Source organism: Ranitomeya imitator, chromosome 6 (assembly GCF_032444005.1).
Source record: "Ranitomeya imitator isolate aRanImi1 chromosome 6, aRanImi1.pri, whole genome shotgun sequence".
In the NCBI taxonomy this organism is placed as follows: Eukaryota; Metazoa; Chordata; class Amphibia; order Anura; family Dendrobatidae; genus Ranitomeya; species Ranitomeya imitator.
In genome coordinates this window covers 148,734,424-149,311,139 of record NC_091287.1, presented here as the reverse complement: position 1 = coordinate 149,311,139, position 576,716 = coordinate 148,734,424, and the positions used below count along the sequence as shown (strand labels likewise).

At 43.1% G+C, this 576,716-nt stretch overlaps 1 protein-coding gene and 1 pseudogene across 4 annotated transcripts; both read right to left on the bottom strand.

The window, feature by feature from the left end:
• Positions 1 to 95,972: 95,972 nt before the first annotated feature.
• LOC138643327 (polymerase delta-interacting protein 3 pseudogene) lies at positions 95,973 to 96,949 on the bottom strand (annotated as a pseudogene).
• Positions 96,950 to 158,393: 61,444 nt separating this feature from the next.
• GLI3 (GLI family zinc finger 3) lies at positions 158,394 to 474,324 on the bottom strand. Of its 4 annotated transcripts, none has more exons than XM_069730204.1 (15): positions 474,134 to 474,324; positions 454,367 to 454,529; positions 355,983 to 356,225; positions 286,277 to 286,382; positions 257,847 to 258,052; positions 253,148 to 253,300; positions 242,175 to 242,376; positions 229,709 to 229,925; positions 226,915 to 227,031; positions 225,503 to 225,643; positions 179,800 to 179,949; positions 177,458 to 177,622; positions 173,357 to 173,647; positions 166,871 to 167,201; positions 158,394 to 162,191 (listed from the first exon to the last, which is right to left on the bottom strand). In XM_069730204.1, exons 2-15 carry the CDS (start codon positions 454,488 to 454,490, stop codon positions 160,069 to 160,071), a joined length of 4,569 nt encoding a protein of 1,522 aa, XP_069586305.1. In that variant the 5' UTR covers positions 454,491 to 454,529; positions 474,134 to 474,324; the 3' UTR covers positions 158,394 to 160,068. The 4 variants fall into 4 exon arrangements, with proteins under 4 accessions (XP_069586305.1, XP_069586306.1, XP_069586307.1 ...); XM_069730205.1 differs by having other exon boundaries at positions 166,871 to 167,198; XM_069730206.1 differs by having other exon boundaries at positions 226,915 to 227,028.
• Between the last annotated feature and the right edge of the window lie 102,392 nt (positions 474,325 to 576,716).

The window sequence follows — 576,716 nt, the reverse complement described above, 5'->3', positions numbered from 1 at the left end:
CCCTGGGATCCAGCGAAGCTATGTGATGCGGCCGCCATCTTCCATTCCCAAGATGCATTGCAAAATTACCCAGATGACTTAGCGGTCTCGCGAGACCGCTAAGTCTTCTGGGTAAGTTCGCAATGCATCTCTGGGAACGGAAGATGGCTGCCGGCGCAAGCAGCTCTGCGGACTACGGAGGGTGAGTATAGCAGGTTTTTTGTTTTTTAATTATTTTTAACATTACAACTTGGTCACACAGGGTTAATAGCGGCGGTAACGGAGTGAGTGACCCGCGGCATAACGCGGTCCGTTAGCGCTGGCATTAACCCTGTGTGAGCGGTTACTGGTGGGGATTATGGAGCGGGCACTGACTGCGGGGAGTATGGAGCGGAGCGCTGGGGACACGGACTGCGGGGAATATGGAGCGGAGCGCCGGGGACACGGACTGCGGGGAGCGGGGAGTATGGAGCGGAGCGCCGGGGACACTGACTGTGTGGAGTATAGAGCGGAGCGCCGGGGACACTGACTGCGGGGAGTATGGAGCAGAGCGCCGGGGACACTGACTGCGGGGAGCAGGGAGTATGGAGCGGAGCGTCGGGGACACTGACTGCGGGGAGTATGGAGCGGGCGGCGGGCACTGTGACTGTAGGGGAGGGACTAATCGGACTGTGCCCATCGCTGATTGGTCGCAGCAGCCATGACAGGCAGCTGCCGAGACCAATCAGCGATGCGGGATTTCCGATACAGAAATTGTGGACAGAAAGACGGAAGTACCCTTTAGACAATTATATATATAGATATTAGCATTAAACAACCAATTTTCTATAACATTGTTTCTTCTTTAATCTACCGCATATACTCGAGTATAAGCCGACCCGAGTATAAGCCGACCCCCCTAATTTTTCCACAAAAAACTGGGAAAACTTAATGACTCGAGTATAAGCCTAGGGTGGGAAATGCAGCAGCTACCGGTAAATGTCAAAAGTAAAAAAAAGTACCAATAAAAGTAAAATTAATTGAGACATAAGTAGGTTAAGTGTTTTTGAATATCCATATTGAATCAGGAGCCCCATATAATGCTCCATAAAGTTTATGATGGCCCCATAAGATGCTCCATATTAAAATATGCCCCATATAATCCTGCATAAAGGTTAATAATGGCCCCATAAGATGCTCCATAGACACATTTGCCCAATATAATGCTGCACAAATGCTGATTATGGCCCCATAAGATGCTCCATAAAGATATTTGCCCCATATAGTGCTGCACAAACCTTGATTATGGCCCTATAAGATGCTCCATACAGACACTTGTCTCATATAGTGCTGCACAAATGTTATGGCCCCATATAGTGGTGTACAAACATTATGGCTCCTTATAGTGCTGCACAAACGTTATGGCCCCATATAGTGCTGCACAAACGTTATGGCCCCTGTTGTGAATTCTGTTGTCAAGCTCCCTCCTGTGGTCATGAATGGTACCTCGGCTGGTTCTGTCCATGGGCTTCCTCTGGTGGTTGTGAGTGGGGCTGCGGCTTCTGAGTTTCCTTCCACAGGTGACGAGGTTAATTCGTTAGCTGACTGCTCTATTTAACTCCACTTAGATCATTGCTCCATGCCACCTGTCAATGTTCCAGTATTGGTCTTGTTCACTCCTGGATCGTTCTTGTGACCTGTCTTCCCAGCAGAAGCTAAGTTCCTGCTTGTTTTTCTCTTGTTTGCTATTTTTCTGTCCAGCTTGCTATTTTGATTTTTGTCTTGCTTGCTGGAAGCTCTGGGACGCAGAGGGACCGCCTCCGCACCGTGAGTCGGTGCGGAGGGTCTTTTTGCGCCCTCTGCGTGGTCTTTTTGTAGTTTTTTGTGCTGACCGCAAAGTTACCTTTCCTATCCTCAGTCTGTTCAGTAAGTCGGGCCTCACTTTGCTAAATCTATTTCATCTCTGTCTTTGTAATTTTCATCTTTACTCACAGTCATTATATGTGGGGGGCTGCCTTTTCTTTTGGGGAATTTCTCTGAGGCAAGGTAGGCTTTATTTTTCTATCTTCAGGGCTAGCTAGTTCCTTAGGCTGTGACGAGTTGCATAGGGAGCGTTAGGAGCAATCCACGGCTATTTCTAGTGTGTGTGATAGGATTAGGGATTGCGGTCAGCAGAGTTCCCACGTCTCAGAGCTCGTCCTATATTATTAGTAACTATCAGGTCATTCCGTGTGCTCTTAACCACCAGGTCCATTATTGTCCTAACCACCAGGTCATAACAGTACAGGTGGCCCAAAGTATTAATGCATCTCAATAGAGGGATAAGAGAAGTTCTGAGACCATTTTTTTTCTTTGCAGTGTGTTTTGTCTCTCTTTTCCCCTTTACCTCTGGTTGGTTCAGGATACAGGTGTAGATATGGACATTCAAGGTCTGTCCTCTTGTATGGATAATCTCACTGCAAGGGTACAAAACATTCAAGATTTTGTGGTTCAGAATCCGATGTTAGAGCCTAGGATTCCTATTCCTGATTTGTTTTTTGGGGATAGATCTAAGTTTCTGAATTTCAAAAATAATTGTAAATTGTTTCTTGCTTTGAAACCTCGCTCCTCGGGTGACCCTGTTCAACAAGTGAAAATCATTATTTCTTTGTTACGTGGCGACCCTCAAGACTGGGCATTTTCCCTTGCGCCAGGAGATCCGGCATTGCGTGATGTTGATGCGTTTTTTCTGGCGCTCGGATTGCTTTATGATGAACCAAATTCAGTGGATCAGGCAGAGAAAATCTTGCTGGCTCTGTGTCAGGGTCAGGATGAGGTAGAGATATATTGTCAGAAGTTTAGGAAGTGGTCTGTACTCACTCAGTGGAATGAATGTGCCCTGGCAGCAATTTTCAGAAATGGTCTCTCTGAAGCCCTTAAAGATGTCATGGTGGGATTTCCCATGCCTGCTGGTCTGAATGAGTCTATGTCTTTGGCCATTCAGATCGATCGACGCTTGCGTGAGCGTAAAGCTGTGCACCGTTTGGCGGTATTATCTGAGCATAGACCTGAGCCTATGCAATGTGATAGGACTTTGACCAGAGCTGAACGGCAAGAACACAGACATCGGAATGGGCTGTGTTTTTACTGTGGTGATTCCACTCATGCTATCTCCGATTGTCCTAAGCGCACTAAGCGTTTCGCTAGGTCTGCCACCATTGGTACGGTACAGTCGAAATTTCTTTTGTCCGTTACTTTGATCTGCTCTTTGTCATCCTATTCTGTTATGGCATTTGTGGATTCAGGCGCTGCCCTGAATTTGATGGAATTTGCTAGGCGCTGTGGTTTTTTCTTGGAGCCCTTGCAGTATCCTATTCCATTGAGAGGAATTGATGCTACGCCTTTGGCCAAGAATAAGCCTCAGTACTGGACCCAATTGACCATGTGCATGGCTCCTGCACATCAGGAGGATATTCGCTTTTTGGTGTTGCATAATCTGCATGATGTTGTCGTTTTGGGGTTGCCATGGCTACAGGTCCATAATCCAGTATTGGATTGGAAATCTATGTCTGTGTCCAGCTGGGGTTGTCAGGGGGTACATGGTGATGTTCCATTTTTGTCTATTTCGTCATCCACCCCTTCTGAAGTCCCGGAGTTTTTGTCGGATTACCGAGATGTATTTGATGAGCCCAAATCCAGTGCCCTACCTCCTCATAGGGATTGCGATTGTGCTATCAATTTGATTCCTGGTAGTAAGTTTCCTAAGGGCCGACTGTTCAATTTATCTGTGCCAGAGCACGCCGCTATGCGGAGTTATGTAAAGGAATCCTTGGAGAAGGGTCATATTCGCCCGTCGTCGTCACCATTGGGAGCAGGGTTCTTTTTTGTGGCCAAGAAGGATGGTTCTTTGAGACCTTGTATTGATTACCGCCTTCTTAATAAGATCACAGTCAAATTTCAGTACCCTTTGCCACTGCTGTCTGATTTATTTGCTCGGATTAAGGGGGCTAGTTGGTTCACCAAGATAGATCTTCGTGGTGCGTATAATCTTGTGCGTATTAAACAGGGCGATGAATGGAAAACAGCATTTAATATGCCCGAGGGCCATTTTGAGTAACTGGTTATGCCATTCGGGCTTTCCAATGCTCCATCAGTATTTCAGTCCTTTATGCATGACATCTTCCAAGAGTACCTGGATAAATTCCTGATTGTATATTTGGATGATATTTTGGTCTTCTTGGATGATTGGGAGTCTCACGTGAAGCTTGTCAGAATGGTGTTCCAGGTCCTTCGTTCGAATTCTTTTGTTTGTGAAGGGGTCAAAGTGTCTCTTTGGAGTTCAGAAGGTTTCATTTTTGGGTTTCATTTTTTCCCCTTCTACTATCGAGATGGACCCTGTTAAAGTCCAGGCCATTTATGACTGGACTCAGCCGACATCTGTGAAGAGTCTGCAAAAGTTCCTGGGCTTTGCTAATTTTTATCGTCGCTTCATCAGTAATTTTTCTAGTGTTGCTGAACCGTTGACTGATTTGACCAAGAAAGGTGCTGATGTGGTCAATTGGTCTTCTGCGGCTGTGGAAGCTTTTCAGGAGTTGAAGCGTCGTTTTTCTTCTGCCCCTGTGTTGTGCCAGCCAGATGTTTCGCTCCCGTTTCAGGTCAAGGTTGATGCTTCTGAGATTGGAGCAGGGGCTGTTTTGTCGCAAAGAAGTTCTGATGGCTCGGTGATGAAACCATGTGCCTTCTTTTCTAGAAAGTTTTCGCCTGCTGAGCGCAATTATGATGTTGGCAATCGAGAGTTGTTGGCCATGAAGTGGGCATTCGAGGAGTGGCGTCATTGGCTTGAAGGAGCAAAGCATCGCGTGGTGGTCTTGACGGATCACAAGAATTTGACTTATCTCGAGTCTGCCAAACGGTTGAATCCTAGACAGGCTCGTTGATCGCTATTTTTCTCCCGTTTTGATTTTGCGGTTTCGTACCTTCCAGGCTCTAAGAATGTGAAGGCTGATGCCCTGTCAAGGAGTTTTGTGCCCGACTCTCCGGGTGTTCCTGAGTCGGCGGGTATTCTCAAAGAGGGGGTAATTTTGTATGCCATCTCCCCTGATTTGCGGCGGGTGCTGCAAAAATTTCAGGCTGATAGACCTGACCATTGCCCAGTGGAGAAACTGTTTGTCCCTGATAAATGGACTAGTAGAGTTATCTCTGAGGTTCATTGTTCGGCGTTGGCTGGTCATCCTGGAATCTTTGGTACCAGAGATTTGGTGGCTAGATCCTTTTGGTGGCCGTCTTTGTCGCGGGATGTGCGTTCTTTTGTGCAGTCCTGTGGGACTTGTGCTCGGGCAAAGCCCTGCTGTTCTCGTGCCATTGGGTTGCTTTTGCCCTTGCCGGTCCCGAAGAGGCCCTGGACGCATATCTCTATGGATTTTATTTCGGATCTCCCTGTCTCTCAAAAGATGTCGGTCATTTGGGTGGTTTGTGATCGCTTCTCTAAGATGGTCCATTTGGTACCCTTGTCTAAATTGCCTTCCTCCTCTGATTTGGTGCCATTGTTTTTCCAGCATGTGGTTCGTTTACATGGCATTCCGGAGAACATCGTTTCGGACAGAGGTTCCCAGTTTGTTTCGAGGTTTTGGCGAGCCTTTTGTGCTAGGATGGGCATTGATTTGTCTTTTTCCTCGGCTTTCCATCCTCAGACAAATGGCCAAACCGAACGAACTAATCAGACTTTGGAAACATATCTGAGATGCTTTGTTTCTGCTGATCAGGATGATTGGGTGTCCTTTTTGCCTTTGGCTGAGTTCGCCCTTAATAATCGGGCCAGCTCGGCTACTTTGGTTTCGCCGTTTTTCTGCAATTCTGGTTTCCATCCTCGTTTCTCTTCAGGGCAGGTTGAGTCTTCGGACTGTCCTGGTGTAGACACGGTGGTCGATAGGTTGCAGCAGATTTCCCAGGAGAAGGCTCAACGTTTTGCTAACCGCCGGCGCTGTGTGGGTCCCCGACTTCGTGTTGGGGATTTGGTTTGGTTGTCGTCTCGTTATGTTCCTATGAAGGTTTCCTCTCCTAAGTTTTAGCCTCGTTTCATTGGTCCGTATAAGATTTCTGAGGTTCTCAATCCTGTGTCGTTTCGTTTGACCCTTCCAGCTTCTTTTGCCATCCATAATGTATTCCATAGGTCGTTGTTGCGGAGATACGTGGCGCCTGTGGTTCCATCCGTTGATCCTCCTGCCCCGTTTTTGGTTGAGGGGGAGTTGGAGTATATAGTGGAGAAGATTTTGGATTCTCGTATTTTGAGACGGAAACTCCAGTACCTGGTCAAGTGGAAGGGTTATGGTCAGGAAGATAATTCCTGGGTTTTTGCCTCTGATGTTCATGCTGCCGATCTAGTTCGTGCCTTTCATTTGGCTCATCCTGGTCGGCCTGGGGGCTCTGGTGAGGGTTCGGTGACCCCTCCTCAAAGGGGGGGTACTGTTGTGAATTCTGTTTTCAAGCTCCCTCCTGTGGTCATGAATGGTACTTCGGCTGGTTCTGTCCATGGGCTTCCTCTGGTGGTTGTGAGTGGGGCTGCGGCTTCTGAGTTTCCTTCCACAGGTGACAAGGTTAATTCGTTAGCTGGCTGCTCTATTTAACTCCACTTAGATCATTGCTCCATGCCACCTGTCAATGTTCCAGTATTGGTCTTGTTCACTCCTGGATCGTTCTTGTGACCTGTCTTCCCAGCAGAAGCTAAGTTCCTGCTTGTTTTTCTCTTGTTTGCTATTTTTCTGTCCAGCTTGCTATTTTGATTTTTGTCTTGCTTGCTGGAAGCTCTGGGACGCAGAGGGACCGCCTCCGCACCGTGAGTCGGTGCGGAGGGTCTTTTTGCGCCCTCTGCGTGGTCTTTTTGTAGTTTTTTGTGCTGACCGCAAAGTTACCTTTCCTATCCTCAGTCTGTTCAGTAAGTCGGGCCTCACTTTGCTAAATCTATTTAATCTCTGTGTTTCTAATTTTCATCTTTACTCACAGTCATTATATGTGGGGGGCTGCCTTTTCCTTTGGGGAATTTCTCTGAGGCAAGGTAGGCTTTATTTTTCTATCTTCAGGGCTAGCTAGTTCCTTAGGCTGTGACGAGTTGCGTAGGGAGCGTTAGGAGCAATCCACGGCTATTTCTAGTGTGTGTGATAGGATTAGGGATTGCGGTCAGCAGAGTTCCCACGTCTCAGAGCTCGTCCTATATTATTAGTAACTATCAGGTCATTCCGTGTGCTCTTAACCACCAGGTCCATTATTGTCCTAACCACCAGGTCATAACAGGCCCCATATAGTGCTGCACAAATGTTATGGTCCCATATGGTGCTGCACAAATGTTATTGCCCCATATAGTGCTGCACAAATGTTATTGCCCCATATAGTGCTGCACAAATGTTATGGCCCCATATAGTGATGCACAAATGTTATTGCCCCATACAGTGCTGCACAAATGTTATGGCCCCATATAGTGCTGCACAAATGTTATGGCCCCATATAGTGCTGCACAAATGTTATGGCCCCATATAGTGCTGCAAAAATGTTATGGCCCCATATAGTGCTGCACAAATGTTATTGCCCCATATAGTGCTGCACAAATGTTATGGCCCCATATAGTGCTGCACAAATGTTATGGCCCCATATAGTGCTGCACAAACAATATGGCCCCTTATAGTGCTGGACAAATGTTATGGCCCCATATAGTGCTGCATAAACGTTATGGCCCCATATAGTGCTGCACAAATGTTATGGCCCCATATAGTGCTGCACAAATGTTATGGCCCCATATAGTGCTGCACAAATGTTATTGCCCCATATAGTGCTGCACAAATGTTATGGCCCCATATAGTGCTGCACAAACATTATGGCCCCTTATAGTGCTGCACAAATGTTATGGCCCCATATAGTGCTGCATAAACGTTATGGCCCCATATAGTACTGCACAAATGTTATGGCCCCATATAGTACTGCACAAATGTTATGTCCCCATATAGTGCTGCACAAATGTTATTGCCCCATATAGTGCTGCACAAATGTTATGGCCCCATATAGTGCTGCACAAATGTTATGGCCCCATATAGTGCTGCACAAATGTTATGGCCCCATATAGTGCTGCACAAATGTTATGGCCCCATATAGTGCTGCACAAATGTTATGGCCCCATATAGTGCTGCACAAATGTTATGGCCCGTCTTGCACAAATGTTATGGCCCCATATAGTGCTGCACAAATGTTATGGCCCCAGATAGTGCTGCACAAATGTTATGGCCCCATATAGTGTTGCACAAATGCTATGGCCCCATATAGTGCTGCACAAACATTATGGCCCCTTATAGTGCTGCACAAATGTTATGGCCCCATATAGTGCTGCACAAATGTTATGGCCCCATATAGTGCTGCCCAAACCTTATGGCCCCATAGATGCTCCATACAGACACTTGCCCCATTTGCTGTTGCTGCAATAAAAGAAAATCACACCCTCACCTCTCCATCGCTCAGGCCCCCGGCACTTTAAATAGTTACCTGCTCCTTGTTCCGGCACCACTCCATCTTCAGGACTGACGTTCAGCAGAGGGCGTGCACTAACTACGTCACCGCGCCCTCTGACCTGAGCGTCACTGCTGAAGACAGAGCAACAGCCGGAACGAGCAAAGGTGACTATCGTCCTGGCGCTGTGCAGTCCCTGCTTCCCCGACGCCGCAACTTCATCCTGTACTGAGCGGTCACCGTTACCGCTCATTACAGTAATGAATATGCGGCTCCACCTCTGTGGGAGGTGGAGCCGCATATTCATTACTGTAATGAGCGGTACCATGTGACCGCTCAGTGCAGGAAGAATCTGCTGCTGCCGGCGCCGGGGAAGCCAATGACCGCGTCAGGACCAGGTGAGTATAATTTCACAGCCCCCGCTCCCCCTCCCCTGCCAAACCCTACGTATGACTCGAGTATAAGTCGAGAGGGGGACTTTCAGTCCAAAAAAGTGGGCTGAAAATCTCAGCTTATACTCGAGTATATACGGTAAGTTATTAAGTTCTTTTTTCGTATTTTTACACATGTTACTACTTGTTACATACTAAAAAGAAAAGAAAAAGAAACACTCTAATACCATATCACTCAAAAATACTTGTACTTTTTGTGTACAAATTAAGAATTTTATGTTTTTTCTCTTAACAAGGTTCAATATTCTTAGTGGTCTTAGTCACGTGCAGGTGCTTCTCACAAAATTAGAATATCATCAAAAAGTTAATTTATTTCAATTTTTCAATACAAAAAGTGAAACTCATATATTATATAGAGTCAATACAAACAGAGTGATGTATTTCAAGTGTCTATTAGTGTTGATAATTATGGCTTACAGCCAACGAAAACCCTAAAGTCATTATCTCAGTAAATTAGAATAATTAGCAAAAAGCACCTGCAAAGGCTTCCTAAGCATTTAACACTAGGACTTTTTGCGCCCTCTGCGTGGTCTTTTTGTAGTTTTTTGTGCTGACCGCAAAGTTACCTTTCCTATCCTCAGTCTGTTCAGTAAGTCGGGCCTCACTTTGCTAAATCTATTTAATCTCTGTGTTTCTAATTTTCATCTTTACTCACAGTCATTATATGTGGGGGGCTGCCTTTTCCTTTGGGGAATTTCTCTGAGGCAAGGTAGGCTTTATTTTTCTATCTTCAGGGCTAGCTAGTTCCTTAGGCTGTGACGAGTTGCGTAGGGAGCGTTAGGAGCAATCCACGGCTATTTCTAGTGTGTGTGATAGGATTAGGGATTGCGGTCAGCAGAGTTCCCACGTCTCAGAGCTCGTCCTATATTATTAGTAACTATCAGGTCATTCCGTGTGCTCTTAACCACCAGGTCCATTATTGTCCTAACCACCAGGTCATAACAGGCCCCATATAGTGCTGCACAAATGTTATGGTCCCATATGGTGCTGCACAAATGTTATTGCCCCATATAGTGCTGCACAAATGTTATTGCCCCATATAGTGCTGCACAAATGTTATGGCCCCATATAGTGATGCACAAATGTTATTGCCCCATACAGTGCTGCACAAATGTTATGGCCCCATATAGTGCTGCACAAATGTTATGGCCCCATATAGTGCTGCACAAATGTTATGGCCCCATATAGTGCTGCAAAAATGTTATGGCCCCATATAGTGCTGCACAAATGTTATTGCCCCATATAGTGCTGCACAAATGTTATGGCCCCATATAGTGCTGCACAAATGTTATGGCCCCATATAGTGCTGCACAAACAATATGGCCCCTTATAGTGCTGGACAAATGTTATGGCCCCATATAGTGCTGCATAAACGTTATGGCCCCATATAGTGCTGCACAAATGTTATGGCCCCATATAGTGCTGCACAAATGTTATGGCCCCATATAGTGCTGCACAAATGTTATTGCCCCATATAGTGCTGCACAAATGTTATGGCCCCATATAGTGCTGCACAAACATTATGGCCCCTTATAGTGCTGCACAAATGTTATGGCCCCATATAGTGCTGCATAAACGTTATGGCCCCATATAGTACTGCACAAATGTTATGGCCCCATATAGTACTGCACAAATGTTATGTCCCCATATAGTGCTGCACAAATGTTATTGCCCCATATAGTGCTGCACAAATGTTATGGCCCCATATAGTGCTGCACAAATGTTATGGCCCCATATAGTGCTGCACAAATGTTATGGCCCCATATAGTGCTGCACAAATGTTATGGCCCCATATAGTGCTGCACAAATGTTATGGCCCCATATAGTGCTGCACAAATGTTATGGCCCGTCTTGCACAAATGTTATGGCCCCATATAGTGCTGCACAAATGTTATGGCCCCAGATAGTGCTGCACAAATGTTATGGCCCCATATAGTGTTGCACAAATGCTATGGCCCCATATAGTGCTGCACAAACATTATGGCCCCTTATAGTGCTGCACAAATGTTATGGCCCCATATAGTGCTGCACAAATGTTATGGCCCCATATAGTGCTGCCCAAACCTTATGGCCCCATAGATGCTCCATACAGACACTTGCCCCATTTGCTGTTGCTGCAATAAAAGAAAATCACACCCTCACCTCTCCATCGCTCAGGCCCCCGGCACTTTAAATAGTTACCTGCTCCTTGTTCCGGCACCACTCCATCTTCAGGACTGACGTTCAGCAGAGGGCGTGCACTAACTACGTCACCGCGCCCTCTGACCTGAGCGTCACTGCTGAAGACAGAGCAACAGCCGGAACGAGCAAAGGTGACTATCGTCCTGGCGCTGTGCAGTCCCTGCTTCCCCGACGCCGCAACTTCATCCTGTACTGAGCGGTCACCGTTACCGCTCATTACAGTAATGAATATGCGGCTCCACCTCTGTGGGAGGTGGAGCCGCATATTCATTACTGTAATGAGCGGTACCATGTGACCGCTCAGTGCAGGAAGAATCTGCTGCTGCCGGCGCCGGGGAAGCCAATGACCGCGTCAGGACCAGGTGAGTATAATTTCACAGCCCCCGCTCCCCCTCCCCTGCCAAACCCTACGTATGACTCGAGTATAAGTCGAGAGGGGGACTTTCAGTCCAAAAAAGTGGGCTGAAAATCTCAGCTTATACTCGAGTATATACGGTAAGTTATTAAGTTCTTTTTTCGTATTTTTACACATGTTACTACTTGTTACATACTAAAAAGAAAAGAAAAAGAAACACTCTAATACCATATCACTCAAAAATACTTGTACTTTTTGTGTACAAATTAAGAATTTTATGTTTTTTCTCTTAACAAGGTTCAATATTCTTAGTGGTCTTAGTCACGTGCAGGTGCTTCTCACAAAATTAGAATATCATCAAAAAGTTAATTTATTTCAATTTTTCAATACAAAAAGTGAAACTCATATATTATATAGAGTCAATACAAACAGAGTGATGTATTTCAAGTGTCTATTAGTGTTGATAATTATGGCTTACAGCCAACGAAAACCCTAAAGTCATTATCTCAGTAAATTAGAATAATTAGCAAAAAGCACCTGCAAAGGCTTCCTAAGCATTTAACACTAGGACTACTGGTATAGTCATTTTGACTACTTGTACTTCAGTAGTTCTAGTCGGGGTCACAAGTACAGTAGTCCTAGTGTTAATAAGATCCCTTAGTCTGTTTCAGTAGGCTCCACAATCATGAGGAAGACTGCTGACTTGACAGATGTCCAGAAGACAATCATTGACACACTCTACAAGGACGGTAAGCCACAAAAGGTCATTGCTAAAGAAGCTGGCTGTTCACACAGTGCTGTATTCAAGCATATTAATGGAAAAATGAGTGGAAGGAACAAGTGTGGTAGAAAAAGTTGCACAATCAACCGTGATAACCGGAGCCTTGAAAGGATTGTTAAGAAAAGGCCATTCAAAAATTTGGGGAAGATTCAGAAGGAGTGGACTGCTGCTGGAGTCATTGCTTCAAGACCCAACACACACAGACACATCCAGGACATGGGCTACATTGTCGCATTCCTTGTGTCAAGTCACTCATGGCCAGTAGACAACACCAGAAGCGTCTTACCTGGGCCAAGATTAAAAAAAAGAACTGGACTGTTGCTCAGTGGTCCAAGGTGTTGTTTTCAGATTAAAGTAAATTTTGCATTTCATTTGGAAATCAAGGTCCCAGAGTCTGGAGGAAGACTGGAGAGGCACACAATCCAAGCTACTTGAGGTCTAGTGTGAAGTTTCCACAACCAGTGATGGTTTGGGGAGCCATGTCATCTGCTGGTGTAGGTCCACTGTGTTTTATCAAGACAAAAGTCAGCGCAGCCGTCTGCCAGGAAATTTTAGAGCACTTCATACTTCCCTCTGCCGACAAGCTTTTTGGAGTTGGAAATTTCATTCTGCAGCAGGACTTGGCACCTGTTCACACTTCCAAAAGTACCAATACCTGGTTTGAAAACAACAGTATCACTGTGCTTGATTGGATAGCAAACTCGCTTGACCTTAGCCCCATAGAGAATATATGGGGTATTATCAAGAGGAAGATGAGAGACACCAGACTCAACAATGCAGATGAGGTGAAGGCCACTATAAAAACAACCTGGGTTACCATAACACCTCAGCAGTGCCGTAGGCTGATTGCCTCCAGGCCGCGCCACATTGATACAGTAATTGATGCAAACGGAGCCCTGACCAAGTATTAAGTGCATTTACTGAACAAACATTTCTGTAGGCCAACATTTCGGATTTTAAAATCATTTTTTCAAGCTGGTTTTATAAGGTATTCTAATTTACTGTGATAATGACTTTTGGGTTTTCATTGGCTGTAAGCCATAATCATGAACATTAACAGATATAAACACTTGAAATAGATTACTCTGTTTGCAATGACTCTATATAATATATAAGTTTCACTTTTTGTATTGAAGAACCAAAATAAATTAACTTTTTGTTGACATTCTAATTTTGTGAGAAGCACCTGTAGTACAGTGTATTTTGTTTTACATTTTAAATCAAATGTTAAAACTGGAGAGACAAAAAGCGCAAATAGAGTCTGATCTGATAGCCAAGTCATATAAAATATTGTAGTCATGCTCATCTGATGGGGGTTCTGACAGTCACAACTTCTATACAACCATGTAAAGGATGCAGCCGGACCACTAAGTAGATATGTTGCAATAAATGAGGAATAAGGTGGTTTAGAATCCACGCTGCCCAAGCTTCAAAGGTATGATCACACACAAAGGTGAACCATGAATGAGATTCATTTTGTCAACATGTTTCAAGGTTTTTAAACCTCTTCTTCAGGACCAAGCCACAATGAAGGAAGAATCTGGGAGACTTGTGCAGTAATTGTATGTCCTGTTATGAATACAGTAGGCAGATTAGTGACATTATTTTATCAATACCCCATATGTATTTTAGATATAATATTGAAAGTTAAATTTTAACATGGGAATCTCCCCTATTGCTTATTCTAAATACAACCCTCCCAAGTCATTCTTGTTTTCTCCATGCCTGTTTTAATAATTAGTATGCAAAAGAACATCTAAATAAGCCTGATGCATTTTGGAACAAGTCCTGATGACAGAACTCTTTTGCCAACAACTAGAACTCTTTTCAACACTAGTGTTGAGCGATACCTTCCGATATCGGGAAATATCGGATAGGATTGGATCGGACCGATACCCCAAAAATATCGGGTATCGCCGATTCCGATACCGGAAACCAATGCAAGTCAATGGGACACAAATATTGGAATGAAAATAAACCCTTGCTTTCCTTACACATCCAGTTCGGGAGGGGGGAAGAGTGTGGGAGGTGCGTGGGTGGAGACTGTGTGTGTCTGTGTGTGTGGGTGGGGTCTGTACAGGCCTCTCGGGGGTCTGTGCGGGCCTGCCAGGGCCTGTACTCACCTCTCGGGGGTCTGTGTGGTCCTGCCGGGGGTCTGCACGGGCCTCTCGGAGGTCTGTGTGGGCCTGCCGTGGGTCTGTACGGGCCTCTCGGGGGCCTGCACAGGCCTCTCGGGGGTCTGCGTGGGCCTGCTGGGGCCTGTACTCGCCTCTCAGGGGTCTGTGTGGGCCTGCCAGAGGTCTGTACAGGCCACTCGGGGGTCTGTGTGGGCCTGCTGGGGGTCTGTATGGGCCTCTCGGGGGTCTGTGCGAGCCTGCCAGGGCCTGTACAGGCCTCTTGGGGGTCTGTGTGGGCCTGCCGGGGGTCTGTACGGGCCTTTTGGGGGTCTGTGCGGGCCTGCCGGGATTCTGTGCGGGCCTCTCGGGGGTCTTTATGTCTGTGTGCGGCATCGTCCGATGGGACTACAAGTCCCATCGGGCTATGCCTGCTAAAATGACAGTGATTGACACATTAGCCAATGATGGGACAGTAGTAGTCCCATCATCCGGCTAATGTGTTGAATGTAAAAAAAAACACAAACATACATACTACATACAACATATTACATACTACATACATACAACATACATACTACATACATACTACATACATACAACATACATACTACATACATACTACATACATTAAACTTACTACATATATACTACATACATACTACATACATACATCATACATACAACACATACATACTGCATACATGCATACATACTACATACATACATACGTACATACTACATACATACATACATACAACATACTACATGCATACTGCATACATACATACATACAACATACATACAACATACATGCTACATACATGCAACATACATACATACATACAACATACTACATACATGCAACATACATACAACATACTACATACAGTACAGACCAAACGTTTGGACACACCTTCTCATGTAAAGATTTTTCTGTATTTTCATGACTATGAAAATTGTACATTCACACTGAAGGCATCAAAACTATGAATTAACACATGTGGAATTATATACTTAACAAAAAAGTGTGAAACAACTGAAATTATGTCTTATATTCTAGGTTCTTCAAAGTAGCCACCTTTTGCTTTGATGACTGCTTTGCATACTCTTGGCATTCTACTGAACAGCCGCACAGCCAGCTCTTCCCTCTCCTAGTGTATCCTCACCCACCCACTGCAGACTGTGAGCCCTCGCGGGCAGGGTCCTCCCTCCTTATGTACTCGTGTGCCTTGTTATCTGCTCATGTTTAATGTATTTGTCTATATTTGCCCCGTATTCACATGTAAAGCGCCATGGAATAAATGGCGCTATAAAAATGTATAATAATAATAATAAAATAAATTCTCTTGATGAGCTTCAAGAGGTAGTCACCGGAAATGGTTTTCACTTCACAGGTGTGCCCTGTCATGTTTAAGAAGTGGGATTTCTTGCCTTATAAATAGGGTTGGGACCATCAGGTGTGTTGAGCAGAAGTCTGGTGGATACACAGCTGATAGTCCTACTGAATAGACTGTTAGAATGTGTATTATGGCAAGAAAAAAGCAGCTAAGTAAAGAAAAACGAGTGGCCATCATTACTTTAAGAAATGAAGGTCAGTCAGTCTGAAAAATTGGGAGAACTTTGAAATTGTCCCTAAGTGCAGTGGGAAAAACCATGAAGCGCTACAAAGAAACTGGCTCACATGAGGACTGCCCCTGGAAAGGAAGACCAAGAGTCATCTCTGCTTCTGAGGATAAGTTTATCCGAGTCACCAGCCTCAAAAATCGCAGGTTAACAGCAGCTCAGATTAGAGACCAGGTCAATGCCACACAGAGTTCTAGTAGCAGACACATCTCTGCAACAACTGTTAAGAGGAGACTTTGTGCAGCAGGCCTTCATGGTAAAATAGCTGCTAGGAAACCACTGCTAAGGACAGGCAACAAGCAGAAGAGACTTGTTTGGGCTACAGAACACAAGGAATGGACATTAGACCAGTGGAAATCTGTGCTTCGGTCTGATGAGTCCAAATTTGAGAACTTTGGTTCCAACCACCGTGTCTTTCTGCGATGCAGAAAAGGTGAACGGATGGACTCTACATGCCTGGTTCCCACCGTGAAGCATGGAGGAGGAGGTGTGATGGTGTGGGGGTGCTTTGCTGGTGACACTGTTGGGGATTTATTCCAAATTTAAGGCATACTGAGCCAGCATGGCTACAACAGCATCTTGCAGCAACATGCTATTCCATCCGGTTTGCGTTTCGTGGGACCATCATTTATTTTTCAACAGGATAATGACCCCAAACACACCTCCAGGCTGTGTAAGGGCTATTTGACTAAGAAGGAGAGTGATGGGGTGCTACGCCAGATGACCTGGCTTCCACAGTCACCAGACCTGAACCCAATCGAGATGGTTTGGGGTGAGCTGAACCGCAGAGTGAAGGCAAAAGGGCCAACAAGTGCTAAGCATCTCTGGGAACTCCTTCAAGATTGTTGTAAGACCATTCCCGGTGACTACCTCTTGAAGCTCATCAAGAGAATGCCAAGAGTGTGCAAAGCAGTCATCAAAGCCAAAGGTGGCTACTTTGAAGAACCTAGAATATAAGACATAATTTCAGCTGTTTCACACTTTTTTGTTAAATATATAATTCCACATACACACAGATGCACACATATACACAGCTGTGTGAAAAAGTGCCCCTTCCTGATTTCCTATTCCTTTGCATGTTTTTCACACTTAAATGTTTCAGATCACCAAACAAATTTAAATATTAGACAAAGATAACACAAGTAAACATGAAATGCAGTTTTGTAGTTTTTAATTAAGGTCTCTATAAGGAAAAAAGAAATTGAAACCAACAGGGCCATGTGTGAAAAAGTGATTGCCCCCCTCCCTGAGTTAAAACATTAATTAACTGTGGTTTATCACATCTTTGCTAAGCGGAGTTCAAATTCCCTAGCCACATTCAGGTCTGATTATTGCAACACCTCTTCTCAATCATGAAGTCACTTAAATAGGACCTGCCTGATCAAGTGAAGTAGATCAAAAGTTCCTCAAAAGCTAGACATCATGCTGCAATCCAAAGAAATTCTAGAACAAATGAGAAACAAAGTAATTGAGATATATCTGTCTGAAATGGTTATAAAGCCTTTTCTAAATCTTTGGGACTCCAGCGAACCACAGTGATAGCCATTATTGACAAATGATGAAATGATGGAACAGTAGTGAACCTTCCCAGCAGTGGTCGGGGACCAAAATTACCCCAAGAGTGCAGCAACAACTCTGATCCAAGAGGTCACAAGAGGACCCACAACAACATCAAAAGAACTGCAGGCCTCACTTGCCTCAGTTAAGGTGAGTATTCCTGACTCCACCATAAAAAAGAGACTGGGCAAAAATTATCTGCATGGCAAAGTTTCAAGACGAAAACCACTGCTGAGCAAGAAGAACATAGACTCATTTCAGTCTTGCCAGAAAACATTTTGATCATCCCCAAGACTTTTGGGGGAATATTCTGTCAACTGACGAGACAAAAGTTGAACTTTTTGAAAGGTGCATGTACCATTTTATTTGGCGTAGAAGTAACATAGCATTTCAGAAAAGTCATACCAACAGTAAGATATGGTGGTGGTAGTGTGATGGTCTGCGGCTGTTTTGCTGTTTCAGGACCTGTAAGACTTGCTTTGCTAAATGCAACCATGAATTCCGCTGTCTACCAAAAAATCCTGAAGGAGAATATCCAGCCATCTGTTCACCATTTCAAGCTGAAGGGCACTTGGTTTATGCAGCAGAACAATGATTCAAAACACACCTGCAAGTCCACCTCTGAATGGCTTTAGAAAAGCAAAATTAAGACTTTGAAGTGTTCTAGTCAAAGTCCTGACCTTAATCCGATTGAGATGCTGTGGCATGACCTTAAAAAAGCGGGTCATGCTAGGAAACCCTCCTATGTGGCTGAATGACAACTATTCTGCAATGGTGAGGGAGACAAAATTCCTCCAGAGCATTGTTAAAGACTTCTTGCCAGTTATTGCAAATGCTTGATTGCAATTGCTGCTGCTATGGGTGGCCCAAACAGTTAATAAGGTTTAGGGGGAAATCACACAGAGACCTCTGATTTGGATTTCTTTTTCCCTTAATAATAAAGACCTTCGTTTAAAAACTGCATTTGGGGCTTACTTGTGCTATCTAAATATTGTCTAATATTAAAATATGTATGTTGATCTGAAACATTTAAGTGTGACAAACATGCAAAACAATAGAAAATCAGGAGGGGGCACCCACTTTTTCACACAACTGTATATCTATACAGCTCAGGGTCAGATCAGGACTAAAAAGTAGCCCTGTAATACACACCTACAACAGATGACATACAATATCAGCCCTGCTTAATGCTAGGCGGGGTAAATATTGTTGTTGTTTTTTTACAGTTACCAAGAAACATATACTTTAACTTAACCCCTTCATGACCTTGGGATTTTTCATTTTTCCGTGTTTGTTTTTCACTCCCCTCCTTCCCAGAGCCATAACTTTTTTATTTTTCCGTCAATTTGGCCATGTGAGGGCTTATGTTTTGCGGGACGAGTTGTACTTTTGAACGACATCATTGGTTTTAGCATGTCGTGTACTAGAAAATGGGAAAAAAATTCCAAGTGCGGTGAAATTGCAAAAAAAGTGCAATCCCACACTTGTTTTTTGTTTGGCTTTTTTGCTAGGTTCACTAAATGCTAAAACTGACCTGCCATTATGATTCTCCAGGTCAGTACGAGATCATAGACACCTAACATGACTAGGTTATTTTTATCTAAGTGGTGAAAAAAAATTCCAAACTTTGCTAAAAAAAGAAAAAATTGTGCCATTTTCCGATACTCGTAGCATCTCTATTTTTCGTGATCTGGGGTCGGTTGAGGGCTTATTTTTTGCGTGCCGAGATGACGTTTTTAATGATAGCATTTTGGTGCAGATATGTTCTTTTGATCGCCCGTTATTGCATTTTAATGCAATGTCGCGACGACCTAAAAACCGTAATTCTGGCGTTTCGAATTTTTTTCTCGCTACGCCGTTTAGCGATCAGGTTAATGCTTTTTTTTAATTGATAGATCGGGCGATTCTGAGCGCGGCGATACCAAATATGTGTAGATTTGATTTTTTTATTGATTTATTTTGATTGGGGCGAAAGGGGGGTGATTTAAACTTTTATATATTTTTTATTTTTTTCACATTTTTTTTAACTTTTTTTTTTTACTTTTGCCATGCTTCAATAGCCTCCATGGGAGGCTAGAAGCAGGCACAACTCGATCGCCTCTGCTACATAGCAGCGATATGCTGATTGCTGCTATGTAGCAGAAATAGAGGTGTGCTGTGAGCGCCATCCACAGGGTGGCGCTCACAGCCACCGGTGATCAGTAACCATAGAGGTCTCTAGGAGCTCTATGGTTACCATCCTGACGCATCGCCGACCCCCGATCATGTGACGGGGGTCGGCGATGACGTCATTTCCGGCCGCCCGGCCAGAAGCGGTAATTATATGCCGCTGTCTGCGTTTGACAGCGGCATTTAACTAGTTAATAGATGCGGGCAGATCGCGATTCTGCCCGCGCCTATTACGGGCACATGTCAGCTGTTCAAAACAGCTGACATGTCCCGGCTTTGATGCGGGCTCACCGCCGGAGCCCGCATCAAACAGGGGCTTCTGACCTCGGACGTACTATCCCGTCCGAGGTCAGAAAGGGGTTAAAGAAAAAAAACTTATTAGAGAAAGAGCTTTGCTATCTCCGGCACTTCCATTGATGATGAACAAAGCAAAAATGCTCATGTTCAATATCTGCTCCATTTGTTGTTGGGATCATTGAAGGTCCAATTTAGAAATTATCCCCTGCTCTGTGGATAGGGGATAACTAAAAAACTTGCCACAGCCAGTTTAAAAGTAATCTGTCAGCTGATTCATGCTGTCCAATCTGTAGTCCGCATGCGTCAGATCCTGGCTGGACGATTGCAGCCAGTTATATTTTTCATTGAGAAAGGTTTTTTTTAAGCCCTTCCCAGTGTGGTAAAAGTTTTATACTTTGGGTGAGTTTGATTGGAGTGATACCACACTTATGTAGATACCTTTATGCTTTGCAGCTTTATAAAAAGAAAAAAAATGTAATCCAAATAAAATGTTTTTGCATCTCAAAATTCTGAGAGCTATAGCTTTTCTCATTTTAATGTGGTTTTATTTTTTGAAAGACAAGATAATTTTTTCAGAGATACAATTTAAATTAATATAAGACTTTTTTATCACATTTTTCAACCATCTATTCAGATGCAGGATTAAAAAATATTGGTTTTAACATGAATTTCATGTTTATTTACATTTTTACTAAAGAAACCCGCCCTCGACTCATCCTGCACAAATATATACAGACCGATCTCCAATCTCCCCTTCATCTCTAAACTCTTGGAGCACCTGGTCTACTCCTGCCTTACCCGTTACCTCTCCACTCATTCCCTCCTAGAACCTTCACAGTCCGGTTTCCGCCCCCTACATTCGACAGAAACTGCACTCATCAAGGTGACCAATGACCTTCTGACTAGAGTTGAGCAACTTTTACTTCCACATCCACAGCATCCAACCCGCAGTGGCCAGATGTTACAGCATAGTGGATGGGATTTGAAGAAATCCCATCTCGAGTATGCATGCACAGACGCCTCCGGCTTCTCTGTGGAGATGGACACGCGACGCGTCTTTCCTGACCGCAGCATGTCAATTTATATTGCGGAGATGCTCAGTCTCCACAAGATAAATTTCCCGTCCAATGTATTGGGCACGGTGATTCTGTACGGTTCAGTGAACACAAGCGGAATCACCTGCATTCAAAAGCCAGCAGCGCTTTGGACGGAGCGGACATGTGCTGCGTCCAAAGCGTTGACGGGTCCTGACCGTGGGAACATACCCTAAAACCGGGAATCCACTTCAAGCAGCTGCTCTATGACAGGACATGGCCAAGCACAGCATGCTGCATAGACACCTCTGATTCGGTCAGTCAGAGCACCCCTGCTCTTACCTTACACAACACATGTACAGTATTTAGACCATATTCCCAAAACAAAAATTATCAGGAGTGCTCCTTTGATTGTTTAATAATACATACATAACATACATATTACACATGTTCTTCATTTAATCACATTCAATCTTCAAGGCAACTCTACTCAAATTTTTAACTGAATGATAAATAAATTAGTTCTAATGTAGACATGGGTATATGTAACACAGAGTTTATGGGGTTGTTAGATCATCAAGAACAGAGGTCAGGCTTAGACCAGCCCAACCTACCTTCCCTGTGAGCACTGTAACCCTGCACCAGAAAAGAGCCTTAAACATTTTTTTAACTAAGGAATCCAATGCATACAGCATTTGCTGGTCTTGCAGGAATATGACTGTAAGTATTTTGATTTGTATGCAGCAGAAAAATTCTAAATGACTTTCAGACAATCCCATCCCACCTAAGTTCGTTAATTCAACCTTAATTTATCTTATGTGCATCTGCAGTGCCCCAGGGTCCTGGTCTTTGCAGTAATATCATTCTCCTCAAGGGGGAGTGATGTTACGTTTGGAGGCAATGAAGGAGAACTCTTTGTCAGGTAACACAATGCATGCAACCTGTTCACACTCCAGACCAGAAGGGGGAGCTCTAAGCCTGTTTAAAGTGAACTCCCCTATAAGAACATCCTGATTTGGAGGGAAAGGGTTCAGTTTCTGTCAGGAAGACAGAGGGAGAGGGAGCAGAGGAGTCTTGTGGCCGAAGTGCTGCAGCTTCTAGGAAACAGACGGATAGAAAGCAGATCATATTGCAGCAAGCATGAAGGAAAGCAGAGCAAAGGAGAGGATATCAGAGGGAGATCAGCCAGGAGCAGGCTGCATCCTTCTGAGGCGCAGAAATCTTGTGGCTGGAATACCGAGGGAGTAAGGATCTCTACGTTTTACTTCAGAGACCGGCAGGACAGCTATTTCCACGGTACCTGTCTGACCTATACCCAGGAGGCACGGTGGCAACTCCCAGAGGCTGGGGCATACTAGAGTCCCTATAAACCACCTCGCGCCACCAGTCATACGGGTTTGTCCTATCTTATCTGGGAGACAGAGAGAGAGACATAACATCTACAACAGTTGTGAGGACCTTATGAGAAGCTTAGCAGTAAGGGACTACAACACTGCAGCGCAGATGAAGGCTACTGATTTGTACCTGGATAAGGGGACTCTGGATTTGCCTCCAAATTGGCCGGACTCTGCCTGCCCTGTGGTCTGATACCCTGGACTGTGGATGCTTAAGCTTTCAGTAAAGGTAAAGAGACTGCAACCTTGTGTCCTTGTTCTTCACTGCGCCTCTCACCATCCACACACTGGGAAGCCCTGGGGACATACTTCACCTGTGGGAAGGTATACCATCTAGCTGCCATAACATCACCCCAGCGGACCCCTTAAAGCAACGTCGGTCATCCTAACCGAATACCACAGGTGGGGTCATGAACATATCCCTTTAAAGACCTTTCCCTTTTACATGGACGTCCCAGGGCCATGGACCGGGTCAGCCACCGTGACATCCCCCTGTGAACCGCAGGACCCGTTACCGAGTACCCCGCTGCCCTGACGGGGCGATCCATATCTTGTCCTCAAATAGGCATTATTTCCGTTTTGGACATTGACTAAATAATGAACGTGACTCTCCATTCCTTGTAGTATAACTAAGTCCATATAAACAGGTACATACAGAATGTTTTCAAATGGATATTAGGCAATTCCCATGGACCACATCAACTCTAAAGGGAGTGCTACCACACAAAATGACTTCTCCAAACCAAGCAAAGGTGTTCGGTGTGTCCTTTGCATCACCAAAAAAGTTCTGGCCTGGAGGTGGAGTTAGTCAGTCTGAGGGAGAGGAGAGGAGAGAAGTTGAGGAGAACCTGGGGAGTGGAGCTGTAACCAAGCTCACCCCAGAGTTGAGTGCTTGAAACCAGACACCGGAGTCCCGAGCAGTCGTCTCAACTTGGCATCACAAATAGGATTTTGTAACCCGATACCATGGGGTCCTGTGTGTCATACACTTTATTGAACTGTTGGGTAACTGCCATTATCACGCTGTATGGCATTCAAGAACCAGAAAGGGTGTGTTGTCGTGGGCGCAGCCCAAGAAAGGGCATGAAGAGATGCCCTGCCCCTCGCTCTGACGTCATCAGGTGGAGAGCAGGAGGCCCTGATCTGGACACCCTCAGGAGCTCAATCCCTCCCGCCTGTGGAACAGCCGCTTACTACGGTAGCAATACCCAGAGCATGGCTGAGGTTCTCTGGGGGGGAGGAAAATATCCAACCTGGGTGGAGATCCAGAGGCAGCCAAAGCCAGAGCCCTCATAATGTCACTATCAATGCCGTCCATACCGGGAGCGGCCTGGTTACCGCAGTACTCAGGGGAGACGCACACCTTGAGTGATTTCAAGGAGAGACTATGTAGTTTGTTTGAAGTGTACCCTCTGTCTGAGAGTCAAAAAGTCTGCACCCTTACTGGCAATTTAACTGGTGTGGCCCAGAGGGAGGTAAAGCCCTGGCTGGACACTGATAAAAGAACTGTCAAGAAAATCTTGGCCAGGCTGAAGGATACCTTTGGTACCCGCACTGCAGCAGAGATAAGAAATGAGATTCTTTGGGTGCAAACAAAGGGTGCAGGACAGTAAACCGGGATATGCCCTTAATCTTCAGAAGGCACTGAGGGCCATAAAGCAGGTTGACCCCGACAGCGTGCAAGATGAGGATAGATTGCTAAAAGAGCAGTTTATTGAGGGACTCCTGTCCAACAACCACAGGACACAGCTGCGCATCATGGCCCTACAAAACCCTGACCTGGACTTTGCACACTTTAAAGATAGGGCCATCTGGGTGCTCTGTGAACCAAATTCCAGCAACATTGTGTCACCTAGGCGCCCAGCAATTACATGCCAAAAGGAGGCGGCATCCTTTTCCCAGACCCTCGTTGAGGCCGATGCGCAGACCCTAGATAATAACTCCTCTGCAGACCTATGTCTCCAGGTCCAGGAACTGACCAAAAGTGTGGCTGCACTAACCAAAAAGTGCGGTCAATGCAAGTGTCCCCAAAGGAGAAGATCCAGCTGGCCTCCAGTCCAGATGATGTCCCATGGCGACGGCAGAAGAGAATCCCACCGACCAGAGGGAGAGACAGCAATTGCTATGACGAGGATGGACAGCCCATCTGTCGCTGCTGCAAGAAGGTGGGGCACATCACAAGATTCTGCAATTTAAGCGAGCAACCCCTGTTGCAGAGGGCCAACCCCCGGGAGTAAGACGACCAGGGCCACAAAGCTGGTGAGACAAATACGTAGGAGGACAGTCGGGCCTGCCCGTCGTGATTGATGGCATCCCGCGAAAGCTTTATTGAACACCGGCTCCCAGGTGACAACTATGCCATATATTCTTTACAAGCAGTACTGGGCTGACTCTGATATTACCCGTGGCCCAAATAATGATCTAACAATAGTCATCATCAGCAATGGTCAGCCTTTGTCACAAGTGGGGTATAAGGAGGTGACCATTAAGGTGGGGCGAGTAGAGTTGAAAGCCCAAGGTCTGATAATTGTAGATATTGACCGGCGAGAAAATAACCCAATGATGACTCTAGGGACTAATGTGATAGAAAATTGTCTTGGCGAGGTTATTGTTTTATTTTAGCAGGTAGCCGAAGCTGCCAGTTTCGATGAGCAGCGTGTCTTGCAAAAAGAGATCAAAGCCCTGATCCAGAGACAACAGGGAGAGCTGTCTGGTGGAGAAGTCAGCAGTGTCAGAGTGAATGACCCAATCCCCATTGCAATATACCCTGGGACTGAAATGTTAATCTGGCGTTGAGCAGCAATAGGCCTCAGGGGTCACGACTACCAGACCCTTGTAGAATCTGTGTACTCTGATAGCAGGCCCACCATACTGACAGCCAGAGGGGTAGTAGATGTCTGCAAGGGAAGGGTACCTATATGCATCTTCTGGAGAGAAAGAGGTCAAACTACCCCGATACGCCACAATGGATAAACTGTTCACTGTCAACATCCACGCAATACAGGCAGTAGAACCATTGGTCCCGTCTGACCAGGTGGAGGACAATGGCTCTGCAGAACAGCTGTAGGATTGGTGTCAGAAGCTGCACATAAGCAATGACTCCACCACTTTGCACCAAAAGCATGGGGCTTTCCAGGTGGTCCAAGAATATGAGCGGGTCTTTAGCAAACACCCTCTAGAGTTTGGGCAGGTAAAACACTATATCCCCAACAGAGATCGTCCATCCATTAAAGAGAGGTACTGGCCTGTACCTCCAGCTCACTATCAATGTGCCAAGGGTATGTTACTGGAGATGAAGTAGGCTGGGGTGATGAGAGAAAGTTGTAGCCCCTGGGCAGCTCTGTTAGTCCTTGTTAGAAAGAAAGATGGTATAATGAGGATGTGTGTTAACTACAGGCAGATTAACCGCATTACACATAAGGATGCCTACCCATTACCCAGAATTGAGGAATCATTAGCTGCACTTAAATCCACTAGCTATTTCTCCCCCTTAGCTCTTACCAGTGGGTATTTGCAGATTCCCATGGCAGAGGCGGATAGAGAAGACAGTGTTTACAACATCAATGGGCCTCTTCGAGTTCAACTGCATGCCATTTGGGCTCTACAATGCACCGGGAACGTTCCAGAGGTTAATTGAATGCTGCCTAGGATATAAAAACTTCAAAACAGTTCTGTTGTACCTGGATGATGTCATTGTCTTCTACAAAACCTATGAAGACCACTTGTAGCACCTGGCCGAGGTGTTCGAAGCCCTGTTCAACTTTGGCCTTAAAGTGAAGCCATCCAAATGCCACCTGTTGAAGCCCAAGGTGCAGTACCTAGGCCATGTAGTAAGCATGGAAGGAGTGGCACCAGATCCTGACGAAGTCACCATTATCAGGGACTGGCCAAAACCCAACACCATTCATGAAGTTTGGCAGTTCCTCGGGTTGGTAGACTACTACCAGAGATTCATCATGGGCTTCACCAAGATAGCGGTACCCCTGCAAGACCTTCTAGTGGGCCAATCCAAGAAGCCAAGAACCAGAATCCTCCATTCAAGTGGAACTACAGGATAGAAGAATCCTTCACTCAGTTGAAGTTGGCTCTCATGGGAGATGATGTCCTGGCCTATCCTGACTATGACCAACCAATCATAGAGAGAGAGTGATTGCCTATGCCAGCAGGAAGCTTCGTCCCACTGAAAGAAACCCCGACAACTATAGTTCCTTCAAGTTGGAGTTTCTCAACATAGTCTGGGCTGTGACCGAGCGATTCAAACATTACCTGGCTTCAGCGAAGTTTACCTTCTTCACGGACAATAATCCGCTGACTCACTTGGAAACCACAAGGCTAGGTGCATTGGAACAGTGATGGATGGCTCGGCTGTACCGAGTACTGAGCGGGGCATAAGAACGCTAATGCTGATTCACTGTCCAGGATGCCCAATTTACCAGACTGGGGAGAAGACCCGGAAGAGCTAGGAGAAATCGAGTTACCAGCCTTCTACTGCCACAAGGCGCCCCAGTGCTCCCATTGCGTGAGGAACAAGTGCTATGTAGTGCAAGAGGCCACGTTTAACCCCTTGCCCCACCATGGATGGGCAGAGACAAAGGATAGCGACCCAGCAGTTCACCTAGTAAAGAAGTTGCTGGTACAAGCTGACTCACACCCTGGCCTAGATGCTCCACAGGAATCGCAACAGTTGTGGAAGGAGAAGGGCAGGCTGTTCATCTATGAGGGTAAGCTGTGTCGGAGAAACATCAAATCGCGCACTGGTCTGGCAAGTGGTAGTCCCAAAGCAGGATGCGCCAATGATCTTAGAGGCATACCACAATGGAGCAGGACACTTCGGGTGGGAGAAACTGGAGGTCCTACTTCGTGAGAGATTCTACTGGATTGGCATGAGGAAAGCCATTGAGAGGTGGTGCCAAGAGTGTGGCCCATGCAACCTGCACAGGAAAGACCGTAACAGCCAGTAAGACCCATTACAGCCGATCATCACGAAGCAGCTGCTTGAACTTGTAGCCTTGGACCACGTGAAGCTAGCCCCAAACTGGTCAGGCTATGTCTACGCCCTCACCTTAGTGGACCATTACGCAAGGTTCTTGGTAATCGTGCCTGTCAAAGACCAAACAGCGAAGACGGCATCCAAAGCATTCCAAGAACACAGTTTTGTCAACTGTACCGTTACCCTGAACAAGTGCTCACCGACCAAGGCCCAGCCATTGAGGCAGAAGTTTTCCAGGAGTTCTGTAACCTGTACGGCTGCAAGAAAATTGGGACGATGCCGAACCATCCGCAGACAAATGGAATGTGCGAGAAAATGAACCAGGTGGTAATTGACCTGTTGAAGACCTTGCCCCTGGAATAGCGAAACCAGTGGCCAGAGAAGTTGCCGGACTTGGTAGATCTAGTGAACTCCACCAACTGCACTCCGGCCTACCTGATGCGAGCGAGTCCTGGCAAGTTACCCATTGACTTGGACATGGGTGTCTTAACACCTAAAACGACATCACCAGTTGCAGCCTCAGATACAGAGCGGCAGCAGCAATACCGCAAAGTGCCATAGTCATACCCGTTTTGACCTTTCCGCAGCTAGTAGTGCCAGAAAGAGATGCGATTCAAGACCAGCCTGAAGAATAGCGGGCTCAAGCAGCAGATGCCACACCAGCAGTGGAGCAAGAGAATCCACCCCCTGCCAGCGGTGAAACTGTCATGCCCATGGTGAGCAGGAGTGGTCCTAGAAAATCAGGTATACCTGTGCTACATAGAGTCACCCGTAGCGTAGCCAATAGAGAGCCCCCTACACCAGTGGTAGCAAACATAGTGAATACGGTTAGGTCACTACCAGTACCAGTGCTACGAAGGTCTGCCAGTAGTACTTTAGGTCAGACCACCATAAGGTTCTGCATGTAAGTAGATTTGTAAATAAGAAGTGTAAATACGTAACCATCAGGCATATGAGCCTACAGAGACTCTGAAAGAACTTTTGGAGCAATAATATTTTACTTGATTTAATAGACGATTGGGACACTGAACTTGTTGTGACAAGAATGAACAATGGACAATGAAGAATGGACTAATCATCGCTAGGATTATTTTTGAGCTTTCGTTTTTGTAATTTTTATTTTTGAAATCTTGTAAGTAGTTATGATTGTTCACTTTTTTAAATGTTTATGTTTCCTCAGTCCGGGAATACTGAATTTCACTAGGGGGGAATGTGGAACCCCAGGAGTCCGGTTGCCACAGTAGCATTGCCTCCCTCACAGAGGGTAATGTCATGCCTGGAAGCAAGGAGGGGTCCCATTACCAGGTAACACCAGCATCCAACACTTATTCTTATCTCCAGACCAGAAGGGGGAGCTCTAACACCAGGTTTCAGGGGAGCCTGAAAGCGGAGTTAGTCAGTCTGAGGGAGAGAGTGAGAGGAGAGAAGTCGAGGAGAACCTGAGAAGTGGAGCTGTAGCCAAGCTCACCCCAGAGCTGAGCGCTAGAAGCCAGACACCGAAGTCTATGACTGCGGGGGTACTGAAGTCTCGGCAGCTAAATCTAGAGGGCAGAAGACTGCAGGTCTCCATCTGACCCATCTAACACCCAGCGGAACAGCAGCATACCAGAGCCTGTAGTCGCTACGAAGGAGCGACACCTGTAATAGGCTCAAGCGGCCTGCCATGTGGGTAATGTTTTATTCTAACTGTCAGCACGTGAAAGAAAGTTGAGCAGAGCTTAGAGCAGCAAGGGTTTAAGGACAGTGCAGTAGGAAGACCTCCGAACCAACCTGGCTAGGTGGATCCTAAATTGCTTCCAGGCTGCCTGGATCTCCATTACCAACTGTTACCCGTGCCCCGGACTGCACCTTCAGACATCGAGTAAAGGTAAAGAAAACTACAGCCCTTGTGTCCTCCAGTAATTTCTCGCACCATCAGTACTGCACCCCAACGTCCACGATCCCTTAAAACAGTAGCGGTAGCCCTTTGGCCCTGCTCCACCTGTGGGGAGCAGAACCATCTGAGCTGCATCACCATCGGCCCCAGCGGTCTCCTTAAGCAGCATCGGCCATCCACAGGTGGCATCACGAATCAATCCCATATAAACTTTCCCTCATTATTTTATTGCATGCCCAGGGCTACGGTCCGGGTCACTGCTGCCATGACAACCCCCTGAAGAACTGCCCGACCCAGACCGAGTACCCCGCAGCCCTAGCGGGTGTCACATAAAAATTGAACAAAACTGCACTGCACAGATCAGTTCAAAGTGTAGTAGCTACTGCCACATACTGCAGATCAGCTCATATTCTCTTGACCGCGATACACTGAATGAAGCTGGGAACTGCAGCTCCATCAATGTTTATATCCAGCTGCCGATTGAGCTATTAATAGCTGATCGGTGGTGGTGTGAGTTGGACCCCACCAATCTGATATTGATGAGCTTCATCATCATTTGAACAGTGAGGCACCTTCTTACAGATGTCTTCCACTCTTTGAGCTTTAACAGCCCAATATAAACGTACTATATGAATTATACAGTCTGACATTCTGACTTTTGTAGTTTGCTGCCCTTTATTATTACTATTGATAGATGTAACACGATAAATGTTAATGTGAGATCAGTTTATGTAGTTTACATGTTAAAAAGAAAATTGCCATGTCATAACTCTCCCAAATGATTTATGATTGCTTTCCAATAATGTCTAATGAAGGAAGTAAGCTAATTGGCCAAGGATCTAGTAATCGGGTTTCATGCAACATCTGCCTGGGTTTCTTCTATTTATTTCCATAGATATGCACAGCTTTGTGTTGCTGCAGAGAGTCATGGAAAAGCCTCCTGTTTCAGCTGATGCTCTGGCAAGATGTTCCCTGGCGGTGACCTTACAAGAATATTTCTTAGTTTGACAGAAGAACAGCTGAACACTTCACAGATTTTATGCGTCTCTCAAAGCATAATTTTCACATTCCCTTGTCATGCAGGAAGCAATTGATCAACAGCTTCAGGCAGTGTGTAAAATATGGTATGCATTTGTGAACCGTTACAACCCTGTCCAGCAGGTGCAGTGGCCCCGTACCAAAGCTACGCTTTACATGCGCTGCTTGTCAAATGGTTTAACTAGGATAACTTTGGGAAAGATATTCAGGGTTGATGGAGTTGAATTATCTTCTGTTGTAATTCAGGGTTTCCCAGCAATTCTAGCCTGACTTTATTTTGACATTTGATCCTGTAACTATTATAGTCTGGTGTGCTCTATAGGACTACCCCAAATGTTTCCGTTGTGGTGGGAATCAGCATTGTAACAAATAGGCTGACTTTCTCTACTGAAAAATAGATAGATAATAAATAGATATTAGATAGATGATAGATCAATAATTGATTGATATATAGATGGATAGACAGACAGACAGACATAGATAGATAGATAGATAGATAGATAGATAGATAGATAGATAGATAGATAGATAGAGTTATAGGAAAAAGTTTGGGCACCCCTATTAATCTTAAGCTTAATGTTTTATAAAAATAGTTTTTTTTGCAACAGCTATTTCAGTTTCATATATCTAATAACTGTTGGACACAGTAATGTTTCTGCCTTAAAATTAGGTTTATTGTACTAACAGAAAATGTGCAATCTGCATTCAAACAAAATTTGACAGGTGCATAAGTATGGGCACCCCACCAGAAAAGTGACATTAATATTTAGTAGATCCTCTTTTTGCTAAAATAACAGCCTCTAGTCGCTTCCTGTAGCTTTTAATGAGTTCCTGGATCCTGGAAGAAGGTATTTTTGACCATTCCTCTTTACAAAACAATTCCAGTTCAGTTAAGTTTGATGGTCGCCGAGCATCGACAGCCCTCTTCAAATGATCCCACAGATGTTCAATGATATTCAGGTCTGGGGACTGGGATGGCCATTCCAGAACAGTGTAATTGTTCCTCTTCATGAATGCCTGAGTAGATTTGGAGTGGTGTTTTGGATCATTGTCTTGCTTAAAGATCCATCCCCTGCGTAACTTCAACTTTGTCACTGATTCATGAACATTATTGTCAAGAATCTGCTGATACTGAGAGTAATCCATGCGTCCCTCAACTTTAACAAGATTCCCGGTACTGGCCATGGCCACACAGCCCCAAAGCATGATAGATCCTCCACCAAATTTTACTGTGGGTAGCAAGTGTTTTTCTTGGAATGCTGTGTTTTTTGGCCGCCATGTATAACGCCTTTTTGTATGACCAAACAACTCAATCTTGGTTTCATCAGTCCACATGACCTTCCAAAAAGAAATTGGCTTCTCCAAATGTGCTTTTGCATACCTCAGACAACTCTGTTTGTGGCGTGCTTGCAGAAACGGGCTTCTTTCGCATCACTCCCCCATACAGCTTCTCCTTGTGCAAAGTGCGTTGTATAGTTGACCGATGCACAGTGACACCATCTACAGCAAGTTGATGCTGCAGCTCTCTGGAGGTGGTTTGAGGATTGTCCTTGACTGATCTCACCATTCTTCTTCTCTGCCTTTCTGATATTTTTCTTGGCCTGCCACTTCTGGCCTTAACAAGAACTGTACCTGTGTTCTTCCATTTCCTTACTATGTTCCTCACAGTGGAAATTGACAGGTTAAATCTCTGAGACAGCTTTTTGTATCCTTCCCCTGAACAACTATGTTGAATAATCTTTGTTTTCAGATCATTAGACAGTTGTTTTGAGGAGCCCATGATGCCACTCTTCAGAGGAGATTCAAACAGGAGAACAACTTGCAAGTGGCCACTTTAAGTAGCTTTTCTCATGATTGCATACACCTGGCTATGAAGTTCAAAGCTCAATGAGGTTAGAAAACCAAAAAAAGTGATTTAGTAAGTCAGTAAAAAGTAGGTAGGAGTATTTAAAACAAGAAAATGATAAGGGTGCCCAAACTTATGCACCTGTCAAATTTTGTTTGAATGCAGATTGCACATTTTCTGTTAGGACAATAAACCTAATTTCAAGGCAGAACCATTACTGTGTCCAACAGTTATTAGATATATTAAACTGAAATAGCTGTTGCAAAAAAACAATTTCTATAAAACTTTAAGCTTAAGATTAATAGGGGTGCCCAAACTTTTTCATATAACTGTAGATAGATAGATAGATAGATAGATAGATAGATAGATAGATAGATAGATAGATAGATAGACAAAGAGACGGACGGATAGGTAGATAGATCACAATCTGTTTTCCTTTAAAGATAAAAATGGAAAGAGCCAGAACTTCAAAAATTATTGTGCAAAAAAACAGATTATTTCCAAAGGTCCAGAAATGTTGAGAAAAATCCAAGTAACCACTGAATTGTCTCTGTACATTGAGCAAATGAAGAGTCCATTTTTTGTGGAGTAATTTTGGCAGTTCTGCCTCTTTTCCATTTTCATAAGCATGTACATGTACAACACGTCTGCACTCCGAGATTAATGAATGCACGAATTCCAATATTGCTAAATTGTTAAAAACGTAAGGTGCTTAGCGGTTTTTGATCAACAAGTGCAACAGTCATCCAACCACATCCAAATGTACTTTAAATAAGGATAGTCCCTAAGCACTATCTGGGGAGCGAAAAGGAAACCAGGTGTAGCTCACAAATTATACCTTGTGTGGGAAAGATGGGTGTATTGGGTGGATAAACCTGCTGAGCCCTGGAGGGGATCACACCCCATAACATGTAGTTAAAAAAAATAGGTCCCATGCACCTTTAATGTTAAATTAATGTACAGGTGCACAAATACGCTATGTAGTTAATATACAAAGATATACACGATGAGTCAGTACACTGCAACCAATGAATACATGAACTCCAATATTGCTGTAAATGGTAAAAAAGCTTTTTCTTTTCTATTTTTATAAATGGATAGATAGAGATAGATAGATAGATAGATAGATAGATAGATAGATAGATAGATAGATGTAGAAAAAACAGACCGTCAGATAACATATGACAATATCATACGTATTCATACATACCAGATCTATCTTAACTCCAGAATTTATCACAAAACAATATTCTACATGTATGTATACACATATAATGTGGGCATTAGATTTATTTACTTGAAGCTTTTCAACAAAAAAAACTACCCTTAAGGGGTGATATGAGGCAAATGTCAAATCCCACCTGCTCTTTACGATGGGACAGCTGTGCAGATCCAATGGTTTTGTATCACCCTTCTGGCGATATAGCTAATAATAATTTATTTTACACGTTGTACCATGTGGTTTGGACAGCTGGATTTATTTGATAATACTTCCTATACATTAAGCTGTTTCCCTAAATGCCCTTAGACCAATGCCTTGTTAACTCTAGAAATATGGCGTGTACAATAGAAATGTAACATTCTGCTGTATCGATTCAAAATGTAACAATAGCAGCTCTGTATTTTATTTCTTGCAAATAATAAAACATGTTCATGTCCATTTGACAGCTAAACATAAATTAAGGTCTGCATTTTTTTAAGGTACAAATATTGTTTGTACTGACATCGAAAAGGTTATAGCGTATTTGTAAACACAACTTAGTTTAAGAAGTTGTCTATTTTGGAAGATGTCTCCATTAGGTTGTGTGGATATCATTGGCTCAGTGCACCATTATAACCCTTCAATTTGCATACTGAGTACTTTTGTATCTTGATCGACTGAGCTCTGAATGAACACTTGGCTTTTGAAATCACACAGGCCCATGTTGTCCCCTTCCCCTTGAACCAGATGGGATATACAGTATTACTAATATTACCTTACGTAGAGGAAAGAAAGATTTACTACAAGACCAATATTTCTAATGATACCTCCGTCACAACTCTTGACAGTATGGCTGTCTTGAGAACACTGATTCTGTTAACAATGTAGCAGACAAGGTGGCCCACGACCAGACAGGCCCTTCTGGCATTTGCCAGAACTGCCAGGTGGCCAGTCCGGCCCTGCCGGTTCCTGTCTACAGTACAGTATCAAGCGGCAGCCACAGACAGGAGCAGGCAATGACAGATGGCAATAACTATATGTAAGCCCAGCTACATGGTCTGTGCAGAGCTGAAGGACATCTGATTGTCATATCTTGATTGACAGTTGTGAACTCTTTCAGTAGCTCTCCACTTCTGCCCTGACTGCAGCCACACTCACGCACCATAATTGTCAGTGCCCATTGCTGACTTTTATCTGTGGCCACTGCTAACAGGATCCTGGGTTGAGTTGTGAATGACCTATGTGAGCATGAGGTCAAGAGGAGTCCAAGGTCAAAAGCCTGGAGATAAAGTCATAAAAAGAATGAATAGACAAAGGCATAGTCAGGCAACGGTCCGAGGTCAAAATATCAGAAGGATATCATATCACAGTAAAGAGGCTAAACAGACTCATGGTCAGAATGAGGTCCTAGATCAGGCAATGAAAGAACAACAAACAGAACACAGGGCACAGAGAGACAAATAACACAACAGCTGAATGTACATCTAGCAGAGGTCTGGGACTAACAGCCCAGTTAAGCAGCCTGGAAATCACATGGGTCAATGAGCACCTGAAGACAGCCAGCACCTCCCAGTTTCAGATTGTTAGACCAAGCTGTCAGTCAAAGTACTGACATCTTCAGCATGCTCCTGTACCAGATTGGATGGTTGAGTAATCAGTAAATGCATCCCAGACACACTGAGGGGTGGAATTGTGACACATACTTTCCTTTTTGTAGATAATTTATACTCTGCTCTACCCTCCAGTTCTTTAGGAGGAATGTGAAGTGTTTGACATCCTTTCAGGCAACATAGGTCAGAGTTGCCATCTTCAAGTTTGTGGTTAGGGCTATCTCAGCTCACGCAGGAACCACTAGGGACTGTGGGGTCAGGAACTCTAGTCAGTACAGGAATCAACAGGGTCAGATGCAGTTTTTTAGCTTTACCTTTTATCCGTAGTGAGTTGCTTCTCTAGCATAACACTCAGCATTCATACACTCCTTCTCAATTGAATTTACAGCACCAAGAAGGAAAACATTCTTATTTTTGGAACTCACAGGATCAATAGACATGTAAATGATATCCAAATCATAAAAATGATGAAAAAATGTAAAATTTTTCAAAACATCTTGATTTATCCTATATTAAGCATGAGCACCATGTGTGTTGTGAATTCTGTGGCAGAGCTCCCTCCTGTGGTCACAAGTGGTACTGCGGCTTCTGAGTTTCCTTCCTCAGGTGATGTGGTGAAGTCGTTAGGTGCTGTTCTATTTAACTCCACCTAGTGCTTTGCTCCTGGCCTCCAGTCAATGTTCTAGTATTGGTCTTGCTTCCTCCTGGATCGTTCCTGTGGCCTGTCTGCTCTGCATAAGCTAAGTTTTGCTTGTGTTATTTTTGTTTGTTATTTTTTCTGTCCAGCTTGCTTAATTGGTTTTTCTGGCTTGCTGGAAGCTCTGGGACGCAGAGGGAGCACCTCCGTACCGTTAGTCGGTGCGGAGGCTCTTTTTGCCCCCTCTGCGTGGTTGTTTGTAGGGTTTGTGTTGACCGCAAAGTTATCTTTCCTATCTTCGGTCTGTTCAGTAAGTTGGGCCTCACTTTGCTAAATCTATTTCATCTCTGCGTTTGTATTTTCATCTCTACTCACAGTCATTATATGTGGGGGGCTGCCTTTTCCTTTGGGGTATTTCTCTGAGGCTAGGTAGGCTTATTTTTCTATCTTAGGCCTAGCTAGTTTCTCAGGCTGTGCCGAGTTGCATAGGGAGCGTTAGGCGCAATCCACGGCTGCCTCTAGTGTGGTTGGATAGGATTAGGGATTGCGGTCAGCAGCGTTCCCACGTCTCAGAGCTCGTCCTATGTCTTTTGGTTATTGTCAGGTCACTTTGTGTGCTCTGAACTTCAAGGTCCATTGTGGTTCTGAATTACCTAATCATAACAGTACTGGAGGCCCAAAGTACTAATGCTTCTCAATAGAGGGAAAAAAGAAGTTCTGAGACCATTTTTTTTTCTTTGCACTGTGTTTTGCCTTTTTTTTCCCCTAGACATTTGGGTGGTTCAGGACACAGGTGTAGTGATGGACATTAAAGGTCTGTCTTCATGTGTGGATCATCTCACTGCAAGAGTACAAAATATTCAAGACTTTGTGGTTCAGAATTCTTTGTTAGAACCAAGAATTCCTATTCCTGATTTGTTTTCTGGAGATAGAGCTAAATTTCTGAGTTTCAAAAATAATTGTAAACTGTTTCTGGCTTTGAAACCTCGCTCCTCTGGTGACCCAGTTCAACAAGTTAGGATCATTATTTCTTTATTACGTGGCGACCCTCAAGACTGGGCATTTTCCCTTGCGCCAGGAGATCCTGCATTATGTAATATTGATGCATTTTTCCTGGCGCTCGGATTGCTGTACGATTAACCTAATTCGGTGGATCAGGCAGAGAAAAATTTGCTGGCTCTGTGTCAGGGTCAGGATGAGATAGAGATTTATTGTCAGAAGTTTAGAAAGTGGTCCGTGCTCACTCAATGGAATGAAGGTGCGCTGGCAGCTATTTTCAGGAAGGGTCTCTCTGAAGCCCTTAAGGATGTTATGGTGGGATTTCCCATGCCTGCTGGTCTGAATGAGTCTATGTCTTTGGCCATTCAGATCGGTCGACGCTTGCGTGAGCATAAATCTGTGCACCATTTGGCGGTATTATCCGAGCATAAACCTGAGCCTATGCAGTGCGATAGGACTTTGACCAGAGTTGAACGGCAAGAACACAGACGTCAGAATGGGCTGTGTTTCTACTGTGGTGATTCCACTCATGCTATCTCCGATTGTCCTAAGCGCACTAAGCGGTTCGCTAGGTCTGCCACCATTGGTACGGTACAGTCAAAATTTCTTTTGTCCGTTACTTTGATCTGCTCTTTGTCATCTTATTCTGTCATGGCATTTGTGGATTCAGGCGCTGCCCTGAATTTGATGGACTTGGAGTAGGCGTTGTGGGATTTTCTTGGAGCCCTTGCAGTGTCCTATTCCATTGAGAGGAATTGATGCTACGCCTTTGGCCAAGAATAAGCCTCAGTACTGGACCCAGCTGACCATGTGCATGGCTCCTGCACATCAGGAAGATATTCGCTTTCTGGTGTTGCATAATCTGCATGATGTGGTCGTGTTGGGGTTGCCATGGTTACAAGTCCATAACCCAGTATTAGATTGGAAATCAATGTCTGTGTCCAGCTGGGGTTTTCAGGGGGTACATGGTGATGTTCCATTTCTGTCTATTTCGTCATCCATCCCTTCTGAGGTCCCAGAGTTCTTGTCTGATTACCGGGATGTATTTGATGAGCCCAAGTCCAATGCCCTACCTTCGCATAGGGATTGTGATTGTGCTATCGATTTGATTCCTGGTAGTAAGTTTCCTAAAGGTCGACTGTTTAATTTATCTGTACCTGAGCATGCCGCTATGCGGAGTTACGTGAAGGAGTCCTTGGAGAAAGGTCACATTCGCCCGTCATCGTCGCCATTGGGAGCGGGGTTCTTTTTTGTGGCCAAGAAGGATGGTTCGCTGAGACCTTGTATAGATTACCGCCTTCTAAATAAAATCACGGTCAAATTTCAGTACCCCTTACCGCTGCTATCTGATTTGTTTGCTCGGATCAAGGGGGCTAGTTGGTTCACCAAGATAGATCTTCGTGGTGCGTATAATGTTGTGCGTATTAAGCGGGGCGATGAATGGAAAACTGCATTTAATACACCTGAGGGCCATTTTGAGTACCTAGTTATGCCTTTCGGACTTGCCAATGCTCCATCGGTGTTTCAGTCCTTTATGCATGACATCTTCCAAGAGTACCTGGATAAATTCCTGATTGTATACTTGGATGATATTTTTGTCTTCTGGGATGATTGGGAGTCTCATGTGAAGCAGGTCAGAATGGTGTTCCAGGTCCTGCGTGCTAATTCTTCGTTTGTGAAGGGATCAAAGTGTCTCTTTGGTGTTCAGAAGGTTTCATTTTTGGGGTTCATTTTTTCCCCTTCTACTATCGAGATGGACCCTGTTAAGGTCCAGGCCATCTATGATTGGACTCAGCCGACATCTCTGAAGAGTCTGCAAAAGTTCCTGGGCTTTGCTAATTTTTATCGTCGCTTCATCTGTAATTTTTCTAGTATTGCTAAACCATTGACCGATTTGACCAAGAAGGGTGCTTGATGTGGTCAATTGGTCTTCTGCTGCTGTGGAAGCTTTTCAAGAGTTGAAGCGTCGTTTTTCTTCTGCCCCTGTGTTGTGTCAACCTGATGTTTCGCTTCCGTTTCAGGTCGAGGTTGATGCTTCTGAAATTGGAGCAGGGGCTGTTTTGTCGCAGAGAAGTTCTGATTGCTCGGTGATGAAACCATGCGCCTTCTTTTCCAGGAAGTTTTCGCCTGCTGAGCGCAATTATGATGTTGGCAATCGAGAGTTGCTGGCCATGAAGTGGGCATTCGAGGAGTGGCGTCATTGGCTTGAAGGAGCTAAGCATCGCGTGGTGGTCTTGACTGATCACAAGAACTTGACTTATCTCGAGTCTGCCAAACGGTTGAATCCTAGACAGGCTCGTTGGTTGCTGTTTTTCTCCCGTTTTGACTTTGTGGTTTCGTACCTTCCGGGCTCTAAAAATGTGAAGGCGGATGCCCTGTCTAGGAGTTTTGTGCCAGACTCTCCGGGTTTGTCTGAGCCGGCGGGTATTCTCAAAGAGGGAGTAATTTTGTCTGCCATCTCCCCTGATTTGCGGCGGGTGCTGCAAAAATTTCAGGCTAATAAACCTGATCGTTGCCCAGCGGAGAAACTGTTTGTCCCTGATAGGTGGACGAATAAAGTTATCTCTGAGGTTCATTGTTCGGTGTTGGCTGGTCATCCTGGAATCTTTGGTACCAGAGATTTAGTGGCTAGATCCTTTTGGTGGCCGTCTCTGTCGCGGGATGTGCGTTCTTTTGTGCAGTCCTGTGGGATTTGTGCTCGGGCTAAGCCCTGCTGTTCTCGTGCCAGTGGGTTGCTTTTGCCCTTGCCAGTCCCGAAGAGGCCTTGGACACATATCTCTATGGATTTTATTTCTGATCTCCCCGTCTCTCAAAAAATGTCGGTCATTTGGGTGGTTTGTGATCGCTTCTCTAAGATGATCCATTTGGTACCCTTGTCTAAATTACCTTCCTCCTCTGATTTGGTGCCATTGTTCTTCCAGCATGTGGTTCGTTTACATGGCATTCCAGAGAACATCGTTTCTGATAGAGGTTCCCAGTTTGTTTCGAGGTTTTGGCGAGCTTTTTGTGCTAGGATGGGCATTGATTTGTCTTTTTCCTCGACTTTCCATCCTCAGACTAATGGCCAGACCGAACGAACCAATCAGATCTTGGAAACATATCTGAGATGCTTTGTTTCTGCTGATCAGGATGATTGGGTGTCCTTCTTGCCTTTGGCTGAGGTCGCCCTTAATAATCGGGCCAGCTCGGCTACCTTGGTTTCGCCGTTTTTCTGCAACTCTGGGTTCCTTCCTCGTTTCTCTTCAGGGCAGGTTGAGTCTTCGGACTGTCCTGGTGTGGATACGGTGGTGGACAGGTTACAGCAGATTTGGACTCATGTTTTGGACAATTTGACCTTGTCCCAAGAGAAGGCTCAACGTTTCGCTAATCGCAGACGCTGTGTGGGTCCCCGACTTCGTGTTGGGGATTTGGTTTGGTTGTCATCTCGTCATATTCCTATGAAGGTTTCCTCTCCTAAGTTTAAGCCTCGTTTCATTGGTCCGTATAGGATTTCTGAGGTTCTTAATCCTGTGTCTTTTCGTTTGACCCTTCCAGATTCTTTTTCCATCCATAACGTATTCCATAGGTCATTGTTGCGGAGATACGTGGCACCTATGGTTCCATCTGTTGATCCTCCTGCCCCGGTTTTGGTGGAGGGGGAGTTGGAGTATATTGTGGAGAAGATTTTGGATTCTCGTGTTTCGAGACGGAAACTCCAGTATCTGGTTAAGTGGAAGGGTTATGGTCAGGAAGATAATTCCTGGGTCTTTGCCTCTGATGTCCATGCTGCCGATCTTGTTCGTGCCTTTCATATGGCTCATCCTGGTCGGCCTGGGGGCTCTGGTGAGGGTTCGGTGACCCCTCCTCAAGGGGGGGTACTGTTGTGAATTCTGTGGCAGAGCTCCCTCCTGTGGTCACAAGTGGTACTGCGGCTTCTGAGTTTCCTTCCTCAGGTGATGTGGTGAAGTCGTTAGGTGCTGCTCTATTTAACTCCACCTAGTGCTTTGCTCCTGGCCTCCAGTCAATGTTCTAGTATTGGTCTTGCTTCCTCCTGGATCGTTCCTGTGGCCTGTCTGCTCTGCATAAGCTAAGTTTTGCTTGTGTTATTTTTGTTTGTTATTTTTTCTGTCCAGCTTGCTTAATTGGTTTTTCTGGCTTGCTAGAAGCTCTGGGACGCAGAGGGAGCACCTCCGTACCGTTAGTCGGTGCGGAGGGTCTTTTTGCCCCCTCTGCGTGGTTGTTTGTAGGGTTTTGTGTTGACCGCAAAGTTATCTTTCCTATCTTCGGTCTGTTCAGTAAGTTGGGCCTCACTTTGCTAAATCTATTTCATCTCTGCGTTTGTATTTTCATCTCTACTCACAGTCATTATATGTGGGGGGCTGCCTTTTCCTTTGGGGTATTTCTCTGAGGCTAGGTAGGCTTATTTTTCTATCTTAGGCCTAGCTAGTTTCTCAGGCTGTGCCGAGTTGCATAGGGAGCGTTAGGCGCAATCCACGGCTGCCTCTAGTGTGGTTGGATAGGATTAGGGATTGCGGTCAGCAGAGTTCCCACGTCTCAGAGCTCGTTCTATGTCTTTTCGTTATTGTCAGGTCACTTTGTGTGCTCTGAACTTCAAGGTCCATTGTGGTTCTGAATTACCTAATCATAACACATGTGTTGAAATACACACACTTACACACTTTGGCAATTGCAAAGGGAGCTGCCAGCAGTTGATCTTAATGATTTGTGGGCTGAAGTGCATTCAGCAAGGGAGAACATTCATCAAACAACTATTAATAATCTCAATGATAGCAGCCAACGTGTGTAACTGCAAGTATATAAGTATATGTGGTGAAAGTGCTTATGTGGAAACCTATATAACTTGGAGTGAAAAAAGAGTAATTGCATTTTGTATGCCAGAGTGTAATTTGCTTGGTAAAACTTTTTGGTGCACCAAATGGAATTATTTAAACTTGCATATTATGGAAATAGTTTAGCTGTGGAATTTAAGGATATTGCTTAGTTAAGCCACAAGGTTTAAGATGTCCAATATAGTGACTTTATTTAGCTGAGCAGTAAGCATTATTTACAGATGCGTCCTTCGTAACCTTTCCTCTTAGCTCAACATTATCCAAAGGTGAGAGTTGCAAAAATTCCAGCTTTAAAAAAAAATAAAAATTACATTACTCGGATTTTGATTATGCTATATGTGTCTACGGCTGAGCACCTAGTGTTTCTCATGTAAGTTACAGCAAGTCAAGAATTTTGTGACTATCTTGAATTTGTATTGTGGAAAATTTTCAGAAAATTTAAACATTTGTGGTTGTAGTTTTGTTACATTGTTTTTGTGTGATTGGATAATTTATAGTAAGGATTAAACATTCATAAAAACTTGATTCCAGCTCACCCAGTTGCTCTTTGCTCATCCACCTGGGGCTCAGACACCGGCCTTTCCCTGGCCTCACATCAAGAAAAATAGAAAAAAAATTGGAGTCCAGCTCAACAGGACTGGATTTTCCTTTTCTTTTTATTTTTCTAAAGAAAATATGGTGCATACAATAGAAAAATTTACATGGTCGACACGCACTAGGCAGTCTTACTCATGATGACTCATATATTCTTTTGAAAAATAAAAATACATTGAAAATACAGTCCTTTTGAGCCGGACTCCAATTTTTTCGCAGGATTAAATATGTTGTCAGTATTTATGAATCTTTCATAACTGCCTGCATATGTGTCAATGTGTATTTGTGTCTACTTGCAAGTTTCTATCGGCATAACTCCAAACCCATGACATTCTGCGTGCCCCTACTTACTCTCTTCGGATAACCAAACTGATTTCTCAAAAACTAGTGCTTCTAAGATTCTAATAAGCCAATATCTCCTACATTTTATATGTAATATACAGAATATGAACTTTTGGCCTCATTTCCACAACATAAATCACAATTTCTATTCTTATTATGGAGTATCATGTTATATTAGAAGCCTCTGGCTAACAAATGCATATGTTGCTGTAAACAGAACCCCCACGAACATGATATGACCCCAGTTGCATTTTCCACACATTGGAAGTTTTAAATCAATAAGACGTGTGAGATTTCCAACACTCGCTTACACGGACATATTTCTAGAGCTTGCTCAGACCCATATCGGTTGGGAGACCCTTCGTGCACCTGTGGTCTCATGGCTTCAATCACCTCAACACCCAACGCTCGGAGTCGTGTAATGTACAGCTGGGGATAGGTAATCATAGCTTTTCACACCCTTTAAAATACAGGAAAAAAACTGTTAATCTGTTCTGAGCTTCTAGATGTAGAAAAATACCACCAAACATTCATTCAGGTTTATAACATTTTTTGCAGATGTTTCATTTGTGCGATTCATTCTACAGAGTAAAAGTACGGACTGCTGGTCAATAAAGTAACAAGGCACCATCCGGGCAACGCAACTCCAGTGAATTGTCCACAAATCACAGCTAAGGGGACAACTATAGCTCCATTTTGCATGGACAGTTCACAAAATATTAAAATGCAAACGGTTGTGTAAGGACAGCAAGAACAGATATACATTTTCTGCTAGTACAATTACTCATATGTTACAGGAAATCACATAACCTGCCAGTGACAGCCCGTGTATCAACCATGTAATGTAATGGACGACATCCAGGACAGTACAACAGGGGAATTTTAACTCAAATTGGTCATGCTTGTTAAATTTTAGTTTGCATTGGTCAAGCTGAAGTATGTTCTGTTATAGGCAAAGGTTTCGTAATTGCAATAACTTATACAACCCTTGTTAATTACAGTTCCTCTGCACACGCTCTTCAATAAACATGTTTTTATTATTGGAGCACATGGGGAAAAAAAAGGAAAAGAACAAATGGTCTATCCTGGGTAACAGGCAATAACTCAAGTCATTTTATTGTAGAAATCAATAAATTAAATTCCAGGCACATCAGGAAAAGGAAGGTTTTAACCCCTTCAAGAACACAATAGTGTTAACCCACAGGACCATAACATCGTTGACATTTTCTTAAATCATTTTCATTCTGAATAACAAGGCTTTTTTTCTTTCACACAGCTGTATTGTAAAGTATTCTAGGTTCTGTGTTTTATCCTTATGTGTACAAATTGTTCCGTAATGTATTTACAATGCCTATAAACAAAGTAGTCACTCGCTTTTGGCATAAACAAATAAACTATATACTTGTGAATACTTTAAAAAAAAAATCCTAATTAAATGCATAATTGATCTTTATTAGGGTAGAGCGACTTTTAGTTATTTAGGGTCGAGTCGGGTTTCGCGAAACCCGACTATCTCAAAAGTCGAGTCGAGTGAAATCGGCCGATTATCGCAAAAAGTCGGGGATCGACCGAAACAGAAAACCCAATGCAAGTCAATGGGGCAGCATAGTCGGCAGTGAGTGGAGGCCAGGAAAACACCTACACTGCCCATTTTAATGGCAAAAACATCCATTCTTGTTACTGAAGCTTGTCAATCTTAATTTACCTTATAATAATAGTAAGGCATTGGAAATTGGGGGTCATTTGGCTAAAGTTGTGGGGGGTAGGGCTGGTTCAAGTATTTAGTGGGCCCAGGAAATCTGGACCACGTCACGGCAGTGGAGCAGGGAGAGGTAAGTATTTAAACTTTGCAAGTGCTGTGATCCTGAGCAAGCAGGGGGGGCCCACTCGTTGGCATTGGCACTGGCATAGGCGGGGGCGCCTCCCACCGCAGCGACACTTTTGTGTACTATGAGGGGCCCTGTGCCAGTGACGTCGCCAACGAGTATTCACCCCCACCTGATGAAGGAACCTGCACTTTCATCTGCACCTTCCTCTTTGTCCCCGTGTAAGGTGGTATGGTATGCGGGAAGGGGAACCTGACTTTCAGCAGGGTCACATTCTGGCTGTGTAGGGTGCACGGGAAATGTAGCGTTCTGGGTCAATGTACCAGCAGACTCATCTATCACTGGCTGGGCAATGGGCAGGATGAGGAGGAAACACAGATATAGGCCCAAATAATAAAGTGGGCTAAATGCAGTTCAAAATTGGTAACAGGACTAACCAGTGGGCATTGCTTTGTTCAGTGGAGTACAACTGTAATGAGAGGCTGACACAGTGAGTAGGCCCAAATCAGTAAGTAGGCTAAATGCAGTTCAAAATTGGTAACAGAAGTAAACAGGCGGCACTGGTTTGTTCAGTGTAGGAGAACATCAAGGAGCGGCAGACGCCAACAAAACAAGTAGGCCAAATGCAGTGTTATATTAAAAACAATTTAACGAGAGCCTGAAGATAGAAGCTAGGGAAAGGCAACCTGGAGAACACCTTGGAGCGGAAGACACCGTTTGTAGAACCCAGACCCAACTTGTAGGCCTAATGCAGTGTTGTTTCAACAACTACTTAACGAGAGCTTGAAGATAGAAGCTAGGGAGAGGCAACTTGGAGAACACCTTGGAGTGGCAGACACCGTCTCTACAACCCAGACCCAACTTGTAGGCCTTATGCAGTGTTGTTTCAACAACTACTTAACGAGAGCTTCAAGATAGAAGCTAGGGAGAGGCAACCTGGAGAACACCTTGGAGCAGCAGACACCGTCTCTACAACCAAGACCCAACTTGTAGGCCTAATGCAGTGTTGTTTCAACAACTACTTAACGAGAGCTTCAAGATAGAAGCTAGGGAGAGGCAACCTGGAGAACACCTTGGAGCGGCAGACACTATCTCTACAACCCAGACCCAACTTGTAGGCCTAATGCTGTGTCGTTTCAACATCTACTTAACGAGAGCTTCAAGATAGAAGTGAGGGAGAGGCAACATAGAGAACACCTTGGAGCGGAAGAATCAGTTTGTAGACCACAACGAAACTTGTGGCCCCAATGCAGTTTTAAAATTCTGACAGGCTGAAAACCAGTCTTTTTTTGTTTTTTTGTTTTGTTTTTTTAGAGAACAACAGCTGTATTATGTGGCGCAGACAGACACTGCTAGTAGGCCTTACACCACAAAGTTGGCTCACTGCAGGTTGAAAAAAAGTTACATGGGTACACGGTCGGCATTGGTGTGCTCAGCGGAGGACAAATAGAAGGATAGACCACAGACAGACTTAGTAGGCCTAAAATAAAAAAAATTAGGCTCAATGCAGTTTGAATTATCTTGCAGGGGTACACAGGCAGCATTGGTGTGGTCAGTGGAGGACAATTTGAAGGAGGGACCGCAGACAGACTTAGTAGGCCAAAACTAAATAAATTAGGTTCAATGCAGCTTCGATTATGTGGTAGGGGTACACAGGCAGCATTGGTGTGGTCAGCGGAGGACAATTGGAAGTAGGGACCGCAGATAGACTTACTAGGCCTAAAATAAAAAAAATTAGGCTCAATGCAGTTCGAATTATCTTGCAGGGGTACACAGGCAGCATTGGTGTGGTCAGCGGAGGACGATTTAAAGGAGTGTCTGAAACAGTTAGTACTCCCAAAAAACAACTAGATGTTAATGTCTCGCAAAACAACAAAACCCAAAAACAAAAGGATGGCATACTTAGGTACAGGGGTGGGCTCCTCTTCTGAGTTTCAGACATAGTAATTTGGCGCTAAGTATTCACTGGTGTCAATATAGGACACTGAACCTGACTATATTAACTAGCATCATACATGTCAACAAATTGGTACTGTCAGTGCCAGGCATTGAAGGATGTCAGCGCATAGACTAAACATTGGTGGAGCAGTGAGAGATAATTTTGCAAGTGGTAGAGCACTGTTTGAGCTGGGGGGGGAACTCTCTTGTGGCCGGCGGTACAGGCCCAGGGCCCCTCATGTTACAATGGTGTGTCTGACGTTGGGTGCGCGCCACCACCATCAAAGACACTTTATTGTACTATGAGGGACCCAGTGGCATTGCCGTCGACCAAAAGCGTGCACACCCACCTCTTCAGACAAACGGCACTCTCACGGGTGCTTGCGCCAAGTGGCGAGACCACGGCCCCGTGGGGGGAGTTTGCCCATTTAGGGAGGTGTAAACATGTCGTATGCTGGACAAACAGCTGCTGCAAATTAAGAGATTGGAACAGTCAGTAAGACCAGTCAAGCAAGACCTTTTTATAGGAAAGCTAGGTGTCAGTCGGGAAAGGTGGGGCAAAATAATTCGAAATCCATGAGTGGTTCATTTTAATGAAGGTTAGATCATCAACATTTTGGATAGCCAGACGAGTCCTTTTTTCGGTCAATATTGAACCAGCAGCACTGAATACTCTTTCTGATAGCGCACTAGCTGCTGGGCAAGCAAGCTCCTGCAATGCATATTCTGCCAATTCAGGCCAGGTGTCTATTTTGGATGCCCAGTAATCAAATGGGAATGACGGTTGAGGGAGAACATCGATAAGGGATGAAAAATAGTTAGTAACCATACTGGACAAATGTTGTCTCCTGTCACTTTGAATTGATGCTGCAGTACCTGTCCTGTCTGCGGTCATTGCGAAATCACTCCACAACCTGGTCAGAAAACTGCTCTGTCCAACGCCACTTCTGATTTGTGCACCTCTAACACCTCTGCCCTGTTGCCCCCTGCACCTCGTGTGAGAACCATCACCGGCGCTGTGTGCTGGGAATGCCTGAATCAAACGGTCTACAAGACTTGCTTGTTTGGTTGCTAATATTTGTTTGAGGTTCTCATGTGGCATGATATTTTGCAATTTGCCTTTATAGCGAGGATCAAGGAGGCAGGCCAACCAGTAATCGTCATCGGTCATCATTTTAATAATGCGTGGGTCCCTTTTGAGGATACGTAAGCATAATCCACCATGTGGGCCAAAGTTCCAGTTGTGAAATCTGCGGTTGTTCTGGGTTGAGGGGCAGTTTCAGGCAAATCTACGTCACTTGTCTCCCTCAAAAAACCTGAACCCGGCCTTGCAACGCCACCAGTTTCTATTGGCCCCGGAGAAGCTTCCTCATTCAAAAAATACTCATCCCCATCATCCTCCTCGTCGTCCTCCTCCTCTTCGCCCGCTATCTGGTCCTGTAGACTGCCCTGACCAGACAATGGCTGACTGTCATGAAGGCTTCCCTCTTCCTTGGCTGCAGACGCCTGCTCCTTTATGTGCGTCAAACTTTGCATCAGCAGACGCATTAGGGGGATGCTCATGCTTATTATGGCGTTGTCTGCACTAACCAGCCGTGTGCATTCCTCAAAACACTGAAGGACTTGACACAGGTCTTGTACCTTCGACCACTGCACACCTGACAACTCCATGTCTGCCATCCAACTACCTGCCCGTGTATGTGTATCCTCCCACAAATACATAACAGCACGCATCTGTTTGCACAGTCTCTGAAGCATGTGCAGTGTGGAGTTCCACCTTGTTGAACGTCAATGATTAGGTGATGCTGGGGAAGGTTCAAAGACCGCTGATGGTTCTGCATACAGCTGGAGTGTACGGGCTAACGGCGGATATGCGAGGAAACTCTGCGCACTTTGAGGAGCAGGTCGGGTAACCCCGGATAACTTTTCAAGAAGCACTGCACCACCAGGTTTAAGGTGTGAGCCAGGCAATGAATGTGTTTCAGTTGTGAAAGGGTTATTGCAGCCATAAAATTCCTTCCGTTATCACTCACTACCTTGCCTGCCAAGATGTACACTGCCCAGCCATGACTGAGTTTCTTGCTGCAAGAACTCGGACAGAAGTTCCGTGGTGTGCCTGTTGTCGCCCAAACACTTCATTGCCAATACAGTCTGCTGACGCTTGCCACTAGCTGTCCCATAATGGAATACCTCGTGTGCAACAGTGGCAGCTGCGGATGGAGTGGTTGTGCGACTGCGGTCTGTGGACGAGCTCTCGCTTCTGCAGGAGGACGAGGAGGAGGAGGAGGGGGGGCGAACGCCTACAGCCAACTGTTTCCTAGACCGTGGGCTAGGCAGAACTGTCCCAATATTGCTGTCCCCTGTGGACCCTGCATCCACTGCATTAACCCAGTGTGCCGTGATGGACACGTAACGTCCCTGGCCATGCCTACTGGTCCATGCATCTGTTGTCAGGTGCACCTTTGTACTCACAGATTGCCTGAGTGCATGGACGATGCGGTCTTTTACTGGTGGAGGGCTGGGATGGCTTTTCTAGAAAAGAAGTGTCGACTGGGTAGCTCGTAGCGTGGTACAGCGTAGTCCATCAGGGATTTGAAAGCTTTGCTTTCAACTAACTGGTAGGGCATCATCTCTAATGAGATTAGTCTAGCAATGTGGGCATTCAAACCCTGTGTACGCGGATGCGAAAATGAGTACTTCCTTTTCCTAACGAGAGTTTCATGTAGGGTGAGCTGGACTGGAGAGCTGCAGATCGTGGAACTAGCAGGGGTGCCGGTGGACATGGAAGACTGAGAGAGGGTTGGAGATGGTATTCTTGCTGGTGCCCTACATGCAGTGTTTCCTACTACGAACCTGGTGATTCCCTGACTGCTTTGGCCTGGCGACAAAACCTGCACATTTACTGCAGGTGGTGCGGGAAATGGTGGGCTTACAGTGAGGGAAGGGATGTAGCGTTGCTGACTAGCTTCATTGGCCGAGGGTGCTACAACCTTAAGGGACGTTTGGTAGTTAGTCCAGGCTTGCAAATGCATGGTGGTTAAATGTCTACGCATGCAACTTGTATTTAGACTTTTAAGATTCTGACCTCTGCTTAAGGTAGTTGAACATTTTTGACAGATGACTTTGCGCTGATCATTTGGATGTTGTTTAAAAAAATGCCAGACTGCACTCTTTCTACTATCGGATACCTTTTCAGGCATTGCAGACTGAGCTTCTTTAACTGGATGGCCACGCTGTCCTACAACTGGTTTTGGTTTTGCCACGCGTTTTTGGCCAGATACGGGCCCGGCAGATGGAACCTGTTGCGATGTTGATGCCTGCTGCGGCACCTCCTCCTCCGCTTCAGAGCTACTGCCGCCTGCACCCTGTTCCCCCAATGGCTGCCAATCGGGGTCAACAACTGGGTCATCTATGACCTCCTCTTCTATCTCGTGTGCAACTTCGTCTGTGTCACCGTGTAAGACTGTGGTATAGCGTTCGTGACGGGGAACCATAGTCTCATCAGGGTCTGATTCTGGATCAGTACACTGCGAGGGCAATGTTGTGCTCTGAGTCAAAGGAACAGCATAGTTATCTGGCTGTGCATCTGTGCACTCCATGTCCGATTCAACTTGTAATGGGCATGGCCTGTTAACTGTTTCACTTTCTAACCCAGGAACGGTATGTGTAAAGAGCTCCATGGAGTAACCCGTTGTGTCGCCTGACGCATCCTTCTCTGTTGTTCTTGGTCAAGAAGACAAGGAAGCGACTTGTCCCTGACCGTGAACACCCACGAACGACGCGCTGCTTTTACATTTAGCAGTTTCAGAACAGGAGGCGAAAGAGCTAGAGGCTGAGTCAGAAAGGAAAGCCAAAACTTGTTCTTTCTGCTCCGGCTTTAAAAGCGGTTTTCCTACTCCCAGAAAAGGGAGCGTTCGAGGCCTTGTGTAGCCAGACGACGAACCAGGCTCAACAACTCGAGACTTAGGTGCTATATTGCTTTTCCCACAACCACCTGATGCTCCACCACCACCAGGGCCGGCGTCAGCACCCGGCGTACCCGGGCAAATGCCGGGGCCCTGACGAGAAGGGGGGGCCCATTTACGGTGGTAACGCTACAACACACACACACTGATGCGCTCCTGGGGGGGCCCCTGCAGCCGGACTACATCCCTGTCTGTGTGCAGTGTGTGTATTACATGACTACTTACAGTCAACTCCGAGTCCCAGCCAGGACTCGGAGGCAAAGCACATCCATCATCCCTGCTCGGCAGCAAAAGGCACAGAGCTCTCTGAGTTTAGCTGGTGCTGCGCAGCTTCTGTAATACTCACTGTCACCATGGATACAAGTCACTTTCGGGCCAGCGGTCGTCTGTATTGTCACTCCCGGCCGCCTAAGAGCTCAGTCAGAGATTGTTCACATCCACCGACTATCCAGGACCAGGTCCAGCAGTGCGCCAAGCAGAAAGACTAGCAGCGCAGTAGTCAGGTGCACGGAGCACCCTGTGTCCACAATGGGGGCAACGGCCGCGGCATGACGGTGAAAGTGAAGCAGTGAGTGTGTCTTCCTCACTGGGCTGTGTTATATGATGTTCGTCCTTCGTTTTCGAAGATGACCATGACTTCAGGGTTAGAAGAGAATTAATAGTTATGGGTCCGGAGGTGGCTGAAGAGTCCAATCCGGGCCCTGATGGTTCGCCCACATACAGGTCCTTCTCAAAAAATTAGCATATAGTGTTAAATTTCATTATTTACCATAATGTAATGATTACAATTAAACTTTCATATATTATAGATTCATTATCCACCAACTGAAATTTGTCAGGTCTTTTATTGTTTTAATACTGATGATTTTGGCATACAACTCCTGATAACCCAAAAAACCTGTCTCAATAAATTAGCATATTTCACCCATCCAATCAAATAAAAGTGTTTTTTAATAACAAACAAAAAAACCAACAAATAATAATGTTCAGTTATGCACTCAATACTTGGTCGGGAATCCTTTGGCACAAATGACTGCTTCAATGCGGCGTGGCATGGAGGCAATCAGCCTGTGACACTGCTGAGATGTTATGGAGGCCCAGGATGCTTCAGTAGCGGCCTTAAGCTCATCCAGAGTGTTGGGTCTTGCGTCTCTCAACTTTCTCTTCACAATATCCCACAGATTCTCTATGGGGTTCAGGTCAGGAGAGTTGGCAGGCCAATTGAGCACAGTAATACCATGGTCAGTAAACCATTTACCAGTGGTTTTGGCACTGTGAGCAGGTCCCAGGTCGTGCTGAAAAATGAAATCTTCATCTCCATAAAGCATTTCAGCCGATGGAAGCATGAAGTGCTCCAAAATCTCCTGATAGCTAGCTGCATTGACCCTGCCCTTGATGAAACACAGTGGACCAACACCAGCAGCTGACATGGCACCCCACACCATCACTGACTGTGGGTACTTGACACTGGACTTCAGGCATTTTGGCATTTCCTTCTCCCCAGTCTTCCTCCAGACTCTGGCACCTTGATTTCCGAATGACATGCAAAATTTGCTTTCATCAGAAAAAAGTACTTGGGACCACTTAGCAACAGTCCAGTGCTGCTTCTCTGTAGCTCAAAAGTGGCTTTACCTGGGGAATGCGGCACCTGTAGCCCATTTCCTGCACACGCCTGTGCACGGTGGCTCTGGATGTTTCCACACCAGACTCAGTCCACTGCTTCCTCAGGTTCCCCAAGGTCTGGAATCGGTCCTTCTCCACAATCTTCCTCAGGGTCCGGTCTCCTCTTCTCGTTGTACAGCGTTTTCTGCCACATTGTTTCTTTCCAACAGACTTACCATTGAGGTGCCTTGATACAGCACTCTGGGAACAGACTATTTGTTGAGAAATTTCTTTCTGGGTCTTACCCTCTTGCTTGAGGGTGTCAATGATGGTCTTCTTGACATCTGTCAGGTCGCTAGTCTTACCCATGATGGGGGTTTTGAGTAATGAACCAGGCAGGGAGTTTATAAAAGCCTCAGGTATCTTTTGCATGTGTTTAGAGTTAATTAGTTGATTCAGAAGATTAGGGTAATAGGTCGTTTAGAGAACCTTTTCTTGATATGCTAATTTATTGAGACAGGTTTTTTGGGTTATCAGGAGTTGTATGCCAAAATCATCAGTATTAAAACAATAAAAGACCTGACAAATTTCAGTTGGTGGATAATGAATCTATAATATATGAAAGTTTTATTGTAATCATTACATTATGGTAAATAATGAAATTTAACACTATATGCTAATTTTTTGAGAAGGACCTGTACTTGACATACGAAAGCAGATGTGGTCAGTACACCAGATTCTACTTGTGCCTTGCGTACAGCACGCTTTCTTTTTGCGTCACAGATTTTCCTATCTTCAGCTGCACGTGCTCCTGAGGTGATCCTGCCCCGCCAACCTAGACGATCCAGGGCAAGCTCTTCCCATTCATTGGTGTTGACTTCCAGGTTTTTGAGAGACACCTTAAGGCAGTCTTTATAGCGCTTCTTCTGCCCCCCAACTGCTCGCTTTCCTTGGCACAGTTCTCCGTACAGCAGTTGTTTCGGTAGTCGGCTGTCCGGCATTCGGACCACATGTCCAGCCCACCTCGCTTGGACTTTCAGCAGGAGAGTGTAAATGCTGCAGAGCCCAGTTTGTTCCAGAATTGCCGTGTCTGGGACATTGTCTTGCCACCTGATGTGGAGGAATCTGCGTAGGCAACTCATGTGGAAATGATTAAGCTGTTTAGCATGCCGGCTGTACACTGTCCAGGTCTCGCTAGCATAGAGAAGTGTGGTGAGGACCACCGCGCAGTAGACCTTCAGCTTGGTGGTAAGGCTGAGTCCCCTTCGTTCCCAGACGTTCTTACGCAGTCTCCCGAAGGCGGCACTGGCTTTGGCGATTCTGTTGTTAACCTCAGCGTCTATGGTTACTTCACGGGAAAGTGTGCTGCCTAAGTAGGTGAAGTTATCGACTGCTTTGAGGTTTTGCTCCTTCACCGTGATACGTGGCTCCTTGTACAGTTTTCCTGGAGCCGGTTGATACATAACTTCGGTTTTTCTAATGTTGATCTCGAGACCAAAACTGTTGCAGGCTTGCGAAAAACTGTCCATTTCATGCTGCATCTGCTGTTCCGTGCTAGCGTTAAGTGCACAGTCATCAGCAAATAGTAATTCACGGATAACAGTCTCATGCACTTTCGTAACCGCCTTCAGGCGTTTTGGGTTGAATAGCTTGCATCAGTCCTGTACCTAACCTGGATTCCATCTTCACAGTTGTTAAAGGCATCACTTAACATTGCAGAGAACAGCATACTGAACAGGGTTGCAGCCAGCACACAGCCTTGTTTTACGCCATTTGTTACTGGCAAAGCCTCAGATACGTCTCCATCGTTTAGAACCTTCACCATCATGCCATCATGGAACTGCCGGATGACTGAGATGAACTTGCTCGGGCAGCCAAATTTTGCCATGATCTTCCACAGGCCATCTCTACTGACTGTGTCAAAAGCCTTGGTCAAATCAACAAAAGTTACATAAAGGTCACGGTGTTGCTCCTGGCACTTTTCCTGAAGTTGACGTGCTGAAAAGACCATATCTACTGTTCCACGTTTAGCACGGAAACCACACTGGCTTTCGGGTAATAGTCCTTGCTCAAGGTGATGTAAAAGGCGGTTGAGCAAGACACGAGCCAATATCTTGCCTGCAGTGGACAGAAGGGAGATGCCTCGATGGTTGTCACAAGATTGGCGATTACCTTTCCTCTTGTATATGTGGATTATGCTGGCATCTTTCATCTGTTGTGGAACCTGTTCCTTTGTCCACATATATTGGAATAGTTTGGTCACCGTTTGCATCAGAACAGGGCCGCCAGATTTATATGCCTCAGCAGGTATAGCATCATTTCCGGGTGCTTTTCCACAAGAAAGTTGTTTTACTGCTTTCCTGACTTCATCTCCACTTGGAAGAACATCAAGCTCCTTGTTGATTTCTACCTGGGGCAGGCGAGCAATAGCCTCATCATTGATATTGAAAGGGCGATTAAGAATATTATTAAAGTGCTCAGCCCACCGTTCCAGAATTTGTTTCCTTTCTGTCAGCAGCTTAGTTCCATCTGCGTTAAGCAGAGATGGAGAGCTTGATGACTGGGGTCCATATACAGCTTTGAGCGCATCGTAGAAGCGTTTCTGGTCATGGGTATCTGCATAGCCCTGAATTTTGTCGGCCTTCTTGCTAAACCAGATATCCTGCATCTCGCGTAGCTTGATTTGTACCTTTCTTTTTATGTTGGTAAAGGCACCTTTCTTAGCTAACGACGTGGGGTCATTTTGGTACACCTTATACCGCTGATGTTTCTCTTCTAGGAGTGTCTTTATTTCCTCGTCGTTTTCATCGAACCAGTCTTGATTATTTCTGGTTGCTGATCCAAGATGCTCCAGAGCAGTATTATAAACAGCATCTCTCAGAATTGTCCACTGTTCCTCAACGCCAATCTCCTCTGCCTGTAGTATATTTAACAGTCTGCCATCAAGGTCATTGGCAAATTCCCTTGCAATTCTTTTATTTTGCAGCTTATAGATATTCAGCCTCTTTGTCGTTTTCTGCCCTTGGGGTCTCCTCGCAGGAAGGATGCGGAGCCTGCACTTAGATACAATGAGGCGATGGTCAGTCCAGCAGTCTGCACCACACATGGCCTTCGTCACTCTAAAGTCCATCTCATCCCTTTTCCTGGCAATGATGTAATCAATGAGATGCCAATGCCTCGAGCATGGGTGCATCCATGATGTCTTCTTGCGGGTGGGTAAGCGGAATAAAGTGTTGGTGATGACAAGGTCATGTGTGGCACACATCTTGAGGAGCAGCAGGCCATTACTGTTACACTTGCCAGTGCCGTGTCTCCCAATGACCCCTTCCCAGTTTTGATGGTCTGTTCCCAATCTGGCATTAAAGTCTCCAAGTATAATGAGCTTGTCTGCCTGTGGGATTGCTGAAATAAGTGTGTCAAGTTCATCATAGAACTTATCTTTAATGACATCCGGATTAGTCATCGTGGGAGCATAGGCACTGATCAGAGTCGCACGTTTCTTGTTTGTAAGTGGGAGCTGAAATGTCATCAGACGGTCGTTGATGCCCTCTGGAAGCCAGGTAAGTTTACGAGCCAGATGAGTTTTGATAGCAAATCCCACGCCTGCTTCTCGTTTTTCAGTGCTGCCTCGACCACTCCAGAAGAATGTATATCCACCACTATGCTCTGTCAATTGACCCTTGTCTGCCAGGCGTGTTTCGCTGAGAGCTGCTATATCAACCTTGTACCGAGCTAGCTCCCGAGCAACCAATGCCGTTCTTCTCTCTGGTCTGTCTGCCTTGGTATTATCCAGCAGAGTTCTCACATTCCATGTGCCAAGGTTGAGTACCATCATTTTCTTTTTCTTTATTGTGTGTCGACCGCTGTATGGGAAACCCGCCAGCTGCAGTAGGCTGGCCAGGTGAAATGAAGCAGACTATGTTTGAGGCACCTTTTCTAGCCCCTTCCTCGATTGAGGTGAGCAGAGTGATCCTGAACAGGACTGCTCAGACACCCAGGAGGCTGCCGAACTCCACTGCTGCTTCAGTCCAGTAGAGAGCGACCATATGGCCTGGGCCGCCTGTGTGCAGGTTCGTGACTACAGCTTCCAGTGACTCCTCACCTGCTGCTTTGCCACTCTCCCATCGCCACAGGACTTTTTGTTACGCAGTGGTTGAAGTCATGACTTGCGCTTGACTTGGATTAAAGTGAGGAGGAGTTGCGCAGTCGTCAACCTCACTCTCTCGCCCGTACCTATCGAGCCCCAGTGGCAAGAGCTAGGCGAGACAACTGGAGATAGGTCAGGGTGCAGTGGATGGCCAGCAGTGTCCTATATGTGCCTCGCTGCGCCCTCTCAGCGCTCCACAACACTGTGCTGGAAATCGCTTGTCTGTCCGTTGAACCTTGGTTTCTTCCGCACAGTCTGCCATATCCAGTCTTCACATGCAAAGGTAGGCAAACCCTTGGAAATTACTGTAGGTCTCAAAGAAACCCAACAGCTACCCTCACCTGGTTTGGCCCGCCTGCCGAGGCAGTGTTCCGGGGTGTACCCGCTGCCGCATGCTAGCAGCTACTTGGAGGTACAGGTGAGAGTTGAGCATCAGATGAGGACCAAAGATGGAAGAGCTGTCCAAAGAGGACACGGCAAGCACTCCACCAGAGGTGCTACCTCTATCTAGATACCCCATATATATATATATATATATATATGTGTTATATACGTGGGCTGTGTTATGCTACATGGGCTGTGTTATATACGTGGGCTGTGTTATACTACATGGGCTGTGTTATATACGTGGGCTGTGTTATATACTACTTGGGCTGGGCTGTGTTATATACGTGGGCTGTGTTATACTACATGGGCTGTGTTATATACGTGGGCTGTGTTATGCTACATGGGCTGTGTTATATACTTGGGCTGTGTTATATACGTGGGCTGTGTTATACTACATGGGCTGTGTTATATTTGAGGGCTGTGTTATACTACATGGGCTGTGTTATATACGTGGGCTGTGTTATATACGTGGGCTGTGTTATATACGTGGGCTGTGTTATACTACATGGGCTGTGTTATACTACATGGGCTGTGTTATACTACATGGGCTGTGTTATATATGTGAGCTGTGTTATGCTACATGGGCTGTGTTATATACTTGGGCTATGTTATACTACATGGGCTGTGTTATATACGTGGGCTGTGTTATATACGTGGGCTGTGTTATGCTACATAGGCTGTGTTATATACGTGGACTGTGTTATACTACATGGGCTGTGTTATATACGTGGGCTGTGTTATACTACATGGGCTGTGTTATATACGTGGACTGTGTTATACTACATGGGCTGTGTTATATACTTGGGCTATGTTATACTACATGAGCTGTGTTACATACTTGGGCTGTGTTATATACGTGGGCTGTGTTATACTACATGGGCTGTGTTATATACTTGGGCTATGTAATATACGTGAGCTGTATTATACTACATGGGCTGTGTTATATACTACGTGGCTGTGTTATATACTGCCTGGCTCCTATATACTACGTGGGCTGTGTTATATACTGCGTGGGCTGTGCTATATATTACGTGGGCTGTGTTATATACTATGTGGCTGTGTTATACTATGTGGGCTGTGCTATGTACAACGTGGCAGTGGTATATACTACTTGCCTGTGCTATATGCTACGTGGGCTGTGTTATATGCTACGTGGCTGTGTTATATACTATGTGGACTGTGTTATATACTAGGTGGGCTGTGTTATATACTACGTGGGCTGTGTTATATACTACGTGGGCTGCGTTATATACTACGTGGGCTGTGTTATATAGTGCGTGGGCTGTACTATATACTACGTGGGCTGTGTTATATGCTACGTGGCTGTGCTATATTTCTCTGCTGTATCTGTGCATCATGAATCATGGTATATGTTAAAGGGGGGGCCCACTGAGACTCTTTCGCCCGGGGCCCTCAAAAACCTGGAGCCGGCTCTGACCACCACTACCATCATTACCAGCTGGCAATAACCGCCCACGGCCACGACCTCTTCCACCAGACTTCCTCATTGTTTGAAAAACGTAACCAAACTAACGGTATTTGTTACTGTAAAACCAGTTGCAAGGTGAACTCAAACTTCTGTTGGATTTATATATCCCTTTATAGGTGGGTGAGACTGTAGGGAAAATCAGGCCCAATGTATAACAGTACACAGCTTCAGTGGCAGACAGATATGCCACTAACAGGACTACCAATAAAAATCTCCCCCTTTTTATTTTTTCTGGGAGAATATTGAAGAAATGTGGCCCACTCTTTTACAGTATATGTTCTGTGGCACAAAATTAGAAACAGATGCCACACACAGCACTGACAATGAGGCAGAATTGCCAATCTTAATCTCCCACTATTTTATTTTTTCTGGGATAATTTAAAAGAAATCTGGCCCAGTATTACACACTAGGTTTAATGTGGCACACAATTTGAGACAGGTGGCACACACAGGAGTGGCACTGAAGCAGAAATGCCAATTTTAATCTCCCACTATTTTTTTTTCAGGGAGAATTTAAAAGAAATCTGGCCCAGTATTACACACTAGGTTTAATGTGGCACACAATTTGAGACAGGTGGCACACAGGAGTGGCACTGAAGCAGAAATGCCAATCTTAATCTTCCACTGTTTTTTTTTCAGGGAGAATTTAAAAGCAATCTGGCCCAGTATTACACACTAGGTTTAATGTGGCACAAAATTAGAGACAGATGCCACACACAGCACTGGCACTGATGCAGATTTGCCAATTTTAATCTGCACCCTTTTTTTTTTCTTTAGGGAGACTAGTGAATAAATCTGGGCCACTGTATTAGAGTATATTTTCTGTGGCAGAAAGTGGCTTGAAGAGATATAAGAGGTTATGAGGGAGGGACATTAGCAGAACATACAGAAAAAGAGGACTATGGCCGTTTTGCGTCTTGCACGATTCAATGGGTCCTTCCTAGTGTTGAGCATTCCGATACTGCAAATATCGGGTATCAGCCGATATTCGCTGTATCGGAATTCCGATACCGAGTTCCGATACTTTTTGCTATATCGGATACCGGAATCGGAAGTTCCCATAGTGCAATGATGCACTATAATGGAGTGTGGGCGGTGCGTGGGCGGAGATTTCGTGTCTGTGTGTGTGCGGTCGGGGTCTGTGCGTGACCGTGGGGGTCTGTGCAGGCCTGCTGGGGGTCTGTGCGTGCCTGCTGGGGGTCTGTGCGTGCCTACCGAGGGTCTGTGCAGGCCTGCCGGGGCTCTGTGTGAGCTGCCGGGGCTCTATGCGGGCTGCCGGGGGTCTGCGTGACTGCCGGGGGCTCTGTGCGTGCCTGTCGGGGCTCTGTGCGAGCTGCCGGGGCTCTGTGCGGGCTGCCAGGGGTTTGTGCGTGACTGCCGGGGGCTCTGTGCGGGCTGCCGGGGCTTTGTGCGGCCTGCCGGGGGGTCTGTGCGGGCTGCCAGGGCTCTGTTCGGGCTGCCGGGGATCTGTGCGCGCACAGACTATGGCAGACAGGTAGTATACGGTTTATTATTTTACGTTTTTTGCAGGCGCTGAAGTATGACAAGTATGGTTAAATGAAGAATAGTAAAACACATTTTTCCTAATGTATGCGTGTTTTATTAACCCTTTATTACTATTGGATTAATAATGGATAGGCGTCTTATTGACGCCTCTCCATTATTAACCCGGCTTAATGTCACCTTACAACAGCAAGGTGACATTAGCCCCTTATAACCCCATATCCCACCGCTACACGGGAGTGGGAAAATAGGGGCTAAGCCATTCTGGGGCGGCTGCGGACTGGTATTTGTACCCGGGGGGGGGGGCAATATCCATGGCCCCTCTCTAGGCTATGAATATCAGCCCGCAGCTGTCTGCGTAGCCTTTCTGGCTATAAAATATAGGGGGACCCCACATCATTTTTTTTTGGGGGGTCCCCCTATTTTAATAGCCAGTAAAGGCTACGCAGACAGCTGCGGGCTGATATTCATAGCAGGCTACAAATATTGACCCCCGGCCATAGGCTTTCCCCCTCTGGCGCAGAAAATTGCGCGGGAGCCCATGCCGTTTTTTCCTATTTTTTTTTTTTAAATTAAACGCTCATTAAGACAGCTTTCACACTTGCGTCAGTACTTGTCCGTTGCTATGCGTCAGCCCGACGTACCGACGCACGTTGTGAAATTTGTGCACGACGTGGGCAGCAGATGCAGTTTTTCAATGCATCCGCTGCCCATTCTGAAGTCCAGGGAGGATGGGGCGGAGTTTTGGCCGCGCATGCGTGGTAGAAAATGGCGGATGCGACAGACAAAAAAGCGTTCACTTGAACGTTTTTTCGTGCCGATGGTCCGCCAAAACACGACGGATCCGTTGCATGACGGACGCGACGTGTGACCATCCGTCGCGATCCATCGCTAATACAAGTCTGTGGGTAAAAAACGCATCCTGCGAGCACATTTGCAGGATCCGTTTTTTTCCCCAAAATGATGGATTGGGATGGATTGCTAAAAACGCAAGTGTGAAAGTAGCCTTAGAAACATCAGCCTTTCTACGATATATCTATGGATATATCTATCTATAGATATATTTATAGATAGATATATCTATAGATACATACATGTAACTATCCATATATCTGGCTGCTTTCACACATCAGGTTTTTGCCGTCAGGTACAATCCGGCGAGTTGTGAAAAAAAGGGATCAGTTTTTTCCGCCAGATCCGATTTTTTCTGCCGGATCCGTTTTTTTCCGCCGGATCTATTTTTTCAGCTGGATCCGTTCTTTTCCGCCGGATCAGTTTTTTCCGCCGGATCTGTTTTTTTCCGCAGGATCCGTTTTTTTCCGCCAGATCCGTCCTTTTCCACCAGATCCGTTTTTTCCGCCGGATCTGTTTTTTTCCGCAGGATCCGTTTCTTTTTCAAAACTCACTGGATTGTGCCTGACGGCAAAAACCTGATGTGTGAAAGCAGCCAGATATATGGATAGATACATCTATGTGTCTATAGATATATCCATCTATAAATATATCTATTAATATATATATATATATCCATAGATATATGAAAGAAAGAAATTAGCAATCCGTCGCAATCCATCGTTTTTGGAAAAAACGGATCCTGCAAATGTGCTTGCAGGATGCGTTTTTTACCCATACACTTGTATTACCGACTGATTAGCGACGTGCAACGGATCCGTCGTGTTTTGGTGGACCGTCGGCATGAAAAAACTTTCAAGTGAACTTTTTTTGTCTGTCGCATCTACAATTTTCTACTGCGCATGCGCTGCCGAAACTCCGCCCCATCCTCCCTGGACTACAGAATGGGCTGCGGATGCATTGAAAACTGCATCCGCTGCCCACATCGGGGCACACATTACACAAAGAGCCCGGGCAGCCCGCACAGAGCCCCGGCAGCCCGCACAGAGCCCCCGTCAGGCACGCACAGAGCCCCGGCAGACCGCACAGAGCCCCCGGCAGTCACGCACAGACCCCCGAAGTACGCACAGACCCCCAGCAGCTCGCACAGAGCTCCGGCAGCCCGCACAGAGCCCCCAGCAGGCACACACAGACCCCCGGCAGCCCGCACAGAGCCCCGGCAGCCTGCACAGAGCCCTGGCAGCCCACACAGAGTCCCCGGCAGGCATGCACAGAGCCAGGGCAGCCCCCACAGAGCCCCAGAAGCCGGCACAGAGCACCTGGCAGTCACGCACAGCCCCCAGCAGTCACGCACAGACCTCGGCAGCTCGCACAGAGTCCCCGGCAGTCACGCACAGACCCCCCGCAGCTCACACAGAGCCCCGGCCGGCCCGCCCAGAGCCCCGGCAGCCCGCACAGAGCCCCCGACAGGCACACACAGACCTCCGGCAACCCGCACAGAGCCCTGGCAGCCCGCACAGTGCCTCCGGCAGCCACGCACACACCCCCGGCAGCCCGCACAGAGCCCCGGAAGCCTGCACAGAGCCCTGGCAGCCCACACAGAGCCCCCGGCAGGCACGCACAGAGCCCAGGCAGCCCCCACAGAGCCCCAGAAGCCCGCACAGAGCCCCCGGCAGTCACGCACAGCCCCCAGCAGTCACGCACAGACCCCGGCAGCTCGCACAGAGTCCCCGGCAGTCACGCACAGACCCCCCGCAGCTGACACAGAGCCCCGGCCGGCCCGCACAGAGCCCCGGCAGCCCGCACAGAGCCCCCGACAGGCACACACAGACCTCCGGCAACCCGCACAGAGCCCTGGCAGCCCGCACAGTGCCTCCGGCAGCCACGCACACACCCCCGGCAGCCCGCACAGAGCCCCGGAAGCCCGCACAGAGCCCCCGCAGCCCGCACACAGCTCACGGCAGTAACGCACAGACCCCCGGTAGCCCGCACAGAGTCCCGGCAGCTGGCACAGAGCCCCAGCAGGCCCGCACAGAGCTCTGGCAGCCTGAACAGAGCCCCCGGCAGGCACACACAGACCCCCGACAGCCCGCACAGAGCCCCGGCAGCCTGCACAGAGCCCCCGCCAGGCATGCACAGAGCCCAGGCAGCCCCCACAGAGCCCCAGAAGCCCGCACAGAGCCCCTGGCAGTCGCGCACAGACCCCCGGCAGTCACGCACAGACCCCGGCAGCTCGCACAGAGCCCCGGCAGCCCGCGCAGAGGCCCTGGCTGTCAAGCTCAGACCCCCGGCAGCCTGCACAGACCCCCATCAGCTCGCACAGAGCCCCCGTAGCCCGCATAGACCCCCAGCAGCCCGCACAGAGCCCCGGTAGCCTGCACAGAGCCCCGGCAGCCTGCACAGAGCCCCCGCAGCCCACACAGAGCCCCTGGCAGTCACGCACAGACCCCGGCAGCTAGCACAGACCACCGGCAGCCTGCACAGAGCCCCCGGCAGTCACGCACAGAGCCCCAGCAGCCGATACAGAGCCCTTGGCAGGCACGCACAGAGCCCCGGCAGCCCACACAGAGCCCCAGCAGGCACACACAGAACCCCAGCAGGGCCGCACAGAGCCCCGGCAGGCCCGCACAGAGCCCCAGCAGGTCCACACAGAGCCCTGGTAGCCCACACAGACCCCGGCAGCTTGCACAGAGCCCCGGCAGGCCCGTACAGACCCACGGCAGCCCACACAAAGCCCTGGTAGCCCACTCAGAGCCCCAGCAGCCCGCACAGAGCCCCAGCAGGCCCGTACAGACCCTCAGCAGCCCACACAGAGCCCCGGTAGGCCCACACAAACCCTACCCGCACACACAGACACGCATAGTGTCCGATCACGCACCGCCCACACTCTTCCCCGCTCCGGAAAAGGATGTAGAAGGACAGAAAGGGCTTATTTACATTCCGATATTTGTGTCCCATTGACTTGTATTGGTATCGGGTATCGGTATTGGCTTTGGCAATCATTTCCACCTTTAAGGAATGGAGACACCATTTGCAGGGAGCAACTCAATAGGTTGTAGTGCTCACAGATCACCGTAATTTGGAGTTCCTTAAGTCCGCCAGATGTCTTTCTCCTCGACAAGCTAGATGGAGTTTGTTCTTGGCCTACCTGCTTGAAAGATGTGAATGACTATGTTTGCTCTTGTGAGGTTTATGCTCGGTACAAAGTTCCTCGTGTTTCACCTACTGGCCTTCTTAAGCCGCTACTCATACCATCTCACCCTTGGGGGTCTATTTCGATGGACTTTATTGTAGAGTTACACCACTAGACCACTAGGCCTCCAGAAAAAAACGACTTAAATATTCCTGCATTTTTCATACCCCCTATGACGATCCAATACGGAGTCTTGGACCAATTTGAGAATTCGAAGTCTCACAGCCTCTGGGACATAAATGCATCAATCTCAAAGCCATACACCATTCTTAATGACAAGATTCACATTGTCAGGTGGGGCAGCAAGAAATACGTCACCATCATAGACCAGCTTGATCTCCTCCCACAAGTCCCGGTCCTGGAGCACTCCTATGAAATTGGCATCAGACAAGATGGTCTTAGACAGAGTCCCAGGCACGGAGTCCATTGTGTGAATTCAGGATAATGCATCAGCTTTCCCATTACGTGAACCTGGGTGGTACGAGATAATACAATCAAACTGGTTCAAGAACAAACTCCATCTAGCTTGTCGAGGAGAGAAACATCTGGCGGACTTAAGGAATTCCAAATTATAGTGATCTATGAGCACTACTACCTGTTGAGTTGCTCCCTGCAAATGGTGTCTCCATTCCTTAAAGGCGGAAATGATTGCCAAAGTTCCTTATCTGCAGTGTCATAGTTCAGTTCAGCAGATGATAACCAGCGAGAAAAGAAGGCACACGGGTGCAGCAAACCTTTGTCTCCGGTTCGTTGTGAGAGGATTGCTCCCAGTGCACAGTCAGAAGCGTCCACCTCCACGACAAAAGGCAGTGCAGGATCCGGATGCATCAATATCGGAGCCATGGTAAAATAAACCTTGAGGCGGTCAAAGGCTCCCTGGGCTTTCAAAGACCATACAAACTTCTTCCCCTTTTTAGTGGGGAGAGTGATGGGACGGACAATTTCCGAAAAATTTCGGATAAAACGTCTATAAAAGTTAGCAAAACCAATGAATACCAATGAAGAGGTACAACGGTACCTCTTTAATGTTTCCTGGTACCGGCCAATCTATGATCGCCTGGATGGATCTTCCTGGACTCCATACTCAATCCCTGGGGAGAAATAACAGCCCAAAAATTGAATTTGGAGCAATGAAATTCACACTTTTTGAGTTCGATGTACAAATGATTATCTCTCAAACGTCTGAGCACGATCTTAACATGTTCCTGTAGGGAATCAGAGAAAATCAAGATGTCATCCAGGTAAATTACTACATAATGATCCAGTAAATCCCTGAAAATATCATTGGCTAAGTGTTGGAAAGCAGCAGGAGCGTTACAGAGTCCGAATGGCATCACTAAATATTCCAAATGTCCATACCGGCATCTGAAAGCTGTCTTCCATTCATCTCTGGGACGTATACGGAGAAAATCATATGCCCCACGAAGATCTAATTTGGTAAATATTTTAGCTTGGAGAACTCTCTCCAACAATTCAGGAATTAGCAGCAACGGGTACCTGTTACAAATGGTTACCTTTTTTAGCTCCAGGTAGTCAATACAAGGTCTTAGAGTCCCATCTTTCTTCTTTACAAAGAATATGGGGGCTCCCGCTGGTGAAAAAGATGGTCGGATAAACCCCTTGGCTAAATTCTCATCTATGTATTCTCGTAATGTCTTTAATTTTGGAGCTGTCAACGGGTAAACATGACCGAAAGGAATCGCTGCCCCAGGAAGCAGTTGTATAGGGCAGTCATATGGTCTATGTGGAGAGAGTTGGTCTGCCTTCCTCTTGTCACAAGCGTCCGAGAATTCCTGGTAAACTTGAGGGAGAGTAGATACCTGTATTGTTTCCTTCAAATTCTGGGTAACTGGAGCCATTACCGTTGGACTGATGGTAAGACTACACTTTGGGAGGAAGGATATCTCCTTGGTTTCCCAATTGATGTTTGGATTCTGTGACCGTAACCAGGAATTTCTTAAAATTATAGGAAAATGAGGAGAAGATATTAACATAGATGAAAGGGTTTCCTGATGGTCTGGTTCCATCTTACACTTCAGAAGCACCGTCTCCCGGTCTATTGGCCCGGAAACTAATGGAGAACCATCCACCATTTCCATGGTGACTGGTGAGGCTCTTAATTGTGTCTTAATACCATGTTCCCTGGCAAAAGAAGAATCCATGAAATTCCCACCTGCTCCAGAGTCTATCATAGCAGAACTTGATATCCACTGTCCCTCCCACATAATCTGAATAAGAAGAGAACAATGTGAGTATTTCTTCCCTTGATCTTTAGGGGAAGTCGACATGACTGATAGGGGAACATCTAGATGTAAACTGGTCTCCGAAACTTCTCACTCAGTGTCTGTATTGTCATAATCTCCTACTGCCGCCAACACCTTGTTAGGTCGCCTGGGACATTTAAGACAACTAATGAGGAAATGATCCAATTGACCACAGTAAAAACATAAGCGTTCACGAAAACGATATTCACGGCGTTCATTAGTCTCATGTTTTTGTAGTGAGTCCACTTGCATAGGCACATCCTCAGCCTCCCGCGGGTTCTTGCTGGTAGTTTCACTAAACAAAAGAGCAAAATTAGTGATGCGATTTAAAGCTGCCCATTTCTCTTGTCTGCGTTCAGTTAGGTGGATATCAATACGCGCACACAGTGTTGTAAAAATAACTCAAACTCCTGTGGAGACTGAGCGAGCTAGCTCATCTTTGATTGTACTGGACAACCCTTCCCTAAAAAGTGGCAATACAGCATTGTTATCCCAGGTGGTATCCACCACTAACTTCTTAAATTCAGTAATATATTCTATGAATGAACGTTTCCCCTGGCGTAAGGAAAGCAGTTTCTGCGTTGGCACGGCGGTTGGGATCATCGAACATTTGTACCAAAGCTGCCAGAAAATCATCCAAATTATTTAGACGGACATCGCGACTTTCAACCATAGGATTTGCCCAAGCCAGTGCCCGTGATGTCAACAACATAATAATACATAATACCTTAGATCAGACTGATAGTAGGAGGCATGTACATCAAAGAATAATATGAATTGATTAACAAACCAGCGGAATTGACTTCGGTCAACATTAAACTGGAAAGGAGGCAATTTAGGCATCCGGGTGGGTGGTGTATGCTGAGCAGGTGGTGTATCCTGAGCTATCAAGGTATGTAAATCTTGGAGAGCCTGACCAAACACCTGCGCATTGTGGCCCGCCCGGGAGTCCATGTCTCTAAGCTTATTTTGTACAGCCTCCATCTCCTGCTGCAATGAGTTAATCATAGAAAACAGTTGGTCTACCCGTGTCTCTGTCATTGCCCCAGCAGAATCCTCTGTTGGCTGGAGTATCCTGTAATACTATTGTAGGAACTCGAGGATTCTGATAGCGTGGGGCAATGAACAGACAGAGACGGGTTTCTTTAGTGCAAATAGTGTATTTGTACAACAGCAATAACACCCAAAACAATATATTGATAACCCGCAGTGACCTGCAATGAAACAAGTCCTTGAAACATATACAGCAAATTGGCAGAGTTCTTAAGGCAGAGTCCTCAGCAAGGTGATCAAAAGGTGAGTGTGACAGGTGACGTGGTGCAGATCCAAAACACTGTCGGTACTGAAAGAGTCAAATCCAGGTATGAAGTAAACACAGGGAAGTCCAGAACAAGTCCACAAGTTAATCCCAGGTGTGGCATGAACACGAGTAAGTGCAGAAACTGGTTCACATTAAAGTATTATACTGGTGTTGTTTCCAACGGCTCCCACCGGGGGGAGTAAATGAAGGATTAAGGAGCAACACACAGTCCAGAAACATAGTCCAAAAACATAGTTCAAAAACACAGTTCTTATCAGGAGGAGTAAACCAAGTGTTAAGTTCCAAAGTCAACAGACTAATGATAACATGGAGAGTGTAGCTTACATATGCAGAGAATGTCCAAAACCAGAGGTAAAGGCACACTCAGAACAAGCAGCTGAGCTGAAGGGGAACAGAAGCAGAATACTCCAGCATGGAGGCTGACACCTGAACCAGGTTTTAAGCAAACAGGAAGTAGGGCAGACAAAAACAGCAATCTCCATCTTAACAAAGGGCAAGATCATTCACAAGGGAATTTGGAAAACCCGGAATACTGACAGACCACTTCAGTGTGGAGGCAAGGAGCACTGTGTGCTGGCCGTAGCATCTATTTATAGTGGGTGATACTTCCTGAATGGACAGCACCACTAGCGTCACAGGAAGTGTGTCATCCGATACCAGAAGTGAGTCAGTGGGCGGGCGGTGCAGCCATCTTGCTTGGGGCAGAGAATCCCCATTGTATATAGTGTGAGCACTGGTGTTCTGGTGTGGGAGGGGTTGGTAGGAGTAGGCGGTCTCCTGCTTGTCTGTTGTGGAGACAAAATGCTATGCAACACAGACGCTCTGCAGATACAAAACAAATTGTGGTTTTGTTCATAGGAAGGAGTGCTGATGGTAGTGAAAGGGTCGGTGCAGCATAACTTAAACGATGTGCTACATTCTTTGACCTGCCTGAACAAGAGAAAAAAAAGGGGGAAGATTGGTGCCAATTCATACTGCTGCATTTAACATGGAATAACATTGCTTTAATAATAATAATCTTTATATAGTGCTAACATATTCCGCAGTGCTTTACATTATCATCGCTGTCCCCATTGGGGCTCACAATCTAAATTCCCTAGTAATATATCTTTGGAATGTGGGAGGAAACCCACGCAAACACAGGAAGAACATACAAACTCCTTGCAGATGTTGTCTTTGGTGAGATTTGAACCCAGGACTCCAGCGCTGCAAGGCTGCAGTGCTAACCACTGAGCCACTGTGCTGCCCCAATTGCTTTATCTATACCTAGTGGTTCTACATATTTCTAGAACATAACCGTGGGCAGAATATATAAAGCATACATTTCCAAATGCCAACAATATGGAGCAATATAATTCAATACCAGATCTCGAGTTCTCTATTGAGTCCTAATGGAGAGAGGGTTTTTAGATGATATATGCAGTACGAATCCCATTCTTATTCTCATTCTTATTCTTTTGATTTTGATAGTAATATATTTTTTTTGCTATTACTAGTGTTGAGCATTCTGATACCGCAAGTATTGGGTATCGGCCGATATTTGCGGTATCAGAATTCCGATACCGAGTTTCGTTACTTTCAGTATATCAGATACCGGAATCGGAAGTTCCCATAATTCAAATAGCCAGAATTCAGCCAATGAGGAATGATTAGAAGTGTGGGCACATCCTGTTCTGCATGGTAGGCATGTAACGACTGGCATGGCTGTGATTGGCTGCTGAAATGATGTCATGATGCACTATAAAAGTCGGCACCGCCATTTTGGGTTCACTCTGCTGTGAATTCAGTTAGGGACAGGACGCTATGTTCTGACTGAGGGCCAGTTTAGTGATAGTGATTTGCTTCATTGTGCTTTACCCAGGCTAATTTTGCAACTGCTGTGTTAGAACCTTGCTTTTGCCTTGCAGCCCTGTTCACAGCTGTCTGCAAGGTCTGTGTGTGAGTGCAGCTCACGCTGTTGTCTGTTCTACAGCCACCGCTGGTTGTAGTCAGCTCAGCGTGCGTCACTGCCTCATACTGTTCAATTGTCCTTTTCTGCAATAGTGCTGCCTGCAGCACATTTTTCCTGTTTTTCTCCTATTAGTGGGTTTCCATCCGTATCATGCTAGATTGTGGAAAAACACTATAAATGATTACATAGAGGAGATTTTTTTGGCCTTGCAGCACCGTAATCGGCTGTATGTACGGTCTGTGTGGGAGTGCAGCTCACTCTGTAGTCTGTTCTGCCGCCACAGCCGGTTGTAGTCACCTCAGCGTGCGTCACTGCCTCATACTGTTCAATTGTCCTTTGTTGCATTGGTGCCGCCTGCAGCACATTTTTCCTGTTTTTCTCCTATTAGTGGGTTTCCATCCATATCCTGCTAGATTGTGGAAAAACACTATATAGGATTACATAGAGGAGCTTTTTTGGGCCTTGCAGCGCCGTTCATGGCTGTCTGCATGGTCTGCGTGTGAGTGCAGCTCACTCTGTAGTCTGTTCTGCCACCACAGCCAGTTGTAGTCAGCTCAGCCTGCATCACTGCCTCATACTGTTCAATTGTCCTTTTTTGCATTAGTGCTGCTTGCAGCACATTTTTCCTGTTTTTCTCCTATTAGTGGGTTTCCATCCATATCCTGCTAGATTGGGGAAAAACACTATATAGGATTACATAGAGGAGCTTTTTTTAGCCTTGCAGCACCGTAATCGGCTGTCTGCATGGTCTGTGTGTGAGTGCAGCTCACTCTGTAGTCTGTTCTGCCACCACAGCCGGTTGTAGTCAGCTCAGCGTGCGTCACTGCCTCATACTGTTCCATTGGCCTTTTTTCAATTAGTGCTGCCTGCTGCACCTTTTTTTCAAATTTAGCCTATTAGTGGGTTTCCATCCGTATCCTGCTAGATTGTGGAAAAACACTAGTAGTAGGAGTACATAGAGGAGCTTTTTTTGGCCTTGCAGCGCCGTTCACGGCTGTCTGCATGGTCTGTGTGTGAGTGCAGCTCACTCTGTAGTCTGTCCTGCCGCCACAGCCGGTTGTAGTCAGCTCAGCGTGTGTCACTGCCTCATACTCTTCAATTGTCCTTTTTTGCATTAGTGCTGCCTGCAGCACATTTTTCCTGCTTTTCTCCTATTAGTGGGTTTCCATTCGTATCCTGCTAGATTGTGGAAAAACACTATATAGGAGTACATAGAGGAGCTTTTTTTGGCCTTGCAGCGCCGTTCACGGCTGTCTGCACGGTCTGTGTGTGAGGTGCAGCTCACTCTGTAGTCTGTTCTGCTGCCACAGCCGGTTGTAGTCAACTCAGGGTGCGTCACTACCTCATACTGTTCCATTGTCCTTTCTTCAATTAGTGCTGCCTGCTGTACCTTTTTTCAAATTTAGCCTATTAGTGGGTTTCCTTCCACATCCTGCTAGTTGTGTGGGCCACATTAGCTCATATTAAAGTCTAGTCCACACTTTAGAAAACTAGTGTTTCTTATACGTGTTAGGAGCTGTTCAGGAATAAGCACACTAAGCCCATAGTACTTTTCTGCCTATCTTTATCAGTCTACCAAGATGAAGAAGGCAGGGAGTAATGCACGTGGTCGTGGGCGTGGAGCAGGGAGAGGACATGGGGATTCTGTGCCTGTTGCGGGCACCGGCGACTTATCATCCCCCAGTTTCAGCAGGGAACAGTCCTTCATGCGGAGCTTTGTAGGAGATCGCCGTACCCCGCTGCTGCAGGATGAACAAATTGAAGCCATTGTTAGATGGATGGCAGCAAACGCATCAACTTCAATTAGTGCCACATCCTCTCAGGCACAAAGCACTGGAGAGCACCCATCTGTCTCTTCACCACCTGCCAAATTGCCCAAGCAGTCAGAAAGCTCAGGACAGGAGCCATTTCTACTTCTGTTCTCTGAATCTCTTGGCTTGGAAAGAGGGGGCCAGCCAAGCAGCATTCCAGAAATGGAAGAAGAGGCAGTATGCAGTGATGCCCAACAGCTTTGTCTCTCTGAATCTGAAGAGGCGGGTGGGCCAGTGCCTCCGGTCAGCACACCTCAGTACGCATCTGATGATGAGACTCAGGTGCCACTTTCTGGTGCGTAATGTGCTGCCGAGACTACCCAGGAGAAGCAGTTGGTGAAAGAGGGTAGTGTTGATGATGATGAGGTCCTTGAGCCATCATGGCATGAGGTACAGTACGGTGGTGGGAGCAGCTCTGAGGGAGAGATTCCCCGAACGGCCCAAAGAGGGAGAGAGAGGGGGAAGAATGCGTTGCCTGTAGCCTCCACTTCGGCACCCATTCGGAGCATGGCTCTTCCAAAAGCCAAAATGGGTGCTCCCAAGACTTGCAGTGCCTGGTCCTTTTTTGACACAGTTGCAGATGACATTTGCTTTGTCAAATGCAAGCTGTGTCATCAGAAAGTCAAAAGAGGGAAAAGTGTCAGCAACCTCAATACCACAAATATGTGGATACATGTGCGGACCAAGCACGTGGTGGAGTTGCAAAAACACACTGAAGACCTGGACCAACCAACAGCGGCACCTACCACCTCTTCAGCTCGTGTTGCAGCCTCTTCCTCCAGCGCACACACAGCTGGTTTGGCTTCCTCACAGGATCGCCATGGAAGAACCTCTGGCACTGTTGTCCAGAGACCCAGTGTAATTCCACCCACAGCACCACGTTCCCAGTCATCCTCACACTCCCAGCCCAGTCTACAACCATCGGTAGCACAGGCATGGGAGAAAAGGCAGCCATTCTCGTCAAACCACCCCCGAGCCCAGGCTCTGAAATGGTGTCATTCAGGCTGGTGGAGACTGACACGTTCCGTAACTTGATGACATTGGCAGTCCCACAATACAATGTGCCCAGCTGCTTCTATTTCAGCAGGCAAGCTGTCCCTGCCCTGCAAAAGCATGTGGAGGGAAACATTAAACATGCGCTACTAAACGCCGTCAGTAGCAAGGTCCACCTCACTACCGATGCGTGGACCAGTCACCATGGACAGGGAGGATACCTTTCCCTCACTGCCCATTGGGTAAATGTTGTAGAGCCGGGTACAGATCTTCAGAGTGGCACTGTACGTGTTCTGCCAACTCCAAGGATTGCAGGAATCCAGTCTATACACATTGCCTCCTCCTCATACTCCAGCTTCTCTGAATCATCGCTGCAGGAGCCGTCCCGGTCTACCTCCACCTTGACCCGTGAACGCTTACCTGTTACTACTGATATGAGCACAGCCATGGCCAAACATCAACAGGCCGTACTGAAATCAATTTCTTTGGGGAATCAAAGCCAAACAGCGCAGGAGTTCTGGAATGCCATCAAGCAGGAGAGCGACGTGTGGTTTGTGCCAGCGAATCTCGAGCGAGGTATGGTAGTGTGTGACAATGGCCGAAATCTGGTGGCCGCTCTGGATCTAGGCAACCTCACTCACATCCCATGTCTGGCACATGTGCTCAACTTGGTTGTACAGAGTTTTTTCAGGGACTATCCGGATCTTGATGCACTGCTGCACAAGGTCCGCCTAGAGTGTGCTCACTTGCGGCATTCCAGCATGGCAAGATCGCGCCTTGCAGCTCTGCAGCGCCGATTCCGCCTTCCGGAACATCGCATCATATGTGACCTACCCACCAGGTGGAAATCAACGTTACATACGTTGGAGCGGTTGTGTGAACAGCAGCCAGCAGTAATGGAGTACCAGCTGCATCAGGCGCAAAGAAGTCGCACTGCGCGCCATTCAGACTTCACAACCACTGAGTGGGCCACTATGAAGGACATCTGCCAGGTTCTGCGTGCCTTCGATGATTCCACGCGGATGGCGAGTGCAGATGATGCACTAGTCAGCATGACTGACCCCCATATCTGCTTGCTTGAAAGAACACTGCAAGCGCTAAGGGATGAGGTTATGGAAGATGTGTAGGATGAGGAGTCACAAATGCCATCTGCTTCTGGACAGTCTGCGGGATGTGGTTCCTCACAAAGGCTTAGGCAGGGGACACTTTGTGAGGAGGATGAGGAGGAGGCAATGGAGGAGGAAGACATCTTTACAGAGGAGGGAGTTACACAATGCTCCAGTAGTCAGTATGTAGAGCGAGGGTGGGGTGATGCAGAGCAGGCAGAGATCACGCCTCAAGCAGGGGACAGCGTTTCTTGGCCAGTTGGCAGTCTGCAGCACATGGTTGATTTCATGCTGCAGTGCCTGAGAGAGAAATGACCGCCGCATCGCCCACATTCTCAACACGGTTGATTATTGGGTGTACACCCTCCTAGATTCGCACTACCGGGACAACTTACAAACCCTCATAACACCGTTGAATCGGGAGCGTAAAATGCGGGAGTACCAAGACACACTGGTGAATTCCATCATCTTCTCCAGTCCAACTGAGAGCAGTGCTGCTAATGCTTTACAAAGCAGCTCAGTGCGTTGAGGCAGTGGAGGAAGCTGAGCACAAACAGGGAGCAGAAGCAGTGCCTCAGCACAAGGCAAGACCAGTATGGCTAAACTGTGGCAAACTTTTGTGTGCTCGTCACAAATGTCTACACCATCACAGACGGCTCCAGTCAGCAGGAGGCAACGTTTCCGTCAGATGGGGACAGACTACATGTCTTGCCCTCTCAGTGTACTCCCAAATGGCTCTTCTCCCTTCAAGTTTTGGGTCTCTAAGCTGGATACATGGCCAGAGCTTAGCCAGTATGCATTGGAGGTGCTGACTTGCCCTGCTGCTAGTGTATTATAAGAACGCGTCTTTAGTGCCTCAGGTGGTGTACTAACAGACCATTGCATGCGACTATCCTCCGATAATGTTGACTGGCTTACTTTTCTGAAAATGAACAAGGCCTGGATCTCGCAGGAATTTTCCACTCCTCTTCCAGATTAAATACTTGGTTGGCAAAAGTATCCAGGTCTCCTGTTGTGTTCATGTTTCTACCACCAGAACTGTAATTCCTGGGCTCCAAAACCTCCAGTTGCTGCTCAGAAGTGCCGTCTGCACAGTTAACACATGACCCAGTGTTATTGGGTTTCAGTAACGTCAGCTGATCCCCTGCTCTGTATCCGGCAATTTCTCCTGCTTCCTCCACACTCACACTACTACAGAAATTAAAGGGAACCTGTCCCCCTCAGGCGTTTGTAACTGAAAGAGCCACATTGTGCAGCACAAATGCTGCACCAGGAAAAGGTGGCTCTTTTAGTTTTGCTCCTTGCACACGCTAAACTTAACACTTATAAAATATGTGTCCCCTCATACCATGAAACTGTCCCGGAGGTGGGACTTTCCTTCGTAATGAGACGCAGCACAGCCAGCATTCATACCCCCTTGTTGCCGGGCGCCGCCTCCTCAGTGTTGTTTGAATCTGTCCATAAAGCCTGCGTTGTTATGTTAAAACTTGGGCATGGGCAGTTAGCGCTGACCGTCTTCTGACATCATTTGTTGTCAGGCTGACTGCGCATGTGCGGCCACGCTGCCCGAGATCCCGCCCCGCAGTGTCTTCAGATTTATTCACACAGCGGGGCTGGGATTCATGGCCATGCGCAGTGCATATCTTTGCCTCTCACTCATCTCCTTCCGCCTTCTTCAGACTGTGTGCCGTCAGTTGATCTCTAATCACATGCTACGGCCGTGACGTCGCACAGTCTGAGAGGCGAAGATATGCACTGTGCATGCCCATGAATCCCAGCCCCACAGTGTGAATAAATCAGAAGACACTGCGAGGTGGGATCTCATGTAGCGCACCCGCAGAAGTGCAGTCAGACTGACAACAAATGATGTCAGAAGACTGGCAGTGCTAACTGCCCATGCCCAAGGTTTAACATAACAGCGCATGCTCCGGGACAGATTCAAACAACGCTGAGGAGGCAGCGCCTGGCGATAATGGGGTATGAATGACGGCTGTGCCCCATCTGATTTGGAAGGAAAGTCCCGCCTCCAGTACTTTCACGATATGAGGGGACACATTTTATAAGTGTTTAGCTCAGCGTGTGCAAGGAGCATAACTAAAAGAGCCACCTTTTCCTTCTGCAGCATTACTGCTGCACAAGGTGGCTCTTTCAGTTACTAATGCCTGAGGGGGTTAAAGGTTCTCTTTCAAATTGCTCCATTTAGGCCTCGGCCTACACTCTGCTTCTACTGGATTCCCTGGGCTCCAACACCGCCAGTTGCTGCTCGGAAGTGCTACCTGCACAGTCAACACTTGCTGCCGTGTAATTGGATTTCAGTAATGTCAGCTGATCCCCAGCTTTGCATCCGGCAATTGCTCCTGCTACCTCCACGCTGACACAACAACAGATATTAAACTGCATAGAGTGCAGGCCTCGGCCTACACTCTGCTTCTCCTGCATTGACCCTGCGCTCCAACACCGCCAGCAATGTGTACTGCTACCTCCACGCTGACACTACAACAGAAATTTAAGGGAACCTGTCCCCCCCAGGTGTTTGTAACTGAAAGAGCCACCTTGTGCAGCACTAATGGTGCCTTTGGACAAGGTGGCTCTTTTAGTTATTCTCCTTGCACACGCTGAACTAAACACTTAGAAAATGTGTCCCCTCATACCTTCAAACCGTCTCGGAGGTGGGACTTTCCTTCTTAATGAGACGCAGCACAGCCGTCATTCATACCCCCTTGGTGCCGTGCACCACCTCCTGACTGTGTTTTTTTTCAGTCCCGGAGCCTGCGCTGTTATGTTATCCCTTGGCCATGCGCTGACTGCTCCTCTGCCGTCGCGCTGCCTGAGAACCCGGATTCATGGGCATGCACAGTGTATATCTTCGCCTCTCACTCATCTCCTTCCACCTTCTTCAGACTAGCAGGGTCACGGCCGTGGCATGTGATTAGGGATCAGCTGACGCCACACAGTCTGAAGAAGGCGGGAGATGAGTGAGAGGCGAAGAAATGCACTGTGCAAGGCCATGAATCCCAGTCCTGCAGTGTGAATAAATCAAAAGACACTGCGGGGCTGGGATTCATGGGCATGCGCAGTGCATATCTTCGCCTCTCACTCATCTCCTTCAGCCTTCTTCAGACTGTGCGGTGTCACAGCCGTGGCATGTGATTAGGGATCAGCTGACGCCGCACAGTCTGAAGAAGGCGGAAGGAGATGAGTAAGAGGCGAAGATATGCACTGCGCATGGCGATGAATCCCAGCCCCGCAGTGTGAATAAATCAGAAGACACTGTGGGGCTGTGATTCATAGGCATGCACAGTGCATATCTTCGCATCTCACTCATCTCCTTCCGCCTTCTTCAGACTGTGCGGCGTCACGGCCGTGGCATGTAATTAGGGATCAGCTGATGCCGCACAGTCTGAAGAAGGCAGAAGGAGATGAGTGAGAGGCGAAGATATGCACTGTGCATGCCCATGAATCCCGGCTCCGCAGTGTGAATAAATCAGAAGACACTGCGGGGCGGGATCTCGGGCAGCTAGACCACACAGGCACAGTCAGCTTGTCATCAAATGATGTCAGAAGACGGGCAGCGCTAATTGCGCATGGCCAAGGGATAACATAACAGCGCAGGCTCCGGGAAAGAAACAAACAATGATCAGGAGGCGGCGCCCGGCTCCAAGGGGGCATGAAGGACGGCTGTGCTGCGTCTCATTAAGAAGGAAAGTCTCGCCTCCGGGACGGTTTCACGGTATGAGGGGCCACATTTCATAAGTGTTTTGTTGAGCGTGTGCAAGGAGCATAATTAAAAGAGCCACCTTTTCCTTGTGCAGAATTACTGCTGCACAAGGTGGCTCTTCTAGTTGCAAACGCCTGGGGGGGGTTAAAGGTTGCCTTTCAACTTGCTCCAATTAAGCCTCAGCCTGCACTCTGTTTGTCATGTAATCCCTGGACTCCAACACCGCCAGTTGCTGCTCAGACGTGTCTTTGGCACGGGTACTCCCTCATGCCCAGCCTGGTTCCAGCACGCCAGGTGTTTCCGGGTAGTGTCAAGGTCACTTTGCCTCCAATACATTGTCCCGTCGTGTTGCGGTCGGGTTAGCTGACTCTATGCTGCCTGAAGTTTAGGTGCTTCCTATGTGGGCTGCGGGAACTGGCAATCAAGGCTGGTTCCGTAGTGCCAATAGGACAAGCTCCCCCTGTAGGACTGTGGGTTTTTGGTAACTACGGCCGGCTCGCGGCCTAGCAATTTTTTTTCCCTGTGGACCTTCTGCTGCCTTTCTGAGTTCCAGCACCATTAGCTGGTTCGTAGGAAGACAATCTTGAATAGGTCCCCCTGGTTCCAGTACCGTCAGCTGGTCCTCGGTTGTTCCATTAGGCTCTTGTACCTTCGGCTACCCATCTGGGTTCCAGTACCGTCAGCTGGTTCCAGGCAGAGCCTTTGGCTTAGGTGCCTCCTTCTAGGTATCCGAGTTCCACCAACGTCAGGTGGTCCTTGGTAGTGCTTTCTGGCACAGGTACCTCCTGCTTAGTAACCAGGTTCCAGTAACGTCAGCTGGTCCTCGGTAGTTCCATTGGCTCTTGGACCTTCGGGTAGCCATCCGGGTTCCAGTACCGTCAGCTGATTCTCGGCAGTTCCTCAGCCTTCTTGTACCTTCTGCTACATTTCCAAGTTCAAGACCCTAAAGACGACGACCCTGAAGACCACCCCGAAGAAGACGACGACCCCGCAGACGACGACCCCAGAGACGACGACCCCGGAAACGACGACCCTAGAGACAACGACCCCGAAGACCACCACGAAGAAGACGATGACCCCAGAGACGACGACCCTGGAGATGACGACCCTGAAGACCGAGAAGCAGAAGAACAAAAAGCTGCAGAAGAAAGAGCAGAAGAACATTAAGCATAAGACTATAAATTAGAGCAAAAGATATTATCTAAGACTAAGCAGTGTATGGGGTGAGTCCGTTCCTCCTCGTGGTGCCCCTGGAAAAAGCCTGCTGCTGCAGGCCAAACTGAACACACGGACAAATCCTGTTGTAACTCTTTTGTAACAGGCAAAACGGAAGGTGTAATCTTCAAACTTTTATAGATAACAACTACAGGAATGCCTGTCACAAATAGAATATGATGATGAAGAAGAAGAATATGAAGAAGATGAAGAAGTAGAGTATGAATAATAATAGAAGAGAGGTTAAAAAATACTCTGTTGTAAAAAAGTCACAGTAAATAAGCAAGTGCTAGTCAAAAAATGAAAAAATACAGGGTATTTAATTAATACTTTTTTTTGCAAAAAAAGTATGTTGAGCTGCTCCACCAATCGCCAAGGTATACCCATAATAGAGCAGTCCTGTCTAATGTATATCATCCCTAACTGATGTATTTAAAAACCTGATCATCTGTATAGTACCTGTATGAACAGGGCTCAGAGAGAAAAGAATAGTCTTCATGTTTTTGGAGTGTGTCAGGGTTAGATCTTTTGCATTGTCTTACCGTTTCACCCCAGAGCCCCTAACAGTAGTTGAGCCGGATCCTATCCGCTTTTAGTATCAATTTTTTTGATTAAGCTCCCACATAAACACCATAAATCCTTTTTCATGGCCTCTTTTGGTGTATTCTCATACAACGATGAACAGACAACAGCCATTCTATCAGCTGTACAGGAAACCGACAACTACATGAGTATCAGAAACCATGATACAAAGTCAAGGGACTACGAGAAAGAGATGAAGTAACTCATCTTTTGAGCTACACTCTTTTACTCTTGCACAATATACAAAAGCAAAAAAAGATCCCACATGGACTGAGAGTATTGTTGCACCAACTCTTTTTTCAGACAACGAGGAGTACTGCCAACTTTTTGAGAACATTCTGAACAAATGCTCTTTAGATTTAATGGTCCTAACGATTAAGTTCTTACAAGATGAGATCATCAAAATTAAAGAGCAAGTCACTGCTATACAAAGTCAACTCTCCATTTGATATGGAAATTTGGGTTGGATAAATCTATCCCGTGTGTGCTGCGGCCGTTCCCAATAAGACTGAGTATTTTGAACGCTCATCAAGAATGAGTCTGTACACGATTGTGACAGGAAAGCATTCCATCAATACTGACCCTTTATTTCCTGATACATAGTTTTATAATTGCATATAGAAAGGAGTGGTTAGGGGTGGTTAGTTAATTAACATATTGTCTAGCTTCTCTGTTATTGGTTATCTGAATATATATGGAATATTGTGATTAATGCACATATGACTGCTGATTAAGCAACTAAAATGAAGTTCTCTGCATCTGGGACAAAGTTGAGACATCTCATCAGCACTTAATACATCTGGAGTTCTTCTGCTTTTTGGGTGGAAAACACCTAACAGTCTGTCTGGCTTATATTAGTTTATGTCAGCCATTTTAAGCCATTGATTATAGTGTATATAGATATATTTGCGTTTATAAGAGTATATATGATTATAGAGGAGTATACATGCAAGTGAGATCTACATGATATAAATATTTCTATCACAAGCCCCCCTTAGATATCACTTGCCCTAATCCCAGCCTCCTGTCCCAAAGTGCTGCAACTCTTTTGTGCTGCCGGCAAACTGACGCAAGCCTAGCGCCTACGCCCTACACCGTACAAACTTTTCGCAAATGGGCGGTCAGGGGATCTGCCCCTAACGGGGGTTAGATGCAATCAGTCTCTTAGTCAATAGCATGTGTAGTGTATTCTTTATCAGGTAGGTCATCTATTCGGTCAGGCAGGGCATCCACAACATCATTCTGGCTTGGGTGTCATCTTCTGGTAGGGGAGCTTTCTTGTAATGCGATGAGTGGATCCAAGTGGGTCTTCCCTCCAGCTTCACAGAGGTTGGTGTCATCAGCAGCACTTGAACAGGACCATCAAATCTGGGATCGAGTGGTGTTCTCCTTACAAACTTTTTCCCCAACACCCAGTCTCCTGGCTTCAAGGAGTGCGTACCGGACACTGAATCTGGATCTGGCAATGAAGAAACAAACTCGAGAATGGATGTTAGCAAGTTTCTTGGTGAGTTCAATTACATAAGCAGACAAAGTATCATATTACATAATCAGCTGCTGAGGGAAAGAATACCCCTAACCTGGGACTAGACCCAAACAAAATTTCACATGGTGACAGATTTTCTGGGCCTCTGGGAGTGTGCCTAACACTAAGTAGTGTGATTGCAAGTGTGTAGGCCTAAGTCTGACCCTACTGCTGACCAGATCTCTCATGTGAGACTTGCTGTTAATGCGGGTTCCCATTGCTTATCTCATCTCTAAGAGTAGCTTCCTTGCAGTAGTCTTTGCTGACTGGTTCCTCACTAGGAAAGCTTCTGGCCATCCTGAGAACACATCCACGACCACAAGAGCATATTCGAATCCTCCACTTGGAGGCATCTGGTTGTGGTCTATCTGGATCCTCTGGAAGGGGTACAGCGGTCTGGCAAGATGATCTGTGGGAACTTTCTCCATTCTTCCAGGGTTGCATTTGCTGCAGGTCAGACAGCTGCTAGTGAACTTGGCTGATCCCTGGAGCGAACCAATAAGCACCTATCAGATCATTCATCTGTGTCTTTGATCTGTCTGTGGGCCCATGTGCCCACTGGACCACCATAGGATACATGCTTCGGGATAAACAGGGCGGGGTAAACAGGGTTTTGTAGTCCATTGCGTATACCCTTCCTTCTTCATGTGTTGCTCCATTCCGCATCCAGCATTCCTTCTTGTCCTTTTTTGAGGCTTGCTCTTGCAGCTTGCAGTTCCCAGGACGTCATCTGGTCAGGTTTCTTGTCTTCAGTCGTCATGTAGTAGCCATTTGGCTGTACGACCTCTCCCACTTCTCCATTTTGCCTTCCTTTGGCTGCTTCTTTGGCTGCTATCTCCCCTACAGATTTCAGCAGTCTGAAGGCAAAAGCAGATAAAGAATTAAAAGAATTCACGGACAACATCATGTCGTGGAAAAGATCCAAATTTCTGTGCGACCAGGACGACTATACGAGGAACCAAGTATACAGATGGCGATATACCACACAGCCAGAAGGTCGTCCGTACAGAAACTGATTTGGCTCCTCAGGGTCATCGGGGTCCAATGGTGGTTGCCGACATGACCAGGGCAGACAGGGCAGATCAAGGCAACCTTTTTTAGGACACAGACCAGCTCACACAAAAGCCCCACTACAAGACCGATTAGAAGAGGAAGAAAAAGGAGGCATGGACGAGAATCCCTATCTGGGGAACAAAGTACTGACCTGGTCGCAGGTAAGACAAACCTTGTCTTCAATATCTCCTCCTACAGCCTCTCACCTGGCGAGACACGGGTTCTCCAGAGGGGATTATCCTTCTGCCCAACACCTCAATTTGACTCCTTCCTGGTTAACCAGAAATTGCACCGCTTCTTTCGAACACTGAGACTTAAAGTTCACTTCAGCACGGGAATATAGTCGACACACACTATGACTCCTATCTCTGAAGATAGGACTCAGGAATGTTTCTCATTTCGAAGTCTAAACCTGAAGACTCCAAGCACCTTCCAGTCTCCTAAGTCTTCGCATGCTGTTGAAACGTATGTGTCACTGGTATCTAATTCTGTTGACAGGTGTATACAAGGGATAGAAAAAGGCGAGTACCACCTAAAACACAATCGAAGTAGAGAAGAAACTATCGCCATTAATAATCTTAAGAAAAATAATAAAATCATAATCAAACCAGCAGATAAAGGTGGTTCAATTGTTGTACTAGACAAATCCTATTATCTCTCAGAGATTTACCAACAGCTATCTTACACAGATACATACACTCCAGTCCAAACAGATCCAATTTCACAAATAAAGAAAAAAATTGATAACCTCATACGGGTTTATTTAGCCAACGGTACCATAGGTAAGAAACTGGCAGAATGTCTTGTAAAAGAAAATCTCATAACACCAGTTCTATATACCTTACCAAAGATGCACAAAAATCTCCAATATCCTCCTGGGAGACCCATTGTGGCCTCCACAGAGTCTGTACTCTTGCCCCTTTCTATAACCTTAGAAAGAATATTCACACCCCTCATTCCTAAGATAAGATTTTTTCTTAAAGACACCACCAGTTTTCTTTCCCAAATACATGGCATATGCAATGTATCTAATGACACTTTACTCGTTACAATGGACGTCAACAGCCTCTACATGAGCATTGATTATAACCTTGGTGTAGAGGTGGTTCGATGGTTCTTAGACCAGGAAGAGAATTTTGGGGAACTCAAAATGGCCTTTTGTACTGATACACTCAGTCTTGTTTTGCACAACAACTATTTCTTTCTTGAGGATCAATTCTATGTACAAAAATGTGGAACCGCCATAACTTGACTCATTTTTACTGACCCATAGTATACTGACCATATACGAGTACCCTATGCCCATGGACAGCAGTACTTACATGATATCTTTCTAATCTCCAGATACAAAGTCTAAGTCTACCTCAATACATCTGTATTCCTAGCAATTGATAACAAAGGTAACCATCCCTTTCTCATATGCAGACACTCCAAAAAGCTAGAGATCATTATCTTAAATCCTTCACTTAGGGTATGTGCACATGTTCAGTTTTTTTTGCTTTTTTTTGCGTTTTTCAGGATAAAAACGTGATAAAAACGCATTACAAACTGCAGACATATGCATCCTATCATTTAGAATGCATTCTGCAATTTTTGTGCACATGATGCATTTTTTTTCTGCAGAAAAACGCATGGCGGTAAAAAAAGCAGCATGTTCATTAATTTTTCGGATTTTTCGCGTTTTTCCCACTATTCTTTGCATTTGTTTAAAACGCATCAAAACCGCATCAAAAATGCGACAAAAAAGGCATGCAGATTTCTGGCAGGAATCTCCATTTTTTGTCAGGAAATTTCTGCTAGAAAATCCTGACGTGTGCACATACCCTTACCCTTTGTCTTACAGGATAGTCCACTATGGATGTGAACTGTTTCATTTAATTCCATTCTGCTCACCAATCAAGGTAGTTATGAGAGCAATGTAAATAATGTAAGATAAACAAATGGATAGGTAACCTCCTTTCTTTCTTATAGACCACTTTGACAGACTTCCATAGGGCAATCTGAGAGCTCGGGACCTACATACGATATAACTATCATAAGGTGGACCATACTATGTATTCCCTTACCTCTATTTATGTACTTTTCTATCTGCTCCATTTTAACACCATTTCTTATAATCTATGACCTCTTTTTCTTTTCAATCATCTTGTTTCCCCACCCAATCACTACAACACCATCTCACTTTCACAAGCGGTTTCAGCATGCACACCAGATAACGTTATATAGTAATATCATATGTAGAATACGTGAGATAGTTAAAACATGTACCTATGTTTTCTTTTGTTTATTATTCTTTTGATTTTGATTGTAATATATGCTTTTTTGTTATTACGTATAAACAGATGGTCTTCCTGACGAAGGCTTGTGCCTGACCCAAAACTTTGGAAACCATTCTCTTTTGCACAAGATAAATTAAAAAAACTTTGAAAGCAACAGTTCTGTTTTCATGTTTTTGGAGTGTGTCGGGGTTAGATCGTTTGTATTGTCTTACCGTTTTATCCCAGAGCACTTCACTTCCCCTTTGTCTAACAAGATAGTCCACTATGGATGTGAACAGTTTCATTTAATTCCATTCTGCTCACCAATCAAGGTAGTTATGAGAGCAATGTAAATAATGTAAGATAAACAAATGGATAGGTAACCTTCTTTCTTTCTTATAGACCACTTTTGACGGACTTCCATAGAGCAATCTGAGAGCCCAGGATCTACATACGATATAACTATCATAAGGTGGACCATACTATGTATTCCCTTACCTCTATTTTATTATTATTATTATTATTATTATACATTTTTATAGTGCCATTTATTCCATGGCACTTTACATGTGAATACGGGGCAAATATAGACAAATACATTAAACATGAGCAAATAACAAGGTACACGGGTACATAAGGAGGGAAGACCCTGCCCACGAGGGCTCACAGTCTGCAGGGGATGGGTGATGAAACACTAGGAGAGGGTAGGGCAGGTTGTGTGGCAGTTCAGTAAGTTCAGGATCACTGCAGGCTGTAGGCTTGTCGGAAGAGGTGAGTTTTCAGGTTCTTTTTGAAGGTTTCTGTGGTAGGCGAGAGACTGATGTGTTGGGGTAGAGAGTTCCAGAGTATGAGGGAAGCACGGGAGAAGTCTTGGATGCAGTTGTGGGAAGAAGAGATGAGAGGGGAGTAGAGAAGGAGATCTTGAGAGGATCAGAGGTTGCATGTAGGTAGGTACCGGGAGACCATGTCACAGATGTATGGAGGAGACAGGTTGGGGATGGCTTTGTATGTCATTGTGAGGGTTTTGAACTGGAGTCTCTGGGCGATAAGAAGCCAGTGAAGGGCTTGACATAGGGGAGAGGCTGGGGAATAGCGGGGGGACAGGTGGATTAGCCGGGCAGCAGAGTGTAGGATGGATTGGAGTGGTGCCAGAGTGCTAGAGGGGAGTCCAGAGAGTAGGAGATTGCAGTAGTTGAGGCGGGAGATGATAAGGGCATGCACTAGCGTTATGTGCTTTTCTATCTGCTCCATTTTAACATAGATTATAAGAAATTATGACCTTTTTTTCTTTTCAATCATCTTGTTTCCCCACCCAATCACTGCAACACCATCTCACTTTCACAAGCGGTTTCAGCATGCACACCAGATAACGTTATATGGTAATATCATATGTAGAATACGTGAGATAATTAAAACATGTACCTATGTTTTCTTTTGTTTATTATTCTTTTGATTTTGATTGTAATATATGTTTTTTTGTTATTACGTATGATTTCCTGACGAAAGCTTGTGCCTGACCCAAAATGTTGGAAACCATTCTCTTTTGCACAAGATAAATAAAAAAAACTTTGAAAGCAACAGTTCTGTTTTCATGTTTTTGGAGTGTGTCGGGGTTAGATCTTTTGTATTGTCTTACCGTTTTACCCCTCCGCACAGTGGTTGAGCCTGATCCTATCCGCTTTTAGTTTTAAAAAACAACCAGACTCGAGAAGACCTAACAGTTGTACTGGCAACTTATGTTGTATTGGTGTTAAGGGGGCATTCAGTGTCTCCCTTTCCCACACCACCTCGTCACCTCGCCCCCTGTCTTTCGGTGTTCCCCAAGGTTCAGTTCTAGAACCCCTACTCTTCTCCATATACACCTTTGGCCTGGGACAGCTCATAGAATCCCATGGTTTGCAACATCATCTCTACACCGATGACAAGCAGATCTACCTATCGCGACCTGACATCACCTCCTTAATGACTAAAATCACACAATGTCTGTCCGCTATTTCATCCTTCTTTTCTGCTTGTTTTCTAAAAGTGAATATGGTAAAACAGAATTCATGATCTTTCAACCAACTCAATGTACCCCTCCACCAGAACTATCCATTAATGTTAATGGCTGATCACTTTCACCGGTACCGCATGATCGGTGACTCGGGGTGATCCTCGACTCTGGGTGATCCTCGACTCTGCCCTCTCTTTCAAGCCACATATCCAAGCCTTTGCCTCCTCCTGCCGACTCAAACTGAAAAACATTTCCCGGATCCTTACATTCCTTAACCAAGAAACTGCAAAAATGATTTTGCATGCTCTCATCATCTCCCGCCTCGACTATTGCAACCTTCTACTCTCTGGCCTCCCCTCTAGCACTCTTGGACCACTCTAATCTATCCTAAACTCTGCTGCCCAACTAATCCACCTGTCTCTCTGGTATTTCCCAGACTCTCCTCTCTAAACCCTAAAACTATGACATACAAAGCCATCCACAACCTGACTCCACCATAAATCTGTGACATGGTCTCCCTGTACTTACCTACACGCAAACTTCGATCCTCTCAACATATTCTTCTCTACTCCCCTCTTATATCTTCTTCCCCCAACCACATACAGGACTTCTACCGTGCTTCACCCACACTCTGTAACTCTCTACCCCAACACATCAGACTACCGCCTACCACGCAAACATTCAAAAAGAACCTGAAGAACAACCTCTTCCAACAAGCCTACAACCTGCACTGATCCTCTGTCTACAGAACCGCATGACCAGCTCTACCCTCTCCTAGTGTATCCACACCCATTCCTTGTAGACTGTGAGCCCTCGTGGGAAGGGTCCTTTCTCCTTCTGTACTTGCATGTGCCTTTTATTGCTCATGTTTAGTGTACTTGTCTAAGTATGCCCCTTTTTCACATGTAAAGGGCAATGTAATAAATGGCGCTATAAAAATGACTAATAATAATAATATCATCCACCACCTCGTCTTCCACATTCGCACCCTGGTCCTTCTCCTGACTTTCTGGCAATTGTGTCTCATCATCGTCCACCTGTTGTGACATGTTTCCACCGTCGCCTTCATGTGACCATGGCTGCTCAAATATTTGGGCAGCACTACATGCGATATCATTTTGCCCCGCTTAAAGTGTATCGTGCGAGAGGCCCGAATCTATAAATGGTAAAGTGAACAGCTCTTCAGAGTGTCCAGGTGAGGGATCAGTTGTCTACAGGCAATAGGCATTGTGGGAGAAAGGAGGATCAGGGTGTGGAATATGCAGTCCAGACTCATGGCTACCCACACTTGACCATGTGGAAGACAGGGTGACTGTGGTGGTGGCAAAGTGACTGGTAGTAGCAAAGTGGCTGGAAGCATTATCAGCTATCCAACCAACAACCTTTTGACACTACTCTGGGATCAAGATGTGGTGTGCTGATGTGTTCCCCTAGTAATTGGGACAGGAAGATAAAGTGAGAAGATGTGGGTGTTTGTTGTGACCCAAATTCAGCTAACCCACAGCCTCAGCCTCTGCATGCGTAACACCCCAGGTAACCGGTTGTTACAGTGGCATTGCTTTCCTCATGGGGAGAGTGATGTCATGCTTGGAAATGAGGAAGGATCCCTTTAACAGGTATTCAGCACATACAACACCGTTCTGACTCCAGGCCAGAAGAGGGAGCTCTACACCCGACTTCAGGGGAGCAGCTCTCTCTCTGGTCGGGAGGAGGAGTCAGTTGCTAGGCAGTTGGAGAGTGGTAGTTGATGAGAGGAGAGCGAGGAGTGAGGAAGGAAAGCTGGGGCCATACAAATGAATGATTCCGCAGCTCCTGGGAAGGAAAAAGAAAGCAGAGCAACTTGTAAAGAGACTGAAATGAGGAAGGGGTAAAGGCGAAGTGAAGAGCTGGAGAGAGAACGTGTGACTGAACTTCCTCCAAGCTGAGCGCATATACCCGTAGACCGAGATTGTGGGGGTAACTTCATGCCCCATGGCAGAAATCAGCAGACAGACAGATTTCAACTTACCTCTCCACCATTAACACCCAAGGACGCAGTAATGCATAGAGCCCTGGTCGTGATAGAGATCCTGTAAAAAGGCTCGAGTTACCTGTCATACGGGTTAGTGTCCTACCTAAAGGGGGACAAAGAGAGAACATGAAGACCTTGTGTGAGGCCTAAGGCAGCAAGGGATTACAACAACACAGCGCTAGAAGGAAGGCTTTCAACTCCACCTGGTTAGGGGGATTCCTGAGACGCTTCCAAGCCAGCCGGACCACCACCAGCACCTGTGATCTAGTACGCTGGACTGTGGCTGCCTGAATCATACAGTAAAGAGGTAAAGAGACTGCAACCCTGTGTCCTCCCTTTCTTACTACACCACCTATCACCATCTTCTACACCGGGAGCCCTGGGGACCCAGCTTCACCTGTGGGAAGCCATACCATCCCTGCTGCCATAACATCACCCCAGTGGACCCCTTTAAACAGCGTCAGTCACCCCTGACCGAATACCACAGGTGGCGTCACAAACTTTTGTTATTTTACAAATCCCTTTAAAGACCTTCCCTTTAACATGGGTGCCCAGGGCCACGGACTGGGTCACCACCGCCATGACACATGCCTTTACGTACCGACCCGGTACAGAGGACCCCACAGCCCTGGTGGGCGCTCCACATGCACCATCACCATCATGTCCACTTCCCATGTCCATGCACGTCCCAAATTTGGAGCAAACTTATGTGCTATCCATGGGTGGGGAAACACACAGTTTAAAATATCTGGCCTGTGAGTAAAAACAAAATTTTCGGCACACTGGTGGCAATAACTTAAAGGGAACCTGTCACCCCGTTTTTTCAGTAGGAGATAAAAATACCGTTAAATAGGGCCTGAGCTGTGCTTTACAATAGGGTATTTTTTGTCCCCTGATTCCCTACCTATGCTGCCGAAATACCTTACAAAAGTGGCCTTTTTCGCCTGTCAATCAGGCTGGTCAGGTCGGATGGGCGTGGTCACAGTGCTGTTTCTCCCCCACATCTTGCTTATGTTCCCGTTGGTGGCGTAGTGCTTCTTGCATGCGCAAGTGCCGAATGCACTGTGCAGCTGTAGAAAAAGAGCGCGCTCGCCACTATTCAGCGGTTTCTCGGTGGGCGCGGCCATCTTCCTGAGGCCGCGCATGCGCAGATGGAGTCTCCTGCTTCCCGGGGCTTCAGGAAAATGGCCGCCGCGATGTCCATCTGCGCACGCGTGGCATCCCGCGGCCATTTTCCTGAAGCCCCGGCTCGAGATCATAAGAGGGCGCCCTCTGCTGGTTTTCCTCATATGAACTCGAGCCTGGGAGCTTTCTAGGAAAGTTCCCACGATCTAGGAACAGCCAGCAGAGGGCGCCTCACCGCAAATGCAGGTAAATATAGGTCAATGACCTACTTTACCTTCATTCCCTGGGGTTTTGCAGCCACGAGCATCAATGCATTAGCACAGCTCGTGGCTACAAAATATTTTAACCCCTTCAGATGGATTTACATCGTTGGACTTTACAGATCTGCGGATGGTAAGGATATTGTTGTTTTGTTTTTTTTTTATACAGAACGAGGGTCTTCAGTGATTGGAATGGGCATTCAATAAAATATTACAACAACCTTTGTTTTTATTTCATTTAAATAATTTTTAATAATGTGTTTGTGTATTTTTTTAACCCTTTCCTAGTATTGGATTAATAATGGATAGGTGTCATAATTGACGCCTCTCCATTATTAATTTGGCTTAATGTCACCTTACAATAGCAAGGTGGCATTAACCCTTCATTACCCCATATCCCACCGCTACACGGGAATGGGAAGAGAGTGGCCAAGTGCCAGAATAGGCGCATCTTCCAGATGTGCCTTTTTTGGGGTGGCTGGGGGCAGATGTTTTTAGCCAGGGGGGGGCCAATAACCGTGGACCCTCTCCAGGCTATTAATATCTGCCCTCAGTCACTGGCTTTACTACTCTGACGGAGAAAAATGTGCGGGAGCCCACGCCAATTTTTTCCGCCATTTAACCCTTTAATTTAGTAGATAGAACGGCCAAATTTTGCATATACACACTACTAACATTAGTAGTGTGGAATATTCAAAAAAAAGGGGGAGAAGACATGGTTTACTGTATGTAAACCATGTCTCAAATCATGTCGGGTTTAGGAAGGAGAGAGCAAAAGCCGGTAATTGAATTACCGGCTTTAACCCCTTTACCCCCAAGGGTGGTTTGCACGTCAATGACCAGGCCAATTTTTACAATTCTGACCACTGTCCCTTTATGAGGTTATAACTCCGAAACGCTTCAATGGATCCTGGTGATTCTGACATTGTTTTCTCGTGACATATTGTACTTCATGATAGTGGTAAAATTTCTTTGATAGTACCTGCGTTTATTTGTGAAAAAAACGGAAATTTGGCGAAAATTTTGAAAATTTCGCAATTTTCAAACTTTGAATTTTTATGCAATTAAATCACAGAGATATGTCACACAAAATACTTAATAAGTAACATTTCCCACATGTCTCCTTTACATCAGCATAATTTTGGAACCAATTTTTTTTTTGTTAGGGAGTTATAAGGGTTAAAAGTTGACCAGCAATTTCTCATTTTTACAACACCATTTTTTTTTAGGGACCACGTCTCATTTGAAGTCATTTTGAGGGGTCTATATGATAGAAAATGCCCAAGTTTGACACCATTCTAAAAACTGCACCCCTCAAGGTGCTCAAAACCACATTCAAGAAGTTTATTAACCCTTCAGGTGTTTAATAGGAATTTTTGGAATGTTTAAATAAAAATGAACATTTAACTTTTTTACACAAAAAATATACTTCAGCTCCAATTTGTTTTATTTTACCAAGGGTAACAGGAGAAAATGGACCCCAAAAGTTGTTGTCCAATTTGTCCTGAGTACGCTGACACCCCATATGTGGCAGTAAACCACTGTTTGGGCGCATGGGAGAGCTCGGAAGGGAAGGAGTGCCGTTTGACTTTTCAATGCAAAATTGACAGGAATTGAGATGGGACGCCATGTTGCGTTTGGAGAGCCACTGATGTGCCTAAACATTGAAACCCCCCACAAGTGACACCATTTTGGAAAGTAGACCCCCTAAGGAACTTATCTGGATGTGTGGTGAGCACTTTGACCCACCAAGTGCTTCACAGAAGTTTATAATGCAGAACCGTAAAAATAAAAAATCATATTTTTTCACAAAAATTATATTTTTGCCCCCAATTTTTTATTTTTCCAAGGGTAAGAGAAGAAATTGGACCTCAAAAGTTGTTGTCCAATTTGTCCTGAGTACGCTGATACCCCATATGTGGCAGTAAACCACTGTTTGGGCGCATGGGAGAGCTCGGAAGGGAAGGAGCGCCGATTGACTTTTCAATGCAAAATTGACAGGAATTGAGATGGGACGCCATGTTGCGTTTGGAGAGCCACTGATGTGCCTAAACATTGAAACCCCCCACAAGTGACACCATTTTGGAAAGTAGACCCCCTAAGGAACTTATCTGGATGTGTGGTGAGCACTTTGACCCACCAAGGGCTTCACAGAAGTTTATAATGCAGAGCCATAAAAATAAAACAAAATTTTTTTCCCACAAAAATTATTTTTTTAGCCCCCAGTTTTGTATTTTTCCAAGGTTAGCAGGAGAAATTGGACCCTAAATGTTGTTGTCCAATTTGTCCTGAGTACGCTGATACCCGATATGTGGGGGGGAACCACCGTTTGGGCGCATGGGAGGGCTCGGAAGGGAAGGAGCATCATTTGGAATGCAGACTTAGATAGATTGGTCTGCAGGCGTCACATTGCGTTTGCAGAGCCCCTAATGTACCTAAACAGTAGAAACCCCCCACAAGTGACCCCATATTGGAAACTAGACCCCCAAAGGAACTTATCTAGATGTGTTGTGAGAACTTTGAACCCCCAAGTGTTTCACTACAGTTTATAACGCAGAGCCGTGAAAATAAAAAATCTTTTTGTTTTCCCACAAAAATTATTTTTTAGCCCCCAGTTTTGTATTTTCCCAAAGGTAACAGGAGAAATTGGTCCACAAAAGTTGTTGTCCAATTTGTCCTGAGTACGCTGATACCCCATATGTGAGGGTAAACCCCTGTTTGGGCACACAGGAGAGCTCTGAAGGGAAGGAGCACTGTTTTACTTTTTCAACGCAGAATTGGCTGGAATTGAGATCGGACGCCATGTCGTGTTTGGAGAGCCCCTGATGTGCCGAAACAGTGGAAACCCCCCAATTATAACTGAAACCCTAATCTAAACACACCCCTAACCCTAATTCCAACGGTAACCCTAACCACACCTCTAACCCTGACACACCCCTAACCCTAATCCCAACCCTATTCCCAACTGTAAATGTAATCTAAACCCTAACCCTAACTTTAGCCCCAACCCTAACTGTAGCCCCAACCCTAACCCTAGCCCTAACCCTAACCCTAGCCCTAGCCCTAACCCTAGCCCTAACCCTAGCCCTAACCCTAGCCCTAACCCTAGCCCTAACCCTAACCCTAGCCCTAACCCTAGCCCTAACCCTAGCCCTAGCCCTAACCTTAGCCCTAACCCTAGCCCTAACCCTAACCCTAGCCCTAACCCTAGCCCTAATCCTAACCCTAACCCTAGCCCTAGCCCTAACCCTAGCCCTAACCCTAGCCCTAGCCCTAACCCTAGCCCTAACCCTAGCCCTAGCCCTAACCCTAACCCTAGCCCTAACCCTAGCCCTAGCCCTAACCCTAGCCCTAACCCTAGCCCTAATGGGAAAATGGAAATAAATACATTTTTTTTTTATTTTTCCCTAACTAAGGGGGTGATGAAGGGGGGTTTGATTTACTTTTATAGCGAGTTTTTTAGCGGATTTTTATGATTGGCAGCCGTCACACACTGAAAGACCCTTTTTATTGCAAAAAATATTTTTTGCAATACCATATTTTGAGAGCTATAATTTTTCCATATTTTGGTCCACAGAGTCATGTGAGGTCTTGTTTTTTGCGGGACGAGTTGACGTTTTTATTGAAAACATTTTCGGGCACGTGGCATTTTTTGATCGCTTTTTATTCCGATTTTTGTGAGGAAGAATGACCAAAAACCAGCTATTCATGAATTTCTATTGGGGGAGGCGTTTATACCGTTCCGCGTTTGGTAAAATTGATAAATCAGTTTTATTCTTCGGGTCAGTACGATTACAGCGATACCTCATTTATATCATTTTTTTATGGTTTGGCGCTTTTATACGATAAAAACTATTTTACAGAAAAAATAATTATTTTTGCATCACTTTATTCTCAGGACTATAACTTTTTTATTTTTTTGCTGATGATGCTGTATGGCAGCTCGTTTTTTGCGGGACAATATGACACTTTCAGCAATACCATGGTTATTTATATCTGTCCTTTTGATCGCGTGTTATTCCACTTTTTGTTCGGCAGTATGATAATAAAGCGTTGTTTTTTGCCTCGTTTTTTTTTTTTTTTTCTTACGGTGTTTACTGAAGGGGTTAACTAGTGGGACAGTTTTATAGGTCGGGTCGTTACGGACGCGGCGATACTAAATATGTGTACTTTTATTGGGTTTTTTTTTATTTAGATGAAGAAATGTATTTATGGGAATAATATATATTTTTTTTTTCATTATTTTGGAATATTTTTTTTAATTTTTTTTACACATTTGGAAAATTTTTTTTTACTTTTTTACTTTGTCCCAGGGGGGGACATCACAGATCAGTGATCTGACAGTGTGCACAGCACTCTGTCAGATCACTGATCTGACATGCAGCGCTGCAGCCTTCACTGTGAAGCCACCTCCCTCCCTGCAGGACCCGGATCCGCGGCCATCTTGGATCCGGGGCTGGAGGAAGCAGGGAGGGAGGTGAGACCCTCGCAGCAACACGATCACATCGCGTTGCTCCGGGGGTCTCAGGGAAGTCCGCAGGGAGCCCCCTCCCTGCGCGGTGCTTCCCTGCACCGCCGGCACATCGCGATCATGTTTGATCGCGGTGTGCCAGGGGTTAATTTGCCGGGGGCGGTCCGTGACCGCTCCTGGCACATAGTGCCGGATGTCAGCTGCGATAAGCAGCTGACACCCGGCCGCGATCGGCGGCACTCCCCCCGTGAGCGCCGCCGATCGGCTATGACGTACTATCCCGTTCAGGGTCAGATAAGCCCAGGGCACCTCGACGGGATAGTACGTCTAAGGTCACAGAGGGGTTAAAGCTGTCTAGCGCTGGAAGAAATATTAATATATATACATATATGTGTCTACTGACATATATATATATATATATATATACCTATTCTATGTGTACACATTTATTCTACCTATTCTACTGGAAGCTGTCAGTGTGATTTTACTGTACACCGCAATGAATTACCGGCTTTTCTTGCTAACACCGCTGCGTATTCCTCGCAAGTCACACTGCTGGTCCGTGTGTGATCCGTATTTTTGGGGCTTCCATAGACTTTCATTGACGTTTTATTTGCGCAATACGGTGACAAACGCAGCATGCTGCGATTTTCTACGGCCGTAAAAAGCCGTATAATACTGATCAGTTTAATACGGCAGATTGGAGCAGGGGCATAGAGAATAATTGTGCCGTATGTTTTGCGAGTTTTACGGACGTAGTTTCTGCGCTCTTACGTCCGTAAAACTCGCAAGTGTGACGCCGGCCTTACCGTGATCTCTTTCTCTTCAGTATTTTTCTGTCTTCAGATCAAAGATATCACAAAATGCTTCAGCCGCAGGGCAACGAGTATGGCCCATGATTAAACAGTTCTGGATGACATTGTTACAGTGTAAACATTAATTAATCATAAAAAAAACTTATTTCTCTAGTCAGTGGACACTAAGTAATTCCCGCTCCCCCCCCATTTACTGGAATATGAAGGTCTTGAGATCCATTTGTAGGAATCCAGACATTAAAGCTACCAAACAACAAATATTATCTTTTACGTTGAAAGAGATTATTGAAGAAATTTAAACAAGTTATTCAACATTTATTTAGCCTCCCTTGACAGAACAGTAGAACCATAATCATGCTGTATCACAATACTAGAGCAAGTGGGGAACAGAAATTCTTGACGCAATAACGCAACTGCCCCACAACGAAGGTGAACTTTACAACAATGCTGTGAACAGGATGAATTGTCCAGTGTTTGATGCCAGACTCCTTCAAACATCAACTACCTGCTGGTGTTCATCACCAGCGTTAAACAAAACCCAAAAATATATATATATTTTTTTTAAGGAGTCTCTGGGCCCATATGTGAATTGTGAATCTCTGTTATTACAGAGTCCAAGTTGTGTTGGTGTCATCAGAATGAATCTTAAATGCAGGTGGTTGGAGGACTGCTAATAACCCTAAAGGTACCGTCACACTAAGCGACGCTGCAGCGATACCGACAACGATGTCGATCGCTGCAGCGTCGCTGTTTGGTCGCTGGAGAGCTGTCACACAGACAGCTCTCCAGCGACCAACAATCCCGAGATCCCCGGTAACCAGGGTAAACATCGGGTTACTAAGCGCAGGTCCGGGCTTAGTAACCCGATGTTTACCCTGGTTACCAGCGTAAACGTTAAAAAAACAAACACTACATACTTACCTTCAGCTGTCTGTCCTCCGGCGCTCTGCTTTCCTCTGCACTGTCAGCGCCGGTCAGCCGGAAAGCAGAGCGGTGACGTCACCGCTGTGCTTTCCGGCTGGCTGGCGCTGACACAGGATGCAGGAGGAGTGCAGAGAAGCACAGCGCCGGGGACAGACAGCTGAAGGTAAGTATGTAGTGTTTGTTTTTTTAACATTTACGCTGGTAACCAGGGTAAACATCGGGCTACTAAGCGCGGCCCTGCGCTTAGTAACCCGATGTTTACCCTGGTTACCAGAGAAGACATCGCTGGATCGGTGTCACACACGCTGATCCAGCGATGTCTGCGGGAAGTCCAGCGACGAAATAAAGTTCTGGACTTTCCTCAGCGACCAACGATCTCCCAGCAGGGGCCTGATCGTTGGTCGCTGTCACACATAACGATTTCCTTAACGATATCGTTGCTACGTCACAAAAAGCAACGATATCGTTGACGATATCGTTATGTGTGACGGTACCTTAAGGATTTAAAGAGTGCTTTTATGATAGTATCAGGATCAACTTCAGCTGGAGGATTTTAAGCAACACTGGAGGAGGAGGATTTTGTGTTTCTTTGACAGTAACCTTCCGTCTTTGATGAGGTGTCACTTAATCTTAAGGTACCTTCACACTAAGCGACGCTGCAGCGATACCGACAACGATGTCGATCGCTGCAGCGTCGCTGTTTGGTCGCTGTGTGACAGCTCTCCAGCGACCAACGATGCCGGTAACCAGGGTAAACATCTGGTTACTAAGCGCAGGGCCGTGCTTAGTAACCCGATGTTTACCCTGGTTACCATCGTAAAAGTTAAAAAAAAACACTCCATACTTACCTTCAGCTGTCTGTCCCCGGCACTCTGCTTCCTGCACTGACTGTGAGCACAGCAGCCGGAAAGCAGAGCGGTGACGTCACCGCTGTGCTTTCCGGCTGGCTGACGCTGACACAGGATGCAGGAGGAGTGCAGAGAAGCAGAGCGCCGGGGACAGACAGCAGAAGGTAAGTATGTAGTGTTTGTTTTTTTTACTTTTATGATGGTAACCAGGGTAAACATCGGGTTACTAAGCGCGGCCCTGCGCTTAGTAACCCGATGTTTACCCTGGTTACCAGTGAAGACATCGCTGAATCGGCGTCACACACACCGATTCAGCGATGTCTGCAGGGAGTCCAGCGACGAAATAAAGTTCTGGACTTTCTGCAGCAATCAACGATGGCACAGCAGGATCCTGATCGCTGCTGCCTGTCAAACACAACGATATTGCTATCCAGGACGCTGCAACGTCACGGATCGCTAGCGATATCGTTGTGAAGTTGTTTAGTGTGAAGGTACCTTTAGAAGAAAGGGCTGGTCTGATGTTATCACACTACTATTCAAAGGAAGATTGCATTTCATTGGTTGTCTGTCTATGTATCTGTTGTTGTATTTTTTGTAGGCACCAACTGCATCTTCTTTTTGTATAAACACAACCTCTGCATCTCCTGAACTCAACAAGCAGGTGCGCTTCAAGGCACTGCATACACAGAAATGCTCCAAAATATCTTCCTCTGTGACTTTTGGATGCAAATTATTAATGGTCATTTTTTTGCCTTCTAATGAGCTAATGACAGACTCTTTATGAGTGGGCCCTACTAATGAGCTGGCCTCCTTTGTGACAAGTGTCCATGACATGTTGGTTACAGCCTTTGTTTGCAATAAAGGTGGTGATTGGCAAAGTGTCGTGCTGTGAAGACATGGGAGCTGTGTATGCATTATTCTGTAACACTTTAGTAAGAGGTAAAGTTTGCCCAAGAGAAAATGAATTTCCAGGCATTCACGGCCTTTTTTGCACATTATTTGCAGCTGTGATCTTCATCTTCTTGGTGGAGTTGTGGTAAAGTTCCAAGTCATCATCAATACAATCATCATCCATATCTAGTAAAGAGGAAATCTGTTGTTGTTTCCCAGGTTCGTTACTCTGGAACAAATAGTTATTGGCTGTGACATTTGGATATTATTGGTAATATGTATGGGTGAAGATGAAGAACCCTGTGTCATGGGTGTGTTGATAGCTACGGCGGCTGCACTCCTTTTTAAGCTTAGTTTTTTACGAGCATCCATCGGTTTGTTTGGTTTTCCTCTATACAGACACGTGGGTCTTTGGCAACATATTTCTTACGGGCATCTTTTATGCCGAGCTTCAGATGCACATCTGTTACACCAATCTTCTGACAGGCATGAAACCCATTCTGGTAATTGGTGGTGGCTAAACGACTAATCATTGTAGGCTGTATCCTGGATCTCACACCTCCCATAGCCACCGCTGTTATTAATCCTGTAAGTTCCCATTCCTGCCGTCACTAAGCCCCTTTTCCTGATCACTTCATCCAATGACTAGTCCGCCATATTTTTGCTAAAAACCTGCACCTTCCCAGCAGAAACTGTGTAGGAAAACACGTTACTGTTTTCCAGGGTGTTTATGATGCCCGTAAACAAAAAAATATTTACACACTACAGTATGTTGATGTGTACCCCCCAGGGGGAAAGGTTTGTCAGCCCATACACTTAGTGTATGGGCATTCTAAGTATAGGAGAACCGCTCCTTTGTAATGGGAAAATATTTTTATGAGGCCCTACTCCATGTTTCTTCCAAGGGGGATTGGGGGGGGGGGGTGCAAATTTGGGCCAGGCATTGCATTCACTTCATGGACAAATTTTATGGTACTAAAAAAATAGTAATAATGGGAACTTTCGTTTCATATGGCCATCGAATACGTCTTTTCAAAGGGTTATTGGGGTGCATGTAACTTTGTGGCAAGGCGGGCCTTGCATTCAATGCATAGCCTAACAGTATGGCAATACAAAAAGAATAATGTGAACTTGGTTTTCCTGTGGCCATCTAGTACGTGGGCTCAAAGGCTTATTGGGGTGTGTGCTACTTTGGGGCAGGGCAGGCCTTTCATTCAATGCATAAGCAAACAATATGAGAGACACACTTAATAATGGGAACTGTAGGGATTGGTCAGCTGCTTCAACAATGCAATTCTCCATGGCCAAGTATTCTTTAGCCTCAAAACTGCAATTCTCCACTACAGGTTCTTCAGGCTCACCACTGAAATTCATCAATACAGGTTCTTCAACCTCAACACTGCAATTCACCAATGCAGGTTCTTCAGAATCTACAATTCAATTCTCCACTACAGGTTATTCAGGCTCACCACTGCAATTAAAAAATGCAGGTTCTTCAGCCTTAACACTGCAATTCACTGCATAGTCAAACTGTATGGAAGACACACTTTATTCTAATGGGAACACTTTTGTTGTGAGGTCCTCAAGTATGTCTGTTAAAAGGGTTAGTGGGGTGTGTGTAACTTTGGGGCAGGGCAGGCCTTGCATTCAATGCATAGGCAAACACTATGGGAGACCTACTTTTTTATAATGGGAACATTTTTCAGGATGCCCTCCTGTAAGCCTCGTGAAAGGGGTATTAGGGTGCGTCATAATTTTTGGCAGCCCAGCCACTCACTGCATAGGCAATAACAGTATAGGATACCCACTGTTTAATAATGGCCCTTTAAGAATATTAATGCCGCCTGATGGCCCTATAAAAATAGGCTTTGTGACTTTAATAGTCCCTCCTTCATAAATGAATCAAGATGTGTCTGATGTTGTGTCTCACACCATAAGACCAGCTAAGGTTGTTAAATGTTACAATGACATTTCCCAGTGAATGCATTTGTATTGATTGAAAGCAATGCTAAAGTTGAAAAGCGCATCAAAAACGCTACGTGTAATCATAGCCCAAGTGGTGGAGGAACATTTTTGTTTTGGATTAATTATTTTGCCTTCTATAAAAGTCATTACCCTGGAAAGGATGTTTCTTAACATATCTCCCAGGAAAATCCATTTTGGTTTCATTTTAGTATGTTTTTGGGAGCACCTGTAAAAATGGCATGAGACTCTGACAACATTGCTCACAGCTGTGACCTGGGAGTCAGAAATGCTTCCAGGGGCATTCCCCATGATGTTCACATGTCATTAGAGAACTGTTTTCATCATTTTCAGATGTTTTTAGACCTTAAAAGGACCCCCGGGGGGTTCGCTGTAAAAATGCTCGGGGTTCCCATAGACTTACATTGGGCGCATTGTTCTGGTCGAGTACCTGAGTATTACAAATTGCTCAACCCAAGCAATGAGCACCCAAGCATTTTAGTGCTAGTTATTATTAATAGTAGATTGAAGATGGTGAAGTTCAAGCTCTTAGCTTTGCCATGTGTAGGGGGAAACAATAATTTATGTGAGCACAACCGCACAAACAAGGGCACAAACGAGGGCTCGCTGCTTTGCTGACACAGTTTGCAGTAGGGTGAAAACAACAAGTTGCTGGACTGTGAGTGAGATGCAGGCGGAGATGTTACGGTGGATTGAGAAAGATGGGGTGTGCTTGGTATCTAAGATCAGTCAAAAACAGTAGGCATGCCACTTCCGTATCAGCTGACAGGCTCTCAGTCACTTCAACTCTAGAGGATAAACAAGTGGAGGTTCTGCAGCCGCAGATCTGTGTGACAACACTTGGGGTGTACGGTGATTGGCGAGGCCCACAAGTCTGCATTTTAGCACAGTGAGGTTCCCAGAATAACACGTTGGTCACACATGTGCCAGGTCATGAATGTAGTTGTCAAATTATTGAATTATTTTAACTCTACTCTGTCATTTTTACCAAAGTTGGCAGATAACATGATTTTTTACACTTTTGCAAAAAAAGACCCAAGCTACGCTACTGCAGACCCGTGAACGCTGCTGGCCACTGCCTGAGTTGGGGCTTAGAATGCTGTTGTGAATTCTGTTATCGAACTCCCTCCTGTGGTCATGAATGGTACTTCGGCGAGTTCTGTCTATGGACTCCCTCTGGTGGCTGTGAGTGGAGCTGCTGCTTCTGAGGTTCCTTCCACAGGTGACGTAGTTTATTCTTTGGCTGGCTGCTCTATTTAACTCCACTCAGATCATTGCTCCATGCCAGCTGTCAATGTTCTTGTACTGGTTCAGTTCGCTCTTGGATCTGTCGGGTTTCCTGTCTACTCCAGCAGAAGCTAAGTCCCTGCTAGTTTATTATTTGTTCTTTGTTTTCTTGTCCAGCTTTGCTATCATGATTTTGCTTTGCTAGCTGGAAGCTCTGGGATGCAGAGTGGCACCCCCGCACCATGAGTCGGTGCGGAGGTCTTTTTGCACACTCTGCGTGGTCTTTTGTAGTTTTTTGTGCTGACCGCAAAGTTACCTTTCCTATCCTCAGTCTGTTTAGTAAGTCTGGCCTCCCTTTGCTGAAACCTGTTTCATTTCTGTGTTTGTGACTTTCATCTTTACTCACAGTCAATATATGTGGGGGGCTGCCTTTTTGTTTAGGGAATTTCTCTGAGGCAAGGTAGGCTTTATTTTCTATCTCTAGGGCTAGTTAGCTCTTAGGCTGTGAAGAGGCATCTAGGGAGTGTCAGGAACGCTCCACGGCTATTTCTAGTGTGTGTGATAGGATTAGGGGTTGCGATCAGCAGAGCTCCCACTTCCCAGAGCTTGTCCTTTGTTGGTTTAACCATCAGGTCTTTTCGGGTGCTCCTAACCACCAGGTCATAACAGTACAGCTGGCCCAAAGTATTAATGCATCTCAATAGAGGGATAAGAGAAGTTCTGAGACCATTTTTTTTCTCTGCATTGTGTTTTGTCTTTCTTTTCCCCTTAACCTCTGGGTGGTTCAGGACACAGGTGTAGATATGGACATTCAAGGTCTATCCTCTTGTGTGGATCATCTCACTGCAAGAGTACAAAATATTCAAGATTTTGTGGTTCAGAATCCGATGTTAGAGCCTAGAATTCCAATTCCTGATTTGTTTTCTGGGGATAGATCTAAGTTCCTGAATTTCAAAAATAATTGTAAACTGTTTCTTGCTTTGAAACCTCGCTCCTCTGGTGACCCCGTTCAACAAGTAAAAATCATTATTTCTTTGTTGCGTGGTGACTCTCAAGACTGGGCATTTTCCCTTGCGCCAGGAGATCCTGCATTGCGTGATGTAGATGCGTTTTTTCTGGCGCTTGGATTGCTTTATGATAAACCAAATTCAGTGGATCAGGCGGAGAAAATCTTGCTGGCTTTGTGTCAGGGTCAGGATGAAGCGGAGGTATATTGTCAGAAGTTTAGAAAGTGGTCTGTGCTTACTCAGTGGAATGAGTGTGCCCTGGCGGCAATTTTCAGAAAGGGTCTTTCTGAAACCCTTAAGGATGTCATGGTGGGATTTCCCACGCCTGCTGGTCTGAATGAGTCTATGTCTTTGGCCATTCAGATCGATCGGCGCTTGCGGGAGCGCAAAGCTGTGCACCATTTGGCAGTATTCTCTGAGCATAGGCCTGAGCCTATGCAATGTGATAGGACTTTGACCAGAGCTGAGCGGCAAGAAAACAGACGTCAGAATGGGCTGTGTTTTTACTGTGGTAACTCCACTCATGCTATCTCCGATTGTCCTAAGCTCACTAAGCGGTTCGCTAGGTCTGCCACCATTGGTACGGTACAGTCTAAATTTCTTTTGTCTGTTACTCTGATTTGCTCTTTGTCGTCCTATTCTGTTATGGCATTTGTGGATTCAGGCGCTGCCCTGAATTTGATGGACTTGGAGTTTGCCAGGCGCTGTGGTTTTTTCTTGGAGCCCTTGCAGTATCTTATTCCATTGAGAGGAATTGATGCTACGCCTTTGGCCAAGAATAAGCCTCAGTACTGGACTCAATTGACCATGTGCATGGCTCCTGCACATCAGGAGGATATTCGCTTTTTGGTGTTGCATAATCTGCATGATGTGGTCGTTTTGGGGTTGCCATGGCTACAGGTCCATAATCCAGTATTGGATTGGAAATCTATGTCTGTGTCCAGCTGGGGTTGTCAAGGGGTACATGGTGATGTTCCATTGCTGTCAATTTCGCCTTCCACTCCTTCTGAAGTCCCTGAATTTTTGTCGGATTACCGGGATGTATTTGATGAGCCCAAATCCAGTGCCCAACCTCCTCATAGGGATTGTGATTGTGCTATTAATTTGATTCCTGGTAGTAAGTTTCCTAAGGGCCGACTGTTCAATTTATCTGTGCCAGAGCACGCCGCTATGTGGACTTATATAAAGGAATCCTTGGAGAAAGGTCTTATTCGCCTGTCGTCATCACCGTTGGGAGCAGGGTTCTTTTTTGTGGCCAAGAAGGATGGTTCTTTGAGACCTTGTATTGATTACCGCCTTCTTAATAAGATCACAGTCAAATTTCAGTACCCTTTGCCGCTGCTGTCTGATTTGTTTGCTCGGATTAAGGGGGCTAGTTGGTTCACCAAGATAGATCTTCGAGGGGCGTATAATCTTGTGCGTATTAAACAGGGCGATGAATGGAAAACAGCATTTAATACGCCCGAGGGCCATTTTGAGTACCTGGTTATGCCATTCGGGCTTTCTAATGCTCCATCTGTATTTCAGTCCTTTATGCATGACATATTCCGAGAGTACCTGGATAGATTCATGATTGTATATTTGGATGATATTTTGGTCTTTTCGGATGATTGGGAGTCTCATGTAAAGCAGGTCAGAATGGTGTTCCAGGTCCTTCGCGCAAATTCCTTGTTTGTGAAGGGGTCTAAATGTCTCTTCGGAGTTCAGAGGGTTTCATTTTTGGGTTTCATTTTTTCTCCTTCTACTATCGAGATGGACCCTGTTAAAGTTCAGGCCATTTATGATTGGACTCAGCCGACATCTGTGAAGAGCCTGCAGAAGTTCCTGGGCTTTGCTAATTTTTACCGTCGCTTCATCGCTAATTTTTCTAGTGTGGCTAAACCATTGACTGATTTGACCAAGAAAGGTGCTGATGTGGTCAATTGGTCCTCTGCGGCTGTAGATGCTTTTCAGAAGTTGAAGCGTCGTTTTTCTTCTGCCCCTGTGTTGTGCCAACCAGATGTTTCGCTCCCGTTTCAGGTCGAGGTTGATGCTTCTGAGATTGGAGCAGGGGCTGTTTTGTCGCAAAGAAGTTCTGATGGCTCGGTGATGAAACCATGTGCCTTCTTTTCTAGAAAGTTCTCGCCTGCTGAGCGCAATTATGATGTTGGCAATCGAGAGTTGTTGGCCATGAAGTGGGCATTCGAGGAGTGACGACATTGGCTTGAAGGAGCCAAGCATCGCGTGGTGGTTTTGACGGATCACAAGAATTTGACTTATCTCGAGTCTGCCAAATGGTTGAATCCTAGACAGGCTCGATGGTCGCTGTTTTTCTCCCATTTTAATTTTGTGGTTTCATACCTTCCGGGCTCTAAGAATGTGAAGGCTGATGCCCTGTCAAGGAGTTTTGTGCCTGACTCTCCGGGTGTTCCTGAGCCGGCGGGTATTCTCAAAGAGGGGGTAATTTTGTTTGCCATCTCCCCTGATTTGCCGCGGGTGCTGCAGAAGTTTCAGGCTGAGAGACCTGACCGTTGTCCAGCGAAGAAACTGTTTGTCCCTGATAGATGGACTAGTAGAGTTATCTCTGAGGTTCATTGTTCGGTGTTGGCTGGTCATCCTGGAATCTTTGGTACCAGAGATTTGGTGGCTAGATCCTTTTGGTGGTCTTCTTTATCACGGGATGTGCATTCTTTTGTGCAGTCCTGTGGGACTTGTGCTCGGGCTAAGCCCTGCTGTTCTCGTGCCAGTGGGTTGCTTTTGCCCTTGCCGGTCCTGAAGAGGCCCTGGACGCATATTTCCATGGATATTGTTTCAGATCTCCCTGTCTCTCAAAGGATGTCTGTCATTTGGGTGGTTTGTGATCGCTTCTCTAAGATGGTCCATTTGGTACCCTTGTCTAAGTTGCCTTCCTCCTCTGATTTGGTGCCATTGTTTTTCCAGCATGTGGTTCGTTTGCATGGCATTCCGGAGAACATCGTTTCGGACAGAGGTTCCCAGTTTGTTTCGAGGTTTTGGCGGTCCTTTTGTGCTAAGATGGGCATTGATTTGTCTTTTTCTTCGGCTTTCCATCCTCAGACAAATGGCCAACCCAACAAACTAATCAGACTTTGGAAACATATCTGAGATGCTTTGTTTCTTCTGATCAGGATGATTGGGTGTCCTTCTTGCCTTTGGCTGAGTTCGCCCTTAATAATCGGGCCAGCTCGGCTACTTTGGTTTTGCCGTTTTTCTGTAATTCTGGTTTTCATCCTCGTTTCTCTTCAGGGCAGGTTGAGCCTTCGGACTGTCCTGGTGTGGATACTGTGGTGGACAGGTTGCAGCAGATTTGGACTCATGTGGTAGACAATTTGACATTGTCCCAGGAGAAGGCTCAACGTTTCGCTAACCGCCGGCGTTGTGTTGGTTCCCGACTTCGTGTTGGGGATTTGGTTTGGTTGTCGTCTCGTTATGTTCCTATGAAGGTTTCCTCTCCTAAGTTTAAGCCTTGTTTCATTGGTCCGTGTAAGATTTCTGAAGTTCTCAACCCTGTGTCATTTCGTTTGGCCCTTCCAGCTTCTTTTGCCATCCATAATGTGTTCCATAGGTCGTTATTGCGGAGTTACGTGGCGCCTATGGTTCCCTCCGTTGATCCTCCTGCCCCGGTGTTGGTCGAGGGGGAGTTGGAGTATGTGGTGGAAAAGATTTTGGATTCTCGTATTTCGAGACGGAAACTCCAGTATCTGGTCAAGTGGAAGGGTTATGGTCAGGAAGATAATTCCTGGGTTTTTGCCTCTGATGTTCACGCTGCCAATCTAGTTCGTGCCTTTCATTTGGCTCGTCCTAATCGGTCTGGGGGCTCTGGTGAGGGTTCGGGGACCCCTCCTCAAGGGGGGGGTACTGTTGTGAATTCTGTTATCGAACTCCCTCCTGTGGTCATGAATGGTACTTCGGCGAGTTCTGTCCATGGATTCCCTCTGGTGGCTGTGAGTGGAGCTGCTGCTTCTGAGGTTCCTTCCACAGGTGACGTAGTTTATTCTTTGGCTGGCTGCTCTATTTAACTCCACTCAGATCGTTACTCCATGCCAGCTGTCAATGTTCTTGTACTGGTTCAGTTCGCTCTTGGATCTGTCGGGTTTCCTGTCTACTCCAGCAGAAGCTAAGTCCCTGCTAGTTTATTATTTGTTCTTTGTTTTCTTGTCCAGCTTTGCTATCATGATTTTGCTTTGCTAGCTGGAAGCTCTGGGTTGCAGAGTGGCACCCCCGCACCATGAGTCGGTGCGGAGGTCTTTTTGCACACTCTGCGTGGTCTTTTGTAGTTTTTTGTGCTGACCGCAAAGTTACCTTTCCTATCCTCAGTCTGTTTAGTAAGTCTGGCCTCCCTTTGCTGAAACCTGTTTCATTTCTGTGTTTGTGACTTTCATCTTTACTCACAGTCAATATATGTGGGGGACTGCCTTTTTCTTTGGGGAATTTCTCTGAGGCAAGGTAGGCTTTATTTTCTATCTCTAGGGCTAGTTAGCTCTTAGGCTGTGAAGAGGCGACTAGGGAGTGTCAGGAACGCTCCACGGCTATTTCTAGTGTGTGTGATAGGATTAGGGGTTGCAGTCAGCAGAGCTCCCACTTCCCAGAGCTTGTCCTTTGTTGGTTTAACCATCAGGTCTTTTCGGGTGCTCCTAACCACCAGGTCATAACAGAATGCATTGCCTGTCGTGGTTGCATAACTCTGTGTCCGAGGGAAGCCGCAACATAACCTCCTTGTCTTCCTCCTCCTCCTCTGCTGAACTACTCAGCTGCATGCCTCTGGGTTTACACCAAGTGTGATCTACTACCTCATCATCATCCTCTCTGTTCTCCCATTCCTCACTCTGAGAATCACCCTCCTCCTTTTACAGCCCTGACAAGACAGTACAGTCCGCTGGAGTCTAAGTATCGTAGTCTCATCACAAATGGATCACCTCCATCCACTAGGGTTAATGTCTGTTGATGAGGGTTTGGATTCTGCTTGGACCCTATTTCGTCCAGCCCTGAATCAATCTGAAAAAAATGTGGGCATCAATGCAGATGATTTCCTCCTTTTGACTCTGTTAATCTTTGGAGTCCACTTCCGTTACCCAATGGCATAGAATGTGTGAACAGATCTGCAGACTCTGCCATCTGTGGTTCCCAACAGTCAGTTGGGCTGTTGTAGAGTTGTGACGTGGGTGAAAGCAAGAGTAATTGGGGTTCCACCTTGGAGGACTGTACTGTGTGTGATGTCAAGGTGGAGGAAGAGGAGCAGAGGCAACTTGATACAGCGCTTGCCATCCACTGGAGCACATGCTCTTTCTGGCCCTCATCTACAAAGCATACCACTGTGTGGCTGCCAAAGAATGGGAGTAGCCCGTCCAGTAACAGAAGTTGTAAAAATGCAGTGCAATTGCTCACTACAGCAAAACAAATCGACTTCTGATCCCTCATATCATACTTGTCTCAGAACCATAAGCAGCTATTCAGTACTTTCAATTCTTTCTTCCGTTGACCAGCTCCATTGGATCCATTGACTTGCATTGTTGATTCTTGATATAAAAATCCCTTCATTGCTACACATGAGTAAATCTACTGGAGTAGATTTAATATTATTGTATTATTAAACATCATAAAAATAGATAAAAGCGGCAGAAAAGTTTATGATAGCGCAACATGCTGTATAATTAATATAACTTGGTACCGTGTTAGCCAGTGGATAGAAAAATATTTAGAATTGAGAGTCCTCAGTGGTTGATACCTTTTAATGGCTAACTGAAAAGATGGTAACAAATTGCAAGCTTTCGAGACTACCTTCTTACCTTGCAACCAGAAAAAATGTAAAACCTGTCCATTTATAATGACCACAGACAAGATAAAGATCCCCAATTCACATCAGGACTACAAGATCCCAGGTACTTTCAGCTGCGTCACTTCTAATGTGGTGTACCTAATTATATGTACTAAATGTCCAACTGGGGGTCTGTATGTGGGGGAGACAGGGCAGAAGCTTAGAACAAGGATGAACTCTCATCGCCATACAATAAGAGAAAAAAGAATGGATCTACCGGTGGCAATACATTTCTGTCTCCCAAATCATAACATTATGGACATGAAATTACTTGTATTGAAAGGAAACTTCAAATCGCAGAAAGACAGGAGAGTCTGGGAATATAAACTGATGACGACCTTTGACACTCTTAATGCAGGAATGAATGTGTCACATGGATTTATGTCTTTTTACATCAACTAAGGAACTTGCCCCTCAGACCATGAAGGGTCATTAAAACAGAGACCCTAATCACAGGACAATAAAACAATCCTTATCTAAGAATTGGCCCAATATTTATGGACGTAACTGTTTATCACCCATGGTATTTCTGCTTCATGTCACCTGGCTTATCCATGGTTTGTTTTTTTTTTTTTTTTTTTTTTTCCTATACTATGTTGTGCATAAATATGTGATTCTTCAGAATTTGTTTTAGTCTTTGCCTGATGAAGAGACCTGTGTAGTCTCGAAAGCTTGCAATTTGTTACCATCTTTTCAGTTAGCCATTAAAAGGTATCAACCACTGAGGACTCTCAATTCTAAAAATTTAATTAATATAATTAATTTTCCAGAAACTTTTTGGTCAAGTCTTGGCAAGCCTACTTTGTACTGATATTTTTCACTAAATTATTACCACATGCTATCTTTATAAATGCTCTCAGCCAAATAAATTATTGTAGACTTTGCTTAATAAATTTCCCACAGCCTTTCTGTCAAATGTTACTTGATTATTCACGCATTTTACACTTTTACCACCAGATGGTGCAGTGGCCTTAGTTTTGAAGAGTCGCATTCTTTTTCAGTATATATACACTGTAGTTACAAAATGACACAAACAAAATAAAAATAATAATTAAAAAAAAGGAAACAGCTCAGTAGTGTAAAATGAGATAATCCATCATTATTCCGCACAGAATATACATCAGGATTGTGTGCTTTTTCTTGTTTTGTTATATTCTACATGCAATTGCCATTCCTTCTAGATTCCTCTAAGGCACATATGTCAAACCCTGGCCCGCAGGCCAAATCTGGTCCACAGGGTGGGTATATTTGGCCAGCAACGCTGGTCGGGGAACAGGCCATATTAACCCCTTTCCAAATTGAACCTGGGTATAGTTTGGCACAGGCCAGAGTATACCAAGGGGGATAAACTGTCCTAAGCCGAACTATACCAAGGGCTGTAAAATAGCCTATGCCAAACTTTATACAATATACCTCCAGGGGATAAAGTGGCTTAGGCCAAACTATACCTGGGGGTATAAAATAGCCTAGGTCAAACTATGCCCCTCCAGGCTACAGTATACCCCTCTATTTTATGAGGCCTTGTAAATGAGATAGATTTTAGATGCCATTTTTTAATAACTTAAAACTGACTTACATGTAGTGGAAAGGTATTTGTGTTGTTAATCACACGATGAAGATTGATCTTACAATACAATGTGACTGGTAACAGACTACAGGCATTACATCACTGATTAGATTACACTGTTGTCTCGATAAGATAAGGGATTTTACCTAAAGGTACCTTCACACTAAGCGACGCTGCAGCGATACCGACAATGATGTCGATCGCTGCAGCGTCGCTGTTTGGTCGCTGGAGAGCTGTCACACAGACAGCTCTCCAGCGACCAACGATGCTGAGGTCCCCGGTAACCAGGGTAAACATCGGGTTACTAAGCGCAGGGCCGCGCCTAGTAACCCAATGTTTACCCTGGTTACCATCGTAAAAGTAAAAAAAACAAACACTACATACTTACCTACCGCTGTCTGTCCCCGGCGCTCTGCTTCTCTGCACTCATCCTGCACTGACTGTGAGCACAGCGGTCGGAAAGCAGAGCGGTGACGTCACCGCTCTGCTTTCCGGCTGACCGGCGCTGACACAGAATGCAGGAGGAGTGCAGAGAAGCAGAGCGCCGGGGACAGACAGCAGAAGGTAAGTATGTAGTGTTTGGTTTTTTTACTTTTACGATGGTAACCAGGGTAAACATCGGGTTACTAAGCGCGGCCCTGCGCTTAGTAACCCAATGTTTACCCTGGTTACCAGTGAAGACATCGCTGAATCGGTGTCACACACGCCGATTCAGCGATGTCTGCAGGGAGTCCAGCGATGAAAGAAAGTTCTGGCCTTCTAGCTCCGACCAACGACATAACAGCAGGATCCTGATCGCTGCTGCGTGTCAAACACAACGATATCGCTAGCCAGGACGCTGCAACATCACGGATCGCTAGCGATATCGTTGTGAAGTTGTTTAGTGTGAAGGTACCTTTAGAATGCAATTGTAACCTGATCTTATCACTTCACTGTTTTTTTCACCTTTCTATCATCCTCAGACACACAGCTGCTTTTCATGTGTAACTACTGAGAAGTGCGGTAGGATTATTTACCTCATTATATCTTAGTGGAAATCTAATATTTTTACAGATTGAAGTTTTTCTGTTTCGACTAATAAAAGTCTATGTGTTTAGAACTTTAAGATTTAAAGGTACCGTCAAACTGAACGATATCGCTAGCGATCCGTGACGTTGCAGCATCCTGGCTAGCGATATCGTTCAGTTTGACAGGCAGCAGCGATCTGGATCCTGCTGTGCCATCGTTGGTCGGAGCAGAAAGTCCAGCACTTTATTTCGTCACTGGATCTCCTGCAGACATCGCTGAATCGGCGTGTGTGACGCCGATTCAGCGATGTCTTCACTGGTAACGTGGGGTCCCCCTATAATGTATAGCCAGAAAGGCTATGCACACAGCTGTGGGCTGATATTCATAGCCTAGAGAGGGGCCATGGATATTGCCCCCCTCGGCTACAAATACCAGTCCGCAGCCGCCCCAGAAATGGCGCATCTGTAAGATGCACCAATTCCGGCACTTAGCCCCTCTCTTCCCACTCCCGTGTAGCGGTGGGATATGGGGTAATAAGGAGTTAATGTCACCTTGCTATTGTAAGGTGACATTAAGCCGGGTTAATAACGGAGAGGCGTCAATAAGACGCCTATCCATTATTAATCCAATAGTAATAAAGGGTTAATAAATCACACACATTAGGAAAAAAGTATTTTAATATTCTTAATTTAACCATACTTACCATACTTCAGTGCCTGCAAAAAATGTAAAATAATAAACCGTGTACTACCTGTCCGCCGTAGTCAAATTAATAACGAGTGTCCCACGACGATCTCCCCTGTAGAACAGTGACATCAGGTGATGTCACTGCTCTATAGGAGCCTTAGTGACACACTGACAAGAGACAATGGCTCCTGCAGTGCATCACTGAGGTTACTATAGTTCAAAGTCTCACTTTATGGCAATTGCTGCGTGGGAAAATTTCTCACACGGCAATGCCAAAAGTGAGACTATGGACTATTTTTTTTTACTGCGGCGGAGGAATACAGTGCGGAAGGATACCTTCCAACCTTCATTGTGTTCCTGGAGCCCCTGGAGAGCGGTCGCATCAGCTTATGCTGCTGTTCTCCACGGGAGATCGTCGTGGGACACTCGTGGATTTCTGCGGACAGGGAGTATATTGGTTGTTTGTTATTTTAATCTTTTTTAAAAGATGACACTGGCTTCGGGGAACAAAGTGACAAGTAATGGCGAGTATGAACTCTATGTTTAATGTACTGTATATCTGTATGTATGTATTGTATGTAATGTATGAATGTATTGTATGTAGTATGAATGTAATATGTATGTATGTATGTAGTATGTATGTAGTATGCATGTAGTATGTATGTAGTATGTTGAATGTAGTATGTATGTTGTTTGTATGTAGTATGTATGTAGTATGTATCCAGTATGTATGTAGTATGTATGTGTTTTTTTTTTTCATTCAACACATTAGCCGGATGATGGGGCTACTACTGTCCCATCATTGGCTAATGTGTCAATCACTGTCACTGTAGTAGGCCTCATCCGATGGGACTTGTAGTCCCATCGGACGATGCCTGCACACACGCAGAGCCCCGGCATGCCGCACAGAGCCCCGGCATGCCGCACAGAGCCCTGGCACGCCATACAGAGCCCCGGCACGCTGCACAGAGCCCCGGCACACATGCACAGAGCCCCGGCAGCCCACACAGAGCCCCGGCACACACGCACAGAGCCCCAGCAGGCCGCACAGAGCCCTGGCACATGGCACAGAGCCCCAGCATGCCGCACAGAGCCCCGACACGCCGCACAGTGCCCCGGCAGGCCCGCACAGACCCCCGGCAGGCATGCACAGACCCACCCACGGTCATGCACAGACCCCGCCCGCACACACAAACATGCTGTCTCCGCCCACACTCCATTATAGTGCATCATTGCACTATAGGAACTTCCGATTCCGGTATCACATATCGCAAAAGTATCGGAACTCTGTATCGGAATTCCGATACAGCGAATATCGGCCGATACCCGATATTTGCAGTATCGGAATGCTCAACACTACTTCTCACATAACTTACCTGACAAACCTGAACCCCTAATAAGATGTTGAAAAATTAATTATTACCTATGTATATCACTCAACGCTGCTGATCTAGAATGAGGTTGTATGAAATGGCCTAGGCCACTTTATCCCTGGGTACAGTCTGGACTTGGGCCTTTTACACTGACGTCACACTTTCATTCAGCATTGCACTTTCAACTCTACAGTATCGACATCCTGGACACTGATAAGGTTGAAAGCAATAATGGAGAAAGAGCATCAGCTGACACTCACTCTCACATCATTCCCTCAGCCTCTGATGTCTTAGCACAGCAGACACGCTGATATCATTACAACGCGGCAACTGTATCGACATATGCGGAGGATCTGAAGACACCATGATGAGCATAGAGCAACAGGCTGACGTGATAAGTTGTGGTGCCCATCAAACTGTATTGAGCACTATGTGGGGCCCATTATACTTTATGGAACACTATGTGTGGCCATTATATTGTATGGAGCACTATGTGGGGCCCTTTATCCTATATGGAGCACTATGTGTAGACTTTATACTGTATGGAGCACTAAGATTATTATTATTAATAATAATAATAATAATAATTTATATAGCACCATTGATTCCATGGTGCTGTACATGAGAAGAGTAACATCAAAATAAAAATATTACTTATAGTAAACAAACTAACAATGGTAGACTGGTACAGAGGGAAGAGGGCCATTCCCTTGCGGGCTTACATTCTACAGGAACTATAGAAAAAGAGACAGTAGGTTGAGGGTTGCAGTAGCTCCAATGGTGTTGAGGTGGCAGCGTGGTCATTGCAGGTTGCAAGCTTACTTGAAGAGATGGGTTTTCAGGTTCCGTCTGAAGGATCCGAATGTCATGGATAATCTGATGTGTTGGGCACAGAATTCCAGAGGATGGGGGATTTTCAGGAGTCTTGAAGGCGATTGAGTGAGGTGCGAATAAGTGTGGAATAGAGAAGGAGGTCTTGGGAGGACCAGAGATTATGTGAGGGAAGATATTGGGAGATTAGTTTGGAAATATACAGAGAAGAAAGGTTATGGATGGCTTTGTAGGTCAGTGTTAGTAGTCTGAACTGGATACGCTGGGAAATTGGGAGCCAGTGAAGGGTTTTGCAAAGGGGCGAAGCAGGAGTGTAACGAGGAAAGAGATTAATTACCCGTATATACTCAAGTATAAGCTGACCCGAGTATAAGCCGACCCCCCTAATTTTGCCACAAAAAACTGGGAAAACTTATTGACTCGAGTATAAGCCTAGGGTGGAAAATGCAGCAGCTACCGATTAATGTCAAAAATAAAAATAGATACAAATAAAAGTAAAATTAATTTAGACATCAGTAGGTTAAGTGTTTTTGAATATCCATATTGAATCAGGAGCCCCATATAATGCTCCATACAGTTCATGATGGGCCCATAAGATGCTCTATATAAAAATGTGCCACATATAATGCTCCATACAGTTCATTATTGCCCCATAGATGCTCCATATAAAGCTGTGCCCTATATACAATGCTCTGCACCGTTCATTATTGCCCCATAGCTGTGCCATATAGTGCTCTGCACCGTTCATTTTTGTCCCATAGCTGTGCCATATAGTGCACTGCACCGTTCATTTTTGCCCCATAGCTGTGCCATATAGTGCTCTGCACCGTTCATTATTGCCCCATAGCTGTGCCATATAGTGCTCTGCACCGTTCATTATTGCCCCATAGCTGTGCCATATAGTGCTCTGCACCGTTCATTATTGCCCCATAGCTGTGCCATATAGTGCTCTGCACCGTTCATTATTGTCTCATAGCTGTGCCATATAGTGCTCTGCACCGTTCATTATTGCCCCATAGCTGTGCCATATAGTGCTCTGCACCGTTCATTATTGCCCCATAGCTGCCATATAGTGCTCTGCACCGTTCATTATTGCCCCATAGCTGTGCCATATAGTGCTCTGCACCGTTCATTATTGCCCCATAGCTGTGCCATATAGTGCTCTGCACCGTTCATTATTGCCCCATAGCTGTGCCATATAGTGCTCTGCACCGTTCATTATTGCCCCATAGCTGTGCCATATAGTGCTCTGCACCGTTCATTTTTGTCCCACAGCTGTGCCCCATATAGTGCTCTGCACCGTTCATTATTTCCCCATAGATGCTCCACATAAATCTGTGCCATTGCTGCTGCTGCAATAAAAAAAAAATGCCATACTCACCTCTTGCTTGCAGCTCCTCAGCGTCTGATCAGGCAGAGGGCGGCGCGCACACTATATGCGCAATTGCGCTCTCTGACCTGCACAGTCAGTGCAGATAGACGCCGGGAAGATGGAGCGGCGCCCGGCGGCTGGAACGGGGACAGGTAAATATGCGATACTTACCTGGTCCCGGCGTCCGACTCCTTCTCCCGCACAGCTGGTCTTCGGTGCCGCAGCTTCTTCCTCTATCAGCAGTCACCATTACCGCTGATTAGAGAAATTAATATGTGGCTCCACCCCTATGGGAGGTGGAGCCGCATATTAATTTCTCTAATGAGCGGTCCCACGTGACCGCTGAAGAGGGAAGAACTGCAGCACCGAAGACCGTGGGACAGGCGGGGAGCGCCAGGATCACTGGAAGCAGGTAAGTATGCCTCAGCGCCCTCACCCCCTCACCCGCCGACCCTGCCACCCACCTTGACTCGAGTATAAGCCGAGAGGGGCACTTTCAGCCCAAAAATTTGGGCTGAAAATCTCGGCTTATATTCGAGTATATACGGTAGTTGAGCAGCAGAGTTCAGGACAGATTGGAGAAGTGCGAGAGTGTTACAAAGTAGGCCACAGAGGAGAATACTGCAGTAGTTGAGCTGGGAGATGATTAGGGCATGTACAAGCATTTTAGTAGATTGAGGGTTGAGGAAAGGAAGAATTCTGGAAATATTTTTGAGCTCTAGGTGACTGGAGGTGGCAAGAGCTTGGATGTGCGGTTTGAAGGACAGGGCAGAGTCAAGGGTTACTCCAAGGCTGCAGATTTCTGATACAGGGGAAAGTGTGATGTCATTTATTGTGATTAATAGATAGATAAGGTATTGAAGAAGAAAATATATGGCTGGTAGACACTATAGAGTTCTGGACAGCAGAGAGGTGACATCTGGGCCAGAGAGGTAGATCTGAGTGTCATCAGAATATAGATGGTACTGGAAGCCATAGGACTTTGAGTTGTCCCAGGCCAAGGGTATAGATGGAGAAGAGTAGGGGTCTTAGGACAGAGCCTTGAGGGACACCAACAGAGCGAGGGCGAGATGAGGCGGTAGTGTAGGAGTAGGAAACCCTAAATGTGCAGTTGGTAAGGTATTGGGAGATTCAGGATAGGGCTAGGTCTTTGATGCCAAAGGAAGAGAGGGTCTAAAGTAGGAGGCAGTGGTCAACTGTGTCGAGAGCAGAGGACAGATCTAGAAGGAGGAGTATAGAGAATTGTCTGTTATCTTTGGCTGTAAGTAAGTTGTGAGGCCATTATACTGTATGGAGCCCTATGTAAGGTCTTTAAACTGTAAAGACTGTAAGTTTGTTTCCATATAAAAAAAAGTTCATTGTTATATTTGACTAGATGGTGGCCCGATTCTAATGCATCGGGTATTCTAGAATATGTATGTAGTTTATTTATGAAAATTTAAGAATAATGCAATGAATACACAGGATTCGGGTGCAACCAATCAACCCAGCGTGGTTCAAATCCAGCACCAATTCACGGCCTGGGTGCGCCTGTCGCTGATTGGTCACGCCCGGACGGTGAAGCCAGGGCCGACTCCAGGTTTTTGAGGGCCCCGGGTGAAAGAGTCTTAGTGGACCCACCCTTTAACACATACCATGATTCAGGATGCACAGATACAGCAGAGAAATATAGCACAGCCACGTAGCATGTAACACAGCCCACGTAGCATATAGCACAGCCACGTAGCATAAAACACAGCCCACGTAGTATATAGCACAATTTACGTAGTTTATAGCACAGCCCCGTAGCATATAACACAGCCACATAGTATATTGCACAGTCACATAGTATGTAACACAGCCACGTAGTATATAGCACAGCCACGTAGCATATAATACAGCCCACGTAGTATATAACACAGCCCACGCAGCATATAATACAGTCACGTAGTATATAACACAGCCACGTAGTGTATAACACACCCCGCATAGCATATAACACAGCCTATATAGTATATAGCACAGACATGTAGTATATAGCACAGCCATGTAGTATATAGCACAGCCACGTAGTATATAGCACAGCCACGTAGTATATAACAGCCACGTAGCATATAACACAGCCCACGTAGTATATAGCACAGCCACGTACTTTATAGCACCGCCACGTAGTATATTGCACAGCCATGCAGTATATAGCACAGCCCACGTAGTATATAACACAGCCCACATAGTATATAACACAGCCCACATAGTATATAGCACAGGCCACATAGTATATAACACAGCCCACATAGTATATAGCACAGTCCACATAGTATATAACACAGCCCACGTAGTATATAGCACATCCCACATAGTATAAAGCACAGCCCATGCAGTATATAACACAGCCCACATAGTATATAACACAGCCACGTAGTATATAGCAGTGTGGGCACCATATCCCTGTTAAAAAAAGAATTAAAATAAAAAATAGTTATATACTCACTTTCCGGTGGCCCCCGGATCCAGCCCAGGCCTTTAGCGATGCTCCCACCAGGTCTGTTCCCAGTGATGCTTTGCAGCAGTAACCCATTAGGGTATCATACTCTGTTTGGGGGCACATCATCTGGGGTCATTACTGCAAAGCATTACTGGGACGAGAGCATCGCGAAGAGCGGGAAAAGCTGCCAGGGACACCGGAAGGTGAGAATATCATGATTTTTTTTAAAATTATTTATAACATTATATCTTTTTACTATTGATGCTGCATAGGCAGCATCAATGGTAAAAAGTGAAAAAGTGTTTAAATTTCACCCCAATATCGCTGATTGGTTGTGGCCGGCCTGGCGCGACCAATCAGCAACTCGGGATTTCTGTTACAGACAAACAGATGGAAGTGGACCTTAGACAATTATATATTTAGATGATCACAAGAAACTTCCTCAATTCTAGACATTTTTTAATAAATATCAGGATTGGCCCCCGAATTTGTCCAAGCTTTTCATTTTGGAGCTCTGTGTATTTGAGTTTGACATCCCTGCTCGAAATCTAGCTGATAGGATGTTTATACTTGGCCCGCAATATGGGCATCGTCACCCCAACACCAGTGGCATTGTACTTTTAACTGTATCTCCCTCTGCGTCTGACGTCTCAGTGCAGAAGGCACAATGACATTGCTATTTCGCACCCGCTTTGTCAAGTAGTGAAGTGCTTCAGAGCACTCACTACCAAGAACAGAGTAGTGGGGGAACAAGAATAAGTGAACATATATATATTTTTTAATGTGTGGCCCATTATTCTGTATGGAGAACTATATGGGCCCATTATACTGTATGGAGGACCTGTCTGGGGCCATTATTCTGTATGGAGGATTATGTGGGGCCAATTATACTGTATAGAGGACTATGTGGGGCCATTATACTGTACGGAGGACTATCTGGGACCGTTATTCTGTGTGGAGGATTATGTGGGTCACATGATAGTGTATGGAGGACTACGTGGTGCCGATTATACTGTATGGAGGACTATGTGGAACCAGTACAGTGTATGGAAGGCAATGTGAGAGCCATTATACTGTACAGAAGGCAATTTGGGGCCCATAACACTATATAAAGGACTATGTGCGGCCCATCATTCTGTATTGAGAACTATGTGGGACCCATTATACTGCAGAGAGGACTATGTGGGGCCCATTATTCTTTATGGAGGACTATGTGTAGTCCATTATACTGTATGGAGGACTATGTGGGGTCCATTATACTTTGTGGAGGGTTGTGTGGGGATCATAGATGGGGCATCATACTGTGTAAATATACTTTACCGGAATGGCTGGTTTGGGGTACAGCAGGGTCATCATATCATGTGCTTGTAGAGGGTACTGTAGGTGAATTTACCATCGGGGTATCATACTCTGGGGGCACTTTGTTGGCATCATACTTCATCTGGACAATGAAAAGGCAATCTAGGGTCTTCAATAGGAGGACAATTACTTTGTAGGTTTGCAAAGCTTTGAGATATGTTCTTCTGTGACCCTATCGAATATTAAGGTTTTTCTTTGAGTGTGGACAATTAGAATTTCTGCTATGGGACCACATGACTTCTATGTACGCCCCTGCCTGCGAGGAAATACACAATGCTTCGGTCATGTGATCTGACTCTTAATACCTATTAACTTGTACTTTGCTCTTGGGACAACCCTTTTAAGTTTGTTTCATATAAAGATTCATCATTATATTTGATGATAAGGAAAAACTTAATCAATTGTAGACTTTTTTTTATATAAATATCAAGGTTGGACTTTGTCCAATCTTTTCATTTTGTCCCTCTGTGTTCTTGAATTTGACAACCCTGCTCTAAGACAGAGAAACCAGAGAGAGACAAAGAGCAAAATATGGTCTTATCTGGGTAAGACTTAAGCATGCTGCAGACCAACGATGAGCTAAAAGAATAAATAATGGAAAAACAAATGTGTTATTCTGCACTTTCGCGGAAGAAAGGATGAAGGATACCAATCCAAAATGCAGGTGGTTTATTCGTCAATGCATTTTGAAGTATACAACTTCTTTATCAGGATCTCCATGATAAAGATACAAACAGAATGGGCAAATATAAATAGATATAACATTTGAAAAAAGAGGGGGTCAGGAGGATCATATAACCGTGGAGTGACAGCTTAAACAAACATTATTTAAAAATCATAGTAGTATGAAATGCGTTGAAATGTTGTTATCTGAACATGTTATATTAACCCCTTCAGCCCAGGCCAAATTTTACAATTCTGACCAGTCTGTTTATCAGGTAATAACTCTGGAACGCTTAAACAGATCTCACTTATACTAAGACTGTTTTTTCTTGACATATCGTACTTCATGATAGTAGTAAAATTTCTTTGTTATGACTTGTTTATTTGTATGTGGTCATTTCCTGAAGAAGAAGCACTTGATACTTTGGAACTCATTTAATAAAAACCACTTAAATGAATCACTGAGATTTGACGTCTTCTGTCCACAGCAGAGCAGGAGATATCCACAAATTATCCTTATCTTCATACATTTTGTTCCGCAATTTCTCCTGAGTATGCCGGGACCCTATATGTAAGGAAAAACTACTGTCGGGGTGCACAGCAGAGCTCAGAAGGAAAGAAGCGCCATTTGACTTTTTGAATGAAAAACTTGCTGGAATAATTAGCGGATGCCATGTCGTGTTTGGAGAGCCCCTTATGTGCCTAAACAGTGGAAACCTCCCAAAAGTGACACCATTTTGTAAACTAGACTGCTCAGGGAACTTATCTAGTTGTGTACTGAGCACCTTGAACCCACAGGTGCTTCACAGAAGTTTATAACATAGAGTTGTGAAAATACAAAAATCACATTTTCCCACAAACATTTTCTTTCAGTCTCAAATGTTTTATTTTCACAATGTACCAGGAGAAAATGGACCCCAAAATTTGTTGTACATTTTCTCCTGAGTACGCAGATACCACATATGGGGTGGAAAAACTACTGATTTGGTACATGACAGGGCTTAATAGGAATGAGGGATGTTTTGGAACTTAGATTTCGATGGAATGGTCTGCAGGTGTCATGTCACATTTGGCGAGCCCCTGATGTGCATAAAAAGTGAAAAAAATCAAGTGACCACATTTTGTAAACTAGACCCTTCAGGGAATTTTTTTTTATTTTCACAAAGGTAACAGGACAGCAACATTTGTTGTGCAATTTCTCCTGCGTACCAGGATACCCCTGTGGTTGAAAACTACTTTTGGGGCACAGTGCAAAGCTCAGAAAGGAAGAAATGCCATATTGGAGTTCAGATTTTGCTGGACTGGTGCCATCTCACATTGGCATTGCCCCTGAGGTGCCAGAACAGCAGAACCCCCATAAGAGACACCATTTTAAAAACTACACCTCTCAATGAATTCATCTAGAAGTGCAGTAATCATATTGACACCACAGGTGGGTCACAGAATTTTATACTATTTTATACCATTGGACAGTGAAGAAAAAAATTATTACATTTTTACCACTAAAATTTAGCTTTAGCTCCAGATTTTACATTTTCACACTGGGAATTCGGTAAAAAATGGCACCAAAAGGGGTCCCAGAATTTTTGCTGAATGTAGAAATGCCCTATATATGTACAGTAGTACTTTAGCCCTACTGCGAAACATGTGAGGGATGGAGCGCTTTTGTTTGTGGACTTCATATACAGTACAGAGTGCTAGAAGAGCAGAATCACACATCATGTGACCCCAGTTTGGAAATTATACCCCTTTGAGAATTTATTTACAGGTGAAGTGGTGATTTTGACTGCATGTGTGTTTTCCAGAAACAAGCAGCAGTGGATGCTGCTGAGTGAAAATTGCAAACTGCCTTTGTAGTGACCAGTCTGTTGTACAGACCAGTATGATGTAGTGACCAGTACATCATGCCCAGCTCATGGCTTTGGAGACACACACCAGTAAATTAGGAGGGCTGTCATCGCTACAGAAATGCCAAACATGTGTACGTGGTTTATACATACTGTGGGGCTCAGAAGGGAGAAGGACATTTGGATTTGAGAGCGCAAAATTTGCTGAATTTTTTTTAGAACATTTTAACATGACATTTGGGATTACATTTATCTTGTGCTCTACACTGAGCACTTACTTTGAGATTTCCTTCTAAATCTTCGAGTGATGTCATTCAGATGAAACACCTGAAGAATCCATTCACTATGATGAGGCAGCAGAGTTACCTCTGTTCAGCTATGTACTTTTTTTCCAAAGTGCACAAACTGTGGCGCACTATGTTTCTATACATGCCTAAAGAGACAGAATCCTTTGGATCACAAGCCAAACATTGTCCACAGGGTCCCCGTCTGCCTCCTTATAGGGATTTTCTGCCAGGGGTTCCATCTGAATCATGTATTTTAGAGATTTACACAGAAACCCCGATGCAAGCGCTCAGCGCAGAGTGCAGTATAAATTTGCGCCAAGCCTTACTGCGATCCTTGGGAGGCAGAATGAACAAATCAACAGCAGGTGAAGAATTGGTTTAATTTATTTTTTATGCCGTTCCTCATGCAGTACAAGTGATTAGACTACTTTATTCTTCAGTTAGGTGCGATTACAGCAATGCCAGATTTATATCTGGTTTTTCTGTTTGGCTGCTGTCACACACTAAAAGATGCTTTTTTTGCAAAAACTAGTTTTTGCATCACAATATTTTGGGAGCTATAATGTTTCCATATTTTGGCCGACATAGTAATGTCACGACTTGCTTTTTTGCGGGACGCGTTGTTGTGTATACCTCCTGAAACTCCTAATCGAAGAGATTAGTTGGATAGGAAAGAGGAATTTTAAATTCATGAGCTCATTGCTCTGAAACCCCATTGCCTGAGTGAATTTACAGATTTTTTTTAAATTAATATAAAAATATATATATGAATACTTTGTATTAGTATTCACATCCAGGTGCTTCTCACATAATTAGAATATCATCAAAAAGTTAATTTATTTAAGTTCTTCAATACAAAAAGTGAAACCCATATGTTATATAGAGTCATTACAAACAGAGTAATCTATATCAAGTGTTTATTTCTGTTAATGTTGATGATTATGGCTTACAGCCAATGAAAACCCAAAAGTCATTATCTCAGTAAATTAGAATAATTAACAAAAAAACACCTGCAATGGCTTCCTAAGCATTTAAAAATATCACTTAGTCTGTTTCAGTAGACTCCACAATCATAGGGAAGACTGGTGACTTGACATATGTCCAAAAGGAAGTCATTGACACACCCCACAAGGAGGGTAAGCCACAAAAGGTCATTGCTGAAGAAGCTGGCTATTCTCAGAGTGCAGTATCCAAACATATTAATGGAAGGTTGAGTGGAAGGGAAAAGTGTAGTAGAAAAAGGTACAAATGCAACCAGGATAACCGCAGCCTTGACAGGGTTATTAAGAAAGGGCCTTTCTAAAATTTTTGGGAGATTCACAAGGAGTGGACAGCTGCTGTAGTCATTGCTTCAAGAGCCACCACAAACACAGATGTTTCCAGGACATGGGCTACAAATGTTGCATTGCTTGTGTTAGGCCACTCATGAACAACAATGCCAGAAGCGTCTTACCTGGGACAAGGAGAAAAACTGTTGCTCAGTGGTCGAAAGTGTTGTTTTCAGATGAAACTAAAATTTGCATTTCATTTGGTAATCAAGGTCCCAGAGTCTGGAGGAAGAGTGGAGGGGCATACAATCCAAGCTCCTTGAGGTCTAGTGTGATGGTTTGGGGAGCCACATCATCTGTTGGGTAAGTCCACTGTGTTTTATCAAGACCAAAGTCAGAGCAGCCATCTACAAGGAAATCTTAGAGCACTTCATGCTTCCTTCTGCTGACAAGCTTTATGGAAATTTCATTCTCCAGCAGGACTTGGCACCTGTCCACACTGCCAAAAGTACCAATACCTGGCTTAAAAACAACAGTATCACTGTGCTTGATTGGACAGCAAACTCGCCTAACCCTAACCCCATGGAGAATCTATGGGGTATTGTCAGGAGGAAGATGAAAGACGCCAGATCCAACAGTGCAGACAAGCTGAAGGCTGCTATCAAAGTAACCTGGGCTTCCATAACACCTCAGCAGTGCCTCAGGCTAATGGCCTCCATGCCACACCGCATTGATGCAGTAATTGATGCAAATGGAGCCCCGATCAAGTAATGCATTTACTGAACATACATTTCAGTAGGCCAACTATTTGGATTTTAAAATAATTTTTAAAGCTGGTGTTATAAAGTATTCTAATTTACTGAGATAATGACTTTTAGGTTTTCATTGGCTGTAAGCCATAATCATCAACATTAACAGAAATAAACACCTGAAATAGATCACTTTGTTTGTAATGACTCCATATAATACATGAGATACACTTTTTGCATTGAAGAACTTAAATTTTTGATGATATTCTAATTTTAATGAGAAGCACCTGTATATATTTTTATATTTATGTATTCATTTTATTTTATATGTATATCTATGTGTGTGTTTGTTTTATAATTATATTAATTATTAATCATTTATGTTTAACCACAAATATTCTTTTAACAATTTACATTCTTTCAATAATTTATTTTTGGTTACCTTTATAGCATTTTTCCACTTTTATAATAATTTTTTCATTAGACTTTAGTTGTAACCTTTTATTGGAAAAAAAACACAAAAAAAAGGAAATAGAAAAAAAGAAAAAAAAGAAAATCAAGTCAAGGGGATATTTTTATCCTTGATATTAAGGTTATAATAGCACAAGTCTGCAATGAGTTCAGTCTGCAGTGTGATTCCTAGAAGTGTGTCCTAGAAGTGTGAAGATTAATTTAGAATTAAAACCAGAATTGAACCAGAAGGGAACTGAAGGTAACTGGCAAGTCACTGTAAACAATGTTTCTGTTTGTTTTCACTTTCACCCCTAAAATTCTTCACTTTCTGCAAACTCCCCTAATCCCTACTCCTAGTAAAGAACTGTTCATCTCCTCTTCAATCCTCCCCATCCATCTCACCTCCTCATCAGAACTGTTCCTTAACATACAATCCTCTGTCTCCAAGCACATACAGCCACCTCATGCCCTCTCCTGCTCCCACCTGCTAACACTTTCTCTGCTCCTTCTCACTGCTGGTGATATCTCTCCAAATCCTGGTCCTCCTCACTACATCCCCACAGTCAGTTCTACCTCCCATACATGCTCTATCACAAATTTCCGTAACCTCTCCAACCTTATACCCATTTGCCCAGCCCCCACTTCCCCAGTCCCACTAACAGAAGCTCTGTGGAACGCTCGCTCTGTGGGCAACAAGCTTTCCTACATCCACGATCTTTTTGTTACTACGAAACTTTCCTTCCTCGCCATCACCGAAACCTGGCTCACCCCCTTCTGACACAGCCTCTCCTGCTGCACTTTCATATGGTAGCTTCCACCTTTCTCACACACCCCGCACCAGCAGCAAGCATGGCTGAGTTGGTTTTCTCCTGTCAGATAACTGCTCCTTCACCCCAATCCCACTGCCACCCTCTGTTACCCTCCCTTCCTTTGAGGTGCACTCTGTGCGCATCTATGCCCCCACCAACCTCCAAGTGGCTGTCATTTACCGCCCCCCAGGGCCAGCCATCACCTTCTTTGACCACTTCACCACTTGGCTACTTTATTTCCTTTCTGCGGACATCCCCACTATCATCATGGGCGACTTCAACATCACCATTGACACTTCCATCTCAGCTGCCACTAAATTTCTATCTCTCACTTCCTCCTTCGGCCTCACTCAATGGTCTTCTGCAGCCACTCACAAAGATGGTCACACATTGGACCTCATCTTCATCCGCCTCTGCTCCCTATCTAACCTCTCTAACTCACCTCTTCCTCTTTCTGACCACAATCTACTCACATTCTCTTCCCTCTCCACTCCTTGTCTACAATCCCAACCTCTCCACTCCTTGTCTACAATCCCAACCCCACAAACTTGCACACCCTTCCAGAAATCTTAAACACCTTGATCTACATTCACTCTCTGAATCCCTCCTCCCTCTCACAGACATAAGTTCCCTACACAATGCGGATGCTGCTGCCGCTCTGTATAACACCACAATAGCTGCAGCTTTGGAATCTCTTGTGTTATGACCTGGTGGTCAGGACAATAATGGACCTGGTGGTTAAGAGCACACGGAATGACCTGATAGTTACTGATAATAAGGACGAGCTCTGGGACGTGGGAACTCTGCTGACCGCAATCCCTAAACCTATCAAACACACTAGAAATAGCCGTGGATTGCGCCTAACGCTCCCTATGCAACTCGGCACAGCCTAAGAAACTAGCTAGCCCTGAAGATAGAAAAATAAAGCCTACCTTGCCTCAGAGAAATTCCCCAAAGGAAAAGGCAGCCCCCCACATATAATGACTGTGAGTAAAGATGAAAATACAAACACAGAGATGAAATAGATTTAGCAAAGTGAGGCCCGACTTACTGAACAGACCGAGGATAGGAAAGGTTACTTTGCGGTCAGCACAAAACCTACAAAAAGACCACGCAGAGGGCGCAAAAAGACCCTCCGCACCGACTCACGGTGCGGAGGCGCTCCCTCTGCGTCCCAGAGCTTCCAGCAAGCCAGACAACAAATTAAATAGCAAGCTGGACAGAAAAATAGCAAACCAAAGAAATACCAGCTGGAACTTAGCTTCTGATGGGAAGACAGGTCACAAGAACGATCCAGGAGTGAACAGACCAATACTGGAACATTGACAGGTGGCATGGAGCAAAGATCTAAGTGGAGTTAAATAGAGCAGCAGCTAACGAATAAACCTCGTCACCTGTGAAACTCAGAAACACCCACCAGAGGAAGTCCATGGACAGAACCAGCCGAAGTACCATTCATGACCACAGGAGGGAGCCCGACAACAGAATTCACAACACTCTTGCCCCTCTCACACATACCAAAGCTCGCAAAATTAACAGACAGCCCTGGCACACCAGCCTGACCAAAGAACTGAGGCGAGCTTCCAGGGCTGCAGAGCGGAGATGGAAAAGATCCCAGTCCAACGAGCACTTTATCGCAGTCAAACAGTCCTTCGCTACTTTCAAGACCACACTCACCACAGCTAAACAAACCTACTTCTCATCTCTCATATCCTCCCTGTCTCACAACCCTAAACAGTTATTCAACACTTTCAACTCTCTCCTCCGTCCCCCAGCACCTCCTCCCTCCCCACTCATCTCAGCTGAAGACTTTGCCTCATTTTTCAAGCAGAAGATTGAGAATATCAGAGACAGTTTTAGTCGACAACCCCCAGAGCCCTTCCTCCCAACTACCCAGCCCTCCACCTCCAAAACCAAATTCTCCACTATTACAGAAGATCGACTCTCCACTCTACTCTCAAGATCGCATCTCGCCACCCATGCACTTGACCTGAACCCTTCCCACTTCATCCCAAACCTCGCCACAGTCTTCATCCCAACTCTAACCCATCTCTTCAACCTATCACTAACAACTGGTGTTTTCCCCTCAAGCTTTAAACATGCCTCAATCACACCTATACTCAAAAAGCCCTCTCTTGACCCATCCTCTGTATCTAGCTATCGCCCTATATCACTTCTCCCCTATGCCTCAAAACTACTGGAACAACAAGTCCATCTTGAACTGTCCTCCCATCTATCTTCCTGCTTCCTCTTCGACCACTTACAATCAGGCTTCCGGTCACACCACTCCACTGAAACTGCCCTAAGGTCACCAATGACCTATTAACCACCAAGAGCAAGCGACACTACTCTATCCTCCTCCTCGACCTGTCCTCTGCCTTTGACCCAGTGGGCCATTCCCTATTACTACAGACCCTCTCATCCCTTGGCATCACAGACTTGGCCCTATCCTGGATTTCGTCATACCTAACTGACTGAACATTCAGCATCTCCCATTCACACACCATCTCCTCACCTCGCCCCCTGTAGGAGTCCCACAAGGTTCAGTCCTAGGGCCCCTGCTCTTCTCCATTTACACTTTTGGCCTGGGACAGCTCATAGAATCTCACGGTTTTCAGTATCATCTCTATGCTGATGACACACAGATCTACATCTCTGGACCAGATATCACGACCCTACTAACCAGAATCCCTCAATTTCTATCTGCTATTTCATCTTTCTTCTCTGCTAGATTACTAAAACTTAACATGGACAAAACAGAGTTCATTGTCTTTCCCTCATCTCACGCGACCCCCCAACGAACCTATCCATTACAGTAAACGGCTGCCCACTCTCCCCAGTCCCACAAGCTTGCTGTCTCTGCGTAATCCTTGACACTGATCTCTCCTTCAAACCGCATATCCAAGCCCTTTCCACTTCCTGCCACCTTCAGCTCAAAAATATTTCATGGATCCGTACATTCCGAAACCAAGAATCAGCAAAAACCCTAGTCCATGCCCTCATCATCTCCCACCTCGACTACTGTAACCTCCTGCTCTGTGGCCTCCCCTCGAACACTCTCGCACCCCTCCAGTCTATTTTAAACTCAGCTGCCCGACTAATCCACCTGTCCCCCCACTATTCCCCGGCCTCTCCCCTCTGTCAATCCCTTCACTGGCTCCCCATTACCCAGAGACATCAGTACAAAAGCATAATCATGACATACAAAGCCATCCACAACCTGTCTTCTCCATACATCTGTGACCTCGTCCCCTGGTACTTTCCTGCAAGCAACCTCCAATCCTCACAAGATCTCCTTCTCTACTCCCCTCTTATCTCCTCTTCCCACAATCGCATACAAGATTTCTCTCGTGCATCACCCCTACTATGGAACTCTCTACCACAACATATCAGACACTCACCTACCATCGAAACCTTCAAAAAGAACCTGAAGACCTACCTCTTCCGGCAAGTCTACAACCTGCAGTAATCACCGATCGACCAAACCACTGCACGACCAGCTCTATCCTTACCTACTGTATCCATTCCTCACCCATCCCTTGTAGATTGTGAGCCCTCGCGGGCAGGGTCCTCTCTCCTCCTGTACCAGTTGTGACTTGTATTGTTCAAGATTATTGTACCTGTTTTTATTATGTATACCCCTCCTCACATGTAAAGCGCCATGGAATAAATGTCGCAATAATAATAAATAATAATAATAATACTAGACAATTGATAGCAACTATAGATGTAGACAATATCAACATCCCTTTGTTAACCATCGTCTATGTAGACCAATATAAAGTGTGGGCAAATAGGATGCAGTAATTATATACTTATCACATTGTCCTAATGCATAATAGCAAAGGGACAGAGCTCTGCAATCAACAGCTTTCTTGCCATAGATCATCCATAATAGAGCTATGTATAATTACAATACATGCAGAAAAAAGTTGCAATGGTGTCTGATTGTACAGAGTGTAGTGCAATGACCATGTACTCATCTGAGCTGTGATGCATCAATTCAAAGAGGCGGAGATCATCATCCACACTGAACCATCAGTCGGGGTCTATACAGAAGCGACATCCCTGAGCAGTGATCGACGCATTTCCTCCCATGGGAATAGTGGGGGTTCATCAGGGATACTGGCCATAAAGATGAAACAAGCCTTGTAGGGACAACAGGGCAAGCCACCGCTGAGTGGGGGTGCCTACCGCTGAAACTTAGGGTGCTAACTTCCACTGCCAGGCAGGAGTCAGTATAGTGGACCTGCAGGGTGCATTAGGATACATTATTGGTATATATCCAGTTACCTATGGTTACCTTTTATATTATTAATATTTTTAATATTAGCTGCTTTGTCTCCAATTTGGAACATTTTTTTAGACTTTATCTATTAAAAGTTATATTTTAGAGACCCTTTGTTTTCATGGTTCTTTTGGTTGCCTAGGATCCTATCTTACATGTTTTTTTATTTTTTTTAACCTTTTATTGGAACCTGATATATGATACTTCACCACTTTAGTTCTTACCCTGCAGTTTTTTTTTCGCAAGACATTATCTTCTGTATAGATCTATGATTTTATACTACTAGATCTATCAAATCACTAATCTCAGAATTGGGTTTCGTCTCCCTCCCAGTTATCAGGCTGCTGAATGCTGAACCAACATCTAGTCAGTGCCAACAACCTTCCTCTGTGATGACCCATACATAATAATCAGGTTCCCACGGTAGTGAACTCATTCGACCTGGGGATTTCCTTTCCCTACATAGACTTGGCTGTAACACATCACTTCAGTATCCCTCGCCTTTAGCAGCTTTTTGCCGCATTGTGAGTAGGTGTCTCAAACCCTGTTTTACCATTACATAATTATATTTTCTAATGATATTGTGTGCACATTATATTATATATTTTTGATATATATAAAGAAAAGTAAATATTTTTGGTAATTAACTGTATGGGATTAGGGTATCTGGTAGGAGTCCCACAGCACCATTGTACTTATGTTGACATTATCTTTCATCTCTCTGTGTTTTGCTGCATCTCGATGTAATCTATATTTTGTGATATTATCTGGAATTGTCCTGTTCTTTATTATGCATATTTTAATGATCAGTGCTTTACCTTATAGATACATATCATCTCATCTGATTATATGTATATATGTATTTATAATAGCAGCTTGTACACATAATGGCGCCTGCTTGAGTAGTGGTTTACAATCTAAAACCCTAACTTATAGTGCGACATATAGTATATAGACAAGCACACATTCTTTCACCACTAAAGAACATGCAAAGCCAGGTTTGATTCCATGCATTTTATTTGCTGTATATTCCCACATAATTTTTACATTTTATACTTCCTTTTTAATTATTACACATTCAGACAACTTTTTTCAACATATTTCATACTGTTATGATTTTTAAATAATGTCTGTTTAAGCTGTAACATGTGATATGCAATGGCTGACCTCTAGTGAAATGTCGCTCCGCTGTCATATGATCCTTATGATCCCCTCTTTTTTCACACGCCTTTTTTCAAATATATTGTCTATTTATTTTCTGCCCATGCTTATTGTATATGTATCTTGGTTGCCATGATGAAGACGTTGTATACTTCGAAAGGCACTGACGAATAAACCACTTGCATTTGTAACCTTCATCCTTTCTTCTATGGCAGTGCAGAATAATCCATTTATTTTCCAAGTATTTATGCCTTCATCCCTGCTCTAAGGGCCCATTCAGACGTAAGTGATTTTGCATCAGTGTTTGTATGGCAAAACCAGTAGTGGAACATACAGAGAAAAACTATAATTGAAAGATTGACACCTGTTCTGTGTTTTGAAGACACTCCTGGTTTTGGCATAAAACACTGATGAAAAATCCATGACAACTGAATGAGCCCTTAGTCAGAGCTGGGCAAAGTGCATTTCATGGGCCAGATCCGGCCCTCTGGCTGTTCCATTCTGGCTCGGGAACTGAGATAGCTGAAAGGCTGAAAAAAGTGTCCCAAGGGCTGAAAAATGCCCTCGCCCATTGCCACAGCTATCTGAATTGTCAGGATGCAGACAGCGGTGAATACATTGATGGAACACATAGATGCCAAATCCTTCTTTGATCAATCACCATGTAAGAATGCAGATGTGATGATGTCACTTCATCTCATCTACCGTGCAGAGAGCCTTTGTTCCAGAGACAGGAGCAGAGCTCCGGGGGAATGGGAGAGAGTTGAGTATGTGTTATTTTCATATATGTCTGCTCATACAGTATTTAGGAGGCTATGTTGGGGCTCATATTGTATTTAGGGGGCTATGTGGGGGCTTAAACTGTATTTAGGAGGTGATATGGAGGCTCATACTGTATAATTGGTATATGTGGGGGTTCATACTGTATATAGAAGGGACATACTGTGTATAGAGAGGCTATGGGGGGTTCATGCTGTATAAAGAGAGGCTATGTGAGGGCTCAAACTGTTTATAAGGGTCTATGTGGGCTCATACTTCATATAAGAGGCTATGTGGGGGCTAGTCTTTGAACTGTTGAAATCACAGGAAGAATAGACATGTTAATTATATGCAAATGATGAAAAAATGTAAACAACATTTTTAAAACATCTCACTTTATTCAGCATCAAGCAGCATGAGTGTCACACACAGAAATACACGCACTTACATACACATCTTGTCATGCTTTTAATGAAGTTATTAATGGTCGTCTGATGAATGTTCGGCCAGGCTGAATGCAGTTGGGCACACAAATCATCAAGATCTGCTGCCAATGACATTTCAGATGTGCTCAGTGGGAGACAAACTCATAATAGCACATTTACACTAGGCATACAGGTCAAGATTAGTGATGAGCGAGCATGCTTAGGTGTGCTCCAGTAATATGTTTGAGTCTCTGCGGCTGTATGATTCGTGGCTGTTAGACAGCCGCAACACCTGTGGGGCTTGCCTGTTTGTTAGGCAATCCCCGCATTTATCCCCGCATATTACTGAAGCACACCCAAGATACTCAGATACAGTTATATGAAAAAGTTTGGGCACCCCTATTAATCTTAAGCTTAATGTTTTATAAAAATTGTTTTTTTTTGCAACAGCTATTTCAGTTTTATATCTAATAACTGTTGGACACAGTAATGTTTCTGCCTTGAAATGAGGTTTATTGTACTAACAGAAAATGGGCAATCTGCATTCAAACAAAATTTGACAGGTGCATAAGTATGGGCACCCCACAAGAAAAAAGTGACATTAATATTTAGTAGATCCTCCTTTTGCAAAAATAACAGCCTCTAGTCGCTTCCTGCAGCTTTTAATGAGTTCCTGGATGAAGGTATTTTTGACCATTCCTCTTTACAAAACAATTCCAGTTCAGTTAAGTTTGATGCTCGCCGAGCATGGACAACCCTCTGCAAATGATCCCACAGATGTTCAATGATATTCAGGTCTGGGGACTGGAATGGCCATTCCAGAACAGTGTAATTGTTCCTCTGCATGAATGCCTGAGTAGATTTGGAGCGGTGTTTTGGATCATTGTCTTGCTGAAAGATCCATCCCCTGCGTAACTTCAACTTTGTCACTGATTCATGAACATTATTGTCAAGAATCTGCTGATACTGAGAGGAATCCATGCGTCCCTCAACTTTAACAAGATTCCCGATGCCGGCATTGGCCACACAGCCCCAAAGCATGATGGAACCTCCACAAAATTTTACTGTGGGTGTCAAGTGTTTTTGTTGGAATGCTGTGTTTTTTGGCCACCATGCATAACGCCTTTTTGTATGACCAAACAACTCAATCTTGGTTTCATCAGTCCACAGGACCTTCTTCCAAAAAGAAATTGGCTTCTCCAAATGTGCTTTTGCATACCTCAGCCGACTCTGTTTGTGGCGTGCTTGCAGAAATGGCTTCTTTCGCATCACTCTCCCATACAGCTTCTCCTTGTGCAAAGTGCATTGTATAGTTGACCGATGCACAGTGACACCATCTGCAGCAAGTTGATGCTGCAGCTCTCTGGAGGTGGTCTGAGGATTGTCCTTGACTAATCTCACCATTGTTCTTCTCTGCCTATATGATGTTTTTCTTGGCCTGCCACTTCTGGCCTTAACAAAAACTGTACCTGTGTTCTTCAATTTCCCTACTATGTTCCTCACAGTGGAAATTGACAGGTTAAATCTCTGAGACAGCTTTTTATATCCTTCCCCTGAACAACTATGAAGCACCAAACCACCGCAGGATAGGAAGTCGCCAGAGAGTACCACAACGTTAGGATCAATAATATGCCTTTATTTCAATATATTTGGCAATTCATACATTAAAAAGTTATTTAATATAAAAAATGTATACATATATGATGAATAAAAAATAATACCAGAAAACGCAGGAAATGTTGTATGGTACTCAGGGACTCATACCCACTGTAAGTAGCAACCCACCCAGGATAAAATTACCTTTACTCGCTGTGCTAAAAATAGAATGAAAAAGATAAAAAGAATCTATACTAGCAAATAAAAGGAGGTCTATAAAAGACAAAAATTAGTAAAAATTATAATAAGATGTTGAAGGTGAAGCAAACTGGTGAAACCAGACAAAGTAGGGCTATATACCCACTAGAAAATATATATTATTATAAAACAAAACAAAACCGGTGCAAAAACCTCATAAACAAGTTCCATATATTACTGTTCACAAACAATAAGGTGCCAGAAAAATACATAAAAATATATATAAAAATTATTTATATAGCATCAAAATGTGAGTAGGAATATAACAACGTATTTGAAACAAGGTGACCAAGGTGCATAAAGTGATTATGGCCCAATGAGGTAGATGAGAATGTTATCAGTGAGGTAAATATGCACACTGCATACAAAGTGACTAGGTGCTAAGCGTGCTTATAGCACAGCGAGATAGATGGGGGTGGTGTAGCTCACCGCATAAATAAGTGTCCCGTTGTAAAGGAAAATCTTAGGTAAATAACCCTGCAGTCTATCAATTCACTATATAGGCAAATACCCACATGCAGTAAACAGTAGCTGTTTAATAGTTCAGCGGTCAGAACGCTGCCGCAAATAAGCCTTCCATATACACTATCAAATTATTACTTGAACGGACAAATCGTTACCGCAGATGAGCTACCTTCAGGGGAGGACTGAGTCCAGGACCTGCGTGCGCCCGACGCGCGTTTCGAATATGTTTCTTCGTCAGGGGGTGGACAACTATGTTGAATAATCTTTGTTTTCAGATCATTAGACCGTTGTTTTGAGGAGCCCATGGTGCCACTCTTCAGAAGAGATTCAAACAGGAGAACAACTTGCAAGTGGCTAGTTTAAGTAGCTTTTCTCATGATTGCATACACCTGGCAATAAAGTTCAAAGCTCAATGAGGTTAGAAAACCCAAAAAAGTGCTTTAGTAAGTCAGTAAAAAGTAGGTAGGAGTATTTAAAACAAGAAAATGATAAGGGTGCCCATACTTATGCACCTGTCAAATTTTGTTTGAATGCAGATTGCACATTTCCTGTTAGTACAATATACCTCATTTCAAGGCAGAAACATTACTGTGTCCAACAGTTATTAGATATATGAAACTGAAATAGCTGTTGCAAAAAAACTATTTTTATAAAACATTTAGCTTAAGATTAATAGGGGTGCCCAAACTTTTTCATGTAACTGTAATTCCAGAGAAAATTTCACACACAGTGTAGGACAGACTAACTGCAACACAAATGGATGAGGGGAAGGATGGGCCCAACACTGGGGAAGTGGAGACCCCTAGGCAGATCTAACGTCACCCTGTCTGCCATAAGAGACCCTAAATAGGTTCCGCACCTATCGCCGAGCAGGATACCTAATCCCTGGAAGACCCTAGTAGAAAGCGCTGCTTAGGAAAGGAAGGGGTGTATGCTGGTTGAACCCCAACTAACACTAAAGACAGCTAGGATAAATGAAACAAGGGAGATACTTGGCTTGAGTAGACTCAGGGAGAGCCCTCTAAACTTCAAAGAGGACGCTATCAGACTGCTACAACTCCAAGCCTCAACAGGGAAGTGCAAATAGAGAATATACATGCAAGTCCCAAAAGGAAGTCGGGAGTTATAAACACCCAGATCCAGGTGACACCATTAGAGATGGGACAGGTGGCCACTGGGTTCTATCATCAGAAGAGCCAGGCAAAAATCTGCAGAGCAAACTGTTGAGATCCTCTGCAGCCAGATGCAGTGCAACGGTCTGCAGCCTCTGACACATCCGTGACATTACCCCCCTTCTACAAGTGGCCTCCGGACACTCAAGACCTGGTTTCTCAGGTTAAGAGGTGTGGAATGAACAAACCAGCTTGGGGGTGTACACCTGTGATGCAGAAACCACATCTTTTCCTCTGGACCATAACCCCACCAATGCACCAAGTATTGTAGGAAATGACGTCGGAGGTGAGAATCTACAATCCTTGAAATTTTAAATTCTATGCTTCCATCAACCATTATTGGGGAAGGCAGTAGCGGTGAGGGCTCAAGGGGTTCCACATATCTCTTGAGCAAATACCTGTTAAAAACATTGCAGACCTTAACTGCCTGAGGTAGCTCCAGATGAAAAGCTCCTGAACCAATGACGGTGGTTATCTTATAGGGACCAATGAATCTAGGTCCCAACCTCCAGGAAGGAACCCTGAACCTGAAATTCCTGGTAGACAACTACACAGTCATTCACATTCAGGTCTGGACCTGGCAAGCGGTTACTGACAGTCATATGTTTATACCAGTCTCACTTGACCCTGTTAGGAACAGGTAGTGGCGAAACAGGACCAGATGGACGGGACTTTAGAATGTGCGCAAACATTGCAGGAAGACACCTGTTCAACCACATCCTGATGCAACCCCGCCATCAAAAATTATGAGAAAGGAGGTCCACAGTTGCCTTACCACCCGGGTGACCAGCAAGTGCAGAGTTATGAAACTCTCCAGTTACTTTGCGATGCAATTTGGATGGCAAAAATAACCTCCCTGAAGGGCAGAAGGCAGGGGATTCCCCCTGAGCCTCCAACACCTCACCCTCCTGGTCAGTGAACAAGGCCGAGATGCCTACCCCATTGAGGCAGGGTCCTCAAAGTCAGACAAAAATGCCAGTAAGGGCCCTGTATATACAGCAAAAGGGGAAACGTTTAGGCAGTTACCATGACAGTAATCTCCCCACTTTACAATCTCTCTGGATTGCCAATCCACAGTTAGATTATGCTTCACCAACCAGGGCAAACCCAGAATCATTGGAGTGTGGAGACATTCCAGACATAACAAGGCATTTCTTCATAATGAAAAGACCCCACCTTCAGCCTTACGTTATGAACAATTTGAGTCAGTGTTCTCACACACAGTGGTCCTGATTACATAGTAACATAGTAACATAGTTAGTAAGGCCGAAAAAAGACATTTGTCCATCCAGTTCAGCCTATATTCCATCATAATAAATCCCCAGATCTACGTCCTTCTACAGAACCTAATAATTGTATGATACAATATTGTTCTGCTCCAGGAAGACATCCAGGCCTCTCTTGAACCCCTCGACTGAGTTCGCCATCACCACCTCCTCAGGCAAGCAATTCCAGATTCTCACTGCCCTAACAGTAAAGAATCCTCTTCTATGTTGGTGGAAAAACCTTCTCTCCTCCAGACGCAAAGAATGCCCCCTTGTGCCCGTCACCTTCCTTGGTATAAACAGATCCTCAGCGAGATATTTGTATTGTCGGCTTATATACTTATACATGGTTATTAGATCGCCCCTCAGTCGTCTTTTTTCTAGACTAAATAATCCTAATTTCGCTAATCTATCTGGGTATTGTAGATCTCCCATCCCCTTTATTAATTTTGTTGCCCTCCTTTGTACTCTCTCTAGTTCCATTATATCCTTCCTGAGCACCGGTGCCCAAAACTGGAGACAGTACTCCATGTGCGGTCTAACTAGGGATTTGTACAGAGGCAGTATAATGCTCTCATCATGTGTATCCAGACCTCTTTTAATGCACCCCATGATCCTGTTTGCCTTGGCAGCTGCTGCCTGGCACTGGCTGCTCCAGGTAAGTTTATCATTAACTAGGATCCCCAAGTCCTTCTCCCTGTCAGATTTACCCAGTGGTTTCCCGTTCAGTGTGTAATGGTGATATTGATTCCTTCTTCCCATGTGTATAACCTTACATTTATCATTGTTAAACCTCATCTGCCACCTTTCAGCCCAAGTTTCCAACTTATCCAGATCCATCTGTAGCAGAATACTATCTTCTCTTGTATTAACTGCTTTACATAGTTTTGTATCATCTGCAAATATCGATATTTTACTTTGTAAACCTTCTACCAGATCATTAATGAATATGTTGAAGAGAACCGGTCCCAATACCGACCCCTGCGGTACCCCACTGGTCACAGCGACCCAGTTAGAGACTATACCATTTATAACCACCCTCTGCTTTCTATCACTAAGCCAGTTACTAACCCATTTACACACATTTTCCCCCAGACCAAGCATTCTCATTTTGTGTACCAACCTCTTGTGCGGCACGGTATCAAACGCTTTGGAAAAATCGAGATATACCACGTCCAATGACTCACCGTGGTCCAGCCTATAGCTTACCTCTTCATAAAAACTGATTAGATTGGTTTGACAGGAGCGATTTCTCATAAACCCATGCTGATATGGAGTTAAACAGTTATTCTCATTGAGATAATCCAGAATAACATCCCTCAGAAACCCTTCAAATATTATACCAACAATAGAGGTTAGACTTACTGGCCTATAATTTCCAGGTTCACTTTTAGAGCCCTTTTTGAATATTGGCACCACATTTGCTATGCGCCAATCCTGCGGAACAGACCCCGTCGCTATAGAGTCCCTAAAAATAAGAAATAATGGTTTATCTATTACATTACTTAGTTCTTATTTATTTGTCCTAGAAATGGCATCTAGATGGCTGATGCCAATTATTTATTTTCCAGACTACTAAATAACAAACTGCACTCCGGAAAATTTATTTCCGGAAATGGTAACTAGACAGCTCGTGCCAATTATTTGTTTCATTTATTAACAAATTGCCAAAGGCAAATAAACCCTATCTAAAGACCACAAAAATTATCTTTTTATTATAGCCTCATTCCCCTAATGAAGCCAGTCTAAAGGTACCGTCACACTCAGCGACGCTGCAGCGATATAGACGAGCCGATCGCTGGAGCGTCGCTGTTTAGGTCACTGTAGAGACATCAAACACAGCAGCTCCAGAACGATGCAGGAGCGATCCAGTGACGTAACGGCGACTCACTTATTTATCTCGCTGGTTGTTAGCTCCATGTAAAAACATTGCTGGCATCGTTGCTTTTGCTGTCAAACATGACGATACACGCCGACCTGACGACCAAATAAAGTTCTGGACTTCTAGCTCCGACCAGCGATGGCACAGCGGGATCCAGATCGCTGCTGCGTGTCAAACACAACGAGATCACTATCCAGGACGCTGCAACGTCACGGATCGTTGTCGTTCTCGTTGTAAAGTTGCTGAGTGTGAAGGTACCTTAACTGGTGAAACATGTTGGGGAGGCTTAGGAGCTTGTTTTAGTAGCTAGTTAGTATGTTCATGGGGAATTCACTAATGGGATTATATGGTTTATGCTGCATCAATACATCCTAATTTAAACCATCTGATACCGCTGTCAGTAGTGACAGTGGCATAGATGAGCATCGCATAGGGAATGAGTTATTCCCTGCACACTTCCATCAGGACAACACCTGCGATTGCATTGTTCTGATGGCCTCCATGGAGACACCCAGCCCCAAGATGTCCGCGGAGAACAGGACTTGAGATGCCTCCTTCCCTGCCTGTCAGTCGCTGCTTCCATGTTCTGCAGTGCAGATGCATTGCAGAACATCAGATCAGTGATCTGATCTAAAACAGTGATGTCCCAGTATGGGACAATGTAAAAAAGTTAAAAAAAAAATATTAAAAAGTGTACAAATATATTTTTTAAAATCCACAAATAAATAAAAAAAATCAAATATTTATCCAATAAATACATTTATTTATATAAATAAAAAATAAACAATAAAAGTACACATATTTGGTATCGCTGTGTCCGTAACAACTAAAGAAAGGCAAGCAGCATCCAATCCAGGTGAAAGACGTAAAAAAGTTCTTTATTCTGCCATAAATACAATACAACGTTTCAACCAAAACCTGGTCTTTGTCAAGTTTATCAGTGATCCGGCAGTGTCTGTGTTTTTAGGATTGCATAAAGTGCCGTTGGCCACAGATTTGTGCACTTCTGAAAAGAAGGACACTGCTGAACAGAGGCCAGATGGAGTCCAGAGTAACTCTGCTGCTTCCTTATAGTTAATGGATCCATCGGGGGTTTCATCTGTCACATCATTTTGAGATTTAGATGGAAACCCCTATGTAAGTGCTCAGAGTAGAGCAATGGATAAATGTTACGGAAAATGTTCCCAATAAAAGCTTCAACTCAATCCACAAAAAAGCAATCACCCACTCAGGTCGGTCATATGTTATCGGAAATATAGGGGCATCCACGTTACTGGTAGCACAAAAGCTAAATGGATACTCACCCCCAAAAGAAATTCAGCAAATTCTCGACTCCCAAATCCAAATGCCCCCCTCCCTTCTAAGCCCCAGTGTGCCTAAACCACATTAAGCGCCCCACATATTTGGCATTGCTATAGTGATTACAGCCTACCTAACTTACGGGTGCATGCCTCCAGAAGCAGGGGATGACATAATGTACTGGTGACTGCAACGTACTGGTCACTACAACAACAGTTTTTAATTTCCACTCAGTAACATACACTGCTGACAGCCACATATGGGGTATTTCTACATTTGGCAGAAATTGTGGGTCAAATTTTGGTGCCATTTTGAATTCATTGAGAGGTTTATGGTTTGTAAAATGGGGTCACTTATAGGGGTTCTGCTGTTTTGGCACCTCAGGGGCTCTGCCAATGTGACATGACACCCTCAAACCAGTGCAGCAAAATCTGCTCTGTAATATTGTGCTACTTCCCTTCTGAGCTTTGCACTGTGTCTCAAATGTAGTTTTTGCCCACATATGGGGTATTGGTGAACTCAAGAGAAATTGCAAAACTATTTTTTGTGTCCATTTTCTTCCGTTACCCTTGTGAAAATACAACATTTAGAGTTAAAAAAGATTTTTGCAGGAAACATTAGATTTTTTTTAGTTTTCACGGCTCTACGTTATAAATTTCTGTGAAGCACCTGGGTTCAAGGTGTTCAATACACATCTAGATAAGTTCTCAAAGGGGTCTAGTTTCCAAAATGGTGTCACTTGTTGGGGGTTTCCACTGTTTAGGCACATCAGGGGCTGTCCAAATGTGACATGGCAGTTTCAGTAAATTTTACATTCAAAAAGTCAAATGGCGCTCTTTCTCTTCCAAGCCCTGCTGTGCATCCAAACAGTTGTTTTCCTCCACATATTGGGAATCTGCGCACTCAGGATAAATTGCACAACAAATTTCATGGAGCAATTTCTCCTTTTACCCTTATGAAAATGCAAAATTTTGAGCTAAAAAAGATTTATCTGAGAATATTTTTTTTTTCACGGCTCTACGTTATAAACTTATGTGAAGCTCCTGGGGGTTCAAGGTGTTCAATACAAATCTAGATAAGTTTACCAAAGGGGTCTAGTTTCCAAAATGGTGAAATGGCACATCTTTCCTTCTGAGCCTGACATGTGCCAAAACAGTAGATTTCTCCCACAAATGGGGTATTGGCATACTCAGGATAAATTGCACAACAAACTGCATGGTCGATTTTCTCCTGTTACATTTGCGAAAGTAAAAAAAAAAATAGGTCTAAGGAAAATTTTTTGTGAAAGAAAAGCATATATTTATTTGTTCCTTCCACATTCCAAAAATTCCTGTGAAGCACCTGAAGGGTTAATAAACTTCTTGAATGTAATTTTGAGTACTTTGAGGGGTGCTTTTCGAATGGTGTCACTTTTGGGTATTTTCCGTCATATAGGCCCCTGAAAGACACTTCAAATGTGAGGTCGTCTCTAAAAAAATAGTTTTCCAAATTTTGTTGTAAAAATGAGAAATCGCTGGTCAACTTTTAACCCTTATAACTTCCTAACAAAAAAAATTATGATTCAAAAATTGTGCTGATGTAAAGTATATATGTGGGAAATGTTACTAATTGACTATTTTGTGTGATACAACGCTCTGATATGAGGGCATAAAAATTAAAAGTTTTAAAATTGCGAAAATTTTGAAATTTTCGCCAAATTTCTATTTTTTTCACAAATAAACGCAAGTCATATCAACAAAATTTTACAACTATCATGAAGTACAATATGTCACAAGAAAACGGTTTTAGAATCAGTGGTGTCCATTGAAGCGTTCCAGTGTTATGACTGTTGTGGATTCTGTTTTTGGGCTCCCTCTGGTGGTTACAGATGGTACTGGGTGACTTGTGTTTTCTGCGGTCTCTGGTGTCCACCTGTTCTATGGGATATGGGAGTTTCCTATTTAACCTGGCTTTCTTGTCATTTCCTCGCCGGCTATCAATGTAATCAGTGTGTCTTGTTTCCTCTGCTTCCCGCTTCTGTAATCTTCAGGACAAGCTAAGTTTTTGATTTTCCTGTTCCACGTTTTGCTTAATTTTTGTCTTAGTCCAGCTTGCAGATATGTGATTCCTTTTTGCTGGTTGCTCTAGTGGGCTGATATTACTCCTCATGTTCCATGAGTTGGCACATGAGTTCAAGTAATTTCAGGATGTTTTTTTTGTAGGGTTTTTCGCTGACCGCGCAGTTCACTTTTGTATCCTCTGCTATCTAGCTTTAGCGGGCCTCATTTTGCTGAATCTGTTTTCATAACTACGTATGTGCTTTCCTCTCATTTCACCGTCATTACATGTGGGGGGCTGCTATTTCTGTGGGGTGTTTCTCTGGAGGCAAGAGAGGTCTGTGTTTCCTCTAATAGGGGAAGTTAGTCCTTCGGCTGGCGCGAGACGTCTAGGAATCATCGTAGGCACGTTCCCCGGCTACAGCTAGTTGTGTGTTTAGGTTCAGGATCGCGGTCAGCTCAGTTTCCATCACCCTAGAGCTTGTTTTGTTTTTTGTGCTTGTCCTTTTGTGATCCCCTGCCATTGGGATCATGACAGTATAGCCGGCCAAAAAGTGGTAATCGTATTGGCTGAAGTAGGAGGAAAAGTAGTCTGAGGAAGTTTTTTTTTTTTTTCCCTCAGAGTTTGCTGCCTAGCCTTAATTGCAGCCTGGCTGCGTCTTACCTCCTCTTAATCCTTGAATGGCTCTGACCTCAGCTGTTTATCATGGATGTCCAGAGTTTGGCTTCCAGCCTGAATAATCTTGCTGCTAAGGTTCAAAATATACAAGATTTTGTTGTACATGCTCCTATGTCTGAACCTAGAATTCCTATCCCAGAGTTTTTTTCTGGAGATAGATCTAGTTTTCTGAATTTTAGGAACAATTGCAAGTTGTTTCTTTCTTTGAAATCTCGCTCCTCTGGAGACCCTGCTCAGCAAGTCAAAATTGTTATATCTTTCCTGCAGGGTGACCCTCAGAATTGGGCATTTGCATTGGCACCAGGGGATCCTGCGTTGCTCAATGTGGATGCGTTTTTTCTGGCATTGGGTTTGCTCTATGAGGAACCTAACCTAGAGATTCAGGCTGAAAAAGCTTTATTGGCTCTCTCTCAGGGGCAAGATGAAGCAGAAATATATTGTCAGAAATTTCGGAAATGGTCGGTGCTTACTCAGTGGAATGAGTGCGCCCTGGCTGCAAGATTCAGAGATGGCCTTTCTGAGGCCATTAAAGATGTTATGGTGGGGTTCCCTGCGCCTACAGGTCTGAATGAGTCTATGACTATGGCTATTCAGATTGATCGGCGTTTACGGGAGCGCAAACCTGTGCACCATTTGGCGGTGTCTTCTGAACAGGCACCTGAGACAATGCAATGTGATAGAATTCAGTCCAGAAGTGAACGGCAAAACTATAGGCGGAAAAATGGGTTGTGTTTTTATTGTGGTGATTCAGCTCATGTTATATCAGCATGCTCTAAACGCACAAAAAAGGTTGATAAGTCTGTTGCCATTAGTACTTTACAGTCTAAGTTCATTCTGTCTGTGACTCTGATTTGTTCATTATCAGCCATTTCCGTCGATGCCTATGTGGATTCAGGCGCTGCCCTGAGTCTTATGGATTGGTCATTTGCCAACCGCTGTGGGTTTAGTCTGGAGCCTCTGGAAGTCCCTATTCCTTTGAAAGGAATTGACTCTACACCTTTGGCTATGAACAAACCTCAGTACTGGACACAAGTGACCATGCGTATGACTCCCGTTCATCAGGAGGTGATTCGCTTCCTGGTACTGTATAATTTACATGATGTCTTAGTGCTTGGCCTGCCATGGTTACAAACTCATAACCCAGTCTTGGACTGGAAAACGATGTCTGTGTTAAGCTGGGGATGTCAGGGGGTTCATGATGATGCACCTCCGATTTCTATCGCTTCATCTACTCCTTCTGAGGTTCCTGTAGTTTTGTCTGATTATCGGGATGTTTTTGAGGAGCCTAAGCTCAATTCGCTTCCTCCTCACAGGGATTGCGATTGTGCTATAGATTTGATTCCTGGCAGTAAATTTCCTAAAGGACGTTTGTTCAATCTGTCAGTGCCAGAGCATACTGCTATGCGGGATTATGTTAAGGAGTCCTTGGAAAAGGGACATATCCGTCCATCTTCGTCCCCTTTGGGAGCAGGTTTTTTTTTCGTGGCCAAAAAAGATGGTTCCTTGAGGCCTTGTATAGATTACTGTCTTTTGAATAAGATTACAGTCAAATATCAGTATCCTTTGCCATTGTTGACTGATTTGTTCGCTCGCATTAAGAGGGCTAAATGGTTCACTAAGATTGATCTTCGGGGTGCGTATAATCTTGTGCGGATAAAGCAGGGTGATGAGTGGAAAACCGCATTTAATACGCCTGAGGGCCATTTTGAGTATTTGGTGATGCCTTTTGGACTTTCTAATGCTCCTTCTGTCTTCCAGTCCTTTATGCACGATATTTTTCGTGAATATCTGGATAAATTTATGATTGTGTATTTGGATGATGTTTTGGTTTTTTCTGATGACTGGGAGTCCCATGTTCAGCAGGTCAGGAGGGTGTTTCGGGTCCTGCGGGCCAATTCTTTGTTTGTAAAGGGTTCAAAGTGTCTCTTTGGAGTCCAGAAGATTTCTTTTTTGGGGTATATTTTTTCCCCTTCTACTATTGAGATGGATCCCGTCAAGGTTCAGGCTATTTGTGACTGGACGCAGCCTACATCTCTTAAGAGTCTGCAGAAGTTCTTGGGCTTTGCTAATTTTTATCGTCGTTTCATAACTAATTTTTCTAGTGTTGTTAAGCCTTTGACGGATTTGACTAAGAAGGGTGCTGATGTTGCTGATTGGTCTCCTGCGGCTGTGGAGGCCTTTCAGGAACTTAAGCGCCGGTTTTCTTCTGCTCCTGTGTTGCGTCAGCCAGATGTTTCGCTTCCTTTTCAGGTTGAGGTTGATGCTTCCGAGATTGGAGCGGGGGCGGTTTTGTCGCAGAGAAGCTCCGATTGCTCAGTGATGAAGCCATGTGCGTTCTTTTCTAGAAAGTTTTCGCCCACTGTGCGGAATTATGATGTTGGTAATCGGGAGCTTTTGGCCATGAAGTGGGCATTTGAGGAGTGGCGTCATTGGCTTGAGGGTGCTAGACATCGTGTGGTGGTCTTGACTGATCACAAAAATCTGATTTACCTTGAGTCTGCCAAGCGTCTGAATCCTAGACAGGCTCGTTGGTCACTGTTTTTCTCCCGTTTCGATTTTGTGGTTTCATACCTGCCAGGTTCAAAGAATGTGAAGGTGGATGCTCTTTCTAGGAGTTTTGTGCCTGACTCCCCTGGAAATTCTGAGCCCACTGGTATCCTTAGGGATGGGGTGATTTTGTCGGTTGTCTCCCCAGACTTGCGACGTGCTTTGCAGGAGTTTCAGGCGGATAAACCTGATCGTTGTCCGCCTGAAAGACTGTTTGTTCTGGATAATTGGACCAGTAGAGTCATCTCCGAGGTCCATTCTTCTGCGTTGGCAGGTCATCCTGGAATATTTGGTACTAGAGACTTGGTGGCCAGGTCTTTTTGGTGGCCTTCCTTGTTGAGGGATGTGCGTTCTTTTGTGCAGTCTTGTGAAGTTTGCGCTCGGGCTAAGCCTTGCTGTTCTCGGGCCAGTGGATTGTTGTCACCTTTGCCTATCCCGAAGAGGCCTTGGACGCACATTTCCATGGACTTTATTTCGGATCTCCCTGTCTCTCAAAAAATGTCCGTCATCTGGGTTGTGTGTGACCGCTTTTCTAAGATGGTTCATCTGGTACCCTTGCCTAAGTTACCTTCCTCCTCTGAGTTTGTCCCTCTGTTTTTTCAGAACGTGGTTCGTTTGCATGGGATTCCGGAGAACATCGTTTCTGACAGGGGATCCCAGTTTGTGTCTAGATTTTGGCGGACGTTCTGTGCTAAGATGGGCATTGATTTGTCCTTTTCGTCTGCATTCCATCCTCAGACGAATGGCCAGACGGAACGAACTAATCAGACCTTGTAAACTTATTTAAGGTGTTTTGTTTCTGCTGATCAAGATGACTGGGTTACCTTTTTGCCGCTTGCCGAATTTGCCCTTAATAATCGGGCTAGTTCTGCTACCTTGGTTTCTCCTTTCTTTTGTAATTCGGGGTTTCATCCTCGTTTTTCCTCTGGTCAGGTGGAGCCTTCTGATTGTCCTGGAGTGGACATGGTGGTGGATAGGTTGCATCAGATTTGGAGTCATGTGGTGGACAATTTGAAGTTGTCCCAGGAGAGGGCTCAGCAGTTTGCTAATCGCCGTCGCCGCGTGGGTCCTCGACTTCGTGTTGGGGACTTGGTGTGGTTGTCTTCTCGTTTTGTTCCTATGAAGGTCTCTTCTCCTAAGTTCAAGCCTCGGTTCATCGGTCCCTATAGGATCTTGGAAATTCTTAACCCTGTGTCGTTTCGTTTGGATCTCCCACCATCGTTTGCTATTCATAATGTGTTCCATCGGTCGTTGTTGCGGAAGTATGAGGTACCTGTTGTTCCTTCGCTTGAACCTCCTGCTCCGGTGCTGGTGGAGGGAGAATTGGAGTATGTTGTGGAGAAGATCTTGGATTCTCGTGTTTCCAGACGGAAACGCCAATATTTGGTCAAGTGGAAGGGTTATGGTCAGGAGGATAATTCTTGGGTGGTTGCCTCTGATGTTCATGCTGCTGATTTGGTCCGTACATTTCATAGGGCTCATCCTGGTCGCCCTGGTGGTTCTCGTGAGGGTTCGGTGACCCCTCCTCAAGGGGGGGGTACTGTTGTGGATTCTGTTTTTGGGCTCCCTCTGGTGGTTACAGATGGTACTGGGTGACTTGTGTTTTCTGCGGTCTCTGGTGTCCACCTGTTCTATCAGGATATGGGAGTTTCCTATTTAACCTGGCTTTCTTGTCATTTCCTCGCCGGCTATCAATGTACTCAGTGTGTCTTGTTTCCTCCGCTTCCCGCTTCTGTAATCTTCAGGACAAGCTAAGTTTTTGATTTTCCTGTTCCACGTTTTGCTTAATTTTTGTCTTAGTCCAGCTTGCAGATATGTGATTCCTTTTTGCTGGTTGCTCCAGTGGGCTGATATTACTCCTCATGTTCCATGAGTTGGCACATGAGTTCAAGTAATTTCAGGATGGTTTTTTTGTAGGGTTTTTCGCTGACCGCGCAGTTCACTTTTGTATCCTCTGCTATCTAGCTTTAGCGGGCCTCATTTTGCTGAATCTGTTTTCATAACTACGTATGTGCTTTCCTCTCATTTCACCGTCATTACATGTGGGGGGCTGCTATTTCTGTGGGGTGTTTCTCTGGAGGCAAGAGAGGTCTGTGTTTCCTCTAATAGGGGAAGTTAGTCCTTCGGCTGGCGCGAGACGTCTAGGAATCATCGTAGGCACTTTCCCCGCTACAGCTAGTTGTGTGTTTAGGTTCAGGATCGCGGTCAGCTCAGTTTCCATCACCCTAGAGCTTGTTTTGTTTTTTGTGCTTGTCCTTTTGTGATCCCCTGCCATTGGGATCATGACATATGACCTCATAAAGAGACAGTGGTCAGAATTGTAAAAATTGGCCTGGTCAGGAAGGTGAAAACAGGCTTCAAGATGAAGGGGTTAAATATTAAAAACAGCAACACCACATACAATTTTACCCAATAGTTATCCCGTGGTTCCAATTTTGTTGTGTATGTGGTGACAACCTATATGTCAGCATATCTCTAGATAAGTTTCCTAAATGGTGTCACTTGTGGGTTGTTTACACTGTTTAGGCACATCAGGGGTCCTTCAAACGCAGCATGGCATCTGCTAACTATTCCAGCAAATGTTGCATTCAAAAAGTCAAATGGCGCTCCTTCCTTTCATAGCTTGTTGTGCACCCAAATAGTGGTTTTACCCACATATAGGGTATCGGCATGCTCACTAGAAATTGCACAACTGATTTTGGGGCTATTTTTTTTATGTTACTCTTGTGAAAACAAAAAAAATTGGGTCTTAACCCCTTAACGACTGCCGATACGCCTTTTAACGGCAGCAGTAAGGTTACTTATTCCTCAGCGCCGCTTTTTAACACCGCTGAGAAATAAGGGTATAGCCCCCCCAGCGGCCAAAAATCTCCAGGGTTTTGGCTACCAGGGTTAGTTGAGACCCCGGAGAACATGATTCGGGTTGGTTTTTTCCATCCCCAGTCTCGTGATCATCATTATTCACGGAATAACGGCAATCGCAAAAAAAAAGTCTGATTTCCCATTTATCCCTCTCTCCTCTGACATGATCCAGCATACCAGAGGAGAGATGGGGTCCCCCGAACCCTTCCCCCGGTACCTGCGTATCCCTGGAGCCTCCAGCTTTGTCCCCCAGGCCCCAGTGTTCTTCCTGGAAAATGGCAGGCACATGCGCAGTGCGCCTGCCAAGATCTGTTCAGCACTCTGCAACAAGATTTTTCCTATTGGTTCATTTTGATCACTGTAATAGACCCTATCACACTGATCAAAATAAAAAAAATAGTAAATCAAACTCCCCTTTATCACCCTCTTAGTTAGGTAAAAAATGGTTGAGGTAAGAGCTAGGGTTAGGGTTGGGCTAGGGTTAAGGTTGGGGCTAGGGTTAGAGTTTGGCTTAGGGTTGGGCTAGGGTTAGAGCTCAGGTTAGGGTTGGGCTAGGATTGTGGTGTTGGGGTTAGGGTGGTGTTGGGGTTAGGGTGGTGTTGGGGTTAGGGCTATGGTTGGGATTACGGTTAGGGTTGGGATTAAGGGTGTGTTGGGGTTAGGGTTGTGGTTACGATTAGGGATGTGTTGGGGTTAGGGCTGTGTTAGTGTTGGAGTTAGAATGGAGTGGTTCCACTGTTTAGGTACATTAGGGGGTCCCCTAATGCGACATGGCGCCTGCCATTGATTCCACCCAATTTTGCGTTCAAAAAGTCAAACAATGCTCCCTCCCTTCTGAGCCCTGCCATGCGCCCAAACAGTGGCTTTCCCCCACATATGGGATATCGGTGTACTCAGGAGAAATTGCGCAACTAATTTTGTGGTCTAAAGTAAATTTTTGGTGACAAAAGTAAAATGTTCATTTTTTTCCTTCTACATTGTTTCAGTTCTCATGAAGCACCTGAAGGGTTAGTAAACTTCTTGAGTGTGGTTTTGAGCACTTTTAGGGGTGCAGTATTTTCTACCATATTGACACCTCAAACGCACTTCAAATGTGAGGTGGTCCCTAAAAAAAATGGTTCTGTAAATGTTTTTGGAAAAATGAGAAATTGCTGGTCAACTTTTAACCCTTATAACTTCCTAACAGAAAAATGTTTCCAAAATTGCGCTGATGTAAAGTTTACATGTGGGAAATGTTATTTATTAACTATTTTATGTGACAAATCTCTCTGATTTAAGGGCACAAAAATTAAGTTTGAAAATTGCAAAATTTGCCAAATTTACTTCTTGTTCCGTTAATTAACGAAAGTCATATCAAAGAAATTTTACCCCTAACATGAAGTACAATATGTCACAAAAAAACTTCTTGAGTGTGGTTTTGAGCACTTTGAGGGGTGCAATTTTAGAATGCTGTCATTCTTTGGTATTTTCTGTCATATTAACACCTCAAACTCACTTCAAATGTGAGGTGGTCCCAAAATAAAATGGTTTTGTAAATTTTGTTGAAAAAATGAGAAATTGCTGGTCAAATTTTAACCCCTATAACTTCCTAACAAAAAAAATGTTTCAAGCATTGTGCTTATATAAAGTAAACATGTGGGAAATGTTATTTATTAACTATTTTGTGTGACATAACTCGCTGATTTAAGGGCATAAAAATGTATTAAAGTTTGAAAATTTCAACATTTTTTACATTTTTGCCAAATTACCAATTTTTTCAAGTCATATCGAATAAATGTTACCAACTTACCACTGTTGTGAAGTACAATATGTCACGAAAAATCAATCTTAGAATCAGTGGGATCCATTGAAGTGTTTATTACCACATAAAGTGACAGTGGTCAAAATTGTAAACTTTGGCCGTGTCATGAAGGTGCAAAAAGCCTTGTGGAGTGAAGGGGTTAAATGTTTCGCTTAATGTGATTGCTGTATTCAATGCATAACTCAGTCTGAACAGTAGGACAAGGAGGAACAGGGACAATACTATATGCTTTTAAGAATTTTTACAGGATTGTAAGTTGTGAATCTAGCCTAACTAATGCCATTATATAGCCTGACCCATATTTATCCTCAATGCTTATACAACAAAAAGGAGTATATTTACCCCTCTATTTAACCCCTTTCTGACATATGACTACTATTGTCGAGGTGGTATGGGCCCGTATGACCATTGACGGAATAGTATGTCATCACCGATCAGCCGCGCTCACGGGGGGAGCGCGGACAATCGGGGTCGGGTGTCAGCTATGAAAAAAACATAAACAATAAAAGTACACATATTTAGTATCACCGCGTCCGTAACGACCCGACCTATAAAACTGTCCCACTACTTAACCCCTTCAGTGAACACCGTAAAAAAAAAACCGAGGCAAAAAACAACGCTTTATTATCATACCACCGAACAAAATGTGGAATAACACGCGATCAAAAAGAGGGATATAAAAAACATGGTATCGCTGAAAACGTCATCTTGTTCCGCAAAAAACGAGCCACCATACAGCATCATCAGCGAAAAAATAAAAAAGTTATAGTCCTCAGTATAAAGCGATGCAAAAATAATAATTTTTTATATAAAATAGTTTTTATCGTATAACAGCGCCAAAACATAAAAAAATGAAATAAATGAGGTATCGCTGTAATTGTACTGACCCGAAAAATAAAACTGCTTTATCAATTTTACCATACGTGGAACGGTTTAAACGCCCCCCCCAAAAGAAATTCATGAATTGCTGGTTTTTGGTCATTCTGCCTCACAAAAATTGGAATAAAAAGTGATCAAGAAATGTCACGTGCCCGAAAATGATACCAATAAAAACATCAACTCGTTCCGCATAAAACAAGACCTCACATGACTCTGTGGACCTCTGTGGGGTGTGTCAGGGTTAGGGGTGTGGTTAGGGTTATGGTTGGGATTAGGGTTAGGGGTGTGTTGGAGTTAGGGGTGTGGTTAGGGTTGGGATTAGGGTTAGGGGTGTGTTGGGGTTAGGGGTATGGTTGGGATTAGGGTTAGGGGCGTGTGCGGGTGAGGGGTGTGGTTAGGGTTATGGTTGGGACTAGGGATAGGGGTGTGTTTGGGTTAGGATTTCAGTTGGAATTGGGGGGTTTCCACTGTTTAGGCACATCAGGGGCTCTCCAAATGCAACATGGCATCCTATCTCAATTCCAGTCAATTTTGCACTGAAAAGTCAAACGGCGCTGCTTCCCTTCCGAGCTCTGCCATGCGCCCAAGCAGTGGATTATCCCCACATATGGGGTATCAGCGTACTCATGAAAAATTGCACAACAACTTTTGGGGTCCAATTTCTCCTGTGTTGTGAATTCTGTTGTCGGGCTCCCTCCTGTGCTCATGAATGGTACTTCGGCTGGTTCTGTCCATGGACTTCCTCTGGTGGGTGTTTCTGAGTTTCCTTCCACAGGTGACGAGATTAATTCGTTAGCTGCTGCTCTATTTAACTCCACTTAGATCTTTGCTCCACGCCACCTGTCAATGTTCCAGTATTGGTTTAGTTCACTCCTGGATCGTTCTTGTGACCTGTCTTCCCAGTAGAAGCTAAGTTCCAGCTTGTATTTCTTTGGTTTGCTATTTTTCTGTCCAGCTTGCTATTTTGTTGTTTTCTTGCTTGCTGGAAGCTCTAGGACGCAGAGGGAGCGCCTCCGCACCGTGAGTCGTGCGGAGGGTCTTTTTGCGCCCTCTGCGTGGTCTTTTTGTAGGTTTTGTGCTGATCGCAAAGTAACTTTCCTATCCTCGGTCTGTTCAGTAAGTCGGGCCTCACTTTGCTAAATCTATTTCATCTTTGTGTTTGTATTTTCATCTTACTCACAGTCATTATATATGGGGGGCTGCCTTTTCCTTTGGGGAATTTCTCTGAGGCAAGGTAGGCTTTATTTTTCTATCTTCAGGGCTAGCTAGTTTCTTAGGCTGTGCCGAGTTGCATAGGGAGCGTTAGGCGCAATCCACGGCTATTTCTAGTGTTTGATAGGATTAGGGATTGCGGTCAGCAGAGTTCCCACGTCCCAGAGCTCGTCCTTTATTATCAGTAACTATCAGGTCATTCCGTGTGCTCTTAACCACCAGGTCCATTATTGTCCTGACCACCAGGTCATAACACTCCTGTTACTGTTGGTAAAATAAAACAAATTGGAGCTGAAGTAAATTTTTTGTTAAGAAAAGTTAAATTTCATTTTTTGTTAAACATTCCAAAAATTCCTGTGAAACATCTGAAGGGTTTTTAGAATGGTGTCACACTTGGGTATTTTCTATCACATAGACCCCTCAAAGTGACTTCAAATGTGATGTGGTCCTTAAAAAAAATGGTGTTGTAAAAATGAGAAATTGCTAGTCAACGTTTAACCCTTATAACTCCCTAACAAAAAAAAATTCTGGTTCCAAAATTGTGCTGATGTAAAGCAGACATGTGGGAAATGTTACTTATTAAGTATTTTTTGTGATATACTGTATCTCTGTGATTTAAGGGCATAAAAATTCAAATTTTGAAAATTACAAAATTTTAAAAATTTTCCCCAAATTTCCATTTTTTTCACAAATAAACACAGTTAATATCAAAGAAATTTTACCTCAATCATGAAGTACAATATGTCACGAGAAAACAGTGTCAGAATCATCAGGATCCGTTGAAGCATTCCAGAGTTATAACCTCATAAAGGGACAGTGGTCAGAATTGTAAAAATTTGGCCCGGTCATTAACGTGCAAACCACCCTTGGGGGTAAAGGGGTTAATAGTTTTGTTTAAGACAAAATGACCTCATGAAAGCAATGCTAGAAACGTCTAGGTTTAGGAGTTTGTGAGTTAAGGTGCTTTCATTTTGCATTCTGTTCCCCGTTGGGGTATACGTCAGAAATCACCCACAAAACAGGGTCCGGTCTCAAGTGTTGATCGGGCCAAAAGACTGTAAGGGTGACGGCAAAATGAACGTGAGCTCTGCTGTGTGGTTTTTTGGGGAGTGTACGACTACAGGAGGTGGACATTCAGATGCAGTCTACTATACCTGAGTGTCCACCTTCTGTGGGTGTACAATTCTGAAAATGGTGCATGTCAGAGCACATGTTCACTCTGCTGTCACCATTACAGTATACTAACTATTGAACCGGTTCTATGCCCGAGTGGCCAGCATTTTTAATTTTATGCCATTTTTAAAGGCATTGTGTCTGCGAATTTGCATATAGCATTTTCAATAAAATGGTGCCGAAGATCGTGAAATGCATGCTCACTTCAGCGCCTTTTTATTGAAGTAATGTTGTACAACAGTGATGGCGCCCCTTTTAGAGACCAAGTGCCAAAAAAATGCAACCAAAAACCCACCTATTTATCTCAAAGTGCCAACACTGCAAGTTAACATAAATACTGAGGTTTTAGTTTTGAAAAAAAAACTCATACAGAGAGCAGGCATGGGCAGCAGAGTAGGCCTGGGCAACAAAGAGCAGATAGAGACAACAAAGTATAGCCACAGACAGAAGCAGAGCTACCGGACTGCGACTGCAGATATAAAGGAATATGCTCCCCCATTCTGGTATATGCTCCCCCATCCTGGTATATACTCCATCATCCTGGTATATTCTCCACCATCCTAATATACATCCCTCAATCCTCTTATATGTCCCCCATCATGGTAAATGGTCCCCCATATTTGTATATGTCCCCATTATGGTATATGCTCCACCATCCTGGTATATACTCCACCATCCTGATATATTCTCCGCCATCCTAGTATACATCCCTCCATCCTCTTATATGTCCCCCATCGTGGTAAATGGTCCCCCATATTTGTATAGGTCCCCATCATGGTATATGCTCCCCCCATCCTGGTATATGTGCCTCCATCCTGGTATATGCCCCCATCCTGGTGCAGCACCCCAGAGACCTGGTCGTTGCAGTAACGTCGCTCTGCCACTAAGGGGAGTGATGGTACGTCTGATGGCACTAAAGGAGTTCATCTGACCAGGTATCACCAGCACACATTACACTTCACACTCCGGCCACTAGGGGGAGCAAAAGGTTTTATTTATTAGGCCACTCCTCACACTGGTAAAACTAGGGGTTGGATAGGAAGTTAGTCAGAAGCTGACTGGGTTTTGTTCAGGCAACATCCCGTGGCAGGGGGTGTTGCAGGGGGAAGATTCAGGGGGGTCCCTGTCAGGCGTGGGAACCTGGCAGGTACCTAGCAACAAGGACAGAAAGTTACGGAACCGAGCCTGCACTACCCGCGGTGGTATCCCAAGAAAGAGACACGAAGCGAAGGATATTGTGGACAGTGAGAAACGAGATCAAGCACAAAGGAGAGCCAGTAGGAGTCGTGCCCGGAGAACGGCAACATCCTACTGAGGCGCGTAGCCGGTGCCCGGAACACCGAGGAAGTAACTGACTTCATGCCTTACTTCAAATACCGCAGGACAGTTAATTATAGGTTGGCTGTCTACCTTACATCACCTAAGCAGACATAGGGGGCAATGCGTGGAGAGGGGCATCTCTAGGGTCCCAGAAGAGCTCCGAGCCTACCTGTCAAATGGGTGCGTCCTAGCTATAACATACCTGGGGGACGGAGAATAGAAAGAACTAGAAAGAACTGGAACGAATTAGAACGAACGAGAATAGAAGTTGTGAGGACTATCCCGAATGCTCAGCAGTGAAGCACAACAACACACAGGCGTTAGTGGTAGGCAACGATTTCCACCTGCAAAGGGAACTCTGGATGTGCCTTCGGACCGGCCGGTCTCAGACAGCCCTGTTAACTGTGCTCTGGATTGATAATCCTGAAGTCACCAGTAAAGAGGTAAAGAGACTGCAACCCTGTGTCCTCGTTATTGTCTGCACCTCACACCATCACCATCCACCTTACTGGGAAGCCCTGGGGACATACTTCACCTGTGGGAAGGTAAACCATCTAGCTGCCATCACATCACCCCAGTGGTCCCCAAGCAGCGTCGGTCACCCTGACCGAATACCACAGGTGGCGTCACAAAACCTTGACAGACTCGTATCACCTTTCATTGGACGCCCCTTCGCAGGGTCACGGACCGGGTCCAGCCACCGTGACATCCCCAGAACTGTGCAAGCAGAGGACCGGTACCGAGTAACCCGCGGCCCTGCGTCAGGGGGCGCTCCACTGGTATATGCTCCCTATCATGATATATGCTCCTCCATCCTAGTATATGCTCCCCCATCCTGGTATATGTCCCTCCATCCTGGTATATGCCCCTTATCCTCGCATATTTTTGTATATGTCCCCATCCTGGTATGTGCCCTTCCATCCTGGTATATGCTCCTCCATCCTAGTATATGCTCCCTCATCCTGGTATGTGTCCCTCCATTCTGATATATGTCCCTCCATCCTGGTATATGCCCTCCATTCTGTCATATAGTCCCCAATTTTTGTAAATATGTCTCCATTCTTGTACATGTCCCCATTCTAGTATATGCTCCTCCATCCTGATATATGCTCCTTCATCCTGGTATATGGTCCACCATCTTTGTATATGACCCCATCCTGGCCTATGCTCCTTCATCCTGGTACATGCTTCCCCCATCCTGGTATATGCCCCCTCCATCATGGCATATATCCCCCAACCTGGTATATGATCCCCCATCCTGCCTGTGCTGCTGTTGTCCAATACATAGAGAAAAAAACTAAAAAACAAGAAACACTTCTACTCATCTTTCCCCTGCAGCGTGTCGTCTTCTGAACCCAGCAGCTGGCTTCAGCGTCCAAGCATGATGTCATTGCCATGTGCCCAGTCATGTTCTCACTGACATCAGATGTTGGCCAGCAATGTGTATTGCGGCACACGGACACGACAAGTTTGTGCGCTGCAATACACTTCAGCTGCATGTGCATCCGAGGATGCACATCCAGCTGAAGTAGGGTCTGGTGTCGGCGGTGTCCACACTACAGCGCCATTTTATTGAACAAACTCTTCAATAAAATGGCACTGTAGTACGGTATGCACATGCGCTGACTCCGACACCAGACTGTGCAGTCGTCGAGGCTTCAGACAGAAGGACACATCACCGGTTATATTATAGATGGCCCCGCTGGCACATAAGTCCGGACCCCATTTTGCGGGGGGACTTTGGACATATGCCTCGACGGGGACACAGAATGAAATGAGAAAGCACCCTAAGTTGGGGATTATGGCTGTTTGCCTTACATTTCATTAGGTCTCCTGACTCCATGTGAGCGTTCTTACAGTGGGTTTCTCACGATCAGGATTTTACTTTTTACTAATATACCAGAATTTGAAACCATTTTTCCGACCTAGTAACATAGTAACATAGTTATTAAGGTTGAAGGAAGACTTTAAGTCCATCTAGTTCAACCCATAGCCTAACCTAACATGCCCTAACATGTTGATCCATAGGAAGGCCAAAATATCACATGTGGCAAAGACTAAGCTCCACATTGGGGAAAAAAATTCCTTCCCGACTCCACATGCGGCAATCAGACTAGTTCCCTGGATCAACACCCTATCAAAGAATCTAGTATATATAACCTGTAACATTATACTTTTCAAGAAAGGCATCCAGTCCCCTCTTAAATTTAAGTAATGAATCACTCATTAAAACATCATACGGCAGAGAGTTCCATAGTCTCACTGCTCTTACAGTAAAGAATCTGCGTCTGTTATTATGCTTAAACCTTCTTTCCTCCAGACGTAGAGGATGCCCCCTTGTCCCTGTCTCAGGTCTATGATTAAAAAGATCATCAGAAAGGTCTTTGTACTGTCCCCTCATATATTTATACATTAAAATAAGATCACCCCTTAGCCTTCATTTTTTAAAACTAAATAGCCCCAAGTGTAATAACCTATCTTGGTATTGCAGAACCCCCAGTCCTCTAATAACCTTGGTCGCTCTTCTCTGCACCCGCTCTAGTTCAGCTATGTCTTTCTTATACACCGGAGACCAGAACTGTGCACAGTATTCTAAGTGTGGTCGAACTAGTGACTTGTATAGAGGTAAAATTATGTTCTCCTCATGAGCATCTATGCCTCTTTTAATGCATCCCATTATTTTATTTGCCTTTGTAGCAGCTGCCTGACACTGGCCACTAAATGTGAGTTTGTCATCCACCCATACTCCCAGGTCTTTTTCATTGACGGTTTTGCCCAGAGTTTTAGAATTAAGCACATAGTTATACATCTTATTACTTCTACCCAAGTGCATGACCTTACATTTATCCCCATTAACCTTCGTTCGGCTGAGTAGGTACAATTGTAACTATTCCGTTTTTGCAATAACTTTTTTTTTCGAAAAGCCGTAGAGGGATGAAATTTCGTGACATCTCTGTCACGAAGGTACAATTGTACCTCTGCAGCCTGTTAACGTTGTAAAATTATGCAGCCTGACGAAGGTTAAAGCTCATTTGCCATTTATCAGCCCAACCTTCTAGTTTACATAAATCATCCTGTAATATAAAATTGTCCTCCTCTGTATTGATTACCCTGCAGTTTAGTGTCATCTGCAAATATTGAAATTCTGCTTTGTATGCCCCCTACAAGGTCATTAAAAAAGAGGGCCCAATACTGACCCCTGTGGTACCCCACTGCTAACCGTGACCCAGTCCAAGTGTGCTCCATTAATAACCACCCTTTGTTTCCTATCCCTGAGCCAGCTCGTACCCACTTACACATATTTTCCCCTATCCCCATTATTCTCATTTTATGTATCAACCTTTTGTGTGGCACCGTATCAAAAGCTTTTGAAAAGTCCATATACACTACGTCCACTGGCTTCCCTTGGTCCAGTCCGCAACTTACCTCTTCATAGAAATTGATCACATTAGTCTGACAGGAACGGTCCCTAGTAAACCCATGTTGATATTAGTGGAAAAATTAGATAAACCTTGTATGGATATATTTACCCACAAATCCTGGATTGCCAGTAAACAGCAGGATACAAATTATTGTATAGATAGTATCATGTCCCCTGAAAACTACACAAGATTCAGCAGATAGTCTCCCCTCTATGTTAGCTCTAAGACTCAGCAGAGGACACGTAATTATATATTTATATTTTGGAACTGACCTTTTGGCATGCTGAAAGAAGGTACCCATAGTGACCTTAGATATTCCACGTAGCCGGACTGGAGCTTTATTCTTATAACATCTCTCTGTCCTTCGTATGACAACATACCGTAAAACCATATGCCAAAAGATCATGTATCTCCACTCATAATCAATCATTAGACCAGTTGGACATTTGTATGCTGCTTACATATAGAAATGGATGTCCATATTGTTTGCCTTTTTTCTGTATCTGTTGTGGCTCAGCAAGTTCATTACTGATATTGTGTATTGTTAACTGGTTTAACCACTGTCCTTTATTAATACCAAATGCCAAGCAATTCCTGATGAGCTAGCATATTCCTATTGTCAAAAAAGGTTTGGATTGATGAGGCTTCATAAACTGAATTTACCAAACCTATTCCACACAATGCAAAAAAAAATCTGCCACGGAAATTGACGTAGATTTTAAATTCACAGCATGCAAATATATGTTGAATGTTTTTACTCCAGATTTCACGTATTTTGTTCAAGAATTAAAATTCCCTAGCAACTCTGAATCAAAATATGTGACAAATCCCAATGTAACGCAGGCAGATTTTTACAAAGATTTTGATATTAAAAAATTGGTGTTAATAGACCCTTAGGGTGAACAATGTGAAGTGTTAAGAAGAAGGATTTAAAGAGACAACAACATTGCAATCACTAATGTACATTTTGGCCATCTTGGCTGGTTCCTGGGGTTTTGGATAATATTATTATAATAGTTTTGATAGCTTAGTTACTTACAAAGCCAAATAGATTTTCTGTGATTTATTAGGCTAAGTGTTTTTTTCCCACTGGCTACAGACGTTACAATGGATTTTCTTGCATGCTGGACTATTGTTGCCATAGTAAATGACAGAAACCTTAACAGAATCCAATAAACCAAGTAGAAGCCATATACAGATGAGGTGTGACACTGTGACTATATGTGATTCGGGAAAGGAGCCCTGAACCGTTCCTATCTATCCCTGCTATCAAAGGCACCTCTGAAGGTGATGAGGTTTGGGCCACCAGCCTTAATGTTATGTCCTATTATTCGAATCTTAAGCTGTCCCCTACCCCCTTCCCCAGGGGAACTGGGACAGATATGCTAGTGTATAAAAACATAAGACAAACAGGGATAACACAAAGCCTCAAACATACAAAACACTCACCAAAGGTTGAGAGGTATATAAGGAAGGGTAAGAATGTACAAACCAAATGTGACTAAGACAATGAGACAAGCATACACCCAAAAAGAGCATGCAACAATCTCCAGCAGCAACAACGATCTCCAACTTAGCACAGCGACTCCAAGGAGCTAGGAAGTAATACTTTCACTGGCAAGGAAGAGAAGGTCTGGCAAGATTTTATAGTGAGATGAAATGACCAAGTTAGGAAAAGCTGCAAGTTTCTAACCAGCATTAAAAGGGTCGTTAACCTCTTCAGCACCAAAGGAAACAAAATCCATTTAATATGAAACACAAACACAAAGGCTAAATGGAAGATCTGCGATTCACAATACGTGGTGATCTTCTAACTCCAGATATTCCAGGAGGATGTGACCTACTTGTGAGATGAGGAATACGTTGGATGGGTGTCATGTATTGTTGGTCTGGTATTTGAATACTAGGATATTTATGGATTTTCTAGCCATTGAGAGACAGCTAAGTGAAGAGACAATAAGACTTATAAGACTTTCTTTCAAATTTTTTCTAAGGTAATATGATTTGACTGGTAAGATAGTAAGATTCTGGTAATCAGTTGAGGATCATTTATAGCCCCATTTTAGGCCTAGAAGCTAAGGGCAACGCCATCAGGGGCTTATATACAGCATTCTATAATGCTGTAGATAAGCCCCCGATGTAACCTGAAAGATAAGAAAAACAAGTTAGATTATACTCACCCAGGTGCGGTCCCGATGCGGTCCGGTCTGATGGGCATCGCTGTCCGGGTCCAGCGCCTCCCATCTTCATTCAATGACGTCCTCTTCTTTGCTTCCTGTCGCGGCTCCTATGCAGGCATACTTTGTCTGCCCTGTTGAGAGTAGAGCAAAGTACTGCAGTGCGCAGGCGCCGGGACCTCAACAGGGCAGACAAAGTACGCCTGCGCAGGAGCCGCAACAGGAAGCAAAGAAGAGGACATCATCGTATGAAGATGGGAGGTGCCGGTCCGAGACCGGACCACACCAGAACCGCCCCTGGGTGAGTATAATCTAACTTGTTTTTCTTATCTTTCAGGTTACATCGGGGGTTTATCTACAGCATTATAGAATGTTGTAGATAAGCCTCTGATGGCAGTGGCCTTAGCTTATAGGCCTAAAATGGGGTGACAGATTCCCTTTAAACCTAAATGTAAGAGAACTTAGTTTTGTAGGTTCTAGTGCTTGTTATGTGTAACAAATACTCTTAACCACATCCACATGTATATTATGTGTATAGCATTAGAAAAGAGACAGTGAAAACTATGGATAATTACAAAGTTCTTTTTATTAATGTAAGAATTTTTTTTGTTTCATTTTTTATTTTTGTTACAAAAAAGCTAAGTGGTTCTGACAGCAAAAAGTACATTTATTGTGTACATAGTGCTACAGATCCATCCAACTGGTCCAAGGCTTGAGACTATTGGATCCAGAGATGTTGAATGTCTGTATTGAACTATGGCTAGCGGGCCTATAAATTCATACTCCTATCTCTAAAGCATTTTTTCATATATTTACACAGTAAAAAAAAGAAGAAAATAAGGAAAAATGAGTACACATTTCAATACAAAAACATTTGTAAAAAAAAAGAAAAAGGTGACAAATAAAAAGTACCGTACTTATTTCTATCATACATTATTTTCAGGATGCACCGTACGAAGGCCATTCTATAAAGTCTCAATAAGCAGTCATGAAAAGAAAAAGATTTGAATATGAAAAGACTGGCATGCTATTGACTGAAAACTGTAGTAGGATGACAAGTTTGGCAATGCTCTTGGTCCCCATAAAAAAAAAGAAAAATAACAATAGCAAAAAACAAACTTAAGGCACATACATTTCAAGAATGTACTAAAATGCTGATATGTTACGGACAACATAATATGCTATAGACAAAATACAAAATAATACAAAATAACGTGAAAGGAAATGTAGTACCTTTTAAAAAGCACTAATAAAATGCAAACCAAATCTCTTTGGGAAATAAAGTCCACAGTGCTACTTGAAGTCAAGTACCGTTCCACCATATGCAAGAATACCATAATTATGTACGTAACAACAATTCTACTAATTAAAAGTGGATACTTCCCTTTCTACAAAAAGATTGCTTCTTCACGATTCAAGGCGTAAGCACAAATATCAGGTTCATATTGGTAAAGGAGTGTGCCCTGTATCAAGTATGACAAAAAAAATCATACCTATAACCCAATGAAAAACTGGCATGACAAGACATACTGATTAACATAAAAGAACGTCCTTCTCTAACTATTGAAAATTGTTAATTTCTGGGTTAAAATATCAGTTAAAAAATACATGTCATACAAAATAAACAGAAATCAACATATTACAAAAAGCGTCTGGGATGTGTTGTCCATATATACGTTTTCCATGCAACCTCCGAAAATACTCACACAAGAGTTGACTTTCATATGAGCTGAGCAGAATGAGAAGTTTTAACTTTAGTAAGTAGGTGAGGACATACAGTATGCAATATAGTCACCATTGATAGGGATGAGTTTGACAGCAACTAGGTTGTGATTTTTCAAACACAATATACTTTACACAATACCAATTTTTCTAATTTACTAAACAGAACAATTCAACATAATTAAGTCTTTTTTCACATGTCATACATGCAGACATTACAGTTATGTTGTCGTACACTAAGGAAAAAGTGTACATAGACCCATTTGGAGAAAAATAATTAAAAGTAAAAAACAAACAAACAAAAAAAAACAAACAAGGTTTTGTGTTGACAATACTGATCCAAACTTGAAGTGGAAGACTATTTCTCCCTACAATACTTTAGGGTTTGAGTCTTTATTCCATAAATGGAACATACTTGGAATGCATCCCATTTATTTGGGATAAAATTGCTAAAATAAGTACATACATATAAAATGAGTTGCTCTTTTTTGTTGATATAAGTTTGTTCTAGTCTCCAGTCTATTGCATAACAGCAAGAAACTTGCTTTCTTCTGCAAGTGATGTTAGCAAAGAACTCATGTCCCCAATTGCCATGTTGCTGGTGCTGACTGGCATGATTGGAAATGTAAGAGACGCTCGAGGTGTGGTAAGACGTGACGAATTCCGTGACAGATTTTGGATGATGCTAGGGCTAAGAGCTCCTGAAATTAGGCTGGCATGATCCCCATCATCTATAATGGCATCAAAATCAATTTGGACCCCTTCTAGGCTACTGGCTTCAATATTATTTACTGTGCTGGTCACTTGATTAGCTCCTGGTGAAAGAAGCTCAGATGCATTGGCATTACTGCTATCTTCTAGGAGACAGTTGGCTTCTGTGTGAGAGCCTGATTTGACCCGCTGTTGAATGTATCCCAAAGTCTGGTCATAGAACTGACCTGAATAATTCTGCAGATTGGAACAATGTTGCTGTGGCTGCATTTCTAATTTAATAACATTTGCTTTATAAATTTGTTGGTTGTTTGCACATGACTGGTAATTTCGGACCTGTTGATTAACGCTGGGCTGTGAGGTTGGCAGGAAGGTCTGTGTACCTTCCATACTGTGATTGTTTTGACCTCCAGGTGCCTGATTAGGCCGATTCACTTCTAGGAAATACATGCCATGAATCATATGTTCAGTTGCAAATTGCTGTAGATATTCCTGGTTTAGGAGGTTCTGATTCTGGACAATGTCAGCCGCATTAGGTGACTGCTCGGTGCAGTGCATTGATGGTATTATGTTCTGTTGAACAGTCATACTTTGATTGTTGCCTGTAAATTTCTGCCCCCGAATGGCTGGATTATAGGAACTGCCTGTTACTGGATACTGTTGATCTTTTACAGACAGTGAACTATTGTACAGGTTAAGGTTTTGCTGTAATGCTTGGGGATTGATCGGCATACCTTGATATCCTCTTTGCTGTGATTGGCCACTTTTTGACATGATTTGCTGCTGGACCATCATATTATTGTACGTTCCAAAAGCTCTATTCGGTTGTGCATTTAGGCGATGTCCATACCTAACTCTGGAAGGGGAGTGCTCGGCACTACCTGAGGTAACTTCATTCCATTGTATAGGAAGGTCATTTTTATTAATTACTTGGTCTGTTTGCTCAACATTTTGGAAGGTTTGATTATACGAGTTATTATTCATTTGAGATTGGTCATAGTTATTTCTTGCAGCACTGTTTTGCAGCTTGTCCAACTCATTATTTTGTGAATTTTCATGCAGGCTTTGGTTTCGCAAGTTAAGATATTGAACCATATCATCTGGTAAGAAATCTTCATCATCCAAATTCCCTTCTGCTTCCATGATCATGGCCTCCAAGGCAACATTTTCACTTATGCTGGGAGGACATGGAGAATACACACTGCGGGTATAGTTTTGCAGGGCTAAATTGCGCCTTTCCATAGGCGGAGCCACATCGTGAGTGCTGATGCTGTTTAGGCTGTTGAAACGCTGAACTCTACCAGTAGACAAATTAGCAGAAACCATTTTAATGGGGTCACTTGCCCTGCGCATAGCATTCCCCTGTAGCTCATTGGAAATAAAATGTCTTCTTCCAAAAGTGCCTACCCCACCATCACTACACCTTCTAGGAACATTTGATGAAGAAAGTGGAGATATTCTACTATCTCTAGTATCTCCTAGTAATGCCATTCTAGTCTTCAGACTTATCATGTCTATGTTTGGCAGTGGTGTTGGTGGAGGACCACCTGTAGCAGCAGCGTATTTTGCTTTTAACCTATATTGCTGGGCGGGAGTGAGACTGAGGAGGCTTGGTAACCCATCACACTGGCTGGATTCACTAGATCTCCTTGAGGCATCAGTTGATATGGGATCGTAGGAATCTGCAACGCTTATATTCTGTAGTCTTCCTTCTGCCTGGGAAGCTTCACTGGATCTTCGGCTAGAAAAGCACGGTGAGATTCCAGAAGACCTTCGACTACTTAAGTATGCAGAACTAATTGTGCTCGTATTGCTGTCCCTCCTGTTGTTCAAAATATTCAATACTGTGATGTCCGTGCTAGAAAGTTCATTTCTGTTTGGAAGTGCTGCCATGGATCCTCCCAAATTTATGTTGCTGCCCAACTGTAAACCTAGAAGCAATGAAGGTACATGATAAGTTTCACCTTGTTTTTTTTGTTATTTAAAGGAATGTGAACACAGTATAGAGCAGGGGTGTCAAACTGCATTCCTCAAGGGCCGCAAACCATGCGTGTTTTCCAGATTTCCTTAGCTTTGCACAAGGTGCTGTAATCATTATGTGTGTAGGTGATTAAATTATCACCTGTGCAGTACAAGGAAATCCTGAAAACATGACCTGTTTGCAGCCCTTGAGGAATGCAGTTTGACACCTCTGGTATAGAGCATTACAAGGAATACAAATAAGTAAGCATTGAGTTTTGGCCCCAATTCATCAAACATATTTTCCAGAATTCTCAAGTAGAACATGGCACTTCTCAAAGGATGGTGTTCAAGTAGGGTCCTAACCCTTATGCAGAATTCTGCAAAGAACGTGGCACTCAATTTAAGATGAAAACTAGAGGTCTTTATTAATAATTACAATTCACATCAAAATGTTAAGTTTCAGTCAAGTATCTCACCTTCATCAGATACATAAAATGCATAGGAACTTGGTGAATATTGTGAAAATATTTTTAGAGAAAAATGCTCTGTTTGAAGCATAGACACACGGCGAGAATGGACCCACACTGACACATCACACTGGCGCTATCCTCACAGTGGATTCTCCGCTTTACACGCAATGCTTTTCTCTAATGATATTTTCACCAAATTTCTCTGCAATCCATGAATCTGATGAAGGTCAGAGACTTCACAGAAATCTGGAGCTTGTGGCTAAGCAGCTTATAGCACCTCTCTGTAATATTAAGGTCATGGGCTCAAGACTTGGGAGACTCACAGAAAAATAATAAGTTTGGAATTGCTTATTATTTTCCCCTCTACTCCTTCTTGGTCAGGCCTCATCTGGAATAATGTGTCCAGTTCTGGGCGCCACATTTTACGATATGGTATGAAATATCACATAAGTTTAGTTGCTCGTCAGCCCATGAGGTGGGCTAAACCCCCCTTCACTAGCTGACTCTACTTGTTTCTCTCTGGGCTACGGACTGTATGCTAGAAGGGGGTTTTATTGCTCTGGGGTCGTAAATTCCAGGCTCAGAGGAAAGTCCCTCACCCCTCCCACATTCTCTAGTTCAAACTGGAAAAGTGGCTCCAAGATTCAGGAAAGATTCTTTGTTTAGTTTTTGTTAGATATTAGGCAAACGATTTAAGCTAGGAACATGAAAATATATATTCGTAGTCTCACTCGGTGTATCTACACCTCCCATGAAACTCGGGTTTCTAACTCCGTCTGGTAAAGAAGTAGGGTTTTCTCTGTAAATATGTATCCCAGATAGGACATATTTGATCTCATTAGAATGCTCACGTTAATCCGAGATGAATGATAGGTTTGGTCTGACTCTGACACGTTTTGTAGTGAAGTTATAGAAATTAGAGAGAATAGTTTAAAGTTTAGGCAGAATGTAGAGAGAGGAGGGTCTGGATAAGCCAGCCTTTCTGTGATGTCACAGCCTTAATGTTTTAAGTGTCTGGCAGGCTCTGAGGAGGCACTTGCTGCTTGATTCCTTGTCTTGTCCTGGAAGAGCCCTGCTCACGTCCAAATGAGCTGGGACGTATGGGAAAAACTGCCCTAGCCTGGTTGCCTGTCATGCTTTGAACATGTAAGTGTTGCTTTTTCTCATTTATTCCCTTAATGTTATAATTACCCTTGTACATATTTGCAATTGTCTCATTTGTAACTTCTTTATAAAATATTTTTGATAAAGCACTGCCTAATTAATTTCAATGGAATATACTATTATATATTAGTTCGTTCATCCATGCTCTAAACTTACCCAGTCTTCTGAAGTGAAATACGCTACTGTTATTGTTGTGTTGGGTTAGCTTCGGACCCGTTTAATCGAAGCTGGTGGCAGTGATACCGATAGTGTGCAGACTTTTGGGTGATGCTGAAGCGGCTGCGGGGTTAATAATTATTGTTCCTGCCTGAGTGGGAGTAGTTATCGCGTCGCTGCAGCGTGCCCAATAGCCAGTACATAGCAGGCAGCCTTTCTGGCGACTAATTACCCAGGGTGCAGTACCTAATCTGACCTGAGAGTAAGGGGGCGCCAGAGAACTGCAAGTGTTAAGTGGAACTGTAAGCGGGATATACATAAATCCCTGCAGTTTGTGGTATATTGAAAGCAGTGGGATACCTAGAATAAGCCCCTGCTGTAAGCTAAGAGGTCAATAGCCTTGTGTGTGGTTTTTCATCACATCGTGGAGTGGAGGGATAACTAAGATAAGCCCCCCTGCACATGTGATAGCCGTCTGTTGGCCTAAAGTCACCTCAATCCGTGACGTAGGGGTGACGGTCACGGTGTGAATCCTGACCCATTGGTGACAGCGGTCAGGGGAATCGTGACAGAAGCATAGACACACGGCGAGAATGGACCCACACTGACACATCACACTGGCGCTATCCTCACAGTGGATTCTCCGCTTTACACGCAATGCTTTTCTCTAATGATATTTTCACCAAATTTCTCTGCAATCCATGAATCTGATGAAGGTCAGAGATTTCACAGAAATCTGGAGCTTGTGGCTAAGCAGCTTATAGCACCTCTCTGTAATATTAAGGTCATGGGCTCAAGACTTGGGAGACTCACAGAAAAATAATAAGTTTGGAATTGCTTATTATTTTCCCCTCTACTCCTTCTTGGTCAGGCCTCATCTGGAATAATGTGTCCAGTTCTGGGCGCCACATTTTAAAAAAGACATTGAAAAACTGGAGCAAGTTCAGAGAAGAGCTACCAGTATGGTAAGAGGACTGCAAAGTATGTCCTACAAGGAACGGTTAAAGGACCTGGGAATATTTAGCTTGCAAAAAAGACTAGGACTTAATAGCGGTCTACAAATATCTGAAGGGGTCACAGTGTAGAGAGATCATCCTTATTCTAATTTGCACATGGAAATGGATCGCCCCCAAGGGGCCATGGGGTACTCGGTACCGCGTCCTGCTGTTTCCCAGGGGAATGTCATGTTGGCTGACCTGGTCCGTGGCCCTGGGACGTCCGTGTAAAAGGGAAAGGTCTTTAAAGGGATAAAGTTTGTGCTCGTGACGCCACCTGTGGTATTCGGTCAGGGTGACCAACGCTGCTTTAAGGGGTCCGCTGGGGTGATGTTATGGCAGCTAGATGGTATACCTTCCCACAGGTGAAGTATATCCCCAGGGCTTCCCGGTGTGGACACAAGGTTGCAGTCTCTTTACCTTTACTGAAGACTTCAGCATCCACAATCCAGGGCACCAGATTACAGGGCAGGCAGAGACCGGTCAGTTTGGAGGCAAGTCCAGAGTCCCCTTGTCCAGGTGGGAATCAGTAGCCTTCCCTTGCGCTGCAGTGTGTAGTTCCTTACTGCCTAAGGCTTCACATAAGGTCCTCACAGATGTAATGTCTCTCTCTCTGTCCTCCATATAGGATAGGACAAACCCGTATGACTGGTGGCTTTAGGCTGTTTATAGGGACTCTAGCACGTCCCGGCCTCCAAAGGTTGCCACCGTGCCTCCTGGGTGTAGGGTGGACATGTAACTTGCAATTAGCTGTCCTGCAGGTCTCTGGCGCAAAGCATAAAGGTCGTTACTCCCTCGGTGTTCCGGGTACCGGGATTCTGCACCTCAGAAGGAGGCAGCCTGTGTAGGGATGGTCCCCTTCTGGTATCCTCTCCTTTTCTGCTCTGACTTCCTTTACACTCTCTGCAATCTGTTCGGCTTTCTATCCGTCTGTTTCCTAGGAGCTGCAGCACTTTAGGCTACACAGCTCCTCTGCTTCCTTTCCCTCTGTCTCCCTGACAGGAACTGAACTCTTTCCCTCCAGATCAGGATGTTCTTAAAGGGGAGTTCACCTTAAACAGGCTTAGAGCTCCCCCTTCTGGTCTGGAGTGTGAACATGTTGCATGCATTGTGTTACCTGACAAAGAGTTCTCCTTCATTGCCTCCAAACGTAGCATCACTCTCCTTGAGAGGAAAGCAATACCACTGCAACGACCAGGACCCTGGGGCACCGCAGAAACATGAGAAGCAATGGAATGAAACTGAAAGGGAGGAGTTACAGATTAGATATTAGAAAAAACTTTTTGACAGTGAGGGTGATCATTGAGTGAAACAGGGTCCCACGAGAGGTGGTGAGTTCTCCTTCAATGGAAGTCTTCAAACAGAGGCTGGACAGACATCGTTCTGAGATGGTTTAGTGAATCCTACATTGAGCAGGGGGTTGGACAGGATGACGCTTGAGGTCCCTTCCAACGCTAACATTCTATTATTCTATGTAATACTTTGATGTGAATTGCATTTTCTAAGAAAGAACTCTAATTTGCACCTGAAATAGACTCCCAAGTTATTGTTTCAATTTATTCTGGCATAAACTGTTATAAAATGTTGAGACTTTTAGCATTCTTATGCCAGTCCCACCAACTTCTTCTAAAGTGGGTGGTGCTTTTCTAGGTCAGGCCATGGCTGAGCATGGCCAACAAAATCATCATCATTTTCACCACAAATGTCTTGGGAGTAAATTTTTTGCAAGTGTCACAAAGCAGCTGAAAGATACATGAAATTCAGTGAGAGATGTACGGATCTTAACGAATGTGGCGCATATTACTCCAGGGCGCCCTTCATCCATTTGGTTATTAATAAGTGAAAAAAAAAATAATACTATACCATTTCCAGTGATTGGTGGTAGAGATGGTGTTCTTGAAGGTGGAACTGGGTTCAGTCTTGGAAGCACTCCATTAATCTGCTTTATTCTTTCTACTTTGACTTGTTCCATCCATTTGGTTCCTGTCATGATCCTCCTGCCTTGTAAACCAAGTCCTGTGGTTGCTGTGGAAATGGTAGAGTCCATGATTGGGGTATCGTCCAGGGTGCTGAGGTCTCCTATGCTGCCTCCATTGTTCAGAGTAAGCTCGATCCCACTGTTGGTATAGTTGCTGATGGGGGACTGCTCGCTGCTGCATGAAGACTTACCACCAGGGCTTGGCTGAGATGTCTGCTTGACATAAAAAAATATGAATAAGTTAACAACATATTAAAGAACATGCACAGAGTGGTCTAAAGGCAAGATGTATTGGCCATAGATATAATACAAGCAACTTACATGCTTTTTATCTTTTTGCATTGGAACCGTAAATATTCTTCATATTTACACACTTTGATCATTTTTAGAACAAAAACAGTAAAAACATACATGATAGTACATGACTAACAAGCACTGAAACAAACAATGCAAACAACACAAAACAAAAGTCAACTACAGTGGGGGAAATAAATATTTGATCCCTTGCTGATTTTGTATGTTTGCCCACTGACAAAGACATGAACAGTCTATCATTTTAACGGTAGGTTAATTTTGTCATTGAGAGAAAGAATATCAAAAATAAAATCCAGAAAATCACATTGTATAAATTATATAAATTTATTTGTATTTTGCATTGAGAAATAAGTATTTGATCCCCTACAAACCATTACGAATTCTGGCTCCTACAGACCAGTTAGACGCTCCTAATCAACTCGTTACCTGCATTAAAGACAGCTGTCTTACATAGTCACCTTTATAAAAGACTCCTGTCCACAGACTCAGTTAATCAGACAGACTCTAACCTCTACAACATGGGCAAGAACAAAGAGGTTGTCATGGACAAGATCATAGACCTGCATGATGCAGGAATGGGCTACAAAATCATAAGTAAGACACTGGGTGAGACGGAGCCAACTGTTGGTGAAATAGTAAGAAAATGGAAGAAATACAAACAACTGTCAATCGACATCGATCTGGGGCACCATGCAAAATCTCACCTCGTGAGGTATCCTTTATCATGAGGAAGGTGAGAGATCAGCCTAAAACTACACGGGGGAAACTTGTTAATGATCTAAAGGCAGCTGGAACCACAGTCATCAAGAAAACCATTGGTAACACATTACGTCGTAAAGGTTTAAAATCCTGCAGTGCCTGCAAAGTCCCCCTGTTCAAGATGGTACATGTGCAGGCCCGTCTGAAGTTTGCCAATGAACACCTGGATGATTCTGTGAGTGATTGGGAGAAGGTGCTGGGGTCAGATAAGACAGAAATTGAGGTCTTTGGCATTAACTCAACTCGCTGTGTTTGGAGTAAGAGAAATGCTGCCTATGACCCAAAGAATACCGTCCCCACTGTCAAGCATGGAAGTGGAAACATTATGTTTTGGGGGTGTTTCTCTGCTAATGGCACAGGACTACTTCACCGCATCAATGGGAGAATAGATGGAGCCATGTGTCAGGGGTCGAGTTCCCGCCGCTGCACAGGGGGAATCTTGAGCCATGTCTGCTGCGGTCTCCCATTCTGCATCAGCCGCAGCGGAGCCTGCTCAGTGGAGACATCGGTCCTAGTGTCTCGCTCAGCCTGATACTGTGCAAAGGGTTACTACTGCCTTTCCAGACTCTGCTTTTGTAGTCAGCACTGGTCAGCGGCGAACAGGCTTTTCTGGGACTAAGCCCTGCTTTGTACACACTGACTATGCCCACTGGAGGACCTCTCATTGGATGTCGGGGGTCACACGCTCAGGTCCTATAGCAGCTCCAATTGGACCACAAGGTAGGTCCTTGTCTGCTGCAGCTATATAAGGTTCACATGGCCGCACGGCCATGCGCTAGTATCAATCTATGTTATGAGCTATGCTACTTGGTGATCATGTCTGCATGTGGTCAGGGATGGCTGAAATAGGCCCATAGAATACCGGCACCTCCGGTGAGGAATTTTGTATGCTTGGATTCAGGGCCCGGCTGAAATAAGCTCCTAGAATATCGTCACCTCCGGTGAGGACTTGTTTGTGTGCTATGCTGTCTGCATAACCACTATTTGCCTTGCTCAGTTAGTTAGCTGTGATCCCTGTGAGGTTAACAGGGCACAGCGTTTTCATATCTTTGCAATTCTGTGAAGTTAACAGAGTTCGCTTATACCGCCATATAGTGCCGCCAATTACTTTGCAGCAGATATCTCTGCACGGTGGACCCCGGGCTGCGAACGCACCTTGCTGTTTCTTTCCTATACTCGGTGCGTTCCGCTAGCCCTAAAACCATGTACCGTAAAATCCTGAGTGACAACCTCCTTCCCTCCGCCAGGACATTAAAAACGGGTTGTGGCTGGGTCTTCCAGCAAGACAATTACCTAAAAACATACAGCCAAGGCAACAAAGGGGTGGCTCAAAAAAAAAGTACATTAAGGTCATGGAGTGACCTAGCCAGTCTCCAGACCTTAATCCCATAGAAAACTTATTGAATTGAAGCTCCGAGTTGACAAGCAACAGCCTCAAAATCTTAATGATTTAGAGACGATCTGCAAAGAGGCGTGGACCAAAATTTCTCCTGACATGTGCGCGAACCTCATCATCAACTACAAAAAACGTCTGACTGCTGTGCTTGCCAATAAGGGTTTTGCCACCAAGTATTAAGTCTTGTTTGCCAGAGGGATCAAATACTTATTTCTCACTGCAAAATTCAAATAAATTTATATAATTTATACAATGTGATTTTCTTGATTTTATTTTTGATATCCTGTCTCTCAATGTTAAATTAAAATTATAGACTGTTCATGTCTTTGTCAGTGGGCAAACTTACAAAATCAGGAAGGCATTAAATACTTATTTCCCCCACTGTATATGTATATATATATATGTATATATATATAAAAAAAAATCTATTCTGAAGGAAATGAGACAAATCATGTTTCAAAACTATTCTAGTTAAAACCGTGATGATGAGGAAATGGTATTACTGATCCAAATATATAGAAAAGAGTATCAGCCCTCACCTTATTACCCACTGTCCTTAGAAAGTTTGAGAAAGACATTTAATAACATCAAACAGAAAAAAACATTAAATTAGTAAATTCAAGCTACAACATTGTTACATCTTAGTAATCACAAAGAAGTCATCTTTGTACTTTGCATGCATTATCTAAAGGATTTAGGTTAGACCATGTGAAATGCAGCCAGAAAGAAAATAATGCAAATTTGCAGTAAGTCCTAAACACATTTCATTTTGTAAGTACAAAAAACTCAACCGGATGTCTCCTTTTAATTTAAAATCATTGACTTACCAAATTCTATTAATCTATTTATTGCTGTGTATAAGGGTATTTTTAAACATTCTGCATTTGCGACAGATTTCTTACGTAAAATTCTGAAATTCTGCCTATTCAATAGATGAAAGAAACTGACTTTTAGGTGCAGAAATTTCCACACCAGAATTTACAGCATGGAGATTTACCCTAAGGACTCATACCCATATGTGAGAAAAAAAATGTTAGGCACTCTGGACTGAAAAAACGGACCATTGCCATGCGAGTGTCACGCTCCAGAGCTCAGCGCAGATCAGGCTGTGAGGCAGCGCAGCATCAGAGGCGGCACCGCTAGTCACAGAAGCTGTCGCTTGCAGCCGTGCTGAACTGGGATGACCTCTGGACCGTGGAAAATGCACTTCAGGCTGTGAGGGAGCGCAGCATCAGTGACGGCACCGCTAGTCACTGAAGCTCCGCTCGCAGCATCTCCTCATTCATAGTTTTCAGCCGGGGCGGTTGCAGCCGGGGCCTGGTATTTTGATGTCACTGAACTCTATTTATATATACTTAGGTGCGGACTACATGCTTTTTTGTATGCATGCGGGATTTTCCGCATGTAATGTAAGTCTATGGGGAAAATCTGCACATAAACCTCAGTGTACAAACAAGAGAAATTAACATGCTGAGGATTTCAAACCCGCACGGCAGGTAAGTTTCCACAGCGTAAATAAGACGCACAGTGTACATGAGATTTCTATAAATCCCATCCACTTTGCTGGAACTGTAAGACGCCGCATTTTTGATGAATGGAAAACACACAGCATCAAAAACGAGATAACAGACCATTGTGGGAACTTTGCCTGGAGCTTTGTATCTGTTGCCAACTGATTACATGTTTTATATTAATTTTGTTCTAATTGCCTTTTAGGGCTTCTTCACACTTTGCATTTTTGCCGTCTTTTTTCCTTGCGTTTTCAAGAAAGAAAAAACCCACTACACTTTACAATACAAAGTACAGTAATAGCAAAGTGAATGAGATTTCTGAAATTTCATGCATCTGCTGCTTATTTTCTCCTTGTGAATTTGAACCATCAAAGCGTTATTTTTTTTATCGCTAAAGCATGTGAATTATTTCAGCATCATTTCAGTATTTTTCACCAATCCAAATAAATGGGGGAAAAAACACAAGTAAAAATGCACGTGTTTTACGCAGCATTTTTCCTGCCAATATTCTAGTTTTTTGGTGCAGAAAAACCTGTTGCAAATATTCAAAGAGTTTCTTTGTGATTTTATAAAGGTAAAGGTACCGTCACACATAGCGACGCTGCAGCGATACCGACAACGATCCGGATCGCTGCAGCGTCGCTGTTTGGTCGCTGGAGAGCTGTCACACAGACAGCTCTCCAGCGACCAACGATCCCGAGGTCCCCGGTAACCAGGGTAAACATCGGGTAACTAAGCGCAGGGCCGCGCTTAGTAACCCGATGTTTACCCTGGTTACCATCCTAAAAAGTAAAAAAACAAACGCTACATACTTACCTACAGCCGTCTGTCCTCGGCGCTCTGCTTCTCTGGTCTGGCTGTGAGCGCCGGGCAGCCAGAAAGCAGAGCGGTGACGTCACCGCTCTGCTTTCCGGCTGACCGACGCTCACAGCCAGAGCAGGAGGAGTGCAGAGCACAGCGCTGGAGGACAGACGGCTGTAGGTAAGTATGTAGTGTTTGTTTTTTTACTTTTAGGATGGTAACCAGGGTAAACATCGGGTTACTAAGCGCGGCCCTGCGCTTAGTTACCCGATGTTTACCCTGGTTACCAGCGAAGACATCGCTGAATCGGTGTCACACACGCCGATTCAGCGATGTCTACGGGGAGTCCAGCGACGAAATAAAGTTCTGGACTTTTTTCCCCGACCAGCGATCTCCCAGCAGGGGCCTGATCGCTGCTGCCTGTCACACTGGACGATATCGCTAGCGAGGACGCTGCAACGTCACGGATCGCTAGCGATATCGTCTAGTGTGACAGTACCTTAAGTTTGGTTAAGGCAAGTCAGCCTCATAAATTACATTGTGAAATCATGTCTCAAGCTTAGATTATGTACAGAATGTGAAGAGGCACAGCTCATGTCTTATTTCCGGCGTATAAGATGACTGGGCGTATAAGACGACCCCCAACTTTTCCAGTTAAAATATAAAATCTTCTCAAAAGTCGGGGGTTGTCTTATATGCCGGGTGTCGTTTTATAGGGTGGGTGCGGAGCAATTTGCGGTTGACGTATATAGTGGGGGGGGGAGTGGTCCCGATGACGAGGTGAGGGAGCGCCTCACCAGGAAGGTGTAAGTGAAGCAAACTGTCAGCGTCTGGGATGCCAGGGGTATGCAAAAAAGAGAGAGAGAGCGGTGCTGTGCCTAGAAAAACACTCCTCTTTCACTCATCTGGCTCGCCCTTGTATCCTATTATCTCCTTCTCTGCCTCTGCTTCACTTACACCTTCCCGGTGAGGTGCCCCCTCACCTCGTCATTGGGGTCGCTTCCCCCACAATATGCAGCGACCGCAGATTACTCCGCACCTGCCCTATAAGACGACACCTGGCGTATAAGACGATACCCGACTTTTGAGAAGATTTTCAGGGGTTAAAAGGTAGTCTTATACGCCAGAAAATACAGTACTTGCAGGAAGCTAAGCACATCCTACAAAATCAATTCCTGAAAAAGATGATACATTATTACATGTGCATTTAAAGACGTATTCTGGGCAAGATTATACCTACTGCATGGCTGCATGGGTGTAAAATAACACTAGGTATTTCTTAGTGCCCCCCTCAGGCCCTGCATTAGGAAATGCTTAAAATCAGAAGAGTGAAGGACCCCAAGATGACATGTGACACCCCGATGTGTGTCAAACCTCCGCAGAAGTGGTTGTATTATATTATTTAGAGCTGTGTGAAAAGACTATAATATGAAAGTTACGGGTTCATGGCTGAGAACATACGTCCATAATGTTAGATAAAGATTTTGGCCCATTTCTGAAAACTGAATAAAAAATGTAAGTTGCTCAATATGTTCTTTAAGCGACATGGAAGGGGCAGAGAAAGACAATGTAAACTGGTGTCTACATACCATTGGCTTTTCAGTCTTTACTGATTTTACGTGGAGGCATTCTTCATGCTTTGAGGTAGTGTTATTGAGGTCCTTGTGCTCGCCATGTGCACCCTGAATGGGGTGACCAGGTGATCGGGACTGTGAATGGCTTCCAGGTTCCCGGGGTGGAGGAGGTCTTGGGTGGATGTCTCCTCGCTGTTTCTTCGTTACGTGTGCCTCAGGACCATGCACTGTTTTTACATGTTTTCTCAGAGAGCTGGGATCTGTGTAACGTTTAGTGCAGCCAGGGATCTTGCACACGTATGGTTTCTTCAGGGAAAAAGAATGGAAAATTATTTTACTGATTGCTCTATAGAATGATGTACGGTAGTTCTGTAAAGTTTGCAAACGCACATGGTGCCATTATTTTAATTCAATCCTCAATCTCTAAGTAAATACGTGTAATGTATACCTGCAAATTATGTCTGTAGCACATACACAACATAGGCAATATTGTGGCATAACTGATGCATTATGTGTCTGAATCCCTAGATGGCGATATGTTCAAGGATGCTAACAGGAACAACTAACAGTAAAACACATTAGTGTGCCTAGAGCCTACGTAATCTCAATAGTGGGTCATAAAAAGGATTGGTGCACAAAAGACCATAAAAGGAAAATAGATTAAAAATGTATACATTTTATTTAAAACAATAACTGATTAATAATTAGTATTGAAAAGTTAAAAAAAACAAACAGACTGAACCAAAAAAAACAGGGCACAAAATGAAATATGGGCAAATAATCACATGGTAGTATTTATGGCGCATAAATATGGAGTTGGGGATACAAGTACCCTGAACAAAGTAGTATGCAATATACCAATCTATTTAAAAGGCAGGGTAGATGTATTCCCATTCAAACCTAAACAGCGATCATACTGTGTCATAAAGTGCAAAATGCAATAAGGGATTTATAAGTTGCTGTTGGTCTGAAAATGCCAGATGAATGCTGGCTATATGGCCATAGTTAAGTCTGCAGTAAAGCGCATGTGCAATGGAAAGAAGTAAAGCTGGAAATAGTAGTATTCATTACCAGAGTGTAGATGTGTCCTGCATTCCCCTACGCACGTTTTGCTGCTTGCCTTCCTCCGGGGAGTGTGGCACGCTGACTTAACTATGGCCATACAGCCAGAATTCATCTGGCTGTATGGCCATCATTACCCCATGAGGCAAGATCTTGCATGGAGCCCAGAACGAGGAAGATTGACAGTCATCTTGTGTTTCTTTTATTTTCTAATAAGTGTGCCAACAGTTTTTTTAATTCTCACCAAGGTGCTTGCCTATTGTCATGTAGCCCATCCCAACCTTGTGCAGGTCTACAATTTTGTCCCTGGTGTCCTTACACAGTTCTTTGGTCTTGGCCATGGTGAAGAGGTTGGAGTGTGATTGATTGAATGTGATGATAGGTGTCTTTTAATCTTTTACACAGGTAACAAATTCAAACAGGTGCGATTAATAGAGGTAATGAGTGCAGAGTAGGAGGGCTTCTTAAAGAAAAACTAACAGGTCTGTGAGAGCCACAATTCTTGCTGGTTGGTAGGTGATCAAATACTCATTTCATGCAATAAAATTCAATTTAATTATTTAAAAATTATACAATGCGATTTTCTGTTTTTTTATTTTTCGATTCTGTCTCTCGCAATTGAAGTGCATCTACAATAAAAATTACAGACCTCTCCATTTTTGTAGGTGGAAAAACGTTCGAAATCGGCAGTGTATCAAATACTTATTTTCCCCATTCTACACTACATTACATGCACATACAGTGCACACGTATTTTACAAATGAAAAACTTAGTGGGATGACTTCATTAATTATATTATCTAGTGTTCTTGTAATTCTGTTCTGACTACTTTCATAAAAAAACTATATGTATTCTACACTTCTAGAAGAACTCCAACAAAAGGTTCTCACAATAATCAGGGCTCACCATTACATAACTCTATTTCTTATAATAAATTTGCATGCCAACAGATCATTCTTGATCTTTGATCCTTCAATTGAAATAAATTCAAAATCCAAAACAAGCAGCTTTCATTTATAAATCCCAATTAAATGGGCACCTTTCATCATATTACATACTGGCCATACAGTATAAGGGAATACTGGATGCAGAGTAAAACTTTGTTTTTATTTTTCTTCTCCTTCTTGCAGAGGTTTTAACTTGTAAAGTATAGTGTATAATTTATGTTATTGTTCAACTGGGTATTACCAGAGATTTGGCTTTGGGGCATATACATCTTCCACTGCATGAGGTTGGATCTTCCTCTGCAGCTGCTGTATAAGGAATTAACACAAAGCTGAGTTACATATCATTACAAACACTTCCAGATCTCATCTCATGGCAGTCAGTGTGGGGTAGGATTAGATCTGTAAGGGTTTCTAATGAAACATAACTCAAATCTGCTATATCTCTACACTGTAGCTGCATAGATCATGAGGAGGGCATGATCTTTTCTTCTCTGCATGACGCTGCCTGCTTATGATTGGTCAACTTCATGCAGGAAAGAAATACACACCACTGTATTGATCTTTCACTCTCAATTCACAGGTATAATCTGTGTCTGTATAATTTTATCGTAACTGAGATAGATGACAATTGGTGCTTTTAAAATTCTATATAGCATAGAGGGGAAGGAGACGGAGGCTGACACCGATCTTCTGCTGGGAATGACAGTAAAAATTCTCAACAAAACTTTATGAGCACTAACGGTCATACCTTATCTAAGTAATGGAAAAATCTATATTTAATGAAGATAGATTTCATCAGTGAGTTGAGAATTTTGAGAATGAATAATCAGTTTAGAATCTTATTATAAAGTTTCTTATTTTTACATGTACTATCCATTTATGAAAAAATTAAAGAGTGGTTATTCTTTGATGAGTTTTTCACCGAGCATGCAAAACTTGCACATCAGAATGATAACACATTACTGACGGTTGGATGCAGTTTGTTATTTTAATCTTCCAAATGCTCCTTCTTGTCATTAATTACAGTAGGAAGTACAGCTCTGAGGCGCAAGTAGCAGGTTTAACAAAAAATACTGTGCAGACTAGCAGAAGAAGACTGTTCTTGAGCACATATTAGTGTTGCTATGATATCCACTTCATGGACAAAAACTTCTTATAGTAAGTTTGAAACTGTTTGATACGTAAGAAAATATAAACATCTAACAATATGAAGAATTATATATTTAAACTTTTATTATTTTATATTAATTAGAACTTAAAATTCCAGAATCCAAAAAGAACTGGGGAGTTGACCCTAATATGGCATATTCATAGCAATAAAGAAAAAAAAAAGGAGCATGAACCGCACATCCCAAAATCATATGTTGATCTAAAGCCGCTAGGCAAAAATTTTATATAACTGAACATGAGGTTTTCAGTTTAACATTCTGATCAGACTGTATGAAGCCCACTGCCACGTCACGTCAAACCTCGTAGTGGGTCCCCCTTCCCCCCCCCTTTTTTTCCTTTTTGAGCAAAGCATAAAGCATATTCATAGCAATGTTTGAAGGTAAGAAATTACCGTACACAATTCAAAGATTATACTGATGAATTTTCCATTAGCACTTGCATATATTCAATTAGAAAACTGGTGGTCCACAATATAAGGTGGAGGCTCATGGAATAAATTCACTGATTGTGTTGTGTGTCTAAAACATAGTAAAGATATAGTATGATGCATCAAGGTACATTTACTGGCAATATTTTATAAGAATGCTTCGATTCTCAGTCTGTACAAATACGCAGGTGATCAACTTACGGACAAGCAAAAACAGGGTTTTTTCTGCCGACTGCAACATTAACGCCAACCATTATAATTCTTTATTTTTTTTTTTTTCAACCATTAAGTTATTGTTGTCAGCAACACATCACCCCATGTAAACAGGGGATGTACTGCCGACAAGAACACTGTATGTCGACAGAACATTGCATTAACAATCATCTGAGATTGTTAACGAGACCATAAACAAGTGCTGACCGACTTGTATATTAGTTCATTGGTATTTGCTTATGTGCAGAAATCTGCCCATCTAAATGGGCTGTAAATGTTATGGCTGTTGGCACTTACCTCATTGGAATGAGTGCGGTTTTGGTGCTTCGCTCTGTCCGATGCATTGGAGAAAGCCTTATTGCAGCCTTCATGCTCACAGACATATGGTTTCTCTCCAGTGTGAGATCGCAAGTGCGTTTTCAAGTTTTCTAATCTGGAGTAAGCCTTTGAACACCCTTCAAACTACAAGACAAGAAAGTATATCATCGTTTTGTAAGTACTGTAAATATTTCATAAGAGGTTTCCCATTTGAATATATATTTCCAAAATATTACTAGCCAGTTCCAGAACACCCATAGATTTTAAATATCTGTATTCTAAAACGTTATTGCAAAGTAAGCTGCTTACACCTGGTCGAGCAACTGCAGATTCCAGACTCCCCATAGAGAAAGCAGAGATGATAAAATAAAAGTTATGAGATGGTTCGATACCATCTCAGCCATCCTGATCACTGTATATACAACACTAAACAAGCGATGTGTACACAGTATAGGAAGCGCTGTCAGTAGTTACCCATCCAGATCTCGACATCATGTAATCGATGGGTATAGAGAGAGTGCAGAGCTGTTGGATTCTAGGTGACCTAGTAAGCTCTACTGTGCAGAAAGAGGGCTGAATTTCCTCTGCAACTGGGGCTAATATATCTGCCTCAGTTACAGGTGAAATCAGCAATAAAAATAATGCCCACCGGAAAAAAAAAATTGAAAATGTGCCTTTTAGGAAAGGAGTAAAATGTCCATGTCCTGAATTGGTTACAGGTGGTTGCACTATCTTGTCAATTTCTTCTCTAAATGAGGCCTCATTGTTGATCAGCATTTATCAAACTGGCGGGTAGATTCACATGTGCTATTACATAGCATCAATTTTAATATACAGTAAGTAATGGTCTTTGTTAGTTTACCTTAGGCCCCCTTCACAAGTGCGTGTGGCATCAGTTTTCACACGTACCGGAGACAGGTATTTATATATATCTATTAAAACTTATGGTGATCTTCACATGGATCGTATGTCTGTGTGAATTACATGGAGACATGTCCGATTTTTCCTGCCACAGGGATGATAAGGGCCAAATAAGTCTATGGGCCTATGTAAAACATGTATGGCATCTGTGTGTCATCCGTGTGCCGTTTGTGTGCTGTATGTTTTTAACATTGAAAATTATAGGAGGAACTTTGAAATTAATTTTTCTTAAGCCATACCGGAAAAAAACGGATGGCACACTGACCCAAAACACTGATGACCAGTGTTAGGGGTCGAGTTCCCGCCTCTGCACAGGGGGAATCTCGGGCCATCTCCGCTGCGGTCTCCCATTCTTCTCCTGCCGCAGTGGAGCCGGCTCAGCGGAGACGTCGGTCCCAGCGTCTCGCTCAGTCTGACTCTGTGCAAAGGGTTACTGCTGCCTTTCCAGCTTCTGACATTGTAGCCATTACTGGGCAGCGGCGAGCAGATGTTTTTGGGACTAAGTCCTGCTCTTCCCCTTCTGAGCATGCCCAGAGTAAGATCTCTCGTTGGAGATCATGGGTCACATGCTTAGATACTGCAGCTAATCCCATTGGTCCTCTAGGAAGGTTCTGAAGGTGCTCAACTTCTGTGGCAGCCTCCCTTTGGTCCTTCTGGGAAAGTCCTGTACTTGCTGAAGCTATAAAAGGTTCGCATGGCCGCACGGCCATGCACTAGTATCAATCCAAGTTATGTGCTTTGCGTGTGGTTATGTGTGATTGTATTCAGGGACCCGGCTGAAATAAGCCCCTAGAATACCGGCACCTCTGGTGAGGAGATTGTGTGTTTGCATGACCACTGACTGCTATCAGTTCGGCAGTTAGCTTGTGCTCCTGTGAGTCTAACAGGGCGCAGTGCTTTCCATTCACGACTACCCTGTGAAGTAACAGAGCTAGCCTATACTGCCAAATAGTGCCACCATTCACTAGCAGCAGGTTCCTCCTGCACGGTGGACCCAGGGCTGCGAACGCACCAATAATAATAAACATCTATATTTACTCGGTGCTTTCTGCTAGTCCTACCAACCAGTTTTTCTGGTACCGGTATTATACGGACGTGTGAAAGGAAGGCCACTTTTTTTTCTGTGGCTAATTCAGTGGTATCCTCAGTATTGCATATTCACATCTCATAACAAAAAGGTAGATATGTCAATATTACAGAGAGCTAGAAAAATAACAGGGTTAAGTTTTGTCAAGACTCATTAGCCTCCTTTTTCTTCAATTCATTTCAGTTCAATTAATTGGATTTTTTAAAAAGATACATTTAATTTGAGACTTTTGGTGAAAAATCATTTAGTGAAAATTTTTCCTATTAGGCAACTTGATAAATGTGTATCAGTGTGAGATATCACTATTACTTACAGTGCATTTGTGTGGCTTCTCCCCTGTGTGTCGCCTCATGTGGACCACCAACATGTACTGAGCCTTGAATGGCTTCTGCTCTCTCGAACAGTCCAACCATCGGCAAACAAATTCTTTTTTTTCTCCATGTATGTGATCATTGTTTATATGCTGTAAATGAGATAAAACAAAATCATGAAAAAAAGAATAATAATATTTACAAAAATCTAACCAAACTATCAAATATTAAAAATTCTAAAAAAAAAAAGTAAAAATAAAAAAAGTAAAAATCTGTTTGATCTTACACAAAATGTTTGATCAAATTATTATTTAGTACAAGCTGTATTCTTAGCTTCAGACTAATTTTTTACAGAAGTATTTATGAGCTCTATTCATTCCATGGAAGAGTTTTTGGGGACTGTTTAGTCACAGTCACTTTTTATAAAACCTTTTTCACACTGACGTAATAAAATAACATTATTGACTGCCATCCATACTGTATAATGCGTCGGTCTCCATTCACCATTGTGGCTCCTGCATTTCATCTCGCACCTTCCTACAAGACACAGTAAACCTCTAAACTAGTATAACTGTGTCAAAAAACGTTTAGGTCAGGGTTGTCAGGCAGCGTTATGTTTAGAAAGCCACAGGGACTAATCTTTGTAACAATTCCAGCTGTACTGATTCCGGTGAAATGACAGCAGGCGTTGTACAGACAAAGACACATAAACCTTGTTTCCTTGCGAGAGAGGAATGGGTCAAGCAGCAATTAGAGTTGATGACATTTCAGAAAAGCCTAAAGGGACTATTGCAAAGTCCGAAGCTTTCAGCAGACACAACCTCGGCACAGGTTAAGAAGGCACTTCACATACTAACCCAAGCTGGGCACATTTACTGCCGGTAAACACTCGCGGAATGAGTAGATTTGCCCAAGGAAATCCTTTTGTTTTATCAATTAGGACTTTTCTCCTCTAAAAGGAACTTTGGGCTCCCTATTATCTTTAGAAATCATGTAGATGGGAGTCAGAACCTTGAAAAAGAACAGTTTTATTTTCAGGTTCGAAATGCGTAGGATTTATTCTCAGGATGCCCTGTTTTCAAACTTGTGTGTTTTTTGGACACTAATTAATCGATTAATAAAGCTCTTTTTTATGTAAATTTTGAGATTGAGTGCTGGATAAGATTAACATTTTCTCATATGTGACGCACACTACCTACAGGTCTATTTTATGGACCCACACCATTTGTGCCATACGGTCCGTTTAGGTCTATCAGCAATGTTTTATGGAGGTAATACCTCCATAATAAGGAGTAGAAGACCTAAGCAGGCTATGGGTGTTATATTAAAGATTTACAACATACGCCTATTAAAATGCAGCATTAATTTGTCAAACTGTTTTAAAATATTATGTTACAGATCAAAAAATAAAACCTATAATTGACTATGACACAGTCTTTTTTTTCTTAAGCATCAACCTAGCAGAGATACACAAATATTATGAAAATAATAATTGGGACTTGGTATGTATATAGTTACAGGAAATCGATCATCAGGTTTTTGCTACCCCATCTGACAGCAGCAAGATTTTGGGGCAGAGACCCTGATTCCAACAATTAATCACTTACTGGGCTGGGTGCTGCAGTTTTGATAAAGTTACTGTCTTCTTTGCTGAAGATCTAGCAGTTCTATGAATGCTGAGCTCGGTATAACTCATTGGCTGCTTTCTGTGCACACTGTGCATAGGCAGGCAACTGCCAATCAGTGTTGAGGGCAAGGTTATACAGAGCTTATAAAAATGGAGGACTACAGGGCAGGAGGTTTACTAGTTCTCATGTGATAATCTCCAACTGATAAAAAAAAGATTTTAATGAAAACTACAATGAGCAGCCTAGTAAGTGATACATTGCTGTAATTCGGGTCTCTTCCTTTACATTATGCTGCTCTCAGATTAGGTGGCAAAAAATCTGGTGTCAGATTCCCTTTAAAAGCTTAAACTATCGTTAGCAAGACATTTCTACAAATGTAAGTAGTAGTAATTCCTCCAGATTACCTGTAGGTGGAGCACTGCACCAATATGTTCCATAACAACACAGAGGGTTTCCCCTATTCCCATAACAATATACATACAATATTTTGCCCGGAGTGACTTTACTTTGTACAGACACATTCACATGTTGCAAAAACACTAATTACATGAAATCAAAACCTTGACAGGGATAAGTATAATATTTTAATTTGACTGCAGCCTGGGGTACATATCCTGTAAAATCAAAACTCAAAGAGCTCTTTAAGACAAAGACAGGCACATAATACAACACTTGTAACACAAGTTCAAAATCGGCCCAAGGCTTTCTATGAAATGAAGCATCTGATTTTTTTTTTTTTACCTGGAGTAACATTCACCTGGTTGGTAATTAATGTTTTAATACATTGTCTAGCTGACTCGGGGCCATATCAGATGGGCAGATTGACAGCAGAATCGCTGTGCTGCGTGACAGGTCAATGGCGTTTCAGCACATCACTGCATTACAATGGGGGGTTTTCAAATAAAGAAAATACGAACTCTCATTACAGATATTGTCTATATGATGAGGGGAGATGCAGCTTTTTGGCTGATTAATGGCTGGACATAAATGGCCTCACTCCCTCCTCCTCAGCGTCTCATCACTATGACTCTAAAAAGTGGGTTTAGGATCCCCCACATAGGACACTATGGCAAAGGTTGCCCTGATGTCACCACCCCTTTAATATAGTATATATTTTGATACATGAAAGCACATTAAGACTGCAGCTCTGCACAGCTCACATTCAGCCTATATTACAGGGTGGGACACTCCTCAGACTCAAAGATTGCAGACAGAAACTTAGTGCAACTTTATTAAGTACAGCTAACTGTTAAAGGGGTTGTCCAAAAGTAAACTGCATTGTTTTTTAACTATGGAATGATTAAAAATAATAATCAGAGGCATACGCAACTTGTTCTGCTGGCTCTGGAAACAATTATCTGTCCCGTATGGAAGTCCCAGCACCGCTGCAGTCTGTAACTGGCTGCAGACGTCAGGTGACTAAAAGAGAACGCCATTCAAAAAAAAATCCAATGATGCACTCTCCCCAGCTGAGGCTTAAAGGGGCAGTCCAAATTCAAAGTAATTTTCATTCTAAATCCCTATCTATTTAGTGCCATAATCTAAACTATTTTCTAATATACTTGCAGTAATAATTCCCTACCCTTCCCTAACTATACTATCTAACTGCTAATCTATTTTTTTCCACTTCCTTTCTGATGACACTTTGTTTGAGTATACCATTGCATGATGGGATAGTCAAATGAGGCATAATTAGGAGGCAAATGCTGCAGTTCTGCCCCCTCCCCGAAAGAAAGCACCATTAGTGACGCTCCTTTCAGGGGCTGGGCTAGTCCCTGGGCGCTGTGCACTGTGCACAATGACAGCGCACTCTGTTGTCAGCTCAGATCAGCAGTAACGAGCCGGCAACAGACCGGGGTCAGAATACTCAGCATTCAGAGCCCAGCACTGCCCCAGGTAGGTAGTTCAGGAACAATTTCATTCCTCTTCCATTTCCAGAACTTGAACTATTAAACATATTCAACCTAAGTTGGAAAAGCAAGTGATCTTAAAAGAGATAGAATCTATAAAGAAGCCTAATCATAAACTAGAAATTACTTCAAGCTACACAAGCAATGTGTAGTAGTAATAATAAAATCACTAGTATCCTCCTAAATCCTGTATGTGTGCCAATTAACGAAGGGTACACAACTGACATGAGTAATCAGACCCCACCATAGGGTAGAACTGAATAGTACACCCCATCATGCTGCACAATATCGATAGACATGAAATGTGCCAATCATATCATACAGTATAAAGTCCTATGCACCCAGGACAGTGGTGTATAATAAGGGCAAAGGAGGAGGTATCTGAAAATAACAGGTTAAAGACTGGAAAAAAAGAGTTATTGGAAGAAGATACAATTGTGCGTATTGTCAGATGTTGCAGGGTCTCCTATCATTCTACCTGTCAACCTTCGGAATCCCTGAGATAAAGTGTAGCTGTGTTACCAGGGTAGTTTATACTCCTGCCCTCATTTCATAATATAGCTTGACTTTCACTTTTATCCAGTGGTTTTGCAGCTGCCCGCACATAACAGTCAATAGGTTAAACATGCTCCGTTTGTATGTTTAAATACGAGACTGAGAATTCCCAAAAGGGAAGAAAATCCCTGGCTCTTGTACAAAGAAAACATAGTACTTTGCTCCAAAGAGCTTTCTGTGGCAATTTAAATGTACAGAGACAGACACAATATCCTGGAGAAGTCAAATCTACCTTATAACATTCCTGACCCCAAGAAGAAGATATGCCCCCGCAGGGACTTGTTCAGAAGGTATCTATTCACAAAAATACACTTATCCATAATGCAAGGCTCCCCTTCTCGCTCCAGCAAGACATTCAATATTACAATCGTGCAACGTGAACAATGAAAAGACGGTTCCGATGAATTTTACATTGGCCAAGAAACACAGCACCAACGTGTTCTTAAGGCTTGCACAGATCACTGAACTACTAATATTATACAGGTTAAACTGACTGAATAAATGATCAAAATGCTCCTATTCGTCAGTCCTGAACTAACCTTATAGAAATGGGCTGTCAAGACGGAACAGCAAGACAGAAATACATGTCTGTTCCATTCTTTTTCGTAGATATATTTACGCAAACAGAAAAATAACAAGCTGTTAATATGTTGTATATTCTTTTATAAGCATTGAATTCTGAAGTAAAGAAAATCAACTTACGAAAATACAGGAAAATTCTGGCTTTAATAACTTGATCATCAAGTAAGTTTAATTGTCAGTTATTACTTACTTTTAATTAATTTCATTTTTAATTATCAGTTATTATTATTATTATTACTATTATAAAGCAAGTTTGATCATTATAAAACATTCAGGATTACAGGAAGGTCAGTAGACTCTAGACAAGAATTAACTTGCAAGGTAGGAAGATTCCCAAAATAAAACAGCCAAGCTCATTTATGCACGTGGGAAGTATGAATTAGTCTGTTTGGTCTGATCCACAAAAGAACTACAGAAGCATAAATTATTGAAAAATCTTAATGATATTGGAGACATGCGCCAGCATATTAGAGCATGTAGTGAATCACAGCTTGCTTGTTATGCAGCTCCATACCCATGTCTCTAGGGTGCCCGTCTTGTCCCCTTTCCAGCTGCCAACGCAGCTATCATTGGCAGGTCAGCATCAAAACTGGACCATGGAGCAATTGAAGCCAGCGATCTGAGGATGTGGGCTTGCGGCTTCATAAGTAAATCTTGAAGCTATTGAGAGAGCTTGCTTTGCACGCAGGCCCTAATTCATCAAAACTGTCTTTTTGAAAAGACTGCTGGAGAAAGTTGGCCAGGGCCTCTTACAGAAATTGATGCATCTTTAGGCTGCCAAGCATCAGAGTAAAAAAAATGTTCTCCAGTCAGGGACATTTGGGGCATTTATGATAATGAACTTGTGGGCCATGCTTTGTCTTACCCACCACTGATTAGTTCCGCCTACTTTCTAGAAAGTAAAAATATTCCATCTATTTAAATAGACGTACACTAGAATTCTGGTGAAAACAGTTACGGTATTTGGGCCTTGGGGAGCATCTGCTGCTAAGTGTCAGGGACCAGAGGGCACCTATGGAGACTTTGCAGAGACCATGCCTCAAAACTTCAGAATTGCACAAGGGGGACCAAAACATTATAAGACAGGTAGTTTAAAGGGAACCTGTGATCAGATTAATGATACTTGAACCACTGACAGCATGAACCAGGCACTGGCTGTGTGATTGCAGCCAGGTATGGTCTACTCTGAAACACTGTACCGTTTCAGAGTAAACATACATTGAAAAGTTGGCCAGGGACTTTGTGGCTTGGCTTGACTGACAGGTATCTTCCTATGTGTGTACATAATCACGGGAAGCAGGTAGGAGAGAAGCTGGTCAGAGACCATATCAGACTAGTATTCTCAGACACATAGTCCTCTGCTGGTTTCACAAAGTATGTTTACTCAGAAATGCTGCAGAATTTCAGACATACCTTGCTACAATTACGCAGCTGGACTCTGATTCATACTGCTTGAAGTTCAGAAAGCATGAATATGATGACAGATTCCCTTTTGTTATGGACTCACCTGGTGAGGTGGATTTTCTAAGCTATAGGTCTAGGAAAGCAGCACAAACAGGAATCAATGGTGCAGCGGAGTGGGTCTTGAAGGACAACATGGATATCAGCAAAAACAAGGACAGCTGGGTATATAGAAAGCCAGAGAAACAAGCAGAGCAGGTACACAGATCAAGCAGAACCCGGTATGCAGACACACAGGCTTAGTAACTCTGTATGAAACTGTTATTTTCCAGCAGGGAAACAGTTAATCAAAGGAATGTAGTCTGGAATCTTTCAGCAGGGCAATAGTTAAACACAGGAGTAAATACAGTATCAAGATACCAGTGCAGTCTGGTATCTTCCAGTTGGGAAATGGTTAATAACAACCATGTATGCTAACTGGGACTTGTAGCAAGAAAATGGTTTACCGCAGGAAAACAGTAAACCATAGGCAAGCTGGAGACTCCCTTGAAGAGATTCCTTACATTGATTACAAAAGCCAGGTGTGAATACGACCAACAACAGTTTTGAGGAGTGGGTTGTGACCTAGCGAGCTGGACTGAGCTGGGAAATAACTCTGCCTGTAGCATGGAAGTCAGGAGTAGCAGAGACAAATGTACACACCTAGAAGTAGCTGAGCTGAATCAAGTCAAGTAGATGAAATTCTATGACATACTTGAGGCAACTGTGAACAATGTCACTTAATACCTTTAATACCCAAGCACCTGACCTCTGACTGAGCTGGCATTAAAAAGCCCAGGATAATGATGTCTGAAGAGTTTGTTAGGAGTGACCTAAGAAACCTGACGTGGGCTATTGCAAAAGGAGGTGGCCAAGGGAGAGAGGAGCAAGTGCTGGCACCGCAGTTGAGCATTAAGAGGCCTTTATGAGGGAACGCTCTGAAGTACTACTCCCAAGATTATGGTACAGGGTGGTATGATGTATGGTAGTCGGATCCTTCTAATCTTAAAGGAGCCATTTTTCAAAACAACAATGCCAGGCCATATGTTGCTTGTGCTACTGTGAACAGCCTGTGGACTAAATGTGCTACTATGGTCTGCAGGGTCTCTGAACTTGTCTACATGGAGCACATTTGCAATGTCATTGGTCGACAATTGCAAAGAGACCTGCCAACAGAGGACCCCCTGACGAAGGCTGGTCCGAAACATGCATCAGGGCGGATGCGCAAGTATTGGGAGCTCCTGCATATATTGATGGTCAAGGCAATTTACAAGCATATTTACCCTGTATTGCCTGGTACATTTTCCCTAGGCATATATTAACAACGTTATATGTAGCCTTGACACCACATTTATTGGGACACTGGCAGTATTTTTGGAACAATATAGTAATACTATTACACGTCATAATTTGTGATATGAAGTATCTACTATATAATTGTCTAAGCTTCACTTCCGTCTTTCTGTCTGTCCTTCTTTCTGTCACGGATATTCATTGGTCGTGGCCTCTGTCTGTCATGGAAATCCAAGTCGCTGATTGGTCGCGGAAAAACAGCCACAACCAATCAGCGACGGGCACAGTCTGGAAGAAAATGGCCGCTCCTTACTCCCCGCAGTCAGTGCTCAGCGCCTGCATACTCCCCTCCAGTCACCGCTTACCGCCGTGGGTAACTCACTCCGTTATCGCTGCTATTAACCCTGTATGTCCCCAACTTTTTTACTATTGATGCTGCCTATGCGGCATCAATAGTAAAAAAAAATGTAATGTTAAAAATAATAAAAAAACAAAAAACCTGCTATTCTCACCCTCCGTAGTCCGCCGAGCCGCTCGCGCCGGCCGCCAACTTCCGTTCCCGGCGATGCATTGCGAAATTACCCAGAAGACCGCTAAGTCATCTGGGTAATTTCGCAATGCATCCTGGGAACGGAAGATGGCGGCAGCCGCACGCGTATCGCCGGAGCTTCGGTGGATCCTAGGGGTGAGTATATAACTATTTTTTATTTTAATTATTTTTTTTAACAGGGATATGGTGCCCACACTGCTGTATACTACGTGGGCTGTGTTGGATACCGCGTAGCTGCTATATACTACATAGGCAGTGTTATATACTATGTGGGCTGTGTGATATACTCCGTGGGCAATGTTATATACTGCTTGGGCTGTGTGATATACTACATGGGCTGTGCTATATATTACTCGGCCACTGTTATAAACTGCGTGGGCAGTGTTATATACTACGTGGCTGCTATATACTACGTGGCTGCTATATACAGTGTGGGCTATGCTATATATTACGTGGCCAGTGTTATATACTGCGTGTCCTGTGTTATATACTACATCGCCTGTGTTATATACTGCGTGGCTGCTATATACTGCGTGGGCTGTGTTATATAGTACGTGGCTGTGTTATGTACTGCGTGGCCACTGTTATATATTGCGTGGCCTGTATTAATGCATCGGGTATTCTACAATATGTATATAGCAGCCACATAATATATAGCACAGGCCACGTAGTATTTGTCTGCTATATACTACATGGCTCCTATATACTATGTGGCCTGTGCTATATACTATGTGGCTGCTATATACATACATAAATACATATTCTAGAATACCCGATGCGTTAGAATCGGGCCACCATCTAGTAAGATATATTTACATACAATAGTAATTGCTCCTATCTTGTGCGCCCGTTTATCACAGTTTCCACACACATGTGCTTGCCTGCTATTTCCTCTGTCCTGGATGTGTATTTTATTCAATAAATACATTTTACATTTTCTGAATACCACTTTGGGCTATTATAAGCGTTGTTTCCTTGCTTTCCACACATATCTCATGACGAATAGTCCATTCTAGTCCTTGTAAATATCTGCATGATGGACAGGTCATAATGTTTACTTGATTAATATATACATTGATGCTGATCATGCATCTTTCTCTGAGTCAGGCCAGCGTCACACTCAGCGTATAAAAATACGGTCTGTATTTTACGGCCGTAATACGCCAGAAAAGTCAAAAAATGGTGATCCGTAAGTACTCCATAGGCAGGGTGTGTCAGCATATTTTTTGCGCAATACGGTGACAAACACAGCATGCTGCTATTTTCTACGGCCGTAGAAGACCGTATAATACAGATCAGTAGAATACGGCTGATAGGAGCTGGGGCATAGAGAAGCATTGTACCGTATGCAATCCGTATTTTCAGCACTTCTCTTACGTCCGTAAAACACGGTAGTGTGACGCCGGCCTCATTTGTACAACAGTAGATCTTGATGATTTTTTTGTCCAAGTGCATTTAGTGTAAAAGAACATTCCTCAGACAACCATTAAGAACCTTGTTGATAGACTGCCAAGGTGTGTGACTGTGTGTACTTCTGTGTGTAGCATTCATGCTTGATAATGAATAAATTGAGATGTTTCAAAAGTTTTGCTTCAAGATTTTCATCATATATGGTATATATATTTATACATTCCTACATTCCTCAAGATTTACATTGGAGCAACAAAAAGAAAGGAGGAAAAGACGCGACATTCTGAAAATCACCAAATTCGAAACAACATTTTTCAAAGCATCTCGATTTATTCAGCATTGAGTATGAGTGCCACACACAGAAATGCCCACACTTTCAAGCTTTGGCTGCTATCAATGATGTTATTAATGGTTGTCTGAGGAATGTTCTAGCATATCTTTTCTAATTCATAAAAAATGAGTGGTGCAGCAATGTGCATTCTTCGTAAGCAAGTTAGTGGTTAACAGTGCTCTGAGTCTTGGATTTACAGTGCTTGCTTTCATAGCGGTGTTGCTGGGTTTGTCTTTTAGACTCTGTCAACAGGCGGTGGAAGCCTGTAGCAATGTGATGCTGTTTCACGTTCCATGACCATCCTGTGCTCTGCCTGGAGAAATGGAATCCAACAGGAAGCTAGTTAAGGAGGTGGTATTTATGATGTGACATTCTTCCCTTGAGATCTGCACTTTGTTGGCCCAGGTAGTCTCCCTGGACAGGAGAGCAGCTCTGAATGATGTGTTTCGTTTTTTCTTTATAAATAGAGGACTGTGGTTGCATTAGTACTGGAGGAATATCTTGCTAAACTACCAGCCAAGATGAATTTGCTCATTGAAGATATTGTAAATGCAATTCTCCTTGAGAATTATACTTCACATTTTTTATAAAAAAATTGCTTTTGCAAATCTTGAATAAACTGTACTGATATAATGGAAAATATGAACATCTAGACACTTAAAGGTGTTGTCCGGCCTTAGAGCAGGGGTCCCCAACTCCAGTCCTCAAGGCCCACCAACATGTCATGTTTTCAGGATTTCCTTAGTCTTGCCCAGGTAATAATTGCATCACCTGTGCAATGCAAAGGAAATCCTGAAAACATGACCTGTTGGTGGGCCTTGAGGACTGGAGTTGGGGACCCCTGCCTTAGAGTACAAGTCTACAGTCAAAAACTATGCACTGTGAGGATTCTCCAGTGTCGGGAGTGGGTGGTCATGTGACCGCAATTATTCTATTTGCAAACATGCGATGGGGTGATGACTAGATGTACATGACAGCCCACAATACAAGTGAACTGAGTGAGGCCGAACATGTCTAGTCGGAATGTGGCTGGAAGTTTACAAATTGAATACCTGTTGTCACATGACTGCCTACTCTCGGAAGCAGAAAGTCCTCAGAGAGAAAAGTGCGTGCACTGTGAGGATTCACAAGTCAAATAGAGTGACTGTAGTCATGTAACCTAAGGCTGCACGACCCCTTTAAGAAACTTTTGACTTATACAGACATATCGGAAATTTTGATCCCTAGACCCTCATCAATTGCTATCTTAAAGGAGAAGTGCTCTTTCTAGCGCTGTTCTCCTCTGTTGCTGGCACAGCCCTCCTTCTAACCTACGTATTGAATCTGTCTGCTGTTCAGGTCCATCATTTTAATGAACAATTTGGGTCATCGGACCTGGATCCCTTCTAGGCAAATTTTGAACACAACTTCATGAGATGTCAAAAGTTTTGTTTTTTTTAAATTTTACTTACACTTTAATACAGTCATTGACCAACTGTTTGAATATGAGCTATCATTAAATGAGGCCTGCACCCAGTAATGAGCAAATACAAGGAATTGATGACCCTGTAGCTCAATGATATCATATAGCACAATAAATTCCCTACTAACTGGTGACAAGTGTGGCTCTAAGCTGTAACTACACATTAAAGAGGTTGTCCACTACTTTTACATTGATGGCCTATCCTTAGGATAGGTCATCAATGTCTGATCGGCCGAGGTAATGCACCCGGCACCACCACCTATCAACTGTTACCAGTGGCGGCAGTGGAGCTGGACGTCTACTTCTAGTGGCCACCACAGGGTACTATATATCCACCTCCTATACAAATCAATAGGAGGCAGATGTGCAGTAACAAGCCCCAAACACTACAAGTAGACAATCAGCTCTCCAAGTACTTCCAGCCAGCGTCCACCACCGCCACCGATAACAGCTGATTGGCAGGGGTGCCAGACCCTGGCCAATCAGACATTGAGAACCTATCCCAAAGGTAGGCCATCAATGTAAAAGTAGTGGACAACCTCTTTAAGTCAGCTTCATTATTGTATACATTTCTTCAACAAGGTTGTCAAGGTTAAAAAAAAGTTTTTTTTCCAGCAAATGCACCACTCATGTATCGGTTGTGTCTGGCAATGTATTAGTTGCAATACCCATGGACAAGCATGGAACTGTATGTAGAGAAAGACAGACCTTTCTTTTTTACTAAACCTGAACAACCCCTTTACCCTTTAAATATGGCCACATGGTTGCCTTAATGAAAAGCGCTTTGTCACTGTTCTACAGCGGCTTTCTGATCACTCTTGCCGGCTATATTTCTATCGCACCCATATGGTAGCGCAGCGTCAGGTTGACACAATTCCCTCCTGTGTTCACTCATTAAATAAGTGTTACCTTGGTGCAGACGGTTTATGGCTCAGTGAGCTTCAGTTTCCTATTAAACATCTCAGCAAAGAAAGCGGGATGAAGGGAAGTGTTTCATTCCAACGTCAGGTGTTTTCCAAGCACACATCTGCAAGGCTACACAATACATAACATAGGCAAAATAATGAAATCTCTACCAAAAAGGACCGGCACCAAATTACCTTATATACAGTCTGCATTGGTTTTACTGGGTAAATACACGGCGCAGGAAAATATTGCCTTTTTTTTCCATATAAATGTAAGGCAATTTTAGGATCAAGAGAAGGAAAGAAATATGCAGCTTTAATAGAGAGACATTCAACATATTTTTTTCTATTTGCGAGAATCACATTTTTATGGGGGCTATGAATTTTCTCATAATGTATTAAAAATAAATTCCGGCTTAATTCAGGTATTGATAGCTGGAAAGTTAATAGCTTAATATGGTTCATTCTGGTGTTGTGGAATGAAAACCCTTCTTCTGTAACACCTCCAGACCGGCTCACAGGCTGAGCCTTGCCAATCTCTTCCACACGGTGCTGACATTTTTATAAAGCGTTTGCATTGGTCCAAGGCGAGCGTAATTATTTCCACACATTATGAAATTCTAATGCCAATTTAGTGTTTTCACATGTTTATGGCAAGAACGTCGAAATTGGGAGTCACATTTTATGATTCAAGGCTTTTTTTTCTGTAACCACTGTTGGGCTTATCAAAAGGTTAAAGGGGTTGTCCAGGACTATTATTTTTAACAGCGGTAACTACTTGCCTGTTCTACTCGGCTCTGGTTCAGAGCGGTCACATACAGCTTCTGTTTCAGCTACTCCAAGTGAACAGAGCAGCTCTTCCTCTCCAGGCTGCTCTGTCGACAGGGTGTGACTGCTTACAACATACTAATTGTCAGCTGGCTCCCCACAGTTAGGCAGCGGGGAACCAGCTGTCAAGCAGCATGACATTGGCAGTTATTCCCCTGGACAACAGAGCAGAGCAGAAGAGAAGCCACTGCTCTGTGGATGTGACGTCAGCAGAAGCCAATGTATCGCTGGCAGGAGTGGCCTGTGATGGCTCTGTGGCCCACAGTAATACAATTAAATAGTCCTGGATAATCCCTTTAATGTAGTTTTTTGAGATGAGAAAGCTTTCTACCTCTGATTCTGATTGCGGTAATCTGTTCCTTAGGATTCTTGAATACAAACTGAAATTCAGAGTGACGACGGGACATCTAAGCTTATTGTAGCCTTCACACAGCTGAAAAAAAGAAACAATAATATACTTACCGTATGGATTTAACACTGCCCCCGTGCTGGAACACCAATTGCTGGCAGCAATAGTGACCTCAGTATGAATAGTAAGTCAGGGCTAAGGTTAAAACTTAATTAAGACGAATTGGGAGACCAAGCGATGTACGAGGTGGAAGACAGCAGCCCTATACAGAGCTCAGTGGCCGCTGCTGAGTACTGCTGTTCATCTACAAATCAAGGAAAAGCGAGATAAACTGCAGCATCTGGGAGCAGCCACTAAGCAATGTACGGGACAGCGGAGTTCCTCCCGTACATCTATCTGACCATCGCTAGAGCAGACTTCGGCTGATTGGTGAAAGTGCCAGGCGACAGAGCCCGCCGATCTCATAGGACATCAAATGATCAATTACGAACAACCCCTTTAAGAAATGTAGTATTCAGATTGTCACCATTTTGGAGTCTGTTGGGAACTGGAAGACTGTTTTATACATAAGGCCATTGACAGGTATGGCGAGTTTATAGAAAAAACTCTAATCCTGTGCAAAATCTTTAAAGCTTATGGACTCCAATACAAAATGTGTAACAGGTCCAGTGATACACCTGGTGACATATAAAATACTGTTTGTTTTTCCATGGTAAGGGGGCCTTCGAATTTGACACTGGGTGTGACTGTGTAACTATGCTTCTGTCCTTGGGGTTTTCTCTTCTACTAAAGGTAACAAGTCATCTTAGTAATACTGAACAATCTATGGGCACCAGGTTACAGAGCAGGAGTTGAGCAGATTCATATATAGGCTTGTGGGGAAAAAATCTGTATAAAATGCATTTTTTATGAGATTCTTGCTTATTCTACGCCTGTCATTCAAGGGGGTGGTCCTAATCAGTGATTGACAGCCTGATTTGTATAGGGTAACATATGAAGGTAGGAGAGTAGGACCGCCCCTTGGCCTTCTAAGCCCAAAATGTGCAGGAACTGATAGGGATAAAATACAAATTATATTAACCCCTTTCTGACCTCGGACGGGATAGTACGTCCGAGGTCAGAAGCCCCGCTTTGATGCGGGCTCCGGCGGTAAGCCCTCACCAAAGCCGGAACATGTCAGCTGTTTTGAACAGCTGACATATGCCCGTAATAGGCGCGAGCAGAATCGCGATCTGCCTGCGCCTATTAACTAGTTAAATGCCACTGTCAAACGTCATCGCCGACCCCCGTCACATGATCGGAGGTCGGCGATGCTTCTCCATTGTAACCATAGAGGTCCTTGAGACCTCTATGGTTGCTGATCGCCGGTAGCTGTGAGCGCCACCCTGTGGTCGGCGCTCACAGCACACCTGCAATTCTGCTACATAGCAGCGAACAGCAGATCGCTGCTATGTAGCAGAGGCGATCGTGCTGTGCCTGCTTCTAGCATGGCAAAAGTAAAAAAAAAAAAAGTTAAAAAAAATGTGAAAAATATAAAAAAAATATAAAAGTTTAAATCACCCCCCTTTCGCCCCAATCAAAATAAATCAATACAAAAATCAAATCTACACATATTTGGTATCACCGCGCTCAGAATCGCCCGATCTATCAATTTAAAAAAAGCATTAACCTGATCGCTAAACAGCGTAGCGAAAAAAAAAATTCGAAACGCCAGAATTACGTTTTTTTGGTCGCCGCGACATTGCATTAAAATGCAATAACGGGCGATCAAAAGAATGTATCTGCACCAATATGCCATCATTAAAAACGGCATCTCGGCACGCAAAAAATAAGCCCTCAACCGACCTCAGATCATGAAAAATGGAGACGCTACGAGTATCGGAAAATGGCGCAATTTTTTTTTTTTTTTTAGCAAAGTTTGGAATTTTTTTTTCACCACTTAGGTAAAAAATAACCTAGTTATGTTAGGTGTCTATGAACTCGTACTGACCTGGAGAATCATAATGTCAGGTCAGTTTTAGCATTTAGTGAACCTAGCAAAAAAGCCAAACAAAAAACAAGTGTGGGACTGCACTTTTTTTGCAATTTCACCGCACTTGGAATTTTTTTCCTGTTTTCTAGTACACGACATGCTAAAACCAATTATGTCGTTCAAAAGTACAGCTTGTCCCGCAAAAAATAAGCCCTCACATGGCCAAATTAACGGAAAAATAAAAAAGTTATGGCTCTGGGAAGGAGGGGAGTGAAAAACGAACACGGAAAAACGAAAAATCCCAAGGTCATGAAGGGGATCTACTTTTTTTTAATTTTACATTGCCTACTCTTATTTTGATTTGCTTCTTCTTTTAATATACTGCCCAAGCTTGTCATAATTGTTTATTCTGGTAAATCTTCTATACCCGAATCATTTCAAAGGTGTTTTAATATATTTTGTCACACAAAATATAGGAATTTACAGTAGAGGGAAAGTAACTGGAGAACAAATTCTCTATTCTACAGCTCTTATTTTAATTGCATGCTAAACCCTCACATTAGGGTAACCGGAGGTCCTCTTCTGGACAATAGTCATTCACGCTGATCAAATTATATCAGAAAAGGGAAAGTGTTCCTGACGCTAACATGTATGAGAGATGCAAAGAAATGAGGTTTGTTGTGAAAGACAGATGTTAGGAAAGATCGGAATAAGATCCTTGAAAAATAAAATCTTAAAGGGAATCTGGCAGCAGCTTTTGCTATTTAATCTGAGTAGCGTAATGTAGGGGCAGAGAGCCTGTTTCTAGGGATGTGTCACTTGCTAGGCTGTGGACTGAACTTTCAATACAATCAGTGTTTTATCAGCAGGAGATTATTACTACAGGACAAGATGTTACGTGCACAACAGTCCAGCTACTCTGTGATGTTACGTGCAAAACAGTCCAGCTATTCTGTGTAACCCCACAACCCAGCACTGACTGGCAGCTTGCTGACAACGTACACAGGAAACGGCCAATCAGGGGTGTGGGCGGGATTATACACAGCTCAGAATTCATGGCATTGCTACATCTACAGCAGAGAAGACAGGGATTCTACTTTTTAACACTGCACCACGCACTCCAGTATGTGATCATTCTCTGTAATCAGACTCTCTGCCCCTTCATCACACAGCTCTCAGATTCCATAGCAAAAACCCAATGACAAATTCACTTTATCTACAGGAAATAAAAAGAAAAAATAGGTTAACAAAGTGTTAAATTATTTTAAATGGTGCATTAAAATTGCTGTTAATGTCACATTTTATATTACGCAAGTAAAGAAAGGTACACGTGGCGATGAATCCCAACCTGACTTCTGGCCACCTAAGCCTTGAAGGAACCCGTTTCCTGTCGAGAAGGCAGACAGGACACCGTTAGGGAGATCGGCCAGCTCTAGAACAGGTTTACCAAGCTCTGCTATTAGACACGTAGCACATTGTGGGTTTTTATTGCTCATTTCCAACATGGAGGAATTCACTAAAATTATCATAGGAATCAAAAGAGCTGGTCTGTAGAGTCTCATCAACTTGGCACCATCTTCACTTGGCAGACTATCTGTGTTCTTTCTCTGCCGTGAAGTCCAGGATTCATTTAGTCATGCTAATAAACTACATCAGACTGCACCATAAATAACAGATACTGCACAGGTCAGCATTGGAAGTTACATTTCACAAGAAACAAGAATCCAACGGCATTTAATTGTTACTATGGAAAGTAGGAGATAATTGATGGTAATTACAGTCCTCCAACTCCAAGTGAGGCAACGTCTAATGTCACCAACATGGGACAAAACAGCTATCATCACTAAAACGACAAGCCCCTGGCAGGAAAAAAAGGACACCAAGCTGAACAAACAAAAAACATCTGTAACCATGATCTTTTTTCAGCCGCCACTAAACTTTCGTCTTTATTTTTACAACGCCAGCATCTCCACATGAGCCTTAAGATGCTTTACTTTTCCAGCAAGATCCTGGAAGTAGCACATTAGTACATGGAACTAGTTTAACCAAATAAAGAGGAGTAGAAGAAATAAAAAGAGAATCTTAGTTCAGTAATTTTGGGAGGCGCAAAAAAGCTTAAAATGCCGATATCTCCGTCCTAACCTAAAGCATTACTTCCAGGTGATCAGTATTATAAGTGACTCTGTCTTACCAGAAACTCAGCACCTAAGGCCTTTCCATATTCACTGATCAATGCTGGCTCAAAGAAAGTCATTCCCATAAACCAATCCCATATACAGGTCCTTCTCAAAAAATTAGCATATAGTGTTAAATTTCATTATTTACCATAATGTAATGATTACAATTAAACTTTCATATATTATAGATTCATTATCCACCAACTGAAATTTGTCAGGTCTTTTATTGTTTTAATACTGATGATTTTGGCATACAACTCCTGATAACCCAAAAAACCTGTCTCAATAAATTAGCATATTTCACCCATCCAATCAAATAAAAGTGTTTTTTAATAACAAACAAAAAAAACCATCAAATAATAATGTTCAGTTATGCACTCAATACTTGGTCGGGAATCCTTTGGCAGAAATGACTGCTTCAATGCGGCGTGGCATGGAGGCAATCAGCCTGTGACACTGCTGAGATGTTATGGAGGCCCAGGATGCTTCAATAGCGGCCTTAAGCTCATCCAGAGTGTTGGGTCTTGCGTCTCTCAACTTTCTCTTCACAATATCCCACAGATTCTCTATGGGGTTCAGGTCAGGAGAGTTGGCAGGCCAATTGAGCACAGTAATACCATGGTCAGTAAACCATTTACCTGTGGTTTTGGCACTGTGAGCAGGTGCCAGGTCGTGCTGAAAAATGAAATCTTCATCTCCATAAAGCATTTCAGCCGATGGAAGCATGAAGTGCTCCAAAATCTCCTGATAGCTAGCTGCATTGACCCTGCCCTTGATGAAACACAGTGGACCAACACCAGCAGCTGACATGGCACCCCACACCATCACCGACTGTGGGTACTTGACACTGGACTTCAGGCATTTTGGCATTTCCTTCTCCCCAGTCTTCCTCCAGACTCTGGCACCTTGATTTCCGAATGACATGCAAAATTTGCTTTCATCAGAAAAAAGTACTTGGGACCACTTAGCAACAGTCCAGTGCTGCTTCTCTGTAGCCCAGGTCAGGCGCCTCTGCCGCTGTTTATGGTTCAAAAGTGGCTTTACCTGGGGAATGCGGCACCTGTAGCCCATTTCCTGCACACGCCTGTGCACGGTGGCTCTGGATGTTTCCACTTCTCCACAATCTTCCTCAGGGTCCGGTCTCCTCTTCTCGTTGTACAGCGTTTTCTGCCACATTGTTTCCTTCCAACAGACTTACCATTGAGGTGCCTTGATACAGCACTCTGGGAACAGCCTATTTGTTGAGAAATTTCTTTCTGGGTCTTACCCTCTTGCTTGAGGGTGTCAATGATGGCCTTCTTGACATCTGTCTGGTCGCTAGTCTTACCCATGATGGGGGTTTTGAGTAATGAACCAGGCAGGGAGTTTATAAAAGCCTCAGGTATCTTTTGCATGTGTTTAGAGTTAATTAGTTGATTCAGAAGATTAGGGTAATAGGTCGTTTAGAGAACCTTTTCTTGATATGCTAATTTATTGAGACAGGTTTTTTGGGTTATCAGGAGTTGTATGCCAAAATCATCAGTATTAAAACAATAAAAGACCTGACAAATTTCAGTTGGTGGATAATGAATCTATAATATATGAAAGTTTAATTGTAATCATTACATTATGGTAAATAATGAAATTTAACACTATATGCTAATTTTTTGAGAAGGACCTGTACAATGCTGGGGCCAGTATGCGGGCTGTTTGTTTTATAACGTGGAGCCTAAATAAGCTGGCAAGTGTGTACATGGATATAGCAGATATTTACTGTGGGAGCACACGGTGTGGAGGCGATGAGTACGAAGAAGAGGCGTCAGTCATCAGTAAGGGATGAAAAGATACTACAGGGGAAGCAAGAAATGTTTGTACAAGAAGAGAACTTCACTGACATGGAAATCAAGCACCAACCAGTTAAATGCTTGATAGTTTTGGTTACAACAGTAACGTTATGTGCACATGTAACGGTAAATATTTTCTGCAGACATTTTTGCTCCACCAACAAATCATTTGGCAGGAAAACAGTGTGTAAAATACGCTCATTTTTGCTGAGTTTTTTTGTTTGCATTTTTGATGCGTTTTTACCCCAGTCATTAGAGTGGGTGAAAAACACTGCAAAAAACACTGAAAGAACTGACTAAATGCAGATTCGAACTGCTCCAAATGCACAAGGGAAAAAAAGCAACATGTGCATGAGGTTTCAGAGTTCTCATTCACTTTGCTGGCACTAGGAAATCCTTACGTTTTTGTGGCATAGCTGTGTGCACCAAAAACACAGAAAATACTTGGAAGTGCGCACATGTTCTAACCAACTCTAAGGCCTCATTCAGACATCCGATATTCTTGTATGAAGGCTTTCACAGATTGCACTCGTGCCTGTAATACTCTATGGGGCCATTCACATGTCGATGGTTTTCACAAACTGAGCAGTCCGCAGAAAATATCGGGGACATGTCCAATTTTTACTGCAGGGTTGGATCAAAATCAGCAATGTAAGTCAATAGGTCCGTTAAAAAAAAACGGACCGCACTCTGATGACATTCAAGTGTTTGATTTTCACGGATTGTCTGAAAGGAGAGCGTGGAGAATTTTTTTTTTTCACGTGCAAGAAAAATGGATGATGCTTGGACAACACTCTGATCAAAATAATTGTCCAGTTTTTATAGGACGTTAGAAAAACCGACGTCTGAGAAGATTTTCTATGCTGTAGTTAATTTTGAAGCTGCCAACTTTATGGTTTAGAGTTTAAAGAAGGAAAAAAATAAATATTTTATTTAAAAACTAAACAAACACTTTGCTTTGAATGTTATAAGCCTTCAGGCACAGGGCCACCACCCTACTCCACCACCAGATTAAAGGATCTTTCTCTCTTCATTAGTCCAGGGTCACACTTGCGAGTGTGAGGCGAGAAACTCGCGCAAGTCTCTCGCATCAATACCCGGCACTGCCACCGGCTCTCGGGACCGGAGCGTCCCGAGACGCATAGAAAAACATGCATCTGAACGCTCCGGTCCTGAGTGCCGGGTATTGATGCAAGAGACTCACGAGAGTTTCTCGCATTGCACTCGCAAGTGTGATCCCGGCCTTATTCAAAGACTGACAGTTCAGGTCAGCAGAATTACTGGGTCGTTGTCCCAAAATTGTACACTCTTCTATGCTGCAAGCAGAGGTAACGTTGCCTCTGTAGCATTGGAGAAGCACAAAGGCTTTGAAGACATCTGGATCCAGCTAGCTTCTAATGATGCTTTAGTGCAGTGGTCCCCAACTCTAGGCCTCGAGGGCCGCCAACAGTGCAGGTTTTCAGGATTTCCTTAGTATTGCACAGAGGTTGGATTACAACCCCTGTGCAATACTAAGGAAATCCTGAAAACCTGCACTGTTGACGGCCCTCGAGGCCTGGAGATGGGGACCACTGCTTTAGTGCTAGAAAAAAAAATCACAGAAAAAGTATTGAGAATTTGCTAGCACAAAAATTTCACAGAAAGATTATGGAAGACGTGTTAAAGACGTTTTTCCACCCCTACTGTATTTTATGATATTTTCTATTAAAATATATTCAAAATTAAAAAATATGCCATTTTAATATGGTAAAAAAAATCTACTTTTAAAACCACAATTCATAGAGTTAAATTATCCGAAATACTAACTGCATAAAGTCGCCATAACGACATATTCTATTTGCAAATGGTTCCTTGCACTTGTATGGAAATAAAACACTGGAGAAGCCTTTACTCTAGAGAGCACTATGAAGTATGCTGAGTGAATTGGGCACGTCTTGCAATCCCATTTTTAGTGGATTGGAGACGGGACAGACAGCTTAATATGATGCCAGTTTGGCGGAAGCAGCCACATCTAGCTGAGATGTGACGAGTGAGTGGATTATAATCTTGGAAACATCTTAAGTCACAAAGTAATAATTTCTTGAAATGCTTTGTAAGTGATAAACCGTGGATAATGAGTCTGGGAGGCGGATGAAATCATAACGGTTTTTAGGCAAGCACGGGGACAACATGACAACAGGAGAGGAACAGAAGAAAGAAATAGATATGTTGATGGAAATGTGCTGAATGGAAAGAATGTGGGATTGAAGAAAATGTATTTGTCTTAGGGCTCATGCACACAACGGATTTTCCGACTGGTTTTCACGAATAGCATTTCTACCAATGATATTCTTTGGGGCTGTGAAAATGTCAAATTTTTCTCCTTGGAAGACATTTTGATCTGAGTGTGGGATCAAAATCGTAAACACAAGTCTTTGAGTCCGTGAAAAACTTCAGACTGCATTCGGATGACATCCAAGTGTGGTCCGATTTTCAAAGACTGACAGAATGGAGAAGATGGAGAAACTTTTTTTCCTCTCCATGTCCAAGAAAAACTGATGCCACTATGGTCAAACTCTGATCAAAGTCTGATCAGAATAATCGGACCATTTTTCTCAGATGTGGAGAAAACGGTTGTCTGACCCTACTCTTAAGGTGGAAAAAAAAAGTATAAAGTTATCACATTTATTATGTTTTCAGGGACTTTTTATTGAAGAGAATCTTTCTACAAATGACATTGCAAATTCATCATTAATGTATAGTAATTGAAAAGGATACCACTTAATTACCTATAGACAGAAGGACTAGTACCCAGATGAAATCTCTACATTTGCACCTACTACACTAATGTTGCATCACGGTGCTGCAGCCATAATGGTAATGCCATGTGAACATACATATGACAAGTTGAAAAAAAATCTTAGTTTATTAATATTACTGTGGGTATGAATAAGACTGCGTGCTTTAATTTACAATTTATTTGACAAGTAAATAAAAACTCTCATAAAGGAGATTTTCACCAAAAAGTTACATTGCCCATCTTGAACTGTCCTCCCATCTATCTTCCTGCTCCCTCTTCGACCGTTTACAATCAGGCTTCCGGTCACACCACTCCACTGAAACTGCACCAACTAAGGTCACCAATGACCTATTAACCGCCAAGAACAAGCGACACTACTCTATCCTCCTCCTCCTGGAACTGTCCTATGCCTTTGACACAGTGGACCATTCCCTGTTGCTGCGGACGCTCTCATCCCTTGGCATCACAAACTGGGCCCTATCCTGGATCTCGTTATACCTAACTGACCCGACATTCAGCGTCTCCCACTCACACACCACCTCCTCACCTCGCCACCTACCTGTCGGAGTCCTGCAAGGTTCAGTTCTAGGGCCCCTGCTCTTCTCCATTTACACGTTTGGCCTGGGACAGCTCATAGAGTCCCATGGCTTTCAGTATCATCTCTATGCTGATGACACACAGATCTACATCTCTGGACCAGATATCACCACCCTACTAACCAGAATCCCTCAATTTCTATCTGCTATTTCATCCTTCTTCTCCACTAGATTTCTAAAACTTAACATGGACAAAACAGAATTCATTGTCTTTCCCCATCTCACGCGACCCCCCCAACGAACCTATCCATTACAGTAAACGGCTGTCCACTCTCCCCAGTCCCACAAGCTCGCTGTCTCGGGGTAATCCTTGAAACTGCATATTCTAGCCCTTTCCACTTTCTGCCGCCTTCAACTCAAAAATACATTCCTAAACCAAGAATCTGCAAAAACCCTAGTCCATGCCCTCATTATCTCCCGCCTCAACAACTGTAACCTCCTGCTCTGTGGCCTCCCCTCTAACACTCTCGCACCCCTCCAATCTATTCTAAACTCTGCTGCCCGACTAATCCACCTGTCTCCCTGCTATTCCCCAGCCTCTCCCCTCTGTCAATCCATTTACTGGCTCCCCATTACCCAGAGACTCCAGTACAAAAGCCTAACCATGACATACAAAGCCATCCACAACCTGTCTCCTCCATACATCTGTGACCTCGTCGCCCGGTACTTTCCTGCACGCAACCTCCGATCCTCACAAGATCTCCTTCTCTACTCCCCTCTTATCTCCTCTTCCCACAATCGCATACAAGATTTCTCTCGCGCATCCCCCCTACTCTGGAACTCTCTACCGCAACATATCAGACTCTCACCTACCATCGAAACCTTCAAAAAGAACCTGAAGACCCACCTCTTTCGGCACGCCTACAACCTGCAATAACCACCGGTCGACCAAATCACTGCTCGACCAGCTCTATCCTCACCTATTGTATCCTCACCCATCCCTTGTAGATTGTCAGACCTCGCGGGCAGGGTCCTCTCTCCTACTGTATCAGTTGACTTGGCTCTCCTACTGTACCAGTTGACTTGGATTGTTCAAGATTATTGTACTTGTTTTTATTATGTACACCCCTTCTCACATGTAAAGCGCCATGGAATAAATGGCGCTATAATAATAATAATAATAATAATAATAGTTTGAATCAGGTTTATCTGACTAAATAAATACTACGCCTAATGTTAGTCTCAGCAGCTACATGGACATTAGCAGAATTAGACTGACCCTTTTTTGAGTAGAAGATTTATCTGAGCATGCTCTAATCTGGACAAAGGTCGTTATGAAGAGAAGGGAGGAGGTGAGCTGTGAGATCATCTATTGTAAATGGTGGATATATTTTGAATTATTGTATATAGACAAACAGAGGAGTTACCTTCCATTATCCTGTCTTGGCTGATAACGAGACTGGTGAAAAACATCTGTACAAATCAGGATTTAGTATAAGACCTAAATTTAGTATAAGACCTGGAGGTCAGAGTTCTAATGTGTAGAAAAAAAACTACAGTATATCAAAACAATTTTAAAAAATGCAGTTAATGTAAAAACCTGATTTAGGCCATTTTCAGATGACACATTCCCTTTAAGCTGTATTTTTTCTTTTTTTGGATGGACCTTTGTTTGAACTCCCTTCTTACTTTTTGCTCACACCATTGTATCCCCTTCTGACATGTGAAGCATGTCTAACTACAGTTCTCCATGTTGCCTGTGTCATCTGCTGCCAAACATCCAAACAGCCTGATGACCAGTAACAAACTAGGATTAACTGCTGAAAGCTTTTTGGAAGTTACATTTCCTTGTATTCAGTCAACAATATACCGTAGTCTATGCCAATTGTAAAAGTAAAAAGACCCGACTGCTCATCGCAGCCCTTTAATGAGATCTGTTAATCAGATAAAAACATCCATTTTTTTAAAAAGAAAATCACATTTTCACAAGTACATTTTTGTAATCCAGGTCACTACATTGTGAAATATCTTTATAAGTCTGTGTGTGAGGCTGCTTTCACACATCAGGTTTTTTGCCGGATGCCTGATGCGGCGTCGCGCCGCATCACCGGATCCGTTTTTTTTTTAAAGAAACCGGATGCAACCGGACGAGCTGGATCCGGTTTTTTAGCCGGATCCGTTGTCCGGATCCGGCAAAAAACCTGATCCGGCTCGTCCGGTCGCATCCGTTTCGTCCGTTTTTCTTTCCGGTTTTTTACGGATCCGGCTTTAAAAAACGCCCCCTGAAAGGCTAAAAAGGTGATTGGCCGGCTGAAAACTATATATACAGTGTTCTTAACATCTGTGACGGGTTGGAGAGGAGCAAGCTACAGAGCAAGATGGAGGGCATTATTGCAAAGATTCTGCAGAACAACGTGGATTTCATCACAGAGGCGAATCGATTAAAAGCTATTGTGATTGAGAAAGAGGAAGAGAGACAGCGTGTCATGCGTCTGCGACGACGCCGTTTGTGGATCCACCCCATCACGGCACAGAGAATGACCCGGGGAGTCTTTTCAACGTTGTATATGGAGCTTCGAGGTGACCCTGAAAAGTTTTTCTGCTATGTTCGGATGAAAGCGGAGAACTTTGATATATTGGTGGAGCGGGTTCAACATCTGATAAGAAGGAGTGATACCTATTGCCGATTCTCCATTACCCCAGCTGAGCGTCTGATGGTGACTCTTCGGTAAGCATTCTTTTTGCATCAACTTTTGTTGTGGACTCTTTATTTGATATTTTGAATTTGTAGTAATTTCTTCCTTCCTTTTCTTCACAGATTCTTAGCAACCGGTGAATCCCTGTCTTCCCTACATTTTCAATTCAGACTGGGCATTTCCACAATATCAGGAATAGTGAGGCACACTTGCCGTGCACTGTGGGACTGTTTGCATGAAGAATACATTCCACATCCCACAATGCAGACATGGTTGGAAGTAGCTGACAGATTCCTGGAAGTGTGCCAGTTTCCCAATTGCTTGGGTGCGGTGGACGGGAAACACATCCGTATCGTGAAACCGGCTGGTTCTGGATCTCAGTATTTCAACTACAAGAAGTACTTTTCCATCGTGCTGATGGCCATCGCCGATGCGGATTACAAATTTGTAGCGGTGGACATTGGGGCGTATGGTCGTTCTAATGATTCGCAAGTTTTCAAACTGTCTTCTATGGGGCGGCATTTATATGGAAAAACCTTTCAATTTCCCCCCCCAAGACCACTGCCTCAAACTTCCGATCCACCAATGCCATTTGTATGTGTTGGGGATGAAGCTTTTCAGCTTTCAGAGCATCTTTTGAAACCCTACTCCAGCCGTGGTTTAACCAATACCAAAAAAATTTTCAACTACAGACTCACACGTGCAAGGAGAATGGTGGAGTGTGCGTTTGGGATCCTAACCGCCAAATGGAGAGTTCTCTTGACATCCATAAACTTAAACACAAACACTGTGGATGAGGTGGTGAAAGCGTGTGTTGTCCTCCACAATTATGTTATATCCAAGGAACAGCTTTCCATTGAGGACCATTCTGCCGAAACCACCTTGATGGATTACAGCATCCATACATACAGAAGTTCTGCCACAGTGTCCAGAATACGGGATCACTTTGCAGAATATTTTATTTCACCCCAAGGAAGAATACACTGGCAGGATGATATAGTTTAAACACTTTGTGTATACCTAGTAATAACTTTAAACTTTACCCATGTTGCGTACCTGTTGTTTTTACCTTACCCATGTTGTATACCAGTTTGGTTTTTACCCTCATGTTGCGTACCTGTTTGGGTTTACCTTTTAACCATGTTGGGTACCTGTTTGAGTTTATTTTTAAATCAAGATGTGCATACCCAAAGTTCTACTGTTACCAATAAACCTTTTTTTTACAAAAGTGTTATTTGTTCCTAATGAATAAATACAAGAGATTTTTCAACCAAAAACTTTTATTAACAATGTAACACACAAAAAAATGGGGTACTAAATGTTTTCATACGTCGGGGTGGAGATACCATCGGAGGCACTGTCTGATAGGGACACTTCGACAGTGGGAGTGTGGAGAGAGGAATGTGATGGTGGTGGAGAATGTTCACCGGTTAGGGGTGAAGGAGTGGAGAAAGCTATTGAGCGGGTGGACAAGAAAGTGGGATTGGGGTTAGAAATTTGGTAGGGTGGAGGGGTGTACGAAATGTTTTGGGAGGACTGGGTGGCAGAATGAGTGATGTGTGTAGAAGATGTTTGGGAAGAGGGTGATACAGTCTGTTGGAAGTGGGCAGGGAGAGGAGGTGAGGATGAAGTAGATGGGAAGTTGTATGGGTCTGGATCATCATATGGGTGTGAAGTGGCACGGGAGGGATGCTGATAGTGTGGATGGTGGGAAGGGGCACGGGGCTGGTGGTGTGGCTGGTGGGACGGGGCACGATGTGGATGATGGCGAGTTGGGCGTGATGGGGCAATGTCTGTTTGGCGATACGGGTCAGGAGGATGGTACTGGCTGTAGTGGTGGACAGTGGAGGAAGGGGGGCAAGTTGGAGGATGGTTGGAAGAACTATCTGCTCTAGAGGCAATTAGCGCTAGAGTAGACTGGCAGGATTCCATTACTTGCATCTGCTGAGAAGTAGATAGCGTCTCCATTTGCTCAAGCACCGACTGAAAAAAAGTGTTGTTCGGGGACTGTTTTGCCTCTGAACGCATCGTTACCAGAAGTGTATGCATCTCGAGCATACTTTTATTTATGAAATTGAATCCTGCAGACATTTGCTCGGACAAAACTTTCAGACAGTTCTGGAACGATGCGTTCAGGTGCAAGAACTCGGGAGCATAACTATGTATCTGACCCCTCTGGCGAAACCGCCCCGATGCTACAGGTGTACTAGAGGTGGCTGCAGCAGAAGGGTGGGGTACAGGAAACGCTATGTTCTCACCAGCAGCTACATGCAATGGAACCGGCCAGGATGCTCCAGTGCTCGTGGATGGGAAAGAGGGATCGGTAGAGTGGGAAGGTGCAGAGTGGAAAGGTGCAGAGTGGGAAGGTGCAGAGTGGGAAGGTGCAGAGTGGGAAGGTGCAGAGTGGGAAGGTGCAGAGGGTTTTCCTCACTGTCAAAGTGTCCCTCGGTGGCGGCCTCTTGAGGGATCGCCCCAGAAGTGTTCAATTGTGCTGCAGGCTCCAGAGTGCTCCCAACGGTTCTGTGGAAAAAGAGAGAAACAAACAATTAATATACTGTCATTGCATGGCCCTGGCTGAAAGAGCAAAAGAGGTTAGACATGTAAAACATTAGTGCATGTGGTGGGTAATATTTACCTTCGGGTGACCATCGTTGACCTGAGGAATGACAGGGCCCTTGCGTATTTGTACGTGCTCCTGCGTCCTCCAGATCCACTCCGGGCCTGCATCTCTTTATTGAACACCTTCTTAAAGCGATCCCTGATCGACTGCCACCTTTTCACAATCCGCTCACCTGTTAAAATAGGAGAAAGACAACTTGGTTAGAAACAGCATTTTAGAATGCATCACCAAAACTGAACTGAGGATACTTACGTTCTTGAATCTGGGCCTGAACATCTAGGTCCTCCCACCTCGGAATCAGTTCACAGCAGATTTGCTCCCAGAGTCGACGGGTCACTGAGAGATCAGCATGGCGGCGGTCACCCATATTCCACAACGGCTCCCTGTCTCTGACAAGATCGATGAGGAGGTCAATATCAAGGCTGACCTCCTCACCGTCCGAATCTGGAGCACGCTGTGAAACCTGTTTGAAAAGGGGGAAAAAATTAACACCAAATTTGAAACATTGCTAACCTGCACCCAAAAAATAACAAAAAACCTACATGACGACGGCCGCCACGTGAATGTCGCCGACGACCCCGGGAGCCACTGGAAGGACCTATTGCTTGGGCACCAGATTCAGAACTCTAGAATACAAAAATAAAAAATTATGGGGTTGTTGGTAGCCATTCTATGTGTTGTGTGCCATGTGATATATATGTTTTGTATGTGTTGTGTGTGGTTTGAAAGTATCAGTTTCTATGTATTTTGTTGTAAGCATCTAGTGTTCTGTTTTGTGTGTAGTGTAGGGTGTGTTTCCGTAATACATCACAGATACATACCAATTGGGAGCCCTCTCCGTGGGTTTCTCCACCCCTTCCCTCATCTTCGGGGACCACCTCTTCTCCGGGGGACTCAGCCTCATCAGCTTCCTACGATGAAACATAAAAGAATAGATGATACACACACACACACACACACACACCTTTGGTTCATACTAACCTCTGTGCGTGGACGGCGAGGAGGAGGCCTCCCCGGAGACATGGCTCTCAGCTCTGTGGAAGTCTCTCGGCTCTGTGGCAGGCTCTCGGCTCTGTGGCAGGCTCTCGGCTCCCGGCTCTGTGGCAGGCTCTCAGCTCTGTGGCAGGCTCTCAGCTCTGTGGCAGGCTCTCAGCTCTGTGGCAGGCTCTCGGCTCCCGGCTCTGTGGCAGGCTCTCAGCTCTGTGGCAGGCTCTCAGCTCTGTGGCAGGCTCTCGGCTCTGTGGCAGGCTCTCAGCTCTGTGGCAGGCTCTCAGCTCTGTGGCAGGCTCTCAGCTCTGTGGCAGGCTCTCGGCTCCCGGCTCTGTGGCAGGCTCTCAGCTCTGTGGCAGGCTCTCAGCTCTGTGGCAGGCTCTCGGCTCTGTGGCAGGCTCTCGGCTCTGTGGCAGGCTCTCAGCTCTGTGGCAGGCTCTCAGCTCTGTGGCAGGCTCTCGGCTCCCGGCTCTGTGGCAGGCTCTCAGCTCTGTGGAAGTCTCTCGGCTCCCGGCTCTGTGGAAGGCTCCCGGCTCTGTGGCAGGCTCTCAGCTCTGTGGCAGGCTCTCGGCTCCTGGCTCTGTGGCAGGCTCTCAGCTCTGTGGAAGTCTCTCGGCTCTGTGGCAGGCTCTCAGCTCTGTGGCAGGCTCTAGCTCTGTGGCAGGCTCTCAGCTCTGTGGCAGGCTCTCTGGCTCCTTCCGTCTTGGCAGGGTGTTGGCTCTTCTGCTTTTGGGCTGGAAATGGCTGAAGGCCTCATGGCCCTGCTTTATATATAGTCCAGGGGGCTGATCAAAGTTTTTTGAGCATGCTCAGTGTAAAAAGCCGGATACGGCCGCCGGATCCGATTTTTTCCGGATCCGGCGCTTTCCGGCATCCATAGACATGCATTGTTGTAAAAAGCCGGAAAGACCGGATCCGGCCTTTCCGGCTTTTTCGCCGGAGACAAAAAACGTTACAGTACACGTTTTTTCCAGACGCCGGAATCGACTTGACGCCGGATCCGGCATCAAACCGGAAGGAACGCTGGGCTATCAGGCGCCATCCGGCACCAATAATATTCAATGGGGGAAATGCCGGATCCGGCTTCTCCAGTTTTCTATTCCGTTTTTTGTCGGAAGAGCCGGAATTCGCCTGAAACAAAAAACCTGATGTGTGAAAGCAGCCTAAGGGTACCGTCACACTATACGATTTACCTACGGTCACGACCAGCGATATGACCTGGCCGTGATCGTAGGTAAATCGTAGTGTGGTCGCTGGGGAGCTGTCACACAGACAGCTCTCCAGCGACCAACGATGCCGAGGTCCCTGGGTAACCAGGGTAAACATCGGGTAACTAAGCGCAGGACCGCGCTTAGTTACCCGATGTTTACCCTGGTTACAAGCGTTAAACTAAAAAAAACCAAACAGCACATACTTACATTCTGGTGTCCGTCAGGTCCCTTGCAGTCTGCTTCCCGCACTCAGTGACTGCCGGCCGTAAAGTGAAAGTGAAAGCACAGCCGCTGTGCTCTGCTTTCACTTTACGGCCGGCAGTCACAGTGCGGGAAGCAGACGGCAAGGGACCTGACGGACACCAGAATGTAAGTATGTGCTGTTTGTTTTTTTTTAGTTTAACGCTTGTAACCAGGGTAAACATCGGGTAACTAAGCGCGGTCCTGCGCTTAGTTACCCGATGTTTACCCTGGTTACAAGCGAACGCATCGCTGGATCGCATCGCTAGATCGCTAGATCGGTGTCACACACACCGATCTAGCGATGACAGCGGGAGATCCAGCGATGAAAGAAAGTTCTAAACGATCTGCTACGACGTACGATTCTCAGCAGGATCCCTGATCGCTGCTGCGTGTCAGACACAGCGATATCGTAACGATATCGCTGGAACGTCACGAATCGTACCGTCGTAGCGATCGAAATGTTATAGTGTGACGGTACCCTAAGAACATTCAGTATCTCAGAATACCCTTCTAAATTGGTTTAGTAGACAACAGAAGATAAGAGTGAAGTCTATACAGGCCCGGTGTGATAGCTCAGAAATCTGTATCTGCGGCTCCTTGATCCCATCAGGCCATTGTCAAGATATACGAGAAGTTTGAAGGGAATAATTAAAAATGACATTTTTGCTCCTCTCAGCATTGTCATTAGCAGCCACATTGAGTTGGTGGCTCCAACTGGCTGATTATCTATATACTAGAATCTAGTATATAGATAACTAGATGGTGGCCCGATTCATACGCATCGGGTATTCTAGAATATGCATGTCCACGTAGTATATTGCCCAGCCACGTAGTATATTGCCCAGCCACGTAGTATATTGCCCGCGACGTAGAATATTGACCAGTCACGTAGTATATTGCACAGCCAAGTAGTATACAGGTCCTTCTCAAAAAATTAGCATATAGTGTTAAATTTCATTATTTACCATAATGTAATGATTACAATTAAACTTTCATATATTATAGATTCATTATCCACCAACTGAAATTTGTCAGGTCTTTTATTGTTTTAATACTGATGATTTTGGCATACAACTCCTGATAACCCAAAAAACCTGTCTCAATAAATTAGCATATTTCACCCATCCAATCAAATAAAAGTGTTTTTTAATAACAAACAAAAAAACCAACAAATAATAATGTTCAGTTATGCACTCAATACTTGGTCGGGAATCCTTTGGCAGAAATGACTGCTTCAATGCGGCGTGGCATGGAGGCAATCAGCCTGTGACACTGCTGAGATGTTATGGAGGCCCAGGATGCTTCAATAGCGGCCTTAAGCTCATCCAGAGTGTTGGGTCTTGCGTCTCTCAACTTTCTCTTCACAATATCCCACAGATTCTCTATGGGGTTCAGGTCAGGAGAGTGGGCAGGCCAATTGAGCACAGTAATACCATGGTCAGTAAACCATTTACCAGTGGTTTTGGCACTGTGAGCAGGTGCCAGGTCGTGCTGAAAAATGAAATCTTCATCTCCATAAAGCATTTCAGCCGATGGAAGCATGAAGTGCTCCAAAATCTCCTGATAGCTAGCTGCATTGACCCTGCCCTTGATGAAACACAGTGGACCAACACCAGCAGCTGACATGGCACCCCACACCATCACTGACTGTGGGTACTTGACACTGGACTTCAGGCATTTTGGCATTTCCTTCTCCCCAGTCTTCCTCCAGACTCTGGCACCTTGATTTCCGAATGACATGCAAAATTTGCTTTCATCAGAAAAAAGTACTTGGGACCACTTAGCAACAGTCCAGTGCTGCTTCTCTGTAGCCCAGGTCAGGCGCCTCTGCCGCTGTTTATGGTTCAAAAGTGGCTTTACCTGGGGAATGCGGCACCTGTAGCCCATTTCCTGCACACGCCTGTGCACGGTGGCTCTGGATGTTTCCACACCAGACTCAGTCCACTGCTTCCTCAGGTTCCCCAAGGTCTGGAATCGGTCCTTCTCCACAATCTTCCTCAGGGTCCGGTCTCCTCTTCTCGTTGTACAGCGTTTTCTGCCACATTGTTTCCTTCCAACAGACTTACCATTGAGGTGCCTTGATACAGCACTCTGGGAAGAGCCTATTTGTTGAGAAATTTCTTTCTGGGTCTTACCCTCTTGCTTGAGGGTGTCAATGATGGCCTTCTTGACATCTGTCAGGTCGCTAGTCTTACCCATGATGGGGGTTTTGAGTAATGAACCAGGCAGGGAGTTTATAAAAGCCTCAGGTATCTTTTGCATGTGTTTAGAGTTAATTAGTTGATTCAGAAGATTAGGGTAATAGGTCGTTTAGAGAACCTTTTCTTGATATGCTAATTTATTGAGACAGGTTTTTTGGGTTATCAGGAGTTGTATGCCAAAATCATCAGGAATAAAACAATAAAAGACCTGACAAATTTCAGTTGGTGGATAATGAATCTATAATATATGAAAGTTTAATTGTAATCATTACATTATGGTAAATAATGAAATTTAACACTATATGCTAATTTTTTGAGAAGGACCTGTATATTGCACAGCCCACGTAGTATATAGCACAGGCCACAGAGTATAGTGCAGAGCCCACATAGTAAGGAGCACAACCCACAGAGTATATCGCCCAGCCACATAGTATATAGCACAGGCCACGGAGTATATTGCACAGCCTACGGAGTATATTGCACAGCCACGTAGTATACACTCACCTTCCGTCCGCAGCTGTCACCGCCGCATGTGCTGCGCTGTTTCCTGCTGTCGCGGCCATCATCATTGACCGCGGCCGCTAATTTAGTTCCCGGCTTTTGGCCACAGTAGGCCCAACAGCGCCCATGGTCCCGGCTGGCTCCGCCTTCCTCACGGCGACTCCGCCCCCTTTGCAGCGCTTCTGGCTGGGCCTGTACAAAGTGGGCGAGGGCTCGCTCTGCATACTTCCTGGCCTCCCCTGCCCTTTTGTCTCCGCTCGCTGGCTGGCCGTGACCCGCGGCCGCTAATTTTGTCCCCGGCTTTTGGCCGCGGTAGGCCCAACAGCGCCCATGGTCCCGGCCGGCTCCGCCCTCCTTATGGTGACTCCGCCCCTTTGCAGCGCTTCTGGTCAGACCTGTAAGGAGTGGGCGGGGACTCACTCTGCATACTTCCTGGCCTCCCCGCCCTTTTGTCTACGCCCAATGGCTGGCCACGACCAATGAATATCCGCGACAGACAGAAAGAAAGACAGACAGGCAGAAAGATGGAAGTGACCCTTAGACAATTATATAGTAGAAGATGGTTTCTGCTATTTCTTACCAGAAGGGGGAAGACTTCATGATCGAGTAGTTAAGACACCAATTGGCACAAGTATTTGTGGCTCATAAAGGGCTCTACCCATTTACTGCAGGCTTTAACGTAGGGGTGCACAGCATGCGGCCAAGGGGTGACATGCAGCCCACCATGCCATTTAGTGCGACTCTCAACCTTCTGTATAAAGTTGTTTCCATGTCTGAGGAAAGAAGAGTAGCAGATTGCTCAGGAGAATTAATGGTCAAGTATGAATAGAGCATTGTGTAACCATACATGGGTCCCCCATACATCAGGAGACAAGGGTTCTTTTACCCCTGTTTAGCACTCCAAAAAGGCATAGGTTAGATAAAGCGTGCAGCTCTTACTATTCAATTTTAACCCCTATCTGACCTCGGACGGGATAGTACGTCCGAGGTCAGATCCCCTGCTTTGATGCAGGGCTCCGCGGTGAGCCCGCATCAAAGCCGGGACATGTCAGCTGTTTTAAACAGCTGACATGTGCCCGTAATAGGCACGGGCAGAATCGCGATCTGCCCGCACCTATTAACTAGTTAAATGCCGCTGTCAAACGCAGACAGCGGCATTTAAATACCGCTTCCGGCCGGGCGGCCGGAAATGACGTCATCGCCGACCCCCGTCACATGATCGGGGGTCGGCGATGCGTCTCCATTGTAACCATAGAGGTCCTTGAGACCTCTATGGTTACTGATCGCTGGTGGCTGTGAGCGCCACCCTGTGGTCGGCGCTCACAGCACACCTCCATTTCTGCTACATAGCAGCGATCAGCAGATCGCTGCTATGTAGCAGAGGCGATCGTGCTGTGCCTGCTTCTAGCCTCCCATGGAGGCTATTGAAGCATGGCAAAAGTTAAAAAAAAAAGTTGAAAAAAATGTTAAAAAAATAAAAAAAATATAAAAGTTTAAACCACCCCCCTTTCGCCCCAATCAAATAAATCAATAAAAAAATATAAAATTTACGCATATTTGGTATCGCCGCGCTCAGAATCGCCCGATCTATCAACTAAAAAAAAGCATTAACCTGATCGCTAAACAGCGTAGCGGGAAAAAAATTCAAAACGCCAGAATTACGTTTTTTTGGTTGCTGCGACATTGCATTAAAATGCAATAACGGGCGATCAAAAGAACGTATCTGCACCGAAATGCTATCATTAAAAACGTCATCTCGGCACGCAAAAAATAAGCCCTCAACCGACCCCAGATCACGAAAAATGGAGACGCTACCGGTATCGGAAAATGGCGCATTTTTTTTTTTTTTTTTTTAGCAAAGTTTGGAATTTTTTTTCACCACTTAGGTAAAAAATAACCTAGTCATGTTAGGTGTCTATGAACTCGTACTGACCTGGAGAATCATAATATCAGGTCAGTTTTAGCATTTAGTGAACCTAGCAAAAAAGCCAAACAAAAAAAAAGTGTGGGATTGCACTTTTTTTGCAATTTCACCGCACTTGGAATTTTTTTCCCGTTTTCTAGTACACGACATGCTAAAACCAGTGATGTCGTTCAAATGTACAACTCGTCCTGCAAAAAATAAGCCCTCACATGGCCAAATTGACGGAAAAATAAAAAAGTTATGGCTCTGGGAAGGAGGGGAGTGAAAAACGAACACGGAAAAACGAAAAATCCCAAGGTCATGAAGGGGTTAAAGGGGATGCAGGTCTTCCAATGAAAGTCTGAAGTCGCTCTATGTGATTTTAGACTTCTGAATTCTTACACCACATGCTGTCAGGATTCTCCAGAAGTGCAGGCGAGAGAGGTCGGTCACATGACTGCAACTATATTATTTGCATTCGTCTGGCCACATTTCGACTAGACGTGCTTGGGCTCAGTCAATTCACTTGTATTAGTCTAGTTCTTATGTGACTGGATGTATGCAAATCACATACTTGCGGTGACATGACTTTAAGCTCCCACCAGCGACACTTACTAATCCTAACATCATGAGGTGCACAAACTGTAGGAATTCAGAAGACAGAACAATCACTTTAAGAGAACTGTGAAATGCGGCCAGCTACTACAACACCCACAGTCTTCATTACATGTGTGCAGGGTGTCCTCCTCTCCAGAGTACTGATTGGGGGGAAAAGAGCACCCTCATTCCCCAGATATGCAGGAGCCCTGGTAGTTGAACTTGCTTCTCTTAGACAATATGGCATATACTTTTGATAGGCCGTAAATATCTGAAAAGGTGATATTCCTATTTACTGCAGACCTTGGAAGTCGTTCAATATGACAATGTGGCCCTTGGATCAGAAAGGTTGGGCACTCCTGCTTTACAACATCTCATCATCAGAGTCGCATCCTATTTCCGTAATATTGAGAGGAAATAAGACACTGGCCTATCCCACAACAAAAGCTGCATTATGGGTTATTGACAATGCTTTTCATCTCCACTGGCTATACAGTATGTAAAAGAGGAGATTCATGATGGTTTTCAGCAATGGAGACAATTTGTAGATGGGGCTTTCAGCTGAAGTTATGAGACATGTCATACCATCTATTGCTAAACTTCCCAGTCAGGGTTCTATTACACGGCATCCACCACTTTTTCTTAGCAACATTTTTTAGTTATTTATAAATCCTGCATTCCAATTTACATGCCGAGATGAAATGCTCAGCTGGAACCCTGACCCGAGCATGCTCACAAATACCGCAACATGATTTCCTTCCAAAAGATGATATGTGTTCTCCTCCCCATCACAAGTGAAGTGAGACCAATTAAAAAAAGGACTACAAGAGTCAGAGCTATCTAGCTTCCTCTGTGATCAATATAGTCCGTTCTTAGTGGGCAATCCTCCAAACAAATTACTGCCACCCTCTGTCCTTCTCCCCGGATGTGGCTTTGTCTCTGTCATATATTGCTGCTTAGTTTGAGTGTTGTTCTTCCTTGGCTGGCATGTATATACGAAATGGATGTCCCTAATAGGTGTGGATGTCACAGCAATATAAACGAGTTGGGAAGAAGGTTTGATTCATGGCACCGCGTCTTACTGTCCGCTGCTTTTTGTGATTATGGATCTACTCACAACCTAATGACACTTCTTATTTAATCAATAATTTCCATGCTGAGCAGACAGGCCTCTTACAGGGAATCGACAAGACGCTACTGATAGCAACAAGGCACTGTTATTAATCTTTCCTTCGCCAGCTTATCAGACAATGCCAAAAAAGAACCACCAAGATAGATTTGAAGAAGCACTGACTGGCGATCACATCCTAAAAATGTGCTTAGCAATTCTCGGCACACTTTTCAATTCTCTGTGTATTATTTATTCTAAATGCTGTCAGTTTAGGAAATATTACCAGGGAATTGTATATAAAAAGCATTTCGCTTAGAAAAATTTGCAAATCAGCAGGACCTTTACTAGATTACTTAGGCTAGGCTGGCCAATACAGACTAATAAATCACTGTTCCATTTGAGATGTCAGTCGCCACAGCGCCTTGCAACAATGTTGGCATCTGTGATTCAGCGAAGCCTTTTCATCTTCAAATAAGATGCTTTATACTGATAAGAAGAGTAATCCTCTCCTGATCAAAAAAAAAATCTGCATTTTACCAATTAAAGCTTCTGCCAGGAGCAGCACTGAGACTCCAGTGAAGTTTATCTCTGCTAAACACAAGGAGGAATACAGTCAGAGCTTTGTTTCATTTTCAGCTTGAATACTTATCTTTCTTTAAGAACTGCAAGCCTAGGCCTGGTGATACGCTCGTCCCATACCTACACCACAGCTGACTATATGACGGAAAATGCAGACACTGACCCTATACTGTGCGGATCAGGCACGCAGACACCTGACCGGTGTACAAATAGCTGCACCAGGCGCAAATAATTAGAAATACACAGAGGTAGTCTACAGAGCTCTACTTTTCTTCCCTGCAGGAGAATTATTAAGGGTGCCTTTACATTGTCTTGTTGGCCCCCATGTTTTATCATAGGTTTTTACAGTTTTATGAAGTGTTTCTTGGCTGCACGGCTTCTACACGGCAATGTTACTGACTGAGCATTCTAATAACTCTCCAAGGAAGAAAGGTTCTCTGAAGGCCCCAAAACCATGTAATCTACCTTAGGCCGGTGTCCCACTTGCGTGTGCAATGCGAGAAACTCGCACGAGTCTCTGGCATCAATACCCGGCACTGCCACCGGCACTCAGGACCGGAGTGTGCGGCTGCATGTATTTCTATGCAGCTGAACGCTCCGGTCCCGAGTGCCGGCGGCAGTGCCGGGTATTGATGCCAGAGACTTTTGCAAGTTCCTCGCACTGCACACGCAAGTATGACCCCGGACTTAAGGGAAAAGTCAGACGTCTGTGTAACTTGGGACAAGGAACATAAGACAATGCTTGGACTGGCCGGTGGCTTTCCCAGCCTGATTATGATAGCTGCATAGAAATACTTGAGAAGTCCTACTGCCTATCCGAGCATTAGGTTGGGATTCTCCCTAATCCAAGTTAAACGTCTGTTTGACTATTCCCTAATAATGACCAGTTAAATAATTGTTAAAAGGGGGTCCATCAGCCCCAACTGACAGTATAAACTGATGATGAATTTGATGGGCGGGCATGATCATGTCACATTCTTTTTATGCCCATGTTGACGTAGTCGGCCATAACTGGTGTGGGAACACCAAAAGTCACAATATTTTTGTGCAACTGTCGAGTTGCACAAAAGTATTGCAACTTCCTGAGGTGTTTACTCCAGATTTGTGATGTAAGCACCTTAATGAATCACTCACAATCTCACTTAAACAGTGCTTCTAAGAAATGTGACCTCTGTACATATGGAGCCTGTTCAAGCATTCCACATTTTCTTTTTTATATCTGTATAGAATCCCACATAAAAAAACCCTCAGTATTTAAACTTCAATATGAATTAGGAGGCAAACAGAGGTAATCGCCTCATGCACCCCAGCTCTGTAACTGATATTGTGCTCACATTAGAGGGCTTTGCTTTTGAAACAGAGAAATCTCTTAAAAAAAGAAGATTGAGCAGTGGAAACATTCTGCTTCCTTCCTAGTAAAAAAAAAGTAAGAGGAATATTGGGGCTAACATGGGGCAACTGCCTAAGAACATAAACTTTTACAGATGACTTTCGATAATTACCTACAGGTCCGCTCAGTGAAGAAAACGGCGAATATCAATTGTATGTAACAACTAGGACACTGAATTAACACAACACACTAAACCTGTCTAGAAAACAAGAGGAAGATTAATGGAGCCCAACTGTCTTTTGACCTTGTTTCAAAGCCAGTGAGAAGTCAATGTATGACCAACACTTCATAAATTAAACGCCACAGAAATGGTAACAAATATCTACAGAGTCTTCACTACACACAGCACTGCCTTTCTGATTAGGGGATTTTTACTGCTTCCTAAAGGTACCTTCACACTAGACGATATCGTTAACGATATCGTTGCTTTTTGTGACGTAGCAACGATATCGTTAAGGATATCGTTCTGTGTGACAGCGACCAACGATCAGGCCCCTGCTGGGAGATCGTTGGTCGCTGAACAAAGTCCAGAACTTTATTTCGTCGCTGGATCTCCCGTGGACATCGCTGGATCGGCGTGTGTGACACCGATCCAGCGATGTCTTCACTGGTAACCAGGGTAAACATCGGGTAACTAAGCGCAGGGCCGCGCTTAGTAACCCGATGTTTACCCTGGTTACCAGCGTAAAAGTAAAAAAAAAAAAAACAGTACATACTTACCTACCGCTGTCTGTCCCCGGCGCTGTGCTCTGCACTCCTCCTGCTCTGGCTGTGAGCGTCGGTCAGCCGGAAAGCAGAGCGGTGACGTCACCGCTCTGCTTTCCGGCCGCTGTGCTCACAGCCAGTACAGGAGGAGTGCAGAGAAGCAGAGCGCCGGGGACAGACAGCGGTAGGTAAGTATGTACTGTTTTTTTTTTTTTTACTTTTACGCTGGTAACCAGGGTAAACATCGGGTTACTAAGCGCGGCCCTGCGCTTAGTAACCCGATGTTTACCCTGGTTACCCGGGGACCTCGGGATCGTTGGTCGCTGGAGAGCTGTCTGTGTGACAGCTCTCCAGCGACCAAACAGCGACGCTGCAGCGATCCGGATCGTTGTCGGTATCGCTGCAGCGTCGCTTAATGTGAAGGGGCCTTTAGTCATTCGCTTGTCTGTGCACTAAGTGAAGGTTTTTTATAACGTAACCAGCCAGGATTATTCTCATCTATATATTTTTTGTATCATGAAATAATTCCTTCCATATGATAAAATCAATAAATGCTTTTCTGGGAAATGAAATATGCAAATTGTGTCTCCAGAGAGGAAGAGGACTAGAACTCTAGTGCCACCTATTGGAAGTAGCAATCCTAAATAGCTGGCACTAGCGTTTAAAGTGAACCTGTCAGCAGGATCGTGTTAAGTAAACTACAGAAACTGTCAGGTTGGCACTGTTATACTAATTAAAATGATACCTGGGTTGATGAAATCCGTCTTGTGGTTGTTGTTTAATTTTTATTTGCAGTTTTCAGTTAATGCTCGTGCTCCAGGGGCGGCCTGTGGGGGGATCTTCATGTGGTGGTTTGCTTACATAAATTTTTTTTCTAACCCCACAATATTATGTGCAGTATGTAAATAGGAGGCTGATCGCGGAAGGATCACTGAGCTGTCATAAGCCTATAAGTATGAATATGTAAGCAAAGCACTGCATGAAGCCCCACACAGGCCGCCCTGGAGCACGAGAATCTCATTAACAGAAAACTGAAAATAAAGATTAAACAACAACCACAAGACAGATTTCATCACCCAAGGTATCATTTTAATCAGTATAATGGTGCCGACCAGACACTGTCTGTAGGATACTGTGAACAATCATGCTGACAAGTTCCCTTTAAAGGTACCGTCACACATAGCGAAGCTGCAGCGATACCGACAACGATCCGGATCGCTGCAGCGTCGCTGTTTGGTCGCTGGAGAGCTGTCACACAGACCGCTCTCCAGCGACCAACGATCCCGAGGTCCCCGGTAACCAGGGTAAACATCGGGTAACTAAGCGCAGGGCCGCGCTTAGTAACCCGATGTTTACCCTGGTTACCATCCTAAAAAGTAAAAAAAACCAAACACTACATACTTACCTACCGCTGTCTGTCCTCGGCGCTCTGCTTCGCTGGTCTGGCTGTGAGCGCCGGGCAGCCAGAAAGCAGAGCGGTGACGTCACCGCTCTGCTTTCCGGCTGACCGACGCTCACAGCCAGAGCAGGAGGAGAGCAGAGCACAGCGCTGGAGGACAGACGGCTGTAGGTAAGTATGTAGTGTTTGTTTTTTTACTTTTAGGATGGTAACCAGGGTAAACATCGGGTTACTAAGCGCGGCCCTGCGCTTAGTTACCCGATGTTTACCCTGGTTACCAGCAAAGACATCGCTGAATCGGTGTCACACACGCCGATTCAGCGATGTCTACGGGGAGTCCAGCGACGAAATAAAGTTCTGGACTTTCTTCCCCGACCAGCGACAGCACAGCAGGGGCCTGATCGCTGCTGCCTGTCACACTGGACAATATCGCTAGCGAGGACGCTGCAACGTCACGGATCGCTAGCGATATCGTCTAGTGTGACAGTACCTTTAGTATTCTTGTCTCTGAAGAGATTACTGAGAAATGGCACATATTGGTAGATAGGAGGGTAGTAAGTTGTTTAAGTTTTGTCTAAGATGGACATACAGTACCATTCGTTAAGGTGCCCGACAGGTAAAGGGGCTCACTGCCACTTCTGCAGCTCTTAGCAGCTTTGGTCAGAGACAAATAAAGGGGTGCAGTATGATGAAATATTGGACTACAATTTTGCACAAGGGCCCTCTCCTGTCTGTGTCCGCTCCTGCATTGTCTGTCATGTATTCGCACAATGCCTATTCCTTGGTTGTTATATTAAACAGTTTGTGTCTTCACCAGGTTAATAAAAAGAAGCTTCTGATTCCTGCTTCTCGTTTCACATCCAAGTCAGGACAAGAGGCAGGATTTAAAACTGCTCAGTAAAACTCTGCTGCCCCATTCCATGGAAGGATATCAATTATAGATAGTGACTTGTATAGTAGGAAGCCTGTACTGTCACACACTAGATAGACAACCATGGAGAACCATGAATCCTGCTATTAACTGGATGTGGTGGTGACGATGGATAGGCGCTGTAAATAAGACAGGGAGTAAGGATGGTTTAAAACATCTTGTCTGCCGATTAATGTATCATGAAAGCTTCACTATATTAACAGTTGAAAGGTATTTTTCAATTTTGGTCTCAGATCTCCCTTCGTAAAGTGGCTTCTATAAAAATAGCATGTCTATACCTAACCTGCAGTATTAAACAAGGTTACCCTGGTCACACCAAGTTGCATAACCATACTATTAATTCAGACACTCAGATCTGAATTTATGATGGTGGAACTGCTAAGGGTCTTTATCTCATTACTAGATGGTGGCCCGATTCTAACGCATCGGGTATTCTAGAATATGCATGTCCACGTAGTATATTGCACAGCCCACGTAGTATATTGCCCAGCTATGTAGTATATTGCCCAACCACGTAGTATATTGCCCAGTCACGTAGTATATTGCCCAGTCACGTAGTATATTGCCCAGTGACGTAGTATATTGGCCAACCACGTAGTATATTGCCCAGTGACGTAGTATACAGCACAGAGCCACGTACTATATTGCACAGCGAAGTAGTATACAGCACAGAGCCACGTAGTATATTGGCCAGTCACGTAGTATATTGCCCAGGTACGTAGTATATTGCCCAGCCACATTTGTCACAGGTAAAAAAAAACACACATATACTCACCTTTCCGAGGGCCCATTGTAGTCCATGGCAGCTTCCGGTCCCAGGGTTGGTATGAGTGCAGGACCTGTGATGACGTCGCGGTCACATGACCGTGACGTCATGGCAGGTCCTTCTGCCATACCATCTTTGCCACCGGAACCTGCAACGGAAGATGGCGGCCGGCGCGAGCGGCTCAGCAGACTACAGAGGGTGAGTATAGCAGGGTTTTTTTTATTATTATTTTTAACATTACATTTTTTACTATTGATGCCGCATAGGCAGCGTCAATAGTAAAAATTTGGGGACACATAGGGTTAATAGCGGCGGTAATGAAGTGCGTTACCCGCGGCATAACGCAGTCCATTACCGCCGGCATTAACCCTGTGTTAGCGGTGACCGGAGGAGAGTATGCGGGCGACAGGCACTGACTGCGGGGAGTAAGGAGCGCCATTTTCTTCCGGACTGTGCCCGTCGCTGATTGGTCGCGGCAGCCATGACAGGCAGCTGGCGAGACCAATCAGCGAATGAATAACCATGACAGAAAGACAGACAGACAGACAGAAGGACAGACGGAAGTGACCCTTAGACAATTATATAGTAGATATGGTGAGAAGTGAACCACACATACAATAATGATACACATCCTAGCATTACATCCACATTAAAGATTGTTCTGAACTTAAAAAAAAAGTTTTTGAGTATCTAGAAACCGCAAATCACCTGTCCAAAGTCACTATAGCCATAAGGCTGAGCTGCAATATAACACACTGCCCATAGACAGCTGTGGAATAATTTGTGGAAAAACAGACAATATTGTTTTTGAGGAAAACTGGGAAGCTTTTTAAAAAGGACCTATTTCCAAGTCAAAAATGGGCAGTTTTTCATTCTTATTTTATTCCTGCTGCTCTGTTTTGTTTTGTTCTGCTTTTTTTTCTAATCCATCCCATATGGGTCCAGAGATATGGACCTTTTTTATTTGATGCTTCAAATTAATTAATTAATTTATTATTATTATTCTTAATATTTATGGTCTTTAGCAATATGCATGGCTCACAGGGCAATAATGCAGAGCAGCTTAAATACAAGCCCATGAGAATCTTGTAAGCTATGATCTCATAATAAAGACCCTGAAACTGTATGGCGGATATAAAGAGAAATAAAAAAAAACCATTATACTAAGGGGAGATGAAGGAATAAAATATGAGCAAGAACAACCCACATTTGACCTGCGACAGGTAATATTTCAAGTACCACTCCAGCGATATGATTTTGTGCAGTGCTGGAGTGGCGCTTTAAGGCTATGTGCACACATTTAGGATTTCTTGCAGAAATTTCCTGAGCAAAACCGGACATTTTCTGCAAGAAATCCACGTGTTTTTTTCGCGTTTTTTTTGCGCGTTTTTGATGCGTATTTTGCTCATTTTTGACGCTTTTTTTCCAGATCTTCCCAATGCATTAAAATAGCGGGAAAAACCCCAAAAATCCGCAAAATTAATGAACATGCTGCCTTTTTTACTGAAAAAAAATGCATCATGTGGACAAAAATTGCATAAGGCATTCTAAATAATAGGATGCATAATGTATGCATTTTTTATGCGTTTTTATAACGAAAAAACGTGAAAAAACCGCAACGTGTGCACACAGCCTAAATGTAAGCCCCAGCCCCCAGTCATATACTCACCCTCCGGCCTCTTCACTATTTTATGGTGCCACACCGGTCCTGCTGTGCCATCTCGATGCAAGTCTGTGACAGCCAGAACGAGGCTCTCATTGACTTGTATTGAAAGTCACTTTTCGTTGGACACGGACCGGAGCAGTGGTGAAAATAGATGAAAACACCATAAGGTGAGTATATGACTGAGGGCAGGTGAATTACTTTTAAAGCACCACTCTAGCGGCACAGTATAGAAACTGCTGGAGTGATGTTTTAAAATCAAAATCTGAGGCACATCTGATGATATCCTATTCCAGTCACCTGACCGCTGGGGTCAATCACAGGCATCGTCTGTGAGGTAACCTTGGAATGAGACATCATCGCCCCATATCCTGTTGAAGAATAATGGAGCCGCCTGTGTCAGAGTAGGTGAGTGTGTCTTGTTTTATTATTAAATTACTTTTCTTGCCCTTTGAAAAAAAAAATGTGAACAACCCTTTTAAAAGGAATTTGTCACAAAGATTTTACTACCCCATCTTAAAGCAGCATGATATCTGGGCAGAGATCCTGAGTCCAGCGATGTATCACTTACTGGGCTGTTTGTTGCAGTTTGATAAAAATCACTGTTTTATCTGATGCAGATCTAGCAGTTCTCTGAATGCTGAGCTCCGTATAATACCACCAATGATTGGCAGCTTTCTATGTACACTGTGTATAGGCAGAAATCTATGAATTAGTAATGGGGTTGTGGTTATATAGAGCTCATGAATATGGAGGACTACATAGAAGAAGGCTTACTAGTCTTTTACTTATAATCTCTTGCTAATAGACACAGGAAAGATATATATCAACCACCGAGGACTTTCAATTCTAAATAATTTGCTAATAGATAGGATTTTTATCAAAACTACAGCAAATAGACCAGCAAATGACAAATCTCTGCAATCAGAGTCTCCATCTCTCTACATTACACTGCTGTCAGATTAGGTGGTAAAATCCTATCCTGGTGTGAGATTCCCTTTACTTAAACACTGTAATAACTACCATTATATTATTATCATCATCACATGCAGCACTAAGCTAAATATTCTCTGTAATATGTTTGCATTTCTGCACTAAACGCCTCCAGTTCTTCCTTTGCATAATTTCCCAATGAATATTAGAGGTACATCTCCCTCCCCTGTGCTGGAGGATGAAGAAGACAGTCTCCGGCATTGAGCTGAGCGGTGGTCCAAAGGATGTGAGGGTCAACAATCATTTTCAGCCTGAAGCGCACAGTCTTCTTTTAACAAAACTAATAACGTATTACATTTGTGAAGAGAAAAAGACGCTTTGGTTTATAGAAGGAGTCCTGGCTTCAGGTTAGTATTAATTCATGTTCAGCTTACTATTACTCAATAAATATCAAAGTCTCCTACAGAAAAAAATAATGTTTGCTGGCTTACAAGATCAGAGCCATTACACTCGCTGCTGAAGACTTTATTGAATTTTGCAGTAAGCTTTAGCTGACTGAACAGGTCAAGCACCACAGCTAAGACTTCCCTTTATTCTTTGAAACTCATAAAGTCCTCTCCGGCATGCAATGCTGCTGGCTAAGAAACTTGACTCAGCACGGGGTCAAAGACCCTGACCTCTGTGGAGAAAGGTCACATAGCTTTCAAACCCCAGTTCCTGAATTCCATTAACTTACATGCACTAGCTGTTCTTGTGTGTCAAACTCTCTGGAGCAGGCTTCCCAATGGCAGTTTGTCTCGTAGACTACTTCAGGCTCTTGCTTACTTTCATCTTTGTCCCCTTCTTCTTTCACCAGAGTCATTCCATCTGGCTGATCCTAGACACAGAGTTAAAAGATGGGAATGTTAAATTACCAGGGGGGGTGAGATGGAAAGACAGAGATCTGCCTAATTGCGCTAAATACTCAGCTCACTTTAGCGAGCCGGTAGAGATCTAGCTAGATACAGCATTTACTTATATTCATAGAGATGAAAAATTGTAGTTTATCACAAGAAACATACACGTAGACATTTATGGTACAATCTATTTATGATTGTGAGCCCTCGCGGGCAGGGTCCTCTCTCCTTCTGTACAAGTCGTGACTTGTATTGTTTAAGATTACTGTACTTGTTTTTTATTATGTATACCCCTCCTCACATGTAAAGCGCCATGGAACAAATGGCGCTATAATAATAAATAATAATGATAGTATGAATGCAACAATAGGGAGAAAACAATAGACAAGCCTATTAGCCTACGGGACAGGACCTCCACAATAGTCTTCAGCTGATCATTAATCTTAAAAGTGTTTTCTCTTAAACAGTTAAAATTGCAAAGTGCTAAAAACAAGCAACTTTGTAATTTACCTCTCTCAAGTATGGGGGGCTTTTTAATGTTACACCAAGGCTACTGAGCATACTGCCTTCTCAGAGAGGCTGGTTACATAGGAAAGGAGCCCGTGACACTCTTAAGGTGACCAGATCGCTTCATTTCCCTAGCCTTGTCCTATGCCTTAGCTAGCAGCCTTGGAGAGCGCTCAGTTCATTACAGCACCATGATCATGCTGCTGGTCTGAACTGTCAATCTTCAAAGAGCACCCTGTTCCCCGGCATCCAAAAAGCAGAGGAGTGGTGAACTCCTGAAGAGTAATCACTTTATTATTTTCTTTCTACAGAGAACTCTTGTTATCTTCATGCGGAGATTCTGGCTGCTATTAGACGCCACTATGGCAGAGGTGCAAAACTGTTTCTAGTCTGAGGGCCAAACTGTCATATTGAACTGGTTTTTAAGAACACAATAAAGTTAAAAGGGGGTCTCGGTCATTTATATACTATCAATAGGGTACGCAATACTTGTCTGATGCGGCTGATGAATCGGGGACCCAGAGTTGCGCCGCTCCCTGTTCCTACACTTCACTGGCACAGAATCTATATATAAGTAACCACACATATGCCATCATTACCATGTTCAGAGGGTTGGGGGGCTACAGGGGCCACATGACTATGTGGGGATACAGTGGATATTTGGAGCTTAGTTACAGAAAAAGGAAAGACAGAAAAGTTATGGATCTTGATACATGAAGATTATAAAGAGAAGTAGAGATGTTACCTGTATGCTCCCTGCAACAGGACTTGGCAGCTCGTCCTCCGGCTTGATTTTGGACCGCTTATTGTGCATTGGATCCCCTGTGCTGCTCACTGCAGACTCACTTGTTGGCTTGTTCTGCTGAGCAAACAAGATAATAAACGTTTGTAACATTTAGGCAAAACATATACGGTATACACTTTTTGCCTAAACGGGTTATCAGACGTTTTCATCTTCTAAAACATAGCTGAACAACACATGTTTGCATACTATTGGCATCACCATTCAGCAATGGGAGAGATGATAGCAGGAATACAGGAGGTGGCCACCACCTCCAAAGATTGCAAGCCACCAGTATGAGACTGCTGCAGTCAAAGACTGGGAGCACTGCCATAGGGTTAAGGCTGGATGACCAGGGAAAAGAATAGGTGAGTAGTGTATTTTTTTATTTCACATACCATCAGATGTTTTTAAAACATCTATAAAAGTCAGATAATCCTTCTATTTTTATTATGCCTTGCTTATATGGTGCTGTCATATTCAGCAGAACTTTACAGACATTATCATCACTGTCCTCAATGGGGCTCACAATCTATATTCCCTACGCAAACAAGGGGAGAGCATACAAACTCCTTGCAGATGTTGTCCCTGGTGGGATCCCTTTGCTGCAGTGCTAACCACTGAGCCACCGTGCTGCTCATAACAGATCTAAGCATTAAGGACCACTGAAGACAAAATTCCAGTTTGCTTTGCTTTCTACTGAATAAAAAAACTGAGCCCTTGAGAAACGGAAATGATCCAGGTGTACAACTTCAGGGCATATAATGTATTTTTTTTTTTTAATAGCCATGTGAAAACAACCCAGAAAGCTAAAAGTGAGGCCAAAAATTCTAGGCGCATTGGCTCCTGTGACTTGTACAACCTTGAAATAAACTGGAGCTGATGTCATTGATTTAGTGCTATTCAGTCTGAAGAGTACATGACGGGTTATGATGAAATTGGTATCTTTATATTATCCAAACCTACGGTATACATTTTTTGTGAAGATGGGGCAAACTGATTCATAGGAACTGGTCTAGTAGCCATGTCTGTAACCTGTGACCAATGAACAAAAGCCCTGGGAATCATCTCTTTCTTGACATCATCCAGAACTCTTCTTTTGATTAGCCAGTGTGGTATGACGTCACAACTTTATAAGGCCTAGAGAAGAATCAACCCCGGAATATTGCCCTAGGCAAACTGTGACCTGCTGAAAAATGAAATTGTCATTTCTGAACTCCACCGGTCTTCTTGTCAATCTACTGGATGTACATTTAATTTATGTAAAGCATGGATGGAAGGACAAATGACTGCATAATCAGACTACACAGGGGTTACCTGTCATCTGCATCAATGGATACACATAGGTCTGCAGGGGAGCTGTGTACATAAAAAGTGGATGTTTAATCGAATCGCATTAGAAAGGTGCCTCATTTTTATTTCAGATGCACTGGAGCAATATCAATTACAAAAGTGGGCATTCCTTTAAAGACCATATAAAAGTACCGTATGGTCTATATTTATGCATGGACACCTCAAACACCAATTTCAAGGGGGAACAAAGAAAACATTGTTCATCGTAGTAATTCGACTCCTAGAATTTCCACTTTGCAATTGTTTGCTATGTCAGGGCTGCCTTTTTTATTTTTGAACCAATCAGGTTTGAACGTTAAAGAATGGAAATGCTATATAAACCAAGGTATCCATATCTATTGTGGCCCACAATCTTATCTATACTACTGTCTTCAAAGCCACCATTGATGGGAGAGTAAAACGTGACCCTTTTTTCACTTGGACCCCATGATTGCGGCCTCTATTTTTGTTTTTTGTCTTCAAAGTTAGATATGAAATTCTTTACGGTGTGTTGCTGGTCTACAGGGTTTATACTTGGTAAACTGTCCTTATTATTTTTGATGGTGCCTAGAATCTGGGGGCTGCAGGGTGGGATGAGAGGTGTATATATGTCTACATTTGTAAGAAGAAGTGCCCCCCCTGGAAATACATCACGCTGACTAGTATGCTCAGAGATGCCATTGGTGCCCACAGATGTTCATTATAAATGAAGACAAGACGCAGAAGGCTACATTGACAGTTAATTAGGAGCCCAGTTGAATCACATGTTAATATAATGATGTGCATAATGTAAGATGTACAGGACATGGGAAAATATACAAGAAAAACAATAGGCCAGACAGGAAAGATATATGGGAGTATAATGTATGCTCAACATAACTCCTCTACAATCAATCCTAGTGCTTTGAAGTGATAGCCTACAATGGACAGGCAAAATGAGTTTGATACATGAGTGCAAACACATTTTCATATTAAAAAAAAATCCATTGATGTATAACCATAACAAATATTTCAGAAACTTTGCTTTAAAACATCTTCCAGAAGGTAAATCTGCAAATCCAACCGAACAAGTATTCTACTATCCATTAAATATGTATAACCCAGATTATATTTGCATTCATGGCATATTCATACATAGGATTTTTTTTATGTGGTACACTGGTCTCCATAAGAACAAGAAAAAAAAACCTGTGACTTTTATTTGGATTTTTGTGCGTGGAAAGGAATATGAATGCCTTTGGGTATGCATTTACCTAACGCATGAGAAAGGCTCCATCTACCATTTTTAACAAGAATTTGTAGAAGGCAATATACCGGTACTTAAAAAAATTCTTATCCGAAGATAAAACCAAGTAGAATAATGTATTTATAGTATATACCACATATGTCATAGCATAAAAAGGATGCGTTATGGAAAACAACTCACCTGTGTGATCTCTGATGGACCCACGCTGACCTGGATGGGATTCAAGACACTGGGAATTCCTGGAATGGCTCTCTGGCTGGGAAATGTGGGTGCTGGGTGTATAAGTGGGGGGCTGTGTCCAAATGCTGAGCCTATACCATGCTGGCGATTTATTATATGCTGATGCATCTGCTGCAAAGATACAGGAGTTGGTGGATACGTAAAGCTCAGGGCCGGGCTGCAAACAAAAGAAAACAAAAAAAATTTTACAAAAAAAACCAGGAACTTATTCATGAACAATTTTACATATGTACTTATCATCTATGATTATCACTACGTGCAATACTTGATAAGATTGAAAACAATGTGAACTATTAAAATGTATGGAGCAGAAAAAAATATGTCACAGGATTTTCTAAGGCTTCTTGTGTAATGAGAGATCCTTTAGATCTTAAATCTTAAAAGGTGAAAACTGCAACATAAGTCTTCAAATCACATTATCAGGAAAGAAAATCAATTGGTAAATGTGTCTTGCACACAGCGCTTGTCATATCAGTCATTCAGAAAAAAGCGACGGAAGGTTCTGCTCAGCCAGAATGTCACCTAAAAAGAATTTCCGTCAGTGCAGCTCGCATTAAAATCTGCTGTAAGACTTCTGATCAATGCGTTTCAGTGTGGGGATATTCCGATGGGAGATCCCGTCTCTCTCTTTCAGTTTAACATCATTAAATGTCTATTAAAGCCCATTATGCATGCTAATACCTGTCATCACTTCATTACTCCTCTGTGTTCCTGAGCCTACGGTTCAATTCGGAGGAAAATTATATTACAGCATAAAGACTTCACTCTGCAAGAAGGCATTGCCAAACCACTCTTTATTGCATGCTCCTCAAGTGAATTGTTCCCAGTGATACACTCCAATCGTTAATGGACGATAAGGGAAAGCTATTTTTAATTCTCACGTTTTCTTTTTTTTATACAACTTAGCTTTCTTACTGGATGTCTGCATGTATATAAAAATAAAGATTATTAAGATTATTATCTGGATGATTTGTATTGCTCCTTCCATAAGTGACCTCTTTACCTAAAAAAAGATTTCACATATTTGTATGTGAAATTTTTTGTATTTCTTTGTACTGTTCACATGGTCACTTTGGAAAATTTTCTTGATTAATGAGTCTTCATGAAAGCATGAATAATTACATATAGGGGGTTGGAAAAGTTCACAGAGCTCAGCCTTTTATTTTTTCTCTAGGATATCATTTTAATTGTCTTTGGGTAAGAACGTGATTTAAGGCTGCATTCAACTAAGAAACAGTTTGTGAAGTATAAAAAATATTCATATTTACTCTAGAGAAATAAAACACAATGTTACACTCTACCACATAGTTGTGGTCCACAAGAACGGTAGTCATGTGTCATTACAAAATTACCAATTTCTTAAATCAAGTTCTACTTTCGAATTTATATATATTGTGTTTGTTTTTCTCATTTTGAAAAATGTTTTTCCATTTGTAAAAAAAAAATCCTAAAAGCTTGCAGCTTTCCTATTGGCTGTTGATCTTAAAAGAGTTGTCTCCTACTATAAGGCCGGGGTCACACCTAGCGTAGGAAAATACGGTCCGTTTTTTACGGCCGAGATACGCAGAAAATTTCCTGAACAGTGATTCGTATTCAATGCGAGGATGCAAAAATTATCCGTGTGTCATCCATATGGCATCCGTATAGCGAGATTTTCTCACCGGCTTGCAAAATGGACATAGAACGGATCCATGGGCTCAAATATATATATATATATATATATATATATATATATATATATATATATCAGAGAGACACACATATATACATTTATATTTAATACAGAGCTAGATAGCTTAAAAGCCGGTAATTCAATTGCCGGCTTCTGCTATCTCCTTATCAAACCCGACAGGATATGAGACATGGTTTACATACAGTAAACCATTTCATATCCCTTATATTTTTACATTTTCCTCACTAATAATGTTAGAAGTGTCTGTGTGTAAAATTTGGGCACTCTAGGTGTTAAAATAAAAGGTTAAATTGTAAAGTTGTAAAATTATTTAACCCCTTCAGATGGATTTACATCGTGGGGCATGACTGTAAGGTGGACAGGTATGGGATATTGTTGTTTTTTATTTTTCCTTTTTTTTTCAGAAGATTGAGGGTCGTCAGGTGGATTGGGTCCGACACCCAGAACCCCTACCAAACAGCTGATACCATGTTCGGCAGCGAGCAGATGTAAACAGTGTTTGATGCACAATACCACAACTATGGACTGTTTAGTGCCAACTCCCGGTAACGGCAGGCCAGAACATTGATTTGATATCATTAACCTTTTTAGTATATGTCATAAATGTGGTAATACTAAAAACCCTTTGAATATTAGCTTGACACATCTGTTTTGTAGGCGTCATTTTTCAGCAGTGGTTTCATTATCATTACAGTCAGAAATACAATCATGGTATACAGTATATGGGTAATATTGGATCCACCATTTTTTGTAGGTAATGATCATAGGTTACATCCCCCTCCCTTCACTATAACTTTTGCACAGATAACAGAACATGCTTTGAAAACTCTCCCATAGAAGTCAATAAAGGCACCACTTTAGCAGTTTATTTTTATTTTTATGCTGGAGTGGTGCTACTAATCTAAGTTCCCTGAATCTAGTCTCTTATTTACCAGCCCCATCTTCATCTGTTCTTGGTGCTGTTCCAGTCAGTCTCCAGCGGGTTGTGACCTGCGAGATCGCTCCAGTGTTTGCTGGGCGAGCCTAAAGTTACAAGTCAATATAAGTCTATGATAGCAAGAATGTGGCCAGAACGAGGACCTCGTAGACTTGCATTGAGAGTTTGTGACCGTTACCTCCAACCTATGGTCAGTCAGAACCTGTGGTCACAAGATGGCTGCGTGGGATCGGAGCAAAGTCGGGAACAGCTAAAGACGGTGACTGATAAGTCTAATGGTTGAGTCAGGGACCTTACGTTAGTGGCACCACTCCAAAGACCATTGCATTCTACTGTACAGTAGACAAGGTTGGTGTGAAGTGTATGCCTAAATGCTGTTAAAAGAAACTCCAGCAAGATGCCTAGCCTCATAATCATATAAACTAAAAAGAATTAAGAAAATGTACAATTATTTGGTTTTAGTCAATAAAATATACCGTAACTGATACATTCATACTTTAAGAAGGCATTAGGAAATTTACAGTGAAATATGACCTGCTTCTTTCCTGCCTGGTTTATATAATAGTGGATGGTACAGTGCAGCGCCCTGACATTGAAATGCTTTGCTTTTCTCCTCCAGATTAGCTGCTACTTTCATGATAAATGAACACATCTCACATTCAGCCACATTAGATTAAAAAACACACATCTTATAATTACAGGCAAATTAACTCATTAAAGCGAATAATCCCAATGATTTTCATTATTATGCCTCCTTGATAAAGCACAGCCCAAAACAGGACTTATTCCCAGTAATTATATTGCTATTATTATGACTTGCAGGAGCTTTTTGCCGTTTAGGACAGAATATCATTAGAAATACCCTAAGAGAATGTTGGCAGGATTTGGAGAGAACTCTTTTCATTTTATTCTGCGTTCCTTTTTTTTTCTTCTTCATAATGCAAAGCCCAAACATGGGGAACACGGTAATTGTTCTCTGCAAGAGTCAGAAGGAAATCAGTAATAATGTTCAGTTATTACAAGCCCATAGTCCCTGCCAGTGTTCCTGAAAGGAACTATGAATGATTACAGGCTGACTTTGCTAAGGTAACCACTACGGATGATTGATAGGGCATTAATCAAAAGATGCATATCAGCTTCAGAATTTGTTCACAAGCTCCCTTCTAATAGCTGATTTCATGTTCACTGACTTCTCTGCCAGTTTGTTCAATTTATTCTTTAATGTACAGTACAAACCATTCATCACACGGCACAATGATTTAATGCTCCCTCTTCCTTTCAGTGAACATATATTACAAAGTGTAACTACCCTGTTCTGTTCATTAAAACGCAGGAAAACAATGTCATGTGTGGATTTAGAAGATCATTCTGCATTGATAGAGAACGACTGTGCGCCGAAAAATACCGAGTCCTTCACTGAAACAGTACAGCTTAGTATTTATTTCCAGAATATTTCACTTTTCCAATTTACCATAAATAATCCAGCTAACTAAACAATTCATTGCCATTTTGGGTAGACTTGAATGCTATCAATTACAGTTTTTTCCCCAATAACCTTCTGCTCTGTATTCTGTGGTTATTCAGTCCTGAGCTGATAATTAATTCATGTGCAGTCATTATCTATCCCGTCACTGAGACCAGGAGGAACAGCATAAAAATACCGTGGGGTAGGTGTAAATGTTATATAAAACTATAATACTTCAAGAGTAAATAAACTTTTATTACTTACTAGATGGTGGTCCAATTCTAACGCATCGGGTATTCTAGAATATGCATGTCCACGTAGTATATTGCCCAGCCACGTAGTATATTGCCCAGCCACGTAGTATATTGTGCAGCCACATAATATATTGCCCAGCTACGTAGTATATTGTCCAGCCACGTAGTATATTGCCCAGTCACGTAGTATATTGCGCAGCCACATAGTATATTGCCCAGCCACGTAGTATATTGCCCAGTCACGTAGTATATTGCCCAGTCACGTAGTATATTGCCCAGTCACGTAGTATATTGCACAGCCCGCGTAGTACATTGCCCAGCCCGCGTAGTATATTGCACAGCCAACGTAGTATATAGGTATGTGGGCATCATATCCCTGTTAAAAAAAAAAGAATTAAAATAAAAAATAGTTATATACTCACCTTCCGTTGGCCCCTGGATCCAAGCGAAGCAGTTACTGACGCTCCTCACGCGCTCCGGTCTCAAGAGTGCATTGCGGTCTCGCGAGATGATGACGTAGCGGTCTCACGAGACTGCTACGTCATCATCTCGCAAGATCGCAATGCATGGACCGGTCATCGGAGCGTCGTGAGGAGCGGGAAAGGCGCCGGAAGGTGAGTATATGATGATTTGTTATTTTTTTTATTATTTTTAACATTAGATCTTTTTACTATTGATGCTGCATCGGCAGCATCAATAGTAAAAAAGTTGGTCACACAGGGTTAATAGCAGTGTTAGTGGAGTGCGTTACACCGCGGCATAACGCGGTCCATTAGCGCTGCCATTAACCATGTGTGAGCGCTGACTGGAGGGGAGTATGGAGCGGGCACTGACTGCGGGGAGGAAGGAGCGGCCTTGTTGCCGCCGCACTGCGCCCGTCTCTGATTGGTCATGGCAATGGTCGTGGGCATTTTGCCACAACCAATCAGCGACTTGGATTTCCATGACAGACAGAGGCCGCGACCAATGAATATCCATGACAGACAGAAAGACAGACAGAAAGACAGACAGAAAGAGACAGACAGACGGAAGTGACCCTTAGACAATTATATAGTAGATCAAAAATTGTGTCCAGTATGGAAAGTTATGAAACGTTACAAATCAATTTATTAAGGGATTTGACTTCATACCTTTAACCCCTTACCGACCTCCACTGTACTAGTACTGTGGAGGTCAGATCCCCTGCTTTGATGCAGGCTCCAGCAGTGTGCCCGCATCAAAGCCGGGACATGTCAGCTGTTTTGAACAGCTGACATGTGCCCGCAATAGCGGCGAATGGAATCGCGATCCACCCGCAGCTATTAACTAGTTAAATACTACAGTCAAACAGTCGGATCAGGGGAACGCTCTGTCCTCGTTTCTGCAGAGCACATTCAGCTCCATTTTAGACTTTTTTTTGCAAAATAGTTGCTGACGTGGACTTTATTGGTATTTACTTTATTGGCCTCGACCAATCAGCAACGGGCACAGCATCGACGTAGAAATCCCGCACCTCTGATTGGTCGAGGCCGCCAGGCCTCGACCAATCAGCGACGAGCACAGTATCGACGTAGATGTCATAATGGTTGCCATGGCGACGATGATGTCATAAAGGTTGCCTCGACCAATCAGCGACGGGCACAGTCTGCCGCGAATTCTGGAATCATCATTGTCCATATTCTACGGGGACATGCATATTCTAGAATACCCGATGCGTTAGAATCGGGCCACAATCTAGTCTATATATATAATTGTCTAAGGGTTTTTCTGTTTGTCTGTCTTTCTGTCTGTCTGTCTGTCTTTCTGTCTGTCTGTCTGTCCTGGAAATCCCGGCTCTCTGATTGGTCGAGGCCGCCAGGCCTCGACCAATCAGAGACCGGCACAGCATCGACGTAGAAATCCCGCGTCTCTGGCACAGCAACGATGATGTCATAAAGGACGTAGACATCTCACGTTTCTGATTCAGCGACGGCCCGATTCTAACGCATCGTGTATTCTAGAATATGCATGTCCCCGTAGTATATGGACAATGATGATTCCAGAATTCGCGGCAGACTGTGCCCGTCGCTGATTGGTCGAGGCAACCTTTATGACATCATCGTCGCCATGGCAACCATTATGACATCATCGTCGCTGTGCCCGTTGCTGATTGGTCGAGGCAACCTTTATGACATCATCGTCACCATGGCAACCATTATGACATCATCGTCGCTGTGCCCGTCGCTGATTGGTCAAGGCAACCTTTATGACATCATTGTCGCCATGGCAACCATTATGACATCATCGTCGCTGTGCCCGTTGCTGATTGGTCGAGGCCTGGCGGCCTCGACCAATCAGAGATGCAGGAAGTCTACGTCCTTTATGACATCATCGTCGCTGTGCTCGTCGCTGATTGGTCGAGGCCTGGCGGCCTCGACCAATCAGAGGCGCGGGATTTCTACGTCGATACTGTGCCCGTCTCTGATTGGTCGAGGCCTGGCGGCCTCGACCAATCAGAGGGCCGGGATTTCCAGGACAGAAAGACAGACAGACAGACAGAAAGACAGACAGACAGACGGAAAAACCCTTAGACAATTATATATATAGATTAAATACTACAGTCAAACGTTGACAGCGGCATTTAACTACTGCTTCAGGACATCCATCCGGAAATGAGCGCATCACTGACCCTGTCATATGATCGGGGGTCAGCGATGCATCTATGGTTGTTGCTGCCGGATCGCTGTGAGCGCCACCCTGTGGTCGGCGTTCATAGCAATGCAGTAAATCTACTACACAGGAGCGATCTGAGGACCACTCCTATGTACGAGCAGAGCCGATCAAGTGGTGCCAGCTTCTAGCCTCCCATCAAGGCTATTGAAGCATTTCAAAAGTAAAAAAAATGCTTTAAAAAAAAATAAAAAAAATATAAAAGTTAAACCATCCCCCTTTCGCACCATTCAAAATAAAATTAAAAAAAAATCAAACCTACACATATTTGGTATCGTGCCGCGTTCACAATCGCTCATTCTATCAATAAAAAAAGGATTAACATGATCGCTAAACGGAGTAGCGAGAAAAAAAATTGAACCGCCAGAATTTTTGGTCGCCATGACATTGCATTAAAATGTAATAACGGGCAATCAAAAGAACCTATCTGCACGAAAATGGTATCATTAAAAACATCAGCTCAGCACACAAAAAATAAGCCCTCACCTGACCCCAGATCACGAAAAATGGAGACACTATGGGTAACGAAAAATTGCACAATTTTTTTTTTTTTTAGCAAAGTTTGGAATTTTGTTTTTACCTCTTAGATAAAAGAGAACCTAGACATGTTTGGTGTCTATGAACTTGTAATGACCTTGAGAATCAAAACGACAGGTCAGTTTTAGCATTTCGTGAACCTAGCAAAAAAGCCAAACAAAAAACAAGTGTGGGGTTGCACTTTTTTGCAACTTGGAATTTTTTCCCCGTTTTCTAGTACACGACATGCTAAATCCAATGACGTTGTTCAAAAGTACAACTTGTACCGGAAAAAACAAGCCCTCACATGGCCATATTGACATAAAAGTAAAAAAGTTATGGCTCTGGGAAGGAGGGGAGCGAAAAACGAAACCGCAAAACCGAAAAGGGGCAAGGTCTTGAAAGGGTTACGAAAAAAATGGCATGAAAGTGACTTCCAAACCTTCGACTTTCCCCAGGCTGCCTTCATTGATATCAGAATGCATTCATTTAGAGCAGGGGTCCCCAACTCCAGTCCTCAAGGCCCACCAACATGTCATGTTTTCAGGATTTCCTTAATCTTGCCCAGGTAATAATTGCATCACCTGTGCAATGCAAAGGAAATCCTGAAAACATGACCTGTTGGTGGGCCTTGAGGACTGGAGTTGGGGACCCCTGATTTAGAGTACAGATTGATAGCAGTGAAAGGATCAGCAGCTGTGTTTCACTAAAGGTACCGTCACACTCAGCAACTTTGCAAAGAGAACGACAACAATCCGTGACGTTGCAGCGTCCTGGATAGCGATCTCGTTGTGTTTGACACGCAGCAGCGATCTGGATCCCGCTGTGCCATCGCTGGTCGGAGCTAGAAGTCCGGAACTTTATTTTGTCGCCAGGTCGGCGTGTATCATCATGTTTGACATCAAAAGCAACGACGCCAGCAACGAGCATAGGGCCCCTAGATGTGTGTCGGATCGGTACACTCCGGCTGTTTGACATGGAGCTAACAACCAGCGAGAACGAGAAGTGAGTTGCCGTTACGTCACTGGATTGCTCCTGCATCGTTCTGGAGTTACTGTGTTTGACGTCTCTACAGCGACCTAAAGGCCGGCGTCACACACAGCGTAAAACAATACGGTCCGTATATTACGGCCGTAATACGCTGAAAAGTACCGAAAAAAGTGGTCCGTAGCTCCTCCGTAGGCAGGGTGTGTCAGCGTTTTTTGCGCATGGCATCCTCCTTATGTAATCCGTATGGCATCCGTACTGCGTGGTTTTCTCGCAGGCTTGCAAAACCAACATACCGCTATAGAAGTGATCCATGTGTCCCAAAAAGAAAAAAAAATATATATATACTGTCTATATATATATATATATATATATATATATATATATATATATATGTCAGTAGACACATATATGTATATATATTAATATTTTTTCCAGCGCTATACAGCTTGAAAGCCGGTAATTCAATTACCGGCTTTTTCCTTCTCCTTCCTAAAACCCGACATGATTTGAGACATGGTTTACATACAGTAAACCATGTCTTCTCTCCATTTTTTTTGCAGATTCCACACTACTAATGTCAGTAGAGTGTATCTGCAAAATTTGGCCGTTCTAGCTCTTAAAATAAAGGGTTAAATGGTGGAAAAAATTGGCGTGGGCTCCCGCGCAATTTTCTCCGCCAGAGTAGTAAAGCCAGTGACTGAGGGCAGATATTAATAGCCTGGAGAGGGTCCATGGTTATTGGCCCCCCCCTGGCTAAAAATATCTGCCCCCAGCCACCCCAGAAAAGGCACATCTGTAAGATGCGCCTATTCTGGCACTTGGCCACTCTCTTCCCATTCCCGTGTAGCGGTGGGATATGGCGTAATGAAGGGTTAATGCCACCTTGCTATTGTAAGGTGACATTAAGCCTAATTAATAATGGAGAGGCGTCAATTATGACACCTATCCATTATTAATCCAATTGTAGTAAAGGGTTAAATAAAACACAAACACATTATTTAAAATTATTTTAATGAAATAAAAACAATGGTTGTTTGAGTATTTTATTCTACGCCCAATCCAGTCACTGAAGACCCTCGTTCTGTGAAAGAAATAACATAATAAACCAACAATATACTTACCCTCCGCAGATCTGTAACGTCCAACGATGTAAATCCTTCTGAAGGGGTTAAAACATTTTGCAGCAAGGAGCTTTGCTAATGCAATGCTACTCCTCGCTGCAAAACCCCGGGGAATGAGTCTAAATATAGATCAATGAGCTATATTTAGCTTCATTTGCGGTGAGGCGCCCTCTGCTGGATGTTCATAGATCGTGGGAAATTACCTAGAAAGCTCCCAATCTAAAAAGAATGACGAAGACCAGCCGAGCATAGTGGCAGAGCGCATGGTCGACCATTGCTTTTTTCATACTGTGCTCTTCAGAGGCCTGGTTTTCAGCATCGGTAGGGGTCCCAGCGGTCTAACTCCCATCAATTGTGAAGTTATAACTTCCAAACTTTAAAGGTCACTAGTCTGCTTGTTATTTATCAATATTGTTCTTCGACAACTTTTCATTTTACTTTTGATGACAGCATGGTTGAGATAGGTATAAGAAGTATCTAAGATGTATAGATTTGACACGCAGATGTATTTTGTTTTAGGTGCATTATGTGATAGTATTCTGGAGCATTATATCTAAGTCTCGCCCAGTATTATGACAATTATGATGCCCATTCTGAATGCTATATCTTCTCATATAAATGCTGAAGCTTTCTTACATACGAAACACCTTTTATGTATTATAGAGATGCCAAAATATTACTTCTTCAGCCTCAGTTTTAGAGTTAGGTAATACATTTTTTTCGTGGTGTACATTTCAACAAAGACAGTAGTTTCTTCCTATATTTGGCAGACCAGGCCGCCTGGAAGTCTCAAGTGCTGTCAATCTGCTATTTGCCTTGTATAGAGTTTTATTGCCGGTGTGATATAAAATGAGTCATAGCTCTATTCCTTATTAGGTCCGGGGGATTAGTTGTATGTACATGACAAATATGCAACAGAAAAGAATATCGCTGCATGCAGGGAACAAGACAAAGACACAAGTCTTTTGTGCGTGAAACATTCGAGACTCTGATATGCACTTCTGGAAAGATTTTTTTCATGTGGGTCAATGAACTGCATTGTAATTTTATTAGGATGTGGAGTCTCGAATAGCTAGCTTAACTAACTTAGAAAAATAATAAAACAAAACATTACAGACCTCGTAATGAAAACCAAACCTTGTGGCAACTGTGTGTGATACCGGTCACAGCTGAAGAATTTACCCAGAAACAGCTGGGGCCGAACTTACCATCATTGTCAGGACTTTGTTAGTGAATTTTGGGGCTCATGCAACCTGTGTTTTTATGTCAACACACTAAAATGATGAAGAAATTCAGGAGTCCAAATATTTGTTTCTCATGGAAATGTGCCTTTAGTATAAACACCAAAAACAATGAGTCCACTGTATCCTGTGTCTGCTACACAGTATTTTTGTGCAGTATTGGGCTAAAGAAAATTGACCTGTACCTATACGCTGACCTTAAATATGGCAGCAAATTATGGTGAGATGTCCACCTTAAACCTTTACCTTAGAACAATCTTTATTTTTTTCATCCTAAACTCAAGTTTAAAGAGTAACTAAACTTTTTTTAAATAATGCTATCTAGCATGAAAAGTTATGAAACTTTGTAAGTCACTTTTATTATGAGATTTGTCTTCATCCGTGTATAAAGATAGCATGTTAGAGGCTTCCAAACCCCTGCTTTTCCCCACTCTATCAGCTGCATTGGTATCGGAGCTTACTCACTTGGAGTACAGATGATGGCAGTTAAATGGTCAAAGCCTGCCTCTTCCTCTAAGTGTTGTGCTTATCTGAACGGTCTCCTGCAGCAGCTTATCCCCACAGTTAGTGGCACACATGTGCTGACCGTTCCATTTCACTGCCATCATCTGTACTCTAGTTCAGTAGATTCCTTCATAAATGTAGCTAAAGTTTGGCAAATGACTTGGGAAAAGCAGGGTTTTCTAAGACACCTTCGGTACATGCATTTTTTTAAAATGTGTTTTTTTTCTATAGATTAAATGACCATTTAAAGATTTTTAGGAAAATTCATCATGACTGGTACATTTCATCAAATCCCACTGGAGTAAGACGCCCTGAAATTATTCATAAATTTGGTGCATCTTTGGGTTTGCGTTGCACCACACTCAAATATCTACACTAGCTTTGAGTTGGAATAGGTTTCCGCTAAACTTTACACCAATTTCTTGTGCAAACTATAGTTAGTCAATCAGACCATGGTTGGCCATGCCTCCACCAGTAAAGCCCAACTCACTTTTAACAATAAAAAAGGTTTGAGGATGGCTAAAAATAAAAAATCGTGACATTTTTGCCCAACTAAAGGCTGTGCAAAGATTTCTGACTTTTGTAGACCTAAAAACAGCATGACCCCTCTTTATTTGTGCATTGTCAGGTAAATATATAGTTTGACAAAAAGAAAGAATTAGATGCAAAAATATGTAAAAATAGACACTTTTTAACACCTCTGTTAAACGGATATATAGTTTTACAGTAAGGCAATACATGTACGATCAATTGGTAACCTCACAAAACCATTGCTACAATTCCAACTTCTATTAAGCCATTTTTATATACAGTATTTGTACATATTTAAAAACTGAATTATACCTAAAATTATTTTTATAAGTAGCACTATTTGTAAGCTTGAGCTTTACAGTCGCAGTTAAAAGGCGCTCCACCTAAAATTATTTACATAAAATATGGTTCATATGGGATTTATAATAACTTAAATAAAAGGAAGCTCTGAAAAGAGAAACGTTACCTTAGTGCACTTGCTGATAAATGTCCGTAAGAGCCACTGGCTGAAGAGCTGCTCCGTGAGTTGTTGAGAATGGTAACTAGAGAGTTTGGAGATGTTCTGATCATAGTCTGAAGGTCAAAGCTGTGATCGGAGAGTGGGGATATTGGCAATGTCCGTTTCCTGCTCGGTCGGGCAGCAAGCCTGGGGCTGGGAAACCTCGAACCTGAAAGGAGGAGAAGAAGATACAACTGACTAAGCCTCAGTATGGCTGAGCATTATTTCAGTCTGGTGCATTCAGCATGTAAAGGATAGTCAAAGTAATTTTGTAAATTTTTGTCTCAAGCATTGAACCAAATGTGTTACATTAAAAAAAAAACTGGGTCGTGCGGATCTATTTCCCCTTAAAGCCTAGATGTAAGGGGTGATGTGTAAATACATGATAGCATTATTACGGTGCAGACCCATTTGTGGGTCGAAACAGCGAGTAGTTTTGACAAGCGCCTTCACTTTCCACCTGTGATCTACTGGCTACAATTGAGGAAAATTAGGAAGAAAAATGTATCTTCCCAAAGCTTCCCTCAAGGGAGCGTTGTTTATTAATGTGCAAGCGCATGATAAATTGCTAAACAAAAGGATAAGACTTCTCTGTATTAGCCCTCTCATTTCTGGTGATTTATGAATCTGACGGCTGCGACGACATTCCATTCATTAATTCTCCACAAGCGATGAGATGCTGCCGCTGCTGCTTGGGTCTGAGCTACTAACAACACGCACCTTTTTTTTTTTTTATAAGCGCTGAATATAAAGCGAGGGTCCCATTGAGGTATATTACTTATCAATATGATGCAAACACATAGGATTGTAGTAAAAATAAATATGTTAAAAATAGTATAGTAGTTCAATAAAAAGTATATGCACTGCACTATATGCTCATCGATGGACAAAATATTATAGATTTTGAAGGGAATTTGTCAGCATCAGAGACCCTGATTCCAGTGATGTATCACTTAGTTTACTGGGTGCAGCAGTTGTGATATAATCTCAGTTTTCTCTACTGCAGATGTAGCAGAGCTCGAATGTTGAGCCCTCTGTAACCCCGCCCACAACACTGATTAGCAGCTTTCTGTCAACACACAGTCTACAATCTCCTCCTGGAAAAAAAACACTTATTTTACTGAAACAGAAAAATTCAGCCAACAAAAGGGGTTGTCTCACAAATAAAGAACATTTTAATCAAGAAATATTGGAATAATGATAAGTTCCACAAATGGATTAAAAATTTTTTCCTGTACTAAGATAATATTTTCTGTGAGGTAAAACTTTTTTTTCTCTAAGACAAAACATGTTTTTTAAACAGGCAGGGTAATGTTTTACCTCAGAGAAAGAATCAGCTGCGATCCCATGCTTCCTGTCTGTATACTCCCTTTTGCTTCCTCCCCTGCATATTTCTAAGATTATCTCAGCACGGGGACATTTTTTTCAAACATCCAGTTGTGAAACTTATTTTTATACCAAGATCTATTAGTGAAAATGTACTTTGCTGGTGGGACAACACCTTTAAGTGACACATCGCTTGAATCAGGGCATCTGCCTCTACATCAGGGGCAGCTGCTCTCAGACTAAACAGCAAGAACCTGCTGACAGATTTGCTTTGAAGGGAATGTGTCACTTGGTTTTCTTAATATGAACTATGGCCTTCACACTTAATGCATTTTTTACTGAAGTCTAGTAAGCTGTATATAGCAAAGTACTGTACTGCGCATGCGCCGGCTTTACCTCTGGGTCATCGGCACTCTTTGGCCTCTCTTAGTACATGCACTTTACAGTACTTTGCTCTGCCCTCAGAGTGAAGTGCATCTGTGCAGGAGCGGGATTGCTGGACTCTGAGTGGATGACGTTGGATGTGTCATTCACATGAAGCAAGCAGGAGGACAGCGATTGGGGGGAGAGAGGAGGCAAAGACGCAAGACCAGCAATGCCCATCAGACCGGATAGGACCGTATGGGGGGATATTTTATGGGATCTGCAGAAGGGTTGTGCATTTATATACAGCTCGCTAGACTGTTGTAAATGAGGCATTAAAGGTGATGGTCTGGAGACAGCTTCCCTTTTTAAAGCTTAGACTACAATTAGACCATACTAGTAGCCAATCATTTTCTTTCCTTTTTACTGACTCAAAGACTCCAAAATTATAGGTGTTAGGGACCTTGGATATGTTCCATACCATGAGTTCTAAATAACAGTACATGTCTACATAAATTAATTTAGTTTTTGCAAAACCAAGTGTCCAAGCTTTGACTATGTCTTGTTAAAGAGAGGATGACATGACAGGGCAGCATCGGTTTCCACCGACTCATGGCATGTAACCCTATTAACATCTTCCTGCTACGGAGGAGATTAACATAAGTTATCCACCGTGAATACAATTTATCTGCTGTTTAAATAAAGCCTTTGGCTCTCATTATAAACACAAACACGGGAGGATTTATTTTATGCCCAGAGATAATTATTCGCTCTAAATGTTTTTCCAGTTAGACCCACTGCAGTAGGTAAGAGGAATCAGATCGCGTGCCTCTTCTGCTGCGTTTTCAGCAATTCCACCATTGAATTATTAACTTTTTTGCTACAGAATAGCATTGTCCTTCCAGGTTGGAATCGTAGATTCAGCTGTTGATATCATTTTTTTGAGCCACAGAAACAGAAGTGAATACAAAATCGAGACATTTTTTCCTTTAGGCTAAGTTCAATTAAAAAACAATGGATTTTGATCCGTATATCATCCATATGTCAGTTTTTAAATCTGTATTATTTTTATACCTCAGCAGTAAAAGAAAAATATACAACACCAAATATAGTTTCCTATTTTAATAATTACAATTTATCCATAAAAATCGGATGCCGTACTGTTGATGTGTATTGGATCCGACTTTGTTACGCCGCTGGATCACTGTGTGTTCAGAAGTCACTTTTCTGAATACAAGTCAATGGGACTCAGAACCGGGTTGCAGAGCATCATTCTGAATTTCCACAGACTTGCATTGAGAAGATTTTTCAAAAACGACCTCTACTTCACACAACAACCACTGTGCGATTTGGCCGGTCAGAAGTGCAGTCACATAGGTGAAGCACTGCTTCGTATATTTAGACAACCCTCCTTTTGCCCTATTAAAAATAAAACAATTAAACGAAAATTATAAATACACATATTTGGTACTGCTGCATTAATAAAAGTTCAATCTATCAAAATATAAAATAAATTAATTTGATCTATCAAACTATAAAATAAATAATTTGATTTGTAAATGGCATAAGAAGAAAAAAATCAAAATGCCAGAATTACCTTTTTTTTGCCGGCCACAACACTGCAATAAAATGCAATGAGGTGATCAAAGCATCGTATCTACCCCAAAATGGTATCAATAAAATATCAACTCAGGGTTAAAAAAATAATCCCTCACATCTCAAAAAAATAAAAACGTTACGGGTCTTGTCAAATGGCGATATATGCAAAAACGGTTTCTTACAAATTTCTGAACTTTTTTCACCACATTAATAAAAATTAACCTATACATGTTTGGTATCTGCGTAGTCATACTGACCTGGTGAATCTTATTGCCAGGTCAGTTTTACCATATAGTGGATACGTTAAAAAAATATAATAATAATTGTGGAATTGCAGTATAGAAAAACTGTGGTACTGCCTAATTGAATATTTCATGCTAGGCTCATACAGGTAGGAATGTAAGTGCAATATCCTGCCAGATGGAAAGGATCGACACCACTTATCAGTTCATTGGGCCCATATGACAGGCTCATGTAACGCCTCAGGATACTTGCCCACAGAAGTTTTTAAAGAATTTCTTGGAGAAAGTCAGCTTTAAAACATGCCTCAAAAAAAATACCAAAAAAATTATTAAAAGACTCTAAAAAATTCAACTGCATTTTAAAGCCACTTTGTTGGTCATAGGCTCAGTCATTCGAGATTTATTTTTTCCATTTTGGGTTTTGAAAAATACCTGGTGGGTAAAAAAAAATGCATGTCACATCTTTGAAGCGTCACTTGATAGAATCTGCTGCAAATTAAATACTGTCCAAGCAAAAGGCTGCAAACATTACTTCAGGAGAAAAAAAATCAAAAATACTTCAAAAACTCTTCAAAACCTCTTCTTCAGGAAATGAAAAACTCCTCCAAAAACTCCCCAAAGAAAAAACGTTTCCTGAAGTGGTTTTTACTAGAAAACTTGTAGTTTTTGATCGTCTTCAAGAAAAAAACTTTGTGTGCAAAGAGCTTAAAAGTAGCAATAATAGGAAGCATGACTTATGTATGTTAAAACTAAATTAAAAGTGTACATCTTAGGCTACATGCCTATGGTGAGAAAATAGCAGTGTTTTGGATGGAACGTATTTTCGCTACGTCCAAAACGATGAATTCTAATCACGCAGTTACTGTATATCCGCATGTGTTCAGTGAACCATGCGGATTTACCACATCTAGTGAATGACTATGGGTGAGACTACACAGAGGAGGCAAGAGTCTCCGCGGCAGATAATTGACATACTGTGGCTCGTAACCCACACCACGGGTGAGTTACGGAGCAGTAAATAGAAATAAATCCCATCCACTGTGCTTGTAATGTAGAACGCAGTGTTTTGTACACAGCGCAGGTGACCTGCATCCAAAGCGCTGGTATTCCTGATCGTGGGCATGTAACCTTATAGCCCAGAGGCAACTTCCTATGATGGAGGAGAATGCTAAGACTTTCTGATCCCTCAGAGAATTATGTAGCGGCACCGTCCTCTCTCCTCTAGCATGACACTGATGAGTCCGATCAGAGCTGGGCACAATAGAAATCTACCTGCAGATTCTGACTAGCTGAAGGACCTTTCAGGCCAAGTGATCAGTGAAATACCTGAAATGAACTTTAAAGAGAATCTTTTACCACATTTTTCACATTAAACTGGAAGCAGGATATAATAGTGGCTGCAGAGCAGAATAAAACGTTTTGTATTTTGTTTGCTTATGTCGTCTCTCCATTACATATTAGCTATGAAAATATTTGGAACCTAAACAGTTAACTTTAGGGGTGCGCACTTCTTCTCCCTATATGAGTTGCTATATGATAACGCCCACTTGGACTTAAAAACAAGGTTAACTCATTAGGTGCTAAATACTTTGATTGCTAATATCTCAGTAACTGACTGTCATGCTGCTGCAGTGCAGTGTAACGCAACATCCACTAGAGGGAGCTTGAGGGGGAACTGAGAATGCGTACACAGAGAACTCCACAGAGCAGCCGCACAGGCGCCACCAGATGGCGAGAGAGTGGTCAAACAAGCCAAGTCAGAAACCGTTCAGATGCAAAGTACAAATAGGAGTAAGAAGGAATGGTCGAAAGCGGATAAGGCAAAGACAGAAAGCAGAAACAAGTCTGAATACAGGCCGAGTCAGAAACCAGAAAATATAACTGAGAAACGCTGGGAAAAGGGCAGACAGAGGAAGACAACAGACACGGGGCAAGTCAGGGATCACAGCAAGATAAATCAAGTTACCAGAGACAGGTTCACATGCAGAAGGCAGAACTATAGCTGACACTGCCAGCAAGATTTATGGGAGCTAAATAGCAAACCTGAACCCAGAAAGAGGCAGAGCAAAGTTAACCCTTAACATGATCCGCCCAGAAAAAGGGCAGATAGGAACAAACCCTGGAACGGATCATGACAAAAACAAAATAAAAAACAAAAATAAAAATAATCGGTATTACGCTCTGCAGCCACTGTTATATCGTGTGTCCAGTTCAACATGAAAAATTTAGTGACTGGACCTCTTTTTTATAATGTGCAACAGAAGTATGTGTGTTTTTGTGTGTGTGTGAATTAACGTAGCAAGGTCGTTGTGGGTACATACATAGCAGAGTTGTTTGTGAGCATATAGCAGAACTGTGTGTGTAGCTGAGTTAAAGTACTTTTGAAGAATTGAAGAATCAGAGACAGGTAGGCTACGCTTAAATCCCAGCACTGCAGGTTCTTAATTTGATGCACATGGCTAGCTTTGACTACGAACCAGGGCATGTGATCACCTGGAAGCTCTCAGTCTGCTAGGGATGTTGAGAAGAATGAAGTGTGTTGAAGCTGGTGAGTGACCAGCCAAAATGTCAGTGGTAGCTGGGAGAGAGACAAGCCAGAGTCTCTCTCAGAATGGAGACAGCATGGGTCAGCCAGGAAAGCTGAGCAGTCTGTGTGTTGGAGCTGCAGAGTAGTATGGAAGCTGCAGCCTGTTTAATGTTAGCTGAGCATGGAGTTGAATACTTATGTTTGGTGCTAGAAACTGCTGGAGCTCAGGCTGAAGGTGATACTCACACTAGTAGGACCATACCTCTTCTTTGTGCAAAGATTGCTCTAGGAGAACGGACTGTATATGTTACCTTATTGTGTCTGAGAGGAAGATAAGACCTCTGGTGTTGGCAGTCTCAGCCAGAAAATGACAGGGAGAGGACTGTAATGTGTTCAGGGAGCCCACACTGACATATATGTGTCTGCCGAAAGAACTGTTAATTTGATGTTATACCTTTGTGCCCAATAGAACCAGGGAAGTTTTAATTAATAGGAAATGTTTTCCTTGACTTCTGCAGTCTAATCCTGGGGTGCATCCTATAGTCCGAAAAATACAGCATATCACGATTACTGACATCATGCATTGTTATTCAAGTTTGTATTGCTAGTGTAATAATATATTCTGCAGATATTATAAATACAGAACTCCTTTGTTATGTGCCCTTGTAATTCCAATTGTCTAGGCCTGTTTTTAAACTGATCAGTATTTTCCTGTACTATTTGCCCATCAACGCTAGGTACACAAATAAGTTATTTGTAATCGCCTGTATTATTGAGGTCAACTGTGATCTTTAAGTCTGACTGGAAAAGGTTTCATTTCCTCAAGTGATAAATGATAGGACATTCAAAGCCCACCTTAATGACAATTAATTTACAGACCAGGGAAATTATTTTAATTGGTTTTCCCACTAGCCTTTGTCTAAATAAAAACACCCATCATCCATTACCTGACTACACACATACCCGTCATGTAAAGAAAAGGGGACTGTGTCAACCGCCTTTGTTTTTCTTAGCGTTTCAACTTAATTTGTCTTTCTAGTCATTAGCACAGTTCCGGCAAGTAATTAGCATTAGTGGAGATTGAGTGCGGTACAGTTACACAATACAAACCTGGCAAAAAGATAACAAATTAAAAAAAAGAAATATTAATAAGTCACAAAAGAGAGTTACTAAGCAGCATTGTTAATGTAATTAATGACTTTTTAGTACAGTAGTGTACAGGGCACATTCATCCATACTACTTTTTTTCTACCAATTCAACACTTGTTATACGAAACAAGTTTGTATAGGTTTAATTTTCTAACTCATTTACATTTAAATTTTTCAACCTTTTTGCATTTATTTAAATAATCCCTCTAAATAAATATAAAAATGGCCCGTTTTCTAAGTGCATACAAAAGTATGGTCAGCTGTGTCAAGTATTATTATAATAGGATGTGGTACTCTCACTAAGAATTGTGGCATAGGTTGCCGGTAGATTCCTCTAGTGACTGCTTATCTCTCATGAGAATAAAGATTCACAACTGCAACTTAACCCATTCTCCTCTCCCCTCCTTATGGGCCATGGACAGCAAGTCAGTATACTGCTACACACAAAAAAAGCACCACTCCAGCAGTTATTCTTATTTCAGTGCTGGATTGGTGCTACTAAAGTAAGTTCCCTGCACCTAATACTATACTTCCCACTCGTTGTCTTCAGCTATTGCTGGCGCACATTCGGTCCTGTGCCACCATCTTTGGACCATAACTTCTGTCAGAGATAACGGTCACAATGCAAGTCTATGAGAGTAATAAAAAGGGCTTGCTCTAGCAAACATTGGAATGATCCCAAACTGCAGGAGACCACCCCAAAGCGGCACGAATAAAAGGTGAAGATGGCAGATGGTAAGTATAAGACTAAGTGCAGGGGCCTTACATCAGTAGCACCACTCCAGCAATGCCATAAGAAAACACTGGACTGTTGGTTTATATGGTCATTGGGTACTGTCGAAAAATGGCTAGTTTGGCCAACGTCCATGTAACGTATATAGTCACCTTTAGATCAGCTTGAAATGTATTTACTGACAAAAAATGCACAGGGAGAAAATGATTTATTAGATAACGCAAGTTATTCTACCCTTTTGTTTTGGGGAAACATTTTCATAGTAGACAGATCTCAGTATGGCAGTAAATTGAGTTTCAGCTCTGCAGGAACATTGTTGTACAATTGTACTATTATATTATTTTTTGTGCTTACTTATGTAGCGCTATCATATTCCTCAGCTCCTTACAGACAACAGCATCTGTCCTCACTGGGACTCACAATTCAAATTTCCTATTAGTATTAGTGATGAGCGAATAGCATTGTTGCTCGGGTCTCCCAGAGCACGCTCGGGTGATCTCCGAGTATTTGTTAGTGCTCGGAGATTTAATTTTCATCCCTCAGCTGCATGATTTACAGCTGCTAGACAGGCTGAATAAATGTGATGAATGCCTGTTTGTTAGGGAATTCCCACGTGTATTCAGGCTGTCCAGCAGCCGTAAGACATGCAGCTGAGGCAAGTAAAACTAAATCTCTGAGCACTAAGAAATACTAGGAGATCACCCGAGCATGCTCTGGAAGACCCGAGCAACAATGCTATTCGCTCATCACTAATCAGTATGCTTTTGAAATGTGGAAATCCATGCAAACATGGAGAACATATTAATTCCTTAAAGAGGTCCTTGTTGGGATTTCAACACTGCAAGGCTACAGTACTGCCCATTATATGATCATATTAGGGATGAGTGAATCCATGGAAGTTCAGGTATTGGCACCCAACCCGACCTTCAGTCCAAAGAACTGTACCCAAACTTGAACCAGGAGCCAAACCCCATTGAAAACAATGAAGAGCTGAACTTTGTATCTAAGAAAAAATCAATCTCTCTCTGCAACGGACTTTCCCTGGAACTCCGAATACCACAATGGACTTACGGGAAAAGCCCATGTTCTGCATTTAGTTCCGGACACTAACTGAACTTTTAAGTTCAGGTTCGCTCATCTCTAGACCTTACTCCATTTTTGCTATTATTTGTGGATTGTACATAACTAAAAATCTAAAAATGCTGGATTAGATGTGAGAAGAAAAAATAAATAAATTGGTATTATGTGTAAGGCCGGGTTCACACTGCGTTAAACAGCAGCCCATTCAACATACGCTAATGGGCTGCTGTCAACGCAAGTGCCGGTATATGCAGAGCGCTAGCGCAGATAGAGCATCTGCTAGCTCTATATGCGCTAGCAGTGATGGACCCGGAAACGCTGTAGCCCGCGTCTCAGGGTCCATCACTCAATGATGGCACATCGCTAGCGCACGCCCATTGTGGGCGTGCGCTAGCGATGCGTCCGACATAGGGGATAATGGCGGCGTTAGACGGACTACGTTACACCGCGATTAAGCCGTGGTGTAACGTAGTCCGTCTAACGGACGCCACAACGTAATGTGAACCCAGCCTAAGTCATGGAAATCAAATGTTTACAATGTTAAGGTGATTCCTCTATACCACTATTTATGGACTGCAAGTATCTCATTACAGTCATAACTAGGGATTCCAGTATTGCTAAACTCTCTTCAGAAATAAGCATGTACATTTGGTAAAACCCACATTTTGTCATCATATAATATAATATTAGTTCAACAAGCGGAAGGGAAAGAGAAAAAAAAGCTTTTCTGGCTGGACATTTGATTCCTGTCTGCTCCAGTCTGGCATTCTTTGTCTGCTTTGTTGAGTAGTTTAGTCTAACATTTATTCAATAATCCCTTTTTTAATGAGCTTCCTCGAAAGTTGACCCATTAACTGTAAGCATTAGAGGGAAATAGTGGCCATACATGAACTCTACTGTTTATAGGGAAAGTTGCACTAATTTGGAGTAAAAGAAATGAAACAATCCATATGGTACATGTACAACATGTCTTTATATATATCTAAAACTCTACTGGCTGGTTATACAGAATATAACAAAATCTTTTAGTAAATCATTCATTTTATTTGTAGGTCAATAATATAATACATGAATTAAAATTTGATTAATTTAAGATTGTTATTATAAATGTGAATAGCATAATACATAATAGTTTCTTTCATGTTTTTCCTCAATTATTTTTCACTCTCTGCTCTTTTGTTCTCTGGACACATTATGTTACCTGTATTCTTTTGTGTTCTAAACCAGTCTATAAACCAAAACGTTGAGGATTTGTTATGTATCTAATTTCTATATGTTTGCTCCTCCGTAGACCAATGGAAGTATAAAAATGACACATATTTCCTAGTGCAGTACATACGGTAACTGTATCTGTGCCAGACTGCTATTTGCTCGAGCCAAAAGAATTTAAGATTGAACACAACATTTTCCTGTGCTTGCCAGTGCTACAAGATAAATTTCTTAGCTGGAAATGTCTACTAAGAGGAGCACAAGAAAGCGTTTTTGAAAGTTTCCAGTCGGTCTTTGATGTTCTTACAAGGTCCACTCAGAACTTGTTTGCCTTTGGACATAATCCCAGAAAATATCTCGGCACATTTATAGTAAAAGTTTGCGATGACTTTATATCTCCATTTTAATACCACACAAGAGAAAAAAAACATTGGAGTTAAATTAAAAATATCCTACTAAAAGTCATGTCATGGGATTCATGTCAGATTCTGAGTTTGGCCTTTTCCGAGATAACATAATACCATATTTTCATATGGCTGTATCTACAGCATGCTACACTGAATGTCATTTTTCGAACCGTATTCTTCCCCAGAAGCACAATAGTGCACACAATACACTGGGCACTAAACTACATATTTTACATTACATTATGGTGTGAAATATTATGCGTCTGAAAAACAAAATTCAAGGATGGAACTACTGCATTACTTACTTTCCACAGCATGAAGATACTCCATATGAAGGGCTGCGGCTCCAGCACCTGGAGTTGCTGGGGAAGTGATGATATCAGCATACGGACTACGCTGTCCTGTAAGCAGGGCCATATGTTGGTAATATTCAGCAGGGCTCACACTGGCATGTGGAACTGCAAAATACAATAGACAGCTGCATGACCACAAGCTTTAATGTTTTTACACAATAGAGGAACAATAGAGGAACGCTAGCACATCATAATATAACACCAAGACAATTAAACTTCAGGGATACCAATCTATCCGGTTAGGAATTACCAGAAATCGTGCTAATGAAAGCGACATCAGATGCAGTGGAGAGGCAACAGTAAGAAAACCCCTAAACAATTAATAGCTTTGCTGGTTTTGGTGGTGGACTACCACTGTCTCCCTATCCTTCCTGACTGATTCTTCCAAAGTTTTGCCTTTTGTTAATTTAGAAATAGTAGCATGAAGTGGAACCTGCAGCCCATTCAGGCTAAACAGGTAGCCTAGATCCTATACCATGGCACATCAATATGTTCTATCTCAAGAAGATTTCCTGTATCTCGCCGTGCAGTATCAAAAACATGGACCAGTAGCCAGGATGTTACATGAAGTGAGCTGGACAGGGTCAGTATCTACTCCTTTGTTTGAGGAGGAGCAGAAGGAGCACTGCCAAAGCACTACAAAATGGCCTTCAGTAGGTTACTTGTGTTGTAAGTTTCTGACCAGACTCTTTGAGGAAGCATGAGAGCAACAATATTCTGTCTAAGGGCCAAATGGACACTGGGCCCGATGTCCATGGTATCAGGCTCTTCGAAAGTCCAGCTGCATGCAGATGAATTGACATCCACCAAAGAACACTAAAATTGATGAGTCCACTATTGTTCCCTATTTTCTTCACAGATGAGAGCAGGTTTACACTGAGCACATGTGACAGGTATGAAAGAAGATACCATGGTGAACATTATGTTATCTACAATATTATCCAGCATGACTGGTTTGGTTGTGAGTCAGTGACTGTCAAGGGAAGCATATTTTTCGAGGGTCGCACAGACAACAACAACATGACTGCTGTTGTACAAGGTGAAATTCTCACAGCCATTCTCAGACCTTATGCTGGTGCAATGGGCCCTGCATTCCTCCTAATGCAGAAGGTGCCAAGCCTCATATGGCCAGAGTGTGAAGACAGTTACTGGACGAAGCAGGCATTGTTGATATGACTGGTTCTCACATTCTTCAGAGCTGAATCTAACTTAAAATCTCTAAGACATTATGTATTAATGCATGCGATGCTGTCAACTAGTGCCACAGATTGTTTAGGAGCTCACTGATGCCCTGATCCAGGTCTGGAAGGAGATTTCCAGGACACCATCTGCCATTTCATTGGGAGTATGCCCAAATATTGTTGGGTTAAATACATAAAAAGAAAGAGCAAATGGATTGTTCTGCACTGAAGTGAAAGAATGCAAGATGCCAATCCAGTAGTATGTGGTTTATTTGTCAAAGCGTTTCTTTATCAGGACAATCACGATACTACTGGATTGGCATCTTCCATTATTTCACGGCAGCACAGAACAACCCATTTGCTCTCACTTTTCATGTATTTATTTTCTTGTGGGTCTGCATCAACCTAAAGCGCTATCAGTGGTTGTGTGCACACAACACAACCAGGTGAGCACAATTTGTGCATTTCTGTTAATATTGTTGCCCAGATAAGACCCTATTTTGCACTTTGTCTCCTTCCAGTTTTTTCCTTCTCAAATACTGTTGGGAGGACATAGAGGCATGTTGGGGCCATACACACTACTTGCATTATTAGTTTCCATGATGAAATTCACACACATTGTATCCAACTTTGATGTTATGTTTTTACTTTTGATTTTCAAATGGTTGATAATTCTGCTGTCCTTTGAGAGGCATCATTTTGTTCTCAACTAATTACACAATCTAGATAGATACATTTTCTGTTCATCAAGATCCAATGTGTAATTTAAGTGTTCACTTAGCTTTTTTAAAGAGAGTTTGCAGATGGCACTAGAGACACGGTTTTCTCCCTTCTGGAATAGTGTTAACTTGCATACTTTTTCTAAATAAGCAGATCCTTTAAGGCTCATTAAATGAGACTTGATTTCTGCAAAGACATCTTACTCAGCCAACAAGTATCATAATGTATACTGATGAAGAGTAAAAACTCTGAAACAGAGTTCCGCAGAATGGTGTCACTCTGGCTTGACTGATATATTTAGGTTTAAAGGGAATATGTCACCCCAAAAATCATATATGAGCTAAGGCCACCGGCATCAGGGGCTTATCTACAGCATTCTGTAATGCTGTAGATAAGCCCCCGATGTATCCTGAAAGGTAAGACAAACAAGTTAGATTATACTCACCCAGGGGTGGTCCAGTGAGGTCCGGTCCGATGGATCCAGGTCCGGCGCCTCCCATCTTCATGCGATGATGTCATCCTCCATGCTTCGTGTCGCGGCTCCGGCACAGGCGTACTGATTTGCCCTGTTGAGGGCAGCGTAAAGTACTGCAGTGCGCAGGCGCCGGGCCTCTCTGATCTTTCCTGGTGCCTGCGCACTGCAGTACTTTGCTCTGCACTCAATAGGGCAGACAAAGTACGCCTGCGCTGAAGCAGCAGCAGGAAGACAAGAAGAGGACGGGATCGTATGAAGATGAGAGGCGCTGGACCTGGACCACGACGCCCATCGAACCCGGACCGAAGCGTGACCGCCCCTGGGTTTAGTATAATATAACCTGTTTCTCTTACCTTTCAGGTTAAATCGGGAGCTTATCTACAGCATTACAGAATGCTGCACATAAGCCCCTGATGGCCTTAGCTCATATATACGATTTTTGGGGTGACAGATTCCATTAAATTTCATTGATTTAAAGGGCAACTACTCTGTGGCAATAGAGAAATCATTTTCTTATTAACAGAGGAAAACTAATTTGCAATTTACCCCAAGAAGCATTGCCTATAAGACTCCCTAAACCAGGATACATTGCCACTAGAGGAATCAATATCGTCCAAGAACTACATCAGTAGTCTACATCAGGGTCCCATTCTAGTTTGGCTGATACTTCTAAACTGTTTAATGGGTTGGTCATTGACTTACAGCTATCTATGGAGAAATATTTTCCTATTGTAGAAGGAAAGCTAATTTGCAAAGCATATTTGTCTTCATGGCATCATCCTCACCACTTAATTTCAGTAGAATAAAAATGCCACTTTCTCACATGCTTGAGCTTTCAATTCCTGACTTTTTAAATATCTCTACTTGCTGTCAGTGAATGGGAAGGATTGCATCTAGATTGGTCACATTTAGATGCTGAAAATTCCACAGACCTAGTGTTACACTTCTTGCAGCTGAGAGGCAGGTCTAATCTGTGCAGTCCTGTATATGACGCTTCTCTAGTCTTCAAAGTAAATTTTGTACAAATTTTTATGATCTATAACATATAATATTTATCCATCGGGGAATGAATAGGTGCCAGATCTTATGACGATCTTATTTACCTGGCTGAAAATCTGTCATCTTTGTTAGAAGTGTATATATCCTGCTGTCAATCACTTGATCTTTCTGAGGACCTGTCATCAGGTCACAAGTGACCAGATTTTGCTCTTTTTTTATTCCCACTGCTCCTTTAAGTATTCTGCTTTTTTTCTTTTTTAACTCTGCTATACAGTTAAAGAGATATAGATCTTTTTATTTAGTACTAATTTGTATGGTCATTACCAAAAGGGTGTGGCACATGATTCCTTGGGGGCGGAAGTATAGGCTCCTCTGTATTATTACCCTATGAGCAACACCCCTTTGTAAAGACTATAAGAAATTGCATGAAATAAAAAAGCCCTAGAAACATATTTTGAATTAAAAAACAAAACAAAAAAACAAATATTCAGTAAAGCAGTGGAAATAAATTAAGATAAAAAAACTGTCGACTTTTGACCTAAGACAGGTCCTCTTTCATGCTACTGCATCCATCAAGGATGGTGAAAAAACGATTATATCGTTATATTTCTGAATTACTGATCCTATTCACACATTTAGGCAGAAAAGAACATTTCTTGCACTTCGGGCTCTCGTCAACAGCAGTATTTGGTGCGAGAGGACAGAAAGCAAGATGTTTAGTGAAAGAGGAAATGTTAGCAATTTCCTACCATCCTGCCTTATCTTCTATAATTTATTAAGGTGTCTAATAGATAAGACATGTCCTTTGCTGTCCTGCAGTCAGCGCAGAAATGGCTGCGGATGCCTTTCACATGCTGAACAGGAATGGATTTGCGTTTAATAGTGCCTCATTTTACACAATGTTGATCATACCTATCATACCTGGCACTGAGACTGAGTCTATGCATTTGATAGTCATCTAAAATCCAAGCGGTTCCAATGTGAAATCTTAACATTCAGCTAGGATTACAATCTGATCAAACTGACAGTGACTATGATTAAGTTAGCAACAGCTAAAATCCAAGGTTCTCTAGTTCAGGTTTGGTCTTTTTCTGAAGACTTGTGAGGAGTAAATTACATATCATTTTACTGTATGAAACTTAGCAAAAGGAAAGTGATAGGGATAATTTTATTTTATTACTCAAAGCCATCTAGGGGTACAAAGCTGAAGCAATGACCACACACATTATAACACTACCTGCAAGTACCTTTCCAATTAATCGCCATACATACTTACTATCAGTGGGGCTGAGCCCCCGAGCTGCCGAGATCATGGAAAGTGAGGGGCTACTATGCAAAGATCTGATATAGTCCATGTAGGGATTGATGTACGGATGAGGAGGGCTAAAAGGGGAGTCTGAAGCGGTTGCAGGGTTCCTGTGTGGTGATATCCGTATGAATGGAAGATCTGGATATGTTGGGCTGCTTGCTAATGCAGAAGGCCTGGAAAAGAAAAATAATGGGTAGTTTGAAAACTTAACTTGTGAACCAAGGGACTCATCTTTGATATTAAAGCAAGGTCTACATTTCTAGTCCAGACATTGCTGGAATGTATAGTAGCTAAGGCTGTGAATCATCTGACAACAACCATGACCCTGTCCATACATTTTGCTTTCTTCTTTAGAACGGTATTACCCAGTGCTTCACTCACTTGGCATAAGCAGGGGATCTAGGAAACGCGGTCCACGTTGTCAATGTTCAAGAAAAGCAGCAGACATTTCAGCAATTTCTATATCAATATATAGCCTCACATCAAACACACATTGCCACTTGACTTTAGAGTAATTCCAAGCCTTAACCAAGGTTGTACATGATTAGAAAGCAAAGTCTGTTTTTTTCTCTTCTACAAACAGTGCTGTTCTTGTTCATTCAAGGGTAAGATGCTGAGCTGCAATACCAAACACTGCCCACAAACAAGAGTGGCACTGTTTGCATGAGAAAAACATACTGTACCTCATTGTCACTCCAATTCCATTTACTGACATTTTATCGATCTATCTAAAATGATTTGTGAGGGCCACCTACAAATGCTAAAAATGATGAAAATATACTGTACTTTGTTACAGGTGGTATATTTTATGTACATTATTAATACTTTTTGTTATCACTTAACCAAAACAGAGAAACGCTCTTGAAGAAGACGAAAGACAGAGAGTCTAATTAAGTAACATGTAGCGAAGACAGAGGGCTCTTGAATACAGAAGAAGATGTGTTGTGATAATGGTGAGAGCTGCTATTGGCAGATGTCGCCAACGCAGAGTGTAATCTAATGTTAGAGGCAGTTCTGCCATGTCTTCCAGGCTAGACAGAAAGATATCTTAATCACAGATCAAAGCAATTCCCGGGAGAGCTCCAGAGCCAATGAAACAAACTATGGTGGATGTGATACTTGTCTCTTCTCCCTCATTCCTCTCTTATCTACAGCATCTGGAACTTGGAAAACTTTGTCCTATTCTCAGCAGAAATTAAAATCGTTGCAAACTAAAATATGCCGACTTAAGAAAAAGTTCAGCACTTTCTATTCAGCACTGGTTAAAAAAAAACAACAACCCCCCCAAAAAAAATGGCATGAGAAGGCTAACAGGGCAAATCTATGAAAACTGTCCTTCCTTTTTGGGCCAATATTTTTGCTTGAAGGCTTACAAGCCTTTAGGGGTATTCGACAGAATTTTTTTTGGGGTATGGTTCATCAGGTATACTTTTCTTACTACCCTACAGCCCAGCAACTGTATTTCATCTTAGGAAAAAAATATCTCCTACCTACAACCTTCAGTAGAGCAGCACATGAGGTCCCTGAGGCTCCGTAATACAGAATACTTTGCAGAGCACCATTATTTCCAAAATTGTTTACGTCATGAGGTCCAGTAATAAAAAGCTGCGAGGCGAGTGCCAATCATTCTGCACCATTGGCATATGCATTTTGTCATGAGATTGATGACGCATTATGCAATGTCCTGAAAAGTCCAAGAGACTCGATGAAGACAGCCATGACTAAGCTCCTTCACATTAGCCTACAGAATAACACTCTAGACTGGAATACCAGCTTACTGTTGGTTAGTGCTGTGTTACGTGCAAATGATGCTACTGTGTCATGTATATAGTAAAACACTATAATAGAAACTATTCTCCTTCATATTTCTTTGCTCTTAGAAATAAATGCCATATCACGAGATTTTCTTAAAGGGTAACAGTTAATGGCAAATAGTTAAATAAGAAAGATCAACGGCAAAGGAAGAGGTGGGTAGAAGCATCAAAGACCTCTTAGCTATACAAATAAAAATGCAGTGAAAATATTTACTTAATCATTAAAAAATGTTAGAGTGTGATCTCTGGTCCTTCTTTTATTTGTGAACCAGTTATAACAGTATAAAAAGAGGATTTGTCTGTTAGTAAAAGAGGTAATATGCATCTAACACAGAAGGGCAGACAGTAATGTTCATCCGTAGACCTTCGTCTCTTCCCACTTATCCTCCGTTTCAAACCTCCTTTGATAAAATATGGTCTCTCAGAATTGAAAAGGAAACCACATGGTGTAAAGTAAATTAGCAAGCTCCTCCATTCTGTCTACTGGAGTGGGTCATACTAACATAAAAATTTGGTCAAACCAAATCTCTACCTCAAAACAGATTTTTTCCTTTTGTAACTGCATCCTGTTATAAGTGCACAATTGCTATTTCATTTAAAGCAGATATGTGGATGCCCAACGCAGTGGTTGATGTCATGGAAATTTTGCCCACCTCCCCTTAAAAAAGAAAAAAGTCCTACAGATCTGGTCTTCTTTAACCTTTGCTTGTGGCTGATCACTGATCATATTCTGAGATGTGTCACTTCTAACTCTGCTCCTCCTTTTCCTTCACAATCACCTTTACACATGCTCATTAGGGGCTTCAATAGAAAGATTGGGTGCGGAAAGTGCAAGATTTCTAAATTGAAAATTGTGATATCGGGAAAAAACACTGAGGAATAAAAAAGTAAATAAATAACAACACAAAAACCTGATTTCAATAATAGGTCATTTTCTGATGAAACACTTTCTTTAATTATAAATTGCTTGCGATTTCTCTTGAGCAAAATAATCTGTCAGAGAGAATCAGGAGTACTGATACACATTAGATGGTCGACTGCTCGTGTGTCGACATATGCTGGTTGTTAGATAAGCCCACCTATTGTTTCTAAGGGCTCATTTAGCAGCACAGTGGCTCAGTGGTTAGGACTGCAACCTTGCAGCGCTAGGATCCTGGGTTCAAATCCCACCAAGGACAACATCTGCAAGGAGTTTGTATCTTCTCCCCGTGTTTGCGTGGGGGTTCTCCGGTTTCCTCCCACATTACAAAGACATACTGATAGGGAATCTAGATTGTGAGCTCCATCGGGGACAGCGATGATAATGTCTGTAAAGTGCTATGGAATATGTTGGCGCTATATAAATAAAGAGATTATTGTTATTATTATTTGGATATCTGTGGCAATCCATCCGAGCATGGACCACTAAAGCACGGACGGGCAGAGGCTCTCCCGCCCCAATTGTGACAGCTTCATATATTTCTATGAGGCTGTCAAGCTTCGGAGGCTGACAGTCAGGTTGTGCGTTGCAATCTGATATTGCCTGAAATCCACAATCATCTTATGAGCCCTAATAGTGTAGCACAACTGTGTAACAATACAATGCTCATGTTACTTGGGAGGAACTTTGGAGACACTATTGGAGCAGTTTTATATCTTAACATGACTATCAGATGAGGGTCAGACATTGATCTTTTAGTTTTTATAAGATGAAACTATAGTTAATATTATTTAATTATATGGTAATATATATTTTAAAAATAACACATTGGGCTTCTTTACAGAAATAGTAAATGAACAGTCTGTTTTCAATTAGCTAATGATGTGATAAAGAAATAGTAAGGCTATTAGGAGAATGCACTTCAGTGTCTGTAGCTACATTAGCACCAGATACTGCAATGGTCTGAAGAATCTGGGCTATTCAAAAAAGAGGGCATGTCGTGTGAGAGCACACAGCTCAGGAAGCAATTAATTTGTCAAACAGCCTTTGGGAATCTCACACCTGCAGTCTTATAAATCCATACTACTGCAAACTTAATGGTGCTTCCTGCTCCATAATGGCCAAATGGAGCAACTTAGCTTAGGATCAGTGTACAAAACAAGGGAGATGATCTACGCTGATAAACTGGGACTAACCAGATATTTATACAAAAAACAGATGAGTACGGTAAGTGATCCCTGAGATATCCATTTTTTCACATACAAGAAAAATGGACCGAATTTCATCAGTGTTTTTATCAGTTTGGTCCAAGCTTCAGCAGTTTTTCTCAGATAAAAGAAAAAAAAAGTTTCTCCCGCCTGTACTGTTCCACAGTAGCAATCTGTGGAAAACAGACAGTACTGGGATGTCACAAGTTTATGGGTGAGATTTTTTTGTGGACCTAAAGACTTGCATTCCTGAGTTTCATCCTACATTCAGATCAATATCGGCCATGTCTCCACAATTTTGCATGGGCCACAAAAAAAGATGGCCATGTGGACAGCCCTATACACTATCATAGGTACAAGTGCTATTCGTGAACAAACACGGTAGCGCTCATGCACGAAAAATTGATGTCTGAATGAATGAGTCCTAACAGTGCATTTATACTAGTTGATTACCAGAAAACGAGCATTCTTAGGATAATTGGCCAGAGGAATCAGGCTGCGAATCACCTGATGAAAGAGCAAATGTTCGTTCATTAAGTGAAATAATTTTTAAGCTTGCTTAAAGGGGTTTTCCACATTTATTAAAGTAGACCCTAAACATTGTAAAATACCAAACAGAGTAGGTACTCACTCGCTCCCAGCTGTGTATGCGCAGCTGCAGTGATGCACACTGTCAAAACAACACAACCTGAGCAACGGCGGAGAGTTCCCACAGAACCAGGGGAGGGTAAGTGCCAGCTATGTTTGATATTTGAGAGCATTTGATGTCCATCTTCCTGAAAGTGAAAAATCGATTTAAAAATCATCGTTTGTTTTGACGGATAGCACTCGCCCCCATGTAATTCTGTGGTACTGTGTGTTAGGGGTCGAGTTCCCGCTTCTGCACAGGGGGAATCTTGGGCCGTTTCTGCTGCGGTCTCCCATTCTTCTCCTGCCGCAGTGGAACCTGCTCAGCGGAGACGTCGGTCCTTGCATCTGGCCCAGTCTCACTCTGTGCTTAGGCTAGCTGTTGCTTCTCCAGCTTTTGCCATTAAAGCCAGTGCTGGGCAGCGGCGAGCAGACGCTTTTGGGACTTAAGTCCTGCTTTTTCCCCTCTGAGCAAGCCCAGGGTGAGATCTTCCATTGGAGATCAAGGGTCACATGCTCAGATGTTGTTGCGGTTCCCATTGGTCCTTTTTTGGAAGGTCCTATACATACTGCAGCTATATTAGCTTCGCATGACCGCACGGCCATGCGCTAGTGTACTATTGTATACGTGTGTATGTTGATGAGTGCAAGTTGTCCTTCAAATAACCCACCCTATTGAATTACTGTTTGCGTAAGGTGTATGGCTGCTATCTAGCGCCCGACTATCCTCACAACGTGATACACACGAATCAGCGTCCATTGCTGTGACCGCCAGTGCGGCACCACGTGCCAGTAGTGCGCTTCCTAACCCACGTCTGGGTGCTTGGTGGTGTCTGCCAGTATGGCACAGTTCGCACTTCGGTGCTCCAAAAAATATTTCTATTAGTTACCTAATACACCCTGTTGCGGTGTTGTGCGCAATTAGTCTGTACGGACTTCAACCCCGAGTCTAGGGATTGAGTTCGGTGACTCTTAGATTGCGCTCTTTAGTGCGGTATTGCGATCTTGTGACTTAACAGGGTTCGCTTCCACCGCCATATAGCACTGCCATTTACTAGCAGCAGGTTTTCACCTACACGGTGGACCCCGGACTGCGAACGCACCTAATATTATTTCATCTTAAACTTGGTGCGTTCCGCCAGTCCTAACACTGTGCACATATCCGATTTTTTTCTTAGACCGAGCCGGCCAAAGGAAAAAATTGCAGCATGCACGCTTTGTCCCGAAAATCTGATGGCACTCGCCCACTCAACTTTATGGGTCCATGGAAAATATCAGACCACATTCGTCTGACATTTGAGCGTGGTTTGATTTTCACAGACTGACAATAAAGAAAAGGTGGAGAAACTTTTTTTTCCCTCTACCTCCGAAAAAATCCTATCACACTCTGATCACACTTTGATCAAACTTTGATCAAACTTTGATCAGAATGTGATCAGAGTGTAATTAGCATAAATGGAAAGAGATCAGAGTGTGATTAGCATAAATGGAAAGAATTTTCTCAGATGATAGAAAAACGGTCCTGTGAACCCAGCCTTAGATACAGAGTCAGTGTCTCCAATTCAATAGTAAATCCAAATAGATAACTGGCACACATATGGTAATACTGCCACCAAACAATTGTAGAAAAAGCATGGGATATAACACAACAAAGCAGCCAATATTGAATTTGCATGTATGTTATTGTAGGAGGGAATTCTGTTTAGCTCCCTAAATGAGTTATCGAGGACTAGTTTCCTTTTTCTTATTGGCCTAAGAACTTATGAGCAGGTAAAGTAGTTGCTGACTACCTTATTGCTGTGCCTGGCACCGATCTCTACTAGGAATGAAGAAACGTGCTCAGATAAGGTGTTATCCAAGCATGCTCATGGCGCAATCAAGTTTCTCGGCCTGCTAAAAAAAGTTAAAATCTATAAAAAGACACTTAACTCCCAATTCATGAAGAGTCATCTTTGCTCAAGACAGAAACTTTACCTTGTGGAGGGAACCTCTAGGAAACTATAACTGAATGATTGTCCACCATTGAGCTTAGAAGGGTAATGCCAAAAATGTCAATCAAAATGTTTTCTTTTTTAATTACAGTGCCTAGCGAAAGTATTCGGCCCCCTGGAACATTTCAACCTTTCCCACATTTCATGCTTCAAACATAAAGATACCAAATGTAAATTTTTGGTGAAGAATCAACAACAAGTGGAACACAATTATGAAGTTGAACGAAATGTAATGGTTATTTTAAATTTTTGGGGAAATTCAAAAACTGAAAAGTAGGGCGTGCAATATTATTCAGCCCCTTTACTTTCAGTGCAGATAACTCACTCCAGAAGTTCATTGTGGATCTCTGAATGATCCAATGTTGTCCTAAATGCCTAATGATGATAAATATAATCTACCTGTGTGTAATCAAGTCTCTGTATAAATGCACCTGCTCTGTGATAGTCTCAGGGTTCTGTTTGAAGCACAGAGAGCATCATGAAGACCAAGGAACACAACAAGCAGGTGTGTGATACTGTTGTGGAGAAGTTTAAAGCCGGATTTAGATACAAAATAATTTCCAAAACTTTAAACATCCCAAGGAGCACTGTGCAAGCGATCATATTGAAATGGAAGGAGTATCATACCACTGCAAATCTACCAAGACCCGGCCATCCCTCAAAACTTTCATTCTAAGGAGAAGACTGATCAGAGATGCAGCCAAGAGGCCCATGATCACTCTGGATGAACTGCAGAGATCTACAGCTGAGGTGGGACAGTCTGTCCATAGGACAACATCCAGTCGTACACTGCAGAAATCTGGCCTTTATGGAAGAGTGGCAAGAAGAAAGTCATTTCTCAAAGATATCCATAAAAAGTGTTGTTTAAAGTTTGCAACAAGCCACCTGGGAGACACACCAAGCATGTGGAAGAAGGTGCTCTGGTCAGATGAGACCAAAATCGAAATGTTTGGCAACAATGCCAAACTATATGTTTTACGTAAAGGCAACGCAGCTCATCACCCTGAACACACCATCCCTACTGTCAAACATAGTGGTGGCAGCATCAAGGTTTGGGCCTGCTTTTCTTCAGTAGGGACAGGGAAGATGGTTAAAATTGATGGGAAGATGGATGGAGCCAAATACAGGACCATTTTTGAAGAAAACCTGTTGGAGTCTGCAATAGACATGAGACTGGGATGGAGATTTGTCTTTCAACAAGACAATGATCCGGAACATAAAGCAAAATCTACAATGGAATGGTTCACAAATAAACGTATCCAGGTGTTAGAATGGCCAAGACAAAGTCCAGACCTCAAATCAAACCAATCGAGAATCTGTGGAAAGAGCTGAAAACTGCTGTTCACAAACGATCTCCATCAAACTTCACTGAGCTCGAGCTGTTTGCCAAGGAAGATTGGGCAAGAATTTCAGCCTCTTGATGTACAAAACTGATAGAGACATACCCCAAGCGACTTGCAGCTGAAATCGCAGCAAAAGGTGGCGCAACAAAGTATTGAGTTAAAGGGTCCAAATAATATTGCACCCCCCTCTTTTCAGTTTTTGAATTTCCACAAAAATTTAAAATAACCAATAAATTTCGTTCAACTTCACAATTGTGTTCCACTTGTTGTTGAATCTTCACCAAAAATTTACATTTGGTGTCTTTATGTTTGAAGCATGATATGTGGGAAAAGGTTGAAAAGTTCCAGGGGGCCGAATACTTTCGAAAGGCACTGTAGATGATAACATGTAGGTAGGAAGGTCACAGATAAAGGATGCAATAATACATAAAGTTAACCTAAACAGGGTAAGCAGTCAAGTAAAATATCAAATATACAATTGCACAGTAAAACAAAGAAAAAGGGGGAGGTTGGGAGGGAACTGCTTCTGCCATCTCTTCTGGTAGGAGAAAGTAACAGTAATAAAAAAAAACAGGCACACAAAAAGACTCCTTTTTCTAAAAGGGGAAACACCTGTCCTAATACAATCAATATAAATATAGATAATAAAAACTGCAGTAGTTGAGGGTCCCCCTCATATAGTTATGTGTACCTTCGCTTAGTATTCTGGGGAGTTAAATTCTGCTGCTTCCGGTATTGTAACATCGACAAAGCTACTGTTTGTCTTCCACTCTCTTCTGTTGATGAGGCATTATTGCCGTTGTCATGCTGATTGACAGCTTGCTTCCACTGCACAATCTGTGGGGAACAGGCTGTCAATCAGCATGACATCAGCAGTCACGCCCCATGGACAAAGCCGCCCGGAAGAGCTGATCTGTTGACATGAAGCAGCAGTTTGTGATTGCTTTCAGATGGCACTGGGCAAAACAAGCAGGTAGTTAGCAACTATCTGTATGTCAATCCCATGAGAAAAAAAAGTAAAGTAGCCCAAGATAACTCCTTTAAAGATGCAGACAATTTTTGTTTTTACTCTTGTTTTCTCCTTCCCTTTTCCAAAATGCCATATACAGGCTTGTCTTTTGTGAGATGAGTCGTAGTTTTGATTGAAAGCATTCATTTTACCATATAATGTACTGAGAACATATAAAAAAAATTCCAAGTGAGGTGGAATGGTGAAATAAAAATGCAATTCCGATATCGTTTTTGGGGCTTTGTTTTTTGGGTTTCGTTAATTGTGCAGTAAAAATAACCAGGTAACATGATTGCATAGTTCAGTATGATGAAGGCGATGCCAAACACGCAGTTAACTTACTACTTCACTTTATTGTAGGCTTGACTACACTGTAAGCTCTCATTATCACTATTCATTGGGCAGAATATTGATTATAATTAAGGCCTCCTCCAGATATCAGTAATTTTTTTTTCAGCAGTGTTTTCATCATTGTTGGGTCAGTGTCAGTTTTCTAGTATGAAAAAAAATGCAAATTTTTCCTGTACATTGTAATAATAATCACAGAAAAACACATGGATTGCACACGTGTCACAAAGTGACTGCCCTAGCATGGCATGACCCGACGAGTGGACAGTCACAAAACGGCGAAACACAAAAGGGTACACCAGGGACACTTTAACAACGGTGGGCCCTGTCAGTAGGGAAGGGGCAGTGGACACCTCCCGCACTCACCTGAGGATGTGCCCTGCTCTTACTAGCATCCCTATACGTGTTCTTTCACCCTGCCGCCGAGCAAGATACCTAATCCCTCACTTGTCCTGCTCCTATCCCTAAGTAGGGAATTGGCAAGTGAGAACACTGGTCCCACTGCTGCACTAAGGCAACGTAAGGTAAGGTAAGACAAACACCACAGGGAAAAGGAAACACAAAACAACACTTAGCTTTTCACTGCTGAAAAGCTCCGCACAGCAGAGTAAGGCACCAAATTACTGCATTCAACTGAAGCACCACTGAACCAGCAACCTCCAGTCTTCAGCATAGTTGGTATCCAAAAGGACCTGTATAACCAACAGTCAGCTGATGTATTAGGTGACCGTTTGAAGGATGGTGGGAGTGGTCACCAGCAACATCAACAGTCTAGGCAGCAATGTTATTACACCAGCAGCCACCGGGGGCTAGGGACAGACATTAACCCCTGATGGTTTGAAAGGAGAAAAGTTTTAATATGAAACGCCAAATCTTCCGCAAATCCAAAAATGGATTTTGACCCCATGGGTGGCAATGTGAGCTGGCATTGGTTTTTCACAAACCCACATACTAGTATCAATAATTTTGATCCCTGACACGGAAGAAAAATCACACACAATAAAAAAAAATGGATGTGTTAACAACTCCATAGATTATAATGTATACATGTTCTTTCCGCTAAAAAGATGGAACAAACACATAATTGAAAAAAGGACGTATAAATGCGTTTGAAATATTTTCAGCCCACAGCATCAGTCATGTGTAAGGTGACAAACTGACCATCAATTACTTCTCCCACCCCGGAGATAGACGCTACCTCTCCGCCATTGCTACTGATCAACTGCAGCTTTGACTTAAACCTCAGGGGCTCCTGCTGACCCAAGTGATTGGCTGCTGCGCTCTTGGCATGAAGCCAATTAATGGAGATCAAGCAGTGGCGGTGAGGCAGCGCTAGACCCAGGTCTGGTAAGAAAAGCTAAGTTTGATATTTTATATGTCACTGAGCCTACTGGCTCAAAAGATGGAAATAACCACTATAACAAGGACTATCTGTCATTTCATTCATGCATCTTGCCATTTTATAAACAGACACCTAAGGTGATGCCCCTTTTATGATGCCCAAGTATCTTTTTAGATCATTTAAAAAAAAGGTTTTTATTGTGAGATAATCCTTATACCTTTGCCAATTAGAATATTTTAAAATTAAAAAAACCTTAAGAGTAGTATTAAAAGCAGACAAACAACTTTCTTTTCAATTCCAGCTGAAGAGCCAGGTATTGTATCTTTAGGGTAGTATCTTTTGTTAGGCAATTTTGCTTTTCAAATATTTCCAAGGATATTAGTGGAAAGCTTGTATGATTAAACATGTGCACTTTCCTTTGAGGTTCATTTCATAAGGCATGGAAATTTCCAAGGATCTGTAATCAGTTAGATGAAGATCGGGTCTCCCTCGGACCAAAGCCCGGTCGTCACTGATTAGAACAAACAGAGCTACATATCAAGGCACAATGCTTTAAACTGAGCCTCAAAGTTCTAATACTGAAGGACCTTTTCACAAGTCACTTTACTGCTATTAGACGATTCCACATTTACATCCTTTTCCCCATCCAGGTCTCAGCTTCTTTATCTGTATTCTTTCAAATTCTGAAATTGCTTGGATAAGAGTGAGGTATTTTTTTTCTTTTGCATTTCTAAGAGCAGTCTGAACTTTCAGTGGAATTGAAGAGGCTTTGTGTCAAGTACAGCTAAATCCAGCCTTTCCGTATCAAACCACTGCGAGAAAATTACTGTGAGGATGATAAGGCTGTGAGATATAATAAAAAGTGACTCTACTCAATTTACACTGCAATATTGGTATGACTGAATATTTCTCATTCAGGTGACTGATAAAATCACTAAACTGTATTGCAGATAAATAGAGGAGGCTTCTGTCAAGAATAAACACCATTAATCATGAAGTCTCAGCCACAGAGTGGATGTGCTTAGTACGGCTGTAGACGCCAGGCAAACACTGCATGTAACCTGCACTTTTTTCTTTTTCTTCTCCATCTCTATGCTTAACCTCATAACCTCTGATTATTTTTCTCCATTGAAGAAGAGTTGGACAGTCGCTCCGCAGTCCGATAACCTCCTAATGATTCTGGACCAGTCGGAGAGTGGCCGCAGTATCTATCAGTGGTGGGTAGTATAATCAGTAAAAATAAAGAAGGTGGCCAGGAATGGTTATCTTAGGATGGATGACTCTATTTGCTTATGCATTACCTATTAGCTGATCCCAGACCCATTTTTTTAAAAAAGATTGACCTTTATTGGAAAACTAGTCAGCTTTAGCGGTGTAACGTGCACTCTGAAAAAGAAAAGTGTTGAAACGATTGTTTAATACCTTACAGAGAATCAAAAGAAAAGCAATTTATGATATTATTAATGTATGTAATTGTAATTTTTTAAATTTACCTTTTTTATTGTCAGTAAGAGGGCATTTGAGGCCTAGTTAAAGCTTCTACTGTAAGTGACCAGACTAAAGCTAATAAGTAATAATCCTTCAGATTCTAACATTAACGATCCATTGCTTACAATTATCATATAGTGTGACTGGGTTGAGCGACTGCACGTGTCCTATAAATGCTCGCTCATCGAACACGAAATTGTTTCTGCGAGCGAAAAAATTCTCAATTATCCTTGAAAAATTGTAAACGGAGACTGTTAATAATAATAATAATAATTATTATTATTATTATTATATTTCTATAGCGTCGACATATTCCGCAGCACTTTACATTTTAGAGGGAACTTGTGCAGACAATAGATATTACAGCATAACAATAAGCACCTAGATCAAAACAGATACCAAGAGGTATGAAGGTCCTGCTCGCAAGCTTACAAACTATGAGGAAAAGGGGAAACACAAAAGGTGGATGGTAACAATTGCTTTCGTTGTCCGGACCAGCCATAGTGTAAGAATCGGATTTTTATGTAATGCTGCGTTAACCGGTTATCAGCCTAAGTATGTAACAGTACAGACACAGAGGTCTATGAAATGCATAAAGCTTGTGAGAATATGATGCGAGGAACCTGGTTATGGTAAAAATTTTGAATGGACAACACAGGGATAGTTAGGTTAATAAGTTGAGATAGTAGGCCAGTCTGAACAAATGAGTTTTTAGGCCACTCTTAAAACTGTGTGGATTGGGGATTAATCGTATTAACCTGGGTAGTGCATTCCAAAGAATTGGCGCAGCATGTGAAAAGTCTTGGAGACGGTAGTGGGAAGTTCTGATTATTGAGGATGCTAACCTCAAGTCATTAGCAGAACGAAGGGCACAGGTAAGGTGGTAGATTGAGACGAGGGAGGAGATCTAGGGTGGTGCTGAGCCATGGAGTGCTTTGTGGGTGAGGGAAATAAGTTTGTACGGGATTCTGGAGTGGATGGGTAACCAGTGTAATGATTGGCACAAGGTAGAGGCATCAGTGTAGCGATTGGTGAGGGATATGATCCTGGCTGCAGCATTCAAGACAGATTGGAGAGGGGAGAGTTTGGTAAGAGGGAGACCGATTAGTATAGAGTTACAATAGTCCAGACGAGAATGAATAAGAGAAACAGTGAGAGTTTTTGCAGAGTCAAAAGTAAGAAAGGGTGGAATTCTAAAAATCATACCAAAAAAGAAAAGTGGCAGCACTCACCAATCTTCAGAGCAGGTATCTCTTTATTGCATAAGAATCTTCACGGCACGGGGGTGTATGTACCAAGGAATGTGATAGCTTGAACGACGGCCGTTTCGCGCCTGCCTGGCGCTTCAATGGGTTCCTAATTCTAAAAATGTTTATGAGGTGCAGCTAACAAAGCAAGCCAGTGATTGGATGTGGGGGGTGAATGAAAGCTCGGAATTAAGTATGACCTTAAGACAGCGGGCGTGTTGCTGAGGAGTAATTGAGGAACCACACATGGAAATTGCAATGTCAGACATAAGCACATTAGTAGAGGGAGGAAACACAAGGAGTTCAGTTTTTGACAGGTTCAGTTTCAGATAGAGGGAGGACATGATGTTAGAGACAGCAGTAAGACAATCACTAGTAATTTCTAACAAGGCAGGCATGATATCAGGACTTGAGGTGTATAATGTGTCATCAGCATAGAGATGGTACTGGAAAACAAATCTACTGGCTGTTTGTCCAAAAGGGGCAGTATACTAAGAGAAGAGGAGGGGGCCTAGAACCGATCCTTGAGGAACTACAACAGTAAGGGAAAATGAGAGGAGGAGCCAGCAAAAGATACAGTGAAGGAGTGGTCAGAGAGGTAAGAGGAGAACCCAGGAAAGAACGGTGTCCTTGAGGCCGATGGAACAAAGCATAGTGAGGAGGAGCTGATGATCTACAGTGTTGAATGCTGCAGAGAGATCCAAGAGAATTAACAGGGAGCAGTGATATTAGATTTATATGTTAGTAGATCGTTAGAGACTTTAGTAAGGGCAGTTTCAGTAGAGTGTAAAGAGCGGAAATCGGATTGTAGAGGGTCGAGAAGAGAGTTATCTTCACTTGTTCAAAAATTAGATAGGCAAATAGTAAGAGTGGAAATGCAAGTCCTAAATATGGACTACTCTCAGAGATTGGTTGATGGTGTTCAGAGATAAATGTTCAGTAGCAGGTGGAGCATTGGAGTGAACATATATTTGTGTCATGTTAATAAATGAAAATGCTACTGTTCATATAAAATCATGAAATTAATTTGATTAAAATTTCTTTGTACAGGATCAATGGAAATATTCGAGCATGAAGTTATGAGTTAATGTATTCAAGATAAATAGTATAACTTATGGGGTTTAAACCGTAAACACAAGTATATTAGCTTAGGCTGCTTTCACACATCAGTTTTTTGACGTCAGGCACAATCCGGCGAATTTTGAAAAAAAAAAATGCTTTTTTCTCATAGACTTGTATTAACGATGGATTGCCTCACGTTTCATCCGTTTTTTGCCGGATCCATCGGAAATCCATTTTGGGGCGGCCAGAGAAAACGGACATAAGAACGTTTTTTTTTGTCCGTCGAAAAAAACGGACAGAGATAAATCCAGCGAAAAACGGGTGAAACGTGAGGTCAAATGGAGTCTCTCTTTCTCCTCCCCAGAATCCAATATAGCCAACAGATCCACAAACTGGGATCCGGCGAAAAAACGTTGCATCAGACCGGATGCATTGCATAAGTTTTTCACAATTTCCGACGGATCCGTTTTTTACAAAATTCGCCGGATTGTGCCTGACAACAAAAAACTGATGTGTGAAAGCAGCCTAAGGTTATCTGTCGGTGTGATCACATTCACGATGTTACATGTTACAATATATCCTGTATAAACGCTTGTGTGACATCACTTACTTGCTGTGAGTTACAATCGCATCATTCATCATTTAAATGATTATCTGCTCGAGGAAATGAACCCTTATAAACAAACATGTTTGCTACTTTTAAATTACACATATGCTTTACGCTTCTTGTACATGTTCGATGATCATTTTCATTGACCGAACTTTACTTTTTTGTACCCAATACGAAAGATAATAGTAACCTTGCGGAAGTCATTTAGATGGTCTACAAAGGCTAGTAATAGAGTATGAGCCATACACTGGGAGTACTTCAAAAACAGTTTACTAGTCCAGGGCAGCTGTAAGTGGGGACTATTAAAAAGATTCAGAAATCAATCCTTTTACAAGAACTTTGGGGTTGGCGCCCAAAGGAATGTCATTCAAGCAGAAAATTAGATGGAAAGGAGGGGGGATGTTGGAAGAAAGAGACCAGGGATCCCTATGGGAAGAAAGACAAAATAAACATTTTTACAAAGGAAACAAAGACCCCTTTAACAATAGCCCTCCAAACACTTGAGTGCACTGGAACTTTACTGTGAGCACAGTTCACAAAAGCCTAAACAATGGACACCCTTCACAGAAGTAAATTTTCTTCAAGACAGCAATGTCCAACCCTGTCCTCTTTATCTCTAACTTACTCCTACACTCAGTTCTTGGATTACAGAAGTATTGGCCCTGATTTATGAATATTTCAGAATAGCCCATAATGCATTATGACACACAGTCATTAACATTTTATAACATTATTAATATATGCAATTATTGCTATTTTTTTAAGGTAAGCAATAGGAACAGTTATATTCCGCAGTAGAAAATAACCTAAAACTAGTCAACAGATTGCTAGAATGGCATATTATATTGTATAATATAGGCTATTTCTGACCTCAAATAATATCATAAAATGGAAGCTACTGATACGTAATCCAGTGATTGGGTGCATCTAGTTATACAACCTGATCAGAGTGCAGCATGAATAAGTATGAAGAAAATATTAAATGCATTATGAAATAAAGTGTAAAAGCAGTATGACGTAAGTATAGTAAAGTATAGTAAAGTATAGTAAAGTATTAATAGAAAATGAAGTCCTGTATGAATACAGTATGATCTAAAGTAAGAATACAGTATGAATTATAGTAAAGTATGAATATAAAATGATGTACAGTATGAATATAGTATGACGTAAACTATAAATACAGGATGAGGCCTAGTAAAGTATGACTAAAGAATGAAGTAGAGTATGAATACAGGATGATGTCATGTACAAATACAGTAAAGTGTGAATATAAAATGAAGCACAGTATGAATACAGTATGACGTAAAGAATATATACAGTATTGAGTATAGTAAAATATGAATACAGAATGAGGTACAGAATGAATGCAGTATAAAGTAAAGTGTGAATTTAAAATAAAGTATCATATGATGTAAAGTACAAACACAATATGAAGTAAAGTAAGAGTATAAAATGATTTACAATATGAATACAGTAAGACAAAAATATAAATACAAGATGAAATCTAGTAACGTATGTCTATAAAATGAAGTATCAAATTAAAACCGTATGAAGTATAGCAAAGTATAAATATAGAATGATGTACAGTATGAATAACAATATGACATAAACTATAAATACAGGATGAGGTCTAGTTAAGTATGACTATAGAATGAAGTACAGTATGGATACAGTATGATGTAAAGTAAAAATACAGTATGGAGAAAAGTGTGCATTCATAATGAATAACAGTTTGAATAAAGGATGATGTAAAGTATAAATATGAAGAATTCTAAAATATGAATACAAAATGATGTACAGTATGAATAGAGTATGACAAAAAGGTAAGAGTATGACAAAAAGTATAAATAAAGGATGAAGTCTAGTAAAATATGACTAAAGAATGAAGTAATGAATGAATACAGTATGAAGTATAGTAAAGTGTCAATAGAGAATGAAGTACAGAATGAAAAGAGCATGAATTACAGTAAAGTGTGAATATAGAATAAAGGTACAGAATGAATACAGTAGGACGTAAAGTATAAATACAGGATGAAGTCTAGTAAAATATGACTAAAGAATGAAGTAATGAATGAATACAGTATGAAGTATAGTAAAGTGTCAATAGAGAATGAAGTACAGAATGAAGAGCATGAATTACAGTAAAGTGTGAATATAGAATAAAGGTACAGAATAAATACAGGCAGAAATTTACCAGAATTATCCCAATCTGTATCTACAGTAGTAGAATGTAATATGACTACGATGTAGTAATTGTACATGTAATGAATTTAGCATGAAGTACGACATGGTATGACTCCATATAAAGCATGATAGGAGGTCGAGTAGGCTATAATATGATATAAAGTACAGTATGAATGTTTTTCTGTTAGAGGCGGACTGTTCATGAGAGGCATCTTTGTGTTGGGGAAAACTTTGTTACAGTTCAGTGCATCATCGGCCATTGCAACAGGTTTGACAGGCGTCTATAGAAGCAGCCTGCTTCAGGTTCACTGCTTGTGAATACATGAGTTCATTTCTAATACTGCTGACTGCTGCACAAAGAACACAGACTTTTTTTTTACCAGGCGTTCAGAGCAAAACCCCCAATGTACATTAATATCAAGAGCTGGCATTCTGCATTTATTATGATTAATTAGACATCTCAGAACAATTTCAGCAGTTTTTCACAAGTGAATTATTATCCTTAAAACATACATTATGGCATGTGGTTTTATCAGATTCAGTAATTCAGTAGATTTAAAGCCAGGTTTTTTGGGGGTCCTGCAATTGGAGATTCTAAATGATTTCTTGAGGCTGTGCCATTTATTAGCAGCGGGCGCTCTTCTAGAACCCTCATGTCTCAGCCAGATCGGCCACAAAGAGCATCTATTGCATTACACAGACTCCCCAGTGATCGCTATAGGACTCTGTAATGCTTTATGTACCCTACGGTGGTGCCGTAGGGAAATTGTAGTCCTGCTGCTTTTCCCCACTTTTTACAACTTGTCCACAATCCGAGATAACAGAACATCCAGTTATAAGCTTGTGAGCCATCTAAGAATAAGTCATTGTCTAAAGCCAATAACCTATTTTTAGGAAAACTTATGGTGCCCGTAAACATTGAATGATGAATCAATGAAAATAAATATTTCTTGGGTGAAATAGAGCAACCTATGATCGTTTTAGCTGACTGATGGCACACTATCATTATTGTCTGAATTAAGTCATTTTTGTTAAGAGTTTTTTGGCCAATAATTGCATGAAATATCTTTGGTTGAAAAAAATCTTTTGCCAAGAAATTAATGCTAATGCCAATCTAGGGGATAACATTTCTCCTTGTTGAGATTCAAGGGGTAACGTTCCTCCTTGAGGAGAGCGACATGTCAAACAGAGGAACAATGCGCCTTAAAAGTCTCCTCACCTCGGCATGTCAGGCTTGACATGTCACTTCCTGCAAGGAGGAACGTTACCCCTTGGATCCCGGTCAGACACCTCTCACCCAGCCAAGCCAGATCTCGCACTTTGCACTGACGAGGGGAGGTTCCCCCGAAACACAGTGTCTGCAAATTTAGATTTTGGTTTTGGCTTTTATCCTAAGTCACATGACAAGGCTCATTAGAGAATCACTATTGACTGTTAGGATTGCTACTTCCTATAGGTGGCACTACAGTTCTAGTCCTCTTCCTCTCTGAAGAAACAATTTGCATATTTTCCAGAGTAGCATTGTGACTTAAAAGTCTCTTCACCTCGACATATGAGGCTTGACGTCGCTCTTCGCAAGGAGGAACAGTACTCCTTGGATCCCAATCAGACACCTCTCACCCAGCCAAACCAGATCTCACACCTAGCACTGATGAGGGGCAGTACCCTGAAACACAGTGTCTGAAAATTGAAATTTTGGCTTTGGCTTTTATCCTAAGTCATGTGAAAAGGTTCGTTAGAAAGCCGATATTGACATTTAGCATTGCTGCTTCCTTCAATTGGTAGTGCAAGAGTTCTGGTCCTCTTCCGCTCTGAAGAGACAATTTCCTTGTGGAGAGTGACATGCCCAGCCTGGCATGCCAATGTGAGGAGGCTTATAAGCCTTGCAATGCTCCTCAGCTCTGGGAAAATACATTTTCAAATTGTTCCGGTTTGATAGTAACTTTTGGGATTGCTACTTCCAATGGGTAGCACTAGAGTTCAAGTTCTCCTCCTCTTGAAGAGACAGTTTGCTAATGTCAATGAATGCATATTATTTACTGATTCCTTGTAAAACCATAATATTTCTAAAATTATAAAATGAATATGTTGATGAATAATCAGCACATTTAGAGGATGTTTTAACCTATCAAATTCAAGTAGTCATGGTGGGTGAGCTCTGGATCTGTCTCCAGCAAAATTTAAAGATAGTGAGGGTAAAGATGCTGCAGAAAGTGGCAGATTTGGCAAAGCCATGCATTACATTTCTGCATGTATGGCATCTGCAAGCAGTTGGTCACTTGTTTTACTGTATTGTCTTACTTTTGAGAAAAGGATGTTCTGATAGGGTCGCCCTTTTAAAGGAAGTTTGTCAGTCCAAACTGACTGTTCAAACCAAGCACAGTGTCTTGTATACGATATATAGCCCAAATAAGAATGGCAACCTTGAGTCCAAATCCACTGTGTTTGACAGAAATTGTTCATTGCTCAAATCTGCTAATCAGGTGATCAGTGCATCCTTGGCATGGCAGAGGAGTTCTGTGAAGCTTTGATCTGGCGTCTGGAAAGTCAATGCTGTGTTTACAGGCGCTGCCGATTCCTAAGGAGACAAGGTAACCAGGAGATTGGAAACAGGGGGACAATATTGACAATGAAGATCCCATGATCATATTGAAACTTGTCAGGCATGAAAGAGTGCGGTGTAGATATATGAATAAATTGTTGGGAAACTGCCCTGAACTACTTGGCCAAGTCCAGGGTTCCCCGAGTGTCTCATTAGCATATTTGAAGAAAGAACCATTTCTGGCAAATAAGACTAAGAGTTAGGACACTATAGCAATGATTATTAATAGGACTACGTCTCTTACACAGTGTTGTGCTTGATATGAACAGTCATTGTGTGGTGGCAGACTCTTCATAAAGGACTTTACAAAAAGCAAAAAATGTATCTAAGCACTAACAGGCAGGTAAATGCAACTCACCTGCTTGTTGTGCATGGCGCGATTCTTCCCCAGTACAGAGTGGTCACAGACCGCTCCTGCCAGGGATTCGGCTGCCTCTGCTGATGCAATGGGGCAGGACTTCCAAAGTGATTCTAACTGACAGCTGACTGCCCCAGTTAGACAGCGGGGATCCGGCTGTCAATCAGAATGATATCAGAAGTCCCGCCCCGTTGACAGACCAGAGCGGAGAAGAAGCCTCTGCTTTGTAGACGTGACATTAGAAGAGGTTTCTGAATCCCTGGCAGGAGTGGCGCCGAACACAAGAGGCAGGTAATTTGCAATTACCCGCCTGTTAGTGCTTAGGTACATTTTTGGTTTCTTGTAAGGTCCCAGATATCTCCTTTAAGTAAGGGTTAGGCTTTTTTTCATTTGAATTTTACCTCAAGACATCAAAGTAAAGTAAATCTGATGACAAATATGGAGATTTAGTCTAATATTTGCAATAAGAGGTAGAACACCTTGAAAAGAGCGTTCATAGAAAGACTGTTTGTCCTTTGGTCAGTGCCACAAAACATTTCAGACAGGTGCCAGAGATGTAGCAGCCAAAATGGTAGAAAATGCAGGAGGTTCAGCAGATGATCATTCACAGCATATTTCCATGCATTTTAACACCATACTCATCAAGTATCAGGTAACTGCTAGTAATATGCATAAATGTGCTCTAGTAAAACATAAGCCCTGATACCTTACAGGCTAGATCCACCAACTATAGAGTCATTGGCACTCCAGAGCAAACTGCGCTACAAAAATCATCATGGCCCCCTGGGGAAGCCCACGCGAAACGTGCGTTGGGGCTATATCCAACCACACACACGGACCTATCTGGGTGAGATATTTGTATCTTTGATCGGTATACATCACACTGAGTTTGGGACACTTAGTTTTTAAGCCACAATTGTGGTGATTTAGGTGGTTTTACCCTGGAACTTTCTATTTAACCGGTGTTAGATGCTGCTATATGCAATGCCAGATACGCATGGTCCTGTGTACACTATGTAATATGGTTGGTTTTTTGTTTGTGTCCTTCACAATTTTACGTGTTTGTCCATGATAATATACATTTTTTGATACTATTTTGTACTGTATTGTATGTTATATGTTTTTAGATCTACTACCAATAAATAACAGATTTTATTTACGGGTGGTTTGGTACTCCTTTTTCTCTTCTGTTTATATCCTTATTGGAGTATGTTTTATGCCTGTTTTTGACAGTGCTGGTTCTTATTAGTATTTCTGGGTATTTTTTATCAGGTGCCAGAGATGTAGCAGCCAAAATGGTAGAAAATGCAGGAGGTTCAGCAGATGATCATTCACAGCATATTTCCATGCATTTTAACACCATACTCATCAAGTATCAGGTAACTGCTAGTAATATGCATAAATGTGCTCTAGTAAAACATAAGCCCTGATACCTTACAGGCTAGATCCACCAACTATAGAGTCATTGGCATTCCAGAGCAAACTGCGCTACAAAAATCATCTCGCTTCCCTTTTATTCCTATGTCACATTCTACATTTCTATGGATTAGGGCTTATTATCATCTGTATAATTGAAACGATCAGACTATTCAACTACTATGGCTGGAAAACAAAGGCAGGTTAATTTGTGACTTCCCTGCACATTCAGAAGCAAATGAGTTGTCATCCAGTTAATATGGAGCATATTTCATGCTATGAGATTTTAATTGAATCTACTCTTTTGTGATGAAGTCTTAATACGTGCTTGGTAGTGTAAAAGCGGCAGATGGAGCGCAGCCGCATCGTGCAGGAAGAACTTAATAACAAAAAACAAATGAGAAATCGCCATTCTTCACAATACTCAAATCAATCTGGATTCGACTAGGAAAGTTCTCAGTTCATAGCTGTGCAAGATACAGTATGCAGTAACATTGATATTTCAACCATTGTCCAATAAATCTGTGCTTACTGGAAGTATTAAAAAATGATAATGTGTATAAAAAGTTATATAGCTGCTACTATAGGGAAATTGTCACAAGCTTTTTGCTAACCCATCTGAGATCAGCACGATATAGTCGCAGAGACCCTGATTCCAGTGATGTGTCACTTATTAGGTTACTTGCTGCAATTTTAATCAAATCATTGTTTGCTCTTGTTTGTTCCAGATCTACCAGTTCTCTGAATGCCGAGCTCTGTATAACCCCGCCCACACCACTGATTGGCAGCTTTCTGTGTACACTGTGCATAGGCAGAAAATTGCCAATCAGGAGTGAGGGTGGCGTTACATAGAACTCATAAATATGGAGGACTACATGGCAGCATCCTACTTATGAAAAAACGGAGGACACAGTTTTTACTGCCACTTATAACTTCCCTCTATGACAACTGCTAGGTTTTAGGTGTCCATCATATCGGATCAGTAGCTGGCTTCATTTTACAAAGAGGTTGAGACAACCATCTTAAAGGAAGCCTGTCACATGATTCAGGATGCCCGAATTACAGGCAGCATGAATCAGATACCAGCTACCTTAATACGAACGTTAATGGGTCATTGGCATTTTTGAGGAAAAACAGTTGAAAATTGTGGTCAAATTAACTAGTCACACGGTAGGGACCTACCTCTGTGACTAGCCCCTTAGTGACCATCAATACGTCTTTTTACTGACCTGTGTTATAAGAGACTAGCATCCCTCCATGAGTGACAATCCTGTAGCTGTCAGCTGAACACTATAGCTGACAACTTGCTGCATCAGCCATGATAAGTGTTGGTACCGACTATAGTCGTTTAACCCCTTAAATGCTGCTGTCAATAATGACTACAGCACCTAGATGGTTAACAGAGTGTGGAGGCTTCCTCTTTATCCCCATCGGCACCCTGAGATAATGATTGTGTGGTCCTGATGTTTGCCATGGCAATTCATGGCCAAATAATGGCCTTAGAGTCTGCCAGCTACAGCGACCTGTTCAGAAGTTATCAACATTTTGATGGTAAAAATAAATGTCTTCATTACTGTCATGCCACTGCGTTAATTCATGAAATGCACCTGCAGGGTTAATAAATTACGTGAAAGCAAAGCAATTTTGAATACATTGTGTGCCATTTATAAATGGTGTCACATTTGACAGTTTTCAATACATAGGACCCCCAAAGTCACTTCAATATTTCATACATACTGTAGGTCCCTAAAAATACATTTTGCAAATTTCCTTGAAAAAAAAATGAAAAATTACTGCTACATTTTTAAACCTTCTAAAATGCTAACAAAATAAAACAACATGTTTTGCATGGTATGACTATCTGGATTAAATGAATAGTCATTCAAAGTTTGAACATTGCTAAGTTTTTGAAATTTTTGTAAAATGTCTAATATTTTTATAAATAAAAAAAATCAACATAAATGTACCACTATCATGAAGTACAATGTGTCTCGAAAAAAAACAATCTCAAAATCAATGAGATATGTTGAACCGTTCCAGAGTCATTACCACATAAAGTGACACTGGTCAGATTTCAAAAATTTTGCCTGGTCACTAAGGGGAATAGTCTCCTCATCCTGTTTTCAACTATGTTTTTCTATGAAGCTCCTCAGAGTTTCAGGGTAGAACATAAATATTCCTAATCAGGGAGCTGGTCTGTTATTTATGCTTCCCATGGTTTTGGCAGCATGAATTATGAGACAGGTTCCATTTAAATGTATACCAAAGTATAAAAGAGTTTAAAAGGGTTGTTCACTTCTAGAACAACACCTTCTGGATCTAAATGTTTGGCGGTGATAAAATAAAACCCTTATACTGATCTTTTATGCCGGTGCTGTTCCAGCAGCATCAGCACTCACGTTCCCGAGGCTTTCGTGAGGTTGCAATGACACGTCAGCACTGTGCCCAATCACGCTGGTGTCATTGTCTGGTCTACGAATATTTTGCACTTTAAGGCTGGAGTCACACACAACGTATAACAAATCAGTCCGTTTTACACGGTCGAGAATCGCAGAAATGTTCCTCAACAGTGATCCGTATGTTATCCGTGTGCAGTGCGAGGATGCAATTTTTTCTCAAAAAAATATCCGTGTGTCATCCATATGGCATCCGTATGCTGAGATTTTCTCGCCAGCTTGCAAAATGGACATATAATGGATCCATGACCTCAAATATTCTTGAAAACATATATACAGTCTGATATATATATATATATATATATATGTATATATATATATATATATATATATATACGCTCAATCTAAGCAAAGCCCTCGTTCTTCTGTGAAAAATTACAAAACAAAAAAGCAACAATATCACATACCTGTCCGCCGTACAGTCAAGTCCCACACAATAATCCATCTCAAGGGGTTACCGTATATACCCGAGTATAAGCCGACCCCCTAATTTTGCCACAAAAAACTGGTAAAAAATAATGATTCGAGTATAAGCCTAGGGTGGGAAATGCAGCAGCTACTGGTAAATTTCAAAAATAAAAATAGATACCAGTTTTTGAATATCCATATTGAATCAGGAGCCCCATATAATGCTCCATACAGTTCATTATGGGCACCATAAGATGCTCCATACAAAATAAGTTGCATAAACTCAAATGAACTCTTCAGCATGGGAAAATGCCAGCTGATTTTCCCACGCCTTTGGGATATTGTTGCTTTTTTATTTCTTATTTTTCTACAGAAGAACGAGGGCTTCGCTTGGATTGAGCGTGCAATAAGCATATTAAACCTGTGTGTTTCATTCTTTCATTAAAATACTTTATTCTTAACGTGTGTATTTTTAACCCTTTCAGACTATTGAATTAATAATGGATAGGTGTCTTATTGACAGCTCTCCATTATTAACCAGGCTTAGTGTCACCTTACAATAGCAAGGTAACATTAACCCCTTATTACCTCATATGCAAATGCTCTAGGACAATGGGAAGAGAGACGCTAAGTGACGCCTTTTCTGGGGTGGCTGGGGCAGATGTTTTTATCCGGGGGGGAAGGGGGGGCAATAACCATGGTCGCTCTCTAGGCTCTTAATATCTGCTCTCATTTACTGACTTTCCCACTCTGGCGGAGAAAATTGTGCGGGAGCCCACGCCATATTTTTCCGTGAATTAACCCATCAATTTAACACCTACAGCTCCTAAATTCTACACACACACAACTAACTTTATTTTTGAGGGACATATAAAAATCTAATGAATATGCAATGGTTTACTGTATGACCATGTCTCATATCCTGTCGGGTTCTGCAATTATTATACAGAACCCGACAATTGAATTATCGGCTATTCTGCTATCTAGATCTCTATGAAATATAAAGATATATATATACCTATACTATGTGTACATATTTATTCTATCTATTCTATTCTAACCTGTCAGTGTGATTTTACTGTACACCGCACTGAATTTTTCCTTTTCTAAAGGACACCGGTGCATATTTCTCGCTAGTCACACTGATGGTCCGTGTGGTGTGCGAGTTTTTCTCGCACCCATAGACTTTCATTGGTGATTCTCGGCCGATATATGGTGCAAATCACAGCATGCTGTGATTTTTCTCGCACGTATAAAACAGCCGAGAAAAAACTGATGATGTGAGCTGCCCGCCAGATTAACATTGGTCCGAGTGCGAGGCGATTTTTTATCGCTTAGCACTCGTCCGGAGTACGGTCTAGTGTGACTCTGGCCTAAGAGGAATTCACAGAGCAGTCACAGCCCTGGCTAGCTATTGATGTTCAATATGTCCGAATGTGGGAACAGTGACATCAGCGCTGATTGGGCTGACATGTCATAAAAACAGCACGGGAGTCTCAGGAACGTGAGTGCCGATACAGCTGGAACTTCGCCGGTATGAGAGGTGAGTATAGGAGTTTTATTTTATTGGCGCCAAAACATTCAGATCGAGAAGGGATTGTCTTACTAGTGGACAATACATCAATCTCTGCATTTAGTGAGATTTTAAATATTTTTTCTATTCTCAACACTAACCATCATGTATCAGTTTTGAAATATCAATCAAATTTTTCACAGATTTTTGCAACAATTTTTATAAAATTTCACCGGGTTACGCTTGTTTCTATATATTAAAGCTTTCCAGATATACCCTACACACTGTGTAGAGAACACAATAAAAAGGAAATTATGACACAGATCTATTACTTACCTTCTGGCAAATTTGCTCCGCTAGTGCAGCCTGGTGATGGCTAGACTAGAGCAAACATCATTAGATGTGTACTTCAGCGGTAGTTAGGAGTGTTAATATCAATTAATTCTACTCACAGAGGAGAACTTGTTTAGAAAGAACCTCATTCATCTTCTTCGCAGACATAATTACAGAGTGAGTAAAGGCTGAAAAGATGGAATACAACAAGAACAAATCCCGGGAGCCCGCTAGCCATGTGTAAGTAAGAAATGACTGGGGGGATATTACTGTTGATATCAATAGATGCACAACTTTTACTGACTCCTTGTAAAATAGGTTGAAAAATAATCAATAAATATTTACATTTAGAAGATTTCATAACTGAGCAAATTCTGTCCGTAAACTCCATTAGGATACAAGTAGTCCTTGGCTCTTTGCCAGTCTTCAGAGCAGCCCACTCCCATCATTTTATATAAAACATAAGGACCGTGGGGAAGAGCTGCTGCAGAGGGGGAGATGTGCTGCAGAAATGTGCTCTTGCTCATTACATGTAATCAATAGTTGACTTAATGGGTTATTTTGTATGTGTTGGTCAGCTGGGTAGCATGGTGGCTCAGTGGTGAGCACTGAAGTCTTGTAGCACTGAGGTTCTGGGTTTAACTTCCACCATGAACACCATCAGCAAGATGTTTGGTTTCCTCCCACACTCCAAAGACATACTGATGGGGGTTCAGAATGTGAGACCCAATGGGGACAGTGATGCCGTCTGTAAAGCGCTAACAAAATAATAGCAAGTAATATATCTAAAAATCTTCAAGTCTGTTTTTTATTGAAAGTCGTCACATTGTCATCATGGTCCCCATTGGGGCTCGTAATCTGTATTTTCTATCTATATTTATTTAAAGTGTGGGAGGAAACCCACACCAACATGGGGGAGAATATGAAGATTCCATACATGGGACCCCAATGCCAGACAGCAGCAGTAGCCACTAAACCACCATGCTGCCCCAAGTACAGATTAGACTTCAAGGTTGAAGACATTTAAGGGAGCACAGGCAGCACGGTGGCTCAGTGGTTAGCATTGCAGCCTTACAGTGATGGGGTCCTGGGTTCAAATCCCACCAAGGACAACATCTGCAAGGAGTTTGTATGTTGTCCCCGTGTTTGCGTGGGTTTCCTCCGGGTTCTCCAGTTTCCTCCCACATTCCAAAGACATCCTGATTGGGAATTTAGGTTGTGAGCCCCATCGGGGACAGTGATGATAATATCTGTAAAGTGCTGCAGAATAAGATAGCGCTATATAAGAAATGCATAATAAATAATAAGGGAGATGCTGCAAAGTAAATTTACATTAGATTTAAAGACAAGTCCTATTTTAATTGAAATTACTGATGAGAGTCAAGAGCAACTGGGTCCTAAGGCCCCGTCACACATAGCGACGCTGCAGCGATACCGACAACGATCCGGGTCGCTGTTTGGTCGCTGGAGAGCTGTCACACACAGCACAGTGACCAGAAAGCAGAGCGGTGACGTCACCGCTCTTCTTTCCGGCTGACCGGCGCTCACAGCCAGACCAGAGAAGCTGAGCGCCGAGGACAGACAGCGATAGGTAAGTATGTAGTGTTTGTTTTTTTTTACTTTTAGGATGGTAACCAGGGTAAACATCGGGTTACTAAGCGCGGCCCTGCGCTTAGTTACCCGATGTTTACCCTGGTTACCAGCGAAGACATCGCTGAATCGGCGTCACACACGCCGATTCAGCGATGTCAGCGGGACCTCAACGATCAAAAAATGGCCCAGGCCATTCCGACACGACCAGCGATCTCACAGCAGGGGCCTGATCGCTGGTACGTGTCACACATAGCGAGATCGCTACTGAGATCGCTGTTGCGTCACAAAACTCAGCGATCTCGCTAGCGATCTCGCTGTGTGTGACGGGGGCTCTACTGATCTGTTAAGATTGTAAGACTGTATCTGCCGATGCTTGGAAATAACATAAATGCTTGTATTACAGCCTTTACCAGAATGGGACTGATCACAGGTACAGAAGTTGGTCATCTGAAGACTGCCTGTCACCTGAAGAATACATGTTAACATATGCATAGTTACATAGTTAAGTCATTGTGAATGTACTTACACGTGTAGTGGGGGAATAGGAGAAGGTTCATAGTGATAACGTCCTTCATGATGTCTTGCATCAATTGGTACAGGAGGGTGAAAAGCAGGGAACAGATGAGGAGGATCTATAAAGAAGAAAACATAATAGCAGCTATGTTGAAATCAAATAAAATATGATTGAAAGACAAATATAATGACAGACCTTGAATGGGCAAAAAAAAAAAATCCTTGTGTGATATCTTTTCTTCTAGCCATTCTAAGCAAGTGCTGCCCAGTCTGTCTCCACCATCATGAGCTCCAGAGAGCATCAGGTAGCTGCTTAGATAGGCCCCTTACTAGGCAGGTCCGGACCTGTGGCACACGAGGTCCAAGAACCACATGCGCCACCTGCAAGCATTACAGCAGCTACTAGAACCCCACACATCAGTTGCAATCTGTGTGAAAAGCAAGTGCTCAGTTAATCTACAATGCAGTACCAATCTGTCTTCCCCAACTATTCTCTCCCCCATTCTGAATGCTACAGAAAGGCTCATATTTCTGTCCAGCACCTACACTAATGACTTTACCTTGTGCCACTCATTGCACTGGTTGCCCATGTGCTGCAAGGTACAATATAAACTTATTTCTGTCAACCAAAAGGGTCTATCCAGGGTATTCATGGACGGAACACGTACTTATTATAGTCTATGGTGATATACACATATATATGCTTATCTTGTGGACCGTGTGTCAGCAAACAAAAATCAGAGACATCATCATTTTCTATTGGCATCACGAATTAAAAGCAACCAAAGAAGTCTATGGGTCTGTGAAAATCATACACATCGTACGGATAGCACACTGGTGGAAGCTTTGCATTTTGTTTTTCTTTTTTTTTTTATAAGTGAAAATCACTGATGAAATACTGAAGGTAAAACCTGACACACTGGACAAACATCTGAAAGAGGCCTTCATTATGTCTGTATTATCCCTAAATGCTACAGTATGTGTGCTTATGTGTGTGATGGTCTCTTCTCCTCCTCCTCCCTGCTCTTGCTGCATGTGCTGGGATGTCAGTCACGCTGCTGTGGGCATGCCCCAGATGGATCAACAGCGGTCTCGGACAAGTCGGCTGCCCGCAGGCAGGTAGGGCATGGATGATTCATCATTGTTTTTAAAGAGAACCTGTCAGTATAACTTTGTAAAGACAATGAAGCTGTAATATTGATTACACTGTTACCTTTGGTAAAGAAATCCACTATGTGGTTCTTCTTCAATTACCATAAGTTTACTGCGAATTAGATTTTGGTGCAAAGGGCCGGACTGTAAGCTGGGTCTTCTCCTCCCTGTCTGTGAATCCCCAGCCCCTCCGGCGAGCTCCCGGTCTATGATTTCCCAGCCCCTCCGCCAGCCTCCAGTCTGTGATTCCTCATCTCCTTCACCTGCCTCCGGTCTGTGATTCCCCAGCCCTCCATCAGCCTCCAGTCTGTGATTTTTCAGCCCTTTTGCCCTCCTTCAGTCTGTGATTCCCCGGCCCCTCCGCCTGCCTCCAGTCTGTGATTCCCCGGCTCCTCCGCCTGTGTCTGGACTGTGATTCCTTAGCCCCTCTGCCTGCCTCCAGTCTGTGATTCCTCATCCCCTCTGCCTGCGTTCGGTCTGTGATTCCTCATCCCCTCCGTCTGCGTCCGGTCTGTGATTCCCCAGCCCCTCTGCCAGCCTCCAGTCTGTGATTCCTCATCTTCTCCACCTGCCTCCGGTCTGTGATTCCCCAGCCCCTCCATCAGCCTCCAGTCTGTGATTTCCCAGCCCCTCCGCCTGCCTCTCGTCTGTGATTCACCGGCCCCTCCGCCTGCCTCCAGTCTGTGATTCCCCGGCCCCTCTGCCTGCCTCCAGTCTGTGATTCCCTGGCCCCTCTGCCTGCCTCCAGTCTGTGATTCCTCATCCCCTCCGCCTGCCTCCAGTCTGTGATTCACCGGCCCCTCCGCCTGCCTCCAGTCTGTGATTTCCCGGCCCCTCTGCCTGCCTCCAGTCTGTGATTCACCGGCCCCTCTGCCTGCCTCCAGTCTGTGATTCCCCGGCTCCTCTGCCTGCCTTCAGTCTGTGATTCCCCGGCCACTCTGCCTGCCTCCAGTCTGTGATTCCCCGGCCCCTCCGCCTGCCTCCAGTCTGTGATTCCCTGGCCTCTCTGCCTGCCTCCAGTCTGTGATTCCCCGGCCCCTCCGCCTGCCTCCAGTCTGTGATTCACCGGCCCCTCTGCCTGCCTCCAGTCTGTGATTCCCCGGCTCCTCTGCCTGCCTTCAGTCTGTGATTCCCCGGCCACTCTGCCTGCCTCCAGTCTGTGATTCCCCGGCCCCTCCGCCTGCCTCCAGTCTGTGATTCCCCGGCCCAACTGCCTGCCTTCAGTCTGTGATTCCCCGGCCTCTCCGCCTGCCTCCAGTCTGTGATTCCCTGGCCACTCCGCCTGCCTTCAGTCTGTGATTCCCCGGCCCCTCCGCCTGCCTCCAGTCTGTGATTCCCTGGCCTCTCTGCCTGCCTCCAGTCTGTGATTCCCCGGCCCCTCCGCCTGCCTTCAGTCTGTGATTCCCCGACTCCTCCGCCTGAGTCCGGTCTGTGATTCCCCGGCCCCTACACCTTTCTCTGTTCTGTGATTCCCCAGCCCCTCCGCCAGCCTCCAGTCTGTGATTCCTCATCCACTCCACCTGCCTCCGGTCTGTGATTCCCCAGCCCCTCCATCAGCCTCCAGTCTGTGATTCCTCATCCACTCCACCTGCCTCCGGTCTGTGATTCCCCAGCCCCTCCATCAGCCTCCAGTCTGTGAGTGAACTACCTCCTGTTTGAAATCTCAGCTGTGACCGGTCCTTCAAAGGCAGGAGGCAGGCAGAGGGACCGGGAATCACAGACAGGGAGGAGAAGACCTAAGCAGTAGAAAACTTCAAATGCTGATTACAGAACAACAAAGCTGGATTTCTTAGCTAAAGTAATCAGTGTCACAGTGTCATTACAGCCATGCCTTTTCTCTACATTACAAAATTGTGCTGACTGGTTCTCTATACGGCACGAGCAGACAAGCGTGTATTCTCTCATCTGTGAGAATAAGGCCAATTATGCAAATGAAACTCTGATCAGAGTTTGATCAGAGTATGATCATGGGGTGATTCAATTCTCTCGAATGAGGGGGAAGATTGAAAAAAAAATGTCTTCATCTTCTCCATTCTATGAGTCTGTGGAAATCAGACGGCACTCAGATATCATCCGCTTGCAGTCCGATGGTTTCCACGGACTCATTGATTTCCATGGCTGAGTGCAATCTGAATATCGGATCAAACTCAAGCGAGTTTCCCTGTCTGAGGGAAAATTCTGACATTTGCATGGCGCCATAGACTAACAATTGGTCGGTGTGCGATTTGATGATTTGTTGGATCGCACTCAGAGTGAACATATGTTCGTCTGCACCTGCCTTTAACCCCTTCACGACGTATGACGTATATTTATGTCATATGTCATGTCCCTGCCTTTGATGTGGGCTCACACAGCCCCAAATCTCGAAAAATGGAAATGCTATGGGTCTATGAAAATGTCGACAAACGCAAAACTTTTTTTTCTTACAAATTTTGGATTTTTTTTCATTGCTTAAATAAAAAATAAACTTCGGTATACAAGTTTGGTATCTATGAACTCGTACAGACCCGGGGAATCATATTACCAGGTCAGTTTTACCAAATAGTGAACATGGTAAATAAAGGAAACCAAAAAAACGATTTTGGAATTGCACTTTTTTTATGCAATTTCACCACACTTTGAATTTATTTCCTATTTTCCAGTACACTTTATGGTAAAAGTACAACTTGTTTTGCAAGAAATCACATTAATGGAAACCACAGAGTGAAAAGAAGAGTCCCCAACACTGGTACTTTATCGAATAAAAAACATATCTTTATTTATATAAACAATAAAAACATAATAAAGAGAAGGTGCTAGATCCAAAAAAGAAGCCGGACTTCAATACCCTAGGATCTCCTACAAACAAACCCACTGATGCAATATAACCTTAATTAGTAAGCTTTAACCCACTGCACAGTGTTCTAAGATAATTATATTAGCAATATGCAATAGAAATTACTAAGCAACCAAGGAATATGATGTCATAACAATGGAACAATATGAACTCTCCAAATAAATATTGCCAGCTTAGGCATATGTATAAGTACATGCAAAGAAAATGTCCCAAATGTAGGTTATTATACACATGGCTGCTGAAATTGCTGTGGTTTCATAGCTGCAGTGGATGAGCGGGTTTTACAAACCAGGTGATGGGTAGGTGGAGGTTCCCGGGCGTCCCTCTGCCCCGACGCGTGTTTCGCTCTGCTTCTACTGGAGGAGTTCTCTTTATTATGTTTTTATTGTTTATATAAATAAAGATATATTTTTTATTCGATAAAGTACCAGTGTTGGGGACCCTTCTTTTCACTCAGTGGTTTCCATTAATGTGATTAATTGTTTAGTGCGGTACATTAACCCTTTGAGACACGGGTTGAGTTATTTGTGGCAAACCATTGTGATTGGTTTTGCAAAAAGCAAGTCCTCATATGCTGACAAAAATATAAAAAAAAGTTATGGCTCTTGGAAAAAGGGGAGAAAAAAGCCAAAATAAAAAAAAAAATAGCCCGTGGGAGAAGGACTTAGACATATTCATTTAGCATTTAGGGATATTAAAAAGGGTAATAGGAGGCAGATAAAGAGCTTCTAAAACCTTCTAGGAGTAAATGTCATGTTATCTTTATGGACGTCTGATAGTTGGGGGGCCCTGTGGGCAATTCTACATTGGGGCCCACAGACTTCAAGTTACGTCACTAGTGACTTGGGGTAATTATCTCCTTATATCTGCTTTCCTTTAGTTATTCAATACTCAGTCATTGATAAGAAATGATTCCACTTGAGTGGGCAGGGTTACAAGTCTCTAAAAGTTCTGCTTCTACAGATATACAATACTAGTTGTGTTAGTCTTTGCAGAAAGTGTAAATCATTCAGAAGCCGCTATCTCTGCAGGCCTAATTCACTGCTGCATAAAACATTGGGCATCTGATACAATTATCCTGCTCATGGCTTATTATTTACACATGAATAGAACAGCTGCTGCCCGTCATATCTCAAATACATGTGAAAAATGTTAGTGTATGTGATCAATCTCCTGATGTTACCCCCTTGACAGAATATCACACGACAGCCTCTCTAAAGTCAAGCTAAAACTGCTGAAGCAGAGTGAAGTGCCTGCGGACCCGGCTACCTCCAATTTATCATACAATTTCCTGACTGATGTTCCAAAAAACAGCTGCTAAGCACTGCATAATGTACTGTAAGAAGCCGGCGCACGGAGAGCCACCGGTAATCCAATGCACAGCTTTCCCCCTCATGCCAGGTAGAATATTCTCAGAAGCCACGTAGGAAATACAAAGAGTTTTAGGGTCATTGGGGAAAAAAATCACATAAACTGTATTCTGGCTGCAATTATATGAACACATAGGTCTGTAAATAATCTGAATCTTGTTTTTGCTTTACTTTTCCAAGATGTTAAATGGGATATCCGGGACGTGTATTAAATTTGTAAGGGCCTGATACAAGCTGAATGCTAACTAGTAATTTACTTATTTTTGGGATTCCGTTTTGTTTTACAGTCCCTAGCTAAATGTATACATGTCACATTAATCAACGAGAAAATATTAATTTACTCTGTCAAATGGCCCAAAGCATATGTTTCCATGGAAAACCAGTGCTTAATAAGTAGACCTGCAAATGTATTTATTTATTTTTTTTAGAAAATGCAATATAAATGGTTTGTAGCATTTTCTCTACCTTATAAAACTACACAAGATGTGTCCTTTCCGTTTCTTCGACATACCTTGAGATATCCAGATCTAAAAAAAAAAACAATTTTGCGATACTGTGTTGGGAGATTAACAATGTATGCCATGTGTCCAGCCAATGGCAGTGAAATGATCTGTCTGTAGACTGTTTTGTTGGTATGCTGAGAAATTGGAGTCGTTATTGAAATTAACCCCTTCAAGACCCAGCCTATTTTGACCTTAAAGACCTTGCCGTTTTTTGCAATTCTGACCAGTGTCCCTTTATGAGGTAATAACTCAGGAACGCTTCAACGGATCCTAGCGGTTCTGAGATTGTTTTTTCGTGACATATTGGGCTTCATGTTAGTTGTAAATTTAGGTCAATAAATTCTGCATTTATTTGTGATAAACACGGAAATTTGGCGAAAATTTTGAAAATTTCGCAATTTTCACATTTTGAATTTTTATTCTGTTAAACCAGAGAGATATGTGACACAAAATAGTTAATAAATAACATTTCCCACATGTTTACTTTACATCAGCACAATTTTGGAAACAAAATTTTTTTTTGTTAGGAAGTTATAAGGGTTAAAATTCGACCAGCGATTTGTCATTTTTACAACGAAATTTACAAAACCATTTTTTTTAGGGACCACCTCACATTTGAAGTCAGTTTGAGGGGTCTATTTGGCTGAAAATACCCAAAAGTGACACCATTCTAAAAACTGCACCCCTCAAGGTACTCAAAACCACATTCAAGAAGTTTATTAACCCTTCAGGTGCTTCACAGCAGCAGAAGCAACATGGAAGGAAAAAATGAACATTTAACTTTTTAGTCACAAAAATTATCTTTTAGCAACAATTTTTTTATTTTCCCAATGGTAAAAGGAGAAACTGAACCACGAAAGTTGTTGTCCAATTTGTCCTGAGTACGCTGATACCTCATATGTGGGGGTAAACCACTGTTTTGGCGCACGGCAGGGCTTGGAAGGGAAGGAGCGCCATTTGACTTTTTAAATCAAAAATTGGCTCCACTCTTTAGCGGACACCATGTCACGTTTGGAGAGCCCCCGTGTGCCTAAAAATTGGAGCTCCCCCACAAGTGACCCCATTTTGGAAACTAGACGCCCCAAGGAACTTATCTAGATGCATAGTGAGCACTTTGAACCCCCAGGTGCTTCACAAATTGATCCGTAAAAATGAAAAAGTACTTTTTTTTCACAAAAAAATTCTTTTAGCCTCAATTTTTTCATTTTCTCATGGGCAACAGGATAACATGGATCCTAAAATGTGTTGGGCAATTTCTCCTGAGTACACCAATACCTCACATGTGGAGGTAAACCACTGTTTGGGCACATGGTAAGGCTCGGAAGGGAAGGAGCGCCATTTGACTTTTTGAATGAAAAATTATTTCCATCGTTAGCGGACACCATGTCGCGTTTGGATAGCTCCTGTGTGCCTAAACATTGGCGCTCCCCCACAAGTGACCCCATTTTGGAAACTAGACCCCCCAAGGAACTAATTTAGATGCCTAGTAAGCACTTTAAACCCTCAGGTGCTTCACAAATTGATCTGTAAAAATGAAAAAGTAATTTTTTTTCACAAAAAAATTCTTTTCGCCTCAATTTTTTCATTTTCACATGGGCAGTAGGATAAAATGGATCATAAAATTTGTTGGACAATTTCTCCCGAGTACGCCGATACCTCATATGTGGGGGTAAACCACTGTTTGGGCACTCGGCAGGGCTCGGAAGAGAAGGCGCGCCATTTGACTTTTTGAATGGAAAATTAGCTCCAATTGTTAGCGGACACCATGTCGCGTTTGGAGAGCCCCTGTGTGCCTAAACATTGGAGCTCCCGCACAAGTGACCCCATTTTGGAAACTAGACCCCCCAGGGAACTTATCTAGATGCATATTGAGCACTTTAAACCCCCAGGTGCTTCACAGAAGTTTATAACGCAGAGCCATGAAAATAAAAAATAATTTTTCTTTCCTCAAAAATGATTTTTTTAGCCTGGAATTTCCTATTTTGCCAAGGATAATAGGAGAAATTGGACCCCAAATATTGTTGTCCAGTTTGTCCTGAGTACGCTGATACCCCATATGTGGGGGTAAACCACTGTTTGGGCGCACGGCAGGGCTCGGAAGGGATGGCACGCCATTTGGCTTTTTAAATGGAAAATTAGCTCCAATCATTAGCGGACACCATGTCACGTTTGGAGAGCCCCTGTGTGCCTAAACATTGGAGATCCCCCAGAAATGACACCATTTTAGAAACTAGACCCCCAAAGGAACTAATCTAGATGTGTGGTGAGGACTTTGAACCCCCAAGTGCTTCACAGAAGTTTATAACGCAGAGCCATGAAAATAAAAAAAAAAATTATTTTCTCAAAAATGATCTTTTAGCCTGCAATTTTTTATTTTCCCAAGGGTAACAGGAGAAATTTGACCCCAAAAGTTGTTGTCCAGTTTCTCCTGAGTACGCTGATACCCCATATGTGGGGGTAAATCACTGTTTGGGCACATGCCGGGGCTCGGAAGTGAAGTAGTGACGTTTTGAAATGCAGACTTTGATGGAATGCTCTGTGGGCGTCACGTTGCGTTTGCAGAGCCCCTGATCTGGCTTAACAGTAGAAACCCCCCACAAGTGACCCCATTTTGGAAACTAGACCCCCAAAGGAACTTATCTAGATGTGTGGTGAGCACTTTGAACCCCCAAATGCTTCATAGAAGTTTATAATGCAGAGCCGTGAAAATAATAAATACGTTTTCTTTCCTCAAAAATAATTATTTAGCCCAGAATTTTTTAATTTTCCCAAGGGTAACAGGAGAAATTTGACCCCAATATTTGTTGTCCAGTTTCTCCTGAGTACGGTGATACCCCATATGTGGGGGTAAACTACTGTTTGGGCACATGCCGGGGCTTGGAATTGAAGTAGTGACGTTTTGAAATGCAGACTTTGATGGAATGCTCTGCGGGCGTCACGTTGCGTTTGCAGAGCCCCTGATGTGCCTAAACAGTAGAAACCCCCCACAAGTGACCCCATTTTGGAAACTAGACCCTGAAAGGAACTTATCTAGATGTGTGGTGAGCACTTTGAACCCCCAAGTGCTTCATAGAAGTTTATAATGCAGAGCCGTGAAAATAATAAATACGTTTTCTTTCCTCAAAAATAATTATTTAGCCCAGAATTTTTTATTTTCCCAAGGGTTACAGGAGAAATTGGACCCCAAAAGTTGTTGTCCAGTTTCTCCTGAGTACGCTGATACCCCATATGTGGGGGTAAACCACTGTTTGGGCACACGTCGGGGTTCAGAAGGGAAGTAGTGACTTTTGAAATGCAGACTTTGATGGAATGGTCTGCGGGTGTCACGTTGCGTTTGCAGAGCCCCTGGTGTGCCTAAACAGTAGAAACCCCCCACAAGTGACCCCATTTTAGAAACTAGACCCCCCAAGGAACTTATCTAGATATGTGGTGAGCACTTTGAACCCCCAAGTGCTTCACAGACGTTTACAACGCAGAGCCGTGAAAATAAAAAATCATTTTTCTTTCCTCAAAAATTATGTTTTAGCAAGCATTTTTTTAGATTCACAAGGGTAACAGGAGAAATTGGACCCCAGTAATTGTTGCGCAGTTTGTCCTGAGTATGCTGGTACCCCATATGTGGGGGTAAACCACTGTTTGGGCACACGTCAGGGCTCGGAAGTGAGGGAGCACCATTTGACTTTTTGAATACGAGATTGGCTGGAATCAATGGTGGCGCCATGTTGCGTTTGGAGACCCCTGATGTGCCTAAACAGTGGTAACCCCTCAATTCTACCTCCAACACTAACCCCAACACACCCCTAACCCTAATCCCAACTGTAGCCATAATCCTAATCACAACCCTAACCCCAACACACCCCTAACCACAACACTAACCCCAACACACCCCTAACCCTAACCACAACCCTAATTCCAACCCTAACCCTAACCCTAAGGCTATGTGCCCACGTTGCGGATTCGTGTGAGATATTTCCGCACCATTTTTGAAAAATCTGCGGGTAAAAGGCACTGTGTTTTACCTGCGGATTTTCCGCGGATTTCCAGTGTTTTTTGTGCGGATTTCACCTGCGGATTCCTATTGAGGAACAGGTGTAAAACGCCGCGGAATCCGCACAAAGAATTGACATGCTGCGGAAAATACAACGCAGCGTTCCCGCGCGGTATTTTCCGCACCATGGGCACAGCGGATTTGGTTTTTCATATGTTTACATGGTACTGTAAACCTGATGGAACACTGCTGCGAATCCGCAGCCAAATCCGCACCGTGTGCACATAGCCTAATTCTAAAGGTATGTGCACACGCTGCGGAAAACGCTGCGGATCCGCAGCAGTTTCCCATGAGTGTACAGTTCAATGTAAACCTATGGGAAACAAAAATCGCTGTACACATGCTGCGGAAAAACTGCACGGAAACGCAGCGGTTTACATTCCGCAGCATGTCACTTCTTTGTGCGGATTCCGCAGCGGTTTTACAACTGCTCCAATAGAAAATCGCAATTGTAAAACCGCAGTGAAATGCGCAGAAAAAAACGCGGTAAATCCGCCATAAATCCGCAGCGGTTTAGCACTGCGGATTTATCAAATCCGCAGCGGAAAAATCCGCAGAGGACCAGAATACGTGTGCACATTCCTAACCCTAACCCTAGCCCTAACCCTACCCCTAACCCTACCCCTAACCCTAACCCTACCCCTAACCCTACCCCTAACCCTACCCCTAACCCTACCCCTAACCCTACCCCTAACCCTACCCCTAACCCTATTCTAACATTAGTGGAAAAAAAAAATTTCTTTATTTTTTTATTGTCCCTACCTATGGGGGTGACAGAGGGGGGGGGTCATTTATTATTTTTTTTATTTTGATCACTGAGATAGATTATATCTCAGTGATCAAAATGCACTTTGGAACGAATCTGCCGGCCGGCAGATTCGGCGGGCGCACTGCGCATGCGCCCGCCATTTTGGAAGATGGCGGCGCCCGGGAGAAGACGGACGGGACCACGGCTAGATCGGTAAGTATGATAGGGTGGGGGGGGACCACGGGGGGGGGGATCGGAGCACGGGGGGGGGAATCGGAGCGCGGGAGGGGTGGAACGGAGCGCGGGGGGCGTGGAACGGAGCACGGGGGGGCTGGAATGGAGCACGGGGGGTGGAACGGAGCACGGGGGGGGTGGATCGGAGTGCAGGGGGGGTGATTGGAGCACGGGGGGGTGATTGGAGCACGGGGGGAGCGGACACGAGCACGGGGGGGAGCGGAGCACTGGACGGAGGGGAGCCGGAGCAGTGTACCGGCCAGATCGGGGGGTGGGGGGGCGATCGGAGGGGTGGGGTGGGGGCACACTAGTATTTCCAGCCATGGCCGATGATATTGCAGCATCGGCCATGGCTGGATTGTAATATTTCACCCGTTATAATGGGTGAAATATTACAAATCGCTCTGATTGGCAGTTTCACTTTCAACAGCCAATCAGAGCGATCGTAGCCACGAGGGGGTGAAGCCACCCCCCCTGGGCTAAACTACCACTCCCCCTGTCCCTGCAGATCGGGTGAAATGGGAGTTAACCCTTTCACCCGATCTGCAGGGACGCGATCTTTCTATGACGCCGCATAGGCGTCATGGGTCGGATTGGCACCGACTTTCATGACGCCTACGTGGCGTCAAAGGTCGGGAAGGGGTTAAAGAAACATTAAGAGTTGGCGTTTCTGTAGTTCTCCATTTCACGGATTACAAGTTTTTCCCCCACACGCATAGTCTACATGTGACTTTACTGTCTTTCATCTAAAGTCAAGATGACCGTATACAGCTGTGTTGAGTCTGGACCCCATTTTTGGTCACAGGCAGATATTACAAGTATTTTTTTTAAAGTGGGCTACATTTAAGGATGTGATATCATCAGGGTAACCTCCTTCCAAGAACTAGCTATCCTAGCAGTTAGCCGATTGTCATAGGTACTTTCATAGTTACATAGGTTGAAAAAAGCCCTAGGTACATCAAGTTCAACCTTCTTCCACCAATTTCCAGGGATCACTTGGTATTGATTGGGGTACTTTCACCTGGTCTTGTAGCATTTATGTGACTATTTAATGCTAGGCAGTACTAAGTTTACCACAGGAGGAATCGCTGTAATTTAAAGCGATCCTACCTACTAGTAAGCGGTAGTGATGAGCGAGTGTACTCGTTGCTCGGGTTTTCCCGAGCACGCTCGGGTGACCTCCGAGTATTTATGACTGCTCGGTGATTTAGTTTTCATCACGGCAGCTGAATGATTTATAGCTACTAGCCAGGCTGAGTACATGTGGGGGTTGCCTGGTTGCTAGGGAATCCCCACATGTAATCAAGCAGGCTAGTAGCTATAAATCATTCAGCTTTTCAATGAAAACTAAATCTCCGAGCAGTCATAAATACTCGGAGGTCACCCGAGCGTGCTGGGGAAAACCCGAGCAGCGAGTACACTCGCTCATCACTAGTAAGCGGTCTTCTGAACAGGGAAACCCCTTCTTTATGATGTCCGCATGGTCTAATAGAGCAAGTAGATCTCAGAAGCCTTATTGGACAAACCTTTTTAGAAACGAAGCATTATTTTCTTTTACAATCTGTAAGCAGAACTCTCTGAATCAGTCACACTAAAGGTTTATTGATACAATTGAGTGTTGAATATTTTTAAGTGTATGACCAAAACTCCAAAGGATATAATCATTTTACTAATCTCTTAAAAATGCCATTTCAGAAAGAATACAAATTTGCAATAAGATTAAATCGATAAGTACAACTTTTTCCCTAGTGATCATGCATTTGTAGACATATATTTATTCATTTACCTGTTACTTTTCAAAACTGTTACTTTTCGCTTTAGCAGGGGCAGTACTTGCAAGTTCTATGGGTAAAGACGCTCTTGAAAAATGTTCTTTCCCGTGTCTTATGGCAATTAAATAGTTAATTGTTGTACTTTCTTCCATCTTTCTCACACAACTTTCTTCTTGGCAGCTGCACCTCAAACTCCCTCTATTCTTTCAGGATAAATTCCTTCCTTCATATTCTTAATCCCCTATCTGACAGGACATTAAGCAGATCCCAACCTCTGCATTCTTTATACATTTCTTTTTTTTTCTTCTTCTTCAGAGTAAAATACTTGTCAGGGTTCTACTTAAATAAGGGATTTTTCACTCTTCTAACAATACAAAGATGTGAAAATAAAGGTATGTAAAGTGAATACGTGCGCCTTTAAATGCAAGAAAGACTAAAGTATTGGCTTAACCTAAAAATGTTGCCTATGATTTAAGTAGGGAGGCCTAATGGTGTAATTGCAAGGTACACATAAAGCAGTTGATATGGCATGCTCTGGCTTTGGTCCTGTGCATCCGCTCTCGGAAGGTAAGGCTGGGCCAGAAGCTTTCCTCCACTTCTCACGCTCAGGCACATGGTTTATTTGAATGAGATCAATGTTTAAAGTGGACGCTCTTTATATACGCTCTTTATATACGCTCTTTATATATGCTCTGCGACATATTTCAAACAAACAGCTTGGTGTCATTAGGAAGGCAAACGGCAAGCAGCAGAATACGAGCGCTTTAGAAGAGGGAGGCAGGCAGGGAAGCCTTTTGTGCTGTGTAAACAGTCTCCAGTCCTTAGCGCCCCACACCAAACATGTTAAAGCGTTCTTCAAAGGTCTGTTTGCTTACACTCCACTTGGCCCCAACATGTGACATAATGATAATCCGCTAAGGTTATCAGACCCGGTTTCCTCTTATAATTGACTTTTAAGTTTGATTACTTTATAGCTAAAAGGGAAGAGAGAACTCAAAATGATTATGCAACACAAGGAATAGCTTCCATACGTAAAGCAGAAAATCATCCACTGTCGCCCAAAAATTATCCAAAACTGAAGGCCAAAAATCCAGCAATATTTTCAATCCAACAACTGGAATGGAATTGCATGCTTTTATTTCTATTAGTTTCCCAAAACGATTAGCTTAGTGGATTGTCTAGATTTAGACAAACATGGCTGCTTTCTTCCCAACAGTATGGTCTTGTCAATGGGTTGTGTCTGGTATATTGAAGTTAATGGGGCTAAGCTGGTAGTAGACAAGTGTTTCTCTCCCTGGTCCAATCCCTTCACTAACATTTATCATCACGTTTGTAACACTAAGTGGTGAAAATAATCTTTGTATACTATGCTAATATGTGTTCTATGACAGTATAAAATGTGTGTCCTCATTGCCATATGTTACCTTTCTTTTTAGATGCCTTCAAGCCTTTCAATTTATTGTAAACTGAGGATGTAACAAACCCACCCCATTTTTTCTTCTATTGTTTACAGCAGTTCTTATAGCTAGACTAACAATAAGGGTGTCATGCTTCTCTTCTGCTGGTCTGAGTTCTTCTCCTAGCCACTAGGTAACAGGAAAAAGTGGGCACCACCAACCATAATGAAAGAATCAACTCACAGAAACTAAAAAAGACAACTAATAAATAAGGTGACAAAAAATGTATTATTGTGACGATCCCGCAAAAATATTTTGATTTGTTAAGTTCAACATTAGCAATGACCGTTATCAATGGTCGTAATATCCAAATAACAACGAACAGAAAACTGACCCTGAGAACTCCATATAGAGGATGTAATAAAGTGCAATAATGAGAATCTAAACAAGAAATAAGCCAATAAAAATATCAAACTGTGATACATATAAGAAGTCTCGCATATAAGATGCATCTTCCAAAGAAGTGCTCAAAAATAAGAGGAAAGGATAAACGTAAAGGGGTTGTGCGGTCTAAATTGTATGGAGCGAGGGCGGGACCATCTAGTGGGTGCAGCCTCGCTCTACACACTTGCATGGAGCGAGGCCAGTGCCAAAAGATGGCTTCAGCCAGGGAGTATGCATATTGCATATATCACCGCCGTTCCCGGCTCAGAAATCGGTGAATCCTTGTGGTGCAAAGTGCAATTGGGGGGATTCAGAATTTTCTTTTTAGACCAGACAACCCCTTTAAGTAAACGTAGGGGTCACCAAGTCCAGTAGTTAGAACACATCCAACAGACCACTACAGCTTTTTTTTCATGCGGCCTGTTGTCTCCTCCTGCTCTGCGATGCTTTGCTGTTTATATGGAAATATGAGCAGGAAGGTCCATTTGTTGAGAGCTCTGTTCTGTATCGTTACGCGAATATACCAATTTGTGTCTGTCTTGACTATCTGACTGTCTACCATTGAGAAAGAACTCTGCTGACATGTCTCACTGCATTTTCCGATTGTAGTCTTGGAAATGTGATTTGCTGACCCCAGTCCGTTATCACAGAGGCTGTTGCTAACAGAAACGATTTTGTCGTTGGCAAAACCAGATCCCCCAGTTTATCCTATGTCCGGCTTAGTCCAGTGGATCCACATTATCTCAAGTTGGACTATTGTCAAAAGGTCAAATTGTCTCTTGTTATGGCACATTAATACTATGTGCAAATGAACTGACAATTACCATCCATAGGTAGAAACTAACACTTCTGCCCTATTAATTTCAATAGGACTAAATTCCATTATTCAACTAGTCAGCATTTAAGATACCTCGCCTTAAAGTACTAATACCTCACCCATGAAATATTGAGGTTTCTCTATCCATAAAGTTATTGGCATGACACAGATAAAAAATAAAACAGTAGGGTCTTCACAAAAGAGCAACAATGTCTCCAAAAGTATGTTAAGAGGGATGTCCATGATATGTTTCCTTGTTGTAAGGGAGAAGCTGTTGTTTATTTTATGACCAAATAAAATACATTTTACAAAAAAGGGCTATCTAAGGACAAACAATGGAACCTCATTGAGCTTTGCCTTTATCAAACATACCACCCAGTTAATTTGTCTACTTCTTCTCATACCCCTTATTTAGCCCCCAGAAAATAATAAAGCTTATACTCGCCTCCTGTGCTGATGCCGTTCCCACATTATCTGCACTCCGACTCACGGGGCTCCCTTGTGGCTGCTGTGACACGTGACACCGGCACCCAATCAGATCTGGTGTCACTGTCTCCGCCTCCTGTCAAATGGAGTCTGAAAAGGAAGTCCAAGATCAGCTGCAGCCCGCACTTCCTCTTCGTGTTTGATTTGTCCGAAGGCGGGGACAGTGATGCGAGTGCTGATTGGGTGCTGGCATCATGTGTCAAAAGAGCAGCACCAGAGCCCCAAGACTGCGAATTGCTGACATCGCGGGAACGGCTCCAACACGGAAGGTGAGTATAAGATTTATTATTTTATCGGGGCCAAACATTTGGATCAAGAAGGGGTTGTCCTAGTAGTGCACAACCCCTTTAACATTAGTTTCACATATTTCTATACTAAACAGCCATTTTCACTATACATGTCCTTACAGGGGTCATTCTCTTTTAGAAAACTTTTTTCGATGGCTATAGTGTTGTTATCACGAGAACAATCCTGCAGCCAAACCCTGAGCTTAGTGGCTCTGCATGTGTAGGAGGTACAAGCCTCTGAGCTCAGTGATTAGCTGCAGCACTATCAAGAAGACGCCACCGCTGCGGATGATAAGAGAGATTGTGGCAGAAGTGGAAAACCGGTGCTGGATCCAGGCAGGGTAAATAATACGGTAGTTTGGTTTTTCTTTAGAACTTTATCAGCATATGAAGGAATGTTTTCTAAAAAAGGACAACCCTGTTAAGACTTGTAATACATTTGAGAAACTGTGGCAACATAAATGGGGAGAATTGGAGTCATGAATGATACAACAGCAAGGCAATAGTATAAGTATTTAGGATCGGTACATCAGAGGATATGGAGACACATGAAGGTCTTTCTATTACAAATTATATAAATGTAATGCACATGGAAATCCATTCTGCTTATCTTTGCTGTTATAAATATCAGAAGCAAATGTGGGGGGTAAGGAAGCTGTACATTTTATAAGAAATCCCTAGCCTGAATTCTGGGCATACACAACACAAGTATGTGGTATTTTCCCATATATCTGAAATATAAATGGAGTTGGAGGTGAGAACCCCTGCAATCTGCATTCCTCAGCAGGATTTATCACATTTCTAAACTTTTAGCTCTTTGATATTTGCCTTGCTGCTTGTAGTACCATCCTGACTAATACGTGGTTTTTTATTGCACATCCATGTGTTGTGCACATAGATCAATTGTTAAATCTAGGCTTTCAATTCAATTGAAAAGATTTATATCCCTTTCTTACAGCTTAAGGATTAGAGAGGCCTGTTGGGGCACTTACTAATGCTTGTGTGGGTCACATATGATAAAGGTATGTAAGATGCCTGTTTTAAGGTCAGGCCCAAGAATTACATCAAACAGATTGTCCTTTCAACATTATTAACTGAACTTTGGTATGTGCCCCTGAAAACAAAAATTGTAATGCTTCTATATTGATTAGTTGTATCAATTGTAATATATTAAAATATTCAACATGCTGATAGCTTAACAGAAGCTTCTGCTCTAACACATAATGATAGGAAATTTAGGCTGTGAGTCCCAATGGGGACAGTTAGTCTGTAAAGGGCTGTGCAACATGATAGCACTATATAAGCAAGGATAAATATATAAATGGTAATTATGGCTATAAAAAGTTATTTAAAAGAACTTCTTAGGAAAAATCCTCTCCATTCTCTAGTAAGGAGGTGTTTTTAATTCTACAGGTTACTGCTCGTTGCCTAGTTACCGACCACCTCTGAACCGTGGCTCACCAAGAGCATGTTGCCCTTCCCAGGGAGGCAGAACTCCCCTCTTATCTCCTCTTCCCACAATCGTATACAAGATTTCTCTCGCGCATCACCCCTACTCTGGAACCCTCTACCACAACACATCAGACTCTTGCCTACCCTCGAAAACTTCAAAAAGAACCTGAAGACCTACCTCTTCCGATAAGCCTACAACCTGCAGTAATCACCGATCGACCAAACCGCTGCATGACCAGCTCTACCCTCACCTACTGTATTCTCACCCATCCCTTGAAGATTGTGAGCCCTCGCGGGCAGGGTCCTCTCTCCTCCTGTACCAGTTGTGACTTGTATTGTTTAAGATTATTGTACTTGTTTTTATTATGTATACCCCTCCTCACATGTAAAGCGCCATGGAATAAATGGCGCTATAACAATAAATAATAATAAGAGTGGTGCGATCTTGAAGAGAGGAGAAAAAAAACTTTTATTATAGGGTCATTAATGCAGTTAGAAAGAATAAGCTGCTTTGGTCCTGATAAGGCGCTCCAGTCATAACTTATTCTAAACACTTCATACACATTAGATTAAGGATGAGGAAAATGAATGATTTCAACCAAAACCATCTTTCTTCAGTTAAAATCTTCAGAACAAACCATAGTATCAGCTGACTATTGACGTTGTACAAAATAAAGTCGGGGACATAGGATTTTTTACTGAAAGTTGGAAGAAATATCTTTCATTCAAAGAAAGATTGTTTCAATTATGGACAATCTTTAATTTAAAGAATATTCCCAGAAAGACTGTTTGTCCCTTGTCCAGTTTCACTGAACATGTATGGCCAGGATGAGCGACTAAAATTATAGTTATTCATGTAAGTGAACCTGTTCTATCGGGCAGCATGAATTAGAGTCTAACTACATCATTGAAGCCAGGTATACTTTTGTTTGAAATACGGCAGCGGTTCAAAGATCTTTTAGGAACCAGAACCATCCAAAATCCATAGCCAGGAATGAAACTAGTCAGTTGGTGCCCCAAACAGGCTCTTGAAAGTGATCCTAGAGGTGATTGACAGGTCTCTCCCATAGAAGGCGACCTGTCAATCATCTGGAGTGGCACTGGGAAAAGTCGTCCGGGTCGGTGCTGGACTCGACTCGTCTCAATCGTTAGGCCAGGCTCTCATTCATGCTGCCTATGGTTCAGGAAATATGAATCAGCTGACGGGTTCCCTTCAAACTATCATTCAACCAGCAACAGACTTTAATCTAACGTACATGGGGGCCTTTAGTTGCTTTAACTGAAAGTCAAGAGTATCGCTGTGGATTTTTTTTCTACTAATACACAGAAATGGCCTACAGCTGAACATCTGAGTAATTTAGGGGAACGATCATTATGGGCATGTGGCCTTACAACTTCTTGGAAAGGCCTTAGACACTCATATTGTCTGATGTGACTCGGATCTACTCAAGCTAGAGAGCAGAGAATACGAAGCCCACTTTGGAAGGAGTCAGTCCATGCATGACTCCAATTCAGGCTGCATTATATTAATCAGGATTTGCCAGCCATACATTTATTGGAAGGGAAAAGTTTCCGACATCAGGTAAACACAAACTGAAACGAAATAAATTAAACATTAGAGAAACAGACCGCACAGCAATACATCACATAAAACATGAAATGAAAGCCACCGTGGTTTTTCAGAAGAATATCCAAAGGCTGCAGATTCATGGCATGGATGAGACTGCCTCAGATTTAAAAAAAAAGTAGACATATTATGTCTTTGCGTGAAGCCGAGCTCATGCGTAAGTTTCCTTTTATCTCAGCTTCTTGTATCAATGGCAATGCAAAAATCTTTTGGATCCATTCCTCCAGCTGGCATTTTCATAGACACAGAGAGTATTGAAGCTTTAATGTATCAGTGTAAAGAGGAAGGCTTCCCCCTGACAAGTGCCTGGAATGAGCACTGATGCAGACTATTCAGTCTCCGCAGTTACTCTGGCTGCTACCCTGCCCGTCCCTTTGATACAAGCACTGGTTGCTCCATTAGTTCAGCTGGAAAAGTAATAGTTACTGCACGCAGGGCAACTGGAGACACAAACAAGGATGGCATGAGGGTTTTGACTTGTTTTATATTGCTCGGGGTCTGGTTCTGCTGCTGAATGGAAGAAATTATGTTACTGGCTCGTAGCTGCCAGGTTACATTAGCAGCCTATGATCTCACAGCTCATGCATGTTCCTTTACAATAGACGTCCAATTTATACCATTGATGTTCATCTGAAGGGGATGGTAGAAGTCTTTTCCTATGATCAAGCCCTGTGCATGTAGGACACACTGGCACCTCACATAAGCCTTTTCTTTTCCTAACCTTGCTAAAATACGCAGAGACCTGAATAAACAATGTTAATTTGGAGTATGCTCCTGTTTCCTCCATCCATCCAAAGTACACTCGCTTGCTACAAGCTATGCCATAATATGAGAACAATTGTTTATTGACTCCCTACTAATTGTCTGAAGAGTATTGCTATGTTGCATTGAGTAATGCAAACGCTTTCATCAGGCAGCTTAATCCTCCCCTTATCTGCAGGGGATAATCCTATAATTTGGACGGCTGAATCCTAAAATAAGGTTGTCCATACTGGGCATAATTTGACAATTTGGCCCCTCAGGCCAATCCATTTCCAGTAATGCCGCTGAGTGGGGGAGTAATCGCTGGAAGAATCTGGATCCAGTTGTGTGTGCAGTCCTTGATAGAGCGCAGGATACATACAAAAGTGACAGACGTCAAGAGATCTGTCCGTCAGTGTTTTATACATACCCTCCACTGTGCCGACAAAGAGTATTACAATGTGCAGCACAATGCTGGGGATCTTATAATTAGTGCTAATTCCTCCATTTCTCCCAAGTTCATGTAGTGCGCACAGTCAGGGCTCATTCACACGTCAGTGATTTTTAACGTATGCCAAAAATCGGTCCGAGTTTAAACAGTGTTTTTTATCCAAATTTCATCAAAGTTATATAATTAAATTGGCTGAAGAGAAGACGTACAGTTCAGCTTTTCACCCCAATTACATATTCTCTGTCACTAGATGATTTATAAGGAGTTTGATTAGTGTGTCAGTTTTTATAATCAAAGTTTGGTCAGAGTTTCATCAGTTTTTCTCAGATGAACCAAAATTTTGAAGATTTCTCAACCTTCTCATATCAAATAATCCATAAATAAGGACAGCAAATGGATGGCATCCGAGTGCTGTCTGACATTTTCACAAATTCATAGACTTGCATTGGTGAGATTGAGTCGAGACATCGGATATCTATCCATGATTTTGGATGGACAACTCAGTCTGCAAAAATACCTGTACATGTGAAGAGCCCCATAGGCTATAATGGGTACGATTTCTATCAGTGAAAAGCGCAGATAGAACTCGTATGCGAAAAACTACCGTTAATGATTTCTGCATGAGTCCTTACACAAATACTGAAGGCCTGACGTTGTGCCTTTTAAATGGAACCTGTCATGTCCTTTTTTAGCCCTTTTTGGCATGTAAACTGTCCCCAGTGCGTTGTTACTGATGCAATGTGCATCACTAACACGTTTTTTCATTAAAAACGGCAGTCTAATCATGTGCAAAAAGCACTTTGTAAAGTTGTATTGCATCTGCTCATTTAGTCAGAGGGGTGTGTTTCATTTTGTTCAGTCATGCTTGTTACTGACGTCACTCAAATCCGCTTTGAAAAATCCCTTGTGTGTCACAGAGCCGCGCTTGCACAGTGTCGATCGGGGAGCCGCATATGCATCCTGACAAGCGGCTCCCCGCACGTGCCTATTGAAAATGTGTGTAGTACCCACCTTCACTGTGTGCGGCCAGAGCAGCTCGTCACGACGCAAGCACGGCTCCAATATCGACACTGCGCAAGCGTGGCTCCATGACACACTGCGCAGGCGAGTGATTTTTAAAAGCAGATTCGAGAGACGTCGGCGCAACCCCGGAAGCATCATTTAAATTGCGTGAGCGGTGACAACTGTAACTGAACAATATGAAGCACACCCCTATGACTAAATGACGAGGTACACTCCAACTATATAAAGTGCTTTTTGCACATGATTACAGCGCCGTTTTTAATGAAAAAAACGTGCTAGTGTTGCACATTACATCACTAACAATGCACTGGGGACAGTTTACAGGCTAAAAAGGACATGATAGGTTCCCCTTAAGCAAAATTTCACAGTAACTTTCACGGCAATATGATGGGGTTTCTGCATATACCTAAAATTATTCTCACAATTATTGAGACACTATGGCTGCTGTCACACTAGCAGTAATTGGTCAGTATTTTGCATCAGTATTTGAAAGTCAAAACCAGGAGTGGGTGATACTACAGAAGTGGTGCATATGTTTCTATTATACTTTTACTCTAATTGTTCCACTCCTGGGTTTGGCTTACACATACTGATGTAAAATACTGACCAAATACTGATAGTGTGATGGCAGCCTTTAAATGAAGACCTGCTACAATATTAGGAACTTTATTGTGCAAACCAAAATCAAATATCATTTTCAAAGTAGCCCATAACCACAAACTGTGGCAAAAATATATGCCGGCTTGGGAGTTCCTCTGGCACCCTCACCTGTCAGGAGAACAAGTTACAGCTGAATGAGACTAAATGGCCGTTTTTACCATTTACGGTATATTGGTTTCCTTCTTTATACATCAGGTCTATCACTGACCTCGGGTTATTAATCGTCCAGAAATTCCTAGTCAATCCATAAAATAAGGCATTTTTTTCCCATCCGAAGAAGAAAATTTGATGTGTCCATGATTTTTTTGAAACTGTAGAGTCTGGTACAGATTTTTATGACTGTATTTATCACCCTTTACAGTTGACATTGAATGCAGCTAATGCCTTCATGAAGGATTTATGGTCTGTAGACATGTATCACTTATAATCATTATGATTTATTATGGTCATTTAATTTGTCTGTAAATAAAAGTTGTCTGTTGGTGATATTTTGAGATGTCCATTAAATATAATGTTTGCAGACCTGTACTGACTCCATTAACATGAAGAAGACCTAATTTCTGCAATATGTGAAGATGCCTCCAAGTATTTATGTCTTTAGGCCGGGGACACACACAACGTATAAAAATACGGTACATTTTACACGGACGAGAATCGCACAAATGTTTACAAAACAGTGATCCATGTGCAGTGCGAGGATGCGATTTCCTCACATCAAATTATCCGTGTGACATCCGAATGCCATCCGTACGGCGAGATTTTCTCGCCGGCTTGCAAGACGGACATAGAATGGATCCATGGCCTCAAAAAGTATTAAAAACATATATACAGTCTAAATATATACACATATATATATATAGAGAGAGAGAGAGATTTATATTTCATACAGCGCTAGATAGCAGAAAAGACGGTAATTCAATTGCCGGCTTTTCCTATCTCCTTCCCAAGCCCGACAGGATATGAGACATGGTTTACATACAGTAAACCATCTCATATCCCTTCTTTTATTACATATTCCTCTTTAGTAATGTAAGAGGTGTCATTGTGTCAAATTTGGGGTCTCAGGCTATTAAATTAAAGGGTTAAATCCCGGAAAAAATTGGCGTGGGCTCCCGCACAATTTTCTCCGCCAGAGTGGGAAAGCCAGTGACTGAGGGCAGATATTAATAGCTTAGAGAGGGACCATGGTTATTGCCCCCCCTAGCTAAAAACATCTGCCCCCAGCCACCCCAGAAAAGGCACATCTGTAGGATGTGCCTATTCTGGCACTTAGCCTCTCTCTTCCCACTCCCATGTAGCGGTGGGATATGGGGTAATGAAGGGTTAATGTCACCTTGCTATTGTAAGGTAACATTAAGCCAGGTTAATAATGGAGAGGTGTCAATTATGACACCTATCCATTATTAATCCAATAGTACGAAATGATTAATAAAACACACACACACACACATTATTAAAAAGTATTTTAATGAAATAAAGACACATGGTGTTTTAATATTTTATTATACTCTTAATCCACCTGAACACTCTTGTCACCTGAAACAAAGTTAAAAAAACAAACAACAATATTCCATACCTTCCGTCGTTACAGTCTTGTCCCACGCTGTAAATCCATTTGAAGGGGTTAAATCATTTTACACCCAGGAGCTCTGCTAATGCAGCTGTGCTCCTGACTGTAAAACTTGGTGACTAAATGGAATGCAGGGGAATGTACTGTAGTTACCTCGAGTCGTGGTGATGCGCCCTCTGCTGGATGAACTCATATGAACTCGAGCGTGGGAAAATATTCTGAAAAGTTCCCAGCAGCATGCTGTGATTTTACTCGGATCCTGAATACGGCCGAGAAAACAACGGATAATAGGAGCTGCCCCATTGATTAACATTGAGCCGAGTGCTATGCGATTTTTTATCGCATTGCACTCAGCCATATTACGGTCTAGTGTGACTCCGGCCTTAGGATGTGTCTAATACTGCAATCAAATTGTATTCACAAGGACAAGGGTAAAGGGTTACCTAAAAAAGCATCCCCTCATTCTAATCCCACAGAAAACAGCAAGGTGGGAGCCACACGTCATTTTTGGCAGTATGTCACCGTTGTTTTTGCCAAAGCCAGAAGTCGATTGAAAAGGAATGGAAATTAAAAACTTATTTATAGTGCTCCTTACAGCTGGATCCACGTCTAGCTTATGCTCAAAAAATTGCATCAAAAACTGCCACAGATGCACTCTAGTTGTATTTTAGTCATGTGCAAATGTTTTCCAGCGTGTTTTACTGACGAAAGTTAGAGCCATTGAAAACACATTGGAATTGGCTGTCATTTTTGTCAAGAACGACACAAAATACTGACTGTGAGTATGCCCCTAAGGCTGGCGTCACACTTGCGACTGTGATGTGAGAAACTCGCACGAGTCTCTTGCATGATGTAGCGAGACCGCGACGTCATCACAGGTCATCTTCGCAAGACATTACTGGGAACGGGAGCATCGCGAGGAGTGGGAAGGCTGCCGGGGCCGCCGAAAGGTAAGACTATCACGATTTTTTTATTTTAATTCTTTTTTATTTTAACAATTATATGGTTCCCTGGGCCTGGAGGAGAGTCTCCTCTCCTCCACCCTGGGTACCAACTTCCCGCATGGTCGGCATAGCCCCATGTGGGAAGTAAGCGGATCAATGCATTCCTATGTGTGCGGAATCCCTGCGATTCCGCACAAAGAATGAACATGCTGCATTTTTTTCCAGAATGCGATTCCGCATGTGCACAAAAATTGCGGATTGCATTTTAATAAATAGGATGCTTAATGTAAGCTTTTTATAGCATTTTTATAGTGAAAAAAACACGAAAAATCCCGAACGTGTGCACACAGCCGAAAAACTCACCAAAATCTCATTGTGAGAAAGTAGCCTATGGCTATTTGTGTTTTTTGTTGTATTTTGAGTGTGTCTTTTTACATGTGCATTTAATAGTTTTTTCTGCTGCTTTTTTTCTCTTTTTGATATGAAATTTACAAATATAACTACTTTGCTGCTTAGTTTTTTAAAATTCCTGTTACTTAGTCTCGATTGATAAAATTAATTTAATTTCATTGATGAGAGTGATGAGTGGATTACATGTGTTACGTACAACGGAAATTAACTAAAAAAGCATATGCACTTTATTTCTGCGGATTTTCCTCATCTCATTTAAGCTAATGGAGAAAATCAGCAAATGATCAAATGAAACTCATAATTATTGCAAGAAGAATTGACATGTTGTAGATTTCAAAAACACTTTGCACAGTGGGCAAAGAAGCCTATAAATCCCATCACCGTCAATGAAACTGTAAGACGCTGCATTTTTTGTGTAGGAGTGTCAAAAACTCCTTATGGGAACACAGCCTAAGGGCTCATTCACACGGCCGTATTAAAGCAGACTGCACACGGATAACAAGTGAGAAAAAAATTACCCGAGTTTTTTGGATGAAACTCTGAACGATTTACAGTTTTTGTCTGAAGGTCAGGTAGTCATACCTCTGTGCTCCAGGTTCACAAGTTGCTCACAGTTCTGCATATTCTTTACGTACTTTATGGTAATTCTTTCATGGCAGATCTGGTTTCTACATTTTTGGAAAATGTAAAGCTCAACTATCATTTCTTCCATCTTACAGAGTAATGGGTCCCTTACCCCAGCAATGCATCAGCTCATCAGTACATGGAGCACTCTGCCTGTCTGAAGTGTCCTTTCTGAACAATCAAGCTGCTACATATCTCCAAGAATATTCCATCCAGTACAGCTAACACCTAAGGAGTGTTATAGGTATCACCTGAAGTTTAAAAAAAAAAATCATAATTATTTTTTTAAACATTTTTTTCTCCAGAATTCGTTGTCACTGGGGAATTTCATCATACACACTGTGTCTGGGTAAAAAAAAAAAAAAAAAAGTAATGCGCGCAAGTTGATTTTTAACACCGTCCCATGCCAATTAGTCCAGGGAACTTATCAAGGCAATTTCAAATCAAAATAGTTTGTAGCAGCTAATTACACAGCCAGGGCCGTGTGCTGAAGGCATTTACAGTCCTGCTGCTGTGATTAAAAATATCAGCTATTACATCTGCATCTGTATAAAGTGGGTTCTTTACAAATTGTTATGGAGCAATTTGCACACAGTTAGTCCTTTGTTTAATCGAGAGATCTGCCCAAACCCTTGATTGTGCGCTTATTTCCCTACGGCTGGGAATGAAGGTTATTTCATTATGACTTCTGGGACCAGCAATCTATCTAATATGTGCCTGAATTATTGCAGACAGTCAAACATAAGAACAAAGCTCCAACTCTAGAATGCAGAAGCTAGTTCCCAGCTGGGATAAGTTTACGCAAAGATTTATGGGCTTTACCCCCTTCAAAATACTATCATGTATCTGAATGTATTTACATTCTTGTACCAAACCCATTAAATTTGCTTATTTCAAAATGTCAGCGGGGTACATCATGATTTCCTACCAAACACCGAACGGGTTATTCTATTTCTAGGCTATAGATGCTAAGAGCAAAGTGCTTCATTATGTACTGTACCGTATAACAAGTATAAAAAGGAAGCCAAAAATAATGCATTTCTCTAACATATTACAAATATCAATCATGGGAAGCCTTACTTTGGGGTACTAAGTAGTGATCAGCGAGTGTACTCGTTGCTCGGGTATTCCCGAGCACGCTCGGGTGGTCTGCGAGTATTTATGACTGCTCGGAGATTAAGTTTTTATCGCCTCAGCAGCATGATTTACAGCTATTAGCCAGCTTGACTACATGTGGGGATTCCCTAGCAACCAGGCAACCCCCACATGTACTCAGCCTGGCTAATAGCTGTAAATCATTCAGCTGCCGTGATGAAAACTAAATCATCCGAACACTAACAATTACTTGGAGGTCACCCGAGCGTGCTCGGGAAAACCCGAGCAACGAGTACACTCGCTCATCACTAGTACTAAGGTCTCCAACCGTATGGCAAAGGATTCCCATCAGGCAAAGGTGTACCGTAACTACGAAGTCTGACTGTACATTTTAAAGCAGGGAATGGCATGAATTAGCATGTCATCTAAAACAGAGGTGCACAACATTTTTGGCTACGAATGCCTAATTTTGTAATTGTGCAACTCCCAATGTCATCAAGAAATTTAAAGGAAATCTGATCAAAGGTATAAATTGACAGTACTATATATGTCAGAATCTAATAAATGGGAGTTTTATTTCTGAAGTTTTAAAATTTTTTTGTTTTTTTAATGGCCTTCAGCTCAACCCTAAGCCATGTCAATTTGATAGATGAACGATCTGTACGAAGATCGATCTTGTGCAAGCCTAGATAGGTCCACCAGTGTTTTCTCCACTGTAATGTGATACAATCAAGTATCAAGCAATCGAATTGTTGTTTTTTCTCTTCATCTTGTTTATTCTATTCTTCCAACCATGATATCCTTCTCCAGTGATTGCTTTCTTGGCATGATGTGTCCAAAGTAGGCAAGTCATAGATTGGTGATCCTTGTTTTGAGTAACATGCCTGGCTTGATTTGTTCCAAAATTGATTTAATAATAATAATAATAATAATAATCTTTATTTATATAGTGCCAACATATTCCACAGCGCTTTACAGTTTAACAGCTTCAAACACAGCAGTCATAAGTAACAATGTTAACAATACAATAATTAAAGCAACACAAGACGACCCTGCTCGTGAGAGCTTACAATCTACAATGAGGTGGGGAAATTTGTTTGTTCTTCTTGCCATCCATGGCATTGGTAACATCATTCTCCAGCACCACATTTCGGAGGTGTCGATTCTTCTTCTGTCTTGTTTCCTTATCGTCCAGGTTTCACATCCGTATGTTACCACAGAAAAGACCAAACTATGTATGAGCCATGTCTTTGCCGCAAGTGAAATGTTCCTCGATTTGAATGTAATGACTTCATTATTGATTTGTGCATAGCTATTTTCCTATTGACTTCTGGGGTCTTCGCTGCATCTTGAGTGATCATCGATCAGAGTTGGCTGAAGTCCTTTACAACTTCCAGTTAGTCGCTGTCCATCTCAAACGTGTCCCAGTTGTACCTGGCAATAGTCAATACCTATGTCTTCTTTCCGTTGAGTAGCAGTCCCATGCTTGAGATTTCCAGCTTGGCATTCGGTAATAAGTCTTTCATTCCATTATAATAGACAATAAGGGTTCTCTGCTCCTCATTTTAGCATTCCTGAAAATGATGTCAAAATAGCCATTCAATGAACGCAGCTATGCCCACAGTTTATGAGAGTTGTTCAATGCAGATGAGTCAATGATGGCTGGAGCCGCACAGAATGGCAGCATAGTCCGCATTTGGTCACCGGACTGCAAGTTGTGCACCCCTGATCTAAAATAATGTATAGCTTACATTCAAATGCAACAGATATTTCAAAGCTCCAGATTTTCAGGTTCACTATATTATATGAATACTTGGTCTTTCAAAAGGCACCACCACCCCAAACCAATTTTGAGTGAAGTTGAGAAAGTTTGCAAATATATTGCCCAAGTTCAGAGTTCTACCAAATGTAATCTACTATATAATTGTCTAAGGGTCACTTCCGTCTGTCCTTCTTTCTTTCTTTCTTTCTTTCGCGGTTATTCATTTGCTGATTGGTCTCGGCAGCTGCCTGTTATGGCTGCCGCGACCAATCAGCGATGGCCACAGTCTGGAAGAAAATGGCCGCTCCTTCCTCCCCGCAGTCAGTGCCCGGCGCCCGCATACTCCCCTCCGGTCAGCGCTCACACAGGGTTAATGGCAGCGTTGACCGTGGTGTAACGCACTCGGTTAATGCTGCTATTAACCCTGTGTGACCACCTTTTTACTATTCATGCTGCCTATGCAGCATGAATAGTAAAAATATCTAATGTTAAAAATAATTAAAAAAAATAAAAAATAATTACATACTCATCCTCCGGTGGCCCCCCCGGATCAGGAACCGGCCTTTCCTGCTCCGCGCGACGCCCCGGTGACCGCTGCATGCATTGCGGTCTCGCGAGATGATAACGTACGGTCTCGTGAGACTGCTACGTCATCATCTCGCAAGACCGCAATGCAATCTTCAGACCGGAGCACGTGACAAGCATCGGGAACCGGCGGCTTCGATCCGGAGGCTCCGGATGGTGAGTATGTAACTATTTTTTATTTTAATTCTTTTTTTTAACAGGGATATGGTGCATACTACGTGACTGGCCAATATACTACGTGACTGTGCTGTATACTACATGACTGGGCAGTATACTACGTGGTTCTGTGCTGTATACTACGTGGCTCTGTGCTGTATACTACATGGCTCTGTGCTTTATACTACGTGGCTCTGTGCTGTATACTACGTGACTCTGTGCTGTATACTACGTGGCTCTGTGCTGTATACTACGTGGCTCTGTGCTGTATACTACGTGGCTCTGTGCTGTATACTACATGGCTCTGTGCTGTATACTACATGACTCTGTGCTGTATACTACGTGGCTCTGTGCTGTATACTACGTGGCTGGGCAATATACTATGTGGCTCTGTGCTGTATACTACGTGACTCTGTGCTGTATACTACGTGGCTGGGCAATATACAATGTGGCTGGCCAATATACTATGTGACTGGGCAAGCTGGGCAATATACTACATGACTGGCCAATATACTACGTGACTGTGCTGTATACTACATGACTGGGCAGTATACTACGTGGCTCTGTGCTGTATACTACGTGGCTCTGTGCTTTGTACTACGTGGCTCTGTGCTGTATACTACGTGACTCTGTGCTGTATACTACGTGGCTCTGTGCTGTATACTACGTGGCTCTGTGCTGTATACTACGTGGCTGTGCTGTATACTACGTGGCTCTGTGCTGTATACTACGTGACTCTGTGCTGTATACTACGTGGCTCTGTGCTGTATACTACGTGGCTGGGCAATATACTATGTGGCTCTGTGCTGTATACTACGTGACTCTGTGCTGTATACTACGTGGCTGGGCAATATACTATGTGGCTCTGTGCTGTATACTACGTGACTCTGTGCTGTATACTACGTGGCTGGGCAATATACTATGTGGCTGGCCAATATACTATGTGACTGGGCAAGCTGGGCAATATACTACGTAGCTGGGCAATATACTATGTGACTGGGCAATATACTACGTGAACTACGTGGCTGGGCAATATACTACGCGGCTGGGCAATATACTACGTGGCTGGGCAAGACTCACCTCTTCCGACAAGCCTACAGTCTGCAGTGATCCTGAACTTACTGAACTGCCGCGCAACCTGCCCTACCCTCTCCTAGTGTTTCATCACCCATCCCCTGCAGACTGTGAGCCCTCGCGGGCAGGGTCCTCCCTCCTTATGTACCCGTGTGCCTTGTTATCTGCTCATGTTTAATGTATTTGTCTATATTTGCCCCGTATTCACATGTAAAGCGCCATGGAATAAATGGCGCAATAAAATGTATAATAATAATAATATACTATGTGACTGGGCAAGTTGGGCAATATACTACGTGGCTGGGCAATATACTATGTGACTGGGCAATATATTATGTGGCTGGGCAATATACTACGTAGCTGGGCAATATACTACGTGACTGGGCAATATACTACGTGGCTGGGCAATATACTACGTAGCTGGGCAATATACTACGTGGCTGGGCAATATACTACGTGGCTGGGCAATATACTACGTGGCTGGGCAATATACTACGTGGCTGGGCAATATACTACGTGGACATACATATTCTAGAATACCCGATGCGTTAGAATCGGGCCACCATCTAGTATACTATATATTACAATTGGTTAGTTTTTAGTAATTTTGTTTACATTCAGGGAATAATGGGAAACTTGAGATTTGAAGATTGGAGAATTGTATATGCCGCTTTAGATAAAAATAAGCCACATAAAATGTTACATATTATAGAATAAACCGGTTTGTTACCCATTAGTGAACTTAAATAAATATTCAGATAACATATCTAAAAGTAATTAATCACATATGACAGTTAAAATTTCATAGCAAGCATTATTTGGCACAATATACTACAGGTCCTTCTCAAAAAATTAGCATATAGTGTTAAATTTCATTATTTACCATAATGTAATGATTACAATTAAACTTTCATATATTATAGATTCATTATCCACCAACTGAAATTTGTCAGGTCTTTTATTGTTTTAATACTGATGATTTTGGCATACAACTCCTGATAACCCAAAAAACCTGTCTCAATAAATTAGCATATCAAGAAAAGGTTCTCTAAACGACCTATTACCCTAATCTTCTGAATCAACTAATTAACTCTAAACACATGCAAAAGATACCTGAGGCTTTTATAAACTCTCTGCCTGGTTCATTACTCAAAACCCCCATCATGGGTAAGACTAGTGACCTGACAGATGTCAAGAAGGCCATCATTGACACCCTCAAGCAAGAGGGTAAAGGTACCGTCACACTAGACGATATCGCTAGCGATCCGTGACGTTGCAGCGTCCTCGCTAGCGATATCGTCCAGTGTGACAGGCAGCAGCGATCAGGCCCCTGCTGTGCTGTCGCTGGTCGGGGAAGAAAGTCCAGAACTTTATTTGGTCGCTGGACTCCCCGCAGACATCGCTGAATCGGCGTGTGTGACACCGATTCAGCGATGTCTTCACTGGTAACCAGGGTAAACATCGGGTAACTAAGCGCAGGGCCGCGCTTAGTAACCCGATGTTTACCCTGGTTACCAGCGTAAAAAAACAAACAGTACATACTTACATTCAGCTGTCTGTCCCTTGCCGTCTGCTTCCTGCACTGACTGCTGGCCGCAAAGTGAAAGTGAAAGCACAGCACAGTGGTGAGTCACACAGCGGTGACTCACCGCTGTGGCTGTGCTCTGCTTTCACTTTACGGCCGGCAGTCAGTGCGGAAGCAGACGGCAAGGGACAGACAGCTGAATGTAAGTATGTACTGTTTGTTTTTTTACGCTGGTAACCAGGGTAAACATCGGGTTACTAAGCGCGGCCCTGCGCTTAGTTACCCGATGTTTACCCTGGTTACCGGGGACCTCGGGATCGTTGGTCGCTGGAGAGCTGTCTGTGTGACAGCTCTCCAGCGACCAAACAGCGACGCTGCAGCGATCCGGATCGTTGTCGGTATCGCTGCAGCGTCGCTAAGTGTGACGGTACCTTAAGACCCAGAAAGAAATTTCTCAACAAATAGGCTGTTCCCAGAGTGCTGTATCAAGGCACCTCAATGGTAAGTCTGTTGGAAGGAAACAATGTGGCAGAAAACGCTGTACAACGAGAAGAGGAGACCGGACCCTGAGGAAGATTGTGGAGAAGGACCGATTCCAGACCTTGGGGAACCTGAGGAAGCAGTGGACTGAGTCTGGTGTGGAAACATCCAGAGCCACCGTGCACAGGCGTGTGCAGGAAATGGGCTACAGGTGCCGCATTCCCCAGGTAAAGCCACTTTTGAACCATAAACAGCGGCAGAGGCGCCTGACCTGGGCTACAGAGAAGCAGCACTGGACTGTTGCTAAGTGGTCCCAAGTACTTTTTTCTGATGAAAGCAAATTTTGCATGTCATTCGGAAATCAAGGTGCCAGAGTCTGGAGGAAGACTGGGGAGAAGGAAATGCCAAAATGCCTGAAGTCCAGTGTCAAGTACCCACAGTCAGTGATGGTGTGGGGTGCCATGTCAGCTGCTGGTGTTGGTCCACTGTGTTTCATCAAGGGCAGGGTCAATGCAGCTAGCTATCAGGAGATTTTGGAGCACTTCATGCTTCCATCGGCTGAAATGCTTTATGGAGATGAAGATTTCATTTTTCAGCACGACCTGGCACCTGCTCACAGTGCCAAAACCACTGGTAAATGGTTTACTGACCATGGTATTACTGTGCTCAATGGGCCTGCCAACTCTCCTGACCTGAACCCCATAGAGAATCTGTGGGATATTGTGAAGAGAAAGTTGAGAGACGCAAGACCCAACACTCTGGATGAGCTTAAGGCCACTATTGAAGCATCCTGGGCCTCCATAACATCTCAGCAGTGTCACAGGCTGATTGCCTCCATGCCACGCCGCATTGAAGCAGTCATTTCTGCCAAAGGATTCCCGACCAAGTATTGAGTGCATAACTGAACATTATTATTTGTTGGTTTTTTTGTTTGTTATTAAAAAACACTTTTATTTGATTGGATGGGTGAAATATGCTAATTTATTGAGACAGGTTTTTTGGGTTATCAGGAGTTGTATGCCAAAATCATCAGTATTAAAACAATAGAAGACCTGACAAATTTCAGTTGGTGGATAATGAATCTATAATATATGAAAGTTTAATTGTAATCATTACATTATGGTAAATAATGAAATTTAACACTATATGCTAATTTTTTGAGAAGGACCTGTATATAAAGTCAGCAGTATACCTGGCAGAACATTGAAAGTGGTTAGAGAACCTAAAATAAAAATCAGCTGTAAATTATATATAATATAAAAATAAACTATACAAAAATATTCTTTGCCCAGAAAACAAGCGCAAATGCTCCAGCACTAACTAAGAGCTCATTTAGGCTACGTTCACACTAGCGTTGCGCCGCCCTGCGTCGGCGACGCAACACGCGACGCACTGAAAAACGCGCGCAAACGCGCGCAAAAACGCGCGCGTTTTGCGACGCGTGCGTCGTTTTTTGACGAAATCGGACGCAAGAAAAATGCAACTTGTAGCGTTTTCTTGCGTCCGACGCTAGCGTCTAAAACGACGCACGTGTCGGAAAACGCGTGCAAAAAGACGCACGCGTCCCCTATGTTAAACATAGGGGCGCGTCGCCGCTGCGTCGCCGACGCAACAGCGACGCGACGCTAATGTGAACGTAGCCTTACATGTCAGTTTTTCACGTACGAGTGCTGTCTGTGTCTTTTAAGATAGCGCTCATTCCTGTAATAATCTATGGCTCTGCTCACATGTCAGTGAATTTTTGCAGACTGAATGATCAGTGCAATATAGCAGAGACATGTTCAATGTTGATGCGAGTGTCGGATAAAAATCAGCAATGCAAGTCTGTAGGTCCATAAAAAAATTGCACAGTACTTAAATGCCATACTTGTGCTGTCCATTTTTTATTGACTGATAGAAGGTAGAGAAACTATATTTTTTCATCAGTGAAAAAAAACTGATGAAACTCTGGCCAAAATGTAACGAAATTCTGATAATCACCAATGAAACTCGGTCCTCTTCTCGTACATCAAAAATACTGATGACTGAATGAGGCCTTAGGTCTTTGTTTATAATACATCAGCATTTGCTTACTGCAGGCGATCAAATAAATGTTAAGCCAAGCGGCAGAGCAGGGAGAAATGATTTCTCTGCACTGCCAAGTGGACACTTTGAGGCCTATGAGCAGAGGGAGCCAGGTCCCAGCATGGTGCCCCCCACAAGACATCACAAGTTCAACTGTAGCAGCTGGATGTTGATACTATATAGAGGCCTATGGGGAGTGCATGATACTATATAGAGGCCTATGGAAAGTGCATTATACTATATGGAGGTCTATGGGGAGTGTATTGTGCTATATGGAGGCCTATGGGGAGTGCATTACACTGTATAGAGGCCTATAGGGAGTGTATTATACGATATAGAGGCCAATGGGGAGTGCATTATATTATATAAAGGCCTATGGGAAGAATATTATACTATACTATTATATACATATAATGCATATGGGGGCATTATTACTTTCTAGGGGCAAAATGTGGGCACTGTTTTCTAGGGCACTTGCACAGGGCATTAGTATATTCTAGAGGGTTGTTTTACCATCTAGAGGGCACACAGTACTAAACAGCAGGTTCAGTTATAGGGACACATAGGGCAGCAGCCGCTCAGCATTGGGCTATCAGCAGGATTAGGAGGTTGTGTAGGTTGGGCATAGATGGGGTCGTTTTAGAAATGCGAGCAGCCAGACGTGTCTTTGTTGTAATCTATGCAGAGCCAAGTCCCGACTGGAGAAGTAGTCATGTCGGTTATGACCAGATGAAAAAGACGGGAAAAGTGAGTGATTCCATCAGAAAGAATGTCATCTGTAAGTTACTATATATAACTGTGCTGTAATCTCCTATATGTTCTGCAGGACTGATATCTACCACTATATGGTCACCATATGGCTGTAATATCAGTGTTGGGCTTTGTATAGAGATTTTTTTTTAGTAACAGCGTGGTCATCTGCTGAGGTCCTCCTACATCCACAATTAGGGTGCGCCACTATAGTTGCAATCAGGGTTATCTGGTTAGGGATCCACTCAGAAGGTTCGCCACTCCTGAACCAAAACCCTAGCTACACCTCTGCCTCCTAGTGATGGGACAGGAATGATGATACTGGTTGTATGGCACAAGCCTATTACAAAGATGTGATTGATTACAGCGTCCACATGCTGATGCATTGTAAACAAGGAGACAGGGGTCCACCATAGAATCAGTGCTGTATCTGCGGGCAACAGAAGAGTCTACTATTGTCTATTTTGCTATCTTACATCAGTTGTAACTATTTCGCAAAAGAGTTGTCCAGTTTTGTGGTGAAAGTCTGCAGTCATTCTATGTGACTGCAGACTTCTGAATCCTCGTAGCACCTGCCCTGTATGCTGTCAGGATTCTCTGGTGTTGCGGCCGAGAGGTGCAGTCACATGATTGCAAATATGCGATTTGTATACTTCTGTCGACACGTGACTGCATGAATGGAAATCGCATACTTGCAGTCACGTGACTGGCCCGTCTTGGCATTGGTACTGGAGAATCCTGACAGCATGCAGTGCACACACTGTGAGGATTCAGAAGTCTGCAGTCACATAAAGTGGCTGCAAACTCTCACAAACAGACTGGACAATTCCTTTAATATGTTTGAAAGTTGGATAAGCCAGTTCATATGATTTCATCTTGTACCACAAAAAAAGTGACACAATGCTGTAAATGGAACTGTAGATCATGCATAATCAAATATATAAATTATGTTTCCATAAGTGACAAAGCTTTGAAATGATGTAAGCTTTTCGTTCTATGATAAAAAAGGACATGCTACCCTTTTATGCCCTAGTAATCGTATAAGGAAAAAAAGCGAAATGAACAAGACATTGAAACTGCTATGTAACTAGACTGCAGCCACAGTTATAGACATCAACACTATGGCTTAAAATTAGGAAAAATTTAAAATACGTTACTCTCAGCTCTTCCCTGAAAACAGACTTTTTTTTTTGTCTGAAAAATTGATTTATGGCTTCTTTGAAGTGGACGTCTCTGTGTTTTGTTTGATGTGCTGAATGTGTAGCTGTAGATATTTGTAGCAGACGTTTCAGCGGCAAATTTTCAAATATTAATAAATACTTTTCAATTTTTGAGGAAATTCTCAGAATAAAAAAAGGGAATCAGTAAAAATTTTAAAGATGTTAAAATACACAAGGAAGTATATAAAAGGGAAATGTTATGATTGATCATGTTCGCCACTATAAATTAACAGTTGTTCTTTTAACCAGTGTGGATAGCCACATTATTAAGGCTAGGTTCCCCTTGCGTTAGGGCAATCCGTTTAGCGCATAGCGCTAGCGGATTGCGCTAACGCAATGTATTTTTTGGGGTCGCGTTTAACGTCCCCGCTAGCGCAGATCCCCGATCTGCGAGAGTGGGGAACGGACCTCGGGCGCGCCTCGGACGCTGCAAGCAGCGTCCGAGGTGCGTGACAAAAGAACGGCACATCGCTAGCGCGTGCCGAAAATGGCACGCGCTAGCGATGCGCGTTAACATTGCTGCCAGTGGGTGCGCTAACGGACACATTGCACGGCGTTAATTTCGCCGTGCAACGCTGTCCGTTAGCGCTGTTGCATTAACGCAATGGGAACTTAGCCTTATCCTTTCTGCCAATAATAATAATAATAATCTTTATTTATAAAGCACCGACATATTCAGCAGCACTTTACAATTCATAGGGTACATGTACAGACAGTAACAGATTTTATAGAGTAACACATAATTCAACAATTACAAGGAGTGAGGGCCCCACTCGCAAGCTCTATGAGGAAATAAGGGGACAGAAAGGGTAAAAAAGTCCTTGTGGTGTAAGGTCCAGCCGTCTATATAGTAAATAGGGATATTCAAATAATGCTGCATTCCAATATTAACCAGACATGAGATCCTCACAGTGCCAGGTGTCAGTCTGGAGACCCTCAGTTTACTTATGACAAACCCCTCCTATTGCCGACTCCCTCTGTCATAATCTTCTAATTCCTGCTAAAATCACACCCATTAACCTTTAAACCCTGGAGCTTTACCGTTAACCCTCTTCATTAAAGGTGTGGCCTGAGGCACCAGATGTGAAGGGCCATATAGCAAATCCAGTTGGCGGATTCTGGAAAAGCTGTACAGCAGCATACCCTTTGTGCTGAAACTGGTTTGGACAACTGAGTAAAAATGTCTAACTGGGGAAGGAAAATTAGTATTGTGAAATGATTTATGTAATCGTAAATGCACGTTTCGGTGTGAGCATTAATTTTAGATGTACAGTCGGTATTAACTTTAAACTTACGATGACAATTAACTTTATGATGAAAAATATCTTTCTGAAGCTAAATGAAGGAATATGAACACATTGGACTCTCTTCATGTTCACACTAACAGCTGAGCCCAGAAGACAGTAATTTGGTTGTAGTCTAAGGACACATTCACACAATGAGTATTTGGTCATTATTTTACCTCAGTATTTGCCACAACTCCTTGTTCCACTACTGATTTTGGCTTACAAATACTGAGGTAAAAAACTCACCAAATACTTACGGTAACACGTGCACATATCCTTAGAAGTCTGCACTAATAAGACTACATTCCTATGATGCGTTTTTTGGTGAGTTCTTTACGCTGCGTATATTCGAATCAAATACAAGTAACCTATTTTACTTAAAGGGTGCTGAAATGGTGCAACATCAAAAACTTACCAAAAGCTCATTGTGCGAATACAGCCTAATACATAAAGAAAATCATAGCAAAACCTCCAAATAAAAAAGGCAAAGTCTAGGTTCCCTCCGTCTCCTGGCTGCAATTTGTTAAAAAAAAATAAACTTTAACGTATTCATCTTCCCCAGTTCCAGTGCTGAGTCTCCACTGCTGCTCCCAGTGTGTTATTGTCTGCAGCATTGGCGTTATGTGAACAGTGCTGCAGCCAATCAGTGATCTTAGCAGCTTCGCCTTGGTACATGGCACAATCCGCTAAATGCTACTGAGCTGTGGTTGTGGTAATATGCTGAAGAAGACGTACCAACTTCAAAACGTGTCAATAATAAAACCGCATTTAATACCATTCTGTGAACCCTGGACTAAATCATCAGTTCACCAGCAGCGCAGAAATGTCCACATTTTTTCCTCTATCACTCCTATCTGGTCTGGAGACCTGTGGATCTGCAGCAGCTGAATATCTATTCCTTGAACTGTTGTGTTCACATTTTTTTTAATAAATCTAATTTTTAGACTGGATATGACCCTATTGCACTTTTTTTTCTCCCCAGCTCCTGTACAATTGCCATAACATTGCGACATAGTACTAGCATAGTAACAATTCCCATTAACAACTGGCCTCCCTTTAATGTGCTTGCCCACTGAAAACAAGTTATCACCTATCTATATGAAAGCTGATAACTTATTGACTGGTGCAATTCCAACCTAAGGGACCTGCACCGACTGGCCGTACAGGTCACTTTTATCACCATTAATATGTAATATTAGTTCCCTAAGGGGCTGTGTCTTGCTTTTCCATCAGCCCTATGGAGAATAAATAAAATGCTAGTCAGGTATGCACCCTGCCACTCCACTCTAAGGGCTCATCTCCACTTGTGTGAGAAAAAAACGGTCCGATTTACGGACCGAAAAAACTGATGTAACCTGTGCGATTGTCATGCGAGTGTCATGCGATTTTTAATCGCATCATCCGTTTTTACATCCGTATGACATCCGTATGCAATCCGGTTTTTTTCTCTGCAAATATTTTTATACAATCATTTACAGGACTATTTACAGTGTTCTGTGCCACAGAATGGTAAGGTATCCGTAAAAAACGGATGGAATACGGATGGTCCGTATTCCATGCGTTTTTTCTCTCGCACCCATTGACTTGCATTGGCGAGTCTCGTCCGAGAATCTCAGCAATACGCAGCATGCTGCGATTTTTTTCTCAGCCGACACAGATTTTTCTCAGTCCGATTTCGGCTGGGAAAAAAATCGCAAATGGAGTGTCACCTATTGATTAACATTGGTCCGAGTGCAATCCGATTTTTTATCGGATTGCACTCGTCCGTTTTCCTCACAAGTGGAGATGAGCCCTAACGGGGATAAAAAGTTCATGTTCTGCCGATCGGTGTAAGTCCCAGCTCTCAGATCCCCACTGATCATTATGTTATCCCCGGAGAACGCCTTACCCATGTACGCAAAATATAGCAGTGAACATTTCTTATATACAAAACAGGTATTACATTTTAAATCTAACCCGAAGTAAACCCATCATCACTCCTATATTTTTTGCAATTTTATCTCCAAACAACACAGTGAGACGTTCACATTAGCGTTGTGCGGGGCTGCGTCGCATGCGCCATGTGCCCCTATATTTAACAAGGGGGGCGCATGGACGCGCGTTGTCTTGCGTTTTGTGACGCATGTGTCTTTTTGGCGCAGCAGAAAACGCTGCATGATGCAGTTTTTTCTGCGCCAAAAATCATGAAAAAATGAACGCATGCGTCACAAAAAGCTGCATTTTGCATGCGTTTTTGCATGCGTTGTGCGTTGCGTAGCTGACGCAGCACCGCACAACGCAAATGTGAACGTAGCCTAAGCCACAAACATTCCTTTTACCACTTTGCTACACAGTGAGACAGACAAAAAATGAGAAAATAAAATGGTGTAAAATCCATATTTGTCCAAAAGAGATTAGTATAGGTGGTGCCAAGGTCTCTGGCAAGGTAATACCTCTGTGTAAACCTCAAACAAGAATTAATCCTTAAGGACCGTTGCAATCAAACCTTTAAAAGTAAAAAATCAGAAGCTCGTCACTGAGGGAGTCTATAACCTGCTCCCAGTAGTGTTGCCTGGCATACTATACATCAAAGCAGACTGGGACCTGATAGCAGGAATCTGCACGAATCCCTTATCTCAGAGCAAGCGGATGCTTCTCCTCTGATTGTCTTGAACTGCCACCTGTCCCGGCATCTTTGAAGGCAATGCTAAGCCTGTGATGGATCTGACCTCCTTGAGCTGGGATCCTTTTATGTCTTTCTTCATTTTCGGCTCAGTTACATTTTTACCCTTGCAATGCACAGTACATGAAACAAAGAATGTTCTCCCTCTTGACTCATTTTGTCCCCAGCTATTTGGAAATAAGAGACAGGAAAAAAACAATGCCGAGGATTAGATTATACTCCACCCCACAATATGGGGGCTGTCCTCATGAGACAAGCCTCTTATTTTCAAGTTAGTACTAGATGTCTGCTGTGAGAAGAGGCTTTGCAAGCAGAGTCCTATTAACTGAAAGCCAGAATATGAAAGCTGCATATCAGAGATAGCTTAACAGGGTAAAGCCCAACAATAAACATGTATAAAGCAAGACGGGGAATACATGGAAAATCGGATGGGAAAAATGCTATTCCTTTTATAAACAGTAACCTTGAATAACACCTGCCAGTTCCTTGCGGAATGATACATGTCTCAATAATACAAGGTTAGTAAATATAGCCTATTTGGCAGTAAAATGAATGACACATCAATGTATCTGTGTACACATTTATGGGACAGTATACAGTTATATGAAAAAGTTTGGGCACCCCTATTAATCTTAAGCTTAATCTAATATATAAAGCTGAATGTGTGTATGTATGTGTGTACGTCCGGGATTGGCATCTGCACCGTCGCAGCTACAGCCACAAAATTTTGCACAGTCACACGTCTGGACCCCAAGAGCGTCATAGGCTATGTTGTGAGGCAAAATTTTAACCCCGCGCGTTCCAATTCACCAAACAATTTTGCCCCTATCTACATAATGGGAAAAAAGTGAAAGGAAATGTGTTGGAGGCAAATTGACAGCTGCAAGATGTGAACAAGGGGGACTTAAAGAATGAGAGCGATGGCACCAAAGAGTATATACCGTACAGTTGCTAAGGTGGGGCCCCGACATGGGATACTCACCACACACGGGGATATGAACACACACGCAACATGCGCCACACACTACCACGTGCTTCAACACATATACCACCCTCAGCACACATTTCACCACACATACACCAACCTCGCCACATAAAAGTCGCCGCTCAAAACTCGCCACGCGCAAAACTCGCCACATGCAAAACTAGGCTCACGCAAAACTCGCCACACGTGCAAAATTCACCTCATGGAAAACTCGCCACACGCAAAACTTGCACACGGGGAAAAATTGCCACATGCACAAAAGTTGCAACACATGCAAAAGTTGCCTCACACAAAATTTGCACATACTCAAAACGCACCACACATAAAACTCGCCACGCGCAAAACTCGCCATGCGCAAAACTTGCTGCACACAACTTGCTACACTAGCCTCTCACATGCAACTCAACACACAAAAAGTTGCTACATGCATGTCGCCACACAGAACTCATCTCACAAAAGTCGCTACATGCATGTAGCCACATGCAACTCAACACACACAACTTGACACATGAAACTCGCCCTAAAACACACACAAGTCTGGTATTATCCTTCAAAAATAATAATCTGATTAATAAGCAGACAAACTACAAGAACAACAAATGTACCATATAGGAAATACGGCAGCTGTCAGTCACATGACCTGTCTATTATGTGTATGTGTGAGCTAATATATACTGCCAGGGGGAGGGCTTCCTGTTGGCTGGGGATTTATCAGGCTGCCAATTTAGCTTACAAATACTGAGGTAAAAATACTGACCAAATAACGTGTGAACGCGGTCTAATACAGGAGGAGATGACATAAAGATATACAGTGGGGCAAAAAAGTATTTAGTCAGTCAGCAATAGTGCAAGTTCCACCACTTAAAAAGATGAGAGGCGTCTGTAATTTACATCATAGGTAGACCTCAACTATGGGAGACAAACTGAGAAAAAAAAATCCAGAAAATCACATTGTCTGTTTTTTTAACATTTTATTTGCATATTATGGTGGAAAATAAGTATTTGGTCAGAAACAAACAATCAAGATTTCTGGCTCTCACAGACCTGTAACTTCTTCTTTAAGAGTCTCCTCTTTCCTCCACTCATTACCTGTAGTAATGGCACCTGTTTAAACTTGTTATCAGTATAAAAAGACACATGTGCACACCCTCAAACAGTCTGACTCCAAACTCCACTATGGTGAAGACCAAAGAGCTGTCAAAGGACACCAGAAACAAAATTGTAGCCCTGCACCAGGCTGGGAAGACTGAATCTGCAATAGCCAACCAGCTTGGAGAGAAAAAATCAACAGTGGGAGCAATAATTAGAAAATGGAAGACATACAAGACCACTGATAATCTCCCTCGATCTGGGGCTCCACGCAAAATCCCACCCCGTGGGGTCAGAATGATCACAAGAACGGTGAGCAAAAATCCCAGAACCACGCGGGGGGACCTAGTGAATGAACTGCAGAGAGCTGGGACCAATGAAACAAGGCCTACCATAAGTAACACACTACGCCACCATGGACTCAGATCCTGCAGTGCCAGACGTGTCCCACTGCTTAAGCCAGTACATGTCCGGGCCCGTCTGAAGTTTGCTAGAGAGCATTTGGATGATCCAGAGGAGTTTTGGGAGAATGTCCTATGGTCTGATGAAACCAAACTGGAACTGTTTGGTAGAAACACAACTTGTCGTGTTTGGAGGAAAAAGAATACTGAGTTGCATCCATCAAACACCATACCTACTGTAAAGCATGGTGGTGGAAACATCATGCTTTGGGGCTGTTTCTCTGCAAAGGGGCCAGGACGACTGATCCGGGTACATGAAAGAATGAATGGGGCCATGTATCGTGAGATTTTGAGTGCAAACCTCCTTCCATCAGCAAGGGCATTGAAGATGAAACGTGGCTGGGTCTTTCAACATGAGAATGATCCAAAGCACACTGCCAGGGCAGTGGCTTTGAAAGAAGCATTTCAAGGTCCTGGAGTGGCCTAGCCAGTCTCCAGATCTCAACCCTATAGAAAACCTTTGGAGGGAGTTGAAAGTCCGTGTTGCCAAGCGAAAAGCCAAAAACATCACTGCTCTAGAGGAGATCTGCATGGAGGAATGGGCCAACATACCAACAACAGTGTGTGGCAACCTTGTGAAGACTTACAGAAAACGTTTGACCTCTGTCATTGCCAACAAAGGATATATTACAAAGTATTGAGATGAAATTTTGTTCCTGACCAAATACTTATTTTCCACCATAATATGCAAATAAAATGTTAAAAAAACAGACAATGTGATTTTCTGGATTTTTTTTTCTCAGTTTGTCTCCCATAGTTGAGGTCTACCTATGATGTAAATTACAGATGCCTCTCATCTTTTTAAGTGGTGGAACTTGCACTATTGCTGACTGACTAAATACTTTTTTGCCCCACTGTATACTATATACAGGGGAGATGACACACAGATATATACTATATACAGGAGAGATGACACACACGTATACACTGTATACAGGAGGAGATGACACACAGGTATATATTATATACAGGAGGAGATGACACACTGGTATATACTATATAGAGGGTAGATGACATACAGGTACATACTATATACAGGGGAGATGACACACAGGTATATACTATATACAGGGGAGATGACACACAGGTATATACTATATACAGGAGGAGATGACACACAGGTATATATACTATATACAGGAGGAGATGACATACAGGTGTATACTATATACAGGAGGAGATGACTTACAGGTGTATACTATATACAGGTGGAGATGACACACGTATATACTATATACAGGAAGAGATGACATACAGGTATACACTATATAAAAGAGGAGATGACACATAGGTATATAGAAGAGGAGATGACATGCAGCAGGTATATACCATGTACAGGGGAGATGACATACAGCAGTTATATACTATATACAGGAGATGACATACAGGTATATACTATATATAGGAGGAGATGACATACAGGTATATAGTATATACAGAAGAGATGACATACAGGTATATACTATATACAGGAGGAGATGACACATAGGTATATACAATATACAGGAGGAGATAACATACAGCAGGTATATACTATTTACAGGGCAGATGACATACAGGTATATACTATATACAGGAGATGACATACAGGTGTATACTATATATAAGGGAGATGACAAACATGTATATACTGAGGGGAAATGAGAGGTGTGAGGTGAAAATGAGGGGTGTGCGGTGAAAATGAAAAGGTGTGAGTGCAAAATGAGAGGAGTGAGGGAAAATAGTGGAGTGATCGGAAAATGACAGATGTGAGGTCGAAATGACAAGTGTTGGGGGGAATGAGAGGAGTGAGGGGGAAAATAAGAGGAGTGCTAGGGAAAATGAGAGGTGTAAGGGAGAAAATGAGAGATGTGAGGGGGAAAATGAGAGGTGTGATGGGAAAATAAGAGAAGTGAGGTGCTATAACTAACCACAGATATTTACTATGCCCAGGCAACGCCGGGCTCTTCAGCTACTGTTTTATAAAAATTGTTTTTTTTGCAACAGCTATTTCAGTTTCATATATCTAATAACTGTTGGGCACAATAATGTTTCTGCCTTGAAATGAGGTTTATTGTACTAACAGAAAATGTGCAATCTGCATTCAAACAAAATTTGACAGGTGCATAACAATTTTTATAAAACATTAAGCTTAAGATTAATAGGGGTGCCCAAACTTTTTCATATAACTGTATGTGTTCTGTACAGCTAGAAGTCTATTAGCCTAAAAGAATATATGATGAGACTCAAAGCTTTCACACAAGATCTCAGAATTCCATGGATGTAACAAGAATAAGTAGTATGCATAGCGGGCAACATATATTATAAGGGGCTCTCTCATGAAGACAACTCCATATTCTCGATATTGCATATGGAGCTCATAAAGATGGTGCCCCCAAGCGGGACCTTCCATCTATGAGGCAGAACTGATAGTATGAGAGGTTACTGTTCTTGTAAGCTTTAGTCACTCTTATATACTCCTCTACCTTAAAATTACAATACCAAGAAGGAAAAGTCTTGGAAATCACAGGCTAAATGTGTTATTATAAGCAAATGATGAAAAATGGAAACAAAATTTTAAAAACATCTTGATTTATTCAATATTAAGCATAAGATCCATGTGCAGAAATACACTTACATACCTTGACTCCTATCAATTCAATGAAGTCTAAGGAATATTCTGCCACGCTGAATGCACTTGGACATGCAAATCTTCAAAATCCACTGCTGGCAGCTCTCTTTGCAACTGCTGACCAACGATGTCCAGGATGTGTTCGATTGGAAGACAAGTCCAATGATGTTGCAAGCCATCGTAACAAGTTGAGGCCATGCTGGCTGCTCTCGATAGCACCAGCAACATACGTCCTGTAATGGCGGTGTAAAAAATGGATCCTGGGACGCTATGAAGAAATGTCCGTACCACTTGATCCACAACTAAACCAAAATTGCATTGAGTTGTTAATGTACCTGTAATGGAAACTAGAGGGGTATGGCTACTGTACATTATGCTACTCCACATCATAATTTTAGGATTAGGATCGGTGTGATGTCCCTTTTAAAGGTCTCCTCATGGCGATGGCTAGGTGGTCTCTAGATCAATCTCCAGCTCCCACTGCATCCAAGACAAAAACGGGACACATCGCTGTAGAGAATAGGCCTCTATTCCAGCCTCCCTTGTCATCTTGAGCTGCACCAAAGCCTTTGAGAGTGGTGGAATAAGGTGAATGGAGAATCTGTACCTGGACGACTGGCTTATAGATCAATATTATGTAAGCGTCAGCTGATAGTTTGTGGAAATAATGCTTGATGCCTTAGACTTGGAATGTGACGTTTAATTTCCTTTGAAGTACAGAATGGATAAACCAAAAAACCAGTGATATAGCTATTTCTCAAAAAAAGTGTTCTAGAAGCGTTTTTTCAACACAACAATACTAGGCCATAGTTTGCTTGTGATTCTGTAAGCAGCCTGAATGGCCTAAACCTGCTACCACGGCTTGCAGTGTCTCTGGTCATGTCTGCCATTAAGAACATCTTTGGTCGACGATGTCAGAGGCAGCTGCCAACAGTGGATCTTGATCATTTGTTTCACCAAAACCATTCTGTGTGGCAGACCATTCATCAGTCAACCATTAAGTGTCTCATTTATAACATGCCAAGGCATGTAAGTGCATATATTTCTGCACATGGTGTAGAAATACTGAAAAAAGTCGGAGGTCTTTAAAATTTTACTTCGATGTTCCCATAATTTGCATATTACTAACATGTCTATCCATCCCGTGATTGCCATAATTACACAGCTTTTCTGTCTTGGTTTCACAATTTTTATGTTGAGAAATTAATTATTAGAGGGAATTCATCCGACTCTGTGTAACACTACATTTTTCATACAGAGCTTGGCTGGCCACAGTTTCCACAGCAAAACCAGAGGTTTTGCTAAGGATACCAGAAGTAGGCCCACACTTTAAACCTTGTTGTCGTCTGTCATGTGAAAATTACAAAAAAATATTTTAAAGCTGTTGCCAATAATGATCTTAAATGGCTTGTGTGGTTTAGAAGACCCAGATGCTGTTTAAAGGAGTTTTGGGATGTTAAAATGGAATGCCTCTTTAGAGCCATCATCTTATCCAAAGCAATGTTCTCTCCCAATGAAGGACTTTGGCACATTTGTGCTTTACATATACAACCCATTCATTTTAATAGGAACCAAGTAGTTCTTGCATTTCACTTATTATAGAGCTGCAGGAGAATTTAACACTTGCTATATAGTTTCCCCAAAGATCAGTTAGGGTCGCAGCTTTGAGATTATCATGTGACATATTTATTTTAACAAAGTGGTTATTCTTTCTCTCATATGGAATTGTGAAGACTGCAAAAGATTAGTGGCTATTGATTGTTCATGAAGCATACAGTCTAGATCACATGAAGTAATTATCCCCCTCTATTCCTCCTCGGTCAGGCCTCATCTGGAATACTGTGTCCAGTTATAGGTACCGCATTTAAAAAAAGACGTTGAAAAACTGGAGCAACTTCAGAGAACACCTAGTGCCACATTTTAAAAAAGACGGTGAAAAACTGGAGCAACTTCAGAGAAGACCTACCAGGATGATGAGCGGACTGCAAACTATGTCCTACAAGGAACGGTTATACGATCTGGGAATGTTTAGCTTGCAAAAAAGAAGCCTAAGAGGAGACCTAATAGCTGTCCTTAAATATCTGAAGGGGTGTCATCCTTATTCTCATAAGGAAACACAAGAAGCAATGGACTGAAACTGAAAGGGAGAAGATACAGATTAGATTAGAAAAAACTTTTTGACAGTGAGGGTGATCAATGAGTGGAACAGGCTGCCACGAGAGGTGGTGAGTTCTCCTTCAATGAAATTCTTCAAACAGAGGCTGGACAGACATCTCTGAGATGGTTTAGTGGATCCTGCATTGAGCCATGGACATGATGACCCTGGAGGTCCTTCCAACTCTAACATTTTATGGTTCTATGTCACAAGACCACTGGTGAACTCAAATGGCTCAAAGAGATGAGTGACACCACTCTGGGGGGAAGTGGGCTTTTTTTTATATTTCCAGCACTGGAGGGCCATTAATAATTGGTTGTCCAGAATTGGACATAACACCACAGATGTCAAGTAGGCAGGTGCTACATCTGTATAATAGGTAGCATAGTATGTCCATATGCGGACTAATAGAAGTCTACACCACTGAAAGCTCCCAGAGCTTCTGCAGCATCCCTGTGTAATATTGGAGTGCTGCTGACATAAAAGCCATGCTTTGTGTTAGAATGTAGCCTCTTGATCATAAAATGTTAATTAATCACCAGTGCTGTGTGTAGGAGTGCACTTTGGGAAATAAAGTAAAGGAAGAAGGGTAACCCCCACTTTGAATAATAACTCAAAGAAAGATCTTTTACAGTCTCTTGTGGACTTGCATTTTGTTCCTTAGAAGCAATAAGTTGCCTTTTTCTTAGCCGGCTATGGATAACAATGCTTTTCTACTGCGCTAATAATTCATGAACATAATGTGCCTGCAGCCGCCTTTGGGGCTGTATGGCCTGCTTGAAACCTGAGTGACATTTCAAAAAAGAGAAAAAACAAAAAAAGGGAAGGCAAGATAATAAATATTAACATTACCCTGACTTTTCAATTAAATCTTACATATGTTTTGACACAGATAAGAGCAGATTTTACACAACTCTCATTCTCAGCTTTGTGGTTCAACCACTAGAGAAATGTCCTTTTTAACCTTTTTCAAAGCATAAATCTCAATGTGTGTTTTCAGAGTTTGCTTTTTCTTTCAGGCTTTCTAACTTTCTTTAATCATGTGGAAGTGTGGCGATAATGTAGATTGTAAACTGCATGCGGTAGGCATTTTGCTACCTTCCATAACAGCAGGAGCCCCTTTCCCAATATTTATGATGAACAGAATCAGGTTTTCCTCTTCTGCTCTTAAAGTGCACCTGTCATAAAATAAGGGCTTCAACATGATGTCTCTAATGTGTTAAATTAGAATGCCTAAGTGGAGGGTCTCTGTACATCCCACCAAAGCAGAAGGCTTGTGGCAAGATACTTCTACCATGTAGCTTAAAGGGAATCTGTCAGTAGGTTGAACCCTCCTAAGCCGTCTATATGAGTATGTAAGTCATAGGAAGCTGAATAAAGTGATACCTTGAGATCTGCGATTCAATGTCTTATTCCAGAAATATCCGCGTTTTTATAAATATGTAAATGAGCTGTTAAGATCTATGGGCCAGACATAGATCTCCCTGAGAATCCGCCTCCAGATTTTATTTTTTTCGAAAAGGAGCGTTACCAGTTTGAGACATGTAAAGAGCAGACTGTAAGTTATTGCATATCTCACACTGGTAATGCCCACTTTTATTTAAAACTAAAATCTAGAGGCAGATTCTCCGGGAGATCTATATCTGGCACATAGGTCTTAACAGGTCATTAGCATATTAAGAAAAAATGGATTTCTCTGGAATAAGACTATGGATCACAGATATCAAGGTATCATGTTATTCACCTTCCTATGACTTGCATGTCCATGTAGACATCTTAGGAGGGTTGATCCTACTTTCAGATTACCTTAAGTCAGCAGCTCTCTGTCAAGTAACACAGAACATGCCTATTTTAAAGACTGAATCCACTTTGTGAATATGTAACAAATCAAAATAATAGAAGATATTCATTAATACTAGATCACCATCTGAATTATGCGCCAATACATTTCCTGGAGTGGCTTGCACTGTATTTTCCCCAATTTTTTTATCCAAATTTCCCCAGTGTGAGAGAAATTAATAATAACCAAACTGGATTGCATGGAATTTAAATTCCCAGATAATACCCTTAATCAAGGACCGAGAGAATAAAACAAGCTTCACTTACAACAGTCTGCATTCTGTCAAACTGCTGCAGACATTGGTTAATAGAACACCCATCACCAACAGTCTCTATGAGCAGTCTGTTGACAGAACACAGAATGCTATGGACACTACCAGGCAATCTAAATGCCTGACATGTGATATGTCATGGACCTGGGAGATTCATAGGAAAACTTTGCGCATACTCATGAGATGTATTATTTCAGAAATATACTAAGATGACGCAAAGTAAATCTATTATGAACATTCCATTTGACGGACTAAAAATGGATGACAATTATAACAATAATAGGCAGCCATGTTTAAAAGGATTGTCCACTTTTTGGTAATTTTTTTTATTTCATTGCATGAATTTGTAGCTAAACATCATTTTTGCAATTGGGTTTGATTAAACATTCTGCACCATTTAGTTTTTACAGGCTCTTTTGTTTCCCTGTTTATTCAACTTTGATATGATCTGTGGTCATAAAGCGACTAAAGGCCCCTTCACATTAAGCGACGCTGCAGCGATACCGACAACGATCCGGATCGCTGCAGCATCGCTGTTTGGTCGCTGGAGAGCTGTCACACAGACCGCTCTCCAGCGACCAACGATGCCGGTAACCAGGGTAAACATTGGGTAACTAAGCGCAGGGCCGCGCTTAGTAACCCGATGTTTACCCTGGTTACCATCCTAAAAGTAAAAAAAAACAAACACTAGATACTTACCTAACGCTGTCTGTCCTCCAGCGCTGCGCTCTGCTTCTCTGCTCTCCTCCTGTACTGGCTGGGAGCCGGAAAGCAGAGCGGTGACATCCAGTGACATCCAGCGGTGACACAGCCAGTACAGGAGGAGAGCAGAGAAGCAGAGCGCAGCGCTGGAGGACAGACAGCGTTAGGTAAGTATCTAGTGTTTGTTTTTTTTTACTTTTAGCATGGTAACCAGGGTAAACATCGGGTTACTAAGCGCGGCCCTGCGCTTAGTTACCCGATGTTTACCCTGGTTACCAGTGAAGACATCGCTGGATCGGTGTCACATACGCCGATCCAGCGATGTCTCCAGGGAGTCCAGCGACGAAATAAAGTTCTGGACTTTATTCAGCGACCAACGATCTCCCAGCAGGGGCCTGATCGTTGGTCGCTGTCACACACAACGATTTCATTAACGATATCGTTGCTACGTCACAAATAGCAACGATATCGTTAACAATATCGTTATGTGTGAAGGTACCTTAAGAGCAGGTCAAAATAAGACAGATAAAAAGATTACGAACTCTCCCATCAGACTCTCAGAATGAGCTCACTGACAAGATTCTCAATTTACTCAATCCATAGCCAACAAAAGGCAGTGTAACACAGAGGTTATAGGATGCAAACGGTGGAAAATTCGTAATGTAATCCAATTGTAGAACTTTTTTGTAGTTCTTATCAAAAAGGTGGACTACCCCTTAAAGGCCTCAAGCCATATCATAACTGCCACTATTTAACAGTTTGCTCAAACAGTGCTTAAAACAATCTAAAGGTACCGTCACACTAGACGATATCGCTAGCGATCCGTGACGTTGCAGCGTCCTGGCTAGCGATATCGTCCAGTGTGACAGGCAGCAGCGATCAGGCCCCTGCTGTGCTGTCGCTGGTCGGGGAAGAAAGTCCAGAACTTTATTTGGTCGCTGGACTCCCCGCAGACATCGCTGAATCGGCGTGTGTGACACCGATTCAGCGATGTCTTCACTGGTAACCAGGGTAAACATCGGGTAACTAAGCGCAGGGCCGCGCTTAGTAACCCGATGTTTACCCTGGTTACCATCCTAAAAGTAAAAAAAACAAACACTACATACTTACCTACAGCCGTCTGTCCTCCAGCGCTGTGCTCTGCTCTCCTCCTGTACTGTCTGTGAGCGTCGGTCAGCCGGAAAGCAGAGCGGTGACGTCACCGCTCTGCTTTCCGGCCGCTGTGCTCACAGCCAGAACAGGAGGAGTGCAGAGCACAGCGCTGGAGGACAGACGGCTGTAGATAAGTATGGAGTGTTTGTTTTTTTTTACTTTTAGGATGGTAACCAGGGTAAACATCGGGTTACTAAGCGCGGCCCTGCGCTTAGTTACCCAATGTTTACCCTGGTTACCGGCATCGTTGGTCGCTGGAGAGCGGTCTGTGTGACAGCTCTCCAGCGACCAAACAGCGACGCTGCAGTGATCTGGATCGTTGTCGGTATCGCTGCAGCGTTGCTAAGTGTGACGGTACCTTAAGCAGGTATACATACAGATTCCTGTCCCTCGTCTCCATCTTGTGACCACAGCTCTTTCTTACCGGATCTCACCGTGGACAATTGCTAGCTATTTTAATGTAAGTCTATGAGAGCTTTGGATAAAAACGCTACACATAAAATTGTGAACAGATAAGCATCTTACGACATATTCTGCAGGTTTCCCGCAGGTTTGAATATCCAACAAGATATCATTTACCACTCTCAATTCATTTTTCCTGGTTTGTTCTACACATGCTCATTACATACCTATATTTTTATGTTGGCTGTTTCTTGAGTTTTGCCTTTTTTGACTTATTTCTTATTGTTTATCCATTGTGACCTTTATTCTCTGGGATTGGTTTTGAGGGATCATGTGCTCCATAGTATATGGCATAAATTGTTTACCTGTTCACAGTTTTATATGCAATGACTAAAGCCATCTGTCTTTGCAGCCATAGACGGCTTTGGAATTGCGACTTTTGTGTTCTATTTTTGTAATAAAGAGTGTTTTTATCGAAGATTCTCAAGGTGGAATACCTTTCCTTTTCGACTCGATTCTCTTGCGGCACAGCAAGTTTCCTTGCACTGACTCTTCGTATCTGGGTGAGCTGATCTTTTCTTATACATTGGTCTACGAGAGCCTTGTTCTGATTTTCATAGACTTACATGGAGAAAATGACTTCCGGTCACGCAGCAAATGCTGCAGCCACATCACCCGCCCCCGGAAGAAGCATCCTTTGCGAAACGGCGCTCGTCGGGCGTCTGGGAGAGCGCAGCCACACACCGCTATATGTCTGCTTGATCCCAGGGCACCGGCCTCTATTCCCTCCACGGCTCTGCACAGGTAATAAATATTCACTCTGTAAAAACACCATCTACCTCTTTCAGCCACTGATGCTGTGACCATATAGGGATTTGTGCATTAGCCTCTTTAGTAGCTTTCTCAGCACTAGCGGTTCCTTGTATTGTGGAAATACCCCTTATCATTACACAGCCCTTGGCTCTGCTATTGTTCACAATGTATGTGATGGTGTTATAAGAGGTCTTAATTTACCTGCTGATTCAGCTAGTCAGATGGAGGGGGATCTATCACATGCAGCATAGATACTATCCTATAAACATCCATCATTATTTTGTTTGGCTCTCCTCTCCCTGTACCACTTGGAGGTCCCATTTGTTGTCTTTTTTATGTTTTTGCGTCCCCCCTATTTTTAATTAATGTATTAATAAACAGTCATTTTACCTCTATTTTTGTTTATCTCACTTCTTATCCTCTGCCGGGTATACCCCTTTAGAGGATTATGGTTGTTGTATATCCTTTGGAGTGACTTTTTGAGCCACGAATATAAATTAGGACTATGATAATGAAGCCACATGATGCAGTAGGGGACCGAAGATGTGCTGGAAACGGCAGAAGACAGCGACCGGTAAGTCTGTGAATGCACACACTGGACATACCGTATATTAATGGTAGTGAACAGATAGTGGTATAGCAAAAACAATGGAGTGGCACTTTAAACATCCTTTTGGGCAACTCATGGGCAGCATATGTTGGCTCAGATTCACTTTTTTTGTGATGGTACTAAACCACTATCACAAATATTTAGTAGGGTTGTCATGGGGTTTGAGTTATGTTTATTCAGAAATCCAGACGGGCTCGAGCTCATCCCCGAGCTACTCTCAGCAAGGGAGCACATCCCCCCTGCCATGTTTTTATTCCACACATATGTTATAGATGTTTGAAGTAATAGTTACCATCCGTCTGCATTGAAAGTCTTTCAGTTCTGCCTGATAAGTGGAACTCCCTAAGAGAACACGACATTCCACATACACACTCTTTTTAGTAAAAAAAAAAAATCATCACCACGGCAGCATTTTTCACAATGAGAAGCATACACATGCCTTTCAAAAATCATTTTCTTCTCTTTTGTGCTTCAGGAAGCTGACCCTTTTTCTATGGAACACAAAACATTCATAAATCATAACTGCTAACCTTAAAGAATACATTACTCCAGGGCACATTTTTCGTACTACACAATTTGAGCGCTATGAGAATTCATGTTTGCAGACAGTGACCTGAGCCGGACAAGAGGGGGTGAGCCTCCAAATACCGAGCAGTCAGGAGGAATTTGAGGATTAAAAATAAAGATGTTGAAAGGCTGCAGAGACAAGATGCAATACAGCAATAGACGCAACATTAAAAATAAATATGAAACTATAATTGGGAAGATTTTAACAAAATTGGGCAATAATATGAAGGAGTTGAACAAAACAGACAATCAGGTCGCTCTTTCAAAGGGGTCGTCCGGGCATAGGTTGTTAATGATCTATCTATAGGATAGGTCATCATTACCAGATCTATAGAGATCTAACACTTCAGTTGTTTTTTTGCTCAGGGGCAGATATACAGCTCAGGCAAAAATTAAGAGACCACTGCAAAATGTTCAGTTTGTCTGATTTTTCTTTTCATAGGTATACTTTTTAGTAAAACGTAAATTGTTCTTTTATTCTATAAACTACTGACAACGTGTCTTCCAAGCAATACATTTTGTATTTATTTTCTAAAAATGAGAAATGGTCAAAATAACCAAACAATACATTGCTTGCAGACCTCAAATAATGCAAAAAAAAAAAAAAAAAAGTTCATAATCATTTAGAAACAACAATACTAATGTTTTAACTCAGAAAGAGTTCAGAAATCAATATTTTTTCGAATAACCATGATTTTTAAAGGGAATCTGTAACCTCATTTTGCCAATTTAAGCTGCGGCCACCGCCATTAGGGGCTTATATATAGCATTCTGTAATGCTGTAGATAAGCCCCCCCCCCACCCCCCGATGTAACCTGACAGATAAGAAAAACAAGTTAGATTATACTCACCAGAGGGCGGTCCGGGGGTCCGGCTCCTCCCCTCTTCATGCGATTACATCCTCTTCCTTGCTTCTGTCGCGGCTCCTGTGCAAGCGTAATTCTCTGCCCTGTTGAGGGCAGGTGCCGGGAAAGCTCAGAGAGCCCCGGCGCCTGCGCACTGCAGTACTTAACGCTGCCCTCAACAGGGCAAATCAGTACGCCTGTGCAGGAGCCGGGACAGAAGCAAGGAAGAGGACGTTATCGCATGAAGATGGGAAGCGCTAGACCCGGACCTGCGACGCCCATCGGACCCGAACCGGGACCGCCCCTGGGTGAGTATAACCTAACTTGTTTTTCTTAGCTTTCAGGTTACATCGGGGGCTTATCTACAGCATTGCAGAATGCTGTAGATAAGCCCCTAATGGCAGTGGCTCAGCTTATAGTGGCAAAATGAGGTGACAGATTCCCTTTAATGACAGCTTTCATGCATCTTGGTATGCTTTCCACCAGTCTATCACACTGCTTTTGGGTGACCTTATGCCAATCCTGGTACAAAAATGTAAGCAGCTCTTCTTTGTTTGATGGCTTGTGACTATCCATTTTCCTCTTGATTACATTCCAGAGGTTTTCAATGTGGTTCATGCCTGGAAAAACAAAGGTCACCCAAAAGCAGTGTGAAAGACTGGTGATGAAAGCTGTGATTAAATATCATGGTTATTCCACCAAATATTGATTTCTGAACACTTCCTGAGTTAAAAAAAAATAGTATTGTTGTTTCTAAATGATTATGAACTTTTTTTTTTCATTATTTGAGGTCTGCAAGCAATGTTTTTTTTTATATTTGACCATTTCTCATTTTCAGAAAATAAATACAAAATGATTGCTTGGAACTTCGGAGACATGTTGTCAGTAGTTTATAGAATAAAATAACAATTTACATTTTACTCAAAAATATACCTATAAAGAGAAAAATCAGACACACTGAACATTTTGCAGTGGTCTCTTAATTTTTGCCAGAGCCGTATGTAAACGCTTTGGGCCCCATACGTCATGACGGGGCATGGTAACGCCAGTCTTGATGAGGGGATGTGCTGGAGTCAGATACTCCTGATTCATGAAGATGTGTACACCTCTTTATGAATTACGTGAGCCGGATGAATGCTTTACACCTCTGTGTGCCCCTTGCCACAAATCCTACTCCAGTCCTTGCTGGAGTAAGATCTGTGGCATAGCAAATGCCGTCGCTCGTCATGAACTTGACGAGCATCGGTCAACATGCCCCTGTCCCGCCCCAGCCCTGCTGTCTTTATCGACGCTCAGCCACCAGTTGCATCAAAATTGCAACTTTTCAAAGTATCATACTAGAGTAAAAGCTTTGATGAACCAGGCATAGCTGTATTTGAAGTGTAGTGGTCGCTGCCAGCTACTGCAGTACAGCTCATTTTCTTTTGAATGAAACCTGAAGTAAAGTAGCCAGCAATGGTCGCTACACTTTCACTGGAGCTGAACTCAACAACTCTGTGCAAAGTATTTCCATCCAGCAGCTGCTAGAGCAAACAACAGATGATACACACTATCTTTTATCTTTCAAGGAGTTTTTCTGCCAAGCACATCTGGACTCTGATTGGTTCATACAAATTCACGAAAATTAAAGTGACAAAGGTGCCATTGTTTTCCATAAATAGAATCCATGTTACCTTGTTCCAGGGCAGCTAACCAATTAATCTGACTCATTGCCCTAAAATGACATATTTGTATAAAAGGTTCTTATTTAGTTTTAATGTTAGCAAAGTACTTTTGTAACTAGAAACAATATCACTAAAACTATGTGCATTATCCCTTTTTTCTCCTAGACTATCATTTAAAAGGAATTGAACAGAACACTCATACAGCCCGATGCATGGGCAGCATGAATCAGATGCTAGTTGCATTATTGCAGCTGTGTATGCTTTGGGCCTCATTCAAATGTTAGTTTTTTTTCACTTATCAGTAAAACTACCTTTCACCAGTGTTTAGGTCAGAGTTTCATCCAAGTTTTATCAGAGATTGGTTGGAGTTCAGGCCAAGTTTTATCAGTTTTTCTTGTATGTGAAAAAAATTCTCTACCTTCTCTGTAACAGGCTTGCAGTCCTGATTTTGATCCAACACTAGGAACAAAACAGGACAAGTCTCTGATTTTGCTCGGACTACTCGCTCCTCAAAAAATCACGGACATGTGAATAACTCCATTCACTATTATAGATATGAAAAACAAAGATAGGACCCTTACGCAAAAAAAGGATGAGTGAATGATCTCTTACTCTGAAATGATTGACAGATATCACAATATGTGTGTGTCCTGTGAGAGACCTGTCAGTCTAGGGCAGAAGAGTGGAGAAGCCACTGTAGACCTGCCTTGGTTTAATCATCTAAGAAATTTGCTTCCTGATCGGATATTCAAATTAATTTTTTTCTGAAATGTCATTGTGTTTCAGAGTAAAACATACAGGACAGCATGGTTTGGGCAACATCAATCTCCTGTCAGGTTCCTTTTACAAAATCAAAAACATTCATCTTTGGGTCCATTATATATGACTCAGGCTACTTTCACACTGGCGTTTTTTGCCAGACGTCGCAATGCGTCGTTAATGGAAAAAAACGCATCCTGCAAAGTTGTTTGCAGGATGCGTTTTTGCCCCATAGATTAACATTAGCGACGCATTGCGACGCTTTGCCACACGTCGCAACCGTCGTGCGACGGTTGCGCCATGTTGTAGCGGACCGCCGGGAGCAAAAAACGTTACATGTAACGTTTTTTGCTCCTGACGGACCGCTTTTTCCGACCGCGCATGCGCGGCCGGAACTCCGCCCCCACCTCCCCGCACCTCACAATGGGGCAGCGGATGCGCCGGAGAAATGCATCCGCTGCACCCGTTGTGCAGTGCGTCAAACGCTAGCGTCGGAATCTCTGCCCGACGCATGGCGACGGGGAGATTTCGACGCTAGTGTGAAAGTAGCCTCAGCTCTCCAAAGCTTTTAGCTCCTTTTCTATGACCCATGTCCATCCTGCCTGGCTGATCAATGACAGCCATTCCTAGACTGTTTAACTTTTTGCCAACTCTCTTTTTTACAGAAAGTAATGCAAATTAAGAAATATTCCACCACAAACAAATGTTCTGAGGTTCTGTTCTTCACAATTCCCAAAAACCAAATAACCATGGAATGTATTTTAGCATAAAATCAAACGTTTAACATTTATCTTCTGTACTTTACATCCTTCTTACAAGTAGTATCATACATAGATTTAAGCAGAAAGTATATTTTCAATATAGTTCAATACATTATTTTACTTTTTAAGTGGAAAAAACATGAAAAAAGGAACTAAACGGGCATATCATTAGCTGAAAACTTCTAACACTGATTACAGCATTTTAATCAGTATAACAGCGACAACCTGACAATTCCTGTAGATTACTTAGCAAAATCCTGCTGACAGGTTCACTTTAAGATAATTATTATACAATTTATACCACAGAAAACAGTTACGAAAAATAATGTATGCCCCACGGATAATAACATATAATGTATTTCTATCTCCCCTCCCTACATATCCCTAAAGAAATACCGTATATACTCGTGTATAAGCCGAGATTTTTAGCACAATTTTTTGTGCTGAAAATGCCCCCCTCGGCTTATATACAAGTCAATTGTCCAGAACGCTGGTTAGGGGGAGCGGCGTAGCAGCGGCAGGAGCCGGCGGCTGTGGCACAGTGACAGCTACAACCACTGGCTAACAGAAGACATTATACTCACCGTCCGTCCCTGCATCTCCATTGTCCCAGCGGCTCTCCTCTCCTGTGCTGAGGTCACGTGGTACCGCTCATTAAAGTAATGAATATGGACGCATCTTCACTCCCATAGGCGTGGAGGAGCATATTCATTACCTTAATGAGCGGTACCATGTGACTGCTGAGCTGAGGAGAGCCGCCGGGACAATGGAGATGCAGGGACGGAGATGCAGGCACGAGGAGTGTGAGTATGATGGGGGGGGCAAAGTGAGGCATGCATACAACCGGGGAAGGGGTGAGCCGAGTCATGGGGGGCGGGGGAGCCAAGCCATGCAGGATGGGGGAGCTCAGCAATGCGGGAGCGGGGGAGCTCTGCAATGGGGGAGCTGACGAATGCAGGACCCGGGAAGCTGCCCAATGCGGGACTGGGGGAGCTGAGCAAGCTGAGCAATGCAGGTCCGGGGGAGCTGAGCAATACAGGACCAAGGGAGCTGAGCAATGCAGGACTCGGGGAGCTGAGCAAGCTGTGCGAAGTGGGACCGGGGGAGCTGAGCAATGCGGGACTGGGGATCCATGCATACAACAGGGGGAGCCACATATACCAGGAGAGGACTAGGGGAGCAACATAGCAGGACAGGACAGGGGGAGCCGCATACCTGGACAGGACAGTGGGAGCCACGCATAGCAGGACAGGGATGAGGGGACAATGCATACCCGGCTTATACTCGAGTCAATAAACTTACCCAGTTTTCCGTGGCAAAAGTAGGTGACGCAGCATATACTCGGGTCAGCTTATATTCGCGTATATACGGTATGCCTACCAAGCCACAGAGGATGGCACCCTACAATAAACGCAAATGGCTCCCCTGCTCACAGTCGGCTGACCTAATAGGTCATATTATCTACTGGTCTAATTCAATGCAACTCAAACAAGGCCCGACATGCCTAAAAGCTTCAGACCAGACCATAATTATATAACGGCTGTATACCACAAAAATAGCTAAATGGAACTCAAAAGAAACAACACTGCAGAATATTCTATTCAAAAGTCACAATCATCTATGACACCTGCTTAAAATGGTCTAAAAGGCATAACAAATAAAAATCAACAAACAGCAACAGAGCAAAAAGCCATTATATATTAGGACCTACTAGGGTCAGCCTACGGTGAGCGAGATCGCCAGCTTTGCGGCTAGGTTGAGTTATTTCTTTAGGGAAAAACAAAAAAGAATTATGAGGATGAGGCCCCAAACAAGAACAAAAAAAGGAAAATGTGTGAATCCCTAATATATAACTTTTAATAGGAAGTTTAAAACAAATAAACTCGCGGGTTCATGTTAAGCGGATACATGTCAGTTATACAAAACATGGATACAAGAAAGGGTCTACAGAAAAAGGGTTAAAAAAAAATGTGTGTAGACTAATCAAATCTACAATGCCATCGTACATACCTTTCCTGCCAGTGCAGGTTGACACCCTACATTTCTGTGGTATGGCACCCCCACTCGTCAACGGCTATTTGGGCTGGTACCATAATTGGTCTACATTGGTATAGCATATTTAGCTAGTGTTGTAACCTTATTAATTAGATTTTGCCCCCTTTGTCAGATTTTTCTCTCACTTGCTCTGTATCAGTTTTCCACACATAACCATATTAGCTTATGGGATTTTGTTTGCTCTACGTGTTATGTTCAGGGTTTATTAGGGTCTTCAAGGGATAGCCGCCGACGAGTGGGGGCGTCATACTGCAGACACGTATCGTGCCAACCTCCACTGGCAGGCAGGGTATTTACTAAGGCATTTTAGTGCAGATTATCCTACACACGTTGTGGTTTATTGCACCTTTTTCTGTAGACCCTTTCTTTTATCTATGTTTTGTATTATTGACATGTATCCGCTCAACATGAACCTGCAAAATCATTTGTTTTAAACTTCCTATTAAAAGTTTTATTTAAGGGGTCCACACATTTTTAGTTTTTGCTATTTCTTTAGGGACATGTAGGGAGATATAGAAATATTTTATATATTATTGTCTTTGGGACATACATTATTTATCTGTTTTTTTGTGGGATAAAATGTATGCTACTTATCTTAATAAACACTGGGTTAATCCTATTATCTCAAGATTGAGGTTTTCTTTTCATAATTGTATAAGTTTTAAATAAATTATTAAAAGTTTATTTTTAGTGGGTACTTTTCCTGTAAGCCATCAGTTATTTACCCGATACTCTTGTAAGTCTATAATAACTTTTACCACTTGAAGAAAACCTCACTTTTTCTTTTGCAATTTAGCACAAACTAGTCATGATGCCAACAAAAGGCTACAACTGGACTGAATGAATCAAAAAGTAAACTAGAAAAACTGCAGATGTGTGCCACCCCTGGTAATCTGCAACTACTTTACACAGGGGGATCTGTGTAACTTCAGTTATTATGCATTCCATTGGTGTAAGCAAGGCAGTCTCTGAGGTTAAGTTCCGACAATACATTTTTGGTGAGTTTTTGACGCTGTGTATTTTCATGTCAAAAATACAGGGTACTTCAGTTCCAGCAAAGTGAATGGTATTTATAGGAGTCTTACGCCTACTGTGTGTGACGCCAGTCACTAGTCAACAAAAAAAGGCACGGACAAGCCATGAGGCTGGATAGTCAAAAGATTAGAGGTCAAAAGCCAGGAGGGTACGCCATAGACAGAGGGGTGAGATAGAGGAGTAGTCAGGTCACAGTCTTGGGTCAAAATTCCAAGAAGGTGGTGGGTCTTGACAAAAGGGTAAGCAAACGGAAAGTCAAAGGCAAATCCAAGATTGAACAATAAAGATTAGAATACAAGACTAGAAACAGAGCACACACACACAACTCTGGAGCAAAGGTAAGTTTGGGAGTAATCTATGGCAGAGAGCTGGCTAAATAGCCATGTAATTACTCCGAACAGCAGACACATGGATGAAGCCCCAGCACACCCTAGTCCTGAATGAACGGTTAGATTGTCACCCAAGACACTCACAGCTCAGCACACCGTAGGAGATCCGATAGGATGGCTGAGCTGTCCATCACCATCCTGACATCTCAGCATGGTCCTGTCCTAGATTGGACAACAGAACTATCATTCATTGTGTCCAAACACACTGATACGTGAAATTGTGACAGTACCCCTTCTTCTAGAGGGCCACCAGACCCCTGGGTTTTCCAGGAAACCTACAAAGAAAGGCCCTAAACAAACTACAAAACCCTCACAAAATGACCCAGAACCCAAGATCTTTCATCAGATCCATATCCCGTACACTGATCAAGATATTGGACAACATTCTGGACCCTTTGAGCATCCACGATCTTCTGCATCTCATACTCCAAACCTCAATCAACAGGAACCAGAAGAGGCGCAGACGAGGAAGACAACATTGACAGGACAAACTCCTTTAACAAGGATTTGTGGCACACATTTGAGATGAGGCATCAACGGAAGTGTTCATCTAATAGCCACTGGATTAACCACCTCCAAAATCTCATACGGGCCAATAAATTTAGGACCCAACTTCACTGATGGTAGTTTCATCTTAATGTTTTTGGATGATAATGAAACCTTATCACCTACATTGAAGATGGGACCTGTCGTTTTATTATTGGCTTTCCGTTTTTGACAAAGCTGAGCCACCACAATATTCTTCTGAATCTCCTCCACACATCCCTAAGTTTCTGTATGGCAACCTCAACTCCAGGACATCCAAAATTCATCCTAGAAAATTATTAAAAATGGGGAGGAAAACCAGAATTGCAAAAAAAAGTTGAGGTTCCAGTAAACTTATTGACCCGTATGTTAAGGCCAAATTAAACAAGAGTCCACGGTCATTCTGGAATTAGCAATGGAGCCAATTCCACAGCCAGCCGGTTATGACAGACTGCGTGTGTGCAAACTTCACAAATATATACAAAATCTTTAATATCATTAAGCAAGGATGGCCACCAAAACAGTCTAGCAATAGCTTTCTGTGTAGCTGTAACCTCAGGATGACCACTTAAGACAGAATCATGAAACCTCTGAAACAAACGTAATTTTAAGTACACAAGCACAAATAATTTGGACCCTGGCGTAGTGGAAGGAGACAAGACTAAACTCTACAGATCTCCTCTTCCAACTCTAAGAATACCATAGAAACCACAATACCCTGAGGAAAAAGGGAGGATGGACGTTCTGGGGGAGAAACTGAATTAAGGCTGCTTGATAAGGCATTAGCCCTCACAATGTGATGGCCTGAATGTGAAAAAAATAAGGACCATCTGGCCTGTTTCGGGATTAACCGTTTAGCTGATTCAATATGATCCATCACTATAGTGACCAGATGAATAGCTTCCTCCAAAAAAATCTCCATTCTTCAAAAGCTAATTTTACAGTCAGCAGCCTGCTATTCCTAACATCATAATTTCTTTCAGCGGATGAAAATTACCAAGAAAAATGCACAGGGCCACAAATTGGTTAGAGTTCTAACCTTGAGATAATACAGCCCCCTAACCTGACTTCTGAAGCATCCACCTCTATAACTAATGGTTTCTGGAGATCTGGTTGTATTAAAACTGGAGAGGACATGAAACACTCTTTCAATTTATTAAAGGCCCCAATAGTATCCGGTGACCAAACTTTAAGACCAAGCCCCCTTACGTGTGAGATCAGTAAAAGGTTTAACGATCTTCGAAAAACTCCTAATAAACTTTCTGTAGAAATTAGGGAATCCTAGAAAACGTTGCAATTCTTTAAGGTCACATGGTTGAACCCAATCCACTATGGCCTGAACTCTCCCAGTATCCATCTTAAACCCTTTTCTTGAAGAGAAAAAGCACATTTCTCCAATTACGGAAAGAATTTTCCCTAAACTTTTGTAAAACAAAATGGACAAATGGAAAATATTATGTCACCAAGGTACAGGATAAGACAATAAACCATCCATTGCAATCAGAAAATACATCATTCACAAAGTTTTAAAAAACTGCTGATGCATTGGTTAACCCAAAAGGCATGACAAGATTTTCAAATAGACGCTTATATGCTAAAAACGCTGTTTTCCACTCACCACCCTTCTGGATTCATATCAAAATAAGAGCCCCCCTAAAATTTAGTTTAGCAAACCATTTGATTCCCATAAGCTGATTATATAGGTCGGGGATGAATGAAAGTGGGTAAATATTTCTAGCCGTAATTTCGGTTAACTCACGAATATCAAGGCAAGGATGGAGAACCCTATCTTTCAGTTTAACAAAGAAAAACCCAGCGGAAGAAGGACCGATATGAAACTTTCCTAAACCTTTGTTTACATATTCTTTCATGGCTGTCTTTACAGGATCTGATAAATTATACAAGTGAGGTAATTTGGTATTAGGGATAAGATTAACAGTGCAGTCATATGGGCAATGGGGGGGTAATATCTCTGCCTCTTTTTCTGAGAACACATCTCCAAAGTCTTTCAGGTACCCCAGTAGACCTCCAGACTTGCAGAGCAAATTTGTACAGAACTAACACATCTTTTAAACAGTTGGGGCTCCACTTAACAAGCAGGCAAATTATCCAAAACATAGCTCAAACTGGATTCAGAGTGGAGTGTTCCCACTTTAAATGAGAATTCCACATGAAAACTCATCAGATACTCATGAAGGGAACAGAGCCTTATAAAACAAACTTTTGTGATTGTAATTATTGAACTAAAATATGTAAAAAAAATATTTCACTGTGATGAGCATGAAATGTGTCATGGGAAAACAATAAGGAACCACACTGATCAATGATCCCAAGGTGTTCCACTTTTCTACACTACACTAAAGACTGACAAACGGAACATGAACATTTATTTCAAAAGCAAATAAAAGTCAGAAACTTAGAACAAAGAGGTAGTGACTTTATCTCCATGGTTTTATCTTAGAGCCAGAGTAAATCTGTGCATGTCACCAACCCAGACAGAAAGCATGGCATGTACTATATCAGCCCTGCCAGGTGCTGCACAGTCCAGGTGCTGTTACTTTTTGTTGGTTTTTTAGCAATGACTACAGTGGACACAGAAGCCTGACCCTTTGGGGATACTGAGAAAGTTCTCTGCCGGCTCTGCATTATACCAAATGCTATCACTGGCACCTGTGACACATTTAAGAGGTGACATTTAGGGCTGAGGTGGAGGGGGTCAAAGTGGCATTTGTCATCACCCTTGTTTTCTTTGCACATTCAGCTGCAGAGCTCTGAAATTAGATCATTTGCTTGTATAAACCCCCATGGCTCTCTGAAAATACTGTGGAATGTAAGCGCCTCAGTCTAGAGTTTTATAGGTTAATGAAAAGCAGTCAAAGTGATCTCACCAGCTTTAAATGAACCCAACTAACACCTACAGTCTTCAGCTTCATCACTTTCCACAGTTTTTTCACGCATAAAGGCAAATAGTAAACTCTGAAATATGGCCAATTTTTCACTTCATGTCGACTTCGTGAAACCTTTAACTAACATCCCAAAAGCCACAAATGTAAATTAATATCCTGTGTTATATAGCAATTCCCAAAAAAGCAGAACCTTCTAGGACCTCAAGAGGGTGGTTATGCTGAATCCTGCATTTTTATAGGTAAAACTGGTGGTGGTGGTGGTGGTGGTGGTTAAGCAAAGTGGAGAAGTTGATAGTTCACTCTAGGCAACTTCACATTGGGTTTTGTGGTGGATTGGAGTTTTTCACACAATTTACCAACCTGGGTATTTTTTTTTCTACAAAATAGACTCCACTGATTGTGATCCTCTAAAATGCAAATCTCTGTTCACACTGTGAAAAGGCCCCAATGCCTAGCTATAGGCCCATTACTGCAACAGAGCCCAAGACTGTGTCCTTCTGATCTGCATGTAGGCAGGTACTCCTCAGTGTACATTTTTTTTTACTGAATAGGAAAGTGCAGAGTTTTTTCTAATTCTGAGGCATCCTGAAAAAAAAGTGCACTGCACAAATTTTTGAAACACTGATGCCAATGTACTATTTTATATAACTTTACAGTGGTACACATCATTGCCATCTGTTGTAGGTATACATTGGGAACACCGGAATTTTAGAAATATTTGCATTGTTTGGTTTTAAGGAATTTATTTTTGAATCCAATAACGATCATGCCAAAGAACAGGGTTCCTTTAAACAACAGTTCTTCACACACTGCAGTTCTGGGCCAGATTCATTATTGCATTAGCCCCTGTCTTTGGTCTAGCTTTTTAGCCTGTTTTTAATTTGTGTCTTATTCTCATTTGCCTTTTATTAAAGTCAATTTTATATGTGTTAGCCTGTTTTTTATATTCACCATTGAATGCGGAGTTTAGGATTGCCAGGTATTATCATTTGCAACTATTCAAAAAGTTGCAAATGTAACAAATGTTTTCCAGTCCGCGGCCTAAGTTAATGTACCGGTATATTATTTTGATGTTATTTGTACTTTTTAAGCCGTGTTTATTTTTACGCACAATAAACTGACCTGCAGTGCATTTTTTAAAGCTGCTAAATGTCAATTTCTCTTGGGGCACCGCTGAGATTTATATGTAGATTTTCCCCATAGACTTGATTTAGATGTGGAAAATACATATTGAATGCATTTCTGCTGCAGAAATGCACTAAAAACACATGCAATCCTCAAATAACTGAATCAATAAAGTTCAGTCAAAGCCAAATACCAGTATCAAAACAAAGCAGCTTAATTTGAAATGTCAAAAACCAAAAAGAGACAAAAAATGCAGCATCAAAAATAAAATAAAAACACATGCAAAACACACTAAAGTTTTGACAAAGTAAATAGTATCGAAAACAAAGAAGATTAATTTAAACCCTGACAAATCAAGAAGAGCATTGAAAAAGCAATAAAACACATGTAAAAATAAAGCTAAAGCTAAGATGTGATGAAAAAAACGCACACAACTTCATTTAACCAATAGATGCAGAAAATCAGCAACATCAAAAACTTACCAAAAGCTCATATGGGCACACAGCCTAAAATAGATTTTACCAATTACAAAAGTAATAAATATCAGCATCAAAATTCACATGTAAAACATGCAGCTTTTACAATTGATTTTGGTGTGTTTTTCAATTTTGGTTCAATTAAATATTTATTACTCTGTGTATGAACACTGCAAACTACTAATACTCCTACATATAGGTCTAGTTGGCAATACTGACGATTCCAATTACCACATCAACCCACATGAGACATCACGTCAAGATCGGCTACCAAAAGAAGTGCTGTGGATGCCTTCATGTAAGAGGCGAGCCTCCAGCTCCCGTCCAGTGACAAAGACCACTGCCGTGACCAATGGAATGGAGCCTGCAATTCAATACGCACCAACTCCATCCAAGGTGTAGTGGCTAGGAATAGTACTACAAGTGCTCTCCTGCTCACTTGCAGTATCAATAATGCCCCCTACCCAATATATATATATATAGTATAGAGTTTTGCCACTTGCAGAGCATTGCAGTATGCTCAATCTGGGGTATCCCGAGTTATATTCCTGCATGATCTATTACTGAAGGCCTTTTTTTCCTATAAATGCAGGTTATAAGTGCAGGAAAGATATATATCTTGGTACCGTGTTAACCAGTGGATAGAAAAATATTTAGAATTGAGAGTTCTCAGTGGTTGATACCTTTTAATGCCTAACTGAAAAGATGGTAACAAATTGCAAGCTTTCGAGACTACTTTTGAGGTTATAAGTGCATCACTTTTAATTACTTTAATAACTTTTTTTGCTTCTTCTTGCAAGTCATATTCTAGAAAATGCTATACAGTATAAATCCATACTTAAGTTTATATTAAATGGTTCCTAATTCACACCAGGGTACAACATCTTACAAAAATTACATTGACTGGATTTTTCAAAAAACATTAAAGCTGCCTGTCGCTCATAAATAACTTTTAGGATGGGGGTTCTAAGTAAAAAACACATGTGTTGTCTCATTATTGTAAACCGCTGAAAAATAAAGGCTTGCTGGTGAAAATTATTAAAGTTGTGAAGCACTTTGATCTGCTCCCCAATGAGTGAGCATTTCTTGTTTTATGCTGCTTACCAACTAATGAAGGGATAAGGCTAGCTTTTATCCTTGCCACTTCTCTTCCAGCAGAACCTGTGCACTAATCAGCTGTCCCTGCTAATCAGTCATCTGGTCAATGACCTTTTAACATAAACCTTAAACTCTGGTGAATACTACTGAGGCTGAGGGAACAGACTGGGGCCCATTTCATAGGTCGCCAAGTGTCATCTGGATTTGGAGACCAAAAGGTTAAACAGCAAAGTTATATCCTGCCTGGGTGATAAATCTGTAGTAAGAAGGCGCAAGCTCCGACACCTCGAGAGGCACTTTATTACCAAAGAATTGTTTGTTTTTAATCTGATTCTGGTTCCCACATTAACGTGTATTGAAAAAAAAAAATTGTGTCTTTTATTTTCTATGAAAATGTTGTTACTGGATGTAAAAAAAAAACCCTGAGCCATGCTCCTAAATCTAAATTGTGGTTCTAAACACTTGTAGATACAATAGCTATTCAATACTGGACAGTAACAAGTAAATGTGCCTCTGAGGCCATGAGTGTCTACAAAAGATGAATTCTTTAAAGGGAATACCAGTGATAACAAACCATCAGCTATCCATTCCTAGAGAAATAGAGGTCTGACCGCTGAGAACCCCACAGATTGCCAAAACCAGGTGATCCTATGTAGCAATCTCGCTGCATTCAATCTCTATGAAAGAGCCAATACCAATCAATCACCCATTTAGGCAAGACGATCCAGGCCGTTAAATGACTACTGCAAAAAGCAATAGTGTAGAGTAGCCACACCATACGCATACCCTCTGGGTCACCAAGTAGAATCAGCTGTGGAGGATATCCACTATTAAAACATAACTTTTAATAATATGAATTTAAAATATTGCACACCCAAAAATAGACACAAACAAAAAAAAAGGGCTCAAGTGAACCAGTGCTCAAGAATAAAATTTGGATTGGTCTCACCAATGATGACAGACATATGATGGTATACTTCCAACTGTAGGAATAGGGTCCAGGGTTGTAGAGTAGATGTAGGGCTCAGAATACACTATCTACCCTGTGTACCCCTGTGTAACTCCTGTCCTCACAAGGACAGGCCCCAAATGGACCTTACTATGGACAACCGCCACACCAAAGTGTAGATGGAAACAAAGTTCCTTCTTTTCCCAAAGTTCCTTTTCCTCCCTATGCGTTTCAACTCCGGTCACGGTGAATCATCAGGGGAGTTCAATAGAGGTACGTGCCAATAGGCACAAATAGTCCAGATAGAAGTCCGTACATGTCATGGGTCCCGCAGGGGCTAGGTGCTCCAGAATAGAAATGACTGTCTGTGTCCGCAGTCTTAGATAAGTACTAGAGGAAGCCGCGCCCTCAGTCGCACCTCCGTTACTAGCTCCGCCTACTTCTGCATGCAGCCTGCGTACCTATCTTTAACATTAGGTACGCAGGTCGTGTGGCTGTATGCGGATGTTTCCGCATGCGTCGTTTTGACGATGCGGCGACCAGTGTAGGACGCAGCTGGTTGCAATTTCTTTTTTTCTCCGCATGTTAAAGATAGGTACGCAGGCCGCATGCAGAAGTAGGTGGAGCTAGCGGTGGAGGTGCGGCCCGAGGTCGGGGCTTCACTGAGGAAGTCTGCAGCCCTCCGCAGCGCCTCAAAACGCTAGTGTGAAACCGGCCTTATATGTTGTCTCTCCAGAAATATTTATTTTTACAGATACATTGCAATTCTTTAATAGGAAATTGTAAATGGTCTTCTAAATGATTAATAATTGCTACGGTAAAAACACATTTTGCATTAAGATGACAAGTAAGAACATTTTTTTTTAGCTTTTTGGATGAAACGATTTTTTATGTGCTCATGTGAACCCGGCCTACTTTTAAGAAATTACTATACAATAGACTCCAAAATGGAATGTGGGTTTTAGCTGACAAGATGCAATAAATTGGACTCTGTGACTAATGGATTGATCTGTAAGTAGTAATGTATGTGATATAGTCATGGCATTTGCAGAGGTATGGAATGAATTCCATTTTACTAGTAACCCTTTATAAGATGAAGATGCCTGATCCTTTTGAGATTAACTGGAAAACTGCACAGACAGCAACAATGTCAAAATGTTACAAACATTTTACATGACTTATACATTGCCCTTTTACATGAAACTATGCAGTACTTACGATAATGTGGATCAAGGTAACCATTTCGGGGGTCCATTGCAAATACGGTGCCCCGGTAAGGAACAGAGGGTTCCGGCAGGTGTGTAATAGATCCATGAATCTCTTTCTTTATTAAAGAGGTCCTCTCCTCACTCGATGTAGAAGGCTCCTCACTGATTTTACCAAGGCTTTGTCCTCCTTGTGGCTGCATTGCAATGGCGTTCCTACGTTCCCTATGAAATGTCTGTCCAGGGCTTTCATCCTCTGTAAAGCAAAGTATAAATCATTAAACTGTGTAAAAATTATCACAACTAAACATAGGTAAAACATTCCCATCAAGTCCTTATGATGGCAAAAACACAGTAACGTAAAATGCTCTGTGCAACCTACACCATCATAAAGAATCACAGAAAATGAACACAAATTATGACTTTGACCGTGCAAAGGGTCTAGGTATCCTACCAAACAGCAGTGCCATCACGTAATACTGTATATTGCCATCCATCCATATTAGCCAAATTGCTCATCTTTGAAACTGCACTAAAGTAAAAAACAACCTAATCAAAAGGCTAAAAAAACATATACACTCTAAAATGCTTCATTAAAACAAACAGCGACTGATGGGCACTGATCTAGCTTTAACTGCCAGATGAACCAGTCTCGCTCTGTAAAACTTCACACTTGTGTCATTACAAACTGCCAATACATGTCCAAGCATTTTTTTTTTTTTTTGCAGTAGTGTGATAATCGAAAGTGGCCAACTAATGCTAGAAAACGGAAAACTCTTTTGTATAGAAGAGAAAGTGTTACAGTCAACAACAGATTATACCAAGCACTTCCCATTAAAAGACGAACATAACAAATGCTGTTACTATTAGGTGTTTTCTCAAACTGGGGTATACATTGGGCATATGTAAAGGTAATGGCGATACACCACATGAATACAACATCTGGCATGGCTCATATGTAATCTCCATACTTGGATGAAAGAAAAAATGACTCAGCATCAGTGTAGTGATAAAATGATCTGTGTAGATGAGCGGGGTATGAACAAGTTGCATCAAACCTACTGTTCAAAGATGTCTTACAGCTCCACTCCAGCATTTTTTTTTACTTGAGCGCTGGAGTGGTGTCACTAAGTTCACTGACCCTAGTATTATACTGTGTCCAACTATTTACGGCGCTACTCCGGTCCTGTGCCACCATCTTGTGACCACAACTTCTGAACGGAAGTCATAGCGTTCACAAGCTTTCAATGTAAGTCTATGAGAGCCTCATTCTGGCCTTGTTCTGGCTCTCATAGACTTTCAATGAATAGTAGCAAACACTGGAGCAATCTGGAAGGTCACATCCAGCAGAAGACTAACCGATGCAGCACTGATAACGGATGAAGATGGCAGCTGGTAACTATAATACTAGAAGTAGTGAACTTAGTCTAGTGATACTAATCCAGTGGTAAAGTAAAACAAACACTGAAGTGCCGCTTTAAAGGGAGTTGTATCATCAATCAGGTTTTTAATGAAGCCATCCTGGAGTTTAACTGATCATTCTGGGTCCAACTTGCCCATGTGAATTGTTTACATGTGCGGTCAACTTTGAGTTGGACATTAGTGATGAGCGAACATGCTCCGATATAATTATATCCAAACATGCTCGGTATTATCTTGGGCCTGCTCATTTATTATCTCCGCGTCCCTGGGGCTGCATGATTTGCAACTGTTAGACAGCCTCAACACATGGAGGGATTGCTGGTTTGTTAGGGAGTCCCAACATGTGTTGACGCTAACTGCTCCAATCATGCAGCTGCAGGGACCCAAACATAATATATGAGCATGCCCAAGATACTCTGAAAACACCCGAGCATGTTTGGATAAGACGTCATCGGAGCACGTTCGCTCATCACTACTGGATATACATCTCCCCTGCAGTGGTAAAAATGGAGTCTTACATGCTAACCATTAAAATGAAAGTCCAAGTACTACATGGCCAGAATGGGTACCACAAAGTTGGAGCTTTTGGTAGTCAAATGACTCTAAACTCACCATAGGCTGTTAGTGGTTGTGGGAATGTCTCTGCTTGCTGTGATATTGTCCAATTATTGCTCATAGAGCCAGACTGTGCAAAGTTTTGGGGGAAATGGTAACACCCAGTTGCCAACTTACTTACAACATTTTGGGGATTGAATGATAGAAGAACAGCACGAAACAAAATTATAAGAAAAGATGCTACAGAATTCCTATTTCACAGGGAATACAAATACTTTCAAAAAGTACTTGACAGAAGTGGTGACAGGTCCTCTTTAAAAAATCGGTAACATAATCCACTACCCAATAAATATGATGCAGATGTTGCATTATCAGAAAATCATACAATGGGTCTCTGCATTTTCATGGCTGAAATTCAGAAGTGAGTGGATCCTGGGCCAGCAGCAGCTGGTATTGGTTCATGTTAGGCTATCCTTGCTGGAAATATACATGGCAAAATAAAAGAAACCTCCATCAGACAAGCAGCAAACTACTACTATATCGTTCCCCAGAAACGCTGTCAAAATACAATAGACTACTAACTTTTCCTTTATCACAAAACAAAATAAACTGCAGGATACATACCAGTCTAGAGCAACATCTGAAATATTGAGTATGGAGAGCACATAGACAGCATCTGAAAGGATAAATCTGTACTTTGGTGCTCAGCGTTATGTAAATAGTTTATACCTCTGGCAGAAAAAGAACAGAGAATTCCCAGGAGATGTCACTGCAAACAGTAAGTATTAACAGCTGTGACATCAGAATGCGAGGGAAAGGATAAATCACAGGGAACTTTTACACGTAGGTACTGACTTATTTCTCATTTCAGTTCTATAAAGGAGACTAGATGTATACATATCAGATACAAGAGCAGTGAGTAAAGACAGACAATCTTCAGAAAGTCTCAGCGCTGACTCTGGCAGTAAACCTTTTCCCACTTATAGTTTAATGACCAGACCTCAGCATTGCAGCTAAGAAAAAGAACTTTGGGGCCAATTCATCAAACAGTTTGCGCAAAAAAAAAAAATGTGTCAACATTTTTGTGCAACTCGCAGCTTTGAAACCGTGCAACGTTTGTAGTTTTACCCTGACTCTGACAACATTTTAAAAAGTTACTGCAGCTTAGTGGCTGGTGGCATGGCTGAATGCAGACCAACAAATTTGTCATAATACATGCCATACAAGTGGCATTAGTAAAGTCAGAAATATATTCCAGTAATTTCTGTGACTCGTACATGGCAGCTGAAAAATGTGCCAAATTCATTAAAGCACCACACAGCCGTTTTTTCTTTATTTCAGCACAAGAGTTGTGCCACTAATTTAAGTTCCCTGAACCTAGTATCGTACTTAAGAGCCACCATCTTCTGTTATTGGTGCCGCTTTTGTCGGTCTTCTCCAGTCATCTCCAGGTTGTTTCAATCTTGTGTTTGCTTGGCGAGCCGCAAGTCCCTACTTGATGTAAGTCTATGAGATCCAGAACCTGACTAGAACGAGGCTCTTATAGGCTTAGGGTTCGCTCACACTAACGTATATAAAAAGTCAGTCCCTTTCTCATCCAGGAGAGTGGAATTATTTTTGTGGGCTTATTTGTTTCTCACTTGTCATCTGTGTGCAATCTATTTCTTGACTCGGTAGTTATTCATCATTTACAAGACCATATACAGTTTCCCTTCTTACAAAATTCTAATATATCCGTACAAGTCGGATGCCATACCGATTGTGCATATGACATCAGATTACGGAGCAAAATCATATCACGCTGCAATTTGTTTTCTCATGCCAATAACGACTGAGAGAAAAGGCACAGATCAGCACTGCCTCATTGAATAACATTAGTTTGAGCTTTCTTTTCTCACATTGCACTCATCCAATTTATACGCTAGTGTGAGCGAACCCTCACAATGAGCGCTTGTAACTGTTACCTGTTACTTCCGGTCAGTCAGAAGTTGTGGTCACAAGATGGTGACTGTCCCAGCACCAGGATGAGCAGAAGACAGCGGCTGGTAAGTATACTACTGGGGCAGGGAACTTAAAATTAGTGCCACCACTCCAGTGCTGAAATTGACAAAAATACCAGACTGGTGATTTAAGAGTAGCGATGAGCGAATATACTCGTTACTCGAGATTTCCTGAGCATGCTCGGGTGTCCTCCGAGTATTTTTTAGTGCTCGGAGATTTAGATTTCCTCACCTCAGCTGTATGATTTACATCTCTTAGCAGGCTTGATTACATGTGGGGATTCCCTAGCAACCAGGCAACCACCACATGTACTTATGCTGGCTAACAGATGTAAATCATTCAGCTGCGGCGATGAAAATTAAAACTCTGAGCACAAAAAAATACTCGGAGGTCACCCGAGCGTGCTCGGGAAATCTCGAGTAACAAGTATATTCGCTCATCACTATTTAAGAGTCATATTCTCCATGGGTCGAAACTCGCTAACAGTTTTAATTAAGCTCCATGAATTCTATATAATGTCATACACACATGTAATGAAAAACTACAAATAAAATCGCGGTCATAGACTGCAACTTTTTGATTACTCCGTGCCCAAACTTCCTGTTCTGTGCAGTGACACTGTAGTGTTACAAAAGGACTGTAATGTGCAGCATGCGGCAGATTTATTAATGGACATGAGATATTTTCTGGGTTTTCTTACTTCTTCTAGCTACAAATGAATGAAGACTAAATAAGTTGTTCTTGGTGCAACTCTGAAGTCCTGCTGGTGTCTGTAGTATAGGCACAGAAGCTTCATAAACATGATTCCATATTTCTATCTGCCTCAATAGATTTTGTGTTCAAACTACACTCTAAAGGCCGCCATACACATTAGTTAGGTGTCAAGCAAACAATTATGCGGCCGACAGGTTTCTTTCTTGACTGCACCATACAGAGGAACTCTTGGCCAGGCGGCACTCCTGTGTCCTTTATGAGAAAGCTGCCACCATACTCCTCTGGCAGTGCCTTCTTTCCATCAAGGAAGAAAGACCAGCTTGAAATTCATCATGCCGGATTCTCCCTAACATTTCAGTTATATACATACATACAATCGATTTAAGCCAATCCTGTCGATATTGGCAGATTTATCCTACCTTAAGAGGAGCTTGAATACTTACTGTTATTTAAGCTAGTTACCCTATGAGATGGTTCATGTATGACATTGCTGTTCTGGGCAGGAAGTGTTATTATAGGGACACTGGAGTAGAAAAGCTCTAGGTCTTGTGTGAAAATGCTTTCCACATTTCCTAACATATAGTGGAGACGTTTTTATTTGATGATTGTGGTGGTTCTGCTTTTTATATCCTACAGCCTTAACCTCTTTCAAGGCTGTTTTTGTTAAAAACCATGATTCAATAAACTGTGATTAATTCATGTTGAGCGCATTGATTGAAAGATGTAATTAAGTCCTGTTCTGTTTTATCATAACATCACAAATAACATCCCTTAATTGTGGCTGAAATCATGGAAATGAAATCCAGGTTTCTTCTGAAATTAACAGCTATACTTGGACTCATTTTAACAATTATCTTGATGTATTTGGCTGCGCTAAACTTCTCTTAAATAAGACTTACAATGCTAACACATGTTTTCAAATAGTGAAATCATTTTATTATCCCCCCAAAATGGCCAGGATTAACTTGGTAATGTTTAAGGAGTTGTGTATATGATGAAAAATTAGATTACGTGAGCAACGGTTCACGGTTAATGAGGATGAAATATAGACAGATTTTTGGAGACTGAACCTTTTTGATGGCAGTTTAATCTTTGCATAACAATACTTTAAAAAGTTTATAGTCGTTTTTATGAAATGTGATATCCCATGCATACTCCCAAAACTTCCCTTTTATTTGCTATCATTGATTTGCCAAATGATATCAAACATTAGTCTTGGATCAGGCTAACCCTACAATTTGACTATGAATGTGGAGAATTGTAGGATCCCACATTGACATAATGCAGATAAGAACCTGCTTCAAATCTGCAAGGAAAAAAGTCTCAGATTTGTAGTAACAGTAAAACATTGAGTTTTTTAATTGTAAACTGCACTAAGTCCGCAACTGGCGAACCCTTTGTGATACCAGCTATACTGTAACTTAGCACTATTGCACCGTCAATAAAATGTATACATAAAGTGTCATTCTTTTAAATTTTATGTAAAATTGTTATGTGACCTGCATCATAAGTGATTTGATAAACCTCAGTGTACAGGCAAAGGACCAGAAGATAAATGTTTCCTGATGATGGGCACTACTCTGTTCTCTGGCACCTGTATCAGTTGTTGTCAAGATGGAACTCCATGTGGTTCACTCATTAATAGTAAAACTGTCTTTATTGTCCAACGCAACCAATCTGAGTTCAGCTTTTGTTTTTGAAACAGTTATGAAAAAAGGAAAGTGAAGGATCGATTGGCTGTAATGGGCAACAGTTTTACTGCTACATAGTATTGAAGAATGGGGCCCAATAAGGCTCAGTAACTAGGAGGAAGCCTCAAGCTAAGAGCTAATTGCTTTCAATAGAATAAAATATTTGGCAAAACCTTTTATCCAGAAATGGTCTCAAAACTACAAACCAAAACAGCTAAATAAAAATCTTGAGTGAATCTGTTAGACCAGGTTCACATGACCGTACTTTCGGTCTGAGTGTTGTCCATAAAAAAACAAACAACACACAGGCACCACTCAGACCAATGTTTTACAGTGGGTACGGAAAGTATTCAGACCCCATTAAATGTTTCACTCTTTGTGCAGCCATTTGGTAAATTGAAAAAAGTTCATTTCTTTTCTCATTAATGTACACTCTGCACCCCATTTTGACTGAAAAAAAAATGTTGAAATGTTTGCAACTTTATTAAACAGAAAAACAGAAATATCACATGGTCATAAGTATTCAGACCCTTTGCTCAGACACTCATATTTAAGTCACATGCTGTCCATTTCCCTGTGATCCTCTTTGAGATGGTTCTACTCATTCATTGGAGCGCAGCTGTGTTAAGTTAAACTGATAGGACATGATTTGTAAAGGCACACACCGGTCTATATAATACTTCACAGCTCACAGTGCAAGTCAGACCAAATGAGAATCATGAGGTCAAAGGAACTGGCGAATGAGCTCAGAGACAGAATTGTGGCAAGGCACACATTTGGCCAAGGTTATAAAAGAATTTCTGCAGTGCTCAAGGTTCCTAAGTTAACAGTGGCCTCCATAATTCTTAAATGGAAGAAGTTTGGGACCGCCAGAAGTCTTCCTAGACCTGGCCGTCCAGCCAAACTGAGCAATCGTGGGAGAAGAACCTTGGTGAGAGAGGTAAAGAAGAACCCCAAGATCACTGTGGCTGAGCTCCAAAGATGCAGTACGGAGATGGGAGAAAGTTCCACAAAGTCAACTACCACTGCAGCCCTCCACCAGTCGGGCCTTTATGGAAGAGTGTCCCGACGGAAGCCTCTCCTCAGTGCAAGACATATGAAAGCCCAAATAGAGTTTGCTAAAAAAAAACATGAAGCACTCCCAAACTATGAGAAATAAGATTCTCTGGTCTGAGGAGATGAAGATAGACCTTTTTGGTGATAATTCTAAGCGGTATGTGTGGAGAAAACCAGGCACTGCTCATCACCAGCCCAGTATAATCCCAACAGTTTAACATGGTGGTGGCAGCATCATGGTATGGGGTGTTTTTTCAGCTGCAGGGACAGGACGACTCGTTGCAATTGAAAGAAACATGAATGTGGCCAAGTACCAAGATATCCTGGATCAAAACCTCTACCCGAGTGGTCTGGACCTGAGACTTGGCCGAAGGTTCACCTTCCAACAAGACAAGGTCCCTAAGCACACAGCTAAATTAACAAAGGAGGGGCTTCAGAAGAACTCTGTGACCATTCTTAACTGACCCAGATAGAGCCCTGACCTAAACTCAATAAAAAAATCTCTGGAGAGACCTAAAAATGGCTGTACACCAACATTCACCATCCAACCTGACGGAACTGGAGGGGATCTTCAAGGAAGAATGGCAGAGAATCCCCAAATCCTAGTGTGAAAAACTTGTTGCATCATTCCCAAGAAGACTCATGGCTGTACTAGCTCTAAAGAGCGCTTCTACTCAATACTGAGCAAAGGGTCTGAATACTTATGACCATGTGATATTTCGGTTTTTCTTTTTTTAAAAATTAACAAAAATTTCTACATTTCTGTTTTTTTCAGTCAAGATGGGCTGCGGAGTGTACATTAATGAGAGAAAAATGAACTTTTTTGAATTTACCAAATGGCTGCAATAAAAAAAAGAGTGAAAAATTTAAAGGGGTCTGAATACATTCGGTATCCACTGTACAATGGGGCAGTGCAGATATGCAATATTTTTCACTGACGGAATCTGCTCGCAGTATGTAGCACAATGGCTTGCAAAAGTATTCACTCTCCTTGGCTTTTAAAATATTTTATTACCTTATAACTTATGTTTAAATATTTTTGTAATCTGATTTGTGTGCAATGCATCAGAACTAAATAGTCTAAGTTTGTGAAATTAAGTGAGAAAAATACAGGCATAAATTAAATTTATGAGATCAAGTAACTACAAATTTGCATGTACCTATGTATTTACCCCCTTTGTGATGAAGCTGCTAAAAATTTCTGGCACAAGCAATTACCTTCAAAAGTCTCATGCTAAGTGAAAGGAGGTCCACCTGTGTGCAATCTAAGTGTCACATGGTCTGTCAGTATATATTCATCTTATATGAAAGGACACAAAGGCTGCAAGATTATTAAACAAGAGTCACCACTAATCAAACAACACCATGCAGAGTAAAGAGTTTTCCAAACAAAAGTCAAGGACAAAGTTGTTGATACGTACCAGTCAGGGTTGGGTTATAACAAATATCCCAATCTAATCATCCCCCGAAGCACCAACAAATCCATTATCATCAAATGGAAAGAACATGGTGCCACAACAATCCTGCCAAAAGTGGGATGCCCACCAAAACTCTCTGCCCATGCAAGGAGGGCATTAATCAAAGAGGCAGCACAGAGACCAAAGGTAATCCTAACGGAGCTACAGAGTTTCCAAGCAGAGGATGGAGTATCTGTCCATACAACCACAATAAGCTGTACACTCCATAGAGGTAGCCTTTTATGGAAGAGTAGGCAGAACAAAGTCTTTACTTAAACAAAACTTTGTAAGGCTAGTTTGAGGTTTGCCAAAAGACATGTGGGATACTCCCCAAATGTATAGTAGAAGTTGTTGTGGTCAGATGAGACAAAAATTGAAGTTTTTTGGCCACCAAGGTAAACACTATATCTGGCACCAAACCAACTGAGATCATCACCTCAAGAACACAACATGCCCACAGTGAAACATAGTGGTGGCAGCATCATGCTGTGGGGATGTTTTATGTCAGCGGGGACAGCGAAAATGGTCCGAGTCGAGGGGAAGATGGATGGTGCGAAATACAGAGATATGCTTGAAAAAAACCTGTTTCAGTCTGTCAGTGATTTGAGACTGGGACAGAGGTTCACCCAAAGCATACTGCTAAAGCAACACTTGTGTAAATGTTTTGGATTGGCCTAGTTAAAGCCCAGACCTTAATACAATTGAGAATCTGTGGTCAGACTGGGAGATTGCTGTTCATCAGAGGAAGCCATCTAACTTGAAGGAGCAGGAGCAGTTTTACCTTGAGGAATTGGCAAAAATCCCAGTGCCAAAATGTGAAAAGCTCAGAGAGACTAATCCAAAGCGACTTTCAGCTGTAATTGCTGCAAAAGGAGGCTCTACAACATACTGACTTTTATGGGAAGTGAATAGTTATGCACACTGAAATTTTCAGTTATTTTGTTTTATTTGTTGTTTGCTTCACACAAAAAAAATTTTTACAGTTGTAGGCATGTTCTTTACATGAACTGATGCAAAGCCTAAATAAAAACTGAGGTGGCAAAACAGGAAAAAATGTCAAGAGGGGTGAATACTTTTGCAAACCACTATACTTTCCTCCGTAAAATTGGATGAGGCTAACAAATTGAAGTCTATAGGTGTGCAAAATAAATTGGATGCCATATGGAGAACATTATAGAATCTGATTTTTATGGATAAATTGCAATTCTGTAAACTATAAATGGTCTTGTAAATTATTAATAGCTGCTGTAAAAAAAAAACAGATTGCATAATTGTATGTGGATTGCACACTGATGTCAAGTGAGAAAAACATAGTCTTGGTTTTCTGAATTAATTAGAGGTTGAGCTTAGCATTAGAATTTGCCATCACTTCCTAATTGGTAGGGGTTCAACTGGCCTCCATCAATCCTAAAGGCCCCTTCACATTAAGCGACGCTGCAGCGATACCGACAACGATCCGGATCGCTGCAGCGTCGCTGTTTGGTCGCTGGAGAGCTGTCACACAGACCGCTCTCCAGCGACCAACAATGCCGGTAACCAGGGTAAGCATCGGGTTACTAAGCGCAGGGCCGCGCTTAGTAACCCGATGTTTACCCTGGATACCATCCTAAAAGTAAAAAAAAACAAACACTAGATACTTACCTACAGCTGTCTGTCCTCCAGCGCTGCGCTCTGCTTCTCTGCTCTCCTCCTGTACTGTCTGTGAGCCGGAAAGCAGAGCGGTGACGTCACCGCTCTGCTTTCCGGCTCACAGCCAGTGCAGGAGGAGTGCAGAGCACAGCGCTGGAGGACAGACAGCGGTAGGTAAGTATCTAGTGTTTGTTTTTTTTTACTTTTAGCATGGTAACCAGGGTAAACATCGGGTTACTAAGCGCGGCCCTGCGCTTAGTTACCCGATGTTTACCCTGGTTACCAGTGAAGACATCGCTGGATCGGTGTCACACACGCCGATCCAGCGATGTCTCCAGGGAGTCCAGCGACGAAATAAAGTTCTGGACTTTGTTCAGCGACCAACGATCTCCCAGCAGGGGCCTGATCGTTGGTCGCTGTCACACAGAACGATTTCATTAACGATATCGTTGCTACGTCACAAATAGCAACGATATCGTTAACAATATCGTTATGTGTGAAGGTACCTTTAGCGCTATATGGCTCCTTGTAGCCACTCTGCAAGACAATACAACCCTGAAAAGGGCTATGTAGCTGTTTGCAGAACTACAGGTCCATGTGAGCTCAATTGTGACATCAGTCCCTTCTTTCAGGGACCAACAACTTTAGGCAACACGGTGAAATCAATCTATTATATTTCAAGTCTTTGGCATGTTCCAAAATGGCCAATTTTGTGCGCATATAATCCATTGTTTTCAATTACTTTGCAAATTGTCCGTTTCCATGCAAATCTGATTAACCCCCTTCTTCCGGGGCATTTTTTTTATCTTTGATCATTCAATTTTTACTCCTATTCTTCCAAGATCCAGAACTTTTTCTTCAACTTAGCTGTTTGAAGGCTTGTTTTTTTGGACGATGAGATGTAGTTTTGAATGTTACCATTTATTTTACCATTTAAAACACTCAAAAGTGGGAACAAAAATGGTGCAAAGAATGCAATTTCCAAATTGTTGTTTGGGTTATGATTTTACTATACTCAGTGTGTAATAAAAATGACCTGGAAATATTTTTTCCAAGTCTGTATGATTATGGTGATTTCAAACTTACAGAGGATTTTTTTAAGCGGTTAAAAAATTCATAATAAAATATATATATGTTTTTTTGTTTCCATATTGCAAGACATTTTTTTAACATTTTATTTTTTCACTGAGGTAGATGTGTAAAGGTTTTGAATTGGGAGCTGACAGTTTAATAATAATTTGGAGTATATACAATGCTTGATTTTTATCACTCTTTACAACGTTTACAAGACTTTCACAAATGCAATGAAACCAATTATGCTAATTTTTTTATTTCTTTAATTTTTATGGGAGGGAGTGAGGTGCTTCAAACTGGTATACTTTTTTATTTATTTAAATTTTGTATAAAGATATATATATATATATATATATATATATATATATATATTACTTTATTTCTTTAGTCCCCTTTGGGAACTTGAACCTGCCATCCTTTGATTGCTTGTACTGTATACTGCAATATCACAATATTGTATTATGCAGTGTAAATCATGGTCTACTGGTATCCCAATGGCATCCCATGATCGTGTCATAAGGGGGCCAGTAGGAGTACATGCAACTGTTCAATTAAAAAGCTCAGAGACAAAACAACAGCGATTGGAGCTAGCTGAGTTCACTGCAGTTATAGGTACATTGCAGCTCTGTAACAGCCAGAATGAGCTTCATGCATGCAGACTCCACAGGATATAAGAGACTTTATTGGTATGGCAAAGAAGCAGATAACCTAAAGATAAAGATATGTAATATTTATAACATATCATGAAAAGCCTGCTTTTAAAACCACTGAGATATTAACAGTATGGATCGTCTGGGGCAAATGTGCAATCCATAACGTGCACCATTTTTCTGGCACATAACTTGCCAGGCAAGATTGTTCATCACTTTAGAAAATACATATATGGTAGATAAAAAAGTGAATATATTAATTTATTCTAAGCTTTAGCAAAATATAATATTTAACATAATTACTGCAATCTGCAAAATCTTCACCAATTAATCTCAGGTACTTCATGAGCCTTCATTAAACTCCACAAACTTTAAAAAAAAAAGACACAAAATAATTCCAACAATTTCCAAAACCAACTGGAAAAAAAGAAGACAAAGGAATGTCTTTTAGTGTCTAGTCATATAATATCCAGATGATGCAGTCTTGATAATCACCTAGTAATGTTGAGGAGGATTTGCTTAGCTTCCCTGTTCTTGCAGACTTTTTCAAGCGGACATGGAATTCCATCAGGCAAACATTATGTTAAGAGTTTACCTCGTGCCCCACATCACACAGTTGCCTTTGAAAGAGGCAGATAGAAACTTGACAGTGCACGCACTCCAGAATACAAATAGCTGAGGGATTTGCAAGCCTTTTTTTCTCTCTGTGGTAGCAGTGAGAAGAAACTTCCCCAGCAATAATTCTGCAGGCTGTAAGTATAGCAGGCACTTCAGCTGGCCAAAGACGAAAGCTGCCTAATCTTGTTCTTGCTGAACTGAATTGTTCAATAAGATTTTTAAGAGGATGTGTAGACAGGCTGCGCCAAGCCAAATTATTGACAGAAACATACTGTCCGCCATGGCAACAAGTGGGAGTCTATTGCAAAAATGTAAGCACACAGCCCACTTCTCCAGCAGTAAGTGCCAAAAGATTTCGACAGCCAAACACAAGACAACTGTTACTGCTTGTCCACGTTTTTCAGCAGACAGCTTTAGAGGCAAAGGCAACATCCGATCAGCTAAAATGTTCTTCCCAGATGAATGCCTCACAGTTTAAGAAAGACATTCCTTTTTTTTTCCTTCAGCATATTTCCTACTTTCCTACTCACATTTGCACACACGTGCTTTTTGGAATGAATACATTGTGAAACTCTCAGAAGCACAGCATATGATGTATTATGTTTTCTCACTTTTCTTAAACAAAATTTAAGAAACAAATTATTACTTTTCTTAATTTAATTTACCTGAATTTTTGAATTTTTCAAGTCTTTTGCAAACTTTTAAAACATAAAAACAAATAAAACAAGTATAATAAACTACACATAAAGTTAAGTCTAAAGTTACTAATAATAATCTTCATACATAAAACTTCACTGATCCTTGGCACACCCCTAAATTTCCTTAAAGCAGCTTCAAAGCAATACCAATGAGCTAACATGACAGTTATAGTAAAGGTGTAATAAATACATAATAATATGATTATTAATGTATATAACATAGGCATTCTACTGGTTAGCATCAATACCTGTGGATCCTAATTTTTTTTACAACAGTTGGAAACTTGTAAAGCCTAGAGAATACTCACAATCACAGGGAAAATCAGCGTGGCTCTCTGTACGGGTTAATTCTTTCAAATACATGTCCTACTTGTGCAGTGCTTTCTCAGGCTCTACCCCTCTTTCTCCCTCTGCCCCATTAGATGAATTAAGAGTTTGGTACCATGCTAAATTTAACAAGCTCATTAGTATTCTTGGGGAGTTCCCGCTAGTGAACTCTCCCTCTTCAACAATTCTTCCTTATTTTTTGGGGTCAGTCGGCTATCGTTAAATCAAACTAGTGCCCTTCAGTTTTAATGGCTTAGCTAGAGCAAGGTTTATTATTTTGGCTTATGTTAAATCAATAATGGCTTTGTGTCCTTTTTATTGCATTATTCTGTAAGAGGTCAACAGCAACATTTTGATGAAGGGTCAACAGCAACTTCAACTACAAGGCGAACTTGACAATTGTTGCTATGAAGCAACATTTTGACAATACCTTAGCTCACGTTGCATGCATACCCTGCCGGTAGAGGGTCTGTATAGGAATGCATATTATCATACAGAGGTAGGGGAATCTATTCTTTTCCAAATTTGCGACTGCACAGAGACTGCTCATTCACCTCTCCCCAGCCAGAGAGCTGCTCAGCTCAATTCACCCCACACAAAGGCTGAAGACCAGACCTCAATGGACCGAGTGAAACATGTTCAAAACTAGGCTCTCTATTGTGACTGAATTTCTTAACATCTTTTCAAAAAGCGGAGAATGCCTTGAGGCTAAAGGAAGAAACAGGCTAATGGTGAATTGGGAATACTGAGCAAATTTCAGAGCCCTTTCCTCCTAGCTTTTGAGGTTGAAAGCAAGCTCTTTCCTTTCAAGTTTCAAAGTCCTTTTTCCTCCCGCAGTGTCACAGAAGGATTTGAAAAGAAGGTAATTGTGCTCACACTCTCCCTGATCAGAGCTTACGTCCTATTTCTGGTATTTCGAAATACTTCTTGCAATAATGGTGCATGTAGCTCAATCCCTTAGCCGTCCTGTACTCTGCAATTGCTCATTAAATGAACAATTGCTGGTATAAAATGCCTTTTATGTTCAGGGTCTGGATATAAGATAAGCATTCCAGTACTCTAAATTTGGTTTACTAAGGAAACTTGTCTCCATCATTAAATCACAGCCACTGAAGTCAGTGTATGAGTCTATCCCAGAAAACTAGCAGCTTGCCAATGCAACCACCGCATGTATGACACTGCAAATGGGAGCAGAAATATCTACCTCTAACCACTGTGCGCTTAGGAGCTTGGAAATATCGTTATAGATGGATATCGACCTAATTATTCTGTCTCAAAGTTTTATACAACTGAAAGAAAAAGTTTTTGTCTACTAGACATGTTATAGCAATATATTTTTCAAATCAAGAATCAATGTGTACAGCAACAAGTGCTGTTCATTATTTTTACCATGTCCAGGGAATGCAGAGACGATGCATTAAGCAATGATCTTTTACCACCCCTCTCATCCTGATTGACAGCAGGAGCTTATCCACTCCTACAGACTGAAGGACATGTCAACAAGTGCTTTCATACTAAAACTTTTCTCTATAGCAGTTCCTGGTACATCAGCACCAGAAGGTATACAACTTACTAATGTGCTTTATTACAGGTTTCCAGTTTGCATATCCCCTCCTGCCTCGGGTTAGGCAGCTCCACTCTCAGCCATGTGCCCAACAGACAAGAGCATTTCCTGTGTGGACAGGTGACTAGTACTGTGTGTCAAGGGGGCTGGGTGACGGTCTCATGTCAATAGCTATGTCAGCTTATCTTTGTCTATGCACTGGCCATTACAGTTGGTTTATTAATTAATCTAGTTAATTACAAGAGCACTCAACCAGCCTACTTCACACAGTGCATTGATGATTGCCGGACACAAGAAGCTCTCATTCTAGTTAAGCGCAGGACCAAAAGGGATATACAGTTAGGGCCAGAAATATTTGGACAGTGACACAATTTTCGCGAGTTGGGCTCTGCATGCCACCACATTGGATTTGAAATGAAACCTCTACAACAGAATTCAAGTGCAGATTGTAACGTTTAATTTGAAGGGTTGAACAAAAATATCTGATAGAAAATGTAGGAATTGTACACATTTCTTTACAAACACTCCACATTTTAGGAGGTCAAAAGTAATTGGACAAATAAACATAACCCAAACAAAATATTTTTATTTTCAATATTTTGTTGCAAATCCTTTGGAGGCAATCACTGCCTTAAGTCTGGAACCCATGGACATCACCAAACGCTGGGTTTCCTCCTTCTTAATGCTTTGCCAGGCCTTTACAGCCGCAGCCTTCAGGTCTTGCTTGTTTGTGGGTCTTTCCGTCTTAAGTCTGGATTTGAGCAAGTGAAATGCATGCTCAATTGGGTTTAGATCTGGAGATTGACTTGGCCATTGCAGAATTTTCCACTTTTTGGCACTCATGAACTCCTGGGTAGCTTTGGATGTATGCTTGGGGTCATTGTCCATCTGTACTATGAAGCACCGTCCAATCAACTTTGCAGCATTTGGCTGAATCTGGGCTGAAAGTACAGTTAGGTCCATATATATTTGGACAGAGACAACATTCTTCTAATTTTGGTTATAGACATTACCACAATGAATTTTAAACAAAACAATTCAGATGCAGTTGAAGATCAGACTTTCAGCTTTCATTTGAGGGTATCCACATTAAAATTGGATGAAGGGTTTAGGAGTTTCAGCTCCTTAACATGTGCCACCCTGCTTTTAAAGGGACCAAAAGTAATTGGACAATTGACTCCAAGGCTATTTCATGGACAGGTGTGGGCAATCCCTTCGCTATGTCATTCTCAATTAAGCAGATAAAAGGCCTGGAGTTGATTTGAGGTGTGGTGCTTGCATTTGGAATGTTTTGCTGTGAAGTAAACATGCGGTCAAAGGAGCTCTCCATGCAGGTGAAACAAGGCATCCTTATGCTGCGAAAACAGAAAAAACCCTTCCAAGAAATTGCTACAATATTAGGAGTGGAAAAATCTACAGTTTGATACATCCTGAGAAAGAAAGAAAGCACTGGTGAACTCATCAATGCAAAAAGACCTGGGCGCCCATGGAAGACAACAGTGGTGGATGATCGCAGAATTATCTCCATGGTGAAGAGAAACCCCTTCACAACAGCCAACCAAGTGAACAACACTCTCCAGGAGGTAGGCTTATTAATATCCAAATCTACCAAAAAGAGAAGACTGCATGAAAGTAAATACAGAGGGTTCACTGCATGGTGCAAGCCACTCATAAGCATCAAGAATAAAAAGGCTAGACTGGACTTTGCTAAAAAAAAGGCAGCACAGTTCTGGAAGAACATTCTTTGGACAGATGAAGCCAAGATCAACCTCTACCAAAATGATGGATAGAGAAAAGTATGGCAAAGGCGTGGTACAGCTCATGATCCAAAGCATACCACATCATCTGTAAAACACGGCGGAGGCAGTGTGATGGCTTGGGCATGCATGACTGCCAGTGGCACTGGGTCACTAGTGTTTATTGATGATGTGACACAGGACAGAAGCAGCCAAATGAATTCTGAGGTATTCAGAGCCATGCTGTGTGCTCAGATTCAGCCAAATGCAGCCTAAATGATTGGTCGTCATTTCATACTACAAATGGACAATGACCCAAAACATAAAGCCAAAGCAACCCAGGAGTTTATTAAAGCAAAGAAGTGGAATATTCTTGAATGGCCAAGTCAGTCACCTGATCTCAACCCAATGGAGCATGCATTTCACTTGTTAAAGACTAAACTTCAGACAGAAAGGCCCACAAACAAACAGCAACTGAAAACCACCGCAGTGAAGGCCTAGCAGAGCATCAAAAAGGAGGAAACACAGCGTCTGATGATGTCCATGAGTTCAAAACTTCAGGCAGTCATTGCCAACAAAGGGTTTTCAACCAAGTACTAAAAATGAACATTTTATTTAAAATTATTGAATCTGTCCAATTACTTTTGGTCCTTTTAAAAACAGGGTGGCACATGTTAAGGAGCTGAAACTCCTATACCCTTCATCCAATTTTAATGTGGATACCCTCAAATGAAAGCTGAAAGTCTGAACTTCAACTACACCAGAATTGTTTTGTTTAAAATTCATTGTGGTAATGTCTATAACCAAAATTAGAAAAATGTTGTCTCTGTCCAAATATATATGGACCTAACTGTATATCCCGGTACACTTCAGAATTCATCCGGCTACTCTTGTCTGCTCTTATGTCATCAATAAACACAAGTGACCCAGTGCCATTGAAAGCCATGCATGCCCATGCCATCACGTTGCCTCCACCATGTTTTACAGAGGATGTGGTGTGCCTTGGATCATGTGCCGTTCCCTTTCTTCTCCAAATTTTTTTCTTCCCATCATTCTGGTACAGGTTGATCTTTGTCTCATCTGTCCATAGAATACTTTTCCAGAACTGAGCTGGCTTCTTGAGGTGTTTTTCTGCAAATTTAACTCTGGCCTGTCTATTTTTGGTATTGATGAATGGTTTGCATCTAGATGTGAACCCTTTGTATTTACTGTCATGGAGTCTTCTCTTTACTGTTGACTTAGAGACAGATACACCTACTTCACTGAGAGTGTTCTGGACTTCAGTTGATGTTGTGAACGGGTTCTTCTTCACCAAATTAAGTATGCGGTGATCATCCACCACTGTTGTCATCCGTGGACGACCAGGCCTTTTTGAGTTCCCAAGCTCACCAGTCAATTCCTTTTTTCTCAGAATGTACCCAACTGTTGATTTTGCTACTCCAAGCATGTCTGCTATCTCTCTGATGGATTTTTTCCTTTTTTTCAGCCTCAGGATGTTCTGCTTCACCTCAATTGAGAGTTCCTTTGACCGCATGTTGTCTGCTCACAGCAACAGCTTCCAAATGCAAAACCACACACCTGGAATCCACCCCTGACCTTTTAACTACTTCATTGATTACAGGTTAACGAGGGAGACGCCTTCAGAGTTAATTGCAGCCCTTAGAGTCCATTGTCCAATTACTTTTGGTCCCTTGAAAAAGAGGACGCTATGCATTACAGAGCTATGATTCCTAAACCCTTTCTCCGATTTGGATGTGGAAACTATCATATTGCAGCTGGGAGTGTGCACTTTCAGCCCATATTATATATATAATTGTATTTCTGAACATGTTTTTGTAAACAGCTAAAATAACAAAACTTGTGTCACTGTCCAAATATTTCTGGCCCTAACTGTATACTGTATACATTTTTTTTCACTATTTGGAAAACCCCATTTAACCCAGAGTGAAGTTCAAGAATACTACATTTTGCAACTTTACTCATATCTTATTATTAAGATAAAGTTGTAATGCTTTACTGAGCAGAACACATTTATATAGGACCACATTACTTTACATATAATGTAACAGTTTTCTTCTGCCTAAGGAACCACGTCAAAGATCTGCTGGAAGTTATTTCAAATTCTGAGTATTGGATATCCCTCTTTGTGCTATTAGGAGTTCTGTGAGTTTGACGATCATTGATTTATGAGATTAATGGGTCAGTGGCTTTCTCCAAGATATGTATATTTTATTTGCAATTTTAATCTTTAGCATATCTTCAGTGTGTTCTTGTTTGTAAAAAAAAAAAAGCAATAGCGAGACATCTTAAAACCTACAAGTATCAATGTCTTATTAAGAAACATTCACTTTGAACCTGGCTTTAAATACCACATTACATGTTAAATTGATTTAAATGATGTAAGACTAGCATTTCAGATGCAAAATCACATTAAAAAGGTTAAAGGCTAAAGATTTTGCCGTTACCATATGACATCTGTTAAAGGTAAGAACAACATTTTTAAAAGAGAATCTTTAGTGAATAAGGTTTTGTTTTCATTATTGTATTTTTACATTTATCAACACACCCATCTGTTCTTTCTGAAAGTGGCAGTTCTTCCTGCGCTAACATCTGGCTTCCATACGTTCTGGGCATAAACATCTCAGGTTTTTCCATGTCATGATTTCTTCAACTGATAACACTAAAGTGATTCTATTTTGGATCTAATTCTGTGCACTATTTGAGACTAATATGAAACATATCCAATTTTTTAAAATAGAATATAATTACATAAAAGTGTCAGCTGAAATTTTATACATTACTATTATAAAAACGGTCTTGGACCTGTAGTAATCTACTCCATAAATTAAAAGTTTACTATTCTTCATGTATTCCAATGTTCACTTGCTATCACCATTAGGCTGGGGTCAGACAAGCGTATGAAAAATATTCGTACACAATGTCATCCGCGTACCATCCATGTGTCTGTATTTTACATCCATGTGACATCTGTATTTATACATCAACATTTTTAAATGTACATGATCAAATAGTTTCCTCGGTTAATAAAGGCAATGTATCCATAAAAACCTAACGCTACACAGATGAACTGTATGGTATCCGACTGTTTTGCGCATTCATAAACGTGTATGGTGTCAGACGGAATACGAAAGAGACTACTACATGATTTTTCGCACAAGGACTGAATGTCTGTATAAAAATAACTATCATCTGAAGAGCAAAATTAAATTATGTTGGTCAGTGTGCAGACTACCGTAATTTTTACTGTAAAATACACTGATTTGAATGAGCCCCCATACTGGAAATACAAGTTTACCTTTATCCAGATTCTGTTGCATTTTGCCATTATTCCATTCATCTGAATGAAACTTGGAGAAATTAATGTGCTTTTCACCAAATCAACCAAATTCGGATTTTTAGTCAAAGAAGTTTTTGCAACACAATTTGCCACAAGTGAATCTACCCTTGTTTTTACATGTAACAAACTTTTAAAACTGAAATGTAGAAGTCGGATAAAATATCAGCAACATGCAAAGTGGGCAGAGCTTTGCAAGAGGCGGTGTGGTCTCTTAAAGAATTTGCATATCTCATTCAAGCACACTCTTTGACTAGCATGCACACCAGAAGTCTTCATGAATCAGGGCCATAACATACACTCGTTGATGTTGAAATTCCAACACTGGGAAGGAAAAATTGTGACATTATGACCAATCTATGGATATCATTGCATCCAAGACAAAATCAGTACTCATCGCTGACGAGATCAAATGGGCAACGTCATGAAGAAGCCTTCACGAGGGACATCACATCAGCCCCACCCAAGGGATTATGGTGTGTAGTGTCATAATGAATGGTTGCCAGACTCTTTAAGCTTCATTCCAGATAAACTAACGTCATGGTGTTACATTGATTTGATGATGGAACAAGTGGTACAGCCATTTCTTCAAACTGTATGGCAGCTGTTTTTCAATACGACAACACTGGGCCCCGTGTTGCTTGGCCTTCTGTGAATCCTGTGTGGCCTAAATGTTCTACCATGGCTTGCAGTGTTTATGGACTTATCTCCCATCGAGCACATCTGAGACGTCATTGGTCTGTTGCTGAGATGTGAGCTTCTAGTATCAAAACATGATGATTTGCATTCAGAGTGGCAGAACATTTTTTTAGACAACCATTAATAACCTCATTGAAAGTATGTCAAGATGTGTGTGTATATCAAATTTGCAGAAGATGCAAAGCTAGGAGGGATAGCAAATATTAGAGAAGACAGTGAGAGGATTGAGAAGGTTGAACAAAGGGCAGCGACTAATAGAATGGTATTTAACAGGGAGACATGCAAGATTCTACTTCTGGGCAAGAAAAATGAATATGACATCTACAGAATGGGAGAAATAGAACTAAGCAACAGCACCTGTGAAAAAAGACTTGGATATGCTAATAGATCACAAACTGCACGAGTCAACAGTGTGATGCCACAGCAATAAAAGTCAAACAGTTCTAGGATGTATTAACCCCTTATTAACCCCAATTTGGTACTTAATGACCGAGCCAATTTTTACAATTCTAACCACTGTCACTTTATGAGGTTATAACTCTGGAACGCTTTAACAGATCCCGCTAATTTTTCGTGACATATTGTACTTCATGTTAGTGGTAACATTTCTTCGATATTACTTGCGATTATTTATTAAAAAAATGGAAATATGGCAAAAAAAATTAAAATTTTGCAATTTTCAAACTTTGTATTTTTATGCCCTTAAATTAGAAAGATGTGTCACAAAAAATAGTTAATAAATAACATTTCCCACATGTCTACTTTACACCAGCACTATTTTGGAAACATAATTTTGACCAGCAATTTCTAATTTTTACAACACCATTTTTTTTAGGGACCACATCATATTTGAAGTCATTTTGAGGGGTCTATATGATAGAAAATAACCAAGTGTGAGACCATTCTAAAAACTGACAGAAAAAAATCCCCAGTGTAAACTAGATAAAAATACCTTTATTATTTAATTTTAAAACCTATCAAAAATAAGTGCACTTAACGTAAACCGTCACCATGACAACAGCATATCATAGAAAAGACGAGGGGGGTGCCTAGCCCTATATTGCACTACCTGCACCCTGCCTATCAGCGGAGGTTGGCACCCTATAGTCCTGCGCAATTGGCGCCCCCGCTCACCGTCGACTATCCCTCCTACCCCTATTGGGCCCTAATAGGATGGGATGGAAACACATGAACAGTCATACAAAACTGCAATCGTATGTATGATAGAAAGAAAGGAGGGGGGAGTCTATAATACTCCCTACTCTACCCCTACCTGTCAGCGGAGGTTGGCACCCTATTGTGGTATGACAGTGGCGCCCCCGCTCAACGACGACTGTCCACTAACCTGTCCCTTATTAGATGTTTTAGAGATATAATTTATAATAAGGTGCTGTAGTGCTTGTAAACCATGTCTAAACGCTCCCAAGGGTTAAACATACATGTACGGATCCCCTTAGTATAACACTCATTCATAATACAGGTATTCCGACATAATGCAGTTTGATATACAAAAGATATAAGTATCTGGCCTAGTGCTCATCCAGATCAGCCTGATGCACTGATTGGACACCAAAATACGCAATCCAAAACCACTGGGTGTCACAATTAATCGGATCCCAAGCAAAAGACCACAACCAGTCGGTCCCCTTGCTGTTAGGATACCGTACAAGACCCTTTTGGCCAACAATGTATATTAATTATATATCTGTAAAAGCATCCCTTATAGACTCATAGAGTTTGTATATCAAACTGCATTATGTCTGGAATACCTGTATTATGAATGAGTGTTATACTAAGGGGATCCGTACATGTATGTTTAACCCTTGGGAGCGTTTAGACATGGTTTACAAGCACTACAGCACCTTATTATAAATTATATCTCTAAAACATCTAATAAGGGACAGGTTAGTGGACAGTCGTCGTTGAGCGGGGGCGCCACTGTCGTACCACAATAGGGTGCCAACCTCCTCTGACAGGTAGGGGTAGAGTAGGGAGTATTATAGACTCCCCCCTCCTTTCTTTCTATCATACATACGATTGCAGTTTTGTATGACTGTTCATGTGTTTCCATCCCATCCTATTAGGGCCCAATAGGGGTAGGAGGGATAGTCGACGGTGAGTGGGGGCGCCAATTGCGCAGGACTATAGGGTGCCAACCTCCGCTGATAGGCAGGGTGCAGGTAGTGCAATATAGGGCTAGGCACCACCCTGGTCTTTTCTATGATATGCTGTTGTCATGGTGACGGTTTACGTTAAGTGGACTTATTTTTGATAGGTTTTAAAATTAAATAATAAAGGTATTTTTATCTAGTTTACACTGGGGATTTTTTTCTGTGAATTGTTTAAGGATATAGGTCCCCAAAGATATATTTTTTCTTCTCTGTGAACGCATTCTAAAAACTGCACCCCTAAAGGTGCTCAAAACCACATTCAATAAGTTTATTAACCCTTTACGTGCTTCACAGGAACTGAAACAATGTGGAAGGAAAAAAGGAACATTTAATTTTTTTTTGCAAACATTTTACTTCAGAACCATTTTTTTTATTTTCACATGTGTAGAAACAGAAATTTAACCATAAGTTTTGTTGTGCAATTTCTCCTGAATACGCCGATATATGTGGGGGTAAACCACTGTTTGGGTGCACACCAGCGCTTGGAAGAGAAGGAGCGCCGTTTGACTTTTTCAATGCAGAATTAGCTGGAATTGAGATCGGATGCCATGTCACGTTTAGAGAGCCCCTGATGTGCCTAAACAGTGGAGGAAACACTCCACAAGTGACACCATTTTGGAAACTAGACCCTTTAAGGAACTTATCTAGATGTGTGGTGAGCACTTTGAACCCCCAAGTGCTTCATAGAAGTTTATAACGTAGAGCCGTGAAAATAGAAAATCGCATTTGTTTACACAAAAATGATCTTTTCACCCACAAATTCTTATTTTCATAAGGGTAACAGGTGAAATTAGACGACAAAGTTGTTGTGCAATTTCTCCTGAGTATGTCGATACCCCAAATGTGGGGGTAAACCACTGTTTGGGCGCAAAGCAGAGCTTGGAAGAAAAGGAGTGCCGTTTTACTTTTTCAATGTAGAATTGGCTGGAATTGAGATCGGACGCCATGTCGCATTTGGAGAGCCCCTGATGTGCCTAAACAGTGGAAACCCCCCACAAGTGACATGATTTTGGAAACTAGACCCCTTAAGGAACTTATCTAGATATGTGGTGAGCACTTTAAACCCCCAGGTGCTTCACAGAAGTTTATAACGTAGAACCGTGAAAATAAAAAATCCTTTTTTTTTCCCTCAAAAATGATTTTTTAGCCTGCAATTTTTTATTTTCTCAAGGATAACAGGAGACATTGGACCACAAAATCTGTTGACCAGTTTGTCCTGAGTATGCTGATACCCATATGTGTGGGGGGGGCACTGTTTGGGCACCCATCGGGGCTCGGAAGGGTAGGAGCGCCGCTTGGAATGCAGACTTAGATGGGATGGTCTGCGGGCATCATGTTGCATTTGCAGAGCTCCTGATGTACCTAAACAGTAGAAACCCCCCACAAGTGACCCCATTTTTGAAACTAGACCCACCAAAGAGCATATCTAGATGTGTGGTGAGCACTATCAACCCCCAACTGCTTCACAGAAGTTTATAATGTAGAGCCATGAAAATAAAAAAATCATATTTTTTCCACAAAAATGATCTTTTCACCCCCAAATTTTTACTTTCACAAGGGTAACAGGAGAAATTGGACCCAAAAATTTATTGTGTAATTTATGCTGAGTAGGCTGATACCCCATATGTGGGGGAGGCCACTGTTTGGAGGCATGGCAGAGTTCGGAAGGGAAGGAGCGTCGTTTTGGAATGCAGACTTTGATAGAATGGTCTGTGGGCGTTATGTTGCGTTTGCAGAGCCACTGATGTACCTAAACAGTAGAAACCCCCCACAAGTGTCCCCATTTTGGAAACTAGATCCCCCAAGCAACTTACCTAGATGTGTTGCGAGAACTTTGAATGCCCAAGTGCTTCACAGAAGTTTATAATGCAGAGTCATGAAAATAAAAAATAATTTTTTTTCCACAAAAAATATTTTTTAGCCCAAATTTTTATTTTCACAAGGGTAACAGGAGAAATTGGACCCCAAAAGTTGTTGTCCAATTTATCCCGAGTACGCTGATGCCCCATATGTGGGGGTAAGCCACTGTTTGGGCGCACGGCAGAGCTCAGAAGGGAGGGAGCACCATTTGACTTTTTGAGCGCAACATTGGCTGTCGTGTTTGGAGACCCCCTGATGTACCTAAACAGTGGAAACCCCCCAATTCTAACTCCAACCCTAACCCCAACACACCCCTAACCCTAATCCCAAACCGATCCATAATCCTAATCACAACCCTAACAATAATCACAACCCTAACCCCAAAACAACCCTAATCTCAACCCTAACCATAACCCTAATCAAAACCCTAAATCCAACACATCCTTAATCCTAATCTCAACCCTAACCTCAAACCTAACCCTAATACACCCCTAACCCTAATCCCAACCCTAACCTTAACCCTAATCCCAAACCTAACCCTAATCCCAAACATAACCCTAATGCCAACCCTAACCCTAATACCAAATCTAATCCAAATCCTAACCCTAATCCCAACTCTAACCCTTACTTTAGCCGCAACCCTAGCCCTAACTTTAGCCCCAACCAAAGCCCTAACCCTAGCCCTAACCCTAAATTTAGCCCCAACCCTAACCCTAACCATAGCCCTAACTTTGGCCCCAACCCTAACTTTAGCCCCAACCCTAACCCTAGCCCAACCCTAACCCTAGCCCTAACTTTAGCCCCAACCCTAACCCGAGCCCCAAGGCTACTTTCACACTTGTGTCATGTGGCAACCATTGCAATCCGTCGTTTTGGACAAAAAACGGATCCTGCAAATGTGCCCGCAGGATGCGTTTTTTGCCCATAGACTTGTATTGCCGACGAATCACGACGGATGGCTAGACATCGCGTCCATTGTGCACTAGATCCGTTGTGTTTTGGCGGGCCGTCATCACAAAAAACGTTTAATGTAACGTTTTTTTTGTACGTCGCGTCTGCCATTTCTGACCGCGCATGCATGGCTGTAACTCTGCCCCCTCCTCCCCAGGACATAGACTGGGCAGCGGATGCTTTGAAAAACTGCATCCGCTGCCCACGTTGTGCACAATTTTCACAACGTGTGTCGGTACGTCGGGCCGAGGCATTGCGACGGCTCCGTACTGACGCAAGTGTGAAAGAATCCCAACCCTAGCCCTAACCCTAAATTTAGCCTCAACCCTAACCCTGAATTTAGCCCCAACCTTAACCCTAACCCTAAATTTAGCCCCAACCTTAACCCTAAATTTAGCCCCAACTCCTCTAGCTGCCGGCCGGCAGATCATGGCGGGCGCACTTCGCATGCGCCGCCATTTTCTTACCGAATGAAGAAGCTGGCGGGCAGGAGGGGACGCAGGAGGACCCAGGGACACCAGTAAGTATAACAGGGTCCCCGAATCCCCCTATTTCTCTGTCCTCTGATGTGCGATCACATCAGAGGACAAAGAATGACACATAGCTTTTTTTTTTTTTGCGGCCACCGGTAAACAGTTAATTACCGGCGATCGCAAAACAGGGGTCTGTTTTTAGTATCGGGGGGCTATCGGGGACCCCATTTCTCTGTCCTCTGATGTGCGATCACATCGGAGGACAGAGAAATTAAATGGGAAATTGCGTTTGTTTTTTTTTTGCGACCGCCGGTAAACGGTTAATTACCGGCGATCGCAACACGGGGGTCGGTAAAAAACCCTCAAATCATGTTCTCTGGGGTCTCGGCTACCCCCCGGCAACCGAGACCCCAGAGAAAATCCGTCTCTGGGGGGTGCTATTCACTTTTTCCACAGTGCCGTTAATTAACGGCGCTGTGGTTTAAGTACCTTTAACTGCCGCCGTTAAAAGGCGTATCGGCGGTCGTTAAGGGGTTAAGAGAAGCATAGAGTCTAGGTCACGTGAAGTAATTATGCCCCTCTACTTCTCCTTGGTCAGGCCTCATCCCTAATACTGTGTCCAGTTCTGGGCACCACATTTAAAAAAAAACATTGAAAACTGGAGCAAGTTCAGAGAAGAGGTACCAGGATGGTGAGTGGACTGCAAAGTATGTTTTATGAGGAACAATTAAAGGATCTGGCAATGTTTAGCTTTTAAAAAAAGGCTAAGAGGAGACATCATAGCTGTCTACAAATATAATAATCTTTATTTTTTTAATAATCTTTATTTTTTAATAATCTTTATTTTTATATAGCGCTAACATATTCCGCAGCGCTTTACAGTTTGCACACATTGTCATCACTGTCCCCGATGGGGCTCACAATCTAGAATTCCTATCAGTATATCTTTGGAGTGTGGGAGGAAACCGGAGTACCCGGAGGAAACCCACGCAAACACGGAGAGAACATACAAACTCTTTGCAGATGTTGTCCTGGGTGGGATTAGAACCCAGGACCCCAGCGCTGCAGGGCTGCTGTGCTAACCACTGCGCCACCGTGCTGCCCATCATTTGCACATGAAACAAGAGAAGAAATGTAATGAACCTGAAAGGGAGAAGATACAGATTAAATATTAGAAGAAAAAAAACGTTACACAATGACCCTGGAGGTCTCTTCCAACTCTAAGGGTACCGTCACACAGTGCAATTTTCATCGCTACAACGGTACGATCCGTGACGCTCCAGCATCGTAACAATATCGCTCCAGCGTCGTAGACTGCTGTCACACTTTGCAATCTACGACGCTGGAGCGATAATTTCATGACGTATGTGCGATGTAGAAGCCGTTGGTTACTATGCGCACATCGTATACGATATATGTTACACCATGCGATCATGCCGCCACAGCGGGACACTAGACGACGAAAGAAAGTTTCAAACGATCTGCTACGACGTACGATTCTCAGCGGGGTCCCTGATCGCAGGAGCGTGTCAGACACTGCGATATCGTAACTATATCGCTCAAACGTCACGAATCGTGCCGTCGTAGTGATCAAAATTGCACTGTGTGACAGTACCCTAACATTCTATGATTCTATGAGATTTGTGTCCTGTGGTGCTAATACTTGAGACTGAATAAAAAGAATACATTTTGAAAATTTTGTTTCCATTTTTTCATCATTTGCATATCACTAACTTGTTTATCCATCATGTGGTTTCTATAATTTTACAATATTTCCTTTTTGGTTTTGAAATTTCAGTGTTGACAAGTGTATTTATAAGTGAAATATGGGAAAAAAAACAAAGAAATTGAAGGTTCCAGTCATAATATACAAAATATAGCTAGGAATACATAGCTAGGAATACATCTCATGGAGAATGCATATATCAAGGTGCTCAGTAGCTACAATAATGTGAAAGCATATTATCTGTATTATGGCCCCAAGTCTTAGGCTGCTTTCACACATCAGTTTTTTGCTGTCAGGCATAATCCGGCGAATTTTGAAAAAAACAGATCTGGCAAAAGTTGCCGCCGGGTCTGTTTTTTCTCATAGGTTTGTATTAGCGACGGATTGCAACGGATGGCCTCACGTTTCATCCGTTTTTCGTCGGATCTGTCGAAAATTATTTTTCCGGTGGCCGGAGAAAACGAACATAGCAACGTTTTTTGCATCCGTTGAAAAAAACGGACAGCGCAGGATCTGTCACCATCCGTCGTTTGCAATAATGGAACCCTATTGCGCCGGATCTGTCAAATGACGGAATCCAACGACGAATTCCGTTTTTTTAAACTCAGCATGCTCTGACTTTTTTAGGATCCAATTAGTTGGATCAGCTAGTCGCATCCGTCGAAAAAACGGATCCGTGACATCAGTTTTTCACAAACTGCGACGGATCCGTTTTTTTCAACATTCGACGGATTGTGCCTGACAGCAAAAAACTGATGTGTGAAAGCAGGCTTAGCTTGAACGATAGTCTATTGACCCAAACAAGCATCCTCATAGATCCCCTATAACAATTAACATGGGTCATAAACACATGGCTACGACAGGAATTTTGGCCATAACACAGATGCTAAAATATGCCCACATTACAGATTTCTGACAAAGGCCTTACAGAATTAGAAAGTGAGCATGCACATGTTCTGCAGCACTTTATGTGACATCCTGAAGATCTACATGAATATGTTGATACCTAACAGGAGGTCTTCATTTCTGGACAGCTGTATGATGTGTCTTGTAGGTGTCCTTTTTTCTCTTTTTTCATCAGTTTACATAGGGGCTTTGTATAAGCATTTAACAGAGCTTCCATTAAGACTACTAGTCACCATTTATTCCCAGCAGTTAATTAACCACATCAAAAGGGGTTATCCAAAGTATAAATAAATAACATAAGAAGAAAGAAATATATCCCGCAGGGTTTACAACATGCCATTCTTATCCATACAGTTGTTCTTATCACGGAGTAACAGTAAGACTCATCACGTAGGGTATTTCAAACCTACGGGGAAAATGGATGAGTTTAAGCCCTTCTGGGTCTAACTATCTGAAAGTAAGGAAATAACCACTGTGGCTCAAAAAGGGTTAACACAAAGGAGGCTGTTGGATTTTATTTTTTTTTACCTAGGACTAAAACCTGCTCAAGCTGCTTAAACCCGATAATTAGCTCTGCAATAAGCAGTTTAACTACAACAGTCAAGCGTGAAAACCCTTTTAAATACAGAATATTGGTTCATCTCGGAAACATTCTGTGTGACTTGACCACTGGAATGTTGTAAATATGTCATTATAATCAATTTTTTCAGTCCTTATCTTAAGAGGAAAATGATGCATTATAGAATATTTTGTATGCAAATTGTTTTATTCAAATGATCACTAACAACACAAAACATGGATAAGTAACCTCCCCATGACTTGACAACTGTTGTTACACTTGGTGCTCTATACCATTTGCTCTGTATCAGATTTTCATTTAAAGAGATCACTTGGGGTAAGATCACACAGTTTATTGTACTTTTTAATAAATGTCCTATCTCTTACTTACGGTAAGTGGTTTTCACTTGCAGAAATATCAGCAGCCGTATAAATGGAAAAGTGGATTTCTCATGTAATACAATTAAGAGTGGCATGTTGAAGGATTTCAAAATTCCAAAAGTAAAACTTTGTTTGAATGTACAGTGGGGAAAATTAGTATTTGATACACTATAGATTTTGAAAGTTTTCCCACCTACAAAGAATGGAAAAATCTGTAATTTTTATCATAGGTACACTTAAACTGAGAAACAGAATCTAAAAAAAAAAAAAAAAACCTGAAAATCACATTGTGTGATTTTTACATAATTAGATTGCATTTTATTGCACAAAATAAAGTACTTGATCGCCTACCAACCAGCAAGAATTCTGGCTCTCACAGAATTGTTAGTTTTTCTTTAGCCCTCCTTCTTTGCACTCATTACCTGTATTAATTGCACCTGTTTGTACTCGTTACCTGCATAAGACACCTGCCCACACAATTAATTACACTACAACCTCTCCACCATGGCCAAGACCAAAGAGCTGTCTAAGGACACCAGGGACAAAATTGTAGACCTGCACAAGGCTGGGATGGGCTACAGAACAATAGGCAAGTAGCTTGGTTAGAAGGTAACTGTTGGCACAATTATTAGAAAATGGAAGAAACACAAGAAGACTGTCAATCTTAATCCGTCTGGGGATCCATGTAAGATCTCACCTTGTGGGGTAAGTAGGATTCTGACAAAGGTCAGGATCAGCACAGAACTAGACGGGAGGACCTGGTCAATGACCTGAAGAGAGTGGGACAACAGTTTCAAACATTACCATTGGCAACACACTATGCTGTCATGGATTAAAATCCCACTGGGCACACAAGGTCCTTCTGCTCAAGCCAGCACATGTCCAGGCCCATTTGAAGTTCGTCAATGACCATCTGGATGATCCAGGAAAGGCGTGGGAGAAGGTCATTTGGTCAGAAGAGATCAAAATAGAACTTTTTCCTATCAACTCCTCTCGCCATGTTTGGAGGAAGAAGGATGAGTAGAACCCCAAGAACACTGTCCCAACCGTGAACATCATACTTTGGAGGTGCTTTAATGCAAAGGGGACTGGACGACTGTAACGTTTCGAAGGGAGCATGGATGGGGTCATGTATCGTGAGATTTTGGCCAATAACCTCCTTCCCTCATTAAGAGCATTGAAGATAGGTTGTGGCCGGGTCTTCCAGCATGGCAATGACCTAAAACACACAGCCAGGGCAAGTAAGGAGTGGCTCCATAAGAAGTATTTCAAGGACCTGGAATAGCCTAGCCAGACTCCAGGCCTGAACCCAATAGAAAATCTTTGGAGCAGGGCTGTGGAGTCAGTAAGCCAAACCTCTGATTACTTAAATTTCCCTGACTTCTGACTCTGACTCCACAGCACTGCCTCACTAGTGCATGTACATAATGTGCAGCACAGATTCATCTCAATTAAAGGTTTAGGACATTTCATATCTTTCCAAAATTCTTATGAAAGCATTTACAGCACTGCATTGAACTACTATAACAATTTACTATATATTTTAAGAGTCAGAGTAGGTCCATTTTATACTAACTCCGACTCTACAAAAATGGACACCGATTGCGACTCTGCAGCTTGACTTTGGAGAGAGTTGAAACTCAATATTGTCCAGTGACAGCCCCAAAACCTGAACTGGAGATGATCTGTATGGAGGAGTTGGCCAAAATGCATGCAGCAGTGTGTACAAACTTGGTCAATAACTATAGGAAACGTCTGACCTCTGTAATTTGAAACAAATATTTCTGTCCTGTTTTTCTATTGCATCAAATACTTACTTCATGCAAATTAATGATGTGAAAATAATACAATGTGATTTTCTGGGGGGGGGTTTAGATCTTGTCTCTCACAGTTCAAGTGTACCTACAATAAAAATTACAGACCTCTCCATTCTTTGTAGGTGGGTAAACATGAAAAAAGGGCAGTATATCAAATTATGAGAATAGACGTTCCAGCTCCTAAAACGATTTCCTTATTCTTCCAAAAATTTAAAACATAGTGAAAAGCAGAGTCCTTTAGACATGTGGATGAGCACACAGGCACTGGCGGCCGAGAGACGCGTTTCGATCCTAATGTGGATCTTTGTCACAGTGCATCAAATACTTATTTTCCCCACTGTATCTTTATATTGTCTTACAATTAAAGGGTAAAGGGTTATCCCCAAGATTGTTATTCACTACGGTAAGTGAAAGTTGTTGTTCGCTGGGGTCCAACAGATTCCCCAGTGATCTGCAAAACAGTGATTTGAATAGAATGAATGTGTAAATGCTCAACCTCTATTCCTTATATTGTCAGTGAGACACTTGGAGATAGAAGAGTCCAGTGGTTTCTATGGCAGTTCTCAGGTTCCAGAGTCTTGTTCTTAGGATAACTCTGGATCCCAGCATTCAAACCCACAGTTACTTGCTTGACTTTCTTCGGCAGTAACATAGACAATGAATGGAGCAGATGTCTAGCATGCAAATCTCTGCTCCAGTCTAGGTGGGGCTACAGTACAGACAAAGGCTATGTGCACACGTTCAGGTTTTTTCGTGGTAAAAATGCTATAAAAACTCATTAAAACGCATACATTATGCATCCTATCATTTAGAATGCATTCTGCATGTTTTGTGCACATGATGCGTTTTTTTCCGTGAAAAAAATGCATTGCCGTTAAAAATGCAGCATCTTCATTAATTTTGCGGATTTTCAGTGTTTTTCCTGCTATTCTATGCATTTGGGGAAAAAAACGCATAAAAACGCACCAAAAACGCATGAAAAACGCAGTAAAATCGCGGTAAAAACACATGCGGATTTCTGGCAGAAATGTCCGTTTTTTTGTCAGGAATATTTCTGCAAGAAATCCTGACGTGTGCACATACCCAAACAATTGGCTGTTTGAAGACAAAAGGTCCTGCCGGTATATCTCACCCATGTTCCTTACAACTTAGGAATGACCTTTATAATAGAGTGGATAAAAATGATTCAAGATGAAACCTAGTAATACAGACCACGTCTAATTCTGATCATAGATAGCAGTTTTGAAGTTCTGTGTCCTATGCACAGAGTATACAATTCTGGTCATGCATTGTTGCCACCTATGATTCTTGGCATGGCTGGCATTCACACCAGGATAATTGTCAGGGGCCACTGGGCATTCAGGGCCACTTCTCCACTTCTATTGCCAAGGATAAGGTACCGTATTCAAAGACCCAATTGTGACTACAGCACATAAGGTGTTATAAGTAGAAGAAAGAACTATTGTATATTCTATAAGGGCGTATAGATAGAAGACAGCTTATATGCCTGTGGCCCAGCCTTAGTTATTAGTCTGCTGTATACTATATAATGTAAGACAGTACAAAAGCTGCAGTAAAGCCAACTATGAATGACATATTAACAAAGATTTCAGGGCAAAATTTGGGATAAGCAGAGCCCTTAACAATGAAATTCTAGCTCACACACGCAACATGATCCATGATGCCAATGCTTACCGTAACTTATTCATCCAGGGAGGACAGGACTGAGCACGTCTGTCTCACAGGAGACTTTCCTTCTCTATATTTGCTCTTACATAATACAATTACTATTATACTATTATCTGTCTGTGCCTCGGTAATAAATAACACTTGGACATCATACAATAACCTGGCTCATACTGCATGCCACTATTCTGTGGCCACAGATCCATAAATGCATGTGTGCTCAAGTCTTGTGTTGAGTGGATCCAGTACTGGTGGGAGAAGACAAATCCCTGGCGGGTAGGGTAGGGCCGGCTGATAAAATGTACTTGGGTCTTTGGACGTGCTTCATTTTATTTAGTGCAACCTTGCCAATATATCATATGTCAGACCTACACAGGCTTCCAATGACAGACAGTTATGTAGAAGCTTAGCTGTCAGATATGTAATTACTAGGGGAGGATCATATTTGTTGGAAAAATAACATTGGATACAAAGGAAAGTACCTTAACCCCTTAGTGACAGAGCCAATTTGGTACTTAATGACCGGGCCAATTTTTGCAATTCTGACCACTGTCACTTTATGAGGTTATAACTCTGGAATGCTTCAATGGATCCCGCTGATTCTGAGATTGTTTTTTCGTGACATATTGTACCTCATGTTAGTGGTAACATTTCTTCGATATTACTTGCGATTATTTATGAAAAAAATGGAAATGTGGCGAAAAATTTTAAAATTTTGCAATTTTCAAACTTTGTATTTTTATGCCCTTAAATCAGAGAGATAGGTCACGAAAAATAGTTAATAAATAACATTTCCCACATGTCTACTTTACATCAGCACAATTTTGGAACCAAATTGTTTTTTTGTTAGGGAGTTATAAGGGTTAAAAGTTGACCAGCAATTTCTCATTTTTACAACACCATTTTTGTTTAGGGACCACATCTCATTTGAAGTCATTTTGAGGGGTCTATATGATAGAAAATAATGAAGTGTGACACCATTCTAAAAACTGCACCCCTCAAGGTTCTCAAAACCACATTCAAGAAGTTTATTAACCCTTTACGTGCTTCACAGGAACTGAAACAATGTGGAAGGAAAAAATGAACATTTAACTTTTTTTTGCAAACATCTTAATTCAGAACCATTTTTTTTATTTTCACAAGTGTAAAAACAGAAATGTAACCATAAATTTTGTTATGCAATTTCTCCTGAATACGCCAATACCCCATATGTGGGGGTAAACCACTTTTTGGGCGCACCGCAGAACTTAGAAGTGAAGGAGCGCCGTTTGACTTTTTCAATGCAGAATTGGCTGGAATTGAGATCGGACGCCATGTCACGTTTAGAGAGCCCCTGATGTGCCTAAACAGTGGAAACCCCCCACAAGTGACACCATTTTGGAAACTAGACCCCTTAAGGAACTTATCTAGATGTGTGGTGAGCACTTTGAACCCCCAAGTGCTTCACAGAAGTTTATAACGTAGAGCCGTGAAAATAAAAAATAGCTTTTGTTTACACAAAAATGATCTCAACACTAACCTCAAACCTAACCCTAATCCCAAAACACCCCTAATCACAACCCTAACCTTAACCCTAATCCCAAACCTAACCCTAATCCCAAGCGTAACCCTAATGCCAACCCTAACCCTAATACCAACCCTAATCCAAACCCTAACCCTAATCCCAACTCTAACCCTAACTTTAGCCCCAACCCTAACCCTAGCCCTAAGGCTACTTTCACACTTGCATTGTTTGGCATCCGTCGCAATCCGTCATTTTGGACAAGAAACGGATCCTGCAAATGTGCCCGCAGGATGCGTTTTTTGCCCATAAACTTGTATTGCCGACGGATCGTGACGGATGGCCACACGTCGCGCCCGTAGTGCACTGGATCAGTGTTTTGGCGGACCGTCAGCACAAAAAAACGTTCAATGTAACGTTTTTTTGTACGTCGCATCCGCCATTTCTGACCGCGCATGCGTGGCCGTAACTCCGCCCCCTCCTCCCCAGGACATAGATTGGGCAGCGGATGCGTTGAAAAACTACATCCGCTGCCCACGTTGTGCACAATTTTCACAACGTGCGTCGGTATGTCGGGCCGATGCATTGCGACGGCCCCGTACCGACGTAAGTGTGAAAGAAGCCTAACCCTAAATTTAGCGCCAACCCTAACTCTAAATTTAGCCCCAACCCTAACCCTAAATTTAGCCCTAACCCTACCCCTAACCCTACCCCTAACCCTAACCCTACCCCTAACCCTAGCCCTAACCCTACCCCTAACCCTAACCCTAGCCCTACCCCTAACCCTAACCCTAGCCCTAACCCTACCCCTAACCCTAGCCCTAACCCTACCCCTAACCCTACCCCTAACCCTACCCCTAACCCTAATTTTAGCCCCAACTGCTCTTCTCCTGCCGGCCGGCTGATGGAGACAGATGGCGGGCGCACTGCACATGCGCCCGCCATTTTCTTTTGCCCAGAAGATGCCGGTGGCCAGGAGGAGCAGCAGGAGGATCCAGGGACACAGGTGAGTATGATAGGGTCCCCGAATCCCCCTATTTCTCTGTCCTCTGATGTGCGATCACATCAGAGGACAGAGAATTACACTTAGCTTTTTTTTTTTTTTTTTGCGGTCGCCGGTAAACAGTTAATTACCGGCGATCGCAAAACAGGGGTCGCTAAAACCGACCCCGATCATGCTCTTTGGGGTCTCGGCTACCCCCGGCAGCCGAGACCCCAAAGATTCTCGCGGGGCCGGCCGGCGGGCGCACTGCGCATGCGCCCGACATTTTCAAGATGGCGGCACCCACCGGGAGCCACGAGGAGCATCGGGGGAGATAGGTAAGTATTGGGGGGCTACCTGGGACCCCTTTTCTCTATCCTCCGATGTGCGATCACATCGGAGGATAGAGAAATGAAAAAGAGATTGCGTTTTTTTTGCGATCGCCGGTAAACGGTCAATTACCGGCGATCGCAAATGCGGGGTGGGTTAAAAAACCCCCGAATCATGTTCTCTGGGGTCTCGGCTGCCGGAGAAAATCCGACTCTTGGGGGCGCTATTTACTTTTTCCACAGCGCCGTTAATTAACGGCGCTGTGGTTTAAGTACCCTTAGCAGCTGCTGTTAAAAGGCATATCGGCGGTCGCTAAGGGGTTAAATGCTCCATATTCATAACAGTACACACATCCCCCCAACAGGCTCCAGGTTAACAATTAAAATAGTCAAAGTAACCAATTACCGTACATTATTTTTGCTCTTTAAATATTTAAACTTGAAAGCCAATGGAGTCCCGGTGATTTTTTTGTAACCAGAGCCCTGCTGTATAGACAAAGTTGCCTAACACTGAGTAGCCTGCAGCTACATCTAGAAGCATCATGTCTGCTGCATGTGATGCTATTAGTAGGTTTAACATAAAATGCAAACTTCTCAGTCAGGCCACAGTCTGGTGTAAATGCTGCCAGAAGTCAGTCAACAGGCTATAAACACTTTCTTTGCTGCGATAATTTGAGTTAGGTGTCAAAAGGTGCTGACTGTAGTCCGATGCATTGGAACCATTGTAGGCTTTTAAGGATAATCTGTTATCAGGATCAGGTTTTTGCCACCTAATCTGAGAAAAGTGCAGAGATCCTGATTCCAGTGATGTGTCACTAAATAAGCTGCTTAGTGTAGTTTGATAACATCATTGTTTTATCAGCAGGAGATTATCACTAGAGGACTAGTAAACCTGCTACTAGGCAGTCAAGCATATTTATGAGCTCTGTATAACCCTGCCCCACCACTGATTGGCAGCTTTCTGTGTACACTATACTGCCAATCAGTGGTGTGGGTTTAACAGAGCTCAGCATTTAGAGAACTGCAGATAAATACAGTGATTTTATAAAAATGACAGCAAGCAGCCCAATAAGTGACACATCACTGGGATCGGAGTCTCTGCCCCTACATCATGCTGCTTCCTGATGGAATAGATGGAATAGAAAAAACCTGATGACAGATTCCCTTTAAAAGCTCTTATGGCAGAGTTAAGGGGCATTTATACCGCAAGATAATCTTCAACGAGCATTGCTAAAAATGCATGTTTCACAATTATCTTGCTAGGTAAACAGGCTTCTGATCATACGATGAACGAGCAAATTGTTTGATCACTGGGTGAAATGATCTTTTGTTCAGCATAAAAGATCATTGCTCTTGGAAGTGCATCTGGCACTGGCGAGAAACATGGCAGCCTATACGCACTGGGAGATCTCGTAGAAATCACTCAGTATGCATCGCTTGCTCTACCGATCAGGGGCCATATCATGCTGTTGGTTGGTCCAAGTAAATGGACATTGAGAGAGTTTCTACCAAGTTAATAAGTTAACCCCAATTGAAGGGATAAGGGATTACTTATTGATCGCTGGGGGTCTGATCCCTGGCCCCCCAGCAATCCCAAAATCTAAATAAGCATGTCCATTATATATTCCAAACTTCACTACCTTAGCCCTCATTCAGACGTCCGGGTTCTATCCTTTTTTATCCTGAATAGAACATGTATCCATTATAATCTACACTGACATTCAAGATCTCAACCTGCAGGAAGCGAGAGTGGAGCATGCCACCACTGCTCCTATTAGGGTACTTTCACACTGGCGTTTTTTCGAATACGTCGCAATGCGTCGTTTAGGGGAAAAAACGCATCCTGCAAAGTTGTTTGCAGGATGCGTTTTTGCCCCATAGAGTAACATTACTGACACATTGCGACGTATTGACACACGTCGCAACCGTCTTGCGACGGTTGCGCCGTGTTGTGGCGGACCGCCAGGAGCAAAAAACGTTAAATGTAATGTTTTTTGCTGCCGACGGACCGCTTTTTCCGACAGCGCATGCGCGGCCGGAACTCCGCCCCCACCTCCCCGCACCTCACAATGGGGCAGCGGATGCGCCGGAGAAATGCATCCGCTGCACCCGTCGTGCGGCGCATCAAACGCTAGCGTCGGAATCTCAGCCCGACGCACTGTGACGGGCCGAATCCGACGGTAGTGTGAAAGTAGCCGTACTCTCTATGGGACTGACAGAGATAGATCCCGTTCTTGGGATAGGTGGAGGTCCCAGAGGCCAGGCCTCCATAAGTCAGGAAGTTATTCCTTATCCAAATGATAGATCACAATTTTAGAATTTGGCCCAAACCCCTTAGAAAATGCTAAATGTATGTTTAAATGCGCCTTAAGTACCTACATCTGTATAATTGAGGCTAGTAGCAGATTGAGTACAATGGAAGTATTATATACGTATATGCCGATTTAGATAGGCAGAGTGTAAACACCATAGGCGCCGTAATCTGTACTGCATGTAACCAGTCCTAAATCAAGCACTCTTTCCTGCATCTGTAACCAACCATCCTATGTATGAACAGCTGTAACATGTGCGTGTTGGCACAGATGCTTGGCATGTGCCAGCAAGCTGCTTGTTTATTAAATCTTTGTGCATGAAGACGATTTTCTTCCCATATTTTCGCCGGAAGAGCCCAGAGCAATTGTGGGTGAAGGCTGCGACACCTGTTATATCTCAGTTATGGAGATTGCCAATTTAACAAGTTAAGGAGCTTTGTTTTTTATTATGCTCTAAAAAGCAATTAAGACAATTTAAGGCAGTAACATCTATCAAGTCTGTGCGTACCACCGAGCTAAATTATATCAGAAATGCTATTCAACAGCCTCTATATAAACAACGCCATTATCTGAGAATGTTATTACATACTGCATAAAATGCGTACCTCCTAGTAATAATGGTATCTGCTTATATGGCATACCGTACGCCCCTTCGCGCGATGCCCCTGACCAAATTTCATTATCCATTAATTACTCATTTTAACTTGCTTGCTTAGATTAGTACGTAACGGACAAGATTTCAGTCTTACAAATAGCCATTTTACATGAGTACTGTATGTATGAGTGTATACACAAGATTTTCACTACTACATATTCTCAAGTATAAAAGCTAAAAGGGCTTTCCCACTAAAATAAATTACATTTCAATTAATTGATCTTTGAATAATAATAAGTTCCACAACTGGATGTGTCAAATAAAATGTTCCTGTGCTGAGATAATCTTATACATGTGCCCCTGCTGTGTACTGTGTAATGGCGGTGTCTGACCGTACAGAGACATGGTCTGATCATACCTCAGCTCCTGGCCAGGGGAGGAAGCAAAAGAGCGTATACAGACAGGACAGCAGGGATCACTATTGATTAACCCCTCTGTGACCTTAGACGTACTATCCCGTCGAGGTGCCCTGGGCTTATCTGACCCTGGACGGGATAGTACGTCATAGCCGATCGGCCGCGCTCACGGGGGGAGCGCGGCCGATCGCGGCCGGGTGTCAGCTGCTTATCGCAGCTGACATCCGGCACTATGTGCCAGGAGCGGTCACGGACCGCCCCCGGCACATTAACCCCTGGCACACCGCGATCAAAGATGATCGCGATGTGCCGGCGGTGCAGGGAAGCACCGCGCAGGGAGGGGGCTCCCTGCGGGCTTCCCTGAGCCCCCCGCAGCAACGCGATGTGATCGCGTTGCTGCGAGGGTCTCCTCACCTCCCTCCCTGCTCGAGCCCCGGATCCAAGATGGCCGCGGATCCGGGTCCTGCAGGGAGGGAGGTGGCTTCACAGAGCCTGCTCAGAGCAGGCACTGTGAAGCAGCCTGCACTCATATCAGATCAGTGATCTGACAGAGTGCTGTGCAAACTGTCAGATCACTGATCTGTGATGTCCCCCCCTGGGACAAAGTAAAAAAGTAAAAAAAAAATTTTCCAAATGTGTAAAAAAAAAAAAAAAAAAAATTTCAAAATAATGAAAAAAAAAAAAAATATTATTCCCATAAATACATTTCTTCATCTAAATAAAAAAAAAAAACCAATAAAAGTACACATATTTAGTATCGCCGCGTCCATAACGACCCGACCTATAAAACTGTCCCACTAGTTAACCCCTTCAGTAAACACCGTAAGAAAAAAAAAAAAAAAACGAGGCAAAAAACAACGCTTTATTATCATACCGCCGAACAAAAAGTGGAATAACACGCGATCAAAAGGACAGATATAAATAACCATGGTACCGCTGAAAGCGTCATATTGTCCCGCAAAAAAAGAGCCGCCATACAGCATCATCAGCAAAAAAATAAAAAAGTTATAGTCCTGAGAATAAAGCGATGCAAAAATAATTATTTTTTCTGTAAAATAGTTTTTATCGTATAAAAGCACCAAACCATAAAAAAATGATATAAATGAGGTATCGCTGTAATCGTACTGACCCGAAGAATAAAACTGATTTATCAATTTTACCAAACGCGGAACGGTATAAACGCCTCCCCCAATAGAAATTCATGAATAGCTGGCTTTTGGTCATTCTGCCTCACAAAAATCGGAATAAAAAGCGATAAAAAAAGTCACGTGCCCAAAAATGTTTTCAATAAAAACGTCAACTCGTCCCGCAAAAAACAAGACCTCACATGACTCTGTGGACCAAAATATGGAAAAATTATAGCTCTCAAAATGTGGTATTGCAAAAAATATTTTTTGCAATAAAAAGGGTCTTTCAGTGTGTGACGGCTGCCAATCATAAAAATCCGCTAAAAAACTCGCTATAAAAGTAAATCAAACCCCCCTTCATCACCCCCTTAGTTAGGGAAAAATAAAAAAAAATGTATTTATTTCCATTTTCCCATTAGGGCTAGGGTTAGGGCTAGGGTTAGGGCTAGGGCTAGGGTTAGGGTTAGGGCTAGGGTTAGGGCTAGGGTTAGGGCTAGGGTTAGGGTTAGGGTTAGGGCTAGGGTTAGGGCTAGGGTTAGGGCTAGGGCTAGGGTTAGGGTTAGGGCTAGGGTTAGGGCTAGGGTTAGGGTTAGGGCTAGGGTTAGGGCTAGGGTTAGGGCTAGGGTTAGGGCTAGGGCTAGGGTTAGGGCTAGGGTTAGGGCTAGGGTTAGGGCTAGGGTTAGGGCTAGGGTTAGGGTTAGGGTTAGGGCTAGGGTTAGGGTTGGGGCTACAGTTAGGGTTGGGGCTAAAGTTAGGGTTAGGGTTTAGATTACATTTACAGTTGGGAATAGGGTTGGGATTAGGGTTAGGGGTGTGTCAGGGTTAGAGGTGTGGTTAGGGTTACCGTTGGAATTAGGGTTAGGGGTGTGTTTAGATTAGGGTTTCAGTTATAATTGGGGGGTTTCCACTGTTTCGGCACATCAGGGGCTCTCCAAACACGACATGGCGTCCGATCTCAATTCCAGCCAATTCTGCGTTGAAAAAGTAAAACAGTGCTCCTTCCCTTCCGAGCTCTCCTGTGTGCCCAAACAGGGGTTTACCCCAACATATGGGGTATCAGCGTACTCAGGACAAATTGGACAACAACTTTTGTGGACCAATTTCTCCTGTTACCCTTGGGAAAATACAAAACTGGGGGCTAAAAAATAATTTTTGTGGGAAAACAAAAAGATTTTTTATTTTCACGGCTCTGCGTTATAAACTGTAGTGAAACACTTGGGGGTTCAAAGTTCTCACAACACATCTAGATAAGTTCATTGAGGGGTCTAGTTTCCAATATGGGGTCACTTGTGGGGGGTTTCTACTGTTTAGGTACATTAGGGGCTCTGCAAACGCAATGTGACGCCTGCAGACCAATCCATCTAAGTCTGCATTCCAAATGATGCTCCTTCCCTTCCGAGCCCTCCCATGCGCCCAAACGGTGGTTCCCCCCCACATATCGGGTATCAGCGTACTCACGACAAATTGGACAACAACATTTAGGGTCCAATTTCTCCTGCTAACCTTGGAAAAATACAAAACTGGGGGCTAAAATATAATTTTTGTGGAAAAAAAAATATTTTTTATTTGCATGGCTCTGCGTTATAAACTGTAGTGAAATACTTGGGGGTTCAAAGCTCTCACAACACATCAAGATGAGTTCCTTAGGGGGTCTACTTTCCAAAATGGTGTCACTTGTGGGGGGTTTCTACTGTTTAGGTACATTAGGGGCTCTGCAAACGCAATGTGACGCCTGCAGACCATTCCATCTAAGTCTGCATTCCAAATGGCGCTCCTTCCCTTCCGAACCCTCCCATGCGCCCAAACGGTGGTTCCCCCCCACATATGGGGTATCAGCGTACTCAGGACAAATTGGACAACAACTTTTGTGGTCCAATTTCTCCTGTTACCCTAGGGAAAATACAAAACTGGGGGCTAAAAAATAATTTTTGTGGGAAAAAAATTTTGTTTTATTTTTATGGCTCTGCATTATAAACTTCTGTGAAGCTCTTGGTGGGTCAAAGTGCTCACCACACATCCAGATAAGTTCCTTAGGGGGTCTACTTTCCAAAATGGTGTCACTTGTGGGGGGTTTCAATGTTTAGGCACATCAGTGGCTCTCCAAACGCAACATGGCGTCCCATCTCAATTCCTGTCAATTTTGCATTGAAAAGTCAAACGGCGCTCCTTCCCTTCCGAGCTCTCCCATGCGCCCAAACAGTGGTTTACTGCCACATATGGGGTATCAGCGTACTCGGGACAAATTGGACAACAACTTTTGAGGTCCAATTTCTTCTCTTACCCTTGGAAAAATAAAAAATTGGGGGCAAAAATATAATTTTTGTGAAAAAATATGATTTTTTATTTTTACGGTTCTGCATTATAAACTTCTGTGAAGCACTTGGTGGGTCAAAGTGCTCACCACACATCCAGATAAGTTCCTTAGGGGGTCTACTTTCCAAAATGGTGTCACTTGTGGGGGGTTTCAATGTTTAGGCACATCAGTGGCTCTCCAAACGCAACATGGCGTCCCATCTCAATTCCTGTCAATTTTGCATTGAAAAGTCAAATAGCGCTCCTTCCCTTCCGAGCTCTCCCATGCGCCCAAACAGTGGTTTACTGCCACATATGGGGTATCGGCGTACTCAGGACAAATTGGACAACAACTTTTTGGGTCCAATTTCTCCTGTTACCCTTGGTAAAATAAAACAAATTGGAGCTGAAGTAAATTTTTTGTGTAAAAAAGTTAAATGTTCATTTTTATTTAAACATTCCAAAAATTCCTATTAAACACCTGAAGGGTTAATAAACTTCTTGAATGTGGTTTTGAGCACCTTGAGGGGTGCAGTTTTTAGAATGGTGTCACACTTGGGCATTTTCTATCATATAGACCCCTCAAAATGACTTCAAATGAGACGTGGTCCCTAAAAAAAAATGGTGTTGTAAAAATGAGAAATTGCTGGTCAACTTTTAACCCTTATATCTCCCTAACAAAAAAAAAAATTGGTTCCAAAATTATGCTGATGTAAAGGAGACATGTGGGAAATGTTACTTATTAAGTATTTTGTGTGACATATCTCTGTGATTTAATTGCATAAAAATTCAAAGTTTGAAAATTGCGAAATTTTCAAAATTTTCGCCAAATTTCCGTTTTTTTCACAAATAAACGCAGGTACTATCAAAGAAATTTTACCACTATCATGAAGTACAATATGTCACGAGAAAACAATGTCAGAATCACCAGGATCCGTTGAAGCGTTTCGGAGTTATAACCTCATAAAGGGACAGTGGTCAGAATTGTAAAAATTGGCCTGGTCATTAACGTGCAAACCACCCTTGGGGGTAAAGGGGTTAAAGTGTACTTTGTTTATGGGACCACCTCTTTAATTAAATTTATGCTTATGTTTTCATCAGTGTTTAGCCAGGCACATCAGGACATCTGTACAAGGGGTTGTGCCTTACAGCCAATGTCAACCCCATCAAAGTGATTGCTCATCCTGCAGATCACTATGGTCCAAGAGGTCGTCCACTCATAAATTACATCTTAATATAAGCTATCAAGTATCCTTCTTGTGGAAATTAATGTAACCTTTTGACAATGTGAATCGGATATGCTGTTGCCAAGGGGTTTGCACAACGTAATGCATCTGGATTTCATTATTATGATGACGGCTCAGGAGCTGAGCCAGCCACATCGACAGCGGGTATCAGTTATACTGTATATCAAGCAGACAGTGATATCAAAATGGTTAGACAGGGGGAGAGGGCCACTCTGTCACATCATCAGCCCCCTGCAATGCAATTGCGGAAAGCCAATACATTGCTGTAACAGCCAAGGTCAGGGCTGCTATCTTAGTACAAGGCCTTGGAGGGAAACTACCAGGTGAGTTTTATTTACATTACTAGCTGAAGAGCCCGGCGTTGCCTGGGCATAGTAAATATCTGTGGTTAGTTATAGCACCTCACTTCTCTTATTTTCCCATCACGCCTCTCATTTTCCCAATCACATCTTTCATTTTCCCCCTCACATCTCTCATTTTCTCCCTCATACCTCTCATTTTCTCCCTCACTCCTCTCATTCCCCCCTAACACTTGTCATTTCAACCTCACATCTGTCATTTTCTGATCACTCCACTATTTTTCCTCACTCCTCTCATTTCGCACTCACACCTTTTCATTTTCACCTCACACCTCTCATTTTCGCCTCATCACCTCAGTATATACATGTTTGTCATCTCCCTTATATATAGTATACATCTGTATGTCATCTCCTGTATATAGTATATACCTGCTGTGTGTCATCTCCCCTATATATAGTATATACCTGAATGTCATCTCCTTCTATATATAGTATATACTTGTATGTCATCTCCTCCTGTATATAGTATATACCTGTGTGTCATCTCCCCTGTATATAGTATATATCTGTGTGTCATCTCCTCCTGTATATACCTGAATGTCATCACCTTCTATATATAGTATATACTTGTATGTCATGTCCTCCTGTATATAGTATATACCTGTGTGTCATCTCCCCTGTATATAGTATATATATGTGTGTCATCTCCTCCTGTATATAGTATATACCTGCATGTCATCTTCTATATATAGCATATACCTGTATGTCATCTACTCCTGTATATAGTATATACCTGTAGATCATCTGCTCCTGTATATAGTATATACCTGTGTGTCATCTCCTCCTGTATATAGTATATACCTATATGTCATCTCCTCCTGTATATATATGTATCTGTATGTCATCTCCTCCTCTATATAGTATATACCTGTGTGTCATCTCTCCTGTATATAGTATATATATGTGTGTCATCTCCCTGTATATAGTATACACCTGTGTGTCATCTCCTCCTGTATTAGACCTCGTTCACACGTTATTTGCTCAGTATTTTTACCTCAGTATTTGTAAGCTAAATTGGCAGCCTGATAAATCCCCAGCCAACAGGAAGCCCTCCCCCTGGCAGTATATATTAGCTCACACATACACATAATAGACAGGTCATGTGACTGACAGCTGCCGTATTTCCTATATGGTACATTTGTTGTAGTTTGTCTGCTTATTAATCAGATTTTTATTTTTGAAGGATAATACCAGACTTGTGTGTGTTTTAGGGCGGAGTTTCGTTTGTCAAGTTGTGTGTGTTGAGTTGCGTGTGGCGATATGCATGTAGCGACTTTTGTGAGATGAGTTTTGTGTGGCAACATGCGTGTAGCAACTTTTTGTGTGTCGAGTTGCATGTGACAGGTTAGTGTAGCAAGTTGTGTGCAGCAAGTTTTGCGCATGGCGAGTTTTGCGCGTGGCGATTTTTATGTGTGGTGCCTTTTGAGTATGTGCAAGTTTTGTGTGAGGCAACTTTTGCATGTGTTGCAACTTTTGTGCATGTGGCAAATTTTTCCGCGTGTGCAAGTTTTGCGTGTGGCGAGTTTTCCATGAGGTGAGTTTTGCACTTGTGGCGAGTTTTGCAAGAGCCTAGTTTTTGCATGTGGCGAGTTCTGCGCGTGGCGAGTTTTGAGTGGTGACTTTTGTGTTTCGACTTTTATGTGGCGAGGTTGGTGTATTTGTGGTGAAATGTGTGGTGAGGGTAATATGTGTTCAAGCACGTGGTAGTGTGTGGCGCATTTTGTGTGTGTGTTCATATCCCCGTGTGTGGTGAGTATCCCATGTCGAGGCCCCACCTTAGCAACTGTACAGTATATACTCTTTGGCGCCATCGCTCTCATTCTTTAAGTCCCCCTTGTTCACATCTGGCAGCTGTCAATTTGCCTCCTACACTTTTCCTTTCATTTTTTCCCATTATGTAGATAGGGGCAAAATTGTTTGGTGAATTGGAAAGCGCGGGGTTAAAATTTCACCTCACAACATAGCCTATGACGCTCTCGGGGTCCAGACGTGTGACTGTGCAATATTTTGTTGCTGTAGCTGCGACGCCTCCAACACTTTTCCTTTCACTTTTTTCCCATTATGTAGATAGGGGCAAAATTGTTTGGTGAATTGGAAAGCGCGGGGTTAAAATTTCACCTCACAACATAGCCTATGACGCTCTCGGGGTCCAGACGTGTGACTGTGAAAAATTTTGTGGCTGTAGCTGCGACGGTGCAGATGCAAATCCCAGACATACATACATACATACATACACACACACACACACATACACACATTCAGCTTTATATATTAGATCACATTCCAGGCTTCAAAGAAAATCCTAGACAACCCCTTTAATCAGGTAGGCTATCACAGCTTGATTCATAGGTGTACAACCTTCCCTATTCTTATATAATTGCTGAAATTACATTTATCAATCATACCACTGATTTAAAAAATTGTGACCTACGAAGATTAATGATAATCTTCTTTTGAATTCATACAGGTCAATTAAAAATAAAATAGTCAGCATAATAATCACCATAATAACAAGTCAGAAAGAAGCAAACGTCGATGCCGATGCTTATGTAGGACCTTTGCGATCACTTTATCACAAGGTGTCTGCCATGTATGTTAGAGCTGCTGCCTAGCACCCCTAGATCGGCTCTGTCACTGACATGGAAGACCCAGTTAAGGCTTATTCAAATGTTAGTAATTTTTCTATGCAAAAAACCATCTCAATTTTAGAAGTATTTTTTAGTGTAGTTTCATCAGAGGGAGGTCAGTGTGTCAGTTCTTACCATCAGAGTTTCATCACTTTCTATAGGCTGAAAACAAAATGATGGAAAATGCTAAAATTTCTGAAAACAAACAGTACATAAAAATGGACAGCACACAGATGGCTTCCGAGTGCTGTATGATTTTTTTCACGGACTAATAGTCTTGTGTTGCCAAGTCTGATTTGAGACCCTGATGAAAATTGGACATGTCTCCATGATTCTGTTCGGACCACTCAGTTTGCAAAAAAGCACCGACATGTGAACAGCTCTATAGACTATAATGGATATGAGTTCTATCCGTGTTTTTCCCACAACAAAAACTGACGTCTGAATGAGTCCTTACAGCGGGAAAAATATACAATAAAGAAACTATGTATAAAAATTATATATAATTGTGTATATATATATACAGTATATATATATATACATATATATATATATAAAATTATATGTAGTTATATATATTATGTATAATTATATATATTTTTTGATACATACTGTGAAGCAGCACTACTATGCAAAGGTATTTGCAAATATTGAAAATTTTAATTATTTTGAATGGCCTAAATGACAAGTAGACTATAATTATCAAAATTGAAGTACTTGCCGAAAAATTAGCCAATTCGTATGTGTTCACTAGCCCTGACAGAGGCGACCTTTCTTTGAAGGGACCCTTACCATTTGTATCAGACATACCCTTCTTGTAAGTTCAACTCCTGGAATGCGCAGTAGCAGCTATTAGATCACCTCTACATACACCGATAGCTGCTACTGCGCAGGCACAGCAGGAGCCATTTTAAAATGGATTTTTTTTTAAACATCAGAATATCCTCAACCATAATAATTATATGCACACTAGATGGTGGCCCGACTCTAACGTATCGGGTATTCTACTATATTGCATAGTGACGTAGTATATAACACCACCGACGTACTATATAACAGAGCTACGTAGTATGTAACACAGCGTACGTAGTATATAGCAGAGCTACGTAGTATATAACACAGCCACGTAGTATATAACATAGCCACGTAGTGTATTGCACAGCTACGTAGTATATTGCACAGACACGTAGTATATTGGTCAGCCACGTAGTATATAGCAGAGCCACGTAGTATATAACATAGTCACGTCGTTTTTCGTAGTATATTGCACTGCAACATAGTATATAACAGAGCCACGTAGTATATCGCACAGTCGACGTAGTATATAACAGAACCGACACAGCCACATAGTATATTGCACAGCTACGTAGTATATAGCACAGAACACTTAGTATATTGCACAGTCACGTAGTATATTGGACAGTCACGTTGTATATTCCACAGTCATGTTTTATATTGCCCAGCTACACAATATATAGCACAGAGATGTAGTATATAACAGAGCCCACGCAGTATGTAACACAGCCCACGTAGTATATAGCAATGTGGGCACTATATGCGTGGTTAAAAAAGACTTAAAATAAAAAATAAACATATACTCACCTTCCGAAGGCTCCTTGAAGTCCTGGCGCCTGTGTGCGGTGCACGCGGCAGCTGCCGGTCCCAGGGTTGGTATGAGCGCAGGACCTGTGATGATGTCATGGTCACATGACCATGACGTCATGGAAGGTCCTTCTCGCATAGCATCCTTGGCACCGGAACCTGCCGCTTGCACTGCCGAGGACAGCAGGTGACGTCGGAGGGTGAGAATAACCTTTTGTTTTTATTATTATTATTTGTAACATTAGATCGCAGCATCCATAGTAAAAAGTTGGTCACACAGGGTTAATAGCTGTGTTAATGGAGTGCATTAACTCTGGCATTAACCCTGTGTGAGCGCTCAGCGCTGACTGCAGGGCAGGAAAGCAGTGGCCATTTCGCTGCCAAACTATGGCCGTCGCTGATTGGTCATGGCAATGGTCGTGGGTGTTTTGCCACGACCAATCAGCGACTTGGATTTCCATGACAGACAGAGGCCGCGACCAATGAATATCCGTGACAGACAGACAGGCGGAAGTGACCCTTAGACAATTGTATAGTAGATTACACATGCGATTATGATGCAGTGTAGGTGCGACTGCTGGCACCTGCCTGCAAAAGGTTTTTTTTTCTAGAATATACACTGTGAGCAGAATTACTAGGCAAGTTGTATTTTAGAGGATTATTTTTATTATTGATCAATAACTACAGTATGTTCTCAATCAACCCAAAAGATTCATAAATATCAAAACTTAATATTTTTGGAAGTTTGAGTGGGTTTTTTTTAGATTTGGCTATCTTAGGAGGATATCTGTTTATGCAGGTAACTATTACTGTGCAGAATTATTAGGCAACTTAATAAAAAACCACATATATTCATTCCCATCTCACTTGTTTATTTTCACCAGGTAAACCAATATAACTGCACAAAATTTAGAAATAAACATTTCTGACATGCAAACAAAACTCCAAAAAATTAGTGACCAATATAGCCACCTTTCCTTATGATGACACTAACAGCCTCCATCCATAGATTCTGTCAGTTGCTTGATCTGTTTACGATCAACATTGTGTGCAGCAGCCACCACAGCCTCCAAGACACTGTTCCGAGAGGTGGACTGTTTTCCCTCCCTGTAGATCTCACATTTTATGAGGGACCACAGATTCTCTATGGGGTCCAGATCAGGTGAAAAAGGGGGCCATGTCATTATTTTTTCTTCTTTGAGACATTTTCTGGCCAGCCCCGCTGTGGAGTAGTTGGAGGCATGTGATGGAGCATTGTCCTGCATGAAAATCATGTTTTTCTTGAACGATACCGACTTCTTCCTGTACCACTGCTTGAAGAAGTTGTCTTCCAGAAACTGGCAGTAGGTCTGGGAGTTAAGATTGACTCCATCCTCAACCCGAAAAGGTCCCTCAAGTTCATCTTTGATATTAGCCCATACCAGTACCCCACCTCCACGTTGCTGGCATCTGAGTCGGAGTGGAGCTCTCTGCCCTTTACTGATCCAGCCTCTGGCCCATTCATCTGGCCCATCAAGAGTCACTCTCATTTCATCAGTCCATAAAACCTTTGAAAAGTCGGTCTTAAGATACTTCTTGGCCCAGTCTTGACATTTTATCTTATGTTTCTTGTTCAAAAGTGGTTGTTTTTCAGCCTTTCTTACCTTGGCCATGTCCCTGAGTATCACACACACCTTGTGCTTTTTGTTACTCCACTAACGTTGCAGCTCTGAAATATGGCAAAACTGGTGGCAAATGACATCTTGCCAGCTTCACGCTTGATTTTCCTCAATTCATGGGCAGTTATTTAGCGCCTTTTTTGCCCAACACGCTTCTTGCAACCCTGTTCACAATTTGCCATGAAACGCTTGATTGTTCGGTGATCATGCTTCAAAAGTTTGGCAATTCAAGACTGCTGCATCCCTCTGCAAGACAACTCACCTTTCTGGATAGCAATCATCCCGGCGATTGCTATGAGGAGGAGGAGGCACGATCAGCTGAATAGACAGAGGCTGTAAGGCGGGGGACCTGGGTGACAGTCTGACACATGCAGTGCGCATGCCCAGGAATCCCAGCCCCGCACTGTGCTTAATGCATAACACAGTGCGGGGCAGGAATTACCGAGGTGGGTGGCCGCACTGCCCGCACAGGCGCAGTCTGCAAGCCTGGCTGGGACGTCAGACCGCCAGAGCTTACTGCGCCTGCCCCACAAAGATTTACACAGCGCAGGCGCCGGATTTGAAGAGAAAACCGTGCGGAGGGGGCGGCGCCGAAAGCCCCTGAAGATGTGAGTGACGGCAGAGTACCGTTCAAGCTGGGGATTGAGGACCCGCCTCCGTGGACAAAGATAGGTATTTTTGCAAAGTTTCAAAGCGCTTTATTTTAGTAATACATGAACACAAAAATAAAAGAGCCACCTTGTTAGAATGCAGCATTACTGCTGCACAAGGTGGCTCTTTTAGTTTATAACGGCTGGAGGGGGGTGACAGTGGCCCTTTAAAAAGGTGTTGTGTGCACATAGCCTAAGGCTGTTTTTAATTATTATTTGATCCCCCTTTCCCTTTCAATTTTAAAGGTTTTGGCCCAGGCAAGGCATGTCTGATAGAAATGGTTAGGGTCCCATCATGCACACCTTGTTAGTACTTTTCTAGTCTATTCGCAATTAATGTTAATGTAAGCCCCCCCGCTCAAGCCATAAAGCAGTATAGCGGGGGTCTCATGTCCTCATAGACCCTGCTCTGTCTATTTTATTGGGAACTATTTTATGCATTTTTATGATGTTATTGTAATGTCAGAATCTGTGGTAGATTCGTGACAATCTGGTTTCAACCAGTTTTTGAGCGGCAAGTTTGCTGAATTCTCATTGGTGGAGAGCATTTTTGGCGGTCTTTTTTCAAATATTTAACCTGACTGGCGGTTCTGAGCGCCTCAGTTGCTGACGCAAGATTTAAGAAGAGATACCGCGCTGTCATGGAGAAGCTTATGCAGGAGCTTCTAGCCAGGGCCGGGGGTGAAAACGGCCTGGATTGGTTAAAAAGCTGTCTGGCTATGAGTCCCTTGCCGTCAGCCTCCGAAGCCATTCCTTGCCCTCCGGTTCAAGAGCCCCTTCCTCCGTTGCCAAGCCCTGTACCTGCTGCTGTGACTGATTCAAGCTCCGGAACTCGTCCAAGGAAGTCTAGGTCTGTGCCGTCTGCAGCTGCGGGTTCTGCGACTCCCAGGCGTAGTGCTCGGGACGCCGGTAAGAGGCCGCGTCGCTGCACCTCAGACAAATCCCGCAGCCCGGTGCGGGATCTTAGCCGGTGCCCTCAGCGTGAACTTTCGCCGTCATATGAAGGATCCGGAAGGTCAGGTGAGGGGCAGGGCCGTAAAAGCGCCGCGGTCCCCTCCTCTTCTCGCTCCAGAGCGGCCATCTTTGCTCCGGCACAGCAAGGAAGGCCGGCTTCAGCTGTTGCTACACAGTCCTCCGAAGAAGAAGATGATCCCCAAGCAAATTCTCTCAGAGAGCCGCGCTCGCCTATTATGGTGGGCTTGAGCGCAAGTGGCTCTGGAGAGCGACGCCGAGACGTTCTGCATTCAAAGGGTGAGTTAACTAACTTCCCTTTTCCTCACAATCAATTGAAGGAACTTATTAAATCGGTTATATGTGAGACCATGGGTAATGTGGGTCTCCCTTCTCCTTTAGTATCTACTAGCATTTCTTTACCTTCAGAAGCGCCTGCCCTTGGTCTTACCCCTTTGAATCCTTTTAAGGAGGCGCTTATGTGTGAACTGTCGCCCCTTGGTTTTCACTTAAGCTCTTCGGTGAAGGAGCTTATTTGGAACAATAATTATATTGATCTATTTTCTCTCCTGCCTCGCAGAGATCAGCCCCCCAAGTCAGATAAAAAAGATGATAGGGCTGACTCTGATGACAGTAAACGTAACATTAGATCTTTTAACAATTGGATACAGGCTTTTGCTATATATGCTGCAGTTTTGGGGGAAAAATCCCCTAATCTTTGCAGCAGCCTGTTTCAGCACGTCGACATCATTTTAGAAGCCTATAGGAATTTTGGAGGTGCTGCTTGGCTTCACTATGATGAGGCATTTAGACACAAACTTTCAGTTCACCCGGAGGTCAAGTGGGGTACTAAGGACATTGGCTTGTGGATTAACCTCATGCTGCCATCGAGAAATGTGGTTAGCAGGCAATCGGTTAATTCCTTTCCTAAAAAAGGCGTCTGCTTCGCCTTCAACGAGTCTTTTTGCAAGTGGAACAACAACTGTAGGTTTAGGCATGAGTGCTCGTTCTGCGGTAACCCCCACCCCATGTCCAAGTGTTTTAAGAAGCAAGCAGCTCAGCAATCTTCAATTAGGGATTCTAACCCAAAAGGCCCGGACGCCAGTGATTCTGGAAAATATGGTCTATTGGCTAAGCAAATTCCCAAACAAGGAGACTAGTCGTCTCCTTTATGATGGGTTCTATTCCGGTTTTTTTGTTCCTCGTTTTGAAGGGAAAGGTTGCACTTTAGTAAAAAATTTATCATCTGTTTCCGCTTTTCCCGAAGTTGTTAGGGAAAAAATTTCTAACGAGTTAGAATTTGGTAGGGTGGCTGGCCCTTTTTCGTCCCCTCCTTTCTTGAATTTTCGCATTTCGCCCCTAGGGGTGGTTCCTAAAAAAGATTCTGGTTCGTTTCGTTTAATCCACCATCTATCGTATCCACCGGGTCAGTCCCTAAACGATGAAGTGGATAAGGATCTGTGTTCAGTATCCTATTCTTCTTTTGACGGCGCGTTAGATCTTCTAAGAAAATTTGGCCCTTTTTCCTTGTTGGCTAAATCCGATATTAAATCGGCTTTTAGGCTCTTACCAGTTCACCCTATGGGTTTCAATTCGTTGGGTTTTCAGTTTGATAACTGTTTTTTCTTTGATAGGTGCCTTCCAATGGGCTTTTCTTTGTCTTGCTTTTATTTTGAATCTTTTTCTGTTTTTCTACATTGGGTATTGCAATCCAGCTGTGTAGAGGCTGGTATTTTGCACTACCTGGATGATTTCCTTTTTGTGGGTCCTCCTCATTCTCGCGTATGTAGGGATACCTTGGACAGCTTCTTACGTTTGTGTGCTCACTTTGGAGTTTCCATCGCCCACGATAAGACAGTCGGCCCATGTAGTCAGATTGAATTTTTAGGTATTTTAATTGACTCAGAAAAAATGGTAGCTATTTTGCCTGAGGCAAAGGTTGCTAAACTGCGAGCATCTCTTTCGGAATTTTTGTCTAAGGAAAAAATTATCCTCAAGGATTTGCAAGCTTTGTTGGGCCTTCTTAATTTCGCCCTTCGGGTTATCCCAATGGGCCGTGTATTTTCGAGAAGTCTTTACGAAGCTACTAAGGGGTTTTCTTCACCTAAGTCCCACATCAGGGTCCGATCGGATCTTAAGGAGGATGCAAGAATTTGGCTCTTATTCTTGGCTGACTTTAATGGCAGATCTGTTATTCAGTCTCCTTTTATCAATGCAGATTCCATTCCGCTGGCCTTTTCGGCGGAGGTTTCCTTAGGCGTCGGTCTTTTATTTTCTTCACACTGGGTTCACTTGAGTTGGCCTGACGATTGTAATTTTGTTAAGGTCATTAATAACTCCCTGCTCATAGAGCTCTTCGCGATTTTTTCACTCATTTTTCTTTGGGGCAACGAATTTCAGAATTCAAGAATTTTGTTAAATTCTTCAAACCAGGCGGTCGTTTTTGCTATCAATACCCTTTCTTCAAAGAACCTTTGGGCCGCAAAAATTCTGAGGCAATTAGTTTTATTGTGTTTAAAAAATAACGTTTGGTTGAAGGCAAAAGTGGGTGTTAGCAATTTTAGTAATTGTACGGAGCTAATTTTGAATAGTCAGTGGATTAATTTTTTCCAACAGGTTCCATTAGCGGACAAAGAAGCAACGTTTTGTCCTCCCTCAGTCTGGGATGTGATCTCAGCTTAGTACCGTATTTTATAGAAAATTCATTGTCCAAACGATCATGGGCTGATTATTCAGCCGCATGGAAGAAGTGGACTGATTTTTGTGTTTTGCATGGTTTTGAAGTATTGGTGTCTGATCCTTTCGTGGCCTTACAATTTGCTGAGTCCTTACTCAAGAAGAACTTATCTTACTCTGCAGTGGCGAAATGCTTCGCAGGAGTTTCCTTTTTCTTTAAGGTTCATGGGAGAACTGCTCTAACTGACCTTTTTCTCGTGAAACAGTTTTTGAAAGGCCTGAAACGTGAAAATTTTTTACCTGATTCCAGACGCCCTATCTCATTTTCGTTATTGATAAGCATTTGCTCAGCGCTGACTAGTGTTTGTTCGAATTCGGAGGAAGCTTTATTATTTAATGCCATTTTTTCCATCTGTTTTTTTGGAGCTCTTAGAGTGAGCGAGATAGTATCCTTTAAAAAAGCCAAACCATCTGGGCTCAGACTAGAGGACGTTAAGCTATGCGATTCATCCCTCTTAGTGTTTATAAGGAAATCTAAAACCGATCAGTTAGGAAGGGGTAGTGAAATTCGCTTGAATTCATTTTATGATCCTACTATTTGCCCGGTTCTTAACTTTTCAAAATGGATTGTTAATAGGCCTGCGGTGCAGGGCCCATTGTTCATACACAGGGATAAGTCACCAGTGACGATATTTCAGTTTAATTTTATCCTCAAGAAATGCCTTTCCTTTTTGGGTAAAAGTCACCTCAAAATATCTTCCCATTCTTTTAGGATTGGTGCAGCTACGGAGGCCGCTAGGGCCGGTTTGTCCGATGCTAAAATCAAAAAAATGGGTAGATGGAACTCTAACCGTTTCAAACTGTATGTTCGTCATAATTTATATGCTGACTAATCGTTTATTCTCTTTTAGGTCCAACTATTGTTTGGATTGTTGGCCACTCATTTGTTTTCTGGGCCCAGAAGAGGGCTAGTCAGCGGTCCTATTCGGAGAATTTATCATTTAACCCTTCTATTACTCAGGTCTTCTGGCATAGCATTCGAGGATTGAAGTGGGCTTCCTTAGTTCCTGAGTTAAACAACTGCAAGTTGAAATTTCCTTACCCGGATTTAATTATTATTCATCTTGCTGGTAATGATCTGGGTAAAATCAATACGCTTGATCTGTTAGCGACCATGAGGTCTGATCTTATATTTTTGAGGCAAAATTTTCCTTTTTCAAGCCTTGTTTTTTCAGAGATCATTCCCAGACTCTTTTGGCAACAACAGCAATTTTTATTTCTGGATAAAATTCGTAAGAGGGTGAACCGTGCCATGATGAAATTTTTTCCTTTGTTGGGTGGCTTTTCTTTTAGGCACGAAGATTTGGAGGGGTTTCTACCCGGGATGTTTAGACAGTATTTGATTCACTTATCCAATATTGGTCTGGATATTTTTAATTTAAATATGGGCAGCATAATCGAAAAATGGCTGTGCGGTGGGGGGGGGCCTCGACTTGTTTAGTCTCGGCCTTGTGGGGAAAAATCACCCATGTATGGGTGGATTTGGACATTTGGAAATTTGGAGAATTTGAATTTATTTTATGGAAGTTTATTTATTGGAAATATTTAAGGTATTTTATGTAACCCTGAATAAAACCGCATGGCCAATTTTATGCCACTGTGATATCTGTGTCCTGTGTATTTATTTGGGTATGGGTTTTGTGGGGACATGTAAGCCCCCCCGCTCAAGCCATAAAGCAGTATAGCGGGGGTCTCATGTCCTCATAGACCCTGCTCTGTCTATTTTATTGGGAACTATTTTATGCATTTTTATGATGTTATTGTAATGTCAGAATCTGTGGTAGATTCGTGACAATCTGGTTTCAACCAGTTTTTGAGCGGCAAGTTTGCTGAATTCTCATTGGTGGAGAGCGTTTTTGGCGGTCTTTTTTCAAATATTTAACCTGACTGGCGGTTCTGAGCGCCTCAGTTGCTGACGCAAGATTTAAGAAGAGCCCACCCTCCCTCCCTCTATATCGTCATTCATCCTGTCGTGTGGTTTTAATTGTGGGGAAAAATCACCCATGTATGGGTGGATTTGGACATTTGGAAATTTGGAGAATTTGAATTTATTTTATGGAAGTTTATTTATTGGAAATATTTAAGGTATTTTATGTAACCCTGAATAAAACTGCACGGCCAATTTTATGCCACTGTGATATCTGTGTCCTGTGTATTTATTTGGGTATGGGTTTTGTGGGGACATGTATATGTAGCATACCAGGCGACGCTGATGACAGTTGTTGTCAGTACCTCCCCTTTCTGGATAGCGTGCAATAAATTAATTAATTAATTTTTTTTAAAATGGCTTTCCTAACTAGCTGAGGGAAAACACACAGCTGGGGGCTGTTGTTAATATTGTGGGAAGGGGCCATAGCCATTAAGGTTCCCAGCGTATTAATACCAGCTCACAGCCGTCTGCGTATCTTTTACTGGTCACTAAAAAGGGTAACCCAAAAAAAAGGACGTGGGGTACCCCAATTTTTACTAACCAGCAAAGGTTAAACAGACAGTTGTGGGCTGATATTGCTTGGACTTTACATGAGTGGCACCACTACAGCTGTGAAATAAAAAAAATGCTGGTGTGCTGCTTTAAGGCCCTTTCTGATTATGAATGTATTCTGTATGTTAGCGTTGCTTACATTCAGCGCTTACATCGAAGATGTTACTGTATGTGCCAAATGGAAATATAAAACGTGTTCTGAACAGAGCCTTGCATTCATCAAATTTTGGTAATGCCAACAATAAATTGTTAGCAGAAATTGTGTGCCGTGGTGTTACTCCATTGCCTTACATTCATACATCTGAAAATTCTTATAGAAAGATTTTCTTCACCCACCTGGTTAGATTACTTTTAAAGAGCACACATTCCCCTCCACACCTTTAAGAAAAACAGCATTTTTTTTCACACCACTTCCCTGCTACATGAAAATAATACGTAGACAATCTTTTATGTACAGCATCTACCAACCTATTACCAGAACACAAACTATGTCTTACAACAGCAATAAATATTTTATCTCACAAGCACGCCGCTACAATAGACAGTCTGATTAACATTTCTTTGCAGAAGATTCGCAGCATATCAGGGAAAAAGGGGGGAAAAAGGAATCTACATTTAAATGGCAAGACACAATAAAGTGCGGCACAAAAGCATCTTCACACATTCACTTTAGAAAAGGCATAGGTGAAAGGTTTGATTTATGTAGACTTTAAAGAGGTAGTATATTGCTTTTGTTGGAGCAGAATTTACATGGTACTTGCATACTAACCTTCAGCTCTGGTCTACGATGGGACTTTTTAGACATGAAAGGATGTTACGGGGTTATACATGAGAGGTTGAGGAGCGCACAAGGTTAAAAGTAAAGAAATATGGATTATAGAAGGTTAAGCATAAAGTGTTGCCCCTCGAGGGAGCAAGATTAAACATTAAAAATTTGAAATAGTTCAAGGTTAAATATAGAGAGGATGATGGCAGAAGGTTATGTATATGACTGATCACGATTAAAGTAGATCAGTCAACAGATTTGACTGTGCAAACTGCATAAATTATTAAACAAATGTCTTAGACCTGATGAGGCTGGTGTACTCATTTAAAAAAAAATGTACATCAGAATGGCTGTATAATCTTCTTTGAAAGTTTCTCTTTCTAAAGATAACAGCTGAATCTGGACTCATTAAATGCTTAATTCACTCTCAAGATTACCTTACCATTCTGGCATAAAATTTCAACGTGAACACACCAGCATCATCAATTCTAAGTGATCGATTGTTTGCTGTGTGAAATTTATTGACAGATGCGCTTTACATATGAAAGGCTGAGAATGGTACAATGTTAAACATTAAAGGTTGATGAAGGATTAAGGTTAAGTGCATATTGTCAGCAAATGGCTATTATGGCTGCAAAGATGATGAACTTTTTTTTTCAAAATTGTAACTTTTATCTCTATACTTGATAATATTCCCTTAATCATCCCACAAAAGGTTTGTACGCTGTATACAAATGCATATTGAAGACTTCTACATGCACACATATTAATGAGACGACTCTGAAGTGTGTTGGCACATTGACACTTATGGCGCTATATGGCGCCTTTTTTCTGTATGGAGAAATATATGGGGCTCATTATACTGTGTGGCACAATATATGCGGATCAGTATACTGTATGGAGCAATATATTGGCTCCCCTATACTGTATGGAAGACTCGGTGGTGCCAATAAAACTGTATGAAGACTAAAATGAAAACTCTGACTGCAGACTTTTGAATTCCCCCAGGGCACACACTGGCAATATATGGGGTCCATTATACTGTATGGAGGACTCTGTGGTGCCCATAATACTGTATGGATGACTATGTGGGGCCCATAATACTGTTTATGTGGTGTTCATAATACTACATGGAGGACTATGACGTGTCCATAATACTGTATGGAGGTCTCTACTCTCGTCTAAAATGAAAAATCAGAAGTCACTCTGGCTGCAGACTTTTGAATGACCCCAGTGCACGCACTGTGCACTGCAAGGATTCACCGGTTTCTGAGCTATTGTAGAATTTACAATAGATGTCACTCATGTAATGTAAGAAGTAAGTGAAATCTTTTGCATTGTACGATACCTATATTTCTCTACTGTATCTGCACATCATGAATCGTGGCATGTGTTAAAGGGGCCCACTGAGACTCTTTCGCCCGGGGCCCACAAAAACCTGCAGCCGGCCCTGCAATCCAGTCTCCTATTTTAGCATTCCGGCAGAGATGGCACATGACAACTGTATTCATGTACAGCCCCTACTGGAAGAGAATTCAAGGAAATAGGCAGTGAAACCCAACAACTTATGGAGAAGTGGTGGGGGATCTGCAGGCAAATATATATTTATTCATATTACATTATACTAGGACAAATTAAAAAAAAGGGGGGAGGTGTACAGCTGTGTTAAACATGACTGACTGAGGAAGGACAAAGATTAAAGGGAACCTGTCTCCCCCAAAATGGAAGTTGAGCTAAGCCCACCGACAACGATCCGGATCGCTGCAGCGTCGCTGTTTGGTCGCTGGAGAGCTGTCACACAGACCGCTCTCCAGCGACCAACGATGTCGGTAACCAGGGTAAACATCGGGTAACTAAGTGCAGGGCCGCGCTTAGTAACCCGATGTTTACCCTGGTTACCATCCTAAAAGTAAAAAAAAACAAACAGTACATACTTACATACAGCCGTCTGTCCTCCAGCGCTGTGCTCTGCTCTCCTCCTGTACTGGCTGTGTGAGCACAGCGGCCGGAAAGCAGAGCGGTGACGTCACCGCTCTGCTTTCCGGCTGACCGACGCTCACAGCCAGTACAGAAGGAAAGCAGAGCACAGCGCTGGAGGACAGACAGCGGTAGGTAAGTATGTAGTGTTTGTTATTTTTTACTTTTAGGATGGTAACCAGGGTAAACATCGGGTTACTAAGCGCGGCCCTGCGCTTAGTTACCCGATGTTTACCCTGGTTACCAGTGAAGACTTCGCTGGATCGGTGTCACACACGCCGATCCAGCGATGTCAGCAGGAGTCCAGCGACGAAATAAAGTTCTGGACTTTCTTCAGCGACCAACGATCTCCCAGCAGGGGCCTGATCGTTGGTCGCTGTCACACATAACGATTTCATTAACGATATCGTTGCTACGTCACAAAAAGCAACGATATCGTTAACAATATCGTTATGTGTGAAGGTACCTTTACCCAGATAATCATTGTGTAGTGCACTGTGAAAACTGGCCCAAAGCTGGAGAATCAAATGGATTTTACAAAAGAATAAAAGCAACATAGGAGGATGGGGGTTGAAAGTTATTCTAAGATTTACCAGCAGGAAGAGTTAATTGATTGGCCAGACACAAAAGCTTAGTTAGATACAAAATAGGAAGAAAAAAGGCTAAAGGGCAGGAGATCACCCACCTATTTATATGTATATGACTTTAAAGCATTAATTGCCAAATGACAACACAAGAATTAGGACAATCCTTGCATTTCAATGTCAATTTGAATAGTCTAGCTGAGCTATAACACAAAGATGCCCTATTTACACTTGTGAGACTATGAAAAACATTTAGTAAAATCTGCGTCATTGTTACAGTTCACTTAAGAATTGTCAAGATAAAAGTTATTGTTCTTCACTGCAGTGACATTATTCATATGCGGTTCAATAGTTACTGATGTACAAGCCATGCTGAATAGAATCATTGGCTCTGTATAGCGCAGGGAATCATACCAAATACAAAGACTACAAACAAATGGCTTCCCGCTAGGGCTGTTGGGTACTCTTCAAGCGGCCTATCACGTTCACTAATCAAAGTCATTTTATGTTTGTGTGTGTGTGTAGCCCATTCACTATCCCCATCTATTCCCCAACCCCTGAAGATGGCTGGACCATGATTGTAAATACATAATTGTAAATACACACCTGTACTTTGTATCTCCCCCACCTCATTGTAGATTGTAAGCTCTCACGAGCAGGGTCGTCTTATTTTGCTTTAATTATTGTATTGTTAACGTTGTTACTTATGACTTTTGTGTTTGAAACTGTTAAACTGTAAAGCGCTGCGGAATATGTTGGCGCTATATAAATAAAGATTATTATTATTATTACTCAGACCGGGTCCGATGGTTCTTCTGGGGTTGTCACGGCAGCAGTGACCCAGTCCGTGGCCCTGGGTGTCCAATGAAATTATAATGAAGGGGAATAAAGTTTATAGGGGATTAGTTTGAGACGCCACCCACGGTGTTCGGCAATAAGGAAATGGCCGGCGCTGCGGTTCAGGTCCACTGGGGCAGTTGGTGACGCAGCAGAGATGCTACAGCTCTTTACGGGTAGAGCTAGGCCACAGGGCAGTTAAAGTGTTAAAGTCAATGATGAACTGCTATAGTGCAGGGCCGGTGGCTCAGTAATAATTCTGAGAACACAGCAGGGTGCAGTTTTCACACTTTACTCTCAATCGGATGGTTACATTCTCCAGCCAGGTGCTGTGTCCTGCGGGTCTGTGGTCCAACCAACTCTCTCCGTGCTGGCTTCACCCTCCTGCCCTGCACCTCACACACAGTGTCCCAAGCCAGCAGCCTCGTCGGGTCCTGTCAAGCGAATCTATATGGCTACCTTTTCAGTGAATGTGTGTGGATTTGGCTAGGGCACATACAGATACCACAGCCTCTGGTTTGCTAACTGAGACTTGCAGTTCCTCCACTAATCTGGGGCCAGTCCCCCACTACGACCTGATCCTTCCACCCGACTACGGTCAGCATGGATTGGGTGCCACGGGTGAATTCCTCACTTCCCTGGCCCCTAGGACCCCTTCTCTCAGGAGCTCCTTCCTTCACGTCTGCTCTCATCAACTCCTCCTCACAAAACTAAACACTGACTGACTATCTCCTCCCTCTAGTTTACATGACAACTCCTCACAACTCACAACTTTCCCTCCAACTGTCACACCACTCCCTATAAGAGCTGGGTCCCCTCCCCCCAGCCGGAACAGTGTGTGTTGGATGCACATGTGCGAGTCTCGGGTAGTGCCCCTCCTTTCCTGAGAGTGGAGAACCACACCTCTAGATGAGGTGCAGTACCTCTATGGCGACTGGACCCTCAGGGTCACCACACAAGCACATTAACCCCTTTCTGACATTAGACGTACTATCCCGTCAAGGTGGGGTGGGCCCGTATGACCACCAATGGGATAGTACATCATATGCAATCGGCCGTGCTCACGGGGGAGCGCGGCCGATCGCGGCTGGGTGTCAGCTGACTATCGCAGCTGACATCCGGCACTATGTGCCAGGAGCGGTCACTGACCACCCCCGTCACATTAACCCCCCGCACACTGCGATCAAACATGATCGCAGTATCCCGGCGGTATAGGGAAGCATCGCGCAGGGAGGGGGCCCCCTGCGGGCTTCCCTGAGACCCCCAGAGCAACGTGATGTGATCGCATTGCTCCGAGGGTCTCCTACCTCCTTCCTCCCTGCAGCAGGCCCTGATCCAAAATGGCTGCGGCATCCGGGTCCTGCAGGGAGGTGGCTTCACAGCGCCTGCTCAGAGCAGGCGCCGAGAAGCCTCGAGGAGTGCACGTCAGATCTGACACAGTGCACAGCAAAGTGTCAGATCAGCGATCTTACACTATAACATGATGCCCCCCAGGGCAATGTTATAGTGTAAAAAAAAAAATATTCACATGTGTAAAAAAAATTTTTAAAAAATTCCTTTAAAAAAAAAATAAATAAATAAATAAATTATATATATATATATATATATATATATATATATATAGTTTCTATAAATACATTTCTTTATCTAAATAAAAAAAAAAAAAAAGTACACATATTTAGTATTGCCGCGTCCGAAACGACCCGACCTATAAAACTGTCCCACTAGTTAACCCCTACAGTGAACACCGTAAAAAATAAAAATAAAACACGAGGCAAAAAACAACGCTTTATTATCATACCGCCAAACAAAAAGTGGAATAACACGCGATCAAAAAGACGGATATAAATAACCATGATACCGCTGAAAACGTCATCTCGTCCAGCAAAAAACGAGCCACCAGACAGCATCATCAGAAAAAAATAACAAGTTAAAGTCCTCAGAATAAAGCGATGCAAAAATAATTATTTTTTCTATAAAATAGTTTTTATCGTATAGAAGCGCCAAAACATAAAAAAATGATATAAATGAGGTATCACTGTAATCGTACTGAACCGAAGAATAAAACTGCTTTATCAATTTTACCAAACGCGGAACGGTATAAACGCCTCCCCCAAAAGAAATTCATGAATAGCTGGTTTTTGGTCATTCTGCCTCACAAAAATCGGAATAAAAAGCGATCAAAAAATGTCACGTGCCCGAAAATGTTACCAATAACAACGTCAACTCGTCCCGCAAAAAACAAGACCTCACATGACTCTGTGGACCAAAATATGGAAAAATTATAGCTCTCGAAATGTGGTAACGCAAAAAATATTTTTTGCAATAAAAAGCTTCTTTCAGTGTGTGACGGCTGCCAATCATAAAAATCCGTTAAAAAACCCGCTATATAAGTAAATCTAACCCCCCTTCATCACCCCCTTAGTTAGGGAAAAATTAAAAAAAGTATTTATTTCCATTTTCCCATTAGGGTTAGGGCTAGGGTTAGGGCTAGAGTTAGGGTTAGGGTTAGGGCTAGGGTTAAGGCTACAGTTAGGGTTAGGGCTAAAGTTAGGGTTAGGGTTGGAGGTAAAGTTAGGGTTAGGGTTTGGATTACATTTACGGTTGGGAATAGGGTTGGGATTAGGGTTAGGGGTGTGTCAAGGTTAGGGGTGTGGTTAGGGTTACCATTTGGATTAGGGTTAGGGATGTGTTTGGATTAGGGTTTCAGTTATAATTGGGGGATTTCCACTGTTTAGGCACATCAGTGGCTCTCCAAACACGGCATGGCGTCCGATCTCAATTCCAGCCAATTCTGCGTTGAAAAAGTAAAACAGTGCTCCTTCCCTTCCGAGCTCTCCTGTGTGCCCAAACAGGGGTTTACCCCCAACATATGGGGTATCAGCGTACTCAAGACAAATTGGACAACAACTTTTGGGGTCCAATTTCTCCTGTTCCCTTTGAAAAATACAAAACTGGGGGCTAAAATATAATTTTTGTGGAAAAAAAAGATTATTTTCACGGCTCTGCATTATAAACTGTAGTGAAACAGTTGGGGGTTCAAAGCTCTCACAACACATCTAGATGAGTTCCTTAGGGGATCTACTTTCCAAAATGGGGTCACTTGTGGGGGGTTTAAATGTTTAGGCACATCAGTGGCTCTCTAAACGCAACATGGCGTCCCATCTCAATTCAGGTCAATTTTGCATTGAAAAGACAAATGGCGCTCCTTCCTTTCCAAGCTCTGCCATGCGCCCAAACAGTGGTTTACCCCCACATATGGGGTATCAGCGTACTCAGGACAAATTGTACAACAACTTTTGGTGTCAAATTTCTTCTCATACCCTTGGGAAAATAAAAAATTGGGGGCGAAAAGATCATTTTTGTGAAAAAATATGATTTTCTATTTTTACGGCTCTGCATTATAAACTTCTGTGAAGCACTTGGTGGGTCAAAGTGCTCACCACACATCTAGATAAGTTCCTTAGGGGGTCTACTTTCCAAAATGGTGTCACTTGTGGGGGGGTTCAATGTTTAGGCACATCAGGGGCTCTCCAAACGCAACATGGCGTCCCATCTCAATTCCAGTCAATTTTGCATTGAAAAGTCAAACGGCGCTCTTTCCCTTCCGAGCTCTCCCATGCGCCCAAACAGTAGTTTACCCCCACATATGGGGTATCAGCGTACTCAGGACAAATTGTACAACAAACTTTGGTGTCCAATTTCTTCTCGTACCCTTGGGAAAATAAGAAATTGGGGGCGAAAATATCATTTTTGTGAAAAAATATGATTTTTTATTTTTACGGCTCTGCATTATAAACTTCTGTGAATCACTTAATGGGTCAAAGTGCTCACCACACATCTAGATAAGTTCCTTAGGGGGTCTACTTTCCAAAATGGTGTCACTTGTGGGGGGGTTCAATGTTTAGGCACATCAGGGGCTCTCCAAACACAACATGGCGTCCCATCTCAATTCCAGTCAATTTTACATTGAAAAGTCAAATGGCGCTCCTTCGCTTCCGAGCTCTGCCATGCACCCAAACAGTGGTTTACCCCCACATATAAGGTATCGGCGTACTCAGGACAAATTGTACAACAACTTTTGTGGTCCATTTTATCCTGTTACCCTTGGTAAAATAAAACAAATTGGAGCTGAAGTAAATTTTTTGTGAAAAAAAGTTAAATGTTCATTTTTATTTAAACATTCCAATAATTCCTGTGAAACACCTGAAGGGTTAATAAACTTCTTGAATGTGGTTTTGAGCACCTTGAGGGGTGCAGTTTTTAGAATACTGTCACCCTTGGTTATTTTCTATCATATAGACCCCTCAAAATGACTTCAAATGAGATGTGGTCCCTAAAAAAAATGGTGTTGTAAAAATGAGAAATTGCTGGTCAACTTTTAACCCTTATAACTTCCTAACAAAAACAAATTTTGGTTTCAAAATTGTGCTGATGTAAAGTAGATATGTGGGAAATGTTACTTATTAAGTATTTTGTGTGACATATCTCTGTGATTTAATTGCATAAATATTCAAAGTTGGAAAATTGCGAATTTTTCAACATTTTCGCTAAATTTCCATTTTTTTATTTTTTACAAATAATCGCAGGTAAAATCAAAGAAATTTTACCACTATCATGAAGTACAATATGTTTCGAGAAAACATTGTCAGAATCACTGGGATCTGTTGAAGCATTCCAGAGTTATAACCTCATAAATAGACAGTGGTCAGAATTGTAAAAATTGGCCCGGTCATTAACGTGCAAACTACCCTTGGGGGTAAAGGGGTTAAGGAGACGTCCCTTACTTTAAAATTTATAGTATCAAGTTATTAAATAGATTTAGTCAAATAGACAGCATGAAAATAAGCAAGTTTGCAATTAACTTACTTTTTCTATTTGCTTTTATTCTCCTGCTGTAAAAGCTTTTATCTGAGATAGTGTACAGTTAGATTCCAAGGAGATCGAACCACCAGAACCTACCTAGTGGCTAGCAATGTACAGTAAAGGTACTGTCACACTAGACGATATCGCTAGCGATCCGTGACGTTGCAGCGTCCTCGCTAGCGATATCGTCCAGTGTGACAGGCAGCAGCGATCAGGCCCCTGCTGTGCTGTCGCTGGTCGGGGAAGAAAGTCCAGAACTTTATTTCGTCGCTGGACTCCCCGCAGACATCGCTGAATCGGTGTGTGTGACACCGATTCAGCGATGTCTTCACTGGTAACCAGGGTAAACATCGGGTAACTAAGCGCAGGGCCGCGCTTAGTAACCCGATGTTTACCCTGGTTACCATCGTAAAAAAACAAACAGTACATACTTACATTCAGCTGTCTGTCCCTTGACGTCTATTTCCTGCACTGACTGCTGGCCGCAAAGTGAAAGTGAAAGCACAGCACAGCGGTGAGTCACACAGCGGTGACTCACCGCTGTGGCTGTGCTCTGCTTTCACTTTGCGGCCAGCAGTCAGTGCAGCAAACAGACGGCAAGGGACAGACAGCTGAATGTAAGTATGTACTGTTTGTTTTTTTACGATGGTAACCAGGGTAAACATCGGGTTACTAAGCGCGGTCCTGCGCTTAGTTACCCGATGTTTACCCTGGTTACCGGGGACCTCGGGATCGTTGGTCGCTGGAGAGCGGTCTGTGTGACAGCTCTCCAGCGACCAAACAGCGATGCTGCAGCGATCCGGATCGTTGTCGGTATCGCTGCAGCGTCGCTAAGTGTGACGGTACCTTTAGTGTAGTAGTTTTTCCTCTCTCTCAGTTCCTGACCAGCTGCTCTTTTCAGTCTTGTGTAATCACTATCATTCCCCTCTCTGACATCTAGCATCACAGCTCTCACTGTCCCAAGCAATGTGCTTGTTTCAATGTTTGATGAGCAGAGCAAAGTACACTCCAGAACAAACCACTAATAGCTGATTGTGCTCTACTAATGCTACAGTTATAGTATTCACCAGAGCTGTCACTCATAGAGAAATACCCGTCCTGCCAGAATCCAGGAAACAAGGAGACTGCAGTTATCAGCTTCTCAAAAGACAACTTGAAAATACCCCTTTACAGGGAAAGTATTTACAGTGGATTGCGAAAGCATTCACCACATTGGCTTTTTACCTGTGTTTAAATATTTTTGTAATCCTCTTTGTGTGTGATGCATCAGAGCTAAATATTCTAAGTTAGTGAAGTTAAGTGAGAAAAATATAGGCTTGAATTAAATTTATGGGATCAAATAACTAAAAAGTGACATGTGCATATGTATTCACCCTTTTTGCTATGAATGCCCTAAAAATTTCTGATGCAAACTATTAGCTTCATAAGGCACATGCTTAGTGAAAGGAATCCACCTGTGTGCAATCTACAGTGACATGAAAAAGTTGACTGACAGCCTGCTCTGCACAAACATACTGCCTATAGAGCAGGCAGTCAATCAACGAGTGATTACAGTGCAGTCAGTTGTCCGGTGACTGCATCTGCTGCCTGCGGTCTTAATGACTGAAGGAGCGGCTGCTGGGAGAATAGAACTTCATTTTCTCCTCAAAGTCACTGTTCCAGCAAGCCTGCCAAACAACTTTTAAAGTAGAGAACAACCCTTTCACAATTTTTACAACATTCTGAACTCTTATTTTTCATAAAATATATTGATTAAAGGGGACACCTTTGTTGAAAATTTTTCTTTACTGAAATTCATGTATTAGGGGCAATCATTGTTGCAATTGGGTTTTGGTAAGAATTTTGTACCACTTGACTTTTACAATCTTTTTTGGTTCGCTGTGCATTTAACTTTGATGTGGTTTGTAGCCATAAATCAGCTGAGCTCAGAAAAACACAGACAAAAGAGTTATAAACTCCCCATCAGATAGTCACAATGAGCTCACTAACAGATTTTCAGTGAAGGTATTCTTTAACCAGCAATAAACAGTAAAACATAATGGATACAAAAAAACTGTCCTCCAAAGTAAAGCTTTAAGTTCCTGTCTCTCTGTTACATTGGTCTCAAAGTGCGGGCTTGCATCTTAAGTAACACATGTGCACTACTTAATTTTCAAGAGAGTAGATAACTAGAAACCCTTAAAATATTGGATAACATATGCCCCGACTCATTTTTGCCTTTTCACCTTTTTTTGCCTAGCTTTGTGTGTTTAACGCCTTTCTTTTATTTGCACCCAATTCTTTATTCTATTTGCAACTTTTTTTAAGTCTATTTTATATGTGCTCGCCATTTTTTTGTTTTGTTTTTTTTTTTGTTTTCAGCTCTGTGGCTAGATTTTAGTTTTCAAAAACTCACGAAATTTGGTGCAACTCCGCTCCAGTCCTCCACTGGTGTATTTTGATGCAATTTTTTTCACCATTTTATGAAACGTGTGACTTTTGGCACCAAGCAGTTGTAAAAACTCAAGAAAGATTAACAAGACAGATTGACATTGAACAAAATTCATGAATCGTGCACCATTTTGAAGAATTTGGAGCCAATAATGGCAACTCACTCCTCAAGAAAGGAAAGTAACTTTTAAAAAACCGCAAATGATCAAATTGGTCAAAAATGGTCTTTCTTTCTTTAACTATATTTGCGACTCATTGGCACCAAAAGTTACACGTTTTGAAAAATGTGCGCCAAAATACTGGTGTATTCAAAAATACTCTTAGGGGGACTGGCATTGCACCAAATAATGTGACTTTTAAAAAGTTGCATTTGATGAATGAGGCAAAGGCATGTAGAATCCCTAAACACCGACCATAATGCAAAAAAAACAACAACAGACGAGAGCATGTAAAGTAGACTTAGGCCACGCTCACACGGTCAGTATTTGGTGAGATTTTAACATCAGTATTTGTAAGCCAAGACCAGGAGTGGAACAATCAGAGGAAAAGTATAATAGAAACTCGTCACCACTTCTGTATTTATCACCCACTCCTGATTTTGACTTACAAATACTGATGTAAAATACTGACTAAATACTGAATGTGTGAGCGCGACCTTAAAAAAGTCTCAAACAGAATAATGAACAAAAAAAGCAGCAAAACTAGACAAAAAATAGGCATGAAGAGACTGATGAATCGGGCATTAATTTAGATTGTTCTCAGAGAAAAACACAAGAACACAAATTACTTGTGGAATTAGAAATGAGAGACATGAAAACCTTGGTCTATGAGCATTGATAAAAACCAATTCCTCTCCTATCACAATTTTAGCTATTATCACTTTTTGCTGTCAATGTATTTTTAGTTCTTTTGTCAAATCATCTAATTATTCTAATTAGTTATGAGATCACAAGGAGAACAACATATATGCTGCAAAATGAGGATAATACTTTACACTCCACTACGAGTTTCTGATGTATACTTTATTCGATATATGCTGTATGTATATCCAATTGTAAAGACATGCATAGTAAGAAAAGAATGGTATAAGCATACAGCATAAATGCATTCTCCAAAAAGAAATTAGTGAGCAAGTAAAAAGAGATTATTCAATGTACATACTTCCGCAGCCTCTAAATTGTGACTTTGTGTCCTCCAAAGCAGCACCCAAAAAGTATCACTCCAAAATCATTCAATCAATCTCCAACAATAATTACTTTACAGGCTTATCGCAGGCTGTAGACTAATTTGCATTATCTGTTATCTATAGATGCTCATCCCGGTCCATAAACAGAGTTATCAATCCCATTCAGAGACCAGCCCACAAATTGAAGTTTTCTCTAGAGGAAATCAGCAATAAACAAGCCTGCGGCAATCTCCTTTGACAGTCAGTGGCAGCCCTTAGGAAGTAACTCTGCTCATGATTAATAGTTCTGCTCTGGTTTGCATCAAACTTTTCCTTCTACAGCTCCTGTTCCATCGAGCTGGAATTCTGCAGATGTTCTCATTTTCCATTCAAGATGCAATCACTCCACACTATTCTAAGGTGTATCTGATTCAATTTATATGCTGAATTCATGGTGAGCATAAAAAATCGCTCCCGCCTCCTGACTGTGTTATTGCGATTCTGTAAATCTGCATTCTGGCCTTGCTTTATAAAATATGATTACCAATGGCTAATTATTGTAAGTACGGTATATATATATATATATATGTATATATATATATATTTATATATATATATGAATATGTGATGATGGAAGCTAGAAAATATTTAACAAATAAATCCTAACAAAAACATAAAATTATTTTCCCATTTAACTTCACACTCCAAAAATTATTTTGCTTGGCAAATGCTTAAAGTAGGCTCATATTGTATCTTTAAATTAAAAAACAACATAAATATCATTAAAAAGTGCAACAAATAGTTGTTCTTATGTTCATTACAGATTGATTACCAATAACTTGAGGGCAATCAATTTTTACCTTGCTTTCCCACCATTTATGCAACAATCAAGTCAAGTCACATGCAATTTTCAGGCTTTGCTACCTTGGAGTCATTAATTTATTGACACTTTTTGCTGCTCTGAATAATATTTTTGTTACATTTTATGTCTCATGCTATGGAATTAAACAATATGTCTCCTTAAAAAAATTCAAAACAATTATTAAGAAAATCACTACGGGTACACAGAAAACGATCCGGAGCACCGTTTCTGGGGACTGCCGTAATTTGCTTGTACCAGTCCATACTATATCCTTCATGGTGTTCTCACTGTATTACTTAGTATCTAATATACTCAGTTCAATAGCTCTTAAATTTGATCTTATAAATTATATAAAGTCTGAAGAACAACCACTAGCTGAGGGTGGCACCCAGGGGAGTCCATGTCTTATTCTCACCTCTATCTGAGTGCCTAGGATTCCCACTGAATGATATTTATTAAAAGAATATTATAATATTCTGTCAAAATAATGTTATTTTGTACTAAAAAGTGAAGTGTCACTATAAAGACGCCTTGAACTTTAAAGGGACACTGTCACCTGAATTTGGAGGGAACAATCTTCAGCCATGGAGGCGGGGTTTTGGGGTTTTTGATTCACCCTTTCCTTACCCGCTGGCTGCATGCTGGCTGCAATATTGGATTGAAGTTCATTCTCTGTCCCCCATAGTACATGCCTGCGCAAGGCAAGATTGCCTAGTACAGGCATGTACTACGGAGGACAGAGAATGAACTTCAATCCAATATTGCAGCCAGCATGCAGCCAGCGGGTAAGGAAAGGGTGAATCAAAAACCCCAAAACCCCGCCTCCATGGCTGAAGATTGTTCCCTCCAAATTCAGGTGACAGTGTCCCTTTAAGCCATGTGCCTAAAACCATTTCTGAATATTTGTTGCAGTATGGCAGGATGTATTATCCTGCTGAAAGAGACCACTGCCATTAGAGAATAATGTTGCCATGAAGGAGTATAGTTGGTGTGCAACAATGTAAAGGTGGGTGGTATATGTCAAAGTAATATGGATAAAAATTCCAGAACCCAAGGTTTCCTAGCAGACCATTGACTAGATCATCACTTTGCCTTTGATGGTTTATTTCCTTCTCATTGTGAATCCTGGTGCCCTCTCTCTTGCATCTGGCTAACCCATATAAAAAAGTGACTTGGACCATGTCTCCTTACACCACACAGCTCCATGCTCCAGTTCTGATGCTCACGTACCCATCAATGGTCCTCTTGGTAGTGGATTGCTATGAAAATGGCAGCCCATTGTGTTCTGTACTGTTGGAGCAGAAGGACTAGAATTCCCAGTTGAACTTGCTGGTTGTCCAACATTTGATCACTTTTGGTGGGTAATAACCACTAAATTCAAAAACCCTCCTCAGCTGAGCAAAACAAATGAATTGTGAACCTGAATGTCTACCGAGATAGAGGTTATAATTTATTAAAAAGAACCTGCAGTTAAATGCATGCTACTCCACCCACAGACAGCATTAATAAGTGTCTGGCTGAACACAGGAATTTCAGAGCAAACACAGTTTATAAAGCCATGAACTATAGGAGGAGACCTGACTAGACTGGTGCAGTCCCTGGCAGCTTCTCCCTGTTCAGCTCCAGTTGATTGACAGGTCTCTCCAATGTGTGTACACAGGGAGAGACCTGTCAATCAACTGTAGCAGGGCGGGTACTCAACCCAACTAGCGTTGTCTCACTATAGTACCCTTTAATGCTATTATGGATTTGTCTATTATATGATAAATATTATTCATATATGTCAAATTCAATAAGAAGTACTAATCTAAAAAATAAATGTAATACAGATAAAAGGCCTTAACCAGAAATATACTAAAAATATATAAAGCATGATGGGAAGGGATATACAGGTATAGTAACCACTAGTATATCTAGGATTTTAATAAAACTGAATTATATTAATAGATACAGTATGTGTATAAAAAATATAATATACATTTATATCATCAACTGTATATATGTGTGTGTAATGAACAAATGTGAAAGCTAATAAATTGTGTTTTGTGAAAAGCTGAATGAGATAAATGAGATAAATCCTCTTAAGCCCTTGTATTTGTAGTTGACTTTAACATTAAAAGACTAAAAAATGAAACATATGCAACTTAAATTTGTGAGAGCTCAAAAATGAGATGCTAATGGATTTGATTTGATAAGAAAGGAGACATGTGAAATGCTGCAAAACTTCTGTTCCCAATCAATCACCAGAGATCAGTGACATCACTAAAGCCTTTGATCACAGATCTTCTTTCAAGCACTGAATAGGGGATGAATTGACCCACGCTAGCACAGAGAATGGCGAAACACCTAAGAGACAATTCAAAGTGAAATATGAGAAGCCCGTAACATTTCCCTTATGAAAACCCTATGAAAACCTATCCCTACCTGAAAAAAAAGCCACATTCCGGAACTTAGGGACAAGAAAGAGTTTGTGAGCTAATTACATGACGATGATAATGATAATAATAATAACAGTCATTACCTTCATCATTATCTTGAAATCACTTTCCAGTTTTATAAGGAGCTGTTCCCCTCATTATAAGCTTCTGTCCGTTTTTTTCTTGCAGTCCACTTAAACTGTTTGCGGAGACCTAATTTTGAAAAAGCGGAAGGATCCTGTGTATTATCGCCCTCATCTTATGATCAATGAGTTCATTAATAAGACCTATAACCGCACTGACATGTCATCGACACTGTTTTGAAAGATGATCCCGGCTTCCTGCTCCTAACGCCAAGGTCTAAGATTCTCTGTGGCAGCTTGGAGCCCATTCAATATTTTTCTCAGACAGAGGAAAGTGAAAATCCATTTTGAAACCAATTTCAATTAGGATCTGAGAGCTGTTATCACAGGTGTCGCAGAATGGGTCCGGTAGGGGAAATGTCGCCTATCCATTCTGAAATGAAACCTTATCGGGGCTACAAATATGGCTAAGGACAGACTATCTGTAAATTACTTTTCATCCAGGGTTAACTCAGCCTTAAGTTCTGTCATGTGTGATTCTTTCTATCCACTTGCAATAATCTAATGAGTAAGTAGACGCTGCATGCGAGCGGCTTTTATTCTCGCAAAAGGGCTTCCCTTCCTACGGTGTTAAAATGCAAATAACCAGAGGCCAGACAAGCCAACTTACTTAGCTACATCACAGAAAGCCTTTATAGCTTATTATGGGGAATAAAAGACTTGCATTCTGAAGTCGGTCTCCGCCCCTCATTGCATTCCTAGTGATTTTTCAATTGCAAACTCCAGGGCCCAAGTTATTTCATTAATTCAGCACCCAAGTAGTGAGGCTTTTCTCTCAAATCTTTCAGTCTCCTTTTAGCAAATTATCCCATGACGGCGGATTTATTCAGTCAAAGACCCCCGGACTTTGAGAAGCAACAAAAGAATCAAGAGACTTTCTGGTCCACCTGCCTGGCGAATGATGAGGCAGGGAAAAGCCTCCCCCAGAGAAACCAATCAAACCATTGTGTGGCACAGTCAGAGCTTTTCAACTGTCAAGCCAGGAGAGCAGGGAAAGAGATGAAAGAACGTAGGATGAAGCTACCATTTACACAACCATGTGGGAATGGTCTCCAAAGATTTCATAATTGGACTCGAACTTAACTTTTCCATGTCTTAAGAAAATTGTATCAGGCCTTCGGAAGACGTCTTGGCAATATCCAGCACCACATAAAGTACAATGGATAAATTTAGTTCTGGTGTAACATGTTATAGGTGATCTAAACGATACCAATAATAACTAATCAATAGCTACATAGTAAGCCTAATATATGAACTTCTCCATGTTACTGTTTGCTAGATATACCGTAAGTTCTTCTGCATCAACCTATTACAAGTGTTATCTTTCTACTTTTTTCTTCTATTCTGTATCTCAGTCCTACAGCTATGCCTCTGTGTTTGTCATTGTAACGGATAAGAGTATGGGGGTTGTTTAGACTGTTGGTATTTTCAGCTATCAATCAGATATATTGTTTCATTAGGAAACTACAAAAAAAATTACATGCAATACAAAGTTTGTCCATGACAACGCTGTACAAATATAGGGTAACACATTTATGATTATATCAGTGGGAAAGATGGAAACATCGAATTCAAAGGAGAATTTCGAACATATGAGCAACTCTACAAACTTGGTCAGGGCGATGTCTTGCAACACTGGGCTCCTGGGTTCAAATCCCAATAAGGACAACATCTGCAATGGGTTTGTATGTTCTCCTTGTGTTTGTGTGCGTTTACTCCCACACTCCAAAGACATATTGATAGGGAATTAAGATTATTAGTTCCAATAAGGATAGTGATGACGGGGCTATATAATCAAGCATAATAAACTCCACTGAGACAAATGTTTCTAAAATTGTCAAATGTATCAATAGATGAATTTATGAACATAAAATATTCACCATCTTATATGTGAATTTGGCCTGACAATAGGATATTGATCCCACAGTATGCATGCTGACTTGGCATACAGTTTATTCATTTTACTCACTTATATAGCGTCATTAATTCCACAGCACTTTTCAAACACTATCAGCACTGACCCCATTGGGGCTCACAATCTAGATTCCCTATCTGTATATTTTTGGAGTGTGTGAACAAACACAGGGAGAACATACAAACTCCCTGCAGATGTTTTCCTTGGTGGGATTTAAACTCCTGCTAACCACTGAGCCACCGTTTCTCCACAAGGCAATTTTCTAGTTGAGTGTTTTCATTTTTTTCGTCCTTTCATAACTTTTTATTTTTCAATTTACATAGCTATATGAGGGTTTTGAATGACAACATTCATTTTATCATTCAATGTACTGAAAAACAGGAAAAAAAATACAAATGCAGTAAAATTGCACAAACAAATGCAATTCTGCAATTGTTTTTTTGTTTTCAAGGCAGTCATTGTGCAGTAAAAACGACCTGGCAACATGATTCTCCAGTTCAGTATAATTCTAGCGATAGCAAACATGTATATTTTTTAAGTGGTGAAAACGAAATTCATTAAAAAATTTTGCTTACGTCGCCATCTCCTGGGAGATTCTCCTGTAAATGGAGCTGTAAGTCGGCTTGTTTTTGCGCCCTGAGGTGGTGTTTTTATTAATACCATTTTGGGTTAGGCCGGGTTCACATTAGCGTATGTGTGCGCAGAGTATACCTGTGTACCGATCCGCATGCATCTTGTGTACATATATTTAACATTGTGTACACAGCGACATGCGTTTGCATCAGTTCGCATGCGTTTGCGTTCGCATGCGTTGTTTCGCGGTGTGCGGCAAACGCAACATGTTGCATTTTTGAGGCGTCAAATATGTGCAGGCTTGGGCATGCGGATGAGTGCGGCAAAACAACACATTACTGTCTATGGGAACGCATTGGAAGGCTAGGACATGTGTACGCATGCGTTCAACACGCATGCGTACTTCAGACTACACATGTCCAGGAAATTATGTCACCACCTCCACCATGCGCATAAACAACACAAATGCATGCCAAACGCATTTAAACGCATGCACACACTGCGGGCTTTTTTGTGTCATGTGTAAGATGATGCGGATTAAAGACGCAGCGTAAGCATGCGTCTGCATACGTTTTGGCATGCGTTTGCAGATTATATGCTGCGCACAGATACGCTAATGTGAACTTAGCCTTGGATACATTTTGATCGCTTCTTATTGCATTTTGTTACAGTGATCCAAACAATTCTGTCATTTTTTTCTCTTCATGGCAGTTACAGATCAGCGAAAAATAATTATATTTCTTGATAGATCAGACATTTACAAAAGCAGCAATAATGCATTATGTTTTAATATTATTTTTATTATGTCTTTATTTTGAATGGGGAAAAAGGAGTCTGATTTTTTTAGTTATATTTGCAAAAAAACCTTTTTCTCTTCTCTCTTTTTTGGTACTTGAATCTGCGATTCCTCGATAATTTACACTATTATACTGTAATACTCCTGTATAATGGCAGGCATGGTGGTGGTCTTCAGCAGACCTCTGGCCACACATTAAAGGGGCATTGCCATCTCCAAGATCCTATCCCAATATGTAGAAGGTGTAATAATAATATTAGCAAATATCTCAAATTAGAAATGTAGAATAGTATTGTTTATTCGCGATCTCTCTTTCATCATGTGCAGACATTGTAAGACCTTAGGTATCCATGGTTACGACGACCACTAGCGACTATCTAACTATCACTATATCACTGGCCGTAACCTTGGATACCTAAGGTCCTGTAATGCCTGCACATGAGGAAAGAGACATAGCAAATGAGAAAAACTATACTACATTTCTAATTGGAGGTATTTGATAATATTATTATTATTACACCTATACATATTGGAATAGGATCTTGGAGATGGGAATAGTCCTTTAAATGTTGCTGTCAGAGATTGTCCAGGCCATATAAAAGGTTTATAGCAGTCGGCGGAGCCCAGCTCCAACCTCTGCTGTCAAAGACACAAAATGGCTGAATAATCCAGTTAGTATCCGTCGGCAATAATGCAAGCTCAGTGCCTGAGCCTGCAATAAAGAAGGGGATCAGATATATGATGTTAATATGTTGGAAAGTGGCTAAAAGAATTTTTATTCTTCAAATTGGAAAGCACTAATGAATAAAAAAGGCTTCCTTCAACTTGTGTTAGTTTCACCAGTAAGAGAGAGAGGAGCTGTTGCTAGGTACCATATACCTTACATTTCTTAAGAGCAAATGTACTGGGGCTGTTGGGCTAAAACCATACAAAGTAGACTATGAGCAAACAATGATTACTTATTACTTTTTAACAACTCCTCCTCTTCCAGCTCCCCCTGCCCCACATATATACACTTCTCCACATTATAAATTGGGAGAGAGTTTGGACACCCTCTTTTATATTAAAGGGAACCTGTCACCCCCAAAATCGAAGGTGAGCTAAGCCCACCAGCATCAGGGGCTGGTAAATTCTGTAATGCTGTTGATAAGCCCCCAATGTATCCTGAAAGATGAGAAAAAGAGGTTAGATTACACTCACCCAGGGAAGGTTCCACTGCGGTCCGGGTCCGATGGGCATCGCGGTCTGGTCCAGGGCCTCACATCTTCTTACGATGATGTCCTCTTCTTGTGTTCACGCTGCGGCTCTGGCGCAGGCGTACTTTGTCTGCCCTGTTGTACGCCGGAGCCGCAGCATGAAGACAAGGAGAGGACATCATCGTGAGAAGATCGGAGGCCCCGGACCGGACCGCAACGCCCATCGTACCGGTACCGCCCCTGGGTGAGTATAATCTAACCTCTTTTTCTCATCTTTCAGGATACATCGGGGTTTATCTACAGCATTACAGAATGCTGTAGATAAGCCCCTGATGATGGTGGGCTTAGCTCACCTTCGATTTTGGGGGTTCACTTTAAATCTTAAATCTGCTAGTGATTAATCTTTTTCTGATTCATATAATGAGCTTAGTCAACAAGTGGAGGAAAACACGTGTCAAACCTGTGCTGCTAAAAGATCCAGGATGTCGGCTTAATTCTTTAAAATCCTTTATTCTGAACAGATTTAGTAGTCAACGCGCTTCAGGGTCACACAGGACCCCTTCTTCAGGACAAAAACCTTATGTTGTATAATGAACATAAAATCTAGACTAACTATTTATTTGAAGTCCACAGTTTTCAGTTAAATGTTTTTTTTTAACATGCAATTAGAAACAATAGTTTTTTTTCAACAATCCATGGGGATGATCCGACGGTCATTATTATCAGGCAGATACTGTCTGAGCAGCATCAATGTCTATTCTAAATGCGAATGGGTGGCATTTACATGTAGCAATCAAGGCACAGACTCATTTTTAAGGCATCATTTCATTTCACCCACACTGGCCAATTATAGTGGCCCAAAAACAAAGAATTTGTCTGGGTAATCGGCCAGTATAAGGGGGCCTACAAGTAAGGACCCTATCACAGAAGCACATAATCATGTAACGTGTGCTGATCGATAACCTAGCTGGTAGAGTGGCGCTTATTACAATTTCATTGGCAATAAGCTGTATGTGCAAATTGTATGAGGACAAACGATTGTTACTACCATGGTTTGTCCTCACAAAGACTACATATTCTCAGCAGTACAACCCCGGCTTTAATTCTTAAAATGAAAAATGTAGGTGCCGTTTATTCTTAGCTCATACTAGCGAGCGACCGTTTTAGTTGTCATTTAGAGCTTTGCGAGGAAAACAAAACACGGACTATTCGCACCAATGATCCAAAGATTTGCAGCTATAAAAAAAGCAATGATCCTTATTTCATCCTTAAATTAAATACTATATACGATACACAATAATTTACAAGGCTATTGCTAAAATTACCCTGGAACTCAATGTATTTTCATTCCTGTGCATAATGGTCTGCAACTCATTAAAAGTAATGTGATTAACGTGTGCAAAATGAGTTGTCCATCTACTCTCGTTATGGAATCTGTCTTTAATTACAAAATCGTAAATGATAAATCTAGGACATTTCGTAGAGTTTTCCTCAAACAATACATCATGTCATCTAACAGGTAATTACTTTCCGGTAAACTGTGATGGTGGAGATGTATATATACAGAGCATATGGGAGGCAATGGGCATAGCTTTACCATGTAAGCAAGAGAGTAAACTGCAAAAAATGAAGTCACATCATCTGCAAAATTATTAAGGATACGTTTTATCACTATTCTTCGCTCCCATTATATACAACAAAGAGAGAAAGACAGCAACATTATATTCAGGTAGAGGAAAAATATCTGTACCTGTAAGGTGGTAACTTTTCTTCTTGTGGAGAGTGGCATGCCAGAGTGAGGAGACTTATTCAACATATGCAAGCTGTCTCTTCAGAGAGGAAGAGGATTAGAACTCTAGCGCCACTTATTGGAAGTAGAAATCCTAAAAGTCAATATCAACCCTTTAACGAGCCTTTCCATTTGATTTGGAATAAAAGCCAAACCAGAATCTCAATTTGCAGACATGATGTTTTGGGGTATTGCCCCTCGTCAGTGCAAAGTATGAGATCTGATTTGGCTAGGTGAGAGGCTTAATACTGGGGTCTAACGGGTAACGTTTCTCTTTGTGGAGAGTGACAAGCCAGGCATCTTAGATTTGAGCCTTAAGCCTCTAAACTAGTCAAATCAGATCTTAACTTTGCACTGACAAGGGGCAATACCGTGTCTGAAAATTGAGATTCTGGTTTGGCTTTTGCCCTAAGTCAAATGGCAAGGCTCGCAAAAGGTCGATATTAACTTTTAGGATTTTTACTTCTAATAGGAGGTAGTAGCATACTAGTACTCTTTCTCTCTAAAGAGGTAATTTGCATATTTAATTTCACAGAGGAGCGTGCATGGCATATAAGTCTCCTCACTCTAACATGCTAGGCCTGGCTTGTTACTCTCCAAAAGGAGAAACGTTACTCCTTAGATCCCAGTCTTAAACCTCTCACCTAGCCAAATCAGATCTCATACTTTGTACTGACCAGGGAAATACCTGAAACACCGTGTCTGAAAATTGGGATTCTGGTTTGGCTTTTATCCTAAGTCAAATTGCAAGCCTCGTTAAAGGGTCGATATTAACTTTTAGGATTGCTACTTCCAATTGGTGGCACTAGAGTTCTAGTTTGCTTCCTCTCTGAAGAAGCAATTTGCATATATTTAATGCAATGTTCTAAGGCTAAGCCCACATTAGCGTTTGAGTCTGCAGTGTGGTGCTGTGGACTTCTTTCCTTAAGCTCTGCCTACTTCCGCATGCGTCCTGCATACCTATCTTTAACATTGGGTATGCAGGGACATGCATTGTATGCGGATGCGTCCGCATGCGTTGTTTTGACGTACCAGCCGAATGCAACATGTTGCATTTTCTTGTGTTCGGCGGGCACGTCAAAGCGACACACGCGGATACATCCGCAAACAACGCATGTCCCTGCGTACGCAATGTTAAAGATAGGTATGCAGGACGCATGCAGAAGTAGGCGGAGCTTAACGAAAGAAGTTCACAGCACCATGCTGCGGACTCAAATGCTAATGTGAACTTAGCCTTAATTAGTTAATAGCGTTGGCACATGCTAAATTCACGCCAAAAATTTAATACCTGTACGACCTATTTGAGTCCCCAAACGTCACAGCTGTTTGGGGACTCAAAAGATGCAGGCTCAGAGCAGAAAAATCCAGAAAATTCAGATACTACTAAACCAAGAGACTTACAAAGGCTGATACACAAATACCTTTATTTTCATACACTAAACACTATTATAGCAGGAGACTCTTAACTATGGGTTTATCTTTTAAAGCAACACTTGTAGAAGTTAAAATGTGGATGCAGTGCCTCTTTACAAACTACACACAGTACAGTATAAGACTATAAATATAAGGCCACTGGGTAAAAATATGGCAATTCTTCAACAAGTTACCAAGTAAGCAAAAAAAAAAAAATTATAAAAACACAAAAAAATACATGTAAAGCGCTATAATAATAATAAATAATAATAATGTGTCTTATTGGCTGGGCTGAATCCTGCATTGGAGGCTTTGTCACAGATTCTTTCATAAATGGCCTAGAAAAATTAGATCTATTTTTTTTCTAGTAAACGGACAGACACAATGACAGAATCCCTTGATGTCCATTATGTGATTGATTCCATTGAATTCTATTCTTCTGTTCCTATAATGCAACAGCAAAACAGAAACCGTAATATGTATATGATGTAATTTCCCTTACATCATTCTGAAAAAATGCCATTAACATGCTCATGCTAAATATGTTGTCTAAAAAAAAGGGAAAAGCACATAGTCTAAAAAATGTTAATGTAAGGGTGAGAAATGACACATTCCCATTCACTAAGATTATCCATCTAAAACCATTAGGTCTCGTGAACACAACAATTGTGTGTGCACTCCTCATCTATGTATCTATAGGGGAGTCTATGCATAGCTCTGTCATCACTGCACACATTGCATTTTGGCAGCGTTTATTTCCTAAGGCAGAACCTGCTCTCTTGGCAGTAGGAAACTTGCCTCAAAGAAGTTGGTTTTGCTTAGTTTTTGTTGCTTTTCTTGCTCCATTTTTGGTGTGCTTTTTTTTTTTTGCTGCGTTTTTATCATGGTACATTTGCCTCTTGCGCATGCTGAAAAATGTTTAGTGCATGAAAAAAAATCTGATTCTACTTCATCAGGTTTTGGCACAAAAAATGCAGAAAAAACTGATACCTGATAACTGTTGCAGCATTTTTCAAACATTTTTTGCACCATCCATTGCTTTCAATGGGTGAAAAACGCTGGAAAAAATGCTGAAAGTAGTGACACGCTGCAAAACCAAAGTTTTGCACAAAATACCGAGGACAAAAAAAAAAAAGCTGTGTGCATGAGATTTCTGAAATGTCACAGACTTTGCTGGTTCTATAAAACGCAGCTGAAAAAACACATTAAAAAAGCTGCAAAAACGCAACATGTTTAGATGCCTCTGTAATACATTATGTAATCACACACAGAGGCATAGTATAAGACTATCGGTTTCTATGTGCCTTGTATTGCAGATATTTAAGACAACTAAGGGGTTCTTTAAGAATGTCTATCATTTTAGAAACTCATTACTGATTATTTATTTTGCATTATTATTTATAACTATTATTTTATCTTCAGAACATAGGAATTCAGTTGTTCGCTGCTCTTTTAGTAGTAGTGTCTTGGGGGAGGCTGCAGTGTGAAGGAATTTTCTTTTGCAGGAAATGTCTGTACACAACACTGATTGGAGATAATAAAGCATGTATACCACAATACACCCGGGGATACCATGAAAGGATGACATCCTGCAGCCAATGACTGGAGAGAAGTCTGAAATGCATTACTATGTCTTCTCAAAACAAGTTTGCTTGTAAGAAAGGCAGTAAAATAAAGAAAGTCTCCCACTGAGCCATATTTGTTATATTGGAGCAAGACTAGAATCCAGGAATAGTTTCTCAGATCCAGGAAGTTACAGGAGCAATGATGCTGTAGAGCAGGGGTCTCACACTCGGCTGGGTATATGGGCCGCATACAGAAAAAATGTGAATTTGGGGGGGGGGGGGGTGCGCATTCTTTGAAGGCTAAAGTGACATTTTAAGTGATACCATTTTTTCTGTACACCTTTTGAACATTTTTGAAGTTTTTTTTTTGTTTTTTTGTTTTTTTGTTTTTTAGAGCTTGGGTCGTTATGAATGTGGTGATAACAAATGTGCACTCATATTGTGGTTATGTTCCCATATTGTAGCTATGTCCCCCTATCCAGGTCCCCATATTGTAGATATGTCCCCATCCAGGTTCTCATATTGTAGTCATGTCCCCATATTGTCGCTATGTCCCCCTATCCAGGTCCCCATATTGTAGCTATGTTCCTATCCAGGTCCCCATATTGTAGTTATGTCCCCATACAGGTCCCCATATTGTAGGTTTGTCCCCATCCAGGTTCTCATATTGTAGTCATGTCCCCATTTCAGGTCCCCAAATTGTAGCTATGTCCCTATATTGTAGTTATGTCCCCATCCAAGTCCTCATATTGTATTCATGTCCTCATATTGTAGACTAGATTGTGGCCCGATTCTAACGCATCGGGTATTCTAGAATATGCATGTCCCCGTAGTATATGGACAATGATGATTCCAGAATTTGCAGCAGACTGTGCCCGTCGCTGATTAGTCGAGGCAACCTTTATGACATCGTCGTCGCCATGGCACCATTATGACATCTACGTCGATACTGTGCCCATCGCTGATTGGTCGAGGCGAATTCGCGGCAGACTGTGCCCGTCGCTGATTGGTCGAGGCCTGGCGGCCTCAACCAATCAGAGATGCGGGATTTCCAGGACAGACAGACAGACGGAAAAACCCTTAGACAATTATATATATAGATATGTCCCCATCCAGGTCCCCATAGTGTAGTTATGTCACCATCCAGGTTCTCATATTGTAGATATGTCCCCATCCTGGTCCCCACATTGTAGTCATGTCCCCATGTCCCTAGGTTTTAGCGGAGGAAAATAGAAAAAAAAAGTAAAACAAAAAATGTGGTCAATTCTGCACTAATATCCCCCATCCTGGTAAATATATGTCCTCAATTCAGGTATACATGGTCCCCTCATACCTATTCTGGCATGCATGACCCCCTCATCCCTATCCTGGTATACATGGCCCCCTCATCCTTATCCTTGTATGCATGTCACCCATCCCCATTCCTATCCTGATATGCATGGTGCCCATACCCATCCCTAACCTGGTGTGCATGGCGCCCATCCCCATCCTGGTATGCATGGTCCCCTCATTCTCCATCCTGGTATGCATGGCCCCCTCATCCCCTATCCTGGTATACATGACCTCCTTATCCCTATCCTGGTATGCATGGCCCACATCAGAAAAACATTAAAAAAATAAACCATTATACTTAACTTCCCTGTGCTCCCTCGCAGCATCTTGTTCTGATACCAGCTTCTGATTTATGCTAGTAAGCAGAGCAAGGCAGTGACAGCATGTGCTGCCTACAAGCAGAGGACATCTGCCGGAATACTCACTGCTCTCCATGCCGGGATTATCGTAGTGGAGACCAGTGAATATTCATTGATCTTTAATAGCGGACACAGTAGCCAGCCGGGCGATTACGTGTGCCCACTATATGTAAATATGTCATAGCTTTGCGAAACTTACAGTTTACTAATTGTAGAATGAAGCAATGAATAATTCCAGAATGCTAGAAACTAGGAGTCCGGCATATTCATGAGCTGTGGACTTCCCCTAATGCAGATTTACAGCTTTTTCCTAATTAGGGCTTGTGCACGTTTGTCCCGTTTTTGTCGCATTTTTTTCAGGCAGATTTGTCAAAAAAATGTAAAGTTTCCTGATGCCAGCAAAATGAACGAGAATCCTGAATTCTCATGCAAACGTTTGCTTATTTTTTTCTTACAGATTTAAATGTAACATGTAAATTCTTTCAGCGTGTTTGATGCAGATTTCACCCATACGAATGAATGGGGAAAAATCTACAACAAAAACGCTTGTAAAAAAATGCATCAATTTAACATTGCGTATTTCCTGCCAAGAGATGCAGAAAATTTTGCACCTAATAGTTAACGTGTGCACTTATCCGAAATGTGGATGGGGTGAAATCCGTTAATCAGTGTCAAGAGGAGGAAAAGGTTCCTGTGCACAGAATATGAACCACTCTTCAAAAAAACAAACGTAAGTTCCACAAAACTGCACCATTATCCACCAAAAAAATGACAGTGCTGATATTAGGTTGCCTGCCATGACTTCATGCAGACAGATTCCAGCAGTCAAATCATTATAATGGATGCATTATAATGGCAGTGATGTATGAAAATGAGAAATATTGAGTTACAATTCCACAAAGTTAGGTGGGAAGGCAGACAAAGAGGCACACCTGGATCTCAAAGAAATGGCCGAAAATGAAATGCCTGAAAACTCCACTTTCTTTCTTTCCACGGTTGAATGGTCAAGGTGATATTTAATATACGCAGGTATGCCGCATGTCAACCTTATATCACAATTTCTATACAAGACCTGGAATACATTAGGATATTACCCTAAGGTCTTATCCTAATTCCCTTCTTCAATTTTCTAGGCTATAGTGAAGGATTAAATCTATTCCTGCTTTTCTTTCAATAAACTGTGTTGATTATAAACTCAGTAGATTCTTTACATCCTTTAAAGCATCACTGTATATTCTATAGAAAGAACACACTTTATTTCATCTTATTATTGTAGGGCCATATTCCCACATAGAATAAACGCTGTGTCTTTTTCCGCTACATTGTTATTTTATGCAGAAAATCCACTACGTTCGCAGCCTGAGCTTTTGGTCCATTTTTGATGCTGGATATTTTCCCGAGTCAAAAACACGGCGTCTTACAGTTCCAGCAAAGTGGATGGGATTTATAGAGATCTCATGCCCACTGTCCTTTTTTTTCTCAGCGTAAACTGACCTGCTGTGTGTTTCAAATCCGCAATATGTCAATTTCTCTTGCGGGTACGCAGAGCTTTCTGGCTGGATTTTCCCATAGACTTGCATTAGATGTGGAAGATCCACAGGTAAAAATTGCACATGCGCATGTAATCCACACCTAAATATATTAATAAAACTTTTATCAAAGCCAAATACTGGACATATCAAAAACAAATCAGCTTTATTTAAAGCATAACATACCAAAAAGAGACCAAAATGCAGCGTCAAAAATGTGGTAAAAGCCATGTTAAAAAAACCACAATGAAAAATCAAAACTAACCACATTTAAATAACAAATGCAGAAAATCTGCATCAAAAACTCACTAAAAACTCATCAAGGGAACATAGCCTGACCTTTCTAGCAAAGTGGATGTTAATTCATGAAAGCTCATGGCCAGTGTGTGTTTAAAGACACCATTAAATTGTGATTTAAAATTTGCAAGTGTTTTTAAAGTGCAAGAAGCGAAAAAAAAACCTCATCCATGAGAATAATCCTTTAAAACCAATGGGCATGAGGACAATCATACTAGTATTTAAATTACTGTATATACTCAAGTATAAGCCCCCTAATTTTGCCACAAAAAACTGGGAAAACTTAATGACTCGAGTATAAGCCTAGGGTGGAAAATGCAGCAGCTACCGGTAAATGTCAAAAGTAAAAATAGATGCCAATAAAAGTAAAATGAATTGAGACATCAGTAGTTTAAGTGTTTTTGAATATCCATATTGAATCAGGTGCCCCATATAAAGCTCCATAAAGTTTATGATGGCCCTATAAGATGCTCCATATTAAAATATGCACCATATAATCCTGCATAAAGGTTAATAATGGCCCCATAAGGTGCTCCATAGACACATTTACCCAATATAATGCTGCACAAATGTTGATTATGGCCCCATAAGATGCTTCATAAAGATATTTGCCCCGTATAGTGCTGCACAAACCTTGATTATGACCCCATAAGATGCTCCATACAGACAATTGCCCCATATAATGCTCCACAAACGTTAATTATGGCCCCATAAGATGCTCCATAAAGATATTTGCCCCATATAGTGCTGTACAAACGTTATGGCCCCATAAGATACTCCATACAGACTTGCCCCATATAATGCTGCACAAATGTTAACCCCTTAAGCCCCGAGGGTGGTTTGCACGTTAATGACCGGGCCAATTTTTACAATTCTGACCACTGTCCCTTTATGAGGTTATAACTCTGGAACGCTTCAACGGATCTTGGCGATTCTGACATTGTTTTCTCGTGACGTATTGTACTTCATGTTAGTGGTAAAATTTATTCGATATAACTTGCGTTTATTTGTGAAAAAAACAGAAATTTGGCGAAAATTTTGAAAATTTCGCAATTTTCCAACTTTGAATTTTTATACCCTTAAATTACAGAGATATGTCATGCAAAATACTTAATAGGTAACATTTCCCACATGTCTACTTTACATCAGCACAATTTTGGAACCAAAATTTTTTATGTTCGGGAGTTATAAGGGTTAAAAGTTGACCAGCAATTTCTCATTTTTGCAACACCATTTTTTTTTAGGGACCACATCTCATTTAAAGTCATTTTGAGGGGTCTATATGATAGAAAATACCCAAGTGTGACACCATTCTAAAAACTGCACCCCTCAAGGTGCTCAAAACCACATTCAAGAAGTTTATTAACCCTTCAGGTGTTTTACAGGAATTTTTGGAATGTTTAAATAAAAATAAACATTTAACTTTTTTTCACACAAAATTTATTTCAGCTCCAATTTGTTTTATTTTACCAAGGGTAACAGGAGAAAATGGATCCCAAAAGTTGTTGTACAATTTGTCCTGAGTATGTTGATACCCCATATGTGGGGATAAACCACTGTTTGGGAGCATGGCAGAGCTCGGAAGGAAAGGAGCGCCATTTGACTTTTCAATGCAAAATTCACTGGAATTGAGATGGGACGCCATGTTGCGTTTGGAGAGCCACTGATGTGCCTAAACATTGAAACCCCCCACAAGTGACACCATTTTGGAAAGTAGACCCTTTAAGGAACTTATCTAGATGTGTAATGAGCACTTTGACCCACCAAGTGCTTCATAGAAGTTTATAATGCAGAGCCGTAAAAATAAAAAATCATATTTTTTCACAAAAATGATATTTTTGCCCCCAATTTTTTATTTTCCCAAGGGTAAGAGAAGAAATTAGACCACAAAAGTTGTTGTGCAATTTGTCCTGAGTACGCTGATACCCCATATGTGGGTGTAAACCATTGTTTGGGCGCATGGCAGAGCTCGGAAGGGAAGGAGTGCCATTTGACTTTTCAATGCAAAATTGACTGGAATTGAGATGGGACGCCATGTTGCGTTTGGAGAGTCCCTGATGTGCCTAAACATTGAAACCACCCAAAAGTGACACCATTTTGGAAAGTAGACCCCCTAAGGAACTTATCTAGATGTGTTTTGAGAGCTTTGAGCCCCCAAGTGTTTCACTACAGTTTATAACGCAGAGCCGTGAAAATAAAAATTCTTTTTTTTTTTCTTCACAAAAATGATTTTTTAGTCCCCAGTTTTGTATTTTCACAAGGGTAACAGGATAAATTGGACCCCAAAAGTTGTTGTCCAATTTGTCCTGAGTACGCTGATACCCCATATGTGGGGGGGAAGCACTGTTTGGGCGCATGGCAGAGCTCGGAAGGGAAGGAGCGCCATTTGGAATACAGACTTAGATGGATTGGTCTGCAGGCGTCACTTTGCATTTGCAGAGCCCCTGATGTACCCAAACAGTAGAAACCCCCCACAAGTGACCCCATACTGGAAACTAGACCCCCCAATGAACTTATCTAGATGTGTTGTGAGAACTTTGAACCCCCAAGTTTTTCACTACAGTTTACAACGCAGAGCCGCAAAAATACAAAAAATCTTATTTTTCCCACAAAAATGATTTTTAGCCCCCCACATTTTTATTTTCCCAAGGATAACAAGAGAACTTGGACCCCAAAAGTTGTTGTCCAATTTGTCCTAAGTACGCTGATACCCCATATGTTGGGGTAAACCCCTGTTTGGGCGCACCGGAGAGCTCGGAAGGGAAGGAGCACTGTTTTACTTTTTCAACGCAGAATTGGCTGCAATTGAGATCGGACGCCATGTCGCGTTTGGAGAGCCCCTGATGTGCCTGAACAGTGGAAACTCCCCAATTCTACCTGAAACCCTAACACACCCCTAACCCTAATCCCAATGGTAACCCTAATCACACCCCTAACCCTGACACACCCATAATTCTAATCCCAACCCTAATCCCAACCGTAAATATAATCCAAACCCTAACCCTAACTTTAGCCCCAACCCTAACCCTAACTTTAGCCCCAACCCTAACCCTAACTTTAGCCCCAACCCTAACCCTAACTTTAGCTCCAACCCTAACCCCAACCCTAACCCTAACCCCAACCCTAACCCTAGCCCCAACCCTAACCCTAGCCCTAACCCTAGCCCCAACCCTAACCCCAACCCTAGCCCCAACCCTAGCCCTAGCCCCAACCCCAACCCTAGCCCTAACCCTAGCCCTGATGGGAAAATGGAAATAAATACATTTTTTTAATTTTATTATTTTTCCCTAACTAAGGGGGTGATGAAGGGGGGTTTGATTTACTTTTATAGCATTTTTTATATCGGATTTTTATGATTGGCAGCCGTCACACACTAAAATACGCTTTTTTTATAGCAAAAAAGTTTTTGCGTCTCCACATTTTGAGACCTATAATTTTTCCATATTTTGGTCCACAGAGTCATTTGAGGTCTTGTTTTTTGCGGGACGAGTTGACGTTTTTATTGGTAACATTTTTGGACACGTGACAGTTTTTGATCACTTTTTATTCCGATTTTTGTGAGGCAGAATGACCAAAAACCAGCTATTCATGAATTTATTTGGGGGAGGTGTTTATACCGTTCCGCCTTTGGTAAAGTGGATGAAGCAGTTTTATTCGTCGGGTCAGTACGATTACAGCGATACCTCATTTATATCATTTCTTTATGTTTTGGCGCTTTTATACGATAAAAGCTATTTTATAGAAAAAATAATTATTTTGGCATCGCTTTATTCTCAGGACTATAACTTTTTTATTTTTTTGCTTATTATGCTTTGTGGCGGCTCGTTTTTTGCGGGACGAGATGACGTTTTCAGCGCTATCATGGTTATTTATATCTGTCTTTTTGTTCGCGTGTTATTCCACTTTTTGTTCGGCGGTATGATAATAAAGCGTTGTTTTTTGGCTCGTTTTTTTTTTTTTCTTACGGTGTTCACTGAAGGGGTTAACTAATGGGACAGTTTTATAGGTCGGGTCGTTACAGACGCGGCGATACTAAATATGTGTACATTTATTGTTTTTTTTTAGATAAAGAAATGTATTTATGGGAATAATATTTTTTTAATTTATTTATTTATTTAGTAATTTTTTTTTTTTTTTTTTACACATGTGGAAATTTTTTTTTTTACTTTTTTACTTTGTCCCAGGGGGGGACATCACAGATCGCCGATCTTACAGTTTGCACAGCACTCTGTAAGATCGGCGATCTCATTCATCGCTGCAGCGTTACCAAGTGCCTGCAGGCGACCCGGAAGTGCTCCCTGCAGGACCCGGATGCAGCCCCGCGGCCATTTTGGATCCGGGGACTGCAGGGAGAAGACGCTCGGTACACGGTGAGTACATCACCGTGTACCGATCGTCTCAGGGAAGCCCGCAGGGAGCCCCCTCCCTGCGCGATGCTTCCCTGTACCGCCGGCACATCGCGATCATGTTTGATCGCGGTGTGCTGGGGGTTAATGTGCCGGGACCGCTCCTGGCACATAGTGCCTGATGTCAGCTGCGATAGTCAGCTGACACCCGGCCGCGATCGGCCGCGCTCCCCCCGTGAGCGCGGCCGATCGCATATGACGTACTATCCCGTCACTGGGAATTAAGTCCCAGGGCACCTCGACGGGATAGTACGTCATATGGGATTAAGGGGTTAATTATGGCCCCATAAGATGCTCCATAAAGATATTTGCCCCATATAGTGCTGGATAAATGTTGATTATGGCCCCATAAGATGCTCCATACAGACACTTGCCCCATATAGTACTGCACAAACGTTGATTATGGCCCCATAAGATGCTCCATACAAACACTTGCCCCATATAGTGCTGCAAAAACATTGATTATGGCCCCATAAGATGCTCCATACAGACACTTGCCACATATAGTGCTGCACAAACGTTATGGCCCCATAAGATGCTCCATATAGACACTTGCCTGTTATGATCTGGTGGTTTAGGAGCAACATAGGACGAGCTCTGAAGGAAGTGGTACCTGTACTGACCACAGTTCCTAAGCTCAACACACCACTAGAAGTAGCCGTGGGATGTTCCTAACACTCCCTAGGCACCTCGTCACAGCCTGAGAACTAACTACCCCTAAAGATAGAAACAGGAAAACTATCTTGCCTCAGAGAAAATCCCCAAAGGATAGATAGCCCCCCACAAGTAATGACTGTGAGTGGAGAGGGAAAATACATACACAGAATGAAACCAGGATGAGCACAGGAGGCCAGGCTAGCTAGATAGATAGGACAGGATGGAATACTGTGCGGTCAGTATAAAACACTACAAAAAATCCACACAGAGTTTACAAAAATCTCCACACCTGACTAATAGGTGTGGAGGGTAAATCTGCTTCCCAGAGCTTCCAGCAACACTGAATTAATTCATACTGACAAGCTGGACAAACATAGAAAGCACAGAACGGATAAGTCCACAACCTGTGGACAGAAAAGAGCAAGCAAGGACTTAGCTTTGCTGAACTGGTCAGGATAACAGGGAAATCCAAAGAGATGTGAATCCAACCAGGAACCATTGACAAGTGGCACAAGCTGAAGGAAACAGCCAGGCTAAATAGCCGAGCAGAATAGATTATCAGTGGAAGCAGCTGCTGACAGCTAAATCCAAGGAGCAGCCACTCCACTTACAACCACCGGAGGGAGCCCAAGAGCGGAATTCACAACACTTGCCCCATTTGCTGTTGCTGCGATAAAAAAAAAAAATCACATACTCACCTCCCCATCGCTCAGGCCCCCGGCACTTTCAATATTCACCTGAGTTCGTTCCGGCGCCGCTCCATCTTCAACATCTTCTGCACTGACGTTCAGGCAGAGGGCACACACTAACCACGTCACCGCACCCTCTGACCTGAGCGTCACTGCAGAAGACGCTAAAGACTGAGCGGCGCCCGGAACGGGAAGCAGGTGAATATTGCGCAGCGCTCCCCTCCCCGTTATACTCACCTGCTCCTGGCGCGGTGCAGTCCCTGCTTCTTCGGCGCCACAGCTTCTTCCTGTATTGAGCGGTCACCGTTACCGCTCATTACAGTAATGAATATGCGGCTCCACCCCTATGGGAGGTGGAGCAGCATATTCATTACTGTAATGAGCGGTACCATGTGCCCGCTCAGTACAGGAAGAAGCTGGGGAGCCAGGGACCTGCAGGGACCGCGCCAGGAGCAGGTGAGTATAATTAGACAGCCCCCACACTCCCTCCCCTGCCGACCCCTGGGTATGACTCGAGTATAAGCCGAAAGGGGGACTTTCAGCCCCCAAAAATGGGCTGAAAATCTCGGCTTATACTCGAGTATATACAGTATACCATAAATGTCTGATTTATTTTAAAACAAATCAAATAATGTAATGTAAAACCCATATCCGAAAACGTTTGAATGCTGAGTAAAATGTAAAGGAAACAAGAATGCAATGATTTGGAAATCTCTTACAGCCATATTTTATTCATTACAGAACACAGATCAGAAGTTGAGATTTAGACATATTCCATTTCGTTTTTAAAAAAATTAACAAATTAAAATATTGATGGCAATAACACACTGAAAAAAAGTTAGGACATGGCCATGTCTACCAGTTTGTAGTAGTCCCACTTCTTCCCACAACAGTCTGAAAACGCCTGGGAAGTGAGAAGACCAATTTCTGGAGTTTTAGCAAAGGAATTTTGTCCTATTCTTGTCTGATGTAGGATTATCGATGATCAACAGTACTGGATGTTCTTGGTTGCATTTTTCATTTCAAAATGCTCCAAATGTTTTCTATTGGTGAAAGGTACGGACTACAGGTGGCCAGTCCATCAACCAAACTCTTCTTCTGAGAAGCCATACTATTATGATGGATGCAGTATGTGGTTTTGCATTGTCTTGCTGAATATGCAAGGCCTTCTCTCTGATGTATGACCAACGCCATAGGTACAAAATGTAACACAATTCCATAAAAGATGCAGGTTTTTGAACTGTGTGCTGCTAACAAGCTGCATGGTCCTCCTGAGTCCACAGAACGCAGCATAAAGAATTTCACATTTTGATTCATCTGACCACAGAACAGTTTTCCATTTTACTTCAGTCCATTGTACGTGAGCTTTGGCCCAGAGAATGATAGAGATTTAACTTGCATTTCTGAATTGCCCAGCGGGTTATGTTCACAATGATTTCTGGAAGTATTCCTAAGCCTATGCTGCGATATGCACCATCAAATCATGCCTGTTTATAGTGCAGTACCACCTAAGAGGCCGCCGATCACAAGAATCCAATATTGACCGTCATCCTTGCCCCTTGTGCACATAGATTTGTACAGAAATCTTTTTTTTTTTCTGTGTAGATAGAGAAATATTTACCGTATATAGTCGAGTATAAGCCGACCCGAGTATAAGCCGACCCCCCTAATTTTGCCACAAAAAACTGGGAAAAATGAATGACTCGAGTATAAGCCTAGGGTGGAAAATGCAGAAGCTACTGGTAAATTTCAAAAATAAAAATAGATACCAATAAAAGTAAAATTAATTGAGAAATCAGTAGGTTAAGTGTTTTTGAATATCCATATTGAATCAGAAGCCCCATATAATGCTCCATACAGTTTATGATGGGCTCCATAAGATGCTCCATATTAAAATATGCCCCATATAATGCTGCACAAATGTTGATTATGACCCCATAAGATGCTCCATACAGACATTTGCCCTGTATAATGCTCCACAAATGTGGATTATGGCCCCATAAGATGCTCCATACAGATAATTGCCCCATATAATGCTGCACATGGCCCCATAAGATGCTCCATACAGATATTTGCCCCATATAATGCTGCACATGGCCCCATAAGATGCTCCATACAGATAACTGCCCCATACAATGCTGCACATGGCCACATAAGATGCCCCATACAGATATCTGCCCCCATATCATGTTGCACATGGCCCCATACAGATATTTGCCCCCATATCATGCTGCACATGGCCACATAATATGCCCCATACAGATATTTGCCCCCATATCATGCTGCACATGGCCCCATACAGATGCCCCATACAGATATTTGCCCCCATATCATGCTGCACATGGCCACAAAAGATGCCCCACACAGATATGTGCCCCCATATCATGCTGCACATGGCCACATAAGATGCCCCATACAGATATTTACCTCCATATCATGCTGCACATGGCCACATAAGATGCCCCATACAGATATTTGCCCCCATATCATGCTGCACATGGCCACATAAGATGCTCGGCGGTGCCGACGATGGAACGAGGAGCAGGTGAGTATTGCGCACTGCCCCCGTCATACTTACCTGCTCCTGGCGCCGTTGCTGCACATCTGTTCCCGGGCGCATTTTCTTCCTGTAGTGAGCGGTCACCGTTACCGCTCATTACAGTAATGAATATGCAGCTCCACCCCTATGGGAGGTGGAACTGCATATTCATTACTGTAATGAGCGGTACCATGTGACTGCTCACTACAGGAAGAAGCTGCAGCGCTGGAAGAAGCAGGGACGTGCAGGGACCGCGCCAGGAGTAGGTGAGTATAATTAGACAGCCCTCGCTCCCCCTCCCCTGCCGACCCCTGGGTATGGCTCGAGCATAAGCCGAGACGGGGATTTTCAGCCCAAAAAAGTGGGCTGAAAATCTCGGCTTATACTCGAGTATATACGGTAATCATTAAACATTTTAGATTCATAAACTGCTACACAATTTTTAAACCCAGTTGTTCAGATTGGTGAACCTCTGACCATATTTGTTCCTGAGACTCTGCCTCTCTAAAACATTCTTTTTATACATAGTCATATGGCTTATTTGAAAATTGACCCTCTAAGGCTGCCGTCACACTAGCAGTATTTGGTCAGTATTTTACATCAGTATTTGTAAGCCACAACCAGGACTGGGTGATAAATGCAGAAGTGGTGCATATGTTTATATTTTACTTTTCCTCTAATTGTTTTGGCTTACAAATACTGACGTAAAATACTGACCACATACTGCTAGTGTGACAGCAGCCTAACTGTTTTTCATTAGTACCACTTACTTTTCCAGCCTTTTGTTAACACTGTCTCATCTTTTTTTGAAATGTGTTGCTGCTATCTGTTTCTAAATCAGTTTCCTTTTTCAAATGGAATGGAAAAATGCCTAACTTTCGTCTTCTGGTCTGTGTCCTATGTTCCCTTGTGATTAAAATATGGCTATAAGTGATTTCTAAATCATTGCATTCTTGTTTTTAATTACATTTTAAGCAGTGTGCAATTTTTTGGGAATTGGGGTTGTATATGGAAAAACAATATAGCTCATTTACAGGTATAATATTTATCAGCTGGTTCACAATGTATGCTGCAGCCAACAGGTGACACATTCTGGTCTCTATACTGTGGTAGAGATCTGGATATATTCCTCATATTCACTGCACATGCCGGTGAGGCTTGTACAAATTAATCACCATGGAGCAGCCAGCTGGACTCTCTTAAAAGCTGTTCCTGTGATTATTGGGGAAACTCTACGTTAGTAAAATCCACTGTCAGCATCTATCTCATGCGTGTGGGCACCTGCCAACTGTTCAGCAATGGCAGATTATTTTACACTAGATGGTGGCCCGATTCTAACGCATCGGGTATTCTAGAATATGTATGTCCACGTAGTATATAGGACAGACACGTAGTATATTGCCCAGCCACGTAGTATATTGCCCAGCCACGTAGTATATTGCCCAGCCACATAGTATATTGCCCAGCCACATAGTATATTGCCCAGCCATGTAGTATATTGCCCAGCCACGTAGTATATTGCCCAGCCACGTAGTATATTGCCCAGCCACGTAGTATATTGCCCAGCTACTTAGTATATCACCCAGCTACGTAGTACCCTGTTTCCCCGAAAGTAGGACCCCCCCGAAAGTAAGACAGGGTGGGGGTTTCGGGGGGGTCCTCCAATGTAAGGCCTCCCCCGAATGTAAGGCAGGGTTGGGGGGGCCGCTGTGAAATGTAAGGCCCTTACCTTTGGGCCGCCGCTGTCCCCCATTGGGTCCCCAGGCTCCAGAGGTGTCCTCAGGTGCAGCTGGGCGGGTCCAGCACTCATGGGGTTAACTCGCCGTGTTAACCCCGCAATCCGCCCAGCTCAACAGCTCATTGGCCGCCCCTGCTCCCCACGTCACCGCCGGCCCCCGGCTCGAGCGCTGATTGGCCAATCAGCTCGAGTGCTGATTGGCCCAGCAGCTCGGGCTGTAATTGGCCGCCCCAGCCCCACGTCACCGCTGTTTCCCTGCTGATTGGCACAGCGTTCCCTGCAGCACAGGCCTTCCGCACCCACAGCCGCACCGCAGAGGAAAACGTCCAGCATTTAAAAACCAAGTAGGGAAACATGTACTGTATAGGATATGGGGCTGTGTGCAGTGGGATACGGCACTGTTATGGGGTATGGGGCTGTGTGCAGTGGGATACGGCACTGTTATGGGGTATGGGGCTGTGTGCAGTGGGATACGGCACTGTTATGGTATGCAGGCAGAGGGTATACGGCAATTACCGTACAGTACCGTACCGTAGTGTGTTACTGTTACCGTACTTTGATTTGTTGTCTGCTTTCCAGTTGAACGGTGTAACGTTAAGTACTGTACTGAATTTGAAAATTGTCATTTTTTTTTCCGGCTAATGTAAGACCTCCCCCGAAAGTAAGACAGGGTGGGACTTTTTGGGGTAAAATTAATGTAAGACAGGGTCTTACTTTCGGGGAAACACGGTATATTGCCCAGTCACGTAGTATATTGCCCAGCCACGTAGTATATTGCACAGCGACGGAGTATACAGCACAGAGCCATGTAGTATACAGACTTAAAATAAAAAATAAACATATACTCACCCTCCGTTGAAGTCCTGGCCCTGTGTGCGGTGCACGCGGCAGCTTCCAGTCCCAGGGTTGGTATGGGCGCAGGACCTGTGATGACGTTGTGGTCACATGACCGTGACGTCATGGCAGGTCCTTGTCGCATACCATCCTTGCCACCGGAACCTGCCGCATGCATGGAGTGGTCAACGGAGCGTCGCGAGGAGCGGGAAAGGCGCCGGAATGTGAGTATATGATGATTTTTTATTTTTTAATTATTTTTAACATTAGATCTTTTTACTATTGGGGCTGCATAGGCAGCATCAATAGTAAAAAAAAGTTGGTCACACAGGGTTAATAGCAGCGTTAATGGAGTGCGTTACACCACGGCATAACGCGGTCCATTAGCGCTGCCATTAACCCTGTGTGAGCGCTGACTGGAGGGGAGTACGAAGCGGGCACTGACTGCGGGGAGGAAGGAGCGGCCATGTTGCCGCCGGACTGCGCCCGTCGCTGATTGGTCGTGGCAATGGTCGTGGGCGTTTTGCCATGACCAATCAGCGACTTGGATTCCATGACAGACAGAGGCTGCGACCAATGAATATCCGTGACAGAAAGACAGAAGGACAGACAGACAGACAGAAAGACGGAAGTGACCCTTAGACAATTACATAGTAGATTAGTATTCACAGCAGAACAAGTAGGAAGGCATCCTTAGTTGTAACAGACACAAGCTCAAATATTGATTTCCAACTGGCCAAGGTATCATCTATCCACACGATCTTAGATTCATACCACTGCTAGCTTCTTAGCTAAAGTTGACACAAACATAAATAGATAAACTATAGATGGACCATTATACTCCATTTCAGTGGAATATGCAAAAAAATTTTCTTTGGGAAAATGCATTAAAAAGGGGGCAGGTAATAAAAATAAATGGTAGTCAAGATGGTCACAACCTCAAAATTATACTTGTAGAACTGAATTTGCTTCCTAGCAATACACACATTAATCTGAACAGCTCAGAGTGTTAAAGGCGCCAATTCCCAGACATAGCCAACACTTACAAAGACGAATAACCAGACTTTGCATGTTCCACTTACCATTGGAGGTTGTACTGGAAGCAACTGCCTTCTCACTCACGTCTGTCCTATTGTGAGCTTTCAATATGGAGTTCTCTACTTTTTTCTTTTCACTCATGGTAGTGTTGTGAGACTGTGTCTCCATGTTGTCTTCTCATAACTTACAACCTCCGAGTTTAGAGCGCTGAAAATGACAAAAAGTTGTGTGTTGTTAAACCAAAGTGGAAACTATTGCCTTCTGGTCACTGTAGTATAGTGCAAGATGTGTCATCTGTATTATGTGACACAATGTAATATATAGCATAGTACTATAGAGCAAAGTTCTGTGCAGCAACCCTGGACTTTGTAGGAGACACTCTGGTAAACAGATTTGACATATTTACATGTAAAAAAATTCTTATAAGCAGATCATTGCCCATGAAGAGTGTAACCCTTTGGCAAACAAGAGGGATCATCACGTAAAATGACATTTATGGTATTTCCTGATGAAGAAGTCTCAGTACTTTGAAACGGGTTGCATAAAACCACATTGTATTTAATATACCCGGATCTTCAGTTATTCAGCAGCGCAGAGTAAGTCCATGTTTTTTTCCCAATTTCTATTTATCTGGTAGCCGTTATTGGACCTGTGGATCTGCTGCAGCGAATATCTCCCTATAAGCTTAAAGGGAACCTGTCACCCCCAAAATCTAGGAGAGCTAAGCCCACCGGCATCAGGGGCTTATCTACAGCATTCTGTAATGCTGTAGATAAGCCCCCGATGTATCCTAAAAGATGAGAAAAAAAAGTTATATTATACTCACCTAGGCGGGTGGTACGATCCGATGGGCGTCGCGGTCCGGTCCGGGGCCTCCCATCTTCTTACGATGACGTCCTCTTCATGCCTTCACGCTGCGGCTCCGACTCCGGCGTGCTTTGTCTGCCCTGTTGAGGGCAGAGCAACGTACTGCATTGCGCAGGCACTGGGCCTCTCTTACCTTTCCCGGCGCCTGCGCACTGCAGTACTTTGCTCTGCCCTCAACAGGGCAAAGTACGCCTGTGCCAGAGCCGCAGTGTGAAGACAAGAAGAGGACGTCATCGTAAGAAAATGGGAGGCTCCGGACTGGGCCGCGATGCCCATCGGACCAGAACCAGACCGGGACGGCCCCTGGGTGAGTATAATCTAACCTCTTTTTCTCATCTTCCAGGATACATCGGGGGCTTATCTACAGCATTCCAGAATGCTGTAGATTAGCCCCTGATGCCGGTGGGCTTAGCTCACCTTCGATTTTGGAAGTGACAGGTTCCCTTTAATATATAGCTCCATCTGGTGAGTGCAATTTGATTGCTTTAAGCCAATTGTATTTTGGATAAGACCCTATTTGCGCTATTTTCTCCAGCAGCACCTACTTGATCAGGTTGTTCTTGGTGCTCTTTATCAGGTTCCTGATTGGACAATTTCAAGAAAAAGTGAGAAGAAAAATAAATGCCATGCTGTCAGTTATTCTTCACACCGTGTCAAAAGAGCGAAGATCCTCTCCCTCCCCCTTTTTTATTCTTTGATTTATGCCATGCTGTTTATTTAAGGGAAAAAATGCCCAGTCTTTTCTGGGTGAATTGGAGTATTTATATGTGTAATTTATTGGTATTATGGTTATTTATTTATTCAAATGTTATATAAGGTTATTTCAATTACTCTAAATAAACACCATGGCCATTGTTCTCCGTACATTTGTGTCTTGTGTATTTATTATACTGTTAATGGGTATTGTGTTCCCATGAAGCAGAATCCCTCAAACCTACTCCTACCTGCCATCAATCCCAGCACCTCTTCTGATTAGTAGGCATAACTTAATAGTTTGCACTACACTGCAACAATGATGGAGCACCATACTTATTAACCAAAGAGGTGCAGGGGTTTCTGACAGATTGGAGGATTTTATCAGGGCTCTGACTGACATGGCCACTGGACCAGGGTCCTGCAAATCTTTTTAGGGTATGTGCACACGTAGTTTTGAGCTCTGCGGATTTTTCCGCAGCAGATTTGAGAAAGATATACTGCAGATTTACGGCGGATTTTATGCGTTTTTTGTGCGGATTCCACCTGCAGTTTTACACCTGCGGATTCCTATTATGGAGCAGATGTAAACCGCTGCAGAATCCGCACAAAGAATTGACATGCTGCGGAATGTAACCCACAGCGTTTCCGCGTGTTTTTTTCCACAGCATGGGCACTGCGAGATTGCGTTTTCCATAGGTTTACATTGTACTGTAAATGCCTGGAAAGCTGCTGCGGACCCGCAGCTGCAGATCCGCTGCGGAAAAATCCGCAACGTCTGCACATAGCCTTACTCATCTCTAGTTTTGACGGGAAAAAAATTAAAAATGAACCAAAGAACGTGGGAACTTGTACTATAACACAATTTTACCATACTCAATTTTAATCAAACTTCTAAATTCTAAAACTGTCTGCAGAATTAAAACACCAATTACAATGAAAATAGATCTATAAAAAGTAACAACTCAGAAAAGATAAAAACACAGCCATACATCACAAAGTCTCATACTACAAACTCCAAGTTTCCCTGAAGCAAAAACAAATTGCTCACACTTATATCAACTGTATCTCAATCCCAATGCAAAGGAACACTAAACTTTTGTTTTTAAGAACACCTCCTCCTCCTCCCCCCCAACTACAAGAAAACCATTGGTATAACACTCAAAGTGCAGGAGAAAAACATTCCTATCAGTCATAGTAGCCGTCCTCTTCATGCTCCAGGGCTTACTCTTCTTTTTCCACCAACAGCCTTCTAATTGCAGTTCTCAACAATGCAGCCATCTTGGGAGCAATCAAGTACATTTATTTCACCTGACTACTAAGGAGGTGCTATACGTAAACCTGTTAATAAAATTATTATTATGCTTGTTCATGTACCACGTATTCCACAGCACTTTATCATCATTGCCCATGTTGGGGCTCACAATCTAAATTCTCTATCAACATCCTTTGGAGTTTGGGAGGAAACTGGAGAATCCGGAGGAAACCCAGGCAAACATGCAGAGAACATTAAGGCTATATTCACACTTTGCGGATTTTGCTGCGGATCCGCAGCGGATTTGACCGCTGCGGATCCGCAGCAGTTTCCCATGAGTTTACATTACAATGTAAACCTATGGGAAACAAAAAACGCTGTGCACATGCTGCAGAAAAATCCGCGCGGAAACGCTGCGGATTACATTCCGCAGCATGTCACTTCTTTTCTGCGGATTTTCACCTGCTCCAATAGAAAACTGCAGATGAAAATCCGCAGAAGAAAACAGTAAAAACCGCGATAAATCCGCAGTAAAAACCGCAACGGGTTTTCACTGCGGATTTTGGAATTCTGCTGCGGAAAAATCCGCAGTGGAATCTGCAAAGTGTGAACATAGCCAAAGACCACATGCAGATTTTGTCCTTGGTGGTAATGTAACCCAAAACCAGAAAGTTAACTCCTGAGCCTCCATAAAATTCAGACAATTATGTTATAAACCCCAAACAAAAAGAAAAGTAATTGCGTTTCCTTTGTAATATTTAAACATTATAGAAAAAATAGATATAAACACCCTAGCAAAATTGTACATTAACCCCTTCAAGTCGCGGCCCTTTTTCATTTTTGCGTGTTCGTTTTTCGCTTCCCTCGTTCCCAGAGCCATAACTTTTTTATTTTTCCGTCAATATGGTCATGTGAGGGCTTATTTTTTGCGGGACAAGTTGTACTTTTGAACGACACCATTGGTTTTACCATGTCTTTTACTAGAAAACGGGAAAAAAATTCCAAGTGCGGTGAAATTGCAAAAAAAGTGCAATCCCACACTTGTTTTTTGTTTGGATTTTTTGCTAGGTTCACTAAATGCTAAAACTGACCTGCCATTATGATTCTCTAGGTCATTACGAGTTCATAGACACCAAACATGTCTAGGTTATTTTTTATCTAAGTGGTGAAAAAAAATTCCAAACTTTGCTTAAAAAAAAAAAAAAAAAAAAAAGGGCCATTTTCCGATACCCGTAGCGTCTCCATTTTTCGTGATCTGGGGTCGGGTGAGGGCTTATTTTTTGCGTGCCGAGCTGATGTTTTTAATGATACCATTTTTGCGCAGATTCGTTCTTTTGATCGCCCGTTATTGCATTTTAATGCAATGTCGCGGCGACCAAAAAAACGTAATTCTGGTGTTTCGGATTTTTTTCTCGCTACACCGTTTAGCGATCAGGTTAATGCTTTTTTTTAATTGATAGATCGGGCGATTCTGAACACGGCGATACCAAATACGTGTAGGTTTGGTTTTTTTTTTATTGTTTTATTTAGGATGGGGCGAAAGGGGGGTGATTTAAACTTTTATATTTTTTTATATTTTTTTCATATTTTTAAAAACATTTTTTTTTTACTTGTGCCATGCTTCAATAGCCTCCATGGGAGGCTAGAAGCTGGCATAGCCTGATCGGCTCTGCTACATAGCAGCGATCATCAGATCGCTGCTATGTAGCAGAAATGCAGGTGTGCTGTGAGCGCCGACCACAGGAGGGCGCTCACAGCAGACCTGCATCAGTAACCATAGAGGTCTCAAGGACCTCTATGGTTACCTTCCTGATGCATCGCCGACCCCCGATCATGTGACGGGGGTCGGCGATGACGTCATATCCGGCCGCCCGGCCGGATGCGGTAGTTAAATGCCGCTGTCTGTGTTTGACAGCGGCATTTAACAGGTTAATAGCGGCGGGTGAATAGCGATTTCACCCGCCGCTATTGCGCGCACATGTCAGCTGTACAAAACAGCTGACATGTCGCGACTTTGATGTGGGCTCACCGCCGGAGCCCACATCAAAGGGGGATTCACGGCATGCGCCGTAGATGTACGGCGCATGTCGTGAAGGGGTTAATGAGAAAAAAATGAACTTTTTTGAATTCACCAAATGTATGCAATGAAACAAATAGTGAAAAACGTAAAGGGGTCTGAATACTTTCTGTACACACTGTGTGTATATATATATATATATATATATATATATATATACACTCTGCTTATGCATATAGATATTTAACCAACCTCAGCGAGACATAGCATGTCATACAACCAATATGTGTGCCATATAACATTGGCCCCAGTGAGCCATAAAAAGTACCTTAAAGAGGACCTGTCACGAGGTCGAAAGTGTTCAATTTCACTGATATTTTATTACAGCTATGCCTGCAGAAACTTGGGTCTTTTTATTTGGTGCTAATTTTTATGCTCTTTACCAACAAGGTGTAGCTCATAGGCTAATTATGCAGAACATCCTAAAGCAATGCCCCACTTGGCAAAAAACAATAGAAATTAGCGCAAAATAAAAAGGCCCATATCTCTGGAACCATATGGCATATTTAAATTAAAAAAAGAAAAGAAAAAAATACCCAAGAAAAATAATAAAATAAGTGCAAAACTGGTCATTTTTCACCTGGTGACAGGTTCTCTTTAACAAAGCATTTTTTTTTCCACAACAGAATTTTGTTGGTTGCACTTAAAACCTAAAAAAAAATTTCTATTATTATAATGGATTTTTTCTACTTTCTAAAAACAAAAAGAAGTAAATAGAAGAGAGGCGTGAGTCAAGGTAACATTTTGCATTTTATAATGAAGAGTGAACTGCTTAAAGAAACAAACATAGAAGACCAGGCTAAATGTAAGGTTACCGTCACACAGTGGCATTTTGATCGCTACGACGGCACGATTTGTGACGTTCCAGCGATATATCCGTGACGTTCCAGCGATCTTGCTGTGTCTGACACGCTCCTGCGATCAGGGACCCCGCTGAGAATCGTACGTCGTAGCAGATCGTTTGAAACTTTCTTTCGTCGTCTAGTGTCCCGCTGTGGCGGCATGATCGCATGGTGTAACAAAGGTGTGCACGATATTGTATACGATGTGCGCATAGTAACCAACGGCTTCTACATCGCACATACGTCATGAAATTATCGCTCCAGCGTCGTACATTGCAAAGTGTGACAGCAGTCTACGACGCTGGAGCGATATTGTTACGATGCTGGAGCGTCACGGATCGTGCCGTCGTAGCGATCAAAATGCCACTGTGTGATGGTACCCTTACACTTGAGAAAATCACCCCCATGCTGTGAAGTGACAGACAGGTGGGCATTGTTTTAGAAGAAGCAGATGACCAGTCAGTAAAATACCCACTAAATCACCTGTGATCATATATTGACACTTTACTAGATGGTAAATGCTTACATAATCACAGCTCAGTAAAATGTTAGAACTATACATATGAAACATTTGCTATTTAAGCATCTCATAAAAGCCATGGAATTGTTTAATCGAATTGATCTCTTAAATGACAAAAATATTATCATTTTTACATTTTTTCAATTACAATATCCAAATATAATCCCAAAGTAATAAATACACTTTATTGAGATTTTTTTCATTTTGCATGTACAGATGTGCTTATCTCACATATCATATGTACATGGCATAATAAACCAGACCATTGTAAGTGCCATTGAATCTGACTAGTCATGATGAATAATTTTGTCAATATTCAGCTTTGCTCAATAAGCGTCCCTCAGTGGCAATCACTATTCCTGGTAATTTTTAGAAATACACCTATCCATCAATTCATGGTAATCAATATCATCCCTCAGCACACCGAGGAAAAGATTTACATATACTTGTATTCATTAAACGAAAAGTCGGATCAGCTCGCAGTACTAGTACATTGTCATTAGAGGCTCTTCCCAGCCACTTCATTACCGGTCCTACTGAATACAATGATCAGATCACATGGAAATATGGTTGTGAGACCGACCTTATATATTACCCACTATGAAGCTTTATCCCAAAAATTACATAAAACCAACAAAAGACCCCCAAATTTCCAGTCCAGGTCACCTGCTTTATGGGACACGATGCCACCTAGCTGCCGTGTGAGATCACATACATAGATGAGTGGCGCCTCACTAACGTTTTCCATCAGCTGGCTTACCATTAATACAGCATCCATCTAATTAACACCCTAATTAAAATGGATCTGCCGGCAACAGATTGTCTTTAAGCATATGTGAGAAAAGTTTCAGTTAATCAGAGTAGGATTATGTTCTATGAATCCCAGTGGTAAAGAATACTATATACTAGTATCACTACATCGGATGAAGGAAATGAGGTTACAAGATATTAGCTCTGAGCCTCACACCGTTGAGAAATCTACTAGCACAATGCCATTTTAAATGACTGAAATGTAATCAGAAAGCATAGATTGGAGTAACCAAATGAATCCGACTCTTCCTCTGATGTTATCCTTATGCATTGGCTTGAGAAAGTATTCACTCCCTTGGCATTTTTCGTGTTTTGCTACCTCACAAACTAGAACTTCACTGGGTTTTTTGAGGGTTTTCATCAGTTCATTAAAATGACATATGGTACCTGTACCTACAACTGGGAACATTTGGTTTTCTTTTTATTGTAAAGCAAATAAGATAAAATAACTCAAAACTTCAGTGTGTATAACTATTCACCCCCTAAAGTCAGTAATTTGTAGAGCCTCCTTTTGCTTCAATTACAGCTCAAAGTGACTTTGGATAAGTCTCTATGAGCTTTCCATATCTTGTCCAGTTCAATAGTGGACTTGTCTGACTACAGCATCGTCATCCCACGTCTTTTGGCAAACTGAAAATAAGCCTTATAATTTTTGTAAGTAAAGTTTTTTTTTCTGCCTACTCTTCCATAAAGGCCACTATGGAGTGTACAGCTTATTGTTGTTGTAAAGATAGATACTCCAGTCTCTGCTTGGGATATCTGCAGCTCTTTCAGGGTTTCCTTTAGTCTCTGTGCTGCCTCTCCGATTAATGCCCTCCCTGCTCCTGCCAGACTGAGAGTTAAACACCGGTTGTAATGCTAAAAAATAGGTGAAAAGCCAAGGAGGGTGAATACTTTTGTAAGCCACTGTATACTTCTTTCATGGAGTTGCTCTCTATTTTTGGGGAGAAGTAGCTACAAGACAAAAGTAGGCTGGCATGCAACTAAATCATCCAAAGCCTGATCTGCTGTGTCTTGATGGGTGGATACGGCCATCAAAGCCTTTAGAGGGTTGTCCATGGAATATACCGTAAATGATTGCAATAAAGCATGACTCCAGCGTTTTGGTTTTTTGCAGCGCTGGAGTGGTGCTTTAAGTGTAACTCCCCTTCCTCCTGCCTGTCTAATACTTACCAATCGTCCCCTCCATTCTCTTCCAGGGTTTCTCTGGTCCGTCTCTGGTGACCTCTCGTCATGCTAAAGTGTCTGCTGGAGCGTGTTGGAAGTCACTTTCAAATACAAAACTATGATAGCTTGGCTCTCATAAACTTGCATTGAGCTCTTGTGACGTAACTTCTGACTTTCGACCAATCAAACGTTATGAGCATAAGATGTTGCCATGGGGATAGGCGTCAGTAAAAGGTGAAGACACCGATATGTTAGTATAAGAACAGGTGCTGGGGGCTTACATTTAATGCGCCACTCCAGCGCTGAAAAAAAACAAACACTGGAGTGGTGCTTTAAATGTTGCATGTTGTCTAAAAAAAGGAAATAATGCCCATCTTCTGATGTCTGCTCACCCTACCCCTGCAGGCCTACTGTTCCTCATCCTGAATTTAACACAACATAAATGGCTGTTCAACCTTTAAAAAGGATATTGGGAAGATAGAATCAGCTCAAAGGCGGGCAACTAGATTATTACATAGGATGGAAGGTTTCTCCTATGGGAGGTTAGAAAAGTTGACCTTCTTTAGTTTAGAAAAAAGATGGCTTAGGGTATGTGCACAGGTATTGTGGAGGACTGCGGATTTTTCCGCAGCGAATTTTGAAAAACCGCAGTTCAAAACCGCTGCGGTTTTTACTGCGAATTTATCCGTTTCTATTGCGGTTTCTGCTGCGGGTTTACACCTGCAGTTTTCTATTGGAGCAGGTGTAGACCCGCAGCGGAATCCGCACAAAGAATTGACATGCTGCGAAATGAAAACTGCTGCGTTTCCACGTGTTTTTTTCTGCAGCATGTGCACTGTGGTTTTCATTTCCCATAGGTTTATATTATACTGTAAACTCATGGGAAACCGCTGCAGATCCGCAGCAAAAACCACAGCGTGTGCACATAGCCTAATAGCTCGAATTGATATGTATAAATACACATGTGGTCAGTACAAAGGACTGGTACATGACTTATTTCTTCCAATGGTCATCCTAAGGACTAGGGGACATTCATCATGTATGGAATAAATGTGATTCCAGCAGCTAAATAGGAAAGGGTTCTTACCAGGTAGAGCAGTCAGGGTGTGGAATACCCTGCCAAAAGAGGTAATGTCAGACACTACAACAGCTTTAAAAAAAGGGGCTGGATGATTTTCTCACAACAAGTAGCACTGTAGGATATAAATAATCTAGTGATAGAAAATGTATAACTGGCAGAGAAAGGCTGAACTTGATGGACTAAAGTCTTTTTCAACCTATATAAGTATGTAACTATGTAATCAATCATTACCCACAAAGATGACGACCTCATAATTGGCAGAGTGGGCATCTCTGCCATTTCCGGTATGTTGAGAATGAGACAAGAATAAGACAAGAGACAAGCACAGATCTGGTAAGTGTCTAAACTGGACCGGCAGGGGATCGCTGAAGATGAGTATTGAATCATTTAATTCTTCTATTGGCAAACTGAGGCATTTGAGCAATAATGTACATTAAAATATGCTGTTTCTGTTTAGGGAATATAGTACAAGTAAGGAACTATCATATATCTGTGACACAACAGCTGAGATCTATGCAATGTAAGTAAGAGCAGTGGAGGAGAGCACTAAATATACAGCAACAATATATGTTCTACATGCTTGTATGTATGATAACATCAGCGTCACATTCCACAATCAGTAAATCATCCTCCATCTTTACATAACTCGGCTCCGACCAATGATGTGACTTTGTCGTGGAACAAAACATTCAAATTCAAACAGTTTTGTTTCCAAGGGCTTGTCCTTATGAAGTCGCAGAATTTGGCTCACGATTCAGGCCAGTGAGTAAGCCTCCTTGGAATGAAATGCACAGTGGGTGTGAGAAAAACATTTAATAAATAGCACACAGTCCCTATTAGGGGATTTAGTTTTTAAGTAGGTAGGAAACATTTTTATCACTTTTGTAACATCTTTAAACTAAACTGCTGTCAACATTTCATGTGCCCCTAATATAAAATGAAAGTCTGTAAAGGTCGGTGCTGTGTCACTATTGTCAGTATTCTGTAATATACAACTCTGTTACACTGGCAAATATTGCACAACTTACTTTATTAACTTTTGAGACAAAAAGACTAGAAGAGGGAAATGATCTGAGGCTAAACACCTCTGGTGGCAGCTTATCTCCCATAAGAATAAAAAGAAATGGACATGTTGAGATTTAACATGCCCCAGTCTTTTATTTCTCTAATATCATTGTTGGGGAAAAGACAGGACACTTACGTGGAAACTCGATGGTCAGCTGATGAATCATCAGGTTTGTCCAAGATTAGTTTACAGTTTATGAACAATCTTACTCTAAAGGTACCGTTACACTAAACGACTTACCAACGATCACGACCAGCGATACGACCTGGCCGTAATCGTTGGTAAGTCGTTGTGTGGTTGCTGGGGAGCTGTCACACAGACAGCTCTCTCCAGCGACCAACGATCCGGGAAAAGACTTCGGCATCGTTGAAACTGTCTTCAACGATGCCAAAGTCCCCGGGTAACCAGGGTAAACATCGGGTTACTGAGTGCAGGGCCGCGCTTAGTAACCCGATATTTACCCTGGTTACCATTGTAAAAGTAAAAAAAAAAAACACTACATACTCACGTTCCGATGTCTGTCACGTCCCCCGCCATCAGCTTCCCGCACTGACTGTGTCAGCGCCGGCCGTAAAACAGAGCACAGTGGTGATGTCACCGCTGTGCTCTGCTTTACGGCCGGCACTGACAGTCAGTGCAGGGAAGCTGACGGCGGGGGACGTGACAGACATCGGAATGTGAGTATGTAGTGTTTTTTTTTTTTTACTTTTACAATAGTAACCAGGGTAAATATCAGGTTACTAAGCGCGGCCCTGCACTTAGTAACCCGATGTTTACCCTGGTTACAGGTGAACACATCGCTGGATCGGTGTCACACACGCCGATCTAGCGATGACAGCGGGGTGATCAGCGACCAAAAAAGGTCCTAATCATTCCCCACGACCAACGATCTCCCAGCAGGGGCCTGATCGTTGGTCGCTGTCACACATAAAGATATCGTTAGCGGGATTGTTGCTACGTCACAAAAAGCGTGACGTTGCAACGATATCATTAACTAAATCGTTATGTGTGAAGGTACCTTTAAGCCCTCTTGACTTATGTCATCCAACCTCGCCGATATCCGTGAGTTCGGCTGATAGTCTAATGTGTACAGGGGCCATGGAGAATTGATTCTCAGGTAAGATGCCAATCGGGCATTTGCGATTTCGGACTACGTATTGCTTTGTTCTCCCAAATATAAGCCATTATCAGACAATCTAGCGATTGCTGCCTCATAGTGAGCACAGGAGCGCTCAGCTAAATGACACTCTTGTGTGTGGAAGATCTGGCCAGAATTGCTGCCCACCAAACAATGGTTTGGCCTGAAAGCTATTTATTGTGCTTAACAGCCTTTAACGGTATGTTCCCATGGTCAGTAAACACTGCGGGATGGACGCTGCATACATCCGCTGCATCTAGGCCACAGCGTCCAGATGTTAGAGCAAGGATACCCAACCTGTAGCTCAGGGAGCCACAGGTCCCATGAATTGTGGCTTGCGGCTGTGTGTCAGCTCGGTGCATTAGTTCCAGATTTAGTAAACTGGTATGAAGAGCACATCTCAAAATGGTGAACTTTGTGAGTAGACTTGCAGAGAAGAGCAGATTTGGGTACACATCTACTGGTCTTGGCGGTTTAGAGATAATTTAAGTATGGTAAGCTCGAGACAGGATGATACTACCGGTCATGTGGATGTGACTATGTTGGGAGTGTGTGATGGGAGAATGCTGAATAGGGGTTTGGTGGGATACCCTGGATCTTGGTATACTGCTTCAGGGTGATTTGTGTGGAAAAGATTTGGCTGTCATTATACCCATAATGGGTACTTTGGTTGCCACTATTGTGAGGGGGACAGGAGCTGGATGTGGCTCGCAACAATGTGCCCCTGTTGTGTACTGTGTAATGGCCGTGTCTGACCGTGTAGGAACATGGTCTGATCATACCACAGCTCCTGGGTAGGGGAGGACGCATAAGAGTACACAGACATTACAGCTGGGGATCGCAAATAATTCCTTCTTTGAAATAAAACATTTTTTAAAAACAGGCAGGGAAATGTTTTACCTCACAAAAAGAATCAGCTCACCCATGCTGTCCTGTTTGTGTACTCTCTTTTGCTTCCTCCAGTGACCAGGAGCTGTGGTACAATCAGACCAAGTTCAGACACAGCCACTACACAGTACACAGCAGGGGCACATTTATAAGATTATCTCAGCACAGGAACACTTTTTTTAAACACATCAAATTGTGGAAATTATTATTTGTTTGTGGGAAAACCTCTTTAAGGCTCATATGTCAGATTTCCAGGTGTACATAACTCTTGCGGATATGCAAGAATAATTCGCCACAGAAACCCAAGATGACCCTTGAGTTTCTGCTACAGATTGGCTATGGACGGATTTGCCACATAATTATTATTGTGCTATTAGTTCTTTTAAGACAAGCCAATTAATTAAGCCTAACCCCCACCAAAATAGAACATATAAAATACACCTATAGCACATTGGGGTCGATCTCAGTAGTTAGGTAGCCAATAAGTCTAGATATTTGTGACCAATGCCCCAATTTCGTGATATCGACTAAGCTACAATAGGAGACACAGACCTTATTATCCAACTTCTATTGCGTTCTATTGAATATGGCTGGGTGTGAATGGAAAGGACACCCGCATGTACAGATCGTGAAGTAGAGGTAAATGGCCATTCATACTTTCAGTGCATAAAGCATCCCCCATCTGTACACTCTTATCCAAAAAATGTCATTTATAAACATTAGTGGTTGAAAACTGTCAAATGTCTCTCGCCATCTGTTTTTTAAGTTACCTCCACCCCTCGTAGCACTTCCAGAAGAGCCAAACAAGGATGTAATACACATGATAACAAATTGTCTGTTTCTTGAACTACAGAACACATTACATAAGATGCACAGGCACATTTTACATAGGAGAAAACGAAAAGCAATTCCATCGCTGTCCCCTCTAGGTTAACTCCTTCGGCATCAATTCTAGGACGTATGTTGAAATAGACACTAGTCAAGTGGCGTTACATACTTAATCTAATATTCATTTGTCTTGCATTATTTTAAGGAGTTTTAATAACACTGCCACAATGCCTGACTTGGTGCATGGGATACAGATGAAAGGACTCTTAAAGTCATAGGGAGCAACTAAATAGAAAAGAAGGATTAAGTTGAGTGATAATGTGGGGAGGGGACTTACCTAGGACCCAGTTAGGCGGAAATAACAGCAGTAATTCTACAAGTCGGTACAGTACGCTTTCAAAGTCATGCTGGTGTGAAGTAGAGCGGGGCTGGACTGCCCGAGGGCAGTACTAATACAGAGATGACTAATGACTAGGCCATGCAGACAATGAATTTGGGGGTTGAAAACTAACAGGAACCTTGCACTACCTTGACAAATGGACTTTCACATTTCCATTCATTAAACAACCTTTGAGCACAATATTGGCCTGGGTCTCGTGGGTAATGAGCTGACACATGTTATTGTTTAGAAATAGGATATGACTTTTTTTTCTCGCTTCTAATTAATGGACTCACACCACATTTATAAGAGGAGGGGCTGCCATGTCAAGCACCAGCATGATTATCTTGTGATTAGACAAGGGGGTAGATTTACTAAGATAATTTACTTGAGGGCGATTAAGAGGCTTCCGCTCTTTTTCCTGGGATAGGAGTAAATCAACTTAGTCGCATTTACTAGAATTATTGATGCTTAGAGAGCTGTAGTGCATTTTCTATAGTTGTATTTTAGGCATTCATAGCAGTACCATGCCGAAAGCGTTTACATGACAGAAAAACGTATGCAGATTTCAGATCTCCTAAAATACATACAATGTGATCAATTAACAATAATGCCCCGAAAAAAGAATTCACATGATGATGCTAGATTATATTTTCAGCCATGTAAAACTCAACACACTGAAGGCAAATGTTTCCTCCTATGCTAGGAAGGATTATTTAGCATGACATTCTAAAAATCTGGTTCTCCTCTGATATACTGACCTGGAGCAGTCATACCGAATGTGATTAACTTACTAACTTTGATCCGTCTATACAATGCCTTCCAATGATACTCCAAGGAAAAGGCAACGGAGGGCAAATAGCTGAATGAACAAACATGTAGATTTTCTATCTAAATGCATTCGTTTTAACCCGGCAACCCTGTTCTTTTATCAAACCGGAGTGCCTAATATTAGCTGTATTGCTAACCGCAACATACCGTACATCCACATGCGGCTCTGTTCACACGTGCCTTCTGTCAAGTTTTCCGTCATTTTTGACAGGCACAGAGTATTCTGCTGCATTATTCTTGTTGTTGAAGCCTGACGGATACTGTTATTAGAATCTGGATTTGTCTGGACCTGTTTGATAATAGATCTGGCATAGCTGTCATAACTTGAGACTAAACAGAAGTTGTGACACCAGTGTGAACTGAGCCTAATGGATTTCAATGACATAAATGTAAATTTTTTTTTTATATTTAAAGAATATTGGAAATTCTTTTCTACAGAGAGACATTTTCTCGCCTTTCCTAAACACCGAAATGTATCTGCCAATGACTAAACTTCAGTAGATTGTAATGAGAAAGTTTAAATGTAATGTCACAGCTTCATATGATTCATTGTCATCAGCTCCAGGACTGCTATATTCCCTAGACATATGGTAAAACAAAGGGATTCTGGAGGCTGAAGTTTTCTTCACCGGCTGTAGAAATGTCCTATGCTATAAAGTTGTGATATCTCCTCTTGGGGGTTCATTAGTTTTTAAATTAATAGTAACAGTAATCATCTGTGAACAAGAGCACATGGCACGGCGAAATTCCTCTACAAACTTGTAATAGAGGCATCAAATCCATCAAGGCTTTGTGTTTTATGTTTGCCTTTGCATAATAAGACATCCAACTTGAAAACGTCTACTTTGTCAGGTCCCTCTCTGTCAGGAGTGATCTATCCAAAGCGTCTGAAATTAACAGAGGCCACTTATTGCAGACATCACTGCCTATAGCGGCTTCAGAAAGGGATCTTAAAGTCGGAAGCTTAGTGGGCTCATATAACTGTTGTTGGGGCCAGGAACACATAGCATATTTAATCTGCAAACTGTGCAAGTCTACAATGATTTCACCGAGATCTAAGGCATGCCCTCAAGGTTTTCAGGGACTTGGGATTAGGGAGTTGATAAGAACCTTAGCTGCCCACAGACATGCTATTTCTTCTGCACTTAAACACAAATGCATGGAGACATTTGACTGCTGCTTAGCATTGCCGCTCAGGCTATATAAAAGCTTTGCAAGCTCCTTTTGCTGTCAATATATCAAAGTTAGAAGCAGGAAAAGAAGAAAGGGGGAGGAATCATCAAAGTGTGAAATTTCATTGAAAGTCCTTGCTTGGCTACATAACACTTTTTTTTAGACCCATTCAAATACCTGGAGAAAGTTGAGAGATGATAGGACTGTTGGAAGTAGTTGGAAAGTTTATATTGGGCACCCTGTTGGTTTATGCTTTTCCCCCCTTGCCTATTGTCTATAGGTGTAAAGCACAGCAAGCTCATTCTCATGCATGGAGGGTAAAGGGGATTGTTGTGTTGCTTTCTTTCAGATTTCAGAGCCTTAATGGGCATGAGGAAGTGTTAAGGCTCTTGGGTGATGTCTTGTGGGCCTTGACAGCAGGGGGGTGAGTCAGCAAAGGACCTCTCCACCTGATTAACCTCTTTAGTGCTGCAGGGGTTCCAAAAACATTGAAGTTTCTCTTTGCTTTCGACATGCAACCTGATTAAACCCAACTGTACTGCCCGCAAACACATTACTTCGTCTGCTTTAAACATGGCCTGGGATTAGCCATCCTGTCATGTATATAACACTGTAGTATAAGGGAGAAGTTGACAGTCCAAAGAATGGACACATTTAACCCCTCTGCTGCTAAACAGGACGTCATCAGCTCCATATGTCAATACAGAGTGGGTACAACTGGCATTCTCTACTTAATCCGGATTTAAAAGAGCACCATTTCTCTTTACAAGACATCTCTCCCAAACATTTCACAAGTTTAGTGGAGTTCAATAGCAAAACTACACAAAAAATGTACAGCAGCACGAACCGAAAAACATAAGGATATTTTTTTTCACTACTTAACTACTGCTTGACCCCTCACCAACATGCCTGGAAACTGCCAATAAAATCAGAAAAAGAGGCCAGACCACGAAAGTTACCGACCGCATAGAACATATGTTTCTTTATAAAAAATTATATTGTGTCCTGCCTGTTATTAGCGTTATAGCTTCCCATGTGACTGGAGCGTAATGGAAATCTATCATGAAGACTGAAATAAGAGACTTCGGTCCATTGTTTTTACTCTTATGTAAACATCTTAAAATGGTGCAGTGTGAAAGAAAACAATAAACACAAAATACATATAAAAAGACCAATATTTTCCGTAATATTTGCACTGTCCTAGAGTTACAGCTGTTACTTTTCCATAATATAATACGATTTAAAGATTTTATACCCTAATAATTAATTATAAAACTACTTATTTAAAATTAAAATAAATATGTAACACTGATAATATTATCCAATAGTTGTCTCTAGCAGATACCAGTCAAGGTTTGACATATAACTGCACCACACAGAGCGCAGTTTTTTATTAATAAAAAAAAATGTTTTTTTAGGTTTTTAAGGGCATTTTGGGGGGAAATGTTTTCAGGGTTTTCAGAATACCCATCGCCTCCAATAAAATAATCTGGACAACTCTCATTTAGAAATTGAAAGGCCACTGTTAATTTTTAATAAAGCACCTAACTGAAATAATTATAGAATCAATCAACGTGGCACTTTTCTGAATTATAAAGCAATTATCTTAAGGAAATCTGGAAATGAGAATTATGTGTCTGTGGAATGTTGTTTTGAATTTTTTTTAATACCCAATTATTAATGTCCAAATAGGCAGTTTTCCAATTTCAAGCCTGACTATAGAAAGGAATCATTAGAAAACTGCATCCTCGTTAATATGTTTTTAACTTTTTTAACTTATTCCCACAACTGAGGGAATAAGCTTATTATGAATAAGAAAATGTTTAAGTGATATCTTATCCCAAAAGTTACTGTTACCATCTTAGTACATGTTTCCTCATAGGCCATTGTTACATACACATAAGATGTGTCATACTTGGGTTTAACGCATAACTTAGATTCCTAAGGCTTGGAAAACAAAGCTGTATGTAGAAACATTGCAAAAGATAAATGTTTTATTTTATTTTTTTTAAAGATACGACTCAATTAAGTTTATCTGGTCTGGATTCACTAATCCTACGCTCCCACAATATTGCTGATCCTCCCCTGACAAAGGCTGCTAAACTTCATGCCTCTTGTGTGAACTTTTAGTTTCCACGTTGAACTGCATTTGTTCTCCTCTGAAGTCTGAAAAGAGCATGTTAGTAAACAAAGTAAGTACATACGCCGCCAAAAACCTCAGCATCCGCTGGACTCCATTTCTGTCTCTCACAGCTATTTATTTAAAAGGTGTAGATCAGTTAATCCAGTCTGGTTTGTGGTGTTCTGTCTATTTACTTTACCTCTTACTCTTCCCTTTCTCTCCGGTCCTGGAGAAAGTGAGTGTCTGGCATGATTCACTTTGACCAGAGTCCTTGTTTGCCCCTTCTGCATAGAATCTGGCCCTCCAGCCACAGAATTAAACTATTCTGAATGGGACGTACAATTTTTAGAATCGTAAAACCACAACAGCGGAAAATATACATATATTTCAGTGGAAAAAAAATTCTACACATTTTGGGAAACCAAACGTAACAAGATCTTAATGTATCTCAAAAGTTGAAACTACTTGTACTTATCTAATTGACATAAATACATATTATATATATACATATATATATACTGTATATATACTCAATTCTTTGCCATGTCCGCAGCACTCGAGCAACTTAATGCAGTCCTCATCTTTAAAGTAAGAACTTATAACTCAAGTTTCAAAGTTCTTTGTGTTCATTTTCAATCACGTCAACTATCCATCTGGAACCTGGACTAATATTATACCCAGAATCGTAAGCCCTGGGCTCGGAGCAGCGGTGCCTGTGCATTCCCTCCCTCTGCGTCCAGATGTGAGCGCGCTGTGTTACAAAGTTACAGCCAGCAGAGGAAGGCTGGCATGAGGCTCAACTTTAGGACTTGGGACAATTTGAACCCCAGCCAAGAAATGCAGTGTGGAAGTTAAGCTCGGCACTGTCCAAAGAAAAAGGGGAGGGGGTGAGGAACGATACAATGTTCTTCAAAAATTATATCTTCGCGCCCTGAGTCCTAGCTCACAAGGTGGTATCCCGTAAACACTTATGGGAACGCACTTACTTCTTCACCACCAATGAAGGTAAACATATAATATTACATAGTTATCTACATGACAGACAAGCCATTGCTCAGCCTAGTAAAGCTCTATAAACAGAGTACTGGACTGATCAATGGGATGACAGGAAGTCCCGAATAATGTCTGCCCCCATGGTTAGTACTGTATGGAGCAACCATGGTGTAATTGTCAGGGGCAGCTCCTCTCTGCTCCCAGAAACTCCTCAAAGTTTAGGAACTTCCTACAACTTCTCACCAAGTCCAAGAATCCCATATCTCTCCCCTCCTTTCCTTCCTTATAAAACAAAGACACCCACAGTCACACAACACACCTTCCAGCCCAGCTTTCCTCCTCCCCAGCTCTGCTGCCCAAGCCCCCAGCGTGAGGCAGAAAGGTGCCCCCAGTGTGAGGCAGAAAGGTGCCCCCAGTGTGAGGCAGAAAGGTGCCCCCAGTGTGAGGCAGAAAGGTGCCCCCAGTGTGAGGCAGAACGGTGCCCCCAGTGTGAGGCAGAAAGGTGCCCCCAGTGTGAGGCAGAAAGGTGCCCCCAGTGTGAGGCAGAAAGGTGCCCCCAGTGTGAGGCAGAAAGGTGCCCCCAGTGTGAGGCAGAACGGTGCCCCCAGTGTGAGGCAGAAAGGTGCCCCCAGTGTGAGGCAGAAAGGTGCCCCCAGTGTGAGGCAGAAAAGTGCCCCCAGCGTGAGGCAGAAAGGTGCCCCCAGTGTGAGGCAGAAAGGTGCCCCCAGTGTGAGGCAGAAAGGTGCCCCCAGTGTGAGGCAGAAAGGTGCCCGCAGTGTGAGGCAGAAAGGTGCCCCCAGTGTGAGGCAGAACGGTGCCCCCAATGTGAGGCAGAAAGGTGCCCCCAGTGTGAGGCAGAAAGCTGCCCCCAGTGTGAGGCAGAAAGGTGCCCCCAGTGTGAGGCAGAAAGGTGCCCCCAGTGTGAGGCAGAAAGCTGCCCCCAGTGTGAGGCAGAAAGGTGCCCCCTGGCAGCCCCTCACGAGCACTTCTCCTCAGCCTGAGGGCTCTGGTAACGTGACCCTTCCCTGCCTCCTCCTGTCTCACCGTGTGCATGCTGGGCAGCACATGCAGGCATACTCACATGCGGGGGCTCCAAGTTAGTGTGCGGGGCTCGCCGCCTCTCACACTGGCATTTTCCTCCTTCTTCCTCCCCGTCCTCCTCTTCTTCTTTCCCTCCTCCTGCCGGTGGCCAAGTTTTACAGATGTTGCTTCTCTCCCAACTTGTCCAGCAGTTGCAGCGCAGCCCGGCGCTGCTCTCACACACTCTGCACTGGGGATCCTTGCAGGGCTTTGCACTAGGAGTTTGTGGGATTTAGGACATTTCCCCCCCACCGCTTCATTTATTTCCCCCCCTCCATCTCCTTAATAAATGAATCCAGCGGAGGAGATCCAGGAGGGAGTGGCATAAGTTGGAGAAGACAGAGAGGATAGAGTGACTGCACGGCTCGGAGCAGGGGGGGAGACACACACACGTGTGGTACCACCCCTCTCCTCCCGGGCATTCCAGCTCCCACTCAGTGTTCAGCCTCGGAGCGGACCCTCCCACCGCAGCCAGGCGGGGAGGGATGAAGTGGGAAGGAGGGAAAGCACAGAAGCAGCAGCGAACTGTTGGCAGCCACAGCACACAGTGCAATGTGCCAGCCGGGCACACGAGGGTTAAAACAGCGAGGGGCCCAAAGCTGCCATTTTTAACCCTTTCTGGCTGCAGGCTATTTTCATTTTTTGCACTTTTTTTTAGTCACAACTTTTTTTTTCTATTCTTCCATTGCTATAGGGTTAATTATAGATTTCAATGAGAATATAATGTAAGAAGGGGGAAAAATATGTGTGTGTGCGGTGAAATAGTGAAAAACCTCACAAGTTACAGTGTTCGGCGCGCAATAATAATGATTCCTCGGGTCGGAACGACTCCACGGATACCAAACTTGGGAAGGGTTTTTTATTTTACTATTTTTAGCGGTTAAAAAAACAAAATTCAGAAATTTGTAGGAGAATAATACTGTGCCGCCATTTTCTGAGACCTGTAACCTGCTGTATTTTGCGCAGGTAATCTGGGTCATTTTGTGGTACTGAAGATGTTTTTTAATTGTTTAATTAATGCGGATTTTTTGTCGGAGATGAAGGTTTGCCGAGCGAAAAATGCCAATCCTGGGATTTAGATTTTATTCGCTTTTCATTGTTTACAATATTGGACTTTTGCGGATGTGGCGATAATGCATTTGTTTAGTTCTTTCATTTTTTATGTTGAACTAGGCGAAAGAGGGAGTGATTCAGATTTGTATGTTTCGATTTTTGACATTTTATTAAACTACTTTTTTAAATATTTTTTTTTACTTTACCTGCGATAAGTATTGAAGTGAATATTGAATTTATCCCCTATCCAGCGACTGGGTAGGCTTCACAGGAGCAGAAAGATGGCTGTGATGGGGGCCGTCAACAAGCCCCTGACTGCTGTGGCAACCCATCATTGGGCCATAAGTGCTAGAGTCAGCACATGACTGTAGAGTTGAGCGACCTTGACCTTTTTAGAGTCGAGCCGGGTTTCGCGAAACCCGACTATCTCAAAAGTCGGGTCGAGTGAAATCGGCCGATTATGACGTAAAGTCGGGATCGACCGAAACACGAAACCCAATGCAAGTCAATGGGGCAGCATAGTCGGCAGTCAGTGGGGGCCAGGAAAACACCTAGAGTGCCCATTTTAATGTCAAAACCATCCATTCTTCTTAATGAAGCTTGTCAAGCGTAATTTACCTTATAATAATTGGAAGGCATTTGAAATTGGGGGTCATTTGGCTAAAGTTGTGTGGGGTAGGGCTGGTTCAAGTAATTAGTGGGCCCAGGAAATCTGGACCACGTCACGGCAGTGGAGCAGGGAGAGGTAAGTATTTCAACTTTGCAAGTGCTGTGATCCTGAGCAAGCAGGGGGGGCCCACTTGTTGGCATTGGCACTGGCACAGGGCCCCTCAAAGTACAGCGGTGTGTTTGCACGGCGGGGGCGCCTCCTACCGGCAGCAACACTTTTGCGTACTATGAGAGGCCCTGTGCCAGTGACGTCGCCAACTAGTATTCCTCCCCCCACCTGATGAAGGAACCTGCACTTTCATCTGCACCTTCCTCTTTGTCCCCGTGTAAGGTGGTATGGTATGCGGGAAGAGCAACCTGACTTTCAGCAGGGTCACAACGTTGTTGTGTAGCATGCACGGGGAATGTTGCGTTATGGGTCAATGTACCAGCAGACTCATCTATCACTGGCTGGGCAATGGGCACGATGAAGTGGAAACACAGATATAGGCCCAAAGAATAAAGTGGGCTAAATGCAGTTCAAAATTGGTAACACAGGAATAACCAGGGGGCTTTGCAGTGGAGGACAACTGGAATGAGAGGCTGACACAGAGAGTAGGGCCAAATCAGTAAGTAGTCGAAATGCAGTTCAAAATTGGCAACCGTAGTAAACAGGCGGCACAGCTTTGTTCAGTGGAGGAGAACAGCAAGGAGTGGCAGACACCGATAGTAGGCCCCAACCCAACTAGTAGGCCAAATGCAGTCTAACATTAACAACTACTTAACGAGAGCCTGAAAATGGAATTTCAGGACAGGAAACCAGGAGAACAGCAAGGAGTGGCAGACACCGATAGTAGGCCCCAAACCAACTAGTACGCCAAATGCAGTTGTTCCATTTAACCACAATTTAATGAGAGCCTGAAGATAGAAGCTCAGGAAAGGCAACCTGGGGAACACCTTGGAGTGTAACACACCATCTCTCTCCACCCCATACCCATTTTGTAGGCCTAATGCAGTGTACTTTTCTACAACTACTAAACGAGAGTCGGAAGACCGAAGCAATGGCAAGGAAACCTGGGGAACACCTTGGAGTGTAACACACCATCTCTCTCCACCCCATACCCAATTTGTAGGCCTAATGCAGTGTAGTTTCCAAGAACTACTAAACGAGAGCCGGAAGATCGAAGCTCAGGAAAGGCAACCTGGGGAACACCTTGGAGTGTAACACACCCTCTCTCTACACCCCATACCCAATTTGAAGGCCTAATGCAGCGTAGTTTCCAACAACTACTAAACGAGAGCCGGAAGATCGAAGCTCAGGAAAGGCAACCTGGGGAACACCTTGGAGTGTAACAAACCCTCTCTCTACACCCCATACCCAATTTGTAGGCCTAATGCAGCGTAGTTTCCGACAACTACTAAACGAGAGCATGAAGATCGAAGCTCAGGAAAGGCAACCTGGGGAACACCTTGGAGTGTAACACACCCTCTCTCTACACCCCATACCCAATTTGAAGGCCTAATGCAGTGTAGTTTCCAAGAACTACTAAACGAGAGCCGGAAGATCGAAGCTCAGGAAAGGCAACCTGGGGAACACCTTGGAGTGTAACAAACCCTCTCTCTACACCCCATACCCAATTTGTAGGCCTAATGCAGCGTAGTTTCCGACAACTACTAAACGAGAGCATGAAGATCGAAGCTCAGGAAAGGCAACCTGGGGAACACCTTGGAGTGTAACACACCCTCTCTCTACACCCCATACCCAATTTGAAGGCCTAATGCAGTGTAGTTTCCAAGAACTACTAAACGAGAGCCGGAAGATCGAAGCTCAGGAAAGGCAACCTGGGGAACACCTTGGAGTGGAACACACCATCTCTCTACACCCCATACCCAATTTGAAGGCCTAATGCAGCGTAGTTTCCAACAACTACTAAACGAGAGCCGGAAGATCGAAGCTCAGGAAAGGCAACCTGGGGAACACCTTGGAGTGTAACACAACGTCTCTCTACACCACGGAAGGGCTGATTCTTAGGAAGGAAGGCTGTTGGAAATAAGCATTGCGCGTCTGAGGGTGATTATATTCTTATTAGGTATATACTCACCCTCGGACGCGCCCTGCTTCTTTATTTGGAATGAATGTTTATTTGCAATGTGGTGTTGACTTTCTCTATTATTTTGGTAATTAATGATTTTATTATTTTCATTGTTTTGCATCTTCTCGGCAATAATATAAAGAAGACGCGACAGGACAACACTCGTTGGATGCCATATCTGTGTTTTCAATTTAAAAAACCTTTCAGTTAACTACTTGCAGGAGAAAGTAATTGTAGCTGGTGGCCATTTTTAGTACTGTACCAGATTTTAGTTGTGTGTTTGTTTTTAATGTTAAAATGTCTGCATTTGATATCTCACCAGTATTTTCTTTTTTATAAGCAAAATACTTTTTTTTTTATTTTATGATGTTGGTTCAAAGGGTACACGGGCAGCAGTAGACAGGTCAGTGGAGGCCTAGTGGAAGGAGGGACCGCAGACAGGCTTCGAAGCCCTAACATAATAAATTGGGCTGCCTGTAGGCAATTTAAAATTGGTTCCAGGGGAACACGGGCAGCAGTAGACAGGTCAGTGGAGGCCTAGAGGAAGGAGGGACCGCAGATGCGCCAATGTTTCCCCCATACCAAATTTGTAGGCCTAATGCAGTGTAGTTTCCAACAACTACTAAACGAGAGCCGGAATATCGAAGCTCAGGAAAGGCAACCTGGGGAACACCTTGGAGTGTAACACACCCTCTCTCTACACCCCATACCCAATTTGAAGGCCTAATGCAGCGTAGTTTCCAACAACTACTAAACGAGAGCCGGAAGATCGAAGCTCAGGAAAGGCAACCTGGGGAACACCTTGGAGTGTAACAAACCCTCTCTCTACACCCCATACCCAATTTGTAGGCCTAATGCAGCATAGTTTCCAACAACTACTAAACGAGAGCCGGAAGATCGAAGCTCAGGAAAGGCAACCTGGGGAACACCTTGGAGTGTAACAAACCCTCTCTCTACACCCCATACCCAATTTGTAGGCCTAATGCAGCGTAGTTTCCGACAACTACTAAACGAGAGCATGAAGATCGAAGCTCAGGAAAGGCAACCTGGGGAACACCTTGGAGTGTAACACACCCTCTCTCTACACCCCATACCCAATTTGAAGGCCTAATGCAGTGTAGTTTCCAAGAACTACTAAACGAGAGCCGGAAGATCGAAGCTCAGGAAAGGCAACCTGGGGAACACCTTGGAGTGGAACACAACATCTCTCTACACCCCATACCCAATTTGAAGGCCTAATGCAGCGTAGTTTCCAACAACTACTAAACGAGAGCCGGAAGATCGAAGCTCAGGAAAGGCAACCTGGGGAACACCTTGGAGTGTAACACAACGTCTCTCTACACCACGGAAGGGCTGATTCTTAGGAAGGAAGGCTGTTGGAAATAAGCATTGCGCGTCCGAGGGTGATTATATTCTTATTAGGTATATACTCACCCTCGGACGCGCCCTGCTTCTTTATTTGGAATGAATGTTTATTTGGAATGTGGTGTTGACTTTCTCTATTATTTTGGTAATTAATGATTTTATTATTTTCATTGTTTTGCATCTTCTCGGTAATAATATAAAGAAGACGCGACAGGACAACACTCGGTGGATGCCATATCTGTGTTTTCAATTTAAAAAACCTTTCAGTTAACTACTTGCAGGAGAAAGTAATTGTAGCTGGTGGCCATTTTTAGTACTGTACCAGATTTTAGTTGTGTGTTTGTTTTTTAATGTTAAAATGTCTGCATTTGATATCTCTCCAGTATTTTCTTTTTTATAAGCAAAATACTTATTTTTATATTTTCTGATGTTGGTTCCAGGGGTACACGGGCAGCAGTGGTGTGGTCAGTGGAGGCCTAGTGGAAGGAGTGACCGCAGACAGGCATCGAAGGCCTAAAATAATAACACATGGCTGTAGGCAATTTTAAATTGGTTCCAGGGGTACACGGGCAGCAGTGGTGTGGTCAGTGGAGGCCTAGTGGAAGGAGTGACCACAGACAGGCATCGAAGGCCTAAAATAATAACACATGGCTGTAGGCAATTTTAAATTGGTTCCAGGGGTACACGGGCAGCAGTGCCCTGGTCAGTGTAGTAGTAGTTGAAAGAATGGACCGCAGACAGGCATCGAAGGCCTAAAATAAAAAAATTGGGCTGGCTGTAGGCAATTTTAAATTGGTTCCAGGGGTACACGGGCAGCAGTGGTGTGGTCAGTGGAGGCCTAGTGGAAGGAGTGACCACAGACAGGCATCGAAGGCCTAAAATAATAACACATGGCTGTAGGCAATTTTAAATTGGTTCCAGGGGTACACGGGCAGCAGTGGTGTGGTCAGTGGAGGCCTAGTGGAAGGAGTGACCACAGACAGGCATCGAAGGCCTAAAATAATAACACATGGCTGTAGGCAATTTTAAATTGGTTCCAGGGGTACACGGGCAGCAGTGCCCTGGTCAGTGTAGTAGTAGTTGAAAGAATGGACCGCAGACAGGCATCGAAGGCCTAAAATAAAAAAATTGGGCTGGCTGTAGGCAATTTTAAATTGGTTCCAGGGGTACACGGGCAGCAGTGGTGTGGTCAGTAGAGGCCTAGTGGAAGGAGTGACCGCAGACAGGCATCGAAGGCCTAAAATAATAACACATGGCTGTAGGCAATTTTAAATTGGTTCCAGGGGTACACGGGCAGCAGTGGTGTGGTCAGTGGAGGCCTAGTGGAAGGAGTGACTGCAGACAGGCATCGAAGGCCTAAAATAATAACACATGGCTGTAGGCAATTTTAAATTGGTTCCAGGGGTACACGGGCAGCAGTGGTGTGGTCAGTGGAGGCCTAGTGGAAGGAGTGACCGCAGACAGGCATCAAAGGCCTAAAATAATAACACATGGCTGTAGGCAATTTTAAATTGGTTCCAGGGGTACACGGGCAGCAGTGGTGTGGTCAGTGGAGGCCTAGTGGAAGGAGTGACCGCAGACAGGCATCGAAGGCCTAAAATAATAACACATGGCTGTAGGCAATTTTAAATTGGTTCCAGGGGTACACGGGCAGCAGTGCCCTGGTCAGTGTAGTAGTAGTTGAAAGAATGGACCGCAGACAGGCATCGAAGGCCTAAAATAAAAAAATTGGGCTGGCTGTAGGCTATTTTAAATTGGTTCCAGGGGTACACGGGCAGCAGTGGTGTGGTCAGTGGAGGCCTAGTGGAAGGAGTGACCGCAGACAGGCATCGAAGGCCTAAAATAATAACACATGGCTGTAGGCAATTTTAAATTGGTTCCAGGGGTACACGGGCAGCAGTGCCCTGGTCAGTGTAATAGTAGTTGAAAGAATGGACCGCAGACAGGCATCGAAGGCCTAAAATAATAACACATGGCTGTAGGCAATTTTAAATTGGTTCCAGGGGTACACGGGCAGCAGTGGTGTGGTCAGTGGAGGCCTAGTGGAAGGAGTGACCGCAGACAGGCATCGAAGGCCTAAAATAATAACACATGGCTGTAGGCAATTTTAAATTGGTTCCAGGGGTACACGGGTGTTGTGAATTTGCTTTTTGGCTCCCTCTAGTGGTTACTAGTTTTTTGACTCTGGTTTTTCTGTCTTTCCTTTTATCCGCACCTGGGTCGTTAGTTAGGGGCGTTGCTTTATAAGCTCCCTGGACACTCAGTTCTATGCCTGGCAACGTAGTTATCAGAGTTAATCTGCTGTGCTCTTGTCTACTGATCCTGGTCCGGTTTTTCAGCTAAGTCATTTACTTTGCTTTTTGCTATTTGTTTTTGGTTTTGTATTTTTGTCCAGCTTGTTCCTAATCTGTATCCTGACTTTTGCTGGAAGCTCTAGGGCGCTGGTGTTCTCCCCCCGGACCGTTAGACGGTTCGGGGGTTCTTGAATTTCCAGTGTGGATTTTTGATAGGGTTGTTTGTTGACCATATAAGTTACCTTTCTATATTCTGCTATTAGTTAGCGGGCCTCTCTGTGCTAAACCTGGTTCATTTCTGTGTTTGTCATTTCCTCTTACCTCACCGTTATTATTTGTGGGGGGCTTCTATCCTGCTTTGGGGTCCCTTTCTCTGGAGGCAAGAGAGGTCTTTGTTTTCCTCTACTAGGGGTATTTAGATTCTCCGGCTGGCGCGAGTCATCTAGGATCAACGTAGGTATGACCCCCGGCTACTTCTAGTGTTGGCGTTAGGAGTAGATATATGGTCAACCCAGTTACCACTGCCCTATGAGCTGGATTTTTGTATCTTGCAGACTTCCACGTTCCTCTGAGACCCTCGCCATTGGGGTCATAACACACGGGCAGCAGTGGTGTGGTCAGTGGAGGCCTAGTGGAAGGAGTGACCACAGACTGGCATCGAAGGCCTAAAATAATAACACATGGCTGTAGGCAATTTTAAATTGGTTCCAGGGGTACACAGGCAGCAGTGCCCTGGTCAGTGTAGTAGTAGTTGAAAGAATGGACCGCAGACAGGCATCGAAGGCCTAAAATAAAAAAATTGGGCTGGCTGTAGGCAATTTTAAATTGGTTCCAGGGGTACACGGGCAGCAGTGGTGTGGTCAGTGGAGGCCTAGTGGAAGGAGTGACCACAGACAGACATCGAAGGCCTAAAATAATAACACATGGCTGTAGGCAATTTTAAATTGGTTCCAGGGGTACACGGGCAGCAGTGGTGTGGTCAGTGGAGGCCTAGTGGAAGAAGTGACCACAGACAGGCATCGAAGGCCTAAAATAATAACACATGGCTGTAGGCAATTTTAAATTGGTTCCAGGGGTACACGGGCAGCAGTGCCCTGGTCAGTGTAGTAGTAGTTGAAAGAATGGACCGCAGACAGGCATCGAAGGCCTAAAATAAAAAAATTGGGCTGGCTGTAGGCAATTTTAAATTGGTTCCAGGGGTACATGGGCAGCAGTGGTATGGTCAGTAGAGGCCTAGTGGAAGGAGTGACCGCAGACAGGCATCGAAGGCCTAAAATAATAACACATGGCTGTAGGCAATTTTAAATTGGTTCCAGGGGTACACGGGCAGCAGTGGTGTGGTCAGTGGAGGCCTAGTGGAAGGAGTGACCGCAGACAGGCATCGAAGGCCTAAAATAATAACACATGGCTGTAGGCAATTTTAAATTGGTTCCAGGGGTACACGGGCAGCAGTGGTGTGGTCAGTGGAGGCCTAGTGGAAGGAGTGACCGCAGACAGGCATCGAAGGCCTAAAATAATAACACATGGCTGTAGGCAATTTTATATTGGTTCCAGGGGTACACGGGCAGCAGTGGTGTGGTCAGTGGAGGCCTAGTGGAAGGAGTGACCGCAGACAGGCATCGAAGGCCTAAAATAATAACACATGGCTGTAGGCAATTTTAAATTGGTTCCAGGGGTACATGGGCAGCAGTGCCCTGGTCAGTGTAATAGTAGTTGAAAGAATGGACCGCAGACAGGCATCGAAGGCCTAAAATAATAACACATGGCTGTAGGCAATTTTAAATTGGTTCCAGGGGTACACGGGCAGCAGTGGTGTGGTCAGTGGAGGCCTAGTGGAAGGAGTGACCGCAGACAGGCATCGAAGGCCTAAAATAATAACACATGGCTGTAGGCAATTTTAAATTGGTTCCAGGGGTACACGGGCAGCAGTGGTGTGGTCAGTGGAGGCCTAGTGGAAGGAGTGAATACAGACAGGCATCGAAGGCCTAACATAACAAAAATGTCAATACAATGGTATTGTCAGTGGCAGGCATTGAAGGATGTCAGCGCATAGACTAAACATTGGTGGAGCTGTGAGGTAATTTTGCAAGTGGTAGAGCACTGTTTGAGCTGGGGTGGGGGGAAACTGTCTTGTGGCCGGCGGTACAGGCCCAGGGCCCCTCATATTACAACGGTGTGTCTGACGTTGGGTGCGCACCACCACCGCCAGAGACACTTTATTGTACTAGGAGGGACCCAGTGGCAGTGCCGTCGACCAAAAGCGGGCTCACCCACCTCTTCAGACAAACTGCACTCTCACGGGTGCTGTCGCCAAGTGTCGATACCACGGCCCCGTGTGGGGAGTTTGGCCATTTAGTGAGGTGTAAACATGTCGTATGCTGGACAATCAGGTGCTGAAAATTACGAGATTGGAAAAGGTATTCAGAATAGTCCACAGGCAAGACCTTTTCATAGGAAAGCTAGGTGTCAGCCGGGCAAGGTGGGGCAAAAGATTTCGAAATCCAGTTGTGGTTCATTTTAATGAAGGTTAGATCATCTACATTTTGGGTAGCCAGACGAGTCCTTTTTTCTGTTAGTATTGAACCTGCAGCACTGAATACTCTTTCTGATAGGACACTAGCTGCCGGGCAAGCAAGCTCCTGCAATGCATATTCTGCCAATTCTGGCCAGGTGTCTAATTTTGATGCCCAGTAATCAAATGGGAATGACGGTTGAGGGAGAACATCGATAAGGGATGAAAAATAGTTTGTAACCATACTGGACAAATGTTGTCTCCTGTCACTTTGAATTGATGCTGCAGTACCTGTCCTGTCTGCGGTCATAGCAAAATCACTCCACAACCAGGTCAGAAAACCCCTCTGGCCAACGCCACTTCTGATTTCTGCCCCTCTAACTCCTCTGGTCTGCTGGCCCCTGCAGCTCGTGTGAGAACGATCACGGGCGCTGTGTGCAGGGAATGCCAGAAGCAAACGGTCAACAAGAGTTGATTGTTTGGTTGCTAATATTAGTTCCAAGTTCTCATGTGGCATTATATTTTGCAATTTGCCTTTATAGCGAGGATCAAGGAGGCAGGCCAACCAGTAATCGTCATCATTCATCATTTTAGTTATGCGTGTGTCCCTTTTGAGGATACGTAAGGCATAATCCGCCATGTGGGCCAAAGTTCCAGTTCTCAAATCTGCGGTTGTGCTTGGTTGAGGGGCAGTTTCAGGCAAATCAACGTCACTTGTATCCCTCAAAAAACCAGAACCCGGCCTTGCCGCGCCACCAATTTCCAGTGGCCCCGGAAAAGCTTCCTCATTAAAAATATAATCATCCCCATCATCCTCCTCGTCCTCCTCCTCCTCTTCGCCCGCTACCTCGTCCTGTACACTGCCCTGGCCAGACAATGACTGACTGTCATCAAGGCTTTCCTCTTCCTCAGCTGCAGACGCCTGATCCTTTATGTGCGTCAAACTTTGCATCAGCAGACGCATTAGGGGGATGCTCATGCTTATTATGGCGTTGTCTGCACTAACCAGCCGTGTGCATTCCTCAAAACACTGAAGGACTTGACACATGTCTTGAATCTTCGACCACTGCACACCTGACAACTCCATGTCTGCCATCCTACTGCCTGCCCGTGTATGTGTATCCTCCCACAAAAACATAACAGCCCGCCTCTGTTCACACAGTCTCTGAAGCATGTGCAGTGTTGAGTTCCACCTTGTTGCAACGTCTATGATTAGGCGATGCTGGGGAAGGTTCAAAGAACGCTGATAGGTCTGCATACGGCTGGAGTGTACGGGCGAACGGCGGATATGTGAGCAAAGTCCACGCACTTTGAGGAGCAGGTCGGATAACCCCGGATAACTTTTCAGGAAGCACTGCACCACCAGGTTTAAGGTGTGAGCCAGGCAAGGAATGTGTTTCAGTTGGGAAAGGGAGATGGCAGCCATGAAATTCCTTCCGTTATCACTCACTACCTTGCCTGCCTCAAGATCTACAGTGCCCAGCCACGACTGCGTTTCTTTCTGCAAGAACTCGGACAGAACTTCCGCGGTGTGTCTGTTGTCGCCCAAACACTTCATAGCCAATACAGCCTGCTGACGTTTGCCAGTAGCTGCCCCATAATGGGAGACCTGGTGTGCAACAGTGGCAGCTGCGGATGGAGTGGTTGTGCGACTGCGGTCTGTGGACGAGCTCTCGCTTCTGCAGGAGGACGAAGAGGAGGAGGAGGGGGTGCGAACGGCTACAGCCAATTGTTTCCTAGACCGTGGGCTAGGCAGAACTGTCCCAAACTTGCTGTCCCCTGTGGACCCTGCATCCACCACATTTACCCAGTGTGCCGTGATGGACACGTAACGTCCCTGGCCATGCCTACTGGTCCATGCATCTGTTGTCAGGTGCACCTTTGTGCTCACAGATTGCCTGAGTGCATGGACGATGCGCTCTTTAACATGCTGGTGGAGGGCTGGGATGGCTTTTCTGGAAAAAAAGTGTCGACTGGGTAGCTCGTAGCGTGGTACAGCGTAGTCCATCAGGGCTTTGAAAGCTTCGCTTTCAACTAACCGGTAGGGCATCATCTCTAACGAGATTAGTCTAGCTATGTGTGCGTTCAAACCCTGTGTACGCGGATGCGAGGCTAAGTACTTCCTTTTTCTAACCATAGTCTCATGTAGGGTGAGCTGGACTGGAGAGCTGGAGATCGTGGAACTAGCGGGGGTGCCGGTGGACATGGCAGACTGAGAGACGGTGGGAGATGGTATTGTTGCCACCGGTGCCCTAGATGCAGTGTTTCCTACTACGAAACTGGTGATTCCCTGACCCTGACGGCTTTGGCCTGGCAAAGAAACCTGCACAGATACTGCAGGTGGTGCGGAAAATGGTGGCCCTACACTGCCGGAAGGGATGTTGCGTTGCTGACTAGCTTCATTGGCCGAGGGTGCTACAACCTTAAGGGACGTTTGGTAGTTAGTCCAGGCTTGCAAATGCATGGTGGTTAAATGTCTATGCATGCAACTTGTATTGAGACTTTTCAGCTTCTGTCCTCTGCTTAAGGTAGTTGAACATTTTTGACAGATGACTTTGCGCTGATCAATTGGATGTTGTTTAAAAAAATGCCAGACTGCACTCTTTCTAGCATCGGATACCTTTTCAGGCATTGCAGACTGAGCTTTAACCGGATGGCCACGCTGTCCTCCAACAGGTTTTAGCTTTGCCACGCGTTTTGGGCAAGATACGGGCCCGGCAGATGGAACCTGTTGCGATGTTGATGCCTGCTGCGGCCCCTCCTCCTCCGCTTCAGAACTGCTGCCGCCTGCACCCTGTTCCCCCAATGGCTGCCAATCGGGGTCAAGAACTGGGTCATCTATTACCTCTTCTTGTAGCTCGTGTTCAACTTCGTCTGTGTCACCGTGTCGGTCGGTGGTATAGCGTTCGTGATGGGGCAACATAGTCTCATCAGGGTCTGATTCTTGATCAGCACCCTGCGAGGGCAATGTTGTGGTCTGAGTCAAAGGACCAGGATAGTAGTCTGGCTGTGGCTGTGCATCAGTGCACTCCATGTCAGATTCATCTTGTAATGGGCATGGACTGTTAACTGCTTCACTTTCTAAGCCAGGGACGGTATGTGTAAAGAGCTCCATGGAGTAACCCGTTGTGTCGCCTGCTGCATTCTTCTCTGTTGTTGTTTTTGCTGAAGAGGACAAGGAAGCGACTTGTCCCTGACCGTGAACATCCACTAACGACGCGCTGCTTTGACATTTACCAGTTTCACGAGAGGAGGCAAAAGAGCTAGAGGCTGAGTCAGCAAGATAAGCCAAAACTTGCTCTTGCTGCTCCGGCTTTAAAAGCGGTTTTCCTACTCCCAGAAAAGGGAGCGTTCGAGGCCTTGTGTAGCCAGACGACGAACCTGGCTCCACAGCTCCAGACTTAGGTGCAATATTTTTTTTCCCACGACCAGCTGATGCTCCACCACTACCACTACCCTCATTACCAGCTGACAATGAACGCCCCCGGCCACGACCTCTTCCACCAGACTTCCTCATTGTTTTAAAAACGTTACCAAACGAACGGTATTTGTTGCTGTCACACAACTTACACGGTGAGCTATAACTTCAGTATGATTTAGCTACCCCTTTACAGGTGGGTGAGACCACAACGAAAATCAGCCACAATGTTACACACTCTGTTGTTGTTGGCAACAAATGAGATGGCACACACGCAGGACTGTCACTGAAGCGCAAATGTAAATATTTATCTCCCACTGATTTGTGTTTGTTTTTTTTAAAAGGGAGACTTCAGAAAAAAAAAAAATTAAAAAAAAATTATTTTTTACAGAAGAATTTATAAAACAAATAAAATGAAATGATTGTTTCAGGGAGAATTTAGGAAAAAAAAAAAAAAATTCTTTGTAGGGCCCACTGAGTGAGAGAGGACGCACACAGGAGTCAGGAGTGGCACACAAGCCCAGAGGCCAATATTAATCTCCCACCGATTGATTTAGTGATTTTTTTTGGTAGATTTTGGAACCCAAATCAAGCAAAAAAATTAATAGGCTTTCTATGGCCCACAATTGGGGAGAGAGAGCGAGATGGCACACCCAGGAGTCAAGACTGGCACACAAGCAGAAGGGGCAATATGAATCTCCCACAGTTTTTTTTTTTTTTTTTTTTTTTCAGGGAGACTTGAGAGAAAAAAAAATACAAAAAAAATGATTTTTTCAGGAATAATTTAGAAACCAAAGAAAATAAAATGATTGTTTCAGGGAGAATTTAGAAAACAAATAAAACAAAAAATAGGCTTTCTAGGGCCCACTGAGTGACAGATGACGCACACAGGAGTCAGGAGTGGCACACAAGCCCAGAGGCCAATATTAATCTCCCACTGATTGATTTAGTGATTTTTTTTGGTAGATTTTGGAACCCAAATCAAGCAAAAAAATTAATAGGCTTTCTATGGCCCACAATTGGGGAGAGAGAGAGAGATGGCACACCCAGGAGTCAAGACTGGCACACAAGCAGAAAGGGCAATATGAATCTCCCACAGATTTTTTTTTTTTTTTTTTTTTTTCAGGGAGACTTGAGAGAAAAAAAAATACAAAAAAAATGATTTTTTTCAGGAATAATTTAGAAACCAAAGAAAATAAAATGATTGTTTCAGGGAGAATTTAGAAAACAAATAAAACAAAAAATAGGCTTTCTAGGGCCCACTGAGTGACAGATGACGCACACAGGAGTCAGGAGTGGCACACAAGCCCAGAGGCCAATATTAATCTCCCACTGATTGATTTAGTGATTTTTTTTGGTAGATTTTGGAACCCAAATCAAGCAAAAAAATTAATAGGCTTTCTATGGCCCACAATTGGGGAGAGAGAGAGAGATGGCACACCCAGGAGTCAAGACTGGCACACAAGCAGAAGGGGCAATATGAATCTCCCACAGATTTTTTTTTTTTTTTTTTTTCAGGGAGACTTGAGAGAAAAAAAAATACAAAAAAAATGATTTTTTTCAGGAATAATTTAGAAACCAAAGAAAATAAAATGATTGTTTCAGGGAGAATTTAGAAAACAAATAAAACAAAAAATAGGCTTTCTAGGGCCCACTGAGTGACAGATGACGCACACAGGAGTCAGGAGTGGCACACAAGCCCAGAGGCCAATATTATTCTCCCACTGATTGATTTAATGATTTTTTCAGGTAGAATTTAGAACCCAAATCAAGCAAAAAAATTAATAGGCTTTCTATGGCCCACAATTGGGGAGAGAGAGAGAGATGGCACACCCAGGAGTCAAGACTGGCACACAAGCAGAAGGGGCAATATGAATCTCCCACAGATTTTTTTTTTTTTTTTTTTTTTTTTTCAGGGAGACTTGAGAGAAAAAAAAATAAAAAAAAAATGATTTTTTTCAGGAATAATTTAGAAACCAAAGAAAATAAAATGATTGTTTCAGGGAGAATTTAGAAAACAAATAAAACAAAAAATAGGCTTTCTAGGGCCCACTGAGTGACAGATGACGCACACAGGAGTCAGGAGTGGCACACAAGCCCAGAGGCCAATATTAATCTCCCACTGATTGATTTAATGATTTTTTCAGGTAGAATTTAGAACCCAAATCAAGCAAAAAAATTAATAGGCTTTCTATGGCCCACTGAGTGAGAGATGGCACACACAGGAGTAAGGAGTGGCACACAAGCCCTGAGGCCAATATTTTTCTCCCACTGATTGATTGATTGATTTTTTCAGGTAGAATTAGGAACCCAAATCAACCAAAAAAATAAATAGGCTTTCTATGGCCCACTATTTGTGAGAGAGATGGCACGCTCAGGACTGGCACACAAGCCCAGAGGCCAATATTAATCTCCCATTTTTTTTTTTCCAGGGAAAATTTATAAACCCAATAAAAAATTAATAATAAATAGGCTTTCTATGGCCCACTATCTGAGAGAGAGAGATGGCACGCTTAGGACTGGCACACAAGCCCAAAGGCCAATATTAATCTCCCACTGATTGATTGATTGATTTTTTCAGGTAGAATTATGAACCCAAATCAACCAAAAAAATAAATAGGCTTTCTATGGCCCACTATTTGTGAGAGAGATGGCACGCTCAGGACTGGCACACAAGCCCAGAGGCCAATATTAATCTCCCACTTTTTTTTTTTTTCCAGGGAAAATTTATAAACCCAATAAAATAATAAAAAAATAGGCTTTCTATGGCCCACTATCTGAGAGAGAGAGAGATGGCACGCTTAGGACTGGCACACAAGCCCAAAGGCCAATATTAATCTCCCACTGATTGATTTATTGATTTTTTCAGGTAGAATTTAGAACCCAAATCAAGCAAAAAAATTAATAGGCTTTCTATGGCCCACTGAGTGAGAGATGGCACACACAGGAGTAAGGAGTGGCACACAAGCCCTGAGGCCAATATTTTTCTCCCACTGATTGATGTTGTGATTTTTTCTGGTAGATTTTGGAACCCAAATCAAGCAAAAAAATAAATAGGCTTTCTATGGCCCACTGAGTGAGAGATGACACAGACAGAGATGGCACTCTAGCAGAAATGTCAATCTTAATCTCCCACAAAAAAAAAAAAAGGAACTGTCCTTCAATTACTATCTCCCTGCAGTAATCTCAGCCAGGTATGGCAGGCAGCAATAAGGAGTGGACTGATGCACAAATTAAATAAAAAGTGTGGACAAACAAACAAGATAGCTGTGCAGAAAGGAAGGAACAAGAGGATTTGTGCTTTGAAAAAAGCAGTTGGTTTGCACAGCGGCGTACACACAAATATGCAGCTATCAGGGAGCCTTCTAGGGCAGCCCAATGAGCTACAGCGCTGAGGAAAAAAAAAAAAAAAAGGAGCTTCCACTGTCCCTGCACACCGAAGGTGGTGTTGGGCAGTGGAAATCGCTACAGCACAAGCGGTTTTGTGGTTAATGGACCCTGCCTAACGCTATCCCTGCTACTGACGAAGCGGCAGCAATCTCTCCCTAAGCTCAGATCAGCAGCAGTAACATGGCGGTCGGCGGGAACTCCCCTTTATAGCCCCTGTGACGCCGCAGACAGCAAGCCAATCACTGCAATGCCCTTCTCTAAGATGGTGGGGACCAGGACCTATGTCATCACGCTGCCCACACTCTGCGTTTACCTTCATTGGCTGAGAAATGGCGCTTTTCGCGTCATTGAAACGCGACTTTGGCGCGAAAGTCGCGTACCACATGGCCGACCACGCACAGGGGTCGGATCGGGTTTCATGAAACTCGACTTCGCCAAAAGTCGGCGACTTTTGAAAATGTTCGACCCGTTTCGCTCAACCCTACATGACTGGAATCACATTGCTTAACCCATTCACTCCGAGCCTGTTTGCACCTTCAAGACCAGGCCAAATTTTACACTTCTGAACACTGTCACTTTATGGGGTAATAACTCTAGAACGCTTTAACGGATCCCACTGATTCTTAGATTTGTTTTTTTCATGACATGACGTACTTCATGACAGTGGTAAATTTCCTTTGATACGACTTGTGTTTATTTGCGAAAAAAATGAGAATTTTTAGCAAATTTTGCCATTTTTAAACTTTGAATTCTTATGCCCTTAAATAAGACAGTCATATCACACAAAATGGTTAATAAATAACATTTCCCACATGTCTACTTTACATCAGCACAATTTTTGAACCATTTTTGTTTGTTAAGAAGTTATAGGGGTTATTAGTTGACCATTGATTCTTCATTTTTCCACCAAATTTGCAAAACCATTTTTTAGGGATCACTTCACATTTGAAGTGACTTTGAGGGGTCTATATAACAGAAAATACTCAAAAGTGACACCATTCTAAAAACTTCACTCCTCAAGGTGCTCAAAACCACATTCAAGAAGTTTATTAACTCTTCAGGTGTTTTACAGGAACTGAAGCAATGTGAAAGGAAAAATTTTTAATTTAGACACAATTTTTTTTATTTTGTCAAGGGTAACATGAGAAAATAAATGCCAAACTTTGTTGTACAATTTCTCATGTGCATGCCAGTACCCCGTATGTGGGGGGCAATCACTGTTTGTGCGCATGGCAAAGCTCAGAAGGGAATGAGAGCCATTTGACTTTTTGAATGAGAAATTTGCTGGACTCATTAGCAGATACCTTGTTGCATTTGGAGAGCCCCATATGTGCCAAAAGTGTGGAAACCCCACAATTTACCCCGTTTTGAAAACCAGACCGTAACGGTGTCTACCAAGCTGGGGTACCTCTTTCAGTACCACCCCGTGTTTCAGGAGATCCACTCTGCTTTGGCTGGAGTCTGAATGAAGGACGCTGGCTGGAATTGCTTTGTTACATTTTTTAAGATCACTGTTTCTCCACGTATTTCCAGTCTGACAAAACTTTCCTCACATGACACAGAATATATCACACAGATACAGAGGGTAGGCCAATAGAAAAGCGGCAGGCCAGACATACATTATAATAGCTGCAGGTGGCCGGAGCCTGCCAATATTTACTGTGGGAATTACAAAGGTGGGGGCGGACAAAAAGGGAATATCATGTCCCCTCTGCCCAGGGGCGCAGCCTGTGGGCTGATGCATTAGGGACATGCATCTCAAATGGAACCTATTATACATACATATAACTGCACAACATATTCTGGGTGCTGAGTGGCTCCGTAACACGTAACATGGCTCCCCTTTTCAGCGACGCGATCGGCATACACAGTCTGATCCTTAACGGATCGGTTTGGGGATGACCGAAGTTTATGGGGTTGGTACAAGTTCCGTTTGTTGACTTAGTCCATCGGCGTTACTGTTTTGTTTGCCGGGTCTGTAGTGGATGGTAAAGTCCAGAGGTTTTAAGGCTAAACTTCACCGCAGCAATCTGGCATTCTCTCCGGAGACCCGATTAAGCCAGACTAGGGGATTATGGTCCATTAGGAGGGAAAACTGTCGTCCATACAAATATGGTTGCAACTTTTTGAATGCCCATACTACTGCCAGGCACTCCTTCTCGATGGCCGCATAGCTTACTTCATGGGGCAGTAGTTTCCGACTCAGGTAAGCTACCGGGTGTTCTTGGCCGTCCGGCCCGACTTGGCTCAGTACTGCCCCCAATCCAAACATAAAAGCGTCTGTGTGAACAAGGAAATGTTTAGTTGGATTGGGTGCGGCCAATACAGGGGTATTGGTGAGGGCGTCCTTTAGCTGGCAGAAGGCTTCCTCACACTCTGGGGTCCAGGTTACCTGGCGGGGTTGGTTCTTACGGGTCAAATCAGTGAAGGGCTTGGCTACTCTGCTGTAATTGGGAACAAATTTCCTGTAATACCCCGCTGTCCCTAGAAACGCCATGACCTGGGTTTTAGTGCGTGGGGTGGGCCATTTGGCTATGGCCTCAATCTTGGCTGGTTCTGGTTGCTGTTTCCCACTTCCCACCCAATGCCCTAAATACTGAACCTCTGCTTTGCCCACGTGACACTTGTTTGGGTTCAGGGTGATTCCGGCCTTTGGGATCCAGTCCAATATTGTCTCTAGGTGATTTAGATGCTCTTCCCATGTTTTAGACTGAGTCCTTTCCCCTAAGACATCCGGCAAGGGAAGTCCGGCTAAATCCTCTGCTTCAGGTTCACAGATGGCCACTACCTCTTCAGGGCGCTCCCGATAGGGCTTCAGCATATTCACGTGGAATATGCGGATAACCCTGGGGTCGTCACAATCGGCGACATTATAGGTTGTGTCGGCTATTTTCCCCACTACCCCTGCCATGCAACTTGTAACTTGTTCTGCCTACTGGGCTCTAACACCAGGACCTTCTGTCCTATTTCCAAGGTGCGCTCTCTGGCCCTCCGATCGTACCATATGCGCTGGCACTGCTGGGTCACCTGCATGTTCTCACGTACAGCCTGGGTCAGCTCCTGTAGGCGGCCCCAGAATTCCAGCACACAGGGTACAATAGGTACCCCTTCTATAAGGCCCTCCCCTTCCCAGTGTTTTAGCACTAAGTCTAGTGGTCCCTTTACCCATCTCCCATATACCAGCTTGAACGGGGAGAACCCTGTGAATTCTTGGATCACCTCCCGATAGGCAAACAGGAGGTGTGGCAAGAATTTCTCCCAGTCCCTGTAGATCCTGGTAAAAGTCCCAATGAGTTGTTTTAACGTCCCGTCACACAACCCATTGGTTTGCGGGTGGTACGGGGCGCTTCTAATGGACTTTACGCCGCACAGCTTTCACATTTGGTTGGCCACCTCTGCTGTAAACTGGGTACCCTGGTCCGAGATAATCTCCCGGGGAAATCCAACCCGTGAGAAAACCTGGAGCCACCATCTCTGCCAGTATGTTAGGTAACACAACCGCCTCTGGATACCGTGTGGCATAATCTACCACTGTCAATATATACCTTTTCCCTGACTGGGTTTGGCTAACGGCCCTATCAGATCGACCGCTACTCGGCTAAATGGTTCCTCCACAATGGGGAGGGAGCGTAATTTGGCCTTGCATTGATCCCCCCTCTTGCCAATGTGCTGGCAACTGTCACAGGTCTGGCAGTACTGACAAACATCATAGGCTACCCCCGGCCAAAAGAAGTTTTATGTCAGACGATGCCTGGTGCGACTGACGCCGAAGTGCCTGGCCAAGGGTATGTCATGAGAGATTCGCAGTAACTCCTGCCTATACTTCTTGGGAACTACCAGCTGTCGTTTTATTGTGGGGCTCGTCCCTGTGTGGTGCTGCTCTGTGATCCGGTAGAGGAGTCCCTGCTTCCATACAAACTGTTCCCCTTCCAGTACCCCTCTCCAATCCTGTGCCTTCCCACGATATCCCTCCAATGAAGGATCCTCAAGTAACTCCCTCTTAATTTCATCTGGGGGGGCCCAAGAAATGTGTCTGGCTATGGGAATACGTGTAGGGCTGGGATGTCTTACCTGGGCCTCCTCTGAGTGTGATTCCGCCTCCGCAGCGCGAGCTTTTCTCCGGGTGGTCACAGGATATGTCTCAGCCAGAGGGGCAACCGAGAAGGCAGACAACATGGGCCCCAAGTCATTTCCCAGCAAGACATCTGCAGGCAAATCCTCCATCAAGCCGACCTCAACAAGGCCATCCCCGACTACCCAGTTCAGGTGAATCCTGGCAGTGAGCAGTCGATGTATAGCTCCCCCTGCTACACAGACTGCCACTGTCCAGTCCGTCTTCTCTTCGTCCTGGACGAGATGAGGCTTCACAAGGGTCAAATTTGCCCCGGAATCTCTTAGTCCCTGCATACGTTTCCCGTTAACCCACATGACCTGTCGATGCTGTTGTTGATTATCTGCCCGGGCTGCCTGCACGGGGTCTACTTCATGCAGCACTTCCTCCATCTCTTCCACCCTTTGGTTAGTCGTAGCCCCCAATGCTGGGTCAGCTTCGCCTTGGTAGCAGTGTACAGCAGCCCTGCTGAAGGTAGCTGTTCCCGCCTTTGGCCACTGGGTATGCTGAGTCCGGTTGGGACATTGTCTTTGCAGGTGTTCCAGCTGACAGCAGGTGTGGCATTGCACCCCAGGGGGACTGTGGTAGGTCGGGTTTCTAGCTGGTCCCCCTACAATCTTCGGTGGTTTGGGGCCCTCCAGGTCCATGGGCGGACCCCTAGTGACCATCTTTGATCTGGACAACTGAGGCCTCCTGGCATCATGATGTTCATTGGCTAGGCGAGCAGCTTCCTCAAGAGTCGTTGGCCGCCTGTCCCGAAGCCATTCATGTGTCTCGGGGGTTAGTCCATTAAAGAATCATTCTAACAAGAAGAGCTGGAGGACGTCCTCCTTAGTGGTTGCTTGGCTCCCCTGTACCCACTGTAGCAGTGACCGCCGTAATTTACAGGCCCATTCAGCGTGGGTATCGGTTACGCATTTTATAAGTCTGCAGAACTTTTGGTGGTATGCCTCTGGTGTCAGCGCATACCGGGTCAAGATCACTTCTTTGATCCACTCAAAGAAGTCCATACAGTCCTCATCAGGTACCGTGTGATAGGCATCCGCAGCCCAGCCTGTCAGCTTGCTGGCCAGAATCTGAACCCGTTCCTCCGTCTTCACTTGATGAAGGGCACACTGCCGCTCAAAGTCCTGCAGAAAACCATCAATGTCTTCCTCTGCCTCCCCCAACTGTCAGAAGGCATTATACTGGATCTTTTTGTAGCTTACTGTTGAAGGTACCTGGTCGAAGGCCAGAGCTCCCCCTGCTCGCTGACTCTCCTCTCTCCGCTCTGCCATCTCCATCTTGGCCAGCTCCACTTTTGTTATGGACCTGGTGGTTAGGAGCACCCGGAACGACCTGATGGTTAAACTCACACAGGACAAGCTCTGGGAAGTGGGAGCTCTGCTGACCGCAACCCCTAATCCTATCACACAACTAGAAATAGCCGTGGAGCGTACCTAACACGACCTAGACGCCTCTTCACAGCCTAAGAGCTAACTAGCCCTAAAGATAGAAAATAAAGCCTACCTTGCCTCAGAGAAATTCCCCAAAGGAAAAGGCAGCCCCCCACATATATTGACTGTGAGTTAAGATGAAAGTCACAAACACAGAAATGAAACAGGTTTCAGCAAAGGGAGGCCAGACTTACTAAACAGACTGAGGATAGGAAAGGTATCTTTGTGGTCAGCACAAAAAACTACAAAAAGACCACGCAGAGTGTGCAAAAAGACCTCCGCACCGACTCACGGTGCGGAGGTGCCACTCTGCATCCCAGAGCTTCCAGCTAGCAAGGAAAAATCATGATAGCCAGCTGGACAAGGAAACAATGAACAAATAATTAACTAGCAGGGACTTGGCTTCTGCTGGAGTAGACAGGTCACCAGAAAGATCCAAGAGCGAACTGAACCAGTACAAGAACATTGACAGCTGGCATGGAGTAATGATCTGAGTGGAGTTAAATAGAGCAGCCAGCCAAAGAATAACCTGTTGTGAATTCTGTGGCAGAGCTCCCTCTTGTGGTCACAAGTGGTACTTCGGCTGATTCTCTCTGTGAGCTTCCGTTGGTGGAGGAAAGTGGTACTGCGGCTTCTGAGTTTCCTTCCTCAGGTGATGTGGTGAAGTCGTTAGGTGCTGCTCTATTTAACTCCACCTAGTGCTTTGATCCTGGCCTCCAGTCAATGTTCTAGTATTGGACCTGTCTCCTCCTGGATCGTTCCTGTGGCCTGCTGCTCTGCATAGCTAAGTTATTCTTTGCTATTTGTTTGCTGTTTTTTTTCTGTCCAGCTTGTCTATTTGTTTTTTGCTGCTTGCTGGAAGCTCTGGGACGCAGAGGGTGTACCTCCGTGCCGTTAGTTCGGTACGGAGGGTCTTTTTGCCCCCTTTGCGTGGTTTTTGTAGGGTTTTGTGTTGACCGCAAAGTTACCTTTCCTATCCTCGCTCTGTTCAGAAAGTTGGGCCTCGCTTTGCTAAATCTATTTAATCTCTACGTTTGTCTTTTCATCTTAACTCACAGTCATTATATGTGGGGGCTGCCTTTTCCTTTGGGGATATTTCTCTGAGGCAAGGTAGGCTTATTTTCTATCTTCAGGCTAGCTAGTTTCTCAGGCCGTGCCGAGTTGCATATGGAGCGTTAGGCGCAATCCACGGCTGCCTTTAGTGTGGTTTGTGAGGATTAGGGATTGCGGTCAACAGAGTTCCCACGTCTCAGAGCTCGTTCTTGTTTTTTGGATTATTACCAGGTCACTGTATGTGCGCTGACCTCTATGTCCATTGTGGTACTGAATTACCTCTCATAACAGTACTGGAGGCCAAAAGTACTAATGATTCTCAATAGAGGGAAAAAAGAAGTTCTGAGACCATTTTTTTTTCTTTGCACTGTGTTTTGCCTTTTTTTTTCCCCTAGACATTTGGGTAGTTCAGGACACAGGTGTGGACATGGATATTCAGGGTCTGTGCTCTTCATTGGATAATCTCGTTATAAATGTACAAAAGATTCAAGATTTGGTGGTTCAGAAGCCTATGTTAGAACCAAGAATTCCTATTCCTGATTTGTTTTATGGTGATAGAGCCAAGTTTGTGAATTTCAAAAATAATTGCAAACTGTTTCTGGCCTTGAAACCTCGCTCTTCTGGTCATCCAGTTCAAAAAGTGAGAATTGTTATTTCTTTTTTGCGTGGCGATCCTCAGGACTGGGCATTTTCCCTTGCGCCAGGGGATCCTGCATTAAGTAATATTGGTGCGTTTTTCCTGGCGCTCGGATTGCAGTACGATGAGCCTAATTCAGTGGATCAGGCAGAGAAGAATTTGCTGGCTCTGTGTCAGGGTCAGGATGAGATAGAGGTATATTGTCAGAAATTTAGAAAGTGGTCTGTACTCACTCAGTGGAATGAAGGTGCGCTCGCGGCTATTTTCAGAAGAGGTCTCTCTGAAGCCCTTAAGGATGTCATGGTGGGATTTCCTATGCCTGCTGGTCTGAATGAGTCTATGTCTTTGGCCATTCAGATCGGTCGACGCTTGCGCGAGCGTAAATCTGTGCACCATTTGGTGGTATTACCTGAGCTTAAACCTGAGCCTATGCAGTGCGATAGGACTTTGACCAGAGTTGAACGGCAAGAACACAGACGTCTGAATGGGCTGTGTTTCTACTGTGGTGATTCCACTCATGCTATCTCTGATTGTCCTAAGCGCACTAAGCGGTTCGCTAGGTCTGCCACCATTGGTACGGTACAGTCAAAATTTCTTCTGTCCGTTACCTTGATCTGCTCTTTGTCGTCGTATTCTGTCATGGCATTTGTGGACTCAGGCGCTGCTCTGAATTTGATGGACTTGGAGTATGCTAGGCGTTGTGGGTTTTTCTTGGAGCCCTTGCAGTGTCCTATTCCATTGAGAGGAATTGATGCTATGCCTTTGGCCAAGAATAAGCCTCAGTACTGGACCCAGCTGACCATGTGCATGGCTCCTGCACATCAGGAGGTTATTCGCTTTCTGGTGTTGCATAATCTGCATGATGTGGTCGTGTTGGGGTTGCCATGGCTACAGGTCCATAATCCAGTATTAGATTGGAAATCCATGTCTGTGTCCAGCTGGGGTTGTCAGGGGGTACATGGTGATGTCCCATTTCTGACTATTTCGTCATCCACCCCTTCTGAGGTTCCTGAGTTCTTGTCTGATTACCGGGATTTATTTGATGAGCCCAAGTCCGATACCCTACCTCCGCATAGGGATTGTGATTGTGCTGTCGATTTGATTCCTGGTAGTAAATTCCCAAAAGGTCGACTGTTTAATTTATCTGTGCCTGAGCACGCCGCTATGCGGAGTTATGTGAAGGAGTCTTTGGAGAAGGGGCATATTCGCCCATCATCGTCGCCATTAGGAGCAGGGTTCTTTTTTGTAGCCAAGAAGGATGGTTAACTGAGACCTTGTATAGATTACCGCCTTCTAAATAAGATCACGGTTAAATTTCAGTACCCTTTGCCATTATTATCTGATTTGTTTGCTCGCATTAAGGGGGCTAGTTGGTTCACCAAGATAGATCTTCGTGGTGCGTATAATCTTTTGCGTATTAAGCGAGGCGATGAGTGGAAAACTGCGTTTAATACGCCCGAGGGCCATTTTGAGTATCTAGTAATGCCATTCGGACTTGCCAATGCTCCATCAGTGTTTCAGTCCTTAATGCATGACATCTTCCGAGAGTACCTGGATAAATTCCTGATTGTGTACTTAGATGACATTTTGATCTTCTCGGATGATTTGGAGTCTCATGTGAAGCACGTCTGAACGGTGTTTCAGGTCCTGCGTGCTAATTCTTTGTTTGTGAAGGGATCAAAGTGTCTTTTTGGTGTCCAGAAGGTTTCATTTTTGGGGTTCATCTTTTCCCCTTCTACTATTGAGATGGACCCTGTTAAGGTCCAAGCCATCCATAATTGGACTCAGCCGACATCTCTGAAAAGTCTGCAAAAGTTCCTGGGCTTTGCTAATTTTTATCGTCGCTTCATCTGCAATTTTTCTAGTATTGCTAAACCATTGACCGATTTGACCAAGAAAGGTGCTGATGTGGTCAATTGGTCTTCTGCTGCTGTGGAAGCTTTTCAAGAGTTGAAGCGGCGTTTTTCTTCTGCCCCTGTGTTGTGTCAACCAGATGTTTCGCTTCCGTTCCAGGTCGAGGTTGATGCTTCTGAGATTGGAGCAGGGGCTGTTTTGTCGCAGAGAAGTTCTGATTGCTCGGTGATGAAACCATGCGCCTTCTTTTCCAGGAAGTTTTCGTCTGCTGAGCGAAATTATGATGTGGGCAATCGAGAGTTGCTGGCCATGAAGTGGGCATTCGAGGAGTGGCGTCATTGGCTTGAAGGAGCTAAGCATCGCGTGGTGGTCTTGACTGATCATAAGAACTTGACTTATCTCGAGTCCGCCAAGCGGTTGAATCCTAGACAAGCTCGTTGGTCGTTGTTTTTTGCCCATTTTGACTTTGTGATTTCATATCTTCCGGGCTCTAAAAATGTGAAGGCGGATGCTCTGTCTAGGAGTTTTGTGCCCGACTCTCCGGGTGTATCTGAGCCGGCGGGTATCCTCAAAGAGGGAGTAATTGTGTCTGCCATCTCCCCTGATTTGCGGCGGGTGCTGCAAAAATTTCAGGCTGATAAACCTGATTGTTGCCCAGCGGAGAAACTGTTTGTCCCTGATAGGTGGACGAATAAAGTTATCTCTGAGGTTCATTGTTCGGTGTTGGCTGGTCATCCTGGAATCTTTGGTACCAGAGATTTAGTGGCTAGATCCTTTTGGTGGCCATCTCTGTCGCGGGATGTGCGTACTTTTGTGCAGTCCTGTGGGATTTGTGCTCGGGCTAAGCCCTGCTGTTCTCGTGCCAGTGGGTTGCTTTTGCCCTTGCCGGTCCCGAAGAGACCTTGGACACATATCTCTATGGATTTTATTTCAGATCTTCCCGTCTCTCAAAAGATGTCAGTCATTTGGGTGGTCTGTGATCGCTTCTCTAAGATGGTCCATTTGGTACCCTTGTCTAAATTGCCTTCCTCCTCTGATTTGGTGCCATTTTTTTTCCAGCATGTGGTTCGTTTACATGGCATTCCAGAGAATATCGTTTCTGACAGAGGTTCCCAGTTTGTTTCGAGGTTTTGGCGAGCCTTTTGTGGTAGGATGGGCATTGACTTGTCTTTTTCCTCGGCTTTCCATCCTCAGACTAATGGCCAGACCGAACGAACCAATCAGACCTTGGAAACATATCTGAGATGCTTTGTTTCTGCTGATCAGGATGACTGGGTGTCCTTTTTGCCTTTGGCTGAGTTCGCCCTTAATAATCGGGCCAGCTCGGCTACCTTGGTTTCACCGTTTTTCTGCAACTCTGGTTTCCATCCTCGTTTCTCTTCAGGGCAGGTTGAGTCTTCGGACTGTCCTGGTGTGGATACTGTGGTGGACAGGTTGCAGCAGATTTGGACTCATGTAGTGGACAATTTGACCTTGTCCCAGGAGAAGGCTCAACGTTTCGCTAATCGCAGACGCTGTGTGGGTCCCCGACTTCGGGTTGGGGACTTGGTTTGGTTATCTTCTCGTCATATTCCTATGAAGGTTTCCTCTCCTAAGTTTAAACCTCGTTTTATTGGTCCGTATAGGATTTCTGAGGTTCTTAATCCTGTGTCTTTTCGTCTGACCCTTCCAGATTCTTTTTCCATACGTAACGTATTCCATAGGTCATTGTTGCGGAGATACGTGGCACCCGTGGTTCCATCTGTGGATCCTCCTGCCCCGCTTTTGGTGGAGGGGGAGTTGGAGTATATTGTGGAGAAGATTTTGGATTCTTGTGTTTCTAGACGGAAACTCCAGTATCTGGTTAAGTGGAAGGGTTATGCTCAGGAAGATAATTCCTGGGTCTTTGCCTCTGATGTCGATGCTCCCGATCTTGTTCGTGCCTTTCATATGGCTCATCCTGGTCGTCCTGGGAGCTCTGGTGAGGGTTCGGTGACCCCTCCTCAAGGGGGGGTACTGTTGTGAATTCTGTGGCAGAGCTCCCTCTTGTGGTCACAAGTGGTACTTCGGCTGATTCTCTCTGTGAGCTTCCGTTGGTGGAGGAAAGTGGTACTGCGGCTTCTGAGTTTCCTTCCTCAGGTGATGTGGTGAAGTCGTTAGGTGCTGCTCTATTTAACTCCACCTAGTGCTTTGATCCTGGCCTCCAGTCAATGTTCTAGTATTGGACCTGTCTCCTCCTGGATCGTTCCTGTGGCCTGCTGCTCTGCATAGCTAAGTTATTCTTTGCTATTTGTTTGCTGTTTTTTTTCTGTCCAGCTTGTCTATTTGTTTTTTGCTGCTTGCTGGAAGCTCTGGGACGCAGAGGGTGTACCTCCGTGCCGTTAGTTCGGTACGGAGGGTCTTTTTGCCCCCTTTGCGTGGTTTTTGTAGGGTTTTGTGTTGACCGCAAAGTTACCTTTCCTATCCTCGCTCTGTTCAGAAAGTTGGGCCTCGCTTTGCTAAATCTATTTCATCTCTACGTTTGTCTTTTCATCTTAACTCACAGTCATTATATGTGGGGGCTGCCTTTTCCTTTGGGAATATTTCTCTGAGGCAAGGTAGGCTTATTTTCTACCTTCAGGCTAGCTAGTTTCTCAGGCCGTGCCGAGTTGCATAGGGAGCGTTAGGCGCAATCCACGGCTGCCTTTAGTGTGGTTTGTGAGGATTAGGGATTGCGGTCAACAGAGTTCCCACGTCTCAGAGCTCGTTCTTGTTTTTTGGATTATTGCCAGGTCACTGTATGTGCGCTGACCTCTATGTCCATTGTGGTACTGAATTACCTCTCATAACAATAACCTACGTCACCTGTGGAAGGAACCTCAGAAGCAGCAGTTCCACTCACAGCCACCAGAGGGAGTCCATGGACAGAACTTGCCGAATTACCATTCATGACCACAGGAGGGAGTTCGATAACAGAATTCACAACAGTACCCCCCCTTGAGGAGGGGTCACCGAACCCTCACCAGAGCCCCCAGGCCGATCAGGACGAGCCAAATGAAAGGCACGAACTAGATCAGCAGCATGAACATCAGAGGCAAAAACCCAGGAATTATCTTCCTGACCATAACCCTTCCACTTGACCAGGTACTGGAGTTTCCGTCTCGAAATACGAGAATCCAAAATCTTCTCCACCACATACTCCAACTCCCCCTCGACCAACACCGGGGCAGGAGGATCAACGGAGGGAACCATAGGTGCCACGTATCTCTGCAATAACGACCTATGGAAAGCATTATGGATGGCAAAAGACGCTGGAAGGCCCAAACGAAATGACACAGGATTGAGAACTTCAGAAATCTTATACGGACCAATGAAACGAGGCTTAAACTTAGGAGAGGAAACCTTCATAGGAACATGACGAGATGACAACCAAACCAAATCCCCAACACGAAGTCGGAGACCAACACAGTGCCGGCGGTTAGCAAATCGTTGAGCCTTCTCCTGGGACAATGTCAAATTGTCCACCACATGAGTCCAAATCTGCTGCAACCTGTCCACCACCGTATCCACACCAGGACAGTCCGAAGGCTCAACCTGCCCTGAAGAGAAACGAGGATGGAAACCAGAATTACAGAAAAAAAGCAAAACCAAAGTAGCCGAGCTGGCCCGATTATTAAGGGCGAACTCAGCCAAAGGCAAGAAGGACACCCAATCATCCTGATCAGCAGAAACAAAGCATCTCAGATATGTTTCCAAAGTCTGATTAGTTCTTTCGGTTTGGCCATTTGTCTGAGGATGAAAAGCCGAAGAAAAAGACAAATCAATGCCCATCTTAGCAAAAAAGGACCGCCAAAACCTCTAAACAAACTGGGAACCTCTGTCCGAGACGATGTTCTCTGGAATGCCATGCAAACGAACCACATGCTGGAAAAACAATGGCACCAAATCAGAGGAGGAAGGCAATTTAGACAAGGGTACCAAATGGACCATCTTAGAGAAGCAATCACAAACCACCCAAATGACCGACATCCTTTGAGAGACAGGGAGATCTGAAATAAAATCCATGGAAATATGCGTCCAGGGCCTCTTCAGAACCAGCAAGGGCAAAAGCAACCCGCTGGCACGAGAACAGCAGGGCTTAGCCCGAGCACAAGTCCCACAGGACTGCACAAAAGAACGCACATCCCGTGACAAAGAAGGCCACCAAAAGGATCTAGCCACCAAATCTCTGGTACCAAAGATTCCAGGATGACCCGCCAACACCGAACAATGAACCTCAGAGATAACTCTACTAGTCCATCTATCAGGGACAAACAGTCTCTCCGCTGGACAACGGTCAGGTCTATCAGCCTGAAACTTCTGCAGCACGCGCTGCAAATCAGGGGAGATGGCAGACAAAATTACCCCCTCTTTGAGAATACCCACCGGCTCAGGAACACCCGGAGAGTCAGGCACAAAACTCCTTGACAGGGCATCAGCCTTCACATTCTTAGAGCCCGGAAGGTACGAAACCACAAAATCAAAACGGGAGAAAAACAGCGACCATCGAGCCTGTCTAGGATTCAACCGTTTGGCAGACTCGAGATAAGTCAAATTCTTGTGATCCGTCAAGACCACCACGCGATGCTTGGCTCCTTCAAGCCAATGTCGCCGCTCCTCGAATGCCCACTTCATGGTCAACAACTCTCGATTGCCAACATCATAATTGCGCTCAGCAGGCGAAAATTTTCTAGAAAAGAAGGCACATGGTTTCATCACCGAGCCATCAGAACTTCTCTGCGACAAAACAGCCCCTGCTCCAATCTCAGAAGCATCAACCTCGACCTGAAACGGGAGCAAAACATCTGGCTAGCACAACACAGGGGCAGAAGAAAAACGACGCTTCAACTCCTGAAAAGCCTCTACAGCCGCAGAGGACCAATTGACCACATCAGCACCTTTCTTGGTCAAATCAGTCAACGGTTTAGCAACAATAGAAAAATTAGCGATGAAGCGACGGTAAAAATTAGCAAAGCCCAGGAACTTCTGCAGGCTCTTCACAGATGTCGGCTGAGTCCAATCATAAATGGCCTGAACTTTAACAGGGTCCATCTCGATAGTAGAAGGGGAAAAAATGAAACCCAAAAATGAAACCTTCTGAATCCCAAAGAGACATTTCGACCCCTTCACAAACAAGGAATTCGCACGAAGGACCTGGAACACCATTCTGACCTGCTTCACATGAGACTCCCAATCATCCGAAAAGACCAAAATATCATCCAAATATACAATCATGAATCCATCCAGGTACTCTCGGAAGATGTCATGCATAAAGGACTGAAACACAGATGGAGCATTAGAAAGCCCGAATGGCATAACCAGGTACTCAAAATGGCCCTTGGGCGTATTAAATGCTGTTTTCCATTCATCGCCCTGTTTAATTCGCACAAGATTATACGCCCCACGAAGATCTATCTTGGTGAACCAACTAGCCCCCTTAATCCGAGCAAACAAATCAGACAGCAGCGGCAAAGGGTACTGAAATTTGACTGTGATCTTATTAAGAAGGCGGTAATCAATACAAGGTCTCAAAGAGCCATCCTTCTTGGCCACAAAAAAGAACCCTTCTCCCAACGGTGATGACGACGGGCGAATATGACCTTTCTCCAAGGATTCCTTTATGTAACTCCACATAGCAGCGTGCTCTGGCACAGATAAATTAAACAGTCGGCCCTTAGGAAACTTACTACCAAGAATCAAATCAATAGCACAATCGCAATCCTTATGAGGAGGTAAGGCACCGGATTTGGGCTCTTCAAATACATCCCAGTAATCTGACAAAAACTCAGGGACTTCAGAAGGAGTGGAAGGGGAAATTGACAGCAATGGAACATCACCATGTACCCCCTGACAACCCCAGCCGGACACAGAGATAGATTTCCAATCCAATACTGGATTATGGACCTGTAGCCATGGCAACCCCAAAACGACCACATCATGCAGATTATGCAACAACAAAAAGCGAATATCCTCCTGATGTGCAGGAGCCATGCACATGGTCAATTGAGTCCAGTACTGAGGCTTATTCTTGGCCAAAGGCGTAGCATCAATTCCTCTCAATGGAATAGGATACTGCAAGTGCTCCAAGAAAAAACCACAGCGCCTGGCAAACTCCAAGTCCATCAAATTCAGGGCAGCGCCTGAATCCACAAATGCCATAACAGAATAGGACGACAGAGAGCAAATCAGAGTAACGGACAAAAGAAATTTAGACTGTACCGTACCAATGGTGGCAGACCTAGCAAACCGCTTAGTGCGCTTAGGACAATCGGAGATAGCATGAGTGGATTCACCACAGTAAAAACACAGCCCATTCCGACGTCTGTGTTCTTGCCGTTCAGCTCTGGTCAAAGTCCTATCACATTGCATAGGCTCAGGCCTATGCTCAGAGAATACCGCCATATGGTGCACAGCTTTGCGCTCACGCAAGCGCCGATCAATCTGAATGGCCAAGGACATAGACTCATTCAGACCAGCAGGCGTGGGAAATCCCACCATGACATCCTTAAGGGCTTCAGAAAGACCCTTTCTGAAAATTGCCGCCAGGGCACACTCATTCCACTGAGTAAGCACAGACCACTTTCTAAACTTCTGACAGTACACCTCCGCTTCATCCTGACCCTGACACAAAGCCAGCAAGATTTTCTCTGCCTGATCCACTGAATTTGGTTCATCATAAAGCAATCCAAGCACCAGAAAAAACGCATCTACATCACGCAATGCAGGATCTCCTGGCGCAAGGGAAAATGCCCAGTCTTGAGGGTCACCACGCAACAAAGAAATAATGATTTTTACTTGTTGAACGGGGTCACCAGAGGAGCGGGGTTTCAAAGCTAGAAACAGTTTACAATTATTTTTGAAATTCAGGAACTTAGATCTATCTCCAGAAAACAAATCAGGAATTGGAATTCTAGGCTCTAACATCGGATTCTGAACCACAAAATCTTGAATGTTTTGTACCCTTGCAGTGAGATGATCCAGACAAGAGGACAGACCTTGTATGTCCATATCTACACCTGTGTCCTGAACCACCCAGAGGTTAAGGGGAAAAGAAAGACAAAAAACACTGCAGAGAAAAAAAAAATGGTCTCAGAACTTCTCTTATCCCTCTATTGAGGTGCATTAATACTTTGGGCCAGCTGTACTGTTATGGACTTGGTGGTTAGGAGCACCTGGAACGACCTGATGGTTAAACTCACACAGGACAAGCTCTGGGAAGTGGGAGCTCTGCTGACCGCAACCCCTAATCCTATCACACAACTAGAAATAGCCGTGGAGCGTACCTAACACGACCTAGACACCTCTTCACAGCCTAAGAGCTAACTAGCCCTAGATATAGAAAATAAAGCCTACCTTGCCTCAGAGAAATTCCCCAAAGGAAAAGGCAGCCCCCCACATATATTGACTATGAGTTAAGATGAAAGTCACAAACACAGAAATGAAGCAGGTTTCAGCAAAGGGAGGCCAGACTTACTAAACAGACTGAGGATAGGAAAGGTATCTTTGCGGTCAGCACAAAAAACTACAAAAAGACCACGCAGAGTGTGCAAAAAGACCTCCGCACCGACTCACGGTGCGGAGGTGCCACTCTGCATCCCAGAGCTTCCAGCTAGCAAGGAAAAATCATGATAGCCAGCTGGACAAGGAAACAATGAACAAATAATTAACTATCAGGGACTTGGCTTCTGCTGGAGTAGACAGGTCACCAGAAAGATCCAAGAGCGAACTGAACCAGTACAAGAACATTGACAGCTGGCATGGAGTAATGATCTGAGTGGAGTTAAATAGAGCAGCCAGCCAAAGAATAACCTACGTCACCTGTGGAAGGAACCTCAGAAGCAGCAGCTCCTCTCACAGCCACCAGAGGGAGTCCATGGACAGAACTCGCCGAATTACCATTCATGACCACAGGAGGGAGTTCGATAACAGAATTCACAACACACTTTGGTCCGCTCTGCCATCTCCATCTTGGCTAGCTCTATCCTGGTCCGCTCGGCCATCTTTTTCTTCAGATCAGCACGCACATCAGCCATCACCTCTCGTATGATCTCTACTGCAGGGTTTGAGCCATAGAACGCCAGTCTGTTCTTTACCTCCCTCTGGAATTCAGTCTCCTTCACGTTCACATTGGGGGGCGCTGCACTGTCGTGTTCCATGATGGCTGCTATCAAATCCGCTTTTGTTTTGTTGCTGGGCTTCCACCAGATATTTTAATGTAGTCCTCTTTAACTTCTGGTAGTTGTTTTCCATTCATTTCTTTCCTCCTGTAGAAAGGGTATCATATCCCACTGCTGCCACCAGTGTAACGGGGTCTTCCAAGCTGGGGTACCTCTTTCAGTACCAACCCGTGTTTCAGGAGGTCCACTCTGCTTTGGCTGGAGTCTGAATGAAGGATGCTGGCTAGAATTGCTTGGTTACATGGGCGCATATAAAAGATCACTGCTTCTCCAAGTATTTCCAGTCTGACAAAACTTTACTCACAGGACACAGAATATATCACACAGATACAGAGGGCAGGCCAATAGAAAAGCTGCAGGCCAGACATACATTACAATAGCCGCAGGTGGCCGGAGCCTGCCGATATTTACTGTGGGAATTACAAAGGTGGGGGGCGGACAAAAGGGTAATATCGTGTCCCCTCTGCCCAGGGGTGCGGACTGTGGGCTGATGCATTAGGGACATGCATCTCAACTGGAACCTATTATACATACATATAACTGCACAACATATTCTGGGTGCTGAGTGGTTCCGTAATGTAACACGTAACACAGACCCAGCAAGGAGCTTATCTAGATGTGTGGTGAGCACCTTGAACAGTGCTCCTGGGCAGGTGCTATCATAGAGCCCCATCAGTGGAGGAATAGAAAAGTTAAAGCGAACCTGTCACCACCAAAATCGAAGATGAGCTAAACCCACTAGCATCAGGGGCTTATCTACAGCATTCTGTAATGCTGTAGATAAGCCCCCGATGTATCGATTTTGGGGGTGACAGGTTCCCTTTAAAGCTCTCAGAATATAGCGATGCAAAAACAATTCTTTTTTTCCATAAAATACTTTTTATTGTGTAAAATCGACAGAACATAAAAAATTATATGAATGTGGTATTGAAGTAATCGTACTGACCCAAAGAATGAAGCCATCTTATCATTTTTACCACACGTTGAACAGCATAAAAAAATCCTAAATTGTTGGATTTTATTAATTCTGCCTCCGAAAAATCGAGAGCGAACAAAAAATATTAGGTGCCGAAAATAGTACAAACAAATACGTCAATTCGTCCCACAAATAAACAAGTCCTCACATGATTCTGTCTGCAGAAATATAAAAAAAAGTAAAGCTATCTAAATATGGCGATGCAAACACTTTTTTTGCAAAGAAAAAATGTTTTTTAGTGTGTTATAGCAGCCACACATAAAAAAACAGATATAAATCTGATATCGCTGTAATCGCACCGATCCCAAGAATAAAGTCATCTAATAACTTGGGCAAAAAATAAATAAAAGCAATTCTTGACCTGCTGTTTATTTTTTCATTTTGCCTCCCAAAGATCGTGGCAAAGCTCAGCGCACATTTATCCTGTGCTCTGTGCTGTGCGCTCACACTGGGGTTTCCGTGTAAATCTCTGAAATACGTCATTCAGACGAAACCCTCAATGAAAGATTCCCTGTAATGAGGCAGATGGAGGCACTGTGGACGCCATCTAACCTGTGATCTGGCGATGTACGTCTTTTTAGGCATGAATAAAAGGGTGGGCAGTTTTGTGTACTTCTGAAAAAAAGGACACCACTGAACAGAGGCCAGACGGAGTCCAGAGTAACTCTGCTGCCTCATTATAGTGAAAGGATCCCTCGGCGGTTTCATCTGAATCATGTCATCTGGGGATTTAGATGAAAACACTGATGTAAATGCTCACCGTAGAGCAGGGGTCTCAAACTTGGTTGGGTGTATGTGCCACATAGAAAAAAAAATTTAGAATTTGGGGGGGCCGCAGTCTTTGAAGGACATTTCACGCCAGCAACACTTTATTTCAGTAGAATATGTGCCCTTCGATGCACATTCAATTGAAATGTATTGCCGCGCAGAGACTCTCTGCACAGTAATACCAATGCAAACCACCAGCCAATCAGAGGCCAGCAGCTGACATCTGAATTCTGGTGCAGCAGAGGTGTATCTAGGTTTTCTTGTACCCGGGGCAATGTGCCGACGAGATGCTCTTTCTAGTTCAATGTTCAGTGAAAAATAGGGAAACAGGAGGAGCAGGAAGAGAAGCTTGTTGTCACGTGAACGTAAGTATGAAAGTCGCATGAGTGATGCAGCATGTGATGACTGTTGGAACCTGCAGAGCTGAATCCTGACAGTAAGATATCACATGCTGTTAGGATTGGCATTCTACAGTCTTCATTTTTTAATTAAAGGGCTCGTCCAGGTTGGAGATGAATGTCTTCTGAATTCTCACAGTTCATGCACTGCTCACTTTTAGGATTATCCCTTACACAAGTATGTGATTTGTATACTGCTGGCCACATTTCATCTAAACATATCCGGCCTCGCTCAATTCATTTTCATTGAGTGAGGCCACACATGTCTAGTCAACACGTGACTGCATGTATGCAAATCGCCGGCACAAGAGAATCCTGACAGCGTGCAATGTGCACTGTGAGAATTCAGAAGTCTGCAGTCACATAGAACGACTGTAGACTCATCACAAACTTGTGCAACCCCTTTAACACTTCTTTCAAATAAAAATATGAGAATTAGTATTAAAAAAAGTACATCCAGCTACCTTATAACGTCGTCTCTGGAGTCGTTCTCTTTCTTTTCTTCTTTTTGTCCAGGCGTCATGATGAGTTGTCTCATACACAGCCGTCTTTGCAGATATCCATCTTCTCTGGTCTCCTGCTGCACATTCCCACATGACGCTCTTAAAGATAGCAGAGTCATTCATTATAATGCTCCAGAATAAAAATATCTGCCCTACACTGAGCCCCTGAATAAATATTTGTCCCGTTACACTAAATTCCTCCATTACACTAAATTTTCCCCAGGCCCATTACACTAAATACCCCCATCACAGTAAATCTTCCCCATGCACTAAATACCCCCCAGGAAGTAAATACCTCCACCACACACACTGTAAATACCCCCTACTGAGTAAATACCCCACACACAGTAAATACCTCACTCACACAGTAAATACCTCCTCCCACTGCAGTAAATACCCCCAAACAGTAAATACCACCCCACACAGTATATACCTCACCCACACAGTAAATAAACCCCACTCAGTAAATACCCTAATACACAGTTAATACCCCACATAGTAAGAACATCCACACACAGTAATAACCCGCACACAGTAAATGTTCCCCGAAGAAGGAAGGTCCTAAACACGCGTTGGGGCGGACGCGCTTGGACTGATCCGTACTCTATACCCTGAACCACCGGTAATTATTGCTGTTCACTATATCTTGTGCACTTTGGCCCTAAGATGTGGCTTAGATTAAGGAGTTATTGTGGTCCGGCATTTTTTAGGGATATAATGGAGGTGATAGACGACATAATACATTTTGTATGACACATTGTTTGTGTCTGATATAAGGTGGGATAATTATTGATACCTCTAAGTTATGGTTTCAGATCCTTGTGTGGCCAATTTTTACATTATACTGTGTGACAAATTTTGTGTGACTATTCCCCCATACCGGAATTCACTGCTCTGTGATAGTCTTAGGGTTCTGTTTGAAGCACATAGAGCATAATGAAGACCAATGAACACAACAGGCAGGTCCGTGATACTGTTGTGGAGAAGTTTAAAGCCGGATTTGGATACAAAATGATTTCCAAAACTTTAAACATCCCAAGGAGCACTGTACAAGCGATCATATTGAAATGGAAGGAGTATCATACCACTGCTAATCTACCAAGACCCGACCGGCCCTCTAAACTTTCATCTCAAACAAGAAGACTGATCAGATATGCAGACAAGAGGCCCATGATCACTCTAGATGAGCTGCAGAGATCTACAGCTGAGGTGAGACAGTTTGTCCATAGGACAACAATCAGTCATACACTGCACAAATCTGGCCTTTATGGAAGAGTGGCAAGAAGAATGCCATTTCTCAAAGATATCCATAAAAAGTGTTGTTTAAAGTTTGCAACAAGCCACCTGGGAGACACACCAAACATGTGGAAGAAGGTGCTCTGGTCAGATGAAACCAAAATCAAACTTTTTGGCAACAATGCCATAACGATATGTTTGGCGTAAAGGCAACACAGCTCATCACCCTGAACACACCATCCCCACTGTCAAACATGGTGGTCACAGCATCATGGTTTGGGCTTGCTTTTCTTCAGCAGGAACAGGGAAGATGGTTAAAATTGATGGGAAGATGGATGGAGCCAAATACAGGACCATTATTGAAGAAAACCTGTTGGAGTGTGTAAAAGACCTGAGACTGAGATGGAGGTTTGTCTTCCAACAAGACAATGATTCCAAACAAATCTACAATGGACTGGTTCACAAATAAACGTATCCAAGTGTTAGAATGGCCAAGTCAAAGTCCACACCTCAATCCAATTGAGAATCTGTGGAAAGAGCTGAAAACTGCTGTTCACAAATGATCTGCAGCAAACCTCACTGAGCGCAAGCAGCCAAGGAAGAATGGGCAAGAATTTCAGTCTCTCGATGTAAAAAACTGATAGAGACATACCCCAAGCGACTAGCAGCTGTAATCGCAGCAAAAGGTGGCGCAACAAAGTATTAAGTTAAAGGGGCCGAATAACATTGCACTCCCCATTTTTCAGTTTTTGAATTTCCACAAAAATTTAAAATAACCAATAAATTTCGTTCAACTTTTTGTGTTCCACTTGTTGTTAATTCTTCACCAAAAATTTACATTTGGTGTCTTTATGTTTGAAGCATGATATGTGGGAAAAGGTTGAAAAGTTCAAGGGAGCCGAATACTTTCGCAAGGCCCTGTACCCTAAGGGTAGGTTCACACTGCGCTAGCAGCAGCCCATTCAGCACATACGCTAACGGGCTGCTGCTAGCGTAAGTGCCGGCGTTCAATGGCGCTAGCGCAGATAGAGCAGCTGCTAGCTCTATCTGCGCTAGCAGTGACGGACCCGGAAACGCTGCAGCCCGCGTCTCCGGGTCCGTCACTCAATGATGGCACATCCCTAGTGCACGCCCATTGTGGGCATGCGCTAGCGATGCGTCCGACATTGCAGTCAATGGCGGCCGTAACGGACTACGTTACACCACGTTTATGCTGCGGTGTAACGTGGTCCGTCTAACGGACAGCCTTGACGCAATGTGAACCAAGCCTTAGTGTCCGCCTTCTGTAGGCATACACTTCCAAAAAAAGAGCACGACAGATTGTGTGATCTGTCTTTCTTCACCATTACAATCTATGGCTCCAGTGGCAGATGCGTCTGGACCCTGTTTTGAGGGGGATTTTGAACATATGCACAGATGGTGACACAGAAAGCGATGTGAAAGCACCCTTAGATATCAGTCAATATGCAAATTTCCTCTTCAGAGAGGAAAAGGAGTTGAACTATAGTGCCTGATAAAACTCAAGATTTCTACTTCTAATAAGTGGCACAAGAGTTCAAGTCTTTTTCCTCTCCAAATAGGAAATTTGCCTATCTAATTTCCCAGAGGAGCATTGTAAGGCCTATAAGATTCCTTACACTGGCATTCCAGGCATGGAAGAAAACTTCCATGAGAAATTTTACCCCTTACATCAGATTTGATTTACACGCAGGATTTTGAAGTGTTTTTCACATGTTCATTCGAGTTCTTAACAGCCTTTTTTTTTTTTCAAAAACGGCATGGACAGAAGTCTGCAAGTAGCATTTTTTTGTTTCATGATTCAAACACTTTTTTCAAATGCAGCATGCCTTCGGTATGTTTTTTTCACCATGGAACATGAAAAGCGAGACAGAAAAAAAAGAAAGCGTTTTTTAGGAGTTAAGAAATAAAAAAAAATGCTCAGAGATTGTGGATTATTGCACATGTGGTAACTTTTAGAGACCATAGAGGATAAGGAAGGAAGTAAAATCAAGAACAGGGAGACATAATAGAAGAGCTCCCCCTAAAGTCTATCATTAGGATCACTATAACAAGCTGTCCATATATGGATTGTACTTCAGCTACTCAGAATAAAAACCCTTCTACAACCACAGCATAACATAAGTATAATGTATATGTAATGTCACTGATGGTCCTAAAATGCAGAATTGAGAAACATATAAGAGATACAATTCTCCAGTTTACTCTTAAGAAGCATAATGGGATTTCTGGGATACTTGCGGTAACTGTAAAGCACTGCAGAATATGTTTGCGCTATATAAATAAAGATTGTTATTATTATACTGATATCAAGTATTTTAAACCTTATATTGCACTCATGCATTAACTTACTATGTTTTTAATAATTTGGTTATTATAAAAAAGATTTATTTTCTGTTTAGCTAAAGTACAATTCAACTATAAACTGTTTGTATCATTCCGATAATGGACATAAGGAGGAGCATTTATTTTCCTTCCTTAGGGAACATTATTGTACGTGAATTTATTATCTTGTCATAATAGGACATATATGTCTTAAGTAGGGATGAGCAAGCCCAAAAGGTAAAAGTTTGGTGTTCGTATCAGACACCTAGTGATTGGCTGACTGTGATTGGTGGCGCACCATGTGACCCAGCCTGACAGTGTAAAATAAATAAATAATGTTAAAAAATGACGCGCAGTCCCCCCTATTTTTAATAACAAGGAAAAGAAGACAGCTGTGAGGTGGTCTTGTTATGCTGGGAAGAGGTCAATACCCATGGACCTTCCCAGCCTAAGATTAATCAATACCCAGCTGCCTGCTTTGCCTTTGTTAGTTATTAAAAAATGGGTTACCCTAAAAAAAATGATTAGGGGGTGCCCCTACTTTTAATAACCAGCTAAGTCAAAGCAGGCAGCTGGGGGCTGATATCAATAGGGGGTGCCCCTACTTTTAATGACCAGCTAAGTCAAAGCAGGCATCTGGGGGCTGATATCAATAGGTTGGGAAGATCCATCGATATTTGCCACTTCCCAGCCTAATAAGACCAGCCCTCAGCCGCCCCAGAAATGGTGCATCCATTAGCTATGCCAATTCCGGTGCTTGGCCTCGGCCCTTCCCAATTGCCTTGGTGCAGTGGCAATTGGGGTAATGGGATTGTGTTATTGAAAAAAAACACTGACCCGCCGTAGTCCAAATGGAGGGCCCACAATGATCCCCGAATCTGCATTCCAGTGTATGGAGCCCCATTCAGTCAATTCACAGTTCCATTGTTCCACGAGTTGGATACTCTGAGAGAAAAGTGCTGCTGTTAAAAGTGTGGAGTGCCCGCCAGGACTGTGGGGATACTCGGCACCAGGCCGTTTCTTAAAGGAATGTGTCATGGCAGCAGTGACCCAGTACGTGGCCCTGAGAGTCCAATGAAAAATGATGATTAAAAGGAATAAAGTGTATGGGGAGATTTTTCGTGACGCCACCCGTGGTGTTCAGCAATGGATGGCCGACGCTGTGCTTCAGGTCCACTGGGGCAGCTGGTGACACAGCAGAGTTGGTACAGCTCTCCATGGGTAGAGCTAGGCCCCAGGGCAGTGAAATTGTTCAATATGATGGTGGTGGTCATAGTGCAGGGCAGGTGGTGCAGCAATAATTCAAGACACAGCAGGGTGCAGTTTCCACAGTTTACTCACAGTTTGAAGTGAACGCCGGGGCACTAATTACAGATGACAATGGAGGTCCCGGAACCCTGGAAGCATCTTAGGATCCACAAAGCCAGATGGGGTTTGAGGCCTCCTTGCTGCACTGTCCTCTGATGTCCTTGCTGCCTAAAGCTATGCTCAATCCTCTGTTCCTTATTGTTCTGAAATACTTGGCCATATGGCAGGCAGCTTGAGCCAATTGCAGGTGTCACTCCTTTATGGCGGCTCCGGGCTCTAGTCTGCTGCTGCTGTGCCTTCGGGTGTGTGCTGGGCCAGGAGACCTGCAATCCCCTGCCCTCCAGATTTAGCTGCTGGGAATATTGTACCCGTTAGCCATAGACTCCGGCATCTGTGGCAACTGGACTCCTGGGGTGCCACAAGTACTGTGCTGCAGCTTGCTTTCTTTGGGTAGTGACTATAATGTTTCTGCTTTGCTCTCCCACTGGGGGGTGCAACTGATCAGTTTAATGGTTTTGATTTGTCTCTCCCCACTCCCAGTTCAAGAGCCCAAGATTACGAGCTGTGCTTGGCAGACTGATGCATGATGTGCCTCTCCTCCCACTGTCCATGGAGGACCAGAGGAAAATCAATGACAATGCCCCCTTTGCACAAGAGAGCAAAATGTTCCCTTGTGTCCTCTGTCAATAGGTGTTGATATGGCTGTCAGGGAAGTAAGAGCCTTACTTAAAGGGTGATATGAGTGATGATGGAGAGCGCCTCCTGAGTCACTAAGGGGAAACTGAGGGCCCTCTCCCAACATCAGCCTTAAATGTTGATTTCCCACACCAATCTCAGACTTACAGACTTTGGTGGGGATTGAGAGACAGGACTTTAGACTGCATTCAAACATTGCAAAAAAACAAAACAAAAAACATTCTGCTTATGCAATATTTGAATGCAGCCTTAAGCAGTTACGGCCTTCTTGATAATCTAAAAAGAGAGCTTTTGCTTAAGGGTGAATTCAGGCGTCTGTGAAACACGGACCATGTATGTCACGCACAGTTTGGGAAAACTAAGTGCAACACGAAGGCATGAGGTGAAGTGAGTCCAACACTAGTGAAGGGGGTAGCGGAGACCCCCAAGGCAGATCTAAAGTCACCCTGTTTGCCCTAAATGTCCCTATATAGGTTCTGCACATGTCGCCGAGCAGCAACCTAATCCCTGCCTGACCCTGGCAATAAGCCCTGCTTAGGGAAGGACAGGGTGCACTCTAGTCAATCCCCACTACAACTAAAGACAGATGAGAAAGTCAAATGAGGGGAACACTTATCTTGAGTAGAGTCAGAGAGGGATACAGACGTCCTCCAACAGCACCAAAGAGTAAGATAGCGGACTGCTTTAGTTCTAAGCTTCAACAAGGGGAAATGCTAATATCACCAGCGACTCCCAGAAGCAGACAGGAAGTTGATAAACACCCAGTCCAGGTGTGTCAATTACAGCCGGTGGGAGTTTGCCACTGAGTCCAAGATTTATAAGGATTAGGAAGGCATCGGCAAAGCCAACCGCAGAGACCTGCAGCCAGATGCAGTGTGGCTGTCTGCAACCTCTGACACACCCGTGACAATGTATAGCCACTAATGATGAGCGCAAATGCTCAGATAAGGTGTTACTAGAGAGCTAATAGAGTATCTTTGGCGTGCTCGAATACTATGCTCTAGTCGCCGTGGTTGCATGTTTCGCGGGTGTTCAACAGCTGCAACACATGCAGGGATTGCCTGTTTGTTAGGCAATCCTTGTATGTGTTATAGTTTTTGAATGAGCCGCAAGAAATGCAGCCACGGTGACTAGATCATAGTATTTGAGCATGCCAAAAATACTCTATTAGCACACAAGCATGCTTGGATAACACTTTATCTGAGCACACTCGCTCTCACTAACAGCCACAGGTTTTCATAGCATCATAGTCATATATATGGCTGTTCAGGTAATGTCAGGAGACCTGCGGATAGTTCGAGCATGGTCTGTCTGAGGGTGGGGTAGGGAGGGAAACTTTTCATATAACTAACTCTCTACTAATCGACCTCCCTCTTACCAAACTCTCCCCGCTCCAATCTGTCCTCAATGCTGCAGCCAGGATCATATTCCTCACCAACCGTTACACCGATGCCTCTACCTTGTGCCAGTCATTACACTGGCTACCCATCTACTCCAGAATCCAGTACAAAACTACTACCATCATCCTCAAAGCACTCCATGGCTCCGCACCACCCTACATCTCCTGTCTGGTCTCAGTCTACCACCCTACCTGTGCCCTTCGCTCCACTAATGACCTCAGGTTAGCATCCTCAATAATCAGAACCTCCCACTCCCGTCTCCAAGACTTTACATGTGCTGCGCCGATTCTTTGGAATGTACTACCCAAGTTAATACGATTAATTCCCAATCCCCACAGTTTTAAGCCGCCTCAATGCATTAACCTAACTGTCCCTGTGTCGCCCATTAAAAAAAAAACTTAAACCATAATCAGGTTCCTCACACCATGTTCTCATACACTTTATGCAGTTAATAACCCTCTGTGTCTGTACTGTTACATACTTAGGCAGTTAACTGGTTCATGCAGCTTTACATGAACACCCGAGCCTTACACTACTTGTCTGAATAACTAAAGCAATTGTTACCATCCACCTCTCGTGTCTCCCCTTTTCCTCATAGTTTGTAAGCTTGCGAGCAGGGCCCTCACTCCTCCTGGTATCTGTTTTGAACTGTGATTTCTGTTATGCTGTAATGTCTATTGTCTGTAAAAGTCCCCTCTATAATTTGCGCTGCGGAATATGTTGGCGCTATATAAATAAAATTATTATTATTATTATTATTAACTAGCATAATTGAGGTGACCCTCTTAACCCCACCATTGTCAGTAAAATATAACTATGTTCACATAGTAGATTTACTGCAAATTTATTTTGTAGAATATCTGCAGTGAAATCTGAAGTGAATTCCACAAATATTACTGCAGTTTTATCTCCATTCACATGAACTACAATACCAAACTCAGTTCATGGAGTAAAACAACATTGTTTCTAGAAATAAAAATAAAAGCAGACCATTTTTTCTAATCTTGGAAATTTGTGTAAGCAACTTTGGCTGTAAAATTTCAGCAGCCAAAGATTGTGTTATGTGCTACATCAGCATAGTATGATTTTTTTTATTGTTATTTGCAGTTGTTTCCTGTTTTCTATAGGTCTATAATTTCTTTGAATATGATGTGGCTCACAGACCATCTGTCAGAGCTTAATGTGCCTCTTAAGTTCTATGCCATAGGTCTGAATGAGTTGCAAGCGTCTTAGATAGAAGGGCAGCGGAGTGGGTTTCGACAGACAACATGTGAATCAGTGAGGAACAGGACAACAGGGTGTGCAGAATTGCACACAAACAAATGGAGCAATTAGCACAGGTGAACCAGAGCTACGTGTGTGGATACAAACGATTATGGTTATTGTATTGAAAACTTGTATCTTTTATCTGCAAAGCAGTTAATCCCAGGAATACCATCTGAAATCTTCCAGCAGGGGAATGGTTAAAAAAGTGTATCTGAGATGTTAATACAGAGAGAAAAGTAAATGCAATCTGGTATCTTTCAACAGGGCAATAGTTAATAGCAATGATTATGAAATAGCAAGGATTTATAACAATACATAATGCAGTAACAAGGGTATGGAACAATTCTACTACTTTCTGTATTAGCTACAGCTTAAAAATAACCTGTCACCCCCAAAATCGTATATGAGCTAAGCCAACCGTCATCAGGGGCTTATCTACAGCATTCTGTAATGCTGTAAATAAGCCCCGGATGTATTCTGAAAGATGAGAAAAAGAGGTAGCTTATACTCACCCAGGGGCGGTTCCGCAGCCGTCTTGGTCCAATGGGCGTCGCGGTCCGGGGCCTCCTATCTTCATTCGATGACATCCTCTTCTTGTCTTCATGCTGCGGCTCCAGTGCAGGCGTCAAAGTATTGCAGTGCAAAGGCACCGGGGCTCTCTCACTTTTCCCGCCTGCACACTGCAGCACTTTGCTCTGCCTTCAACAGGGCAGACAAAGTGCGCCTGCACTGGAGCCGCAACGTGAAGACAAGAAGAGGCCGTCATTGTAAGAAGATAGGAGGCGCTGGACCCGGATCTCGACGCCCATCGGACCCGGACCGCAGCGGGACCGCCCCTGGGTGAGTATTTTCTAACCTCTTTTTCTCATCTTTCAGGTTACATCGGGGGCTTATCTACAGCATTACAGAAAGCTGTAGATAAGGCCCTGATGCCGGTGGGCTTAGCTCATCTTCGATTTATTTTGGGGGTGGCAGAGTCCCTTTAATTGGCACATGCCAATGTAGCACCAAGACCAACTATTATGGCTAGTCATACATATTAAAAAACTAACCTTTAATAAATCCATTGAAATGAGACAAAAAATCATATAACCCAAAATAGCTAAAATCATGCGAACACAAACCACCAAACTATTGTATACGGTAACTTGGACATTAATGTTGCTTAAATCTCTCTGTGCATAAAAATCCTCCCAGACCGATACTTTAGATTAATAGGCAAATTACTCACAAGTCTCTTTTCTAAAACCTTGGAAAACAGTATATATTATTCCTATTAACAAATATTGGAATACTCTCACCATATTACTGGGTGCACCCCCTCCGACGGATCCCATTCATGTGGGTAAAATTCTCAGCCTGTCTATTTTCTTGGTTTGAGGTTCCAGTGCAAAGGGTGCCCTCAATTCGTCTCAGCTATTTTGGGTTATATGTTTTTGTCTTTTGTGGTCTCATTTTTAATGGCTTTATTAAAGGTTAATTTTTAATATGTATGAATAGCCATAATAGTTAGTCTTGGTACTAGATTGGCATGTGCCAATTAAGCTGTAGCTAATACAAAAAGTAGTAGAATTGTTACATACCTGTGCTACTGCATTAATATCAATGATGTAACATAGAAGTGTAAACTGGAGACACAATTGTGTGCTGAGAGGTTGCTGTGGACAATACATTTGTAGGTTGGTCTTAGCTTGGAAATAATGCTAGCTAATGCATGGAATTCAGGAGCAGTAGTAGTAGAGTATCATTTATGTCTTAGCTGCTGAAATTACACACATCTACCGTCCTTTCACACACTCTGTGTGCTTCATCCATATGAACCCTTCTCTTCTCTCTTTTCCTATGTATAGATCTCATGCTCTTTTTACAATCATAAACTCCATATCTGTTCTGACCCTAGCCCTTCTTAAAATTGTAAGTTTAACTCCTCCCCTGCTACACTCAGAAACACTGCAAATCTAACGAATGTTCCTTTATGCCTTCTGTCTTTTTTAGCTGCACACTCTGGAACTCACAGTCAGTGTGTAACAAACTCTCTTACATCCATGACTTCTTCCTTTCAAATTCCCTTAACCTTCTGTCTCTTACTGAACCTGGATCCATCTGTCTCTAATCTCCCATTCATCTCTAAACTCCTGGAATGCATGGTCCACTCTAATCTGCTATTTCTCAGATCACTCTCTTATTGACCCCTTACAATCTGGTTTCCGCTCTTTACCCTCTACTAAAACTGCCCTTACTACAGTCTCTAATGATCTACTAACAGCTAAATCTAATGGCCGCTTCTCCTTGATGATTCTTCTGGATCTCTCTACAGCATTTGTCACTGTGGATCCCCAGCTCCCCCTCACTATGCTCCATTCTGTCAGCCTCAAAGATACTGTTCTATCCTGGTTCTCCTCCTACCTCTGTGACCGATCCTTTACTGTATCTTTTGCTGGCTCCTCTTCTTCTCCTCTTCCCCTTACTGTTAGGGTTCAGTCTTAGGCCCGCTCCTCTTCTTCTGCTATACTGCCACATTGGACAAACAATCTGTAAATTTGGTTTTCATTACCATCTCTATGCTGATGACATCCAGTTATACACATTGTCTCCTGACATCACCGCTTTATTACTACAAAACATCAGTGATTGTCTTTCCGCTGTCTCTAACATTATTTCCTCCCTCTATCTAAAACTGACTCCTTGTGTTTCCTTCCTCCACTTACCTACCTATGCTCAATATTGCCATTTCTGTATGTGGTTCTACCATTACTCCCCAGAAACATGCCCACTGTTTTGGTATCATACTTGATTCAGATCTTTCCTTCACTCCCTACATCCGATCACTGGCTCCCTCATCTCACCTACATCTTAAAAACATCTCTAGAATTTGACTCTGCAAAACTCTTTCTGTTGCTCTTATTCATGCTTGTCTGAACTATTGAAACTCTCTACAAATCAGTCTCCCTCCCTTACTAAATGCACCCCTATTCAATCCATCTTGAATGCAGCAGCCAAGATCATATTCCTTTCCAACCGCTACTTTGATGTCTCCACCCTATGCCAGTAATTGCACTGGTTGCCCATCCGCTACAGAGTTCAATATAAACATATCGCTTTCTCCCAAAAAGCGCTACACGGTTCAGCATCATCCTACATTTCCTCCCTCATCTCCGTCTACCACCGTACCCATGCCCTTTGTTCTGAAGGACCTAAGACTAACATCATCAATAATTTGAACCACCCACTCCAGTCTCTAAGACTTCATGCGTGCTGCACCAATTCCTTGGAATGCACTACCAAAGACAATTCGATTAATACCCCAAATCCACAATTTTAAGCTCGGCCTAAAAACACATTTCTTTAGACTGACCTATCACCTCACCACCCTTATGTAACTATGACCGTTTTCCCATACAAAAATTTCTTCAAATGTCTGTATACTTGTTCACATTCTGGCTGGTGACTGGATCATGTAGCATTACATAAATAACTTATTTATTATAGTGATGGCTGGACCATACAATACAAGCACTTTTTACTAGTGATGAGTGAGCATACTTGTTGCTCGGGTGGTCTCCGAGTGTTTTTGTTGACGCAGCTGCATGATTTACAGCTGCTAGCCAGCCTGAGTACATGTGGGTGTTGCCTGGTTGCTGGGGAATCCCCACATGTATTCAACCTGTCTAGCAGCCGCAAATCAGGCAGCTGCAGTGACGAAAACACAATCTCTGAGCACTCACAAATACTCGGAGACCACCAGAGTGCGCTCAGGAAAACCCAAGCAATGAGTATACTCGCTCATCACTACTTTTTACCTTTTACCTCTCTCCCCTCTTCCTCATAGATTGTAAGCTTGCAGGCAGGGCCCTCACTCCTTTTGGTATCTGTTGATTTATGTTTTATTTTGTAATGTCTTTATCGCCTGTACAAGTACCCTCTGAAATGTAAAGTGCTGGGAATATTTTGGTGCTATAGAAATAAAAATTATTATTATTGTTTATTATGTCATTATAAAGGTTCTTATTAGTAACACCAATAGACAAACTGCTATGCTTGATAGCAAAAGTATGCTTAGGTCCAACTGTAGAAATCTAGTTGCAATAAGCCCCATTGCAATATACATTTCCTTTTTTGTAATGTTTTTTGTATTTCTGCAACAAGTTTGGATGAAAATACTCATTTTTGTACCATTCCCTTTAAACTCCCATAATCATTTGAATTATAACATCAGAATATGGCTATAGACTAAATTGTCTAAAATTCTAATTGTCTAAATTGTGACGATCCTTAGATAATTGAATTTCAGTTGCATTTCCTGAAATTTGCAGATATCTGTGAATTAAAAGCCTTTGTGACTTTATTTACGTGGATCAGCCAAAAAATCACCAATGCCATTCTAATGCAGGAAGATGGAATTCCACATCATGCCCAAAAGCTATCACAACACATGGTCTAGTGCAGCCAATCAGGGGGGATATTTACAGCGGGTATACACATTTTTTGCCAGCCAATAATCGCCATTTTATAATTTTATGGCACAGGTATGGAGGTCGGACTGCACAGCTCATTACAAAATGGCACAGAAAAAGTCCAATATTGGAATGTATTTTACTTCTGTACTAGTGATGAAAAATTTTAACCCCTGTGACAGAGTCACTGGTGATATGATAGAGGGGAGATACGTGTCACTGAGCATGATGGCGCCAGTGATGTAAAACCAGAGTAGTTTCCTCCAGACCACCACGTGTTGGGAGGATTAAATGAAAGTTAAGTTATGGGCTGGTTTTAGTGGGCCTTCATAGAGCAGGTGGGAGGAGGTCCACCGTATTTCCACCTGCAGAGCCCTGACAGGACCTGTGTGTTGTCAAGATCATGTGATCAGTCACATGATGGATGTGTTACAAGGTTTGGGCTTACATGGCTGAAGGCCAGAGCTTTCAGTGTTCAGTGCATGCCTGGAGAGGGAGCACTCCAGGAAAGTGTGTGCTAAATCTGAACCATGGACATTGCTACCGGTGAGTGGGCTGGCCCCCGCCAGGAAAAGGACTGTGTTTCTTTTTGTTTCTTTGCTATGCTGTTTTGCCCAGAGGGCCATCTTTATTTTCCCAAGTGTGGTTTATGCTGCCTACAATAAAACAAGCATTTTCTTAAAGAGACATGGTTCTGATTGTACCTCTGTGTCCAGCTGAGTAAGCCGCTTTACCACACCCCTTGATGACCAACGATACGCATTAATACATTGATTGTTAAAACTACTCATTGTCATTTTAAAACAGAGATGGGGAATGAGGGAATAGCGCTTCCTGGGGCTGCAATTCCCACTGGTGTCGGCTGTACATGACAGCTGACACCCTGCACTATCAGACTAGTACGGTTTTGTGACTGATCGGGGCCGATTAACCCCTTAAATACTGTTGTCAATTGTGACGACCCGACGAACAAATCAGTCTTACCACTTTTAGTGCACGGTGAATGGCGCAAAAAAATAAAATAAAAACAATAACTGAACTGCTGATTTTAGTTCATTCTGAAAAATCTGAATAAAAAGCGATCAAAAAATATTATGTACCCCAAAATATGCAGCTCGTCCCACAAAAAATAAATCCTCATACAGCTCTATTCGCCAAAAAGTAAAAAAAAGTTACAGTTCTCAAAATATGGCGACACACACATTTTATGAAAAAGTGTATTTACTGTGTGATAGCTGCAGAACCTAAAAAACCCTGATTTAAATCTGATATTGCTGTAGTCACACCAACCCAAAGAATAAATCCTCCTTATCACTTATATCGCATGGTGAACCACGCAAAAATAAAAATGAGAACTATTCTTGCACTGCTGCCTATTTGTTCATTCTACCTCACAAAAATCAGAACAAAGCTCGGCTCACATTTATCCTGCACCCTCCGCTGAGTGCTTACATCGGGTTTTCCATGGAAATTCCCCAAAACCGCGATTCAGACAAAACACCAGATGGAATAATTTACTTATGAGATAGATGGAGTCCTGTTGGCTTGTGTTACGGTGGTATCCCATCATTTTCAGCATCTTTTTTAGCGCTCAAGTGTGTGCAACCACAGATCTGCATGCCTAAAAAGAGAGATCCCACCTTAGCAGACGCCAAACAGAGTACAAAGTGTGTCCATCTGCCTTATGGTGGTTGGTTCCGTTGAGGGTTTCGTCTGAACCGCATTTTTGGGGGATTTACACAGAAACCTCTACGTGAGTGCTTAGTGTAGAACACAAGAATGTGATTCCAGCCTTATACTGGAAGCGATCAAAAAATATTATGTACCCCAAAGTTTTACCGATAAAAAGCCTAATTTACCCAGCACAAAACCAGCCCCCACTCATGTCCGTCATCTGTTACTGGAACTATAGAGGGTTCCTACGTTACTTGTTGAACAAAGTCTCTGGAACAGTGACATGGCTCCCGGACCCTCAAACAAAATCCAGTGAATTCTACGCTCCAAAATCCAAATTACACCCCTCCTTCTGAGCCCCAATGTGCCTAAACCACAGTAATCGCCAAATGTTTGGCATTATTGTAATGGAGAGAAGGAACTTAATTTACAAGCTGGGCACAATGTATGGGGGCGCTACAAAATATGGGGGCTCTACACTGTAGGAGGGCACAATGTATGGGTAATAGACTGGCAGATTTGTAATTCTCCAGAAAAAAGGCTGGCTAGGATATTACAACATAGTCCCTGCAGACGTAGATGGATTCATTGACAGGTGCAGTTTCTACAATGGGGTAACTTTGGTTTTTTTTTCTGCTGTTCTGGGCTCCGCAAATGTCGCCCGTAAACTATTTTAGCAAAATCTGTGCTCGAAAAGTCAAATAGCGCTCCTTACTTCTCAGTCCTAACATGTGGCCTAACAGTAATTTATGATAACATGTGGAAAAACACAGCGTTCAGGAGTAATTGCACAAGAAATTGTGGGGTCTTGTTTTACCTATTAATCTTTGTGTACCTGATAAATTTGCATTTTTACTACTAAAATGTCATATTTTCGCATTTCAATGTTAAAAAATTCTGTGAGGCACCTATGGGTTCAAAATACTCATTATACCCCTAGATGAATTCTTTGAGGGATCTAGTTTCCAAAATGGGGTCACTTGTAGGGGTTTCTGCTGTTTTCACATGTCAGGGGCTCTTCAAATGCGACATGGCATTCACAATCTATCCCAGGCAAATAGCGCTCTTTCCTTTCCTAGCCTTACCATGCGCCCAAGCAGGCGTTTTTGACCACAGGGGTGTAGTCGTATTCGGGACAAATTGCGCAACAAATTATTGGGTCCATTTTCTCCTTTTATCTATTGTGAAAATTTCAAAATTGTAGCGAAAATAAAATTTTTGTGAAAAAAATGAAAATTTTCATTATGACAACCTGATGTTATCAAATTCTGTGTAGCACATGTGGGTTCAAAATGCTTACTTTACCCCTGGATAAAATTATTGAGGGGTATAGTTTCCAAAATTTGGTAACTTGAGGGGGAGGGTGTTCACTGTTTAAGCACATCAGGGGCTCTCCATACATGACAAGATGCCAGTTAACCATTCCATAAAAGTCTGCATTCCAAAACGTCACTCCTTCCTTTCAGGACCCTGCTGTTCATGCAAACAGTAGTTTTCCTCCACATATGGAGTATCGGCGTACTCAGGAGACATTGCACAACAGATTTTGGGGACCATTTTCTCACTTGTAGGCAGCTTCCACAGTTTAGGCACATCAGGGGCTCTCCAGACGCGACATGGTGTCTGCTCTCAATTCTAGTGATTTATGCGTTAAAAAAGTTAAAAAGTGCTTCTTCCTTTCTGAAACCTGCAGTGCGCCCAAATAGTAGTATTCCCCACATATATGATATCAGCGTACTCAGGAGAAATGTCACAACATATTTTGTGGTCCATTTTCTCCTGTTACCATTGTGAAAATAAAAAAAATTGGGACTAAAAGTACAGTTTTGTTGGTAAAATGTGTTTTTTATTTTCACATGTCTACGCTATAAACTTGTGTGAAGCACACAGGGAGTTCAAAGTGCTCACTACACATCTAGATTTTTTTCCTAGAGGGATCTAGTTTCCAAAATGTGGTCACTTGTTTGGAGTTTCCACTGTTTAGGCACATCTTGGGGTCTCCAAATGCGACATGGCGTCTGCTCTTGACTCCAGACATTTTTGTGTTCAAAAAGTCAAACAGTGCTCTTTCCTTTCCGAGACCTGTTGTGCACACAAATAGTAGTATTCCCCCACATATGGGGCATCAGCGTACTCAGGAGAAATTTCACAACAAATTTTCGGGTCCATTTTCTCGTGTAACCCTATTGAAAATAACAAATTTGAAGCTAAAGTAAAATTTTTGGTAAAAAAAGTAAATGTTCATTTTTTCTTTCCACATTGCTTTAGTTCATGTAAAGTACACATGGTTTTAAGTACTTTGAGGGGTGAAGTTTTTAGAACAGTGTAACTTTTGGGTATTTTCTGTCATATAGGCCTCCCAAAGTCACTTCCTAACAAAAAAAATATGTTACAAAACTGATTCAGACGTAAAGTAGACATGTGGAAATGTTATTTATCAGCTACTTTGTGTAATATAACCTTCTGATTTAAGGGCATAAGAATTAAAAGTTTGAAAATTCTGACATTTTTGAAATTTTCAATATTTATACAAATAAAAACAAGTACGGTAATATTGAAGAAATGTTACCACTATTATGAAGTACAATATGTCACGAGTAGGGTTGAGCGAAACGGGTCGTTCATTTTCAAAAGTCGCCGACTTTTGGCAAAGTCGGGTTTCATGAAACCCGATCCGACCCCTGTGCGGAGTCGGCCATGCGGTACGCGACTTTCGCGCCAAAGTCGCGTTTCAATGACGCGAAAAGCGCCATTTCTCAGCCAATGAAGGTAAACGCAGAGTGTGGGCAGCGTGATGACATAGGTCCTGGTCCCCACCATCTTAGAGAAGGGCATTGCAGTGATTGGCTTGCTGTCCGCGGCGTCACAGGGGCTATAAAGGGGCGTTCCCGCCGACCGCCATGTTACTGCTGCTGATCTGAGCTTAGGGAGAGGTTGCTGCCACTTCGTCAGAAGCAGGGATAGCGTTAGGCAGGGTCCATTAACCACCAAACCGCTTGTGCTGTAGCGATTTCCACAGCCCAACACCACCTTCGGTGTGCAGGGACAGTGGAAGCTACATTTTTTTTTTTTCCTCAGTGCTGTAGCTCATTGGGCTGCCCTAGAAGGCTCCCTGATAGCTGCATTGCTGTGTGTACGCCGCTGTGCAAACCAACTGCTTTTTTCAAAGCACAAATCCTCTTGTTCCTTCCTTTCTGCACAGCTATCTTGTTTGTTTGTCCACACTTTTTATTTAATTTGTGCATCAGTCCACTCCTTATTGCTGCCTGCCATACCTGGCTGAGATTACTGCAGGGAGATAGTAATTGAAGGACAGTTCCTTTTTTTTTTTTTTTTTTTTTTTGTGGGAGATTAAGATTGGCATTTCTGCTAGAGTGCCATCCCTGTCTGTGTCATCTCTCACTCAGTGGGCCATAGAAAGCCTATTTATTTTTTTGCTTGATTTGGGTTCCAAAATCTACCTGAAAAAATCACAACATCAATCAGTGGGAGAAAAATATTGGCCTCAGGGCTTGTGTGCCACTCCTGACTCCTGTGTGTGCCATCTCTCACTCAGTGGGCCATAGAAAGCCTATTAATTTTTTTGCTTGATTTGGGTTCTAAATTCTACCTGAAAAAATCAATAAATCAATCAGTGGGAGATTAATATTGGCCTTTGGGCTTGTGTGCCAGTCCTAAGCGTGCCATCTCTCTCTCTCAGATAGTGGGCCATAGAAAGCCTATTTATTATTTTTTTTATTGGGTTTATAAATTTTCCCTGGAAAAAAAAAAAAAGTGGGAGATTAATATTGGCCTCTGGGCTTGTGTGCCAGTCCTGAGCGTGCCATCTCTCTCACAAATAGTGGGCCATAGAAAGCCTATTTATTTTTTGGGTTGATTTGGATTCTAAATTCTACCTGAAAAAATCAATCAATCAATCAGTGGGAGATAAATATTGGCCTCTGGGCTTGTGTGCCACTCCTGACTCCTGTGTGCGTCATCTCTCACTCAGTGGGCCCTAGAAAGCCTATTTTTTGTTTTATTTGTTTTCTAAATTCTCCCTGAAACAATCATTTTATTTTATTTGGTTTCTAAATTATTCCTGAAAAAATCATTTTTTTTGTATTTTTTTTTTCTAAAGTCTCCCTGAAAAAAAAAAAAAAATCAAATCAGTGGGAGATTAATATTGCCCTTTCTGCTTGTGTGCCAGTCTTGACTCCTGGGTGTGCCATCTCTCTCTCTCTCCAATTGTGGGCCATAGAAAGCCTATTAATTTTTTTGCTTGATTTGGGTTCCAAAATCTACCTGAAAAAATCACTAAATCAATCAGTGGGAGATAAATATTGGCCTCTGGGCTTGTGTGCCACTCCTGACTCCTGTGTGCGTCCTCTCTCACTCAGTGGGCCCTACAAAGCCTATTTTTTTTTTATTTGTTTTCTAAATTCTCCCTGAAACAATCATTTTATTTTATTTTGTTTCTAAATTCTTCCTGAAAAATTCATTTTTTTGTATTTTTTTTTCTAAAGTCTCCCTGAAAAAAAAAAAAAATCAAATCAGTGGGAGATTAATATTGCCCTTTCTGCTTGTGTGCCAGTCTTGACTCCTGGGTGTGCCATCTCTCTCTCTCTCCAATTGTGGGCCATAGAAAGCCTATTAATTTTTTTGCTTGATTTGGGTTCCAAAATCTACCTGAAAAAATCACTAAATCAATCAGTGGGAGATAAATATTGGCCTCTGGGCTTGTGTGCCACTCCTGACTCCTGTGTGCGTCCTCTCTCACTCAGTGGGCCCTACAAAGCCTATTTTTTTTTAATTTGTTTTCTAAATTCTCCCTGAAACAATCATTTTATTTTATTTTGTTTCTAAATTCTTCCTGAAAAATTCATTTTTTTGTATTTTTTTTTTCTAAAGTCTCCCTGAAAAAAAAAAAAATCAAATCAGTGGGAGATTAATATTGCCCTTTCTGCTTGTGTGCCAGTCTTGACTCCTGGGTGTGCCATCTCCCTCTCTCTCCAATTGTGGGCCATAGAAAGCCTATTAATTTTTTTGCTTGATTTGGGTTCCAAAATCTACCTGAAAAAATCACTAAATCAATCAGTGGGAGATAAATATTGGCCTCTGGGCTTGTGTGCCACTCCTGACTCCTGTGTGCGTCCTCTCTCACTCAGTGGGCCCTACAAAGCCTATTTTTTTTTAATTTGTTTTCTAAATTCTCCCTGAAACAATCATTTTATTTTATTTTGTTTCTAAATTCTTCCTGAAAAATTCATTTTTTTGTATTTTTTTTTCTAAAGTCTCCCTGAAAAAAAAAAAAATCAAATCAGTGGGAGATTAATATTGCCCTTTCTGCTTGTGTGCCAGTCTTGACTCCTGGGTGTGCCATCTCTCTCTCTCTCCAATTGTGGGCCATAGAAAGCCTATTAATTTTTTTGCTTGATTTGGGTTCCAAAATCTACCTGAAAAAATCACTAAATCAATCAGTGGGAGATAAATACTGGCCTCTGGGCTTGTGTGCCACTCCTGACTCCTGTGTGCGTCCTCTCTCACTCAGTGGGCCATAGAAAGCCTATTTTTTCTTTATTTGTTTTCTAAATTCTCCCTGAAACAATCATTTCATTTTATTTGGTTTATGAATTCTTCCTTAAAAAATCATTTTTTTTTATTTTATTTTTTTTTCTAAAGTCTCCCTTTTAAAAAAAAACAAACAAATCAGTGGGAGATTAATATTTACATTTGCGCTTCAGTGACAGTCCTGCGTGTGTGGCATCTCTCTCATTTGTTGCCACCAACAACAGAGTGTGTAACATTGTGCCTGATTTTCGTTGTGGTCTCACCCACCTGTAAAGGGGTAGCTAAATCATACTGAAGTTATAGCTCACCGTGTAAGTTGTGTGACAGCAACAAATACCGTTAGTTTGGTAACGTTTTTAAAACAATGAGGAAGTCTGGTGGAAGAGGTTGTGGCCGGGGGCGTTCATTGTCAGCTTGTAATGAGGGTAGTGGTAGTGGTGGAGCATCAGCTGGTCGTGGGAAAAAAAATATTGCACCTAAGTCTGGAGCTGTGGAGCCAGGTTCGTCGTCTGGCTACACAAGGCCTCGAACGCTCCCTTTTCTGGGAGTAGGAAAACCGCTTTTAAAGCCGGAGCAGCAAGAGCAAGTTTTGGCTTATCTTGCTGACTCAGCCTCTAGCTCTTTTGCCTCCTCTCGTGAAACTGGTAAAAGTAAAAGCAGCGTGTCGTTAGTGGATGTTCACGGTCAGGGACAAGTCGCTTCCTTGTCCTCTTCAGCAAAAACAACAACAGAGAAGAATGCAGCAGGCGACAAAACGGGTTACTCCATGGAGCTCTTTACACATACCGTCCCTGGCTTAGAAAGTGAAGCAGTTAACAGTCCATGCCCATTACAAGTTGAATCTGACATGGAGTGCACTGATGCACAGCCACAGCCAGACTACTATGCTGGTCCTTTGACTCAGACCACAACATTGCCCTCGCAGGGTGCTGATCAAGAATCAGACCCTGATGAGACTATGTTGCCCCATCACGAACGCTATACCACCGACCGACACGGTGACACAATCGAAGTTGCACACGAGCTACAAGAAGAGGTAATAGATGACCCAGTTCTTGACCCCGATTGGCAGCCATTGGGGGAACAGGGTGCAGGCGGCAGCAGTTCTGAAGCGGAGGAGGAGGGGCCGCAGCAGGCATCAACATCGCAACAGGTTCCATCTGCCGGGCCCGTATCTTGCCCAAAACGCGTGGCAAAGTCAAAACCTGTTGGAGGACAGCGTGGCCATCCGGTTAAAGCTCAGTCTGCAATGCCTGAAAAGGTATCCGATGCTAGAAAGAGTGCAGTCTGGCATTTTTTTAAACAACATCCAATTGATCAGCGCAAAGTCATCTGTCAAAAATGTTCAACTACCTTAAGCAGAGGGCAGAATCTGAAAAGTCTCAATACAAGTTGCATGCATAGACATTTAACCACCATGCATTTGCAAGCTTGGACTAACTACCAAACATCCCTTAAGGTTGTAGCACCCTCGGCCAATGAAGCTAGTCATCAACGCAACATCCCTTCCGGCAGTGTAGGGCCACCATTTTCTGCACCACCTGCAGTATCTGTGCAGGTTTCTTTGCCAGGCCAAAGCAGTCAGGGTCAAGGAATCACCAGTTTCGTAGTAGGAAACACTGCATCTAGGGCACCGGTGGCAACAATACCATCTCCCACCGTCTCTCAGTCTGCCATGTCCACCGGCACCCCCGCTAGTTCCACGATCTCCAGCTCTCCAGTCCAGCTCACCCTACATGAGACTATGGTTAGAAAAAGGAAGTACTTAGCCTCGCATCCGCGTACACAGGGTTTGAACGCCCACATAGCTAGACTAATCTCGTTAGAGATGATGCCCTACCGGTTAGTTGAAAGCGAAGCTTTCAAAGCCCTGATGGACTACGCTGTACCACGCTACGAGCTACCCAGTCGACACTTTTTTTCCAGAAAAGCCATCCCAGCCCTCCACCAGCATGTTAAAGAGCGCATCGTCCATGCACTCAGGCAATCTGTGAGCACAAAGGTGCACCTGACAACAGATGCATGGACCAGTAGGCATGGCCAGGGACGTTACGTGTCCATCATGGCACACTGGGTAAATGTGGTGGATGCAGGGTCCACAGGGGACAGCAAGTTTGGGACAGTTCTGCCTAGCCCACGGTCTAGGAAACAGTTGGCTGTAGCCGTTCGCACCCCCTCCTCCTCCTCCTCGTCCTCCTGCAGAAGCGAGACCTCGTCCACAGACCGCAGTCGCACAACCACTCCATCCGCAGCTGCCACTGTTGCACACCAGGTCTCCCATTATGGGGCAGCTACTGGCAAACGTCAGCAGGCTGTATTGGCTATGAAGTGTTTGGGCGACAACAGACACACCGCTGAAGTTCTGTCCGAGTTCTTGCAGAAAGAAACGCAGTCGTGGCTGGGCACTGTAGATCTTGAGGCAGGCAAGGTAGTGAGTGATAACGGAAGGAATTTCATGGCTGCCATCTCCCTTTCCCAACTGAAACACATTCCTTGCCTTGCTCACACCTTAAACCTGGTGGTGCAGTGCTTCCTGAAAAGTTATCCGGGGTTATCCGACCTGCTCCTCAAAGTGCGTGGACTTTGCTCACATATCCGCCGTTCGCCCGTACACTCCAGCCGTATGCAGACCTATCAGCGTTCTTTGAACCTTCCCCAGCATCGCCTAATCATAGACGTTGCAACAAGGTGGAACTCAACACTGCACATGCTTCAGAGACTGTGTGAACAGAGGCGGGCTGTTATGTTTTTGTGGGAGGATACACATACACGGGCAGGCAGTAGGATGGCAGACATGGAGTTGTCAGGTGTGCAGTGGTCGAAGATTCAAGACATGTGTTAAGTCCTTCAGTGTTTTGAGGAATGCACACGGCTGGTTAGTGCAGACAACGCCATAATAAGCATGAGCATCCCCCTAATGCCTGCCTCCTTGATCCTCGCTATAAAGGCAAATTGCAAAATATAATGCCACATGAGAACTTGGAACTAATATTAGCAACCAAACAATCAACTCTTATTGACCGTTTGCTTCTGGCATTCCCTGCACACAGCGCCCGTGATCGTTCTAACACGAGCTGCAGGGGCCAGCAGACCAGAGGTGTTAGAGGGGCAGAAATCAGAAGTGGCGTTGGCCAGAGGGGTTTTCTGACCAGGTTGTGGAGTGATTTTGCTATGACCGCAGACAGGACAGGTACTGCAGCATCAATTCAAAGTGACAGGAGACAACATTTGTCCAGTATGGTAACTAACTATTTTTCATCCCTTATCGACGTTCTCCCTCAACCGTCATTCCCATTTGATTACTGGGCATCAAAATTAGACACCTGGCCAGAATTGGCAGAATATGCATTGCAGGAGCTTGCTTGCCCGGCAGCTAGTGTCCTATCAGAAAGAGTATTCAGTGCTGCAGGTTCAATACTAACAGAAAAAAGGACTCGTCTGGCTACCCAAAATGGAGATGATCTAACCTTCATTAAAATGAACCACAACTGGATTTCGAAATCTTTTGCCCCACCTTGCCCGGCTGACACCTAGCTTTCCTATGTAAAGGTCTTGCCTGTGGACTATTCTGAACGACTTTTCCAATCTCGTAATTTGCAGCACCTGATTGTCCAGCATCCGACATGTTAACACCTCCCTAAATGGCCAAAGTCCCCACACGGGGCCGTGGTATCGCCACTTGGCGCCAGCACCCGTGAGAGTACTGTTTGTCTGAAGAGGTGGGTGTGCCCACTTTTGGTCGACGGCACTGCCACTAGGTCCCTCATAGTACAATAAAGTGTCTGGCGGTGGTGGTGCGCACCCAACGTCAGACACACCGTTGTAATATGAGGGGCCCTGGGCCTGTACCGCCGGCCACAAGACAGTCCCCCCCCCAGGTCAAACAGTGCTCTACGACTTGCAAAATTTTCTCTCACAGCTCCACCAATGTTTAGTCTATGCGCTGACATCCTTCAATGCCTGGCACTGTCAATACCATTGTATTGACATTTTTCTTATGTTAGGCCTTCGAAGCCTGTCTGCGGTCACTCCTTCCACTAGGCCTCCACTGACCTGTCTACTGCTGCCCGTGTTCCCCTGGAACCAATTTTAAATTGCCTACAGCCAGCCCAATTTATTATGTTAGGGCTTCGAAGCCTGTCTGCGGTCCCTCCTTCCACTAGGCCTCCACTGACCTGTCTACTGCCGCCCGTGTTCCCCTGGAACCAATTTTAAATTGCCTACAGCCAGCCCAATTTATTATGTTAGGGCTTCGAAGCCTGTCTGCGGTCCCTCCTTCCACTAGGCCTCCACTGACCTGTCTACTGCTGCCCGTGTTCCCCTGGAACCAATTTTAAATTGCCTACAGCCAGCCCAATTTATTATGTTAGGGCTTCGAAGCCTGTCTGCGGTCCCTCCTTCCACTAGGCCTCCACTGACCTGTCTACTGCTGCCCGTGTTCCCCTGGAACCAATTTTAAATTGCCTACAGCCAGCCCAATTTATTATGTTAGGGCTTCGAAGCCTGTCTGCGGTCCCTCCTTCCACTAGGCCTCCACTGACCTGTCTACTGCTGCCCGTGTTCCCCTGGAACCAATTTTAAATTGCCTACAGCCAGCCCAATTTATTATGTTAGGGCTTCGAAGCCTGTCTGCGGTCCCTCCTTCCACTAGGCCTCCACTGACCTGTCTACTGCTGCCCGTGTTCCCCTGGAACCAATTTTAAATTGCCTACAGCCAGCCCAATTTATTATGTTAGGGCTTCGAAGCCTGTCTGCGGTCCCTCCTTCCACTAGGCCTCCACTGACCTGTCTACTGCTGCCCGTGTACCCCTTGAACCAACATCAGAAAATATAAAAATAAGTATTTTGCTTATAAAAAAGAAAATACTGGAGAGATATCAAATGCAGACATTTTAACATTAAAACAAACACATACAACAAAAATCTGGTACAGTACTAAAAATGGCCACCAGCTACAATAACTTTCTCCTGCAAGTAGTTAACTGAAAGTTTTTTTCAATTTAAAACACAGATATGGCATCCACCGAGTGTTGTCCTGTCGCGTCTTCTTTATATTATTGCCAAGAAGATGCAAAACAATGAAAATAATAAAATCATTATTTACCAAAAAAATAGAGTAAGTCAAAACCACATTGCAAATAAACATTCATTACAAATAAAGAAGCAGGGCGCGTCCGAGGGTGAGTATATACCTAATAAGAATATAATCACCCTCGGACGCGCCCTGCTTCTTTCCGACAGCCTTCCTTCCTAAGAATCAGCCCTTCCGTGGTGTAGAGAGAGGCTTTGTTACACTCCAAGGTGTTCCCCAGGTTGCCTTTCCTGAGCTTCGATCTTCATGCTCTCGTTTAGTAGTTGTCGGAAAGTAGGCTGCATTAGGCCTACAAATTGGGTATGGGGTGGAGAGAGATGGTGTGTTACACTCCAAGGTGTTCCCCAGGTTTCCTTGCCATTGCTTCGGTCTTCCGACTCTCGTTTAGTAGTTGTAGAAAACTACACTGCATTAGGCCTACAAAATGGGTATCGGGTGGAGAGAGATGGTGTGTTACACTCCAAGGTGTTCCCCAGGTTTCCTTGCCATTGCTTCGGTCTTCCGACTCTCGTTTAGTAGTTGTAGAAAACTACACTGCATTAGGCCTACAAAATGGGTATCGGGTGGAGAGAGATGGTGTGTTACACTCCAAGGTGTTCCCCAGGTTTCCTTGCCATTGCTTCGGTCTTCCGACTCTCGTTTAGTAGTTGTAGAAAACTACACTGCATTAGGCCTACAAAATGGGTATCGGGTGGAGAGAGATGGTGTGTTACACTCCAAGGTGTTCCCCAGGATTCCTTGCCATTGCTTCGGTCTTCCGACTCTCGTTTAGTAGTTGTAGAAAACTACACTGCATTAGGCCTACAAAATGGGTATCGGGTGGAGAGAGATGGTGTGTTACACTCCAAGGTGTTCCCCAGGTTTCCTTGCCAATGCTTCGGTCTTCCGACTCTCATTTAGTAGTTGTAGAAAACTACACTGCATTAGGCCTACAAAATGGGTATCGGGTGGAGAGAGATGGTGTGTTACACTCCAAGGTGTTCCCCAGGTTTCCTTGCCATTGCTTCGGTCTTCCGACTCTCGTTTAGTAGTTGTAGAAAACTACACTGCATTAGGCCTACAAAATGGGTATCGGGTGGAGAGAGATGGTGTGTTTCACTCCAAGGTGTTCCCCAGGTTTCCTTGCCATTGCTTCGGTCTTCCGACTCTCGTTTAGTAGTTGTAGAAAACTACACTGCATTAGGCCTACAAAATGGGTATGGGGTGGAGAGAGATGGTGTGTTCCACTCCAAGGTGTTCTCCAGGTTGCCTTTCCTGAGCTTCTATCTTCAGGCTCTCGTTAAATTGTGGTTAAATGGAACAACTGCATTTGGCGTACTAGTTGGTTTGGGGCCTACTAACAGTGTCTGCCGCTCCTTGCTGTTCTCCTGGTTTCCTGTCCTGAAATTCCGTTTTCAGGCGCTCGTTAAGTAGTTGTTGATGTTAGACTGCATTTGGCCTACTAGTTGGGTTGGGGCCTACTATCGGTGTCTGCCACTCCTTGCTGTTCTCCTCCACTGAACAAAGCTGTGCCGCCTGTTTACTACGGTTGCCAATTTTGAACTGCATTTCGACTACTTACTGATTTGGGCCTACTCTCTGTGTCAGCCTCTCATTCCAGTTGTCCTCCACTGCAATGCCCCCTGGTTATTCCTGTGTTACCAATTTTGAACTGCATTTAGCCAACTTTATTCTTTGGGCCTATATCTGTGTTTCCTCCTCATCCTGCCCATTGCCCAGCCAGTGATAGATGAGTCTGCTGGTACATTGACCCGTAACGCAACATTCCCCGTGCACGCTACACAACAACATTGTGACCCTGCTGAAAGTCAGGTTGCTCTTCCCGCATACCATACCACATTACACGGGGACAAAGAGGAAGGTGCAGATGAAAGTGCAGGTTCCTTCATCAGGTGGGGGGAGGAATACTAGTTGGCGACGTCACTGGCACAGGGCCTCTCATAGTACGCAAAAGTGTTGCTGCCGGTGGGAGGCGCCCCCGCCGTGCAAACACACCGCTGTACTTTGAGGGGCCCTGTGCCAGTGCCAATGCCAACGAGTGGGCCCCCCCTGCTTGCTCAGGTTCACAGCACTTGCAAAGTTGAAATACTTACCTCTCCCTGCTCCACTGCCGTGACGTGGTCCAGATTTCCTGGGCCCACTAGTTACTTGAACCAGCCCTACCCACCACAACTTTAGCCAAATGACCCCCAATTTCAAATGCCTTCCAATTATTATAAGGTAAATTACGCTTGACAAGCTTCATTAAGAAGAATGGATGGTTTTGACATTAAAATGGGCACTCTAGGTGTTTTCCTGGCCCCCACTCACTGCCGACTATGCTGCCCCATTGACTTGCATTGGGTTTCGTGTTTCGGTCGATCCCGACTTTACGTCATAATCGGCCGATTTCACTCGACCCGACTTTTGAGATAGTCGGGTTTCGCGAAACCCGGCTCGACTCTAAAAAGGTCTAGGTCGCTCAACTCTAGTCACGAGAAAACATTTTCAGAATCAGTAGAATCCGTTGAAGAGTTCCAGAGTTATTACCACATAAAGTGTCAGATTTCAAAAATTTGGCCTGGTCATTAAGGTCAAAATTGGCTTGGTCACTAAGGGGTTAAAAATGGGAGTGGAAGTCAGTCTTTTGATAATAGCTGTGAATTCATTAATCTTTGACAGACCTGGGCAAAGTGTGACCCTCCATCCACACCCATCCCTCTGGCTGTTCCCATGCGGCACGCGGACTGAGACATTCAAGGGGCCCACGAGCTGCACCGTGCCCTCCTCCATCTGCTGTCACCGCTGTCTGCATCCTGAAGATGCAGATAGCGGTGAATAAATTGGTGGAGGATGGGGCCGCCGACCCCTTCTTCCACCAATCAGCATGTTAAACAGCTTACGCGATAACATCAATTCATCGCATCAACTGTGCTCTGCAGAGAGTCAGTGCATACAAGACAGGAGCAGACCACCGGGGGAATCGGGAGCAAGGTGAGTATATGGTTTTCCTTTTTTAATTTTTTCATGTGTATGGGATGTTACATAGGGAGGCTATGGGGGTCTCATTTCAGCACATAGGGAGTAAGATGTTGGACAAGAGGAGGCTATGGGTGTCAAATGCTAAACATGGGGAGGCTTTGGGGGTGAGATGCTGCACATGAGGAGGCTATGGGGTCTCATGCTAGATATGATGGGGATGTTATGGGGTCTCATGCTGGACATGGAAAGGCTATGTGGGGCTCATGCTTTATATAGGAGGCTATGTAGGGCTCATGGTGTATATAGGGAGGCTATGTGGGGCTCATGCTGTATTTAGAGGGCTGTGTGGGGACTCATATGATATATAGATGGGGCTGTGTGTGGGCTCAAACCAGTAGCGTAGCTACTGGGGGGCATGAAGGGCCCTCCGGGAGTAACTGCCAGTTTATTGATGAGGCAGAACACAGCACAGGAGGAGAGCAGGGAAATGCCTGCTCCCCTGCCTGACAGAGATTCTGCACACTGGTAGCACAGTGGCCAGTTGCAGAGTCTCCCTCCTGCACTCTAAGATGCAGGCTTACTGACCTGTGACCTGAGGAGCTTCTGCCAGCCTGCAGTTTTTTTCACTCCATGCTAGCTCGGATTGGCTCAGGGCAGGCTTGTTGGGTCCCCAGTGCCCACATAGCATTTCACTCAGATACTTCCTGGTCCTCACTGCCTGCAAACGCTATTGGTAAGTGGGAATGGTATTTATTAGAATGCTTAAATAAAGGCACGTCATGGTCACTGGGGGGTCAATATAAGAGCATGGTGGTATTGTGGGGGCTGGGGTGGGGGACAGGGCACTGGGGGGTGAATGTGAGAGGATGGGGTACTGTGGGGGCTGAGGTGATGGGGAGGTGACAGGCCACTGGGGGGCTGATTATTATACTGTTTTGTTAGGAGAATATATGCACTCCTTCACATGTAATAGTTGCTGTTTATGGGCTTTTTATGCTTACCAGCTGGGTCTTTTATGAGAAGCCCCCATATGTAAACCAAGAGCTGCATCACATTTAAAGCACCACTTCAGCATTTATTTTAATTTCACTGCTGGAGTGGTGCTTAATATTCAAGACCTTTACCGACTGTTTGACACTCTCTTTCCGGCGTTTTCATTCTGCTCCATCTCCTGCAGTTTGTGACCTGTTCGCTGCTCTAGTGTTTCATGGAGCGGTGCGGAGGTCATTAATCAATGTAAGTCTATGAGAGCTTCTTTCTGGCATTGCTCTCACCTTTTTCTGGCCTCATTCTGGCTGTCATAGGCTTGCATTGAGCACTTGTGACGAAGCTTCTAACTTCCGGCCAGTCAGAAGCTGCACTCACAAAATTGAGTCGCGGGACTGGAGCTGTGCCAAAAAAGGTAAATATGCTGGAGGATTAATTTATGACCGGGGCAGGGGACTTGCGCTTAAAGCACCACTCCAGTAGTGAAAATAAAACCCTGCTAGAGTGGCGCTTTAATATTTTAATAATAAGCAGACTGCCAAATCATGACATGGAGCTCCTGCTGTCATAAGCCCCCAATATAATTGGCGTTATCAGGTGGTCATGCAGCCATATGTTTGTTATGTACTTGTGTCGACCAGAAAGGTTTGGCTTCTCTCAATAGAAGAGAATTGAGAGAAGCCAAAAGAGTCATCACTTGACCGCCTGCTGGCATCAGCGATGCAGGGGCCGTTATTACTGTACATGGGGGGCATTATTAATTGTCGAGTGGGCACTTAAGAAGTATCATTGTTTATAGGGGCACCACTAGCAAAGCTACCGTGTAGTAGAGGGTGCTGAGCCGGCTGTCAGTCAGGGCAAAGGTCGCAGTTATAGCTGACACTCTCTATACATAGAGCGGTGACTGAAACCGTGCTAGCTCCGCCCTTATGACTGGAAAAGCGAGGCTGCCGGGAGGAATAAAGTTAGTTTCCTCCTGGCAGTGGGACTCTCAGTGCGGGCACCACAAAGTGTCAGAACACTATTAACTATTACACTGTGTATTGGGGGGAGCTGTGGGGACATCATTCTATGTATAGGGAAGCTCTAGGGGACATCATACTGCATGTACGAGAGCAGCGGGCCCATTATACTGTGTATAAGGGAGCTGTGGGCCTACCATACTGTGTATAGGGGAGCTGTGGGGGCATTATACTGTGTATAAGGGAGTGGTTAGCCCATTATACTGTGTACAGGGGAACTGTGGGGGACATCATACTGTATATATGGGAGCCATGGGCCCATCTTACTTTGTATAATGGAGCTGTGGGCCCACCATACTGTGTATAGAGGAGCTGTGGGGACTATATACTGTGTATAAGGGAGCGGTTTGGCCCATTATACTGTGTACATGGGAACTGTGGTGGACATCATACTGTATATACAGGAGCTGTGGGCCCATCATACTGTGCATAAGGGAACTGTGGCCCCTCCATATTGTGTATAGGGGAGCTGTGGGGGATTTATACTGTGCATAAGGGAGCGGTTGGCCCGTTATAACGTGTACAGGGGAGCTGTAGGGGATATCATACTGTATTTAAGGAAGCTGTGGGCGCACCATACTCTGTATAGGGGGAGATGTGAAGGCATAATATTGTGCATAGGGGAGCTGTTGGCCCATTATACTGCATATAGGGGAGCTCTGAGGGACATTATACTTTCTACAGTAGAGTTCTGTCAGCATAAGACTGTGTATTGAGGAGCTGTGGGCTCATCATACTGTGTATAGGGGAGCAGTGGGATCATCATTCTGTTTAGAGGGTAGCTGTGGGCTTATCATACTGTGTATAGGGGAGCAGTGGGCTCATCTTACTGTGTATAGGGGAGCAGTGGGGACATCATATAGTGTATAAGGGAGAATTGGGATCATCATACTGTGTATAGGGGAGCTGTGGGGACATTATATTGTGTATAGGGAAGCTGTACATGGGGAGAACTTAAGGGACATTATTAAATATTAAGTGGGCACTTAAGCCTTATTGTTATAGGAGCACTCAGAGTATTGTGACCATCAAAGTTGCATATGGAGTATTACTACATTTTAGGGACAAAATGTGGGGGGCACTAGCACAGGCCATTAATATTTTGCAGTGGGAATTTTACTATCTAGAGAGCATAAAGGATTAATTATTACTATGTAAGGTGCACAGTGGTGGCAGTATTATGTGGGGCGGTAAGAGGAGCACTGTTATTGTACTACACAGCAGATATTGTAGGACACATACTGTACGTCAGCAGTGGCTCAGTATTGGGGAATCAGTGGAATGAGTAGCTTGTGCCGGTTGGGGAAGATATGGACGGTGGTGGAAATGTGAGAAGTCAGATGTGTCGTTGTAATCTCTGCAGACAAGTCGTGGCTGGAAAAGTTGTCTTGTTGGTCTGGGCCAGATGGAAAATGATGGGAAAAGTAAATAACTCTATAAGAAAGAATGTCACTTGTAAGTCTACTTTCACACTTGCATCATTTTAGATCCGTTGCAATGCGTCGTTTTGGGAAAAAAACGCATCCTGCAAATGTGCCCGCAGGATGCGTTTTTTCCCTTAGACTTGTATTACAGACGGATCACGATGTATGGCCATATGTCGCGTCCGTCGTGCACTGGATGCGTTGTGTTTTGGCGGACCGTCGTCACAAAAAAACGTTCAATGTAACGTTTTTTGTACGTCACATCCGCCATTTCCTACCGCGGCTGGAGCTCCGCCCCCTCCTCCCCGGGACTTACAATGGGCAGCAGATGCGTTGAAAACTGCATCCGCTGCCCACGTTGTGCCGAATTTTCACAACGTATGTCGGTACGTCGCACCGACGCTTTGCGACGGCCGCGTACTGACGCAAGTGTGAAAGAACCCTAAGTCACCATCTAAAACTGTACTGTGATCTCTTATATGGTCTGCAGGACTGGTGTCTACCACTTTATGGTCACCACATAATAATATCAGTGTTCGTTTTTTATACGTACAGTAGATTTATTTTCAATCTCAGCGCGGTCATTTCGTGATTTTTCCCCTGTACTCACGATTAAGGGTCACCACTGTAGCTGTAGTCAGGATTACCTGGTTAGGGGCCCCCGCAGATTTTTCGCCCCCCCCTAAGCTTACACCCTAGCTACACCTCTGGCTCAAACAGTTTGTAGGGGCTATCAGCATACTTAATTCTGCTTAATATTAAGTGATACATTTGATATTAATCTACTATATAATTGTCTAAGGGTCACTTCCGTCTTTCTGTCTGTCTGTCTGTCATTCTGTCATGGATATTCATTGGTCACGGCCTCTGTCTGTCATGGAATCCAAGTCGCTGATTGGTCTCGCCAGCTGCCTGTCATGGCTGTCGCGACCAATCAGCGATGGCCACAGTCCGATTAGTCCCTCCCTACTTCCCTGCAGTCAGTGCCCGGCGCCCGCTCCATACTCCCCGCAGTCAGTGCCCACTCCATATTCCCCACAGTCAGTGCTCGCTCCATACTCCCCGCAGTAAGTGCCCGGCACCCGCTCCATACTCCCCGAAGTCAGTGGCCACTCCATATTCCCCGCAGTCAGTGCTCACTCCATACTCCCCGCAGTCAGTGCCCGCTCCATACTCCCCGCAGTCAGTGCCCGCTCCATACCCCTGCAGTCAGTGCCCGCTCCATACTCCCCGCAGTCAGTGCCCGGCACCCACTCCATACTCCCCGCAGTCAGCACTCGCTCCATACTCCCCTTCAGTCACCGCTCACACAGGGTTAATGCCAGCGGTAACGGACCGCGTTATGCCGCGGGTAACTCACTCCGTTACCGTCGCTATTAACCCTGTGTGACCAAGTTTTTACTATTGATGCTGCCTATGCAGCATCAATAGTAAAAAGATCTAACGTTAAAAATAATAAAAAAAACAAAAAACCTGCTATTCTCACCTTCTGTAGTCCGACAATGCGCTCCCGCCAGCTTCCGGTCCCAGAGAGGCATTGCAAAATTACCCAGAAGACTTAGCGGTCTCGCGAGACCGCTAAGTGATCTGGCTAATTTCGCAATGCATCCTGGGAATGCAAGATGGCAGCAACCGCGCACATCGCCAGATGTTCGCTGGATCTACGCTGGATCCCGCCGGGTGAGTATATAACTATTTTTTATTTTAATTATTTTTTTTAACAGGGATATGGTGCCCACACTGCTAAATACTAGGTGGGCTGTGTTAGATACCACGTGGCTGCTATATACTACCTGGCCAGTGTTAGATACTATGTGGGCTGTGTTCTATACTGCGTGGGCTGTGCTATATATTACGTCGTCAGTGTTATATACTGTGTGGGCTGCGTTATATACTACATGGCTGCTAAATACTACGTGGGCAGTGTTATATACTACGTGGCTGTGTTCTATACTGCATGCTATATACTACGTGGCCACTGTTACATACTATGTGGGCTGTGCTATATATTACGTGGGCTGTGTTATATATTACATGGCCAGTGTTTCATACTACGTGGGCTGTGTTATATACTGCGTGGCTGCTATATACTGCATGGCTGCTATATACTGTGTGGGCTGTGTTATACACTACGTGGGCTGTGTTATTTACTGCGTGGCCTATATTAACGCATCGGGTATTCTAGAATATGTATGTATGTATATAGCAGCCACATGGTATATAGCACAGGCCACGTAGTACTCCTATGTACTACGTGGCCTGTGCTATATACTATGTGGCTGCTATATACATACATACATATTCTAGAATACCCGATGCGTTAGAATCGGGCCACCATCTAGTATTAAATAATTATAATGAATCAGTTAATATTAATAATAAGCAGAATTAAGTTCAGCCAATTGGTTTCGCCCTCCTCCAGTCACTCTCTAATTTGGCTCCTCGGGAAAATTGATTGCCCACCCCTGATCTATGATATACTGCAGTAACAGCAATACCCAAAAAGAAAAGGAGTATTCAGTCCAAAATTTGTAAAAATGTATATCAGTTTATTAAATAATCAGTTATTAACGTACCAAACTAGAATGACAAACATCTACATACAGAGGGATCAGGTCAGTCACAGGTATACCGGCAAAATGTCACAAAAAAAAAGTGCCCAGTGCTCATAGTTACTATGGGAAGTATCCGCAATATAACCCACCATAAAGTGCATTAACCAAATACAGATTCATAGCATTGTGGCTACATTATAGTATATAGCGGTGCTTGTCAGGAATGCTTACCCATATAGTAGTATGGTGCCGGACCCGTGTCTCGCCACTACCGACGCATGTTTCGCTGCTCTTTCTCAAGGTGCAGTAACAGCACAGCATCTTATTGACAGCATTTTTTTCATCTTCATACACTGCAACCAGGAGGGTAGTATAATACAATGTGTCCTATTTTGCTATCAAACAAGAATCCTGAAACCTAGACTTGAGTGTCATAGGCAGGGAGCCATCTTTTTTTTTATTAGAAATCACAAATCACCAGGATCCTAAGTAGCTAAAATCAATTATCTACCTCAAAAATTGTGTGTGTGTTTTTAAAAGTTTTCATTTTTGTTCCACACTTTTTTAGTTGCAGTAGTCCAATATTAAACCCGTACACACCACCTGAATACAACTGTTGCAAGTACTCCCTTTTGGGACACAAATCTAACCAGCTTATCTTCTCCCATATTTTATTAAAGCACCAAGGGATAATTTTTAAATAAAATCTTTTTACATATTGGAAATATATAAATTTTTTGAATACTTGATTTATTAATACAATTTATCAACCATACACCTTACTACCATACTCAGGGGTAGACACTGACAGCTTGGAATCCCTGGGCAACAAATGTGTCTGGCCCTACTCCTTTTATGGCGACAAAACTATATATATATATGTATATATATACTGTATATACAGTATATATATATATATATATATATATATATATATATATATATATATACACAGCCACACACACACATACAGTATGTACGGAAAATATTTAGACCCCTTTAAATTATTCACTCTTTGTTTCATTGCAAACATTTGGTAAATTCAAAAAAAATTATTTTTTTCACATTAAAGTGCACTCTGCACCCCATCTTGACTGAAAAAAACAAATATAGAAATTTTTGCAAATTTATTAACCCCTTCATGACCGGGGGATTTTTCGTTTTTCCGTGTTCGTTTTTCGCTCCCCTCCTTCCCAGAGCCATAACTTTTTTATTTTTCCGTCAATTTGGCCATGTGAGGGCTTATTTTTTGCGGGACGAGTTGTACTTTTGAAAGACATCATTGGTTTTAGCATGTCGTGTACTAGAAAACGGGAAAAAAATTCCAAGTGCGGTGAAATTGCAAAAAAAGTGCAATCCCACATTGGTTTTTTGTTTGGCTTTTTTGCTAGGTTCACTAAATGCTAAAAATGACCTGCCATTATGATTCTCCAGGTCATTACGAGTTCATAGACACCAAACATGACTAGGTTATTTTTTATCTAAGTGGTGAAAAAAAATTCCAAACTTTGCTAAAAAAAAAAAAAAAAAATTGCGCCATTTTCCGATACTCGTAGCGTCTCCATTTTTCGTGATCTGGGGTCGGTTGAGGGCTTATTTTTTGCGTGTCGAGATGACATTTTTAATGATAGCATTTCGGTGCAGATACGTTCTTTTGATCGCCTGTTATTGCATTTTAATGCAATGTCGCGGCGACCAAAAAAACGTAATTCTGGCGTTTCGAGTTTTTTTCCCGCTACGCTGTTTAGCGATCAGGTTAATACTTTTTTTTATTTGATAGATCGGGCAATTCTGAGCGCGGCGATACCAAATATGCGTAGATTTGATATTTTTTTTATTGATTTATTTTGATTGGGGCGAAAGGGGGGTGATTTAAACTTTTATTTTTTTTTATTTTTTTCACATTTTTTGAAACTTTTTTTTTAAACTTTTGCCATGCTTCAATAGCCTCCATGGGAGGCTAGAAGCAGGCACAGCACGATCGGCTCTGCTACATAGCAGCGATCTGCTGATCGCTGCTATGTAGCAGAATTGCACGTGTGCTGTGAGCGCCGACCACAGGGTGGCGCTCACAGCGACGGGCAATCAGTAACCATAGAGGTCTCAAGGACCTCTATGGCTACAATGGAGACGCATCGCCGACCCCCGGACATGTGACGGGGGTCGGCGATGACGTCATTTCCGGCCGCCCGGCCGGAAGCGGTAGTTAAATGCCGCTGTCTGCGTTTGACAGCGGCATTTAACTAGTTAATAGGTGCGGGCAGATCGCGATTCTGCCCGCGCCTATTACGGGCACATGTCAGCTGTTCAAAACAGCTGACATGTCCCGGCTTTGGTGCGGGCTCACCGCGGAGCCCTGCATCAAAGCAGGGGAGCCGGCATCGGACGGTATAGTACGTCCGATGCCGGTAAGGGGTTAAAAAAGAAATCTGAAATATCACATGGTTATAAGTATTCAGGCCCTTTGCTCATTATTGAGTAGAAGCGCTCTTTAGAGCTAGTACAGCCATGAGTCTTCTTGGGAATGATGCAACAAGTTTTTCACACCTGGATTTGGGGATCCTCTGCCATTCTCTCTTGCTGATCCTCTCCAGTTCCGTCAGGTTGGGTGGTGAATGTTGGTGGACAGCCATTTTCAGGACTCTCCAGAGATGCTCAATTGGGTTTAGGTCAGGGCTCTGGCTGTTCCAATCAAGAATGGTTACAGAGCATGGGCGGACATACCGCCGGTTCAACCGGTGCGGCTGCACTGAGGCCTGGAGGCTCTGGGGGGCCCGTGAGGGTGGCTAATAATGAGGACAATCTGGCCAGTTTATCCAGCCCTGAGGCTTCAGGGGGCCCCTGGCCAGATTGCCCTCATGTGCGGTGGGCAGGGAGCAATCCCTGCAGCTCCACTGCCTGCAAGAGAATATGGCAGCGGAGCGGAGCTGCAGGGAATGGATCAGTTCTGCTTCCTGCCCACGCTTCCTGTCTCACAGCAGCGGATGAATGACATCATCATTCAGCGCAGCGGCTGTGCAAGACAGGAAGCTTCCGGCGATGGTGCAGCTTCAGGTTACCGTGCGCAGAGGTGAGATGAGGTGTATGTGTGTATGCAGAGAGGTGAATGGTGCTGTGTGGGTCTGTATGCAGTGTGATGCAGTACCCATGCTGCAGCTAGTGGGCGCTGTATGTGCTCCTTAGGATGCGAATAGAGGCGTATCTGTAATTATGTTGGTGAAACAGTGACTGGCAGGATTGTAAATGGCGTGTATGTGTCGCAGAGGGAGTCTGCGCTGTAAGCCTGAAGTAATGTTGTTGTTCTGGGACCTGTAGTCCCACAAGTATTTGTATAGTTGTAAAGGGAGGCTTGCAGGGTTAGTCGGAGAGCTGGGCGGGACTGGCTAACCACACACCTCCCACCTATGGGAGTGGTTACGGGTACATAATGTGGCCATGGTGTGGTCACATGGTCTCTGTGATGGAGAGTGTGTAGGTCCTGGACGGCTTGTGTTTTGGGAGGTCCTGTGTGTGGACCGGATCCCTGAATAGCGCACTGAGAGGCCGTGGACCTGAAGACTTGTGTGTTGGGAACTCCTGGGAGTAGGATCGGATCCCTAAATAGCGCATTGAGACTTGTGTGTTGGGAGATCCTGGGAGTAGGATCGGTTCCCTGAATAGCGCACTAAGAGGCCTGTGTTGGACGATCCTGGGAGTAGGACTTCCTGAAGAGCACATGGAAAGGCATGTATGCAGAGTCTGCAACAGCACTGCATTGGGGGAGCTACAGCCCATCTGAGGATCTGGACTGTCAGGTAGCCTGGTGAGCAAGGCATTGTCTGGGACAGTGATCCGAGTTCGGCAGCTTCCCTGGGAGAGAGAGGACTGACAAGGAGTCAGGTGGTGAAGCAGGAGCTCCCATAAGGTACCTCCACAGACTGTTCGTGCTTATTGTGTTCCATGAACTAATGAACTGTGCAGCCTGCGGTCACCCATTTCAACTGGACGAAGTAAGGTCCAGCATGTTTAGTGTCTGCAAGTTAATGCTGTTCTCTATGAAGTGTTGTGGAGTATATGTTAAGCCTGTGATATAGTAAAACATGGCCTCAAGTGGTTTATGACGTGTAAATAAACCAAATAGACTGTTTTGGACATTGGGGCAGAGATGCTGGACATTGGGGGCAGAGTTGCTGGTCACATTGGGGGCAGAGATGCTGGACACATTGGTTCAGAGATGCTGGACATATTGGGGTCAGAGATGCTGAACACATTGGGGGCAGAGATGCTGGACACTGGGGGCAGAGATGCTGGACATTGGGGGCAGAGATGCTGACATTGGGGGCAGAGATGCTGGACACTGGGGGCAGAGATGCTGGACATTGGGGGCAGAGATGCTGGACACATTGGGGTAGAGATGCTGGACATATTGGGGGCAGAGATGCTGGACACAGATGGGGCAGAGATGCTGGACACAGATGGGGCAGAGATGCTTGACACATTGGGGGCAGAGATGCTGGACACAGATGGGGCAGAGATGCTGGACACAGATGGGGCAGAGATGCTGGACATAGATGGGGCAGAGATGCTGGACACAGATGGGGCAGAGATGCTGAACACAGATGGGGCAGAGATGCTGGACACACTGGGGCAGAATGCTGGAGACACTGAGGGCAGAATGCTGGAGACACTTGGGGCTGAATGCTGGAGACACTGGGCATTGAATACTGGAGACACTGAGGGCAGGCAAAAATGCTGGACACTCTGGGGGCAGAAATGCTGGACACTCTGAGGGCAGAAATGCTGGAGACACTGGGGGCAGAAATGCTGGAGACACGAGGGGTAGAATGGAGATACGGGGCAGAATGGAGATACGGGGCAGGATTGGAGACAGATCGTGCAGGATCATGGGACAGGATTGGATCATGGGGCAGGATGGATACAATGGAGACAGATGGGGCAGGATGGGGAGATCATATGGGGCAGAATGGATACTCATAAGGGCACGATGGGAGAACATATGGCTGAAGCCAGGAATGAGACACACAGGAGTCAGGATGGGGAATATTATTACCATAGGGACTAATTTAGGGATATTATTACTGCAGTGATGTATTTATTTTATTTTTTGAGTATACTGTTTTAAATGAGGGGACAGGCCTGTTACTGTGTAGAGTGACACTATGTTGCCTCTTTTTCTTCATGTGGTGTAATGTAGAAGTTTGGAAAAATTAAATAATGTGTTCTGCAAGCGGAGCTCGAGATAACTGTGTAATTTCCTGCAGATATGAGCCCTGGCTGGAAGAAGTGATGGCGGTCTGTGCGGGATGAAAGATGAAGGACTTCACCCAGAGACATCACTGGTGAGTCAGTGTGTTACCTGTACACTGACACTATACACTGTATACTATATACAGAGCTCCTGTGTATAATGTCACCAGTGATCACTATATAACCTCAACACAGACACTGCATACTAAGTACAGATCTCCTGTGTATAATGGCACTTATGGTGATAGTATTGTGTTTTTTTTATTACTGATCAGTATTGTAGTATTCAGTCACAATGTAGTGGTTATATGTGGTCTGGACATGGTGTTGCGGTATTTGTCCCTTGTATGTGCTATTTGGTCACTTTGTGGTGGTAATATGTGGTCAGGTCATGGTGCGGTGGTGTTTGTTCTTTGTATATGATATTATTCGGTCACTGGTGGTAATATGTGGCCTGGTCATGGTGTTGTATTTGTTCCTTGTATGTGATATTATTGGTCATTTTAAAAATTGAAAAATAAATAAAAATATACCTAAATTGTATTGAATATTTTAACAAATATTTAATAGGTTACAATAGAGTAGGGCCCGGCCAAAAGTGTCTACCGTGTTATGGTGGCGGCTTGAAAAATCTTTTGGCCAAAACAAAAGCTGCCGGCTATATGTGTGATCTGGTGATGGGAACTGTTAATGTGTGATAGGTGAGAAGTGGAGTTTCACTTAGCAACTATTTTTCTGGAATAATCTGGTTCAGGTATATTGTGACCCCGTCCCATGACCCCGTCACATGACCGGGGGGCCCACAGAGTCTGAACAGCCCTGAGCCCTGGCTACCTTTAATCCACCCCTGTCTGTGTGTGTGTAGGTGGAGGAGAGTACCCTTATTACTCTCCATGGTACTCGCTTTCTGGGTTGTTCTTGTCCACATAGGATTGAGGCCATGTTCCAAGTAATCATTATTATTATTATTATTATTATTTATTATTATAGCGCCATTTATTCCATGGCGCTTTACATGTGAGGAGGGGTATACATAATAAAACAAGTACAATAATCTTGAAAAATACTAGTCACAACTGGTACAGGAGGAGAGAGGACCCTGCAATCATGCATTGTTTTTGTTGGGTGGGTCTCTTGGGTGAGTGTGCAATACTTAAATTGGGTCTTATTAGGGGTCTTGTGCACTAAATTTTTGGGTATTACCCTTTTAAATATTGTGGATGTGACTTCTTATGTTTTCAAATTTAATAAAGATGTTTCTATAGCACATGCTTATTATGGCATTATGTGTATTTTTGTCTTTGTTATTATGTTTAAATGATAACCGTATGAGTATACCCCCGGGGGTTGAATGCTGTATGTATGGATTTGAATGTACCGTTGTATTTTGTGGGTTCATATATTGTATCTCATGCATTGACATATTGGGCTTTCCACAAGGGGTCACTATGTTATTTGTTGTACTGTTATGTGTTGTGAATTCTGTTGTCGGGCTCCCTCCTGTGGTCATGAATGGTTCTGTCCATGGACTTCCTCTGGTGGGTGTTTCTGAGTTTCCTTCCACAGGTGACGAGGTTAATTCGTTAGCTGGCTGCTCTATTTAACTCCACTTAGATCTTTGCTCCATGCCACCTGTCAATGTTCCAGTATTGGTCTAGTTCACTCCTGGATCGTTCTTGTGACCTGTCTTCTGAGCAGAAGCTAAGTTCCTGCTTGTTTTACTTTGGTTTGTTATTTTTCTGTCCAGCTTGCTATTTTTATTGTTGTCTTGCTTGCTGGAAGCTCTGGGACGCAGAGGGAGCGCCTCCGCACCGTGAGTCGGTGCGGAGGGTCTTTTTGCGCCCTCTGCGTGGTCTTTTTGTAGGTTTTTGTGCTGACCGCAAAGCAAACTTTCCTATCCTCAGTCTGTTCAGTAAGTCGGGCCTCACTTTGCCAAATCTATTTCATCTCTGTGTTTGTATTTTCATCTTTACTCACAGTCATTATATGTGGGGGGCTGCCTTTTCCTTTGGGGAATTTCTCTGAGGCAAGGTAGGCTTTATTTTTCTACCTTCAGGGCTAGCTAGTTCCTTAGGCTGTGCCGAGTTGCATAGAGAGCGTTAGGAGCAATCCACGGCTATTTCTAGTGTGTGTGATAGGATTAGGGATTGCGGTCAGCAGAGTTCCCACGTCCCAGAGCTCGTCCTTGATTATCAGTAGCTATCAGGTCGTTCCGTGTGCTCTTAACCACCAGGTCCATTATTGTCCTGATCACCAGGTCATAACAGTTATGTACCCCCTATTAGGGGCACTGTTTTTGGAATATAAGGGATTATTCTATCCCTAATCAGTGGGGGTATGGACTTATCATTGGAAACTTCCCCTAGGTACATCCATCTCTTCTTCCCTTCCCCCCCCCCCTGGCATCCTATACAGTCAGCTTACTGGGTTCTGGCTGGGCTATTTCGATGGGTAATACTTTATCAGCCTCAGGGCTCAATCCACGCATACACATCTATGGCGCACCTATTTACTTATTCTCTCTGTTGGTGCAGTTGTGTCTATCAGGCGTTGCATATTTGATGGTCCAGCTCGCAGCTATGTCGGCCTCCGGCCAGGCTTCTCTTGCTCTTACCAGCTGTTCATCAGGCTCAACTCACGCATGCGCATTTATGGCGCATCTATCTACTTGTTTTCGTGGCTCGTACAGGCGCTCTATTAGGTGCATGTGCAGCTTGAAGTGATGCCGACTTCCGCCCAGGTTGCTCCTATCTTCACCAGCTACCTATCAGGTTTAGTACTTTCTCAGCTGTATTTAAACAAGGTTTGGCAAGTACGCCAATACTTCCCCTGACGAAGCCCTATTCCTTGGTCAGTTCCGGCCTGCATATGGGGACTTTGTTCCCCGGCTAATTTTAGGTTTCGGGTAGCTTACTTTTGGACCTTGGTGGACTTCTTATGGGCTATTCTATTCCACTGCATAATTATTGTGGTTAGGTTTCTTGGCAGACTTATTTCTAACTGCCCGAAATTTGTTTTGGGTAATCTATGTGTGAAAAATGCATTGTTCTCTCTAGCCCCATGAGCCAATGGGTATATATATAGGATATATATATATATATATATATATATAGGATATTTTGCAGGCACTGTATTACATATTGAATTGTCATATGTTATCATATTAAAGGACCAAGTTTTGATGTGATTTTGTTTTTAATTATGTTTTATATTTGTGTGGTGTGTTAATAAAAACCTTGTTCTTTATATTTGGTATATTGTATGTAATATATTCTCGTGTAGTGCATCATTATAGTGGTATCTTTTCTTGTTTTGCTGTATTATGTCTGCCACTATAGTAGTGCGCTCGGTGTCTCTCCTTTTTGCTGGGAACTGTTAATGTGTGATAGGTGAGAAGTGGAGTTTCACTCAGCAACTATTTTTCTGGAATAATCTGGTTCAGGTATATGATGACCCCGTCGCATGACCCCGTCACATGACCGGGGGGCCTACAGAGTCTGAACAGCCCGGGGTCCTGGCTACCCTTAATCCACCCCTCTCTGTTTGTGCGTAGGTGGAGGGGAGGGCAATGATGGGGTGATGGGGCAGAAGGCAATGATTGGGTTGACGGAGAGGGCAATGATAGGGGTGGTGGGGGAGAAAGCAATGATGCGGTGGTGGAAAGGGCAATAATGGTAGTGGTTGGGAGGAGGAAATGATGGGGGCAGTGTAATGGGCAATGATGGGGTGGTGGGGGATAAGACAATGAAGGTGGTGGTGGAAAGGGCAATGATGGGGATGGTGGGGGTGGAGGAAATGATGGAGGTCGTGGAATGGGTAATGATGGAGGAGATGACAATGATGATGGTAGTGGAAAGGACAATGATGGGGTGCTGGGGAGGAGGCAATGATGGAGGTGGTGGAATGGGTAATGATTGGGGTGGTGGGGAGGAGGAAATGATGGAGGTCGTGGAATGGGTAATGATGGGGGTGGTGGGGGAGAAGACAATGATGATGGCGGTGGAAAGGACAATGATGGGGGTGTTGGGGGAAGTGGAAATGATGGAGGTGGTGGAATAGGTAATGATGGGGTGGTGGGGGAGAAGGCAATGATGGTGGCAGTGGAAAGGACAATGATGAGGGTGGAGGGGAGGAGACAATGATGGAGGTGGTGCAATGGGCAATAATGGGGTGGTGGGGAGAAAGCAATGATGGAGGTGATGAAGAGGGCAATCATAGGGGTGGGGGAGAGGGCAATAATTGGATGCGGGGGAGGATGACAATGAGGGGTGTGGGGGATTGGGATGGTAGGAGGGGAGATTTATAATGGATTTTTGAACAGGGGAGGTGGAGGAGGACATTATTATCGATTATTATGTCTAACACAGTCCCTTATTGTAAAGTGTACCTACTTATGTATAGCACAGTCCCTTAGTGTTTAGTGTACTCACTTATTATGTATAACACCATCCTTAGTTACATAGTTTCCTCTTTTGTTATGTATCACACCGTCCCTTATTAAGTACTATCCTCTCTAGTTATATATGATGCCCTCCCTTATTATATAGCTTCCTCTGCTGTTATGTACAGTGCTGTCTCTTACATAGTGTATTCTTGTTATTTTTGTTATTCACCACACCCTCTTTTATTACATAGTCCTCTCTCTTGTTAGATATAAAATGACTACTGATGGAGGAGCAGGTGACCAGACAACCAGTCCATCAGCTCCTCCTTTAGATAAGAAGCTTTCCCATGCTCCATCTGCCATCATTGCATTATACAGCTAAAAAGACAGGACGGTATGGAATAAAAAAATAGGGCTCTATAAAATCCAATATGTAAGGGATGGCAATATACATAATAAAGGAGACTATGTAATATATACATGTATGTGTGAGTGGCTATATAAAGGCCGACTGGTGGAGGGCTGCAGTGATAGTTGACTTTGTGGAACTTTCTCCCATCTCCCTACTGCATCTCTGGAGCTCAGCCACAGTGATGTTGGGGTTCTTCTTTACCTCTCTCACCAACGCTCCGCTCTCACGATTGCTCAGTTTGGCTGGACGGCCAGGTCTAGGAGGACTTCTGGTGGTCCCAAACTTCTTCCATTTAAAGATTGCGGAGGCAACTGTGCTCTTAGGATCCTTTAGTACTGTAGAAATTCTGTTGTAACCTTGGCCAGATCTGTGCCTTGCCACAATTCTGTCTCTGAGCTCCTTGGCCAGTTCCTTTGACCTCATGATTCTCATTTGGTCTGACATGCACTGTGAGCTGTGAGGTCTTATATAGACAAGTGTGTGCCTTTCCAAATCAAGTCCTATCAGTTTAATTAAACACAGCTGGACTCCAATGAAAGAGTTGAACTATCTCAAGGAGGATCACAAGGAAATGGACAGCATGTGACTTAAATGAGTGTCTGAACTAAGGGTCTGAATACTTATGACCATGTGGTATTTCAGTTTTACTTTTTTAATAAATTTGCAAAAATTTCTATAGTTCTGTTTTTTAAAGTCAAGATTTGGTTCAAAGTGTACATTAATGAGAAAAAAAATAAACTTATTTGAATTTACCAAATGGCTGCAATGAAACAAAAGAGTGAAAAATTTAAAGGGGTCTGAATACTTTTCGTACCCACTGTATACAATGTATGTGACCTTATTATTTTCAGGGCTGCGAAGATCATTGAGACAAGACGAGTCATGGATGGAAGATGTCAACAAGAAGGTCTGATCAGATGAAGAAGAAATAAGAGAAAACTAAACAGATGAGATGTCAGCGGTAAGTGCCTGGGATGTAGATATTATCCAGTACCTGCACTGTGTGACGTGGAGTGATGTTTTTTTGCAAAATCCCTTATTCTACATTCTCACATTTGTGTGAAATGTCCGTATGCTTCCAGGTTTTTTTTATCGGACGTCACACGGACTCATAAAGTTTAATAGGTCAATTCACACATACATAAAAATCACGGATCTCAGAATGAGAACCGCGAGGGTCAGAGAATGTTCTGTTCTGATCCGATTTTGAGGATCAGAATAGGACATGCTCAAAGCGTCTTTAAAAGTGGGCAGCACACTGAAACAGGAATGTAGCCTTATTATGTATTGCACAGTCTCTTAGTATATTGTGTACTCACTTATTATGTATAGCACAGTCCCTTAGTATATAATGTACTCACTTATTATGTATAGCAAAGTCCCTTACAATATAGTGTACTCATTTATTATGTATAGCACAGTTCCTTAGTATATAGTGTACCCACTTATTATGTCCTTTATTACGTACCATCCTCTCTTTTTATATATAGTGCCGTCCCTTATTCTATTGCTTTCTTTGCTGTAATGTAGAGATGGGCAGACACCTGAATGGTTCCACTCCTTCATTGGAGTCCAGCTGTGTTTAATTAAACTGATAACACTTGATTTTGAAAGGCACTCACCTATATATATAAGACCTCACAGCTCACAGTGCATGTCAGACCAAATGAGGTCAAACTAAGTGGCAAAGGAGCTCAGAGACAAAAATGTGGCAAGGCACAGATATGGCTAAGGTTACATAAGAATTTCTGCAGTACTCAATGTTCCTAAGAGCACAGTGGCCTCCATAATCCTTAAATGGAAGAAGTTTGGGACCACCAGAAGTCTTTCCAGACCTGGCCATCCAGCCAAACTGAGCAATCGTGGGAGAAGAGCCTTGGTGAGAGAGGTAAATAAGAACCCAAAGATCACTGTGGCTGATCACTAGAGCCCTCCACCGGTTGGGCCTTTTTGGCAGAGTGGCCAGATGGAAGCTTTTCCTGTGCAAGACATATGAAATCCCTCAGAGAGTTTGCTAAAAGAACACATGAAGGACTCTGCTCATTACCTGCACAATACAATCCCAGCAGTGAAGCATGGTGGTGGCAGCATCATGCTATGGGGGTGTTTTTCAGCTGCAGGAACAGGATGACTTGTTGTCTATGAAGGAAACATGAATGCGGCAAAGTACAGAGATATCCTGGATGAAAACCTATTCCAGAGTGCTCTGGACCTCAAACTTGGCTGAAGGTTCACCTTCCAACAAGACAATGACCCTAAGCACACAGCTAAAATATCAGAGCAACTCTGTGACCATTCTTGACGGGCCCAGCCAGAGCCCTGGCATAAACCAAATTGAGCATCTCTGGAGAGACCTAAAAATGGCTGTCCACCAACGTTCACCATCCAACCTGACAGAACTGGAGAGGATATGCAAGGAAGAATGGCAGAGGATCCCCAAATCCAGGTGTGAAATACTTGTTACATCATTCCAAAGAAGACTCATGGCTGTACTAGCTCAAAAGGGTCATTCTACTGAATACTTATGACCATGTGATATTTCTACATTTCTGTTTGTTTTTCAGTCAAAATGGAATCCAGAGTGTACATTAATGAGAAAAAAATGAACTTTTTTGAATTTACAAAATGGCTGCAATGATACAAAGAGTGAAAAATGTAAAGGGGTCTGAATACTTTCCGTACCCACTGTATGTACACATATATATTGCGTGGCATGTACTTACTTTTTTGTTTATGTCTAGTAGCTGCTTGTGAAAATATAATGAGTAAAAATTGCTTGTTGGAAAGTGTTTCAAAGAGAGGTTCCACAATTATAATTGAAAATAGGGAGTACCAGCATGTAACATTTTGCATTCATTTTTTTAAAATATTTTCACACACGCACAAACAATAAAATCTCTACCTAAGAGCAGGGCACCCAAGAACTCTTGTAGAGGACCTTCTGTTGTGGAAGGTCATTGAGATCTTTTAGCTTTATTTCAGTGTATTCATTACTCGCCACAAAGAGAAACAACAGCCTTCCCCAAAGGATTCTTCTTCTATTGCCTCTAAATCACATTTACATCCCTCTTACAGCTAAAGAATTTCTTCCACTTGCCTCAAAGGTCTTGTGCAAAACCTGGGTAGTTTTTCATACCTACTAAAGATCAACTTCTGGAAGCAAGAAAAAGATAATCAGTTCACAGTGTGTTGCATTTCCTAATTTGCTGTGGTAGAGGACTTCAGTAGACGTAATTGTAGAATAAAGAAGCAACATATTGGGGGCGTGGCTATGTAAGCCAAGAGAGAAGACACACCTTTTGGAGGCTCCCATCATCCTGACTTGAATCCGGCCATTAATCCCCCTGAACTGCAGCTGCAGCGGCTGAAACGGTGCTCTGAGAGCTCGGGAGACCGGCGACCCCTCAGGCGGCGGCGGTGGAGCGCTGGAGAGCCGATATCTGTGGCGGCCTGGAAGAGCAGCGAGGTCCCTGAGCTGCGGCGGCCATCTTTGAGCGCGGCTCCGGCGGGCGGGACACAGTGCCGGCGGTGGCTGAAGCCGGGTGGATCTCCTGGGAGCGCGGCAGGCATCTATATACAGCGGGGACGCTGTGGAACATCGAGGAGCAGGAGGCAGGTGCCGGGTCTGGAGCGGCGGGCGGGCCCTGGGGGACGGCGGCCATTACCACAGCGCACACTCCAGCAGCAAGGAGGGAGGCGCTATATAGCAAGACTGCGGTGCATTCAGGAGGTGAGCTACCGGCCTGAAACGCTAAAAGGGGCAGAGCGGTGTGCGCCCTGGAAAATTGGGCCCTGCACTCCCCTTATCAAAAACCCCTGCTTGCACCATAACTTTGGAGGGATCGTCCCCCCTCCCTGCTGTTCTGCCTGGGGAACTGTGGCTGCTCTGGGACGCAGTACCTGGGCAAATTCCTAAGTTGATACATTTGCAAATATCTGAGACTCTTTGCTTGGTTTGCTGCCTCTCTGGGGTGCATCCCGGTGTTTGGCCCTGTCCGGTCTGCTAGTGGAGAATAGACTGCCATAATAATAAATCTGGTCCTTTGGTGGGGATCTTCTGCCAATCACCATGCACCATCCTAAAGGAGCGGGGGCTGCTGACAAGTTGAGGAAATATGCCGGAGACGATGCCCCAGATAATACACGCTCTCTCAGAAATAATCCTACGCAGAGTCAATGCAAAAATCGTCTTTTCGACAGCAATGAGGAGGGAGAACAAGACGAACTGACTCTTAAACAAGCATCTGAGCAGTTGATGCAGGCCATATCTCTCACCAGGTCCTCTCTCACTGAGAAAATAGAAGAAGTGCATACTGAAGTGGGCCGTCTGCGACAAGATATACAAACTATGAGAGGGCGTATTTCAGAGGTTGAAACAAGGGTGTCTCAGATAGAGGACACCATTGCTCCAATAGAGGCTAAGCTATCAAAGGCCACTGGCTCTGTGAATGCCTGGAAGCAAAAGGCAGATGACCTGGAAAACAGACTGCGTCGTAATAACATCCGAATTATTGGCCTCCCGGAACGCTCGGAGGGTCAGCAACCTGAGCAATTTCTAGAGGACTGGCTTAAAACCTCCCTGGGAGACGGATTCTCCTCAACATTTTCTGTGGAAAGGGCCCATAGGGTCCCAACGAGACCTCTTCCCCCCGGAGCTCCGCCTCGACCTTTTCTGGCGCGTCTCCTTAACTGCAGAGACAGGGATGCAATTCTTCGCTTGGCAAGGCAGAAGACCCCTATTAAATTCAATAACGCCACCATATCAATCTTCCCGGATTTCTCTATGGAACTTCAAAAGCAGCGAGTTCGATTTATGGAAGTCAAAAAGCAGCTCAGGGATAAAAACATCATTTACTCCATGCTTTATCCAGCTCGACTCCGTATTGTTCATGAAGGCTCCTCCTTGTTCTTTACTGACCCGGCGGAGGCGGTCGAGTGGTTACGGTCATACAAGGGGCCTAGTACCCCGGACTCTTGAGTAGCTCTTTCTATCTAATGGCAACACAATCTAGAGCTCTCTACGTGGGTGCTGAGTTTGTCAACTATACCGGACGCTGATTCCAGTGAGGGTATCCCCTATTCTACTCAACTATAGGAGTGTAGGATTACACTCCTCCACTGTTTAAATGTTGTTTGGTTTGGTATTTTACACCAGTTTTGATTGTTTGTTATGTTTGTTAGTCGCCAGTGATAACCTTATGCTCTGTATGATGTTCCTGATTCCCGCCCAGGCTGTGGTGTATATTATGCCTTTTCCCGAACGTAGATATGGGATCTGAGATTGTATGTATGACGTGGAACATACGGGGTATTAAGACTCCTCGAAAGAAAATTAAGGTATTTTCACAAATTAAAAGGTATCATCCACATATTGTAGCACTTGTGGAGACGCATTTGACCAGAGACACAGCTAAGTGTACGCAAAAGCCGTGGGTGCAGTGGTCCCTTCACGCATTTCACACTAGTTACTCCAGAGGGGTCTCCCTGTTGGTACATAGGAATGTCAGGTGGGAGGCTAGAGAGTCACGACGCGATCCCGAAGGTCGCTTTATTTTTGTTCATGCCTTTATTAATATGCGGGAATATGTGATATTATGTGTTTATAACCCACCCCCGGCTGGCATATCGGTTCTCCGCATGGCACTGGGTTTCTCCCTAAATTATCCTAATGCTAGTGTTATCTGTATGGGAGACTTTAATTTAGTCATGGATAATCTTAAAGACAGACTGAGACTAGACGGCGAGATGTCAAGGGGGCCCCTTTCTCAATCTCCCTCTCAATTGGCATCATTTATGAACGGTAGCGGATGGTTAGACCTATGGAGAACACGTCACCCTGAGACAAAGGAATATACTTGTCATTCTTCAACTAGACAGTCTCTATCCCGTATAGATTACATATTTGGATCTAGTGACCTAGCGCTATGGGTAAATAGTGTCGAACATGGTAGCAGGGGGATATCAGATCACAGCCCAGTTGTTCTCAAACTTAAATACGGTCAGTCAAATAATAATATACCTTGGAAATTGAATCCCTTCTGGCTGAAACTGATAGATGCTAGTGATAGAACGGTTGATCAGTTAAACTGCTTTGTCTCTACTCACCCAGACCCCTCGAATCTCAATCTGTTCTGGGACACTCTAAAGGCATACTTGAGGGGATGTCTGTCCTCTACAATCTCCTATATAAAGAGGGTGACGGCGGGGGAGGATGACGAGATGGAGCGACGGCTGAAGGACTCGGAAGCCGCCTATGTGGCCAATCAAACTAACGGCAACAGGGTGGAGTGGCTCACTTCCCAAAGATTATACACCCAAAATATAGACACTAAATCAAAACGTAAATTATTTTTTACCCGTCAGTCTTATTTTGAATTGGGGAATCAGGCCAGTACACTCCTAGCTTTTTTGGTATGTCAGCATAACACCTCCAACACGGTACTACAGATTAGGACACTCGATGGTTCGTTGGTATCCTCCACCGAGGAAATTCTTCAAAGTTTTTGTAATTACTATAAGTCATTGTATAAATCGGGTAGTGGTCTTGGGGTCCCTGAATGTACAGACTATTTATCAGACATAGCATTCCCCTTACTGAGCCCAATCCAGCAAGCTTTTATGGAAGCCGAGTTTACTCTGGAGGAGGTGGAACATGCTATAATGGACATGGCCACCGGGAAGGCCCCTGGACCTGACGGGTTTCCCGTTGAGTTCTATAAAAAATATCGGGACCACCTGGCACCACTTTTATTGAAGGTGCTTCAGAATATATGGGAGGGAGAAATTATGCCTGAAACATTTTATGATGCAAATATCATTGTACTTCAGAAGGAGGGAAAAGACCCCTTGGAATGTGGATCATATCGCCCCATATCATTGGTGAACGTAGATTATAAAATCTTCACTAAAATATTGGTCACTAGACTAAATACAATCATATTAGATCTTATACACCCAGATCAAACAGGCTTTATGCCTGGGAAAAGTACCTCTATTAATATTCGGCGGGTCCAATCAGTGATTCAATATAGCTCCCTAGAATTGGACAATAACTGGGCTCTGGCATCCCTAGACACAGCTAAAGCGTTTGACTCCCTCGAATGGCCTTTTCTTTCCGCATGTCTGCAGAAATACGGTTTTGGAGATAAATTTATTAGAGGGATAGATACACTATATAGGAATCCTAGGGCACGGGTAACCCGTCAGGGATGTCCTCTGTCCCCGGCCCTCTTTGCCCTCGCGATAGAAGCCTTGGCAATACGCATAAGGTCCTCCACGGATATCAAAGGAATAAGTATTGCGGATCGTGTGGATACCATCGGTCTATATGCTGATGATATAATCATATTTATGGATAAAACAGAAGAAACACTACCACGAGTAATAACGACTATAGATAATTTTAGTAAATTCTCTGCTCTCTATATAAATTGGGATAAGTCTGCTCTGATGCCTCTGTCTCATGCGCCGATGCCCTGTCTCAAAAATCTCTCGTCACTACCTGTAGTCTCCAATTTCAAATATCTAGGAATACATATGTCTCAATATAGTCAGCTGGACCTACGACTTAATATTTATCCACTATTGGACGTGGCCAAATCTAAATTCATAACTTGGAGCAAACTCCCTCTCTCCGTTGCAGGTCGCATTAATTTAGTTAAGATGATATTGCTCCCCAAATTTAATTATTGTCTCCAAGATAGTGCTGTGCCAATACCCAAATCTTTCTTTGCAAACTTAAACTCCCTGACCACATCCTTTATATGGGGGAAGACTAGACCCAAACTCAAGCTATCTACTCTACAGAGACCGACAAGGGGGGGAGGGGCAGCCTTACCAGACTTTTATCTATATTATCTTGCCGGGCAGGCTAGGGCGATAAGCAAGTGGATGCCTAGCAACCCCCTACCCAATTCAGAAAGCCATATAATCCATTCTGCCCGGATTGACTGTCCACTGGGTTTTTTGGAAATGGAGAAAGTCAGTGCTCCCCGTTTGCTGCCATTGCTTCGACAAGCGAGATTAATATGGAGGCAAATTAAAAAAGTTATTAAATATACAGATATAATAGCCGAAATGCCACTGTGGTATAATAGTTATTTTCCAGAATTACTAAACCACCCATCTACTGAGTTCTGGATCTCATATGGTGTTCTCTCGGTAGGTAATTTATATAACCAGGATGTTTTTGTGTCCTTTGAGCAATTGCGGGATACCTACAATATCCCAAGATCTCAATTCTTCCGTTATTTACAGCTGAGGTCAGCTTTCCAGTCACATATGCGAAATGCAGGTGCAAATCGAGCAATTTCATCTTTACCCCTTATAGGCATTCTCAAATCACAGGGTCCTCAGGGACTCATTTCCTCTTTATACACATATCTATTATCCGGGGGAGATGGGCTCACTATTAACTCCTTAAAAAAGAAATGGGAGGGACTCCTTCCCGATACACTGGGAGAGGAGTGGGAAGATATTTTGGAATCTCCAACTAAAGTTTCTCCCTCAGTTAACAATAGGATGACCCAGCTATATATTATATATCAGACTTATCTGACTCCGACACGACTTTTTAAAATGGGCCGCCTTCAGACGTCAGACTGCCTACGATGTCACGCGCATGATGCTGATTTTATCCACATGGAGGTGCCCGGTAATCTTTCACTATTGGAAAGTAGTCACGACATTGTTAACGTCTTTATTGTTAATCCCTGTCCCACTTGAACCATTGACTTGCCTATTTGGGGTGTGGGATACAGAGACCTGGGATCACCATACTGGGATCTTCCGTCGAGAAGCGCTCTTCTTAGCACGAAAGGTACTGGCATTAAGGTGGATGGGTAGCTCCTCCCCGTCTCTCAGAGCTTGGATTGACCTGGTGAACTCGGTTATCCCATATGAAAGAACACTGTACCATAATAGAGGATGTCCAGGTAAATTCGAAAAAATTTGGGGTAGATGGAACTCATCTCATCATACTCTGTAGTCTGCGCGGATTAGATATATGCACGGGAAGGAGGGCATGTGGTTTGGGGACATCGTTGCAGAGCAAACTTGAATCTGTTTTCTTTTGGCGACTTATTACTAAAGGTTAAAGTTGTTTAAGTTGTATAGTAGGTATTTTGTAGGTACTAGAGATTCAACATGCACAGTCTATTACCTCTGAACTTTGGATGCGATGATGTTTTGTAATCATTTGTATCTGATGGTATGTTTAATAATGATAAATGTAATATGTGCAATGTTTGTCTACTCTGAAATTAATAAACGAGTTTAAAAAAAAAAAAAAGAAGCAACATATTGCTTCATCCTCTGTCTACCTCAATTTGGTATGTTGGCATTTTTCAACTTGGTATTATTTGGGGGAATTTCAATATTTTCACTCAGTTGAATACTTGAATACAAAAGACCAGTATGTCACTAGTGTAAAAAAGTTTCTTCTTCTTCTTCTTCTCCTTCTTCTTCTTCTTCTTCTTCTTCTTCTTCTTCTTCTTCTTCTTCTTCTTCTTCTTCCACAAAACCTTAATTTGAATAAGATATGCATCTTGAGATTACTGACCATTATTTTGTGGTTCTTTGTGATAACAGTATGCTATACAGTCATGGTCAAAAGTTTTGAGACTGACAGAAATTTTGGTTTTCACAAAGTTTTCTACTACAGTGGTTTTAAATCCTTTAGTACAATTCTAAGAATTTCATACGTTTTTTAATGTTTTATTGAAAAATTCATCATGTTTATGAAGTCTCAGTATTTACTGTATTGACCGTTATTTTTGAAGACTTCTGCAATTCACCTTTGGCACACGGGATATCAGTTTATGTGCCAAATACTGACTGATCGCAACAAGCTCTTGCCAAAAAAAATGCTTAAATTGTATCACAAATTCTGTGGGTTTTTTTGTCCATCAATATATTTTCTGTCCAGGCAACCAATATTTCAATATTTTGTTCAACGAGCCACGTAGTTATCACTTTTACCTTCTAATAACATGCTGGAAAATGCATTGTTTATCACAAAATGGCTGGAAAATGCATTGTTTATCACAAAATGGCTCCTGGATCATTGGTAGAAGTTACTTTTGGAGAATGTTTACAGGAGATATCATTCTTCACTCATGGGAGAATTGTGAGTGAGCCTACTCCAATGTATGAAAAGCAATCACACACGAATGGTATTAGGATGCTTAACTTTTGACATTTCTATAGTATTCTATAATGTTTTTATAATAAATAGAGCAAAACACACAGAAAAAGTTTGGAAGAAAAAAATTCATATAACATAAGGTCTTCACTAAAATTGATTTATAATGTGTATGTTAATTCCAATATATATATATTTTTATCACAGTTTTTTATTATTAAAGATTAAGTAGAGGTACCCATCATTCACTCATCCTTTTATCATAATTAATTTATTCAATAATTTATTCACATTTTCTTTTTAATAATAAATAAAACCACAATTTTAATTTTAATTTTTTGCATACATTTTTTATAAATGAATTTTATACATTTTAATTGATTTTTTTATACTACTAATATCAATTTTTTTTCGGTATTCAAATTTTTTAAGCTTCATGGGCCAATCAACAGAATAGTTTAGCGGTCTGTGCCCCAAGGTCTTTACAATTCCATGATGCTTCCAAGAATGGTAGGTTCTAATCCTGGTCTGCAATTAAGACAAGAGAATATTATGAAACAAGGTTTTTTAATCTTAGCAGACTTTTTAATTTCTTTCTTTTCAATTTTATTTGCTGAAAAATCTTACATTTAATGTCATATATAATTTTTATGCTAACAAATTGCATTGTTAATCACTGTTGTATAGATATGCAACCAATTTATGTTTGTATTTTAAATATAACTGCAGCGTTCAGGGCGCCAACTCTGTTTGACGCCCATTTTTTCTATGTCCAGCCTACCCTATATATGTGAGTAATATCCTGCGGTTAGTATTGGCTATGTACCTGAGGAAGTGAACAGGACATGCACGAAATGCATAGTTTTATAGCCCTGAATAAAGTATGCAACTCTTTTGAACTCTGTGATTCCCTTGCCTAATTTTGGACGAGTGCGGAATTGTTGGTATCTTGAATATCCTATCCAGAATTTCTAGAAAATCCTTCGCGGGTCCAGTGCCGTCTGCAGCCCTCCTATCATACTTACTATGTGCATACTCACAATGTGTAAAGGTGAGAATTTGACCTTACAGTAAACTACAGTTTTTTCCGGCGTATAAGACGACTGGGCGTATAAGACGACCCCCAACTTTTCCAGTTAAAATATAAAATCTTCTCAAGAGTTGGGGGTTGTCTTATATGCCGGGTGTCATCTTATAGGGTGGGTGTGGAGCAATTTGTGGTCGACGTATATAGTGGGGGGGGAGTGGTCCTGATGATGAGGTGAGGGAGCGCCTCACCAGGAAGGTGTAAGTGAAGCAAACTGTCAGCGTCTGGGATGCCAGGGTTATGCAAATAAGAGAGAGAGCGGTGCTGTGCCTAGAAAAACACTCCTCTTTCACTAATCTGGCTCACCCTTGTATCCTATTATCTCCTTCTCTGCCTCTGCTTCACTTACGCCTTCCCAGTGAGGTGCCCCCACTCCTTGTCATTGGGGTCGCTCCCTGTTGTGAATTCTGTGGCAGAGCTCCCTCCTGTGGTCACAAGTGGTACTTCGGCTGATTCTCTCTATGAGCTTCTGTTGGTGGAGGAGAGTGGTACTGCGGCTTCTGAGTTTCCTTCCTCAGGTGATGTGGGGAAGTCGTTAGGTGCTGCTCTATTTAACTCCACCTAGTGCTTTGATCCTGGCCTCCAGTCAATGTTCTAGTATTGGATTTGCTTCCTCCTGGATCGTTCCTGTGGCCTGCTGCTCTGCATAGCTAAGTTCCGCTTTTGTTATTTTGTTTGCTGTTTTTTCCTGTCCAGCTTGCTTTTTTGGTTTTTCCTGCTTGCTGGAAGCTCTGGGACGCAGAGGGTGTACCTCCGTGCCGTTAGTCGGTACGGAGGGTCTTTTTGCCCCCTTTGCGTGGTTGTTTGTAGGGTTTTGTGTTGACCGCAAAGTTACCTTTCCTATCCTCGCTCTGTTCAGAAAGTCGGGCCTCACTTTGCTAAATCTATTTCATCTCAACGTTTGTCTTTTCATCTTAACTCACAGTCATTATATGTGGGGGCTGCCTGTTCCTTTGGGGGATTTCTCTGAGGCAAGGTAGGCTTATTTTCTATCTTCAGGCTAGCTAGTTTCTCAGGCTGTGCCGAGTTGCATAGGGAGCGTTAGGCGCAATCCACGGCTGCCTCTAGTGTGGTTGGAGAGGATTAGGGATTGCGGTCAGCAGAGTTCCCACGTCTCAGAGCTCGTTCTATATTTTTGGGTTATTGTCAGGTCACTGTATGTGCTCTGACTTCTATGTCCATTGTGGTACTGAATTACCTCATCATAACAGTACTGGAGGCCCAAAGTACTAATGACTCTCAATAGAGGGAAAAAAGAAGTTCTGAGACCATTTTTTTTTCTCTGCACTGTGTTTTGCCTTTTTTTTCCCCTAGACAATTGGGTGGTTCAGGACACAGGTGTAGCGATGGACATTAAAGGTCTGTCTTCATGTGTGGATCAGCTCACAGCAAGAGTACAAAATATTCAAGACTTTGTGGTTCAGAATTCTATGTTAGAACCAAGAATTCCTAGTCCTGATTTGTTTTTTGGAGATAGAACTAAATTTCTGAGTTTCAAAAATAATTGTAAACTATTTCTGGCTTTGAAACCTCGCTCCTCTGGTGACCCAGTTCAACAAGTTAGGATCATTATTTCTTTTTTACGTGGCGACCCTCAGGACTGGGCATTTTCTCTTGCGCCAGGAGATCCTGCATTAAGTAATATTGATGCGTTTTTCCTGGCGCTCGGATTGCTGTACGATGAGCCTAATTCAGTGGATCAGGCAGAAAAAAATTTGCTGGCTCTGTGTCAGGGTCAGGATGAGATAGAGGTATATTGTCAGAAATTTAGAAAATGGTCCGTACTCACTCAATGGAATGAAGGTGCGCTCGCAGCTATTTTCAGAAAGGGTCTCTCTGAAGCCCTTAAGGATGTCATGGTGGGATTTCCTATGCCTGCTGGTCTGAATGAGTCTATGTCTTTGGCCACTCAGATCGGTCGACGCTTGCGTGAACGTAAATCTGTGCACCATTTGGCGGTATTATCTGAGAATAAACCTGAGCCTATGCAGTGCGATAGGACTTTGACCAGAGTTGAACGGCAAGAACACAGACGTCAGAATGAGCTGTGTTTCTACTGTGGTGATTCCACTCATGCTATCTCTGATTGTCCTAAACGCACTAAGCGGTTCGCTAGGTCTGCCACCATTGGTACGGTACAGTCAAAATTTCTTTTGTCCGTTACCTTGATCTGCTCTTTGTCATCTTATTCTGTCATGGCATTTGTGGATTCAGGCGCTGCCCTGAATTTGATGGACTTGGAGTATGCCAGGCGTTGTGGGTTTTTCTTGGAGCCCTTGCAGTGTCCTATTCCATTGAGAGGAATTGATGCTACGCCTTTGGCCAAGAATAAGCCTCAGTACTGGACCCAGCTTACCATGTGCATGACTCCTGCACATCAGGAGGTTATTCGCTTTCTGGTGTTGCATAATCTGCATGATGTGGTCGTGTTGGGGTTGCCATGGCTACAAGTCCATAATCCAGTCTTAGATTGGAAATCCATGTCTGTGTCCAGCTGGGGTTGTCAGGGGGTACATGGTGATGTCCCATTTCTGTCTATTTCGTCATCCACCCCTTCTGAGGTTCCAGAGTTCTTGTCTGATTACCGGGTTGTATTTGATGAGCCCAAGTCCGATACCCTGCCTCCACATAGGGATTGTGATTGTGCTATCGATTTGATTCCTGGTAGTAAATTCCCAAAAGGTCGACTGTTTAATTTATCTGTGCCTGAGCACGCCGCTATTCGGAGTTACGTGAAGGAGTCCTTGGAGAAGGGGCATATTCGCCCGTCATCGTCGCCATTAGGAGCAGGGTTCTTTTTTGTGGCCAAGAAGGATGGTTCGCTGAGACCTTGTATAGATTACCGCCTTCTAAATAAGATCACGGTTAAATTTCAGTACCCTTTGCCGCTGTTATCTGATTTGTTTGCTCGGATTAAGGGGGCTAGTTGGTTCACCAAGATAGATCTTCGTGGTGCGTATAATCTTGTGCGTATTAAGCGAGGCGATGAATGGAAAACTGCATTTAATACGCCCGAGGGCCATTTTGAGTATCTAGTAATGCCATTCGGACTTGCCAATGCTCCATCAGTGTTTCAGTCCTTTATGCATGACATCTTCCGAGAGTACCTGGATAAATTCCTGATTGTATACTTGGATGATATTTTGATCTTCTTGGATGATTGGGAGTCTCATGTGAAGCAGGTCAGAACGGTGTTTCAGGTCCTGCGTGCTAATTCTTTGTTTGTGAAGGGATCAAAGTGTCTCTTTGGTGTTCAGAAGGTTTCATTTTTGGGGTTCATTTTTTCCCCTTCTACTATCGAGTTGGACCCTGTTAAGGTCCAAACCATCCATGATTGGACTCAGCCGACATCTCTGAAAAGTCTGCAAAAGTTCCTGAGCTTTGCTAATTTTTATCGTCGCTTCATCTGCAATTTTTCTAGTATTGCTAAACCATTGACCGATTTGACCAAGAAGGGTGCTGATGTGGTCAATTGGTCTTCTGCTGCTGTGGAAGCTTTTCAAGAGTTGAAGCGTCGTTTTTCTTCTGCCCCTGTGTTGTGTCAACCAGATGTTTCGCTTCCGTTCCAGGTCGAGGTTGATGCTTCTGAAATTGGAGCGGGAGCTGTTTTGTCGCAGAGAAGTTCTGATTGCTCGGTGATGAAACCATGCGCCTTCTTTTCCAGGAAGTTTTCGCCTGCTGAGCGAAATTATGATGTTGGCAATCGAGAGTTGCTGGCCATGAAGTGGGCATTCGAGGAGTGGCGTCATTGGCTTGAAGGAGCTAAGCATCGCGTGGTGGTCTTGACTGATCATAAGAACTTGACTTATCTCGAGTCTGCCAAGCGGTTGAATCCTAGACAGGCTCGTTGGTCGCTGTTTTTTGCCCGTTATGACTTTGTGGTTTCGTACCTTCCGGGCTCTAAAAATGTGAAGGCGGATGCCCTGTCTAGGAGTTTTGTGCCCGACTCTCCGGGTTTATCTGAGCCGGCGGGTATTCTCAAAGAGGGAGTAATTGTGTCTGCCATCTCCCCTGATTTGCGGCGAGTGCTGCAAAAATTTCAGGCTAATAAACCTGATCGTTGCCCAGCGGAGAAACTGTTTGTCCCTGATAGGTGGACGAATAAAGTTATCTCTGAGGTTCATTGTTCGGTGTTGGCTGGTCATCCTGGAATCTTTGGTACCAGAGAGTTAGTGGCTAGATCCTTTTGGTGGCCATCTCTGTCGCGGGATGTGCGTTCTTTTGTGCAGTCCTGTGGGATTTGTGCTCAGGCTAAGCCCTGCTGTTCTCGTGCCAGTGGGTTGCTTTTGCCCTTGCCGGTCCCAAAGAGGCCTTGGACACATATCTCTATGGATTTTATTTCAGATCTTCCCGTCTCTCAAAAAATGTCAGTCATTTGGGTGGTTTGTGATCGCTTCTCTAAGATGGTCCATTTGGTACCCTTGTCTAAATTACCTTCCTCCTCTGATTTGGTGCCATTGTTCTTCCAGCATGTGGTTCGTTTACATGGCATTCCAGAGAATATCGTTTCTGACAGAGGTTCCCAGTTTGTTTCGAGGTTTTGGCGAGCCTTTTGTGCTAGGATGGGCATTGATTTGTCTTTTTCCTCGGCTTTCCATCCTCAGACTAATGGCCAGACCGAACGAACTAATCAGACCTTGGAAACATACCTGAGATGCTTTGTTTCTGCTGATCAGGATGACTGGGTGCTCTTTTTGCCTTTGGCTGAGTTCGCCCTTAATAATCGGGTCAGCTCGGCTACATTGGTTTCGCCGTTTTTCTGCAACTCTGGGTTCCATCCTCGTCTCTCTTCAGGGCAGGTTGAGTCTTCGGACTGTCCTGGTGTGGATACTGTGGTGGACAGGTTGCAGCAGATTTGGACTCATGTAGTGGACAATTTGACCTTGTCCCAGGAGAAGGCTCAACGTTTCGCTAATCGCAGACGCTGTGTGGGTCCCCGACTTCGTGTTGGGGATTTGGTTTGGTTGTCTTCTCGTCATATTCCTATGAAGGTTTCCTCTCCTAAGTTTAAACCTCGTTTCATTGGTCCGTATAGGATTTCTGAGGTTCTTAATCCTGTGTCTTTTCGTCTGACCCTTCCAGATTCTTTTTCCATCCATAACGTATTCCATAGGTCATTGTTGCGGAGATACGTGGCACCTATGGTTCCATCTGTTGATCCTCCTGCCCCGGTTTTGGTGGAGGGGGAGTTGGAGTATATTGTGGAGAAGATTTTGGATTCTCGTGTTTCAAGACGGAAACTCCAGTATCTGGTTAAGTGGAAGGGTTATGCTCAGGAAGATAATTCCTGGGTTTTTGCCTCTGATGTCCATGCTCCCAATCTTGTTCGTGCCTTTCATATGGCTCATCCTGGTCGTCCTGGGGGCTCTGGTGAGGGTTCGGTGACCCCTCCTCAAGGTGGGGGGTACTGTTGTGAATTCTGTGGCAGAGCTCCCTCCTGTGGTCACAAGTGGTACTTCGGCTGATTCTCTCTATGAGCTTCCGTTGGTGGAGGAGAGTGGTACTGCGGCTTCTGAGTTTCCTTCCTCAGGTGATGTGGGGAAGTCGTTAGGTGCTGCTCTATTTAACTCCACCTAGTGCTTTGATCCTGGCCTCCAGTCAATGTTCTAGTATTGGATTTGCTTCCTCCTGGATCGTTCCTGTGGCCTGCTGCTCTGCATAGCTAAGTTCCGCTTTTGTTATTTTGTTTGCTGTTTTTTCCTGTCCAGCTTGCTTTTTTGGTTTTTCCTGCTTGCTGGAAGCTCTGGGACGCAGAGGGTGTACCTCCGTGCCGTTAGTCGGTACGGAGGGTCTTTTTGCCCCCTTTGCGTGGTTGTTTGTAGGGATTTGTGTTGACCGCAAAGTTACCTTTCCTATCCTCGCTCTGTTCAGAAAGTCGGGCCTCACTTTGCTAAATCTATTTCATCTCTACGTTTGTCTTTTCATCTTAACTCACAGTCATTATATGTGGGGGCTGCCTGTTCCTTTGGGGGATTTCTCTGAGGCAAGGTAGGCTTATTTTCTATCTTCAGGCTAGCTAGTTTCTCAGGCTGTGCCGAGTTGCATAGGGAGCGTTAGGCGCAATCCACGGCTGCCTCTAGTGTGGTTGGAGAGGATTAGGGATTGCGGTCAGCAGAGTTCCCACGTCTCAGAGCTCGTTCTATATTTTTGGGTTATTGTCAGGTCACTGTATGTGCTCTGACTTCTATGTCCATTGTGGTACTGAAATACCTCATCATAACAGCTCCCCCCACAATATGCGGCGACCGCAGATTACTCCGCACCTGCCCTATAAGACGACACCTGGCGTATAAGACGATACCCGACTTTTGAGAAGATTTTCAAGGGTTAAAAAGTAGTCTTATGCGCCAGAAAATACAGTAATTGTTATTTTGGTAACTGCGCTATTGCGCCCCTCTCTTTACCCTTTCTATATGTTGGCATGACACAGGACTCATGGGAGTGTTCTCCTTTTCTTCTTCATACAGTCATTCTTTCAGCCGTCCCAATCAGTTTGAAGGGTGCTTCAATAGAGAAAATAACTTTGCCCCAGTCATCTGCAGTTCAATTTCTGCACTTCCCACAGAATGTCAGTCAGTCTGTCCTTGATATGTTCTTGGCTTTTTTTTAACTCTTCTGCCTCACTGTGCATTCAGATACACTGACACCTACCTGCTGCAATTTCTGAGCAAGCTTTGCAGTGGTGTTGAATCTATAGGTAGCCGAATCTTCTTAAGAAAGTGGTTCTGGCACTTGCTGGACTTTCTTGACCCCACTGAAGCCTTTACCACAACAATTGAATCTCTGTATTTGAAGTCCTTGATCTGATCATTTTTTTAATTTTAGGCACATTCTTACAATTAACAATGTACATGCCTGTAAATCCTTTTTGATGTAAAGCACGTTTCCTTGGAGGTAACTATGATTAACAGTAGAATATAATGATGATTTCAAGCACTAGCCCCTTTTAAAGCAACCAGTCTTCTCTTATATTTGAATCCGCATGACAGCCATATGAGATGCCTTTTCCTCATTAACACTTTCTCCTGAGCTACCCAGAAGATCACTGAAGTAATGTAAGCAGGTCAATTTGAAGCTGGGCTGAAATTCACTTTTTTCTATGAGTATGTTAAAGAGGTTGGTCACTACTTATTTAATGATAGTCTGGCCTCAGGATTGGCTATAAATATCTGTTCCCTGAGGAGAATGGCTGAAAGTTCTCAGATGCTGCCAGAACACAGCAGCTCCCTCACTGTGAGGCCATGGTCACACATTCAGTATTTGATCAGTATTTTGCCTCATTATTCGTAAGCCAAAACCAGGAGTGAGTGAAAAATACAGAAGTGGTGACGTGTTTCTATTATACTGTTCCTCTAATTGTTCCAGTCCTGGTTTTGGCTTCCAAATACTGATGCAAAATACTGACCAAATACCGATAGTGTGACCTTAGCCTTAAGGTACCTTCACACATAGCGATATCGTTAAGGATATCGTTGCAACGTCACGCTTTTTGTGATGTAGCAACGATCCCGCTAACAATCTCGTTATGTGTGACAGCGACCAACGATCAGGCCCCTGCTGGGAGATCGTTGGTCGTGGGGAATGATCAGGACCTTTTTTTGGTCGCTGATCACCCGCTGTCATCGCTGGATTGGCGTGTGTGACGCAGATCCAGCGATGTGTTCACTTGTAACCAGGATAAATATCGGGTGACTAAGCGCCTCGCCGCGCTTAGTAACCCGATATTTACCCTGGTTACCATTGTAAAAGTAAAAAAAAAAAACAGTACATACTCACATTCTGATGTCTATCACGTCCTCTGGCGTCCACAGGGTTAAAACTGCTTTCGGCAGGAGTGCTGCTAATGCAAGCGCTCCGGCCGAGAGCTTCCCTGCACTGACTGTCAGTGCCGGCAGTAACAGCGGTGACGTCACCACTGTGCTCTGCTTTACGGCCGGCGCTGACAGTCAGTGCAGGGAAGCTCTCGGCCGGAGCGCGTGCATTAGCAGCGCTCTTGCCGAAAGCAGTTTTAACCCTGTGGACGGCGGGGGACGTGACAGACATCAGAATGTGAGTATGTAGTGTTTTTTTTACTTTTACAATGGTAACCAGGGTAAATATCGGGTTACTAAGCGCGGCCATGCACTTAGTAACCCGATGTTTACCCTGGTTACTCGGGTGCTGCAGGGGGACTTCGGCATCGTTGAAGACAGTTTTAACGATGCCGAAGTCTTTCCCCTGATCGTTGGTCGCTGGAGAGAGCTGTCTGTGGGACAGCTCCCCAGCGACCACACAACGACTTACCAACGATCACGGCCAGGTCGTATCGCTGGTCGTGATCGTTGGTAAATCGTTTAGTGTAACGGTACCCTTATAGTGAACATGGTTGGGTACTAGAGATCCACCCCCTATCTGCAGAACGCAGCTTTGATCATCATAGTATGGAAATGAAGCTGCTGTGTTGTGGCAGAATATGAGAACTTCTGGCTGCTGCCGGTACCAGCAAATCAGTGCAACCCCCACCAATCAGATGTTGATGGTCTATCCTGAAGTTAGGCTATTAATAAGAAAGTAGTGGCCAACCTATTTAAGATAATAAAAAACATTTCCAGTGAATTTCAGCACTGCCTCAAAATGACCTGTTTACGGAATTTCAGTGATCTTCTGGGTAGGTCAGGAGAATGAGTAGGCTGTCAATCAAAAAATAGTAACTCGCCCATTTAATTTTCAAGGCAAGTGATTTTGGAATTTTTTGAAATTCATCTGAACACACTCCTCATATTAATCTAATGTTAATACAGATTTCTACTATAAAAACTGAAGCAGCAAAATTTGTGAAAGTCTAAATTTGTTTCAAACTCAAAACTTTCACACATGTCTGTACGTGTCTGAGTATGGCCACCCAGTGGTTATGATTTGTATTGCAATCTGTCATGATTGCATTTTCCGTTGAATTGTTTCGAAGAAAGCTAAGGGTCGACATATCTGACTTTAGTTATTAATTTTTGAATAATAGAAATTAACCTACTCTCAATAAAGGATATAAATATATCCAGCATTCGATTGGGGTGTATAGAACGAGCTAATGAGCTGAGTCTACTGCATAGAGAGTGGTTGCCAGCTTTGATATACAGCAGGCATCTGCCTCTAATAGCAGCCACTGCAGCTACTTGTGGATCTGATCACTAATGTTTTACCATTCACTGAAAGCAGCATTCATTTAAATGTTTCTGTCAGGTGGGCAATTGTGAAGTGCCAATGGGTTTGCGGAGAGCCAATGGTTCTGCCAGGTGTGAAATCAACGGGTGCCTACTGAGGGCAGCTTTTGCTGCAATCTGTATGCTGCGATACAGTACTTTTTAATTCTCCTAAAATGGCATAAAACACACCAAAAATGTGGCGGTTGTGTACAGTAGTTAAAAGATGTTCCAAATATATTAAGAGGCATCACGTACGGACTGGGGCTGAAATTCAGCCCTGGCATTTGAAATCACACAGGCCCATGTTGTCCCCGTCCCCATGAACCAGATGAAATATATTACTAATGTAACCCTGGATAGAGGAAAGGAAGATTTTCTACAAAACCAATATTTCTAATGACACTCGTGGCTGCTGGGGTGAGTGATTGAGTCAGCGACTTTGTTCTCCGTCACAACTCTTAATAGTATGAGTGTCTTGAGAACACCGATTCTGTTAACAACATAGGAGACACGGCAGCCCATAACCAGACAGACCCTTCTGGCATTTGCCAGAACTGCCAGATGGCTAGTCCGGCCCTGAGAGGCATACATCTCTCAATGAATTAGGCACATTTTACTGCATCGCACTGTTCATCAAGTCTGACATAACAAAAAGCCAGTGTTTATGAATTAGGCCCAGAAAATTAGCCTTTTTGATAAACAAGATCTTTTTTTTAAAGAGACTCCAAAATTGTATTATTGGTTAAATAAAACATTATTTTATCCAAGCTGCAGTAAGAAGCCCTGTAAGTGACCCATTAGAATCAGTGTTTCAGGTTGACATAGCTTCTAAGAGTCCCGTGTTCGCCGGGACTGTCCTGATTTGAAGGGTCAATCCCGCTATTCAGCATATCAGGGCTTTGTGACGACTTCCTCTCAATTTCTTTTTTTCTCGGCATCTTCTCTTCATTGCTCTGTAGCTCCTCCTCAGGGGGCCGGTACGGCACCTCTCTGCACACACTCAGGCCCCTTAGATGTCTCCAGTAGGGTTGAGCGACTTTTCTTTTTATAGGATCGGGTCGGGTTTCATGAAACCTGACTTTTTCAAAAGTCGGGTCGAGTGAAATCGGCCGATCCTATAGAAAAGTCGGGGTCGGCCGAAACATGAAACCCAATGCAGTGCATTGGGTTTCTAATGGTTCCCAGGGTCTGAAGGAGAGGAAACTCTCCTTCAGGCCCTGGGATCCATATTTAAGTGTAAAATAAAGAATCAAAATAAAAAATATTGATATACTTACCCTCGGACGCGCCCTGGTTCTCACCGGCAACCTTCCTTCCTAAGAATGAGCGCCTGAAGGACCTTCGATGACAACGCGGCTTGTGATTGGTCGCGTGAGCAGTCACATGGGCGTCACGCGACCAATCACAAGCCGCAACGTCATCTAAGGTCTTTCAGGCGCTGATTCTTAAGAAGGAAGGCTGCGGGTTAGAACCAGGGCGCGTC

Bases quoted from the DNA above. Each gene is read 5' to 3' on its own strand.
- GLI3 (XM_069730204.1), bottom strand. From the start codon at position 454,490: ATGGAGACACAGTCTCACAACACTACCATGAGTGAAAAGAAAAAAGTA. The intron at 177,623-179,799 runs GTAAGTAATAGT...CTTGTCTTGTAG, and splicing joins AGAAGCCACACAAATGCACT to TTTGAAGGGTGTTCAAAGGC. The intron at 173,648-177,457 runs GTAAGTGCCAAC...TTTTCCCTGAAG, and splicing joins ACCGCACTCATTCCAATGAG to AAACCATACGTGTGCAAGAT.